At 39.9% G+C, this 511,115-nt stretch overlaps 13 protein-coding genes and 2 long non-coding RNA genes across 26 annotated transcripts; 3 read left to right on the top strand and 12 right to left on the bottom strand.

Annotated features, from left to right (window-relative positions):
- Positions 1–86,499: 86,499 nt before the first annotated feature.
- LOC134880322 (uncharacterized) lies at positions 86,500–117,288 on the bottom strand. The gene is made up of 3 exons (XR_010167919.1): positions 117,133–117,288; positions 116,349–116,469; positions 86,500–86,728 (listed from the first exon to the last, which is right to left on the bottom strand). It is a non-coding gene; the product is annotated as an uncharacterized LOC134880322 (long non-coding RNA).
- A 3,913-nt stretch (positions 117,289–121,201) lies between these two features.
- On the bottom strand, positions 121,202–211,505 carry igsf11 (immunoglobulin superfamily member 11). 2 transcript variants are annotated; one of them, XM_063906224.1, is made up of 8 exons: positions 210,958–211,505; positions 182,108–182,137; positions 135,950–136,113; positions 128,543–128,750; positions 127,933–128,088; positions 126,675–126,797; positions 125,729–125,876; positions 121,202–124,720 (listed from the first exon to the last, which is right to left on the bottom strand). In XM_063906224.1, the coding sequence occupies exons 1-8, from the start codon at positions 211,016–211,018 to the stop codon at positions 124,171–124,173; spliced, it is 1,440 nt and encodes a 479-aa protein (XP_063762294.1). In that variant the 5' UTR covers positions 211,019–211,505; the 3' UTR covers positions 121,202–124,170. The 2 variants fall into 2 exon arrangements, with proteins under 2 accessions (XP_063762294.1, XP_063762295.1); XM_063906225.1 differs by lacking the exon at positions 210,958–211,505 and adding an exon at positions 186,521–186,634.
- Positions 206,957–208,713, bottom strand: LOC134880587 (uncharacterized). The gene is made up of 4 exons (XR_010167937.1): positions 208,030–208,713; positions 207,675–207,773; positions 207,394–207,474; positions 206,957–207,217 (listed from the first exon to the last, which is right to left on the bottom strand). It is a non-coding gene; the product is annotated as an uncharacterized LOC134880587 (long non-coding RNA).
- A 3,067-nt stretch (positions 211,506–214,572) lies between the features above and the next one.
- On the bottom strand, positions 214,573–216,523 carry LOC134879973 (uncharacterized). The gene is made up of 4 exons (XM_063906592.1): positions 216,407–216,523; positions 216,047–216,117; positions 215,559–215,801; positions 214,573–214,731 (listed from the first exon to the last, which is right to left on the bottom strand). Exons 1-4 carry the CDS (start codon positions 216,411–216,413, stop codon positions 214,726–214,728), a joined length of 327 nt encoding a protein of 108 aa, XP_063762662.1. The 5' UTR covers positions 216,414–216,523; the 3' UTR covers positions 214,573–214,725.
- Positions 216,524–217,614: 1,091 nt separating this feature from the next.
- Positions 217,615–235,256, bottom strand: LOC134880446 (cylicin-2-like). The gene is made up of 34 exons (XM_063907386.1): positions 235,235–235,256; positions 234,534–234,685; positions 234,167–234,271; positions 233,509–233,613; positions 231,422–231,494; positions 230,932–230,954; positions 230,748–230,840; positions 230,493–230,591; positions 230,246–230,338; positions 229,998–230,120; positions 229,726–229,803; positions 229,164–229,212; positions 229,027–229,082; positions 228,882–228,936; positions 228,693–228,802; positions 228,437–228,508; positions 228,128–228,229; positions 227,946–228,044; positions 226,649–226,747; positions 226,488–226,562; positions 226,304–226,360; positions 226,122–226,193; positions 225,845–225,958; positions 225,614–225,700; positions 225,428–225,514; positions 225,314–225,349; positions 223,223–225,006; positions 222,897–222,976; positions 222,368–222,619; positions 221,331–221,377; positions 219,236–220,935; positions 218,958–218,977; positions 218,578–218,721; positions 217,615–217,815 (listed from the first exon to the last, which is right to left on the bottom strand). The coding sequence occupies exons 1-27, from the start codon at positions 235,254–235,256 to the stop codon at positions 224,602–224,604; spliced, it is 2,541 nt and encodes an 846-aa protein (XP_063763456.1). The 3' UTR covers positions 217,615–217,815; positions 218,578–218,721; positions 218,958–218,977; positions 219,236–220,935; positions 221,331–221,377; positions 222,368–222,619; positions 222,897–222,976; positions 223,223–224,601.
- On the bottom strand, positions 218,326–223,244 carry LOC134880447 (putative uncharacterized protein DDB_G0292636). Its single transcript, XM_063907387.1, has 5 exons — positions 223,223–223,244; positions 222,897–222,976; positions 222,368–222,619; positions 218,578–218,721; positions 218,326–218,382 (listed from the first exon to the last, which is right to left on the bottom strand). The coding sequence occupies exons 1-5, from the start codon at positions 223,242–223,244 to the stop codon at positions 218,326–218,328; spliced, it is 555 nt and encodes a 184-aa protein (XP_063763457.1).
- A 1,037-nt stretch (positions 235,257–236,293) lies between the features above and the next one.
- Positions 236,294–243,105, top strand: tp53i13 (tumor protein p53 inducible protein 13). 2 transcript variants are annotated; one of them, XR_010167896.1, is made up of 8 exons: positions 236,294–236,772; positions 237,163–237,240; positions 237,640–238,071; positions 238,308–238,386; positions 238,537–238,665; positions 239,406–239,615; positions 239,740–241,489; positions 241,931–243,105. XR_010167896.1 is itself a non-coding variant. In XM_063906730.1 (8 exons), the coding sequence occupies exons 3-8, from the start codon at positions 238,031–238,033 to the stop codon at positions 242,035–242,037; spliced, it is 1,587 nt and encodes a 528-aa protein (XP_063762800.1). In that variant the 5' UTR covers positions 236,298–236,772; positions 237,163–237,240; positions 237,640–238,030; the 3' UTR covers positions 242,038–243,105. The 2 variants fall into 2 exon arrangements, 1 of the variants encoding a protein (XP_063762800.1); XM_063906730.1 differs by having other exon boundaries at positions 236,298–236,772; positions 239,740–240,760.
- Positions 243,106–243,347: 242 nt separating this feature from the next.
- git1 (G protein-coupled receptor kinase interacting ArfGAP 1) lies at positions 243,348–266,456 on the bottom strand. 3 transcript variants are annotated; one of them, XM_063906726.1, is made up of 21 exons: positions 266,096–266,456; positions 261,579–261,712; positions 261,184–261,296; positions 260,396–260,501; positions 258,316–258,402; positions 258,075–258,205; positions 257,861–257,955; positions 257,690–257,732; positions 256,652–256,678; positions 255,868–255,916; positions 255,373–255,445; positions 254,624–254,721; positions 253,602–253,713; positions 253,042–253,166; positions 251,846–251,998; positions 250,515–250,874; positions 249,163–249,237; positions 248,698–248,774; positions 247,992–248,144; positions 247,010–247,073; positions 243,348–246,878 (listed from the first exon to the last, which is right to left on the bottom strand). In XM_063906726.1, exons 1-21 carry the CDS (start codon positions 266,145–266,147, stop codon positions 246,663–246,665), a joined length of 2,343 nt encoding a protein of 780 aa, XP_063762796.1. In that variant the 5' UTR covers positions 266,148–266,456; the 3' UTR covers positions 243,348–246,662. The 3 variants fall into 3 exon arrangements, with proteins under 3 accessions (XP_063762796.1, XP_063762799.1, XP_063762797.1); XM_063906729.1 differs by lacking the exon at positions 250,515–250,874; XM_063906727.1 differs by lacking the exon at positions 256,652–256,678.
- Positions 266,457–267,397: 941 nt separating this feature from the next.
- On the top strand, positions 267,398–304,324 carry ankrd13b (ankyrin repeat domain 13B). The gene is made up of 15 exons (XM_063907962.1): positions 267,398–267,822; positions 281,079–281,214; positions 282,696–282,820; positions 283,903–283,948; positions 284,369–284,512; positions 285,502–285,742; positions 288,415–288,481; positions 289,554–289,635; positions 292,930–292,994; positions 294,831–294,967; positions 295,642–295,799; positions 296,993–297,181; positions 297,736–297,899; positions 300,592–300,668; positions 301,858–304,324. Exons 1-15 carry the CDS (start codon positions 267,715–267,717, stop codon positions 302,057–302,059), a joined length of 1,941 nt encoding a protein of 646 aa, XP_063764032.1. The 5' UTR covers positions 267,398–267,714; the 3' UTR covers positions 302,060–304,324.
- Positions 304,325–306,035: 1,711 nt separating this feature from the next.
- ssh2a (slingshot protein phosphatase 2a) lies at positions 306,036–338,073 on the bottom strand. 3 transcript variants are annotated; one of them, XM_063907230.1, is made up of 15 exons: positions 337,870–338,073; positions 334,994–335,037; positions 317,069–317,181; positions 316,519–316,583; positions 315,681–315,802; positions 315,020–315,085; positions 314,769–314,834; positions 313,626–313,820; positions 311,195–311,288; positions 310,962–311,090; positions 310,734–310,780; positions 310,207–310,353; positions 309,926–310,126; positions 308,807–309,731; positions 306,036–307,997 (listed from the first exon to the last, which is right to left on the bottom strand). In XM_063907230.1, exons 1-15 carry the CDS (start codon positions 337,933–337,935, stop codon positions 306,540–306,542), a joined length of 3,738 nt encoding a protein of 1,245 aa, XP_063763300.1. In that variant the 5' UTR covers positions 337,936–338,073; the 3' UTR covers positions 306,036–306,539. The 3 variants fall into 3 exon arrangements, with proteins under 3 accessions (XP_063763300.1, XP_063763301.1, XP_063763299.1); XM_063907231.1 differs by lacking the exon at positions 337,870–338,073 and adding an exon at positions 335,185–335,339; XM_063907229.1 differs by lacking the exons at positions 334,994–335,037; positions 337,870–338,073 and adding an exon at positions 323,788–324,304.
- Positions 338,074–347,522: 9,449 nt separating this feature from the next.
- On the bottom strand, positions 347,523–366,906 carry slc6a4a (solute carrier family 6 member 4a). Of its 2 annotated transcripts, none has more exons than XM_063907713.1 (14): positions 366,548–366,906; positions 358,681–359,592; positions 356,879–357,013; positions 356,187–356,409; positions 354,323–354,461; positions 353,938–354,072; positions 353,733–353,836; positions 353,297–353,424; positions 352,982–353,094; positions 352,141–352,272; positions 351,727–351,826; positions 351,382–351,482; positions 351,036–351,203; positions 347,523–349,496 (listed from the first exon to the last, which is right to left on the bottom strand). In XM_063907713.1, the coding sequence occupies exons 2-14, from the start codon at positions 359,153–359,155 to the stop codon at positions 349,422–349,424; spliced, it is 2,028 nt and encodes a 675-aa protein (XP_063763783.1). In that variant the 5' UTR covers positions 359,156–359,592; positions 366,548–366,906; the 3' UTR covers positions 347,523–349,421. The 2 variants fall into 2 exon arrangements, with proteins under 2 accessions (XP_063763783.1, XP_063763782.1); XM_063907712.1 differs by lacking the exon at positions 366,548–366,906 and adding an exon at positions 361,570–361,774.
- Positions 366,907–372,769: 5,863 nt separating this feature from the next.
- blmh (bleomycin hydrolase) lies at positions 372,770–394,506 on the bottom strand. Its single transcript, XM_063906149.1, has 12 exons — positions 394,357–394,506; positions 391,939–392,136; positions 390,391–390,500; positions 389,165–389,306; positions 388,241–388,329; positions 388,056–388,148; positions 380,441–380,596; positions 380,195–380,353; positions 380,025–380,092; positions 378,772–378,889; positions 378,439–378,505; positions 372,770–373,072 (listed from the first exon to the last, which is right to left on the bottom strand). Exons 1-12 carry the CDS (start codon positions 394,364–394,366, stop codon positions 372,924–372,926), a joined length of 1,359 nt encoding a protein of 452 aa, XP_063762219.1. The 5' UTR covers positions 394,367–394,506; the 3' UTR covers positions 372,770–372,923.
- A 1,111-nt stretch (positions 394,507–395,617) lies between these two features.
- On the top strand, positions 395,618–398,258 carry si:dkey-52l18.4 (uncharacterized protein LOC560708 homolog). Its single transcript, XM_063906572.1, has 5 exons — positions 395,618–395,971; positions 396,926–397,243; positions 397,323–397,547; positions 397,645–397,673; positions 397,805–398,258. The coding sequence occupies exons 1-5, from the start codon at positions 395,920–395,922 to the stop codon at positions 397,904–397,906; spliced, it is 726 nt and encodes a 241-aa protein (XP_063762642.1). The 5' UTR covers positions 395,618–395,919; the 3' UTR covers positions 397,907–398,258.
- Positions 398,259–398,302: 44 nt separating this feature from the next.
- On the bottom strand, positions 398,303–436,253 carry rap1gap2a (RAP1 GTPase activating protein 2a). Of its 5 annotated transcripts, XM_063906566.1 has the most exons (22): positions 435,543–436,253; positions 419,287–419,371; positions 413,618–413,653; positions 410,606–410,638; positions 410,168–410,389; positions 409,963–410,066; positions 408,694–408,772; positions 407,706–407,759; positions 406,893–406,976; positions 406,698–406,798; positions 405,836–405,965; positions 405,357–405,512; positions 404,988–405,059; positions 404,404–404,490; positions 404,143–404,283; positions 402,981–403,130; positions 402,620–402,732; positions 402,011–402,109; positions 401,770–401,896; positions 400,911–401,013; positions 400,729–400,802; positions 398,303–400,354 (listed from the first exon to the last, which is right to left on the bottom strand). In XM_063906566.1, exons 1-22 carry the CDS (start codon positions 435,668–435,670, stop codon positions 400,346–400,348), a joined length of 2,187 nt encoding a protein of 728 aa, XP_063762636.1. In that variant the 5' UTR covers positions 435,671–436,253; the 3' UTR covers positions 398,303–400,345. The 5 variants fall into 5 exon arrangements, with proteins under 5 accessions (XP_063762636.1, XP_063762640.1, XP_063762638.1 ...); XM_063906570.1 differs by lacking the exons at positions 419,287–419,371; positions 435,543–436,253 and adding an exon at positions 416,402–416,519; XM_063906568.1 differs by lacking the exons at positions 419,287–419,371; positions 435,543–436,253 and adding an exon at positions 414,541–414,804.
- A 61,200-nt stretch (positions 436,254–497,453) lies between these two features.
- Positions 497,454–508,642, bottom strand: LOC134880692 (von Willebrand factor A domain-containing protein 5A-like). The gene is given in 23 exon segments (XM_063907720.1): positions 497,454–497,863; positions 497,970–498,093; positions 498,902–498,940; positions 498,942–499,078; positions 499,813–499,851; positions 500,108–500,167; positions 500,764–500,802; positions 501,108–501,152; positions 501,405–501,464; positions 502,142–502,371; positions 502,783–502,886; positions 503,007–503,165; positions 503,269–503,383; positions 503,467–503,546; positions 503,800–503,944; positions 504,104–504,192; positions 504,275–504,450; positions 504,560–504,674; positions 504,752–504,918; positions 505,213–505,435; positions 505,513–505,715; positions 507,643–507,690; positions 508,476–508,642. Coding segments are annotated over 22 exon segments (2,472 nt in total). The 5' UTR covers positions 507,686–507,690; positions 508,476–508,642; the 3' UTR covers positions 497,454–497,783.
- Positions 508,643–511,115: the final 2,473 nt, after the last annotated feature.

Genomic DNA, 511,115 nt, shown 5'->3' with positions numbered 1-511,115 from the left:
GGAGCGATTAAAAGAGCCAGGAGCCTTCAGAAAAAGACTGAAAGATGGGACCCCCCGGCCGTTGGCTTTCGCTTATGCAGTGATCACTTCATATCAGGTGGGTGAAGGAATACAGTACAATGCTACAAAAAGTTTCTGGTCAGTTTAATTAAATTTAATTAGTTTAATTTAAGAAGTAGCACCCAGTTATTATAGCTAACGGACACTGTGATGTCCCTTTTTAACTCAACAAGTGTGGCTCTGGCGCAGCCTAGCCAGTTAGCAAGTTAGCTTGCTAACTGGCTATTTAATACTTACCCTTGCAGTGATGATGCCGAAGTTTTTGGATGTAAGACTCCACAGTTGAATGTTGTTTACGAAGCCGGACTGACACCATTTGTAAGCCTCCAAGCTTTTGTACGCTCTGAGGGAGTCTCCTGAGTACACTGATGGAAAGCTTACAAGATAGCTGTGGATGTCTGCGTAGCGCAAGTCGGGTACATCGTCTTCAGAGCAGGAGGTTATGCTCTTGAAAAGCACACCGGGTGAATTATATGGGTCGCTTATATTTAATCTCTCTAATTTTGTACTATAAAGCCGAATTTCACTTGAATTAAAATGAGAAGTATACTCGCTCGGTAAGAAAACACTGGCACCGGTGGTCATGTTGACTGCCAAAATGGTGGCTCCCAACCAAAAGTCACGTGACCGCAGGAGCTCTATACTCACATATACAAGTCTACATACACATGCGAACACACATATTCAGCAATGCATAGCATGTAAATACAAAGCTACAACACAGCATACACATGTATATATACAGATACACTTATTGTCCCCTAGCACCCTGCATCCTTCCTAAATAAAACATATTATTTATCTATATTGTAGTTATGAGTGTTTTTATGTGGGTATTTCATTTCAGTGTTAGTGGCACATTTTAGAAAATTACACATTCATAGAAAACTATAAAAACATCCGTAAAAGCGAAGAGTGATTGATATCAGTAGTATATTGTTGTGTTAACAGCATGAAAGCAGAGTTAATCATTACAATCAGAATTATATTAGCCTTGACAGATATCAAAAGGATGTTTAATGATAATAATCATAGTAGAAAGAAAATATCTGCTTAAATCCTCATTAATTTCCTCACAGATTAGCATGCAAAGCCATTCAGGAGTGGGTGTGTGGCTGTGATCTTCGGGATCTCTGCTTACTTACTTCACAGTTTCCATTACCCAAACATTCACAGCATGAGCTGCTCTCTGACTGTTTCCTTTTTTAACCGAAATGCAGTATGACATTAGTGAAATTGGAGCCACTGAGTCAGTCCATTTGCCAGAATAAAACTCCTGAAAGGCTGGAAGAGAAGGTACTTTAGAGGACAACACTAATGTATACAGAAACGCACTGAGGCACAGATCAGTGTGTTGCTGTGTGTGTTTTTCAGTGAGACAGAATAATCTCAGCAGGATGAGAGTCACCACAGGCAGAAACCTGCAGGATGTTTGAATGTTTTGTTCAATTTCAATGTCATTAAATATGTATATTGCCCTTTGTGCTGCACTCTCAGTCAAAGCTGATGTTAAATAGATTCATTTTGTTTATATCCCATCCCTAATTCAACCAAGAAAATCAATAAGGCTGAATTAAAACTAAAATCCATTAAGACCCACATGCCTGAGAGCAGCATGACCTGGCATAATAGATGAGGCATGATTCTACATTTTGGGAGAGTCGCAACATTGATATCATTAATGGAAGATTTGGGGGCTATACATAGAGCTGAGTCAAATTATATCTAGAGTTTAAACACCTGTCTGAAATGCAGATCAGCACTTACAACCATAATCATCACAAGGAAAGTAAATGTGACTGCTGCTACTAGCTGAGCGGTAAATCCTGAATCTATCGGGGTAATTATATTCAAGTCATTGAGCTAATATAAACATATGTAAAACATCTTTGAGTTCAGGGAATATATGCTTTATGTCAACCAAAAATGATTTCAGCATGAAGTTAAGATTTACTCGTATTTCTGAAGAACTGGAGTTTACTTTTTTGTTTAAAATATCAGGATTGTTTAAAAACGAACTACTATAAATCTGAGTTTGAACATAGAAAAACAGTCACATGAGCGTCTAACATCAGAGACGCGTACTAATGGGACCAGCCAAGCCCCCAGCACTAAGCTCTTTGGACAATGAATTAATGGAGGCAATAATAAGCACTAGATGTATTTCCTATTGTAATCCATTTAAAGAACATTATCTTCCTTTTTCTCCTGACTTCAAAATTAATGAACATGAAGACATGATCCTGCTAGGGTAAATTGGTGTAACTATTTCCCCTTTGTGAGTTATTAATATACAGCTGCTCTGCCGCAAAGTTTCTTCGACACTGGAGAGATCTGCATTATGTACAGGAGCTCCTCGAGGGCTGTGATGTTTAAAGAGCGGAATTAATAATAACTAAAAAGAGTCCCTGGGTATATTCACTAATTATTAATTGTGAGCGGTGCAAGCTCAATGTGCCCTCTTAAGTATTTTCTTTCCTTTAGTGTATTTTGTTTCATTTCACAAAAGAAGGATGTGTGTTAATGAAATATCACTAACATGCGCCGGCTAATCAATAAATATTTGACTGATGATAAAAACAGGTTCACTAGGGGCACTTTAAATGTACAGTGGATGAGCTTGTCCTTATAGATTGGATATCTTATTACGGGAAAGTGTGTGTCAGTTTTTTCATCAGCTGTCACTGCCATTCGAAATAATACACAAACACATGCACACACACACAGGTGGAGAAATGGCAAAACAGGTCCTCTTGTTATCTGGCTTTCTAAGATCTATTTAGAAGTGACAAAAAAATGTCAGAAAAGAATCAGATCACTGTCATGGTTACTCACACGAGCAGATGCAGATGGATGCATGTGCAGTGGATATTGGAACGACAGATTGGGACGCAGGTGCCTTTCCTGTCCTATTCGTCCTGACAGCAGTTAGATGATTTTCAAATGGAGCTTGAAGGACTTTGATTTTATTTGGATGTCATAGTAACAGACAGCCAGTGAAGTGGCTGTAAATCAGTCAATTTTCCAATGTATGAGAAGAACGACAACCACAACCCGGAGACTCTAGGTGAAAAAAATCAGCTAGGCCACTATTGGAAATAAAAATAGACTTTCAGAAAGTGACATCCTCAACAGATTGTATTACTGTAATTTCCATTTCATAAGCCAGAATTCGTGAACGCACATTCAGCCATCTGATAAATTACATCAAAAGTGAAAAATGGAACTATAAGTGTCTCAGCAATACCTTAGGCATATTCAAATCAGAAATAAGACACCAAGAAAACATGGACTACCGCAGTTTGAAGCTATCTCAGAAAAAAGATTCAGTTCTGACACATAGGAGTTACCTGAGAACCAAGAAGAGGGGTACATACAAGACATCACCCTCTCATCACTGTCTAATTAGAGAGCGATCAGTGGCGCCCTAATCTTATTCTAAAACCCCTTTCTTATGGGATTGCATTAAGAAGTAGACGTTCTCTGGTGATATACAGCTAACCTAGAGGGATCATTTACTGAGAGGTAGGAATGAGAAAGACGTGTGAAAGAGGAAGTGACAGAAAGGGATATTTTTAAACCCCTGGGCTCCAGTGTGGGATTGCCTCAGGAAAGGCAGCCACTGTGTCAGTAATAGAAATGTGAAGCATGGTTCTGAAGAGAGGAGAGCAGGATCACTTTGGGCTCAGATATTTCTTTCACAGTGGATGATCTGTGACAAGAATGCTTTTCACTTTACCGTCAAAATCTGCGATGTGTGTTAAACTGTCAAAGAAAAATACAGAAAAACTTCACAACTCTCAAACTTCATGTTAAGTGTTTAAAAACAGGGGAACATGGCTCATCTTTTATGTATGGATTTAAACCCAGATGGACTTGAATATGGACAGTTTTTGCAGCAATCCAATCTTTGCATTGACTTTGAAATGAGCATGCGGGCTCTCCGCTGGATTTAAGTGCACACCACTTCAAGATAAAAAAGCTTTCAATTGCGTTTTCAAGGCACACAGGTAGGGGGAAAGACCAGAAAACTCCATCTTAAAAAAGAAAGGTAAAATACTTGACTTGACTAGAAATTCCTCAGAAATTAATCATCTGAAGAAAGACTGCAGTGCAACAATGAACCTCAAACCATAGATCTCATGTGATTTCAGGCACAATAAATTGTTGGAGTCACTTTGAAAAATCAGCTTGGTATGAAGATGTCAAGTGATTGTTCAACATAATTCTTCCACAACCATGTACATCCACTTTATCTACAATGTATATATAAGACACTGCCTAAATGTATCTTATTTAGGCTCATTTGCCATCTTCACCATTGCAACCTGTATATACTTGTAACTGAAAAATATGATATTTCACTTTGATGCACTTTTTAACCTTAGCAATAATGATCATTTCTTACATTTATAAAGTGCCTTTCATATACCCAAGGACAGTTGGGAACACCTTGTTCAGCTGTAGAGTATTGTGAATAATAGAGTTAAATTCCTTGCTTGTGTACACCATAAAGCTAAAAAGCTGTTTCTGATTTTGATTGCAATTCCAATTTCGGTACACCCCTACACTGGGTTCCCTGAACATTTGAAGTATAATCTAAAGGAACATGTTCGACATATTTCCTAAGTGTAACACGTTCATTCCATTTACTAAAATGATTGTAATGTTTATGCAACAGTCAACTCTTTCCTGGAAATTCTCCCTGAGGCAGTGTGGCTTTTAAGTCTTCATAAAAAGCTGTAGGAGGAATAATTACCTCTGAAGAAGTGCGATTCAATGCAGCTCAGTGCATACACACTGATGAGAAGATCACACCAGCCTCAAGTGAGAAGTGTCCATCAAGCTGAGTGAATGTTTATGTTTGCCTCTGTTTAAAGACAGTGGATTTGATTATATATGTGTTTCTTATCTGTTACGCTTAAAGTAGCTGTCCCTAAGACAACAACGATAACTGGAACCCAAGTGTCTCCTGGCTCTCATTTTATTTCACTGTGGTGTCCTAAAGCTTTAGTTAACGTACAGTTCAGGGCATTGATACCTGTATTCAAATTCTTCCAAGTGAGCATCCGTGGTGACATACTGCACTTAAGGAAAGCTACTGGGAGGCAATTTATTACCCTCTGTATTCTCTCCAAATAGGACCAGCAGTGTTCATCCTGCACTGCTAACGCTAGTTTACACTGAGGCCCTCAAGATAGCAAATTGACACTTTAACAGCATCTTCCTCTGTTAACACTATTACAAGAATCTGTGAAGCGACACACATCATCTCTGATCCTCACTTCACAGCAGTCAGACAGAAGAGGGCCAAGCAGCAAGGCCAACTTCACTACTGAACATTTAAAACCAACAACCGACATCTGGGTTTACGCTCTGTGCATTTAGTTCTAACAAGACACTGAGCACAGCTGGAGCTAAACATTATAAAGTGTGCACAGCCATGTAAGAGGCTGGCAGACACTTGTATGAACCGTGGGAGATTATTTCAAGGAGGACAATTGTCAATGTTAAATACAAAATGCTCATCAAGTAGGTGCAAACTGAACAGTTAAAGTACCCATTGTGCCCTGGTGGCAGCTTCAACTCATTAAGCACACAAAAAAATATTCAAATGACCCAATGGGAGAATTATTTCTACAAAAGATGAAAGGTTTCGAAAATCAAAAGCAGAAAGGAGATATTACAAGACTTTCTATGAATCTCTTATTAAAGACAATTCCTTTGGGGATTTGATGTCCTGAACAAACGGTTCTATCACTGTAGTGAAAAACAAGTCCTCTTCATTACATTCCCTCATTAAAGAGAAAGTTTTCATCAATCTTTCAAAGTGTAGACCACTCATGTCTTCTACTAAACACTAGGATGAAAGTCCCAGACCTCTAGGTGTCTCGATGTTATAATGAGTGTCCAAGTCATGTCATTTCTATCCTAGAAAGACAGCTAAACTGTTTGAAAACTTGCTGTTTGACTGTAAAAGCTTTGAAACTGTATGAGAAAATATTAGAAGCTCCCTCAGGAATTGGGTACTAGGAGTAGCGCACAAAGAGGACACTATCATGGAGAAATAATCAGTCAGTTTTGTACTGGCTCTTCATTCGTTCACAACATAATGATCAGAGAGTTATTATGGAGTCTTTAAGAAAATGTAACCATCAGTTTTGGACCATTCCCGTCGCAGAAAATATTTATCTTCAACCCAATTATCATCATTATAATCTCTGACTCAAGGCACAATATGTTTACTCATTAGAAACATATTTAGTGGGTACTGATCACAGTCTGTATGGCTGCTTGGCCTGACTTTTCAGAAACTATAAAATAATTGTATGTAGGAGATTGATTATCATTATGATGTCCTCTGAAAAAACATACAACTGTGATATTTTGATAACATGAGGTATTTAAATGAACCTAACATAGATTGTATATTTTATAAAGACCACCGTTTGAGCTGTTGGACAGCCTTCGTACTCTGTTATATCCAGGTAGTGACAGAAGGAATATTAACTGTTGAAGGCTCATCATTGTGTGCCTCAAAAATTGATTTCTCTGTAAATTATGTGATTTAAAGGATCAAAACCCTCACTCTGCAAAAAACAGGCCTCTTATTACCCACACTGATTACAAACACCACTGCCGTAATATTAAATCCATTCCACTCCACAAAGAAATCCATCTTCAATCAAAACAAACTAAGGCTGTGAAGCATGAATTTCACAATGTGGGCTTTATTTTTAACGTTGACCCTGAACTGAATAAAGGGTGGATTCACTGATGAACAGTTTGAAAAGCTTGGTGTTTAAAGCTATGTCATATTACTCTCAGAGAGAACATGGGAAATACTATTCCAGTTGATTGAAATGTATACATTAACATGACAACCTAAGGCAGTTAAAAGGATAACAGTCTGATGATAATATAATTGCTTAAGATAAATTAAACAAAATCATTCTGCAGCTACATGTTTGAATTGTTGATATAGGATTCACTATCAACAAGCAGGTATACACACCCTGCTGCACCACACAGACAAATGCAATGCTTGCTCCCGCTGACACAAATGTACTTTTCCAGCTGACATGTGACAGTGAGAGAGCTGTTAAACTTGGTGAATTGGTAAAAATAACTGACCCTCCTCTCTGTCCACTAAACCTGCTTGAACAAACCGTCTTTCATTCGAACAAATGTGTGATCGAATCAAGAGATTCAAGCAAATAATGTGCACACCACCCTTTGTTTTCCCTCTCTAATTACTCTTCTTCTGTCCTTCATTTTATATTCTTCCTTGTTGAAATGTTTAATCCATGTAAAACCCACATAGAGTGGAGAGGACCCTTAGTGTCCAATTAGCTCTGTTGCTACAATTGAGGTAGGCTATAAGTAGATTGTTTTTCAGGGATACATTTGAAACAAATAGACACCATAAAGGTCTCAGAAGATCCTATTCCAATATTGCTTCTATGTATACAGCAACAGAGAAGGTATATTGGTTTTTATCAGCCTTATCCCCCTGCAGCAGCAGTAACGTCTCACCACATAAAGAGCTGTGCGGAGGCTCTGTGCAGAGATTGAAATCTGTCTAAAACGCTGGATAGGTTGACATTTAGCAGGCAGTTATATCCTCTCTATCACATCTCATAAGTGTCATCCTTAAAGTACATCAGTGTGTGCACGTACTGACAAATGGATGAGAGACTATCTCACCTTGTTAGGAATCTGCACTATAGATATTATTAATGGAGTATTAAAAGGTACTGAGGGTCAGTGCAGGAGGCTACAAAAGATAAGACAAGCATGCAGTGCATAAATTAATTCGGACGTTACAGTTCTTACCATACACACTCTTTCCAGGGAAAATGATAGAACAGTTTCTTTTAGGAGTTTTATTCACAAACACACCATTGCAGCTTTGATGTAAAAACTAATTGAAGAAGATGTGTGGACAGTGTGGCTCACATCTCTCAGTTCCATGGCTGTACAGCTGGAGCTCTGCAGGCATCCACTGAGACACAGATATCCCTGCAGAGTGGGGACACCCAACTGAAGAGGCACAGCTATACTCTCCTACTGCATCAGCTGGAAGAGATGTCATCAATGAACAAGGAACAATAGTTGAGAATCGGACTGTACTGGATTTTAATGTGTTAATGTCCACCTGCCCACAGATCCAACCAGAGAAAGTTTGGTCTCAACTTCAAAAGGTAAATTGCTTGCACAGTGAGACCATCTTAGTGGGGTTTTAATTAGGGGCATCATCAAAAGGGCAGAACACAGAATGTCGACTTTCGATTTTAAAGGTACAAAGGCAGTTATTGGGGAGAAACCAGTTGAATGACGGTGTCTGGCAGCTTGCCTTTATGACATTGGCTTCTATCCCAGCTGTTAGTTATAGCTGAAACGCATCACTCTGCATAATAAAAGGAGCCTAATTTAAGTAAAGTACGATAATATAGTGAAGTTATTCTGCTTTAGATGTGGGCTGCTGCTCTCTCCCCACCAGTCAGAGAAGGGCTGCAGCACCCCATGAAATATGTTGGCTTTTAGTTTTCAAGAAGCAGAGGGAGTTCTGTATGAAATGAGCTGTGAAATAAGCTGCTGGACACGGGTGACAAAACATTCTTTATGAATTTTAAATAAAGCATTTATTTATGTCAAGCCGTGAGCGCAATGCTGGTATTGTCTTCATATTGTGAGTCTGTTTGCGTGTATTGATGGCAAAATGGGTTCCTGAAAACACAGACAGCTTTACCTATCAAAGAGACGTACTTTGCCAGGCGTTGTTCTTCCTGTCACTGCAACAGTGTGGAGATGGGCGTGGTCCGAAAACAAGGGGGGCGAATGGGCTTTCACTCCCATTTCATAAAGCTTTACAGGTGTAGCTGGAATCGAAATAAAGGCTGACTTGTGTGTAAAGACCAATAGCCCAGGAAATTGGGAGATGGGAAGTGGGCCTCCCTTTCTTTTCAACCCTGGACTGAGTCACGGGTAGTGTGATCCAAACACAAGACGATCTCTCAAGTTGCTGTTGAACATTTATTTACATCCCTGTGATTTTTTTCTTTAATACTGACAATATAATCCATTGGAAAAGACCTTATGGGAGGTACAGTATACAAAGTGTAAATTGCTGAGGATAGAGATTTGCATTTAGCAGAAAGACGGAGATAAATCAGAGTCTCTATCCCTCAGTTAGAAAGGGAGAAGTTGTCTTCTCATGCTAGAATTCACCAGTTGTGTGGGTGTTGTTGTTCCAGATGTATGCATATTTATGAGTCTTGAGAAGAAGGATGATCAGCTTGTTCTCTCTCCCCCTGTGTATTGAAGATAGAGTGGGGCTAGGAGCTCTAAACAAGTGGGTAGAGAGAAAGTTATTCTGTTGCATCCGATGGACACGGGAAAAGACAAGTAAAAGGAATAATGGAGTAAAAGAGAAGATCTACAGAGAGAGAATAAATCCAAAGAGATTGAAGTGAAGTTAAAATGTTAATAAAGTACCCTGTTTAAGGAAATGAATAAAGCAGAAAGCAAACCAAAAAACTGCAACTGTTTGCGTTCTAAAAAGATAAAAGAGACATACAACTTAATACTCAATGCATTAATGCTATGCTAACTGTTCCACAATGTTCCGGTTTATTGAGCCGAGTCAGGACTTAAAGAAACCACACACTCAACAGCGACTCACTCCGCCATCAGCTTCAGCTTTGTTGGATGTCAAAGTTATTACAGTACACATTTAAGCCACATTGAAATACACATGCTTCCTGAGAGTAGCTTAAACTTTTTTCTCCCTTTGTGATTGAATACAATTCGTAGTTCCCCCGGGCAAAATGAAAATTCTGTACAAGCAGTCAATTTTAATCAATAATTTTGTGTTTTGTTGTAACGAGATGAAGGAGGTTGAATAACAATGCACAGCTTTGAAAGCAAAGATGAAAGGGATCCTCTGGGGGGAGAAAAGGCTGATATCTGATCTCTGTTAGTCAGCCATGACACTTCCCACTATACACACACACTGGATGAAACAGAAACTTCCCACTCACACTCATTACGAGAAAAGTGCCACAGGCAAATGCATCTCCTCCCAAAGTCCAACATACTTCAGCCTGAGGGTTTCTGTATCACATATCATCTAGTAGATACTCCAGCCCCATAACACAAAGCTTCACCTGTCAGCTACAACACAAGGGCAACACTGTGACGGTCACAAAGCTGAAGGTGTCTGCTGGGTTCTGCTGTGGGGGACAGAGAAACTGCATCTGAATCAAGATCAGTTAAATATTGAGCCACCAGTGTAGCTTTCACGTTCCTAACTTGAACTTCTACGTTAATATTCAAATGAAAGCATTACATCCAACCCTGAAAATGCTCTAATGTTGTTTAAACTTTCATATTAAATTCCAAGCAGACAGGGATGACCCTCACAAAAGCTTTAGCCTTTCTTGGTAGAAATGCTTAATAGGGAGTATCAATGAGGTGGAAAAGTGGGAGTAAATTTAGGAATAAACCCGCTCCAACACAATCCAATCGATTCACCTGGAAGTCCAAAGTCATGCAGGGTGTTTTAATCAACCTGACCTTCCTTTAACATTTAAAGCCATAATACATTATTCATTTTCACAGGAATCAAAACAAGTTATGATCATATCATATCTAAAAATACATAAATTATTCTTTATTAATGCCTATAAAAGAACTGCAGTGATTTACGCTCAGGCTGGTAGTTGAGTCATTGCAGACAATATTGTATCCAAGAGAAAATGAAAGAGACTGTATTTACTTCACAGTTCATACTCCTGACTTAGTTTTTTCTCTTTGGGTAAAAAGAGGTCAGACCCAGACAGAGCCATTAGACTTATCTAAAACAAATTCAGCTTTAACGCAGCCAGACCTGCAATAAATTGAAGCACTTTAAACTGAATGTGTAATTTGAAGAACAGCAATGGAAAAGAAGATCGGATCCTGACAAAAACCAACCACTTGGAATAAAAAGGTCCCCAATGTCAAACTACTCAATAGCAGAACCTATGCATTTAAAAAAAGCCACACTTCTCTTTAAGTTCATGATGGAAAAGCAATTATATCTTTAAATAATGCTTTCTTACTTTTCAAACATCCATTCATCAGCAAATGCTAGAAAATGCCATGGTTGATTATACACAGGCATACACACAAAAACATCTTTTGATTTCGTTATGTGTTGATTCATTGAAAGGCTTTATATACTCAGTGTAGTTGGCAGAATTGAAAGCAAAAAGTAGATGAAAGCAAAAAAAGAGGAGTGATTAGTTACAAGGTCTTTAAAATGGTCCAGGTGCCGAGTCTCCTCTTCACCCATTAAGATGGAATAACCTAAAGCTCCCGTACTGCATCACTCTACATATCTCCAGTACAATATTTCATTTACATTTCTTAGTTCACACCCTAACAGTGGCTCAATGGCAAAATAGAAGAACTAAACTCGACAAAGCACACACACCGGTAATACTTTGTATATAATGTATATCTAAATATAAAAACCTTTGATTGGAAAACAAATGCAGAAACTTCAGGAGTTGGTCTGATATATTTTATGATTATCTTTATAATATTAAATGTGACTGGTTTAATCCTTGAGTTCAGGGACTAGGTGCATTAAAAAAGCTTTAACACTTTAGCAAACAACTATGATTTAAAACCCAAGGTCTCATCAACATATGTAATGTGAATGATACTAATTATATGAATCAGGCTGAAACACCAGGCATTTTTTGTTTTATTTGAAGCTGTCACCACGTTAATGAGTGTAAAGTGTGTTTGTGGGTAGCTGTTAAGTGGACCGCTGCTTTCCTCCTGCACTTTCCCTCTTGAACACTCACAGATTATCATCTGATTGTTGGCTATTACCACATTAGTCTTGAATGTATGTTAACTAACATAAACCTACCTTCATTCAGTTTTACTTCTTGCGTATAAGGTACACGCTAATTTAATTTAAAGTGTTACCTTCAGCATTACAACCTAAAACCAAACTTCTGATAGAGAGGCCACTTAGGGGACACATTTCCTCCATCGTCTGACCAGGATAATGAGTGTTCAACCCCAAGACAGGAAGCCAGAGGGACATGAGATCAATAGAGCAGATGACAGTGATCACAGCACACCCAGGAGTTATCTGTTTTGCCACTGCAAAAGTCCATCACAGGTACATTGGTCCCAAAAGATTATTCACTCTACCCATATCATTCTCCCTCACTCTTCCAATGGCTATGACAGGCTGCTCCTTGGTCTTGAGAAGAGGTTAGAAAAAGCCAGTGATTTTAATGGTAGGAATATTTCTACAGGCCAGTTTACCAGCCATAACCCACAGTATGTAGCTTTGTAGGTGTGTTATCTTGGCAGTGGAGGGTGTTGCTCTGTCCTTTCCTCCTCCCTGCTGTGACTCTATTAACCTCACATAGGTTCACATCCACTCCTGACACTGACAACATTTTGCCATACACCCTGCGGCAACTGAGCCGTGGGTGGTACACACAGTATCTACATGTCCTGATGTTTTAGACAGAAAAGAGAAAATAAATATCCCACAACATCAAATACAGTCGGTCATGAGACACACACCTTCTGTTTGATTGTATAACCATTGTTTCATCTCCTCCCATATAGTGTATTTTCTATTTCACAACCTATCTCGACCATTGTCAATTGTTAGGAAGCTGAAAGCTCAGATTGGTCGTGTTTGACTGGAGTCTAATCTGTTTTGGGGACAAGAACAGAGTTCACTTGCTCAGGAAAGTGTCAGGAATCGCAGAATAACTACCAACACATATATATCTTTGGAAAGGCATCCTGAAGAGACAAGGTTCAAGACAAAGAGAATAATAACAGAAATATACAAGTGATGGTCTCTACCTATCTTTCAGTGGTGGCATATGCTAGAGAAACAACCGGTATTTAACCATAGGATGAATTATATGTATTGTCCCTCAGTGTCTCACACACTGTATTTGTCCCTGGTCTTTGTATCACAAAGGCAAAGGGCACATAACTAATGGACGATTTTCTGGTTGTATCAGAGTATTCTGGGTTTTATGGCTCAATCTAAATAACAATGATGTGCTTTTCCAGGCCTTAGGACATATTAATACAAACAAAGCACACCAGCTGTTTCATAAACAGAAGGCTGTAATTATAGTTCCACAAATGACTGTTTTGGTCAATCGAAAAATTGGAAAAACCCCAAGCGTGAAACAGGATTGAGCCACATGCACTGAGTGAAAGTCAGATGACAGTAAACAGGCTGAGTTTGGCTATTTGGGAAATGTGAGTTTTTTAAACTGCCTGTACCTGAATATTATGCTTGATAAAAGCACACATAAAGGAATAGATGCATAATACTGTAATATAAATATTTGTCCACGACAGACAAATCATGGAAACATATATACTGACTCTACACAGACACAATGCTCTTAGAAACTGAATATTGCAAAAGGGAACAATATGGTGTTTGATTTCGCAACATGGCTTCCTGGTAAATAAGCCAATCCGTGTTCACACCAGAACAAGGGTTGTGTCTCCTCTTAGTGCATCAAATATACCCCTGAAGCCTCAAGAAATAATAAACACAGAAAGCTTGCTTAAGGGCGATGAAAGCTCACTTTGACTTCTCACACGACTTTTTCACTTTTGATTTCAGTCTATTTAAATCAAGCCTCAACACGACACCTTCTTCTGTGTGGTCTCTTAGTGCTTTCCTCTTAGTACAGCTCATAGCTGGGTCTTCAAATATCACAGAGTGATTCCGAGAGGTGTAAGAGGGATCACTCTATATTAGTCCTGCTTGCCTCTTTCTAACCCAGAGTTTGTCCTGAGGGTCCTTTCAAACTACAGAAAAAGCAAAGGGGAATAACTTTACACAATGAGGCAGATAATGTTTATGGTGAGTCATGGATGCAGCTGGAAGGGAAAAACCCTGGAGCCATCTCGCAGAGCAGATAAGAGAGAACAAGAGGCAGCATTAAAAATGTATAATTTGCCCCTTTTAGCACATTGTTAGTTTTCCTGAAATCACCTGTGTGATTCAGTCTCACTGCTCTCATTAACCACATTTCCAGCAGCAGCTAAAAAAAAGCCTCCAGCTGAATTAAATAATAACCCTATTCTAATGCAAACTGTGTGAGCAGCCTCAGGTTAGGACCTCTATGGTAAGAATACTGGAGTCATTCAGGGAAAGATATAGCTTACTGTAATAACAATAGAAATGTCAACATTGCAAATAGAATGCCATGGTGCTATAAGGGCAATGCACAAGCTTTGACTGGCAACAATCTGATGTTGAACAGAAAGAGTGAAGAGTAACTAATTATGCTCTTCTGATTTGTTTGAATGTCAGTAAAGCATGATTCATCGAGTTTAGAGACACACACACACACACACACACACACACACACACACACACACACACACACACACACACACACACACACACACACACACACACACACACACACACACACACACACACACACACACACACACACACACACACACACACACACACACACACACACCTGCCAGAGAGCAGCCGAGCCACTCCATCATATTGATTGATGAACCAGCCCTTCACCAGATAAAAACACTCCGACTTCCGCATATTGAGTCTCACTCTGAGCATGTTATTCAAATGTTGAAATGGGGGCACTGCTGTTTTGTCAGATGAGAGGTAGAGAGAACTGCATCATGTCACTACTCTAGCTGTCTTACTCACATGCACGGCCATCATAAGACAGCACATCTCCTCAATCTCCTCAGCACTGTGCAGTCTGTTGTCTCGTGTCCACTTGTCTTTCTTCTGTGCATTTTAGGTCCAATTTTTTCAATTATGGCTGCTTAAATCATTTCAAAATGTGACGATTGCTAATGGTCAGCACCAAGGACAGAGACAGTACATTGTCTCACTGCTGTGGAGACAGCGCTTCATTTTGTTTCAGAGGATTGCAATACATTTGTCCTCTGATTTGTTTTGTTTTATTACACGTATATACCTTATAATCTGATTTAATGGCAGAACATTTTTTCTCTCTTTAACAGTTTTGCTCAAAAGCTCTTTTTTGTTCCAAGACAAGGTGGATTTCAAGTTCTAACTCTTAAGAACAGGACCGGAGAGTGAGGTGGTACAACAAGTTCAGAATCCATTGAGTCTCACACACATCCAACATTAACACTGAATGAGCAAACCTTGTGAAGTGGAGGGATACTCACAACACATTGGAAGAAGAGAAGAGAAGAGAAGAGAAGAGAAGAGAAGAGAAGAGAAGAGAAGAGAAGATGGTGTTGTTATGTTTGTCTTGTTAAGAAGCAGAACTCATTCTGCTGTGCCTCTTAACATCAAAATGCATGTTGCTCTGTGTTGCTCGAGGCAGTCCATGTGTACATGTCTTTGTATTACTGAGATAGAAACTCAAAAACACACATACCACAACTCAAAGACAACAGTGAACATCAATCTGTGTTTACAGTCACCTTTCACCTCTCTGTTTAGAGCACAGTCATTCAACAATGTTTCTGTGAACTCCAAGCCTCTAAAAAAAAAATTGATCCCTCAAAACAATATAACAACCCCTCAAAAAGCAGTCGCTTCAATAAAAAGCCGCTCACACTTGCCCTTGAAACTTGAAGTGTCTCTGTTTGAACAAATCCTCAGTAGAAAGGTTAATGTTAGAAGAAAACTGCAATTCTCCATCGATCTTCACATTTAAATGAAATAAAATCTAAAGTAGTTTAATGAAATAACACAATGAAATAAAACAACGAACAATCACTTCATTTCAGGATAAATTATGCAATTACTGAAGACAATCCCTCAAGCAAATAATATACTGTTCCCCGCTTATAGTGGACTAGAGTGCATTAAAGAATAGGATGTACATTTATTACGGTGGATTGTAGAAGTAGGCATTGCAGCACAAATGATGCCTTGAGATTATCCATTTGTTATTGTTGCAGGCCAAATTTATATCAAGAAATATGATTAAATAAGCTTTACTTCGGCTAGCTGCAAGGTCATTATGTTCTACCTCGTAAAAAGTATAAGATATTGTGTGTGGAGTGCATCTACAGCATACAGATATGATACAAATTCCTGGAAATATGACAGCACATTAATCACAACTCTGTACCAGCTGTGACCTCTGGAATAAAATTAACAGAGAAGTTGTAGAGACTTTGTCTTAGTGTCATCTTTTGCTAATAACTATTGGAGCTCTTGTTTCCTCAGCTGTTACTCTCTGTTCAGGAATATGGAGCTTCTCTATTGAAAAGGGATTCCATTCCATCGGACCTCTGCCGTTTCAGATTCATTGTCGACTGCATTGCCGAAAAGTCACTTATTTGCCCTCTCTTCCCTAGAAGACTTTAACTGTCCTTAATGCAGCGTACACACAGTTCAGTTGTGTTGAGTCTTACCGGTGGGCGTGTCTGGCGCTTGGGGTTAACGCGACCAACAACCGATCACATTAATCTCCCGCCCCGGACACACATACACACGGTTTGATTGGCTAGAGCTTGTACTGGCATATTTGCATACGTGGGATTTGATTGCCTGGCGCTTCCGTCGATGCTTTAAAAGGTTAAACTTTTCTCAACTCTCACCGCGAGCAACGGAGCCAAAGCGAGGCAACAGAACCACGATGCAGTTCGGTAACGCTTGAAGTCACCCCATTCGAAGTCAATGGGAAGGTGCGTCAAGCGTCAACGCAACAGAACCATGTGGACGGACCATAAGTATAGATGTTGTAAACTGGTAGATAACAGATAGGGTGAACGAGGGATATGTTGATGGACAAATAAGGAGAAACAAGCTCAGCAATTGACAAACAATATAACTAATAATATACAATTCCCAAAACAGATTGGAATGGCTTCACCAGATTATAGGCTGTGCTGAATAACAATACAAAAGGGCAATGTAAGAGGATAAAGACACGGGATGGAGCCAGCAGTGAGGTGAAACACTCATGATCTTTTTAAATGCTTTCCCCTGGAGGATCATCTGTTTGACCAGACTGAGCAGGCCATGCATGGAGTCAATAGTTAAGGACACACATCTAATAAGCTAAATATTTGAACTACTTCCTGTAGCATTCAGAGTTCATGCATCATCTCATTGTCCATCTTATTTCAGATTAAAGAATATATTTTTTTAAATGTTGTATGTAGTTTGAGTTCATATCAGCGGAGGATGCCAGTCAGCTGTCTTTCTGTCAAGTTTATAACTGAATACCATTTTATTTCATCCCCTCACACACATGCAAACATTTTCACAGACAGCCAAATATAACAGGAAGTATGCAGGGAGTGAATGACAAAAGAAAAAAAGAAAGAGACGTCTCCTTTACTCAGTTACCTCTCATTCTCAGACTTAATACAACTCTGAGATGCATAATGCATGGTGATGTCTTGACAGTTTAATAAAGTTAAAATGTTTCTGCTGTTGAGCTTCTGACTCATACCGTACTCTGTCACAGGCATACATCTGTCAGAGAGTGTGTGTGTGTGTGTGTGTGTGTGTGTGTGTGTGTGTGTGTGTGTGTGTGTGTGTGTGTGTGTGTGTGTGTGTGTGTGTGTGTGTGTGTGTCAGCATCAAGGCAATCCTTTGATAAGGCTGCTCTTAATGCCACAGAGTCCCTGAAATACCAAACATGAATAGCTCCTCATTCTCTGGAGCACAAAAGAAACACACAGGTACCCGAGTCTTAGAATCACTGCTGGGTCTGGATTCAGTTCCAACTGCCAACCTGTCCTGTGAAGATTTGACAGTTGTGAAATGATTTTAGTAGTTATTAAATGTACCTCATCATTTAGTTATATTGCTCAATGAAAAACATCCTGTATGCTTCAGCTGTTCTCTGGAGGATCATCCTCGTCTTTGCACAGCTGTAGAATGTAGTACATAGAGCCTCTGCAAAGAACTGTTGTGTTGTTTTAGAAAATCCATATAATTCCATACAGTCAGGAATGGAATCTTTTGTAATCCATTAATTCCAGTTAACGACAGGCTTCTCCTCTACATTCTAGAGGGAGTCATACAGTCTGTGGGTGTTTGTGTGTGTGATGTGTAGTTTGGTGCATGTGTCTGCGTGTGTCTGTGTGTGAGACATTTGCTCAATTGGATGCCTCCGCCCAAACAAGCAGCTATCTAATGTCTCTTTGACTGACGGCTGCTTTAGATCGTTTTATGTAACAGCAGGGAAATACAGCATCAGTCATCATCGGATTAATAGACACCTTGAATGTATGAAAGACACACACCATCTATAAATGTCTTGAATATTCAGAAAGAAAAAAATCCCTCAGCAGGAAGGATCTCTTCAAACACTAATTAACAATTACTATGCTTTTGAGTGGGATGATTTGGGGATATCTGGTAAAAGGGGTGGAATCGTGCTGATTTTGCCTTTGCTGTATATTTGATGAGTAGGAACATTATTTGAGATTTCCCTATAATTTTAAATATTAAACAATTTAATGGTGCAGTTGAAGCAGTCCTCCAAAAGCTCATCTTATTGTGAAATAACTGTGAGGAGGAGGATTTAAATTGAATATGCAATCGGTGCAGTTTACTAGTTGACAATAACACTTGTTTATTGTCATTTTACAAGAATGAGATATATCACACTTAAAGCCTGAAAAGCACAACTGTTGACTGGGTTGTCAATTCTAAATAAAAATATGTATATGGGTAAAAAAGGTCAATACATTAATCTTTTAATACCTTTAAACTTAAAAAAAACAACAATACCATTCAAATAAATCACTCTCCCTTCGTCTGCAGGTAAGGATTTTTACCTTCTATACAATATGTTTTCTTTACTGAGCTATAGAGAAGAAAAAAAAAATCTAGTTTCTGCTTCTCTACTTATGTTCTGTCATAATGAATCTCAATGAAAAACAATCTTCTTTACTTTCTTCGCTGAAGAAAATACTGCAGGATATTACTTTTGTGTTGCTCCTTTTGAATGTGTGTCCCTTTCAGACTTATTGACATACCAACTAATCCCTACACTCATCACTGCTTAAAACATGTTCTCTATCCTCTTGTTTTATTCTGCGTACTGGTTGAAGAAGTTGTTAATCGGCCTTGTAAGCTCACAGATCTCCCAGCAGGCAGTTGTCATGCATCACACTGCGAACTGATCACAGCCACACCAGCAGATCTGCCCTGCTGACAGCAACCAGAGCTGCTAATGAAAAACATGTACAGTATGAATGATTCAACTGATGAGGAAAAATAGACTTCATCCACATACGCACACTCAGATATTCAGCAGCTAAGCTTGAAGGCGATAAGATATGAGCAGCTGCTGCACTCCATGTTACTGAGACAGAAGATGAATATTTGTACATAACGATTTATCTAATACATTTTTTCAGAAATCACTTTTCACTTTTTATGATAATGGTTATTTCTTTCCTCTACCCTCTTTCTCTCATTTACTGGGTCTCATCAGAGCAGCACACATCTAAAAAGGAGCTGCTGATTATAAAAGGACCATCAGACCTGAAGAGATGGAGCCCAGTGGGCAGCATTTCACACTGCAGTGGATACACAAGAGGCTGAGGGCCAGACCTCTCTGTGTGTGCTGCTGCTTCTCCTGCAGAGCAACAGAGGATTAGGTCTGCTCTGGCTGACAACTATAAATGTGAATGTGACATATAGGACATGACTACTGTCTGGGATCAATACTTAAAAGCCTTCTTTCAAAAGTGTCTGAGTTTAAAAGCTCAACAGTTTCCGAGAACTACTCTGTGTGTGTGTTGGTTTATTAGATGTTTTTGTCTCTGAGGGATTTCAATGAGTGGGTGATGACAATGTCTTAATGTTTTCTAGTCACATAACACTATCAAGTTATTCAATGTGTGTTTCATTTCCCATGATAACACTAACTACCAAACTGCGCTCTTAATTACATAAATGATGCATACTATACTTATCTACAAAAGCTTCCGGAAAACAAGCAACTAGCATCCAGAGACTTCAAAAGGAATCTGTAGGAGCAACAATTGTAGGTTTGAATTCACAACGCATTAAACTGTTTAGAAAGTGAGTACCAAAGAGGACACAAATTGCAATTGTCCAAAAAATGTTAACAGTTTGGTCAATCTGACTATGCAGTAATTAATCTATGCCTCAGTTTGTCATTTGGACTGAAGAAAACAAAACAGTATTAAGATAGTTTGTAATATAATCCTTACCAGAGGACAGGGATCTGATCAAAGTTGTGATGTACATGTGAATTCAAAAACAAAGCCTGTAAACACATATGTTTAAAATCTACACTATAAAAGCCAAACTTCAGAAAAGATCAGTATTGCACTCGTAGCATGTCATACTTAGGAAGGAAGCCAAATAGCTATTAGAGCATGTAGCACAATGGATGAGAGAGATCCAGTTCAGTTTTATATGTAAAACCTTTGCAATGAGCTGAATAACACATACAGTAGGATTCAGCTAAACATGTGGACAGTGATGTATCTTCACCTGTGGGACAGTCTCTTTGACACCCCTACTGTGTTTCCACCCTGTTCGCACCCTGGCCCCTCATGCTGTGACAGGCTGCTCCTGGTCCTTTGCCATGGCTAGACGCTGTTAATGAAAGTCAGTTGGATCGGTAGAGACAATTTTTATGTCATCCAGCTGAGTAACCTCTGGCAGAGAGTCAGTGTGTGTATTTGGCAGTGGATTGTAAGAGTTCCTCCCTCTCCTGCAGCTGTGTCTCTTTGCACCTCCTTGTGGGTCACATCCTCTCCCGGAGCCTCTCCTGAAATGTCAGCACGACACATTACATTAACACAACAGACGCTGATGCCGTACCACCTGTGGAGAGTGAACCTTCAGTCAGTGTGTCCAAAGACCTGTCACAGTGCCTAATGTTGGTCTCAAAGCACTGCAGGAAACAGCTGCTGATAGGCTGAGAGGAAATATCCACACCTACCACACAGCAACAGCCAATAACAAAAAACTTAACAAATCACACACCAATATACCATTTCCTTTTCCTGTTGTAGAAAACTAACAGCAGGAATAGCTGAGGTGAGTTAATCAATCCACTCCCCATTTCCATGACACACACACCAAAGTGATCTGTGACTGAAGCAACAGTGTATTGTTTGCATTTCACATAAAGATGGTTCTTCTCCTCCCTCCTCCCACTCCTCTTCAACATGTATGTCATCTAGCCACAACATTTTTATCTTTAGCTATAATCAAACTGCAGATCTGATCATATGATGCTGTATCAGTTTACAAGGCAGGAACCTGAGGCTTTCATGCTGCCACCGTGTCCTTCCTTAGATTAGCATCAAACAGCAAAGATAAGTGAGCACGGCCACCCCTCCGACATTATCTCTGTTAGTGTGCTCCAGTTGACGGTCATCCTAACAGAGATAATGTCCAGAACTGGTGACAAAAGTGTAGTTTGGATACACATTGAATCTACCAAGCTGCCAGAAACTTCACAAGACTATACCCGCAGTCAAACAAAGGATATACAGTTTTAAGTTCAGTCAACCTAAAACTGAGACCTGTCGACATCAGGCATTAGTGTGCATTATGTGTACTTATTTCAAGATTCAAACACAAGGTTACGTGAAGCAAAACAAGCATTTGTTTATATATTGTTAGGACTGTAGCTGAATCACAAGCTTCCCAACTAATGAAAAGCTGCAAGGTCTCATCAGCTTCCTGGTTACCGATTATTGAAATCGACAGACAGTTTACGATCTGTCAAATAATGCAGGAAGCTAGGGATAAGGATACATGTAGCACAGAGTAGGAGTCTTTAGCCCTCAAGTTGTTTACTACTGAACCCTTTGAATGTTAAACACCTCATGCGCACATTTGATATTCTGATTTCCACACAGCCACACATTCAGTGCTGTAACGTTTAGATAAGACAGCGTAGAAATGCTGCTGTTGGACAGATAGGCACACAGTTTCATCACAATGTAGTCTCATATCCTCGGTAGTAAAACTATATTTCAGTATTTAAACATCATAGTCACCAGTATGTAATCATGCTTAAAGTGTGTCTATGAGTCACAGTCAAAATAGAAGTATTAAAACGGAGGCCTAAACTAAAACAGTGACTGTAAAAGTGATTCAGCAGCATGGACTAAATGTGAATGATACAAGGTGCTCTTTGGTTCTAATTACAAATAATTGATCATCAAATGTTTTGTCGTTTAATTAAAAGTACAACATGATTTATGGATGCTATGAGGAATTAAGCCCTGAAGGACAGAAGGTAGAAACCTTTTTTTTTTTTGCCACAAATGATACAAACACTCAGAGCAAAATATCATTTCCATTTGATACAATTTCAGGTAATGTGTGATGTGTTTTGTTTTTTTAATAGCCATATAAATAATGTATTTTGCCAATCAGGTGTTTATAGAGCCTATGGTAAAAAAAAAAAAAAAAAGGACTAACACACACACACACACACACACACACACACACACACACACACACACACACACACACACAGTCTCATCCCAACTCTAAAGTGTGGGTGTGTAAATTGTTTATTTGGGACATTACCATATAAATGACTGCGACAGCCTATCATTAAAATATCCTGTGGCAAGAATTGGTGAACGAGTGAGGAAGAGCAAAAGAGATAGGATTTAGAAAGGATGGGAAAGAGCAGGATGAGAAAAACTGTTTACCAATGTGTCCTTGCTCTCTGTGATCAACATCAATTCTCACAAATGTATTCCCTGACCTACAGACCTGATTTATAACAACATTATTTACCCAACTTTCTTACTATTTTAAAGGAGGACACTTCCCTCATGAGTTTCAACAGCTTCCAGCATATACCGTATTCAAACTATCATTACTTTTACTTGTAATATACACATGTAAATGGACGCTCATGTTGGCAAATTTTATCTGGAGTTATTTGCAACTTTCTACAACCCAGTGGAGTGAATCATTGGGACGATCATCTTTGAGCTCCCAGCAAACTGACAAATCTTCCTCCAGCACTTCCTCCAGAGTCAAGGTGATTCATTTGTAAAGAGATTTCATATTCCCCCGAAACTTCTCTTCTTTTTGATCTATGAAATGGGCTACAGTGTATAAAAACAGATTGATTTGGTGTTTGAGTGTGGAGAGAGGATGAAGGGAGCAAGAGGAGTTTCAATCATGTCACTGCAGCGGATAATGTGAAGCACCTGAAGCACATCAAGCCACATCTCTGCAAAATCACAACTTCTATTCATAATTAGTTTTAGTAGGTCTCAGTGAGCCTTTCACGTGACTGTATTCTACAGCACAAAGACATATTGGAGAAATACATGTCATGCAATTCAAATATTCAAAGGCTTCATGCACAGTACATGTAGCTACAGTGTAGCTTAAGTCCCAAGCTCCTCCAACAGTGCAAACTAATATATATATAAATAGAATACGACATACAAGAACACAATGTACAATTAAATATGGTTCCGTTAAATACAATTAGTGTAGTGATAACTATTAAGGTAGTTACATTCTGAGATGCAGACAGATGAATGCTTCAGGTTATGGAGGAACTTAACAGAGCTCAGGTGTTTAGTTGTATTACGGTCTGTGGGATAAAACTGTCCCTGAGCCTGTCTTTCCATTCACTAATTAAGAGAGCTGTTTTCAGCAACGTTAGATATGTAAATATGCTTTGAGCAGACAACTTCAGACGGTTGTTAAAACCACAGGCTGCCGTTCAAAATACTTCAGAACAGGTATGAGTTGACGACAAGAATAGACAGAGATTGAGCTTCAATCTATGAGAGAGAAAATATGTCAGATTCACTGAAGCACATCAGTACAACAGTACACCTGTTTAAAGCTGCAGCCAGGGAAAGAAAAGACAAGGACACACTGATCCTCCATATTAGGATGTACATAAAACCAGCCAGGTCTGACAAGAAACATGCAACAACTAGAAATAAACACAAAGTCATACATCTCCACCAGACTGAGATATTCCTAGAGAGTTGGTTGAAATCCTCTTTCCCAGAACTCACACCAGCTGCAGTGGATTAGTGTGTCAGACAGACAGTGTGTGTGGCTTTGCTGCCGATTAGAAGAAGAAGGAGACAAATGAAGCACAGCATAGTGTAGGGAAGAGCTGCTATAGTCGTAATGAGGCTATGGGAGACTAAATCTAGAGCTATCCTCCACTCGTAGTTTTGTCTGTATCTCCCTGTAATAAGACACATCACCACACACCTCACAGTTTGAGGCTTGTGTCAATGATATGATGGAAATCACTTAACAAAGCAAGATTGCTGTGCTGTATTTAGGTTTGATGAAAAGTCAAATACTGGTTGTAATTTCTCAATGATGCATTCAGTCATTGTCATTAATCACTTACTCATATTCAGGACAACAAATTCAACACACAAATTATTATAGAAAATAAACAGAGCATAACGTGCTGCTGAAATCACTGTTTAAAATGTTAAAGAAAAATAAACAGTTTCTCTCTCCTTGAAGTCCGTCTCTTTTTCCATCGTATTTCCCCCCTCATCATTTCTCACACACTCTTTCCCTCTCTCCCCCTCCCCAGCTGGTACTTCACACCATCCAGGCTGCCTGCCAGCATCAGAGCAGTGTTAAAGTGAATCCAATATGCTTGGTCAGGCTACGCTGTTGTAGGTACTGTAGGGTGATCCCGTGGGAGACAGAAGAAGCTAATTGATTCACCCTCTGCTCCATGAGATGGGCCAAATCAGTTGTATTAGTACAGTCACGGTTGGAGCGGAAAGAGATCTGTGAGGCTAAGCAATATAAATAAAAGGAGATAAGATTTACTCAGACAAAACTGCCAGCAGTGTTGCATTGTGGAGCATTTGAATGCAAGTGCTGCTGAATCTTTTTCACCACAGCACTCACAACAGGCAAGAATTATTGTGTGTGTTCTTAATATATTCAGCTTTTTTTAGGCCCCTAATGAGAACACTGTGGTTTAGACATGACAGAACACGGTAGTGGCATTTCATCTTCCCAAATGTCAAATGCTTAAAAATTCAGACAGCATGAAGTAGATGGACACTAGTGCTCCAAGAACACAGTGACATGTTTTCAGAATTATTCAAATTGCAGCTGGAAAATACATGGAACCATCTTCCACTCACCTAGAGAAGAAGGCACATAATGTTGATGTCCAATTGACTGATTTGTTAAACCAAGAACCCAGAACTAAAACCTGATCATATTCCCTGAAGCTGCAGTGTATTTCAATGAAAAAGACAGAATAACTGGAGACAATGGAGAGGATGATCTCAGAATATTGTGTGTGTGTGTGTGTGTGTGTGTGTGTGTGTGTGTGTGTGTGTGTGTGTGTGTGTGTGTGTGTGTGTGTGTGTGTGTGTGTGTGTGTGTGTGTGTGTGTGTCTGCAACATAGACGCAAACCTTTGATATGGCTCTTTGTAATGCCACAGATTGTAACATCACTGGGCTACTCAAACATGAAAGGCTCCTGGTTCTCTGAGTCACAAGTCACACACAGGTAGTCGAGTCTCAAAATAACTTCTGAATTGGATTCAATTCAAACTGCCAACTTCTTCTGAGAAGATCTGACATTTGACACGTATGCTTGTGAGTTGTCGAATGTATCAGTCAATGAACCGCACAGGGTCACTGCAACTGTCTGTAAGCTGTGAGGGTGAATTTGTCAGGGTTTGATATATCCACCTCCAACAGAAAATAAATGTGGTGTATATTCAGAAGGGGACCTGCATTCCTGTGAGAGAGAAACTTAAAACTGATGATCTCTCGAGCTGTTTCTTTAACATTTCTGCAAACACTCCAACCTCTAATGACGTCTCCCTCCACAATCACATGGGAAAGTCTCACATGTATCTCTCCTGCATTCAGCAGTAGGATTCAGCTGAATTTCATAAACAGATTGAAGAGAAAGGAGGAGAGCCCTGCTGACTCCTGAGGAGTATCCTGTTGAGTCTCTGCAGACTTGTTATCTTGATCACTCCCACTGTCAGACCAACTCCTCTCTCCAGATAAGGCAACTGAGCATGTCAGCCATGTCTCACTATGTTTCAGATGCATAAACGTTACGCTTTAACTGTCACTGTCAAACGCAAACATCTTCTCAACTCTCAAACCATTAAACATAGTTAATAATCCAACATGAAAAATGAATCTGAGTGTAACTGTGTCATGGCATTGGAATTTTTGGGGGTTTTAGCACCACCTAGTGTCTTTCTAGTGAGGAAACACTCATTATTAATCCTGCCTTTTATTTTGATACTTACCTTCAGCTGATGTAACTTCCTGTGATGTCAAATCTAGCTAGAGTAGGAAGTTCATTACTTCAGTTGAGTCAGAACATGCCAAGGTGAAGAGATGCTCATCCTTGAAGGACGTTCTTGCCCTTGTTAAGGCTTTGCTTGTGAGTCAATGTTTATGATTTTGTGTATGAAGGACCAATTTATGCTTTTATGCATCTTAAGTTAATTTGTAGTCAAATTAATGGCAATAAATCTTTTTTGTGTAGATAGAATGTCTGAAGAACTTCTGCAAGTCATGTAGAGCGAGCAAGCTAACTAGTATGTTATTTTCCTCACGTGATTTCTATGCTACACTGTGTATGTATGTAGAAGGATGAAGCAAACACACTTTTATGTACATTTCTGTTTGTTTATTTAGTTTACGAAGGAGAAAAGGAAGAATTCTGTAAACTTGAAGGATGGAGTAAATGTTCAAAACCCACTTCTGCCTCAGAAAGTCATTCCATCATTCTATTGTTAGCTGTCTGTCTAGTCAAGTGAATGGGCGCCTGGTGAGGACAGAACAAACTGCTCAAAGCATCTTCATAAAGAAACAGTGTAAAATACCATGCGAGTATGCAGTATTGAAATGGCAGGCTTTCTATAAAGTGCTTCTGGGTTTGATCACACTTCTAGTCTTATGTACGAAGAAGTTAGGAGATTCAGGAAGATTGTAACCATAGAACACTTCCCTTACAAAATACAAGAAATACGACCCACAATCGGGATGGTGGAGTTTAGGACAATGCTTCACACCATATGTTTTCAAGTGAATATAGAAACTTTTATCGGATGCTTCTACACATTTTCAGCTGGAGCTTTTCCAACATAGCTGGTGAACCATCACTAGGGTCTCTTCTTTGATGTTAAAGGCCTCTGCATTGCTCCAGCACTGGTGAGTCGCCAAAAACACCAGACATAACAACTGGTATACTGAATAATGCAGAGAGCTTGGGGGGCAATATGTTTCATCAGTATTGTATGTAATATTTAATAAATAAGTAGTGTAAATGGACAGTTAGTATTGAAGATCTCATCTCCAGTGAAAGTGGCAAAATGTCAGAGGCTGATTGAGACTGAAAGAGAAACAGCTTAGTCCTGCATGACAGAGCAGAATGAATATGGCTTATAGTTGAGACATCTCACAGAGTGTGCAATGTTGATATTAATAATGGAGTGTGTAAATGGCTGTGCAGTGTAAAAGGATACACAGGACAAGGTAGGCATGCAGTGCGTCCATATTTCATTATGGTGCAGATACAGCTGCTTCCCAGGGGCAATGTTAAAACAGCGTGTCTCAATTATAGGTCAACTCTTACTGTAGGAATAAACATTATAGGAATGTTTGTCCTATACATGTGGTTCAAAAGGGACGCATGATTTACCAGAGCGCAGGAACAGTACCTTCTTCAAATATCTTCATCCTCATTATTATGTGTGGATCATTTTTAGATCACTTTATATTTGTCAACTAGGTGAAGTTTTGATGAGGATACGGTTTAAGAGAATGGGTGGGAAAACATGAGAAAACAACAACATACAATTAACAATGTCCTGGAGCTCACACTCAGCCCTGACATATCTCCCTTCCACTGAGACCAGTGATTTATGGGAAATGAGGCGGATTATTTTTGAAATGCTGCACTCAGAGCAGGTGGGGGGGGTTTAGGGGAGAAAGGTAATGTGTTGAGACTGTAAGCACCAAAGCTGAGTCATGGTATTATATTGCTTTAGGTGGCGTCATGGGGAAAAGGTGTTGTTTGAAAGGAAAGTCCATAGATTGAAGCTGCTGCATTTGGACTGTGAGGCGAAACTACTGAAACTTCACAATGTGGACATGCTTGGAAAACATGTTTTAGTATAAAATGTAACAAGTTATTAAATATGAAATTTAAGTGTCTTGATTATATCTAAACCAATCCAACACTGTCACAAAAGTGAACTCCACGCACATATTTTATGCAGTACTCCTGCAGGACCATGTTTTAGATTACCGTCTTGGCAAATTTATCAGCCATGTTTAGATAATGAGCCTCCCTGTCAGTTGGCTCCAGAGGAACTCCTCCATAAATCCATCTGTGCTCAGTACGAGTTCCCCATCCTGCGATAAGTATCTCGAGAGAACAGTTCTGATGCCGATTCTGTACTCCCAGTGCTACAGTCCTTCTGAACAACCAGCTGTCAATCCAGCAGTCATTAATCTTTCATTGTCATTATACAGTCTGCTCCTCCTCAGTATGAAATATTTACTTTCAACAATTATCAAGCGAAGATTACCTAATATTGTTAGTTAAAATGTAGTTTTGAATGGAACAAGTAGGCAGCTTGATCGAGGATAATGTTCATTAATAAACACAATACTCTTAAAGTTCTAATTTATTCAATACTACCTGTTAGTTTAACACGGGGGGAAGGTTTCTACATCCCCCCACTGTCACACAATCACATTTAATTAAAAAAGTATAACATTCATTTGAAACAACTGATGAGATCAGGGTTGTACAATCTGTCAGCTCTTTTAAGTCACTTTTTAAAACTCGTTTTCTTTTATTTGATTTCATTTTTAGTTTAATTGTATTTATTTTTAATCTGTATTTTTGTTTGATTACTTTTTCTTGTGATTAGATACTGTTGTTTAGTTCACAATGTTTATGTGAAAGCACTTTATAACTATGTTTTGAAAGGCACTACATAAATAAAATGTAATATTATTGTTATTAATTAATCCGTATGACTGGACAAACTCTGTAACAAAAACCATGCCAAGTCTCACCCTTAATGCTACTCCTGTAGATTGATGTACAGCTTCTTCTTAGACAGCTGCAGTCCACAGCCTGACTTCCATTGGTCCATTTCTGTAGCCTCCATGCTGTCAATCCTCTCACACACACTTTGATCCATGAGGGGATTCAGCTGCCTGATGCATACTAACTGAGTGACAGTTAGGAAATATACTATAATAATAATGATTGCAGTCTGTCCACGTCTTCTCCCTCCTGTACATGTTTTAATATGAAAAAAAAGCATAAACATTACACACGGTCTAGTGAGCACACACACATTTAACCTTGCACACCCCCGCTTGGGTTTTAGCTACGAGGCTACAGCAGCTAAATTAGTACACTAAATTGATATTACACTGTTTATCCAGCGTGTAGAGCCTCAGAGCTCCAAAGCTGCAACCAAACATTCATCTTAAATGTTCCCCCATTGATCCACAGCTTAAGCATTGCTAACCAGTCTCAGCTAACCACGATTCCTTTGGCATGTGTTCTACCCTGATGGATAACTAAAAATTAAAACCGCTAACATGGAGCATAGCAGCTAATGATGCACGGTCACAGTGAACATCAGAGACACGGTCGTCATTCAGCTGATATTGAAAAGTTGTTCTGTTCATTATGAGACAATAAATCCATTACTGTGAAACAACAACATCACCGCAGTAAGAAGTGATTCATCATGGTGGCAAATAGCTGCTTTGACCGCCATTGACTTTACTCTAAAAGTACTCTGATGATTTCCATTAGTCATTAGATAAAATGTGATGAATGTGTCATTGTTGTCTGTCAGTAATCAGTGTGGGGCTTTGGTGCAGAGAACCACCACAATGTGAAGTGTGTGACCTTTCTTACTCGTTTAACCTTATGTATGAAAGTAGAACTTGATAAATGGGACTCAGTAAAGGTGTCATTAAATGTGTTATCAATATAAATACTGTCCATGCATCTCTGTTGGTTATTTAACTCTTCAACATACAGACACAGTAAGGTGTTCAGTCAGCTGTTGAATTATAGTTATAATTAAATATCACCTTCACCTCACTGTCTGAGAAATGTGTCAGAGGACAGTAAACCATTTATAGTAACGCAATGTTTCACAGTTGTGTGAGACTGATGATACTCAGGGGATCGCTCTAAATGAGTCCAAGCAGCAAGAACAATACATCTTTACTTCAAATATATATATTAATCATAACAGAGCACACATACCACTGAGATATAACACACACAGACAGGGATGCCTGTGAAAGTATTATCAATTTTAAAAATGTATACGCCGTATATATGTAAACTAACTATAAGCTGTAGAATTTGCAACAGGTTAGAAGAGGCAGAGCAGACACATACACTGTGCGTGTTCTGGCATCCTCACACTGTATACCTGCTGGTTTTTGTAATACATCTTTAACTAGTGGTTTTACTTATTAAATCAAAAGCCATAAAATGTAATATCACAACACTGATGTCATTTACAGGGACTTGGAGCTCCTCTTCAATACCCAGGTCCCTTAATGATGTGAGCAATGCTGCACAATTGAAAGGAATCAAATAATCATCTGTTCATCTACAACCAACTTTTTTCTTCTGGAGAGATTTTAAATGCAGGTATTAAACATATTTCACCACACAACTGTTCACATGGAGTCATTGAATATTAAAGTTCTTAAGGCAGAAGTGGCGGATTTGATGGCAGCATGCAGGGATTAAATGGTAGGGAAGTGAAGAGCGTACAAATCAATGGAGCAAAATATCGTCTTACAAAGTTACTGAATATAACATTATCATCTATGACACACACTGAATTTCTTAACTGATTGAAAGTGTGTGTGTGTGTGTGTGTGTGTGTGTGTGTGTGTGTGTGTGTGTGTGTGTGTGTGTGTGTGTGTGTGTGTGTGTGTGTGTGTGTGCATGCGTGTGTCAGATAGTCTACCTGTCTGTTTCTCAGCATGGAGGCTGCTGTTCGATCAGACAGGCATCCTTGACCTGCTTGACATGGAATCCCCATACTGGGTATAGAGGGCTGAAAAATACATCTTCCAACTTAAGCACACACACACGTCCCATGGACGAGGCAAGCACACACTCAAACAACCTTTTCAGTTTGTAACACAGTCTATGATCCTTTGCTCCTCTCCACTGACAGACAGCCTGACTCAACCATGTGTTCTTTCCTCCTCTCCTCCTCAGAGTACAGCATCAGCTGTCTCTGGTTGTTCTGCTGATGTATCGGTTGATATCTGACTCTGTTCTCCACAGAGACCGGTCTAATACAGTTCTGTGTGTCTTTTCCAGTGGAGGTCTTCTGACTCTGGACTGACTCTGCTCCTTTAGCCATTTGCTCTGATCACTGTAATAAGTGCAGGCAGCAGTTTTCACACTAGCTTGTTTACAATCATGTACGTTACTAATACCTATTCCTTAAAACTGAACTCCACAGCTCCACCATTGACGGATACACATAATTAAATTATGAACAGACCAGAAATACTCTTTTGTTACATATTAATCCATTGATAAGCCAAATAATTGACAAGAGTCTTCACTCTGAGAATTTCATGAAAAGCCAGGACAAACAGCCAGGGAGGGAGATGAAGACATGTGTAACCACTCTGGGTTATTAAATCTAACAAACTTGACTGAACATCACCTGCAGTTGCTCCTGGTAATGCCACCGCATATACATGCTGATCAGTCTCATGTGAAATGTGCATAAATTTCATGGCAGCTGGCCTTGTTAGAGGGAGATGAGAGGGTGGAACAGTGTGATCGAAACTGATGCTCAGCATACCTTGCTTCTTCCTTCTTTCCTCACACTCACACACAAACACACACCACATTACCAGGCTGCTTGCCAGCAAGAGAGCAGTGCCAAAGATAATCCAATAGGTCAAGACTGACTGATCCAATCCATGATGCAGATATCATGGATCAAAGTGAAAACAGATGTGTGTACAAAGTAGCCCTGACTTAGAATCAATGCTTCAAATGCTACACATTCACTTTGTATTTAAGAAAATAAATCACACATGCTACTGATCTACATACATCATCAGAGAGGCAGGCACACTAATATAACCCCAATAGTGGAGTTGACAGTCCAACAGCCCCCACCTGAGTGTTCACTTCTCTACTACTGTACCATCAGCCTGCGTTCAGCTGCTCTCTTCTCTGTGTCACACACTGCTACTGCACATGAAGACAGCTGTCAGCTCAGGTCACAGGCTTCATCACGAGGAGATCTCCTGCTCATGTCAGTTGTTTTCAGGAAGGGAAGTCACTTCACATACCTAAACAACTCAATTCAGCGGCGGACAGACAGATGCACAATGTGTTTCCACTGAAGCAGCGTTTCAAGGTTCAACACTGACAGCAAATCTGAACAAATCCGAAACATTTCACTAGCCCCACAACCACGATGTCTCCCATCATTGCTCTCACTGCGATTACTGCTACACATGAAGGCCAGTGAAGAAGAGGGGGAAAAAGCAAGGAAGGGTTTGTTGGTCAACAAGTTGTATATTATCTTCCTCTTCACTTATAGTTGACACCCTGTGGTTGATACTATTGCCTGTAGACATGATGTGGCGCACATTATTTACTTAGGCAAATACACTACTCAAAGAAATAATAATAAATCATATTTATTTTGGAGATTGAAGTATAGAGAGTCTTATTGGTCTCCCTGGAGAAGGCCTGGTGTCTGTGTGAATAAGAGTAGTTTTCCTCCAAAGAAGTCATGGGACATCCTCAGAGTCACAGAAAAGTTGCTATAGTTTAATTGTTTTATTTTTTAAGATTTACCTTCTGCTGCATTGAGAGCACCTACAGAAGATAGCAATGTTACAAAGTTATGCACATCTGCTATCGTGTGGTGAGATTCTATCTCCATAAAAGAAAGATATTAGAATCACAATGAGAGAAATCATGAAGCAGACATCTCTACTTTAGATGTATGGGACATCTCCAAAACGATTCTTCTTTCACCATGCAGGCCAGCCAAGAATAGGGACTGAGCAATTGATACACAATTGTTTTTTGTTTTATGGGATGAAGTATTTCTTCAAATGGGCTTAACTTTGTTTTTTAACCTTTGCCTGTACACAGAAGTAACACTGCAGATTGGAGCTACATTTTCTCATGTGTTTGTATTTATGGAAATGTATGTTCTCAGTTCCCATCTGTGTTGAGTTTTCATCGACGATACCTAGTGCCATGGGTGGACAGTGTTTGGAGGGTTTATTTACATTCCCCACCTGTTTCTGTCACACTGCTCATTTATTTGATGCTCAGAGAAATTGCATATAGTTGTTCTTCTTAACCTGCCAGCAGCAAGAGAAACAAAGCAAAGGTTAAACTGAATCCAATGAAAACAATCTGATGACAAACGGAGAAAGAAGGTGGATTATAAGTAAAGGATTTTGCATACATACTGCACGCTTGCGAGCTGTCAGATATTATTCATGGTAATACAGCAGATATCAGATCTAAGAGAGTGTGTGTTTGTGTGTCTGTCTGGTAAGGAACATTAGGTAACCCGGTGTAATAAAAGACACATCACAATCCATTAAGATGTAGACTGAAACATGGCAGATGCTGTTTCAATGATGCAACAATATGAAATAAATATGCACAGCCTCCCACACATGACTGTAATGAGTAATTATGCATGGACAGGTGGTAGAAAATGATTTCACATTAGCCATTATAACTGATATTTAAGCGAAATGCTAAAACATATGTTGGACTAAGACATTAACATTCAAAATGTAAGAAAGAAAATGTCATAGTTTTTAAGTCTTTATTTTTCTCCGGCTCCGACAAAAGCTTTTACAGCTCAGCAATCAGAGAAATCTCCAGTGCCGGTGAAAACATGTCCCCCTCATTACAGAGAGAGACGCTGATTCATTTTACAGAGTGCAGTTCATGACTTATCACACCTAATACATTTCAAAGATGCTCACCTCTAACGGTCTTGATTCATAATTTATTTGCAGCCCACAGTGTTTCTGTTCCCCAGCAAACCTTGGGATGTGTGTGAAATACTGAATACAATGATGGATGAATGATTGGGATTGATATACTATGAGGGGAAATATATGAGATCACTCTGGGGAAAAACATGGAAACATATGGAGTGTCATAAAAATGGATGACTTTTTCTCTTTTCCTTTTCCATCATACACGCTCAGATCTTGTGGTATGCAAGGATGCAAAGGAGTCTTTACTTTTCAAAAAGAAAGGAAAAAGGCAGAAGAGAGAGGCCGGCTAGGATGGATGTAACAAACGAAACTCATAAACCACAGACCGGTATGGATTTGTCAAGCACTTTCCACTTCTCACTACACCTACAGCAGCATAACTAATAGGTGTGGTTGGGTGTGATCAAAAGTTAATGTTTAACACTCTGCGCGACTCTGACGACGCCACGGCCATTTAGTTCACCGGTACTTCACTGCAGCAGGGTGAGAGGAGAAGCCATTGTAGGTAAGCAAAGATACATTTAAGGTGGTGTTAAGTTACTCGATAAACTCGACCAAGGCTCATCCTGCCAGACAGCACCATGGAGAGAGTCAGAGCAGCAGGAGAGCACAGAGCTTATTCTCTGTAGAGCTTCATAGAACTGGCAGGAGACTGCTGTCCTCACCACAGTAATGAACACCAACATACCAGAACAACCCCCTTCACTTTGTGTCTGTGATTGGTTTCTTCAGTGTGATTAAAATCCACAAGTCACTCTTATCCAAGTATCCTACTTTTTGTATTATACATATGTTCTACTTAAAGTAGAAAACATCTTTATGCTAGACTAAATTTGTTTAGTTTTATTGTTTCACAGCAAACTGAGATTTGGGATGCGTGTTATTCTTCTTCAATACACCTGCACTATGCCAGCTGCCTCTTCTTCTATCTGCCAGAGAGGAGCTTCATCGGGACATCATGTTCTCACACATAGTTCACACTGCGCATGTGTGAACCAAGGTAACAGTAGAGTTTTTGGAGTAAAGGTCAGGGAGCATCCAAAGTCATTATGATATATTGCTTGAGTAAAAACCAAAAAAAGACATTTAGCTTTAGGATAAATTTACATTGACTAATGCATTGGATTCTTCACAGCAGGTGAAGTAAGTTTGTTGCTCCACTTTGCATTAATCAAGTGTCAGAATACAGCTCAGAAAATATCTGTATTGATTTTCTAAATTTGACACCACGTTAACACTACACTCTGAGCTGTGACTTCCAGAGGTGGATCATTTACCGTAAGGTGAAGACATACTGTGATACACTTGCTTTGATGATAATAACTCTGAGAGCTCTAGTTTCCTCTGCTGTTGGTCTGCCCTGAATAATGAGCTCCTTTGTCTATTCCTGGTGTCTTGATCCCAATGGTTTCCATAACAGTCGACCCCCAGCTGATTACCGTGACTCTACGGAGAGCGTTGATTTATGACTGTTTTGCTCTGATTATAGTGAAGCTCTCTGCTGCTACACTGAAGTTCTCAGCTGGCATACCATTGTGTGAAAGCTTCCCTAAAGACGTGGGTTTGATAAGTATTTGCCTCTGGCAGAGTGCCGAATTGTCTGTAGAGCAGAGCATCACTTTCTGGTTCAGAGCAAGTTAAAAGAGTATTGGTTTCCGTCACTGGGTTTTCATTCCTCAGGGAGGACTGGATCTCAAAGCTACTACACTTGTAAAGCGAAACATTTTCTGACAATAACTGAATGTCAATTTTGTGCGTTTGTATATAACATGCATTATCCCTGATCAAACCTCTGGCTGTTTGGATAAGCTGTATTTCTTGAACTTGCTGAGCAGAAAGGCTGAGAGCTCGGCTGATCTCCTGTGGTTTCTCCTGTTGAGTCCTTGTAGACTTGTTAGTGCTTTCACTCCCACATTATCTGCCAGAGCAAATCCTCTCTCCGGATCCAGATGTTTTCTGATAAGAAACGTTAAACTCAACTTATTGCTTCACATGTACAACTTTTTTTGAGTCATTTGTCTCGTGAGTTTTCATCCAAAAGTCATTTAAATGAATAGGGACTTATCACATACTGTAACGTGCCTTATAATTGATCAAATACATTCATAAATAACACCAAACGAGATGTACAGTTTGCATGCTATAATAACAATATGTATTTACATAATTAGTACATTTGATCTCAGATGTCGTTGATACTTCTGCATGGCTTTCTTCCTGATGCAAACCCGGCAACTTCTCAATATATCTTGGAATGTATCCAACATCATCTAAGTCACTGTTCCTCTGAAGCCATTTCTCAGCTAACCAAACATCCAACACATATAACTCTGCCCTTTAAAATGCCTCACATCTTTTTTAAACACTGTGGTTGACTCAAGTTATTAACAACCAGTTAAGTCTGAGCTGATTTCAGTTCAAACAGTCAATAGAAGACAAAACCCTGACAGACACCCAGACTGACAGCTTCTCCTCCTCTTCTCCCCTCTCTTTGTCCTGCTCTGTCCTCCCCCATCTACAGTCAATGGATTGTGTGGTTGCTATCTAGTGGAACTAAAGGTATTATTACCGTTGGAAGAGACTTTGATGAGCAGATCTCAGATCAGCTGTAAGAACATTCTACAGAAGGAAAGTCAGGTACTTTTGGCTTCAGTTAGGCAGCACTGAGGAATAGACATAATTTATGGTAATGGTTCTTAATTCCTGCCTTTTTTCTCATTTTTTGACTTCAAAACTGCACATGACTCAAATAAATTATTCTGATACATTACATTAAACTACTTTCTAGTTTTGAATTTTGATCTACTGAAAAATTAAACAGTATAATTTCGACCCAACTCAAAAAAAATAATATATTCACGGGGTTCAAAAGAAACGTCAGCCAAAACGCTCAATGAGTTAAATTCAAAAGAGGTGCAGATGGTAGAAGAAAAGAATAAGTAGGAGGAAACTGGGGAAAGTGAGATGAATAACAAAATGCAGATTATCAAAAGAAGACTAGAAATGAAAAAATGCATCTTTCAAAAAAAGAAGCCAAACTCTAAATACCCATTTACTTTTTATAAAACTGAAATGAAAGAAATTGAGCGAAATGATGAATGTTGACTCAAAATGAGGGAAATTCTTAAAATATCTTATGCATGACAATCTTCACACCTGGAGGCATTGAATACATGTTATAATGAATGACAGTTTTGAATTTATTTATGTTAAATATCACCAAACTGTTGCAATAGATGCTAATTAAAGATATCTTATCAAAGCAGACATCAGGACGGTGACCACGATGGAAGAAGATGTGAAATGATGTCCTGCTTTAAAGGACTGAAGATAAACCTCTGTGTGTGGAGGAGAGCAGCTCCATCCCTCTGACTCTGACAGAAAACAGGCTGGGATAAGATACAAGAGGACCTGGAATGATATGAAGAAACAAAACAAGGACTGGACAACACCATCCCTCCGGTTTGACAAGAGAACATTTCAAAGAACTGCCTTGTTGTACTAAAAGGCATAAGGTCTAAAATAATAATAATAATAATAATAATAATAAATAACTTAAACTTATTTAGCGCCTTTTATGGTACCCAAGGTCGCTTTACAAATAGGGAGGGGAAAAGGGAAGTGGGGGTTGGGGATCAAAGGACTTGTGCAGTGAAATGTTTTGAGGTGCTTTTTGAACATGGGCAGTGATTGGGCAGAGCGGACGTGGAGTGGTAGACTGTTCCAGAGTGTGGGAGCATTGGCAGAGAAGGCCCTGTCCCCCAAAGTTTGCAATCTGGTGCGAAGAGTGGCCAGCAGGTCCTTGTCAGAGGACCGCAGGGAACGTGACTAAGTGTAGGGGTGGAGGAAATCTGTGAGGTATTGTGGTGAGAGTCCATGGAGAGATTTGTAGGTGAGCACGAGTATCTTGTAGGTGATGCGTGACTTGACCGGCAACCAGTGGAGCTGTTGGAGGATGGGAGTGATATGCTGCCAGGGCTTGGTGTGGGTTAAAACCCTGGCAGCTGAGTTCTGGACGTACTGGAGTCTACTAAGGGCCTTGGTGGGCAGTCCAGACAGGACACCATTGCAGTAGTCCAGATGGGAGGTGATGAAGGCATGGATGAGTGTCTCTGTGACTGAATGTGTGAGTGAAGGCCAGAGTCGTGAGATGTTTCTAAGGTGGTAGAAGGCAGACATGGTGATGTTGTTGATGTGGGAACAGAAGGAGAGAGTGGAGTCCAGGATGACACACAGGTTGCGCACCTCAGGAGATGGGGAAATGGAGCAGCCATCCACAATCAGGGGCCAGATCACCAACTTTCCTGAGCAGTGGTGCAGGGGCCACCACCATGAGCTCAGTCTTATTGCTGTTTAGTTTGAGTATGCTTGTGGTCATCCATTATTTGAGTTCCTGCAGGCAGTTGACAAAGTGTGTGGGTGGGAGCTGGGAGGAGGGGTTTGTGCTGATATAGAGTTGGGTATAATTGGCGTAGCAGTGGAAGTTGAGTCCATGTTTACGGATGATATAACCTAGGGGTAGCATGTAAATAGTGAACAGCAGAGGACCAAGCACAGAGCCCTGGGGCACGTCATGGTTGACGGGTGCTGTATGAGAGTTGGAGCCACTTAGGGTGATGAATTGTTTCCAATCTGTGAGGTACGACCGCAACCAGGACAGTGCTGAACCACTGAGCCCGATGAGCTCACAGAGGCGGTGGAGAAGGATGGTATGGGAGACTGTATCAAAAGCTGCAGAAAGGTCAAGGAGGATGAGGATCGAGATGAGGCCATTGTCGGCAGCAAGCAGAAGGTCATTAGTGATTTTGATGAGGGCGGACTCAGTGCTATGGTGGGTTCTAAAACCAGATTGGAGGGGTTTGAAGAGCTCATAGTGGGACAGGTGATGTTGAAGCTGGGCAGCCACTGCTCTTTCCAATATTTTGCTGAGGAAAGGGAGGTTGGAGATTGGATGGTAGTTGTTGGGGTCGTCTGGGTCAGAGCCTGGCTTTTTGATAGTGGAGATGACTGCTGCCATTTTAAAGCTTGATGGTACCACACCAGAGGCAAGAGAAGTGTTTATGATGTTTTCCACTGGATGGCAGAGGATGGGAAGACAGGCTTTTACCAGGGTGGTGGGCATTGGGTCCAGACTGCTGTTTGAAGACTTGGCTGAGGTGACCAGTTTTTTGACTTGGTCCGCATCCAGTGGAGAGAAGGCGGATGTTGTCCACTTTCTGCTGGAAGAAATCCAGGAATCTGGAACAGAGGTCAGCTGCATCTGAGGGTTTAACGGCATCAGGGTGAAGAAGATGGTTGATGGTGGAGAAGAGCAATTTGGGGTGTTTTTGTTGGTTATTGATGAGTGTGGAGTAGTACCTTGTTTTTGCCTGAGCAAGGGCTTCTGTGTATCTTGTGACGTGTTCTTTAAATGCTTCACGATGGACAGTGAGGCCTGATCCTACATCCTGTGGTCTTTATCCTGCGGAGCTCAGGGGTGAACCAGGGGGTGGGACGAGAGAAAGACACGTAACGCGTGGTGAGAGGTGCTACAAAGTCCAGGCTGAGAGAGAGGGCACGGTTGGAGTGTTCCACCATGCCATCAATTGTTTTGATCAGACAAAAATGCACATCTTTGTCTGATCATACACAACACAGACTCTTTTAGCTCACCTGATTGAAATAAAATCCAATATAATTCAGATTATCAGCTGATTTAGAGTTCATATTCACCATGACCGGTCATGAGTTCGCCACCTGCTGGTCTACAGTGTTGATCAGCTCATCAGACGTGTTGTGATCTAACAGGATCAGACAGGTGTGAGACACACAGGATAAATGCAGCTCTGCTCTGACCACAGCCACTGAACCGGAAACAGTACATATGGGTACCTGCTGACTTTGAATCATGGAAACTGACAGAGAAACACAAAAGAGTGCAGTAGTTGCACTCATGGTCATCCATTGTGGTGTAAATGCAAGTATAAAGGTTCAGTCTGGACAAAAGGAAGTGAACATTCCTCTGACCAATCATTATTTGAAACTCATGCAGCTTGTAAAAGCTTGAAGTATTTCATCTACTTCTCCTTGCTTGTTATCCCTGCCTCACTCTCTCACCAACAGACCCTCTCCTTCCACACTGATGAGCTTCTTTTGTTCGTCCATCTGTCTATTTCTGCCAGTATATTCAACATAAAAGCTAAATGAATGCTGGATTTATCAAATACACCGATGCCAGGTAAACTCTGTTGCAAAGTTAAACGTGCATAGAGCATCACACCCTGGTTAGTTTTCAGGCAACCACATTCACAGCATCCTACAGATCGACACCAGTCCTTACTGCTGCTCTCATAGTGTGTGTGTGTGTGTGTGTGTGTGTGTGTGTGTGTGTGTGGGGGGAATGGGGGGATTCAGGAACTGTTTGTAGTCTGTCAGTGTTTTTTGTGTTACAATGCATCGCCTCACATTACCCAGTGTCTCTGTATTTCAATCCAACTTTCTGTGTTGCTAGTGCTTTGCAGTTTGGGGACAGAGGGATTGACCAGATGGTAATGCTGCTGTACATTTGTTGGTTCGTTAAAATTCGGCTGCAGCTTTGTTTTTCTCAAAAGAGTAACAGATCATAACAGAAAAATGTTTTTACTTTTGCAAGTAGAAATTTGAAGAAAACAAGACCTAGGAACAATCTGTTAAGACGTAACAGAAGCAATGAACAGTTCAGAGAAACCAACTGACTGTATGTCTAACCCCTCACTGATTATTTTATTTGTATGGTTGTGTTTGCACTCCCACTCTGACCAGTCCACACAGTTCTGGCCTCCTGCAAGCTGGGTCACACACTGCTGTGGGAGAGCAGTGTAACCTCACAGCAGCAGATCTGCCCTGCTGCCAACAACCAGACCAGAGCACTGCTATCATATTCAGGGTTACGCATATGCACCAACTCAGAATCACCACTCATTAAATAAGACCAGTATACAGTATGTTGTACTGTATTATTAGTGAGGGGCAGAGAGGGAGACACCAGTGACAATTATATAGCCGTTCTTAGTGACTCAATATAATGTGAAAGCTCAGTTAGTGTTTAGTTTCTTTGGCGGAGGTGGGGCAAATTCAAGACTACATTAAGGAGAACAAATGGATTCAAACAGAACAACTTTGTTAAGTAGGATAACCAACAGATCATCAAACCTGAAAGAAGGTGCTTCAGTTTGTGTGCATTATTTTCTTCCCCTTTCCATTCATTCATTTCATGTAACTCAAACAACAGGTTCACACAACAGTAAATACAAACATTAGCAGGATGGCTCTGGTCTGTTTCTACATGTAAACGGTGTGTTTTTGATATTCTGTCAACTTATAACTGGTGTTCATCTTTGAAATTGGTATGCTTAACAGAAACCTAAGAAAGGTTGTTTAGTTCCTGGATCTTTTTTTGTTGAAAAGGGGCTCAGGAGTTTGACGTTGCCAAAGCCTGGCTTGCTGAAATGTTTCAGCCTGAAGTGTTCTGTTTAAAATATGACCATCTCCTGCAGTATGATGACGCACTCACTCTTCTGTCAGCTACATCACAAGGTCAACACGGACAGCAACACAGTAACAGAGTAACCTGCTGGAAGGTGAACTGGGACATTAATAATAACATGTGCTTTCCCTGCTGTGAAAACGTAAGCATTACACTATAAGACCGCCTTCAGCAGAACCAAAATGCTGTCTAGATACAGGCAGGAGAAATGTAATGCCCGCTGAGCTTAGCGAGTTGTTATTGGAAGGCATGAGATAATCGACAGGTGCATTATGTCTCCTAATGAAAATATAAATTGACTGTGGTATTTTTTGTGCAGCCCATGTTACAAATCAGCAGCCTTTTCAGCATTAATTGACTACATGCTATTAATTGGACATCATGCAACATTGGCTCCAAATCCCTAAACATCGAGTTGGCTGACATTCAGAGAAACACACCAGGTGGCCGGCAGCACCGTGGAGCTCACAGCAGGAGGATGGACAAAATGCCTCAATGCATGAACAAATGCTTCTCTGGTAAACAAACCATCATTGTGGTTATTATGCAGCTTAATATTGCAAGCCTACATTAAATCCACCAAAATTCCACCAGAACTAACAAAAATATACACTAATATTATATTTTTCCACAGACATGTGCATAAAACAGTGCTGAACATGGTAAACTGCATTAAATGTACAACAAGCTTACCCAGACTACACTACACAAATCCTTGATACCGGTGTGAGAGGACCTAATAAACCTGGTTGACTGCAAAATTAACTGCTGTGAGTGGTGTTGTGGATTTAAGCTGATGAAATTATCTGTGAGCTGTGTTTTCATTCCCAGTGCTCTCTTTTTTGTTTGAACAACCATTAAATTAAGTCACTTTTTTTTTTCCCAGGTACAAAAGGGAGCCTCCAGGATAAAGATGATCTGTAGAATGACATCACAATCGGCTCGACAGCGGCTCTTCTTCCTCCGCAGGCTGCGGAAGTTCAACATGGACTCCAGGATACTCTGCAACTTCTACAGGAGCACCATCGAGAGTATGCTGACTGGCTGCATCACCGCCTGGTATGGCAGTTGCACCGCCCTCAACTGCTCAGCACATCACCAGGACGGAGCTGCCATCCATGGAGGACCACTACACCCAGCGGTGTAGGAAGAAGGCCGGTAGGATAATAAAGGACCCCCATCACCCCAGCAACAATCTGTTCTGTCTGCTGCCGTCTGGCGGACGGTACCGCAGCATCCGGACCAAGACCACCAGACTCAGAGACAGTTTTATACCACAGTCTATAAGACTGCTGAACTTCTGAGGTCTGTGAATGTCTACTCACATCTGATTATAGTACACACACACAAACACAGACACTCACACACACACACACAATACATATCTGCCATATACATCTGCTATACGTAATATATGCATCTGTCCATACCTCCTCATTCAACAGTGTAAAGTATTTAAATACTTTCAATGTATTCCACATATGTATATATTTCACATCCTTAAATCTTTGTTGTTGTTATTGTAAATATTCTTCTCTCTTTTTGCACTATTTATTTATCTTATTTGCACCATGTATGTTGAGTTGTTGGAGGAGCATGGGATAAAAGATTTTCATTGCCAACAAATATGTTGTATATGCTGTGCATATGACCAATAAAACCTTGAAACCTTGAAACCTTGGTCTTGTGTGCGCATCTTATTCTCTTCTACCACTACTCCGCATGCTACAAATGCAATCAATACATGCGAAAATAAATACCAGAAAAGCAGTTTCAGTGCTGGAGAACAATTCTGAGGAGCCTGATGCTGAAATCTCTGTTGGGAAATTATGTGATGTATTAATACCATTTCCATCACTTTCCATCAGTAAAAAAACAATGTCACAGTGCCTCGCTAATCCAAAAAACCGTGAAAGGGAATGTAGTTGGGACAAAAGTATTCTAATTGTTAGCAGGCTGAGAAGAAAGTATATTTTAGAATGTAATTACATTCAATTTAATTATACTATCACTTTATAAACACAGAGGGGGTTATCCTATTAGCGTTATATTCTGTAAAGGCAATATATTCAGGAAATAACCACATCAAATCTGACTGGCGACAGGTTAGATTATGGTTGAACAGCACTGGTGAAGAATTGGTTTTGTGCTGTGAGACGACAGATGAATAGTCAGGACAGAATAGAAATGGAAATGTTTGCGTCCTGTCATGACTTGCATGAAACAAAATGTTTCTCTCTCAGCATATTTCTCACTTTTCTACTTCCTTTTGTTTCCCTGCTCTGTCTTATATAACTCACTTGATCTTTCTCCCTTTTCCCATCATGCTCTCTTCCTAAGTTTTCTGTTTTTCCCCCACAATGTCCTATGCATGAAAAGCTGAAGACTTGTTCGACAACAATGTGATAAAATGATTTGTTGTGCTTTTTTGTTCATTCATTTCTTTTCTTCCTCCTACAGTTGTCCTTTTCTTTTCTGGCTGATAAGGAAGGTGGATTCTGCTGCTTTCACAAGGTTGGAGAGAGAACAGAGTTTCTGTGACTCACATTGTGTTGAACTTGATGAGTATCTGACAAGAGAAATGTTGCTGTTGTATCTGGCTGTGACTGAATATGCTGAGGCTGTTGGTCTTTTGGGATGCGAGTGGGCGTTAGTGGGACAGACTGCAAATCCTCACATCTCAGATCCTCGGATTTGAAAGAAATAGAATAATGGAAATAATGGAGTGCTGTTCTGAATTAAATGTCAACATTTCAAGCACAGAACAATGTGCAAATTCTTATGTGAGATGTTTAAACTGTTGTTTTGCAGCAATATGTGAGAAGTTCTTTAAACACCTTTTCAAATTTTTCCAACACCATGTACTGGCTATAATGAGAACTACCGCTATGCTATGGGAGGTTATGGCGCAGTGGGATAGTGCGCTGATATTTGGATCAGGGGAGAGCCAATTCCAGTCCCACTCCAGTCAGCATGTCGTTGTGTCCCGGGGCAAGGACTCTTCACCCCAATGTGCTCCTGTTGGGATTGTCCACAGTATGGAATGTATGTAGCTCACTTTGGGTAAAAGTGACATGTAATGTAATGTCCCTTGACGGTGGGTCTGATATAGATTACATCATTGATATTTCACCCTACAAAATGCAATAAAATAATGAAGAAAGAAAATACGGACCAAGTCTCAGCACCATCACAGCCAGGTCTAAATCATGCTTAAAGTGAGGCCATACAAATGAACTGTTTTAAGCATTTCATCGAATTTTGTCATTAGGATGGCCAGTAACTGCATGAAGACGAGGATATCTCCAGTGTGCACTAAAGAGAGTAATGGGGAAATTAATCAATACATGCAATGAATGTTTGCAGATGATGATATTTCCATCTGCCCTCCTGCATCTCTCGTAACCCCTGAAGCCTCTCCTGACTCTGTGGCCAAACCCACAACACAGCCAGCATGACCCTTATCATCGCAGCAGCAGCAGAGTCTGTCCACACCCGTGGCACAGCACCCAGCACATAATGGAGCTGTGAGAGTGGGAGAGTGAGTGGGTGTTGTTGTTTATGTTATCAGTGTGAGTCTAATTAAAGTTTAATTCAGTGCAGAGCAGTATGATTTAAGTGCCAAACACTGAACAGTATTCACAACCTCTCTGATAGCAGAGAGGAAGGAAACAAAGAAAACAGGCTGCTTCAAAAGTGCTGCTCAAAAAAGCTTCATTGAAAGCTTTCAAAAGCTTTATTCTATTTGTTTCAAACACAATAGATGAATTGTTTACTCAAATAGATGTATTATATTGACGGTGTTCTGCTTCATGGTCCTTTTTGCCAATATTTAAAATAAATGTAAATATATATTATCAGTATATAAAATGAATAATGGCGCTCCTATATACCAAAACCTTTCCACTGGCTCAAAGCAGGCACAGAGACAAAGAGGTGAAGTTAATCTTAACTTTAAAACAAGAGCACAGACTCGTCTCACTTCCTCTTTTGGTGCTGACCTGTAAAGGCTGTTTAAATAAACCGTGAAACGGCTTTATTTTGCAGAAAAGCAGAGCCACAGAAAATCCTACAGTCCTACAGCACAGCAGAGGAGCTCAGAGGCAATGAAGTGAAGCTGGACTGCTGAGGAGAAATAAAGCTGAGCTGTTTACTTAGCTGAATTAATTCCACGAGAAGTTAATGAGAAGGTCAAAGATCATTATTGAGGGCAGTGACCCTTCCATGTCAGAGTTATGAAACCATTACAGAGCTGGAGCATGAACCACAGGAGAATTTTCATGCCCGGGTCTGATTAATAACCATTTCTGGTCCAAACTAATAAGTGTTAGCCTTTATGATGGCTGTAATTAACGATCAGAACAGTGTTAAAGACCAACGTGATATCAAAAGTCAGATACGATTGACATTGCTTTATTAAAGTTTGTCTAATGTGCCTTTTTTCCGGTCTTTGCCGTGCACCAAAAACTAAATAAATAAAGTAATAAATAACATAAAAATACACCATTAGCAAACATTTTACATTTGTCTCAGGGGGCATTACAGTCTATACCCATGCATTAGACCCTCACTTCGGACAAGGAAAAAACCCAAGGGTTGATTGGAAAAAAATTGAAGAAACCTCAAGGAGAGCAACAGAGGAGGAATCCCTCTCCCAAGAAGGTCAGACTTGTAAACGGTGCCGTGTGTATAAAATAAAATGACAATACATTTACAACATACACAAAGGCTATAAGATAATGCGTCTATAATAAGACAAAGACAGATCCAGAAGGATGTCAACAATTCTCCGGTCACAGTCACAGACACATTGCAGATGGAATAAACCATTTTTTGAAATTAAGCAATCCGTTGTCTTGAGTTGAGAACCGTTAAGCAAGAAAGGCAGAAATAATTGTGGCCCTTTATCCTTCTTGCGAGACTTCAACTACACACACATCCTTTTATTTTCAGCTAGTGAAAACATTGAGAAGAGAAGAGCTTTGAGGGCCTATAGCTCATTATATTTGGTGTAGCTTTAAACCGGACTTGAACAAAGCTGTGTCACATTTCCAAATATCTGGTAAAATACAAGCAACAAAAATAAAAGAAATCTAACATGGACTACTATCTTCAGGCAGTTTTCAGAGCAGAGATTTAAAAGTATTGTACAGGACTCTAGATGGAATAATGCAAAGCTTCTTTACTCCATTATTTTTTGATAAACACATTTCTTGGTTGTTAATTATAACACTGACACTATTAAGATTATCAACTCATCTTTCTCTGACACTTCGAGTACAGAGTTCTGACACCACTGCGTCGGTCAAAGTTTAGTGTGATGACTGTTGCAGGATTTTTACTGGAGGCTCATGCAAAGAGTTAATAATTAGTCAAATCTGCATACATCTCTGTGACTCATTTGTCATGCAAATGAACAATTATCCTAAAACTGCCTCTGCTAAATATGAAGCATGGTGTTTGGCTTATTTAAAGTTCTTCCATTTGTCACAATTTCTTGTTCCTGAGGAGAGAACGAAACAAAGGCTGAATATTCAAACACAAAGTTCCTCTTTGCATGACATTAAAATAAATCTGCGTAAATGTGTTTTGATCGAAACATTTACATATTGCCATGACAACTATAAGGATAATATTCAGACGGACGGCATTTGAAATCACTGTTATCATCGCCATTGTAGAATATATTCTGTTCTTTAGGGAACGCACAGTTCACATGATCATCGATTGGCCCAAAAGCAATCAACGCTGTTAAAAGATATGAAGTTAATCACTCTTTCTCTCCCTCTGTCCTTCATTCAGAGAAGGAGAGAGCTAAAGAATTAGAGAGGTGTCTATAGCTCTTCTTCCACCAGACATAAAGAGGCACAGTGAAAAGCAGCAGGATGAATGGACAGGAATTATCTCCTGTGTGTAAATGCCAGGTCCATATCAGAGTGTAGGTGAGGCCTGTGGAGCAGTGTTGAATGGAGCGACTGTGGAGGATTTCACACCGAGTCTGACTGGAAGAAGCAGAGCTTGTTCCGGATTTAATGGGCTTAAGATAAGTGGTGATCATCTTAATGTTCCATAACCTCCAGCATGTTTGGGTGAAGCTTATTTCCATATATATATATATATTGTTCTAATGATTCCCATTGGGGGATGTAAGGATTTATCTCACTTCCTGTATATCTCCTCTGTTGGCCAAAAATCCATTCATTCTCCAATTTCAAAGCACTTTCCAAATATACATTTCTATGTTTTTCTATGGCTGGATGCTTGTTTGTGCTCACACCACTGTTGTATTTTCTTTGATACAACCTCGCCGAAATCTGAAAAAAAAAAACATAGGGAAACATCCAAGCCATAGTCCTCTGAATCAATAAAGCCTTAGAGCTCTCACAGCTTTGCAATTACTGCAGCTTCTATTGTTCAAATCAAAACTGGTCCTACATCTGAAAAACATTCCTGTACACCTCCCTCACTTGTTTTTTTGCTGTAAATAATCTGATTCCACTATTAAGACATTAAAAAGCACATGTATATATAGTCAGTTTCTATAAATACAGAGGTACAGTTGGTTGAAATATTTACTTTTATGTGCATATTGCTAATCTTTTAGACCTGGGTTCTGATTCAAAAATGTATATTGTTTGAAGAACACTATAAAATAATGCCAAGCTATTTGACAAGACCAATAAAGTACATGCTGGATCTGAAAGTGGCTTTATTCTTAGACATTTTAAAAGTATCTCAACATGTGAATCTCCTGTTTCATCTCTGAGTATTGATTTCTACACTTATATATTTCAAAGTCAAACTATGTGTTCTGATATCCAGCTGAACTCACAGAGGGAGGCACAAATGCAGCATAACAATGAACAAATGTCAGCTTGTGTCATGTGGAGTTTAGTTCATTTCCTGAGGGCGGGTGTAGATTTGTAAAATACAGATAACATTTCTCTCTGTTATTTGGGGAATTCATACAATTCAAGCACATAGAGCCAGAGGCAATTTTAAGACACGATCCCTGCATCTTTCAACAGCAGAATCATGAAATATTTGTGGAAAGTTTTAAAACATTGTGTTATTTTCTTTATCTATTCAAAATCATTGTACTGCATCTCACTGAGACACAATATATGTCTTTAAACTAAATGTAACATTAGTCTTCACATGCACTCTAGATGATGAAAGCTGGGCAATTATTTTGTGAATATAATTTCACGAGCATGAGACCGTAAGAGTTCATTCACACTTTTCAACCTCATGCTAAACTGGCCTATGAAAAATGTAACAGCCAGAAACTTAGCGCAGGGTTAGAGGCTTGAATCCAGCTCAGAAACTGAACAGACGTCTGTCTGGCTGCAGACACTCAAAATGAAGTGGGGAACCAAGAGTAGAAAATGTGGGCGCAAACAAGGATTTTAGGGGGCTGTAATCAAAAAGAAAATGTGGATGATATAGAGCATTATTTAATTGCTACATAATTCAAATATGGTCTATGGCAAACTGATTTGGGCAATTTTTTGTACACGTGAAATATTTTCCTAAACTTTATTGCAGCTCAATCAAGCCAACTCCAGATGGACTGAGTGATATTTGAAAGCACACAATCAGAATCAGACATCACAACCTAAGGAGTAAAGGACAACTGAAATGTGGTGATTTTGAAAATAAATGTACTTTTGATTTTCTTTGCCGACTTTCATAAGGTCTCTCAGATGGCCTTGTTAGAGGGTGACAGAGTGGATGGAAAGTGATTCACTGTACCTGTGGGATCACAGTGATACTCAGAAGATGATGAACGCCTACTGAGTGAAATAATTGCCAGGGTGAATCATCAATTCAAGAGACTTGAGCTGAGCTCGGTCAATGTTCAAAAATGCAAATGTTGAAGGGATAACACACCAGTTATGGGTTGGTTAACACGCTTAACAATTTAAATATTAATGGGGGAACAACTTGAAGGGTATAATGTTCTGAAAGCAGGCCAATTTAGAGATAATTAATGTCAGATTGTGGCTCTTTAGTTTAGTTTAGTTTATTTACACAATACTTTTAATAAAAGCAGTAATCTGCTTCACAGTTGTCATAACAGAATGGTTCAGTTTTGCTGTGGGTAAATTAAATGTGTAATCTTTAAATGTAAAACCCCTTCAACTCACAAAAGGTTTTTGCATGGATCAGAAACTAAGCAAACAAAAGTTCTGCAATTAAAGAAAATCTGTGAACACTATTATACATTTACAAATAAACTAAAATCATTAATGAATATCTTTTTAACAGTCTCTTTTGTTGACATCCCTCCTTAAACATGAGTGTGATTGTGTGTGTTTGTGTCAGAAATGTCAGAACACTACAAATAAAAAACAATATTTGAAATAATCATTGTGATTTGAGGCATACTGAAAATGTTTGTGTTGTCTTAACATTAGCCGAGACATCTGGAGCAGGTACATTATTATTGTATGTCCATAAAAGATGAAACGTGGGTGAAGGTCTCATTTTGTTTATAATAGCTGAGGAGTCTACCACAGCTAAACCCTTAACCACAGCCTTCAGATCACCTCATTAGTGCGTTGGGACTGTGTGATTCATTAAGGGAGATGTGATGCGATTAAGGATCCAATGAGAACAGAGCTCACTGACAATCAGTCTGCCCCTTGCTGCCTCCTGTCTCTGTGTCTCTCACTGTGAACTCAAGAAGTAAACAAATCACTCATTAAAACTACAACGTTTAATTTGTCCTAATTAACTGGATGAGTCGTCTAGAAAAGGGCATCCATGCTACCTCGATGAACAGCGACACACCAGACTACAAGCTTCAGTGATCTTGGGGAGCAGCAGAGCAACATGAAGGAGCTTCATCTTCAACCATGATGCACTGGGTGCTATCAAACAACTGCCTTTTTTTATTAATGTATTTAATTTCTCTTTATGTTCCTGAAAACACCCTTATCTCCACAGCTTTTAATACTGCTGCTTAAGGAAAATAACCAAAAAATTGAACATAAAAACAAAGACGATATACAAACACGACAGACACATACAGTATATTTCTTCCTGAGACACGCTAACCTGAGGTGACCTCAATAATTCTCATATCATCACTTCTCACAATATGACATTGTGTTCTCAGATCATTGCAATGTAAAGAGACACAAAACACATAGCATGAACAGTTGAATTAACAGTGAACATAAAAGACCTCTGAGGGAGATAGAAATAGCTGCAGAAGGTGACCTAAAGAGGAAACATTTTATAAGCTCACTGAGAAATCAAAAAGACAGGAAAGAGTGATAATCATAAATGGCAAGCCCTGTTACCATTTCCATAGCAGTGTCCGACCAGATCATGTCTCCCTGAGCGAAATATGTTTTACGCTAGAGTAAAGTGTTCCATAAACTGTCAGTGGAAAGAAGTAGAGACAGTTCTCAAACTCAGAACTTCTTATGAAGTATTGAATCTTGACACCTGAGGCGTCTTCTCACTCAAAACTGATGTTATCAATCAGTCCATCCGAGTTGCTTCAGTCACTTCATTACCAAACTATAGGGTTTCTTTTAGAGCGGATACTGATGTACTGACAGTGTGGAGAGCATCATTATTTATTGCTGACATTTTATTAAAAAGCAGACTGGAGCGAACACAAACACCGGAAACAAATATTATTCCTCTCGAGGATAGATTCTCCTTTATTTGACTTTTACTCATCACCATTTATTGTTTCATCTCTTCCCTCATACTTTTTTCTCCGCAAGTAGCAAACTGTCAACCAGCCAGTGTCAAAGTGTCTACAACCTGACCAATATCTGTAAAGGTGCATGACATCAGGAAAGGCGGTCACATAGAAAAAAGTGGTCTTAACCTTCAGCACCTTGAGATGAGCCAGAGCAGCTCCATCGGTGGAGACATGAGTAGACAGATGCATAAGACAAGGAAATAAATGCAAATAATGTTATACTAAATTAGATCAATGGATTGAAATGTATAAATGTTTAAGTGTAATTTGTCCTTAATTGTCTATCTCTGAGACCCATTTCAACACACATAGAAAGATAAAGCTACCTTACCATAGGGTTAGGGTTTCTTTGCAATCTGCTCCATTACTATGGTTGAGATGAATCTGCACATATTCAGATTTGTTGTCCTAGTCTACTTCTGTGTAAGAACAGTTTTAGAACAATGAAATAGTATTCCACAATACCTAGTTTCTGAACACAGTGAAATAATGGAATCTAATGAATTATAAAATAATATCAGGATATTCTGATGTGCAGTTTCAAAATAAAAGACCTTTGGAATATCATATATGAGCTATTATTTCAAAATAAAAGACCGTTCAAACCTCATCTCACTTCAGGGTGTGTAGCAGGCCACCTCAGAAAGTCGCTCAGAGAATATCAGGAAATTCTGATGTACAGTTTCAAAATAAAAGACCTTTGAAATCTCTTATATGAGCTATCGTCCCTCTGTTTTCAGATACAAATCAATTAAAAATGATCCATAATCACAGACTAATTTCACTTCAGGGTGGTAGCAGGCCACCTCAGAAAGTCACTCAGAATGAAATATCATATATGAGCTATTAACTGTCATAACGTGAGTTAAAGAGGAAATACTAGACGATCTAAATCAAAACCATCATTTTGTAGTGAGAGACTCCCACACGTCACAACAGAGTACTGATATGAAACTGATGTGCTTTCCAAAGATGTGTGAGAAGAGGCAAGTGTCGGGTTTAGACCTGGAACGATTTAAGGTAAGCCGTGTTTACCAAATGTTTCAATATTAAAGCTGAAAAGTCAAGCTGAGGATTCAGCCTATCTCCAAATGATGAAACATCTTTGAGGTAGAGAACAGAAATCTCTCTGGGATTCAACAAGACATACAGGCAGATAGGCAAGTTAGTACGTGTGTGCGTGTACACACACTTTTTCCCAGAAAGTCCTACCATTTGTTGTCTTCTGTCTTTCTTGAGATGTGTAGTTATGACAGTTAAAAAAACATTTGATTTTCATCTATGTGTAATCAACTATTAACAACTTCCTCTTGAACATGTCACTGATGCTGTAGGTACAGCATTAATCCTGACAGAATAATCAGCTCTAACTCAACTCTCCTTCAGTGTGGCTGCCAGTTGGAGAAGGAGCTCATTAGCAGAGAAGATAATTACGTGGGAAGACACCGGTGCAATATGTATGTGGAGGCAGGAATTACTGTTTACTCGTATTGGGGGAAAAACACATTAGAAGCAAAGCAGTGAAACTGTAGTAACAGTAAATTAAATATTGTTGCAAAGATATGCCCCATTATTTCCTGTGTTGACATTAACACATGAGGCTCAGGTAGACTGTGTGGGAAAGTTAATTAACTCAGAAGAGACGGTGGTGCTTCTTATTATAACGTTCCAGCAGCAACACAAAGTCAGAGACTGCAAAGGTTCAGTGGATATTGTCAGATTAAAGTGATGAAAGACAAAGATTGCTCTCTCTGACTGAGAAGTGTCTGTGCAATGTGAGTGAAAACTGTGATATACTATTCATGACAAACGTAAAAGTGTGTGTAATGTATCTACTTTGATTCAACACCAGCTTCTTCTTAAAATTAAGCTCCATAAAACAAATGCAGACATATGTCGGACAGACAACTGTTTGCAAAGAGAAACCATGTTGTGTGTACATGAAAGCTTTATAGGGAAATATGAGCTTAACGTTCCTTGATATCTTAATGCTGTTGAATAATTTGTTTCACACGATGCAGGACTATTCAGAAGGTTGGCCAGGTTGCGCAAAGCACAACATTTATATAAATAGACGGTGCTATACTCTCATCCAGCTTTACATCGGCCTGAGGACGGTACAGAAACGTAATTGTGTGAATCAGCACTCTGGACATAGACTGTGCTGTACCAAAGAATATGTATTGATGTACCACTATGAAAACCAAACTGTAGATAGTTTCTAAGGAGTTCATTATTTTCCTGCAAAGTGTGAACAAAGCTCACCTGGTTCAATGTGAAGTCTAGTTACTATTCAGTATAAACAAATCTGATATAACATATTCCGTGGCATCACTAATGACGTGTAAGTGAAACACAGAATTACTAATCACTTACCAAGCTTTTGCATTTTTTTCTTTTGTTTTGAAATCCTTTGTTGCAAGGATTGTTTGTATTTTATATTGCTGCCCACTTTTTAGGGTGTACTCTTTTTTCCAATGTTCAGGCTTTGTCAAAAAAGCACTCTGCTTTATTACTCACCTCATTGTTTCATACAAATTATTGATCACTGAGTTGAATATTCAGTAGCTGAAATCATCACTGGATTTCTTGCCAGAGTACATTTTTCTCTCGACTTTGCATCGGTATCAACGGTTTAATATGTGCGACCCGAGCGAGCACTCACAAACCCTGTTAGACACAGTACACAGAGAAGCAGACAGACACAGATGTAAAGCTGAGTGGACACAAACAATATGTCTGTGTCTGTAACCTTCAGATCTGGAGAACCATGAAATCAAATTGCATTGCGCTGATGTCTCAGTGCAGTGACACATTTCAGCGGGTTGAACTGTGTAGGGGACTGATGCTGTTTGAGTCCCATGTCAACAAAACAGATATAAATTGGATTTGTGTTTGTGTTTTATCTTACAAGGACAGGGTCAGAGATCATTTAGGTAGAAACTGTTTAACAGGTAAGGTAAGATTACTGATGCAGTCTGGATGGCTCGTCCTCCCTGGTGTAATTAAAGAGGAGATATTCATTTAAAGCAGCTCTAAATACATGATCCATTAGAGCTCTGGAGAGGCGAAAGGTGAAGCTGACCAATGTTAAACAAATGACATAACGTTAAAGGTGTGCTTTTTCTCTTTATGCCCATCCTGCTTCACCTAACCACTTTTCCTTGGCCTTTCTTCACATTATGTCCTTATCTGTCTTTCATTGTCCAATCTCTCCAGCACTCTCCCTCTGATCATATCTTTACCAAGTGTAAACACAATTTCCACTACACTGTTCACTTAGCGGGTCCACTTTCAACAGCTTTTGCTCAAATCTAACTCAGCACCTTTCACATTTTGTGAACGTCAATGTGTGTATGCCAGCTCCATCGTTCAGTCTTCTTAACCGCAGCTTTTGTGTCAGATATCTAAAATAGATAGTAAGAAAAGTAGAAAGAAAGTAGAGAGTAAGAGAGAAAACTGAGTTTCTAACACTGCTAAAATTAATTCATATTTGGAAAGACCATGTTCTTGTAGGCTTTTGACTTAAATATTATATGGAATTGCTTGATTCAATTGTTCTGTGACAAAATCCAATATCGCTATATCTAACTAAAACATGAACTGCTGTTAAAATGAATATACATGTACACCGTTTTATAGAACAACAGGTACTGTATTTTCAGAGGAAATTTGTGAGAAATTTGGAGAATTAAAATGAACAAATGTGTGTATAAATACAAACAATTTCAAGTTAGAATATCTTGGCTAATCCTTTATCTGGCCATTTTATTTCCTAATGAAGCTGCTGTTCTTGATGCACAACAGTTAAGAGTCAGTCTCCTCTTAATAAGCTTTAATATACTACCAGTTGTCCAGCTGCTGTCTACAAGCTTTAAGAGCAAGCCTGCTGCCTACCCTCCATGTTATACTGGTTGTTGCTCACAGCTGTTTACCCTCAGATAGACTGAATCACTGCTGTTTAAAATTGGAGAATTAATCGGCCAGTACACAATGGACTGACAAGGAATCTGGCACACAATGGACTGACAAGGAATCTGGCACACATAGACCCGTACATACCCACTGTTTCCCCAATCATTATAATCCTTCATATCAGTATACCCATGAATGTACATTTGGATTGATGTCATGCAAGCAAACACACAAACACATCCTCAAACAGTATAGAGCCAACTCATTTCAATTCTCCTTAATTCTGAGTCTGTGTGATGCACATATCTTTGGCGAATTACCATACAAATAACTGACCATTCTTATCACGCTTTGTTTAAGAAGAAGTAACAGAGTGAGTGACAGAAAAGATGACAGAACACCTCGCTTACTTTATTTTTTACTAAAACCATTAATATTGCAACTAAATTTGACTAATACGTTCCTCATCAGAAGCTCAGCTTCAAACACTTAAGGTGCATGGAGTAGATAAAATGTTCGAAGGTCAACATTTCAAGCAACACTTGAAGTGAGGAACAACACAAGCATGAAACGGTTTCATTGTGCGTTCAGCCGGTCAGCAGCACACATGAGACAATGCAAACACTGATGTAAAGAGCAGAAGTCCAGCAGCGTCCACCTTCTGATTTAGTGCAGCGGACCAGGTGTATCAACCAGAGGATCTCTCATGTGGTCTCTCAACTGATCAATGATGTCATGTACTTTAGAAAATGATAAAGAGTAAGACTTATTTCTTTGTGGAAATGGATTTGAGAAAATCAATAGTGAGTGTGCAGCTCTGAAGTGCAGACATACATCTCTGTCAAGTGGCGTTACTAAGAGCTTCTTCTCTTTTTTCTCATCCATTTTTTACATCATATCCTGACAAAATATCAATGTGCAAGATCAGAAGAGATCTGCAGCAAATGACTGCAATGCTCAACCCCAACACAGCTCAAGAAAAGATGCAATGCTTTTCTTCTTATTAAAGCAGCTACACTTGCATACAGTATCTAACATTGAAGCTGCAATATTCAACAATATAGCACTAGAAATGTTGTTGGCATTAAAATAGATATAATACATTTATTGTGAGATAATTAGAAAATGAAATGTTATTCAAATGAATATTTATGGAGCTATATTTGCATTTGGTGATATTGAAATGGAGGTGGAGACACCTTGAGGAGGAGATTTTTCTAATCTCTCCGCCACACTTCATTTATCCTCTAATTAACATTTATTCCAAAGGCTAAAAGGACCTCAAACCAAATGAAGCATTCAGTCTGGCTCATTTAAAGTTCTCTTCAGGTAGACAAAAGTGCATGACATTAACACCCTCACATGTTAAATACTGACCTCAACCCATCATTGCCAGTTATATTTTGATTGCATAAGTAATGGGTTTGGACAAGGGTTCTAATGCATTAACCCCATCTGTCTGTGAGTATGACTTGGCATAGAATATACAGCATTTGCTTTACTAATAAAATGTTACCATTAAAATGATATCTCAAGCTTCGGTGCTTTATCTCAATTGTAAAATCATATTTTATACCGCATAGACAATAAATAATATATATTTCCATATGCTCCATATCATATTTAACAATGACATTTAAAAAAGATGAATAATGGACTGCATTTATATCTCACTTTGTCAGTCTTTGTGACGACTTCAAGTGCTTTAAAAAAAAAATAGAAGGTGTGACCTGCTAATCAGGGACAACTTACTTTAACACCACTCACACACACACACACACACACACACACATCTATGGCTAACTTGGTGTATCATGGCTGTATACTGCCAAGGAGACGTTCGCCATGCTGAACCACAGAACTTCTTCCTTACCACCAGGGAGCTATTAAAACCCTCTCAGCCCTACTCAGCATGTGACAGAAATATGTCAGTCTGCAGGGAGTAAAGACCACCCTTGAAGGCCTGATACTCCAGCTGTACATGTTCGCTAAAAGTTACTTCCTACCACCTACGCAAAAAGCAGGCATCTGTTTGCAAGCTGCCACTTATGAGTGTGTTTGTGTCCTTACTGTTCTCCCACGCAGGGAGCATGTTTCAAACAGCATTGAGCTGTAGAACGATGAATATGAAGGTCTGTTTTGCTGAAGAGCCTGACAGAGACCAAGTGAAGGATGTGTTGGACCATTTCATGGACTAAATGCTCCATCAATCACACAGCACAGAGCAGCAGAGAGGACTGTGTGGTCGCTGGGGTCAAGCAAACTAAGTGTTAAGTATGAGGAAGAGTTTTTGCTGAATATGTGCATTGCTGCTGGCTAAGACCTTACATTTTTCTCCATGATGTTCTGATGTCTTTAATTTAGTTAAATGTTAAATGTGAACATTATCAGCCCAATGACAAACTTGATTATCATATGAGGAGATTGTTTTAGATCTGAAAACCTTATAGATCATCCTAATGCCTCACTGGAGAGCGGACTCATTGTTTCATCCCATGGTCATATTCTCCTTATTGAGAATCTATTAACAGTGCTTATCCTCTGTTACAAAAAAACCCCCAAAACAATGCAAATATTTTTGCAGGGAGGCTGACATTAGCAGGAAGCCAAATGAGGGGGGTACAAGCTCTCTGACTGGATGTTAAACCAACGACAATGATGGTCACATTCTGTCATCTAAGCTATCACAATCAGAAGTTTTTGTGCCATGCATTATTCTAAGCCTCAAGTCCAGAGCTCTTTGAGAGAGAGAGAGAGAGAGAGTTGAAAGAGCAGAAGCCAGAGCTAGACCCTTAATATTCCAGTGCTGGAAGACGTGCAAAGGATTGAAAACTGTGCTGAGAGAGATTGTATCTTCCTTCTCCTTTTGTGAAGCTTTCTCACATGCCTCTCTAGTTTTACCTTTCCCTCTCTGTATCTGTTCTCTCTCCAGTGATAGATAAATTCATCCAGGCTTCATTCCTTTTAGTCATGCTGCAGTTCGATTTTAATTGGCACATCCATTATGCTGCATTCAGATTGTATTTTTCTAACTAAACCTTGGTTGAAGGCAAACGAAAAATGAGACTCAGAACTTGTAATTAGTTTTAGGCGGAGGACCATTGAGAAAGATAGAAAAAATGTTTTAAGGCGGGGAAGATAGTACATGAAGAAGAAAGACCTGAATGTATTTATGAAATATAGTGACAGGATTAAAGGATTACTGAAAAAACGTGACTGGGACTGAAGAGCTGCCAAAGACACTCCATTTTCTGGAGGTAAAATATTATGCTTATCTTGGGAAGTGATAACACATAACCCTTTCCCTTTCTCGATGACTATTTTATTTCAGTAAATAACGTGTTGATGGTTTCACAACAACCCTATTCACATTCAGTCCATTAAAATCATTGAAAATACACTTGCAACATCTGAATTATATTTTTCAGTCGAGGGACTGTAATCATTATGTTTAGATTGAATTATATCTTTATGGATAAGTTTGGCCGGCTGCTGGATAGATTTGTTGAATTTTGTAAAGTGGAGGCTGCCAGCATGCATACGTTTTTTGTTTGGAGGAATCGTTACCATTTTTTTAACAATAGAAAGCGTCAATCGATGCATCACTGCTGGAGCAAAGTGTGGCTGTGGACAGAATAAAACGCATCTCATCTTCCTGTTCACTGGAAGAATAACAGTGAAGAAAAACATAGATACCCTCAGCGAGATATTGTGCTGTCCTACAGCGAGGAGTATTTATATTAATAATGGCATGCAGTCCGTGGGGAACACTCACACAGCCATGCAGCACCCCAGTCTAATGTCTAAATGCATTAGCAGCCGTCAGTAACACAGTACATTTAACAGACTGCTGCCTCACAGCCAGTAACACTGTCAGCATGTGTCCATATGACCATTCATCTCTACAGTGAAACAAAACCGCCAGACTGAGTCTTTTTCACTGCTGAGAGTCAGGACTGGGAGGCAGCAACAGGCAGAGTGCTGGAACAATGACTGCAGTGACAAACAACTCAGCACAGCAGGAAACCAACCAACATGTTAAATAGCCGAGACAAAAATAGTTGGCAGCTCTGTCTTAACCATGTGTCTGCTATTAAACACAGAGCCACAGCAACAGGCTATACTACACCAACCCTTTTCATAACTTAAAAGGAGAGTAAGAAAGAAGATCCTTCCTTGATATGGGAATGATGACAGAGAGAAGACAGAATAAATCAATAACTCCTCAAAGGACACTAAATCCATGCTGATACATCAGCTGACGCAAAACAATCATGTTTGACACTTCACTTGCTGAGAAAATCAGTACAGACAGACACCATGCCATGCATGTACTTTCGCTTTATAAAATGTGAGCTCTGTAGTAAATGTAGTTGTTCTTACTGTCATTTTTGAGGAGTTAAAAGCATGAAGTTATGTCTTTGCTGTTGACCCAGCTAGATAAGTACACCTGAGAAAAACAAACAAACGTCTGGATGTCTTACCTATAAGAGAAAAGAGAGAAGAGGAGTTTTAGATGTTTAAACCTTTAGATAAATTAACAGTTTCATTGTATTTATCTGCATCCATATGTGTTTTCAAAACATTTATGTATGGAACAAATGTTAAGAATGCCAAATTAAACATTAAATCATCTGATCCCCACCTCCAAGACACCATTTGTTACATGAAAAAAAGGCAGAAATAAAAGAAGAAATCCTAAAACATTATCTTCACAAATCATAGCCAGGCATTTCATTATTACTCCATATTTTCAAACAAATAATCATTTGTGTTTCCCTGATGTGAAGTTTACACTGCCAGGAGCAACCTCATGTAACACATTGTGTTACATTACATCAGAATGAGAATACAAATTGAATTGCAACACAGATTCATCCTCTGCTCACTTTATCCATGACTGAATTAAACATACTGTAGTTCAGATGCTAATGCTTAAGAAAGGTAGTGTATCTCTAAAATAGATCTACCAACAGAAAATGCCATTAATGCATTTTCCTTTTCACTAAGGTTGAAGGAAAAAGGGAGGGACAATCATTTCATGCATTTCCGAATACAGGTCGTTATCAGAATAATAAAAATAAAGGACACATTATCCTCAACCTTGGGATTTATGAGCCAATACATTGAAATTGTTTTCCCTTGATCACCTCTTAAAAACAATCAGCCAGCTACATTGTGGCACAAAAATACATGAATAGAGCCACATTTTAGTACAGCTATACATTATATAGGTGGGTGCCTTCTTGATCTGCACTTCGCATACAGGATTTAGACCAACAGTGCATCCCATACCCATGTAACCGAACTGAACCGACCCTTATAACCAAAATAAGTGATAGAAATGACTGAAGGATACCAATAAATATAACCCAAAACTAATTAATACTGTAACACAATTCACCACTGGTGCATGGCTCCTATAGTTTCCAGAGCGTTTAAATCAGAATACCGACACATACACACATCCTGCAAAGAAACAGTTGGACCGATTGTGATTGTTGTCTCTGTGTTCACTGTGTGAAACAACAATGGGTAAAGCAAAAGAGCCAGTGATCTGAAGAATGATTGCAAGCTGCACTTGGGAAATTAACAATGTCACATGAGAAGCACTGCCAGACTGAAACTATATCCATACCCAGATAAGACAGCTATGACCAAAGCAAAATCCAGCAACCACATTTCAACATTAAGAATAAACAGTACTGTGGAGAATGTGCTCATATCTCACATACACTGCCTGGCCAAAAAAAAGGTCACACTAATATTCGTTGGACCGCCTTTAGCTTTGATTACGGCACACATTCTCTGTGGCATCGTTTCCACAAGCTTCTGCAATGTCACAACATTTATTTCTGTCTTGCATTAATTTTTTTGCCAAGATCTTGTATTGATGACGGGAGATTCGGACCACTGCGCAAAGTCTTCTCCAGCACATCCCAAAGATTCTCAATCGGGTTCAGGTATGGACTCTGTGGTGGCCAATCCATGTGTGAAAATGATGTCTCATGCTCCCTGAACCACTCTTTCACAATTTGAGCCCGATGGATCCTGGCATTGTCATCTTGGAACATGCCCGTGCCATTAGGGAAGAAAAAAATCCATGGATTGAATAACCTGGTCATTCAGTATATTCAGGTAGTCAGCTGACCTCATTCATAGCACTGCCCCCCACAGGCTTGTGACCGTTTTTTGTTTTTTTTGGCCAGGCAGTGTATTAATACAAGTACTGTTGCAATAGCAGCACTTTAACAGGAGCTGAGGTTGTGTTGAGAACCAGGTCCCAAAAAAATTACCCTCCCCTGTAACTCTGGACCTCTTGACTCTCTGGCACTGACGGCTTGTACAGCAAACTCAACCTTAACCCAGCAGCACTTTAAACACCCTGACCTTCACACATACAGAATGTACTGCCAGTGTGATTAAATACCTCAAAATGGCACCTTCTTCCCTTTTAACCAGAAGCAAAAGCAGATCTTCAGACTTTAACTCTATAAAACTTTAGGAAAAACAGCGATCCTGTGCCGTATCTCAAGACGTTTTATTACAGGATAAATATGTAGTCTCTTTGGGAGAAGCAAAGGTGTAATTAATAAGAAAAACGATGGATCGTGTCCCCTGTAGTGTCTCATTAAGCATTACTGAGCTAGCATACACATTAACAAAACCCTGGAATTGCCCTGCCCTGGTTAGTGTTATTAATTACACCTGTGAATTTCCTGGTGTAACTTAAAAAAGAAAAAGGTGTTTTACCTCAAACACTTTCTTTCAATGTAAAAGTGTGCCCTATTTCAGGATACAAATCTCACCGTTCTGGAGATTTTAGAAGTACGTTTTCCAGTGCCGCTAGTAGCAAGCCTCGCTTCATGTTGTTCTTTATTCACCAATTTAGGTAAAACTCCTTCAAACATGTAAGCAGAACCACTTTATTGTTAGACTAGCATGTTTAGGATTACAATTAATATAGAGTAGACATGGAGCAGGAAACAAAATAACCAGTCATACTGTATACATCCACTCACATATCAGCCAATAGGACACACCTATGGGCTGCGCTTATGGTCATGTGACCTCAGGCCAATCGAGTTCTTCACAGGTAGGTGTTGAGAGTGCCCAAAATGAGTCTTGAAATGATAAAATGTAAGATATAATATTGTTAAATATTAGTTTATAAAATCTACAATTTAGACGTCCTCATTCGTGTCCCCCTTGAAATAAATGTTTGAAATAAAAGATCCACAAAGCTTTCCTCACGCTGACCAAGTAAACACCATCGTCTCTTTGACTGCACTTGCCTATTCAAATAGGGTTGAAATGTGATATGGTGTAATTGTCTCTTGAGAACAGAGGTCAGACAGACCTTGGAGAAACCAATTCATCATTCATTTAATCAACACTTGGTATTGTACATTATTCATACAACACCTGCACACTTCGAGCTATTTAGACCAACTGAACGAATGCAGAGTTGCATAACAGCGTGCAAAGTCAGAGGAATTAAAGTCAAGGTTTAAACATGCTGTCATACAACCCCTCTTTCAGAGAAAGGATGGATGCAAACTTGATAGACTGAATGGCCTTGTGCTGAAGAACAGAAAAAGAACATGTGCAGGATTAAGAGAGGGTGTGATCCCACTGGTGACTGCAGTCATGAAGGACAACAATATGTTTTTAAGACTTGTGAATACTGATGGAGGCAAAGACAATACAGAGGTGTAAACAGGGTTCACATATACACACCAACTGGCAGCTCAGTACACAAGTTAAAGGATTTATAAAAGTTAGTAACCCTCACGTCTATTCAAATGATATGACTCAATCAGCCTTTAGTTGCCAGCGCACATTATAATGGCACATGTGCTGAACAGTACTTATACTACATAATGGAGTTTGTAGAGGCCTCAAGCAAGGAGAGTGTTGACGAGTGTTTCAGGCTGGACGCAAGGTCAATCCCACCTTGACCCCCACTGCAGCCAACATGTCAAATTATCCGCAGGGAAGATACTTGACCTCAATTTGCTCCCGCAGGCATGTCTATGGTATTCAAGTATATGTTGGTTGCTTGTAATAAGTCAAAAAAGGTATTTTAATATGACCTAATACAATTGTTCCTCCTACACTGGTTTTTGTTACAATTTTCTATTCCACCTTACCAACCCCGTTGAGTCTGCGTCAGCTTTCTAAGTATTAACTCTTGCTCAGCTCAGTGTACACCCACAGGGGATTTGTAATGTTTTCTTTTCAGCAATATATTCAGCATGCTGGTACAATGGTTGTAATAAATGGTGTATTATTGGACAACAGTGTGTCTAGCTGGTAGAGCACATGCTTTTGTTGTCTGTTCTTTTAAAGTCTTTTATAAAACAATTACCCAAATCAACAACCCTAAATTAATGTTTCAAGCATCAAGTGATAGCAATATTTGGAGCAGGCACGCTAAAATGTTCCTGAGCAATACTGTTGGCCTAATGAATGCCCATTTTCCATCCATTTATTCACTCCCATGGGTCATTTACCCACAGCAATGAAAGCACAAATATGAAATTGTATCTAGGGCCTTGTTTTCAAGACATACCTTATTTATCTAAACTTAAATATCGCATGTTTTTTTTTTTCTTTCAACACTTGATGTTGAGAATATCAGAATATCATATATTTATTTTGAGGTAAAGCCCCAGGTTTCAGAAGTTATTTCAGCACTGTTTACAAAAAACGTAACATGTAATGAAATGGACAAGGTAAAAGTCAATTGTATACATCACAGTATTCTGCATGAGCCATACATTTTAATCTGATATATTGACAGTATCCGAAAATAATCACCATGATTGTAAGACCTAGGATTAAAAAGAAGTAGAGCCAGAGTGTGGGGGTAAAGCTTTTTCCTGGAGGTTTTAATGAAATTTAAAGGCTTATTGAGACTGGTGGAGACACTTCATAGTCTCTAATACCAGCACACAATCATCAGAAATCTTCTTCACCTTGCTGTGACGAAGAGATGAAGCTCAGTTCAGCCTCCGCACAAGAACTTGCTGGGACTGAAGAGGCTTCAGACAGAAACAAGAGGTCTTGAATAAATACATAATAAAGGAATAATCACAGAGAAATAAATGACTGTCACATTTGGAAGTTGAAAAAACTGCATCATGAATATTTTATATCACTGATTTGCATCACCACGTTCACAGTGTGGAGGAAATATGCTAATATGATTAATTTTGTAAAATACACTTACAGTTGAGAGTATTCATACATATGGATCTTTTTAATTGAACAACAAGAGAAACAGCACAACTCTCTGTCAATTATGGAGAAAAAAATAATCTTCCTCTTTTTTCGTACTTTTACAACTTTGGTTCGTTGTGTCTAAATCTCCCAGAATTTCCTCAGAAATGTTTCACGAAAATAATATATCAGTTAGTGGAAGTTTGTAAGTCACAGACTTACAGAGAGCATATCTGGGTTATTAAGATAATCTCTGTTTATATATTTAAACTAACTCAAACCCTTATCTTTTCGGTCATCAGTTGCTCCGTTGATGTAGTTCGAGGGTGGTGTTTTAATGATAGAAACAAATATTTACAATTTAAAATTGATCTAATACGGCATCAGTTTGCAAAAGTACATCATGCACAACATGAGTAAGTTCAAAATGCTTCAAAATGAATTATGTCTGAAGAAATTAAAGAAAAACTGTATATCATCTCTCTTTATTGAGAAATGTTATTTTTACTCTTAAAGTTTTAACTTATTTCCATACATATTCACACGTAATGAAAGTTTCTGCGAATGATCCATTTTTACAATAAAACATTTAAAAGACATCACCTTTCAAATTGGAAATAAATCTATAGTTTTCTCAGACACAATGTTATTGTTTTACACCTTTTATATATAAAAGGAAGTGATCCCATACCCGTCTAAATGTCCCTTTACTGTTGTTCATTTTAGCGATCAAATATTCAAAGGAGGCAGTCTCTGTCATAAGTTGAATCCATTCTTTTAGTGCTGGTTTTCTTGCCGTTTTCCAGTTGCATAGAACTAGTCTCGCTGCAGTCATACAGCCTGCCATCACCAACCCAAACTGGGCTTTAGTAACCCCTTGTGGCAAAAGTGTTCTGTCCCCCAGAAGATATAACTGAGGAGATTCTAGAAAAGGTTGCTCTGTCCACATAGCCAGGTTTTTCCAGCACTTCCCTCCAGAATGGGAGCACAAGAGGGCATTTCCACATAGCATGCAAGAATGGGCCAATAGTCTCTTTGCATTTCCAGCAATCTCTATCCTGTAGTAGACCCATTCTATGTAGTCTGAGTGAAGTGAATAAATTTACTTCAAATATCTCTCGCGGCCCATCCAATGTTAGATATAATGTTTTGCCATGACTCCTCCCCGATATCACTTCCTTGATCCCTACGCCAAATCAACCTTACATCTTCACAATCCCCACTTTGAATATTAATCATGTTTTTACAGAAGACTGATTATTTTTACTCTTAAAATGAAAACTGTATTTCAAAAAAAGGCTGCCTGGATATCAAAACTATTCTCAGCTGAGCTTATCACACACATACACCCCCATCTCAAACATTACTACTACTCTGCAGAAGAGGAGATTATTGCCTCCTCCAATTCAGTAAGAGCTCCATCAGCACTGTGAGATATAAACAGCCCTGATGGGAGCTTTCAAACATCCCCTGCCTGCATTCACTATAATACAAAATTGATATAGAGAATGCCAAATGTGATGCATAGCCAGAGCATTGAGATACAAATAAGTTGGAGAAAATATTATTTAGAGTGATTGATAGCTCACAGATGTCAAAGCATGACTTATGGACCATTCAAAACACAGTATACTGATTGCTCTGGGACTATGAGCAGAACTGGAGCAACAAAACTTTGCTGGGTTACATTTGAACTTCAAGTCACGTTCAAGTTACTGCCATAGTCTGATGAGTTTTTCTCTTGTCCTTCCACTTCACTGCTTAGAGCAAATTAAGTTAGACTTTATGAATGTGTCTTCTTATGTTAAAAGCAACAAGGCTACATCTCTGAGTAAATTGGTGGGATATAAGGTTTCCATCCTGATCAGGCATGCTTATGTTTTCCAGCAGTCATACCTTGTGAGTTTTGAAGAAATGTTGTATTGTAAATTGGAGGGAATGATCAACGGAATAAACTGTACATTAGAGAGAAGTCCTCCGTAAATCACAAGACCACAAAACTCTCCACGTTATACTGTAAAATGTCTATGTTTCTCATGATAGGTATATGTTGAATTGATTTCTCCATATAAGGTTATTCCCTTAAGGACAGCTCAGATTTATATTGCATTCGCATGTGTGTTTGTGTGTCTGCGCAGGTGAATATCAGGAAGGCAGTCAGGCTGATGCGAGGCTTTTAGCACGACAAGCAGCTGTTGACTCTGTGTCATTGAGGCAGAACAACCTCAACATGCTGCTCTTGCTCCCATTTATCATTTTCCCTGAAGGACTAATCTCAAAAGACACGTTTTCCATGAAGGACTGATCTCAAAAGACACATTTTCCATGTGAGGATGACATATATCACCTCACTATCTTTCTCTACCTCTCTCCATCTTTTATTGACTCTCACTGCAGTTGGCTCAGTAAACCTCCCACAGAGAAACACACTGCAGAGGGGATGTTACTCACAGGGGTTACACACCTTGATCCAATTGAGGGGGCGGCTTGCATGTTCTGTGGGTAGTAAAGCATTCTCTTAAAAGCCTTTTCGCTGAATGGCTTGCTTAAATACGAAACGGGGTGATGTGAAAGCTTTCTCCAAAAATATTATTTGATTTTAGATTGATTTAGGTTTAACTAGTCTATGTAAAAGGTGTGGTTGTACTCTCACGTCTGTCATAAAGAAAGGACTTGCATTTAGCTGTCAGAGGGGCATCTGAATCTGGTAGGGCTGGTGTTATGGCTGCCTGATTTGGCACCCCCCTGTAACTTTGGCCAGGATGGTAATAATCTCACTGAAATCAAGCTGGTGTCCGTTATAAACATCTTGTTTGACCACACAAAAGCAATTTAATATGAGCAGGTGAAAAATTAAAAGAGTGCTTCGAAATATGGCAGAGCTCCCGTTATTGCTGCCGGATTCTGAACCCCCCCATGTTACGTTGGCAAAGATGCTCAAAGTGTCAACACAATCACACTGGTGTTAGTCATTCTGCTTTATTTTTAGCAGACAAAAGCATGTTACTGCAAACGTGTGGTGTATACAATGGCAGGGGGGCTTCTAAATCTGGCAGAGACGGCATTTTTGATGCCAGATTTAGCACCCCCCAGTGCAAATTTGGCCAGGATGGTCCTAATCTTACTTAAAATCACACTGGTGTTAGTAACTCTCCTTAAGAGGTGAATGGAACAAATGCTATTAGTGTATTTATCCAGATGTGCATATCTCTTGAATATTACCTTAATAGAAACCCTAATAACATATTTAATTTAACATAAATAACTCTGGAGGGACTTGTGTAAAGACTTATATGTCAATTATCCGGTAAAGATATGGGTTCAAAACTATAAATGTTAACTAAAACACAGAGATTATGATGATAAATTCCTGAGAAGCCGTTCTGTTTCTCTGGGGAAAAGTATCATGTGATATAAAACCCTGCTTTTACTGGTGATGATAATTATTCAGTCGAATGGATTTTTTAAAAGCTGTCTCGTGGAACGTGTGTACTCCCTGGCGCTAGCTTCATAGTTCAGTAAATACTGATAATTCCGGCTAGATTTGGCAGGCCTGCCTACTACATGTGAATTTTAATGATCTCCAGTAAAATATGGAACTGGTTCCAGACATGTTTTTTTTTCCTCAAAATGTAATTTTCAAGTCTGACAGTGTTTTTAATGTAACACCATCCAGTTACTGAGTGTAGCTTTCAAACTAATGAACCATTACACTAGTTGCTTTCTCTTTGTTTTGTACTGCTGTTGCAGACAGCTACACAATGAACCTAACAATCCAGAGAAAAACCCTCTGTTCTCCTCTAACTGCCAATTAATAATTGTGTATCACTTTTGCTGAGTTCATCGCAAAGCAGCATGGGAAATGTATAAGTCACACTTGATTTCTAGAAGTAATCTGTCAGGAAAATATGAACACTGGTTATTTTAGGCAATAAAAGCAGTCAAAGAGTACACATTACTAGAAATGGAGAAATAAACAAAAACTAGAGAATTGATCATTGGATATATCGAACCCTATCCATCTGGTGTTTCAGCGGAGCAACAACTGTAGACATGTGTAGGAGCAAGGTGTTGTTGGAGTCACTGAGAAAAAAAAAAACGTCTACAACAAAGGTACTAACATGGGGTACAGATTTACAAGTAAAGCTATACACAAGCATGCGATACATTTTTTAATTTATGTTGAATTAGTATGAAAAGTGGAAGAGTATTCTCCTATAAAGCATGCATCGAAATAGTCTAGCAATTGTGCAACCCCCCAATTGAAAATGCTATCTCTATAGGCTTCATATGGGTGGGAATCAGGCTCTGATTCTTGCCTGTTCCTCCCCATCCAATAATACTTCTCATACATAATATAGATAATACAAACAAATTATTGGCTAAGCAAAAATGACACATTTGCTCAATGTCTCTCTCCTCCTGCTGTTGAAATCCTCTGATGACTATGAGACTTTTTTTTGATACAACACTCCGAGAACATTTAAGTTGTAAAAGCTTAAAAAGAACAAGTGAAAAGAGGGCACTTTATAAGCTATGAGAAGGAGGACTTTCTGTACAGCAAAAGCCACAACCATGTTTTGTTTCTGTAGGAGTTTAACTATGCTGATTGGATGAATGCATCAAAGTATTATCCAGTAGCCTCAGTAATTACAATTATTTAAATCACTGAATTAGTACCAGTGCAATTCTCCAGATAAGACATTCATCCAAAATGTTCGCTTTAATACATAAATTATGCATGTGTGTCTACACAATTTGCCAAGCTTTCAGAACAAGAAACAAATGGCAGTCTGAGGCCTTCGTAGAATATACATGAGCGTAAAAAAAAAAAAAGAAAACAACAAAACACAGATTTCATTACACAATCAATACAGAATTTACATTACCAAAGAGAAAAATGTTGGGTTTCACACTTGTTTAAAATTCAAATTAAACACCAAGGAACCAATTTCAATGATTTTAGACCCATGGAAATCTGTTATAGTTACCAGGGAAGAAAAAAATAACCAAGAAAGAGCTAAATGTTGAACTTTCTATTACACATCAGACTCAGTATAGTAACATGAACTCCTGGTATTTCGCTAACTCACAGCTTAAATAATTATCTAAACATCCTGGAAAACGTTCAAGAAAAGGGCCATAAAATCCTACAGAGCCCTCGGGTGGCAGCATTAGAGAGGCAATTATTTAATGTAAAACTGCGCTCTTGCAACAGACTTTGTTTAAGTATGCTACATGAAACTATCGGCATATCAGTTGGAGAGAGTTGTAAAGTGAAGACAAAAATTCTCATAAAACCAACATAGTGCTTTTTAATATTGTTCATGTTCACATCCAAACGGTATCCCTCTCCAGAAGGTAGTGCCACAATTCTGCCAGATTCTTCCTTCCCTGCTTCATGACATTTTCCACCTTCTCATTCTCTACCATCCCCTTACCCAACAATGATAGTTTGCTATCACAAAATTATATTATTCAAATGTCTTCATGAATATGTATCTGCACTACCAAAGGAGACACAATTTGTGTTTCTCTTACTGCTTGTTGTTATCGTACAACAGAACTGAATTTGAGAGAGGCATAGAGCGATACCAACTTTGAATAACTTATTTCCGTGACTTGCACATCCATCACAAAACAACCTGAAAGACTGACCCTCCATGTGTAATATTAAACATGTTATGGATGTGGAAGCATCACATTTTGGTTAATATATCCAAACAAACATCTTACCTGTATTGGTTTGCTTCACATCAGGACTTCAGTTGACATACTTTTTTCCCCATATATGAAAGTACTTTGAGCACCCGGAAAAGCTCTATATAAATAACATGTATTGTTTAATAAGGTATTGCCTACAGCAATTTAGTCCCCCATGCTTATTATGACTCTCCCCCTCCTGTCTCATGTTTGTGTTGCTGTACAGAATCAACCATGTCCCACATGTCCACCAGGCTTCCTGTTGCTCTCCACACCTGTTCCCAATAATCACATCAGTCCTCACCTGCCTGTCTTCCAGCTGTAGCTTATTAGTTAACGAGTCTCCCAGAACTCAGCTTTTCCTTCAGCACTTTGTCACATTGTTTCAGCCTGCTGTCATTTCTGCACTTTGCCTGTTTACCTCCTTTTACAGGTGACCAGGTCCTTTTGCGTTTCTCTTCCCACATTTTAATTGTCGGATTTTCTCTGTGCCCCCCGGCAAAACGACTAAATAGAAATGATGATGCCTCTTCTGCTTTTAACAAAATGATATATCAGCAACACATGAATATTGGAGCGCTCTATTAAGCCTTTAAAAGTCTCAAGTATCTTTAAACTCTTATGATTTCCTTATAATTTAGTTCTGAGTGCATTTACAGGAAGGGTATATTTATTAAGTGTTAGTCATACATTTGTTAGAACTTCACACATTCATAGAAAACTGTGAAACATCCTTTAAAGCTGTGAGTGATTGATATCAGTTGTGAGCAGAATCAAACATTACAATGTTGTTATCCTTGACAGAAATCAGAAGGATGTTCAATGATAATAATCAAGTGTGGGAGAAACATGTTTCTGCTTTAAATCCTCATTAAATTTCCTCACAGATTAGCATGCAAAGCTGTCACCATTCGGGAGTGGGTGTGTGGCTGTGATCTTACTGGATCTCCTTCCTACTCAAAGTTTCCATTACCCAAACATTCACAGCATGAGCTGCTCTCTGACTGTTTCCCTTTTTAACCGAAATGCAGCATGACATTAGTGAAAGTGGAGCCACTGAATCAGTCCATTTGGCAGAATAATCCCCCTGAAAGGCTGGAAGAGGGAGATTTGGTGAACAGACTACTCTAATGTATACAGACACACTCTGATACACTTATTCAGAGATCAGTGTGTTGCTGTGTGTGTTTCTCAGTGTGACAAAGGAATCTCAGAAGGATGAGAGTCACCACAGGCGAAACCTGCAGGAGGTTTGGCTGTTTTGTTCAATTTCACTTTCATTAAATATGTATAAGCCTTGATAATAAACCAGGCCATACACCCTAAAAGTGAGGATTTAAGTTCCTGCAGGATCTGAATGGGACAATATGTTTAGGGCCGCTTTTATGACTTTCCAAGAAAGATTATAATGACACAGACATACAATGCACCTAATTATTTATGATGATAGAGCCATTAGCTCCTATTTCATTCATACTACAAGCATAGCATCTATGGGAGCTCAAAAGAAAACTCCAATCTGAGAGTTGATGCCTCTCAGTAAATCACAGTTCCAGTTATGTTGTCGTTATAGGCAGGATGACGGAGCTTATATAATAAGCCTTGTCTCTCTCAGACAGATGTAACACAGCTCCCAGACAGTCTCTCTCACAATCCTCAGTGCCAGGTTGTCATTTCAAACCTCCACCATTGAGCCCTCTCAACTCCTGTATCTTTCCCGTGGGACAGATTATTGCTCTTTGCGCTCTTACTATTCCCAACAAGGTCTTTACTGTGAGACAGACAGTATAAGTTTCAGCTCTGTGCATGGCATTTAGCAAACAGAGAAAATGTGTTAATTGCGGTTGAAATATCCTACCATCTTCGATACGTTATTGTAAGCCGCAGCAGTGTGTCCTCTTGGTTCAGACTAAGGTCGCTGTTATCTTTAAAGTCTTTACTTTACTACACTTCAAAATCCATATATTATAGGATTTGAGTTTTAGAAAGTTATACAATTTTGAAACCACAATCTGCTGTTTGTAACAACTTTATCCACTTTGGTGCTGTCCTTAACAGACAACAACAAACTCTCCCGGGAAGCTGTGTAACCTGGTGAACAGTAACAGAAACCAGACCTGACCCTTGTCTTTCCGCAACACAATATATCAATTCAAAGCAACAACTACTTTTCTTTACCTCTGCTTCTTTTCAAACTGTGTCTGAAGGTTTGAGGAAAGAAAAGGGAAACCGCAAGGCTTCATGTGACGTAACTAAAGGTAAAATCAAAGACATCACACTGCACAAAGCAAAGAAGGGTGGTATTGAACCATCATCGGATCATGCCTCAGATATCCATCCATCCATTCACCCATATTCTACCACTTAGCCTCAGATAATCAAAAGTATTTAATAAGAATATTTAATAAGAACCCTAAAAACATGTTAATCAGGGGCACTAGATTGTTTCAATTATACTGGATGAAACTTTTTCATTTACACAAGAAAGCATATCCTCTTGTCTGGCATTCTCCGTCAAAGTTGATGTTAAAATGTGTTTTTTATATTAGAATTTCATCTATATTTAAATCGAGAAAATGACTGAGGCTAAATGAGGATTTTTTTTCACTGAAAAACATGTGTCCCATTCGTTTGAAAGCAGCAAGCCCTGGGATAAAAGATGAGCCGTGATCCCACCTGAAGGGAGATTTGCAACATTGATATCAGGAATGGAGGACTTTAGGATCTAAGTGGTGGGCTACATAGGACAGAAATAAAGCATTCAGTGGATCGAAATTCCATCAGGATAGTTAATGCCATGAGTAAGAGAGGAATGTAAAAATGATCATATGTCTGAAATGTAGACTGGTGCTTAAAATACCAATTTTAAGCAGGGAAAAAAATCGAAACTTCAAAGCCTTTTATTAAAAAACAGTTCAATTCATATTTAATCCTAGCTGCTGTTCAACCATTGAAACCAGAGGTAGATACTTTTTCAGGGTTAAACCCAACATTTTGAGTTGTTAAATAACTGTTTCTGTAGTCATACATTATATACTTTGAAATTGAAATTCATCAGGAATGTTTAAAAACCAACAAATCTTAGAAAGAGGTCTGGGATTAAACAAAGAGACACAGTAAGATGAGCCTTAGAAGCAAACAAATTAAATAATGAGACTTATGAACAAACCGACCCAAGCCCCGAGCACTTAAATCACATAAGCTCTTTGTTGTAAGGACGATGAATGAAAGGGGACAATAGTACACGCTTAATTTATTTCCTAGTATAATCCAAATAAAGAACAATAGCTTTCTTTGCCTCCTGACTGAAAAATGTAAATGAAGACATGACCCTGCTTGAGTAAATTGGTGTATCTATTTCCCCTTTGTGAGTTAATCATATAAAGCTGCTCTGCCACAGAGCTTCTCTGCCACTGGAGGGATCTTCATTATGTACAGAAGCTCCAGGAGGTCTGTGATGTTGAAAAACAGGGATTAATCATCTCTGGATATTAACTAATTATTAAAGCTGAGTGGTGGCTGGCTGCAGCGCACGGATCAGCATACAAGGGATACTGAGAGAGAGGGAGAGAAAGCAAAAATGCTGACTAGGTGGTAGAAATCCAGCTGTCTTTACAGATAAATATAAACCTTCAGAAAGTAATATCATCAATTCAGGCCGATTTCATTCCTGTAGGTTCAGTTTTATGAGGAAAAAGTCCTAAATGCACGTTAAGCCATCTGGTAATCTCCATCAACTGTTTCCAAAAGCATCAGCAGTGTCTCAGAAATACTAGGCATATTACGTCCTGGCATCTGTGACAAGTACATACTTGTAATAATTTCAGTCCCTCATTTTGCATTAGCCAACACTTTATTTCTGAAGAATAGAACCAAAATATATCTGATAAAGACTCAAATCAGTTTCCACAGACAATATACTGATACACACTCCACAACACCGATAAACGCACAGATGGTAACACTTGAGCTGCGTTTGGAGTGAGAACAGGTTTGACTTTATGAGCAGAGAACATCACTCCATCAAACAGCCAGTTACACTCCATCTGTATCCAAAGTTCATCATCATGTCACTACATAAACATAAACATCACGCAAACATATTTCCATATAAATCCACAAGACTCATTTCTACAATAACTAGAATCAGACGTAGAAAAGCAAGTGTATTCTGCATTATAACTTGTATTCATGTGTATCATACCTGTTGTGTTTATTATATTATCTTTGCTTTTAAATGACTGTTTTTAAATGCCATTTTATAATGTGTTTCTGCTGCACTATTTCTAAATGCTCATAATGTCTGTCATGTTTGTGAAGCACTTTGACTGCCTTGCGTTGAAAGATGCAATATAAATAAACGTGCCTTGCCTTACCAGCTAGCAGTCTAAGCTATATACATATAAAGGTGATTTATGCAATGGTGTATTTAATTTAGATGTTATTAAATGTGGGTTTTGGTAGCTCATATTCTTAACTTTCAAAGTTAGAATAGTGAAAGAAGCTCTGAATTGCAAAATGTCTGCAAATTACATGTCTATAAAATGTAGAGAGTGTCTGTGTCATTAAATGGAACAGGATCTGGGTTCTGCCAGGCTGAGAGTCTGTCTGCCAACTCTGTCTGGCATGGAAGCATGAGAGAGGCTTACTTGAGGTGAAAAACACTCAGTCTAAAAGGATGTATGTTCAAGGCGTATTTGTGAGACCAAGGGAAAAGTTTTATAGAAGAATAACACATGTATTAATGATCTGCAAGGCCAGAAAGTAGCCTTGGTAGTATACTTCAAGCAAGACATTATTAAGTCATCTGTATAAGCTGTGTAGCAGTTTCATTATACATTTTTGCAGAAGGATGAACAACCAGAGTGAGCTGAGAAATGTATCATTTGATAACACAAATTCCAGCACATTTCACTTTCAATCTGCATATTAAAAAAAACCACAGCAACTAACATCAAGAAAACAGATAAACAATAATCTGATGTAACAGCCAACTGATTTCTCACTACTGTTTCTCCATCAAACCACCTCAGCTCTGTTTGTTACCCACTGCTGTCTGCGCAGAGAGAATGGATCAAGTGAGGCTTCATTTTGTATAATTTCTTCCACAGAGTTTTGATCTGATCTCCTGTCAGTAGACATCAGAGCAGAACAGATTTTCTCCCAGTATAGAGGACTTAACCAATGAAAGAGAGAGATGAGTCGATAAATGGATTATGATTGACTCTCAGAGTAATGGCAGTGCTGTCACACTGTCGGCTATTTTAATGATCTTCCTCTGGTTATGAACTGAGGTTATTCTGCTCTGACTAATATGTGAAGAAATTCAGCTTTTCTTCCTCTCTGATAAAGAGGACAATGTGCTGTAGAGTCTGAACCAATGTAGTGTCTGCTGAGAACACAAGAAAAGGTCTGAATGTCAGGGCTTTCTCTGTTTTCCAGAATGTCAGGTTAACAGCGAGTGGGAGGAGAGGACTGAGGCTTTCTCTAAATCTTCTTTCTATATGTCCAGTCAAGCATCCCCAGATTTATATTACTGCAGTACAATCCAATGCAAAACCTTACGCCTCTTTCTTTGGTGGCTCACAAGTTTGCAATGCAGTTTTCAGCCTTAAAAAAGTACTTGAAAAGCTGAGTCAACACCGTACATCTCACCTTAACTATAAACCTCTCAACACTTAATCTAAGTGTTCTTCCAAAAGGTGATATAACAGTCAGCAAGTTTAGGAAGGATAACGAATTCAACAGCTCTGAATAAGAAAAAGGCTGAAATTATTACAATTATTGTGAAAAGTAAGGGATTTTAGACATTTACTGAGCCCTGTGCCCACTTTATATGACTTGATTTCACTTATAATAGTCCTCTATTAAATGTTGGGTAGGTTATGACATATCTTGCAGTCATTCAGGCAGACAAAGGATTCAAATGAACCCAAAAGAGAAAAATATCACCTTGATTGACCTTAAACATTTTGTGCGAGTGTGAAAACTGTTCCACGTTTACTGTCATTGCTGTTTATACTGTATAAACATCTTGGACTAGACTTTTGAAATCTTGACTACTGACTATATTGTATAAACATGAGGAGTCATACACCGGGATCGATTTTGATTGATTTTCCTGACAAAATAGAAACAATTCTTGCTAAACTCGTGAACACAAGAAGTTCAACAGAAAAGTCAACAGATGCTAAATTCTTGGACTTAACAGAAAGTAGGAAGTGATGTGTAAAAAGTCTCTAAAGTTTGTTCCCTGATGTTTCTTTCTTTCCCATCATCGAGGTCTTGTGTCTTTACACTCTATGAACATGGTGCTACGGACAGGGTTAGTTTTGGTGTTGAAATATTCCAGTTGAATGCTTTTCAGGCTGCTGAAAGCCAGTTGACTAGCAGCCAGAAATACTTGGTTGGTAATAGGTTAGTGAGGCACTTCAGATTGGAGGACTCTGCCAACATTTAATGCTACCATAAGTTGTTAAATGGTAAATAAATACTGTGTAGTCAAGTGTGCAGCTATCTTTTTGCCAAGCTCTAATATTAAGCATCCGTGTGCCAACACCCATTAATTTACTGTACGGTTTAATCAGCTTCATTCTTCGAACAAGCATTGAACAGCACAGCCACTCACTGTTTCTTCGTCAGAGAGTTGACATTATGTCACTATAAGTTTTCCTCACACTGATCCATTACCTCTCATTGGTATTTCATTTCCAGACCGACAGCACATCACTTACAAACTGATAGTTTCTACAAAGCGATTTCAGTTGTGAGCTATAATTCGTCATATTTGCCTGTTGCGTTGTATTTAATATTGCTGAGAGGTAGATATGGGAAGTACTGTAACTATAGTACATTTACTCAAGTACTGTACTTTACAGTTTGAGATACTTCTACTTTACTTGAGTATTTCAATGTTATGCTACTTTGTACTTAAACCCCACTACAATTCAGAGGTAAATCATGTACTTTTACTCCATTACACGTATTTAATACCTGTAGTTACTTTACAGACATAGATTAATTATGTGAAATATAATCAACACTTACATCAGACTTTAGTTACATCTGGAGTACATTCACAATCTACCCTGCTGTATACAAAGTCATTAAAACAAGCTGCCCCTTTACCAGGTTTGATTACACTTTAATGCATCAATTATTAAAATAAAAACATAAGATATATGTTATTGTGAAAAGGACCAATCTGCATAATAAGTACTTTTACTTTTGGTACTTTAAGGATATTTTGATGGAAATACTTTTGTAATTTTACTCGACTAATATTTTTATTGCAGGACTTTTACTCAACAGAGTATTCCTACACTGTGGTGCTTCTATATATCTGAGTATTTCTTCCACCTCTGCTAATAGGACATTTGGTTTTCTTATGTTAGAACTGAGAGACATTTGATTGTTTTACTTTGTCTGCTTGATTCCAGTGAGAAATGTCATTGAAAGACAGAGAAAACAGTCACATCAAGAAAGATGATGTGTTCTAAATATTAAGTCCACAATGTATGCCTCATACACTTTCATCTGATCCTGTCACGTACTAGCAAACATTTCACCATTTTCTCAGCAGCGTAAAAGGTCAGCTTGTTTATCAATACTGGATGCATCATTTGCAGTGTTGGTCCTAATTGTTGTGTTGGTGAATATGCGCATGTGCAACACATGGGCTCTATTAAACTTGGAAGGTCAGAGCTTTATCATTATCAGCCTGAGGATATCAAATGTGTTTTGCTTTGGAAACTTGAATTAATTCATGTTTTTCCCGCCCTGCAACTACCTTGCTTAGTTTTGATTCACCAATCATTTCAACAATGCACTTAGCTTTAAACAGCTCCCTACAGTTTTGCATTGAAGGGAGCACAATAAGAGCATTGATACTTGACCATACTGGAAAACATAAAGAATGAGCTATAAGAGAGTAAATTATGTGTGAAGCTAAGTTGTCTTGACTTTTTTTTTAAACTCAGTTAAAAAAAGTCAAGTCAAAGTCAAAGTCCACTTTATTGTCAAAAATTCCACATGTGTTATAAATACAGAAAATTGAAATACCGTTTCTTGCAGTCCCACAGTGTGAATATAAACATGAACATATAACATAAAAAGATGAGATAAGGGCCTAGATAAAGGGGTATACAAAAAACTAAGTAATATATATATATATATTAATCATCACTTAAAGTATTAATGTCATTTATGTGTCTCGTCAAATAGACCATATGAAAGAATAAAGAACACAAATATATAAGAAAACATCAACAGTTAGAGATAATACATAAACTAGAAAAACACATTTTAAGTTACATTAAAAGTTCGAAGAGAACTGGAAAACCCTCGACTAAGAGGCTGATCCAAAGTTTCTGGTGATTGAATACATTATCACTGTGTTTACCTGGACTTTTTGGGATAACACAGATACATGTTTATACATGTATGGAAGTAATTGAAACTAAAATAATATTTAGGCTTCACAAAACCTTGATACAATCCCCTGTAATATTCAGATGAATGGCAGATGAAAGGAATGGTTGAAGGCTTTGATATGCAGAAAGCCAAGAAGAGAAAGATAAGAAACCAAGATCAAACATCAAGCAGTGGTACTCTCTTTACATTTACCACACACACACACACACACACACACACACACACACACACACACACACACACACACACACACACACACACACACACACACACACACACACACACACACACACACACACACACACACACACACACACACACACACACACACACACACACAGAGATATTTCTCTTGATCTTGATTTATATATCAGCTGAGTTTCAGATCAAAGTGTATAAAAAAAGATGGTGTTGGGTGGTCTGGTAAAAAAAAAAAAATACCCAATGTGGTTTGCCATTAGATGAAGTCATTCATTCAAAAACCTCAGTCCTATATTGACAGTTATCATATTACAAATGAATGAATGAAAACAGCAGACTACCAGTTGGTTTAAAGTGATATTCATAGGTTCACAGATGACATTAATGGACTACAGACAGAGATTTAACGTCATCAGTTCACCGTGTAAATTGATTACAAGCCACTTGCTGCACATTGGACAACAGCCTCCCCATAAAGAAACCTTTAATCATGGTTTGTATATTTAAATGTTGTGATGAATAGTGAATCATGACTTCTACCATAAAACGTATGTTCAGTTTATGGTGAAATTGAAATGGAGGCCATAAGTTTGTGGTCATCCACCTGGCAGAAAATGTTTAATTTCAACCTTTATTAATTAATCAAAATCAAAATAATCTTTATAATCTGACTAAAGGCACAATATGTGTTCTCAATGGTAATTTATATCCTGGGTACAGTGATATACACAGCCTGCAGTCTGTGGAAACTGACTGCAGGCTTCCTTACTCTAAGACATGAGAAATGTTGAGAACTGTTTACAACCTGGGTTTTATTACTGCGCTGAGTGTAGTGAGTCCCTGTGAACCGTTCAGTAAAGTGGTTAACCTGGATTCCTCTGGACATGACCCAGTGTTTCCTTCACCTTAATTGACCATTACGAGAATAGATACACTGCAGTTATTTGGCTAAATGGCTCCTTATGGTCTTTCAGTTATGTCTCTGTAATGTTAAACGGCAATTCCCCAAATGGATTTCTCAATTAAAACCATTACATCTTTTTTTTTTTAAACCGCCACCTAGTTCTCTAAAACAATATCCACATTGCTCACTTCATTAAAATGAAGCATAACATTATTACCAGTGTTGACATTCGTTCTGTGTAAGAATAGTGAAAAAGGTCAAATAAATTAGAAAACAGATTCACCTGTTTGCAAAGTCCTGCTTCCATTAAAACATTTGTTATATACGTTTACATGCGTTCACAAGGGGAAACAGAATTCAGGAAAAAGCCATTCAATGTCTGAAAAAGTATTCTTCATATTGTGGTTTGAAATGTCAGTCTCTTCCACTCCTAATACAGCCCCCCCCCCTGCTCGGTGATGGTACTGGAGTTCAATTTTCCCTCTATCTTTACACATTTACAGCATCAGAGAAGATGCTGTTGAGTTGCTCTTATCAGCCTTATCTCCTGCAGCAGCAGCAGCAGCATGATTTACGCCACATCTCTCACATCTGTCACTAATTGTCAAAAGACTTTCAATAAAGGGATGTGAAGAGGCTCTGTGCTGAGATGGATATCCGTCTCTAACGCTGGATATGTTGACATTTAGCAGGAAGTTTAATCTCCTATCAAAAACTCACTATAGTGCCATCTTTTAAAGTTTGAGGACACACTTTAAAGTACATCAGTGTATGCACTTCCTGGCAAAGGACAAACCATTATCTGTCCTTGCAGGGAACCTGAAATATTCATATTATGAATGTGTTTAAGGGTCTCTAGGTCTGTGCAGGAGGTTACATAAGATAAGGAAAGCTTGCAGTGCAACATAACCATTTGCTAAGAAACATGTTTTGCAATATCATTTAAATGATGTAACAATATTCCTCACTGAGGGCTACACGAAACTTTAGAGGGACACGTTAATCACGAAGACTTTAAAGAGCAGAGGTACAGTTTGGTAATCGATTGAAGTTGCACTCGAGTCGAAGGTTCTGGACATGTTTTCCACCATGATTCAAATATCACTCAAAAACTGAAACCTGCAGTGCATAACTTCATTTGGACATGCAGCTTCTGTGATCTAAAAAAAGTATTGAAGAAGATGTTGGGAAAGTGTGACTCACTCCCCAAGTGTCAGAGTCAAGAGCCGTACAGCTGGAGCTCAGCCGGCTACTTATGAGACACAGATTTCCCTGCAGAGCGTGAGGACACCCCACTGAAGAGGCACAGTTACAATTTCCTACTGAATAGTCTAATGGATTTCCAATTTAGCTGCTTTGAATAAGAATCCTATCATCTGAATTTAAGTACATGTTTAACAGAAGCTAGATTAGTTTAAAGATAAGTTTCAGCAATGAACAAGGAACACATGTTAAGAATCAGACTGTAGGGCGTTAACACGTGTTTAAACATATAATTATTTAACCAGTGAGAAATGTAATATTTTGTATAACTCAAATCCAAAAAAAAGCTTCCTAATAGCGCTTTCATTTCTATGAGAAATGGATCTGTCCAGTCACAGAAAGTTTGGCTTCATCTTCAATAGTCAACTGGCAGAACAGTGAGACCCTCTGAGGGGGGGTTTGGAGTGGGGGCATCATCAAGTCTTCCTTGGGCACATGACCAGGCAAGAAGCAAAACCTCAACTCTATTTTTAGGTACAACAGCTTTTAGCAGGGAGAGAGTGCCTGCCATTTTGCCATAATGGCATTGGCTACTATCCCAGCTGTCATTTATGGCAGCAACTCATCACTCTGCATCCAGAAAGACGGCTCGTCTCTCTTGTAAAGTACCAGATTATAGTGAAGTTGTTCTGCTTTAGATATAGGCTGCTGCTCTGTAGCCACCAGTTAGGGAAGGGCTGCAGCACCCCATGACATTTTGGCTTTTAGTTTCCAAGAAGCAAAGAGAGTTCTGTATGAAATGAGCTGTGAAATGAATTGCCGGACACAGATGATGCCACATTTTTCATGTATTTTAAATAAATGATGTATTTATTGAAACCTTTAACAGCTACACTGGTCTTGTTTTAACCTTGTGTGTGTTTCTGTATGTATAGTATGTATTGATGGCAACACGTACCGTTGTTTTAACTACCAACTACAGACGGGGTTTGAGTACTTTGCCATGCTTTTATATTCGCCCTCAACCGTAAGACTCTACAGAGGGTGGTGAAAACTGCTCAGCACATCACCAGGACGGAGCTGCCCTCCATGGAGGACCTTTACACCCAGCGGTGTAGGAAGAAGGCCAGTAGGATAATAAAGGACCCCCATCACCCCAGCAACAATCTGTCCTGTCTGCCGCCGTCTGGCAGACGGTACCGCAGCATCCGGACCAAGACCACCAGACTCAGGGACAGTTTTATACCACAGGCTATAAGACCGCTGAACTCCTGAGCTCTGTGAATGTCTACTCACATCTGTTTATAGTACACATATATATTATACACATCTGCCATACATATCTGTTTATAGTACACATATCTATATATTATACATATCTGCCATACATATCTGTTTATAGTACACATATCTATATATTATACATATCTGCCATATACATCTGTTTATACGTAATATATGCATCTGTCCATACCTCCTCATTCAACAGTGTAAAGGATTTAAATACTTTCAATGTATTCCACATATGTATATATTTCACATCCTTAAATCTTTGTTGTTATTGTAAATATTCTTCTCTCTTTTTGCACTATTTTATTTATCTTATTTGCACCATGTATGTTGAGTTGTTGGAGGAGCATGGGATATGAGATTTTCATTGCCAACATTGAACACTGAATAAACGTTATATATGCTGTGCATATGACCAATAAAATCTTGAAACCTTGAACTATTCCAGGCTGTATTGGAGAGTGTGGAAGCGGGGTGTGGTTGAACCGCCGACTGCTGGAGTGATGGGAGTGGCTCAGCCGGAGGCCAGACAGTTGATCAGAATCAGGTAATAAGTCACCAAATAAAAGCGTGCTGGTAACCTGGTTCTGGTCTCTTTGCAGTAGGCCGAGTCCTTGAAAAGGAGACTGATGGACACGGAGCCGCCTCACGAAAGAAACAAAGAATAACATTGGTTCCAATTGTTGTGTTGCTGCCACCCGGCTATTTTTAATAAACTTGGTTTGTTTTTCCCAGGTTGCCCTCTCCTCCTGTTGTTTTAACCCTGTGTGAGCCGGAACGCTCACAGGAAGATTTTCTCACTTAGAGATGGTTGTGGTACAACCATCTCCAAACTGGCTTTCACCCCCATGTCAAAAGCTTTACAGATTGTCGTTGGATTTTTTGTATTACAGTATGTAGTTAGTGCAAAGACCCTTTACTGTCATTGAGTAAACTATACTTTTCTAAATCATATTATATGTCTATCTATTGGTTTATTATGTTTCTATAAATAGTGTTAACATTATGTTGCACCTCTTATAGTATGAGTGTTAGTATACACATCAGGGTCTCATCTATCTGCACAAATAAAACGTGTGGTATATTTTTCCAGTGTGCTCAAAACAGCCATAAACATAATGCATTACACCAGCTGCTCCACACAGATCTGAAGGCAGACACATAATTACAATCATCAAAGGCCAAATGCACTTTCTGATTGTCTCTATTCAGAATGGCTGAGAGCTCTGCAACATCTAAACAACAAAATGTGTATCCAACTGCTCAAACGCAGCAATAATTCAATTATTGCTTCACAGCCGCGCCTTAGAAGAATACAGGAAAGGAAACAGAGAGTTTCCCTCACATTTTTCTTCTCTAAGTATGAACAATCAGGAGCCCATTATTCACAGCAATTCCACAGAAAAAAATGATGAGATTTACATAATTGACTCTCAGATCTGAAACCAAAACCTGCATATTTTAGTGTCAGATTGCATGAGTGGCAGCTTCCCTGATAAATGTTTCAAATCGTTAATCTTTTTCATCTCAGACTGAGTGAGACTGAGAACACAATAGCTGAAAGACTGCTGATTCACTGCAAGTAGGTACCACAATATTGACTGAATGCAATGACCCAAAAGCTAAGGTTTCCACTGCATTGAAGACAGTGAGAGAAGAAGCAACTGCCAATTACTTTTTGTGGTTCCACACAGGGATATTCAATACAACGTCCATACAAATATATTCACAAATAATGATATTTGGATAAAAGGGGGGAAATAGCTTGTGAATAATATTGTATTGTGAAGCACTTGTTCTCCTCAATACATTATAGCATTCCCATGGATCATTGCACTTTTATAATAAGCAACACTGGAGGTCTCAGATCATCATGGTGGTCAGCAATAAGGGCTGAGGCTGACATAAAAGTGTGTCATATTTTCAACAGAGCCGAAAAATACCTTCAAGATGTCTCTCGCTAAAAGACCATAGCACACCCTGAATGCTTATGAGTGAATGGTGGATTATCCAGCCTCCGTAATCAGCATTAATCAGGTCCCCAAATAAGGATTAAAAACTACTAAACTAGTAGTTTCCAAATGGCTATAATAGGCAGTGTGTGACCTTTTTATTGGCCAGGCAGTGTATATGAAATTTGTTGACGTAATACATTTAACAAAGTAAGCATTTTGGTTTTCTCAGGGTATGATAATGGGATTCAAATGTAAAGATTTTTAACTTAAAGCGACATATTCTCTTTACAGCAATTAGCATCAAAATGTACTGGTTTGATACAATAATGATTGACGCCAAATTTTAACTGACAGGATGTTGTCAATAACCAACCAGCTGTGTGGAGTCCAGATTGGTATTAAGATTCACTGCAGACGGTGGCTGTTCATCATCATGTGTCAGATAAACAACGTGTCTTTCAATTAAAAACAGACTCAACGTCACCGTAAATAAAGTCACAACAAGATGGTTCAACGTGTATGCTCTCTTCCCCTTGATTTCAATGTAATGCAGGCAGGAAAGTTAAATGCTTCGATGTTATTACATATCCTTTGTTTTTTACGTTTTTTTGATTGTCCATTGGCACATTGAGATGTAAGGAGCAAATTACAGCATGACACGTCAAAATACAATTAAATGTAAAATGTGTGTTTTACGTCATAACAAATTGTAATCAACTCCAAAAGATCATCTTTATATATCCGTCAATTCCCAACATATGACAAAAGTATGTGTAGGTGAAAGAAAGAGAACACTATGCAAGAGTCTCCTCTCCTTCAAAAACTCTGCAGTGTCAGCGGAGCAGAAAGTGTTGTTAGCGTGTTCAGCTGTGCAGGAGACTGGTGTTGTTGATGGAGTCACAGATGTTATGGTTACAAACAACTAAAAAAAGATTGGTGTGCAGACGTGTCAGTTTTAGTTTTTGTCCAGACCATGTCAAAGTGTTATCCCGCCAGCTCATTCAATTTCTTTAAAACAACAGAGAGAGACAGAACAAGTTTTTCAAATACAAGACACCTGTCAACTTCTCTTTGAATATTATATATCCTGAGTTTTGATCTGACCCCGTGACAGAATGAATTGACACTGTAGATGACTGTAAAGGTATACGACTGAAACCATGAAAGAGTTAGATGTATGATTGACTGGCACAAAAATAGCAGAGGGAAGTGAGAGCTCTATCATGCATGTGGCCGATAAAGTCTGAATAAAAGCACTCAAACAGTCCACAGCCTCCATTGACTCTAATGTGTAAGTGTTGTTGACATAACCCTTCATCACAATACAGGGCCAAAGGATAGAGACACACTGTAGGGCACCAGAGACTTGTCAAAGCAGGAAAAAGCACAGGGGTGACTAATAACTTTAACTCTGCTCTATTTAAGAGTCCCAATAAACCAGACAGAGAGCCAGTCTGCACACTACCTGCAACTGGGACGACTGTATCAATGCAGCAGTCATTACTTCTCCAGTCAGGGCTATTTGTAATTCATAGATCTACTTCACAAAGCATTGTACCAAATAAAGAAGAGGTAAATATTAAGCTAACAAAAACAGCTTTCGAAAAGAATCAGAAGATGGTTCTGCAAATGTTTTATGTGGTATCAAAGACATTCAGCATGTTTTGGGAGCTTAAGTATAGACTTATAGACAATAATTTAATAGTAGGAAATAAAAACAGGTAAGATCAGTCTTTTCTGTTTGCAGTATGTGGGTTGATGTCAGAAGGGTCGTTAGAGTCAACTAATTGCACCTGTTAATGTGGCTGCTGGATCAATTAACAGTTGACGGTAACACTTTACTTGAATGGGTGTTCTTAAGACTGACATCACATTGTCATAACCATGACATGACACCTGTCATACACATTAATGAATACTTGTGACAGTTGTCGTTAAGTGTCATTCGGTAAGTTATGTCACTTTTGATGCAAAGGTGACATTGTTTGAGATGTCGTTGTTATGACAACTTGACATAAACCAAGACAACATAAACATGTCATGGCAGACCTAACTGTCAAACTTAAGAAAAACGTTTAGCTTGATATCTTAGCGCGACATTAAACCGTCATATATGGATGTCTGCTATGTCATGTTTATGACAGGTTCTCACCTGTCAGCTACAACACAAGGACAACACTGTGATGGTAACAAAGCTGAAGGTATCTGCTGGGTTCTGCTCTATCGGGGAACTGTGAACCACAACCAAAGCAAAAGCATAATAAATTCCGCTGTTTAAAGATTAAATTGTTTGTGTCGTTTTCTTGTTCGTTCTTTGAGAGTCTACATACTTTTTTAATCAACAAAATAACTTACATTTTTGAAAAAGTACCATATGCTGATATTGAGACCCGAGATATGCTCTTTGTTCTTGTAAGCATTATCCTGAGTGTTTGTAACAGCAGGGGAAAATCAAATGAAGCCTGTGTCTTTCCAAAACCATCTTGAGTATACAAAGCACCCCGCTGGAGAAATGTTCCTTTTTCTTTTCTATAAAAACAAAGAACAACAAACCTATGTAGCTGAAGATAGTAGGAACTCTCATACATATTTCAGTTTCTCATCTGAAGGACGTCTTTGGCAGCACTTACCTGTAAGACAAGAAAAACAAAAAGCACATATTCACTTAAAATGTGCGAACTGCGTCTGAAAAACAAATATATCATCTGTCGTATCAGTTGTCTTCAAACAATCTTAAACACATTAACATTTTATTTGTAGCTGAAAAGCTATCTTTGCATCTCTTGCACTATCATTAGACCCTGAAAACGTTCATATCCATCACAAAGCAGACCTGATGACCTTCATAAAAGCTTAACTATTGTTAGTAGGAAATAGGAATACTTGTTGAATATTGTTTATTGTTTAAAAGGATCCCCATTAGCTGTCACCGAAGTGAGACAAGCTAGTCTTTCTGGGGTCCAAACACAAAACATAAAAATACACAAGATACAAATCGTAATTCACTTGACAATGATAATCTAAAAGCAGTAAATCATTATAAATATCATCAGAAATTATTCAGAAAACGTTATTACATTCATTATTGCATTCATACAGTAGGTATGTCCATTCCTTACTCACACATTTAAATAGTGCATTCTCAGATGGTACTTGAAAGATACTTTGCTATTCAGTTTACATATATATTCAGAGGGCAATTATTCCAAAGATTGATAGCATGATAATTAAATGTTCTCTTCAAAGCATTTGATTTTGGACTTGGTAACATCATCTGGCCATCATTAACTGACCTAGTAAAATGAGAATGAACCTGACTATATTGGACAATTTGGTTATATAAGTCAAAGGGTTGAGAAGAAAAGACAGTGTTCCTGAAAAATGTAGTCGTATTGTATATAAGTGAGGTAATGCGGAAGTAATTTAAAAAAGGAAACTGTTCCAACATTATCTCATCACGTCGTCTTCAAAAGCCCTGTAGGATGTTTTAACAACAAAGACCAAAGAAGATTTTACCAGACTTTGAAGACATAATTTATTTTCAATAATATTTATGAAAAGGACTGCAGTGATCTGAACGCAGGCTTGTAGTTTTAGTCATTACAGATAATATTTCAGCCCAGTGCACAGAGAAAATGACAGAGACTGTATTCATTTCACAGTTCAGACTCCTGATATTATTTTTCCTCTTTGAGGCAAAGGACACAGCCAGACACACAGAGACATCAGACCCAGATGGAGCCATTAGACTGATGGAGGTATTCTTATCTAAAAAGTCTCTACAGTGTATGCAGGGTAATTCCGGCTACATATATAGCAGCCAGAACCACAATAGACAGACCCACTTAAAACTGAATGTGTAATTTGAAGAACAGCAATAAAAAAAAGAAGAGCAGAACGTGATAAAGACTAACAACTTAGATCAAAAGAAGAAGAAGAAGAAGAAGAAGAAGAAGAAGAAGAAGAAGAAGAAGAAGAAGAAGAAGAAGAAGAATGGGAGGATGAAACCCTCTTTATTAGTCACATACATGCACACAGCAGAGCACACACAGTGAAATTGGTCCTCTGCATTTAACCCATCCTAGTACTAGGAGCAGTGGGCAGCTATTGTGCAGCGCCCGGGGAGCAATGGGGAGGGGGGATTGGAGGTGTCCGGTGCCTTGCTCAAGGGCACCACAGCAGGGCCTAGGAGGTGAACTGGGACCTCTCCAAGTAGCAGTCCACTTTCCATATTTTTTCAAGTCTGTTCGGGGACTTGAACCGGCGACCCCACGATTCCCAGTCCAAGCCCGTACTTACTGAGCCACTGCTGGAAAAGGTCCCTAACGTCAAACCACACAATAGCAGAACATAGACGTTTAAAAAAAAGAGGCCACAGGCGTTTCTCTATTACTCTCGATTAGGCTACTGATAGTAAAGTACATATTTAGAAACAATGCAGTCTTACTTTTCAATGATGTAAATCTATTCAACAGCAAATGCTAGTTTAATGCTTAAGTGGATTAAAAGTATACACACAAATACTTACAGACACCATTTATTTTTTTGCATCATCTTTTTTATCTTTAGTCTGGAACTAATCTAATGAACACAACAACTAAACTCATAGTGAACTTCTTTCCTAATAAATTGCTCTCTACAATTCATTTAAATCAAGGTGAACACATTAGCCACTTTCACTGCAGTTTAAACAAAATGTTCCAGTTCATTCAACGAGCAGAGGGAGTGTAAGCTTTGCAGAGTTTCCTTGGTGTTCCCTGTGCTTTTCTACTAAAGAAAAACCTTCAAAGTAATCGGTGGGCATCACCTGAAGTGTCCGAGTGTTCTAGAACTCTGCTGTTTCTCAGTTCAATACAAAGCCTATCTTGATCACTATTTCTAAATGACATTTCAGCTAAATTTATTCTGAAATAAATCCTAGTCAACATGATAGCATTAAAGTTGATAACTAAATCATTGTACAGTTGGTTATACATAAAAGGGACATTGAAGAAACAAGAACCTCAATTCCAACTAGATTCTACCTTGTATGGCTTCATATCACATACTGTGAACAGCTGTAGAGTGTGTTTACATACAAATAGTATGTATTACATTGAAGAGACACAAAGCAAAGCTGGAGACCCTGACACAGACAAAAATGTAGCCCTTACAATATATGTCATTCTTTCTACCTGTGCTCATTACATGGTCCACTGAGTTAAGCCTCTGCCAAGTCCAATTTACAACCCCATTCACACAGTTTAATTTCCCCTGTCAATCCGCAGTTGGACTGGTTAGTATCGATTGGTTAAAATGGCTTCTTGCTGGTCCAGCACAGAACATATAACAAAAAAAGAGGTACACCTTTTGGACTCCAAAGGTAGAGGAGTAAGAGAAGTGACTGGGTAATCAAAGAAGTGTATCGTTAAAGTGTAAAACCATTATCCCGGCTCAAAGATTGTTTTTCCCTTTCCTAGTAGTTTTGCTGCATCTCCCCTCTGAAAGGAGCAACATAATTAAGTCACATTGGAAGACTTTACTGATGAAATGTGTCCTTTTTAACTCACAGTTAACTGAAGATGAATCATCTCCTGTAACAGACGGCTTGTTGCTGAGACAATATCATATTGAAGACCTCTGGATCCTGGGGACTGTTACTGAATCATGAACAACACAGCGTTTAGTTTCTGTCACTGTTGGTTTGTATTTACACAGTTTCATCTCCTCCCGTATCCTATCTTCTCTCACAATCTATATTCACCCTCAGTAACTGGTAGGGAGCTGACAGCTCTGATCAGTTGATGTATTTTGCTGGAGGCTTGTACGTTTAAGCGGAAGAGACCAGAGTGCGCTGGCTCAGGTAAGAGTCAGAAATCAAAGAATATTGAGCACATACATCAATCCTGAGCAATAAACAACAGAAGGAAGTGACGGTCTCTGCCTATCTTTTCATGGCAGCGTATGTGAGTTACTGTTGGAGTGTCCAACATAAAATATGTTTTCTTGTCTTTTAGTGCTTGAAATATTGTATTTGTTTTATTGCTGTATTACTGTATTTGTGTTATGGCTTGAATTGAATGTCAATGCTGTGCTGTTGCAGCCGTAGGACATTGTGGTGGGAAATAAACAAGCAAGCTGCAGGGCTATACTGTTTCTACAGTCTATTGTTCCATAAACAGAGGGGTGTAATCACAGTGCCAAAAATGATTGTTTTGGTTAATCGGAAAACTGGAAAAACTCCAAGCATGACAACGGATTGGGCCACATGCATTAAGTGGATATCGGATGACAGTAAACAGGCTGAGTTTGCCCTGTGAGGCATTTTAGAAAATGGATTTGTTGAAACTGCCTGTTTGTCTGTATCTCTATATTTTACTTATATATTTATATTTATAAAAACATACTTCCATGAACTAGAGAACCTTTCCTCACAGGCAATCATGGAAACATCCATCCTCCCTCTATAGAGGACAAAAACTGAATATTGGAAAAGCGAAAACCAAATAGTTCTCATCTGATTTCAAAACATTGTCTCCTATTGAAAAAAAAATATGGGTGTTGACAGTCTGGAGAACAAAGATGCAAACAAGCTTATATCTTATGGTAGCACCATACACACGTTTAACTGAGGAGCATGTAAAACGTTTTTTTGAAAAATTGCTCAACGTCTACTCGTGCATTTGCAGAGAAACGCAGTCTGGGAATGAATCCAATTAACTTTACATACCTTTAAGACCTGCATCACTGGAACTCAAAACCAGAGTGACCCTAACCCTCCCTTCTTTCCGGTGGAGGGTGTGAATACAGTGGCAAGCTTTGGGACAAACTCCCTTCTCTCAGGCCGAAAACGAAAATACCGTAACTTTTCAAAACAACGGTTTCAAATGCATCTCTTGGTCAAAAAAATAAATAAATTAATTAAATACAACTCCAAAAATCTGTAATGTCATTTCTTTATTTGCAAACCTCTTTTATTTGTAAAATATGATGTTTATAAGCTAGTTGGTTTTCGCACTAGTCTGTAAATATACACAACTTTGAAATTAAATTCACACCATTTTCTAGACACAGTTACTGTACACTCCTGAGTAAAACAAAAAAAACGAGGTCACATCTGAATGACGATATTTAATGGGTATCTTGATTTACGCAGTTCACCAGTCTAAATGTTTGCAGACTGTTTGTTCACAGCATGTTAAAGGAAGGACACACACAGCGGTGAGTCCGGTCAGGAAGTGCAGCAGGTGAAGTCAGGTGCGATGCAGACTCGCTGTTGGAGGGCTTGATGACCCACTCCCTTTCCCACCCTCCGTGGGAATGCGCATACGGAGGGGTAGTGTGTAGGAGATAGGGTGTAGGGGGCGGTTTGGAATTGAGCCTTTGACTCACAGGAGGAACAGCAGGTGTTACTAATAACACTAATGATGTCTCTGTTCCTTTGAGTGTCATGAAACCAAAGCAGCTTAATTAAGTATTGTAATAACTCCTGTGTCTCCTACTGTGGCATGTTTACCGGTCTTTAGGGTGAAAGGCAGATTGTTGCTATATTTTTGTGTACAGTACGTGTGAATTTGAAACAGTTCTCATAGTATTATTCTTTTATTTCAAAAGCCATGTTCATGCTTCCCAATAGACAACTTTGATTTTTTTTATTTTCTCAAACAAGTCCAGCTCTACCAGTTTCATTAAAAATGCAATGAACAGCAATACAAACACAGTTTCAGTGAAAGTATTCTCTCATCCACAGTAAAGACATAAGTGTGTGTGTGTGTGTGTGTGTGTGTGTGGGTGTTCTGTATGCAGTCAGTGATGTTGTGTTTTTCTCTCCAGCCTGCTGTGTCTTTATTAACCTCTTTGTGCACCACATCCACGCCTGCAACTTTCCTGACACTGAGGCCAAACCCACAGTCCCAGCATGACCCTTATGAACAGGGAAACATGGCCTGTCCGAATATGTTATAAAGCAGCCAGCACATGATGTAACCTAGTGTGTTCTGTTCCTGTGTCTGTTGGTGTAGAGTATTCGATAAAACATGACTGAGTGCATTGACATTGAGTAGCACAAACAAACTTCTCTGACAGAAACACATGCAGCTTCTTATTTGCTGTCCCAAAAGCTTGTTTAAAAAGCTCAGTACACCTATGTATGTTTCACATGCTTCTTTATTGTGGTTTCTTTTGTCTTTGTTTAATCAAGGCTTAACCTGACAACTGTGTCCTCTCTCTGAATACACACATTGAACAGCTGAATCTTTGGACGGAACAATGAATCCACAGTGTAGATACAAAGTTATGAGCCAATTATTATGTGTGAAAGAGGGTTGACTGTGAACCATGCCTTTTGACCAAAGATATTGTTACCGATTAAAAGATATTCCTTAAAACAATTTGACCGTGTTTTTAAATGCAACAATAAAAAAATAAATGAAAGAGATCTCAGTGAAAATAGCTCCTCTAACGTCAACTTTAAAGAGGTTTGCTCAATTTCTAGGAAAAGACATACTGTATTTGGTAATTACACTGGTTGGCCCTTTAGGTTCCAGTCTGAATATTAAGGTCCTCGATCACAACATCACTTGTCAGCAAGCAAGAGTTGCACAAATGACTGTGACTGAGCGGAGTGGGGGGGTAACAATACACCCGTCCCGCTTGTCTCTTTCCAACCAAGAGTATATCCTGGGGGTCCCATCACACTAGAAAAAAAGAATAACTTTACACGATGAGCAGATAATGTTTACAGTGAGTCATGAATGCAGCTGGAAGGGAAATCCCTTGGGCGTCCTCTCAGGGCAGATAGAAAACAAAGAGGCAGCATTAAAGATGCATCATTTGCTGCTTTTAAGCTCATTGTTTGTTTCCCTGAAATGACCTGTGTGATTCAGCCTCACTGCTCTCATTAACCCCATTTCCAGCTGCTGATAGCAAAAAAGTTCCTCCTGCTGAGGAGAGTATTCTTTGTTTTGTTCTAATTCAAACTGTGAGCAGCTTATTGTAAGGAGGGTGTATGCCCTGGGGACTGGAGTCATTCAGGGCAAGCAGTAAAATAAATACAAATGTCCACAATGGAATCTCAATGTAATGCGCTCCCTCAGTGGTAAAAAGCAGTGAATTGAGCATAATTTATTCAAATCCTTGGCTTTTAAAATCATCTTGAAATGGGAAATCAAGTCATCGCTATAGGTGTCAAATGTATTAAATCATCTTAAATATTCTGTCAGGGATAGCAAACTGTGAATGTATTGTATGTTCTAGTGGTCAGGCTTCGTAGTTTCCACCCATGTGGCCTGGCTTCAACTAGCAATATAGGAACATGTGCTTATGTAAATGTTTAAAGGATTTTAGGTAGAATGCAGTACCTAGTATATTGCGCAATAACTTGTATCAACACATGTTTGACAACTGACTGTCGGTGTTAATAAAAAATAGGTTCCCAGTGGGCCCCCCTACTGTTGGCTTAATGGCAAGCCTCTTTTTCCACTTGTCAGGACAAACACAACAATCACGTAGAGTGACATTTTCTGATTTATGAGTGCTTCATAATTAACTTATTTCTGTAGGACTATAATGTCCATACCCTGGAGTCTCACACACATCCCACATCAGCACTGCATCAGCAAGCATTCAGGAAAGAGAGAGACTCACTCCACAGAGAAGAGAGGAGAAGGACGTACAGTATATAAAAATGTGTTGTGTTATTTGGTCTAGTTAAGAAATAAAACTCACTTGCTGTTCCTCTGAACATCAAAATGCACTTTGTTATTTGATGCTGCTTTTTGTTCCAGGCAGCCCATGTGTACATGTCTGTGTGAGTATAACAGAGATAAGAAACGTATCTGCCTCCACATCCCAACAGTCATACAGACAACAATCTATGTTTATGGTAACCTTTGACCTCCCTTTATAAACCACAGCCATCGACAAGCCTTTAAAAATGCATCTCTTGAAGCAATCTGACAACCTGCCAAAAAACCAATCACTTTAATAACAAGTAGCCAACACTAGCCCTCCTGCAGTATTTACTCTTTAGGTGCATGTAAAACAAACTTGAGTCTGTGAGTAAAGCACCTAAAGCCAGTTAAAACAAGACAATAACATCATTTCAGGATAAATTATCCCATCCAACCCTGACTGTACACACACACACACACACACACACAGTGTCCTCAAGCTGACCATCAACTGTCCTCTGCTTGTGTGTAGTGCAATAAAAAAAATCATTGTTAGTTTATTAAGTACACAATGCAGTGTAGTAGAAAATAGTTACCAATTCTCTGTAGACGGATGCTGGAGAAAATTAAATATAACAACACTATTTTCAATAATAAATTATATTGAGGAATATTGTTTCAAACATTGCACTGCAGCCAGCTGGCAGGGTCATTATTTTCTAACTCTATACAGTATAAGATATATTTTAGAGTGGATCTACAGTACAGTGTTTTCCAATTCCTGGAAATGTGACAGCACTTTTCTTAAAAAAAAACTCCACCAGCTGTGACCTCCAGAAGATGATTTACAGAGAAATTGAAGATACTTTTTCATGGTTTTATATGTTGCTAATAACTCTTAGAGCTCGATTTTCCTCAGCTGTTACTCCCTATTCTGAATAAAGAGCTCCTCCATTTAAAGTGACTCCATCAAATCAGGCTTCCTGCAGATTGGACCATTTCAGTTTCATGTCACTTGCACTGCTCCAAAGGACACTTCAACTCTCATCAGCAGAAGGCACTCACTGCATTTAAGAATATATTATTTAAGATAAAGCAATGGCTGAATTGTGGGATGGAGAAAAAAAAATGGCCAAAAAAACAACACTTCACTGGTTTTTACAACTTTCACAAGTTTCAAACAGCTTGGATCACTGCTGGATACAACCAAGAACTCACAAATAAAGGTTAGGGTGACATTACATATCTCACTTTTTCTGGCAAAACTAACTTCTACATTACAAAGAAAAAAATACCTAGAGCAACACATTTGGCGAGACGGTGTAATCCCAGCATTGAATAGGGCAAACAAGCTGAAAGTAAAAAACAGACCTAGCAACACAAGAAGCAGTGGGTGTTATATTCAGAGGCCAATTATTTTCATCCCGACTCGATAGACAGGCGTAAATATCAAGACACTCAATAGAAACAAACAGTCCTGCAGCGCGGTGAAACTCTGACACATGACCTTTTAAATTGTTTCTATTGGAGGATCATTAAAGTTAGATCTTATCTGTTTGACCACACTTGTCAGGCAAGCAGGGTTAAAGCAGCAATCTAGTAATTCTTTAAAAAAGACATATTGTATCAAGATCCTGTAGCATTCAGAGTTGGTGCATAATTTCATTGTCGAGCAGATACACTTTAAAGAGGGCCTTCTATGTTTCTGATTATAGAATATTTTTCATTTAGTTTCAGTTCATATCAGCTCAGGAGGCTTTTCTGTCAGGTTTACTGCTGAATCAAGGTAATCTAACACACAAGCATACATCTTTTTAAAAAATGACCAAATGAAACAGATCTGTGTGAACTTAACTACACTCCATCTGTTCTGAAGTGCTTGCGTAGCTTTTCATATTCAGGAAGTTTCCTGATGTCACAAACATGTATAAAGGAAACGTATGGCAATTCAACTAACATTAAGCATTAGCATCAATTGCTATAGCTCAATGACTGAAGCACACTAGCAAACATAACTTTTAATATGATTAGACTCTTAAAAAGATATAGAAAAAACCAAAAGATAAGGAAGTAGCTACAGAGAGTGAATGACACAGGCAAAAGAAAAACTGTCCTTCCCTGAGCTCTTTATTATTCTCAGACTGCATGTCACAACTCTGAGATGCACAATGCATAGTGATGTCTTGACAGTTTAATAAAATACATAATAAATGCTCCTGCTGTAGAGCTTCTCATCCAAACTAAAGTCTGTCATGAGCAGATATATATCACGGATACAAGACAGAGAGGTGAAGGGGAAACAGTTTTCAGACAGAGTCACAGACAGAAAGGAGTAAACATGTCGTGTGTGTGTGTGTGTGTGTGTGTGTGTGTGTGTGTGTGTGTGTGTGTGTGTGTGTGTGTGTGTGTGTGTGTGTGTGTGTGTGTGTGTGTGTGTGTCAGCATCAATGCAATCCTTTGATAAGGCTGCTCTTAATGCCACAAAGTCCCTGAGCTACCAAACATGAATTGCACATCGTTCTCTGGAGCACCAAACAACAACAACATACCAAAGTCTTAAAATCACTGCCATCTCTGGATTCAATTCAAAGTGTCAACCTCTCATTTGAAGATTCCAAAAATGTACACCTGTGTGTGTGTGAGACATGTTCTCAGTTTGATGCATAAACTCAAACAAACAGTTATCTTCTGTCTAATCTTAAGTCACACAAGAGTAAACACAGCATCCGTATATGTGGAAATGGTTGGATTTAAAAGTGATCCGACAATCTCTCTGTTTGCAGTTCATTCCAACATGAGGCTACGTCGTCATCATCATTGCGTCAACAAGCAAATTAACCTTGGAGGCGGGATAGACTGTTCAACTAAACACACCAAACCCGGAAATACCCTGAACATTGAGGTAGTAATCACCCTGTAACCTTGGAAAGACATCTGGTTAAATGGAGGAAAACCGGCTGACTTTGCCTTTGATGCATATTTGATGAGCATGACAATTATTTAGATTTCCGTATGATATAAAATATTAAAAGCTTTAATGAGCCAATTATAAAAAGGTGAGCTTATTATAGAGATATATAGAGTGCTGCAGGAACGAGTCCTAAAACCCGGAAGTTAGTATTTTACAACTTCCGGTTCCCTCGTCTGAGAGTCAATGCAATTTCTCCATAGGATTTTTGAAAATAGCTCGAAATAAGGTCTGTGGTTTACACAAATTTAGGAGACTCATCGTGTTTTGTTCTGTGACATTAAATACATCAGCAGTGACCCCAGACGGACTACAGAAGTTGTTCGAGGACGATGTACGTCATTACGCCGAACACGTAAACACTCCCGCTAAGTTTATTACCCCCTGTTCTGCTTGAAATACTTCCAGTTAAATTCAGTGTGGCTAAAAGGAAACGTTTTGTTAAAATATCCGGCTGAACAAAACGTGCATTTATCAAACAGGTTCATTTTCGAGAGATGTTAGTTTTTACAATATTCCAAAAGCCTACAGTATGGAGAAATTGCATTGCTTTTTAGTCGAGGGAACCCATGCGCAGCTTACTTACGGGTCGGCCTACAAAAATACATCATCCCTGAGGCGCTCTATTGTTTAAACCTTTAGTGAAGAGGAGGATGAGAACACATTTAATTGGTGAGGTTTATACTAAATATGATCAACAAAATATCAACAAAGCATTCAAATGATGTCTGAAAGACACCGACGGGATGAGAAGCATCACACATTAATGTGCATTAAAGAGCATATGATATAAACTCAGTTCAACAGTGTGAGTTCTCCTGAAATGTCAGGCAGCAGAGACAAACATTAGATTTCAATTATTTGTCAATCTGTGAACTCTTACTGACACTGCCAGCTTAATTATTTTTTATATTCCCTTTCACCAACTCCTCTTATTTACACTGACTTCAGCTCCTTGTGAAAATTGAGTTTATTCTCCACAGGCATCATTAAAGTTACCTCATTATTCCCAGCAGCTCCTTAAGCACTTGTCGTCCTGTTGACTGAACCAATATTACTTGTTTTATGGAAACAATCGCATCACAGCACCGATGGTAACAACATGCTGGCATACAGTCTTGAACAATAACAGTATGAGTAAAACAGCATAACACTTTTTATTGTGTTCGAGAGAGATCCATCACCCCCCATCACCTCACTATTGTGTCTAAATACATGAGGAGACAACATAGAAATACAGCAATCTATTGCACAATAGAGTAGTTAAATGAATAAGAAAACTTTGAAGCAAAAACACTAACATTGTCTGGTCAGGATTTCTTAAACAAAGGCTGCTTAACTGAACTATATGGTAAAAATAAAAGTCAGTTCCTTTATTTCAACTCATATAATGGACTTCTGTCATAATAAATATCCACTGGAAAACAAATGTCATTCTTCATTTTAGAAAATGCTAAGGATATTTCTCTTTTTGTTGCTCCCTCAGTGATTGCCTTCCTCTTCTGCAAAGTTGGCTGAGGAAGCTGTTAATCTGCCTTGTAACTTCAGAGATCTCCCAGCAGGAAGTTGTTATGCATGTTATATAATGAGCATTGATCACAGTCACAAGCAGCCAGAGCCACTAATGAAAACCATTTACAGTATGAATGATTCAACTGATAAGGAAAGATGGATATTTTCCACATAGACATCGTCGGATCTTCAGCAGATCAGCATGATGCTGATTAGAGATAAACAGCTGCTGGACATCCTGTTACTGACACACACAGGGGAAAGAGACAGTGGGGAAGCCTCAGGGTCTAATCAGTAATTGAGCTTTGATTGTGTTTTTTGTTATGGTAGGTGACGCAGTAACCTATAATAATGTGGAGGAAAATAAAGCAAAAATACTCTATGTATCTTCCAAAAGTCTACAAATTCAAACATATTTTATCAAAAAGCAGCACTGGCTTGAAACTATCTTTACAACAGATCAAATGAAAAGGCGCATGAAGGGTGACAGTGAATTCATCTGACTCACACTCTGAACACCATGCTGGTACAAATCAAATTAAAATTGAATATATGAAAAACAAAAGTCCCCTTACATGCTGTATTACTATAGCTTTGAATAAATACATGTTGGTTTCTGCAGTCCAACTTGCCCAGCCTGTTCCTGTGTCCAGTGTCTGATTGCTCAAGACAAAATACTGCAGCAGTAATAAAGCAGGCCCCATTCATGTTCAGATCTCACAAGTGCTCCAGTACTCCAAGGGTGCAGAAACGGTTGCACCTCTAACAAGGGGAGCAGAGAGTGCTGTACCTCACTGACATCACTGTTCACTCAAGCTTTCCTGCACACACATAATAGTAATCTTGTCTCCTTAACTCATCATGCAGCTCACAGAGAAGCACATATCTAAAAAGGAGCTGCTGATTATAAAGGACCATCAGACCTGAAGAGATGGAGCCCAGCGGAGCAGCATTTCACACTGCAGTGGATACACAAGAGGCTGAGGGCCAAACCGCTCTCTGTTTGCTTCTCCTGTAGAGCAACAGAGATGCTAGGTCTGCTCAGAGTGACAACTATAAATGGGAATGTGACATATAGGACATGACTACTGACTGGGATCAATACTTAAACATAGAGTGCTTGCTTTCAAAAGAGTCTGAGTTTAAAAGCTCAACCGTTTCATTTCTTTCTGTGTTTTCTGGTCAAATCAGATGATTTTGTCTCTGGGGCATTTAAATGAGTGGGTGTAATGGATGAAAATGTCTGAATGTTATCCGGTCACATTACAACACCAAATTATTCAGTGTGTGTACTTTTCCCATGATAACACTATCTACCAAATTGCTCTCTCTATTACAGAAATGATGCATACTGTATTTATCTACAAAAAGTGTGAGGCTTCCAGGAAAAGGAACAAATGGCAGCCAGAGACATTCAAGGAATCAGCAGGAGCATAAAACCACGAATACATAAATCCACAATGCCCATTAAACTGAAACCCTGAGCAAACACTTTCTTCAGACTTTACTGCTCAGCACTTTTTATCATTTTTTTTGTCACTGTGGCTCAATCTGGGTGCATTTCGATCTTTAACACATGAGTGACAGAGGCACTAGAATAGTGAAACGCCATCTATATTTTAATTCACTATTACTCAATGAGTTTCATGGGACTTTTGCTCCAATTGATTTTGATATTTTCAGGAAGTTGTTAACAGATGATGCAATGTATCTGTATTCTTTCCAATATGCTTAGCTAAGTTAGGTACATATCAGTATATCATATCAGTAAAAAAAGAGATCTCCACTTGTCTTTGCCTTTGTGTTTCTAACCTCTTCACAGCTTTCATTCTTTTTGTCTCTTGTCATCTATTAAAATTAGCTCAGCTCAAATAGCACAATGGATGACAGTGATAAGGGTTAACAAATGTTATCTGTAAAACTCTGCAAAGAGCAGAATTAAAAGTACTGTATCCGCTATCCGTCTTGTATCTTTACCTTCACCTGTTCCCACCCTGGCCCCACGCGCTGTGACAGGCTGCTCCTGGTCCTTTGCCATGGCTAGAAGCTGCTAATAAAAATCAGTTGGATCTGTAATGACATTTTTTATGTCATCCAGCTGAGTAACCTCTGGCAGAGAGTCAGTGTGTGTATCTGGCAGTGGGTTGTAAGAGTTCCTCCCTCTCCTGCCAGCTGTGTCTGTTTGCACCTCTTTGTGGGTCACATCCACTCCTGGAGCTTCTCCTGACATGTCAGCACGACACATTACCTTAACACAACAGACGCTGATGCCATACCACCTGTGGAGAGTGAACCTTCAGTCAGTGTGTCCACAGACCTGTCACTGTGTCTGCATGAAACAGCTGCTGATAGGCTGAGAGGAAAAGAGTGAGTCTTCTCAAACACAACAACAACACAACACATCATTTCCTTTCCTTTAGTAGCAGAGGTGAGGAACTTAATCCACTTCTTATTTATATGTCAAACACACACCAGGGATCTATACCTGAGCCAGGAACAGTGCAGTGTTTGTGTTTCACATGAAGACGTTTCATCTCCTACTTCTTCCACCTTCGTCTATTGTACATTTGCATGTCCCCACTCAATAATCATGTTCTCTATCTATAGGGAAACAGCAGCTCGGATCACGTGATGCTGTTCTTTAATATATTCAAGTGGTGATCATTAGCTTAACTTAATTGCAAGGCTTGAAGCTGGTGGCTGTACTAAGCCTGGAGTGCAGCCACAATGTCCCTCCTTAGATTAGCATCAAACAGCAAAGATAAGTGAGCACGGACCCCCCTCTGACATTATCTCTGTTAGTGTGCTCCAGTTGACGGGCATCCTAACAGAGATAATGTCCAGAACTGGTGACAAATGTGCTAATTTGATCAGCATTAATGTTACAAAGCTGCAAAAAACTACACTAGAGCCACCTTAAAACTCATCCTATTTCACCTCAAGTGTTAGGAGGGTTTCTTTATGTTACCTATTTTACTAAAAAAGAACACATGTAAAGTTGAAGCTACAAACTCTCATCAGCTTCTTGGTTACCAATCGTTGAAATCGAAAGGCGGTTTACAACATCTCGATTAATGCAGGAGGCTCAGGATTAGCACTAATGTATCAGAGTGTAGGAGTCTTTAGCCCTTTGGTGGTTTACTACTAAACCCTTTTGATTTACACACAGCCACACACTCAGAGCTGTAACATTAAGATAAGACAGCGTAGCAACATGAGTTCCTTGGTCTGATGTCATCAACATTATTTCATACATCATTACTTCACACAAGAGTCACTATTATGTTCTCCTATCTTATTATTTTACAATGTGAACAAGCTAAAGTAGGAGCATCCTGCAGCTAAAGAGACACAAGCGATGAAAACACTGGGTTCAGCACCATGGACAGTTCTTCAAATGAGAACAAGAAAAGCCGTTTCAAACTAATATTGTTGTGGAGCAGGAACAAGAGACTGTTTGGCTTTCATTACAAATAATTAATCACAAAATGTTTTGTCTGTTAATTAAAAGTACATGATGATTTATGGTTGAGTAAGGAATTAAGCAACGAAGGACGGAAGATAGAAACACTATCCTCACATCCCACACTCAAAGCAAATGTCATTTCCATTCGACAGAAAGTGAGGTAATGTGTAATGTTTCTTTGGTGAAATACCATATAAATGATTTGCTCATCAGGCTGTTAAATAAGCCTAATTTTGGAAGAAAAATGTATAAATGAATAAGGAATCTGTTCCACAACAGACTAGGATGCAGAAATCAATAAAACATCTGCAGATCCAAGCTCTTAATTAGTAGTTAAGGAGTTCGTTTGCACAAATGCCCCATTAAAGAAGTAGCCTTTGGTAGCATAGAGCACATACACAATCAACCACAATAGCATGCCTTAAAAAAAAAAGATCACCACAAAGTCTATGTGGAACACATACACACAAATAAACCTCATTCCCACTCTAACCAGTGGCACTCTAATGCATGATGAGTTTCTTGGGGGAATTACCATATAAATAACTGCCTCTGCTTATCTTTAAAATAGCTGGTGGTAAGAATGAGCCTGAGAGAGACAAATACAAAGAATACATCTGGCTCTTTTGGGAGGGTGGTGTGAAAATAAATGTCACATCATCTTAATATCAGGCTCGCTTTATTGTTCTGAAACATCCATCATATCATCGAGAGAAAAAATTGCTGAGGACAATTTTGAAAATAGGCTCAATAATGTTCCCAATTCACTGCATAAGTTCATCATCAGGGAATCGAAGCCAAACATGTCCCACTAAGTATTGTACTAAAGCAAACTCTAAGGGTTTACTAGGAGGCTGTGTAGCTTCATCCCACACGATCCGACTCACTGCGTCAGGTCTTTTTCAAAAGGAGATGTTGACCTACAGTGTTTTCCTGCTGCTGCCTTTCTGTGAGATGGAGCGGCTCTACTCAGACTCAAGTTTCTCTCTTTACAGGTTTACAGGTTAACAGCTACCACACTACTTCATTGTTTCTTATCAGCCTTCCCCCTGCAGCAGAAGTAACACCACATCTCTCTGATCTGATGCCACTTGTTCCCAGAAACTCAAGATATTTCTGTCATGTACCTCAGTGCAGAGATCTTAACACACATGGGAGTGAGACATGGTATAACTTAGTGGGGGAATACTGCAATATTTTGTATTGAATGTTATGGAAACGTTTTGGGGGAAAATACTGTTTAAACTCATTGTAAAGACAGAAAGTGCATAGTTCAGGACTGCATAAGATAATCGTAAAAAAGCAGAATGTGTGTATCAGAGAGCTGCCAACGAACTTTGTCCACTGAGGAGATAAACATATTTCCATGGCGCTCCTGCGCTCAAGGACGGCCATTATCCTAAACAAAGAATACATTCTAGTTTGAACCAGTGTATGCCTTCATTCTGATAGTGAAATGCATTCTCTTGCATCAAAGATGGAGTAAGGACACTATTCAGGGAACTAGTTGTAACATATTGCTGTATCTGATGAGTACTTCCTTTCTTGCAAGAAGTAAAAACATGTATCCTGATTATTGAAACTCAAGCCAGAGTCAAGTAAGATTTTCTAACACTTTTGGTAGAACGAGACTAAAACACTTCCCTTCTTTATAACAACAGCTTTCAACATATCCTATGTATTATACTATTAAATGTAATTGCAACAAACACTTGTAAATAGGAGCTATATAATCTGGAATTCAGTGCATACTTCTACAACCCAGTGGAGAGGATCATTGGGACGATCATCTTTGAGCTCCAGCAAACTGACAAATCTTCCTCTAGCACTGTGTCAAGGTGACTTATGTGCAAAGGGATTTCATATTCCCCTTAATCTTCGCCGCTTTTTGATCTATGAAATGTGCTACAGTGTATAAAAAGAGATTGATTTGGTTGGCTTGAATTTCCAAACAGAGCGCGGAGAGAGCAGGAGGAGCAGATGATGTGATACACCTGAAGCACATTAGGCTTCATATCTAAGACATCACAAGCTCTATTCACAAATTAGCCTTGTTCCCAGTGATACGAATGTCATCTGCAGTGAACAAACATTAGAGAACCATGTGTCGTCTTTTTCCAAAAATGAATTGATCAAGAAGACAGCCGTCAGCGGTGATTAATGTGGAAGTTTGCTTTGAGAAAACAAATTCAGATGGTTGTTGCCAAAGTGTTTTGACACACAACGTTTGAAAAGCAACAGTAGCCAGGCTGGCATTCAAAATAAAGATAGAGTCAAACTTAACTGAAACAAATAGAACATTTGTATATTGTCATATAAATCTCTGAATCTTGGTAAATTGGCATCAATCTTTCCAACCCCAACCTTTCACTATTTACTGGAAGTCAGCAGATTACAATAGTCCAACTATTCTGCGCTAAAAGCAACATGCTCCCTGAGCAAAAAGAGTAACGGCAAATAAAAATGACCATAATAAGTCAAAAATTCAACATCCAAGTGGCTGGCATCCAATAAACCTTCACTGTAATATAAGGACTGCATAGAGTCGGTCAGCAGAAAGGGCAGAATAACTCAAGTAAACATGGATTAAATGTACTGCACTTGTGTTAGGAAAAGATATCAAGGACTCATGGTGCGAGTACATCGGGATAAAGTAGATGGAAGAACATAGAGCAAGTAGAAAATCAAACCATCTGTCTGGCAGCAAAGGGGATGAGAAACATGATGAAGACAATGAGTGAAAGTTGTATCACACCACAGTTTGTCAATGTCCGAATCCATGTTGTCAAAGTCTAAATGATACACATGAAGAAAGTGAACTGCTATGAATATCAGATGAGGTATTCTATTCTATTAAGCCATACGTGGTAAATGTGATAATGACACCAGGATCATTTCCCCAGCATGTTCTCTCACTGCTTCTTGCCCCAGGAAGGCAGGAGAATATGAATAGAGTAGCGCTGCTCCTTAATTACAGGGCTAGGGGAATTTTCATTAGTATTACCTGTAGGTAATCTGCAGTAATGGTCGCTACAGAAGTGTTTTGCTTGGAAAAGGCAAAGGAAATAATGTTACAAAGGGTTTGATTCTGCTTCCCTCTCTCTCTAGTTTCGCTGCATATACAGTAGGTGGAGAGCTTAGTACGTAAACAGTCACCTTCCTTCGCTTAAGCGTTACCAAGGTGTTACAGTGAAGCAGTTTCAGGGGGAGCTCTCCAGCTTTACAGAGCTTGTTTCTGTTCTATTTGCACTCAGGGTCAAATTGTTTTTTTATTATTAACCTGGCCTGTGTGTATGTGCATGTTTGTTTCACTTGGATAGATAGTGTGCAAAGTGTCAGATATGACGCCACTGCCATCGTAGAAGCCATTTAGCCTTTACCTGGATGATCTGAAAAAGCTAATGTTATCATATCAGAGAGTGGATCTTCAGAGATTGCAATTAAAGTGAATATCTCAAATCACTTCCCGGCTTTCATTACACAACAGATCTTGTGGGCTGCTGTCCTCCCACACTCTAAATCCCTTTGAGATCAATTAATTCACCTACTGATGGATGAAGGTTTGAAACGCCTGAGAAACCAACTTTTTAAAACAGAAAGAAATCCAGAATGAAGCTTTATAGCAAAATGAAGAAAATTGATAATCTGTAATTTACATACAGAGTTGTCCCTCCCGCCAACCCCCCCTCAAGTGTTGTTGGACAATCTGCCACTGAAAGAAGGTCATTATAGGCTGCTGAAGAGGAACCAATCTGTTTCCATAAGGCCACCTTCACATGACACAGGTGAAATAATGTGACATCAGGTATAGGTATGTGTGTGTGTGTGTGTGTGTGTGTGTGTGTGTGTGTGTGTGTGTGTGTGTGTGTGTGTGTGTGTGTGTGTGTGTATGCATGTCTTGACTCTGCTCAGCTCCAAAGCCACTGTAATCCATGTTGCATGGAGGGAAATCTAATGAGGAGGTGGAGAAGTTCCCACAAAGGATCACACACTGATTCAAACATGCACACAACACAAGCAGCTTACTGCAGATCCCAGAAGCAAAAACAGGTGTACACATCAACCCTTAATATTTGCTATTCACGTCACACACAGTGCAGAGAATAAAGATCACTAACATGGGGATTATTACAAAGCTACGAGAAGCCGCTACAGGGTGGGGTACTGCAGAGTGACACGTACTGGAGAACATAAACCTTTACTGCCTGGAGAATCACTGAAATCGGCAGAGCCCTAAACCCTCTTTCTGATGGGACTCCATTTGCAGCAGCTAAAGTGGTTGATTGGGATATGCTGAAACTCATAGGCTTTAATCCTGTTGTGTTCATGGTGTTACATCGCTTCAGGAAACACAGCAAGTGTAAGAGAGCGAGTAGGGGAACAAAACTTCCCCATTTGCTCAATAGGAATAACATTTTGCAATTTGTCCTTATAATTGAATGTAACCACCCAGAGATCAAATACTGTTTTAGTCTGAAGTGATTTAGAAGATAGATCCAGAGTAGACCAAACAGCAAATAACTGTCAATAAACAAATTGGGTTTTTTGAAAAACTAAAATCTAGTATTCTGAAGAACAGGTCCAGGTTGAAGAGATAAGGCTTAAAGATAAGTAACATAACACACAATAGAGCATGGTATTTAGGCCTAGTTGCTGGGCAGATGCATATTTCAGGATAAAAAAAATATATGTGTCCATTGTAAAGCTAAGAGACAAATCTGTTATCAAGGGAGGATGAGGTTCAATTGTTGACGGCAAAAAAAAGATGTCAGACTCACTGAAGCACAACCTAAACAACACTACACCTGTTTAAAGCTGCAGCCAGGGAAAGAAAGACAAGGACACACTGATACTCCACATCAAGATGTACATGAAACCTGCCAGGTTCTGACATATTGAAATATGCAACAACCAGAAAATTAGCACAAAGTCTCCAAAGTATCGAACCAACTGCAGTTTCACTAAAAGCTTGCCGAGATCTTCTTTCCCAGAAGTCTCACTAGCTGCGGTGGATTAGTGTTTCAGACAGTGTGTGTGCGGCTTTGCTACCGAGAAGTGGAAGATGGAGAAAAATGAAGCACAGCTAGAAGTATGGAAGAGCTGTCTCAGTAGTAATGAGTCTCTGACAGACTAAATCTAGAGCTATCCTCCTCTCATCTTCTTGGCTGTTTCTCCCAGTAATGAGACACATCACCGCACACACCTCACAGTTTGTGGCTTATATCAACTATGACTGAAGTCACCTATAGAAAGATATTTGTGCTGTATTTGGGTGTGAACATTTGCTGTGAAGTTACCGGGATCAGGGGGGTACACAGAGTCAGGTACCACAAATGATTTGCAGCAATGTGAAACAATTTGCAAAAGTCTCTGCTCTAAAAAGAAATGTCCCACTGCCAGCTTAAGATTCCGGACATGCAGCAGACTCTACATGAGCTGAATACATAGATTATGTGTGGGCGAGTTAAGAAGACAGAACGAAACAATAAAGGGAGACTGTTACAAACAATAGTGGTGTCACAATTAATTTCGCAATGATGCATTCAGCCACCATCTTTAATCCTTTACTCATATTAAGGACAAAAGAGGGGAACGCATATAATATATAATACAGAGCATCACTTACAGTACTACCATCATTTAAATATGTTTGAATGGCTTACTTCCCTTTCTGTCTTTCCATCATATTTCCCACCTGATCCTGTCTCCCACACTGTGCCCCTCTCTCCCCCTCCCCAGCTGGTACTTCACACCATCCAGGCTGCCTGCCAGCATCAGAGCAGTGTTAAAGTGAATCCAATATGCTTGGTCAGGCTACGCTGTTGTAGGTACTGTAGGTTGATCCTGTGGAGACAGAAGAAGCTAATTGATTCACCCTCAGCTCCCTGAGATGGGCCAAATCAGCTTCATGAGTACAGTCACGTTTGGAGTGGAAAGAGATCTGCAAGGAGGAAACTAAAGTCAATGTGACAACTCTTGGTTTTGTAGTTCGACAAAAGGTAAGTGGAGTTAGCTACAGTATAACAGAGTGATGTATTGAGCAGGATTGCTGATGGCCATTTACCTGCATCCTCAGTTGCATAAACTGGTGCATATTTGGCACCTGTTGAAGTTCCCTAAACATCATCTCAAAACATGACAGTTTGAAGCTTGCTAACCAGCTTGATATGACTTTAAAACACCAGCCTACAGACCATTAATGACAAGCAACATGTTATCAGGAGAGCTATCAGCCTCCAAACTCTCTTTTTTCACAGGACACGAATAATTCTGTAGCGTATTGTACAAAACTGCAACAAGAAGGGCACAAGCCAGAACTCAAAAAGCCAGACAGTAGCTTGACCTTTCTGAAGCGGCACTAACAGGAAATCAACTCTCTGCCAAACAATCCCAAAACACTCCAAGCTGCGTCATAGGCTGACACATGAATACACATACATACACATACATCTGTGTCAAACTCCTACACAACAATTGAGGGGGGGGGGGGGGGGGTGCGGATTCTTGCCTTGCAATCCGAAGAGGAAGACGACGCTGGGGATCCAAACGCTGTAAATCCAGAAGTAATGCATGGCGTCCTTTAATCAGGTCTCACGCGCCTCCAGACGAAACTTGGGTGTCCTGGCGAGGGTCGGTGTCCACGGGTAATATCTTGACCACGAAGATAAAGAGCTATCCTCAGGGAATTGTGGTTCAAAGTGACTCAGTTCAGGAGCAGCAGCAGAAACAAACCGCACAAGTGCTGGAGAACCAAACACTGGACTGGTCTCACTCAGCCGGGCTGGTGAGCGCGTATAGTCTGGCCTGCACTGCCATCTAGCGCTTTTACAAGGAATGGAAAATTAGTACTGAGGAAGAATTCAAACTGCCGTTCATTATTAGCTGAGCTCAATGAGCCACTACACGCATTATAACAGTCTGTTGTCTCAGGAGGGGTTTGGAGAGCGTGCCTGGAATAAATCATGGTTAATTAATGTTACCATGGAGATATCTTTCAAGGAGGCTATGCTGACTAATATAGTTAATCTGTTAGTAAAGATGATTACAACAGTCTCCCTGCAAATCAAATAGATTACCACATATACATTAACTATATTGTGTTAATTATCTTGATTTGATAAGGGACATCCAGGCAATTCCAAGATTAGTTATGTGTTTCATTAGGACAATGATATGATGTCCATGTCAACATGGTGACATAAGATGACATCAGTGACATAATTCATACAGTTAATCATTGTCATTTATTATTCATACCAGTTTGGAATATGTTTGTGAATCAAAACATTTGCCGTGGTTTATTCTGAATATCTTTAATAGTACTTTGCATGACCAAGCTAAACATGTTGGAAAGGCCCCCACAATCAAATATTCATTAATGACTACCACATGAGTTGTAACCCATAACATATAGGGTGCCCTTGATGTTAAGCACCGTTTAGCATTGTGTAAGGGAGTAAAGGGACTTGTCAGGCATAAACAGCGTCCTCCGCTTCTTACTGATGATCTTTTTGTGGCTCCACTGCATTACCGAAGGCATAAGGGTTATATCATTTCATAACATTGAAGATTTACATAATGAATAATGTTAAATGTTGGTCTGGATATGTTACCAACAGTCTGCAACATACAGCAGTCATGATGTGTTGTGCAGGGGCAGATATGTCTGTGAATATCTACACTGTGTATATGTCTTGCTGTCTTTTTAACAGCTGGTACATATTGTCAAACTCAGAAGAAGTGTCCTGAAGCTTTAATGCAAATGCACGCCTAATTTCTTCTGCAAGCTTATAAGTAACATGGACGTACACTTGCTTTAACAAATTAGACCTTTTGAAAAGTGATTACAAAAGATAGACATCATTTTCTTAATATAAAAAATACCATTTGTAATTTAATCTTAACTTTTGTCGAATGAGAACATACAGCCAGTTTCCTTGCCTTACCTTTCATACACTGTCCTTTTTTTATCATCATGTAACTGGTGTTATTAATCAAGGTCTTGAGAAGGTACCTTTGTCTGTAGCAACAATGTAACCAAGAGGGCCAATATGTAGAGGGGTCCTAAGTAAGAGAAGGTCAAAAATTAAATACAAGCCTGAACCTGAAACATTAGCCTTGATCATGAGGCATGGTTTCAACACGTGATTTAACATGTCTGCTATTAAAGAGCTCTGCTTACAGCCTACGGAAAATGTTCAACTCCTTATTTTATCCAAGTCATTTTCAGATCCTAAGTTTCCGTGTCATTATCCATGCAGCTGAGGTGCCCCAGAGCAAAACACTGCCACTCTACCAGCTACAAGGGAGCTTTTGTGTAATTAAGAGCTCTGTCACTTCCAACATGATATTTCCTTCGGGAATGAAGAGTGATTTTCAGGGGCTGTGATTGGAATTTACTACTGGATCAGAGTGTTCCTCGTGGACACAGGGATGGACACCTAAGCTGAGGGTAGAATAGATAATAGACTGTGCAGCTGAATGACGGAGCCACTTAGTTTAATCACTGTTTCTATGGAGTGTAGTGAAATATGTTTGTTGGTTTGGTCCAACATTCTGATCATCAGTAGGTTTACCAGTAGAGGCGTTAAGCTTTTTTTCCAATTCAGGAAGGAGAACAATTAGTCACAGAAGTCCATACTCATATTGTTTTAGTTTATGTAACCATGTTCCTGCATAGGGGGAAGTGTTGAGCTCCTAGACAAACTTGAGCTGCATTTTAACGTTAGAATCTAATGCAAAATTTCCCTGCAGCGTAACTGTCTTCACTTCCAATGACAGGGTGGGGACAAGAAGATGGATGGAATTGTTGCTTCACAGTTTTGTCCGGTTGTATGTCAGTGGTTTGCTGCACTAGCTATGCATTCACATCTGCATTAACATTACTCCCCATAATATGTTTCTCCTGGAGAAGCAAAAAACACATTCCACTGAATCTTCTTAAATGTGAAACTTTTGGGGATTTTTTTTCTTGAGGCTTTTTTGGTCCCTTAAGGGGAATTCATTGTGTTTTAGAGATGGCAGAACACAACAGTGAAATGTATTTTCCAAGTGACAAACACTTAATAATTCAGAAAGCATAAAAGAATGGTGCAACAACTTCCCCAAGAACACAGTGTACATAGCGCTGAACATTTACCATTAGTAATTTCGTAAATGTTGCCGAGTCATGAATAATTCAGCACAGATAAGCGCTGTGTCACTCTGCTGTGAAATACATAGAAGCTTTAGAAAAATAAAGCGGTGAATGTTTATGCATGTATGTTAAGTTTCCTTCTTGTATTAGTTCATCTGTTGTACTCTACTGCGGTGAAAGTGAGGAGTTGTTTCATCTAGTTCTTTTTACCCAGTGTCAGTATACTAACTGTGCTAAAGGGGCTATCATTTTGAACAACGACAGCCCATCAAAATGTTATTTTGCTCTCTTTGCAGTTAGGGTGGTACAATAGGGAGTGGTAGAATATATGCGTATGACAAAAAAAACGATACAATAACAAATGAAGCAGATGACGGTAAAGGTTGGCAAGGGAAAAATAAACAATGGAATAAATCAATACATCTATAGGAGCCATGGTGATAAACAATGATGGGTTAAACCTATTTTTTTCATGTTAAAGTAAACACTGCGACAGCCACAGACCAGACGGGAGACATCCAAATATGTTCTTTAGCATACTGTACATGATTGTTCATACCACTACGACTATTATGGGTTTGTTCTGTGTAAGTATGTACATGTGCATGTTATCTTTGCAAAAGCTGAGCACCGAAGAGCACAGCAATAAAGAGGAGAAAATATCCGTCTCATAGCATGGCTTGTGTAGCAAATTATATCATCTTTTCACCCAGACTGGATACTATCCCTTGCTTTTTACATGCCTTATTTATCCACGGTTAGCGTTAAATACCAAACCATTGTGACCAGTTGGTAATCTCATTTAATTGCAGAATAGAATTAATCACTTCCTGGTGTGAAATTATATATTAAAACATGGTTATCACGCAGTTAACATGGTGAATTAACCAGTCCATTCAATTTCACACTTGCCAACAAATCAAAGCATTCTGAGACATGTAATTAGTATAGGTGAAATTGCTTTATTGCATACTGTCAAAAGGGTAAAAAGCCCAATGATTTGCACTTTGCAAATCTTTTTTTTTTTGTGAACCCCATTGAGATGTCTTTTCGCAGTTTATTTAAGGCGATGAAGGCATTAAACCAGGGACACTGAGCCGAGCTGAACTACAGTAATGGATTCATGTTACTTTTTATTCAGAGCCACACTCCTTGGATAGTGAATAAAGAGCAACTGCTGTGGAAACTGTTGAGTGTATACCCCCCACCAAGAATACCCTGTTGAGATGCCAAAGGGAGGTACTTTCTCCAGCCTTCTGTTCAGCACCAAGGATAGAGACAGTGCTCTAATGATAAAAAGGTATGCTTGTTTTAAAAGGGGCTCAATCAAGATTGTTGGGTTGTTTCCTCTCCTGTAGTGTGTTATATATATTTTATGCACATTTAAGTCAGCAAAGGCTAAAATCCCAGGCTTTTCTCCCACACACTCCCCCCTCCCTGCCTGAAAAGCCTGGATTGGACAATGTTTAGTTTTTTTCATAACATAGTGACATCTCTATGGAACACTTGCGCTTCCATTGGCTAGCACTCCAACACATTGTACTTGATTTGCTAAGGGGCGGTATATCTCTGAACAGTTAACCAATCACAACAGAGCCAGCCAGCTAACCAATCAGAGCACACTGGGCTCTGGTTTCAGACAGAGGGTGAAAAGAGGCGCTGCAGCACAGGCAGTATGAAATAAAGAGCTTTTTGAACATTAAAGCATGGAGGCATGTCCCACTAGGGGCACAAAATACAAATATGAACCCGAAAATTGACATAATAGGGCCCCTCTAATCTATGTACTTATTAAGTCATGCTGATATACAATAAAACTTCCAGGACGTTTATTCTTACTTGAAATTAAATATGATTTTCAAGAGCTACTTGATCTTAAGCATTAAGAATCATAGTTATTATTTGTTTTACTCCCCCGAGAGACGTCAGCATAAAGGTCTACTCTTTTGAAAAACTAATTTGCTTCGCCAACCATTCATCACACCCCCAGAACTTCAAGTGGTGATTATGTTTTATTAAAAATGTATCAAATGACAAGTGAGCAATATGACAGCGTGTAAAGCGGTGCTTCACATTGATGAAGCTACTTTAGAGATAATAACATTATTTGGTAGTTTCTGATTTAGTTGTGCACACTCCTGCAAGGGCAACTTTGTGAGTTTATGGTATTGAGTTTTAAAAGATAAAAATACTGATATTCCCTAAAGTATCAAGAAACACAACTCTAAATGAATGTCACTTCTCAACTGCTGGATGTGTAAATAAGCCACTGCTTGTTCATTTTATCAATTTAAATAAAAGGTTATGTTATGTCAGTGTGGTTTCCTACAGCCCCAAAGTGGCAAAACAATCTCTGAACAACAACTGAAATTCAGAAGCTCTGGAAATCTTGGAAGTTTGGTTTTCTATTCTTCTCTTATTTATTAAGAATAACGAGATGACAGTATTCATCTAGTTCCACTCCAACAACAAAACAGGTGGAGCAGCTGAACTACATAATATCAAATCCCAGCCAAAATCTGCTCCAAATATCTGAAACCATTCTTGCATTATAGCAGGCTGGATTTCCACCAATTCCCCTTCTTTTCTCATGATAACAACCAATCCATTGTCCAGTCTGTCGAGCAGGGGATGGCTGTCGACTACCTGTCAAACGGGAGAGAATCCCAGGTAGGGCTGCTGCAGACTCTGCTCACTCAGGCAGCAGAAACCTCCCTCTGGGATGTGGATTCACTGCCTGAATGACACTGTGATGCCCGCACCATCTGCCTTCCCACTCTGGCTCTCTATTTTCCTTGTCTCTGTGTGTTCAGTGTTTATTCAACAGGCTTCCTGGTTCTAGAAAACTTCTCTCCTCTCCTCATCATGTGATTGACTGTGTCACCTGCCACCTGCAAGCACAGCTGTTCAGCATTTGTTTATCAATGCTCAGGACATGCAGAGGTTTTTTGCAACACTTACAGTACATTGTGTGAGATGCCAATGTTGACAAGACTGTGTTGTTCTGCCCAGTTGTTCTGTTGACTGATGGGGACTCTATTTACGGAGCATTTCATAATTGCTCGATGAATCATGCTGAAACTTGAAAGATATTGATTGAATTTGGAGGTATGATGAACTTTCTATTCCATCAACCTAGCTAAGGAAGACATTTGTTTGATTTATTAAAAGAAACCTAAAACATGTTCTCTGATTCCAAAGATTGCAGTTAAACCAAAACATGTGTTAACATTTTACATTACATTTATTTAAACATACAATACTCATTTCAGTTTTAAGTTCGTTTAAGAAACTGAGAACTTTTTTTACTTGGAAGTTTTAAGAAACACTGAATACTGAATCCAAACCACAAAAAGTGGACATTAAGTATATGAGAATTAAAAGAATATGAAAGAGCAATGAAGAAAAATAACTTCCCCTCTGGAGTGTGTCTCCATTCGGAGGAAGTCAGAGAAGGTTTGAGCTTTTATGACGGACTGAAGCAACAATATCGGAGATTCCTGCAGGAGGTGAATAAAAGATTTAGAGCTGACTTTCTACATGTTGAGAACAGCTGGAGGGAAATCAAGGGACAGCTGATTGAGCTGTAGTGAAGTGAGAACAGCTGCTGAGCTTTAAGTAATACAAGAAAAATGGAGGCAGCTGAAAGCGGTGATCAGGAAAAATGAATAGCCAGTCATCAGCCTCAAGAATAAACTGATGGCTCTGGCTCTGAAAGTCTGCAGATTGCATTTGCAGACTCTGGTCCAAGGCATGAATAACAATGGCCATGAATAATATGAGAAAGAGAGGTGTTAGGGAAAAAAAATGCAAAGACAGCAAAAGTGCCATTTTGTTCATCAGTTATGTCTCTCACAGTAAAGTTGTGAGCAAGACAGAGAGCACAAAGAGCTGAAACTCACTTTAGAGTTCACTACAGCCAAGAAAAGTTGCACATTAGGGTGATAATTGGTTATGATAATTGGGTGCTAATTAGTAACACTAGGTGACACATTTGACATTGTCGCATTGTTTTCACATTGTGAATTGAAAAATGCTCGAAGGATGCAAAAATGGTGTCTAAACAAGTCATTGGATTAACAATACTTCTGTCAGTGTCACTCAGGCTGGTATTCCTTATTCATCTCACCCTCCATGCACCAGACAGACAGAATACTATATTCAACATCATCAGCTGTCTTCTAGGGCCTTGGGGAAGGTAACAAAGGGAGGAGAAAGAGGACAAACACACAGAATATGGTAGATAGAGATCAATCACCGACTGGAAAGCTTAACAATCCTGGCCCTCAGCTAGGAAACTGATTTTATGACAGGTGGCAAAGCCTCAACACAAGGCCTAAATGTTATTTCATCATGCTGTGGCAATATCCTCTCCTCCCTGAAATGCAATCATCTTTTTTATCTTTCTTCTCATTTTAAAAGAAAGCCCTCACAGCGATGTAACATGTAGTGAAAGAAAAGACTGTGACTCTACCACTTATAAAGGGGATGAGATGGAGGCGGTTATGATCTCCCACTTCACTTCAACTGTCTCCCCATAAGTGTTTCATTAAAAAGGGGTTATGTTACCCAGAGGGAATTTTCTCCCACTCACTTCATAGAGCTGTACAGTCTCTAACAGGGAATATTACCCTGAATGCTGCAGGTAATATCTTGCTATATGATATGAAGGGCACAGTTTGGGGTTCTTTTTTTTAATCCTTTGGATGCCGACCCGGACATTGAGGACTGCTGGTCATATTGACATTTCATAATTAAATCAGTATAGATGCTAAATATTGGAGCCACAGCAATATTAGGCACCTTGTACTGTATATACAACTAAAAGATTGATCACAAAGTATTAAACAACCAAAGTAGTTTCAAACAAGCCCAAGTCATCCCAGTACCCGTGTATTTGGAAGTGAAAACACGTGGTGTTTCAGTGGCTATTTGTACCGTAACAATAAAACTTAAATGCTGAAGCACAGAAAAATAAATGCAGAAAAATATAATATTGAATCAAATTAAAAAGATTTCATTTAACTTTGAGTCATTTCATGTAATGACCCTCCTCTTGACTGTCTGCCAGGATTAGTTATATACATATATTTTTAGTTTGACACGTTCATTTTCTAAACTGGAAGCTCCTCTATTCTCTCTCTCCAAGCATTTGTAAACATATAAAACTGTAAAGCTCCAGTAAGAAATAGACTTCAGATTTTTCTCCTTAAAATGTTGAGCATGATCTCTCACACAAAATGTCTTGATCCTTAGCGCTGTGTTTTTATCTAGATATATATGGTGCCTAAAGCTAAGTCAGGCAGATGCAATGCACAGCACATTTTGAGAGCAAATATGTTTGCATTTCAATCTGTGTAGGGGATATAAAGAACAGTGCGTTTCCCTTTTTTTCGCAACCCACTTGCAAATCTGACCTCTTTCTTCTCCATATACAGTCCATGTTTAGCACATGTAGTTTCACAGGAATGGCAGGGTGAACTTTGGGTCTTCTCTCCAGGGCACATGAGCCTACTGGCTGTTTCCTAATGTTGGTCCCTAGAACATTAGAGAAATGCAAACAAGTTTACTCGGAGTTGCTTAATGCTTCTACATCTTTTATCTTTTACTTACAAAGCAAGGCAATATAATATTACATGAACACTTTCAGACAGCACAGTTGCAATAATGTATGACATTTATATAAAAACAAATGCATGAAAACAAGGCAATACAAAAGACAGAGAGTATGAGTACAAATGCAAATGGGAAAGTTTAATATGCATGTGCAAGCACTTCATGCACAATTAGGCAAGAAGCATTTCCCAACTGGATGTGTGAGAGAGTACATTAAAGCCCTCTCATAAAGAGTTGCAATCATCCATTGAGCTGAACAGGAAGGTTTCCTTGTTGATTTTCAAAATGCGTTAAAAAGATAGTGTTAAAGGGGGACAAGGAAAGAAACGACCTTATTGATAGAAGACATGTCCATTTGTGTGACACCAAAGAATGCAAACTTGCAACTTATCCATTAATACATTGTATATATAGTTATATCAGCAATAAAGTTCAAAAATATAGCCATGGTATTTATGCCACAGTTCTGAGGCAACAAGGATAAGATCAACATCCAGACAAAGACAGGATTCAGTACAGATTTCGAGATGTAATCCTACATTAAATCCAGAGATGTTATGCCAAAATGAAAATACATACACTTACAGTCCATGCAGCAGTGCAGATAAAGGAATCATGAGGCAGGCAAGGGTCAAATCAGGGAAGGATCCAAATGAGAAAACAAATCCAGAGAGCACGGCTGGTGTAGGAACAGGCCACATGTCACAGTTCAGGAACAGGTACCATGACACACAGGAACAGTTACAGGTTCAAGCTAGGGTTCGAGGTCAGAGGAGCATAGCTAACAAACTTTCAAGGATTGAGTGGAAAGGGTCAGGTTAGATGTCATCAGGACTGATGAGGAAAGTGGGAACAGGTGAGGAGGTGGGTGCAGAAGGTCAGGTGCCTGACTGGAGGAGAAGTCAGAGGGCATCTGGTGGAGAGGAGGAGAATGGCAATGGAATGGTTAGAAGAAGTAGGAATGTGCATAGAGGCAAGGACAAATCGGGGATTACATGTGAATTGAATGATTTAATGATGCTTGATGATCTTATTTTAGTGTGTTACTTAAACGTTCACAGCTAAAATTCTTCTTCTTGCAGTCTCATTGCCCATAAGATGTCCTTGATAGATCAGCTGACACAAAATCACAGCAGCAGAAAATTAAATGTAAGTTTATCAATATTTCATTTAAAATTATTTTCTGTAACTCTGCCTTTTTTCTTCAGATTGCATTACATTAAAATGAAGTACAATGTATCTCCTTCCTTTAATATCTCATTTTATGAAAGAACACAATTGGTTTTTACTTTAAAGTTGTTGATGCACATTTCGAAATAATAAAAGTTTGGACTCGCTTTTTTATTTGTCTTTAACCCTTGATCAAAATTGAAATTGTTTTTCCGAGCAATTCTCCTCCTCTTGACTTTAAAACTGTCCATCACGGTGCTGAATCTATTTTTATCACCTTTTTTCCTCTTTCCCATACCCTTGTGATTCTTTCCCAGATGGACTGCTCTGACCTCTGACTCAGAGGTTAACAACATCTATATAACTTCTGCAACTCCATCAGAACAGAAAGCAGCATTGACGTCAAACAAAGTTTCGCTTCACTGCCCTTGTATTTTATTCCTTATCTGTGTTATTGCATATTATTGAATTCATTGTGTTAATACAATTCCATTGGCTTTCGCTTTGAATATGTTATACATTTGTTAAAACACTTATTTGTTGTTCCTTCCTTTGTTGTTCCTTTTCTATAAATTCGGGTGAAAACATTAAAAAAAGTCTTGAAAACTGGCATGAACTAAGCAAACAAATGCTGCAGCCAACACGGGAAGTTCCTCAGAGTCAGACTTGGAAAAAGTTGGGCCTCTGCCATCAGGAATCGCTGACTGGGAATATTTTTGCTTAAATTACGGAACCGGCAAGTCATTGCTGTGTCATTTTGCCTTTGTTTTCCTGCATTTCTTTAGGCATACCTGGTTGCTATCCAGCCTCGATGGCTTTCAGTGTCCATCACTAATGTAAATATCCCATATAATAACCACATATGATGATTAGACACAGCTCTTTTAATTAAGTGTCATTTTTTTCATAATTTGAAAATGTCTGTGTTTTTTTGTAAAGGTGAACGAAAGATGGTATGTTCTGGTACTAGCATCAGAACATTGACTCTGATTATACAAATAACAGTGAGTGTTCATACAAGGCTTCAGTGTTTTGTGCTTTTAGCAGAGGCAGAAAAGCCTGACAAAGACAAAAAGAAAGAGATTTAGGCAGTGAGCCAGTTCCACAGCTTAGGGCTATTATGGGATGGCTAGACAGCACTAGAGAGGAGAGAACATTTTATTCAGGGCCATGTTATGGTTGTCCAAAGTGATTTCTCAGAAACCACATTGTGCATTCAGCCTGCAAACCAGAGATTCTTGATTGGCCATATTCAGCTCCATCGTTGGCTACCTCTCCGCCCTGCTGGGAAATGGGTTTGTTTTTTTCCTCACTCTCTCTCCCGCTCTCTTTATTTTTTTTCCCCCTGTTTGCCATTTCATTGGTCAGTGAATTCATTGTCTGTGTTACTAAAATGCATCTACCTGTTTAAGGGATGCTTATACAGTACCAATCAAGAGTCCCATGCTCTTTAGACTTTGTTGGTGCTTTAGTTAATATGACAGCATGGTGGTGAAATGGTTTTCTCCAGTGCTGGTTGGTTAGATTAATGATGATGGTTATTGCATCCGTTTTATTTAGTATTTTGATTGGTTGGTTCACAGATGTTTTGTGGCCACTAAGCACATGGTAGCATTTTGACAGTTCAATAAAATGAAAAGATCTTTGCTGCAGTAAGCTTGGGCAGTAGTGATAAATAAACTGTCTAAACTGGCAAAGCCATCTGTGAGGAAATCTATCATAGCTAAAAGTGAAATAAAATATAATGACATTTGATGGATTTAGGGGAAAACTTTTCATATCAATTGATAACAATACAAGGAAATGACCAAGCAATACATTATATATATTAACTATAGTTTCTAATTTAACAACAACAACTTGTAAGGTAGGTCTTATAAGAGATTAAAATGCACACACTAAAGGATGTTTTTCTGGTGTTGTGTTATGTAGCACATGAATAAGAGCAATGCAGGGTGTGAAAACAGTAAAAGAACACACATCTGTAGCAATGAGAACATGGAGAAAAAAAGGGGAATACTGGAAGGCAACTTTCTTTGATTCACCATAATTCAAATCTTATTCAACCCAGAGCTTTACCGAGGAGTTTGCACACACACACACACACACACACACACACACACACACACACACACACACACACACACACACACACACACACACACACACACACACACACACACACACACACACACACACACACACACACACACACACACACACAAAGGTGGTGTCATGTGCAAATAATGAGCACAATCCTCAGGAGCTCTGGTTCACTGCCCTTTTTTTCTCCTGTCTTTCAAAAGGCCTTTCAAAAGCCAAGAGAAAGGTCACCGCTGTTGATTTTAATGTTGAAATGCAGGTTGGAGAAAGAGTAGAGGAATACTGATGGGAATTTAGATGAGAAGTGAAACCACCACCTTTGAGATTGCATCAGATATGAGTTATGTCAGTTTCAAATTATTTCCCCCTCCATTTGAATGAATTTAAATGAGTCCATTAACAATTAATTCACAGACATTAGATACCTTTGTCTTTATAATGATGTCTCACGATGTACTGATTTAGACTATGATAGGATTCAGGACAGTTGAACATCACATTTCTGCAAGTACTGGCGGTATTGAGTGCATACGCACTGCCGCCTAGTGGTTAATCTAAGAACTGCATCTGTAGATCAATCCAACACACACACACACACACACACACACACACACACACACACACACACACACACACACACACACACACACACACACACACACACACACACACACACACACACACACACACACACACACACACACACACACACACACACACACACACACACACACACACACACACACACACAATCCAAAACAAATATTGCAAGTGTGTAAAACACATGCATCTCAGAAGCAATGTGCAGTATAACTAGGTTACATCTACATTCGTTAAAAAATAAAGAAAAATCAATTTTTACTTGGAAGACATTTCAATTGTGCAGTATTACCCAATTTGTGTTGGGAATAAAATGGAAACCAGAAGAGCATAAAGAAACTAGCACACTTGCATATTCTTCATATTGTTATTCTGTACCGCTCTCGTCTTTATGGTTGTCTTAACAGCCTGCAGGAGCACTAGAGGCAGAATGAACGAGTTTCATAGAGAGCTTGCTGAGCAAAGCATGAAATATGTTATTTAAATGAGCAGCAGTTCCTTCTGAAGATGATACCTACATGAGACAGTTTATGGAGAATCTCCACACTAAGTGTAGTTTATATACAGCAACATATTTCAGTGTTTTAATCATGATCCACTTGAAGAATTCTAAATATTCTTTGATGATTGCGATTAACTATTCAGCATGTTACCATCATCTTAAAACCTTGAACTTTAGGCAGGGAAATTGTATCATGCCAAATAAAACATGCAACACACGAACAGACGAGCAGAAGGCAGATTAGAATGTATTAACAATATTTATTCACTACAAGTTCCAGTGTTATTTTTCCTATTTCATGTCAACCCAACAGTAAGAACAAGATGTATTTTTATACATATTTACAGGTTTGTTTTACTATTGGCAATATATCACATGTCATTATTTATCTATGTACACAACCCAAGTACCTACCACCTTGTGTACCATGTGCTGACCTAAAGTCACGGTAGAAGATGAGATGTTGTTTTAGTCTGGGTTAAAGCCTCAGTAGATTCCTACTGATTGTGCTCTCTTTCCTCCATTGCTCCTGAAAACTGGAGGGCAGAGTTAGAATAAAATAATCTCAGTTTAGCTTTTCCAGACAGAAATGTTCCCTGGCAAGAACAAAGCCAGAGATGTTGAAGAAGAGTTTTCTTTCTTTAAAGTTGTCAGCCAGTGCTCAGGGTAGGGACACTAGGAGAGATGGTGAGTGAAAAATACACAGACAGAATATTTTATTCTGAAATCACTCAGACAAAAAGGATGGGCAATGATACCTGACCTTTTATAATGTTACCTGTTAAAGCCTTACTGTATTTATAAAGCAATTTGTGTGTTTATGTGTGTCCCAGGTTTTTAATGGAGGACTGTAGCTCTGCCACACAGCAGACAGCCTTAAGACAAAACAGAAAGAGAAAACACTTTGGATAAATGTGTCTGTAAGAACACTGGGCAGGTGTATAGCTGTGGTCGGACCGGGGTCAAATGGAAGAAGAAATAAAAACACACATTTGTGATTGATCTGCACTGGTGCACATTGACAGAATAATCGATGAATAAAAAAAATGCAGACATCAAACTTCAAGCCATGTATATCATGACTTTTAGGCAAAAAAAACAGGGGAAATTCAGGGTTACATTTGATGCAGGTTGTTGTTGATGGCAAGCCTACATCACTGCCAAGAAACTGTGGTGAAGTAAAGAGGAAATTAGTGTCTACCTTTCCATCTACCATAACACCTGGGCTAATATTTATTGCTCACAATAACCAACCATGTGTTGGGAATAAAAACATGTTGTTCATTTTGGCTTCCAGATCAAGTTTATTGTAATTTCCAGTTTAATAACTGTATGTTAGTGTAATATAACACCTACTAGAAGGGGCACACATTGTTGTAATGACCCCCACAGGTCAGTAAATTCATCTGGACTAAATAATACAAATTAAAAAAGAAAAATGTCTCCACCATTAATTAAGGGATTACATGTGTTAAAGGTGGAGCACTTTTTGTAAGTTATATTAGCACCTTATTTGTCTCAATACAAATTGAAATGTCAATACAGCACATTTAATTAATAAAAGACGCAAAGAGGAATTGCTTTGAAGAATAAAACACACTTTCCAATACTGCATGTACTGTAACAAACACATAATTGCTGTATCAAATATTGCATCATAGCTCAAAGAGAGTATCGTGCATTAAGAATATGGATTACTGAATTTGGGAACACTGTTGGTGAGATTTGGTTAAAATAAAAACAGCAGGTCAGAAACACAGTGCTACTTTCTAACATCTACAGCATAGTGTCTACTATTTATAGCAAAATGTATGGCCATGTGTGTCGACCCATTTGTTTTCACCTCAGGTCCTGTAATGAAATGGCAATACGTCATTAAAAAAAAAACAAGATAAAAAACATCCCTTCATTGAAACCAATAACACTCACAATGAAATCCAGATTGTTGCCTAATTTAACAAAACAATTATTTCAAAATTAAGACACATGAGTTGCAGATGTATAATGTATAAGTCAGACATGAATTTGTTTTCTTTGATTCACAATCTAGCCTACTGTTGTAGTTACAATATTTACAGTAGAAAAACAAAAGATGTTAGCCTTTGTCAAGAGGGGGGTGGGGGGAAAAATCACCTTTAAATATATATATCTGTCTGTGTATCTGTCTCTTTATAAAGCATTTATGAAATAAGACATCCTTTAATCTTCTCCAAGCAGCACTGATGTGACATGAACCAGATAAGGACAACAGCAAGAATGAACACAGACTATGACAATTATCCATCTGCAGGTTCAAAGTTTGATCGGGGCGGACAGTCGCTTTCTGTTGTACAAATCCAGTGTTTGTGCCATCTTCAAACATCCCCAGTATGTTGTATGTGCATGTATGTTTTGATATATGTTGTATGGTTTAAAGCATTTTATTAGTAAGACTGAGTTATTGTTCATAACACAGAAGTTTTGATATAAACTTGTTCTGAAAAGTGCGAAAATGTAATTAAAATGTTTGCATTCAATGAATTATGTAATGTATTGCACCCAAAACCCATCTCCCTAAGCTTCTAAGGCCATTTCCCCCAACGTTATTTCATCGTTATACCTTTAGGTTACTCGCAACAGACTTTAAAACATTCACTTTTCAATGCATACATTAATCCCCATCATCACTACCATTCCTGGTCAATCGAAGTTTTGAAAGGAAATTATTAAAAATAATATACACTTCATTGGTTATCCCGAAACAAGAGACACATGCATTTAGTGGGAATCCGAGCTCGCTTCTGTCTGACCATGCAGTATGGACACACTGAGATGAAAATGCATTGTGTTGCTTTGAGTTAAAACAAAAACATAATCATCACAATGATCCAACCCTGAACATAATCTGGGAATCCAGGTTCTGCAGCAAATTTCACTCCAGTTTTGTGAAATAATCCAAGTGGTTGAGAAATAGTTCCCGCCACACCTGCCAATAAAATCCATTAAATGACGGGGTGATCAGATCCCATGTAGTACTCTACTACAAAAGAAAGCGTCCCGTCCATCAAAGAATTGGCATTAACTGAACTCTGGACTGTAAAATCCCAGCTTGGTTTGAGAAACAGATGTCCGGACATACAGAAAGACAACATTGTAAAGGGCAGCGGGCTGCTTCAGCCCATATTCTGTCTGTTTTTCATCAGTGGATGTAAAATCTCCCAAACAAATGCTCATTTAGTCTTGTTGTTCAAAGCAGTTTACCAAAGATTTTACACCAGCGAGCCTGCTCTGTTCTGGGCGGGCACCATGACAGGCACCGCCCCCATACGCTCCAGGGTGGCCTGGCTCACCGCGTAGGAGTGCGTGTGCTGCCCATGTGCAGACGTCACCACCGGTTTTAGACTCACAGAGCCGTTGCTGCGCACCATGGCGGTAGGGGATGGGGCAGAGTTTGTGGTGACCACCAGAGTCTTTGGTGGGGGGAGGGTATGGCTGCCATTGGCAAACGATGTTGCCGTGTTGGGTTGCGGATGGCGGGACAGCGGAGCTGAGCCTGGGGCTGTGACCACTGTACTGTGGGTGTGTCCTGCGTTCTGGGCCTGTCCGTGTCCATGTGCACCGTGAGCAGCAGTGGAGAAGGTCTGGCGTGTGTCCCCGTTGTAGCGCGTGTAGGAGTTGGTGTCGTAGTTGGGTTTGGGGTTGTGCCAGTAGCGGCTGTTGTAGGTGTTGGTTGACGTCAGCGTGTCGTTCTCTGAGGATGAGGCGTCTGCATGGAAAGCCTTCACTGATGACGACCTCTTGGGAGGAAGGTCATCTTCTCTGTTAAGAAGATATAAGTAGTGCTTGTCAAGATATCAGTGATATTAATAGTGATAGCTAATTAGTTCATATTTAAATATTAAACATTAATCCTGTTTTGGTGCATTCAAAATGAAAAATGATCCACTATGTAGTCAACAGTTAAATAAACTGAGAATCTCAATTCCACTTATTTATTTATTATGCCTTTGGATCTTTCAGGCTTATAAACTATAAGTCTACATATAACATATAGTCCAACACACAATAAATCAAGAAAGTTCTGTTCACTTTATTGCATCATAATATGACAATCTATAAATCTATGCATTTAAGATATTTATCGTTTAAATATACAGTAAATGTCTTTAAATTGAGATGACAAAACGCTGCTTTTAAGTTGCACTTACTACTAATATAAATTGGTTTTCTAAAGAGTAACTTTGGGTAGATAACATGTCTCCAGATATTTTTGGCAGAGATGTTCATTGTGATTTTGACATTAGTGGGGGGAAATAAGAGCCGTCAGGGTGGAATGGCGCAGCATTGAAGTTGAGCCCAAAATGAGGCAGATGTTATCCTAATCAGCCAAAGCCTTAGATATCTACAATTGCAGCCCATTTAATCAACTGACAGAGCTTCACAAACTGTTTGAACAGACAAATTACCCTTCGATGATGGAAACGTTGGCTGTCAGAAGATAAAATTAAACTGAATTCTCCAAACTATAAATCCAATTAACTGGTCTGGGTGTTTTTTTTTGTTTAACTATAATCTGTGTGATTGCATGGGCTGACAGTAAGCACTTTACAGTAGGAAACACAAAGCTGCTTTTGCATCTTTATCGCCTGATATAACATCAGAGAGGCCCTAGATGACGCCCCTACACTGCCAGAATGTAGTGTCCAAGTTAACGATCACTGTTTGAGACACTTTATCAAATACATCAATTAATACTGTTCTTTACGCACTAGAGACTTAAAAAAGACTTTGATCACAACTGAACAAAGCTACAGACAAAAGTCAAACCTGATCTCATTTGGGATCTCCTCCTCGTCGTATTTGTTCTTGTTCTTCCAGTAGAAGAGCGTCACTGCCACTAACAGGCCACAGATGATGACAGCTAGCACTCCTGTAGCGATGGTGCCGGCTATCAGGCCGACACTCTGAGGCTGGGCTGCAGGAAAAACAGAGACACAGGAGGAGGTTTTTACCAATGTTTTCCAAATATTTGACAGTAAATTCAATATTAAGTCACCCAGGATAAACCCAAGCTGAAGCACAAGCCCGATGGGTTGTAGGAAACTGAAAATACAGTTATTTGCGGTGAGTTTGTGAGGATGTAAATATAATGTGTTGATTTTATTTTGCTTCCTTCTCTCTAAAATAAACAATGTTTATTCTTTCTTTGCTAAAGAAAGACATACACTTAGAAATTCCGTGCTTATTTGTGTTTTATTTCAAATAATTGATACGTAAAGTAGAAACAGCAATGGCAGAGAAGAGTTTTTAGTTTCACATATTCTTTCTGAGCATTTACATCTGCACCATGTTGGCAATGACTCATTCCACTGTTGTCTCTGACAGACAGACTCAGCACTCTGCTGTCTTTCTGCCTTTATTTATGTGACTCTGAGCCTCCTGTCACACACTGTCAGATAAAAAAACAACAACTGTGTAACCATGCTACAGCTCTCTGTCAAACCATCAAAACAGTTTGACCCCATGTGACCCGAACCGACTCTCTGTCTGCAAGATGTTCTGCTGTTGTCCTTTGTTTGGTTGATTTGTTGGTTGCTTATGTTTCTGTCTGTCTGACAGGTGTCACTCAAGGAAAATATTTCTAAGTTTCCATGTGGCAGATTCTGAGAGAGACGAGGTTTTTCCATCTATAAATGTGCATCCCTTAACAAATGTGTCAAAGTGTCATGAGCATAACAGTGTCACATGCAACAGGAGCAGCGTGTTCACTTACGTGCTATGACCTGCAGGTTGAGCAGACACGTGCTCTTGCCAATAGCATTGCTGGATGTACACTGGTAGAGTCCTGAGGTGCTGGTGCTGATGTTTCTCAGTGTTACAGTGCCCTGCATCTGGTCTGAAGGACACACGCAGACATAGTAATAAAAGTCACTTCATCAATTATTATTAAAGAAAAACTAAACATAGGGAATGCAAATAAACATCAGAGTTCCTTTGGAATGACTAAATAATAGTTTAAAAAACTGCGACAATACATTCAGTGAACTCCTACAACCTACCAATAGAGGGTGCTATTTATCTTTAATATGAGGTTTGCAGTTGAAGTAAACTGCCTACATTTAAAAACTGCAGGTTCCTTTCTTTTACAAATGACGGATGGGTAGAGTCCCAAGTACTGAATCATAGAGCCGTACACTTCTGGATCATTGCAAGGCCTCAGAGGTTGTCTGATCTCTACCAAATAGCATTACAGCTGTGTGTGTCAAACACAGAGAAAACAGTAAAACTGACCAATGTAGGATCTCATTTCAATGACAATCTAAATTCAAACACCAGAAGAAGAAGGGGTCTCTCCCAGAATTAATTAGAGGATTTAGTAGTGAGTTTTAAGTTTTCAAAAGTTGGCTTTGATATTAATTTCCTCATAGTTCTCATCTAAATATCTATAAAAAATGGTCTCTAGATATTTGTTATAGAAATGTCATTAAAACATATAATTCACTTGTATTTATTTACTGAGTCATTTGCTATGATTGTCCACAGATAAAACATATATAGACTCAAAGTTGTGGAAATCTGCTATCTGCAAATGATGTTATAGTTTGTAGTTTAGCTTCTATTAATCAGTAGTACACAGATAAAGACAGTGACTGATGATGAAGATTATTTAGCTGGAAAGAAAGGAGAGTCCACTACACAATTGTTCTCTGATGCTGAAAACCAAACCAAACTCAGATAGAAAGAGTTGCTATTCAGCATGAGAGAATAAGGAAGAGCATAACAACATCACAGATTATCCGGGTTAATTGCACATACGCACTCCTGACGCATTCATTCACAAATTCACATGGTTTGAATCACTCCATTTATCCATCATCCTCCCTCAGCAGGATCAGTGGGTTCGGGCCTGGCACATGACAGGTGGCGGTGATGGTGGGATTGTGGCTGAGGCTGAGCCACGCTATGTGTGTGAGATTTACCAGCGAAGGTGGGGCAAAAGGGAACTCCGACGACCAGCCTGTTTGTAATACCTTGCATGGCGTTGTGCGGCAGCTTGGGCAGCGCGTCCAGCTTCTCCCAGGAGTAGGACGGCGTGGGAATACCTTCCTCGGAGCTGCACATCAGCATGATGTCATTGCCTACATCCAGGGTGCCCTGGATACGACATGCTGGCACCGAGGGTGGCACTGGCAGATGGAGACAGTGGGTGGCGTTGTGTTAACCACTTTGCAAAGCAAATCTAATGTTTTTCTGACTGTAGAAAATTCAACATGTTATATTCAAGAGCAGAAGACTCATCAATTCAACAGTGCTTGCATGCTGTTTCACTGCAAATTGTATTGAAGGCCTGTTTAAAACATTATTTGCTTTCTTACAAACTGGAGAGCTCTACAATTGGCTCTCTTGATAAAAACCAATCAAAAAAAACAAAACATATTTGCATTATTTCTTGTAAACATGACATAAAACATGTTATTTTCTTCTCTTCATTGGCTCAGTCAATGCAGTGACCAACACCTAATGACATTTATTTGCAAAATATGCATTTTTAAACCTGCTTACATGTGAAATAAGATCGTTTTTTGTCTTTTTTTTAACATTTATCAAAGAAAATGTATGTAGTAAAACAAAGCAAGTTACCCAAAACGGTGAGCCCAATGACGCCGATGTTACGCCCCCCTCTGTCTGGGAGATTGTTGACCAGGCACTGGTAGGTCCCAGTGTCGGACAGCTGGGTATTGTTGATGAAGATCGAGGCACTTGTACTTGGCATGGTGGCCGAGAAGCCCACACGCCCATTGAGGTGGTTGGCGAGGCTGAACACCTGGCCACCCTGGTAAATGATCACCTGGAGAGAGATGTCATGGGAGGGGATGGAAGAAGGAGAGAGAAAGTAATGGAAATTGATAGAGTAAATGGTAAGGGGGGAGGCAGAAAGCGACATTGGTGGCATGAGTTCAGCGAGAAATGAGGAGGAAGAGAAAAGAGAAATATTATGAATTTACAATTCAGATATGTTTATTTCAAATAAGAGAAGGACACTTAATATGCTCCTGTCGTCAAAAGAAATGTAGAAGATAATGCCCAACTCAATGCATTTTGTCATTTTCAATACACTTTATTTTTGTGCATCTTGAACATTTACAGTAGAAGCCTGTTACAGATGTCTTTCACTAGAGGGAGCCCAAGTTCCACTATGAGGCTGAACAGCGGACGGAGAAAGTTGACTAAACAGACTAAGTCCTAAGATACAAAGAAACAAACAGACAGACAGACAGGGAGAAAACCTTTTATTTGTAAGTGGTTGTTTCTAGCTCACTGAGTAAATGTCAGAGTAAGACGTACATACTAAAAATATGCTTTTTATGGTACTATAAAGCTCAGATAAAAGCATCCACTAAATGGTATGCATAATTGAAAACATTTCAACCTGGAAACATATAAACTGCAATCAGATGAATGCAGCAGTAGCAATGTTGGAAGGTTTGAGCACAAAGAAGGATAACCATCAACTAATTAAAACATAACTTTGACCCAAGTGAAAAATCACAGTAATAAAACCCTTTTACGGGTGAGGTAAGCTTGTCTCAGGTCCACATAAAACAGCAACAAAGGATCAATTCATTCAAAAGCTCAGGCTTTTAGACTCGGTCTGAACAGTTTGGTTGTGAGGCAGAGCCACATGCAAAACAGCTCTCACCCCTCAGCTGGGCTCACACAAAAGATGAAGAGGACCCACGCAAACACATGGTATGTGCACACAAGTCTGGCACTCACACACACGTGCACTAAATCACACACGGACACACACACGTACACACAAAGCATGGAGGGGAATCAGAGCGGCTATTCACTTTGGTGAAAAGAGCCCTCATTGAACTGTTCAAAGAACCAGGCAGGGAAACAACCGGCACCAGTGTGTGTGTGTGTGTGTGTGTGTGTGTGTGTGTGTGTGTCTGTGTGTGTGTGACAGTTCTAAAATCCTAAAATTGCAGGAGTGTGTATGTGTCTCTGTCCTCCACCGCTGTTTAACGGTTGTAAATTGTGCGGCTGCAATTTCCTGAGTGCAGTACGCTCGCTTTGTCCTCTTATGTGCAGATGAATAGGCAGCTCCTCAGCTGTGATGAGAGCCTGCAACTGCATCTTCTATATGTGTGTGTGTGTGTGTGTGTGTGTGTGTGTGTGTGTCAGTGTGTGTCAGTGTGTGTTGTGTGTGTGTGTGTTTCATTGTATATGAATATAATAATGGGGAGTGTCTCAGTTTTGAGTTGTCTGTGCAAGTGTGTAATTGTTCTGCCACACTCTAATAACCATGTGGTCTCACATATATTTTTTCTGTCCACTTTTTCCCGGTCTAATCCATGATATTTTTTTCCGTTTTCAGTCTGTCTGTCTCAACTCAACTCTCTGTTTCACTCTCTAACAGACTGCACCTGTATGACCCGGCTCTACACTCCTGATGACCTAACTATATAATCTGCTTGCTCGGTGAAAGTGATCCAATCAATCATCCTCACCCACAACACACTGTGCGTGTCCGTGTGTGTTCATGAGTGAATTAACGCAGGCCTAAAATTGTGATGCATCTTACACATAAAGTGGCATAGATCATGGTTTTCTGACTCCCTATTAACTCTATTTTTGAAAAAAAATCAACAAAAACCCTTTCAAATGTGTATTTTCCACTTTAAAACATGATACACTCCCCCTATTTTCCTATGTTTCTGTCCATATCTATTTGTATATAAATCACATCATCATTTCGCATGGCCTGGTTGGCTTTGTAGCTGTGCACTGGGAAAAAAAGAGGTCATGGCTGGCACTCAGATGGCGGCCGGCCCTATGAACTCTAGCTGGACTATCTGGACGCCCCGCTGCCGGCCCAGTGGTAAACCTCTGCTACATCCTTTCCCTCCTAAATCCCTTCACACACACACCCACCCACCCACACACACACCCCCACACCCACACACACAGCAAGCATTCCCTCACACTAACTACATCCCATTATCTTGCTACAATCCAGCCTGTAAGTGTGAGCCACAAGTGGATGCACACAGGGAACCTTCATATCTGCGCCATCACTGTGTCAGTCACACAACCATAGCCTACTTACGACTGACCGTAAGGACGCTGTTGGCCCCAGAAATGAGGGACACTGCCATCGCCTCAATAAAGCCTGAATAAACCTCTAAACCCCGATAGCCTCTCGTCAATTTACTGACTGCTACTAAGCTGCTACTGTTATCCCTTTCTATCCTCCGAGACATGTTGTGAAACAATATGGGCCCAGGTCCACTTCACCCTCTCTTCAAACAGCCCATACACTACGTAAAACGTACTTTACCCGTGTCATTTTCCCAAGCACACAGTGCAGTAAGTGAGCACATTCATCGGCCAGTTGCTATGTTTTCTATCTAGTGCATTCAAGTACGCTAAAACAATGGCCTTTTTGTTGATCGGGTCAAGTAAGTTCAAGTTTAGTCAGCCCAACATCATATCTCAACAGTTGCCAAGGAGAAAAAAATGTTTTAATCAATGAAAGTAAAAACATTGAGGAACCCTCAGGGAAGAGAGCACATTTAGAGATAATCCATCTCCTCAGACAACAGGGGGAGAATAGGTGGGAAAAATAAAGAAATAAGAGTAAAATATAACAATAAGATGTACTGTATCCATATTATCCATGAGCCAATTATCCCTAATCAATAATATATCCATTCATACTAGTAAATAAGAATGGGATATATTCATTTATGTTTCATATATGATCTCTTTATGTTTATGCGCAACGTTAGAATAGGTGGAGGTAAGAGTTAACTTTACAGTATATACAAATCTGAGAACATGCATGCAAAGCAAATGTGTGTATAAGGAACATGTCATAACAACGATTGAGTTTCTACATTGTCATAATCATGCAGTCACAGTACTACAATAAAAAAATGTATCAGTGAAATTATTCCCAGAAGCAATCCCAGAAATGTACAGAAGATTACCTGATGTACTGTACATTTGGAGTGCATTTTGGTCTCAAGTGGAAGTCAACTTCACTGTTATATAGTCAATAGAGGACTGGCCATATTTGATATTTCAGGTTAAGGGGTTCAATTTCCAAGGCTGTGAGTGTGACCTTGATTTGGCTAAGTGATATGTGTCCTTTGACTGAAGGTGAGGGTTCAAGTCCTAAAGTCAGCAAGAATTATTATGCTCAAGTGACCTTTAAGAGAGACACTTTAAACTCTATTGGTGAAAATGACGGTTGCTGACTCTGCATACTGATGTCCCTGGAAGTAGGCAAGCAAATAAAAAAAGAATTTCCTCCGCACAAATCAATGAAAAGTATCACATTAATGTGTGTGAGAGAGTGTGTTGAAGCTAAGTGTATGAGTTGTAATATTACCTCTCCATAGGGGGGAGTTACAGCCTCGGACAAACAACATGTCTCTTATGGCTTTGTATGAAATAGGTCTTTGTTCATTTTCTTTGACATGAAAAAATGTTTAAAAAGGGCTAGGGGAGGCAACAATGAGAAAAAACAAGGTCATGTTTTGAGGGTATGTGGATGCAGCGTCATTTGAGCCATCCTCACTTTGGTTTTTAGGTTAAGATAAGGATCAGAATGTGATTTTCTGTACCACAGATTCTCTATGACCTCAATTTCAACAGAGCTTGATTTCTCCATAAGTCCAATTGTTTTACAAAAATCAACATGGCAGCTTTTCGGGGAATTTAAAACGTATTTAGATCATTTTTTCCAGACTCAAATTAATTTAGAAGTGATGCAACGGCACATCACAAGTTTTCATCAGTCGTGTTATTGATAAAACTTCTCTTTTCAGCGAGAGCTGAAGAAGAGAGAGTAAAAATTGGATTTCAACTGATTTCAGGCAAAGCGGGACAATACTGAAATGCCACACTCAGCTAATCGAAGACATGTTCTTTTAAGGAGTTGTACAAACATTTGTTTACACCTTATCAGTTTTAGTTATTAGTATTACAAGAGTTGGAGAGGAGAGAAAAACCTGGAGCTTTTACTAGAGCAAAAAGAACAAAGATATCCATTGTTTTAGAGAGGATAAACAAAGGTTTTGATGCATAAAACCATTGTCTAATGTATGTGTGTGTGTGTGTGTGTGTGTGTGTGTGTGTGTGTGTGTGTGTGTGTGTGTGTGTGTGTGTGTGTGTGTGTGTGTGTTCAAGGATTATCACACACCTAGCAATGCAGAGGAAAGAGGTCAAGAGGATTGATCACCACAGCGGCATGATACACAGATTACCTACGCAAAAAACAACACATGCACATACAGTACATACACACACAAACAAACAAACACTCCTCTGAGCTGCCGGCTACATGTTGTAATCTGGACCTCAACTTGTTAGCTACACAGTAGTAAACCAAAAGGACTAGAACCACAAAAAATATCATATTTAGAAAGAATAACAAAAGAAACATAAGCATTTTTTTCTTTCTGTATTTGCCGTCACCTGGTGAATTTGAGTTCAGTATCCCACCAATTTATGAGGGAAATGACTAGCTTTTAAATGCTCCTATACGCTGACCAGCTGGCCCTCTAACTGCTGCTGAGTTGTGCTGGAGAGGTAGTGTATATAGATAGATAGAATCGGAGGATGAAACCCTCTTTATTGTCACATACACAGCAGAGCACACACAAATTGGTCCTCTGCATTTAACCCATCCTAGTACTAGGAGCAGTGGGCAGCTATTGTGCAGTGCCCGGGGAGCAATGGGGAGGGGGGATTGGAGGTGTCTGGTGCCTTGCTCAAGGGCACCACAGCAGGGTGATGCAAAATAATTCAACTGAGCTAAGGGAAATGCAAACTGACAACATTTAAATCCTCTGTAATGCTGCTTTAGACTGCAATGCACAAAGTTGGCACTCGTTCTCAACTCATAAACACAACAAATAAAGATCACACTTGATTCATTAAGTTATATAGCCTAATTAAGATTAAGCCTGCAAACCACAAGGGGAAGTCGTTAACAACTTGGCAAACCAAAGCACCGAGCAAATACTGGAATAATCTCGGCTTTAATAAACAGCTAAAGTTTGCAAAGTCTGACAAGCCGGTACCTCTCAAGAGTGCTAAATAAGTTACATTGCCACTTGTTATCTGAACTACAGTAGGTAGTCAAAGTTGAGCACAGGGAGATCTGAGTGGATCAAGTGCACTCACCAAAGTGCTTACGCCGGTTGTGAGGGTGTGGAAGTGTACAGAATTGTGTTCAGTAATTGTTAATGGCTTTTAGCATCAACTGTAAGCAGTTGTGACATTCTCTTCCTCGAAAATGACCTTGTACTGTCGCCGCACGCATTTCATCACTCATGTTTTTACAGCTCACCAAATTCACATACATAACCTAGCAAAACTATGCTGTAGCTCACACAGTATTTGTTTCTTCTTCTACTCCTTCTGTACGTCACTGTATGCATATTGCATTTAAACGCACGCTACAAGACCATGTGTGCATCACACGTGGACTTTTATCCATTGTTCGTAGGTACACATTAACACTACAACACGTGCGAGGGTATAGCGGGAGAACACAATGATTGTTATGCAGGCTTTTACATGGATCCACTTCCTACACCTAGCATCTAAAAGTCACATTCATTCATCCATGAGTAAGTGCCTATGTGTTCCTGTTATTTTCAATGCCAAACCACAGGTGTGCTCATTTGTATGTGCATGTATGGATATATGGAAACATTAATGGGTGTTTTCACAATTCTATTGAGTATCATGATTGCATGTATGTGTGACGCCAGTAAATATAATGAAGCCCTGCATGCATATATGTGGATATGCAGTGCATTTGGACCAGCAGTCTGTCAAATGCCAGTTTGTGTGTGTGTGTGTGCGTGTGCGTGTGTGCGTGTGTGCAGACCAGTGTTTGTGTGTGTGGTGAGAACAGCTGCGATATAGAGCCTGTCGTGGGCGTTGGGTAATTAGTGCAGAAGATGATTGTATTATTTGGACGGCCGACCAGCGCCAGGGTTCAAAGTAAAGGGAGGCAGGTGAGCTTGTACGGCCTGCAGCTGCATGTTAAACAACTCAAATGGAATCACAGAAGTCCCGCAAGGGGAGAGGAAGAGTCAAAGAGATAGAGACGAAGGAAGGGAAGGTGAGAAAAAAAAAAGAAACAGAAAGGAAATAACAGTAGCAGGCCAGGAAGGGACAGATGTATGAAACCAGTTGGACACAAATTTCAATTAAACTCTAAATCATGCAATGTTTGTATGTGCCAATTAAAACATTGCCAACAAATTGCCAACAGTTAAATGCGCATCACTGTGCTTTTTGTCGAAAGAAAGGTCGAGAAGTGCTACATGACAATGCTGTCATACAGGCTACATTTAACTAAACTATGGAAAACACCTTAAACTAACTACCACTACATCTATAAAACTAGCTAATAGAGTCATCTGATGTCTATACCTACGACCCTAAAGGTGCGTTCAGATGCACCGGAAAGAGAAATGATTTCCTCTGGGTGCGACATGGACTGTAATGTAGCAATTATGCAGTCTGTTTCTTTAGACACACGTGCCACTGGCCACTGCATACATGTGCAGTACTTTGATTATCATAGTGACCTATGATCATTAGGCATGTAACTGTACTGGATGTCCCTTCAGTTAAAAGAGTCTCTCTCTGTGGATGCATTGTTCAAATTTCTCAATTCTCAAGATTTTTGTATTCTCTTTGCGCTGTATCTGAGCACACCTTAGTACAGATCAAGTCTTGTGTACCTGCTTTGACTTTATGGTTGGTGTTGGGAAGCAGCACGGACATCCACATGATGCGTATGCAGTAACATTGCATTAGAACACAAGTTACACGCATCTCAGTGCAGTACACATCTCAGTAAGTAACTAAACATTGTACCTCACTTCTGTCTACTTACAAAAAAATCTCTCATCACATTTAATAACAACCGAACCGATTGGGGAACTCTGAAGCATGCACTGATGCAGAGTCACAGTGAGTGGGTGGGTGCATCGGTGAAAAGCACTCTACCTGCTCTGGCTGGTTGGCATTGGACAGTGGTATGACCATCCAGATGATGTTGAGGTTGTTGAGGGCAGCGCTGGTGGTGAAGGAGCATGGCAGGACTGCTGCTTGGCCGCGGGCCACCTGGATACTGCTCTGGGACACGGTCACATCCAGCGCCCGCACACACACTGCAGGAGGAAGGAGCCAGTGATCAGTGTCTTGAAACAGCATAGATAAGCACACACAGCACCAAGGTGCACATAGTAAAACAAGAGGACAGAATGAGATCGAAAACATAGGAAAAAGAAATCCCACTAGATAGATCTTGCACAATCTTTCCAATCATATTTTTTCACTTTTAGAAAGTAGTCAGTCCTCCTTCAGGCTATTTCAGTGCTCGCTCTATAAAAGTGATGTGCATTTAATAAGTCAGAGAGAGAGAAAGACACAGACAGAATAAGTGACGTGTATAAATACCAATATCCATCACGTGTGAGTCTCAGTGAATCCAATTTCCACCACCTTACATCTTTACAACAAAACAAACATGAATTCTGAACCAAACTCCTCTTCTGAAATCTCATCAGCTAAACAAACCTCTAGACCACATTGTGAAGGGATCAAATTAAATATGTAAAAGTTAAAAGCGGGAACACGATAGGCTGTCTCCTGAGTTATTCTTTCCCCTAAAACAACTTGCTTCTTGCTAATTTCCTGGGACCGCAGCGTGTATCAATACATACTAAATGAACATGACATGTGGGAGTTGTAATGGTTATTTCTGGTATTATTTGTTGCTTCCAGTGCGCACACAGCATATTAAACAACCATGATAGCTTGTTTTCTTTCCATGCAACAAAGGTATATGCTCTCAAACTAAGAAGCTTTTCTCATCTGCACTTTGCTGTCAGCCTCAACAGACCCAGAAAGACAAATATCTACATGCAGCATCCTATTTCTGGAACAGCTAAAGACATTACAGGCAAAATTAAGTTAGACTTCCCCCGCAAGCATGTATCCATGTCCAAAAACCCCAATGGGAAGTTATCTTATCTAAACATGGTAAGGAGGAGGATGGCACTGATATGATTACAGATAATTGATCATGTCCTGTGAATCGTCCTTGTTAGTGATAATTTAAGATGATGATCTTTCCATAAACCAATACTAGAAACCACCAGCCTTGTGTGGTTACGTAGGAGTCAAGCCAGATGTCAAGTACAATCAATGATTACTTCCTACAACGAAATATGAATCCCATCATAACTCCGATTATCTGTTTTATTTTTAGATCACAAAATGTATAAGAATTTAAAGGACATAAGTGTCGTTCATGCCTTATTTGGGTTCTGAATGTCAGCATCATACTCAAGCTGACAGACTGCCTGTTGCTCCCTCTCTGTCCGTCGGAAACCTGCAGACTTCCTACGCTTCCCTTCTGCTGGCAGACACCACACACCCGGCAGGCCCACTGCTGGCACAGTGGAGATAGGCAGTGCTTGAACTGCTCCGCTCAGTTATGGTTCATATGAGAAATGTTCATGAAAAGAAGTGCCATACATTATGCAAGCAATATTCCTTAAAGGCAAAGAAATCCACTTCAATGTCAATATGTATGATTTACAGTAATATAAGTCTTCACTCAGTTGCTTAAATAGAAGATATGCGTTGAGTAACTTGTCAGTCCTCTCAGAGTGTACATCCCAACTCAGCTAATGGGCTCCCATTACCGCTTATGACGCCTACAAACTCAGGCCATCATTATATATATAATATAATAAATACAGGGTTTCAGGTCACCCCTCTAGTCTGATCTTCTTATATCCTCTGTGTACACAATGTTCACTTCATGCGCAAAATCAACCTATGCTCTTAATCGAGGATTTACTGAGAAAAGGGGGAAGTTCACACAAAAGGTTACGACCCTAACAGAATGGGCTATGTATCTGCAGCATGAGATCAGTGTAAGTGTTCATTCTCATGGCCACATAGATATTAAATGTGCTAGATTTAGTGAGGGGATAAAGACAGAAAAAGATTAAAGACAGGAAGGAGAAAAGAATGAAAGAGAAAAACTATGAAAAAGAAAGAATGAAAGAGGAGGTCCTTGAGGAATGAAGATAGAAGGAGCATCTTATCGTCTCTAAGCCTCCTCCAAGGCAGCAGTCTCTCAAGCGCACAACAGCTGGAGGGCTCATTTCAAAACACTGGATTAGAGAACCTATGCGCACAGAGCCTGTAAGCTCCCATGGCCAACCAAGAAACACACACTAACAAAAAAATCTCAAATAAGCACACAAACATTTACTGTACATATAGTGGTCAAATAAGCACACATGTGATCTCCAACACAGACACACACAAGGCATCCCACCCATCGCTATACAAACATCTTCAAACTCTTAAGTGAATGTCATCTGTGACATGTACTGTATGGTAGCCCTTCAGGGATACATCTAAAAGACAGAGAGGGGACCCGCTCCACAGCTCATCATCTGAACTGTTGCTTGGCATTGCCTCATTCTTGCAAACACTACTTCCAAAGCTTTATGCCAGTTCTTCAGCTCTGATCTGGGAGCATGTCCGTGTAGACAACTACCCTTCTAGAAAGAATACTTAAAGGGTTTGATATGTGAGGGATCAACGGTGGGAGTCAGATGTGGCCACCAACATAAAATGTGTTTTCCCCACAGTATTACATGTTTCGTGCTGTTGTGACACAACAAAGTTCAGCGGTGCTGTCCAAATTACATGATTTGAGGCAAAAAAATAATAATGCTGATTCTAGGAAATGCTCTCGAAGCAGGGCGGATACAGTATGTTACGTTTTCCCTCTTTTGTTCTTTTCCTGCATGTTTTTTTCTGCCTGTCTTGCCAAGGGCTGCACGCAGAGTTCTGAAATTGTCTTCATGTCTCCCGGGCTCATAAGCACATGTAATGTAAATGAGCTGTCCATCTCATTGGGTTTAACATCCAATACTCTCCATTTCCCTCACCACGTTTTATTCCCTCTTGCTCTCTTTTTCCAGCCCTGAGCTGCCTCCAGGCACAGCTCAGCAGGACTGAGCCTGGCTGACAGGAAATAGCAAAAAACTAAACAGTCATTCTTCACTGATGCTGACCCACCATTGCCCAGAGTTACTGTATGTAATAGATGAGGCTTGAGTCACTCTAATTGGGTCCTCAATCAATGACTGACAGACTGTAGTAGTTCCTCGTTAATCCAAACCGCTGTTTTCCATTCTGATAAAAGATTCAAGATGATTTGGTCGACAACATTTAGTCACTCAATTACTACAATGACATGTGATTTAGTTGAACACAGTATGCTGACTGCAGCAGCTCTTTGAATGTAAATCAGGAAAAACTACCACCTCATTGTTAAGCCAGTCAGTTTGCAAAATGTAGACAGTTGACGATGTATCAGGTTTTATTTTTTTACTGCAAGCATTAACATACAAGACTGGATAATATTGACTGTCTGGGATTGAATAATACATGAAATACAGGGCCAGGGAAGATGTGTATTTGCTCATTTTTACAGGTAAATGGAAAGCCTCCAAGCAAGTTTGTCCTCTTGTATTTTTCATTTAGCATGTTTTTGCCAATAGTAAAATGATTCAGTAAATGGATCACTTTTTGGGCAAAATAAATCATATTTGGCATTCATTTCACTGTAACACAAACAAATAACATAATCCAAAATAGATGGACCCAGTAAATAATAATTACATCAATGATTTGACAAATTCTCCAAAAAGTTCTTTAAGCTTATGAACATGTTTTCTTTTAAAATGGCTTATTAGGACAATTAAGCATATGCTAAAGACAGGGGTTGAAGAATTGCTCATATATAAAAAAGGTAGGAAGTAACAAAGGACAAACAACAGAGCAGTAAAGGATGGGTAGTGGGTAGAAAGTGTGAAGTGTATTGCACAATGTGGAGGAGGAACAGAAAAGCACAAGTCAAGGATGCACAATGAGAAGGGAGGAACCAAAGTCAGATAGGGAGGTTCAGAGAGGGGGATTAAATCAGAGAGAGCAAGGGGAGGGTAGAGGCAAAACGGGTGGATGCTGTTGTTTCTAGAGAGCCCTAATTGATAAAGTCACCCCCAGGCAGCGCTTGCAGTGCTGGTGGAGGGCAGGAACGAACCATCAGCGTGGATCCGTTAAACTGCTCTCCCTCTTCTTTCGAGAGCCAAGTGTCAAAACTGCTGTTGATTAATGCATGAGAGAACCATACACCTCAGAGAGCATGGAGATATGTGTAAGCGTGTGGTGCAAGAGTGTGTGTGTGTGTTTGCATACACTCTCAGTCAAGATAGGGTTCAGCCATGATGGCAAGGAGAACAAATGCTGGGTGAATGCAACACTTCCACTCTCTCATACACAGACAATCCCTGCTTGGCAAGCCATTTGCATCCTGTGTTATTATTCATGTGGCTCTTTTATTCATAGGCTTGACTTTTATTTCAGTTTCAAACAGATGCCCTGATGCTGTGATGAACCCCTGGCACAGCTTCAGTGGGAGGGCTGGAACGAACACACACACAAACGAACGAACACACACACACACACACACACACACACACACATACACACACACACACACACACACACACACACACACACACACACACACACACACTTTAAAGTGAGATGATGGATGATGGTTGTAAAAGAGTGGCACATGTGAAAAGTTACATTTTAATCCTCTTTTTTTTACACAATACTTAATGTATCCCTCTTTTCAGGCAACAGTGAGTATCCAAATACTTCAACTCGTCGTAAATGATCATTACTCTGTGTTCATGTTCCTTGACAATAGTATTGTCATCTTTAAAGAAGAAACGGACATAGACATCGCAGTCAGCTGGCTACATGCGTGATAGCCACTTTTTGTCAGCTGCGTTTTCTCCGAGCGTGAGACCGCTCTTAAGGAGGGAGAGGAGAAGATTGAGGCAGCGACGAGAGATCGAGCATAAAATCTTGTATCTCCTGCTTCAGGCGTGACAGTTGGCAGCTCTGATCACATTTCATGTTTAATCTGCATCCTCTCTTTGGACTCAAACGCCATTTGCGATTTGCTTTCGTGCTTTAACCTACATACTAGAAGTGAAGCAACTGCAAGGACAAAAAGCATGAAATCAAACACAAGAATGAACACATCCACACATGGATTCCTGTGCAAAGACACCTGTGCCCACGCAGAAACAACGCTCTGTCCCATTCCTTTAGCAGGATACCCAGGGGCCTTATGATGGGCTGTGTTCATGTATGTACGGACCCTGTGATGTTGCGGCTGCCCGTGAGGCACCAGGGCGAAACCAACAAGCGAACAAAGACATCCGTGTGAAACTCAGGTGGCATGGTTGTGTACCCATCTGCTCGGTGGAAACTCATCAAGCACCATGCTCAAAGCACTGCTGAGGTAAAAATAAGTCACAGAACAACTAAGTTTGATACTGAAAGTGTATAACTGTATACCTGAATACCTCTTTATAAGCTGTGATGACAGAATCTGTAGGAATGGATTCAATTATTAAGTATTTTCTTTCTGCATCGCCTGGAAAGCCTAAAAAATGTTTACCAGATTAATAGAATAGACATTTAGTTTTTTTTATTTTCTTGCTGAGAGTGAAGCCAGACAGTTCATAAGACATAACAGTGTATAACAGTTAGCTTATCTTAGCATAAAGACTGGAAACAAGGGGGAAGCAGCTAGTCTGGCCCTGTTCAAAGGTACATTTTTTTTTTTTAAAAGCACCAATGGACAAACTGTGTTGTTTGTCTAGTTTATAACTATTTGTTTTTACGTGAATGAAGGTGCTATTGGGAGTGTAAGTTATGTATTGCTGTCTCCACAGGAAGTCAATACCACAACTTGCAGTTTTTACCCCTTTTTTATAGTGTTTGTACAAATGAAACAAACAAGATAAATTGTTTTGTATTAGGCAATGTCAAAGGTGTAAGTAGGTTGACTTTGTTAGCTGGGGCACCTGTTTCCCCTGTTTTCATTCTTAATGCTGAACTAGGCTAACCGGCAGCTGGCTGCAGCTTCATAATTAATGTATTGCCTGTAACAATATTCAACAAAGTAATTCTCAGCAAGAAACATAGCAAGCATATTATCCAAAATGTCAATCAATTTCTTTGAGCTTCGTTTGCAAGCTTTGCTGTCCATATAACATCTCATATCATATATACTCTTTAACTCAAGCTATGTGTGACTGGGATAAACCTATTACTCACTTCAGATTTTGATAGGGCTGTAAGAGGATGTTACAAATCTAGTAAGCAAACTGAGCCTTTAGGCTGGCCTTTTTACCAGGTCTACAGGGAGCATATTATAAAAGGTCCTCATTCATATTTCACAAAGAAGCGAATGCTGGTCCTGCCTACTGTGCTCATACCAAACAAACGAACTCTGTGAACTAAAGCTGAACAATCACTTTAATTTCCCACTGATAAGGGCCTCGGTCAAATTGTGTGCATATTTCATTACAACTGTAGGCACAATCAAAGCTACTGACTATAGAAAAATGCAAAATTACGATTTGCATGCAGTTGATTGGTCAATGAATCTATATCTGAACTAAATCTTCTTCAGGTTACCTTGTCTGATTGATAAAAACAAGATTGTGCACAATTCATTTATTGGGTGGGGGATTTTGTTGGGTCACAGGGAACTCAGATGATGTCAGTTTAAAAAAAATTTCCTCACATGATTTTGACCACACAACCCCTCCTGGTCTTCCATTTCTCTTCCCTCCATGTTTCCCCCCTTTGGTCCTTCAGACAAAACTTCAATCCGATGAAAGAGCCCTCAAAATCTCTCACTCATCCTCCCCTTCATCCCACACCCCGCCCCTCCCAGTTGACCTATTAGCTACAACAGCCAACTCCCTAAGAGCGCCCTCTGACAACCCTACATAGCTTAATACTGTCCTCTTAACTGTACTGCGTCTGACTTGCCCAGCTTACAGCGATCCTAATGTGTTACTACTATAATCACAAGGCCTTATTGCCCACAAACAAGCTATAGCATGTAGCACTGGTCACACTATGTTATTACATCCTCAAAATCATGAATGGACAGTCAAATGTGCAGGAGTTCAATCTCACTTTATCTGAACTACTCTGAGATAATTCTGGAATGCATTGCAAGACATTTGCAGGACAGACGCAAAACACGTTTCTAAAAAAGTGTATATCACATGAGTAGCAGAATGTCCCCACTTGTGACGAGGTCTGTTTTGAGACATTGCAGCTGACTACTGTAGGTTTATTTGTGTTTCTCTGGCATCAGCATATACCATGAGTCTACTACACTTTCGTTAAAGTTGCAAGTTGTATCTAGTTTTAAAGGTAGATGGCAAAAATACCATAATTTAGTGCAGACAATTGAAAAACAATTAGGAGCAAATTACAAGTAAAAACATTATATATTGTTACATTATTAAAAGTGTCATGAATGACAGTATAAAGACCGACAGCTAATGCAAACCACAGTGGAAAGTCATTATGAACAAGCAAACTGGTGATCAACCAAACTAGTGAGATCGTCTGTGTGCAATGAGCGAGCAGAAGGTTAAAGTAGGCCACTGCCCTCGTGCACAGATAAGCCCGGGCATTGGAAGACTACTGCTAAAGCAGCAAACAGATGGCTCTGCACATGCAGCCCTGGACACTACACAAACATACACACACACACACACCACAGACACATACACACACTTTGTCCAAAAAACATCAAGTACCAACTTCAGTGGAGTACACTAATCGCAAATATTCAGCTCTAACCAAAAACATCTCTACCGTGCTCGCTCATACAGCAGAAAAAACATGCTGTTTTGCAAATTGCCAGCACATGTTGTTGGGTGTGTTGTTTCAAATGACAGCTGAGGAACCAGACCTGGATTTCCCCTAAGAAACAGATTATTTTCATGTCAGCCACCAGCCCCCCTGCAGCTTTCATGTTGTCTCTGTGTGCTCCATTCCCTGTCAGACATGCATGTTTGGCAAACCTGTCACCGTGTCTGCACGTATATCTAAAATCCTGGCAAGCATACTGATCTGCCGGTGAGTTGACATGATTGGCAGGGGGGTTCGGTTTGGCTTTTTTGCAGCTGACATCCTCAAGTCTCTTTTAAGTGAGTGACAACAGTGTGTCTATGTCTGGTATGTAGGTAGCTTAGAGGTAAAAGTTAGCACGAAAGCAAATGTAAAAAATGCAGTATTCCTAAGTCGAAGTACCATTGTTGACTTGATAAGAAAAAGAGGGTTACAAAATCATATTTGTAATTATGTTAATTACTAACTACCAGTAAAACACAATGAGAAATGTAAATGTCCTATATAAAAAAGTCTGCAGATGTTTTATTTTGGAACCCGGGGCCCTGACACTGTTGTGTTGTGGAAAAGCAGCGTTGTTTACCCTCTCTGTACTATACGTCAGCAGGTAAGGCTAGTCTACTGGCAATCCTCCAATGTCTGCACGACACAGGTTAATACAAATACAGTCTAAGCTTCTCAGTCAGCCAGCCAGAGCCTCTGAGTGCCAGCCAGCATATAATACTAGAGTACTATTCCTGGAACCAGCGTTTAGCCTAAGGTAACTGTGTCTCCTACCCCTTAGAAAGTAATTGGCTTGTAGGCAGTGATTGCTGTCTTACTTTACTTTGTTCTTTTCTTTGTTTCTTTTCCCCATCATTCTGCCTGGTTTGATCTGCCTCTTTGTATCTCTCACTCTGTCTTCCTCTCCTCCAATACCTCTCCAAATTAAGACGGTGTTTTTAAACCCGCCAACACTCGCCATGCCACCTGGGAGCAACAGCGCTTTTGTAGCTGATTTGGTCAGGACGGTTCTCCAGCAATAAAGGCCCGAAATGATTCATCCCCCGTATGAGTCCCTGTGTGGCTCACCTTCAGTATGAACCCTCGCTCAACTCTGTGCCGCTGATGTGTATTATCGGAGGAAAGCAGAGAGAGTCTCTGCTACGGTTCAGTTCAGCCACATCTGATTTTAAACAGTTCAAAAAAGGTTCAAATTAAAAATAATGAATTGTACTGCTGACTATGTGATAAGTTTTATTTTATATATATATTTGAGTCAGTCACTCAGGAATGGAGTCTATCAGAGGACCGTGGGGAACAGAAGAACCAGACCAAAGCCATTTCCCAAACGAGTTACAGCTACTTCTAATATCTGGATTTCCTTATCTTTCTTCTTGTCGCCTGACCTTCCTTCATTTTTCACGATTAATAAAAACAAAACACTCTGTATATAAGATCAACCCATTGACTCCGACACATGCACACACTGACGCACACACTCACACTTGCTCTGGAGTTTTCTTCCCAAGTTCCCAAAAGGTTCTGTGATCTCCTTGTGGACAGCTGCTCTGAGCTGACTCCACCATGACATACAACCAGCCAAGTGATGCATGTTGTTATTTAGAGGAGGAAATAACAACAGATATTGATTCCCTTCACATAACCCATTTTTCTCTAAATTAAAAATGGTTGTTGTCTCTCGTCTTTCATTTGCGCTGTCCATTCACAAATCAGCACAGTCAACTTTTGATTAATTATATTGAGTTGATCCAGGAACCAAGAAGGGTGGTGGCCTGAGATGGATTTTGTTTTTGTTGACATTTTCAGTTTTGTGTAGACACGTTTTTCTTGATGAACAGTTCAATGATGCATGGAAGAATTTCTCAGTGGTAAATAAACGAGGCCAGTCATATGATTACAGTACATAATCTTTTACAATAATAGAAGCTCAGCCTTCCTCTATTTAATTTATTACATCACAAAAAATAAGAATACATGCAAGTATTTATAGATTTTATGACAGGAAAAATAAAACATCAATTGATATGAAGTTAATTAAGGGCTGATGGTCCGAAATGGAAATTCCATATACAGTATATGAACATCAAACATTTGTTATTGATATTTACAATATAATAACTTGCAAAATCACTGCATAGTTTTCTCATTTGATTTATATCTCAACCAACTCTGGAGTACTCAATAAGATGTAAATAATAAAGGGAAGTACATTTGAAAAGTATTTTAAGGGAATGTTTTAAAAAATTGCATCTCTGTGAGGAATGTTGGCCTTTCTACCCAGAACTCTTTGATGTGTGCTTGTGCCTACGTGTTGACCAGCATGATTGATGCTTTATAACAAATTCTGCTTTTGGAAGTTTGATGTAGGTCGAACGCTGGCTCAGCAAACACCGGGAACCAGCCTATATTCTCATTCTGCACACTGTTCAAATTTACATCCCATTTCATTCAGGGGAAACTTTACTGTACTGTAACCCACGCACGCACACACATACACAAAAACGCATACCTCCATCTTTCTTCTACCATTCAGCAAAAAAGGGCTCGAGAAAAAAAAAATCAACACAAACACGCTGAGTCGGCGCTATCAAAGCAACGGCTCTTTTTCAGACAGCGAAAGAAACAAGAAGTCAAAAGCACCAAACTTTGATCACTCAAGAGAAGTTTTCTTTCAATAAGATTGGTCAAAAGCAACTCTTTTAGCCATTTACCATCTTTCAGTACATTCACATATAAAATCTCTGGGTAAAAAAAGACATCTATAAGATGATGCTTAACTTTTCTGACAAACCTGCTGTACCGTTGGCGACACGCATCTTCACATGGTGCTTCGATACCATCACATTGTAAAACTTAGCCTACTTTATGGACATTTGTGTGTTTCTATACATAAGTGGTTGAATACTCAGTATTATTACAGAATTCACAAGTTTAGGGACCGAAAAAAGCATACAATGACAAAATGGAAGTTCAATTGAAGACCCAAAGGTTGCTCACTGTAGGATTGTCGCTCCTGCACCGCACTTTGGGAGTTAGATAATGCTTTTGTCAGTCAGTGACCTCTTCTTTTTAACAGGCAATGTGCAAGTCACTGTGTGTGTGTGTGTGTGTGTGTGTGTGTGTGTGTGTGTGTGTGTGTGTGTGTGTGTGTGTGTGTGTGTGTGTGTGTGTGTGTGTGTGTGTGTGTGTGTGTGTGTGTGTGTGTGTGTGTGTGTGTGTGTGTTTGCATGTGCTTGACAGAGCAGAGCCCCAATGCCGAGCACATCTGCTCCGGACGCCCCTGGCACTGCCATATGGCTGGCAAACACGCCTTCTATTACTCCTCCACAAAGAGAGAGTTTGCAGTGAAAAGAGAAGATGGGTGAAAATGAGTGTGCGTGCATGGCCGAGAAAAAGGCGTGTGAGAGACAGAGCGAGGGAAGGAAGGCAGAAGAGAGTAACAGCTGATGAGTGAGGAGATGCACGTGCTGCCCATTAGGCTCAGCAGACAGATCAAATCCACCTCCAAACGCACTAATGTTTTAAACAACCCAACAGTACAATTATCGTTTATCCACACAAAGCCCAGGTTAAACACTCATAACTGAACTGACACCAAGTCACAGTTTTTACCTGACTGTGTTATATTGATATGAAAGTGATGTAAATTTCCTTTCCTCCTTTAACCTGGTTTCAGAGATGCATTCTTAAAACACATCATGAAGCCCTTCCAAAGCCCATTTCGCAAACTACAGATAAAATAAATTAAATTATTTACTCAAAATAAAGACTTGAAGGACCAGGGATACAGATTGTAAAAATCTAGGAAATAGTTTTTCTTTTTATAGGGCTGCTTTGATAGTGAAGCACCTGTAGACTTTAGAGGCCGGACCGCAAGGCTAGTACATGGATTATTTCAGGGTGCTTTGATAATTGTGGCTCTGTGGGGGTTATAAAGGACTCCCATAGCGAAATGCTTTCACTGATAAAAAAGTATCCAAACATACGTGGAAACCCACTACTGATGCAGTATGAATAAAATGGCTTGAGTCCGATTCTTCCCCGATCCTAAATTATTGCTATTGAAGAGATGTGTTAGTCAGTGTTGCACATATTAAAGCCTGCATTACAGGTAAGAAGTTGAATAAAAAACAACATGTGTCCATACTAAACGTCACAATAATGTTTATACTGTAAGCTTCACAGCCATCCCCCATCTCCTTGAAAGAACATTCGCGTGTCACCATATCACCTACAACAAGAACAGTTCAAGCTAATTATTTTTAAAATTTCAAAAGCCCAGGAATGTACTGACGTTCAGGCCTGACATGTGATTCTGTTTAAGTTTGATGTACAGTACCAGAGGCACCAGGTGTTACACTCTTTCTTCCTGCCCTCCTTTCTCTTCCAGCGCCTTTCCTTTTCGTCCCATCCTCCTCTACTTCATACCATTCTCTTCCCTCTCCTCCTCTGCTGCCTGGGGCTTTTCATGAAGGCTGACTTAATATAAAGAAATCAATACCTTCACTGCGTTGGCTGTCGAGGGGCAGGTCAGAGACTTTGTGGTGGGGATTGTGGTGATGGTGTGGTGCAGGAGTGGGAGGGAGGGGGGGTATGTTGCTCGATAAACGCAAGCCCATTGATCTTTTCTTCACGTCTTTCTGTGTGCGAGCGTCCACTGAGACTCCTCAGGGCCTGACTGACAGGCAGTGAGCTGGATGTGGGGATAACGGAGTGCGAGTGTCCATGTTTGTATATAACTGTGGTCATGAGCATCTTGTTTACATACTGAATAACAGCTTCTTATATTACCAGTGGTGGGAAAGCATTTAGATCGTTGCCATAGATAAAGTACCAGCTGAACGGTGTAAACAAACAAAAGAAAAGTCCTGTTATTTTACTACTACTACTAAAGCTGCAGAAGTATAACCTCCCAAAAGAATCTGCAGCAGAAAAACTCATTGCTGTGTTAGCTATTATTTTCAATAAATTGCAACTACCATTTGAATTGTGTGGCCAGGTCCTGAGCAGTTATTGATCTTTACATCATGTGTACAGGCATTACCAACTAAGCAAAAAACTGCCCCCAAACGTACAGATTCCCCTAATGGTTAACTGTGTGGCAATTTGATAAATAACACATTTTTGGATCCATGTTAAGTCATCTCCTACTGATGGGCTGTTTGATATTTAGCTATGCATTATATTTTAAGAGTTAATTATGTAGGTACAATTGTATTTGAAAAGGTTAACTACAACTGTCAGATACCGTAAAGGTAGTTGAAGAGAACTAAGAATAAACAGACTGCGTTCATATAAAACTAGACCTGTGCTGGCGTGACCATTTGAACGGCACTCGGCCAGAAGGTCAAGGATTGAACTGCTAACTCTTCAAAAAAGTTATATTAGCTGTCTTGTGTTGTTGCATTTTCTTGATGATGGCAGTGTTAGCAAAGTTGTTGATCAGCTAGTATTTAAACATCAGTATTGTTATCGTATAATATAGCATGCGTAACACTACAGCTGTACGGCAGTGGTCACTTTAACTTTAGAGTAGCCAAATCATAAAAATATACATAACCTACATAACAGTGCTGAACCTGAGTAATGCACTTAGCTACATTTGACCACTGTACAGTATATTACTACTGTCCAGTTAAGAGTAATAAGGATCTTCAGGCTCCCAGAGGTGGTCTTGAGACTACAAATCATTCTTTGTGATTCCTTTACCTGTTTTTCCAAATACATTACTATGTTTGCTAAGGTCCAGCCCTTGGAGGCTTATAGTTATGTAGCTCTTTTCAGGGGCTGGATATGGGAGCCATTGTACATTATCCATCCATGATCCGTCTTGCACTCCCTCCAGCTCTAACTCCAGCTCTGTCACTCGCACTATATCCCGTCTATGAAGGAAAATCCATAAGAGCTGGCCAGCAAGACCGTGGTATTATTAATGGAGCTTAACATCCATCTAAGGGGGGTTTAAAATGTTGAAGGCTTGATGTGTTAGCCTTAATGTTTCACTCAAAGCAGAGATAAATGGTGTTGTAACAGAAATAGATAACTGGCAGCTGGCTCAATATTTCAGAATGTGTGGTTGAAAAGGACACAGTAGGTAGGGTGTGGCCCTAAATGTCCCGCCTTTTGGCTAACAAGACTTTCACGAGGAGTGCCAGGTTATTTATAATTTAGAGAGTGGTGACCTGTTACGATTCATTCATTGATACAACAGATTGGAGGCGCAGAAAGTTAATTACACACGCCATCCTCTTTCTTTGAGATTCTTTGTTGGAGCCTATCTATTCTCATGTGCACACAAGCACACACATACACACACACACACACACACACACACACACACACACACACACAGGCACAGGCACAAAAAGAGCACACCCCTCAATAATCAGTTGAGCTATTCACTACTCGGGGCTTCATAGAGAATGAACGTATTCATCACATAATTACTGTGGAGGCAGTCACACACTTCATCAGTCTATTCCTGTCTCAAAACGCCGGAGAGAACAGTGAGCGCTTACGATTTCCAAAAGATATTATGAAATTCTTATACCTCCATCCAAGGAGAGTAAAAAGAGAGGAGCAGGATTTACGAAGCATCAAAGTGACATCTTGACTGATTCACAAGTCTGTACCCGGGCTGTGTAGTTGAAAGAGGAGGATTCGAGGAAGGCGGAAGCTCGCAACATTTGAAAGGTTGATAAATCTTTAAAAAAAAACTCTCCCATTCTAAGAAATATCTTCAAAAATATTACTGTCTTTTTCCACAAGGGAAGATAAGTGACGATTGGGAGAAGCATCAGTTTGAAATCAGATGGTTTGAGGAAGCCGTGAAGGCAGAGGTCTCTGTAAGGGATTTGATGATTTACGGGGAAGGATATAAAAGGGGAAGCATTAATGTCAGGTGATGTATGGTGCTGAGGGCGAGCGGGCCGAATGCTCACTTTAGGAGAATACTGGAAATCAATGCTGATGTAAAAGACGTGGAATGGTGAATGTGGCCATGCTCGACCCTCTGAACATGAAGGAGGCCGGAGCTACTAATAAAACACAGTGATTAGTGGGATAGGGGTCGAGTGCAGATGTCAGCAAATATAAATAGTATCTATAGGATATTAAATGGGTCTAACATAGACTGGTTAGTGGATAATCGCCCAAAAAATAATTGTGGCCCAGTCTTTTTCAACCTTTCTGGATTTGACATTGAATGTTTTAGTTAAACCCAGCAATATATTCTGTCTTAAATGTGTTTGTTAGTGCTTGTCCTATCAAAACCAGCTGTGTGAATGTAGAGTAACTACCATTTTTACACTTTGGATGCCTTATTTACCTTAAAGAAGTGAGAGAAATTCCTCATCCTACCAAGAGAAAGTCCTTCTGATAATCCGAATAAACACAGTTGTACTTTTTTAAACTGGACAATGACATCATATATAAAGCATCACTTATCAGTGCATGTAGCAGATGGTTTATACTTGGCGGGGGCTTTTTTTTTTGTGACAATGACAAGAAGATAAGAGAATGAGGAGAGGAATAGGGGAGGAAGTATCATTTAATAAAGAAGATAACTTATGGTTCATTTCATCTTTCCCAAAAATGAGCCATATATGGTTGCCCACTTACTAAATGAATAAAGACTGAGGAATTCTCCAATGCAGGAAAGCAAATCAAAACTATATAAAAAAGGGGCTCTTCCTAAAGTTTGGGACATCATGAAGCCTGCATTTGACCTGTACTTTCAACCCATCCTGAAATCTTTGTCATTTTCAGTTTTGGATTGTAAAGATAAAAAACAAATACATATATGACTGCACAATATTCGACATGTGCGCAGATATACCTCTGCAATTTTGAGATTTGAGGACACAATTCCACATTGTAAGCCTCCACCTTTAACATACTTTATTTAGAGGTCTGTCCTGCATTAAGCACTTGTTTTCTTTCTCCTGTTTTTTCCAATACTAACTTATTTTACAGTCAATAAAGTCAAATTTCCATTTTTCCTCTGTTCATGCTCTCAGTTCTTTTGATCTTTTGTCATTTAGCCTTTGTGTCTTATTCATCTTAAATTGTATATTTCCCTTTCTAGTAAAGTCTTAATGAAATATTTGACATTCATTTGGAAAAAAGATGCAGCACTGTTTGATTCGACCACATCCCTTGAGAGCCAAATGACACTAATGGCCTCATTGATGTAGACAAAAATTACAAATTAAGAATTAAGACAGGTATTGATGAAATCATTGACTCAATCCAGCGAGTGACAACGTAATTTCATTATGTTCGGCAGCTGTTAATGGCTTCAGAGAAAGTAATAGCACCATATTGTTGTAGCTCTTTGTTGTTTTTTCCTGTCTCTCTGTGGACGGCTCAGACATCAGGGGGCAGCGCGGTTGGTAGCGCTGTGTGAAATTTAGCTCTGGCACCAATGAAAGCTTTTCCATCGCAGCATCATTTACATTCAAATTAATTCCATCAAAAGCAATGACGAGCGTTCAATGAGCGGCGAGTGGGGCTAGCTCTCGACTCCCTCTCCTCTTTAGGGAGAGGGGAATAGAAAGTAGAGGGGGGGTGAAGTGAAAGAAAAGTAAGGTAATGTGAGATTTAGATAGTGAGAGCACCATCTTATTTGGGCATTTGAATTAAATAATTCGAACAAAGAAGCTCACAAATTAGCTATTCGAAGGTTAGGTGCTAAAAAAAATGAAAGAATGCGAGTACATTTCCAGAGTTTGTCTTTAATCCTTCATTCCCTGATCATGTATTATCCCTCCACCAGAACAATCATCACTATTGATCCATTTAAATCAATACTAGAGCTTTAAACTTAACCAGTGCTACCCAGAGACACACAGCTTTGGCTGGGAGCAGCCCAACAACCTGCCTGCAGTGGCATAATTGCATAGCATGTCAAAAACACTAATAAATAAATCAGTGATTACTTCCCTTTGTGAAGTGCTGCATCCCATTATTGAATATTCATGTAGGTAAATACATTCGTGCAAGCTTCTCTCCTGGGTCTTACATTTCGCCGTTTTTTTTGTTTGATGTAGTTTTAAAGCTATCTCCTCTCACTGTGCGGAAAGCAACACAACAGAAAGGTTTGCAAAGACATGAGTGCTCTTTATGTGTCATGCATATGCATTTTTAAAGGCTTTTATCATCATGTATAAGACTTGTTTCAAATGTATGAAAATCAGTGGATTTTACTTTGCTTTTTTGAACCTCAATAATCAATTCTATACACAAATTCAAAGCTGATTGCAATTGACAGGGGGTTATTGATTCCTGATCCCCTGAGGCCAATACCCGTGTAGCGTGACATACACAGTGTAATTTCCCACTCCATTGTCTCTGTGATATCTCATCGGCACGAGGACCAAATAATACCACCTCTTTGACCTGCTTGTCTCCATTATCTGTTCGTGCACCACTAACACACTCTCGCAGCTTCACTCTCCCACTCTCCCCCTGTCTCCTCTCATATCTTGATCGCATGAGAATGTTTGCGTCCTCTCTTTCTTTTTCTTACATTCTCAGCTTTTGTACACGAGCATGCGTCTGCGCAGCCACAGTTTAATGCACGAGTCACAGACGTCTACATACATGCAACACACACGCACAAACATGCACATACACCATTGATGGCAACTTAGCCTGCGTGATTGCTGTGACTAAGCTGCTTAGGGGTTCTGTCCCATCTGGCTTTGGTGTTTGCAGCATCATTCAAACCCTCTACCCCACCCCACCTCACCCTTTTCCCCCATCCTCCTCCTCCTGTTTTCTCCCCCGTCATCCACTCTTCCCAAACACACACACACACACACATAAACACTCATACACACAGAGGGAGAACAGAGGCGGAGCAAAAGGGATGATAATCCTGCGTAATCTGGGTTTACCAACTATTAGGGCTGTGCAGTGTTTTCTTATGTAATCTAATCATCCGTAGAAACGTGCAGTCATCCACCGCGGAGTGAACTTGTGTGTCTCATTTTGTACGTGTGTGTTCAAAAGTGGAAGCCAGAAGGGATGCCTCCTTGTGCCACCTGGACCATGTGGGCGGAAACACACACACACACACACACACACACACACACACACACACACACACACACACACACACACACACACACACACACACACACACACACACACACACACACACACACACACACACACACACACACACACACACACACACACACACACACACACACACACAACACACACACAAACACATGCACCGGCCAACGTTTCACAAACACAGATATAGATTATAGAGTAATGGCGCACATATGCAGGTTAGTACTCACATGTGCTTAATCCACATGGGTGGCAGAATATGTCAAAACCCCACCGAAACACACACACTCACTAACGCACACACACAGTCACACATACAGAGAAAGTCTGTAATTTAAAGTTTAGTGCCACATCAGGGGGCTTTCAGACTCCAGCTGCTCTAATAAACCTCCTGCCTTCTGGTGATGAAGGAAGCACACACACAGAAACACAGCAAACAAACAAAAAGTTTCAACCCTAAACGTAGCAGCATCTGCCGACTTTGTATAAGTACATGGATGCGGAAGTTATAATCCAATGCGAAGGAAGATATGTTTTTATAGACCCTGTTCATACTGATGTGTCTCGGTGAGAATTGAACCTTTTGTGACCTTTTTACTTCATCATCCATAAAGATGGAGAGAGCTTTGTTTGATTATTGATGAGCCGTTAATTGTTATGTTAACTCCACTAACCTATGTGTAATGATGGCTAAAATGTCACGCAAGTTTTGCATTCTTAAATTAAGTCCTTCAGAGGAAATGAGTGTGCTGCCATACACAGGTACGCCGGAAGAGCTTTGAAAGACTCAGTAAATATTGCGTGCGTAATCTGATACATAAGTCAGTCTTTAGTGCACCGGGGTCACGCAGAACATCCGGAGTGAAACAGATTGAGAAGACAATATATGATTTTGTGACGCAGCCTTACAGCATATGGATAGAAGGGATTACGTTTATCTGAATCATGCAACACCGATCTAGCACAGTGCACATGGACTCTGAGAAGATCTAGGGATGACAGAGAGAGAAAGGGACAAATCCTTAGAATACTTTTAGTCTGTTACAGAAAACATACAAATGTCTCATTGGACTTCGCACGGATGATCCCGAGAGGATTTTGTCATAGGTAATGCGTTGGCATAAGAGACAAACATGTAAGTGCATGTGCAGCGATATCGCTCCTCAGCCAGGTCTGCACATCTAGAGAAAGAGCTCTCTGCACTTTTACTCTAAAAACCTCCAGAGGATTTCCCAACACGACCATTGCAGATTCTATTTCAGTACGAGATGTCATTTTCTCTGTTTTCTCGCTTTCTGTCTGCCTCACTGGCTCCACTGGCTTGTCTTTTCTACCGATCACATCCTATAATATCCCTCTTTCTCTCTTACACAGGGTATATGCACCTCCACAACAATCACCATACATAGGCTGAAAAAAAGGTGTGATTCTCCTGACCTAAAAGAGGTGTTACTAACTCAGCTGGGGGTCCAATCAGTAGAACATTGTGTGATATCAACGGTGCCATAGTGGGGCACGAAATCCAAGACCACACGGTGCATTTTAGTTCTCATTTTTTCCAGCTTCACAGATAGAATATTCCGGTTAAACATGTCAGAATCTAGATTTTAGTTTTTGCTTTAAATGATGCTGTATGGGGATGATTTGATTTGTGTTTATGACACTCAAGTCTTATTTAAATTGCAATTGATTATATTCCTCTCAGTCCAAACACACATTTATTTAGTGTTATTTTCAGTTTAATAGAGAACTTTCAATCTAATAATTGCATTTTTATGATAAACGTTGAGAATTCCTGATAATGCTCTCCTTTAATTGCTAAGTTGGATCTTATTCTTATAACTGTTTTAAGGCCATTAGTAGTAGTAGACCCAAGAAGAGAAAAACTACCCAAGTAAGACAACCACACATCCAGTAAACTAGAAGCAGTGCACATTTTAAATAGTGCCAATAGTCAAACAACCATATAAAACTATTACAGGATTGACAAAAACCATCAGCCTAAAATTGTGTGAATATTGTAGAAAGCATATTTAGGCTCATGATGTGAGCAGCTATTGTTCAGGTATCAACTGTTTCAGTCTGTAATCAGCATTGTGGAAAACTTTGCCTTTTCAGAAAATAGGATACCGTGGGTTAAATACTGACAATTAAAAAAGGGACAATAAAACAAACTCTGTCCAGGTCAGTACCTTGATACAAGCCATGGGATCTCTATGGGTTGCCCTTTCAATAAAGACATTCAGCATTTCTTCATCTAGCTTTAACTGTCCCCTGGTGAATCAGTGATCTCTGAATATCTTCGAGTAATTCAGCATATCTGAATTTGAATTATTCCCAATTCATTTTTAAGAAATTGCAAATAAAGCAAAGGAAGTTGATGAAAAACGACATTGCCTTCCACTACTGTGCAGTTCAAGAAAAGGAAGCGGAGAAAATATGGGTGTGGGGGAGTGAATTAGTGGCAGGAATAGAGAGAGAGAGAGAGATGAGCCACCCATCATGCTGAGAGAGGCTCACATAATGAATGATTCATGCATTCATCTTTAACGATATTTGAAGAACCTTCGATTTCTCAAATGGATCACTTCACATCTCCCCCACTTTCCTAGAAATTAAAATGTCCTGGGTTGATATTTCTTATGAGGAGAGAGAGCGATGTGTATCTATCTTCTCACATCCATACTTTAATATATGTTCAATTCACACCCTTTTTTATCCGACACATATTGCACAGGGCAGTGGCAGCGCTATAAGCTAATTTAAGCGCTAACCCTGGAATTATTAATAAATTAAACTTCATATAGGACCCCTGATGGATAAATTTGCATAGACTCATCTAGATATGATGGATACAATGATAGATTACCAGGGGTTGAAAAATAATTATGCCATGTGACTTGATAATGTGATAATATACCTGCCATGAGGAGAGCAGGACTCTGGCAAAGGCAGTGTTTGTGCTAGCTATTGAACTGTATTAATCATTCCACAACAAGTGAGTGAATGAGAATAGAACCACAACAGTATGCAATTGTTGAGGGCCAACTTTATCACCTGAAAGTATAATGATGTGTACAAGTTTTGTACTTCAAATGTTACCAAAGCGTGCCTCTGTTTCGCTGTTCTCTCATTTAAATTCACATTGGTCCCATGGGGGAACTAGCCTAATGAAGTTGTGATTACTTAGCTGTCTGCGTGCTAAATGAGCAAATAATGAGAAAACCAATCAGTGTGGGTACTATGTGGCATCCTTCACTTGTAAAATACAGACTTGTAAGAGCGGTGACAGTGAAGCTGAGGAAATCTACTAGCTCGGAGCGTGCTGTTGCTCCCTTTGCTGCCACCACGATCAATTTAAATGGGCTTCCATATGGCGCTGAAGAATCAATGAGAGATCATTGTGGATTCCTCTCAGCACTTAATGTTGGTGGGGAGCAGGAGAGCCTAAATGTATACTGGAATTCCTCTGAGACGTCTCTGAAGAAATGGTGACTATATATGTATAATAACCAAAGCCCTTTAGTGGAGGTTCAGGGAGAGAAAAAAGGGGGAGTATGGCTACACTCTGAGAGTTTTGACCCATATCTGTACCACAGAACTGTCACAGGCTGGTAATGAATGGCTGACCTTGGTGGAAACTCGTACCTACACCTTGTCTTGGGGATAGTCCTAGAAAGATAGTGTGTGCGTTTGACTCATCCAAAGAGATGAAGGAAGCGCTGGAAGTACTGAGGAGGAGGAGGAGGAGGAGGAGGAGGAGGAGGAGGAGGAGGAGGAGGAAGGATGGCGCCCAATGCCAAGACATGAGGTAATTTTATCCCCCCCTCACAGCGTGTTATATGTTTATTCGATGGCAATTAGATTTTATATAGCTGGCATTTTCTGGCAAGTAGCTAAGCTCGTTAATCATACACTCAGGTAATCAGCATGCTCAGTTGAAGCACATGTAGTCATTTTAATGCACGTGTCAAGCAAGAGAAGGGGATTGGGGAGCAGTCCATGCTATGCAGTTGTGACAAATGTGTCTGTCTGTTGTTGCAACACTTTGTCAGCAGTTGTCATTTACAGGTAATGTAACCCAAATGACAAGGATCATGGAAATGATGTAAAGCTTAACGAGAAAGAAACGTCACATTGTGTTTTTAAACAGCTTGCCCTTTTTTTTTATCATGCATTCGTTAACTAAGAAGGATAAAGCAGTTGTGAATATCATCCCTTAAAATACTTCCTCTGATGGAAAATAAAGTAAAGGAGAAATATTCTCTCATCTGGAGCTCGTCCGCGAGGAACTCCTCACTCGTCATGATATCGTGCAAATACATTTTCTGCTTGGATCGACAAGAATAGAAGTTTTGTTGGTTGCCTTGTATGGTTGAATATAAACTGGATTGCCTCAGGAATATCAATTAGTGTCACCAATTCTCTGAAATTCTGCTCGGGGACATGCTGATTTTCTTTTCCTCACTCAAAAAACAAGCAGCAATAAAGATAAAAGCAAGAGATGGGGGAGGCACGAGGAGATATAGTTCCTCTCTTTCTGTTCATCTAACTTTTACAGCAAAGATAATAGGCACCTTTATGGGTTGCATTTAGGACACTATGTATTATCATTATGAAAATACAAAAAGTCCTAAACCTTAGCCATAAAGTCGAGGGAATAAGGTATACCCATAAGATGTAATTTAAATGTATATTTACCTTTGAAACATGAATGTGCATCACAACGAAAGACAACTACACATTGAATGTATCCCTATGCCAACCTGAGTGTTGTGGGAAGCATGGGCTGTGTTAGTTCATTTTAAAGCCAAATAAAACCACATGAAAAGAAACATTTATTCAAGAGGGAGAATGTTCCACAGCCTAACCAGGGAGTAAGCTCCAAAAAATATATACAGCCTGCTCGTAACCGTTAAGAGCCAGAAAATGACTGCACTAAGACACATATTTACCCAAAATCCACAAACAACCTGAAGTGCAATAACGCCAAAGCCTTGACAACCTATACTTACTTTAAGCATAATAATAATCCAAAATGTCTCCTTGCAGCACTTTAGAAATTATTACACAACAAACTACTGAACACGTGGTGCACACACACACACACCACAGACAAGTATCACTGATTACACACTTCATTGACACATTACAAACTCTGCATTCAGAGGCCACTATAACAGATTTCATTCAGACATTCCCGACTTTGCCTGCTCATATCCAAAACAAAATTAAGGGCGAAATGAGCTACTATGTGAACAAATGAAGTGAAAACACCCCAAAATAATTGAACAATCAAACCAGTAAAGGGTAGGAATCTAAGGAAAGTCAGTAGAGTTTGGATGTGTGAGAAAGTGCTGTATAGTTTTATTGTAAAAAAAACAAAAGGAAAGTACCAAATGCCACATTGCAAAGATGTGTTGCGAGATGAGATCTTCCCACAGCTGGTTACTTACCAGCACATCTAAGTGTATAATCACCTGTCTGATGCTTTACATTAAATCGGCTTCAGCTTCAGTGGGAACTGATTTTAAAACGGCAGCATTCCTAGCAGGCACTTACAGAGTTAGTGGGATCGAAAGACGGATCCTAAAGACAGAGGAGTCTTACAGAGAGCAGGAGTGAGAGACATTAGCCCTGGGGACGGACAGGGGGATGATCAGCACATGATGCAGCCCTATTTGACAAGGATACGCTTTGTAAACTTAGAGTCTCACACACACACACACACACACCCCCACACACACACACACACACATACAAGCCTTGAGACACAAAAAAGAAAACCTAAAAACACAAATGTCTTGTTCAGCAATCACAGATGGGAGATCACATGTGAAAAACAATTCCGTTCTTGTTTTGACATATCTAAATGTCCTTAGAAATAAAAGACATATCATTTGGGATAAAAACACCAAGTTGGTAAAACAAAAAGAGTCAAGTCCATTCCCTTTTTTGCCCTCTTATGTCTCTGGTGGGACGAAAAAGAGTAACCAAATAAGGGAGAGTGATAGACACTGAGGAGATGTTGTTGAACTTTCCATCTAAATATAAAAACTGACAGTCGGTTCCACGTTGCAATTATCTCTCCATCACACACTCGTTTTCACACATGAATCCCAGAGAGGGTATGATTTAGCCATAAGCCTCGCCAAGGATCGTTTTCAACCCAGTGGAGGTTTAAATCATACAGCTTCAAACACATCCCACGATAGCTCCGAGGAAGGACCATAAACACTTTTGCTATGATAACACTGGGTCAGATTCAAGGCCAAGTATGGAGACATGCGAGGTCTGCCCAGAGACAAGCACTAAGATACTGTTGACCGTAAAGACTTACAGGGTGGGAGGGCGACAGACTCCAACATATTAAAGACAAATGACAGAAATGTGTGGTGGTAAAACAGACCAGATGTTCTTATTATTTATAATTGTGTTCACAAAAATCCTGATTGCACTTATCCAAATGGGCTTTGTGTATTCATACATTCTGGTTATTGAACATTAATCTAGTTCTGGATCATACTCCCACTATTTAATCAGTAATTGACCAAAGAAAACAGAACAGATGCTTTTCGTTTTCTCGTTTTAAATGTAACCGCTCAAACACAAATTGCAAGCAAGGCGAAACTGCCAGAGTTAAAGCACATTCATTAGGCGGGTAACCTAGCGAGCCTGGTTTAGATGAGAGGATTTAGGAGCCTGGTACAGTCTCTGAATATAGAGTTGGTGTAATTTCCATCCAATCCCTGAGATTTCACACTCGCTCCTGTGAAAAATCACACTTAAAGGGGCTCCAGTAAGCAGGGGCTTAATTGGCTGTGACGTGAGATGCATAATACCAGCTAACTCTCTATTTAAAACACAGTGATAGAGCACACAAATACATTCCACACACACACACATACAGGCAACTTCATACCAATCATACAAAATTACTGTATCCGCACACACACGCACACACACGTGGGTAGACCACATCTGATCTAAGGATCTATATGCAGCGAGAAAAAGCAGTTTAGAGGCAACAACAAATCATGCAAAAAGATTAAGTCACACCTTTCATAGCCTGAAAATGGCAGGAGAGGGGGAGGGAGAGAGAGGTGTGTGTTTGTTTCTGTGAGTGTACTCGATTGGAACCACGAACCAGTGGGTCAACTTCTGTTATAAATCAAATTAAACATGTAGCACAAAGAAAACATGTTTGGCCCACAACAAGAATACATTATAAAGGCCATTATTCCCTCACAGCTGCTAGCAGCTTTGAATCCTGTAGAGTATGCGGAGTTGTTTACATATTTGCAGATACTTAACCTGTAAGGTATTCACACGCTGTACAGTAAAGCCCTCATCAATCGTCGGTAACTGTGCCTGCTCGTTAAACTGAGCGAAGCTTGAATGGCGCTGATTTATTGCTTTCCTTTTTGATTGATTACATTCAATGGCTCTTACGCTTTGGTATGAGCTCTAAATGATTGAAATAGATTCTGAAATACAGCGCCGTAGTAACACGTAAAGACTCTGTGTAATGCAGCTGGTAATTACATACTGGTAATGTTCTGTCGATTTAAGACTAGCATGAATCCTATTTTTGTATTCACGGTTCACTTTAAGCTGATTAACGAGCCAAGTGAATAATTATTTTGGCCCGTTAGCTCCTTCAGCTCGTTAGACATGCTCACAAGGAATATGTCCTCTGGTGTTTGTGTTTTGCATATTAAAGGACATTTATAAAACATGTTGTCTTAATTACGGGGGAAAATGGGAGGTCCTTGAATTGTTTTTGATTATCTACACTATGTCTTGTGAAAAATGCGTTCACAGAGACTACATGAAACAAGCTTAAAGGAGGCAATTAGCAAATTGAGCCGGATGTCTCAAAGTAATGATATGCCAATGCAAATGCTATTCAAGGGAGACATAAGATGAGAATGATAAAAGACGCTTTCTTTAGCCTTGTGGTGCTGTAAATCTTAAGAGATATCAGGTAATGGAAATGGCTTATGCTATTACAGGCTAATTACAGCCGGACCACCGGAGCAGCGAGATATAATACATAGCTGCAGTGATCATAATACACTCCTAAATTAGGAGGAGAAATCACCTTGACACCTAATGACTGACACAAGTGCCATTTACTGGTAGGGGTTGTTTGTAAATTGCTCACAACAAACATCCGAACTCCCTGTCCCGTCACTAACCCGCTACTACACAGAATGATACGTCTGGACACATAAATCCAGCGGTATGTAGGAACGTCTGGGAAATCGTTCCGAATTAGCACAAGGTCTTTGAAAGACAGACAGACAGACCAGGCCTCGGCTTGGTATTTCAACATGACAAAGATGAAACTGAATACCGCGTCTTGGAATAGACGCTTCACTTAGCGGCACCTGGAACTTGATCCCTTCACTTTCACTGGGGTCAAAGAAGTATCTGTCACCTTCTCTGTTTCTTTCTAACAAATCTCCATCTCTGACACACACACACACACACACACACACACACACACACACACACACACACACACACACACACACACACACACACACACACACACACACACACACACACACACACACACACACACACACACACACACACACACACACACACACACACACACACACACACACACACACACACACACACACACACACACACACACACACACACACACTCGTTTGTAAGGTCTGGCCTGGTGCGTAAAACTCTCAAAATAACCGTTGACACGATTTTCTGCACCATTCAAATGCCACAGCTGCTGCAGTGTAAAAATAGTACCGTCTTCTTGAGGTGTCTCACAAGAAGTAACATGTCAGGTGCTGATTGGTGATAAGACTGGATACTATAAAGTAAATCACATGCCGCTGAATAGCAAAGACATGCAAAGTGGGGATACAATCCTGATAAAGCTGGTGCGATGATGTGGAACCTTTAAGATAAATGTCAAGTGGAGCTCATTCAGTGGAGTGGAGAGCAGTGGAGCTTGTGTTCATCTTTGATATTCTTCAGTATGCGTGGTTTGACATAGCAACAATTATTTTTAATTTCCTACTATATACTTAACAAAATGTACATCAAACAGTTGATTTTTTTAGACTTTTCTCTCTTTCTCAGTCGAATTGGAAGTGAAGGAAGCTGAATAAATGTCTATATGTGATGAGTAGGTGGGTAACATGGTGTATAGGAGGTTGTATCGCACCAAGGAGCTATTAGACATCCTCCTGGATCAATATATTTAATATATGTTCACATTACATGTACTATTTCTGTCATATTGATGTTTCTATTATGTTGTTTTATTATGTACACTCAACATCTTTTGAACCTCTGCCTGTCCCTCTCAATTGCTCCTCCTGAGGTTTCTTCCATTTTACCCCTGTTAACATTTTAGAGGGTATCATCTCCTGTACAGACTGTAAAACCCCTTGAGGCAAATCTAGTATGTGTGATATTGGGATGGGTGAGTAAAATGTACTTGACATGATGGTAGGTGAAACAGGAGATAGCTGCAGAGAAGCATTCAGGTGTGATGTGAGCAGATCGATGGGCCAAATGACCCGCCACAGGCTTGACGTCACACTGTGCGCAGCAGAAGGCGGAAGAGGAGTCTGCTCAGCCAGGTGTTCACGTACACACAGAGCAGGACTGGGCCGCTGAACAGCTGGGTTAGGTCACAACCTGCAATGCCACTACATCCAAAAGGGCAGCATAAAAAACTGTAGAGTCCCGCTACAGGAAAGTCCAAGCACAGGGGGGCAGAGGGAGGCCAGAAGTCATTGAGCTGGACTGATTTGTACTGAGTATTATGATATGATATTATCTAATGTCTGGTAAGGCAGGGATAAAAATGGTTATCTTTGACCTCGTTTTACTACACCATGAAAAAAACTCCCCCAAAACTAAACAAAAAACTTTGACTTAAGGTGATTTTTAATGGCTTAAATATACTGCAATAATTATGTTGTTTAAACCCTTTAATTATTATTTTGGGTGAATTTGCAGCATACGTCAGTTTTGGATCATTTCACAAAGAAAACACTTACTGCATGTCTCTAAATAAGTGTGAAATCTCACATACTGACAATAAATGTATTGATTAAGAAATGATAAAGTTAAAAATCTTTAAATATATAATGAAGAAAAGACAGAATCCTCAACATGCAGTGCAAACTTTAAATTCAACAGGCAGATTTTAATATTCATCAATAAATTAAATCCACTTTCCTTCAGAGTTTTATTGTCACAGCATAATTATGCAAAACAGATCCAAAATATTCAGAAAACAACCGCTTCCAATGTTTTTGTTCAGTTACTAACATGCCTGATTAGTTAACCAAATATGCAAGACAATCAGCTCAGAGTCAACTTTGCCTCCACCAACACAGCACAAAGTTAGTTTGAACTTCCTGCTACTTCCTCAAGGCATCATTCAAACAACCAAAATAACAACAGCAAACCCGTGAAAAAGGAGTGAAATAATTTCCCCCTCCATTGTTTATCTAACCTACCCTTTGAAGCTGGTTCTTTATAATAATGTACAATGCACCTCTGCTTCTCATTAGGGTAAAGCGTGGCGTTACATCCCTTGAAAACATTTTGCACTGAAGATTAGTTTATAGCACCATTCACACATCACCTCAGCTGCGTTGGGAGACCAGTAAAGGGCGGGCTACAAATAGACTGCAGCTTCTGCTCTCTGTGGGACTATAACACACACACAAAGTGATGACAACTCACAGCTTTAAGTGCAAACCTCTAATGTTACCACTGTTTATTGCAAAACCTGAGAGACTGCGCTCAGGATATATGGATTTAATATACACCCAAAAATATTCAATATAAGCCCAATGCATAGAGTATGCGGCTGGGGAAATTAAGCCTCATCAACGGTTGTTGTACAAGAAAAAAAATCTCATAATTAGTTTGAGCTTGAATAAACTGAAACAGGATCACAGTGGGTGTGATCAAGTGGAGGATGAGTGTGACTTCCTTTCGTGAGAAGCTGGGGTGAGATTTGTCAAACTCAAAAAAGCCACAGTGGATGTGAAAATAATCATCCGTGTGTGTGCATGATAGTGTTTCTGTTGGTGTGCAGGTTACACATCTCTGCATCTGTAAAGCTTTATCTGCAGAGCAACAGAACAGGAGGAATAGCCCTTAATGTTATTTGTTATATTCAAATGAATCAAAAACAATGTAAGTGGTCCCACAGCCGAACAAAAGACGATGCCAGTCTGACTGGAGGGAAACTAAAGTGTCGCTATCATAGTGTGAACCAGAGAGGCTACCCAGAGCCATTAAGCCAACAAGAGGACAAGCACTGCAAGCCAAGCAGAAGAACTGCCTGGAGCAAGGGAGACGACTGTGTGTGGCTGTGGGAAAGTGTGTGTGTGCATTGGTGTAATGTGTGTGTTGCGTAGCCCACTGATAGTGCAGCATTGCTCTTTTTATATGTAAGTAGAGTTCTGTGAGTGAGCAAACGAGCTATAAAGGCCTGTAGAGTGACGGACATTTACCTCAGACCTCACTGTAGCAGTATTGTATTTTATTAGCAAAGGCGAGCCAGTCACGGAAGGAGGGTGGTACTGGGGATCAAATAAGGACTTGCTCTTAATTTCTCCAACCTTGTCGAGTGATGTGTAAGAAAGAAACTGGTGCATGAGCTGATACCGAGCTGGCACTGACAAAAACAGAAGGTTTAACAGTCATCGCTTCCTCCGTCCAACCATCAATGCATCCGTCCGTCTGTCTCTGTCCTCAGCTGTTTCTCTATTGTTATTTTCAGGCACTTTCATCACAACACACACAACCAACTGGCCAGAAAACATTGCACACACACACATAAACACAGTTCTGTAGAAAAAGTATGCATATCAGACATGAAAAACCTTGAAAGAGCACCTAATTCACCGTTACCAACAACTCCTCTTATAAAACCTGCTTAGGTTCAGTATAAACTTGGGGACTTTGTGTCAGACTCTGCATGGTTTCTTTCTCTTCCCAATATCACCATTAATCTGACATGGCACAGGCCATCTGTAGCTGACATCAGGAAATCACTGCTCACATGGCGTCTGTGTGTCTTCGTTAGTCTGTGTCACTGAAATGCTGCAGGGGGGAAGGAAGGAGCAGTGGCTCCCTATCTTTCCTTCCTTGATGAAAAGTAAAGAAAAATCAACATAAAGTAATTTGCATTTAGACCAGAGAAGAGCTGTGGTCGAACTTGCTCAGTGGAATACTTTATTCCCTCCTCAGGGAGTCAATCATTGCATCAACTTAAGCCATGAGTCAACATCTGTCTAGTTAGCGCTGTAGGACTTACTGCAATGTAAAAATAAAGAGTCATCAACTGTGTTTTGGATTATTTATCAAAGAGACTCAAAGATGATTTAATGAGAACAAGAAATAACAATGATAAAACCTGGAATACAGGATGTTTATATCAAAAATAAAACAGCTTTTGGTGATAATGCTTAAATTCTGGCTATGCTTTGTCTTTGCCTTACAGTTTATGACATAAATCCTGTGTAATCGATAACTGCCACAACCTACAGTAGAACTACTGAATCACACATGCCGTTACCCCTGACTATAAAAAGAGTGATGGCAGTGGATGAACAGCCTGTATTGCCTTTTCCTCTCCCTCCCGTTGTGCTCCTCTCATAACACAGCATAAGGGCAGCCCGTTACCATTGAGGCCTGATAAATGGCAGACTTCACCCTCTTCTGCTTCCTTTTCATAAACTAGGAAATAAAGCTACGCTGGTATTGAACCTTCCCTACTGAGCCTGCTGGGTCAATCTTATACCATTAAAGTACATTCTGCCTCCTTGCTTTATTTTAGTACAGTAGCAAGACATATGAGGTTGTAAATGGCTTCATCTGTTCGATTGTGATGTAAGAAATAATGTGCAGTAACAGGGGTTTCTGTACTCCAATACACAAGGGTCATTTAACTTCAGTTAGTAATTAAATGAAAGTTGATTTTCTGTCCATACCATCTTGCATGAAATAAGACTCAGTGCAGTCCAGGTTAAGTGAGCCAACTCCCTGTAAGCTGCTATCATAACCTTCTGCTCCCTCTTCGATGAGCTCATCACATTCGAGAGCTGATTAACGAAGACAGTATTGGTATTCTAACGGGCAAATAAAAGCTGCTGCTTACCAGCGAGAACTGCTGATTAAAATGAGATGTCAATTGTTAAACTTCATTAATCAAAATAAAACATTTTATTGGACTAGGATCACACTAGCCTCTTTTGTGTTTAGGCATATACACATACATACCGTACACGCCTCATGTCAGTCCTTTTGACTCTACCATTTGATTTTCTGCTTTCTACCGCATATAAAAGATTTATTAGAGGGGTTCCTCAACTTTTTCCGTCCAAAACCCTTAGTTTAGGCAAGAAAATCCTGGCGAACAAAGCATTTCTTCATGTTTCAAATCTCTTTTCCTGAGGTTGCTACATGGCTAGAGGACACAAAAAGTGCTCTTTCTAAAAAGTTACAGAAGATAAATGAAGCTGCGTTGATGTATTTGGAAGACATGGAAGGGATTTTATATGAAAGAATAGTTTGACATTTTGGGAAAATGCTGAATGCTGAGTACACATGTTTATTCATCTAGCCAGCAGGTGGTTGTAAAGATGAGGAAGGGACATTTTTTTTATCTGTGAGGCTGCTTTATTAAACCCTAAATCGATTTTTTTTTTTTTTATTGTTTCAATGTCTATATGGGGATGAGGGGAATGGATTGTATCATACAGACATCCTTTAACTGAGCAAAGACAGATTACTGAAAGTAAAGGTCAACATAAGGTCAAACTTCACACAGATACATATAAAAATGTCATTTTCTGACCATGGTAGAGGGGACACATTTCTACAAACAAATCCATTTCTGCAAGGACCAAGTGGACTAAAGCAATATCTCCGGCGGGCGAAAGAAACATATTTCATATTATTACACCACTTCTCACTCATGCGCGGGCCGAGCCGAGAAACTGCACATTTCTTAGCGCTATGGTGTCTGTGTTTGAATTTCCAGCCAGGATCGACTCTTGAGGTGCCGTGAACCACCCTCGGTTTCACTCAAGTCTGAGCTGTGACTCTACACGCCAAATACTAATAGAGTTTACATCAAAGATTTCCCTCCCGCTGTGACAGCCAAGTAGATAGATACACTCACACACAATCTCTGCCACCTCCTGCCCTTTCCTCCCTCCTTCTCTCCTTCCCTCATCTCCCACCTCCGGGGGTGTTGGTAGCAGGGTGGAGTGTCACCTTGCTCTGCACCCAGTGGCTAGCTGATGATTTATGGCTGAGCAAAGCAGGGTGTGTATGGGAGATGAAGTTGGTGGATGGCTAGGTTCAAAATCACTTGTGGCCATGTATGAAAGTGAACCATGATGAATTAATCTAGCTGCTGTATGTCAATCAAAATGATCTTCCTCCGGCATACAGTACGTTTTAGATGCATCCAGAGGCTTAAGGTAGTTTTCTCTTCTGTGTTATTTTTCTACATTCACACCCATGTGTTAGACTGAAGATATAAGGTGCTGCTCACTCTCCTTTAGAAGAAAAATGCCGTTGAGAGTATTTATATTAAATCAGATGGTAGGTAATGTATTTTACTAAGATTTAGTTTACTCAAAGTTTGAAAAATAGCCACATGAATTAAAAAGTTAAACACAGCAGTATATAGGCAGACTGCACTTCTGATGTAATGCCTTTTAGCATATGTAGTATATCAACTAACAATTGCAGGCCATTGTGCAGTACTCGTTAAGGAAGAAACAAAGAAACAAAAGAAAGTTGGATGTTTGTGGTGAAAAATGGGTTGATCTGGACAAAAAAGCCCCATTCTTCATTGTTCTGCTTAATACATCTGTCAGTAAGGTTCAGTGCACAAAGACACAAGTGTGAAAATCAGGATAACTGACATGTAGAAAAATAATGGAGTAATGGTATACCACGATAGAAATGTATTTTACTTGCTGTGAATTACCTGCATGTAATGTAATAACTCATTTAAATGCATGTTTTGCAGATATAATAAGGACAGTCACAGAGAGGTTCTTGTTTAGTATGCTAATATACATTTATTCATTATGAATAAAATTATACTTATATGCGGTAGAGGGAACCCCTGTGATGTGTGGCTTTCAGTAAGGAGCCGCTCCCTACGGCTCACTGAATTACTGAAGTCGCACACAGCATATAAAACAGGATGTCCCCTGGACATTTACAAGAGTTACAGTAAAGGAGGATACATTTCTGTTAGACTGTAAGGAATACCACTGGGAACAAACCCTATGGTATTACATTGTGTTTCTTTTAAACACAACTACGTCTATATTATTGTTAATGGTGCACGTTTTGGTTGCGTTTAAGTGGCATCAAGTGATTATCTTTCGGTTGAATATGAATGCTTCATCACACCTTATGTATTTGAGCCACAACAGCATGAGTGAGCAACTTGCAGTGGCCAAGAGCACCCATCGACCAGTTGTCCGTACTGTATGCATACTGTATGAGTCATACAACAGCAAGTCACACTGACAGATTGTGCTTTGCTCTCCATCTGAGTCCGTTCATATGTCAGTGATTTCACAGCTACACAATTGTTGCTCTGCCATTTCTGTCATCTCCAAGTGACCATACTGTTTGTGATGAATAACTGGAAATCTGTTGATGGTTCCAAAGGGACATTTATTTATGTCATTGCCTGACACTTAACCAGGAAAACAGTATCAGTACTGTACTTAAAGGATAATTACAGTATGGTGTTATATGCTTTGTTTTACCATTGAGAGACTATAAAATAACAATAAATAGATTGTTGTTGTTTGTGTTGTCTCTATAAATCGTATCCCTCTGTGCCATCAGCCCTCTATTGCTGAGCAAAACAAATTAATAATAAAAAGCTCGATTGAGTCACACTTTTGCATTGAGTGACATTTGTTTATTCCTTACCATCAACCAATATATTTTTTGTTGACTAAATCCCATATACCCCTTGCTGCTGTAAATATTCCCTAGAGCACCACATGTGTATTATTCTGCTGCATTAAATAGTTCCTAAATAAATCATTATTTATTTATTTTTGGACATTCTTTTAGAGAAACTTTTCATTTGTGATCCACTTTTCAAGATTTCTGACTTAAGGGTCTAACCGGGCAAAGTGTGACAGGTAAATAAGATTTAAGTGCTGATGTTTTTAAATTACATAAAAAAACATCAGCCTTATCCTTTTTAAAAGGTACAGTAGCTTAATATTGTAATGCTCAAGTGTCAAATCCATGCTGTCCTATAGACGCACCTTGTAAAGTTTGACTGCAGAGCCCATATAAGTTATGACACTTCAGTAACCCATCATGTGCTTCATAGCATCATATAACACTGCTGGCTGACTTCAACTTGTATGAACCCTACGGGCTTGGTTCTGGTAGGACACAATCTCTACTGAAAATTTGTTTTCACAATTTTTCTCTCACAATTGGTTCACAAATATAGTGAACATTGCGGTAAAGTCAATTTGCAGTTACGGCTGGAGGCAGGAAATAGCTACAGTACATCAATTCTTATTTTTTTCATAGTCCTCCATCAGGATATATCAAAGCTCTACAACTGGCCCACTTCCCTGCATGAGGCGACAATAGCGTCACCACGGAGTAATGAATCAAATTAAGTGGAATGTCAGCTAGGCTAACAGAGCTCTTCTTCTCCTCTCAGCATGAAAAGGAATAGTTTCATGCCTCCAATTTGTCTTTCCATGCCCTCGCTGGCATATATTTTTGCGTTTCATCTAAAAAACAGGGAGAAAAATTATGCTTCTGGCAAAAAACAGAGTAGAAGAGGCGAGAATCAAATTGGAAATGTAGAATCTTTATTCATGGAGTCAGAGGTAGAGCTGTTGCATGGTGTTGAGTAGAGCCTTACCTTTGGGTGTGATGTAAATATATGCAATAACATAAATTATATCCCAAAGGAAGGACCTGCAACTCTACCTCTTTCTTTCCTTTCCCCCTCCCTCTTTCCCATGTAGATTAAAGTACATAAAAGTGATATGGAGGGAGAGTGATGCTTTACAGTGACAGAAGAAAGAGAACGACACAGCAATATGTTGATGATATGGTGATGAGCAAGACAGAAGATGAAAGTGTGAGTACAACACAGAGAGAAGGAAAGCAGGAGCAATAATTCTGAATGAATAAATATGCAGTGAGGCTTGTATACAAGTGTGTAAGTTATAGCTCTTTTGTGCCTTTGGTGTAATACAAATAGTATGTTTTACATCTAAAGCAGCCAACTATGGCCTCTGGACACAGGAAGTAAACAAACCAATTTGTTTTTGTCAGTGTTTAACCTCCAGCCAACTTTTATTTTATTAAGTGTACAGTACATGATTACTTAATGCAGTTATACAATTATACTAACTTGCTGTAATTTGTTAAGAGATCACAGCAGATGTTAATGTTTGGAGGTTTCTCACACTCCATTTACTACGGACAGAGAATAAACCCAAGAAAAGGAAGTCTTTCCTCTTTTTGATGTTATCCTTGACCGCTGCCCTGGGTTTTTGGTGTTGTGAACATACAGTAGGAAAGGATGCGTTGCTTTAAAAAGCATTGTGGCTGTAGTCACTTGTTGGATAGTAATACTGAAAGGAGAATTTTAGGATTAATTTGAGACAATCTACATCACATGGGCTCCATTTAATTCACTTAACCTACAGTACATACTTCTTTGGTTTGGTTTAGGAAGGGCCATAGATCTTTGATTAATATGATAGTGTAATGTCTGGGTGTTTAAAGTGATGATTTACATTGAGTCATTTAGTCATGACGGCTGGTTGTGCATCATTTCTAAATCAGCAAACATATGCACCATTGTAAGTGACTAACACAAATAACTTGCCTCAAACCAGACCATCCATTAGAAAACTACTAACTACAGAATAGTCTGCTAAAAATAACAATTATTGGAATAACTTGTAATAAAAATGTTTATTGTTTATTTCAAAAGTTTAAGCACTGGGAACAAGATGTCCCTCGTTCATTTAACGGTAACTTCTTAGTTTATGTGACAGGAGGTTGTACGTTTCTACACATTACTTTTGAAGTTGCACAATAGGATCAAAATTGGCTTCCAAGTTGGGATGTAACAAAATCCTGCTCACACATCCACGACTTTCATAATTTAAAATGACCGCATGACAACTTTATCTCTCAAACAGATGAATGTAAAACGATCTTTTATTGTCAAATCCGCCGCAGACATTCTGCTCAGTAAAAGTCAAATATTCACGTGAACTAACAATAAGCAGTCCATAGAACGTAAGAAACAAAGATGTAAAGAAAAGATGCGTTCACTCAACCTGCTATTGTAATAATAATAAAAAGGTTGTCTTCCTGTGTCTTATTTTCAGATTGTTTATCAAAACTAGGATTGATACTGCCTAAACAAATCTGGAAATAGAATATTATCCTAAAGTTATACACCCACAATACTAATATTATAGAGATTGAGGTAAGACGAAATGACAGATGTATATTTGTTGCTACAAATGATCAACCGCGTAAGCAGTGGCTAAATCCTGGATAGAAAAAAAAAAGGTTTTAAAAGAAGCAGAGAAAAGTGGTAGAGGGATAGAGCAGAGAAGAGGGAGAAAGACTGAATAAAAATGGCAAGAGAGTGAGATTATCCGTGGCATTTCACTATGTTTCTAATCCATACTTTATAATAGTGTCGCCCAGAGCCAGACCGTAAATCTGTCATACACAGAGGAGAGGAACTATAGGAACACTTAGCAGACAAATGAGCAGGAGGGAAGAGAGGATATTACACTGTAGACTGTGGTAATCTGTCTCTCTCTAGATAGATAAGCATGAATGCTTCTATGGGTAACAAACAAGCTAACCACTATTCTATCATAGGTGAAATGGGACTATGGTAAGTCATTTTGTGTCAAATATTACCCAATTTAAAACAAAACTGTGCTAATTCATGACTGAACTGATTCTGCTAATACCCCTCTTTTGACCCTCCTGCTTTCACTTCCTCACGGTGAGTCTTGGTACCATTTACAAAAACATTTGGCTTGAGGATTTTGAGAGCGCTGTCTGTTTGAGAGAGGGTCTATTTGCATCGCCAGTCGAACAACTGAAAAGGTGCTTCCAATGTCTTTGGGGCACGGCGAGAAGATGAATAAGAGAAGAGGCATAAGACTTGCTCTATATATAGCAGGTAATCTGTCATCTCATTTTTGTCATATCCCTTCCCCTCGTTTTTGCTTTGAGGAATGAGGGATTGATGTTCCAAAGATCAGAGGAAGAAAGGAGGGAATCTTAGAGGATTGAACAGAAAAGAATAGGGAGAGAGCGCAAGTCTGTGTGTTGGGAGGAGTAAGGAGGGTGCCTGCGCTGAGCGACTGATGACTGCTGTTTTCAGAGACCCAGTTGCAGCTGGCCGAAGTCCAAGCAGAATAGTTCAACTACAAGTAAGAAAAAAAGTAAAACTATACATCTAACACTTCAGTGTCAAAAGATTTCCGCTGATTCCCATCATACACTGCAAAAAAAATCATTTCCTGTCGACCTGCAACTATGCTGCCCGGAGTCAGATATCTCTAAAGTAGATATTGTTTTGAACGTCAGATCTGACAGGTTGAACTCCCTGGCAGACAGATCAGCTAGAGACAAATATGACTGACACACACACACACACACACACACACACACACACACACACACACACACACACACACACACACACACACACACACACACACACACACACACACACACACACACACACACACACACACACACACACACACACACACACACACACACACACACACACACACACACACACACACACACACACACACACACACACACACACACACACACACACACACACACACACACACACACACACACACACAGAGAGGTCTTAGAGCTTTGTTTGATAAGGTTCGCCTTGTGGTCACTTCAAAGCAGAGATGAAGGAGTGGATACTTGAGGAAAAAAGATGGAGGGATAAAAGAGAGAATGGGAGGAAGGAGTGAGGAGTTAGAGATGAGGCAGAATAAAAAGAAGCAGCAACAGAACACAAGAGCTGGGTTAAATGAAAGAAACAAAGAGGGATTACTCTCCAAAAATAAAAACACAAAAAAAAGGGAGGAATGAATACATGTAGCGGGACACAAAGAAAAAGTCGAAATAAAAGTGGAATGGAAGATATTCATGTTCGCACACACATCAAAGTTGCACACCTGGGGCGATGAATCAGGAACATTGGTGAGGTTTGGGAGGCCGAATCTCGCCCCACTGTGCAAGTCCTAACTAAAGCAACTTTTCTTTTGATGATAGAATATCTTTTCTGCTTTCAATCCAGAAAACTCTGATAAGTAGATATGGTAAAGCCTGGAGGCTTGCACTAATGCGTGTGGGAGAGCGAGGGATCATTAGAAGAACTCAACCATTTGCAGACAGTTAGCTAGCTAGCTCCATCTAGAAACACTTTCCCTGAATAATTCACAGAGGTGTAAATAAAATATATCCATTGGCCTTCACCTAAAAATAAAAAAAATAGAAACAAGATAGCTGCCATGCTGAGTAATGAGTTCTTCTAAAGCAGATGAGTTCGAATATGACATGCAAGCAGATGGGTAATATAAAAATGAGCTTACCTCAAAATTCAGTTATTCACATTGATATTCGAGGAGGTGGCTGTATTACTTGATTTAAAGCAGAATATTTCATTTATATAGCTGCCTTTGATAAGACGGTAAAACATGCCGTCTCTCTGAAACCGCAAAAATTGTGACATCAGTGATGTCCAAAAGCACCATCATCGAAAAACAATAACTGTGGAACATAGTTATCCAGGGGTGGTTGCTCGGCAGGCGCATTACTTCCCTTTAATTGTGCCAGAATAACAGATGATAGCAGAACGTTTATTGCTTTTCTCCTGCAGCGAAGAGAGCAATATTTTCTGCATAATGCATAAGCGCCAGGACAAGGACCAAATCATCCCCAAAAACAAATAGCCTCATAATGACTGGGGCGGCAAGCTGTGTGTGTGCTTTGTGTGTAAGCTATCAGTTCTCCTCACAGAGATGACTGAGTGCTATACACAGGCAGATGGAGGGCTGAAAAGACAAGAAATCAAAGTAGTACCCAGTAAGGAGAAGATGAACAGAACAGATGTATTTTCAATGCGTCACACTGTTGATGCAATGTGAAAGTGGTCAACCTACGTGACAAACCTCAAACACTGACTGAGCAGAAATCAATACGTCCTCCAAGCGATTTGTAATTGTTGCTCCTGTGATTATCACTCCAGGTGGTTTAAGTATGGATCATGATCCTGCTTCTGGCACACAAAAAACATGTTATTTCTAAAAGGTCAACCAATAAAAAAACCTGTCTCATTTCTCCCATCCACCCTTGTATTTCCAAAATAATGCAATACATGGTCTTAAATGGGACCCCGGGGATTGTGAAACTCCCCTAGCATATACTGTACATTAACAGACCCTGAAATTCTGCAATTCAGAATAGAAAAAGCGAGAAAAAAAAGGTCACCGCTTTTCAAGACTTTACTTACCCTTTGCCCCTCTTGCATAATGAAACCGCTGATCCCAAACAACCTCTCGCTGCCTTTTGTCGAACAGAGAGGTGCTATCCAAAGATTTCAGTTGAATTTTCGGAAAGAGCTTTTATATGTCTGATAATATTCTCCTTCCTGCCCGTACAATTTTATTTCAGGACCCTGCTTTCATATCTGTCCAAATGCCAAGGTTGAGAAAGTTAAAAGATGTTTCCTTGTTGAGCCCTCAGAGACAGACATCTAAGGACAGCTGCTCCCCCTCTTCCGTCCCTCCCCCATTTCTTTCACTCCTTGCCTTCCATACTCTGTCAATCAAAGAGAAACGTTTAACTCTACTCTTCCAGCCCCACCTCTCCGAACTCAACATATTTCCTCCCTCTCTGTTCTCATAAAGCACTCTTACTGTCCTTTTCTTCTAGACAAATCTTTTCTTTCATTTCCTTACAATGAATAATTGTTCTATTGAGGCAAATGGGTCAAGTGTGAAGTGTCAGTAGTAAGTCAGCTAAAAAGGAAGGCAGTCTTCGTGTGTGTGTGTGTGTGTGTGTGTGTGTGTGTGTGTGTGTGTGTGTGTGTGGGTGTGTGTGTCATGTATCAGGAGTTTCCTCTTAGCTCCTATTACTCTGACACAACAGTTTCTATATTAGCCGCGTGACGCTAACCGCTGCCTGAGCCTCAGGGATTGACCTCATCCTACCCACAATGCCTTCCTCACCTTACACACACCTCAGGTTGGAGCGAAAAGATTTCTTAAATGTGAAAATGGAACTCCCTTAAATACATCCTTTAAATATCATTGTCATGTTGTCTTGTGTTGAACGTATTCTGCTACTTTGATATAAAGCCTGTAGCTCATATAAAAATGTGTGTGCAATTGGAACCATATAGGCTAAACAGCGGTAAGACATCACTTTAATCACTGACCTTGTTAAAAACAAATGCTGTGTTGTCCCTTTGTCATGGCCTATATAAATGGTACAGTTAGTCTCTACCAATCTGCAACTGTCCTTTGAACCAAACTCCCAAGTTTATGTCCTGCAGGTCTTCAATTCTTGAAGGTGTGATGATTAATGATGAGCGTAGTGAACGCTAATGAGCATCCGCACTTCGGCTGTGCCCTTTTTCTTCCGTTCTTCCTGTGGATGGCATCTGTCCACCTTACACATGTAGAGAGAAAGTAGTCCTATCCCTGGCTGGAGGGCACAGCAGGGAGAGCTAACATACATTATATTCTTGGCACATCCTGAGAGAATAGGATAGAATAGAATAATGGAACAATATAGAATGTCAGCTTTGGATTCTATTATGGTGTGTTTAAAGAAGTCATGTGACGTATGGTAAATACATGTATTTAATTTCCTGCTGGGAGTTGGGAAAAAATGTGAAGCAACATTTATCTCATTTTAGCATGACGATTGCAAATGTGAGAAACAGCTAACCTGGCTTTGTCCAAAGGTACCTAAATCAGCGTCTAGTAATTCTAATGCACGAGAACTGACACATTATATGTTGTGCAAAAAGTGTAAATACAAAAAGTCTTACAGGAAGGTTAAGGTATTAAGCCAAACGTTTTCACAGGCAAACTTTGCAGTCCGACCCTTGAGAAGAAAATGAATAAGCGCAAGTTCACCTGTGTTATGTTTAACTCAACTTTTATGAACGTAGAGAAAATATATGGGATCAGATTTCCGAATATAAAGAGACAGATATCGGGTTATTGTAAATATTGTCATAAGGCCCCCGTTAAGAGCTGGCTATAAAGACAGTCAGTGCAAGGACAGGTTAATATGAATTGGACATATGATCACACTGAGGCCTTTCAATAATTGTGGCATGCACTGTTAATTCCAAGTGGTGTTTGTTTCGACTTTAATTGGATTAAAATGCATTTAATAGAATTGCCAACTGAACTTTACAATGGGGTAAGAAGACTTGGGTTCTTTAAGGTAAGATGTCACAGATATGTCACACTGCTGTAGTCGTGTTATAGCACAGCAGCTTGGAAAGGTGTTAGTGTGTACTGTGTCATTCCACTCATGCTCACATCCCTGACCTCGTAAACACAGGCTGTGGCGATGTGTGCGTGTGGGAAAGTGAGGTTAGAGGGTCAGAAAGGGAATGAGAATGTGTGAAAGTGTGTGTGTGTGAGAGAGAGAGAGAGGGAGAGAGACAGAGAGAGAGAGAGACAGACAGACAGAGAGACACAGAGAGAGAGACAAACAGAAAGAGAGACACAGAGAAAGAGAGAGACAGACAGAGACACAGAGAAAGAGAGACACAGAGAGAGAGACACACAGAGAGAGAGAGAGACAGACAGACAGACAGAGAGAGAGAGAGAGAGTGAGATGACTGACAGACAGTCAGTCCGGAGAAAGTCGTCCTGTGTCATTCATCCTTCCACCGGAGCCATCAGAGCACAATGACGTACCGGGATGTTAACTGTACTCACTGCAGCACCGATTTCCCAAGATACATCATGTCAGGAACAAGGTGCATTATTCAACTCCACAAAGCAGCCTCTCTGAGGTTTTTACTGCAGGAAACAAAGTAGTCAGCATTTAGAAACTGCTACAGGGGCTTGAACTTGTGAGACTCTTTGGTGTGGCAATGTGGAAAATATATCTCCATTACAAGTACCCAGCATTATTGCCACCGGTTTTCCAAGTTTATGTTAAGTAAAATGTGTCTTTTTTTTGTCTGTCTCTCTCTATTTTGTGTGATATACACAAAACAATCACACGAAATGTCTACACTTTTTATCAAGTTAAAACTGATGATTACCAGGACGGATTACCCCAACGATCTGATGTACTGGCTGAGAGGTAAGGTGTCTTCACATGTTAATCTGAGCAGACAGATTCCTGAGCACAACAAAGAAGACAGGTCATATTTCCAAATGTTAGATTATCAGGCATCAATGATTGATAGTCCCAATACTGAAATTGATGATGTTTATGTTCTACTGAAAACAGGTCTCTTCATAATTCAGGTTTTCTACACAATTTGTATTTGCCTAAGTATATTTTACACATAGACAATAAATCAGTAAAAATAACAGCCAATTTTTGACATTTTCAAAGGCCGAGACAGACTTTTATTATGGTTCAAGGACTTCTTGCCTTTGTCCCTGTGTCTTTGCACTACATTCCAGCCGGTTGTATAGTTAATGTAAAGGATTTTCTTGAAAAACGTACATAAATTATGCTTCCCTCTATGCATACTCAGTCTTCTGTCCTGCAACAGCTCACCTCGTAACATTAGGAACATCCTTTCAATCTCCGATAAAAAGTCATTTTCACAAACTTGCATTCCTGCAGTGGGTGTTCAGCCCCTTTGATGTTCCTCTTTTTGAACAATGGGAGCTAGCACCGAAGCCCCATCTAAGCCTGCCGCCCTCTCCCTCCTAACTTTCCTCTCCCTCCATTGTCCTCGGATCATATTCTGTGAACTCTCATTACAGGGGTGGTAATAAACTCTTCAGCACTAAGAACCTCGTTATTATCCGTCAACTGTGGACTACATCTCTAAGCTGATTAGCCAGAGCTGCCTTTTCAGCATTTCAATTAGGAACATTTTGAATAGTCAAGCAGAATGCCTGCCTTATATTCATTTCTGACGTTCTTAGAGTGCTACGCAATGTCAAAATGGGAGTAATCCAAGAAACACATTGCAGCAGTGAAGCTAAAAGTGCAACAGAAGAATGACATCAAGGCATATTTTAACATTGAACTCACAGGGAATCACAAAAGTAGTTATCCACAGCAATCCAAAGGCATTTCCACCAGCAGAGAGGCATGCAGTTTTAGTGTAAATGACCCAGCTGGCAATCATATTACTGTCATACACACACACACAGAATGTATGGCGTGCTTCAAAAACAAAACAATAATGACTATCATCATTACTGTTCAATTAAACCAAGACAATTAGCTGAGAGGACAACTATAGCCTCCAGATGTAGACGGTTTGGTTTAAGATGATATGTTTATTCGCTTTAGCTTTGGTTGAAGTTATCTACATCTGCTTCTAAATAAATGTCCGCTTTGATAGGACTACAAAAAGGGTACGAACTAATAAATGTGTCAATCAGAGAAGCTGGCTCTTAACTTAATAAGCTGCAAAACTAAGTCCCCAGCAGGCTGTGGTCACCTACATGCTTAATCTCACTGTTTGACTGTCGCTGTTGTCACATGTCATTTCAGAGGAGCTTGTTGAGAAGAAGTCTCACATAGAGGAACTTGTGTCTGGGAAAGAATAAGAGAAAAACGCGGGTGGATGAGTTTGTGACTCCTAGCACTAATGGATTTGGGTCAGATGACGAGGATATGATCTGCTCAGTGCTCTGTGTGTGTGTGTGTGTGTGTGTTCGCATGGTTATGTGATGTCATTGGCTGTTGAGCCAAAATATGATGATCTCGGGGTATTATCGGTATCTGTTTAAGGTATCCGGCTTTATCAAATACCCACTTGACACAGGAGTCACCGTGTTTTATCATTCTGTCTCTGTCTGACTCTCTCACTTTCACTAATCCATTCAGTCATTGTTAATCCAGCTGTGTGCTGGTACAAAAATGTGCTGAACATGGCTGTCAACCACGTCACTGAGGTGTGGATGTCATACCTGTCCGTGTTTTTGTGCCTACATTATCATTGCTGTGAGCCACTCGGGGACACGTGCAGTACTTTTAATTTTCACATTACAGCACACTGAAGCCCTTAAGTGAAGATCATCAATGTGCATGTCTCTCTCTGAGGTGAAATGTTCTCGTCATGTTCTCAGTTGGGTTAATAGGAGGCCATCTTCACTTAGAGCGTCAGTCTGAGAGAGGCACATGAAAAAAGGGATACAGTCATACACACTTGAGTGTTTCTGCTGTGGTCATGTACCATTTCCCAGAGAACAACGGCAGTGGGGAAACAAAGAGTCAAGTGCCTTTTCCCAGGGTAGCTAAGTGATACTTGTAAAGGAATGAAAGCCAGGCATATTTTTACAGTCGCAATTTCACTCATTAGACCCTCTGACATAAAAGCAGTATTTTAGAGGTGAGAAATGACACCAGGTGGCATATTTCACTCGCAAACTGATTCAGATCAACAACAATACACTCTTTGGATCAAAAAGAATATAACGCACATGTGATCAACTTTTTTATCCTTGTTGTTAAATTGTCTGTTTAATATAGAAGTTTAATGTTGAGCTGCTGATTGCTTCACCTGGGCAGTTCTACATTTGTCTCCTACACAATAGCCTTTGCACACTAGCAAAGGCATTCTTTAATTTGATCAACGTAAAAACAATTTTGTATTTTCCTAGTTAAAGTTATTAATCAGCAGAGAATCAGTTACACTTTAAACCCTATTCCTAGCAGAGTGGATTTTTAGGAGTTTCATTAGAAACTAGAGGGTATAGTCTGTTCTCATGACGCCCAGATTAGGATTTGACAGCCTGTGGAGAGTGGATGGTGTGGGAGTGAAATGGATAAAGAGACAAACACTCAGATTGTAGAGACATCCAGAGATTTACACAAGCACAGACGAAAAGCGAATATTAAAAAGGTAGGAGGAAGGGGAAGAGATCATGGATCAAGACCCATTACAAAGAATGAGCAGTCATATTGAGATTGAGTAGAGGAAGGAGAAGAAAAGGTGATGGAGATTGAGTGCCTGAATAGGAGAGGAAGTGAGGCATCACAATTAAAAGATGCAGCTGCGACGGCTCATCGTAATATATAGAGAAAACAGGAAGAGGAAATGCAATGGTGTATACACTACTAGAGTGACGGATATAGGGAGAGATGCTGAGCACTAAAACGTAGTAGAGGAGACAGCAGATGGTGGGGATTATTCTGGACTAAAATACTCTGGGATCTACAGAGGGAAGGACGCAGACATAAACCGTTACAGACTCCATCTGCCAGAAATAGACCAAAAAGAGCTGTATGTCCACCATCAGCATAATGATCAAATGTTGCCTAGATGGCAAAACCCTAAGCGGCTATGAACAACACAATAGGTACTTTGTCAAATCTCAGTTTAGATAATGCTGCTAATACTGTTGTGATTTTAGTTAAAAAAAAAGTTGACATTGTTCTAGTCACATACTACCTGCAATAAAAAACACATTATAGGTCCTTTTATGACACTTAAAGCCACTTTAAATGTTGCTTAGCCAGCACTGCAACTCTCAGATGGCGTTTATGTTAAAACATAATATTAGACATTAACATAAATCAGTTTTTTCAGGAATGGGTGAATGTTGGCATGTGTTGAAAAGCACTTTGAGTGCTCTGAAAGGTGTTGTTTACAGTAGATGCAGTTACCATTTTGCAGCAGGTGCAAGTGTACGGAAGTATTGAAGGATTTGTTTGTGTGTGATTACAGCTGATACTATAAGACACCCCTAATCCACATTTTATGTTCACCATGATTAGGATAACAGGCTGCGCTAAATGTGTGTGTGCAGTGGGAAAAAAACATCAAACTGGTTCACAAATCTCCCCAGTAAGGCGTCAATATCAATCCACCCACAGTCTACAGTTTAATGCCTCCCAGTCAAACCACCCCATCAAGACCAGAGAAAAATCTGGAAATTAAAGACTTTTTTTTTTTACCTTTCCCTGTGTGTAGATCAAACCTCGAACCTGCAGGGGGAAAAAAAAGAGAACATAATTACTGTTGTGTTTGAGGGAGGCTGAGCAGATCATACAGTGTGCTGCAACACTGATCAAGCAATTTGAGGAAAAATCAACAACATCATTTTCTCTCAGTGGGCAGACAGAACCCACACCATGATCTGTTCCAGTCTGCGGCTTTTCTCAATACTCCTCTATCACTGCCTATTGAGCCGTGTCACTCAAGACTTCCCTGCTGCAGCTAGTCATTGTGAGTACATTTGAACCTCAGCATTAGTGATAGCATGGCAAGCAAATTGACTTAGTCTGCGTGTGTTTGAAAGAGAGCGTCCGTGTTTGTGCGTTATGGACTAATTATCTAACCAGACAGAGGACAGTTAATTAAATCCTTCCCCGGCACTGAGCATAAAGTGATTATTGTGACTGGGTGCATAGCTACCAAAAACATCAACATGTGACTAGTACATCAAAAGTGCAACAACGTACTTCATAACGTAACAGAGACAGACACACAAAAAGCATTTCTCCTTCATGCCTGCTTAAATTGCAAACAGGCACCACATTTTTGCGTCATCACCTTGTCTTGTTAGCATCCGTAAAATGTATCATAAATCTTTCTATCATCATCAGCTGTTTCAAATAGCCTGTGCGCCCAATAAAATAACTCTCTCTGCCAGGCAAAATAAAATCAGATGGCAGCTGGATTTACCTCAATTGACTTCCATCGGACAGGCTGCCAATATCATCTTTACTGCCACCGTCATTACAGTTGGCAGTGATGAACACATGTGACTTCTGCTTGTATGGCGGCAGCTAAACTAAATAAACTTCTTATACTTCAATGTTATAGTAAGAAAGAATAGTTACAGATTACTGCAAGGCCTTTTAAAATGTTTTCTTTAAGTGCAAATTGTGATTAATTATTTCAGCTCTGTGCAAAGGGGTTTGATAATGCCCACTGTCCACAGAGGACAACACAGAAAATACTTTGCAGATACATTTGCATCTTCATTTTGATACATCATAAATAATAGATTCACTGGGAATTCTAATGAATGTTTTATACGCCTCCCAGTGCCATTCTCTGCCTACTAACGCTGCCAGTAGTAAATTCCCCAAAAGAACATTTTCTACCCAATTCCCCGAAGCACTCTACTCTCAATTACTGGTTTCCAGTCTGAAGCAGATGCCCAACCAACCATCTCATGTGTGGATGATGACCTGTTGTCTAGTTGGTTTTACATGTGCTAACAGATGCTCGCCGTATCTGCTGCCTGATAACAGGATCTGCTCAGTCGGATGGTCCAGCGCTGGCTGCGAATTATCAGTAACATGTTGCAAAGCTACAGTGAGTGTCATCAGCGATAAAAGCTTTTTGCCACGATGGAGCCACTTGACATGGCTTCTCCTGGGAAAACATGCATTTAGCTTTCGATTCAGATTACAATCTCTTTGCTTTCCTAAATAAAAGTACTTTCTCAACACTCCATTTAGATTTTGAAATATAGTTCACATGTTGAACAATAAGTCTTCTTTTTTGTAATGCACAATCAAAAAATCCTCTATTTCTTCCACAGAGGGGGAAACCACACTCCCTCATTGTAGCTTCTTTTGTGGAATTGTGAAAAGAGGAGAGTCGGGCAGTTAGGCATGACCTGTGCCGGAAAACCTTTAAATCTCTCAGGCAGAGAAGAAACTGACCACCGGGGCTACAGGAAGCCTGGAAACAACAGAGCTGCTGTGGCATACAAATAGGCTTAACAAAGTGTTTCTAAGAAACACAGACACCTACACACACACAAACACACACACACACACACCAATGACATCATGCGCAAGTCTATGTCTGGGGTTTTAATCCGAAATATATTAAATCACATTATCAAATCTCATTTAGCCATACCGTAAACACTCATTGTAGTTGTCCTCATGCTACCTTTTCAACACAAGCAATGCCTCAGCCTTATGGTTTTCATGTTAGCCGTTAATATAACATTTTGCAAAGAGCCGAATGCTTGTAACCTCAGAAACATATGATCATGTGCTTGTTCATATTACAACCCCTTGATGTGTGACAACATATAATTCAAGATCAGCAAGCCATACTCACCAGAGTGCCCTGCACTAGTTTACCCATGTCTCTGCACATTAGATTTGATTCAATTATAGGATTTTGAGTTTCTTCCCAATGCATTCAATGTTAAAAAAGTAAAAGCACACTGATAATGGCCCATATTTTCAGCATGAGCTGACTGCAAGAGCATACGTGTAAACTGAGGTTGATGCTTAGCCTTTTCATCTGCTGACAGACCCATCAGCAGCATAACCTTTACACTGTATGGCCTAAGTGTCCTGCACTTGGAGACCCACAGGAGCGATAATTTCATCAGTTGTTATGCAGTGTGGCCTGACCAATCTCATTCAGAAAAGTTTGCCAGCTGGAGCAAAGGCTCATAGTACATCCCTGTGTCCAAAAACATTGTGTTCACATACAACTAAACTGAACCCACAAATATATTTCATTGAATTATAGTGTCCTGGATTGTAGTTGTAGATTTATACACACGGTCACCATTCAAATATAAATCAGAAAAAGAAAGAAGCAACAAAGCTACCTGGGTATGTCTGGTAAAAGATCAGATTGTTACATTACTGAAGCCATGGACATAAATGTAGAAAAGTCAACAAGGGCATTTTTTCACACATTAGTAACTCAGGTGAATGTCCTGTTTTAGTTTTATCCAAATCGACCTCCTCCCTTAGTAGATTTCCACACACTTTGACTATAAACAGAAGACAACGCAGATATATTGTATGGGTACGTACGTGTTGTTCTGGATAAATAACAAAAAAGTGTACATATTCAATTGTTCAGTGGTTGATATATTGTATCTGACAGAAATATATCTGAAGAAAAATGCCCCTCCCTTAAGGACCAGGTTGGAAAATGACTGAATAAATGATTGGTTGAATATGCCTCTCCTATCAGGAATAGTGGCAGAAAGGGATTTTAAATGCATGAGATGTAAGGTTTTTTTCTGTGTCTGGCTTCCAAGAACAAACAAGTTAAAATACACATTTGACATGTAATCAACAGACTGTATCGTTCCCTGTCTGAATGACATTATGCTCCATCTCTCTCTCCCAGTAAAACGGTGTGATTAGTCACTGCGTGAGTCTACACCGAGCAGGTTGAATTTATTTTCAACCTCTGAGGCACTTTACAGGATATTTCAAACCATTACACAAGCTCAACAATTTGCGGTCGCTGCCAAGCGCCCTCAAGGGAACGTCAGTTTCCATGGAGACCAAGCCACCAAAGCTGTAGGCCAGTCTATCGCCACAAGTCAAAAGAAAAAAAACTGTAAAATCCCATTGATGGGCAAGTATCAAAAACCCTTTCTGTAACTGTCTCTTGTGTACTGTCTTTTTTTTCCCCGCTAGACATCTCAGATTTTTCTCAATCTTTATTCTTAAGCATCTGCCCTTGCGTTCGCCCACGTTAATAATTCCACACTTGCATTTCCTTGGCAGGTTCACTCAAACCCTGGAGGCATTTGTAAATGGAAAGATGTTTAATTTTAAAGAAAGTTGTAGAGTAGAAAACCAAGTCAGAAGAGGGAAACCTAATTCAATAAATAACAAAACATTTGTTTTGACAGCAGCTATACTTGGCTGTTTAACGTTACTGCAAAATTTAACCAAGAATAATGGATCAAAGTGTGTTTGTAAAAGGGATTCCTCATAATTGCAAACCTAGGTTGCCTACAGAGGATTTTAGCTTCTCTCAGCTCATTAACCCCCCTGCCAGGGAACTTCACTTTGCTGGGGATGTGAGCGGCATGTCAAAAAAAATAAAAATAAATAACCAATAAAGAAGATTAAAGCTGACCATGAACAGCTCCCTGGATACTAAGTCCTGCATCAGCAAATCTCTTTTAAAAAGAAAATAGTAATGCGCCTCTAATTTCCGACCAAATTTAACCAGGAATTCAACCCATTCCTCACCCAAGACACCAACTACAAACAAACTCCTCCAGAAACTTGTTGGAATAAAGCAAAAGTAGAATAAAAGAACCACATACAAATACTAGCTGAGAAACTGCAGCTGGCTCAAAAGAGATAACAATTATTTAAGTTAGTTGGATAGATTTCTTATATCAACTTCTATGAACATAAATATTTTCTATGATACTTAATCACATTTACTTATAAATATATAAACTTAAACATATCACTATATATCTTTAAACATATGATTGTATTTCGAATTTCCTGAATTCCTTGTTTCTAGATCCGTCTAAAAACAGCCAGTAAAAGTAGAAAGGAAATGACCTAAATAATGACCATAGTTTAAGTATTGATGCAAAATCATGGTGTAAGTAAGCTTACAGAGTTATGAAGCAGTCAAGGAAGCCAGTCCAAACAAATCCAAAAGGGGCATGGAGGAAATCAAAAGTCCAAGAAGAGACATCGTGCACTTCTAAAAATGTGGGCGAGTTTGGTTAATTAGATTTACAGAAACCTGCTGTGGGCCAGTTTGTATAGTGAGTGGCTTATTAGGGAATGAGATGCAGGTGAGGTGGTTAGGCTGTGAAGGGCATGAAACTAAAGAGGGATTGGAACAGGTGTGTAGATGGGTGGGGCAGTCAGGTGATGGGAAAATGGAGTCCGAGGAGATCTAGTGGAAGGTTGGAAATTAGAACGGTAGAGGCCTGGGGGAAAAGGAACTGGGCTGCAGACGAGGCACACAGAGAAGGACACAATAAAACAGATCAGTGTGGGGCAGCTTTGTCTGTATTCAGACACTTTTAAAGCAGTAGAGACAGAGATTTTATTGATATATATATATATATATATATGTGCTGTTAAAAACGATTTATGTAGTGACCTGCATGTGTGAAAAGGTCAACATTTACTTGTGGTAATTATTATTAAAAAATCAATTGTATACAGTCAGAATTTTCTCCCTCATCCACAGCTATACTTCCATGAGAGCAAAGAGAACAAGTAAAGTATGAGTTGGAAACTGAATAAGTACAGCTTCAAGGAAAAGAACAATGTGTCTCCCAGAGGTAAACCTACGCTTGGCTCTCCTGCTAGTGTGTACAGCCAGAAGACGATCACCACATAGTGAGCTGAGCAGCAATGATTTAGATAACATGCCCAAACAATCTCCCTTAAGAGGGGAAGATTTAGTTAAAACCAAGCAAACACATCCTTGGCATATATTCACACATGATTTCATGACCCACGGTGTTCACACCTGATTCTCTCCCCCTCCTGAGTCTTAATCAAGTTGTTTGTTTCAGGAAGGCATTATTAGTTTTTTCTCTTTGATTGCGTAGATGTGAATGCCTCTGAGTGAGCGTGTGAGCCCGCTCATGTGTGTATCAATCATCAAAAAACACACACTGTCCTTGAGAGTGCTGCAAACAAATTTAAACATAAGTAACAAAAGCCCCTCATGGCGTTATCACATTGATCATTTTTCATCGCCAGCTCTTTTCATTACAATGCAGGCTGCAGCAGAGAGGTTGTTAAAGGATGTTTTCTTTTATAGAGAGTGATTTGTTTGTTTTACGTTCCACCTCACTAGCCTCCTGGGCCCTAACCTACATTACAGCACAAAGACTATATTAATCATTGATCAGACCTTTTAATATTGCTCATATAATATGTATACACACCTGAATAAAACAAATGAAGAGTTCTGTTCCAAAAGATTGAATCTCCATGTTGTGGCAAATTTATTACCTTAACTATATGAAGTCAACTCTATTCACGCTTTTTTTTAAAGTGCAGAATATGTTTTAAATGGGTGTGATTGGGCCATTTTAAATGTGTCACTGGTGCTAGGAAAATAATGATTTAAACCCAACATATTTAATGAACACAAATTCAAAGACTCTTTTAAAAATGGGAGATGGCGTGTTCAAATGACTCATTTAAGAAAACCAATGAACTATCAGAACTCAAAGGCGCTTACAAATCTCATATCTAAGGCGATTGCAGAATAATCATTTCATCCAGACGTTCTTTGTCACTGAGGAGAGAAATGTCTCCAGAGGTCAATTAACTCACTGTGTGAACTGAGGACTCTCGGCGAAGATTAATATGTTAATAAGCCAAGATAATAAAGACACATACAAACGCAAAGATAACACACATATGCACATCAGCTGGCCAAGATGATAAAGACAACGACAGCAAAACACAAATCACACATGTGTTTATCTCTTTTTATATTAAACACACATACATACTGTACATATTTCCCAGCAGACTACTGTCCTTTAATCACAAGTTGTGATTTAATTGGAAAAAGTGTGAAGGAAAAGCAGTTAGAGGGGCTCACTCTGGCACGGATACGTAAGAGCATGAGACTGCTGGAGCCAAACTAGAGGATCCATATGCTTTTATCCAAAGGTCATTTTACACTCAATTTGTAAGTGGAGATAGCCAGACTATTTTTATTTCTGTCTCTCAATCAGGCCTCCATCACATGTCAGAAACCAAAATAAGATTCCTTGTGCAGAATAGCTTTCATTCGACTAAATTTGACTCATGGACGGAAATAAAATTGAGCAAAATAAGCAGAACAGAAAAATCTTGAGTGTACTGCGAAAAAGACTGTTAGATTCCTCTAAAAGCAATCCCCCCCACAAGACTAAGTTGACCTTAACAGTGTGTTCAACATGTACTTAAATTCAAAGGAGTGTAACCTTTATGGAAAACATGTATTTGCTTTCTTGCAGAGAGTAACATAAGAAGATTGGCCACTCTAATGTTTAAGTATATCTACCTGCAGGAGCTGGTTAGCTTAGCTTAGCATCAATACTAACACTTAGAATCGGAGGATGAAACCCTCTTTATTAGTCACATACATGCACACAGCAGAGCACACACAGTGAAATTGGTCCTCTGCATTTAACCCATCCTAGTACTAGGAGCAGTGGGCAGCTATTGTGCAGCGCCTGGGGAGCAATGGGGAGGGGGGATTGGAGGTGTATGGTGCCTTGCTCAAGGGCACCACAGCAGGGCCTAGGAGGTGAATAATATATATTTATAATATAATTCATAATTTGCATGTAATTTGCTTAACCTTTAAAACAACAAAGCATAAAAAAGCCAGAGCAGTCATGTTTCTGATATTTTTGGCCTAGCTTAGTCGCTTCAAGGATTCATTTCATCACTGTGAGGTTGCCAGGCATTCAGCAGAGACTCCGGTCTTTGTACTAAACTAAGCCCTGTTTGTTGAGCTTTTATGCCTCATCAGTATCGTTTTCAAAGTATATTTTTCAGATTGACAAGAGAAAATACATCAAGGAAGAGGACCTAGTGGTGTGTTTAAACTTCCCGAGCTCCAATAAAAGTAGCGCACCACTTCCCTAGGCTTATCTATGGGGACCGCATGAAAAGCTCAACAGGAAAAGCAAAAGTGCATTTTGAAATTGACAAAAAAGGTATTTTAATTTTAAAATAGCAATGAGATTATGCATTACATATTTTTAAATGTGTTTACTGATGGTCTTGTCAGCTTCTCCTTTTGGGAAAGTCTCCCCTTTCAAAAGGAAAGGATAAAATAACTTTCAATACCAAACAGATTAAAACACCTGGCTCCAAGCAAGTTTTTTATTAAGCAAGCAATTTATAGATGGCTCTGAAAAGCCCACTTTAGACACTCAGGTGACCTCACCTGAGCAGGAAGTAAACGGATGTCTTCATAATAGATGAGGCTGACCGAGGGTAACTGCATCCGTGTAGAATGTAATCATTCGCACAGGCTTCATGAGTGTTGTTCATCCACCCATTTATACATAATTAGTTTGTTTAAGCTGCAGGAAATCTCTCACAGATGCAAGTCAGAGCAAATGTTGCTTGCGCAAGCACTGTAAAGCACAAACACACATGCATGAACACATGCGTATAAAACCCACCTCTAACATACACACACACACACACACACACACATACCTGCCCTAACATACATTGCACATACAGTTTTACACCCCCACAGGTTTGCACTAGCACAGGGAGTCGTGCTGTTAGGCCCTTCGGCTATTCAGGCCCTTAAATTGGTCCCAGTGAGATGTTGGCGCTCAGACCACAGGGCTGACCTCTAACTCTTCGCCTGCGTATCAAAGAATTTGTCTCTGTCAGAAGGATCAATACCTCCAACAGCAGCTTGAGACCTAGCGCCCATGTAGGAAAACTGTTGTAGTGTATTAGTTTACCCATTATAATAATGGCAAAGGCCATCTGCTTATTGTTCTCCCCAGAGCAAAGGTTTTATTCTAGGGAACTATTTCCTCCAGTCGGTTGGGGAAATTATCTTTGGATTTGATAGGAAAGCAGAATCGGGTAATCTGTTTATTTAATAGCTAGCATGGCCAGCACTTCAAATTTCTTCCTGATTTGGGACAATTTCTTTAAAATATCTATATTACATGACACTTGTAAATTATTTTGGTAATGACAAGTGTAATTGTTTGTCCATCTGTCTTAAATGGATGTTTTAATTTGTTGAACACTTTTGAAAAAGGGATCCAGATCTCACTGGGAATACCTACAGTATAGCTCCCAGTCGGCCATAAGACATTTCTGTAAAGGTTTTTTTATTTCCTCTTTGAATGTCATTTTGAATTGTACGCAATATCACCATTTTTTAAACATAAAAGGCAGGATTATATCTTAATCCAATCTATAAAAAGTCCTCCAGCATTCATTAATGTTGCATAATGGAGTCTTCCCATCTCATTCCCACAGACTGATTCCTCTCCGGCTGCTGAGATGCCAGTACAGATGGGATGAATCGGGATGAGGCCAACAGCAGTGTCTGCAGAGCTAAACTCCTGGTAAATTGTGCCAGCGCAGAACCGCACCACGTTGGGGCCTGGCTGCTGTGACGATGGAGTCCTGGCAGAGAGAACAGGGCCCCTCTTGTTTTGGCAGGGGCATGTTGACAGGAAACATAATGCATTCACATGATAATGAGCCAGTTAATACATGCCCCTCGTACCGCCCCGCATTCTCTCCCTTACATACTGTACTGGTCTTAGACAGGGGGCAAACACACACACACACACACACACACACACACACACACACACACACACAATCTACTGTAGCTGCTGAAAAACACATACACTCGTAGCCTCACAAGCATGCAGTTACAAACCCCTCAGTGTCTGGTGCAGAACGGCCTGATCGCCGGTCTCATCACCAAGGAGACCAGCACTAAGCGGGCGCCTGGCAGAGACAGACTGCCATTTAGCATTTAGGACCCCACAAAGCTTTCAGACAGAGTATACAGGCCTGTTTCAATGAAGAGAAAGAGACGGAGAGAGAGATTGGTCACATGGACGCAAGCAGAGAAATAGATAAAATTGAGGGGAGGACATACATTCATTATCAAGTGCAGAATAACAAGGAGAAACAGTGATAGAGTGGAAGATTAGGTAGCAGTGAGCAGGTTAGAAGTAGATAGAAGAAGCCCCTGAAAACATGATGATTTGCTATGATGCAGATAGGTGACAGATGAATAATGAGATTTTATTCTCTGTTTTAGACTGAAAAGTGTTTTACAGCGCTGACTAAGTAACTGCTGAGAGTGATGTGTCTAACATAAAACACCTCTGAGCGTTAACAGGCACATGTGTGATTTCAGCTCACGTCACAAACGAGGGACGCTATTAATACTCATGCTCACCTGAGTCTCCACCAGGCTGGGAAGAAAAAAAGCTGCGTTAACGAAGTGTAAAAACAAAGTTATTCTCGTTTTGTGTTTTTTTATTCATTCACAACTCCCCAAGCTGGGCAAAAGGAAAGGGAATAGAAAGAGGGGAAATCAAGCTTTTGGGTTTTTAAAGAGCCCTTTACTCTATGAACTGAAAGCAGAAGATCGAGGTATGACAGGAAACAAAAATGTGTTAAATGGTTTAAGAGAGAGGGATTTAGGCTATGGTGAGCTCCAGATGTTTTGGAGATGAAGAGAGGAGGAGAGGCGAGGGGGGTGAAAGCTACCACAGTCAAACAGCAACAGAGAGCGGAAACTACTTTAGGCCCAAATTGAATAGATAACCTAAGGTTTTATAAGGTTGTCTATCAGCCTCATACTGAGCTTTACTGTCTGGCCGGCTTATTTCTTCTTCTTTTAAGTTGTTTTCATCAGACGTTCCTCCTTGTTTTTCATCATGTTTTTGACCCCAGTTCTTTATCTCTGGTCCCAGCATCTCCTAACTCATTCTCAGGTTTAACCAGGTGTGAAATCTTCCTGAGTGGCTTAGTTGGTTTCTCTGCTTCCCTCACCCAACTCCATCTAGATTCCACTGGTCTCCAGTTATTCTCCCCAGTCACGTTCTTCCAAGATTTAAGCTCAACCCCCCTCTGTCGTGATGCTTTGATAACCAGCTCTGAAACACTGTATCATACAGCATGCCTCATCTCATCTGCAGGGCCAATTTGCAGTGTTAATTTTTCACCCTAATTCAAACAAGGATTAATTAAAATGTGACTCTCTTTTCTCTCCCTGCTGAGCATGGTGGTGGTGTAATCTGTGTGTGCTTCAGCTCTTCTGCGCAACCTGTATTCATGGGCTTTTATCTAAGCAGCGTTTTATTATAACAATGGTGAATAGCGTCTCATGTGGCTGTGCAGGCTCACTGATGGCAGTCTCAATGAGCTCTCTATTGTAACCATCATCATTTTTAACAAAGAGTATTTTTTCCATTGTGCCTTAATATACAACACATACTCCACGTCTCTTTTGTCACCCAGTGGTATAGTAATAAATACAAGCTACATCTCTCTCTGTCTCCAAGGGCATTACGTTGCCCTATTCTGTTAAATTACAATGCACAATAGAGCAAAAGCCACACATTCAACTCTGGCTTTCGGAGACCCAAATTCCATTGGGGAAATCATCTTCTAAATAATAAGAAATTGTTCTGGAACAGGACAATGTCCCATATTATTGAAGCACCCTCCATCCTGAATACAATAGTCACTGATCATCCCATGTCATCGTTAAAACCCTGCGTTTCATCTCACATCTTTAATTACGGGAAAATGTCAACCGTTTACAGGCCAGAGAAGATGGATCACTTGATATTCTGCCATTGATTATGAGAAATGTTTATGAAGCTTTAGAATTTAACTCACTGGTCCCAGTGAGAATACTCTCTGTCCTGCTCTGTCTGAATGATCACGCCTTTTCCCCAACCTGCAGTTTTTCTCTATATCGATATGATATAGTGCAGTTCTATCATCTCAGAGCCCTTCTGCCATTTTTAACTGACACCACTATGGAGCATTGACACAGTGAACTGTAATTGCACGTCATTGTTGCTTTGACATAATTACAGTTGTGATCGTGCATAGAAAGAAGACGTCTTAATAGTCTCTGTGTCTTAATAGTCTAGCTAATTCGATTGTTTGACATTGTGTGGGCGTGTACATTTAGCATGTGTGTATGTGCGCACAAATGTGTGTGCATACATTTATGTATATAGGAGCAGTTAACAATAAACAAATAACCACAGGAGACTAATTGTGGGAACAGCAGGACAAAAGCATACCATCCCCCTTTTTCAGCCAGCTTGAACTCTGTGAATGTTCTGGCATAGCACACACATTCACACTTTATTTTACTGGAGGAATGTTTTCAACATAACTCAGAGTTATTTTCAATTTATTCTGCATGTAAAGAAAATTAATGAGGCATTGCATGTCATCTCATTCATTCTGAACTCCTCAACAGAAAAGTCACTACTTAATGGTCTTATTATTTTTCAAAAGTAGACTAATGCTTTGATTCTAGAAAGGCGGTCAATGAACAAACACTTTGTTAGGATGAAAAAGATTGTCTCAATGTTCTTTAGTTGAAATTGTTAATAACTTATTAAGTGTAGGAGCCAAAATGCAAGTTTCTTAGCCTCTCAGCGGCATAACTCATAGGGTTTTTTTGCCGCTACACTAAGGTTTAATTTTTCAGATAAGAAAACAACGGTGTGCCACAAGGTTCATTCCTAGGCCCTTTGTCATTTTTCAAGTACATTTTACATTTTACTTGTACCATACAAAAGTACAGTATGACTTTAGTCTCACAGCTATGTCAATGAACCCCAATTTTGCTAAATGTTGCTGTTTCATCATTGCATGTTTTTCAGGCTACCAATCACCACAACAATCACCTTCAAATCATAATAAAATGGAGCTTCAACAGTATTAAACAAAATTCTCTGTTAAATGGCTCTCAGTTTGAGCTGGATCTTATATCAAATACTGCAGCTTCTGCTAGCATATATATATATAGCAAACAATCTCACACAATCATATTTATCTCATCTCACCATCCCTTATGTACCCTGTCACGCCTTCTGAACACCGGGTGCTGGCTGACAGACTGTCACCAACATTTAAGAGGAAATTAGCGGGCAGCAGAGCATGTCCTACCGAGCCACATATCTTTGGATCCATTCCTCCTTGCAAAGATAAACCTGTGTAAATCTTCAAATCCAATTCAATGTTTATCTTGGGTAAGATACACTATCTTTGTTTACTTTTATTTGAAGAGAAACAAACAGATATCAGCTCTTCAGAACCCAGTACAGAGCTTTCTTTTCCATCGACACACTCACTTCCTGTGTGCTGTGTGTATGCATTATGCTTCAAATGTGTGTGTTGTCTCTCTGTTTCTCCAGACACAGTACAATTTATTTTCCTGGCATTAAATGCAAAGTCCTTTAAGACATTTTTTTTTTTTTTGGTGCAGGGAAAGGATGAGAGAGAGTGGACCACATGTAGCAAAGAGCCATTAGTTAGATTTGTGGGATGGACTTAACATTGGAACATCATCTTAAAAATGTCAAACAGGTGGCATTTTGGTAGCGGACGCCCCCTTTGAGACATTTTTAAGATGATGAAGTGGCTTTGGGACTCTTCAAAGACAAACATTCCAAATTGAATGCAGACTCCTTGGCAAACATATCCAAGTGGATTTTTATAGGAACAACAACAACGTGACATAAATATGGAGATATACAACAGTTCTCATGGTGTTAATTGTAACTAAGTGTGGCTTGACAATGTCCATCTCCAGCCTTGGTTTATTCATGGGTTTGCACGCAAGGTCTTGTTCTTCTGTCACTGAACTGATCAAATAAAGCCAAAGCTATCTATAAGCCAGGGTCACAGACCAAATGACAAACATAATCTGCCGCAAAGCCCGTCTTAGCAGATGATTTGGGCCTTGGCTCAATAGTTTACACATTGTTCCATATTCACAAATCACCTCTTAGCAGACAAGCTGGGTAAGGATCAGCAGCTGTAGCTCATCAGAGGAGGCAAGTAAGCAAGTCACGGTATCCTTGGCCATATAAAGCAAGCCCATTTAATTTGGTAATGATATAATAAAAGCAGAGAAAAAATATGTCTAAAAATAAGAGGAAGCTGTATGTGACTGCAATAAATGGAAGGTTTAATCTATGAAATAACTCAACAGGACATCATTACAATTATTTGCTTAGAAAAGTATGTGTGTGTATAAGTGTATGTATTATACTTTGATTGAAACTGCACACATTCATATTATCAACATTCATTGACAAAAAAGTGGGTGTATCTTAAAATGTATACCTTAAATTAAATGATTGATTATCATATTTAAGGGAGTCCTAACAAAGTCAGTGTCTGTGTAATTCTCCGAGGTTGGTTTCCTGAATAGAGTACTCCTCTGTTTCTACCCTCAGCAGCTCTCCCTTTAGTCAATGTCATGTAGGGCAAATGTGCAAGACCAGCACTCCATTATTGTGTTACACTTATTTAAAGCTCCCCCCAATAGCTGGGATCTACTTAAAGGCTTTTTGTAGGATAGTGGACTAATAGGACACAAAAACACACACACACACACACACACACACACACACACACACACACACACACAAAAACACACAGTGTGTCAGTGGGCCCTGTGACAATACTACTATCTGGCATTATCAGTTAAGTCTGTGCATTATCCTCGTGATATGAATGCATGTGGGAGGGTGGGGTGAAAGTGCTTTGCGTGTGTGTGTGTGTGTGTGTGTGTGTGTGTGTGTGTGTGTGTGTGTGTGTGTGTGTGTGTGTGTGTGTGTGTGTGTGTGTGTGTGTGTGTGTGTGTGTGTGCCATTATGTGTGGGTGGGTAGGTAGGTACATTGATGCCTTAACATGTTTGTGTGTGTAATGGTGAATTTGGCCTTTCATATTCTGGCAAAACTATCTAGGGCCGAGTGGATTTGCAAATTGAGCACATTACAAATACAAAGCAGTGTGCAGTGCACTGGACAGTATTGCCCTGCCCCCACCAACAGTCTACAGGCTGTCAGGGAGGCCAAACAGATAAGGCAGTGGAGGCATGGATTAAGGGTTAAAGGGGAACAGCAGCATATGGTGCCCCCTTGATATCCATGCCCCTTATATAGTTGTTAGACTAACACCGCCTACGTGGTCTCCACGAGAAGCATGTCTCACTGCGTGTTAGAATACATTGCTCATCTCTTTTTTCTTTAACCATTAAAGTTTAGAATATGCTCTTAAGAAGTTTTAGTAGTCAACGGGTCACTAAGGTGTGAAATACAGGCATATAAATCTCAACAGAATGTTATAAGCACACCTTTAGCTATGAAACATTTCTATAAAGGTTTTTTCTATGCCTCTGGTCTATGTGTGTGTATGTACATAGTAGAATGTGGGGGGGGGTTGTTTATGTTAGTGTGGTGTTGCAAACGTTTAATTTGTAAGTGCCTGATTGTGTGTGTATTCATAAACTGGGCAACTGTGCGTTCCCCAGTTTGCCAGAGTACCACCTGTGCCCCCTTCTGTTCTATTGGATACTACAGCGACAATGTTAAAGGGAAGTCTGCTGTAACAATGTACAGATGGGACCTCTCCTGCTCGCCTTTTTCGCTCCCTGTCTTTCCCTCCCTCTAACTATTGCTCTGTCTCCTTCTGACTCTCTTTTCTTTCTCTCTCACTGTGCGCCTTAACGTGCCATTCTTCCTGGCTGTTCACTCACATCACATTTGACATGCTCATTCATTGTCTGCGAGGACAGAACAAGCGGGGACCACTTTTCAGTCTCATCCTTATCCCTGGAAAGTAATTTGTGTGTCGACAGAGTGTGTGGGATGACGGAGAAAGAAAAAGCAGACAGAGAGATATTTAGAGTGTGTGAAAGCAAGGCACAGAGGGATCTAAAGAGTGGAAAAGAGAGACAGTGAAAAATAGTGAAACTGGAATACAGAGTGATGGGAAGGGAGGCAAAACACAAAATACAAGGACGCAAGGAGGTTGGAGAGAAACACAAAGGGATTTAGGTCAGGATAAGGGAGGGAAAGCAATGTTCGACAAGTATCCTGAAAGAATCACACCTAAGAGTGAGTGTATGGCTCTGGGGCGCTGTACAAAAGAGGGACTTGTAATGAATCTACGGAAAGCTGATGCACAACATTTCCTACAGGGAATGTCCAAAGCAGTTAACACACATTTACTGAGAGTTAAAGTGTGTCACACCGAAAGCTCGCCTTCCAATCCTGCAGGGGCATCTGTGGCAAGTGTGGTGCTGAATGAACATTAAGAACACTGGGCTTTGTTGAATTGCCCATCCACACAATGCCCCAGACATCCCTTAGTAACTCCACTGACAAATTCAAACTCTTTAAGTTCAATGTGTTTAATGTTAAAAACTGTGACAATTCAACTTAATAATCTCAACATTTGTGCTCATTTTTAGATCTAAAAAGCTAATGCTTGGTTTCTTTTTCTCTACATTTTTTAGTGGGGGTTAAAAATTACTTTATCCATTGCAGTCCACTTCGAGAAATCCCTTTAATTTCATTGTTGTCATGTGGCTATATTTCAGATTGGCTAATATGATTGAGTGCAATAGCCAAAATGAGTAAAAATCAACCTTTTTTTTCCTTTTAAATGTGTTTGATGTGAATAGATTTTAGGAGAAAATCCATTGAACTAGATTAAAAGAGCAACGACACAGAAGAAGAAACAGCAGTGTTTTACCCCAAATGCCAGTTTATGAATTACCTATGGCTGTGAAAAGCCCTGGGCATATTTAATGCAGGAGAATCCGTTCCCTTTTTCACTTTGTTCCCCTGTATTTTATTCACTTTGCAGTATTATGCATTTCCATTAGCAGATATGAGTGTCAGGAAGACGGGCAGAGGGTTTCAAGTTCTGTTCATCAGCTTACCCTGACCACAAAGATAAAGGAGATTCCACTGAGCTAACATGCAGCTGTCATAGGGATACTAAGTGGTCAAGGAAATTTCCTCTGACATAATGTATGTTTTGCATCAAGAAGGTTGTAAATGCTGGTGGGTTCATCTTTTTTATAAACCGCTGACTGTCTGACCCTTTTATTAACTCAAAGGAGGGAAGTCATTTCTGTAGGTACTCTCAATTCGGTACATTACAGAAAAAGGTAGCCATTACAGATGAGCACAGACAGCATTAATGTGCAACAGTGAGCAATTTATACAATTACAATCCACTAGAACATGATCATATGACTGTGTATTTGGAGGGCCTGTGTAATTATCCGGTCAAGATAACTCAATGGACCACCATGTACTAAAGCAGGTCACAGGGTCTGCATTATCTCCCAGTGTGACATAGGCCAGGACAGCAGCTGGGTTCATCATGTGCTGTAAGGTCATTTATTGTTGTGTGGATCAATTAACAATCCATTTCAAATTAGTGATGCAATGCCAGAGCCCATCAGGGAGCACAGTTAAAAATACCTTTACAGTATATAGTCCTTGCTTCAGGACTCACTCAACCATGCATCCTTCCTCCGGGCATGCTGTAAACGTAGCTCCCACTGCAACTTTTCATAGCTGTCTGTCATTATAGAGGGCTTGCCTCCTCTGGGAGCATTGTGATATTTGCCTATGTGTTTTATTAAATGCTGTAGCGCTGGAAAGTCTGGTGTACTTGTTTCAGATGAATGGCCATATCAAGCAAGATGAATAATTTGAACTAATAAATCCCTAAAATGAATATACGGTAGTAATTTGTACACCCCTTTCCTTACCTTAGTTACGTAAATTGTACCACATGTTGCTTTTTTTTGGCTTCATGGAATAACGTAATACTCTCTATTGGCAATACCTACTTACTTACTGCAAATTGCTTAATCCATTGTCCAATATAATTAAAAATGATCAGTTGTATTTATATGTGGTGATTATAAATATGGGCTGAAAAAAGGGAAAAAGTTATAGATTTTGTGATTTTTCCTAAAAAATCTGATTGACTGGTCTCTGTTGGCCAAAGATGAGAGCAAAGAGAATAAACAACATACCCTCAGGAAACCAGTTAAGAAAGTTAAGGGAACGGGTTATTAATTCTGGATACTAATAAAGCAACCTAATTGAATCATCATAACCTTCTAGGGTTAGGACAAATACGTTTTTCTATTTTAAAGATGGTGATTTTTCAGTTCATTTACAAAAAGGTTTGACTGATCAAGTCAAAAAGGTACTCATAAATCTCATGCATATGAATGACCAGCTGAACAGACTGAAATTTCCTTTCATCCTAACAGCGAGCTGAGTGGAAAGGGTGAATATGCGTAATGAACCTAAAAGACAAACTGACTACACCGGACTAGCCGCTTCCTGATTCGATGATCCAAAAGATGAGGTCATTACAAACCAAATGAATCCTTTTGGGATTTACTGTCATTTATTTGCCTAGGGAATATGAGATCCCAGACACACACACACCCTGCCCTACTTGTGGGACTAATGTGTACACAGGAGCATTGATCTGAGCTCATAAAGGACTGCAATGATAAACACAGCATCCATTCTTGGTAATACCAGAGATCACCTTAACAACCCTGATTGATAGCCGCTGCATATCAAGACAAGATGTGAACAGTGTGGGATGGATCTGTTGCGAACATGACAGCAGGTGCCCTGAAAATAGAGTGAACAGAGCTAATTTGAACAGATGTGTGATGTTAAATCAAGTAAAACAGACATGTTTTACTAGTGCAACGTGTAACTTTTTAATACTGGCACATTCATCTTTTTGGTTGAACGTCAACTATGTTGAAAAACCTTTAATTAGATGGAGTTTCAGTAGGATCACTTTTTGACAACAGGTTCAAATGTGTTTTTTGTGATATTGCGAAGGATCTTGTGCAAGAGTCTACAATGAAACAATGACTATTCTATTCGAGTGTGTTCTATGTGACTGTCATTTAAGCTGCTGACTCAGACATGACTTTACACAGATTCAGGTGAATATGGAAACATGGGAGACTATTCACTCTCTTCTTTATTCTGAACATTATAAGTAAGCAGCAAATTAAAGTTACAGGGATTAAAGCATTTGTAAAAGGTTTTCCTTATAATATATGAAACTCATCAAAATTTGATTATGGCGCCCTTAACGTTATATCTGAATGTACCAAATATCTCCTGAGTCACTTAGGGGACGGAGGAGTCCTGTCAGCAAGTGTCCTGTCAAACCTCAAGAGCCAGCGAAGCAAAACTGCTCATTCCAAGGAGGATCTCCAGGTTGCCACGACAGGAGGAACACATCCGCTTTAAATATGCATTAGCCCGGGGCTCATCACAAAAACACACACACTTAAATTAAATTAAAAGATGTTTTAATCCAAATAGTATAATCTGTCACAGTATGTTACTTCGAGCATGTACAGTAGATTGACTTAAGGTTTGTGGTCTTGTCATAGATTAGTTTTGGCTTTTGAAACTATACCTGAAGTTATAAAGTGGAGGAGTTGCCATTTGCAGCTTTAATAAAAGTATGATTATTACACTTAATCCATTGAGAAATAATTTTGCGCCCAGGTCAATTATGTTATGACTCAAGCATACTTAGAAAGAACTGGTTACTGCAGGTTTTCATTGCAACTTCTCGTCTTACAATAAAAGTTGAAATGCTTCAATCACAGAATTCCTCTACAGATGACATCATTTTACAAGTTTTCCAAGCGTGCCTCCAGATCATCTTCTGTTTTGGAAAGTGACACCCTACTTTCCAAACACTCTTTTTAATCATCTAACCCAAATGTATTAAAAACTCTTTCAGATTCACCAGCAGCATCGCCTCGCTCCCACACTCTCAAGATTCCCTCATTTGCCACTCTGATTAAAGGTACAACCAACCCCAAAACCTCAAACCCCAAACCTCTGTGAGCTGACCACATCAGATGTTTGCCCCAGATGCTTGGCCGACTGCCGTGCCGCAGAGCTGGACTCTTTGGGACCTAGATTAATGTGTGCTTAAGAGACCATGGGACCAGGCGAATGCTGTGCTCTCTTCCTCCAAATATCTGCCATCATTTATTCATTCACACTCCCAGGTTGGCCGCTGCTGCCATCATCTGAGGACCCCGGCGTCTGAAGTTCTCTGCGCCTCTGTCGCTCAAACACACACACGCATAGGCACACACGCACATGCACTTTGCAAGCAATCCCAGAGGTCTTTTAATTTTTTGAGAAGCTATTTTTAGTGAGAAAAATAATCGAGGTGGAAAGTTCCATCTGTCCAACACTCTTGTTCCAGCTGCTCCTTTTTAGTAGCAGGCGGAAAGAGGAGGGGGGAAAAAAAACGCTACTTATCAGATAAAACTGATACAGACGGGATTTTCTATCATATGCAATCTGCATTAGCAGGATTTTGAGAGGCAAGTTCTTAGTTGGGCGCCAGGTTTTTTAACTGCAAGATCACCTGAGGTTAAAACACTGAGAGGACTTTATAATGGCATGCAGAGCTCTCTCCACTTCTCTCCACACATTTTATTTTTTCTAAGCTTGTATCACTCTGTTCTTTCCATCCCTCTCATTATCATTTTGACCTGCAACTGTTAAAGAGAAGAATGGACTGAAAAAACAAATAAAGTGGCTTTCAAGTAGAAATAGAAACACACCAGTAAACATGGTTTTGGTGATTGTAGATGTATGTTAGGACCTGCTTTACATTTAACAGGTATGTAAGTGGCCACATTTAGCATTTCCCTCCACAGCTGAGTGTCTTTTGACCTGAAAACCATCCCGACTGCTACTATGAAATCAGTGGAACTGATTCATATTGAGTGACACATTGATTGAAATCCAATCTGCAAACTGAGCAAAGGACACCATGTAGGCAACAAACAGACCAGACCTGGTAGAATGTATAATATCCTACTTTAAGCAGACCCTTAAAGGTTAACAAGCTCACAGGGAAAGTGGAGAAGGGAGCTGTTCTAAGTTCAGCTTTGATGCAGACATGAATGCCCTGAATGTCAATGAGCTAAAGAAACGCTCAACATTGCCTTTTTTTATTTACGCTCGAGTGCCCCCTGTCCTCACTGGACTTTTTTTCAAACAAACAGGACAGTGATATGGAAGCCTGGCAGCTTATCCAAACATTTCACCGTCACAATATATACATTTATTTATGCAAATTTGAAATGTTCTATAAGATCTGTTATGCACACAACCAAAGCACACAGTAGTTGTTCAAAAGTTCTGAGCCACCACCGCCGCTTGAATTTAATTTGCTGAATTGATTGGACCTCCGGATCACTCGCTGTAACACCCTTGAGGGTTGTTCTGGGTAAATCGTTAAATCGGGGCATCATGGACAGAGCCGCTCTGTGTTGGTATCACCATGGGGGTTCGTTGTGACAACAGATGAACCAATCCATTTCTCGCATAGAGCCTCTACTGTTTATTCTTCAAACTTTTATTAACTTCCTTCAAATTGTTCGAGCACTACAGATGCAAACTGCAAGACTGTCTTTTACTGTGCAGCTGTATTTCTAATTGAGAGGAACGGATGCAATATGCATGCGTGACTGGGGAGGGTTGATGGCTAAAGAAGGAAATGACATGTCCTGTAACTAACGCTGAAAGTACAAACATGGCCATGGCTAAAGCCTGTCCTAGTCACTTGTGAATTTTACTTCATCTTGTCATACTTTCTCATAGTTTTCTACTCGTTTAAACTTTCCTCATTTCACTATGTTTTACTGTCTGGTGTGCGTCCACAGCAACACATGCTTTAAAGCTAATAAAGAATTTTGTCATTAAGTTTTCTTTTTTATTGTTTTTCTTAAGTTGAACCCGTAAGGCCTCATTGTGTAACATCCATAACAATTTGGTGTCCCCTAACATAATGAACTGATCAGATCAATGAAGTGACAATGTCTGACATGCAAAAAGTGGAGGTCAGTACACACAGCCAAAACAAGCAACCACAATCAATACTGACTTTGCTGCATCAGAATGTATTTATAGAAACACAAACAGCTCCCCACCAAGACGCGAGAGGAGAGAAGAAAAATTGTCCAGCAAATGCAGCTCCTTTCTGAACAAGCCGGCCTGTTATTAAAGCTGGGCAGTTTATTTCTATAAAGTCATTTGTAGACTTGAACCTTCACTTATTGTTATTTCTAAAGGCTTTTTTTTTTTTTTTTGATGGACATGTAGTAAAGAAAATAAAGAGTGAGCACACACCACACTTTCTTGTGAACCTTTTTGCAGACAATCGGTCTGAATGATTCGAATCAATTTAGTGTGTGTGTGTGTGTGTGTGTGTGTGTGTGTGTGTGTGTGTGTGTGTGTGTGTGTGTGTGTATGTATGTGTGTGTGTTCCCCTAAGTAAAGCTGACAAGACGACATTCATTCACTCACTTTGGAGGTGTACACCTAAACAAGTGAGCAGCAGAGTGAAACACATGGACAATCAGGAATAAATTCAATCTCACACAATTGTTCTGTCCAAATTGACATGTCAGGCTTGTGTGTGTGTGTGTGTGTGTGTGTGTGTGTGTGTGTGTGTGTGTGTGTGTGTGTGTGTGTGTGTGTGTGTGTGTGTGTGTGTGTGTGTGTGTGTGTGAGCATGAGCTGAGAATGTTTTTTTGTTTCCTGACATGAGGCTTTGAGGGAACTGGGTTAGAATTGTCTTGCATTTTTTGCTATGCTTAGCTCTTTTTCCTAATAAATGTGCATATGGGTACACTATGTGAAAGAAAGTGTAATTGACTCATTCATTTATAACATGAATAATGCATTCTTATTCTTTAAACTGCAGCATATGTGCATGAATAATGATGCTCATTAATTGTGTCATTAGTCTTTTTTTAATGTGTTTTCTTCTCTAGTAAAACTGATTCCCAAATGCCTTTCACAAGCTATAGGAAACCTTATGGTGTTTATAAGGACTTACTTACCAAACATCCCAAACACATCATTAACAATATTTTATAAATATGACATTATTTTATACTAAGCTAACTAAAACATGTGAAAAACTAGAATTCTTAACACGTAAAATAAGCTTAAATAACTACAGTAACACAAACTTGTGCCCAGCACACATTTGCATAAAATTCCCCAAAGAAGAATTATGGTTATATGGAGATTTTGCTTCGGGATATTCGTCTCCTTAGCTGCCTAGGAACAATGCTTCTCGTTGATCAGTCTGCCCCGTTTCTATTTCAAAACACAGACACTCTCCCCAGGTGTCACCTTTTAATATTCGCTAGTGGCTGAATGTTTTAAAACCTTGTAATTTTAGACCTCGTGTTCAGGCCCGTTTCTAGGATTTTGGGGGCCCTAGGCAAAGAAGTTGTTGGGGGCCTTTAAAAAAAAAATTTCCGCAATTCTGTGCGTTTTAATCACAAAAGAGGTCAAACATACACTGAAAAGTAGCCTTTATTATTTTTTTTATTTCCTACTGAAACTGCTGCTTGCGGCCCTTGGCCTCAGCAAATGCAGACACAATCCCCTCCAAGTCCAAAGACCTGCGGACGTCACTCTCAATTGACATGAGTGCCAGTCCAGAGAGCCTCTCTTGGCTCATAGTTGACCTCATGTAATTCTTTATGCGCTTCAGAGATGAAAAGCTCCTCTCTCCGGAGGCAACCGAGACAGGAAGGGTCAGAAGTAGGCGCAGTGCAATGCTTAAATTGCTGTACAGGTCCAACAGCTTCTCACTGTATATGCAGTCCAGCATTTTAAATGGGCACCTGGATACTTCATCTGGAAAGGTGTGGACAGCAGAGTTGATCTCCAATGCCAAGTCGTCTGCATCAATATCATGGAGGGTTTGTTCCACTTTCCTGCATCTCTCATGCAATTTCCCAGTCTTGATTGTGGCCCTCATGATATCAATGCTGAACAGGAAGTCGTACAGGGCATACACCCCCTCCAGTCTGGAAAATCTGTCTTTTAGGCTGGTGATGGCAGTGTCAACCAAAGGCAGGAAGAAGTCCCTTCTGAAGGCCTCTTCTGGGGTCGATTGGGTTTCATCTGTACTCTCGTAAAGGAACTGCCTTTTCTTTTTACGTTGCCTTTTCTCAGGCAATTTCCTCTCAATTTCCAGATCTTCTGCAATCTCCATTGCATCCGTTTGGCTTGATGCGAGTCCATTTTCCCTGAAATCTTCTAGGTACTCTGTCACTCCCTCGGTTTCTTTTTTCAGTGTTTGCATTGAAACATCCGGGCTCTGGAGGAGCTTGCTCATATGGTTAACCTGATACAAAACGTTGTACCAGGTTATTGTGCACAGAAGAAAGGACCATGTTTTAAGCTCACCATGTAAGCTTTTTGCTGAGGACATGGTCTCTGAGTCCCCCTTCTCTGTAGCATATGTCTCCAGTGCTGACAGTCCGTCTAGTATTTCAGGTAGATGGTACCGCACTACCTTCACACTGTCAATTCGGGCCTCCCATCTCGTCCCTGAAAGTGGCTTAAGGGTGAGCTGCTTCACATGCTGCTTCAAAATTGCCCAGCGGTGCACAGAGGAACTGAAAAGGTTGTACAGTCGTTGCAGCATACCAAAAAAAGACATGGACAACACTGAAGACTTGGCAGCATCTGACACAACCAGATTTAGTGTGTGACTGCTGCATGGGATGCATAGCGCCTTGTTGTTCAGCTCTAAAATTCTTGCCTGCACACCCTGTTTGTGGCCCATCATATTGCTGCCATTGTCGTATGACTGCCCACGGCAATCTGAAATGCTGAGGTTGTGCTTCTCCAACTGGTCAAGCAGGATTTCACTGAGCCCTTTACCAGTTGTGTCTTCAACATGTACAAATCCCAAAAAATGCTCAGCAATAGAAACAGGTGTTTCACAGTTGACAATCCTGAGAACAACAGAAAGTTGTTCCTTGTGGCTGATGTCAGGAGTGCAATCCATGATCACGGAGAAGTATTTTGCTTTGTGCACTCTTCTTGCAATCTCCTGTAGGATTTTGTCTCCGACCAGCTGAATGATTTCGTTCTGAATGACTCCACTCAGGTAATGCACCTTTGTCTCTTTGCATTGTATTCGTCTGATGTGTTCATTCATTACCGGATCAAACTGTGCTAGGAGTTCCACTTGAGCCAGAAAATTCCCATTGTGGCGATCATACACGGTACTGGTAGTTCCTCTCAAAGCCTGGTTGCGTTCTGCCAGATGGGAAACTATGGCAATCACTCTCCGAATCACGCCTTTCCAGTGTTCAACTTCAAGTTGCATCAACTCCATCTGTCTTTGATCAATCAGTGTACTGGTTTGCAGTCTCCTCTGAAGGTCGTGCCACTTTTTCACATTGTCACAGTGCACCTTTGTGCACTCGTGTTTTTTTAGGCGATAGGAAAGGTTCTTCCATCCACCGTAGCCACAGGTCGTTAAGGCATTGTCACGCTCACGCTTCCCGAAAACAGTACAAGGGAAACAGAACACTCCATCTGTGTGGATGGAATACACCAGCCACGATCGATGTATATTCTCACCATTTTTCATGGTTCTTTTGTAACTGTCCTTGGTGAATCTTCGAGGAGGATTGTCTAAGTTTTGCGGGAATTCAATGTCCATGATTTGCACAGGTCCTTTTTTGACTATTTCACAGCGCATACTGCTTGTTAGGACACTGGGCCAACATCCTGGGTCATCACTTAATGTGGTGCTTGCAATACCTACAGGTACCCCAGTTCTGGATGGTGGGGTGGTCTCTGCCATGTCAATGTCATCTTCCTCTTTGTCCTCCTCATGAAGTGGAGATGGAGTTGATGGCACTGTTGAAAACATATAGTTGCAAATTAATTTATAGCACAATTGCCATGTGGTAAGTACAGCAACTAGGGAATGGTGATCTACTTGTATAATGCTTTAAAAAGAAAGGGTCATTTTAATACACTTTCATAGCACATGGGTGTTAGGTGATAAGTTGAAATTGTGCGGCTTAATGCACCTTCTGTTGAACCACTGCTGGGAAGTGGTGTGGATGCTTCCACTTGCTCCTCCTCAAGTCGTGATGGAGTTGATGGCACTGCTGAAAAATATGTAATTACAAATTAATTCATGGCACAGTTTCATGTGTGAAGTACGACAACTAAATGCTTAAGGTATGGTGATCTACTTGTGTAACGCTTTATAGCAAATGGTCATTTTAATACACTTTCACAGCACATGCTGCTATAACTTTGGGTCACTATGATAGGTGATAAGTTGAAATTGTGCGGCTTAATGCACCTTCTGTTGAACCACTGCTGGGAAGTGGTGTGGACGCCGCAATGTTGTCTTCCACTTGCTCCTCCTCATAAACATGTGACGAAGACGATGTTGATGGCCCTGGTGCAAAAATAAATAAATACATAAATAATATTCTTTTTATTTATATTGCACATTTTGCATGCATTGATCTCAACAACTCAGTTATTCATTAACATTAGTGAATGTCCCACATATTTGAAATGTCCAGAAGACTCTGTGGGCAAGTGGAATGAATACACACAACTATGACTTGAATTAGAAAAATGTAAAGTCATTTTGATAACATCAAGTGTGTTGATAGAAGGCACTAATAATAGGTAGAAAAGAACGTTACCTTCAGTAGCACCAGAGACAACACTTGGTAGAGCGGGATGAAGAAATTTCAGCAATGCCCCTTGGAGAAAGAATAAGTACTGTATGATTAGCTTGGTTATTTTTCAAATGCTTTTGAAATCCTATCATTTTACAGTCTGATAATTGTGGTGAAATAGATATTAAAAGCATTACACACAGTTCCTACTAGGCGGTTTAGTGGCGGTTTCTATACGACTACAGGTGAAGCACTGCTTCACCAAAAAAAAGTAAAAAAAATAATAATAATAAAATCTTACAATAATCCCGTTTTCACTGGTTTGAAAACAGAAATACAGTCACTAAGACGAGCTGTTTTCCTGAAATCAATTCTGTGAGTGGCAACAGCGCCATCCCCGCACCCGTGGTGTGTCTGTGTGTGTCTGTGTACTGTCTGTGTCCCATAGAAAAAGCTCAAAGCTATCGGTACAGTTTTTAACGGTGGTCCAGTGGTATTTACAGCTATCATGGAGACCAACAACAACAAACAGCAGAATAGGTTTAGAAAAGGATTAATTGACACTAAAGTGGCTGTTTTCTTCATGTGGCTGATCTGCGCCGGGATGTTAACCGTTAAAATGTAAATAAAGTAAGTAAATCAACCCAATGGTATTCTAGCAAAATTATTGTAAACTCCCATGTTAATCTCCTATTAAATAGCTAGCTACTACAGGAATAACTATTTCACTGGTTGTCTCAAGGCCAGTGGCGGTGCGTCAATAGTGGGCGCTTGGGCGCCGCCCACCCTGACTTTTTGAGTTAAAAAACGTTATATATACAACATAATTGAAATAAGAAATGTACCGTGTTTATGGGTTAAATGTGTATGGGAGACCACTGTCAAGAACCGCTAAAATGTGTCCGGACATAATATATTGCCATTCGCCTTTTCTGAGAATAGGCAGGTCGGCTACCGTCCGTGGGCGCCGATAACATGGGAGTCTATGGGAGAGCTTATACTTTTCTCAGTCATTTTAGCAAGGATAGCTTTTCATTGGAGGATGAAACTGAGATCTGTGGGCGCAAATCTTTGCGCCCACAGCCAATGGCATTGTTTCTTAGTTCAATGTGACATTCTTAGATACGCGATTGGACTATTTCGGCGAATCAGCATCGTTATCATTCCCTAACCACAAGCGTAAAGAGCAGCACCGTAGCTAGCTGAAACTTAGATTGAGTGAATATGGCAACATCGATGGCTGAGAACTCCGTGCAAGCTCTACTTAAAACACCGTTTCATCGACTATCAGATGTCGAAAAGAAGAAATTGAAAGACTTGGGACCCGAGCGTCCGGATTTAAACATTCAACAGACGACCACTGATCGCGGGAGAACCTACACTCGGACTTTCTCCTCAAACTTGTATGCTAAGCGGAATTGGTTAGCTGGTTGTACAGTGAGCAATGCCTTTTTTTGTTTCCCTTGTCTGTTATTTCAAAGTCCTGGGACTGAAACACTTTGGACTACAACCGGGATGAAGGATCTAAAGCACTTCACACAAAAATGTAAGAAGCACGAATGTGGCCGCAGCCACCTAACCAACTGTCTTAAGCTAAACCTCTAAAAAAGTGCTATTTAAACCGTGCCGCCCAACTGCGCCCCCCCCAAAAAAAATGTTCACCAGCCGCCACTGCTCAAGGCTCTAACGACTGAAAACATATGTGAAGTTTATTTAGGATATTAAGAGGAATTAATCGTTGATCAATTTGGCCAGCTGATAACGTTATGAACTTATAGTGAAGTCAAAGGTAGCAGTTTAAGTTTGGTTAGCATGCTAGCATGCCAAACCACTGGTTCCTAGCTAGTCGTCGTTACAACCTCGCTACTCTAGCAAAATATGGTATACCCTGCCTGGCACAATTTTCATGTTGATTGTGTATATTCTACTTACCGGTGTCTTGTTTTCTTTTCTGCTCCTCTTCCCTTTTCTTCTTCTTTTTTTGATTGCCGGAGAGATAATTTCGCTTCATTTTAATTTTTCACTTTTCACTTGCACTTGACGCTGTCGCGCTAATGCATGGGAAAGGGGGGCCCCCTCGAGCTGGGGTATTTCGACTACAATGTGTCGTTGCGCTTTTCGGACATCGCATGCTCTAGGGAGGCGCTGTTGCTGCCCTCGCAGTCGCAGCAGAGCCCTTCATATACAGATGACTGCTTATTATTATGAAGCTATTTAAAATCGTCATTGCTGTTGAATACATGACCTGTCTTATTGGTATGCATGTTGTTTGATTCATGTTGCATTTGTATCAGACTTTTCTTTGAATTTTGAAAAAAAAAAAAAAAAAAAAAAAAAAAAATCTTAACCTGTCGTCTTTGGGGGGCCTCCTCCTACTCGGGGGCCCTAGGCAATTGCCTACCATGCCTACCTGAACGCGACGGGCCTGCTCGTGTTGTGTAAGACGCGCCAAAGCGATATCAGGCACAGCAGAGCGCATTTAGGATAAGACGGGCACAATCAAAAGTGCTTTTGGGAGAGATGACATCGCGACCATCAGGGAAAAGTCATCCTAAATCGGTGCTTTAGTTTTTTGTGGAAATGCCGGGGATTTGTCAGCCTGATCCAAACATACAGTATTAAGGAAGAGGGAGATCAAATGGATGTGGCACGCGGTATTGGATAGGAGTTGAGCCTGTGGCACAATTTAATTCCAAATACATCTGTTTTTGTAGCACTCATGCACATGTAGCGTAATACTGATTTGTTCACGTGATAGAAAATAGTTAAGCCTTTTGGTACATTTCACATAACGTATTTTTATTATTATTATATATATGTGTGTGTGTGTGTGTGTGTGTGTGTGTGTGTGTGTGTGTGTGTGTGTGTGTGTGTGTGTGTGTGTGTGTGTGTGCAACCTTGTGCTTGTAGTTGAGCAGAGGTAAACAAGTTTTCAAGTGTCACACAACTTACCCTCCATGCAGAAAATGATCATCCAGGCTATCCATAGGTCCGAGTTATGAAACTTCACCATGGTTCGTAACTGATCAGTGACTGGTCCTCAGTTTCAGCCCAGTGCCTTCTTCTTCTTCTTCTTCTTTATGAAATCTCAGCTCCGATCACAGTTTCCTTGCAGAGAAGTAACTGTCCCTTCTGATGGCACGAGGCATGAAAGCTGTTCGGGGTATTACGCTGCGCACACCAGCAACATTTCCCAGAAACAACGTCAAAAAGTGTTCACAAAAGCAACACAGAGAGCCTTTCTATCCAACGGGCACTTGCCTCTCCTTGGGCTCTTTCCAACTCCTCCTTTCCTCTCGTTCTTTTGGTAGCTGTTCACTCCAACACTGTTTTATTTCCTCTCGAGTCAGTTTACGCACGCTAGCGAAAACTCAATGTCCACCTGCTGGTGAACAGAAATATGCCCACTTGCTGAAAGTGATTTACAAACAGATCACAAACTGGCACTTTTCCCGTCGGATTGGTGAGTCTCTCCAACGCGTCTTGTTGCGCTCCATGGTTTCTCGTCTGTTCTGCTGCGGCTGATCCGACCTGGGAGCAAATCACACAGCATTGGAAACCAGAAGACTTCCTGTTTATATTTTCCAAAGTAAAACATCCTCGGAAGTTTGCCAAAGGACACCGGGTCAGGTCATCGGTCAGAGTTGAACCACATCACTCCTTAATACCTACGTGGTGCACACACGTTCCGGCATTCATAAAATAGTTCCTCAAAAAAAAAGTAAAGGGCAATTTGACTAATTGTGTCAGAAAAATGAATGTCATTATTTTTGCAAAGTGACAAAAAGGTCTACTAAAATTAATTCTCTGAACAAACCAAAACGTGTATAATGTCTATTTCACTCCGAAGTGGCACAACGGCACTTGTCTCTACTCTAGTAAATGGTCTTGCCAGAAAAAAAAGACCTGTACTCAGTATGCCTTTACTGTGTAGGTCAAATCCACCTGACTTCCTGTTTCAGTCTGAGTGTGTCTGTGCGGCTTGATGGTGATCAGCGGAGGATGATTAAGATGAGCTTGAGCCAGGCTGTTGCTGGGAGACCGCTGACGCCAGACGAGACGGAGAGAGAGACGTGCATGCCCCCCTGCGGTGCAATCACAGAACAACAGAACAAAACAGAACAGGATAAGATAGAATAGAATGGGATAGCATTTAATAGAGTGAACGAATACAATTAGATAGAATTCAATAGAATAGTAAAGTAGACAAGGAAAAAGATAGAAAACAATAGAATCAAATATAGTTGGTGTTCTTTATAGTGACAATGTTTGTTATAATCTGGATAAGCCACGTTATTTGAGCATTTTACAGTACACAATGTGAAGCACATTATTATTATTTACATTGGGATCGACATTATTATAATATGAGACTATAAAATGCACGGCTATGTGCAATTTTTTGTGCCACAATTAAAATAACCACTTTAATTAATGTTGCCATAACAGGCCCTTTCTTTTGAGTCCTTCCTATTATTTGAAAAGTTGATATGTAAATATCAGTACAATGTCACTGCGAGGACAGTTTCAGTCAGGTGATTGTTTCACTCATCATAAGCAAGAAGAGAAAGAGAACGAGCATGCACAACACAGACTTCAGATGTACTAATATGACAGGTCTTTGTGTGTTAACCCCTTTTTCATCTTAATTTATCTAATCAAAGCATGTCATTTGCAGCAAACTGAAACTGTGAGAAGTGGCTGCAGGCTAAGTAACTACTCAGCGATTCTAAGGAGCTGCTGAGAGGATTGCATCAAACAGCCTGTGTTCACTCTGATCCACTGATCACACTCGGCTCACCTCAGCACTAAATCACTGCTTATATCTTTCACTTCACAGGTTGTCTGGTCATGGCGTGGTGTGTGAGCTTTCAAAGCTTTCCAAAGAGAAACCTTCTGACTTTAGTCAGAAATACTCTGACGAAAGTATTTTTTGAATGTTCTTTCCTAATTTGATTTGTAGTTTGAGAAAGGTATACTCAAAGGGGAAAACATGATGGGTGAAATGCCCTGTACATAAATTCCTCTATTCCTTCTTTTACCCTGTAGCTGTTGGAAGAAATGCACAGACATTAAGCTGTTGCAGCACAAATCAGATACAAGAGTATCTTAAGGATATCCAAGGTCCTTATGTAAGACGTCAAAAAATGACAGCAACAAAACAACCTGAAAAAAACATCTTACAGTGCATATTCAAATTCCATCCTATGTCTAACCAAAATATAGTTACTTTAACATTAAGAGAAAGGAAAGTGGCAAATACTTACACTTGACAAGCTGAAACTAGAACATAGTTAATATTTTTGCTAAATAAATTCCATATAAATTTAACAAAAATCAAAGTAGTAAGATACATGCTCTGTCAATCAACTAATCATTTCAGCTTTAGCTCTGTTTGTGCCAAAACACTGTACTTCAGCACTTTATGGGATATAATAGCTGATGTTTGTACCAGTCTGATACCTTTTTTCTTATACTGACTGATGTTTGTCATTCCCTTTACCAGACGCTATGGACAAATTCAAATGACAGATGCAAATCTGAACACAACTAAATGCAAAGTCATGACAGTGTATAACAGTGATAAAATATGTAAAAAGCATAGACAACACACGGCATTCTAAATGTAGACACACACTTTTGACAAATGAAACGTCAAACATGAGAGAAAACGTTGTAAATCACTCCACTTCAATATTCCCTAAAATATTATAAAGCTTGAACATGATGGATAGAAAGATGCTTGATGTATTATTGATTATTTTCTGAAACCGCTCACCATTTCTTTTTTTCTTGCAACCCCATAAAACATTTAAAAGACCTGAAGGAGATCCTTTAATGTTAAATATTGGAGCTCTCTTGTCATGTCTACATCACAGTAAAATACTTTGAATATTGATGCAATATAAACAGGTTATCCTTCATTTAGTGCAGTATAATATATCTTTTGAGTGGTTGTATCCATCATGGATATATTACATTTTTTTTTAGATAAATACTGTGTATTGTTGCACAGAACAGAACAACGCGAATGTTCACAGTGTGAGCCCTACAGCTGTAAAATAAACGTATTGAACCTTAAAACATTTTTTTTTAAATTTCCCTTTTAAATGCTGCGTTAGTCTAACTTATCACTAATACATTTATTTTAAACTGTTACTTTTCAGGTTATGTTTTTACTTACAAATGAATTTTAATCTAATTTTATGTGTTTTGTTTTAAATACTTCATAGTAAAAGATGCAGGGAAACCTTTAATATAAAAAAGCTGCCATTCATTAATGCAGCAGTATTAGCTATTTTACATGTTCCATAAAATGTCCACATTCAATTGTTTATTGTACTTTTATCTGAGGAGAATCTATTTATGTGTTGTCATTTTAACTAATGTATTAAAAGCAGTTACATTTATAAGCATATTCTGTATTTGTTGTATTCACAATATTCTACAATGGACTTCAAACTGTGAGCGACCTTAAACATAGAGAACACTGCCACCTGGAGGTGAAGAAACACACTTTAGTTGATAGGAGAACGTAATGGGGAGGGGAAACACACTCCTGCAGGCTTTTTGTTGTCAGAACATTTATTTCTAGGAATCAGGAGATTTGTTTACACAAGACCAGCATGTTTATGTAACACAAAAGAAAGGACAGATGTAAAAGTTGGTACTATTGCACACTTGTAATGAACCGACAGAGCAGTCCGGTCCCAGGATGCATCACTCCTGAAATGACAAAAAGGACAATGAAGTTACTGCAGACAGGATACATGATTTATTCAATAACATCCAAAGTGCCACAGCATCTTTTGCATTTTTAATGTATGAATCTTTGTGGCAGCAGAGTGAGCTGTAACAAGCACCAAAATGACCTTGATTTTTGAAGCAGTAATCTTATAAAGCAGACTGTTCACTTTGATTGATGTGATGAATAACAACTCTTTTGTGATTCAACTTTCTGACTGGTATTTCTTCTCTCCTTAGGCTTTGTTTGTTCCTCTTTTGCATTAAATAAAATTCACAAAAATGTGACAACATTTATCTGTTTACTCTAAATGAAGTTCATAAAGGGCGTTCATCCCATACAATATGACATACTAGAAGTGGATCTGAGTTCGACTGGAGGTTAATAAGTTAAAGTGTATCAGCCCATATTGGAAAGTTTTCACTCGTCAACAGTATGAGCTAAAAACAGCAGTCATACACAATGAGAGGAGGGAGTGGTGTGTCACATCTCATTACAAATGACCCTGCCGGTAGGACCGGTTGTGGAGGTTTCATACCAACGAGGCATTCATTCAGGTGCTTAGCCTTTAAACTAATATGTGAGCTGATGTTACCAGTAGAGCTGCATTTAAATACATGTTTCTATTCAAAAGAAAGTATTGACAACTTCAATAGTGTAACATGGGAACAGAAACTGAGCACTGAGAGGGAAATAAAAGTTGTCTATATGGTTGTCAAAGAAAATCCAACACTGCTTGTTTAGCTGTGTTAAGTATGTAAGATAAATAACAAGCATCTCTAAAATGCAGGTGCAGCATTGGGCATACCTCGTCACTGCTGGAGGATGAAGATGAGGAAGAAGAGGAGGATGAGTTGCCTGATTTTTCACCCTCCTTGTGTTCCTTTTTCTTCTTGTCCTTCTTCTTGATGTCTTTGTCGTCTCCATGCTTCGACCCATCTTTCTTGTGAGATGAGTCCTTTTTGTGAGAGGAGTCCTTTTTGTCAGATGAGTCCTTTTTGTCAGATGAACCCTTTTTGTCAGATGAACCCTTTTTGTCCTTGGAGTCATCCTTAAAAAAATGGCATAATTTGACTTTGATCAAATAATTCATTGTGTTGATTTAGTCTTAAATATTGTGCTTTGTTCCTGTGGTCAGAATGAATAGAGTTAATATTGTGTTGTGACAAAGTGTAAAATGAAATGGATTGGATGAGGTTGATTTGAGAAACTATTTGACATTGCTTTCAAAACACTTAACTTAATACGTATATTGATACCACCGTGATGGACTACACATTCCTAACAAGTTCCTACCTTTTTCTTGCTCCAGGGCCAACTAATCTCATCGGAATGAGCCTCCTTTGCTGTTATCACTTCTTCCACACCTATAGCAACACAGATACAACAGGTTCAAATGATAAACGACTTCCAGGATAAAATTAAAGTGATATAACAATCTAAAGTAGTGTCACCAAGATTCTGCGTGACAACATCTAAACTCTTATCACAGCAGGAGTGCAGCTATTAAAATACGATACATTTTGCACAGGCTGTCAATATCAATATCAAATAATATTTCTGGTTTGGTGCAATAACTGTTTGTCTTCAATTCCAGAAGTCTTCTTTGACTTCTTTGACATTTAATAAGTCAAAGTAAATGTAAGTCTACTGTACCTGCCATGGTGACTCCTGCTCGTTCACTTTACCAAACAGGTGATACGTCCACAGAGATTCACACACACACACCCACCCAGGAAACCTGATACCACACCTGAATAAGGTGACCTAAACTAGCCACGCCCCCAACACTTGATATCAACTCAATTACCGAGGGGCAGATGCGTTCAGGTGCAGACGGAGACTGCGGAGTTAGAATTGATATTCACATTAAAAACATGCCCAGTGGTGAATTAAACATAATATTGTGTAAAAAAGAAATAATTGTACATTTGATGTTCGATCCTTTTACATGTTTGTTTCCCCACAGACAAGATTCAGGGTTTCTTTACGTTTAACTTTAGTTTGGTAATGAGTCGATTTTGCATGCAAATAATACGCCTACGCTACTAGTTCCAGGTATTTTTGTATAAATCATACGGGGAACAGTGTCTTTCAACAACAGTCAAATGTTGTGTCACGGAAAGTAGAACAGCTCGAAATTCATGTCAAATTATTGTTGACGTTACATTGAGGAGCTCTCCGGTGTCACCTGAGGACATATCAGATCCGTGCATGATAGACACTTTTGAATCATTTCTGAAAGAAAGACACTCTGTTATTTTATGTACAATATAGATACAAGCAGAATGAGAAAAAGATCTCTAATATAACACATGAAACAGAACAAACTGAGCCTGATACAGAGAACGAAGCACAGTGTGAGAGAACATGACACATGTTTTTTCGTTTTTGATTTAGTAAATTGTTTTGTTTTATTTACTATTATTTCTTACATTTAAGGTTCTGTTTAAAACTTCAACTCACGACTTTTTAAAATATTGTTCAGGTTACTTAGAGTTAAAAAAACACAATTTCCTAAAGCCAATAATTATAACGTCAAATTGTGTTAAGTCTGTGGTGGGGTTTATTTGTCTGTCAACTGCCGAAGTGGATTATGCATACATTTATTCATGTTATTACAAGGAGATACTGTAATGTCAAATTGTACTTAGTCGTGTTATTTACCTTATTTATATTTTTAGTCTCAAGAGCTAAGAAAAACTTTTCATGTAATTAAACCCAAACAATGTGTGCATTATTTTTCCAAGGACAACTATATATTTATAATTTTAGCAAGATTGATCAAAATCAATTTGCACTTTTATGTATTTTTTGGACCTTAAACTTTGATTGACTGAATACAAATAAAAACACTGCCATCGTGTGGTGAAGGAAATAACGTTTATTTGACAGAATAACTCGAACATTTTTCGTCAGAACATTTACTTCTAGGAATCAACACATTTGTTGACACAACACCAGAAGGTTTACAGGACACCAAAGAAAGAACAGGAAGTATAGTTGTTTCAACAGGAGTGAAGAGACGGAGAGAGAGCAGGCCGGTCCCTCAGGATGCATCACTCCTGAAATGACAAAAGGACAATGCTGTTACTGCAGAAACGATACATGATTTATTCAATAACATCTTAGGGGCCACAGCCAATGCTGTATCTTTAATGTATGAATCTTTGTGGCAGCAGCCTGAGTCAAAGCAGGCACCACAATGACTTTCATTTTTCTATCAGGAATGTTACGGAGGTATGACAGCAGCGTCTTCACTTTAATTCATGTGGTTAAAAATAACAACCCTTTGTGACTTCCCTATATCTGACCGTTTTTTTTCCACCCACGGCTTGGTTTGTTCCTCTTTTGCTTTAATCATTTGCATGGTAAACCCAATATTAATACACCTGTGACCAACATGATCTGCTCCCTGTATAACGCTTAGTGAAATGTATTTAGCCCAAAGGTGTCAGACAGCAGTTTGGCTGCAAGTTAGTAAACTTAAAATTAATCTGCAGATCTGGGAGGGTTATCTTGACTTAAGTATACACTATAAATAAAAAGTAGCACACAATTGAGAGGGTGTGGTGTCACAGCTGATGCTCATTGCAGCGACGACCTGTTGTACTTTTTCTACGCAGGTCAACCTTTGGAATAAGGTGGGACAGCTTTGTTACACACTGAGCTGCATTTTGCCTTCTCACATTTATTGAGCAACATGGGAACACTTTCACAAACTGAGCACTGAGGGGTAATGAAAATTAAACACAGAAAGGCCATGTTTAATAAGATGTAAAAAATAAAATTAGAGAAACAAATCTGACATCTAAAATTGGACCTACCTCGTCACTGCTAGAAGATGAAGAAGAGTCGTCGCCTGATTTCTTCCCATCCTTCTTCTCCTTGTGTTTCTTATCCTTCTTCTTGCCATCTTTGCACTCCTTGTCCTTTGACTTTTGCTTACTTCCAGACTTGTCCTTGCCATCCTAAAAATGTCACAAAAGGTCACTTTTAATAAGTCATTGATTGTGTTGGGTTAGCCTCAAGGATTGTTTGATTCTTGTAATGAGAATTCATAAAAATAGAGTAAGAATTGTGTTGAGTTTTATGCTGAAGAGCTGGAAGTAAAAGGCAGCAGATGAAGCACAATTATAAACAGCTAACTGCTAAAACACAAGGAAAAGCATACCACACGTATGAACATCAAATAAAAAACTCTTACCTTGTTTTTCTTCTTCGCACCTGTACGGATGATAAGGGGGTGAAGTATTAGGTTTGAGCAAACGTGATATAAAAATCAGATTTATTTCATGAATCTGAACTCTTGCATGAGTACAGCTACAAATATAATTCTGTGACTGCCTTTTTCAAACATACATTGAATAATTAGTTAAGATGTAAGGAGCAAATCCTGCTCTTAAATTGCCCGATGACAGAGACACACGCATTAACATTCAAACCATTCCTTCTAAAAACCATGAAAGTAAATGTTAGTCCTACCTGGGCAATCCATTGTGACTCCTGTTTGTGCGCTTCACCAAACAAGTGGCCACAGAGACTGACAAACAGGTAATTATATAAACCACACAAACTACAAAACATAACCTCACCACACCCCCAACCACCGCTCCCTTTGTTATTGTAACCTGATATAAACGTATTTACTGCAGGGCAGATATGTTCAAGTGCAGGCAGAGATATTAAATTTAGGAATGCACAGTACAAAGTTGTCAATATTATAAATACAGGAGAAGTTCAAATAGAGTACTTCTTAAAGTGAAAAGTTGAAAAGCCCTTTTATGAGTGTTTCTATAGGCCTACATGCCATTGGTTTTTTTTTATCACCTTTGCATTACTTTTAAATAGCATTTTTATTGAAAATTAATTGAGTTCTAAAAGTTCTTGGTTGGTGATAAATCGATCTGCCAGTGTAGTTAGATTATCTCAACCCGTTTTTAAAAGAAAACAACTTGTTTCAAGGTTCATTTTGTGGGTGTACAACAAAAACAGTACAGAACAAGACATTCAAAACTGCGGCACTTCCAGTAGTTTTGGAAATGTACTTGCACTTTTGAACACGTATTTTAAATTCTAATATAATTCCAAAATAGTTATTTGAAAAGTAACATTTTTTGTTTGGTACTTTGTCTTACTAACATAGTGTTGTATGTTGCTGGGGATAAGAGGTGCAGCCTGGGTAGAAGGGTGTGACTCTACAACAGTAGCTATACTTAGAAGGAACAGTGCGTATTTCCAATAATGAAAACTAGATGTTAGAGAATGCAGAGCATCTTGTTTTCCAAGTCATACTGTATGATTATCTCTGATTCCTAAGAAACTCTCGTCATCTGAGGACAGATTGGATTCATGCAGCTCAACACATTTAACAGCATTCTGAAAAACCCTTCGTAAACAAGGGCAATGGTACCTGAAAAGTTGCAGTCTGCATGCAATGAACATATAAAACATTGCAAATAACCCAAACCCTAACTGCTGCATTTAAATAACATGTCACTTAGCTCTGTAAAAGAGGTTAGTAGCCAATCTTAGTAAAGTACAGAAGTGTTTTACCCTTCTGTAAGTCTATATTCAATAACGAACTTGCCCTCAACAACCGCAGAAAAATAAATTGAATGAAATGTACCTCTCTTTAAAAATGTAGTAACAATACATATAAATATATTTGTAGTTTCCTCAACACGATATAAAGGAAAACGATCAATCACTATACAACAAAGCACATGAGACAAAACACGATCTACAGCATGATTACTGTGTCTTACATTGTCTTTTTCTGAGAATAAATGAATATATCTATTTCTATTTTGGCATTAAAACAAAAATAAATGCAATGAAAAGTAACAACATTCTCCATATTTTTTAATCCTTAAATATAAATTCAATATGTATTTGAACTTTAAAGTATCTTATTATATACAACACTGTCACCTTGTGGTGAAGATAATGCACTTTTATTTAGAACTGGAGGGGGAAAAAAACAAACAAGCCTTTTTTTGTTAAAACATTTACTTCAATTAATCAGCAGTATACACAGCACCAGCATGTTTCAGTGACATCAATGACAGGACACAGAGAAAGCTTGGCTCTATTGCACACTCAAACAAACACATTAATTTAGTTTATTCAGATCACAAGAGACTGACAGAGCAGTCCGGTCGGTCCCTCAGGAAGCATCAATCCTGAAAGGACAACAAGGACAAAGCTGTAACTGCAGGAAGAGCAAACACTTTACAGCATGTACTAATGGTGTAGTATGTACCAATACATACATGTAGGTTCAAGCGAACAACATGTATGGGATGAGGGGGTAACAATGTGATCACTGAATAAATACTATACTAACTATACTCCAACTACCAGGTAAGTCCACAGTTGACATTGTTTGGCTTTAGGACGTTTTTGATACAGGTTGAAAATGATCAACATGATGTTAGTTTTTTTGATAGATGTAGATGTGCTGATTTTGAAAGTTATGAATATATACAATCGCTGGTCATATCATATTTAAAAATATAATGTTTACAAACCCTGTAGTGAGAACTTATTGATGACAGGGCATACAATCATAACTCACCTTAGCTGTTAGATGAACACTCCTGGGTTTCAGATCAGCGGCATTTACTGAAAGAAAAAAAATGTAATAAACAAAAAAGAGTAATATATACAATTTCCTGCCTAGACTACCGTTTGTCTAGAGTTTACTTCTCCTAATTTTGTTGTAATATATACCCCTTCACATACAGTTAAAATATACCTTTATTATAAAACATGTTTAAGTTTCCAGATCTTTCTCCCCTAACATCACACGCTGTTCCATTGTTCCTATCAGTACACACTGTATTTGTTCACTTGAAACAAGGCTCCCCGCAGCTCTTCCAGCAGAGTGCACCTAAATGAAAGCCATGAGCTTAAGGACAGAAAACTACCAAGGGAAATGGAACAGACAGGAGGGATTGATTTGCAGCCTTTAATCGTGTAATTGCTCAACTACTCTGACTCCTTTCACTTTTTTTGGCTGCTGGCCCAATGTTAGCACAGATACATTCACTAGGGTGTTTTCTAGGGTGTTAGCCAAAAAGGAGACAAGGCATGAGGTCACTCAGCAGTGTGTTCTCTTTCATTGAGGTAATTGGGCAACACACCTGTTTTATTACTCTACTATCTGACCTGTTTGCCTTCCACCCTGGGCTTGGTTCTTTCTTCGTTATTCATTCATATAAAATGTGCCAAACGTGACATTTCCTGAATAAAGCTTCAACAAAGTTAAACAACTTTAGCCCCAAGGAGTTGAGAAAATTGAGCTTGGCTAATAAGCTAACGATGAATCTGCTGATCTTGAAGGTGTTTCACTAACAACGCAAGTTATAAATAAAAACTACACACTCAAATCTGGCACTGTCTGTAAGACAAGTTCCACCAGTCTTGTTTCAGACCATTATCTATGCAAGCTGACCTTTGAAATGAGGTGTGAGAGGTATGCTTCCTGCTCAGCTGCATTTTATCACATTTTGCATAAAAAAGTCTAAATAACAACAAACTATGGAAGTGAATCATGGGAACTTTTTTACAAAATGAGGTCTTTCAAACTAATACCAGCAACAATAGACCTACCTCATCATCACTGCTGGAGGATGAAGACGACGAGGAGCCTGATGAATGTCCCTCCTTCCTTTCCTTCTTCTTCTTGTCCTTCTTCTTGTGGTCTTTGTCGTGCTTGTCCTTGTGCTTTTTGTCAGACTTGTGCTTTTTATCAGATTTATGCGATTTGTGGGACTTGTCGTCTTTGTCGGATGTGTGCTTTTTATCAGACTTGTGATCTTTGTCAGACTTGTGTGTTGAGTCGGACTTGTCCTTGCAGTCTCCCTACAAATGGCAAAAGCTGACTTTAGACAATGATTGTGTTGGGGTTTGTTAAGGACTGTGCTTGATTCAAATACTTATTGATCAATGTAGAGTAGCAAAGAATTGAATGCAGTGTGCAAATGAGCTGGCAGCACATGAATCGGATTCATCAGACAAGCAACTCATTTTTCAATTACAACAAAAACATCTAAAATCAACAGTCAGTGCCAAATAATTGCACTGTATGCATTATATCTGCAACGTGTGTTTGTTGGATTTAAATATGCAAAGTTCCTACCTTGTCCTTCTTCCAGGGCAACTTAATCTCATCCTTCTGAGCTTCCCCCTTCTTCACATCCTCTTCCCCCCCACCTAAAGCTGCACACAAACAAAACAGATGTCAAACACAATCTGAGTGACACATCAACCTCTTTGGAGAGCAGTTGTAGTAGATTCTGCTTCTAATACATAATGTAAATTGATAACCAATTAGGCTGTCAGGTGGAAAACGTGCTAAAAAAAAAGCCCTGCTGCTCTTCATGTTAGCCTATAAAGGCTGTGAAATGCTGTTGAATTAAACCAAAACAAACAATACATATAAAGTCAACATAAATCTGTGCCTACCTGACGCCAGATCGAAAGACATTTTTGTTGCTGAGCTTTTCCCAACAAGACACCTTCCCTGCTGCTTGTGACACAAACAGGAAACTGGATAAACCGCACCTCAATCACGTGACCAAAACACGCCCCCAGCCACTTTACGAGAGGAGCTACTTTCAACTGCAGGTGGAGATATTTAATTTAAGAACTGTTTGTTTAAAACACAAACCATAAACCTGCAGAGAAAGATAACTTTTATTGAAGGGTGGAATGGATACAAGTTGAATGTCCTAAGCAGCAACATAATACCTGAGTGCATTAAACTGGGTGAGGTTGCGTTTTATTGCAACTTTAACTTTTATTTTTTGGACTTTATTTTTTCTTTCAAAATGTACATAATCTGAGTTTAACGTGTACCTTTATCATCAATACCAAACGATACATTTAGCACTTAATTGACCATTTCTCTGATTTGAACGTGATATATTTCACAACTAATTGAATCCTTTTTAATTAAGGTGAAAGTTCTAAAATCTAGAATATTTGTTAGGAAAATCGCACCAGTTCTAACTATAAGTCTGTAAATGTTAAATAGTTAAAAGTTAGTATTGGGGGACAAGATGCACTTTTGTGATCCAATGTAGGATCATCTGACAATATAAATTGAAGTTACAGAACATAGAACATTGTGTTTGTCATATTGTTACCAGCTCCTGTTATTTTTAAGTTCAATAACATCACTTCCAGGACCAACATTCTGAAAATGTGAGAGGAAGCACCTCATTATAGCGTGCAGGTTGTAAAACTGCTAAATGTTCAGCCTTTTAAAAAAAATGTATAACCAATGTTTCTGGTGAGTATCTCGCTAGTATTAAAAACCGTCATATAAACCAAACCTAAAACATTATTACTTTAGTACAACATCTGACGGTGGGATTATTCCCATTTCCCTCTTCATTCAGAAGCTCCAGCACAATGTAAATGTCCACATCCGAAGACGCTAAACAGCTACAGTGACCATCATCTCAGTTCTCGCTTCGGACCTGCAGACCCTGGGATTGGATGGAGTACCTGAAGGCAACATAAGAAGTAGACAGCAAACAAAACAAATAAAATGGTGTTTTTTTTATTCTGCACAGCAAGGATTTTGAATTATTTCATGTGATTATAAAATGACGATTCTGCCACAAATGTGCTTAGTCTTACCAATTAAAAAAGCTAATTAAGGGCTATTCATACTTTTTAATTCAATTCATTTTTCATGGGGTAATTATCTTCCTAAAGTTGAACAGTTTGTTGCGTAAAATGAAGGCACTTAAAGCATCATTAGAGCATAAATCATCATAACATCCTCAAGGGTCATGTAAGCTGTGTCAGTAACATCTTATTTGATCTATGACATCTCATGATTGGTAAGGCCTAGGGCCTTTCAATAGGTCACTAGAGGAGAGGTGGGAGGTGGAACGGGTCCCTGCATCTCCGTACCTCCTTGGGCTCCCCATCAGGGACTCCATGGGGCTGGGAGGTCTGCGAATGGTAGCCCTATCCCCGAAACTGAAGGAGGAGGCAGGGAGAGAGGGCTTGGAGGCTGCTGAGAGACTTGGATCCAGCTTTACAAGGGGTTTGGATGGGAGTGACACGTAGGAGACATGAGCACCAGAAGGAGCCCCAACTGGAGCAACAACAGGAGCATCGGAAGGAGCACCAGCAGGCTTAGAGAAGCTGCTACATGGACCTGAAAGTCCGCCCCCACCGGAGCCAGGAGTTTCCATTTTTGGCTCGCCGCTTATTTCACCAAGAGGGCTTCTCTGGAACGTATCAACAGGACAACATGAAGGGCATTGTATACGGAAAATCAGGCCCATTCAGAAGAAGGCGACTCCACTGTGTGACAACTATTTTTGTTTTACCTTGGGGAAATATCTGCTTGACTTGACAATTACTTACTTATCTATACATTTTAAACATTTGAACAACAACATTTTACACATGTGTGTCTTTTTTACAACATACTTATTCTTCTGATGTTTATGAAAGCACCATTATGCACCAAAGCAAATCCCTTGTATGTGTTATCCCCATAATATTTAAGGTTTATATGAAAACCAAACTTACCATCTTTTCAGTTTCACTTCCCGATGAACCTGAACTCTGAAAGCCAAACAGGAAATAAATCAGTAATATCACCTTCACATTAGAAACTGTCCCATTTCAAGAGTAATGATTTACCTTTTTCTTGTCCTTCTTGTCTGCCTCGTCCTTTTTATTTTCCTTATCACTGCCCTTGAAACTATCAGATGAACTGGAGCTCGAGTCCTGCACAAATGTAAAAGAATCAAACGCTCCATCGTCTTTGTTTCATGAACTGAAATAAAATACCATAAATGTGTTTTTACGTATGGCACACTAAAGTACCTTCTTTTTGTCCTTCTTCTTTTTCTTCTTCTTGTCTTTCTTCTTCTTTTTCTTCTTGTCGTCATCACTGCTAGAAGAATCTGAGTCCTTGATGGATGTAAATATAAGATGAATAAGAAGAGAAGAAATTTACAATCTGATTGTGTCCCATCCTTGTGTTTGGAGCAGTGGGCTGCTATTATGTATGCAGATGGCTATATTTGTCAAACACAACATTTCACATAGCTTTACCTTTTTCTTATCTTTCTTGTTCTTCTTCTTCTTTTTTTTATCCTTTTTCTTCTTTTTCTTTTTCTTCTTCTCATCACCGCTAGAAGAATCGCTGGAGGAGTCAGAGGAAGAATCCTGGACAGAAAAGGAAATTATTCATACAGTAATAATTACCTGTCAATCGTTCCACGATTAACCAAATATCATCAATAGTACGAGTTGTCAATTATCAAATTTTGTAATTCCTATTTTCAACCAAAAACTTGGAATGGAAAAACAAACGGGGAAACGTTCTCACCTTCTTCTTCTTTTTGTCCTTTTTCTTCTTCTTATCTTTCTTCTTTTTCTTATCTTTCTTTGACTTTTTCTTCTAAAGTTACAAAAGACATACACTAATGATGAGTTGTGCTGCTGTTTATCTTTCTAAACTTGGGGGTAGATGTATAATTCAAATAGTGGCGATCATACGTGTCAACTCACCTTGTCATCATCACTATCAGAGGAAGAGGAGGAGCTATCATCAGAAGAGCTGCACTTCTAGAAATGGATGTCAGGCAGTCAGTCTCAAAAGGGCATTTTTGTCTTTATGAGCATCAGAAGTGTGACGTTATTCCATTAAAACAATAAGCAGTGAAAGATACACAAGAGTTATCACATGTTTTACCTTCTTCTTCTTCTTCTTCTTCTTCTTTTTCTTCTTGTCCTCTTCACTATCAGAGGATGAGGAAGAGCTGGAATCCTGTCAAAATCAGAGAGCGGAAGGATGAAATAATAATAATCACAAGTGCAACAGAGTAATAAACAAGAGGTGTTTAAGGTACAAACCTTATCCTTCTTCTTCTTTGTCTTCTTCTTTTTCTTCTTCTTCTTCTTCTTCTTCTTGTCATCTTCACTATCAGAAGAAGAGGAGGAAGAGCTGGAATCCTGTAAAGAGACCGAGAGAGCAGAGCATAAGATGAAACAGCACAACGACAATAACATTTACTACACGGCTACAATCTACTCAAACTACTTGACTCCCAATATTATTGAAATGATTTTATTTACTTGAAATGATCGTATTGCTTCTGATAAGATAATAAAACTCTGTTCCACGGTGCTCCAACGGCTGGAACTCCGACAAGAAAAACATCATTTTAAATGAAGGCAGCTCTGATTGATGTTTTCTGTGACGGTCCAAGTCTGTTCACAGTTTATTTTCCACTAACACATCCTGTCGTGGCTTCCTTCCCTTGTTTGCCATTAAGCCATTTAGACGCCTTCAACAGACAGCTATAACGAGTTTTCCTTCCTTTATATTTGTTTTACATTTTTGAGGACTTGCTTGGCCTTCGATGGTGTGATGATACAGTATTATGATGTGCGTTGGCCGGAATTTTGCCCCTAACTTTTCACACAGTTAACAAAGAAAACAGGCCTTTACAAATAGTCGGAACAAATTAAACAAAAGAGGCAAAAATAAAATATAATAATAAACAACTAAGTTATTATTTGCTTTGACCTGAAGTCTGCACATCGTGAACTGTACTGTACTATATTATTAATTTGGTTTTCACTGACTGTGTTTTTGCTGCTCCAGTCCTCATTTGCTGTATGTTAATAAAAATAAAAGTGAAAAAAATAATAATAATAATAAACAACTTAGGTGGTCTTTCTTTATTTCTTTGTATGTATAGGTTTTTATAGCTTTCACGGTAACTTAAACAGTTAAAAAGGCTGTGCCTCGACAGCCTCTTGCAGACAGGTTGCCCCTCTCTGTCTCTTCAGAGCATGGTGCACAGGGAATTGTAGTCCTTTATACAGTGTTGACTACAGGTGTCACAATTAGGTGGCCTTTTTAATAAAAACAAAATACTGGCACTAACAAGCACTAAAACTCTACAGAGGCCATATCGTGTTCCTGTCCACGTTTACTTCCTGTCTATCTGCTTCTGCTGATTTATCTGACGTCCAGCGCTCCTTCTTTTAACCTCTTTTGCCTTCTCTCTCATGATGCTCCTTTAGTCATTATAGTGCTTAACAGCGGTCTGTACTACTGAAATGTCCAAATTGACCAATCAGAATAGAGTATTCAACTGAGCCATGTAATAATGTAATATATGTAAGTGTTGTGGCCACAAACCTTGTCCTTCTTCTTCTTAGTCTTCTTCTTTTTCTTCTTCTTCTTCTTCTTGTCATCTTCACTATCAGAAGATGAAGAAGAGGAGGAGGAGCTGGAATCCTGAAAAGAACGATAAGAACGATAAAATAATATTAAACAGCACAAATACAAAAAAGGTTAAATGAAGAGGGGAAGGCACAAACCTTGTCCTTCTTCTTCTTCATCTTCTTCTTTTTCTTCTTGTCATCCTCGCTGTCTGAGGAAGAGCTATCAGAGGATGAAGAAGAGGAAGAGCTGGAGGAGTCCTACGGATGAAAACAAAAAACAAATCCTATTAATATCTAAGAAACAAATACCTTGTACGCGTATGTTTTATACGAATAAACTATGATAATCACAAATCAATTCACTAAAAGTCAATATACAACATACAGCCCATTGTATTTGTTCAACTTGATTAGAAAAAATGTTTAATCAACTATAAACACATTTTTTACAGATTGTTTGTATACCTTTTCCTTCTTTTTCTTTTTCTTCTTCTTGTCTTTTTTATCATCATCACTGCCTGAAGATGAGCCAGAATCCTGGAGCGAAAGACAGGATATATTCAGTTCTTTATCCCGTTATATAACTACGTACTAATATAACTACTATAGTTAACATTGCATCATACATGGTGGTGATAATGCACTGTAACACCAGTAAAAAAAGGGTATTTCTTTATTTAATTAAAGGAGGTACAGTCGAATGCATTCTCTTTTTTATCACCTTTTTCTTCTTCTTCAACTTCTTCTTTTTCTCCTTGTCCTTCCCTCCTTCTCCCTCATCATCACTCAGGTTGCCTTCCTCAATACAACCAGGGAATGCTTTTGCTTCCTCTGATATACAGAAAACATCATTACAACCAAAACAAAAATACTTCAAATGAACCAACCAACGCTTAAACAGCACCCTTACCTGGCCAGACAATGGACAGTTTGTCTTCTCCTGTTGCTTTAGGCTCTTTCTTGGCCTGTCATGAGATAAAAAGGCGCTAATTATGAACTGTAGTTCCATTGTGCAAATATGTCTGGCATGCAGAGAGTATTTGAGAGTGTTTCACCTTGTCCGCAGCTTTCTTCTTATCTCCATCATCACATGGTTCTGCAATTTCACCATCTGCAGACATTCAAGCATTAGTGTATCAAGGGTCTAGTCACTATGAGTTTTTTTCTGTTACTAAAAAGTGGAAACACTCACAAAGTGCTGAGAGAGATGGAGCAATGCAAAGCTCATTTTGCTGTTCATCCTGTGAAAAATCACAAATAAAATCGATCTCAAGCGTATTGTTTTTTCACCATATGTACTTCATGCAGAGATGTGTTGTACATGCACATGTTAAACACACACTTGTTGACAGATCATAAACATACCTACAGACCCATTCATTGTCTCTGCAGTGGAGTATAACATAGCTTTGCAAAACTTGAGGTGTTACGAAATTGTGCTGGGGCTATGTATGTTTCATGCCCTGACAGGTACAAAAGCATTATACGCATTTTCTCAGAAGGTGTGTGCACTGCTGGGGAATCTGGTTTGTCTATAATAACAACATGCTGCTCACCAGTTATGCTCTAAGACATGGAGATATTCTTCATACTTGATAGCAGAAACAAAAAAGAAAAATGTGACCTGACTTAGCATCTTTTTAAAGAATGAATTTATTCCGATCTTTACATGAGTTAACGAGCAGCTTCACCCCTGAAACAAACAAATTATTATCGAGTCACCTCAGGCTTTTTTCAAAAACAAAAAATATTACCTTCTTCTTCTTCTTTTTCTTGTCCTTCTTCTTTTTCTCCTTATCTTTCTCGCTGTCAGAAGATGAAGAGCTAGAATCCTGTGTCAATAAAAATGTAATAATAGAAACAATTATAATTCTTGCATACAACAATTTTGACATTGTTATTTATTCAGTAAACAACATATGTAGAACACAATTATGTGATTGGCATTAATGGTATTACCGTCTACTTTCTGCAGAATCCCCCAACTCTGGATTTACTCAGTACAGAGCCGCAGTCAGTACTTTACCTTTTTCTTGTCTTTCTTTTTTTTCTTCTTCTTGTCTTTCTTCTTCTTTTTCTTTTTGTCATCCTCGCTGTCAGAGGAGGAGGATGATGAGGAAGAACTGTCTGAGGAAGAGGAGCTGGAGTCCTTTAAAAGAAGAACCAAAAAATATGTATGTGTCAGTATTGCTCATTTCCAATTGCACTCAGGAATACAGACAGCTGACACCAACGATGTTCATATTGTAAATGTGTATATGAAATAAACCATACCTTCTTCTTCTTCTTCTTCTTTTTCTTCTTCTTCTTTTTCTTTTCATCCTCACTGTCAGAGGATGAACTGTCAGATGAAGATGAAGATGAATCCTGGGAAAGAGAGAGTACAATAGATATTCAGAAATATGAAGGTTCAATGTTTTCAAATGTTTGTTTTCATTACTTTTGACTAAATGACGTCTGCTAGTCCGACAGCACAGGTTTGGATTTGCTTGTATGCTGTATTCTGGACATTTGCACTTACCTTCTTCTTCTTTTTCTTCTTCTTCTTCTTTTTCTTCTTCTTTTTCTTTTCATCTTCACTGTCGGAGGATGAACTGTCAGATGAAGATGAAGACGAATCCTGGGAAAGAGAAGAGTACAATAGACATTAAAAAAAATGACGGGTTAATGTATTCAAATGTTTGTTTTCATTACTTTTTTGACTAAATTACATCTGTTAGTCCAACAGCACAGCTTTGCATGTCTTATACGCTGTATTATGGACATTTGCACTTACCTTCTTCTTCTTTTTCTTCTTCTTTTTGTCCTTCTTCTTCTTCTTTTTCTTGTCTTTCTTCTTGTCATCCTCCTCATCTGATGAGGTGAAATCCTGAAGCAGGAAAATGGAAAACAATATATAATGACAACTTTAGAAGCAAACTGTTTGTTTTTAAAAAGAGTTCATTTTGCATGTCTCTCACCTGTTCTAGTTGATCATCGCAGCCTGAAATCATTTAATACAAGAAAAAAAAGACAGTTTTTGAATAAATAAAACAAATGTACATGCATTGTCAGCTGAAACACATTTTTATACTCAAATGGTTGATTAAGATAGCAGTCTAACAATAGAGAAAACTATCATACAGCCGTAAATATTATGCAGTACAAGTCAATGCCATTTAAGTGTTTCAAAAAACAAATACATTAAAAAAATGAAAATCTTGGATATGTTTACTTTTAAAATACACTGGAAATTACCATACTTGAGATAGTAAATATCAGAATGTGCAGGCCCAGGTTTGAATGCAAACCACAGATTTAAATCATCCTTTGCATTTTGTGGGAATATGATTTGGAATACATGGTTTAATGAATGAATGGAACCTGAACATGTATTAAACTCATGAGACTTCATTTTTTGTTTCAATGAAAAAATACACCGGTTTCATAAACATGCTGTATTTTACTTACACGTGATAACAGTGTCCCAGACATACTCTCTCTGGTCATCCTTTTTCCTCTTCTTCTTCACCTTCCTGTCCTCCTGTAAGGGCATTTTTAGACTTTTACAACTTCCACTGTTGTATGGGCATATACAGGGTGCGATTTGACAAAAAAACAGAGGGGGGATGTTTTTTTTAATTTATTCATAGACAAGAACATTGGACTTTTAACTTGCATAGCTAGGGAGAAAAAAACGCAAAAAGTAGACAGGCCCTTTTTTCGGGTCCGTGGATTAGTCCCCATCACAACATGGCAAAACTTTTAATAACCCATACATGGATTTCTATTCAACGTCACAAAAACATGCGTACGCACTAACAGGCAGAAAGCACCATAGAACAGCATCAATGCTCTCCATGAAAAGACCCTCCAATTAACTTAAATCAAACACTCAAAATAATTCACTAAATAGCACAACGTGCTGTCAACACTCAGGGACAGGTCTGGAAAACTAGACAAAGTAAACAGTCGGCTCTGGTGACAAATTTGTGGTGGCTTTTTCGTTTTTCCTATCGGGGCATTGTCTGCAGCATTTCGGCCCTCTTCTATCCACAATTCTGCAAATGGGTCCTGTAAAGTAAGATGATATGCTGCTCTGAACGCGTTTCATGTTTGGTTCAGCGCTGTTTTTCCTGCGAAGTTCCCGCACAAAAATGTTACAATGTTTTTGTGTTCGATGACGTTCAGAAATATGCACCGTCTGCCAGAAGGCTGCTGAATAGCCTACTCTGATGTAAAGACACTGAAGATCGTTAGATTTCAAGAGTTTAAGTAGGCTAGCAGTTAAGTTGCATTCATCGCTATCAAGGGGGGGAAATCCTTGTCCCCACCGGAGATAAAAATAATTTAGCAGAGGTAGGGATAGGAAAACCAGAGGCGGGGAAATCCTCACCATCCCCCCCTACAAATCGCACCCTGGGCATATATTATGTTGGAAGCTTGTTTTCAAATGTATATAAAGATAGAGTCATCTAGGTCAGGTTTGGGTGTCACCTACCACTAGTTATATATTAACAAATACCCTTCAATTCAGGTTGATACACAAACATCCACACCTACTGTGGACATGTAGCCAAAACCAACACATGAGAAATAATGTGCACAGGCTGTGCATACGGCTACTATTACAAAGATACTGGGTGCATAAGCACTATTATATGTAACCATGCATTTAAGCCCGTATATATGTGTAATATTTGGTGCACCCATGTTAAACAAAGCGATGTAGTTTACATATGATTGTTTTGTGAGGGTTTTCTGTTGTAGGTACAAGAGTTGTTCCACATATTGTCAATGGGTGTGTTCCTCTCTGTGAGATACCCCCCGCTATCAGATCCAGGAAATCAGAGCCTCTGCCTGTAGCCCTGGGTACACTGCATTCCCGACACAGGTACACTTTTTTTCGTTAATGGTTTTTTATGATAACCTGTCCAGTCAGAAGTTACTCAACGGGTGGTAACACATTTGTCAACTGCAAAATTGCTTCTGTCTCTTGTCTTAAAAGCTTGCAGGTGCGGATTAGCTTGCTTTTCCTGGGTTTCCTGCTTTCCACCCACATGCACAGAACATTATTGCATGAGCCTAAATCTACATTTTACCAAGCAAGACAAACGGTGAAATAGTTTAGTAGGTTATCTTTGGTTTGGAGCTATTTCTAAAGTTGTAAATATTGACATGTGAGGCCTGGGGAAGATGAATGTTCTTATCTTCAAACTTGCCAATAGAAAGAATAATGACCCATTTATTTATTACTAAATACGGTGACAGCTATTCCACCCTAAATATTCTCACTACAGGCTTATGGTTTCAACAACACCCTCACCTGAGGCAGTGACATACTTGGAAGAGAATATCGACCCTATGAGCTGAAATTGTTCTTGCTCGTGGCCAGGGACTTAATTTAGCAACACTGCAGGAATGTATGTGAAGGATATACATAAACTGCACTGTAAAACCATCATCTGCAGTCCTGTTTAAAGGAAATATGAATATCAAGAATAAAAACTGGTGTGTGACATGCCTTGAGCAGCACCTATTCCATAATCACAGCTTACCGCACTGTCACTGTCTGAAGAGCCACTGGAGGAAGAAGAGAGGAGGAAGATGAGGATGAGCCAGAATCCTATTGAGAAAGAGGCGGGGGAGTTAGGGAAGTTATACTGTACTCTGTGTAAACATTGAACATGATTAGTTATGCATTTCTTTGTTGGTGAAAGTGATAAATGAAAATCTAAATGAATGAGTCACTAAAAACACTTAAAGCAAGGCTTTGTTAGCAAGGTGGTTTTACTTGCAGCAGAAGGGAGGGGCTCTTTAAACACATATTAAACACTACATAGGCGTTTTACCAATATTACACCCAGAAGCACACACACCCATTCAAGTTATGCAAAAACGACAGTTGATCTGCATTATAAACAAATAAATCCATTCCTAGTTCCTCTCCGGTTCGACTGGCTGTAGGTGCAGTCCATATTGAGCTTTTCTCTCTCTGTCAGAAGTCAAAATTTATGTTTTTTGTGTAGCTTAGGAATAAGGCAATGCCCTCAACTGATTAAATCAATGTTTTAAAGATATGATTTGATTTAATAAGACATGAGAGTATCCTAACAAAATCCAAACAGTACCTTTTTAGAAAATACTCAATGATGGAAAAAATATAGATTGAACATGGTATAGTCAATGGTGAATATGAGCTTTTGAGATACATACTTTCTTCTTTTTCTTGAGCTTCTTCTTCTTCTTCTTCTTGTCTTTCTTGCCGATACCCTCATCCTCGCTGTCCGAGGATGACAGAGAACTGTCAAGTGAGAACATCTTTGTGTGACAAAAAAAAGTGAGAAAGCAGAGGATATTTTGTCTAGCTGGAATGGTTACACATAAGCAGCGATGCAAGCGTTACAGTCACACTTAATCTCTTTACTTTAATACAAATAATCATTGCAACTCTCCATGGAACATGCAATTGTAACTTAATTTAGCCAATGGATAAAGCAAATTGAAATTTGATGACACCACGACTCCATGCATCAATTATTCAAATGATGATTCTGTTTTTCCAAACACCTCTCCTGCTCACCTTTCCATCTCCTTCTCCGGCAGGGAGTTCATTTTCACTCTTGGTTCCATCTACCTTTCCCTGGTCTGCAGGCTCTGGAACCTCAGCGAGCGGCTGCAAACCACCAGGAGGGACGGCTACTGGCTGCTGAACACCTGCAGCGCCTGCTCCAGCTGGAGCCACACAGTAAAGGGTGACAGAATTAGAGATAGACATCAATTAATTAAATCCCTTTTTGTTGTTTGTTTAGAATCCTAATAATTTAGCTTGAGCAACCTTATGTATTATTTTCTGCATGCTGGCTGCACTTCCTTGTTATCCAACTTCCTTAAATGGACAGCCAGATTAAACATTGAGGTCGAAATCAAACATAAGGGGCTAAGTCCATGAAATTGTAACTGTATGTTGATTACTTTGTGGTGCCCTTTGCCATCAATCTAGCAAATTCACAACAAATTCAGAAAAAAATGACACACCCTTAACAGTTCAAGGAGTTTCTTGTGGTGTTTGTTAAGTGTAAATATGCTAGGCTATATCTGTCATAGAAACACCTATACAAAACAGTAACGCACAATTTGGATCATTAGCTTTTATCCTGAAATGATAGTTGTCCATTGATTTAATGAAGAGACTATGCATAACGTTTTAAAGCCCATATTCAAACTAGGTAGATTACTAAACAAGTATAATAGTGAAAACAAAAATAAGAAAATGCATCCTACGTTTTGGGAGGGTGGACTCCATCGAGGTCCAGACTTCTCCTCTGTCCAGTGACCTGCCTTAAGACGAGGTGTTTGTAAGCATAAGACCTTTATGGGTGGGGAAACAGTACAAGTGTCAAGACATGCTGAATCAAAGACATGTACCTTCTTAAGTTTCAAAATAAAACCCTCTTTGAAATAAAATATAAAATATAACTTAAAAATACATACATTTTAACTACATGTTGGGTGCCAACTCTACCAATTTGATTTATAATTGGTGTGATTTGCTTCACAACAACTGACAGATTGTACACTTATGTTTCAGATACTATATTTTTACATGTTTTCATAATGTCTGTTTTATTTTGAAAAAGCCACAACGGTATACACCCAGTGTTATTGTAGGCTATTTTAGCTGCACTAGCTGATTTACCTGCGCAAACAGGTAATGCTGGTTCCACTGCCTGTGATTACAGGAACATACCACATCCTACTATTAGCGTGTCAAATTTTGCTAGTTGTTAAACGGGACGGTGATAACATTTGCAAACGTTTTTACTCAAATTAACAATCATATTGCACATCTTGGATAACCTTTACCTAACTTTCCTTTCTGCGTACTTATCTGTGTTGCTGAAAGGAACGTTTTACCTTTAATCTCTGATAATAATTTAATAACTACAACTAGTGATAAGGGTTGGTTCAATTCATATTATAATGCTGTATCTCCTCCCAGATGATGTCATGTCAATTCGACCAAAGGGTAAAATAAAATCCCACTTCTGTTTTATGTTCCTTTCGTGTTTCCGTAACTAAACCGATGAGTAGTTAAGTTGCCCAGAAACAAAGAAAAAAACCGCTTAATACCGGAAATAGAATTGTATTTCCAAAATAAAAGGTACGTAAATTAAAATTGAATTAAGGGGGGGGGGGGGGGAAAAAGAAAGATACTGGATTAAACATAACCACAATACATCATTTCAAATACACAACGGGCCCATTGTTTGTAAAACAAGAGAAATATAATAGATTAATATAGCTGATGAAGTTGAAGCTGATTAAGACTATTATTTTGAAATGTATACGCAAAACGTAGTGTTTCAATAAGGTAACTTTACATCTGTGTAACGACAGTGAAATAAATTTTGGAAGTAGAACACTTTCTTCTACTTTTTTCTCGCCTTAACAAACAGAGCATATGTCACTAGTTAAGCCTTATAATGTCGAACAATTCTATCTTAACATTTAAGGAAACATGACGGTGCTACCTTTTAACCGTCATTCGCGCGTCTCTGCTCTTCTGTTATGGGACTTTGCCAAAGAAAACGTGTGTTTTGTGATTATGAATGATCAGTTCTTTGACAGTCATTCTGTAATTAGAAAACCAAAGGGGAGCTATGACTGCTATCTACTGTAAATGTTTGTCTGGTCATACTTAAATTACCATGCCGAGCCGAACGACGTGCCTGCCGCTCATAGTGACTCTGCTGGCGGCGCTGTGGTTGAGTTTGGGTGGGTGCGGTGTCTCCGGACCTCCAGAATGTGATAATGGAAAGGTAATTTAAACTTCAATACAGTAAGGTTTGGTGTGTGTCACTCATTAGTTTTAGGCCTTAAAAGGATCTCAAATATTTTTTCTCTGATCTGTTTATTTTATGATGTTACTCTGAATATAGGTAGTTTTTTTATTGAGAATATTGTTTATTGACATTTAATCTCTATTTTATTTGTATTTGACTCTATTCTTTAAGTAATTCTTGTGTATTTCCCAACTTGGGATAAATAAAGTATCTATCTATCTATCTATCTATCTATCTATCTATCTATCTATCTATCTATCTATCTATCTATCTATCTATCTATCTATCTATTCTGTTTTGTTTTATAATCATTTAATAAGTGGAATAAAATAATAAATAAATATAAATTCCATGTCTGTGTGACAGCTCTCTTTGGAAATGGACCTGTCTGGGTATGCTGTGTTTTGGAATGGGCCAGAATCTATTTGGCCAGAGTCCACGCAGGTAAATATGGATAAAACCAACCAAACCAGTTCATCATCTGTTTCAAGGTTTCAAGGTTTTATTGGTCATATGCACAGCAGATACAGCGTATATGTTGGCAATGAAAATCTTATGTCGCGTGCTCCTCCAACAACTCAACATGCATGGTGCAAAAGATAAATAAAGTAGTGCAAAAAGAGAGAAGAATATTTACAATATTAACAATAAAGATTAGGGTTCTAGAAATATCTTCAAACCATCACTGGCTTGGATGGGTTTCTTCAGAACCGATGGGTTAAACAATCATGGCAAAGTACAAGTAGTAGTATTGTTCTGATTAATCCTGTACTCTGTACTTAAACCTACTTTGCATGCTCAGTTTGCTGCATCAGTGGTTAAACCAGTGTCTCTTATCTCCAGAGGCTTCCCAGTATTGACACGGTGTATGATCCAGAGGTGAGTAAACGCTTTAGAAAGCATATCATTTGAGAGTTTACCCCAACCTTTGAACCTCGAACAGTATGCCTATAACTGTTTCCTAAAATCAAAGCCCAATGAAATAACACTCAGTGACACATCCAGATTCAAAGTCTACATTACTACTACAAATTTACAAAAAAGTGTTTGGTGTTGTATTGAAATGTGTTAGTTGTGTGCAGCAGATTGAGGTCACTAAAGTGTCAATAACAAATTGGGGCAAAGTAATTCGGTGTTGGTCTCTGAAAAGGTGTTTATAGTATACACCGGCGATGGAGTGATTCAACTTCATTTGACCAGGTTTCTTTTCACTGCAGCCAGCCATGAGATCTGCATGGATACACCTATTTTCTACAACCATACCATTCCCAACAGGTACGTATAATACAAATGCTCTGAAAGGTGGTGAGTTGGTCAAGAAACACAAAATAGGAGATACTGTCACACTCTAATGTTTAAAAAAGCCGGAAACCTTTAGTCACAAAAACTCACAAAAGTATCATTATAGCCCTTATCTACGTTCAGTTTCTGTGCTTTGTTATACTGCAATAAAGATATAATGTACTGAAGATGTTAATATGTGTGTTTGTATCTGTGTATGTGTGTTATAGTGGAGCCTACAGACCAGTAAGGGCAGAGAGCGGAGAGTACTTGTACTGTCCTCCTCAACGTTGGCTCAATAACTTGCACGTAAGTTTCATATGAAAATCATCATTTATAAAAAAAAAAAGGAGAAGATATATGATTGAGATTATTTCAAGCACTTAGTTTTACTTACTGTCATTGTGTCATAACTTTAAGTGTAAACCTAGTCACGTTTGTTTGTGTTTATTTTCCTAGCATGGAGCTACTGTTCTGCTCTACCACCCCTGTTCTCCTCTCCGTGAGCGTTTACTTCTGTCTGTCCTAGCCCGCTCCTGTTTGCCAGACTCCATCATGACCTCACATCCACAGCTCAATAAACACAGGGTGAGACAAATAACCCTTTATCTCTGTTCTGTTACCCAGCAAAGGCAGGAAGGGACAGTAAAACGCCAATATTTTTGTTTACTTTTCAGGCTGTATATCTTCTGTCCACTTTTGAACAATTTTGAACTTTGCACACTTGTCTTATACACTAATGATACTTTATTCATATAGTAACTTTCCAAATCAGAGTTATAAGGAGATTGACTGAAACCCCATACAATTTATATAGGTGCAAAGATTACGTATCATAAAACCTCTTTTTTAACAGAACGTAATACACAGAAAATGCGATAAATTCAAAGATTTCAAGAAGTGTTCAAACATTGAAAGATAAAACTAAATATAATAGAACAGCACAGAAGAACAAATATTATACCAGAGCCTGTTTTCACACGCTTTCTCAAACTGAGGCACTGTCTCAGCTGCTTTGATTTTTCCATGGATTTCAATCCTCAGCATCAGAGCTATAATAGTAAAAGCATGACCTCCCCTGTTTAACTGCCCAACTTCACATGACAAGCACAACTGAAGATTTAACTCAATTTGACTCTTTACACAAATAGAGAAATGTGTCACTGACTAGCAAGACTAGGCCACAGTAAATGTTTTTATACACGCCTTCATTTCAGTGAAAGAAACTAAAACACCTCTGTTTGAGGAGCAGCAGGACAAATAGGTAGCCTTTTTGTCCTTGTTGTCAGACATACTTACAGTATATTGACTGTTTGCTCTGTGTTCAGCCAATTGCCTTGGTGTCATGGGGTCACACTTTGGAGCTGTCCACAGCGGCCTCTTCAGACATCTGTGATTGGCTGGAAACCACAGCATCCACAAGGAATACGTTTGGTGGCGTGAGCCAGAGCTGGAAATACAACCTGCTGTTAACCCGGTCAGCCGAGCAGCACCGGCAGCAACGTGCACTTCCAGGGGAACACTCTGCAAAACTGAAGGTTTGAAAACTTGACAGGCAGCTTTTTACACTTTATTTATTTTCATGGGGTAAATTTATGTGAAAAGGGTAGTTTCAGAACGGTTGTAGATTGTATCTAAGATGCTGTTGTTGTAAATCCCCAGGAGTCTGTGAAGCGATGCTGTGAGCAGACCATCTCTTCTCTGCTGAGTGGAGCGATGGAGACACAGCTAGAATCCAGCATGAAGAAGAAAGGCTTGAAGCTAATTAAAGAGGAAGGAAAACGCAGGCAGATAAGAGATGCCAATAAAGGAAACCTGGATAATGTTGAGGATGAAAACGAAAGAGGATATACAAAACAAAACAATACCAACAGAACCTCCATCAGCAGGACAAGAGACATTCAGAACTACAACAACACTCTTGGACCTTCAGCAGGAAACAATGAAGCTCAGTCTGAGGTCCAAAATACAAAGCATGGCCTCACACCCAGTCCTTTATTGGGGTCAAATATGTCTGAGACTTCCCTTAGAAGTGATTCTTCAGGACTAAGGGCTCCTGAGACTCTACAGACAGCAGCACAGCAGACCAGTACTACACATACTGACCCCAGAAACCCAAACCCTTCGGCTGGGTTGGTTGTTATTGCCGAAGGTGCGAACAGTGAACATAACAACACCGTCAGGCCCGAAGCCCAGGACATTAGCTCCAAACATGAAGGTACAGCCAAACACAGAGACAAAAACTCCATTAAACACAGCCTCAAACAGAACAAGATGGGAAGAGATGACACAATGAAGGATAACGAAGCACTAGACATTAAAGAAAGAGAGTTGGAACATAAGCATTCACACTCTCACCACACAAGTGAAAAGAGTGGCTCTGATTCTGTTTCAAAATCAAAGTCTCCGAACCCACAGACAGTCAGTTATCTGCCCAACGACTGTGACAGCTGCAAAGCAGGGGAACACTGTGAGTGCAGCGAGGGGTCCGGGGCCACTGCTGTGAACTTCGGATTGCCCAGAACCCCGAGGACGGAGGAGGCGGTGTGGGCTGCAGCGGCTCTGGGCTTCCTGCTGATCCTCCTGACCCTGTCGGTTCTTCACACAAGGCTGTACCGCCACTGGACGACCACACCCAGCCTCTACTGGCACGACCCGCAGCGGGACTATGACAGTGTGGCAGGTAGGAACACCGCACTAACCACAATACACAAGACCAGTTTTAATCCATTTAAACTTTCATCCTTCTTGTTTAATGTAGGCATTTGAAAAAAGTAAGCTTATTTTGTAGGGAATGAGGCCTTACCCTAAGTGAAGGAGTTCAAGTATCTCGGGGTCTTGTTCTCGAGGGAGGGAACAATGGAGTGTGAGATGGGCCGGAGAATCGGAGCAGCGGGAGCGGTACTGCAGTCGCTTTACCGCACCGTTGTGACAAAAAGAGAGCAGAGCCAGAAGGCAAAGCTCTCTGTCTACCGGGCCATCTTCGTTCCTACCCTCACCTATGGTCATGAAGGATGGGTCATGACCGAAAGAATGAGATCGCGGATACAAGCGGCCGAAATGGGATTTCTCCGCAAGGGTGGCTGGCATCTCCCTTAGGGATAAGCTGAGAAGTTCAGTCATCCGGGAGGGACTCGGAGTAGAACCGCTGCTCCTTCGAGTTAAAAGGAGCCAGTTGAGGTGGTTCGGTCACCGAGTAAGGATGCCACCTGGGCGCCTCCCTAGGGAGGTGTTCCAGGCACGTCCAGCTGGGAAGAGACCGAGGGGTAGACCTAGGACCAGGTGGAGGGATTATATCTCTTCGCTGGCCTGGGAGCGCCTTGGAATCCCCCAGTCAGAGCTGGCTGATGTGGCCAGGGAAAGGAAAGTTGGGGGCTCTCTGCTGGAGCTGTTACCTCCGCGGCCCTGACGGGTAAGCGGGAGAAGATGGATGGAAGATTATTTTGCGTGCTATTGCGACGTGGTTTGCAATATTACAGGGATTGACCATGTAAAAAAAAAAGTATACACATTATCGGTATTATTATCATTATTAAAAATATAGAGGATTTTTTGAGTCTTTATAATATCATTTGTAGGCCAGGACTTCCCTGCAGCTCAACAGTACTTCATTCAGATATTGTCACAAATTCTGCCTTTACCAAATACTTAGATACTGCATGAGTCCTTTTTACATCTCTATAAAATGTGCAACCCTAATGTTCATCAGGTCTTCCTCTACTTCCCCTGTCTAATGAACACAGGCCGATAGAAACACAAAGATAACCTGTTAAGCTGCTGCTATTATGGTGACTTTTGTTCATATTCTTAAGCAGCTTCATTCACGTCGGGTGTTTCTGTGTGTGCCCTATAGATGTGATCCGCAGGAGGCTACGGATTGCCAACAGACGGCGGAAAAGAAGCCGACGACAGGAGTGTGTGCTTCTGCCCAGCTCCTCCAGCTCAGACGACCATCCGTAGACAAAAGAAGGAAACACCCCCAAGAGTGAAACCCAAGACTCATTCCATTGAGAAACACATACCCGTGTTTTGCAAATTAGGTTCGACTCAATCTATCTTTTATCAAATAAGTGACTTGATCATCTGAAAGCTGAAGCTGGAATGCCACATAGATCACAAATAACCTTTTTATGGATGGATAGGTAACATACAGTAGTCCAAAACTACAACCCCAAGTCACAAGCTTAAACGATAATTACACGAGGCTAATGTATGTTAATGTAAGCTGACACAACTCTATTCAGTCCTTTGGTTCCAGATCAATCCTTAAACCCCATCAGGGAATCCCTAGAGTACAAACATTTACATTAAAGAGTCCAAGTTGTTTTAATATCTCTGATCTGATCCCCTACACATCACACACCACAAACGCCTTACTTTGTTCACTCCAATGCATCACACTCAATTTAAATTCTCCAGTTCTGTTCTTGCAAATGTTTTGTTGTGTTTTCATCGTGCTACTTTTTGTCAATATGCTGTCTTTATAAATAGTTTTATAGTTATATGACATTTCTTTTAGTTGTGATGTTTTACTATGTGAATATGGAAGTTGCTGTTCTAAGCAACGCTGTGTGCTGTATTTGTTATTAAATGGTACAAACTTTTGAACGGCTGTATTTCGACAGTTTGGACTAAATTTGAAGGACGACAATGTATTGCTTTACATAAGTCTGTTGACTCCTGTTTGAAACAGCTGCACTGGATGTCAGAGCTGACTTTTGAGGCTGATACCACTATCAATATTCTAGTCTTGAAAACGGTTATTAGTTATAGGAGCCTTCGATAGGAATCTGTCAAATGTGTTGTTTTAAAAGACAAAAATAATTGATTAAGACGAAAAAAATAAGTAGCAAACTAGATATGGTTTCTTATACAGACTCGAAATGCTATAGAGAGTTGTAGTGGTTATATATATATACTATAATAGCCTGTGAGGTTGTCATCAAATGTAATGAAACAATTCAAACCTTTAATCTAGGTATCAGGTAGGGAAAAGATGCAATTAAAGGTTCAAGAACACCACAATCATTGCTTGTTTTGCTTCTTTCTGATTTGAATGCAACACAGAAAAGTATTTTATGACCTCAGCATGGTGCAGTTGTTCTGTATTTGCTTAAAATGGCCACAGCTTCATCTAAATGTTTGCATTTGATTCTGAAAGGTTTCTCAGTAATAGCTGGAACTGTCCTTACACAGTACAGAGCTGTAAATACACAAGTTAGCCTCCGTACAGTGAGAAAAAACGTGCTGACACATCCAAGACAATCAACTTAGTTTTACTATTTTATTACAAATGTACAGCTTATGAGTTTCCATTACGATTGACCTTTTTGAGTCATTGTTTTCTCTACTTTATACAGTTTTGTACGTCTTCTGTTAAAACATAACTCTCCTGTCACCCATCTCCCAAAGTGTAGAGCTGTGAAGAAACACAGGGACATGAACAGTACACACCACTGCTTGAGTATCAGCAGTGTGTGTGTGTGTGTGTGTGTGTGTGTGTGTGTGTGTGTGTTTAACTCACTGGCTGTAGGTTTAATGTTTGTACTTTGTAGAAGGCTTGGTCCAACTGATAAGTTGAGGGTGTGTGTTTAATGACATGATGGAGGTGTATAAAAGCGGGTTGGGCTTGATCTGACGGAAGCCTTTAACATTCATACTAGAGGCACCCTACGTAGTGTGGACTATCTCCGGGAAGGACTAGGCCATGTGCGTTGTAGACCCTCCTCCCGACATTTTGAGATGACTGTAGTGCTAAGCCCAAGTGTGCTTCAGAGCTTTCCTGTTTCCCCCATCCCCAATCAGACCCTGCATCCTGCACCTAATGTACTTGACCTAAGACCTTTGGGAGAGTGCAGTACATAGTGTAGATCCCACTTCACCCAGATGGAGTTTGAAATAGTGCAATATAATGAGATATCGCCTCAATTCAACTCTTCTCCCTGCGGATTCTAGTAGGATCATGGTATGTACAATATATCTACATAAGGGGGGGGGGGGGGGGGGGTAATACCACAGCGTAACCATACTCACAATAATTAAAACTCTACAAGTACATCAGTGTCAGGACTGAAGAGCCGAGTGAAGACGTGGACAACAGATCCCGTAGCCTGAAGCGCACTCGGGGAAACAAATAGACATAAATATCTCGCAGACATAACCCTAACATATAGCTTAATATAAAATATAGCATGAAAATATATGTTCATATATATGGCTCTAATCTAAAACTTGGGCAATCATGATTGAAAGGGGCGAGCGTTTCTGCTGACCACCTTGCAAGTGTTTGCATGTGTGTGTGTGTAGGAGTATTTGTGTTGTTTCAGCAGTCAGTAACTCAACAGGAGATGATGATAATGTCCCAAGGCATTGGATATGAAACGATGATACATTTCATGAGTCTTCTGGACATGATTTGCTTTGACAGGGAACAGAACTAACCATCCATCCTCCCCTAAGGATAAGTATGTGCGACTGTGTCAGAGGAACACTGACAGCCAAGTAATGAAAAGAACGGGGGGAAACATGGATAAAGTGGACATGGAAGTGCTGTAGGATGTCTAGCATCAGTCTTTCAAAGTGTTCGGGGCTAATTAAGGTCTAATTGCTTTTTGTTAAATTGGCAGAAACACAAGAAAAAAACAATGAGATGCAACTACTGTTTGAAGGATGAGGTTGGTGTTGCAGGTAGGAACATGTAATGTGCAGAGGCTTTTCTGAGGCCCGTTTATATAATATACCAACACAAGAACAACTGACAGTTAAGGCCACAAACACTTTGAGAAACCGGCAACAGAGTAATTGGAGAAACAGTGAATCTAAACCAGAAGAGGACGGCCTTCCTGCATCCAGATGTGACCAGATGTGTTCGGCACAGTACAACAGGCTTCAAACCGACTGTATGCTAAGTGCGCTCTCTGTTTGGAAAAAAATAAACAAATGAAAAAAAACATTTTTGTTCCCAATGCTGTGTCACATTAGTTCAGAGACATAAAAAGTGACAACTTCTGTAGCCCGGATCAGCAGGTCCTGACAGAGAATAAAACAGAAAACTGAATGTAAGCTCGGTTGTGCTTGCCAGGCAGGAAAATGTAAATAAACATAATGCATGGCAAAGTACATCATGCACATTTAAGGTGGTTAAATCCATTGCAAGTGAGTGTATATTCTCAAATGACAAACTAAATGGTAACGTGATCAAGTGCTTTCAACAGGGAGTTCTTAAAGCAACACACCAGTATGTGTACCATCTTGATGTGGCTGATCATTTGTTACCATGCATGCAAGCGATGGCTGCTGTGGTATACAGGCACCCAGGAGCACACCCAATAATTATTATACTGCTTGGCACATCAAAAGTGAATTTCAGATGAGATGATTCCACTGGCTCTGATAAATGAGGAGAATTATAAACACAAGTCGTGCCCAAAGACAGCTGAGGATACACGAGAAGAGATCCAGGTCTTGTCATACTGCACCACGGGGCTTTTGATCTGACAGAAAACCAAAACTGAAGAACAAAATCTCCCAGAACTGTCTCTCAGAAAATGAGTGCTTGACAAATGTCGAGGATACAGGTGACTTCTTCGTGTGTGTGTGTGTGTGTGCATGTTTCCTTAAATCCCAGCTGAGCACATACTCCCACCCGTCTCCCTATTCCACTAAATGAGAATCACATGAGACAATAAAATACATGAACAGTTAAATCAAGATGACAGTCAGTAAAAATATCAATACAAAAAGAAACAATAGGCAATGATAATCAACAACAATAAGTCACAATTATTCCAGTGTAAGTGTTTTGTTTTTGTAAGTCAGTTATTTTTGTCCTTGGTGCAGACCAAACCCATCTGCATATTAAAAAAAAAAAAGAAGAAGAAAGAAAGATAAGAGAGAGGAAAGAAATGAAAACATGCCAGGTCATGCTGTGTACCACCCAGGGTGCGACGGGTTGAAGTAAAACTGGAGCCCCCTGAAAATGTAACCCAGGAGGAAGCATCTGAGAGCCTGGGGTGGGGTAGGTTGGAGCCAGTGGGGGGTCCTTCTCTGCATCCTAGCACATCCTGTATTGGTCGAAAGAGGATGCAGAGAGAGAGTGAGGAAGAGGAAAGAGCGTCTCCTGCAGGATGGAGAGGCGGCGATGGTATGCAGAAGGTTGAGGTTGGTGCGTCTACTTCCCTGTCTCTCGCACTTCCTCACTCCCTGGTTCAGGTAAACAAGGACAGGGGAGGGATGATGGCTGACAGGTGAGAATAAATAAAGCGGTAACATCTCCCGGATCCAGTTCTCTGTACATCACCACCATTGTATTTCACATCACAGTGGTTTATTTTACACATCTGATTTCAACTGTTTACTCAGGTTGCAGCAGGCTGTAGCTCCCATGTTGGATCCTTCCACTTGTCCTTCCCTACGTTCTCCTTCCCCGCTCCTCTTTAGTGTTTCTACTAAACATTCAGCATCTTTTTTTCCATCTTCTTCGCTATCATTCATCCCCTCTTCCCTGGTCCTCCATAGCCCCCCCCCATGCATCCATCCTTCCTCTCTCCCTCTTCCTTCTCCATTTTTCCCATGCATTTGTCGGGTCACTGTTTCTTCTCACGGGTGGTGATGGTGACCAGTTGCTTGGCAGCCTTGGCGATGTCATAAGCGCACTGGATGACCTGCTGAGTGAGGAGCTGGTAGTCCACCGCAGGGCCCCCGGGCTCTGAGGGCCCCGCCTTACGGCACTCCACCTGCAACCGCGAGGCACTGGAAGCCAACAGGCGGAGGGAGCAGTGGACTGCATCCAACGCCGGGCGCTACGGCAGAAACAAAGGGAATCAAAACACAACTCACAGATCAAGGATGATCAAGAGAGCAACAGCTAGATGATAAAAGACAAAAAGAGACACACAAAGAGAGATATACAACTAAAGTATGTTCAACTTACTTTAGGGAAGAGTGAGGCCATTTCAGTGACAGCAGAGTGGATCTTCTCTGAGCATGGAACAAAGCTAAAGAGGACACATTTGTTAAGTAATTTACAATAAATCGCATTTAATTGAACTTTACAATAAACAAACAAACTCAAAAAAGCAACAATCCTCTAGTTAGCTTAGTTTTCATGAGCTAAACAATGTTAAATGCTGCAACCACGGCTTCAAAAAAGCTAAACCTGTGAGTCTTAACTCTTATTTATTATAATTATTGACCAAAGTACAGTTAAATACTGCAATCCTGAAATGAATGGGGAGCTTGTTCCACCATTTTTGAGCCAAGATAGTAAACAGGCATGTTTTTTGTTCAGGGTAGCTTGTAGTAGATGACAAGATGATTGATAAAACAAGGTATTCTCTTACTAAATGCTGCTTTCAATGAGACATTTGACTATACTTCCAATGTATGACCCCACCATGAGTGCAAAGGCATCAAGATGGCTGGATTATGGTATCTAGACAGCCACATCGACAACTGCATTCACCTGGTGTTAATAAGCCTGTTTTATTAGACCCTGTGAACTTTGTTGTGGATATTTGAGCACTACAGGGCTCCCGTCAGAGAGTATTGAAAAGTCTTCCCCTCACATAAATAATTGAAAAACGGAGAAAATGAATGAGCAAGTTTATCATCAGTGACTTCTATACATTTCTTTTGCACTGCAGCGATGGCCAGAACTTAAGAGTAGCACGAATGGCATAAACATGACTGGGAAACAACATGTAATCACAAAATAAAGCTCTGTAATTCAAAATAAAAGGTATCTGAACATGAAGAATTCTAAACAAAACGTATTTAGGAAAGAAGTTGATTCTGGCGCTAGATGTTCCTGTAACTTTATCTAATTAAGAGGAAAACCAGGACATACTCAGTATTGTTTTTTTAAAGACATTTTAGTGTCACTTCACTCCGTCAGTGGCTCGTCTCACACCTACCTGTCGTGTTTGAACTCCTGCGCAGCCCTGAGGAGCTCCTGGATGTTCTTGGTCACCTGCTCAGTCTTCAGTATGACATCCTCCGTGCAGGGCAGGGTGGGGTCTGCGTCTCCCCCTCCTCCCTCCTCAGAGTCCTCGCTGCTGCGGCCCATACTGACAGGAGAAACACACATTCAATTCACTTTAATTATCACCTTGGACTAAATTAGAGAGTGGAAAGGCACTGAGGACTTTAATCAGCTTTAAGGTCTCACCAAATTAAGATTTCAGCATCTTTAGAGAATGCTTGTTTATTTCTCATTAACAACTTCGGAAAAGATCATAAACCCCGTATTGGTGTGGCACAAATTTAAAGCACTACAGAGTAAGAAAACACAACAAAGCAGCAAATAGAGCAACCCAACATATCCATATCAAAACTCATCTTTGTAGAACACTGATATTTACATTAGATCATAGTTTGAGGGCTTTAAATTATTTACAATATCATTTATATCCCATGACTGACAACTTTTGACTTGATCTCAGAGCTAATTTTATATTATGGGTGAATATATTTCAGAATAAAAATCGTGTCTGCCCTTAGAATACAATTCCTAAATATGAAAAGGACATATTCGTATCTGATACTGGCAACTGGTAATACAGTTTCCCAAAGAAGATTACACGTCTCTTTGTGTGTACAATGAGTTGCAGAGAGCCTGACCTTAGCGAGAGGTCGTATGTGTGTGTGTTGTCATAGTCGCTGTCAGTGCCGCTGCCGTGCTTCTCTGATTTGGGGACCTTGGAGAGGGAAACAAGGCAACAACATGCATCATCAGGACAATTATCACCTTTCTCAACAAACCTCCAAAGGTGTTCACTCCTGTAGAGCTGACAAACACTTCCTCCCACAAAGTACATGCAAAAACAAAAAGATATATAATGGCACAGATTTTTAAGATTGGTTCCGAATCACACATTCATCAAATAAAGTTTAATTTTGGTGGCTTCTCTGAAAAATGCAGATTTTAGTTAGTTGAAGCAGTACTGGGTCGATATACAAAGCAGTTTTTAATAGAAGTAGGAGACTGATTTTGGCAATTTAAAATCAACTTTTTACTGTAAAGGGGGATATATAGAGGTGGGAAAGTTAGTCCATAAACAACCACTATGAACGGTAAGGCCTCACCATGTATCTCCCCACCTCTGAAGAGAGATGCTGGACCCCATACATCGAGTGACCCCCTGTACTGCCCTTCCGCGCCTGTGAAAAAGAGGGGAACACAAGGATGGGGAAAGGAAGAGAGAGATGGAGGGATAAGGATAGGAGGAGAAAGAAAGACGTGTGGACAAAGAGGTGGAGAGGGGGATGACAGATTAGCAGACAGAGATGGGTGAAGAAATAGGAAAAAAAAGAGTGTGGGGGACAGAGAGAAGAGATGTTTTTATAAACAGCAGAAAAAACAAGATGAATGAGCCAGTGAGAGCAGCGGCAGATCAACTCGGCAGCTCACCCATCATCCCATCAAGACTGCATGCCTCTATAGTTATCTAACACTGGAATACAGAGAACACTGTCAACTAAACTAAGTGGTGATGAACGGCTATACATCACAGAGCATCTAATCAGGACTACACACATATTCTAGTGTTGATCTCCAGTATTAGAATGCATAATAAGCAGAAGTGGTGCATAGCTGCGTGTGAGGGAATCCTACATCTGATGAAATGGCAAACAATGCAATGACAGACAGAATGCTTACATCCAGAGGATGCACGGCTGCACTGCAGTGAGCAAGGGACAGACAGGTGAAGAGACAGACAGACAGAAAGAAAACAGACAAACAGGTAAATCTTTGTGTACGGAGATGGTGAATTGGACTCGAATCTATGGAGGTTTCCATAGAGCGGTAGACAGTAGTGGTGAGTGGATACAGGATAAATGCAAGTGAAAGCTATAAAAGTTCATCTAGTGGCCTGCCGTATTATCACCTTTACCAGAAAACGGAGCACAGGATCCTTTCATTTGTGCATGTGTGTGCATATGCGAGTGATCAAAGCAACTCCTAGTCTAAGCAGCTGTCCAGAATCAGCAGAGCTAACTGGGAGGTCAAAAAGGGTGAAAATGTGAAAGGTCAAAGAGCAGGCTACATAGCGGAGAAATCAGAGGCAAGACAACCAAACAAACAACACAATCCCTATTTTCCATCTTTCTCCTTCACGTCACACTTGTGCACTTCCCCTTTAGAGTAGGGCTGGGAGAAATGAAGAACACTAAATATTGTGAAACCAAATACCATCATGTTGATATTGTAACATACAGCCCAAATGTGCTAGATGTCCAAATGTAAACGGGGGTCATGCACAAGTGGACTTTTAGAAGAGAAGGATCGGGAACTGAGATGCAGGGAGAGATAAAGTCAGAGGGAAGTAGAGAGATCAGGATTGGACAATCGCCGTCAATCAGGCCAGAGAGAGCCAATCAGGGCCACCAGAAGGAAGGTGGGAAGTGGAAGGGGGGCCGGGGTAGTTCTAACTTACGCTGGGTGTGTTGAGTGGCTGCAGGCGGGCTGCCAGGGAGTCCAAGACTGGGGGGCCATGGGCCGTGGGGCCAGGGGCCGCCCCTGGCTCGTACATTGAGTAGGCCTGGCGGTCCCTTCGGTGAGGATGGGAGTGGGGGGTGGCGGAGGAGGGCACCGTGAGCCCTGGAGGATCCGCTCCTGTCCCAAACCCACTCAGGCCCCCTATTCCTCCTCTCATACCACCCCCTTGCCAATAGCCACCTCCCCCTCCTCCTCCGCCTCCTCCTCCTCCGCCGGGCCCTCCTACCCCATGGCCAGCTGCCCCCCCAGCCTGCTGGCCCCCCCGCAGCGCACCGTTCTCTGTCTGCATCCGTGTGATCTACAGGAGAGGAGCAAGGGAGCAAGGAGGGATGAGAGGATGGAGGGAGGGACATGGGGAGGTTGAAGGGAAGGGAGGGGGATGTCAACTGAATGGTCAAAGACAAGCATCCACAATCACAGTCAGGTACAGTAGAAGCTCATAGTAACTCATATTAGTAATGGGGAGGGGGGGAGTATGTATCACAGACACTTGAGTTGGTTACATGTCGAGGCAGCGGTTAGGTGTAGGACAGGAGGTGGGAGGGGACACACCTGAATACACACACTGATTGTTTGTAGGGGTCAATGAGGGGAAATTGGGGCTCACTTACACTGAGGTACTGTTCATTAGCATCTCATTTGACCACAGTATTTGTTATCTGCAGTTTGTGTGCCTCGATGCTTCACTAAATCCTCAGTCAAGTGACAAAAATAAACACACGAATGAATCATGGGTCACATGAGCTGACACTGGCAGTCGCTAATGAATACAAGGAGCTAATGATGATGATTCAGGGAACCAAATGAATGCTATCAAGTGAAAATGGTCTCATCTAGAAATGAGAATGAAAATGGACTCTTGTTCCCCATGACAATGACGTCAGATTTATTTAGTAAATAACACTGAAAGGTGTAACCAAACACATCTTACACGACAATGATGAAGGAAAAGGGACTTCCTGTCAGGGAAAACACATCAGCTTACAAAGATAATAAAATATTCACTTGTCTCTCCTTCATCCTGCCACCCTCCCCTATTTCTAGGTATTAGCCTGTATCTGATATCGTGTTCACCTTTCTAAGAAACAATTACGTCTACTGCCAGTTCGGGCTTCATCCCATCTCTCTTTCCTGTATCCTGTTCTCTAAAGTCATTACATAGGATATACAAACAAATAAAAATAAGCTAAACTGACATTTCTCTGTTGCTCTTTTGCATACGACACCCATCTGACCTTAAGAGTGTGATTGGTCTGACATGCTCCCTACCTCCTTCTGGAGCCGCCGCAGCTCCTCGCTCAGGTTGTTGTTGACCTTCATCAGCTGCTGCACCTTGGCTTCTGAGGAGGCCAGAGCCTTCTTCACCTCCAGGTACTCCTGCAGAGTGATGGGGCCGTCCGACAGGTCTGAGGAGTCCATGCTCTGAGGACATACAGGCAGGCGGACAGACAGACGGGTAGAAAGAATAACAGAAACACAGACAGGTGGACAGAGAAGCACAGACAAAGTGAGGACACTGAAATCATGACACTGATGAAGCTATTGAAGAGTAAAAGGTATATAGTTTAACAAATTAATGTAACTCGTTGCTGAGGCTGACACCCTTCTATGTTATATAAAGAGAAGTAATTTAGAGCAGAGGTAGTGGGAATGAATTAGTGCTTTTTGAGCTGAATAAAACACTGCTAACAGAAAAAGTGTGAGCGAAAGAGGGCTGGCCTGCAGCTGCTAACACACATTTAGACAGAAGAGCCTTATTCTCAATGCACCATGCACCATACCCCCCCCCCACCCCACACACTTCCTGTGAACACATTTCCATACCACTCCCTAGAATGAACCATATAAAACATATTTGGTTGCATCCACCTCCTATCCAATCCATTTCTGTTTCCCTATCTTCAGATAACATCATGAACGATTGACTACAAAGCAATTTCATACAATCACAAAATGAATGCATATTTTTGGAGATGGGAGTGGAACCTCTGACTTGCGGTTCTAAACAAGTACCACGAAAAGTAGATAGTTACTGGTTCAGCTGTTTTCATTTCTACCACTCCCACTCTGCACCATTTCCCCTCTTCCTCTCCCTCAATCTCTTCCTTTCTTCCCTCTCCCTACACACAGTACTCTCCCTCTCCCTCTCTGGAAGAACAATGCCTCTCTGACATGGACCCAGAATAGCGGATGATGTCACACAGGAGCTATGTGGCAGCTCTGACTGTAGCCACTCCCTGCAAAGCATGCTGGGACAAGCAGTCATAAAGAGAAAAATCTTTGCTAGCTGATGGAACTACTTGTGTTTTAAATCTGAGAAACTGACTACATTATTGAATAACTTGTAAAAACCAGTAGCACAGAGTTGTACATTTGACCTTCAAAGCTAGCTAAAAAGTGTGCATGTGGCAAGACACATAGCTCACAGGTTTCCATGATAAATAGAGCGTGTTCGAGTACCATACCTTTGCACGGTTGCTGCGTTGTGTGTTGTTGTTGTTCTGGGCGGTCAGCTCGCTGTCTGTGTCTTCATCAGAGGCTACGCTGTCGTAGTCATGCTGGTCATCATCGATGCCCAGATCCAACGTGTCTGACAAAGGGAGATTGTGCTCATTTAATACACGTCTCAATATACAACGCATCAGCCCTCCTCTCCCTTGGGGATGCTCAGTCTGATGATGCTGCTGACGGATTGCAACCAGCTCTGTATGCTGGTCTGGCTCAAATGTAACTCATGAAGAATAAATCCTAAAGAAACCACCAGTCTTTCCTTCATCCTTTCACAGTAGTTGGAGTGGTGCCCTTTTACCAAGTAGCTGCTTGCCAAGATGATCACATTTGCTTCTGAAGGCCTCAAACCTCCAAATTGTGCAGAGAGGTGTGTCAAAAAGTCCAATAACTGTCCTATTTCTAACCATATCTGCTACTAGGTTAAGTTATATGCACTTTTTTTGGCTCTACTTAAAAAAAGCTTAATAATTGCATTCAGCCATAATCAATACGTCTGTTTCTCCCAGTGTCTTACCAGTAGGGCTGCTGAGACCTTTTCCCTGCTGTCTCCTCTTGGCGTCACTCAGGATGTCGATGATGAGCGTGGCAAACTCCCGAGCGTTGAAACGGGCGAGCTTCTGACGGCCCTGAGAGGAAAATGAGTCAAATATTAAGACTTGCGTAATAATATACACACACTGGCATGCCTGTCTGAAAGTGTCTTGAAGTTGTATCATCAGTTGTGTTGAATACAGATACAATCCAGCCCACAGTCAGCGGTTCAATGCCTTTGTGACTGCTGTGGTCAACGACCATGTGCTGTGGAAAAACCCAGTCATGCTCAACACTCGCAACACACACACAAATACACACCATCATAAGTGTGCTCACACGTACACAAGCATGAGGAAAGAAACATTAAACCATGCAATTACACAAGCATGCTGGCATCCATTTAAGAGAATAAAAGGATCACTTTCAAATGAAGTGCTAAACCATAGCTATTACACATGGCGATCCGGCATTCATAACATATAATTAGTTGTGCTGGAAGACAACAGAAGGTAAAAAGTTCAACTCTGAATGTGTTTCAGTGTGCTGTTCTTCTGTTTCCCACCATAAATAGACAGCAGTTACTGACCACAGTGAAGGGACCAATCAGGGTGGAGCAAATTGGGTTATGGGGCGTGTTTCTGCTCGTGTTTAAAAGTAAACGTTTACACTAATAAGCCACACAGATGAGGAACTGTGTAAGAGGACATATGGGATTTCAACGTCCTCACAAACACACACACACGGGGGAGAGGGGGGGACGACACAGATGGATTCCATCTTTCCTCCTCGTTCACAGCTGAAGAACATCCCTCTCAATTTCACACTCGCTTTCAGCTTTTCCTAAAAACACACATACTGTTTAGGCTCCATATCTTTTTTCCCCCCTTCTTCTTTTCTCAGTATTCAATTGAAATCTACATTTTAATAAGTGTGCATGGATTTTTTTGTATCAGTTAATACACATGTATAAGAGTAGATGCATATTAGGTTGTGTGTGTTTACCTGGTTGCGTGTGGCAGAGTATTCAGGGTTGACAGGAAGAAAGGGCACGGCGCTGCGTTCTGTTACCAGAGTGCTGTGGTTCTGGGTCGTGAGCCACACTAGAGACACAAAAATAAAGCAAAAAATAAGTCTTTGGTGTGTGTGTGTGTGTGTGTGTGTGTGTGTGTGTAACATTTAATATAGGCAGTCAGCCAGTCCATCCACCCACACATGCATACAGACATAAACAACGCACAGTAACAAAATCACACTAGCTCCTAAAACTGAAGTTCAGCCCCTATAATCCAGCGTTGTGCTCTGAGCCCTCCCCCTTCTGAGTGTGTACGTGTGTGTGTCTTTGTTTCCTTGCCACTTACCTGCGGTGCTTCAGTCAGAAAGCACACTTTTGACTGCTACTGCTACTGAAGGAATGGGAGAGAAGAAACGGAAAAAGAGAAGGAGAGCGAGAAAGAGCCAAGGAGGAGGAGGAGGAGAGAGACTGAAGAATTTCTGAGGCACTTCCTCACTCTCTCTCTCTCCTCCTCCCCTCACTCACTCTATTTGGCCTTTCTCTTTCACAGTCATTTTTTTATCACTCTGTCCTTCAAATTCACTCGATGTTCCTATCAACATCCATTTTCTCTTCCTTCTTTTCTCTTTTATGTCGATGACGTCTTGTGTAGGTGTTTTATATTGCTTTTGACACCTAGTTTTCAATAGGAAACAAAACACAGAACCGGTAGTGTGAGGAGGAAGGAGACGAGATTCACCTGCATCATTCTCTCTGCGATCCACCTCGTCATAGACATCCATCGCTAGCTCCTCAAACAGCCGATTGTTGAGCTGTTAGACACAAACAAATTAACTCGGGTGAAGAAAAACCTGAAATGAGAACCTGACTTACAGACACCTGATCTTTTTCTCAGTAAGTTATTCACACTGGATTGTTACTTCAGTCACTTAAATGTCGATAAGCAATCATTACACTTAGTTTTGGAATTGATAGCATGCATCGGATGTGAACAGATGGCCCAGAGTAGATGAACATTAATTTGCCAAGTAAAAGAAAATCTGGATGTTACGCCAACACGCTTTAAACCAAGTATTTCTCTGTTTACATAACTTCAAAGGACACAAGAAAACTAGCTATTAAAACCTACAGCCTTGACTTTGGCAATTCTATTCATGGTCTATTAAGAGTTGTAATGTGAATTTACAATAAAGCCATTATTTTAAATCTCACAATTCAATTCAACCCAACTCACCGCTTGGAGCTTCTTCTTGGCAGCCTTGGCCAATTCTGAGAGGTCCAAACTAAAAAAACACAGAGGACAACAGTCAGACACGTAGCACGAAGATAAGGTGGAATAAAGAGACGGAGGCAGAGGGAGAACGGAAGACGTGGACATGGAGAGAGGAGCAAGAGGTGAGAAGGTGGGAGGGTGATCTGCTGAAAGGGGAGACAGGGAAAGGGAGGGCACATGTAGGGTGGGATGCTTTGGGGTCAGATCGAAGGAGCTTAATGTTATTGGGGATTGCCTTTTGAAGACAAATTAACTTGAAAACGATTTCCTTTTTTTATGTTCTCCGAGAGACATGGTGCATTGTTTTTTTTGCTACAGGTACACACAGTTAAATTGCAAACTATAAGCAAATATTTCTGTCAGCCATAACTATATGTTAATGTAATCTGAAATATGTTAGACTATAATGATCTTTAATTACAAAGATGGAACATGTAACATAATTATAACTGCATTATCTGACATTTCACTTAATGTAGAATTAGCTTATTTCAAGACAAACGCTGGTTATTTGTGGGCCCTATGACACTATGACTCTTCAAAATTAGCTTGTACAGCTATTATTTCTTGTGATAACACATAAAAGCATAACATTTTTAACAATTACTGTGAAACCGCTGAAAAAGAGATTGGAGCTCACTGATGTGTACAACAGGGAAATCTACAAAAGACACAACAGCAGACAAAGGGGATTGGAATGAAGGAAGAGATACTGGGAAAAAAGGAACAAGGAAAGTAAAGATACCTCTGTGTCGGGCACTTAGGACGAGCTCTGGCTCCACCAAGCGCAGCGAAATGGAGAAAACAGAAGAGGAGTGAGAAAAAAAAAGCAAGAAACAGACAGAAAGAAGGGCAGAGAAGCCACATCAAAACAGCTTTAATTGTTAATATCAAGAGGAACCATTTACCAGAACCGAACAGATGCAAGTGGGGTTAGATGGCAGCCAGACTTACTTTAGTTGTATAACATGTACATTTGTGAGAGTATTTTTAAAGCTACATCTCCGACTGAACTGAGAAAACCCAGCGCCCATCAAATATGTGAAAGAAGCAGAGCCAAGTGCTACTCAACTTGATTCATTCCAACCTGACTGTGCACTTCTTGATGCTAATCAAACCTGCAGTGTGTGCTTAATAAACAGAGCACACCACAAGTATTTAAATCATCGGGTTCATGTAATAGCTTGGATCGACAATAGCAATAAACCCCCTGCTTTTATAGGGATGCCAGAGACCTCCTTTAATTAACTCCTTATTTGATAAGGGTTGGATATACTATGGTGACACCCTCTGGTCAGAATACTAAACTGCATGAGTATTAATTAATGAATCCATGCCAGGAAGACTGTGAAAAGAAGCAGTATGGGCAAGGGGGCTGCAAAGTTCAAGAAAAATATCAAAGATACTTCATGCAATCAAACCACACATATTCACATTGATACAAAACAATAGTGTCAGGGCAGTACAATTTGAAATAAATAACGAATTGCCATTTGTTGACTGAGACTGCGACTGCTTTGTGATACATGGTAATGGATGAATTGATCATTTTTTTATCACGATTCTCATTGTCATTGAAAAGAATATCAAAATAATCATGGTGGGATTTCAAAGAGGACCTGTACCAAACAAATATGTTTTGTTTAGTCTGTAGAAAACCATTTATAGGCTGGGATATTCCTGCAGCCCCACAGTACTTCATTCAGAATATTGTGAAGGTTTATATTGTGATTTCGATATCATTTACATTATTTTTAGACCCAAACAATGTCAAGGTCCATACCTGTCTGCCATCTGAGGAATGATATAATGGCCATTCTTGTGATCTGAGGGAAAATGAGGGAGAGGAGAGTAGAGGAAACTCAATCATTTGGTAAAAACAACCACTTTTTTTCATTGAGGTTAGCTATGCATAAGGGCCTTCAATGAAACACAAACATGTGCAGTGTGTTACCTGGGCGCCGTCCACAGAGGTAGAAAGCTAATCTGTCCGTCAGTTCATACTGACACTCCACCAGGCGCTCTGCTAGCTCTATATGGCCCGCCTGCCTGGAACACAAAAACAATTCAACCTTATTGTTGTGTTGTGAACTGTTTCTCCCACTTGTCAAAAATCTATTGATTTTGATGCAAACTATGTTGATAGGCGTGTTTCCACTCATTTGTACCTTGCGTAGTCCATAGGTGTGCGTCCGTTGATGTCGGGTGCTCCGGGGTCGGCCCCGTACACCACCAGCAGCTCTGCTTGCAGGATCTGGCCTGCCTTGGCTGCCACATGGAGTGGGGTAGTGCCTTTCTCCTGGAGTTAGACACACAAACAGAGTCAGGAGGCCTGGCATAAACAGAGTTTCAGAACAGCATGGCCAATTGCTAGATAGAGTGAGTCAGCAAGTAGATTTTTTTCCTGACCGGGTGGAAGAAGTTGGCCTGAGCGCCAAGGGACAGGAGCCGAAGACACGTCTCTAAACTCCCCGTCCTCACACTTGAGTGAAGTTGCTAATAACAAAAAGATAGACAGAGAGGAGAGATAAACAAAGAGGGTCAGGGTGGACAGATTAAACATCATTAAGAGACAGAAACAGGCAGAATCTCCTTTTAGCCCAGTGGAGCTCTACAACATTATTATTATTATTAGAGGCCATTATTACATCCTGATGTCTCATTCACTTCCTGCCAGGTTGAACAGTGTGCACGAGTGTGTGTGTGTGTGTATGTGTGTGTGTGTGTGTGTGTATATACAGTGGGGCAAAAAAGTATTTAGTCAGCCACCAATTGTGCAAGTTCTCCCATTTAAAAAGATGAGAGAGGCCTGTAATTTTTATCATAGGTATACCTCAACTATGAGAGACAAAATGAGAAAAAAAAATCCAGGAAATCACATTGTAGGATTTTTAATGAATTTATTTTCAAATGATTGTGGAAAATAAGTATTTGGTCAATAACAAAAGTTCATCTCAATACTTTGTTATATACCCTTTGTTGGCAATGACAGAGGTCAAACGTTTTCTGTAAGTCTTCACAAGGTTTCCACACACTGTTGCTGGTATTTTGGCCCATTCCTCCATGCAGATCTCCTCTAAAGCAGTGATGTTTTGGGGCTGTCGCTGGGCAACACGGACTTTCAACTCCCTCCAAAGATTTTCTATGGGGTTGAGATCTGGAGACTGGCTAGGCCACTCCAGGACCTTGAAATGCTTCTTACGAAGCCACTCCTTCGTTGCCCTGGCGGTGTGTTTGGGATCATTGTCATGCTGAAAGACCCAGCCACGCTTCATCTTCAGTGCCCTTGCTGATGGAAGGAGGTTTTCACTCAAAATCTCACGATACATGGTCCCATTCATTCTTTCCTTTACACGGATCAGTCGTCCTGGTCCCTTTGCAGAAAAACAGCCCCAAAGCATGATGTTTCCACCCCCATGCTTCACAGTAGGTATGGTGTTCTTTGGATGCAACTCTGCATTCTTTCTCCTCCAAACACGACGAGTTGAGTTTTTACCAAAAACTTCTATTTTGGTTTCATCTGACCATATGACATTCTCCCAATCCTCTTCTGGATCATCCAAATGCCCTCTAGCAAACTTCAGACGGGCCTGGACATGTACTGGCTTAAGCAGGGGGACACGTCTGGAACTGCAGGATTTAAGTCCCTGGCGGCGTAGTGTGTTTCTGATGGTAGCCTCTGTTACTTTGGTCCCAGCTCTCTGCAGGTCATTCACTAGGTCCCCCCGTGTGGTTCTGGGATTTTTGCTCAACGTTCTTGTGATCATTTTGACCCCACGGGGTGAGATCTTGCGTGGAGCCCCAGATCGAGGGAGATTAGCAGTGGTCTTGTATGTCTTCCATTTTCTAATAATTGCTCCCACAGTTGATTTCTTCACACCAAGCTGCTTACCTATTGCAGATTCAGTTTTCCCAGCCTGGTGCAGGTCTACAATTTAGTCTCTGGTCTCCTTTGACAGCTCTTTGGTCTTGGCCATAGTGGAGTTTGGAGTATGACTGTTTGAGGTTGTGGACAGGTGTCTTTTATACTGATAACGAGTTCAAAAAGGTGCCATTAATACAGGTAACGAGTGGAGGACAGAGGAGCCTCTTAAAGAAGAAGTTACAGGTCTGTGAGAGCCAGAAATCTAGCTTGTTTGTAGGTGACCAAATACTTATTTTACCGAGGAATTTACCAATTAATTCATTAAAAATCCTACAATGTGATTTCCTGGATTTTTTTTTCTCATTCTGTCTCTCATAGTTGAGGTATACCTGTGATAAAAATTACAGGCCTCTCTCATCTTTTTAAATGGGAGAACTTGCACAATTGGTGGCTGACTAAATACTTTTTTGCCCCACTGTATATGCATGTGTGGGGTCTCCCACTGCAATCTATAAATATAACATCCTTTGTGCTTATACATGCAGTTCAGCATTATGATAATGTCCCTACAGGCTAATTACGCTGATTCCTCAACCCCTCTGCTGTGAAGTACTGAGCACTCACTTTACTGAGGTCCTTGGTCGTGACGCCATCATCATCGCGGCAGGGCAGCTTGTGCACAAAGGCAAGCATCTGGTATTTGGCTCTGATGAACTCTGACTTAGTGGGACTGCACAGGAGGAAAAGGAAATATGTTTTTTTTTTTTAACAGTTATTATTAATAACATTATTTTTTCACGCTACGGTTTTTTTTCATTAGAAAAAAACAGGCGAGAAATAAACAACCATCAGGAAAACAATGCAGCTTTGCTTTGCTCATATTTTGAACATTTCACAGTCTGAATTGAGCTTTCGCTTTTTTTAAATAGATATTCAGTTTGGCATTGAGAAATGTACGGACACATTCTAATTTAGTTGTTTTTTCATTAATAAATAATAATGTTTACAATAAATAGTCTCTCCTGGGCTGACTGCCAGCACATAACAAGGCTGTTTCAGTTTCATTTGCAAGAGTAGGGTACAGCAGCATAAAAGCACTGTTTTTACACAAGGAATGCTGCGATGAAAAAGACTCCCTGCATGACATGGAACATACACATTACTACCATGCGATAAGTAGTATACATTCAGGACATTTTAGGAGACCGTGCGCAATATGCTTCCAGACATTAGTGAAATGGCACATCCATTTTATACATGTCTCATTTCTGATCTCCACTCTCATAGCCACATTTCAGCCTAAGAGAAGTATAACAAACGATAAAAGATGCTGTATTCCTGTGCAGCAGAGATATAATTTAAGTGGTGGTACTTTTGTCTGTGTATTTTGAACCTTAAGGGAGTATACTTACTGGACTTTGTCCTGGGGGTTGGGTTTCCTACGACCACTCTGTACCTGAGCAGGGTCCAGAAGACTGTGTTCCCATATGGAGTTGGCCCCATTACTGGCTAAGGTCTGAACCATCTGAAACACACAGATGCAGCAGTGACTCACTGATGATTCACCACAGTACAAGACCAGTATATACTGTACATATATAATATTCTTGCAATCCAAGTCCCAAAATTGTACACTGTTTTTTTAGACAAACACAGATGGAAAACCTGCTGGAATGGATTTGCTTCCTTAGAGCTGAGTCAGATTTCTGTAATAGTCCTCACCTTTGGAGTTAGTACTCTGGGCCTTAGGGACTACATTTGCTTTTACTGAATTAACCTTTCCATCACTCTTGTTTCACAGCCTTACCTGCAGTAGTGCGGGAGGCCATCCGCTGTGCCTCAGGTGCTTCACTATGGAGATATGGCGGCCTAAGCTGCGGTGGACTGAACAGCATTCATCACAGATCAGGACGCCTCGGTTAATGCTGGTCCAGCCCGGGTCTGACAGAAACAGAAAGATATGAATGTTATTTCAAGCCTTATAAGCATGTGTGTGATGCTCAGACTGTTAAGCATTGAAGGTAGTCTTAAGTTCTTTACCACAAACGGTTTTCTAGTCCAGGCTCCATTACAATTATACAATAAAATCCTGAATGTGTAAGTAGTATACAAGGTGATGCCTTAACTATAGTTCATAACCGCAGGATACTGCAGTACATTTGTGCTCCACCTACACATCCAACCCTGCCCTGGTTTCATTCAAGGTCAAGTCAAACACATGCTCCTTAATAGCCCTTGTTTCTCATTCAAGGTCAAGTCAAAGATATACCTATTTTAGTCCTCCTTCCTCAGTTTCTAACCTGCAATAAGAAGTGCTGAAGGAACTAGGAGAATATGTACAAAGAACAAAAGGCAAAAGATGAGCAGAAGCGTAAAGGTTACTCACAGTGATCTAATTAAGTTTATAGGCCAAGTCCTTTAAATGTCACAAATTAATGTGCGATAATATATACACCATAATATTTATAGGGAACAAAAAAAAGCAAGCTTGCATTTCAGTAGAGGACAAGCATTTCTGTAATTAATCAAACAGCTGTGTTGGCAATGGTGTTGTAATTAACTGATTTTTGGAAATAAAACAATATTCTCAGAACAAACACAATTTTGCAAAAGCAATCATTCACTGTATTTAAGAGATCAACAATCATATATCAAGATGACTATAAGAACAAGATAAAGGCTGTATAGCTATATTGGTGACAGTTTGAGGATGCCCAATACCTGGACAAAACAGGATCATACACACACTGAATATTTAATAGACAGGGTTGTACTTTATCTCCATTTAGCCTAGTATACTCTACTAGAGGTGGCTCAATGCTGAACTGACTCACCCTATTGGTATACAAAAGTGCAGAAAACAATGTGGAGGAAGTAAGGCTGAAGCTCAAAGAGAAATCAAGGTCAGGTTTTGTATTTTTTTTTCTTTTATTATAGATACTGGTGAATAGGGCTGCGCAATTATATGAAATGTTTTCAAATCGCAATACTGGACTCGATTGATACACATACTCTTAAGAAAATAAATCATACCATAATCATTTCAATATATTTTTCAAATGTTAATAAAAAAAAGCCTACAATATCATTAATCAGATCACAAATGCAATATCACACCCCAACATTTCAGTCCTAAGCAGCCTGATATAACACAGTGGTGTCTCACTAGCTGCGCCAAATGTCAGATCACCTAGATTTCCACAGAAGGCTGAGGTTTCCATAATAACATGTGTTATTTGTTTTAGTCTGTTCAGTGTAATAATGCCTAGAGGAGCGGGTTTTTTTTCTACTAAAGACGTTGATTGTGAATGAGGTGAGGAAGGGAGGGGAAGCGGCTGAGGCCAAGACCAGTCTACAGACACTGGCTGCCTTGTCAGAGAGTCAGTCTGGGTCATGTTTATGTCCTCAGGATGCTGACGTGATGAGCCACTCTCAACCAATACAGTCTGCAACATCAAAACAAATATATGCACACTTGCATGCACATGAGGCATTCACGTAGACCCACATCTACTAGGCTATCTGTGTTAGTCACTCTCAGGCAAGGATGAAACAGTCTGGGCTCAGGGTATTAATGGAGCTAAAATAGTCCATCATCAGATAAACAGACATGCTATAAGTCTTTTTGCCTGCAGACAAACTATCAGCATTTGCAAAATGGCTTTGATAAGCACTACGGCCTAGTTTAGAACAGTAGCCCGTCAGCTATAAAGGCATGACTGTAGCAATTTAATTCATTAATCTGTGCAATAAATATAAAAACTCCCACAGGTTACACTATCTGTTTGCCTCAAGGGATCAATGAGGCTACAAAATCATGCTATTAAATCTGAGTACACCATTAACAGAAAGAATCAGCCAAATCTGCAGCACCAGATAATTTATCTTAAATTTGCGCACATGTTTTAATATAATTCTCACTTAAGCCTGTTTAAAACGTGTATTACAATGAATATAAAGTCTGGAAAACTCTCGCTGATTCAAACATTAACTATTGATAGATAAACACTAACTGTTCTAGCATTTACTGTTATGTTTTTACACTAAAAAAAGGGGTACATTCATATTTCACACTGGAGGAGTTTGATAAGCTGTAATTAAACATATTCATATCAATGAGCATCATAGTTCCACTTGTTGGTCCAAGTCACTCTTTGATTGATTGCAATTTATACTTAGTCTTTATTTACTCAAAGGTTGGATTTTCTAACTTGACCAAACATCGGAAGGAATTGGACACCACTGTCAAACTGCTCTAAATGCTACACAAGATTCCAATTTTTATACAATTCCATCTGTGCTCAATAAAAAAGTTTACTATCATGACAACATGATTCATTGTTGCTATAAACCGCACAGATTGCTACGGCGTGACATAAAGCCTCCTGAGGCTTGGCTTGGACAGTGAGGATCAGTTACCCTTTGAAGCTATGCCATTGAGTTATCCCTTAGTATGACACAAAGCTGGGTTGTAGGGAGGTGTCCTGTCACCCGCGGCTAGGTCAGCACTTTGCAGAACGCACTGCGTGTGTGTGCATGTCGTCATAAGGAGGGGCTACATGCGAATAGCAGAAGAATTGTACAGATAGAAACAGGTAGCCCACACGAACAGAAACAAGCTCTCCACAATTATGAGAAATGTGTAAGGAAAGACATGTCAAGCGACACACCCTAAAAGATACACACAAATATCTGCCTTGTCTCATACAGGATTTATTTCACAGGGACCTCCCGCATTGAACTCTTTGTCAATTGAAATAGCTATCAAGAAAATGTTTTTAACTGTGGTTGGTTAGTGCTGGTCAGTTTGAAGCAGGAAATGCACTTGATGGGGCAGGAGAGAAGACAGCAGGGGGTTAGCTGTATTAGGTGTTAGGTGTAGTAGCAGGAAATAGGTTCAAGTCATGAAACAGAGGCTTGTTATATAGTCAGATTTGGAGCAGTGAGAGGTAGGACCCTAAAGCTTATGACAGTTTTACAGTTTTACACACACACTGCTATCAGGGGGGAGCAGCTGTGAAGAGGGCAGCTGTTGTAATGCATGTACACATGAGTGGATGCAAGCAACTCTCACTCACACACACACACACACACACACACACACACACACACACACACACACACACACACACACACACACACACACACACACACACACACACACACACACACACACACACGCACACAAATAATTAAGTGCTTAAAACTACACATGAGGGCATGTGAGGCTACATATGCCAGCTAGAGGCAAAGGAGGGGAAACCGATATTGATTTGGCATCATCTCTACCTCACATTTGGACAAACCCAGGCAATACTGGGGCAAAGGATTAAGGAAACCCTGCAAATACAGTTGTCAACCCTATATTATGCACAACAATATAGGTCAACATATTAATAGTATCTGAGAGGTGATGTCTTAAAATAATAAAAATATTCTAATTCAAGCTGAATTGGACTGACTTGGATAGCTTTCAATGGAATGTATTCCAGTAGCGTTAAATTCCCCCTTCGTTAGTGACAGTTCTAGTTGTAAACTGAAAGGAGACCAAAATAATACAGTAAAATAAATAAATACACAGTAACGTAACCGAAGCTACGTTCAGTTAAGTATGTATGCTTTCCAGGGCTTTTCGGCAGTCTACATAAACTATGAAAAACGAATGTCAGATTATGTTAAAACGACTGGATGGTGTCTGAAGCGTTAGCAATAACTTGCTGTTTAGCAAAAGTTAGCTAGACTAGCTAGCTAAGCTAGCAACTTTAGCCAGGTACACACTCTAAAAAACACCACAAACAAGAACCAATAATAACACAATGGTTTTTAAATTAGTAATAACATTGTAAGGTTATATTCCGGGGTTCGCAAAATGCTTTGTAAAAGTCAGCAACACACTGATTGACAATAGCCTGCTCGTTAGCAAGGCTAAGCTAACGCATTTAGAAGTCTGTCCCGGTCACGAAAATCAAAACAAACGTCTCTACAAGCAGGAAGGCTTCATAAACCGGACACTCAGATCTTCCACTGCAGCAAACAAACTGGTAGCTTTGCATATGGTCTTGGTCAAATCATCATAGATATTTATCTTCACAAATGAACGTTGAGCCGCTATTAGCCAACGATTTTCCCATTGTGATAACACGCCTATTTTCACTGTTTATTTTGGGCCTAATCGACTCCTGAAAGCCCTAGCCGCTTTCCTGCTCTGCAGAACCGCTGACAGTGACAGCAGCTCCGGCCCTGTTGTCCCATCATATCGCCATCCCGACGTATTGTTCCACATATGTTAGTGGTCTAGTTTTTATTTATTTTCCCCCTCCTTACCTGGCGCACTGCAGTCGGCGCAGACTTCTGTCCTTTGTAGCTTTCTTGACATCTTGAAAATCGCTGAAAATGAGAGGTGGATACTGGCGATGATGTGGTTGTTCGCCCGTACTCCCCCGAGCTACCGACCGACGTCTGCCGTCAACCGATGCGGCCCCTGAATCCCCGGAAGCCGGGTGATGTGATCGGTTTTCCCGGCCAGCTGACAGTTGGATTTCCCGTTTGTACCTGCGTTGTCTTCGCCCACGTCCAGTACTGAACCCAAGTCTGGAGCTAAGTAATGCAAAGATATTTAATCTGGCTGAGTATGAAGCTCATTTCGGAATATTTACTAAATCTGTTCGCTGCATTGCCTGCAACTCACCGGGAGACGGCAGCTCTCTACCTGTCAGTTTCCGCACACACACCCTACAGCCCCGCAGACTACCTATGGAGGGGCAGGGAGGGGAGAGGGCAAGATAAACCTGTCATTATGTTAAGGTGAGGTGCCTTTCACATAAACATGATCGAAAATAGAGTAAGCTTTCAAATGTTTTTAATGTATGTGTTTAAAATGTAAACACATGTCCTAACCCATATAGCAAACTGAGCATCTATTAACATGATTTTTCATTTATGTATCAGGCATATACTTCATTGTCTCATTTATACAGCAATATTATTTACTGAATGTTGGATCTTCAACAGCCTTTTTCAACAAAGAAACCTCATAGTGACATATTCCTTCATCAACACATTAGTTTATTTTATTATTTTTTTTTCACAAAAAACGATAGGCTCAATTTTTAGATATGGTAGCTACCATATTAAAATTATGTGGGACATTTTTATTTTATGTGTATTATTCTGCCATATGGCTAATTACACAACACACACAAACAAAACATTTCAAACACAGAGTCCATTCAACATTGCACCTAGACAGTCGTACAAAGGCAATATAGATATGAATAAAATAAAACACACTGTATATGTTACACAAACAACATGTTATGCATGACATGAATCACGACAGGATTAAGTAATACATGTTAAACTTTGATTTTTACTTTGAATTGATTTGCAGTCTAGCCTAAACAACTCGTTATACCTTTTAGTATATCACTACTTTGAGATTCGTGCTGAGGGTATGCTACGTATCTTCCTTTCTGTCATTTGTGTGTAATTTCTGCAGTTCTTATACACTAAACATGTGTTTTATCACAACATCCCTGAAAGCGGATTGGCTGAGTGTGCGCACATTTCATTGCAGCTTGTCAGCAGCTTTCTCAGTCACCACCGGATGGGAGGAGAGGAGGAGAATAGATGTGTTGGAGTAGGCAGGGGAGAAAGATAGAGGGAGGCAAGAGGTGGATGAACGGGTTGTTAAGACATAAAGGTGTAGCCTAATCTAAAGAGACAGCCAAACGACGGGGTTATTTCCATAAATGTTTTTCACAGGGCTTTGCTGTTTATTCTTAGCAGAGCAAGCCGGTAGTCATTCACTGTCTCTGACGCGTAAGGCTGCCGTTGGGCACCAGCACCGATAAAGGATGATATGTTTGATTGAATAGCGTAAATATTAACAAAGTATACCTTACATCTAGAAGAAACAGGAGGAGGCAAACTATGATCCGAAGATGATTTCTTCAAAGAAAACTCCGGAGAAGAGTCGTTTTCCTATCCACTATTTGGTGTGGCACAACAAACAGCGACAGCTGGAGAAAGAGCTGGCAGCGAAAGAGCAGGTGAGACGGTAAAGAGGGTTATCTCCCCTTACAGGCACAGGCCTGTGTCTTTATTATAAGCGTTTAAATGGGCGTGTGGGTCCATATAGATTTAATAGGTGGTGGTATAGGTGCCATCCATGGAGCACTTCATTCAAGAACATGGTCAATAGCGCAGTTAATTGTTATCTGTGGGGTGGAGGTGGACACTTGTAGACACCCTCAGACTTGCATTGCTTGCACACATTTCTTTTTTGTCATTCATTTAGGAACATTACTGATTTTATATGTACAGGACGTGTTATATTTTCTGCACTGGGGCTTCTGTACCATTTCAATATTCATGGGAAGTTGTCACTGTAGAGTTTTATTTTTCCCTGGGAAAATTCCAACTGCAAATGACCGTGTGATCGTGACCCTGATAGTGTTGCAGTGTGTGTATGTGTGTAAGTGCATCTGTGTGTGACAGAGTCAGTGATGCTTTATGCCTGTGCAGCATTATTGCATGATCTACTCAAAACTGTAGGATCTGTACCTTCCCACCAGCACCTAGTGAGTGGGTGAGACAATGCAGATACTGAGCAAGTGGGCGGACAGTTGCCAACCACCACAGTAAATACAGTAATGGGATCATTATGGTATTGTATTGGACTTCAAGAGAAGGGCTTTGCTATAATCAAAGGCAGGTAACATAATTTTTAATTAATAGTAAAATCAGAGTATAATCGTATGGTGAGGGACTCGATGAAATGATAAGAAGAACACTATTGTCTGTGTGTTACACAGAGAGACTGAGTGTGCAAGAGCATAAATATGAATTCCATCTTTTTTCGCAAATGTACTGAAGCACTACCCATTATATAAGATGTCATCTGCAGTTCGTCAAACAGATTTCTGAGTGCATGCAAGCAGCACTCTCAAGACATCACACTTCCACACACCTGCTTACATTATGCACTCTTACCTTCTCGTGGTAAAAGAACATAACCCTTGAAGCAAGTTCCCAAAAGGCAGTTATCAATTGGTTTACCACAAACCCCAGTGGTAGAAATGTACCATTTAATTCTTGACCATAATTACAACTATTGGGAGGTAAATGGCCATACTGAATACACCTTAAAGAGGCTCTAAGAACAGACTACAACCTCCAGTATTAAAGTGAATGTCGGAAAGGTGAGATGAAAATGAAGCATTTATGATGTTAAAGCAGAGGAGACAGTCACAATTTTTTTCAAACTTATAAAGCCTTGCCGTTGCTGAAAACTAATTATAATAGCACACTGGCTCAACAATGAATTGGAATGAGTTCAAGTTCAATACTAAATGGTTTGTTATTAGCCAGTAGCTACGCTAGTGACATGACTCAAATAATGACTGTGGTCAGTTACAAGTCCAGTGCTTAAAAAAATGTTGAATGCATTTCATACAATTTAAAACCGCATGTTTGATATCTCCAGAGGAATCATTTTAATGACCTTGGCAATCCCTACATTTTTTAACCAGTTGTGGTCAAAATTCAAAACTGGTCAAGCACTTTTGTTGATGGAAGATGTCTCTAAAACTAGTGACCAAATTGCTAATAGCCTCAGCTATGGATCATTTATGATGATGGGAAAAGACAAAATATGACACAAATATAAAATGATTGGCTCATAAGTAATATGTCCCGCTCAGTTCTCTAAACTGAAACGTTTTTGTGTTCAGGTACCACGGATAGACTCAATAAATCATCCCACATGTCCCCATCTTTTCTTTTCTTTTTTAGGAACCCTTATATAAATATTTTATGATGCCAATCAAATTGTTCCTCTGCTGTAAAATTCAATCTTTATATCATATTTTATCTATTAATCAATTAAGCTGACAGAACAAATACAAAAATGTTGTATCTCAAGTACCAAAGTACAACATCCAAAAAGATTTGATGCTGATCCTTAGTAAAGCAGCATGATTAGTCCCCCTTCTCTTGTGCTTGTGTAGAATAAAGACTCATTTGTTTTGGGATTCTTGTAGTAGATCTGTCTCTACCAACTATTTATGGCAAACAAACGTAGATATACCCTGTCATTTTGATAACGACATCAGACACTGTATTAAAGATGAACGCTGTTTGACCTTTCAAAATGTAAACTCATACCCTAAGAAATGCTGTCAAAACAAGCATACAAATAAAGTGTGACAGAGGCAAATGCTTTTTTTTCATGCCAGCTCCAGAGGCAATCTGTTTGACTTAGATCATCAACCTCGGTTATCAGCTGTGTGTGAATAAAAGGAGATCAGAGCAAGTTGTGAAAAGAAAGGTTGTAAATAACAGAATTGGAAAGCGAAAGCTGCACCTATTGATTTATTTGACATGCAGGCATTTAAATAAAATGTAAACCATGGAGTGTATATAGATTTTCCAGCCATAGTTATTTTGCAGACATTGTTCCTAGTTACTTATACAACAACAGTTTAATAGATGTGTTCTACTTAACAACAATGGCTCCCTCCCATTGCTGATGAACTTCTATAACTGTAACTATTCAAACCTATTTTATCTTTTGCTCCCTTGCTTAAAACGTTTGTTAGTTTTCATGGGTTTGTGTGTGGGTGTAGGTTCCTGCAAGAATACATCATGGTTTTGCATATATTGTGAAATGCAGTGCTTTTTTGCATACCTAAAAATTTGACATCCTACACGAATATCGTTTCATAAACTCATAAAATGAGTACGCTGTTAGTATCACATCCCTGAACTTTATATGCTATCCTGAGTCACTATTGTCTTTATTTATGATGCTGCTAACCCATGACAGCACACATCATTATGCTACAACACCGAGCTCCTGTCAAATTTACCGTTGACAGGTGTCAAGAGGCATTGCAGGCAAATGATGTAATTCGAATGTTTCTTGTTAGTTAACTATCATTCAAATGTGCAGCTGCAAAATATATACCGTAGTAGATCTGGACCCGATACATGCCAAGTATGTCCAGGCCCTAGTTGTCCTGACTGCTGTGTTGAACAAAGACATTTTTCTCACAAGCACTACACAGTTTTAAATGCACAACATTGAAATGCTGCTAACATAAAAACAAAATGAGTTCAAACATGCTGTTTTATAACCATATTCTACCAGATAACATGACTAGTAGCTAAGCTGCAAAAGTTGAAAGTGGCTTTGTGTTTAGTTTAGTTTAGTGTCAAAAGTGATGTTGTAGAAAAAATTGATTAGCTATATGGAGATGGTTTCCTCTTTGTCATGTTTAGCTCTCACGATGGGTCACAATGTCCTTCACACGTGTCCAACTTTGTGTGGGAAGATGCTGTCCGACCGGTCATTAAGATTCGAGGGATTTTAAAGATGTGCTCTGCTCCTGATTTCACATGAGATCTCATTGTGGCTTCAAACAAAACTGCTGAACATTGGAAATGGACATAAAGTGTGACTCTTCCTTGGTATTACTTTGCTGACATTCTGTACCAAGAGACAAGTCTGGCATATTAAATCCAGTTCCTGCTGACCTTGTTTATAGTAGTGTTTATTAAAAATCATAATTTTCTGGTTGACAGGATAGCTAATAGAGAAATTCATACCTATTTACTTTGATTTATTATGATATAAATATTCTTTATTCTTTATTAGGATCCCCATTAGCACTAGCATAAGCGTTGGCTATTCTTCCTGGGGTCCTCACACACACACACACAGAACAAACATTAAACAAAACTAAAAGCAAAATAGAACAACTCATTTCATCATATGAACAATGGTATATGAAGTGAAACAAAAATGGTCATCACATTTTAGCCATCATCACAAGGCCAAACCACAGGCACAGTTACATTTTACTCTGTAATGCTCATATAATGTTTTAGCAACCTTTTAAAATGTACTTGAGAATTTTCCTGAATTATGTGGACTGGTAACGAGTTCCAGCTGACCATGGCTCATATATAATATATATAATATGTGTATTCTATTTTCTTTTTTTATTGCCAACTCTACTTTAACTTCTTATTTTTATACACACTTTTTAAATTACATTATTTATTTTTTTTGACCTTTTTTTCTAACATGGAGCAACCATTATGAAACCCAATATCCACCTGGGATAATTCTAGTGGTCTGAGGGTGAGAGATTTCTATTGTAAGCATCAGCAAAGAGATAGGGGTAGCATAGATGGAGAAAGAGAATATGAGAATTACATATGCATAATAATATTACAATACAGTAGTAATTCTGATATCGCATGATAGGAATGAGGGTATAACATTGTGACAGTATTGTGCAAGTTATTTCATGACAATGGTTGGTCTCTGAAGAGTTCAGTCCACTGCAGAATAATCCTTACTAATTTTACTGACCTATGCGTTATGCTACAGTAAAATGAAGAAAATCTACAGCCATCTCCATATCAGTGGTTTTAAAAGCCCTCCCCGCCATTGGAGAAATGATGAAACTCATTTTGTTTGTGCATGAATCAAATATCCGGCCCTGTCTCTGATCGCACTGTTACTTGTAAATCCTTCCAGCAGAACAGTGCAATGAATGGCTGGTTGATTTAGTTTTTTAAAATGCCTTCCTTTAAACACTTGTGTAGGGTGTACAACTACATAGACCAATCTTCCAGGAGCAGCATGTAATAGATTGCATGTGTGAGTGAGTAAGGGGAGGAGAAAATGCTGCCACAGCAGGCTACAGTGGAATAATTGGTACATCCGATATCGATATTACATCGCAGAGCCAGAGAGGACACTGAACATAGTAACAGGAGGAGCGTCTGAATGAATGCCAGGGAAACACAGCTGACCGCAGGGAGAAGTACACAGCGAAAGATACTAAAAGATGAGCTGAGTAGTAAAACACAGAATATCAAGGAGTGGGTGATAAACAGGGCATGAGAGATACATTTTTAGCTGTTTTCACCAGATTCCTATAACAAGGTTGATATGAAGGAAAGTACTAACAGTGAGGAAGGAAAAGTGAAAAAAAGAAAGCATGGAGGCAACATTTACTGAATTAGGAGTGGAGGCAGGAACAAAGCGATGACAGAGAGTATAGAAGAAGAGAGGAGGTGGGCAGGAAATAATGACTTTGACCATGAACAGAGTCCGTCTGGCTTGCAAATAGACGTGAAAGCGTAGTGTGATTGAAAAAGAACAGGTCCATGTAGAGATTGATGGTCAATCTCAAGACGAAGGCAGGAAATAACAAAGATATCTGCTCTTTTTCTCCGTTGCTGTTTCCTGTCCTCTCCATGACTCTGTATCTGACCTTAGCATTTCTGATTATAATGCTCTCGGCAAGGTGCTAATGTTAAATCAGCATTATAAAATCTTATGAGGGGTTGCTGGCATGATTGAACAAAGCCACAAATCAAGCCTTATGGTTCAGCACGTTTATTCTAGGCCTGAATCTTTACCCCGACCATCTGCTATCTAATTGCTCTCCTCTCTTCTTCTCTTCTCAGTCTGCTTCTCCCTGTTTCCTCTAATCACATCAACCCACTGTATGAAGATTTTCTTATCCCCTTTGCCTTGGTGCCTTACCTCCAACATGAATCTATCAACCCTCAGTGTGATGAAGCCCAAATTGTGATTGCAGTGCAGCAAAACCACAAAGAGATGCCATGAGAGTTGAGTTGGGGTCAGATTTAGTTAAGTTGCTGCAAGCTTATTACAGAGTGAAAGAAAGATTCACAGACAAGACAGTATGAGTAAAGGAAAAGGGATATTGGTGTTGAAAAAGTGCAGCTTTTAGGCTAACAGTGGATCAATCATAATGTTAAAAAGTCGCTCAGTTTGTCTTCTTTCTTAAAGGCGGATATTAACCTATATGTTTTGTCCCCTCCTCTTCATGATTTGAATATGGATAAACAAAGCAGCCCCAAGTGGTGAGTAGCTCATTTAGTCATATGTGTTTTCCCGGATGATCACAGATAATGCTATTTCTACAAACTCATTTACCCAAAACCTACATTGTGCAGCACTAAATGCATGTTGTCGTGTCTTAGCAGCATTAGCAGAAATTAAGATGAGGGTTTGTTCTTTCAATTCCGAAGCTTTTTCTTCTCTAGAGGAAAAGTAAGCCACACTCAGAAGCTGCCCAGGAAGATTTCTAATATATAAAAGCAGCTGGTTGCATCAGGTGCAGTAATATCAATGCTAATTTGGATCATTAAGTAGTTAATCTGGGAGGTGAGTTTTTTTTAAATTTATTTTTGAAAGATTTCAACAATTTCTGGTACTAACTCTATGAATTTTCAACCTTGGTTTAGAACTTCATCTTGAATCAATACACTGAAGAGACTGGGAAATGCTATGCTGTTACAAGCCATTTAACCTTAACCAAGGCACTTTGTGTCTCATTGATGAAGAAATGTAAACACATAAATCTCAAGCAGCCATGATAATCCTTTAATTTGACCTGCCAAGTAAATGCTAAATGTTCCTGAGAAAATGAAACTGACTTCATTATCAGCAGAGGCTTAGTGCAGCCATCTCTTGCCAGGCCACTGGGTTTACCTGAAATTGCTTCATAATTCACATACTCCCATACACACACACACACACACACACACACACACACACACACACACACACACACACACACACACACACACACACACACACACACACACACACACACACACACACTCAAACACAAGTAAGGACAGCTGTGGTGTTTCACTCCAGTAGTCTACGGCCGCTACCTTATGTGATTATGCTCTTTTATAGTGTTGGTATGCGCTGTATGCCTCAAACAAAAAATATTTACCCTTTCCATCTGAGAGTGTGCCTGCATCTCTGCGAGTGTGAGGGAAGAGAAAATGTGCTTTTTCATTCTCTCTCTCTCTCTCTCTCTCTCTCTCTCTCTCTCTCTCTCTCTCTCTCTCTCTCTCTCTGTTGCCCTGCATGCCTCTCTTGCATTTTGGGGAGGTCTGTCACATCACTGGAACAAACAGGTGTCATCACCTTGAGAGAAACATAAGAGGAACTTTCTGTTGCCATTCTTATACAGTACGTCCATCAACATCACACCCTTTGTACTTTTTTGGAGCTATGTGTCTTTGTTGCTGTGGACTTGTTTATCCGTCAAGATTAGGGTGACAGGAAACTGAAATAAGAGTTGTGAAACATTGTATAGAACGAAATGTAGGTCGTTTTAAAAAATGTATTTGGTACAATTGCTCTTATTTCTGCTCGATTTCACAGCGCTCTAATGCACCTGCACCAGGGAAAATGGATGGCTGTGTGGAGATGTGGTTCGTTACTCTTCTGTTGGGGTTATCATCACCATTTTTTCTGCTCACTAACACCGGTGACGCAGGTTTTTCTCCCGTACTTTTATTTCTGACTCAGTGCCACTTTGAAAATGGATCAGGGTTTCATGGCAGTATAGCGTTTGTCAAAGTCTCCCCTGCATGTAAAATCACAGAGGCGAGACAGCAGGCAGGGGGGGAAGGAAAAAGTTATTTTTATACTCCTCCCTCCCATAACCACCCTCTGCTCCTGTGCACAAACATTTGGGCAAAGCTGCTATATGCACAGTGTTGTGTGTGTGTGGGGTGTTTGTATGAAAGATTGATGTTGGCCTAAGTACCTGCCAAGCTGCATCAGGCCAGGCACACACTGAGCAAGGGAGAAAGGGGGAGAGAAAGAGGCAGGGAGGGGGAGAGAGAGAAGGAGCAGATGCCACAGAAAGATGTGCCTATCAATAATGCAACCTCCACTGAGCGCGCTATTGAGGGAGGCATGATGGGAACAACTTAAAGTGAGAGAGGAAAACTAAGAGTTTGATTTGAAAACATACAGTAGGTATGTGTATACGAAGAGAGAGAAAAAGGAAAAGGGGAAGAAACAGATAGAGGCATAACTGAAAACAAAAAAACATCTGAGGAACATCAGTAAAAAAAAAAGTTATAAAGTAGTGCAGGAGTCAAATATAAGTAGAAAGCATGTAAGATTATAAAAGAGATCAGAACCAGAATCTAGTGTATGGCCAGGTAGATGAATAGAGGTCAGGTAAAAATGGTATGTAACACATGTAGAGCTGCCAATGGCGAAAAGTCTGACAACTTATGAATGCATAAAATGGAAATATGTCACCATAACGAGAATATTTTCGACTCATAATGGAACAGAATGACATGCCCCTTAATGGGGAGACCATCCGCAGAATCTCAATCTCTTCTTTTTCTAATGAAAATAAAAATGCTGGGTAGTGTCGGCATGCTAATGAGGATCTGTGTTCCTTGTAAAGCAAAAGGTTGCTCTAAAAGAAAGTTAATAAATTAATTCAATTGGTCAAAGAGCTGTTCTCCAGTAGCAGTAGCTCAGTGTTTCTCTTTACAATAATTACTGATTTACTAATATGGAATAGGTCAACATTTTGCTATACTAAAAATAATGTTCCAATACAACAAGGCTGCATAATGTTTTAGCAAACTTATTTTCTCCTAAATAATGTTTTTTCAAGTATCACACATGTAACCCTAGTATGTATCTATTATGAGGAGTGCCATTGTATTATATATCTTCTTTTAGTCAATTAACCAGTTTTGTATTTAACCCAATAAGACTATAAAGTTTGTAATTGAACAAAACACCTTAAGCTCACCAGAAAAGATCTACTGACATAATATGTGTCAGCACCTATGAGACCGCTGTATGGCGTCCGGAGTGATGTAATAGTTGAGTCAGAACTGGCCACTGAGGGATGAACATGGATGACATAATGTCCCTAACTACAGAAGCACACAAGGAAAAGTTGTGTGTGTGTGTGTGTGTGTGTGTGTGTGTGTGTGTGTGTGTGTGTGTGTGTGTGTGTGTGTGTGTGTGTGTGTGTGTGTGTGTGTGTGTGTGTGTGTGTGTGTGTGTGTGTGTGTGCGTGCGTGCGTGTGTTGTGTGAGAGAGGGTACATGACCCATTCGTTGTAAACAACTATTTCCTCCAGAGAGCTCATATTCTGTTACAGTAATGGGGAAAGGGAACCCAGTCATTATGATTTAGGTTTGTGTGTGTGTGTGTGTGTGTGTGTGTGTGTGTGTGTGTGTGTGTGTGTGTGTGTGTGTGTGTGTGTGTGTGTGTGTGTGTGTGTGTGTGTGTGTGTGTGTGTGTGTGTGCGTTTGTGCGTGCGTGCGTGCGGTTTGTTTTTGAACTGAATGATGTTCTTGTGAATAGGTAATTATGTCAGTGTGTTGCAGTGTGTAGTAATAGGATGAGTGGTTTGCAGTGGTGCTCAAGTGTGTGTGTGTGTGTGTGTGTGTGTGTGTAAAACTGTGAGAGAGAGGTTCCTATCTGTTTGACCACATCTCCCTTCTTTTTCTGAACTTCATTTAATATTAATTGCCTAGATTGTAGCCTTCTGTGTGCTGTTTTAACTTTAACCACCATATTCAAACTTCGCCCAGTATATTTGATGAAAATTGACCAAATGAACCCCAGCTAATAAATGAGGCCGACTTATGCTCTGATTGGGTTCATAGATGTCATCATAAGAAACGTATTACTAAGTGAGGGTTAGTGATGGAGACCTTTTTGGATCCAGGTCATATTTCAGCTTGCGGTCGCCTCGCTAATTCATACTCCAGTGAAGTGTTGACAAACTCCTCCCTGAGGTTTATGATGCTCTCAGTCAAGTTTCTGACTTTGAAGAAGCTCAAAAAAATGAATGAGGTCGTTTGAGAGGCGTCGACAAACTGCACTCAACATTACAGGCTTTAATTTGACAGGCTTACTTACAAAGACTCGCATTGAAAATAATGGATGCAACAAATAATAATGCGTGCCTAGTGGTGTAATTCCTCCAAGCCAAGCAGATAGGTGGAATATATTCTCCTCTTCTTGCTTTTTGTAAATCATGCTTTTACCAAGACAGCAGTTACATCATGGATGAGCAGAGGGAAAGCAGCCTCAGTGGATTGCCCCAGTGTTTCCGTGTCATCCTGTGTTATATATATCACATACTGGCAGCTTCCCGTTTTCTCCCTCTTCCACCTCCCTGATAATGCTTGCTCATGGGGGAATGTTATGTTGGGCCTCTGTATATTAAGGAGAACGGTCTAGACCAGCTCTCAAGTGTCAAGTGAAATAACATCCGTTATGATTTGGCGCTGTATAAATCAAATTACTTGACTTACCTTACCGCTATTCTTCCTTGATTTTCCATCCCTCTCTTTCAGTCTTTACCACATGTTTCTGTTGAAGCTGCAGCTCCCTTGTCTTCATTCAGTGTTTCACCCTAAATTAATTATAAGAAATGGAGTACAGCTGTAAAATAGGGTTAAACTGATAATCACCAACATTACAAGCAAGAGTGCCATCAAAAAATCCGAAATGAAAGAAGAGCAATGTTCCTCCTCTTTCTTTCTTTGTCTTTCTTCCATTCTTCAGTTCCTTCATCTATATTCAATGTTCAATCAGCTTTGTTCCAGTCTGTTTTCTTTCTCTCTTTCATATGCTTACACCATAATGTGAATATTCCAAAATGTACTTTCGTTTGGGCGGGAAATGTTTTCCAAGGTTACATTGTCCTTTCAGTTGTGTGTTGGTGCTCGGCAGTCTCTTTCTCTTGTGTTGTTTGAAAAATGATTGACAACTTATTTTAGATTTTTCTTTTGGTGACATGACAGCTCTCCCAATTTTATGCTGCCCAAGCACATGTGGTCTGCAGACACACCCAGATAAGTGTCTGTATCTGCACCGTGTTTGTTATCTAGCACACTCTAACAAAGCTGAATGCTCTCTTTCTTCCCCCCTTGTGTTGCTATGACGCTCCCACCACCTATTCCCCAGTCTCCGCGGCTCATGAGGGACTTCCTCGTGTTATTGTCTCCTTCAGCTCCGCTCTCTTCCTCCTCTCTTCTAACTCTCTTTCTCCATCTGTTGTCTCTCCTCTCCCCTCCCCATATCTTAATTTCCATAACCATCACTTGCAACAGCAATCTGTCGCTCTTTTCTTTTTCTCACTTACATGTTACAGTTGATGCTGACAGGCTGTTTCCTTCAATAGAAATGTGTCATGCTACAACACTCCCCTCAATCTTTACTGTTTTTCTGCAGACTTTATATGGATAGCAAAAAGCTGTTAACCCGGGATTGGATAGTTAATGATCGTATAGAGATCGTACACCCATTAACACACTGAAGCCATGATATCATGTTCTCTTTATTGAGTTAAGTTTAGTTAAACTTAATCCATTTAAACATTTTTAGAGCCTGTGAATGCCTCTGTGTGTGTGTGAGCATTTTTCCATGTGAAATTTGCATTCATATGCTCTATGACGTTTGTGGGCATCCCGTGTGTTTTCCTCATTTCCCTTGCAAATATCCAAAACAAAAACCTGCATTAGTGACTGATAATGTAACTGCTGATAATGTCTGGCTCCACTCACAACATGTTCTCTGAGACTAACAGCTAATCTGTGTTACAGTAGATACCAGTTGTTTTTCTGAACTGGTGTATTCCAAGTTGCCTAAAAATTCACCCGTAAAACATCCCGTCCTTCGCTCTGATTTAGGGATTTATGGATCAATTGAACACATGCCTCTTCCCTGAGTTCACTTACTGTATATCGGATATGAATGACATTAATATTATAAACATACATAAACTCAAGCCCTCACAATGTTCTTCCAATATTCCTAGAGAGCATTGTAGCTTCCTCAAACTTAAAGTGCTGACTCTGACAAAAGGTTAAACCTGTACTGGAAGGTAATCCTTAATTAGAATTCAAGCCTGCAGCAGACTGACAGAACTGACCTTGGATCAGCCAGCATCCTGAATGCAGCAATAGTTGAATTGGATGGCAGATCTGATATCAGTTCAGCACAATGCAGAGAGAGGCGCATGGAGAAGGAATAGAGAGAGGGATGGGGGGTTAGAAACAAATATATCATCAGGTGTACAAGCACCACAGCAACCATTGACCATTGTAATCTGGTCAATGGTTGCTTTGTGAAAAACATTCTCAGTCTACCTGATCAATAATGACATGTTTCCCTGTCTTTACTGTATACAATCAGTGGCAGAGGTGCCAATAACGAGTTAATCCTGTCAACGTGTCTAGTTTAATGGTCCTGGGAGCACAATCAATACCCCCGTTAGACTGATACTTTCCAATAGTGGAACAATCATTTTTCGGTTTTCCCTCTCACATAAATGTCAGTAATACTCTGAATACAAGGATTTATTAACAATAGTAAATCTTAAATGTAATATGAAGCTACTGCCAACAATTTAGCTAAGCATCACGACTAAACACCTCTTTTATTATATCTATAAGGTTCATGTTTAATTCAGTTTCAGATCAGTATCAGAGCTATCGTATGATTGATATGTCCGACAGTTATATAATACCGCTGATAAATGACGTCTTGTGACTTGCTTCTAAATACAGAGTGCAGCTGAGAGCTGAAGTAACGCCTTAAGCATTAATTATACTTCATGTTCATCAATGTTGTTGTCAGACAGTTACATTTCTAGGAAAAAAAATGCTAACTGTGGAAAGAGGCTGTATACTTCAACTCCAGGTTATGAACGATGTGTCCTTATTTATTTTGCCTGACAGTTATTCAAACTGAAAATCTTGTCTGATCTTTTTTAACAAATACCAGACACTCAGTGACTGATTTATATCATCGTATCTACATTTGTACTCGGTGTATTTGCATGAAACAAAGACTGGCATAGTGTTTCAAGAGTGTACTTTCCACAAAAGCAATGTTGACCTCACTCTGATCACTCTGCCGTTACAGTCAACTCCTAAGGGTTCAAAATTTGAAGCAGATAGTATTTTCTGTGTTTAGCTAGACCCAATCCACCCAAAAATAAGTGCAGGAATGTAGCACCCTGCCATGTTGAAGTGCTGACAGATATATTAGCACCTGTCATTGTGTCTCTTTCCATCTCCAGTCAACACATTCACGCTTGTGTCTCTATTATGTTTTTATGTTTCTCTCTCCTCACATAATCAGAATATTTCTTTCATCCCACAGAGGGGAAATGTATATGTTAAAACAAGTACAGAGCCAACGATAGATATTAATTAGGAAGCATGCATGAAATATTAAAGATAAAAGTAGAACTTACACTATTTATAATTTACAAAATACACATCCACCAGTAATAGTTGTGAGATGGAAGTGTATATTTCACTCTCTCTGAGATAGAGAGAACTAAAAATAAACACAACTAACCCCAATTTTCTCATTCCCCTTCCTTACACTGTCCTTCCTTTCACTTTCTCTCCTTTTTCTTCCTTCTCCCCTTCCTCTTCGTCCTTACAGACGGATTTAGAGTCTCTGGACCCTCGGGGCCGGACTGCGCTCCACCTTGCTGTCACACTCGGCCACCTGGACTGTGCCAGGATCCTGCTGCAGCACGGCGCTGACGTTAGCAAAGAGAACCGCAACGGATGGACCGGTGAGTCAGTGTGTTCCTGGATAACTTCATGCAGCATTTGTTTTATAACATGACATTGTCAAAGTTTTTATGACAGAAATATAGTAAACAATAAGACCATGTTGGAAACAATTGGTTTCTTACTAACGGCTTATTTCCACAGTGCCCATTAACCATTTTGCCTCCATTAGAGGATAAAATGAAATGAGTTTTGACTATTTTTATTTTTATATATTATCTATCATAAGAGATAAATGTGAAAGCTATCTTTAGTTTGACTGGTGAAGAGGTGCCATCCTTACAATGCCAAATAAACATAGATTTGACACAATCCAGCCTCAAATGTGGTATTTCTTAAGGTATTATTGTTATTTTACATATACTTTTTTATACATACTTTTGTAAATTATATAATAAAAAATAAATAAACAACCAAATACATCAGGAAGGAAGAAAGTAACTACAGATATTCTTTGATTGTTTGTAAGAATTGGCATTTATTGATGTTAAAATGCTTTAATATCCAAACGGGGGAATCAAAAGTGATATTGAGTGGCATCAGAAGGGGAGAACATGCTGCTTGGTTATTTGGCAGTGTTTTTTTGCTTGTTTTAGTGAGTTTAACAAGTGAAACCTATAGTTGTCACCTCCAGGACAAACCAAATGTACAAATGCTCAGCAAATGTTCAGTCAAAAGCAGTGTTCCGGTTGCAGCGCCTCGTTCACAAAAATAGGTCAATGATGTAATGATATTATTTGCCAAACACTCGATTTGCAAAATGGTTCGTGACATTCCATTCCGCTGGCTCTGTTTAACATTGGCATAAGGTTTGTTTGTCCCCTGTTGTTTTTTATAAATACTAACAAGTCATGACGCTTCTCCTCATCACCTCTCTCGAAGAACAGCAGCGGCTTCTGCCAGACTCCCCTTATCTGGTTGGCACTGTGCAAAATGTAGTTTAGCAGTCTGGCAATGGGAGACTAATGGAGCGTGAAATCAATACATTTTTAACCTTGAAATCGTATTGGCTAATTGAACACCCTGTATTGTTAGTCCAATATCTTCCCCACCATTTTCAGGCTTGTAAATGCTTGCTGTCAGTCACCTTTTCTGTTGATGGTGATGAAATAAGCGCTAGAAATTGAAATTGTTGGTATGGTTGTGAATGTTTATTGGAAGTTCGGGGTTATGTAGCAACATTATCTTTTGTCTTTTCTTTTAACTGTGTGTGTGCTCACGTGTTTTCTGTTAAAGGAATAGAAAAGGAATTGTTATACAACCGTTCAAGCTTGGAACAGCCTGTAAGACTAACAGCAAAGTGCCCATCTGATGAATGATTGGCGAGCTGCAGTGATTTATCGAAACCGGCTTTTCCTTTGGCCTACTTCAGTTTTGGCAATTCTATCTGCCCCCCTTTTAAATCGTTCATGCACATACATTTTAGATGAGGTCTGAGCGATGGTCTCTGTTTTTACTCGCCGTCTCTCGCTCTCTCATTCAGTTCTCCAGGAGGCGGTGAGCACAAGAGATCCGGAGTTGGTGCGTCTCGTGCTTCGTTACCGTGACTACCAGAGGACTGCCAAGAGACTGGCGGGCATCCCCGTCCTGCTGGAGCGTCTGCGCCAAGTGGGATTTCACAAACACACACACACACACACACACACACACACACACACAAACACAAACACAAACACAAACACACACACACACACACACACACACACTGACACGCATATACTTTGATGCACACATGGAAAAAGATACTCCCATGATAAAACAGCATACACACAAACAAGCGTGTTCAGTATGAAGAAGCACATACATTAGAATAAAATAGATAAAACATACAAAGGCACATGGGGGAGGTTTGTAATAAGAGAGCATTCATTTGAAATGTAAATGAATCTTTTTGATATTTATCGTTGTTTTATGATTAAATATGCAGGATTTGTTTGGAGGTATTTATAACTTTGTTTACTTTCCAACAAGGGAAATACAACCCCTTGTCTCTAAATACATTGAGTTTTCCCATAAAGGGGTAAGAAGTGCCATGCTTAAAGGCACAATAGCAGCCATTAGAAAGCTGAGACTGTAAAGCTTGAAGGTTACTGGTAAAATTAGCATTATATAATCCTGGTAGTAAAGTGCTGAGGTGCAGCAGATGGTGTTGCAGTAGTAGAGGATGCAGAGAGCAGTGGCAGAGATGGAGGGAACTGCCTTCACACAGTCTGTCTCCCTGTGTATCTCCTCCAGCTGGCTCCTCGAAACACACACACACACACACAAAATCCCACACACTCATTCTCTAGCCCACTCACATGGTAGACACAATACCCTCACAATCTGACAGAGTGCTCGCTCTCAACCACACAAGCACTTGCAAACATCGCACACCGTTCCTCTATCTGCTGCTGCTCCCATTCACATCACTCTCCCTTCCATCGCTCCATCCCTCCATTCCTCACTTCTATAATTAACCCGCACATTCACATCCACTTCTCCGTGCCGGTCCCCCCCATCTTTGGAGCAGACAATGAAGGATCATCACTGCTTTGCCTCCGCGTTGCTATTCCCCTCTTTTTCTGTCTATCCATCTTTAAATTAATCCCTTTCAATCCCTCCAACTTTCTGGATCTATTCTCTTTATCAATGCTTGCTGCTGTCTCATTTATCTTCCTCTGTTTCTCTCTCTTCCTGTTTCTGTCCAGGCCCAGGATTTCTACGTGGAGATGAAATGGGAGTTTACCAGCTGGGGTGAGTCCAGTCTTTCATTCCACTCAGTAAAGCAGAACAGTACCGACGAGTCAGAAATAATCACGTTATCGTCTCCCTCTGGGCCTGTTTCTTCCGGTTTTACTCGGCACTGATGCTCACACACTTCCTGCACAGCAGAACGTACGTGAGGCTCCGAGTTAAACAGCGTTTGCTTTTTATCTTGAGTGCTTCACAAAACCACAAGTGGATGTCATTTCAGTGTTAGTCTCTAAAGTGGACTTCTGACTAATTGCATGCTTTTGTTGTTACAACCAAATGCTGAAATGTAGCACAGAGCTCAAAAACTGCCAACAGGAATCAAGTAAAAACACCAGAAAATATACCTCTGGCACTGCATTCTGCACACAGTCATTAAAAATGGCACAGTTTGATTAAAAGTGTGTGTGTTTTATTCCTTAGTGCCCCTGGTGTCTCGTATCTGCCCCAGCGACACCTACAGAGTTTGGAAGAGCGGTCAGTGTCTCCGTGTTGACACCACGCTGATGGGCTTTGAACAGATGACCTGGCAGAGAGGAAACCGGAGCTTCATCTTCAAGGGACAAGGTCAGACGTTAAAACAAGCATCTATAAACTGATCTTTAAGTACTGCATTTAGGAAATAGACTCTTTTCTAAGACTCTGGAAAATAGCTTAGTCGCTTACCCTACCAAATTGGGCATTGGCTTATTTAATGTGTATTGTCTCTCTGTCTTTGGCTGGGTCGCTTCATCTTCTTTTCTACTCCATTTCTTCCTTCTTCATCTCCTCCTCTGCTTTTCCTTTCACATTTGCATTTGTACAATGAAATAACCCTGCTTTCAGCATCAAAAACCTTGCTGTAATATCCTTTATCTGCTCTATTATGATCACAATTATAACAGTGGCGTAACATTGTAGAAAAACAAACCTCCAGGATAATCTGAATTCATTTGTCAGAGTATGCCAAATTTTACATAACACATTCCTGTATTTATGAACCTCTCAGGGATCATGAAATGAATGTGGGATGTAGCAAATATTCAAATAGAGACAGGAGCACCTGCACCTTTGCAGAAGGATCCTCTTTCTCTGCCTGCCTTTTTATAGCCTCATCGCACAGCTGTTTCCACTCATTGGATTCACCATTGGCTCCTCTGCTTATTTCAGCAAGTTCCTCTTTTGTTTTTGTCGTTATTCTTCTATCACCACTTTGAAATGCTCCTCTTCTTCCCCTGGACCTTTTCAAATCCCTTAACAATGTTCTTTCATTTGCTCTTTCCTTTCTTTACTCTTTCTCACCACACACACACACACACACACACACACACACACACACACACACACACACACACACACACACACACACACACACACACACACACACACAAAAACACAGTCTCTGAAAATCAGTCATGATCTTTTTTGACTTTCGCTTTCATTTGTTTGTGTCATGCAGCCACATTTGGCATCCTTGTATTGTAATTCTTCCCCTGTGTCAATTTCCAATCTGCCTCTCATGCTCTAACATCGTCCTTGTTTTTCCTCTTCCTGTCTGTCCCCCGCTTTCCTTTCAGACTCCAGCGCAGAGGTGATGGAGGTCGACCATGACAGGCAGGTTGTGTACTGCGAGACCTTGTGCGTCTCATCTCTCGCGGCGCTCTCACCCGGCCGGGGGAACGGTGGCGCCTGCAGTAGCAACGCCGCAGGTTTGGGCCTTCTGGGGGCGATGCAGCCCAGCGATGAGCAGGTAGCAGCCAGGCTGTCTGCCCCCGTGGTCACCACCCAGCTGGACACCCGCAACATCGCCTTCGAGAGGTCGGACGCAAAGCTGACACACACGGAATATAAATATGAGAATGTGAATTTAGAGTTTAGTGATGCAGAAATCTTCCAGGAGACCAAAACCAATTACATTTTAAGTAAAAAAGCACAGCTTTAAAGTCAGATTTCAAGCTGTTTTGGTCATTTTGTGGTGCAAAGTTTGATGATGTAATTCATCAATCTCCGATGCAGCTACAACAGAAAATCTAAATTTCAAGAATTGACATCAGGTTTTTGTATAACACAACTGAGAATCATTTTAGTCTCACCGTTTTGCGTTTATGTTAAACAACCGATCAAGAAGAAGAAATCTTCCATAGAAAAAGCACAATGCTCATGTTCACTATGCTCAGTATAGTCTCTGTACAACACAATGTAATTCAGCTTCGGGACATTCTCTGCTCTGAAAGCTGTCTTTCTGTCTTTTCCCTGAGAGGAGAAAATCACTCTTTTGTTGTGGAATTTCTTTCACTGTTTCTGTCTCACAGCAGAGTGGAACAAGTTCAGGCTCTTTCTCTGGTGGCTGTCAAAAGGCATTTCACAAAAAAGTAGGAAAATACTTACAGAGTCCCGGCAGTACTATAGACTGGATATCAGTACAGGAGGAAGTGGCAGTGGTTTTCTTTAAATCATTGCATTTTAATCAAACCAAAAGTAACTCATAATTGATTTTGTATTTGAAGAAATTTGCCAGTAGTTAGTGTGATGTGGAGGTTGTGAGATACAAATACCTGTGAAGTGAATCTGACTTGTGACACTTCATAAGGCTCAACACTACACTGGAAGTCAGATGCACCGATGACAGATTGAGAGGCAGATAGCAGAACGTGAAACAATGGAAGAAGCAGACACAGTTGACGAGAAGAAAAAGTAGGTAACTCGTATTCAGTCAATGAAGGAGCATTTTTTATTATGCTGACGGTACCCTTTTACCGAACAGTTTCACACAGCGTGACAACGACGCAAAATTGGAATGCAGAGGGGAGAATATATGGAGAACATTTAGGCCAACCAGAGGCCAAGAGGAACAAATGATCCCGGTCAGGGGGTGAGACAAGACTGATTTGACAGACAGAAAGAGAGGTGAGAGAGAAGGAGGGAAAAAAGACAAAAATGGAGGATGGGAAAAAGGATGGAGAAAAGAAAGGGGGGTGGGACAGAGAGCAATAAGGGGGAATATACAATACATGGAGAGAATCAGGGAGAGAAAGAGAAATGAGACAATGGGGGACAAAATATAATGTGCAGGTAAAACAGGGTGAATCAATAGTTTTGCAGGAAAGAGGAGAAAAGAAATAGACTGCAGGGAGACAGCGGTAGATAGGTGAATAATGGAAAAAGAGATGGAGTGAAAAGAAGTGAGTGTTAACAGATAAAAAGGACAAAGAGTGGAGGACAGAGAGAAGTTAGCAGGGGAGAGGTGGTGTTTGGGTGTTTGTGTGTGTGTGTGTGTGTATGGGGGGGTAATCATCCTGCTGTCAGACTTGTACTTCAGTGTCACCTCTGAGCATTTTCCCTGCTCAGCATTCCTGTCTACATGCCAATAATGTATTTATGATGCTTTAGAGCAGCCACTTTGTCAAGCACCACGGACAGGACATCTACCTCTGGAGTTAATACGTCTACATGCAGCCAAGCAGAAAAACAGCTCTGCAGTTTGGCTTTCTTTAAGGGCCAGGTTAAGGAGTGCAAAGTTTACTCTGCGCTTAGTAACTGAGCTGATATATGACATCAAAGTTCAGACAGGGATGTAACTTTGTCTGACATTGGATTGGTTGGAGAACAAGACGAAGGCTATAAATTACATCACGTCTCATTTAGCTGAACGGTTTATCCAAAGCAACACACATAAACTTCAAGACTGTAGACATGCGTACAATTTGATATTAAGTACATAATCTTGCCCAAGGACACTTTGACTAGAGACTGCAATGCACCACTGACCATCTTTTTAAGTGGCTAAATGCTTACGTCAGTGTGCCTTTTAATGTAAGCTAACACCATATTACCTTAGCATGTTAGCATGCTATCATTTGCTAATTAGAACAAACACTATACTGTATCTCACTACAGCTGAGGATGATGGAAACGCTTTTAGTTGTGCAGGTTGTGCTATTGCCATGACATTTGGGTGCGACATTGAAAGCATTATTAGTGTCCCAGGATGATTAGATGACCATCCAAGAAGTTTTAGTAGAAGATAGTATTTTGTTCATAAACCAGAGTATCAGACACATTTGAAATGAGACCTGATTATGGTGCTAGATATATAGTATTTCAGAGATTTACTGAAGTCACCGCAATTCATCCTGAGGGAACATAATGTCTGTCTCTGACTGAAATCCGGTCCTAAAGGAGCTCGGTGAAGGCAATGGATCTTGAAGATGGGATATGCCTCACTAACTTCTGAGCAGACTTCCTAATTGCACGCTGAACTGCTGATCTTCACTGACGACAAACAAGGACAGAAGCAGCAATATTTTCAGGCTGTAAATCCTAGAGAAAAAACAAAGCTTGTGACTTGCAACATAACCTGTATTTGTGATTTCCTCTCATGTACATATATGCAGATTTGCGTGGGACAGCCAATAATCTACAGCAAGTATGGTTTTAACTGTATGAAAGTGGAGACCGCAAAGAACTGAGGTGTTGAATCTCTGTTTCAGGAACAAGACGGGAATATTAGGCTGGAGGAGCGAGAAGACCGAGACGGTGAATGGATATGAAGCCAAGGTTAGAAGGACAGCTGACTTATCTCTCACACTACACAGAGAAACCACTGCTGTTGGAGCTCAGTTTAATATTTCCTGAAAGCCCACTTCACTTGAGGAGTTCAATTTCCCTGAAAAAATCACTGCCAAGTTTGTTATAAAAACAGTTTGAAATAGTGATGGATAAAGTTCTCTTCCTGAAGTCCTTACTCTCAAATGAGGAATAAATCATCAGCCCATTAAAGAACAGATGGCCAGTCAAATCAAATAAAAAATACTAAATCCATCTATCATGCAGACACAAGCATTACCTTGACCCCATTTGTGTTTATTGACCCCCTGGTGGAATCGTGTGTCAGACACTCAGGACCATCTGTCACTAAGCACTTTCTACAGTAAAACACTGCTGCCCTGAAAAGCATCTTTATTTGTGCATCATTGATTTAGAGCTACAAACATAAACAGACACTTCCTGTGGAGCTGCTCTCTTGCTGGACAATGTTATCTCTTCCTTCCATTTCTCCATGGCCCGGTGTAGACTCTGCATCAGCAGCCTGCTAAATTTTTAATGTGCAGTTCCTTTTTTGTTGTAAGTAGTGGGAATGCCAGTATTGTTTGTTGTTACATTTTGTATACATTTGTTTACACAGTGGCCAATTTATGCTGTAAAAATGAAGGCACTCTCTTATTTCTGAATTAGTCAAATAAAACATATTTAAATAATATAATAATAATTAAATATTTAAAGGAATAAATAGTTCATAATGAATTAATAATTATTATCAGTTATCATTTATTTATTATTACAGTTTTTATAATATTTTTTACAACTAATATTTTATATCATTTGATTCTCCGTTGGTTCCAATATTTCACCAAATTCCTCTTCTATATTCGTCCTTATTTTATTCAACATTATTACTATTATCATTATTACAAATATTATTATTATAATAATTATAATGATGATTATTATTATTGTTATAATTATCATCATTATTCTTATTATTTGTATTCCTATTATTTTACATTTTCCATACAGTAGTGTGGTCCTTAACAACAGAGCACTTGTAAATTGTCTCTTCCTCCTTCAGGTGTACGCAGCATCCAATGTGGAGCTTATCACCAGGACCAGAACTGACCATCTGTCAGACCAGAACAAGAACAAGACAAAAGGTAAGTCGCCGTACTGCAGCGCCTTAGACACTGCCATCCATTTTTCCATGAGGGGGTTTATCATGTGCAGGTGCATTACAGCTGCAGCAGCTGAATTTCTCCATTATCCCCTCTGTGCCCTGTGCGATAAAAGTCACTGATGAGTAATCCCTCTCACCTGAGCTCAATGAGATCACCCCGAGGCTCCGGCTAACAGCCTGTAACGTTTGCTCTGTGGCTCCGTCTTGTTTTCTGGTTCACATCATAAATCAAACAGGGTTAGCAGCCTTCCCTCCCGGACTGTCGCTGTCGGCAAGTATCAACCATCAAATGTTCCTCCGAGGGCTCGAGTCTCCTGGGTCACCATCGCCATCTGCACTCTGCTAATACGCAGGATGGAAAAGATTTTGGAGACGGTACAGGGACTCCAGAATGAGTCACTCACTCCATTGGCCCTTCTCTTGTACAGCATTCTGTCAAAACTGTCGAATACGTTGAGTCTGATATATATCCTAAGAGGGACACATACTGGATCTTGAGTCAAGCTGCAGCTGTAGACAGATCCAAAATATGAACACCACCAACCACAGCACAACAGCGCTGTCATCACTTGTAACAGATGGACCTTTGCTTTGCTTTCAGCACTCAGTCAGTTTCTGGTTAGTGAGGACAACCGCACATCAGTTCTCTCTGAAAGTACAAGCCACACACTAACAAGCTTTTCTTTGCTGCTCATATCTCTCTCATATCTCAATGAGCAGCAGCTGCTAGTATTCCCATGTCGCTCTAAAACAAAGGGTTCCTTTAAAGTATGTGCCTGAAATGGTTTGCTCTCCATCAACCATTATGGGATCCTAGACAAACACATTGGTTTCTGAAAGTAACAGCTGTTTAGGTTAGGTTTCACAGGAGGGATACTTGTACTTGAAGTAGGGAGGGGCTCAGTCAAAGTCATTTCAGCAACCAATCAGAACGCATTACATATGAATCCAAAATGTGGTGACGGTTGGTTGTCACTGTCGGTCCGATTGCTCCCACACAGTCCTCATGAACAGATTAGCTGAGTTTTTTAAAGCTAGATTCTAGATGAAATATCTTTAAAATGATATTATTCATATGTTTAGTTAAGGAGCAAGAGCAGGTTGTTTGAATATAAACAACTGGGTATGTTGTTTCAATAAGTTGGAGCTTGAACTGATATTCAAAGATTCTGGATTTTTTTAATGAGGGGGAAATAGGAGATGTCAATCAAACAAGGTCATTTGGAAAAAGAAATATCAGACACAAGTTATTATGTATGGGTCTTAATATGTCTGGAGTGATACTTTAAAATCCAAAGTAGGCAGCTTGATCCTCCCCCACATTTTTTTCTAATTCCAAGATCAGTTTTCTCTTACTGCTTCAGTCAAAAATCCCTAAAGGCAGAGTGGGATCTGGCCAATTTAAACCCACAGGAGCCAAAGGGGCCTGCTGTTCTTTCAAGACTCCACTTAAAGTACAGCGATATTATAACTTTTACTGAACTAATGGATTGTAATTCTTAATTTACCATTAGCCACCATAAATTATAGGTCACACAGCTATACAATACTGTACCTGCGTGCATTAACCTGAGCGAGGCTGTGCTTCAGTGCTCATTAACTTTTTATAATAGTCGTTTGCAGTTGATCAAAATTGTTTTATGCATTTAAAGTCTATACTAACCATATACTTGTAACATGATTTACACTATAGGAAGATGACTCCGAAAAGGCAGCTATACTTATACATAGTGTTTATACACTGCCCGGCCAAAAGAAAGGTCACAAGCCTGTGGGGGGCAGTGCTATGATCTGGGGTTGCTGCAGTTGGTCTGGTCAAGGTTCAGCAACGTTATGTGCCCAAATAATGAGGTCAGCTGACTACCTGAATATACTGAATGACCAGGTTATTCCATCAATGGATTTTTTCTTCCCTGATGGCTCGGGCATGTTCCAAGATGACAATGCCAGGATCCATCGGGCTCAAATTGTGAAAGAGTGGTTCAGGGAGCATGAGACATCATTTTCACACATGGATTGGCCACCACAGAGTCCAGACCTGAACCCCATTGAGAATCTTCGGGATGTGCTGGAGAAATACAAGATCTTTGCGAAAAATGAATGCAAGACAGAAATAAATGTTGAGACATTGCAGAAGCTTGTGGAAACGATGCCACAGCGAATGCGTGCCGTAATCAAAGCTAAAGGCGGTCCAACGAATATTAGTGTGTGACTGTTTTTTTGGCCAGGCAGTGTATGTTTAACCCTTGTGCCCTCCTCAAATATACATTCAATCATTTTCAGGATTTTAACCCTTCATTTGCAGTTTAAGTATTTGAATTATTTATTACAAAAAAACACAAAACATTAATTATTTACCCTAAAATTAATAGTGGTTGTAGGGGGCTTTGGTGGTTATGAGAGTCTTGGATATGTCAAAGATAAGGAACAAAATTGATTTGATTGCATGAGTATTTGTTTGTGTGTCAGATACTCCCTCTGGACACCTTGGTGCCCAAAAATGCCTCACTGACTTTCATTAAAATCACATTTTTTATTTCACTGCCATTACAGTATCAAACCATGCCTTTTGTATAGTCAGCATTTGTTTTTGAAGAAAAGTAGTGATGTTTGATTTATTTTATTTTTTTACTGTATTCCACCTGATTGAACTATTTTCCCGTTGTAGTCCAATGCATGAAATCCTTGTATTTTTGCCAGTTATATTGTGGAGCCGTGTGACTACCAGGAGGGGCCCAAGAGTGATGTGTTTATTTGTGTATGTAAACAGACAGAGTTAAAGACATTGGATTTAAAAAATGTTACTCAAAAGAAAAGTACTTGCAAAAAAAAGTTGAGAATAATATACAAAAATGCCATACGGCTAAATGGTGACTTCCAGATGATTCATCTTTCATGAAAGTGATAAACTGCAAGTATAAGACGCAGTGATGTTTGGGATATTATTTTAGAAGGACTCTCCTTTTATTTATCTGCTTAAGAGCTTAATTCACTTCAGTTACTGTTCAATACTGTGTGGTTCTCTTCCTGGCTCAAAGTTGATGAAAGACTGCAACAGAAAATGCAATAAGTTATCTTGAGCAAAACATTGCAGAGCAAAAGGCACCACAGAACCCACCATGGAGATTTACGAGTGCATGCTTCATCATCCCTTAATAAACAAGCACCAGCATAAGCCAGCTTTGGGTTCTCTGCAGTGACAGTTCATAATGCTCAGACTAACAGGACATTTTAACCTCAGTGTAACTCATCACTGCTGTGTGTCTCTGAGCAGGTGGGAAGACTCCTCTGCAGAACTTCCTGGGGATAGCTGAGCAACACATGGGGCCCAACAACGGGGTAAGTGAACACTTTGTTCACATTAAATTCCAATTTTGATGATTTCCAGCATCCTTGTGTGTTCAATTGGTTGAGAAAATGTCATCAAACTTTTAGTAATAAACAAAAAACACAGCGGCTGAGATAAATGCAGTGATTAATGAGTGTTGTTCCGTCACAACCATAATATGAATCCTGGTCCTCTGTGTCGACAGGAGAGCGTGCCAGCAGAGCAAAACAATATGTCAGCCTCTCATAAATTGATTATGTTTTTTTTTTATACTGGAGAGCTTCTATGACTCATACCTTCTCTTTCTGTTTTATGTTTTTTTTACTTGTTCCCCCTCACTGTCATCTCTGCTCTTTTCAACTTCATGCCTCTTTATCCTCTCTGCACAACACCGAGACACACTGAAGTGTTTGCACGACAAAGCTTTTGATGTAAAATAAAAATGTTACTAGAGATCTCTTCAATGGCTTCAAAGCAGGCAATGCCAAATCATGTCAAAGGCTCGAAGTGTGTGTGTGTGTGTGTATCTACTTTGATGACACAATTAAAGACTTGCAATATGAAAACTACACTCTGTTTCGGCTGGTGATAAACTTTATTGATATAGCAGATTCTTAACAATGATACAAAGAGTTTTACAGAAGGAAATAAAACCAGTGAGAACAAGGCCAAAGGACATGAGCACAGTGGAAGTAGATAATAAAATGTATGAAGATGAAAATAAATAAGCATAGAAACAGTCTTGATAAAAACATTGATCTAACTTTTACAATGAGAAAAGTTTAAGGTAAGAGACTTGGTGTGTAGAGTTCAGTAGGCAGAGGGTTACATAATGAAGAGGATTTAAATAATAATAAAAATAACACAAACCATGTCCTGAGGAACTACAATTGCTTCATCTGAGAATCTGTGTGCGGTCTGCAGATCCAACTGAAAGAAAAACGCGATAATATGGAAATAATTTCTCCCCTGTTCTCCGAGTCGTGTGCATCCTCTGCCTCCTTCAGTAATGGTGGCCATCCTTTGACAAGTTAACCAAAGTCATACTTAACAGTCAACACTGAGCTACTAATTAGAGCAGTGAAGCAACAGACGCATATTATAATGATGTAAAATACTGGAATGAGAAAACTGCTTTGTCATGTGCTCAAGTCCTTTTCTCTTGAGCAGACTTTTCTTTTTCACCGGGCTGCTGCAAATGTCAGTAGGTAAGAGGAAAGCCTTGAAATCCCAGTGGTGGTTGGGTTTGTGATTCCACCACAAAAGAAAAAAGCAAATAGAGTTAGTTTGAAAAGCCAGAAATCTCTGCGCTTTATAAAGTCATCCGTTAGAGAAAGATGTATTCCAACACGATGCATCACAGAGGGCCAGCAGCCAAACCCTTTTAAACCGTGCAATTCAAAATGAACATCTTATTAATATTAATAAACCACTGTAGTTATACGCCTTTCTCTATATATTTTTACTTTAACTTCTTATGTTAATATAGATAGTGTTATTCTATTTGTAGGATATTTCAATTTGAACTTTTTATGTTTGTTTAATTCTTTTTTATTTATTTAATGAAATGTTTAATTTATTTTTTGATTGAAAATTCTTACTTTTTGCATTTTTATGTAAAAAAATTATATATATTTTTTTGTTTCGTCTTTTATTTATTCTTTTATAAAATGGAGCAACTGTCACAAAACCTAAATTCCTCTGGGACAAAGAAAATATCTTATTACTGGTATTCATTATTCACAACAATAATACTTTTTATGGCTTATTGAAATCGTTACTATATTTACAATGACAACTTTTGGTTACATCAGGACTTTTAAAAATGTATCATCGACTTCCTGCAGGCTCTGGTGACGCAGATGTCGAGTCCCGCAAAGACCAACCCCGAAGCGCTGACGGCCGAGGAGTACTTCAACCCTAACTCGTCTCTGACTCAGAGGGACATCGGCCACCAGTGCCAGCTCACCACAAAGACCCAAAGGTGACACAGACAGACAGGAACACAGACAGGCAGCCGTGCTTACAAGGGGAGTCACCCCCTCTCCTCTCAAGGCCAAGTGCCAGAGCTGACAAACTGATGGACAGAGAGTAGACAGCCTCTCAAACACAAACAGACAGCTTTTAAATTAGCCGTCCATGACAGCTGACCACTGAGATCCTGATGGGAAATAAACACACATATTTAATTAGCTCAAGACACATGATCTTTCCTTGTTAAAAAATGTTCTCATCCATCTGCCAGACTGCTGTCCACTCCTCTGCCCTGTGTTCCTCTAATGGCCCGACTATTTTCATTGTCAGTTCCATTGTTGTTTGACATTTAATAAAAAGTGACAGGACATTATGAGGATGAAGTGTTGGAGGTTTCAGAGCTGCGTGTCAGTGCTGTGCTCATTATCAGAGAAGTTAAAATATAAGCATTGATTCGCCTCAACTTGAACATGACTCAGCAACTTGTCGCTGACGTAATCAATGTCTCTGTGTAACTCTGGCCAAAGAGCTAATCACTTAAATGAAGACTTACATTTCTTCAATTACACTAAAGACAGAATAGTATTTCATCAACAACTCTGGTCACTGGTCACCTCATCAGTATCCTTGTATGTGCGTGCATGTGTGTTTGTGTGTGTGCGTGTGTGTGTGTTTTGTTTCCAGGTTTAAAGCCAAGTTGTGGCTGTGTGAGTCCCATCCTCTGTCCCTGGCGGAACAAGTGGTGCCTATCATCGATCTCATGGCCATCTCCAACGCACTGTTTGCTAAGCTGCGTGACTTTATCACTCTGCGTTTGCCGCCTGGCTTCCCCGTCAAGATCGGTGAGTGCCGGCCGGGAGAGTGAAATGGATGGAAGATGGAAGGACGGACGGAGGGAGGGAGGGAGGGTAAAATGATGGCTAGTCAAGTGGAAGGGATGATAGGAAATTAAAACAGATCTAAGAGTGACGGAAAGAAATGAAGACAGAGGGATAAAGTGAGCCAGATGGACAGAAAAGTTAACAATTTTAGTACTTTTACTTTTAATAATAATCATAATTGTACATTTTATTTAGCAAGCACTTCAGGTGTGTGTCCAGCAGTGGCTCAGTCAGTAGGGGCTTGGACTGGGAATCATAGGGTTACCGTTTCAAGTCCCCAAACAGACTTGAAATATGGAAAGTGGACTGCTACTTGGAGAGGTCTCAGTTCACCTCCTAGGTCCTGCTGTGGTGCCCTTGAGCAACACCTCCAATCCCCCCTCCCCATTTGCTCCCGGGAGCTGCCCACTGACCACTGCTCCTAGGATGGGCTAAATGCAGAGGACAAATTTCGCTGTGTGTGCTCTGCTGTGTAAAATAATAAAGAGGGTTTCATCCTCCGATTCTAAGGTGCTCAAAGATGCTTTACAGAGATTAGATAAAAAGTATTTGAGCAATAAAACCACATTTATCACAAGGACATCAATCACACATTAAAAACTAGTCTCAAAAGGTGAGTTTTGGTCAGTGTTTTGAAGGTGAGGTCAGTACAGTCTCTGATTTGATGTGAGAGTGAGTTCCAGAGGGGTGGGGGCAGAAATGGAGAATGCTCTGGTGGTGGAGCAGGTCAGTGAGGTAGGAGGCGTCCTGGTGGTTGAGGGGGCTCAAGTCTTAAGTATATCATATGTTTCATTGTAATGGAGCCTGAGATTTTAATTGACAATTAAGTTATTTTGCAAATGTCAAAAAAGCCTTGTAATCCTTTGTACTAAAAATAAGAGAGATAATATCATGGCATGAATGGTTGTTTGGACGATGAGACTGATGCAAAGATGCAAACAGAAAGTAATAACATTAAAAAAGAAGCGGTCCTAAGCCGCAGCCCAGCTTTGAATCTGACCTTCTACCTTTAACAGCATTGTGTCCGCTCTTTCTCTCCTCCTGTCTATTTTCAGCTGTACTAACAAAGGCAAGAAAGCCCCAAAAGTATCCTTAAAAGAAGGTAACATTAAAATGTCATCATCTCCTGTTCTACTCGTCTCCTCTCCCTGCAGAAATCCCTCTCTACCACATCCTGAACGCCAGGATCACCTTCAGTAACCTGAACGGCTGCGAGGAGGGGACGGGCGTTCGCACGGACAACGAAGTGGGGGTGGAGAGCGACGGACAGAGGGACCCCACGAGGACAGACACCCCGTCTCCAGGCAGCGACTCCTCCAGCGTCTCCAGTTCCAGCTCCACCAGTAAGACCACGCTCCCATTCACTCAGTGGTGTTTTACTGTTTCCTTACACATTCTCAGCTGATAGCCTGACATACGAGGGTCCGCTCAACTTTATATTCTGCAGATTTAGTTTCATGAATCTCACGACATCATTTACTGCATAACCTGTGCCATACTTTAGTCCACAAACTGTCCTAACAGATATTAAGTTATGTTCCTTGTGTTTGAGATTGTGGCTGAGTCATCATTCACCTCATCACTTAATTTAGAATCCCAATAGCGACGTTAAATCTGCAGCCATGCGAAGGAAAGAGATAATTTACTGTGTGACAGCAAAGCTCTCTGGGAAACCTTGATGTTATCTAACTTGAGTTATAGTCCTGTGAAAATACAGGCAGTTGAGGAGTAGTAATATATTGGCAAGAGTGAAAGGAAAATGACTTGATACACGTTTATAAACTCTTCCTTCCACTCAGAAAATACCTGTTTCCTTCCCCTTTAGTGTAATGTCCTTTTCTGTTAGGTAACACACCTTTCCATCTCTTGCCCTTTGTCTTCCCCCTGTGTGCTGCAGTGTCGTGTCGAGCCGGAGAGATCCCCCCGTGTGTGTTCGAGCCCCCGCCTGGATACTCCATGCTAGGGGGCAAACAGAGAGACAGCATGAGGGATGAGGAGGAGGACCTGCTGCAGTTCGCCATACAGCAGAGTCTGCTGGAGGCCGGCTCTGAATTCGATCAGGTGAGCTGACTGAGAGGTAATCCTCTGTTTCTGACGATACAGAAACTCACCAGTCAGACATCCCATAACAAGACCTGCTTGTTAAGCCCTGCCCCTTGGTTACTGTAGCTACATCAAGCTGTCATTCTTACATGGCGCACAGGGTGGGAACTAAAGGGGAGCCAGGGCATCTCTTATATATGGACAAAATTCAAATTTTCCATGCACTTATATATTTTATATTTATGTCATCATGGATCGAGCATGGAGGTGAGTTATCTCATGTTTAACAAAGATAGTAATATAATTTTGCCTTCAAAGCAGGGCGACACATTTACTAAAACAACCCACCCCCTCTTACTTAAAGTACCTAAAATAAAAGCACTTGTCATGTGTAATAGCCCATGTAAGAATCATTTATATTGAATTGCTTTTTTATAATTATTGATGAATTATTTAGTCTACAGCTAGTAAAGGTGAGGGTCATTTAGTTTTGTATATACTGCTTCAAAAGGATATGTTAATGTATATTTAATAATTCATTTATATTTGGTATTATCTGATTAATCTATTTGTATCCCTAAATGTTTTATCTGTAAGTAACTCAAGCTGTCAGATAAATAAAGTTGAATAAAAAGTACAACATTTGCTTCCAAATTGTAGTGGAGTATTAATATAAACGTTATACTACTCCTCCACTAGTTTGGTGAGTGAAGTCTACAGTATAATGACTTTTATTCACATTTTTTGATATTTTCTTGTCATTTCATGAAGTAAATATTGGTGCTCCTGCTAGAGAGGATGTATGTGGCGCAGCTGTGTGAACGAGACTTGTTGAATTGTGTTGCTTGCTTTAGTAATGGCATTCATTCTCGCTACATTATATACCTTTCTGCGAAGCAACGCCCTGTTATACTGCGTTTCTGTGAAATATTAATAGGTTCTATAGCCGTGACGTCCTAATGATGGTATTAAGAGATGGATTCATTCAGGTAGGATACTTCTGAAGGCGTAGGTGTGAAATGCACCGCCCGCTGCTGGTATAAAGTAGCAGTATCTCTAAACTGTAAAAAGACAAAAACCACAAACATGTTCTCAGTGGCACATAATACAATTTAAAATGATAATAGATGCAGATGTACTGCCAATGGAAATCTTAATAATGTTTGACCAACGGACCTGCCAATGCCTTGCTATGGCTGCTATGTCATTATTGGACAATAGCTTTTCTTAGCATTCGTTCTTTAACTTATCTGCGATTGTTTTGAACATTTAGGTTCTTGCACCTGTAGAAACAATGACATTTCCCACTGTGAAATACCCAGTAAAAGTTAGAGCAGTAAATTCACCAATAAGTCAAGTCAGATGAATACAAACGCTGCATTGGAAAAAAGGCGGCCACCTTTTTTGAAAACATTCAATACTTAACTAAAGTCAATATGAAGAATACATGCCTGCTGTATTAAACTCTGCCTCAGGATAGGTGTTTGTATCCCAGAGATCCTGCTGCTGGTAGTCCTTGGCCTTATTCCAGAGGAAGACAGATAAGTATAAATAGTCTCGGTGAGACGGGTCACAGAACATCCTCAGTGTTTTCTCCGCCTGCATACAGGGATTGAATGTAGAGGAGGCAGAAGCAAAGTTGCAGCTGAGGATTCGTGCTGTAGTTTGTACAAAATTCCCCTTCCAGTGTTTCAAACTGTGATGAAAAGCATTTTAATTACAGATCTAATATGGAAGCAGGGAAAGGTGTTAAATGCTGCTAACATTGCACGTCAATAACATACTATCCCCTTAAACACACCATACATTATAATTGTCCAATGTTTGATCACAGTTTCCTTTATTTATACTACAGTAAAAAACAAATGTAAGCCTGTGAGATCTGTTTCTGTAATAGTTGTGTTGCCCAGATCATGGACAGTGTGCTTTTTCAACTCAGATGTTGTAGGTGCAGCATAAATAAACGAGAGGTAGCCTTTATCTACAATGTATGTTTATTTACGGTTGGATTTTTAGGGAGCTTGCAATATGCATGGAACAATGCATAGTAAAAGAGGAATTTTGAGAATATAGAGCATTTTCTTGAAGTAAAAGTGAACGTGGAAACGTCTTGGGTGTCAGAGTTCCTAGCATCACTTGAATGCACCAATATACAGTATGTGTCCTATTTGCAAGAATCAATGAATATTCATATAATATTATTGTTTACTGTAATATGACCTTGGAAAACTTCTAGTTTCTCTGATTTCATAGTGAATTCAACCTGGAAGTAAGATTAAATAGTGTGTAATATTAGAACAGGATGTGCAATTTGTTTTGAAATCATGCAAAAGCACCTTTAATTGATTGTTGTTGTATTGTTCAATACTCTTAGTACTGAAAAGTACAACAACAATCAAAGTCCTACATTGTTAAAATACAATATACTATATTGTATATTAACAGTAGGGGTTTAACAGGTGCGTATCAATATTAAAAGCTGTATTAGTGGTTCTTAAGAGCCAGGGGAAGAATGGATTAAAACTTGTTTACATTCAGTTGGTTCATAATTCATAATCAGCTGGCAGTCTCTGTGCTGTGTCTGAGAGCTTCTTCAGCAACAGAAGGGAGGATGCTTTTGTTTGAGATAAACCCATTCTCTTTATCTGTCCACTATCCACTTCCTGTGCTCGCTCTCTGACTTCCTGTGCGGCCTCCTCTTTGTGTCTAGGTGACCATCTGGGAGGCGCTGACCAATAGCAAGCCAGGAACACACACGCTGTCCTGCGACCCGAGTCGTCTGGAGAGGTCAGTCTCCGTTTCTCGTATTCGACATACTATATCATGATTCTTTTTTGTTGATATTTTCACATGATATACTTCCTTGACATGATATTGTGTCATATGATGAAGTATATATCTTTTAATCCTCTACACTTTTTGCTGTTAATCCTTCACTAATATTGACTTCCTCTCACTTCTGTCTTATTGTTATTTTTCAGTGTTTTGCTTTCTTCCATTGTATATTTTCCCTTCATCCCTGACTCACGTCCTGTATTCCTGTGCTGTCCTCCCGTACTCTATTCTATTATCCATCCTGCTATTCTCCTCTCATCTCCTGTCTGCTGGGCACTAGTGTGTGTGTGTGTGTGTGTGTGTGTGTGTGTGTGTGTGTGTGTGTGTGTGTGTGTGTGTGTGTGTGTGTGTGTGTGTGTGTGTGTGTGTGTGTGTGTCTGTGTGTGTGTGTGTGTGTGTGGAGAGGAGGGGGTTGTAGAAAAAGGATGGGACAGTTTCCTGCTTTCACAGTCGGCAGTATGTCTGTTGACTTTACCGTGTTATCTTAACCAGGCGCAGCGCTGGTATTGTTTTCACTTTGTGAGTCTGTTTCAGGGCGAAATGTAGTTTTGGAGACACCTACTGTAGCGGGAAATACCACAGAGGCATTTTTTAGATATCTGTCATTTGTCTGTTTGTCAGTCTGTCTGCAAAAAGTCATAACAAGGTAAAAGTATAGATATCATATAAACGTCTTTAAAAAAATCTATAGTTTCATTGGTCCTGAAAAAATAATGGTATAGTATGGTATACATATGTCAGTAAATAGGTCATGTTATAGTATGTTTTAAAGAAGTCACAGTATAGTATGCCAAATCATAGTTTGTGTATGTCATGAACAATGAATGTATAGGGTGCCATAAAAAACAGCATAGAAAGTCACAAAAAGTTTTATAAAAAAGTACAATATAATTCTGTAAAAAGGTCACGGCACAGTATGCCATCAACAAGTCTTACTATAGTATGTCATAAGTAAAAAAGTTTTGTATGTCAATGACGTATGATGTATGACACTTGTGTAATCCAGGAAGTGAGATTCTATCAGTCCGAGCCGCTTCTTCAACCTGTAATTAAAGGTTTTTTTAAAATAACTTTTTCAATTCAAACTATTTTGCACTCAATACCAGTTACCACTTTAACCCGTGTTTTTCCCTCACACCAGGACCCCCCAGCACAAGCCCCGCCCGCCCTCCAACCTCTGCTCCACCCCCTCCAAGAAGCAGCCGTCCACCTGCAGCTATGACGAGCAGCTGCGCATCGCCATGGAGATCTCAGCTCGGGAGCAGGAAGAGGCGGAGAACCGGCGGCGGCAGGAAGAGGCGGAGCTTCAGCACATCATCGAGCTGTCACTCATGGAGAAATGAGAGCTGAGAGGGCCCCAGCAGGGGTCTGAGTGGAAGGGGTCTGGACCAAGGACTCATGGGAGAGAAGGGCAGTGCAGGCTACTTTAAAAGGAAAATAATCCACCTTTTATGGCGATTGAAGCAATAAATTCCTCAGTGTATGCCATATTGACAGAGAAAGTTGACTTCTGCATGTGGAGCCGTGCTGGCAGTCCCTAAATGTACCAGGATGCATTGCTCCTGATTGTGCAGGGTCATTGCCAACCATATTTTCTTGCACTGCTCATGCAGCCTCTCAGTTGTTCTCAGTCGTTTATTCTGGCTCAAATAGCGACGGCTGAACATCCAAATCAATACTGTAAATGTATCTTCATCCATTTGATCATTTTGGGATGCCATGTTTGCTGTCAGTAACGTAACTTGTTTGCAATTCTGGCAAAGACAACAAGATGTTTTATTTTCGATTGGCATTTAAAACCACCCCATGTCTACCCAGAGAACTACAAGCTGAAATAGCCTTCCTGTATTTCTTCCTTGAATTTAACTACTCCACTCCCACTTCAAATTATGCCAGTGGATGTAGAACAAATACAGATTTATCAGCCGTAAACTCCGATTTCTCTCTCAATATAGCACGCACTAACTGCTTCAATTGCCCACATTTACCATCAACACTGGTTTGGACGTTCCCATAAATGTGGCAAATGTAACGGGACGTAAACACCCAAATCTTCTCTGTGGTTTTTAGATCATGAAAGAGCCTCCTTTTTTTTATTCTCCCATTGCCTTAGACCAGACCTTTCCCATGATGCCTCGCGGTGAGGCAGCTGTCGGGCCTCAGACAGCCAGAGAGGGACTTCAGTTTCCTCTTTCTGGTGCCACACGGTACTTTTTTGTGACCAGTGCCAGTTTACAAACCAACAACGCATCCAATACAACAAGTGCAGTGGAATGCCTTCTTGGATACCTGTGTGTGTGTGTGTGTGTGTGTGTGTGTGTGTGTGTGTGTGTGTGTGTGTGTGTGTGTGTGTGTGTGTGTGTGTGTGTGTGTGTGTGTGTGTGTGTGTGTGTGTGTGTGTGTGTGTGTGTGTGTGTGTGTGTGTGTGTGTGTGTGTGTTTCCAAACCAGCTCTCCGCACAGGGGTCAACAGATCACCTTCAATACTGAAAATGTAAAGCCGGCTCTCTGCTCCGGCACTAACACGCACTATAGTGTGGGAGCACTAAGACCTTATTGGTCGGGTTGAGTGTTGACAAACCATTTGACTTCCTTAAAAAATGGACTGGTACGTTTCCTTTTATTATTTTTTTCACAAAATCCAGATGTACTGTATTTAGCTTGTTGGCGGATCACATATACGACTGTTACTGGATGTAGATGAAGAGTTTGAGCACAAGCTATAACTCTAGTTTTAGCCTGACGTTAGACAGCAGGAGCACAGATGTGAGAACACTTTGTGTACTAACTATGATGTATGTGACTGTGAACGAGTTGTGGCCGGCCTGTGTGTGTAACGCAAACAATAAAGGGACCTGATAGCGGTTTTCAATCGATCGGTGGAATAGTTACAGAAAGCGTTTTTTTTCTGTATCTTGCATCCCCTCACCTTACATGAGCGGATCTTTTCTGTATTTCTGTGTAGTCACGGTCGATGTTTGTACAATATTCCAGCATGGTCTATACCTATGTGAGGTTCATTTTGTCTAGCCTGGAGACCTGCAATCAAGCTTTAGGAGGGGGAATGTGCCCAAAAATAATCAAGTTTTAATCAAGTCTTTTCGCAGCAATTTTAGGTTTTATCGCCCCCGAATAGAAATGTAGTTCCATAAACACAACCTGCTTAAGCCAAAAAAACAAATGTCAAATAGCACCACGAGCAAACGTGAACCTTTCCGTTCCTGGATTTGGAAAGATTGTTCCACATTGCTCTCATAATTGTAAGTAACTTCATGTTGCAGGGTTCAAGGCTAGCCCAACACTGATGAACGTGTTTTGTTGCAAGGGACGAGGACGGACAGGGACGGCTTGTTTATTCCTTTTCCTTTTGGATCATCTTTTGAAAGAAATGTAACACTCCAATATCAGCACAAACTGAGGACAACCACCTCTGCATCCTCTCAACAATTCCCATTCAGCTTGCCTGGTTGATAAAACAAAACAAAAAATGTTAATTTTTTTACTTTTTAAAAAATGTTGCAGAAAAAAAAAAGATGCAGAAATGTTTTCATGGTGTGTTCTGGGAAGTGAGTTCAGATACTGATTCAAATAAAGAAACATCTTTTGGAACAGCATCGCATGAGTGGGTTATTTTTTAATCTATTTTTAAATGACAGCTTCAAATCCCCTGACCCCCACGCGGAGACTTAGCTGCAGCTTTTCACTGTAAGTTAGTCTTACGGTCCCTTTGAGTGAAGGACGGCGACAAAGGCAATTAATTTCTCACGAGATAGGGAGAGCTGCGGCACCGGAGAGAGCTGATCTGTTTTTAGCAGTTTCCACCTCCATCATCCTCCCTGTGACATGGATTCCCAGCACTCAATCGCAAAGGGAGGGTTTTGCTTGTAGTTATTTCAGGCTCGACACAGAGGAAAAGGACTTACAGACTCTAAACCCCTCTAAGAAACACCGCCCCAGGCTGCTATGGGGGGTGGGATGAAGGGAATGGATAAGAAAATGAAGTTATATTTTTAAATGAATCAGCAGTATTCAGCTGCAACTTCTCCTCCGCCCTGACTCAGCTCCACATTATGAATAAAATCAGGATGGTGGGAGCACTGGGCCCCAAGTGTGTGTGAAGGGAATTTGTAAAGAGACAGAAAAACTAAGGTGTGTGTCAGTATCCAGTGAGGATGGAGGATATCCTCACTGTAACACCATATGGTCCCCTGTTGCCCTTCTGACATCCATTTTGGACACACACCCACCCTGGACATACACAGTTTACCCTGCTCCCCTCTGGCCGGAGGCTGCGCTCCATCAGGACCAAAACCTCTCGCCACATGAACAGTTTCTTCCCCTCAGCTACCGGCCTCCTTAACAAGGCCCGAGACCCCCACTTACACTGACCCTCAGCCACATCATAGACTTCATGCATCACATTAATTCAAAGGATGTAAGAGGTGTACATGTTTTGTCAGTGTTCTAATTTGTTACATTTCTTACCAGTGTTTTTTTACATTTTTTTTATCATTGTTTGAATTTGTATGTATGCACCAAAAACACCAGGACAAATTCCTCACATTTGTTAACCTACTTGGCAATAAACCTGTTTCTGATTCTGATTGAGAACAAATTCAGCTTTTTAAATTCATCCGCTCTGTCTACTAAAGCATTGTGTGTGATTAAGGGTGTTTGGTTTTCCTTTTTTCTTCACCTACACCAGCAGAGAAAAATTGCTGGCAAAATGTTCACATTGAGTTTTTTAATCACCTGATTTTTTAAAAGTCAGATCAAGTGCTTTAATGTGGTGTGTGTGTGTGTGTGTGTGTGTGTGTGTGTGTGTGTGTGTGTGTGTGTGTGTGTGTGTGTGTGTGTGTGTGTGTGTGTGTGTGTGTGTGTGTCAGCAGGGGCCCTGGTGGCCTACATCTCAGTATTTAATTACCCACATGAAACAGTAGGTAAAATGTCAGCCAGAAATAAGCTGTGCAGAGCGCCCGTGGAGATCATTTCCCCCTCGGAGACAGGATTGACTCGTTCAAAGAACCGTGCCACTAAAGACATGACAGGTAGAACATTGTTATATTAATTATTGTGTTAAGGGCTTGATTTTCAGCCTTTAAAAGTGGTAACATGGGAGGTGTGTTAGAGACCAATAGAGCTTACTGTTTTTTAAAGTGCTTCTCTGCTTGGCCAGCAGGTGGCAGTAATGTCCAAGATAATGTGGGTAAAACGTCAGCATCTGGAGCCAATAGTCACCTGTCTTCTCTATATAAATGAGTGTGTGTGTGAGAGATGAAGCAAAAGAAAAAAATCAATACAAAAGTCACGGAACTCAAGACAAACTTAACATATTTATTTCCTGCTAAATGAATCAATAAAAAAACAAGATATCAGCTTTGTCCTGGTTCAATTAAAAATCTGAATAAAGACACGTCCGTCCGCTTTGAAAATAAACACAAAGTGGACTGAGATCAGTGCAAAAACGAATCCTCCCCGGGGTAAGAAAGAGATTTCAAATAAAAATAAAAACCATCAAAACAGTAAAGTGCATGTTTGGAGAAAAAAAAAGGAGCCCCTCTGGTAGCTTTAGAAACTCTGGACAGGCAGCGAGGGAGAAACACTGAACACTAACACTTCTTAAAAAATAGTCGGACATAAAAGGAGTTTGGACATTCATATTTTCATTACTGTACATTAAAACCTGAAGTCCAGTTACAACACATCCAGTGGTTTACATGCAGACATATGCTCGTCATTCGGTTCCTAAAACATACATGGGAGGTTTACACGGGGTCTCCAGTTGATCCGCTACACATTCACACACATCATGCACATCCAGAGGTCACATGGTATTGTAGAGCACAGTGATGGCACGCTGCTTCTTCTCAGCGGAGCCTTTGCGCCGTCTCGACGAGTGTCCCCTCCCCTGCTGGCGAGTCGGAGCGACCGTACCGTCCGGCTCCTCCCTCTCCCCCGTGTCCTCTTTGGAGGGGAAGCAGAGGGACGGCGAGGAGCACGACTCGTCCGGATCCCTGCCGCCACGGGACAGACCCGCCTTTTGAACGCCGCTCAACACTTTCTGCTTCTTCCAGGTGTCGTCGTGGTGAGACATGGAGAAAGGGTCCTGGGGGTGGGAGGATATGGACCTGGAGTGTGGCCTGAGGTCGAGGTCGCTGAGGTCATTGGCCGACAGCTCCAGACAGTCTAGTTTGGCTAAAGACGCCGACCTCTTCATGAGGGACGGGGGTGTGAGGCCCGCCTGGCGGATACGAGCCTCCAGCTCCATGGCTCTATGCCACACCATCGGCTCCAGGAAACTCTTCTCCTCTTGTTTTTCTCGGTGGCCCCTCCCCGCTTTAGAAGGTCCCGGCTCCGTCTCCATGACGTCTCTCTGCGCCTGAGGCGGCCCCGCTTCCTGATCCGGGCTGTGTGCGGTCTCCAGGCCGTCGTGGAGGAACGCCTGCAGCTCCCGGAGTGTCTGCTGGATCCTCTCCAGCTCCTGGCTGCCTCGAATCAGCCTGCTCTCAGCGTCGCAGTCGGGGCCACATCCCCCCCTCCCACTCGAGCTGACCTCGAAGGTCTCGTCTGCGTCCGACTCCCGCACCGTCACCCCGTCCACAGTCATCTGGTTTGGACCGGGCTGAGGCTGCTGGCTGTGAGGTCTTTGGGGCTGGGCTGAGGTCTCCAGAGAGGATTGTTCTGTGGGGGCGGAGGATGTGAGCACGATGATGGGTGTAGCACCAGAGACATGACTGACGTTAGAGCGGTGGGAGCATGAAAGTTTGTCTGAGGAGTGGAGCTCAGTGTCCGACTCTTCTCCGTCTTTGGGATTTTCTCCCTGAGTGTGTTCTGTGAGGTCCTGAGGGAAGCAGGGGGGAGTGTGTTCTGTGGGACACGGTGACAGTCTGACAGGGGGGTGTTCGGCGATGGGGGAGTGAAGCGGAGATCGCTGAGACGCCGCCACCTCCATCTCCTGCCTCAGCTTCTGCTCCAGCTGCTTGGTGGCCCGCCGCACTGAGCCCGCCGGCCAATCGCACGGCAGCATGGAGGGAGACTGCGGGTGTGAGGGGGGAGTCAGAGAGCCGTGGGTGAGTTCAGAAGAAGTCTCCGCCTCCATCGGATGCTCTGGTTGGGTGAGCTGAGGGCTGTGGGAGGAGGGAGGGAGCGATGAATGAGAAGAGGAGGAAGAAGAAGGGGTCGGTAGGGAAGGAGAAGGGTGGCTTATGGCTTCTATCTCCGTGACAATATGGCGGACTGACACTCCGTTGTCATGGTGAGCTCGGTCAGGGCTGTCTTCAGACTGTGGAGATAATAAATGCAGATAATATTAGTCACAGTGTTTCTGTGTTGAGTGTGACACTTATTAGAAATGATTGTACCGCTTTCTGAACGATACAGAAGCAGCTTTCTGTTCTAAATCCTCAGGACTCTCCGCACCCAGCAGGTGTCACTGTGATTAATGCCGATACGGGGCTGTGTTATTCCCTCAGGTCATTCACCACCTTGCAGTCCTTTCAGTCAGACTCTAGTTTTAGTTTAGAGCAGCTACACACACACACACACACACACACACACACACACACACACACACACACACACACACACACACACACACACACACACACACACACACACACACACACACACACACACACACACACACACACACACACACACACACACACACACACACACACACACACACACCTTCTTATTTTTGTAAACATTCTTTTTTAAGTTATCATAAAATGTCTTTATTTGCTCCTTTTTTTTACAACTTAACTCCTCTTGTGTTTATGTAATGTAGGCACCATATTGCACCAAAGCAAACTCCTTGAATGTGTAATCCTACTCGGCAATAAACTCACATTTTTTAAATTCATTTATATATTATTTCTTGTGCAGTTCACAGCAGGAATACACACAGAGCTGTTTGGCAGCTTTAGCAGGGTAAACTGTAATGGGCAGACAGACGCTGTTAGATAAACCCACTGTTGTTGACAGACAGTCAGATGCAAGAAGCTCATCTCATTCTTGTCTTAAGTTATGAGGCTCATAATTGACAAATACAACACATTGACAGAGCGATGAATCTGAATCAAACCGTACCTGACTCGTCCCGTATCCCTGCTCCTCTTCCTCCTTCTCCTCGGTCTCTCCGTTGTCCTCCGGTGACAGGGGTGTCTTTAGTTGAGCCTGCTCAGAAAGTGTGCGGGACCTGCCATCATGAGCCAGGCCCAGAAACTTTTCCCTGGCGCTGAAGAAGTCGATGCTGTCTGTGCTGTGATTGGCCGAGCCGTCGGCCTCGCCGCAGCTGTCCGAGGCGCCGCCGGTCTCTGACTCGCTGGGGTTGTTGTTGTCATCGCTGGCAGCAAGCTGGAGAAGGCGGGGGGTGGCAATAGCGGGGCTGAGGGGGGTGTGTTTGTCGCTTGTTAAATCTGACGAGTCTATTGTGTCAGAGTCAGCGGATCCCAGAGTGAGAGGAGAGACTTCCTCGGAGCTGCTGCGCTGAGTCAGATGGAGGGGCAGCTCCCCCGGTTTGGGTGATTGGGGCACATATATGGACAGATGTGTGGGAGGAGCCCGCTGAGCCCGCTGGGGTTCAGGTGTGGGCGGTAAGATGTGGAGTGACGGTGGGGGGTGGTGCAGAGCGGCGGGCACGGTGACCGCCACGCTCGCCGAATTGTCCGGTCTTTCCTCCGGGAAGACGAATGCTGCCTGGGGTCTGGGGAGGGGGAGAAATGGGGAGTTTTTGCAATCCGATCCCTCGTCCTCCTGACCCGGCGAGTCACACACGCCGTTGGAGTCCGTGTGTGAGTCAGAGGTGTGTGTGGTTTTGGATTTGGCAGAGTTTTCAGCACCGAGCGCCTGCAGCACGGCCGCGCCCAGGAAGTGATGTAAGGAGGGGGAGGACGTGGTGTTGTTGTTGTGAGAGTCGGAGCGGCCCAGAGACGATGGCTTACACATCGACTCGGGGCGATCTGATAGGTCACTGTCGGAGTGTGAGCGCCATAGCTTATTATGCCTCTGTTTGCTGCGGAAACAAAGAAAAATAATGTGTTGTTAGCACCAGAACGCTCTCTTATTCACTCTTTCTAAATATAAATAAATTCAGCTACTGCTTTTTGTTGTTATTTTTATTCGTACTGCTGATTTGTACTCTTATTGATGCTCTGACTCCTACAGGGGCTCATCTTATCTAAAAAGATGTGTGTATTGTGAACACACCTGGCCAGCAGGATTCCCTGATACTCCTCCAGCTGTTTCATGAAGGAAGGGTTGGGTTTGGTGACGGCCCGTTTGTCTTTCACATACTCGAAGGCGGTGTCCAGGTCCCAGCCGTACTCCTTCATGGCGTAGGCGATCACTGTGGAGGCGGAGCGGCTCACACCCATCTTACAGTGAACCAGACACTTCGCCCCAGCTTTCCTGAAGGAGAGAGGGAGAAATTGTGTTGGAGAGAAAGAAACCAATGAGGATTTAACACGTCTGAGTGAGTTTAAGCGCACTTTGCTTTGGCGATGAACTTGTAGGTCTCGTTCCAGTACTCCAGCAGATTGGTGGCCTCTTCGTCGTACACTCTGATGTTGTGGTACTCAAACACCCCGGGGAAGAAGTTGTCGATTTCCCTGGTCACGTTCAGGATGTAGAGCACGCTGCAAAACAGGCAGGAAGAGGACGGTTGACAAGCTGACCTTTTTACTGTCCATGGAACAACACAAACCCCACAGGGCAGACATTGTTGCAAACTATTTCGGAGCTAAATACTCTAAATCAATAGACAGTGTGTTTTAAAAAGGAACAGTACATCTTATAAACTGGTGAAACACAACTGGGGGGAAAGGCTACTGACAAAACATTGCAAATGGATTGTGATATTTCTGTTAAACATTAATTGATTTAGCACAACTAATTCATAGACTCCAAACACATTAACTCTTATGTATCAACCTTTGCAGCAATGGCCAGGGATTGTCTCATTTTAAGACATGAATCATACTCTTTATTTATTAAAGGTTCCTTATTGACGTCTTACCCGCTGTTCTGCAGCTCCTCCAGGTTAGAGGCATTCCACTCAGAGCCCTGCAGACACAAACCCAGTTAATATCAAAGCGATAAACAACAAACAAACAACAACATCTGGAAAGAGTGAGAACCTTAAAGTGATTGCTAAAATATGAGGGATGTTGTGAGCATGCTTTCATTACATTACTCATTGAAACACAACTTTTACTTAGACTAAAGGAGATTAAATGGTTCTTACCAGATAGACGTGTTCAAAGATTTCCGTGGGACTGTCCATCTGTCCCAGGATGAGGATCATCTCGTTGTCTATGAACTCCTTGAACTCCCTCAGGTTGCACACCATCTGCATCTCCAGCTCTGTTCGGATCTGGGGAAAAGTGGCACTTCGTTATCTAAAGCTACATTTCTAAAACCAAGACATGTGCTACACTTCATTAAAACTATCACTGGATTCTTCAATGTGCCTCTTACCTCCTTACAGGTGACGTTCTCCAGGTCTTTCTGCATCATGATCTCTCGGAGGCGGGTCTTGATCAGCCGCTCTGTGCGCTCCCTCTCTGTGGGCCTGCACACACAAACACCTTGATTAAAACACACTTGAAATAAACCCTTTCGGACACAAAGAGCCAGCTTCACAGTCACAGTAACGACACGTTCCTTCTGTCCCCTGATTCGTTTTCACTATACTCTCAATGACACGACTTTGTCCCGCGAAAGAATTGCCACTTTGTCCGATTTCTCAGAAACTGGGAGAGAAAATGTGAGAGCGTGTCCCGTCAGCGATCCAAAACAAAGCCCCCTTGTTACGGACGCCTGTTGTTGTGCCTGGCTCTGTTTCTAACTGCTCTGCAGGGGGACGCATTTAGCCTTTGGACGTCTCACTGATGATACAAACAAGTGGCCTAATTACCTCTCTGGAGAGCAGAGCCAGAGTTTGTCTCCTAGATTCTCTTTCTTATTTTCTCCTTTAGCTCCTTCTGTAACAGAGTGTGGGTTTCACAGAGGGGCAAAGGTGTGGATCTGTAGACTAAAAAGCTCTGTTTAAGAATTGGAAACAGTCATCTTGTTTACCTCAACTTGTCTGACCTTTTCACAGGGGAACAAGAGAACCTCATGCCAACAAATATGGGTTAGTTACCGACATTCAATAACACATAAACCTCAAAACATGCCCCAACATGCCCAGAGACAGCTTAACGGAGCAATCGCTGGTCAGGGAAAGACCCGGAATAAAAAGCACACATGTGACGACACAATAAACAGCACTAATGAGTAACTGAAGAGCGGGAAACTCCTCATGGAATCAGTGATCGAGGAGCAGCCTACGGGAAGTCATGGTAATCACCATGAATCAAAACGCAAACAAAAGCAAGATCAAACCTCTTCCCTGAAATTTCCATCCACAACAACCACTCGGCAGGTCACATGGCTCTGGCAGTCAACACACAGGTACGTCATGTGTGTGTTGGAGCTCATATAATGTGGGTGGCACATCTTTGTTACGATAAGTGCAAACACACCTTGAGTGAGAAGTATTTTCCAGGCAGAGCTTAACACGGGAGTTTCTAGTTAGTCAAGTCGAGTTCTGAAGAGGAACTTGACTTTTGTCTCCTTTCAACCCAGGGGCATCAGGTGCATGCAGCAGCAAAATATATTCGGTAATCCCCCCCCCCAACACCCCCAACCTGCCCTCTGCTACCACCTGCTTCTGTCTGTCCCTCTGTCTGTCTACCTATTTGTCTGTCTGGTTTCGATGTTTTTTCCAAATGTAAATCAGACTCAGCTATTTTTGACACCGGGGGACCTCTAAAGTGTGTGGCGCTCTAAATAGATAGCGAGGCGCGTGGCTAACTAGCAGTGGGGAATTTCCCTATTATTAGTAGAGACATAAATCCAGCAGCCCGTGTCATTCCCGTCACTTTCCAAGCTCCCTTGTGGATATCTCGTTAACTCAGTCACAGATATTAAATGTCTGTGTGTGACAGCGTGTGTGTGTGTGATTATGCACACAGTTGAGGGTTTTGATAAAGCGTGTCTACATGTGTTTTTGTTTTTGCCGCTGTGTGTGTTTTTGCTTCTTGTTATCCTGAGAGGTTGCAGACTGAATTTGAGATTGCAGACTGAATTTGACCCCGCGGCTCCAGAGTGAAAGGCTTTGAAGAAGGAGCGTCTGCTGCAAAAAGTTTAGCAACGCCGCCGGCTCATGGGAAGAGATTATGCAACGGCGTCTAGGTCAAACATAGTAGTGGTTAAACCCACTTCCTCTTACTTTAAGTTATCTTTACTTTCGATTCTGTTAGCAAAATGCTAATTATTATCAATAAATAGGAACAATAAAAAACATTTTAAACTTGAGTCCTTTTATAAATGTGTTGTTTTATAAGTAAGATTGTGTATTATCACTTATGGAATGACATGCAGTGGTGGGTTGTGGGCATCCAGGCAACACACACTTTGATTTCCTTATTCCCCCGTGCTTTCACAGACCACATATAACATACATGATGTAAAAGCAACATTTAGATTGCTTTTACATCATGTATGTTTTCAGTCCGTGGCTTTAATTATGGTTTAATTCTCATTTGGTTTATGTCCTATCTGTTTTGTCTAAATGTATTTATGCTGCATTTTAAATATTTATTGATGTACAGCACTTTGTTTTTTAAAGGTGCTTTATAAATAAAGTTGGATTGGATTGATTTGAACCCTTTCAGAGCGGTGTACTCACTCCACAGGAATGTTGCACTATGGGTGCTGAGCTCCTCTATGGCATACAGAATCAAGACGTGTGAAAATGACTCCTGGATCGCCTCACAAGCCAAACAGATAGTCCATCATGAGTGTGAACAGTGTGTGTGTGTGTGTGTGTGTGTGTGTTTGCATTGGTGGTGTCTCTACTCACAGGTCTGTGAAGAGAACCGGCGAATTGGCACGGTGCGACTCGACGTCCTGCATGGCGTTCCACTCGTTGATGCAGAACTGGTTGGAGGACACCCGGCTCTGGTAGTAGCTGACCCAGGTCAGGAACAGGCTGCCCGGGTAGTGGTTGTGGCAGCGGGCCACGTCGCACGCTTTGTGGAGCGACTGGAGGGCTGACCTGAGGGAGGGGGAAGACGGTCGATCAATCAGATGTTATGTATATTGGCCAAAATCACAGAGTATACATTTGCCTCAGGGGGGCCACCTCTGTCCGTCTGACTCTCACAGCTTACAAAAACAAAAGTTGTCAAAGAAAACCATCGGGAGAAAATGGAAGAGAACTCTGGGAAAGCAAGGGATCGCTCTCCCAGGACGAAGAGAGATAATACAATTACAACATCCACAATCCAAATGACAACAACGTGAATAAAGGTGGATCCAGGAGGAAGTAAAAATATGCCGGTGCTGCCAAGAAATGATGACGCGGCGAGATGATTTACACTTGAGCGGTTTTATCTTAATCATGATAATAAGATGACACTACCACTGGGTGAGATTTGGCATTGCTGCGTTCTTAAAATGATTGACAGGGTGAAATAACTCAAATTAGGAGAGGATACAAACAATTATGAGGAATAAACAAGAGGAAAGGCAAGAGGAAGAGAGGAATTATGTGAGTAGGAGATAAATCGATAGAAATACAAGCGAAGAATGACTAATGATGACACAGGAGACATATAACAAGGGAATTTGGTTGAGTAATTGGTGAGAGAAACAACAGACGTCAGAAAAGAAGAACCGAAAGCAAAGAAGTAACGCATTACGGAGATGTACACGCAGATAAAGGAATGCATCAGGAGATATTCAAGGCAGAAGGAGGTCAAGCGGAGAGCAAAATGAGGAAATGAAGACGAAATTAAGAAGGCAGAACTGGCAGGTGAGACAGAGATAATGAAGAGACTGGGAGGCAAAGCGTTAATGAGAAAAACAAAGGGAAAGGAGAGTGCAGATAAGAACCAGTGACAGAGATAAAGGGGCTGGAGGTCAAGGTCAAAGGGGGGACGACGAAGGATACAGAGGTTTTCAGCCTGGAACAATAACATTATAAGCGGGAAGCTCTGCTTACCACATGGCCTGGACCGAAACCGGCTTGAAAACATGAACCCTGTTCACCGACGACACACTGAAGCCACTGGGATAAAGAAAAACAGACAGAGATTAGATATGTGGTGCCCGGTAATTACTTCAAAGCCATTTTACAACACCAACGAATCCTCTTACGATAAAATGACAAAATAACAGAGTCATCTGAGCTTCAGTCAGTTTCCCCATGGGGGGGGGGGGAGTTAGAGGAAGCAGGGAGGGGTGGTGTCTTACCCGTCTCCATCCAAGTGGATCAGAGTGTCACTCCACAGAGGTAGAACCAGACCCACTGTACAGCAGCTGGGGGGAGAGCAACACGTCAGACAACGGTTCAGGACACACTGGACATCATTCAGGGGTGTGTGCAACAAAAGGAAGTCTATGTGACGTACATTTATTGATTTATTGCTGAATACTGCAGAGTATCGTGCACGAAAATGATGGGAGTTACAGGCTAATAAGAGAACATTCTGCTTAGCATTTTCATTATTGCTCATGGTCACATAAATTGTTGTGTTTGGTTGTCCGATGTAAAATAAATGTACATATTATGAAAATCAAGACAATAAAGTCGTCCCTCAGCTCGATAGTTTCTCTCTGTTTACTTGAGTTATAACTTCTACATTTTACCCTTAAATTGAATTTAATATACCTCTCCATGCACTCAACTGTATATATTCTTTTTGAATGCTGATATATCCCTATTTCTATTTTGAGATGTATATATATGTTTAGTCTTTTAATTTCTAATTATGTGAAATGCCTTGTTCTGTTTCATGCTGCTGCAATGCAAAATGTCCGAGCTGATCTCACCTTACGTCAGGCGTTACCTCTTTCACTATAAAAACACATCTTTGATTCCATGTTCCCCACAGTGGTGTAACGTTGCACTCACCTATCAGAGGAGACAAAGTCAATGCCGAGGACGATGCTCTCCTCCGTGTCCTGTCTGCCATTGGTGGAGACCACCACCATGTAGCGGGTTACCTGAGGGTAGGAGCTCTCCAGACGCACAGCCTGAGGGAACAGAGGGGGAAAATAAATATAAGATGTTGCAGGGATGCATAATGGCAGGGTGTGTGTGAAATACTTTGAGTACAGTTTGCTTTATGAAAGAGTATCTTTGTCAGTGTAGATAGGGGTGTCCAAACTTTTTTCACAGAGGGTCAAATACAGAAAAACCAACAAAGGGCTGGGCCCCTCACTAGAGGTGAGGTATATTGCCGCATAAGTTAAGTTCTAAGCTAGCAAAATCGATCAAATGTAGCAATTGTGCTTTAAGAAAAAAAACTGCCGACATCACAGCTCTTCATAGGGTTTCATTTATTTAGTTTGTTGTCATTCCTTAAAACAGGAGCTTCAGATTGCTCAAAATAAGGGGAAATATTAAGGGTATATTTCCAGCTTGTTAGATAAATAAGTTATTTGGCTTTTTTCTTATCAACTTAGATTTGTTAGAACATGTTTTCAACCCATGAATACTACTGTGTAAAATATGTTTACATATATATTTAAGAAGGACAATATAAGACAAGCACAAGTTTCAGGTGTGGGCCCTGGTGTAAACAGACCAACTGTTTTCTTTTTAACCAACAAGTTTCACTTCTTTATGTTTGCTAACAAAGAAGTGAAACCGCCCCTTGGCCTGGAGTGTAATGTCCCTGATCACAAAGCCACGTTGCTAGTATGCAAGAGAGAGTGTGTGTATGTGTGTGTGGGTGTGTGTGACCTACCAGTCGGATGTTGTCCTCCGGCCGCAGCACAGTGAACATGGTCTGAAGATGTTTCTGGAGGTCACCTGGACAGAAAGGGTTTCAACATCCTCATTGAGTTTCATTTCCTTTTGGACAACACTTTCATTCTGAGCCTTTAAACGTTGATTCAACACCTAGGATAACGTTTCATTCACCCTGTGGCAAGTTTCCAGTGCATTCTAACTGGATTCTCTTTTGCTGAGACCTACATTCAACCTGATCTCTGAATACTTCTGAGGAAGTTATTTCTGAAACAAAGCTTCTGATGCTATTTATAGTGATCATCAGCCTCATAATCAAACCACAATCTGGGCCCCACATGGCAGGCTGCAGTGAACTGACTGCACTGAGCTGGTGTTGTGAAACAGTGGAGATAAAAGCAGCTGGTCTCGATAATGCTGGGGAGGAATGTTGAATTTGAAAACAAGCTTGGATTCAATCTCAAGTTTTTCTACGTGGAGGAGTTCCTATCAGAGGCTGATAGTTATCGCCGGGAGAACCTGAAGCTGGTGGGAGTGCAAGTCTTTACCTGTGTGCTTGTTCCTGCGCTGGCTGATGTGCGGTGCAGAGTTAGGCGTGGGGCTGTTTCCCCGGGGGAGGAACAGGGCGGCACCTTTAACAGTGAGAAAGTTCTCACTGATGCTGCAAGGGAAAGGAAAAGAAAACATGAATAAAACCTCCGACACAGGGACTCCTGCCAAGTTAATCATATTTGGTGTGACTGTTATTCTCTTCCTTGCACTTGTTGACCCAAAACTAAGCAAAAGATGGGGACAGAAGGGTGTTGTCACGGGCTTATGTCAGGGTCACAATGATCCACTCGTCTGGCCTCTGCCGACAGACCAACGCAAGTAAAGAAAAAACAAAATCCAAGCCCCTATTTGAACTCGGAACAAAATGTTCTCCTCCACACAGCTGGATTACACACACAGGCTTACTCACACAAGCAGCTGCCAGCAGGGAGGGATGGATGGATGGGGGGGGGGGATTGTGAGGAGACCCAGGGTCCGAGAGGGAAGATGAATCCCCTCCTCCACAACATTTGAGGGGAGATAAGAGCAAGTCGTATAAAAAGAGGGTCCTCTGTAGGAAGAGGTAATCGAATTATCTGAGCTGAGGAAGCATAACAATGTGTGTTACAACTGGAGGCCTAACAGCGAGTGTGTGTGTGTGCGTGCGTTTGCAGCTCTGGTGTGAAGGTTTAAAGCCTCACCATGGCACACTAACCTAAGCAACACCAGATCCCGATAAAACAGGTTGGAAGACGTACTGCTGCAGCTGGTAATGACCGTAGTCCAACGACAGCCATGGGAACCACAACTTTAACGGTGCCGGGCCAGAAGTGTACCAATTAGAGCGCGGGCACTTAGGTAACGCTTCTCCTGTGTTTATTCAGCGGATGCAGAGCGCACCGCAAAGGCACCATTGCAACGAGAAAGAAAAAAAAAGGTAGGAGAATCCATCATAATAAGGAAAACGCAGATTGAGTGTATTGGAGGGTTATACCATAATTAAGACCCCTAATAAAGCTGGCAGGAACTGAGCCTCTCCAGGAACACGAACCACATTCCTGAAAGCTAGCCACACATGGGTCTTGAGAGTTACAGATTTCTAGAGAAACGGTTGCTTTTTTGGCATTACAACTGTATTTTTCTGCCAGAACAAAAAGAGGATTTTTTACAGAGGTCAAATAAATGGGAGTGTATAAGCAGACTGCAGTTTTTTGATAATAAAATAAAGGAACACTAAAAAGGTGGATAAAAGTGTTCGGCAAGGACACACTGATCCAGAGAGTTAGTCGACCGGTTCTGACAAACTTCAAATGAATTGTTTCGTAGCCTCCGGGGCGGGAAAAATATCCAAGGAATTGACAGACGAACAAACAGTGAGGATTAATCATGTGATGTTATCACAGCCACATTTTTATATCTTAAAAGTTGCACAAGTGCTGTGTTGGGTAGTCTTTCATACACTCCATGAACCCAATGCTCTACAGTTTCACGCCGTCTGCCATTTAAACTTCCTGTCGTGGCCTTTTCCTCCGTAACTTCATCTCTCCATCATTCCGGTCGTCCGACTGTCCTTCCTGGGTTTCGCTGAGGCCGTGTACAGGATGAGGAGACGACACAAACAACACCGCAGCTCAGCGCTGAGCTAATTTCCCATAACCCTCCCACCCTTGACCCAGCTGTTTCCTCTCCGCTCTCCCGTCCATCACTTCCTCTTTTCTGCAACTCTCACAACTTTTCATTTCTCTTTTTCATTCCTGCTGCATCATCAGACACACACACGCACATACTGTACTTGGCAATGACCATGTATAGCTGCTACTGTCCAAAGTCATCTGTAATACAACACTAAAAATCGCACGTGCAAACACATGCTTTTACTCGTCCACACACACACCTTAGGAAAGTGGAATCCAAGCCTGACAGTTGGAGAGGTGTGGGGTGTGTGTGAGCGTGTGGGGGGGGGGGCTGTGAACGACTTTTAACTGCATTTTTCTAAAAATACTGTAGTCCTTTAAAAGTCCCAGCTATTGATAGACTGCTTTCAGAATAGCGACGACTCGCCAGAGAAGCTTCTCTTTGAAAAGACAGCCTCCTGCAGAGGTTTAACTCAGAGTTGTGCAACCATTAAAAAACTGCTCTAGGGCTGGATCACTTTCATCACGCCATGCTTAATTTAGCTTATTGTGTTTATATTCTATTCATTATTCATTTTGCACTACTTATTATGTCATTTTCTATTTCATTATTATGTTCTCTTCTGTCCTTTTATAATATGCTGCACTGTTGGAGGAGCTCGGGACCTAAGATGCTCAATGCCATACCTCCACTGTAGCGACTGTGCACATGATAATAAAAACCCTTGAACCTTGAACTTGTAAAGACAAAAGATATGACTGAAGGGACAAAACCTGACAGTATGTTACATGTAGCTGGTGTATATTAGCTTCATTGAGCCATTACCGTCCAGTGCTACGGTATGTGCTACTGCATTAAGCTCAAAAAATCCAAACCTCCCCAAGATTTTCTTCTGTAATTATTGGCCAAAACTGACACATAGATACGCACCACCACCCGCTGATTCAACACTAAAGAACAATTTTCAATAATGGACAGATCGTGTCTCATAATTAACCATTTTAATATTAATTCTTAGCATTTACTCAAGTAAAAATACCTCGTTTTCACTCAGAGGATTTTATGTTTATTTGATATTTATGATCGTAGACTAAACATGTTGACTGATGATTCACCAATAATGCTGCTCAACACACAAATACTATATATTTTAAGACTAATACTGGACTCATTCTGCAAATCTCTGCATTCAAACCCAGTCATGATGCTAGCATAGTAAGTAATAAAGAAGAATGTAGTTCTTAAAACAGATGCACGTATCACGCCTTTAAATCTGACTTGAGAGCAAAAATGTACAAATATAGAATAAAACATCTGGGGAAATAAAAAAAAGGGGCCAACAAGTTCAACTAAATATGATTTCACGGAGTATGTGAATTGGGAATGGGGAGTGAGGGGTGGGAGATAAAGGGAGAGGACCCAGTCAGAGTGTATCAGAGGGTGGGTGGGTCATCTTTTGGCACTCAGCCACGCCGGGTTTTGGTCTGGAGTGAAGCTGTAGGTACTTGTTAGGGCAACAGTCCCAGACACAATCATCACTATGTAAGGACCACTAGATAACTGGGTGACCCCCCCCACCTACTGCCAGTGCCCATATTAGTCACTCTCTGTAGGAGATTGGGATAAATATAGGGCCTGGCTCTGTGGAGGGCCGGCCCAGCTAAGGCCTTGTGAGTTAGAGACAGATACAGCCCATGGGAAAGACAGGGAGTTAGCCTGTGTGTGTGTGTGTGTGGTGTATGTGTGCGTGTGTCTCTACATGTCCATAGGTGCATGTTAGGCCATGCTGAGGCACGGAAAAAGAGTCACAAGCAGAGGATGGTGACAGATGGATGAGAATGGGTGCATCTGCAGCGTAGTGGTCCCTCTGTTGCAGATAACCTAATTTTCCATCCTTATAGGGTTTGATTATTGCAATGTTGTCCAAGAAATGATCTAAACACACATTATACATTCATAGCAGATTATTGGGCAAAGCATTGAACACAAGAATGGGGGATGAAGAGTGTCAAGGCTGATGAAGAGAAAGAAATAACTACCAGGTCATGCAAAGTCAACTTATGGCCCAGACCTGTTGTCTTGTGCAGACCACTCGTTTCCCTACAGTCTCTTTGGTAATGCAGAGAGCAGGCCATGGTCCAAGCGTCCGCCACCTCGGTGAACTAAACATACCTGACCCAGGCATGCAGGGCTATTCTGAGCAGGATTCAGATTTCATGTCAACTTAAAGTTGAGACAAACTACAGCGAGGAAAACACTTCTGAAGGAGCTCAATGGAATTGCTGGTCAGACAAGGACATGGAGCTTGGTGGTGAAGCACAGTGGCTCCTCCGTTCGTGGTAGACAAAGGGAAATAATGCTTTTCTGTATCAGAGGTTTTGCACCACTTGGTTGGATTATCAATTGTGCTTGGGCAATAAATGTCATCATCTGCTATTTATTTATTTTAAAAGCGAACCACTTCTCTGAATAACAGACCATTTCTGTGGACCTAGTGTTTAAATATAAGCAACAAAAAAAAAAGAAGCATCAATAAAAACATTTTAATCGGGTTTAATCAAAATATTTAATTATATCTATATTTATACTTTAAGTAAGAGTGTAATAAGGTCATATGTACATCGACTGGGTAATTCATGCTAAAAAATAAATACAAATATGCATGACCAGCTAGTGGCAAGAGCCATATATATATATATATATATATATATATATGTTTCATGGTTTGTATTGGAACTTTCTTAAATTGCATTGTACAATTTAAATAGAAAATGTAAATGTAATTAAACGCTGATGATGATCCCGATGCAAAACATCCAGGACACGTGTAAAAAACACTGTCAGGCTTCTATGATACACTAGGTAGCTCCACAGCTGGTCCGATCCTGTGGAATTTACTGTAGGTAATTGAACAAACCAAGTTATGTAGGTTATTGGATTTTCTATGCATCACACGCTCACACACAAACACACACTAGTAGTGACCTATATCCAGCTGCCCTTATCTCTGTTCAGCTGCTCAAGTCCCACTCCAAAACACTCTTCAGTTTGTCACGTTTCCGTCTTATCTCTTTCTTTGGATATCACGTACGCAACACAAAACACACAAGTGCAGCGGAAGAGAGAGGTTTACCGGTATTCCTTAAATTGGTGGGATAACGATGGTGTTTTAGCTGCCATTTAGCCACAGGTAACACTTAGCTCCATGGAACGCCTCGAGGCTTGTAATTACTCATCGATGCTGGTTAAACATACACATACAGGCGTTCACACTATAAACAAACAGATATGTTCACAAGCACTAAACATGCCGCATGTACACACACTAGGATATAGAAATCAAAGGATGCTAAAAGTCCCCAGCTTTTGGATGAGTGCCAGTTTGAGCTATACACAAAGAGAGGGGTGATAAATACAATCGGCAGCTATCGGGCAATGTAGCCAACAAAGCCAGGAAGTCAGATGGTTCCCACATCTGTGTGCGTTTACTGAACACACACGCGCCTGCCACACTGTCTTGTGGTAACATCTTCCCATAAACTGTCTGTATGCAAACCCACGATTGGGAAAAAAACACAACTATTTCCTTAAACACAGGGTGCAGCCCTCATAAAGACTAAAGGTTCAGTTTACTCAATAACCTCACTGCACAATCATGTGTGCAACAGCTGACAAACAATGCAATCGAGACACAGGCTGTCCTTGACTTTCCTGAAAACTGCCACAGAAGGCCGATTCTCATGCAGGGCATATCCAATTACTGACTGCACGAAAATGGTACAAAACAACAGGAAAAACACTAAACACTGGAACGAAACAGATTGATCTTTTGGAAAATTGGGTAATGTTGATTTCATTATCTTTTAATCCAGTTGGAGTCATTTTCTACATTGATTTCTCTCCAAATTTGCTAAGCTTATCTGAGTCAGCTTCACATACAAACACTGAAAAACAAGACACAGCCTTTGATCTGTCCTGAAGGGCAAACATGCATTTACACAAAGTCAAGTAAATCCTTTTAAATCTCACAAGCAAAAAGAAGCCTTTACTTCACTTTGCCTTGATGTCTGCAGACAATGGAGATCACAGATAAGATGCATTTATACTTACTACGACAGATCCAAGCAAAAGCAATCTCTGAATTGGTTTTCATAGAGCCAGTAAAGTGTATATTTAGTTCAGTGGACTGACCCTTGGAACACAGGTTTCAAAATAAGTACAGAGGCTTCGGGTTTAAGGTTAGAAAATCTTGTCTGATCAGTGGTTAATCATTTCCAATGTAGGCTATTATTGGGCTACAATGAAATCTATTTGCTCAGAGTTATATAAAAGAATATTTAGCCTATTTCCGGGTTTCCTCAACCAAGCGTCAAGCAAGTGGATGAAAGCAATTTCTTCAGGTCTGTTTCTAAGAAACGTACTATAATTTTTAAATATTGTATACTCAAATAAAGAAATTCTGACCAACAGTAAGGCTTTTGTGTTATTCTTCAGAAACATTGTAAGTCTCTAAATAGTGACATTTAAAACATGTCTAAATTACGTTAAGCTTTCTTAACAAAAATTATGGTCATCATACCAAGCACTGACAAGTTCAAACAAACAAAATCCCAGCCTTGGACAAACAAAACAAAAAAAAGGGAGGGACAGAAATGCCCCACCAAAACTCTTAATATGGTGATCAGGTGATTTGGTTTTCCAAAGTGTGTCTGCAGCAGTGGAACAGGTAGGATGATTCACACATCATGTCTTAGTAAGGCGAAAGGAACATAAGATGAGCCATTCCCTGATACGTCACCAGGAAATGCATTCAACATTGATGTTGCAAAATAGTTACACATGCTCGATTACTCATAGTGTTACAATGTTAAACGTTTGGCACGTTATTACTACTATTTCCAAACACTTGAAAACCATATTAACATAAGTGAATATGGTTTAATTTCCCTCAAGTGTGAATGACACCCTGTCACTTCAAAGCACATTTACTGACTTTCCCTGTCACTACATTTATTCATTTGTAATGTATAAAACATTCTCAAACATAAGAATATTCCAGAGTTTGTTTCCCCTCCACAACCGGCCACTTATTTACACTTACAGCTGGTTGATCTGATTGTTTGACACCACCGCTTCGTCGCTGAAGTATGGCACCATCTTAGCCCCGCAGCATGAGCAGAAGCTGACCGCCGACGAGCTCTCAGATTCGGACACCGCGCCGAGGGTCATGCCGGCGGCTGGGAGCGCGGAGGTAGGAGGGTGTCAGGTGTTCTTGTCCCGGGAGAAAACTTTCACTCCTCTCCCATTGTCATGTGCTCTGCCATTTCAACACGCCTAACAACTTCCTTTGGTGTGAATAGCGGTAACAGTGTAGAAAAATGACGAAATATTCCACGAAGTAGTCACTTGTGTCCAAATCGTGCTTTCGTCGCAATAAATTAAGTTACAAGTTGAAGCTCGTTTTGCTGCTACTTCCCGGCAGTGGCGTCCAAAGGTCCCAATCAAGCGGAAGCGAGACCCTTACTCTATAAGTAACCGTACCGTTTTCTAAACATTATAATCCCCTGTACAACAGACGGTATCCTCTACCAAGTACAGTACTAAGACATATGACTTCAGTCAAACTCTCACAGAGGAAGTCATGGGAGGGAGGAGTTGGAGACATGTGTTTTGGGGAAAAGTGGGGAGCCAATAAGCACAACAGGGAAGTGCGACTGCCCACAGCAGCAGCCCTTCTGCATCGACACTTGCTGAAGCAGTGCGTTTGTACAACACTTGCACCATGCGGTATTTCCTTCAGCAGGTTATTATTCTAGTTCCTCCTGTCTGGCTGAGGGTGTGCGTATCAGAAATTGCACAGTATTGCTTGTTTAAAAGCTGCACTTGGTACATGGCACATGGTGGCCAATCCTTGGTGAAATTCATAACACTGAAGGTCATAACCATACGTTTTAAACAGTGGATGAGGAAGTTTTGAGAGCCTTTACTTACGCAAAAGTACTAATACTAAACTGTGAAAATGCTAAATTCCTGCATTGGAAATGTTTCTTACAGTAAGTCAAAGTAACTTAATATAATCAGAAAAATGTATTGAAAGTAATACACGTAAAATGTTTACCTACGCTAACTAAGCAGCTCTCAATTGGCTGGATTAATAAAATAAGCTGTTATTGTAGAAACGGTTGGAACGGTCAATTTATAACAAGATATCATATATTATAAACTTCTGCGTCACCAGAAATATGTTAATTTCCACCACTGGTATTAATATTATGGTTATATTCTTATAGCGATGTCCAACAGCTAATTGTGTGTCCAGGTACAACAGGGTCAATAAGAGATGTGATCATTACACTAATAAAATAGAGTCAATTAAACCCACATGGGGTTTTGGTTTGGCAGTGAGCTCACCGTGGAGACTCACTTGTCTCCTCTCCACCCTTTTCTCCAAACACACAGACCTTGTGGTTGAGTTACATAAGGAGCAAAAATACAAATGAGAAACAGGCTGAAGTCATACAGACTGAGCTGCTGTTGAAGCAGGCTTTCAGTATCAAGGTAAAGTAGAGATAAACCTGAGCTGAATCAAGAGAATCTTCGGGGTAAATCCCTGATATTATCATGTTGTTTGAGTACATCACCTGACGTACTGCATGCTGTGCGATGGACTCAACGTTTTGGTGTGTTTTATAGCCTATTAAACATTTTTTCTACTGCCGGGCCGGCATGTAAGCTGACAACAATTTGGAAAACACTGTAAAACTTAAGCCCCCCTGATCATATTAACACCAGCTTGTGCCAAGAGCTGAAGAACAAATCTAAACCATCTGGAGCAGAAGACCTCTACGCAGTGGAGCTGAGCTTTATTATGATGTTTATGGAAGGCCTGCTTTATGATTTGCCTGTTTTTCACAGCCTAGCTGTTATCTAAAAGGAGTTTGACTGAGAAATGCGGTTATAAAACATAACGTTGGCTCTGTGTTCACAAACTTATCTCAGTTATTCACTGAAACATGAAGGTTATGCTTGTAAAACGTAGGTCTATGAACACCCCTGAGCTGCGGGATTATGGAGAAACTGTAATGACAAGTGGACCATAGAATATGAAGGTCTAAACTAAGACACTTTCTTGCTAATATATTTTTATTTCCATGGACAATGATGCACAAGTACCCAGCTAAATGTGATGCCAATAGACATGCTTCTTGATCAGATGGGATTCTGTTACCTCCTTAAAACTAGAACCCCTAAAGGAGGTCCTTTTTACCCCCAACCCGCTGTTTTGTTTGTTGCTAAATTAAAATCTATATTTCTATATAACTTTTCAACTTGGTATTCAAAAAATCTGAAGCAATTTTAGCATGAAAAACCCACTATCTATGATTTATCTAGATATTTTTATTAAAACTTACCTGAGAATCAGAGAAATACATCTAAATTCATAACGTACAACACCTGTGTGAAAAATAACCCTTCTGCGAGTACTGACACTGTTGCGGCAGGGGGTAAAATGAACCCATGGTGGTTATAGTGTCAAACGGCAGCTTGTTATGTTGCCTCTTCCTCCGGACTGACTCTGACATATTACGGTTACTGCTGGGAAAAACTTGTCTGAAATATTTCCTCTTCTCATTTTTCTCATGTCAATTTACTGTTGTCACAACAGACCCTCCAACTGTACGGGGGAACACAACAACACTAAAGACACAAAACATAACAATACAGGAATGTGTCTATGGCAGGATGCTGCAGGGATTCTGTAAGTTCATCTAAAACTATAGAAAAAGTTGTCTTAAATTGTCAATTTAGAGACAGGAACACGTCCACTTTGTTATTCTAATATCCTTTACAATTATGTGGTTCTGTTTAAATATACAAAGGAAAAACAATCCATGCATGGCTTATTTATAACAGTCAGGATATTAGCTTCTTCCTAAGCAAAGCTATTGTAGTTTATATATATTCAACCCCCTTTACTGATAAATCAGCTTTAGAGGATATAATTACTTACTTATAATACTAACAATCCCAGGAGGCTTTAGCTATTCCATTGGACATTTTCAAGCACATAACCAATATGTTGCAAGTGTTCTCAGACACCAAACACATGTTTCCTGCCTGGCTAAACATGATGACATCCCACATCCTCCGTCTCACCTTCCAATCAACAACTCTTGCATCACAAGGCAGGTTGTCCAATGACTTTTGCCAGCAACTGTGACCACATAATCCACCTGACATGCACCCATACACACAGCGGCTTTGGGTGCTCTATCATGTGGTTCTGTTTAGTGTCGTCACATCTACCAGCACTCAGTGGGAACTTGTCTGTGGGTTGGTTACTCGAGAGTCTGATGTGGTTGAGCTGAGACCTGGAGTTGCACAATCATCCTGATGCTTGCTGGGAATGTGAAGAAAACATTCAGTTCAAAAAGTGCTGTAGTTGTTGTGTTGGGTATATTTTAATCTCTGTGGAGAGTTGTTTACTATATGCCGAGCTGGAGATGTGGAGCTATAAGAACGGTCTACAACACAGCTATAAAACCTGCAGTATAATTGTCTCCACTGTAAAAAATATTGAACTAAATGAAATTACAGTAGAAGCTTCTATTGAGGTTTTCATATTTTATGTCCTCACCCTCATTTTTAATAGACAGCTAAAGACACATCATTTTAGATTAGCTTTTTATTAGCGACACCCTCCTTTAAATGGTCTTTTAGTCTTTATAATTGAACTACTTTTATATTGTTTTATTTATTTTATTGGTCTTTAAAGGGATCTAACTGTTTTAATAGCAACATTTCCTTTGAGGTTGCTCTTCTACCAAATATTTTTGACCCTTTATTATAATTATGAAGGTTTTATTACTGTCATCCTTTTACATGTTATTTCATAGGGTTTTATAGCCTGGTTAAATAAATGTTAGATAAAATAAATAAATAAAAATCATTGCATTGATTGACTTGTCTTATTTTCTGAGAGTAATTTTGAAATCGTTAAAATGTTATATTTTTTTGCTATGCTGCATGTATCTGAAAGTATCTCAACATCTGATCTGAGGGGAATTTATTGTTGTTGGTTTTTAACTTGTGATGCGTTCCATTTTGTAAAGCACTTTACACAATAAGTGCTACAAATAAAGCTATATTGTTATTATTATTATTGTTGTATTTATTTTTTTAGGCATTTCTATTGGAAATGCCTCGAAATGGCTCTTAGCTGCTGCAAAATCACTGTAAATTACTGCCAAGAATTGAATGTTTTTATGTTAGAGGCATGACTTAAGCTTTGACTACTCCAACTATTCGATACAGCTATAAAAAAAATGTATTGAAAACCATGCTTTGTGAACTGCCCATCGTACTACAGAGTTTAAACAAAATGATGTACTTGTAGCAGTAGCTCAAACACCTAGCCTGAAAACCTTTAAACAAACAACATAAGCATAGTTCTCAAGATTGAAAGCAAAGCAAAGAACAGCTGGACTGCAACGCCTTCAGTTCAAATGTTTGCCGACCTTTCAGCCCCCTCTGTTGAGATAGGAGCACTTAACCTTGGAGAAACAGGGAGCTCTTTTTTACAGCCAGATAAGACGGACAAAGACCGAACTGTGAAATGAAGTAGCCTGTTTACAGGCACCAAACATGTCCTCAGCTGCAGCTCAGAAGCAATATGTGTTTTAAGGTTTGAGACCTTATAGAAGTAATCCTCCAAAAGCCGCTGGGTCAAACACTTTGAGAGAATATTATTAACTATAAAAAAAAGATATACATTCAGTATTGAGGGTTTTGGTTGGTTTTAAGGTGTTTTTAAGCTTATTAATGTTTCTGTTTCTATAATATTATCTCCAATTCTAGATGTGTTTGAGACATCCTGACCCCTATTCTATAGCTTATTGGGATGTCCCATTTCACCATATGCATGAAATCCTTTATGTAAAACTGAGCTCTGTATACATGTCCTTTTTCTGTGGTGGGAAGCCATCCATGTTCTCACTAATCTAGGACTGTTGTATTCTATGTTTAACTGTGGGAAGACAGGAGGCAGGTGTGGTACTGACGGTTGAGTGTAAATGACAGAGGAACAGCCCTGAAATGTAAAGAGGCAGGTCCCCACATGAGGAGATGCAAACACAGATGGTGTTCTTGGCGCTGGGTGTTTGTTACTACACCTGCCCTACTTGTTCTAATAGCAGCCTTATTAAATTCATGCTAATCCTGCTCTGCTTGGGTGCGTATGGGTGAGAGCAAATGCATGAGTCAATAAAGTAAAAGTTGGCTTGCACCACACATGATTCTGATCAGTGATTTCAGAACGAATAACTAGGTGAGTTTAATGTTGAGTAATGGCTCATTATCTGGGAAGTTCCTCCTGCAACCTAAGCTAATTGAGCCAAATATTAAAAGTAGGGCTGCTCTATTTGTCAGAACTGTGTTGCAATTGCAATATTCAAATCATAGAAAGCACAATATCAGTTTAAGAGGTTCTTTAATGCTTTACGGGGTTTTCCCTTTCCTGTTATATCGTTTTGTATTAATTTTTTATGGATGTCAATGATCTGCAAATCCTATAAGAAGAAGGAACCCTTAATCGTACCACAGAGGAGAAATTTACATTCTGCATTTGACCCATCCTAGTGTTAGGAGCAGTGGGCTGCCATATGTACGGCGCCCATAGGGAGTGTATTCACAAGTTCCCTAAAGACGGAGTTTCTCACCCACACACTCCCTCTGCCTGAACGCATACATTATACTAGCGCTCCAACACATTGTACTTCATAGGCTAAGGGACGGGAAATCTCTAAGCCATTGACCAATCAGAACAGGGCCTGCCAGCTACCCAATCAGAGCAGACTGGGCTCTGGTTTCAGACAGAGGGTAAAAAGAGGTGCTGGCAGTATGAGAAAAAAACATTAAAGCATTTAAACACACCAAAGGCACAAAATACAAATATGAACCTGAAAATTACCAGAAAAGGTCCACTATAAAGGCTAAATACAGTGGGGAGAACAAGTATTTGATACACTGCCGATTTTGCAGGTTTTCCCACTTACAAAGCATGTAGAGGTCTGTAATTTTTATCATAGGTACTCTTCAACTGTGAGAGACGGAATCTAAAACAAAAATCGAGAAAATCACATCGTATGATTTTTAAATAATTCATTTGCATTTTATTGCATGACATAAGTATTTGATCACCTACCAACCAGTAAGAATTCTGGCTCTCACAGACCTGTTAGTGTTTCTTTAAGAAGCCCTCCTGTTCTCCACTCATTACTTGTATTATTTGCACCTGTTTGAACTCGTTACCTGTATAAAAGAGACCTGTCCACACACTCAATCAAACAGACTCCAACCTCTCCACAATGGCCAAGACCAGAGAGCTGTATAAGGACATCAGGGATAAAATTGTAGACCTGCACAAGGCTGGGATGGGCTACAGGACAATAGGCAAGCAGCTCGGTGAGAAGGCAACAACTGTTGGTGCAATTATTAGAAAATGGAAGAAGTTCAAGGTGACGGTCAATCTCCCTCGGTCTGGGGCTCCATGCAAGATCTCACCTCGTGGGGCATCAGTGATCATGAGGAAGGTGAGGGATCAGCCCAGAACTACATGGCAGGACCTGGTCAATGACCTGAAGAGAGCTGGGACCACAGTCTCAAAGAAAACCATGAGTAACACACTACGCCGTCATGGATTAAAATCCTGCAGCGCACGCAAGGTCCCCCTGCTCAAACAGCTCATGTCCTGGCCCGTCTGAAGTTTGCCAATGACTATCTGGATGATCCAGAGGAGGAATGGGAGAAGGTCATGTGGTCTGATGAGACAAAAATAGAGCTTTTTGGTCTAAACTCCACTCACCGTGTTTGGAGTAAGAAGAAGGATGAGTACAACCCAAGAACACCATCCCAACCGTGAAGCATGGAGGTGGAAACGTCATTCTTTGGGGATGCTTTTCTGCAAAGGGGACAGGACGACTGCACCGTATTGAGGGGAGGATTGATGGGGCCATGTATCACGAGATCTTGCCCAACAAGCTCCTTCCCTCAGTAAGAGCATTGAAGATGGCTCGTGGCTGGGTCTTCCAGCATGACAACGACCCGAATCACACAACCAGGGCAACTAAGGAGTGGCTCCGTAAGAAGCATCTCAAGGTCCTGGAGTGGCCTAGCCAGTCTCCAGACCTGAACCCAATAGAAAATCTTTGGAGGCAGCTGAAAGTCCGTATTGCCCAGTGACAGCCCCGAAACCTGAAGGATCTGGAGAAGATCTGTATGGAGGAGTGGACCCAAAATCCCTGCTGCAGCGTGTGCAAACCTGGTCAAGAACTACAGGAAACGTCTGATCTCTGTAATTGCAAACAAAGGCTTCTGTGCCAAATATTAAGTTCTGTTTTTCTGATGTATCAAATACTTATGTCATGCAATAAAATGCAAATTAATTACTTAAAAATCATACGATGTGATTTTCTGGATTTTTATTTTAGATTCCGTCTCTCACAGTTGAAGAGTACCTATGATAAAAATGACAGACCTCTACATGCTTTGTAAGTGGGAAAACCTGCAAAATCGGCAGTGTATCAAATACTTGTTCTCCCCACTGTATATGGTAAAATATAATTTTCAATAAAGTGTTGTGGGGCTGCAGAGATATCCCAGCCTACAAATCGGATTCTCCAGACCTAACAAAACGTATTTGGAATAGACAGCATGATCATTTCAATACATTTCAATAAAAATGAGTTGAAAACGATCATTCCTCCTATATTGTGATTGCAATACCAGTTCAAATAATCCTACGGCCATTTTTTCCCCAAATTGTGCAGCGCTAATTACAATAAGTATTAAATTACAGGTTTCTATTTTTATCCAAGCATTATTACAGACCAAACACACCCTTAACCTTCTGTAATAGGAAATGCTCTTCAGCAGATAAACAATGGACAGTAAAGGTCAGAAAGAGAACAGCTAGACCCCGCCACTCTCTCTTCTCACATGCTTTTCTCATCCGCAGTCAACTTTTGACTATAGTAGATACAATGCACCGACACACCTCTAACTGAGGCAGCAGATGGTGTTGCTTCATACACCGCAAACAAAACAGAGGACCTTCACCGACATTTTTAGTGGTTTATTACATGTGGGTTTTAACAATGCTAATGCTTAAAGGCAGATGTTTCAATCTTGTGATGCTGCAACTTTGACAGCCGTGCCACGTCATATGATTTTCCCCTACGGAGTCACAAGGAGGATATGAAGTGCCTCTATTGTTCTGCTGCCACAGCAGAACAGCGCTCACCATTTCTTCCACTATTGAAAGATAGATTTAAAATACAACAAAAACTGCAAATGTCAGTTTCAAAACTCTGGATAGAAATAACAGTTTCCTTGACAATCAGTGTCAGTCCTGAGGCAGCGGCATGTGGCAGAGATTCATTATTGGACCGCAGTAGGGTTATACCTCATGGAAGGGTGCAGGGGGCACGGACAGCTGTGTGTGGGTCTGGACGAAAGGAACGTTGACAGACAGAAGATATAATAAGAAACAGAGATATGGGGTGTGAGTCGGTGAGAAGTCAACTGAATAACTGAAAGAGAAAAGACTCTGGAGAGGAGCGAGGAATCCAGAGGGAGAGAAATATCACCGTGCTTAAAAAGCCTTCAGTCTCAGCGTCTCCTGCTCCAAATTTGGCCTGCTCTGTTGCTTTTTATCCATATGCAGGGTGGGGACTTAATTGGACCTCAACTCTTATGTAACACACATAAGGGGTCACTCAGTGTGGCCCCTGGCTGCACCCTGCATGTCATGTGAGTGTGTGTGAGTGGATATGTGCTAATGCTTAGCAAATGGCGAGCTAGGTAAATAGTAAAATAGAACTATAATGATGTGAGGCCTATGGGGAATAGACTTGGTGTGTGTGTGTGTGTGTGTGTGTGTGTGTGTGTGTGTGTGTGTGTGTGTGTGTGTGTGTGTGTGTGTGTGTGTGTGTGTGTGTGTGTGTGTGTGTGTGTGTTTGCAAGCATCCATGGGTATGACTTCACCAGCTGCTGCTGCTTTGTTGTATTACCTAACAGATAATTGGAAGCACATGTCCTTCTGGGCACTGCTGGGCGTGTTAAAAGCATTAAGGAATGATTTCAGTTTTCATATATGTGTGACATAGCATAAAATCTATCTGTTATTCCAGGTTTAAAGCACTATAGGTGCTCCACAAGGGGCCTATCTTGGGCCTGCTGCAATCATAAACTTAAATTATAATCATATGGGCTTTCGATATTATTATAGCTGCCAATGAGGTCATGCTTTCAGACCGGTCTGTCCATATTTTGAGAGCAAGGTTCTTAAGAACATGTCTCTATAATCATCGGTTGAATACGCTGCCAAGAATCAACTCAATAACATTACAGCTGTGTTAGCCAGTTCATTTATGCATAATGAACATTTCTTTAGCCTTATAGTTAGTGCACATTATCCTGCTGTGTGGATGAACTCCAGACCGGAGACTTTGACCCCCCTAATGGCTCCAGACCAGCAGGAGCCTGAGCAGCTTTTTTCAGATGCGTTTCATTTTGCCAGGCACGGTCTCGCTGGACTCACAAACTGTGACAGGGTCCGAGACACGCCTGCGTGAAACCTGAGTGTGATCCGGGGCCAGTCAGAACTCAAGGGTGAAGAAAAAAGATGCAATAAAAGAGTTGAATCTCCGTCTGAAGAAGTGAGGCTCTGCTTTGCTTCATAGCAACAACGTTCAAGAGTGGGAAGTGGGTTTAGGGTTTCTGAGAAACATCATAATGCATGTGCCAAGTACTCAGTTTAACCCTGTATCTGATGTCCAGGCTCCTGACAGGATGGCACCGTTTCACTCACACTCAGCAAGATATAAACAGTCCAGTCTGCATCAGGCTCAGCTCTACCCTAGGGCTGGGTTATATATACAGTATATTGATTTGAAATTGATATTGTAATATGAGACTCCTAGTTAAGGCTGCACAATATATAACATGTTCTGAACATATCTTAACTGTTGCTTATTACTAATGATTATTTATGAAAGTTTCATTGTTCAAACACTTTGTGAAAGCATCAAAGGTCAGCCCTACCATATTGTAACAATAACGATATACAGAATGTTGGATTTTCTTAATATTGCACAGCCCTAGTTGGAGTATATAAGTCTATATCTGCAGTCATAACAAATAGTAACTAAATAAACGAGTTATCACCGATAGTAAACATTACAAGCTTGACACAAAAAGTAGATATGATAAAGATAGGCTGTTTAGTTTGTACTTTAAAGATTGGTACACTAAAGTGCCTAACAAAGTCCATTTAAGATACAAAGGTGGTATAGACTTTATTGTTCCCTCTTTAATGACTGTGAGCTTCCGTCTCCACACACTGTGATGTAAGGGAAAACTTTTAAAGTGGTTATGTCGAAGGCTTCTCAGAGTGTTTTCAGGTTTAGTAGTAGCTGGTTAAAGGCAAAAAGTAGATCCCACAAACACAAAGCAGATGTGTTCAGCAGTGTGCAGTCTGCATAGCATTCGAATTCTGGCGAGGGCCTTGACCCAGGATGCAGCACAGTGACGAAGCCACCTGAGTCATCTCAACAAAAGAACAATGACAGCGGTGACGCACTCCTCTTTTATGAAGATACAGCGACGCACATCAAAAGCTAATCCTCTACTTCACCACAACCACCAGGTAGAATCATGCAAATTAATCCCAGCCTGTGACATCAATGGACTGACCACATATTGACAAAACACACTCACAAAGATGTCGTTTGTTTGCAGCATGAAAGGCTATTCAAGAAAAGTTGGAAAACTATTCAGGCCAATCCTCACCTGACATAGTGTACTCTCAAACCACTTTAAAGGGCAATTCACAAAAAATTAATTGGTTGTTTTGAGAAATTGTCTTGACTGACCAAGGTTACTAGTAGAAAATGGAAACATACAAATGTGAATATGGTTGTTTGTATGACAGGAAACAGGGCTTTTCATGTTGTTGGCATTAATAAACAGTTTTTATGTGCACTAAAAAAAAGGCCTTTTGGAGTTGAAAGGTGGAATCGTACTGAAATGTATAAAATGCAACAATTCCATAAACGCTTTAAGAACTGTATCAGAAAGGGGGTTCATTCATTAGAGAACCCCATAAATCTGATGCACTGTCTCCCCCTAGTGGCCAGAGTCTCAACTCACAGTTTCTAGTGATGCTATTGGATGGCAATGTGTGTGTAAAAACAGAGTTATTCCAGGAAACCGGAGGGAGAGTATGACAAAGCAGGAAGTGGTCTCACCTCCTGGGATGGGAGCGACGGTCATCCTCACCACTGCCCGACTCCTGCAGAGAGACAGACGGAAAACAGGAGAAAAAAGGAAGTTCATATCAGTCAGCGGCTAGCATTTCAGAAAGGACACACTGTTTGATGTTGACCAAAGAGTCTTTGGAGGCTATTTTGCATCAAACGCTGAGTCAGACTCAATTAACCTTGCATTAAAGACTGTTGGATTGGCTGGCGGCGACGTCAGGCCTTTCATCACTGACTTCAGTTACAAAGGAAGGGCCAGCGTGGCATTTCAACTGAGGCTCCGAGCAGGGACCAGAGATAAGACAGAGTGTCCGTGCCCTCTCCTCTCTGTCTGTCTTTTTTAAAAAAAATGCAATCATCCTCCCCCACCAATGCAACCAGCACAGCTCTCCACACACACACACACACACACACACACACACACACACACACACACACACACACACACACACACACACACACACACACACACACACACACACACACACACACACACACACACACACACACACACACACACACACACACACTTTTAATCCCAGCCTGTTTCGGTAATCCCTCACAAAACTGAGGGAACTTTCTCTTTGGCTTCAATCTGTCTGTCGAGCCAAAACACACACACACACGCACAAGAAACAGATACAGTATGGATGGACACTCAGTGACACGCAAAGACATGGGACAATCAACAACAACAAAAAAACGCAGATTCTAATTCTGGTGCAGATAAGTGATGATGGATGAGGAAGATGAGGTGAAGAAGTCAGGCGATGAAGAAGCCTGAAGAGAGGAAGGCTGGAGTTTTAGTGCCCGCTGCCACAGATGTGATTAGGACCCCCTGGAGGGAGAGCTGGCTGAAAGATGTCCTCTGCATCAGCAGCCTAACAGCCAGCACTCAATACTAAATATGGTGACACAGGAGAAATAGGAGTTTCCAAGCTGCCTAGCTCAGCAGATTTCCAGGTAAATGTGATACCAGTATAATGTCGCTGCAAAGCACTTAAACGCACGGTACTGAAATATAAAAAGAGACGTATACTTCAAATATCACGATCAATCAGATTCACAGTTGCTCTATTTTTGAATAAAATAAAATATATATAAAACTAAAAATAGAATACTTAAATTTCTATAAACATTGTGCAATAAAAACATAAAATAAAATAAAGATTTGTTTTTAGAAACATGGGATTAAAATGATGTACAGCACCATAATAAACCTGGCTATAGTTGGGATATAATGCAGGCTGATCTCCATGGTAACCATACCACAGCACAGATATGTAGGGAGTGGTCCTACAGCCAATAAGAACGGGGGATTTGTCATGCTGCTAGGCAGATTATCGTACCACTGTTAAGGGGGCTGCTCCTTGATGTGCTAGCTGTATTAATTGATAGGTTAAGAATATGAAACCTGTGTTTAATTTGCCCTGATATATAGTTCAGGAAGAGCAAGATATGCTGATGTGGCAGTGGCTTTCCAGCTGTGCCTCTCATGATTATTCATCTTTCTTTTTGGAGCTCATTCCCAGCTCTTTTCTGCTTACACTGCTCTGTTACGTAGCCCCTGTCCCAGCCCCCCCCCCCCCCGATCCAACCTCTCACACATCTCACAAGCACGCTCACATGGCTGCTTCCCATCAGGAATGGGTCTCATGACAAGCAGCTGGTAACCTCAGCCTGGGATCCTTTCACAGCCTCAGAGCTACACACCCTCTCTGCTGGGACTTCAATTAAGATTCATGTACATGCTATTCCTCAGACTGTTCAAGATTTCTCCAAAAGCCAGAATTTTAATATGAATAAAAAGCTGTAATGCCTTCAAGTGACATGTGCTGCAGCCATTTGAACTGCCATAGTGATGTTGTTTTTCTTCAGGCTTTATAAAATGTCCCAGACCCTGCAGGCTACCATAGTTCTAAAATGTTGTTATAAATATGTTATGATGTTTTCCGACCGTCTCTCAGCTGGGGATTTCCCTAATCCATGCTCCATAATTTGCATGGCTGCCCCATGTAATTCCCCGTCAGAGAGGCCTTTAAACTAGTCAGTCCCTGCAAAACATTGAGGTTAAATTAAGGGACATGCATGGGGCTGAACTCTTGTCATGTAGAGTTAACCAGAGGTCATGATCTTCTGCCACGAGATGTGTCTTTTAGGACGCCCTCTCATGAGACCCTGCAGATATCAATGTGGCCAATTTATCATATTCCAGAGTGATGGCATCTTATCTATGGCCACCACACCATCGCCCTGCCTGGGTCAGTGCCAAGAGCCTGAAGTGGGAAGCCTCAAAGTGTCAGAGGGGATAATAGGACTGTCCCAGTGCATCCAACAGGGTCTGACAGGCCTGCCACACTAACCTGCTTTCAGATCAGCTCCTCTACATTCACTGTCACTCCACTAACTTGTTATAATAGAAACAAATTTGAAGATGAGATGCTGGCATGACTGGTAATTTGGACACTGGCACAGAAGACAGCATATCCCATGTGTAAAGGCATAGAATAAAACCTCCCCAATGACTACTGTTAATGCATATTCAAGCTGGTTTGTCTGGTGGCTTCTCTGATATAACTTCCTGTGGAGGAAGTGAGTTAGCAAACAAGCTCTATCTGCTAACTAGCTGAGTTTACAAAAATGTGACCTTTTGTATGACACAAAGGTATTTAACTTGATACAAAGCTAAATAGCTTGGAAGATAAACGTGTATCCCCCTGCAGGACTGTGAGACGTTGTGGTTACAGTATGAAGCTAACAGCTAGCCACCCATGTACAGTATAACTCGCCCGAGCATAAGTCTTCTTGCTCTGACACACCAACCGAACTGAGCCGAAATGTCAAACCAGTTCACGGATACTTACCGACACGCAGGGGCTGCTGGAGGTGGTGCTCGGAGTGGGAGACCGCTGGACGGTGACCAGCGCCATACCGGCTGCTGCTGTTCAGACCTCGGTCACCTCGGACAGTGAAGCACCGGTATCCGAGACATTATTTCTGGCAGGAACGACAGTATGCCTAGTCCCCGATGGTATTTCTTAGCTCGTTGCCTAGTTTCCCCTCCAGCATCAAGCTGAAAATAGTCATAACACATTTCCGGTTTCTTTTCAAAATAAGAGTTTGTGTTTATTTTTGAGTGTTAATGTTTCACTACATTTACCATAGACTTTAAAGTTATTTAAATAGCGGTCCAATGACGCTGGTCATAAACTCCATGACCCAGTCCCCTTGTCCGAGTCTCCCTGTCTGAGTCTGTTAATTTATTGTATTCATTTCTTCCTTGGAGAAAGGTTTTCTTAATTTGCTAATTTCCCCAAAATGTTATCTTATTAGACTCCTCTCATAGTATAAAAAAAGTGTTCCCTCAATAAAACAATAAACAAATGACACTTGAGAGTAAATTAGAGGAACAAACAAGTAAACTAAACCCAGATACAGCCACAGGAAACAGTGTCAGCTGCTGCTGGTTTCCAGCCTCAACAGGACACTTTATTGGACGCTTTGGAGAGAATAAATCAGATTCAGATTGGTTGTGCAGGGTTAATGCTTTGCCTTTTGGTTGTTGTTATGTCTCTCTAGTGTACATGAAGTTTAAAAATTAATAAGCAATATTAAAAGGTGGCTTTTTTTTTTATTGACCATATCTAACAGATTGAAGTAGGCTACTTTTCAATTTAATAATGTTGCACACAAAAGATAAAACTACAACTGGGGTCTATTTTTCAATTTGTATAGTTATATGTTGTTTTGAATTGCCATATTTATATATAAAACTTGTTTTTATTTTTCCATTTCTGCTATTTATTTGAATTTGAATTTGTTTCACATTTGTTGTTTTATATTGATGTTTAAATGTTTCTTATTTCTTACAATTATTGTTCATATTTAAAATACTTAATTCTAATTCGTTGTTGTTTTTATTGTAGTATGTATTTTTTTATATTTCATGTCTATTTTTGCATATTTGTAGTAAAAGTGTTTATATATTTCTTATTTCTAACAGTTGTTGTTTACTATATACTGTAATACAATGTCTATGCTTTTACATTCATCCATTTATATCTTTGTGATTAGTCTTTCAGAAAAATATAATCCAATAATTATTTCTGACCATTTTCAGATATTTAGCATATTGTTATGACTATTACACACATTTTACATTTATTTCCTGAGATTATTTACATAATTTTGGGACCTTTCTTCATGCGTTATTGGGGTTTATTTTTGGGACTTTATTTATATTCAATTTCCAGGCACCTAGTCAATAACCGAATTTGTCCTTTTAAGTGGATAATTCAATGCTTTTATTTTGACAGATACATCCTGTAGGCGTAAAGTCTTTGGTTTAGCTTCACACTCAAGGCCGCCTTGCCGTTCTTTCACGCATGCGCAATTGGACCAGCTGTCAAATGGGTTTACTGGCACCCCAATTCATGCAAGGTTCAATACCAATTCATCAGTTAAACGGACAAAATACAGATCTAAACCGTATGTGACGCAATAACAGTTGCTGTATTGTGTGTGTGTGTGTGTGTGTGTGTGTGTGTGTGTGTGTGTGTGTGTGTGTGTGTGTGTGTGTGTGTGTGTGTGTGTGTGTGTGTGTGTGTGTGTGTGTGTGTGTGTGTGTGTGTGTGGTATTAGATAGGTGACATATAGCACCATGAATAATGTATGAGAGTGTTTATTTCTGTATACCCTGGAGGTCTTATCCAGGGTGTGGCACTGGAGAGGACCTGACCTTACATCTCCGTGCTCGATGTTTTTCTGTTACCCGTCTCTCTTGGGAGATGAGATGTGGGGGTTGGGGTGTGAAGGCAGGGGGAGGTGTGTGTGGAGCAGGATGGTGAAAGTCAAAAAAGGTTGATGAGGTGAACGATTGAAGAGGTACACCTACAGCACCTTAACGAAACCCATCTCTAGGAGCCTTGAAAATCTTGATTTAGAGTGTAATTGGAAAAACAGCAAATACCTGTCTCCCCTGACTCTTCATGGTCACTGCATTTAATTAGTAGAGGAAATATTGGTGAGAGTGTTGGGCAGAGAGAGGAAGGTGAGGATGGGGTGTGAAGCTAAGGTCTGGGAGGCTCATTTTGATTCCCTTCATTGCATTATCTGGGTCATTGCCTCCTTCTCCTTTTCCTCTCTCTGTCCTTCTCAGGTTCTTTCCCCTCCTCCATCGTTTTCCCTTACTGTGCTTCTATTGATCATCCAATAAACTTGTGTTAAAAAAGAAAATGAAAGAGAGCGAGACAAAATACACCTGATTAGGAGGTACAGGTTGTGTAGAGAATGAGAAAACAGTAATTGCATTGCACTTGAAGAACATGGAAAGGATGTGAGGGTGTTTGATGGAGGGAGGAAAGCCTGATAAGATACAAAGAAAACACAGAAAGCACATGACATAAATGATTGCAAATATAAGAGTGACAGGATGATTGATGACCACATTCCCCTCCTTCTTACCCATTCATGCAGTTTGGGTGTAGCTGTTTCGGCCACGCTGTATGTATGTGAACGACCAGCTGTGCATATTAATCTACCTCTATTTGTTTTCTGAATGAAAGGGTCATACCCCAGCTCGACTAAAGTGGAAACAAACTGTGTATTTGTCTCAGTGTGGATAGCATTTCAGCAGGATGGAGCTCACATGTTTGCCTTCAAGGTCGATAACACAATATCCAAACCACATCTACTAGAACAAGGTGGATGATAAAAGAGAAGCTGAAGAGAGAGTCACAGCGAGGGTGAAAGAGGAAGGGAGAAAAAATAGATCCTCTGCACACAGGTAACCACGACAGGCAGGAAGAGACTGTGAAAGTGCGTGTGTGTAGGAGCAAACAAGATTAGGATTAGAGTAGAGGATGATACTTCAGGGACTTAGTGTCAAGACAGAGACAGTGGGAATAAAGATAATCCTCCTTGTAATTAAAGCTTTGCTATCCACAAGAGATCACAGCCACCAGTGTGTGTGTGATTTGGAAAGGTTGGTTAAATGGTTGTGTACATTGTAGAGCAGGCCTATTTAATTGGCAGATCTAGCCAGATGCCAGGTCTAGCCAATTCAAAAAAATAAGAGAGTATAACAAAATACAAATGCTATTGTTGTTCATTAGCGTAACTACTCACCCTATTGACCCAAGCATAAAGCGCTAACATCAGTTTGCACAACTGAAAAAGCAGATGCGACCAACAATCCTTCAGAACACAAGGCCTACTCATTTCATGTTTGTGTATTACATTTAAATGATATATTCAAAGGCGAGACAAAGTTAAAAGCCTGGCACTTCGTTTTCTTTAAATCTGGGCCTTTTTAGAAAAAAATTGATATTGTGGGATAATTGTTAATGTTTTCATCCACTACAGTTTACAATTGCTCATTCTTTAATAAATTCAAAATGAAGCAAAAATTGTTTTGTTAATGATTCTCTCACATGCTCCCCTTCAGTTATACATCAACTCATCACATTTTCCCCTCACATCAGTCTTGTTTTACCAAAGACACCAGATACAAGTCAATAAATCATGATGTCATCGATCTAATCCCCCACCCCCTTGAATCTGGAGTCCACACCCTGAGCCACTGACTCTCCTCCTCGCTATGGACCTCCAGTCCCCCCAGTGGTCAGCTTTGGTCAAAACAGGCTGCTCTGATTCTAAGGACATGATACTGCTTAGAACCAACAGGGGGGGATATGACCCCATTAAAGATCAGCCAGACTACATTGGAGAACAAGATCTTGAAATGCTCTTAAAGGCAGATGAAAGAATCAAATGCTGGTCTTAATAACCCATCAGATGTTTACATTATATTTCCTTTTATTGTATTTCAATCCTATATTTAACCTTTTTTCTGGCTCTTTGATGCTTTGAAAGCTTCAGCACAAGGGGTTTAATATGGCAAATAGGCAGCTCTTTTCATAAATCATAGAAGATCAGAGATATTTAGAAAGTTTTAGGGTCCTTCAGACACTTTGAGATATTATGGGTGATTATGGGGTTAGGGGTTCTATTCTAGTTTAAAAAGTTAAAAAAATATAATGCAAAAAAAAAAGTTAAACGCTTGAACAAATTTGAGCAGGTGGTACATTTTTGTTTTAGTTCTTTAGTAAGTGCAACCAGTTGAGGGTTAGCCTAAACTCCCTACCCCTAACCCAGTTCTCTAGACAGACATTTGAAATTGTCCAAGCAGGAAACAATGATCTGTTTTATCGCATACTTTAACGCAATGAAAACTGTCCAAGACATTCAAAACCATGGCCCCATAAAGTGATAGCATTGAATCATTTGTGCCACTTTCTTTTAGTTTAATTCATTGCTCCTGCAACTTTTCAGTACTGTCTTTATCTTATTCAGTTTCAGAGGCTTTTAAATGACCCTACTTCTGGTCTATTATCCACCTTGACCCCTTATCTTTCTTACCCTGCTGATCGCTGATCCATAACATGTTCATAGAGTATTCCACGTACTGTAAGAAATGAATGTGGATACTGTTCATCAGTCAATTTGAGCCACAGCAGGCCTTGCTTTAGCCAAGAAAAATACAACAATAACGGCTAAAATCCCTTAAAGCAAAATTCTATCTACTCACTCTGTATCATGTGTTTCTGTTTTCTTATGATCTCTTGGGATGAAATGGTCGTTTCACATGACACAGAAGCATATTAAACACTTTTATACATGAATATGGCAAATGTATATCAGAGTTACTATTGAGAATATTTCACTGTCTCTTTCTCATCTCCTCACCTGTAATGAGAAGACAACAGATCAAGGACCTGCTGCGTATCTTGGCAACTATTATATGAACTAAGAAAGCAGGTGAAGCAAGCAATGGAGAGAAGAGAGAAAGAGAGACTGTTTCAGAGAGAAAGAAGAACACACTGCAGAGATAAGATGGTATTCTCTGCTTGTGCAAAATGAGTTCATTAGGGGAGTGAGAGATGGCCATTGCTGGGAATCAAGGTTTCTGTGTGATAAAGGCTGGGAGCGACAGATCGCAGGGAAAAAAGGAGTTTCATTTCCTGTTATTCATAGGCAGCGGCAGTATCAGAGGATCAGCACAGAGGCTGGATAGTGGAAAAAATGGAGAGGCAGAGAGAGGACAGCGGAGCAAGTTAGAGAGGTAAATGCCAGGATTTTTCTGTCAGAAAAAAAGAGTGACCCTCTGGATCCCTGTCAAAACATATTTATATCAGAACTGAGGGGAGAAAGACAGAAAGAGAGTTGAAAGATATGTCAAACTAAGCTGCTCTCAGGAAAGTGAAAAGTCAAAGCCATGAAGTCCTTTATGAAGGGTTATCTCTGTTCAAAACGCATGGGGGATTTCTCAAAATGACAGACAGATTTGGGAAAGTAAGCACATAAAAACACATAGACAGCCTAGGTTGGCTTGCTTAAACTCTTATAAGAAAGTAAAAAGATATGAGAGCTGGAAAAAGAGATGAAAAGAGCTGCAGGTCTTGATAGACACCTGATAGGGAAAGAGGCTGGCAGCAGGCAGATGCTGAGATGACAGGTAGAGCAGAGGTGGAGGGATACGCTGGCTGTGCTGCGCTGTTTAATATAGATCTGCAGCGATAAGGCCAAGCACAGACGAAGGGAGCTCAGAGGAAATTGCCACAATAAAGCACACGTATAGGAAAAACTCCTGGCTCAGTGTGTGGATGCTCACATGATTATGTGCACGTTCAGGGAGAGGGCTATTCAATCCCCAAAAATATATCCTTTCTCAGTTTCATTTCCAACCTGACAGGTAGATTTGCTGATGTGTAGAAAGGAAGAAGAGGAATAATAACTTCTCTTAAAAGTTTCTTTTCACTACCTCAGGATATTCTGTACTGAGGATACATGATGTAAAACAGCACATTAGAATCAGAATCAGGTACAAAGTGACAGTTTACATAAGGAATTTGCTTTGGTGTTCAATGGGGCATACATACAAATACACATAATACATATTAGGCTGGGAAAAAAAGAGCAAATCTAGAAGTAGTAAACTGTACAATTAGAAAACAACGTTCCAAGAAATATACAAAATATACAAAAAGTCAGTACAACAGAAACAATTAAAAAAAACCTTTTAAAGGATGAACATCTGTTCTACATTCGCTATACTCAGATGAGTTAGCGGAAGATAATCTTCGCAGCAATTCTAAAATTAAACACATGCCTTTTCTGTTTGTGTGTGTGTGTGTGGTTGTGTGTTTCTGCAAGACCACGAGACTGTTTGCTGAAGCTGCTGATTGCAGATTTCAGTCGTGGGATTAATCAGCGGTGACAAGGAACCATTGTGATTTGCACATTGTGTACACACAGACATGCACGCAGACACACACATTGGGGTTGACAGGGGAAACAATGATTGTCCTGACAGGTTGAAACAGCCACCGTTTAAAGAGGCTCAACGCAACACATGATTTCAGCCCCGCTAAAGCCTCATGCTGTTTTGTAAGTCTGATATTAAATCAGCCGAGTCATAAAACAGACAGAGCATGCTGTAATTGTTTTCACATGTTTATCACAAATCATGATGAGCAGTTGTGTGCTGGCAGTGGCAGCTCATCATGCAGTCACTAAGAATGACGAATAGAGTCGTTAACCTCAATAAACACAATCATTATACAGTGACACAGAGGGGAAGAAAAGCCCCGCGTTGCCCACTTTGTCATAGCATTTCCACAATTTGGATTAAAACCTGGTCCTGAAACTGTTGCCACATTTTTTTGGCCGCTGTTACGGTAGTTTGAAGCTCAAAAGTGCTTACTTAATATCCCCTATTCATCTCCTCCTGTTTCTGTTAGCTTCTTCATATCTTCTTGTGTCTCAATTTCTGGGAATCGCACGTAGTAGTTAATAGTTTTTCTTAGTAAAAGCTTCCTCTGTAAAGCATTAAATAGTGTTGCTTCAGCCCTCTTCTGAACCTCCTCCTACATTCCTGCCTGCTGACATCTTTGGCAATAATTTTGTTTGAAACATTACTGTAGAGCTGGACCCTTCGATTATTTCAAACAAATATGAGACCTGTGGCTTTTTAATAATTGTTGCAACACATAAGAGGCCCATGCTTTTCAGAACACTGTACTCTGAAGCTCATGATTATCAGTAACACAAAAATACATTCTTTGACGCCACAAAATACCACAACCCTCAGATTCTGCATGTTTCTGTCTTACTGACAGGTCACAGAGTATAGTTCACCTAAATCCCCTAAAACCAGCAGAAATAAACTAGTTTTGGCTTTTTTTCTGAGCTTTTCTGATATATTAGACAAAGAATGACTGAATAAAACATAATTGCATAGACAGACGCTCAGGTCGAGAAATCATTTTCAAAGTTGCCAATTATTGCATCAGTCTTGAAAGTAAATGTACATGTTTTCTTAATAACTGGTCTGTATACATTTATTGCTTTTTTATTATTAGTTATTGGCATATTCTCATTGTTTAGCTGTAATTATTAAACAAAAACAAAACAAATTCTATTCACAGAATAAATGATTCAAAAAATGACACCAAAGCCTTGCTTTATTTTGCCTCTGCTTTTAATTGATCTATTCATATCTCACACTGCACTGTACAGTAACTTTTATTTGTATTTTATACCTGTGTTGTTTTATATTAACTATTTCTGTGTTTATTTATGCGTCTTTGCTTTTCAATTACTGTTTTAAATGCCATTTAATAGTGTGTTTCTACACTATTTCTTAATACTCTTAATTGCTTTGAATTGCCTTGTGTCGAAAGGTGATATATAAATAAACTTGCCTTTCCATTAAATATCGATTTTAAACAAAATACATGTACAGTGGGGCAAAAAAGTATTTAGTCAGCCACCAATTGTGCAAGTTCTCCCATTTAAAAAGATGAGAGAGGCCTGTAATTTTTATCATATGTATACCTCAACTATGAGAGACAGAATGAGAAAAAAAAATCCAGGAAATCACATTGTAGGATTTTTAATGAATTAATTGGTAAATTCCTCTGTAAAATAAGTATTTGGTCACCTACAAACAAGCAAGATTTCTGGCTCTCACAGACCTGTAACTTCTTCTTTAAGAGGCTCCTCTGTCCTCCACTCGTTACCTGTATTAATGGCACCTTTTTGAACTCGTTATCAGTATAAAAGACACCTGTCCACAACCTCAAACAGTCATACTCCAAACTCCACTATGGCCAAGACCAAAGAGCTGTCAAAGGAGACCAGAGACTAAATTGTAGACCTGCACCAGGCTGGGAAAACTGAATCTGCAATAGGTAAGCAGCTTGGTGTGAAGAAATCAACTGTGGGAGCAATTATTAGAAAATGGAAGACATACGAGACCACTGCTAATCTCCCTCCATCTGGGGCTCCATGCAAGATCTCACCCCGTGGGGTCAAAATGATCACAAGAACGGTGAGCAAAACTCCCAGAACCACACGGGGGGACCTAGTGAATGACCTGCAGAGAGCTGGGACCAAAGTAACAGAGGCTACCATCAGTAACACACTACGCCGCCAGGGACTTAAATCCTGCAGTTCCAGACGTGTCCCCCTGCTTAAGCCAGTATATGTCCAGGCCCGTCTGAAGTTTGCTAGAGGGCATTTGGATGATCCAGAAGAGGATTGGGAGAATGTCATATGGTCAGATGAAACCAAAATAGAAGTTTTTGGTAAAAACTCAACTCGTCGTGTTTGGAGGAGAAAGAATGCAGAGTTGCATCCAAAGAACACCATACCTACTGTGAAGCATGGGGGTGGAAACATCATGCTTTGGGGCTGTTTTTCTGCAAAGGGACCAGGACGATTGATCCGTGTAAAGGAAAGAATGAATGGGGCCATGTATCGTGAGATTTTGAGTGAAAACCTCCTTCCATCAGCAAGGGCACTGAAGATGAAGCGTGGCTGGGTCTTTCAGCATGACAATGATCCCAAACACACCGCCAGGGCAACGAAGGAGTGGCTTCGTAAGAAGCATTTCAAGGTCCTGGAGTGGCCTAGCCAGTCTCCAGATCTCAACCCCATAGAAAATCTTTGGAGGGAGTTGAAAGTCCGTGTTGCCCAGCGACAGCCCCAAAACATCAGTGCTTTAGAGGAGATCTGCATGGAGGAATGGGCCAAAATACCAGCAACAGTGTGTGAAAACCTTGTGAAGACTTACAGAAAACGTTTGACCTCTGTCATTGCCAACAAAGGGTATATACCAAAGTATTGAGATGAACTTTTGTTATTGACCAAATACTTATTTTCCACAATAATTTGAAATAAATTCATTAGAAATCCTACAATGTGATTTCCTGGATTTTTTTTCTCATTCTGTCTCTCATAGTTGAGGTATACCTATGATGAAAATTACAGGCCTCTCTCATCTTTTTAAATGGGAGAACTTGCACAATTGGTGGCTGACTAAATACTTTTTTGCCCCACTGTATGTGATAAGAGTGTGCACTTCTTATAAGAAGAGTTAATAAATATGTCGACTTCTGCACAGGTTCAGCATCAAACTGTGTACAAAACTGGACCGGCACATAAAATAAGCAGCTGAAAGATGACAGAGGTTATTTATTTCCATATATCTTTATTAATATTTCCCATATATTTATATATCTTTATTCTATACAGGTGTATTATTCAATACAGTCTTTTATTGACATACATAGATCTTACATAAGCTTGAGAGGTACGAGAGAGAGAGGCAAGAAGAGTTGACGTCCTTCATAAGATATTTTTGGCAGTTAACAAGACAACAGGAGATCACATTACACACACACACACACACACACACACACACACGCACATACTTTAAGTATGGTATATACACACACACACAGTATGGCATGCACACATGAAGGGGCTGAACGCCTCTAATCCTTTTAGCATAACCACTCAAAGGTGCACCGACACACTAATTAAGGTGCACACACACACAACACTCAAACCCACACAGGAACTAAACTCTCTCTCACACACACACACACACACACACACACACACACACACACACACACACACACACACACACACACACACACACACACACACACACACACACACACACACACACACACACACACACACACACACACACACACACACACACACACACACACACACACATCCATGGAGTGAGACAGGTATTCACAGATTACACTAATACCAGACCGACTAGTAAATACACATGTAGATGTACAGTACTCGCCATATTTTAACTCCTGCTCCTACACACACTCTCGGAAACACACACACAGGCACATGTGCATGAACACACAAACACACTATTGTTTTGGTAGAAAGTAAAGAGCAGTTACGCAGATTTTCAGACTATGCCATTGACAATGTTATCAGCTCCAATCCATATTTGGTTTCTATTACAGTATGACAACAGTGTGCCGTGTGATTAGACCATCGGCACTGTGTCAGGTCATGTTGTCATACTGAAGTGTAGGAGGTCAAAATGACAGAATTAAACTTTATAAAATAAATACACACTTTATATTGCAGGTATAGAATAAATACACTCGGTTGATTCTATCTGTGATCCGTTTTTTTCCCCACTGGACAATATAACAGTCTTTGTTCACACACACACACACACACACACACACACACACACACACACACACACACACATACACACACGCACGCACACACACACACACACACACACACACACAGACGCACACACGCGCGCGCACACACACACACACGCACACGCTCATTTCACTACCAGACAGTGTTTCACAGTGTAGGGAACTCATTGCAAATCCATCACTTGTCCAAGATGCCACCAAATAAACACAGGCTGACAGTAAACACAACATAAAGACAGCTACGATATGGAAACATCTTTAGAAATATGAACAGAACAGATATCAGATATATTTGGCTTCAGAAACAGATACCTGAATTTTGCTACATATCAGAATGCATAACTTAACAGCATGACATGAATGCAACCATAAAGGCTGAGAGAGGATCGAAATATCTGTCCTTCTTCAAAGGATTTCAATGTGTAGTATCTGCAGTTTAGTGCCTACATGATGCAGATATGGTATGATACTTTATATAAGCGTATAAAATATGTGATGTATAACCTGAAGGAAGGTCACTTTGACTTAGGTGACACCTGGACAAATAGAGAGAGGACTCTGATGCTTAAGATACTGAAGCTAAACTCTGGGCTTTTTTACACCAGAGAACTCGTTTAAAAACTGAACCAGCATAATAAACCAAACTAAATAAACTACTGCAGCCTGGATCCGCCTACCTCCATCACTACTTTAGATCTGGTGTGAGATGACTAAAGAGAAGTGTGGGAGATGTGTGAAAAAGAGGCAAAGACGGTGAAAGGTAGCCCCCTTGTCCTGTGGTTTTGCAGTTTGTCCAGAAGAGGGCGCTCTGTGTAGAGAGAGTGGCCCCCGGTCTGTTGGTCCGGGTTTGGTCAGACTGCGTTGGTGATAATGTAGTCTCTGTATTGGTCTCCGCTGGGCACTGGAGTGATGCTCTTTAACAGACGCTGTGGGTAAAGACAAAGAGACAGACACAATTTAAACTGGTTTTAAATGTCTTCACACTAAACTGAAAAGGATTTAATAACAGAGCAGGTCGACATATCTTTGTGCCACTGATTTTATTGCAGCATATTTGTCAGATATGTTAGAAAAAAGCAGCCATTACCTTTTGAATATCTCTGAAATAAATTAAAGTATGTAAGGAATGGCGAAGACAGCTGTATTCATCTGTACCATATTTGTACAGTTAACATTTAATAGCTAAACATGCCTATTTATGGATTGTGGGCACTAAATCAGACAGCTATTGAAAATATCCCTTGCAATTCCCCAAAGCTTATGTTGTTAAATGTTTATTTTCGTCCAAGCAAATCCAAAGACGTTAAATAGAACAATATAAAGTCTGAATGCGACCTTAGGAAAACGATCAAATATTCATACTTTTTAGAAGTTTTACCAGTGAAGGACAAGACTTTTAACCAATCATCAAACTCCTTGATCCCCTTATCCTTTCAGTTTTAATCTCAAATATAGTAGGCAAGAGCAAGAATGGTATCCACATCTAAAATAATTCAACAACAATGTAAACAAATATTGCAGATGCCAAACAATCAAACATACCCAGTCTTGCCACGAAGAGCCACTCACACATTTTGACTCCCTCAGCCTCATCTGTCCCCCTGAGTTACACTAACAGTGTCTTCTTTCACACTCACATGCACACAAAGACACACTTCCTGTGTGTTGACAGTGTGTGTCAGTGGCATTGTGTGCCGTGGCGGCCTGTCAATACTGGATGTCTGTCTACAAGCCTCTTTGATGTCCTCCTACCTTCTGTCAACTCTAACAATACTACATGGACCACAAGACCTAAAGTAGGATTATAACGAAGACATGTTGTATTGTTCTTTTATTATGTAAGAACAACCTCAGGTGTACATAGAGGGAGTACACACCAGAAAGTTAAGTGAGGGTATCACATGAGCAATGATCCCCTGCTCAAAGAGAAACAAATGTCAAACCTGTATCTTGAATATGCTTTGAAGATCATTTTTATTAATGATGCTTTTTTTAATTTGCTCTGATCCTAAAGCCCAGTTAATGACACAGATCTGGTCTGCTTTTGATTAGCTTTTATGCTCAAAACCGACTACGTGATGGCCTACACATGTGTTGAATGCAGATGCGTGACTTAAGAGTCAGGGTATGTGTTTGGTCTGTGTGATTAGGTAATGCCCTACATGTATGCATGTGTGTAAACTCTTATTTGTAATGGATTGTTTCTCGGCTTTGGCTTGGCTTTAATCTCTGGCCTCGGCCTCCTCAGCGCTCCTTTGATCCTGATCCCCAGTCATGTGCTCACTGCAGAGGGTGAAACCTGACGGTGCGTTCAAAGGAAAGAGACTGTTGTCTGAGAGGTTTCAGTAAGAGAGCAAAGGTCGGGCGGGGACATAAGGACAGAGCAATGTGGGGAGAATGAAGGGAGACATAGGGAAGATACAGTGGGCTTTGAATGTGAAGGAAAAAGAAAGGAAATGCTCTACCTGTTTGAATGTTCCCTTGGCATTGAGCAAGTAGTAGACCATATAAGCAGGCACACAGATGAATGAGGAGACCCCGATGCAGTAGCCCAGGACAGTGGTCCATGGTGGGAAGTGGTAGTCAAACAACCTGACCTCTGGAGGGAAGGCCAGGAAGCTGATGATGATGAACTGCACAGAGGAATAGGAACACAAGAAGAGGTCAGACATAGCAAGGATCGAAAGGGATCAGTGGGACAAAAAATATGAGAAACTATAATATAAGCTTATAAGTATTCAAGTTGCTTCTCTAGGCATTTATTTAACTGAGTGTGTACATATGTGTGCAAATACTGTAAACAGGCCTCACCAGCAGAAAGCAGGGGCAGATGGCCACCCAGCAGATCCTCCAGAAAAAACCCGGGGAGAAACCAAGCATGAGCTTGATATCATTACAGAAACGGTCGGTACCTGGAACACAAACACACAGTCACTACAAAGTCACAACTATCAGGAGTGCATCTTTTGTGTGACTGAAACTAAACTGACAGTAAAAAGACAAAGAGCTGAGATTATCGTATTGTAGTAAATCTGCACAAACGTTCTCAATCTGTGCTAAAAAACAAACAACATCAATATTGTATCATAGTATCCAACTAACTGGTGCAGTCATTCGCAACTCATCCCCTTCATCTCTACAATCACCCAAACTTGCCGTAGAACCAGGAAACGGCGATGACTTCGAGCAGGACCACGGTGATGACGGCAGGGCCCGTAGCGTACTCCTCAAACAGCTTCACAACAAACGCTCCACCCTGACACAGCAGGCAAGAACAGAGAGAGAGGGAGAGGAACTTGAAAAGAGGCTTCATCAACGATTAGGGGACATTATTTAGGGTTTTAGATTAATGTAGTAATGCTCAGCCACTGCTTTAATCTGTTTTTACTACAGTCCAAAAGTTAAAATACAGCACTAACAATTAGATACATGTGATCAATATAAGCTACTTCATTGGTCTATAACATATTTGATTGGAAACCGAGGATGTGAGAATTAAAGTCTTCAATTATTGTTTTTTGTGCATGATGCTTAGGGGACACTTTGACAGTGGCTTGTGTGGTAACTTACATATGTAAGTGTGGAGAGGGCCCCGAGGAAGCAGACGCACACCAGGCCGAAGACAAACCACTCTCGTCTCTTGGCCAGGAGGTGCGGGAACTCGTCGATCATAGCCGTGATCACCCCCTCCAACCCTGCAAACTGGAGAGAGGAGTACAGCAAGGAGGGGACGGAAATAAGCAAGAGACAAACACATTTTTTACTGTATCTAAATATGATGTGTTACTAATCAGCTGTTTGATCTAATGAGTCCAGCAGGAGTACGACACTCTTTTGGCGATCCACAGCACACTGATGAAAAATATCCAAAGAGGCATTGTGTATTCTGTTATTTTCACGGTGAGAAAAATCTTTTATCCGACAAGAATCCACGTACAGCTCTACATTTTGCAGTAATATCCTCAGTCATAAAACGGAGGAGCGTAGCAACCTGGATGCTGATTCCCGTCTGATTATCAGGACCTGATAACAGCGCGGGTTTCTCCAGCTGGCTGCCTCAGAGCCGATAAACACAGGCTCATGGAGACAAGATCGCCACACAACAGCGATACGAAAGTCCCTTCACATTGTTTCCCCTGACTGTTATCCAACATCCAACAGAGAGGACAAATAATACCCAACACCTTTATGGAGCAACGGCTACAACGGGTAAATACAAAAAGTCAAACAGAACGCAGCATTTGCATCCATGACATGGCAAATATGAAGCCTCTGTTTCTGGGTTTGAGAGAGCACACAAGATCCGGGCCCTGTGCAACCAAAGAATCAGCTAGATATTAAAAACACGGAGAGAGAGGAAACATTTCACTTGGGTGTCTTACATTTTGACTTGAGTAATGATCCAACTAACCGTGCTGTCCAGACCCAACATAATGATCATGAGGAAGAAGATGATGGAGAAGAAAGTAGCAGCAGGCATGTTTGCTATGGCTTCTGCGTAAATTATAAATAGAAGACTGGGACCTGGAACAGAGAAAGAGAGGAAGGTTAAAATAGCTAATCCAATTCATCCTTACAACTGCACTTTTGTCCAGTACTACAAATGTTTGCTGCTTCAGTCAACGTGATAAGATACATCAAAGCCTGTCCTAATTCAGATAAATTCAATCTAGGTTACTTTTTAAAGGTGAAGATGTATGCATTTGTATGTGCGTTGTTTTCCTACCAGCATCCTTGGCCACAGCACCAACGTCCTGCTTCCTCATCTCGGCCATGTAGCCCAACACGGTGAAGATGACAAAGCCGGACAGGAAGCTGGTCAGACAGTTCACAGAGCTGGTGACCAAGGCATCTCTGAGAATGAGAAATATGAAGGGCAAGAATTAGAGTTAGGGAGAGCGTCTGTGATAGTATTTTTGAGCCTCTTTATAGTATTTAGACCTGCCAGACAACGGGAAACTTTGTGATATTGTATGGAGGTTATTGATCCACCTGCAGATGCATGCGCTTGAACATATTTCAGGTCCATGCATCAACACAAAAACTCTGATAATTATATTTATATATTGACAGGATGTCTGTAGAGTTGTATTTGGCTTGTTCCACAGATAGATGTCATTGTATTGTGAAACATAATGATATTTGTTTTCATTTGTCCTCACTTGTAGCAGTTGTTGTGAAATGGGTTGTAGCTGGCAAAAGCAAGCAGCACGCCGAAACCCGGACCCAGGGAGAAGAAAATCTGAGCGGCTGCATCAATCCACACCTGACGGATTGTGAAAGGATGAACAATGTTAGTTTGAACAAATGTAATAGCAACACAAATGTTTCAAACTCAGCCTTGCTAGACTGCAATGACTGGCTTACTGTTGTGCTAAGCAGTTTCTCCCAATCAGGTTTGAGATAGAAGACCACGCCCCTCCAGGCCCCGGGCAGAGTGGCCCCACGGACAAGCAGCACCAGGAGGACCAGGTAGGGAAAGGTAGCAGTCACCCAAACTACCTGATGCAGAAAATAACAAATACTGTTCACTTTTCGATCTATAAACTTGTATGTCTAGTCCTAGCAGCGTAAATCAAACTCATCGCTTGTTGTCTATCTAACCAACTTTTCTACTCAAGATCATGAATAATACTGGGGGAGTTCAGAGATGATAGAAGAACAAACATCTTCTTCTGTGTATCTCTGGCTCCATCAATCCATCCAGTCTAACTGACACCCCCATTAGCCAGGCAGGCGCCCCTTCGGTTACCTTTCCAGACGTCTTGACTCCTTTCCAGATGCTAAAGTAGACGATGGTGAAGATGAAGAGCAGGCAAAGGGCCAACTGCCAGCTGACAGCGCCCAGCTGGTGCAGACCTGCTGAGCGGTGGACCTGCAGCACCTGGCGGCTGGAGGGAGGAACAAGGCGGAGGGGGGATGTTGGGATTGAGAGGTGAGGATGAACAGGGAGAGACATGAACATTTAAATAGACAGTAGGGAGACGATATAAGAGGAGACGACAGGAGAAAGAAGGACAAAAGTTAAGGAAAAGAGGAAGAAAATAGGGGAAGGATAAATGACGAGATGCAGGCCATAAGAAGAATGTGTTGAACAATAACAGAGAAGATTAGACAAAGTACGAAAACAAAGAGAGGGTCAATAGATGTTGGGAGATTTGGAAAGAAGAGGAAACGGAGAATGCATGGAAGGAAGGAGATGGATCAGCAAGAAAAAGAAACCCCAAAACTATAGGAAAAAAATATAGGACGGGTATAACATCAGCAATACAATTTATTGAATATGAGGATGATGATGCCCTGACGAATCTGCACAAACACAATGAGCAGTAATGTAAGTTCACCTCAGGGAAACCATAAGGAGTCTCAATAAACGCTGAGCGAGAGAGCCTTGACTGACTTCATAGCGGTTTACACAAGCCGAAGTGAAAAAAGAATGAAGAAGGAGGCAGAAATGAGCGGCGAGGTTAACATCTGGTCACAGGTTAAGCACACAGAGCTTGCACAATAAAACAGAGACGTGATTTATGTCTGAAACAGGAAATTCTGGCGCCAGGCTGAGTTGCGGAATTTGTTACTTTAAAACCTGTATTAGGATAAGTCAACTACGGAAAGCCCGCAATCTTTCCCAGCAGGCTGGCGCAGATGCGGCTGAGGGAGCAGCTGATAAGACCAGGCCAGGAAGACGCAGCTCGGGTTTTACTTTATAGTCAAATAAAGTGAGGGAATAAAGAGAGAGACTTAAGTTACTTTGGAAACTGCTACAGACTTAATGCCAGTTAAACAAATAGTCTGTTTAGATTTATTTTCAAATTAGTTTTCTCGTCCACCACCTGTTGTTTTACCTAAAAGGCTAGCAAAACCTGGTTTGTTGAGAAGTCTTGAGCACAAATTGTTTCCTAGTCAACAATAGGACAAATTACAACTTAAAAAACCTGTTTGTGTCACAACCATGTTCTTAGTAAATGTGCTGGAATTACTTTTTAATGTATATATTTCTTTCCACCTTATCATTTTTTTGTTTTACTTTCCCTTCAATTGCACATTAATGGTGAAAACGACTTACAACTATCCATTGAAAGCATACTTTGTGCAGCTTTGTAATATATCAAACCACCTTCACACTAACGCTCCGCCTCTCGATTATCCTCCAATGATTTCCCTGGGATTGCTTTGCAGGCTTTCCTATCATCCAATAATCATCTCCGCTGAATTATATCTGAACCACTCGATCTGTTTTATATCTGTGCTGTCATGTGAGTCTATGCAGCTCCTCTGCTCTGCTCCACCACCAGTGTCGAGGCCCTGTCTGCCCTGGGAGGAGATCAAATCGACTGCTATTTATAGAGCTCTATCCCCATAAATCCAATAGACAGAGTCAACGCCAAACTCTATCAAATAAAGCTTGTTCTTCACAGAGTGTTATTCCTGTATCCTGTACTTCTTACCATCTGAGATGAGATCAGTGTTTCTATTTACAAACTGAGGGCAGCCAATTATGCAAGTGATCTGCCAGTCCACCTAAACACAAGAACCAGCCGGGTAATCGCTCCTGGACGTCTCCCTCCCTCGTAACTCACCCCCTACGCATCTACATTCGACTTACATGCACTTACGTATAGAACTCCTCGGCCGGGGAGGTGGAGGAGTTGGACCAGGACACATTGTGGTCGGTGGACATGTAGCGGTTACAGTTGGCGGTGTTCCAGCTGTTGGAGCAGGTGGTCCACGGCAGGACGGGCCGGAACGACGACAGCAGATAGTACAAAGCCCAGGCCATGATGGTGTTGTAGTAGAAAGCGATGTAGAGGGCGATGATGCAGATGGCAAAGCCGATCCCTGTGCGAGTGGAAAAAATTATTGTTAGCAAAATAAAAGTCAGGGATAATTAAATCTTTATTGTAAACTCCCCATATTTGTTTATTTGGAAGAAAAATAAGATAAGATCATCATCATCGTCAGGAGACATCAGTGGTGTTTCCAGGCTAATTCAAGTTGGGTGACATTTCTGAACAACAACAACCAACACACTATCACATTTCTGAGCATCTGGTATTTGGCATGGAAATGTGACAATTACCATAACAGAGAGTCAGTTTCATCAGATGTACAAGGCACTAGAGATGCTCTTCAAGGGAACTGTACTGAGGGGGGTCGAGGAGGTGAAGTGAGCTGTCTCTCAGGCTCTGACAGCTGAACACTTTCCTTTTTTTGTTCTCCTAGAGCCAATTTTCCTGTTTCTTTCCCTTTCAATCCTTTAAACTAATTTCCTCCATCGGCTCTGTCTCCTCTCCACTCCTACTGTTACCTTTGAAGATGGGGCAGATGTGTTTCCAGATGGAGATGCAGCCGCTGCGGTGGAACTGGCCGAGAGCCAGCTCCATGTAGAAGAGAGGGACGCCTCCAAACACGGCCATCAACAGGTAAGGCAGCAAGAAGGCACCTGGGGAGGGAGGCAAGAAGTGGAAAGCGTTGAGGGTGAGAGAGGGACATTAAGGGTTGGAAACGGGGGTTTAAGAAAAAACAAATATGCAAAGAGGGAGAGGATGAAAACATTCGGGAAAGGGAGAGGGAAATAATGGGAAGAAATAAAGAGTTATGGAGGAACAGTTAAAAGTCTATCACACTCCGGAGAAACGCTTGTGGTTCACACTCCATCTGTAACCTCAGTAGGCCTCTAAATTACTCCCAATCTACAATTACATTAAAAAGCACTTTGTTCAAAACAATAAATAAATCGTTTAAATAACCATGCTCATTCAAAAACAGCAATGTGTGCTTGCCCAGTTCCATAACTCTCCATTTAATTTGATGTGGAAAGACGCAGTAAGAGGGTTGTTTTGTTTAAATTCTACAATGACAAATCAGGACTACTGCAGTGTTGGCTGCTGAAAGAGGAAAGTATAAAGCTGATGAAGGGAGAAGAGAATGGCCAAGCACTGAGAAGCAGCAGGTTGGCAGTGATATCTGTGAACTCTGCAACCTAACGTGCACAGTTTGATAGCACATCTCTTTCTTTTCTTTTCTATCTGATTATCAACTTATTTTTATGTGTGTGGTTGTGTATGCGGGCCGGTGTGTGTCAAAGCAAGGCGAAGATAAGGGTTGATTGAGCAGCTGCCTGGGAGACAGGTTATTAAGCAAGGAGAAAGGCAGTGAAGGCGTTCTCATAAAAACCACAATTAATACTGTTGCCTCTATCAAGTGTCTCCCAGTCGCCATCTCTACCTCGCTCCGTGAGACACACACAGAGCACAGGAAATTGCAAAGATTTTATTATTGCAAATTCAATATAAGTGGAAAGGGAGGCCCTGTTTGCCGCAAAGTGAGGATTGTGTAGTCGCAGAATCTAGGCAGACCACACAGGCTTTGTGGGAAACGTTACCTCTTTGTACCTTAGGTTGAGCAAGATGAGCCGAATCAAGTGCTTCTCTTCAACAACTACGGTAACAGCAGCACTTATAGGAGGCCTACGCTGTATGCGTTGGAGACAATCATAATGTTCTAAGATGGTTCACCTGGTTCAAAAACATCCATCCCCCAAAATATTTATGAGCACGAAACATTACATATGATCCCACCCGCATCCTCCACCCAGAGTTTCCAGCTCGTTCCGTCTGGTAGGAGATTCAGGGTCCCCCAAAGTAGGCTAAACCGTTGTACTGTATGCTTTAAATGTTGGCCACGGGATTTGTGCATTAAGGTCCTCACTGTCAGTATGATGCCTGTGTATACATGTATATGTACATAATTCACGTGTAAATATGCTATTGTCTTTTATCGTGTACTAAGTAGTATTTATTACTTTTTATCTTTTGTGAAACTGCAGGAAAGAGTCCCAAAAATGTTCCTTACCAAGGCAATACAGTTAATCGTATCATACCAGATAAGTCTCTGTCTTCCTCCATCTTTGATGATGTAAAAAGCTAAAGTGTAGAAAACTTAACTTATCTTGTGAATGATTATTGAAAAGTTACAGTACACGCTATGTTGATAAAGTAAAGCAGGAACCTAAATACACTTTCTAAACCTTAAAAATATATTTACTCAAACATAGGATCTCCTAATCTCCACCTTATCTGCCTCGTCAAACATCTTTGGCCTCCTCACCTCCTCCGTTTTGGTAGCAGATGTAGGGGAAGCGCCAGACGTTTCCCAGGTCCACAGCGTAGCCGATCACAGAGAGCAGGAAGTCCATCTTCTTGCTCCAGGTTTCTCTGGGCCTCTCCAAGCTGGTCTGTTGGACCACCAGAGTCCTGAGGCCTCCCGGCGGCACCGAGGACCCGGGGCCTCCTCCAGGCGCGGAGGCTGTCCCTCCAGAGCAGGCGGCGCTCCCCGGCCCCTCCTTGGGGCTCTGAGGGGTGGATGTGTTGAAGCCATTGGATACCTGCTGTTCAGAACCGGAGCTCAGACTCTTGGTTCCTCTCTCTGCGAGACCGTCGGCCAACATCAGTCTGCCATTTTCCTGCTGTGTCCCCTCCTCTTCGGCCCCCGGGATCTCCGCTCTCCCTTTCTCCCTCTCTCCCTCTTTCTCCCCCTTGTCCATGTTCAACATGTTGGTCAGCATCATGTCTTGTTTCTCCATCGGGTTGTGTTGGTGGTGGTAATGGCGAGGTGGTTAGGGGTGGAAAGAGGATTTCAGTGACGATGAAGGGAATGTGGCGCTGCTGTCTGATGTGGAGCCCATTAGGGGAACAGAGGGGTGAGGTGGGCGAGGGAATGGTGCAGTGACTGACTAAATTAGCAGGGTTGTGCAAGGGCAGGAGAAGACAAAAAAGACAGGAAAAAAAAGAAGACAGAAGAGCTTAAAAATAAACTAAGAAGTCAGAGAATGGGGCCAGATTGGGGGAGTTAGGTGTGTGGGAGAGAACTGAAATGAGTCTGTTGATCAAGACAGAATACCAGGACGGACACGAGGGGAGAGATGTGTTTGAACAGGATGTGGCCAGCAGAAAAGTTACAAGAGTCTTGGATCTTCTCCACAAACTGCCCGTCCTCTGAGACACTCAGTGATGGGGCGAACTGCAACACACAGGGAAGACGCATATAAGTCACATGAAGAAAAAGGTCATCAGCTCAGATTAACTTTACTATAAAACAACTCTTCTGCATGACATAAGTGCCTGAAAAATGACAATGACATACAGTACCCTGCCTGGTTTTAAACAATTTAACTGCCATCTATTTAGGTAAAGTGAGAGAAAAGATAATGGTGCAAATTGAGTGGATTGTGACGTGCTGATTTTCTTTCAGAGTTTCTAATTTCACGCTGACTCTCAGCTGCATGACCTGTTTCCATGCTTATCTCATCAAAGCTAGAAACATTTAGAGATTATACAAACATTATAAACGCATGCACCAGCAGGAAGGCAAAAAACACAAGAGAACATTTTCAGAAAAGAAGAAGTTATTTTTGCTCGACAGGTTTTGGACAACAGATCACTCTAAATCATTCATATTAGTACTTTTACCTGAAGGCTTGTTAACTATCAAAAAATGTTTGAATAATAAATTAAAACAAGAATATCTAAAATTCATATGTTTGACTCATTTTTGAATAAGTATGCGTACAATAAGACCTAGATGCTATTTCAAACGCACATCTCATTCTTCCCGTTTTAAATCGACAACATTTTACGAATCTGTAAATTATATAAGATAAATGCAGCATAATGCAACTTTTTTCCCTAAATAAATTATAAATTACAATTATTAAATACTGTAAATGTAGAATTACACCTACACTAGATTAAGTGATATTTGATGTCAATTTCTAGTTTTCTTATTTCGCATTGTGTGTTGAAGACACAACTCGTGCTTTAAACTTAACACATGATCAATAGTAGAAATTATTCAACAGTTGATTCGTAAAAAACATTTATAGTTTTAGTTTTTCATCTTTACTTTAGTCGTCATTTTGGTGGGAACAGCTCGGCATGGATACAATTATCTTTAATTTAACAAAAACAAACTACACTTAGACATCCCGTTTCAGTACAAAGTTGCTCCAAATAGACTCTAAATTGCTCTCGTGAGTAACGGGTCAAACTGAGAGCTATTCAAAAGTGATTTAGTTTAGTTTACACTGTTAGCTCCATTACTAATGAATGCCAGAATGTGGGTAGACATATTTTAAACGGCCATTATCTTAATTAAGAACAAGTGTCCGGCACAAAATTCAATCCACACTTACATCTAAATACCCAGCAACCAAGATCCACTCTCCTTACACACTCTCACACTTACTTCCTAACGAAAGCAAGTTATTCATTACAACAATGATTGAGTTTAAATCTGACCAAAGACAGATAAAAAAAACGAGTACGCTGTCGAGACCAATTTGAGATTTAACTTAAACTTGACCGACAATGACAGTCTGTGGCACTCTCTAATCAAAAGGTAGTGACTTAAAGGAAACATAGGGATAAATTGCAGCCTGTTTTTCACTCCCAATCATTTACAAAGCCCTCAACGTATCAGCTGTCAAACCTTTCAATAGAAGGTGCAGAAAAACAAACAATGGCACAGTGCTTGATCTGACCTGCAGAAACACTTTATCACAGCCTGAAAACACTGAGTGAAGAAGAAACACTCCAATTAAGTTTCAAAACTGCTTTTTCCCTTGCCACGTTATCTAAAACACCATCACAATGACACTAGTAGAAACTTTAAAGCTAGAAGTCATACATCAAATTATTATTCTTTATCCTTTAGCGTTCAACTAAGAAGATTTTAACAAAGAATAAGCTGAGCAGGATGATAACATCCAGATTCAAACAAAGATAAATTGAAAGAGGACGCGTGAGAAAAATACTGATTGATAATGAAACGAACCAAATTAAAAAGGTAGACTCTTTTGAGCCATCGCTAATCTTTCTGACTCTATTTAATCTTTAAATAAATTGTCTCCAGGCGGACACTTTCGTAGTCAATACAATAAAAGCAAAAAGAGGACACCATTCGTTGTTTATCCCGACTCCCATGCATCACATACATTACCTTGAGAGATGGTGAATGAGGACGAGTAGAACCTGAAGCAGCAGTAAGACCCTCAGCAGCAGCAACTTCTACCCCAAACTTCAAAGAATCCCGTGGTGTTGCATGCACTAGCACATCAGGACACAGTGTTTGCCCATTGAGCTCTCAAACCTCTCTCATTCTCCCTCTCTCTCTCTCCCTCCCTTGTTGTCCCTCTCTCCCTGACTTGTTACCACACACACTTACACACATATGCAGAGACGGATGCATGTGTGCATTTTTTCAGAGGGAAGGTACTGGAGAGACATTATGCGAGCGCAGACATGCACACTTTGGAGCTGGGACTGATAAACACAATAACAATAGAAACAGCATAATGAGCAGGAGTGGAGTTTTTAGACAGTATGGTCATTAGAGCGCACACACACACACACACACGCACGCACGCACGCACGCACACACACACACACACACACACACACACACACACACACACACACACACACACACACACACACACACACACACACACACACACACACACACACACACACACACACACACACACACACACAAACTGTGGACATGCAGGGGAAGTCTTACACTTGAGGAGCTGTGACTGATGTGGGTCTTACACAAACACACACACACACACACGCACGCACGCACGCACGCACACACACACACACACACACAGACATACATACACACACACACACACACACACACACACACACACACACACACACACACACACACACATCCAGGCAAAGCCCTGCTTGAGTTCTCACACTCCCTCTTCTCCGAGTTTCCTCCTTAGCTCATTATGCTTTTACATTCCTCTCATCAGTCAATCTTCAATCCCTCACTTTTTCTCTTTCACTTTTCAAGTTCTTTCCATGTGTCATCACACACACCTGCTGTGGAGAGATTAGACTGTTGCTGCTTTGACCCGTTACCCGTCATTTCTGAGTCCTGTTCTACATCAGCAGAACACGCATTCAATTGAGATGATATATATGTCGAATAATGCTTAAAACGTAAGCATTTTTAGACAAAACCAGAAGTCTGCCTGTAAATTGTTGATGTTTTTTGATCAATTTTCAAGCAGACTCCTGGGTGTTTTTGTTACTGAGCTTTAATATTGAAAGTTTATCTCCACTGAACATACTTGCTTCTGAAATCCCCAGGAGATCAGAGGAGCGCCTGCTGAGTATATCTTTCACTATAAATCAACTCATAAAGCTACGGGCTCTCTGCCAGCATTTGTAATTTAGCTGTTTTGAAACACAGACCAACACCCTGAAGTCTGGGTTAAAGACGTCAGGATTGGTTGTGTTAAAACAATATGCTTATCAGAGTCTGCTTTGGCAACTCTCAGGGGGTTTCCTAGTTCTGGACCTGACAGGTAACAAATAACTGTGTGGTGTAATGCAGAGACTTTATCTCAAGCTTTATATTAAACTACTGTACTGCAACTTCTTTTTACCTGTTGGCCGACATCCATGTATGCATATTCAACTTATTTAAATTTTAATTGCTTCAAAAAAAGTATTGCAAAAGGCCTTTTTTAACAAGGATCGATTGAAATATCTACACTTTTATGAATAAGACTCTTGAGGGCAGTTGGTGATGATCATGATTGTCTTTCAAACCGCTTTGTCGTCAAACACCTGCCCTACGGAAGAGTCTGCACAAAAACTGCATCCCTTTTTGCTCTGTAGATATTCTACTATGCTATACTATACTTTCCCATGCGCCCCTGACATCATGCCAACTTGTTGCATGCAGACAAGCAAGGGGAACGTGCATTAATGTGCGAGTCTGAAAACCTCTACACTTCTCTACACATCTGCACAAACAACACTACTTGTATTACTTGAAGAGGAAACTATACTCCCAGGAGAAAAGAAAAGCACTTTTGGCCGTTCCATGTCCCACACTGAGGAGCAGCCTGATAAGTGTGACTGGCTCTGAGGAGGAGACTTATTTTCATTTGCTGAAGAGTGGTGGAACAAGATGTCATGAAACGGGGGTGATGTTAATAAGGGCCTTTTTAAGTGATGACCGTTTTGTTTCTATGATGTCATATATCTCTGTTGGCCCCGTCATGCACCCGAGAAAACTACGCAAAAGTGTTTACTGGTTTTAATTATTATGGGTATTAATTTATCTAACAATATGTATAGGCCTATAACAGAAGGAAATTATGTCTGCTAAACTTAAATTCAATAATAAATCAAATAATGGTTAACAGGACATGAACATGACATTGAAATCTTCCCGGACACGTTGGCAGGAACCGTTTTTTTCAAATTGAAACGCTGCATAAACCTCTGACTTGATTTGTCATTTTCAACATCAATTCCCAGGAACATGACTGTGATATATTCCTCCATCATTGTCAGTACATAGGATTACAATCCAAATCATCGTAGCAAAGCACTGAGATTAAAATATTTTACAAGCATAATAACAACTTGTGTACCTACTGATTCATTTTGGTTAATGAAAGTGTTCAGCAGATTAAAAGCTGTTTGGTATTGATCGACACTTTGGTCACAGTCGAACAGTCTAAAATGTGTTATGTGTGTCAATGACAGAAATGCAGGATTGTTTAAAGACACAATGAGTAAGATTTGCCCGTCTGTGAACACACTACTCAAAGTTGTCCCCTCCTCCATGGGTCCGACTCTAGCCAGCGAGATTAAGGGGGCTTCAGTTTAGCTAACATTTTTGCATCCAGACAGAATAATATTTCCTGAGTTTCAGATTCAAATGACACCGATTACAGAGTCAGCTGGTGCAGGACAGAGCCCCGGGGTGGGGCAGGGGCAGAGAAACACAGGAACAGCCCAGACCCAGCTAAATTATTAAAAAAGGGAAAATCCAATCAGAGGGCAGGGTCCGTCCAGATAGAAACACCACACAGTATTAGGTATTAAGTGATGACTGGGGGGGATTATTGTTGAGTATCGACTTATTTTACCTTTACCATCGAGGAAGAAGACAGTGGAGAATGTTTTGGACCAAAACCACTGGACTATACACTTTAAACTAAACTTCAGGTAAGGAAGTAAGAAATAATCAATGCATAATATTTGGGTTAAAGTGAAACCGAGAGTTATAATTTGCGCTTTTAAAGGAAGTAAATGTGTCTATGCTCAAGATTTATGTAACCATGGTGGTATATGGATAGCATGTTGTGGTTATTAAGTCACACGGTGGTATTAAGGATAACAAAACAAATGGTCAACCAGAATAATACAGGAAATACTCTCGACTATCACTATTCTGTTGTATCAGTAAAACAATAGGGAACACCTGAGGGTTCCAATGTCTTCTTAATGCCGTCATTTCTAACAATAACCATCCTTTAGTCACTACAGTGACGTACAGCCACTATAAATAAACACAACCTTTAGGGCATCCAAGAACAGATTACAGGGCAGGTGGTGTGCAATGACGACAAGGGTTCAAATACTACAGGTACAACATTACATAATACTGGTGAATTAAAAGAAAAATGTAAGTTCAGAAGCCTCTGACATCAATATTGTCAGTGTTCATCACAGGACAAATGTTTTTTTGGGGGATGTAGTTTTCAGGTACACTCACTTATTGAATATTTTTATTATAAGAACCTTAATCTTCTAATAATATTCAGAAATGCTTCAATTTCTATAATCAGTTTTGTTCACTTTTTGGTATGTAAAGTATGCTTTGATATGTATTTTTTCTTTACCTACTGTATGTATAACTTTAAATGAAGGACATCAGTAGTTGCCCACAGTAATTTGGGTAACTCAATCACCACTAAAGCTAGGTTTGTCAAAATGCCAGAGCATATATTTACACAAGACATGCCAGTGTTCAAAAGGCATCCTGGCAGTGTGACATAAAACTAACAATGACAAAGAAAACAGCACATCATGAGACAAGAAGGAAACATGTTATTTTGGAGTCAGATAGTGTCAAAATACATTTGGCATATTTACAATGTACATAGAATCAGGCCATTTTTGCCCGGGCTAAACTTTTGACTTTACAATCCTGTGATAGAGGTGTCATTTACAGGCAGGGTCTGTCAGGGAAAGATATTCCCAATGAATATAAGGGCATAGACTACGTACTGCAAATATTCCCTGCGGGTGAGTTAGGATTATAGTTTGCATTGTGCTAATTATATTGGGATTTCTTGAAAAGGTATTGGCTTTATGCCCACATTCTGTTAACTCAAATAAACAGCGGAAGCTGATTTGTGGAACTTGAACATGAAAAGCTTTTCAAAAGGTTCAGACAAAAAAATCTTTGTTGGTTTTATTCAACTTTAGCCCTAGACATTGCATGGATAGCTAAATCGCTAAGCTTTCATATGATTTATCTTCGCTGAGCCTCTCTTCTACTGCCTAATACAGACATTTGAGGAGAAAAAAAGTCATTTGATTTCTCACAAAGGAGAGGGTGATAATCCTGACACCACTTATATTTCTCTTTCAACAAAAGAAACTACACTTTTCATTTAGTTTCTGTCAAAATCAACAATAATTTAGATTTCAGCCTACAGTATATCCGGGCATTTTTGAACACAGATTCCAAAATATGACTTGCTTGACTTAAACTTTAGACAATTTAGGGGCATTCATGGTCCACCTGAGCGCACACATTCAAATGACTCGATAAAACATCAAATATCACTTACTAAATCCTAAAAACTGTAAATGTGTCATTTGTTTTGAAAATCTCACAGATGGATTATAACCATTCTGATTTCCAACCCTTGAAATGAAACAGAGGAGGATGAATGCTGAAAATTAATTAAACTCACTCAAAATCTTGCACAGAAAACCTTTCACCTAGTAAATCAGACTACGTTTACCTGACTTTCAAATGCACATGTACATACCTTTCAGATAGCAATCGGTATTAATGTATCATTTGAGTTAATAGTAATTATAAAGTATAAACTTTCCTAAGACAGGCAGTGTGTTGGTCTTACCTTGATATTGTTAGGATGACATGAGGTCTGGTCATCTAGTGTCCAAGAAGTCGCCTATCAACCCTGCCTAAACCCAATCACACAAATCACACATGCCTGGGCTTACAGCAGGCCGTATTCTGCTCTGCATGGCTTAAGACGCAAACACACACACTCAAGCCTGCAGGCACCCACTCACACACACACACACTCTCACCCTAACACACATGCTGAGCTTTAGAAAAGGATCCCCGCTCCTAATCCAAGACTTGTTGATGCATATTTATAAGAGGACCAAAGGAGAATAAATTATGTTACAAAATGTAGAAAACCCATGAGGAGAAAGATTAACATTATGAAGTGTGTGTGAGTGTAAGAGAGCGAGAAAGAGGGAGAAAAAGAGAGAGAGATTACACAGAGTCCCAGCCTGTCTGCGTCGTGGCCTAACGAACCCATTTACAGACACTTGCTACAGGGCCAAAACGCACCATGACAAGTACAGTAATACGGTCAGTCTACTTAGCCTACATTGTATCTGCATATGTGTGTGTGTGTGTGTGTGTGTGTGTGTGTGTGTGTGTGTGTGTGTGTGTGTGTGTGTGTGTGTGTGTGTGTGTGTGGAGAGATTGAAGAGATACAAAATAGGGCAGTCTGGGATGGACCAACACAGTTACCGTCATGCTGACACTAAATTATAATCACTGTGTCATCTCTTGCTATCTTAACCAAACACACACACACACACACACACACACACACACACACACACACACACACACACACACACACACACACACACACACACACACACACACACACACACAGCGTCCAGTATAACCTTCTTGTTGAAAGCCAGGCTGTGTGAGTGTTGAACGTCATTCCAATCAGCATCAGCTGAAGTACTAGGTTAATCCTCATTGCAAAACACACAAATCCACACACACACACACACACACACACACACACACACACACACACACACACACACACACACACACACACTCATTACTGAGAAGGAGAAGGGGAGAAAAACACAATGGAAGAGAATAATGAGACCAGGTGTGTGATGAACAGTCGTGTATAGTTCAACTGTGGGCTAATTCCTCATGTCTAACAAAAACATGGAAACTATGGTAAGACTCATTTTTGACGTCAGGACTTCACGGTGTGTGGGTTCAGAAGTTCAAAATCCTGCTTTGCTCTGCATTACATAGCCTACCTGAAAGCACATCCTTTAGAGGCTGTTTGCTTTAGAGAATAAAACACATGTGAGGAACACTGTATATGCTGTTATAACCGAAAGCCTATACTGTTAAAACATAGCAATACAAGGTTCCTATATATTCACGGCAGGGATGCCAGGAAGAGGTTACATCTGAATCTGAATCAGTGGTTACCGTCTCATCCATATTAGTCGAGCAAAAGTCTTCTTTTAAGTCCAAAGTAGACTATCATGAACATTAACAAAAAAGTAATAAAAACTGTGACCTGTGCCGGAACATTATGGTCCCAAGCAACAGGTAGGCTTACTTGTAATTAGCAGTAGGGTTTTCTGACGAGATTTTCAGCTAAGTGTTTTCATGCAAAACAAAAGTATTGTTTTCGTGTGTGCTAAACAGCTAACGGAACATTACTTTGAGCTAAGCAAAAAACGTGACAAAACACACGCCATGTTTGCGATGACAGAAATGTGCAGAGAACATTATACAAACCTCGATTTGTCTTCAGGAAACCATTGTTGTTGTCGAGTGTTGTTCATCGTGTTAAACTTATTTCAGTGTCGTTTTCTGCGCAAAAAAAAGATAGTATCCATTACCAGAGAAGTTGTCTCCTCTTTAAGCATTAGCTTTATGATGTCGCATACGCATTTCAATAATTAACCACGCAAATGCACACCTCTAGGCTCACTACAAGTAGCTCTTTTGTAAATGCATATACAGTGTTAAAAGTGTATTAGTTTTTTTCCAGAAAAAATGTAGGAAACATTAACTCAGTGAAAGTAGCTCAATATATTATATTGTGACATTGATATTCCAGAGATATTAACACATAACTTCAATGTTACTGTTCTAGTTGGAGCTGGCAGAATAGCTGTTAGCTGTTTGAGCATACTCACAGAAGCGTATGCTACAACGTTTGATACAGTACAAGAAATGACTTACTATTAAATGTAATTAATGATTTTAAATCACTGATTGTCGAGGGGAAAACACACATGGAAAACAAATCCAAAATTAGACATTATAAATGTAATTTTTGCCTACATTATAATTTTTTTAGATGTGAGTCCTATCAAAGACTGGCCTGCAATAACTTGAGAGAATTCTAAAATATTCTGCATCAACAAAATAAATTATTCTTACCCAAAGTTTGACCTTGAGGCCCTTGACACATGTTTCACACAGTTTCTTAACAGAGCCTTCTCCCAGGTTAACATATGTGATTAATTGCCTTTGGAGGATTAGGTTTTGCACACAACCTGCCAATCATCTGAACACGTGAGAAAAATATGCTCTCCACATGTTTTTTCTCACTTTATCTCTTTTCAAAATAACTGTCAATCGATTAATCTACACCTTTTGACTGAGGAAGAGGTGAAATACTAGAATATGAAATCATATCCTATTTACTCTTTCACACATTATGAAACACAGGATTTGCCAGCTAAGATTTACAGTGCACGCTCCTCTAAATCAAATCCAGATTAAAGTAAATACCATTCCTTTGGAGGGGAAAATTTCTAGCAAAGAAATTCTTGGGAATGCTATCATTGAACTCTTAAATCAAACAACACCATCAAGCTTCTGTAGAAAATACATGCTGTTAAACTTCTTCACCCTGCTATAATTCTCATACTATAAACTAAAGAAGAAATGTCAAAAACTCCAGGTTTCTTTTTGAATCCTGTGAAAAAAAACTACCACAAGAGTTTCTGTAATTAATATGTAGATATGTCAATGAGGGATGAGGGAAAATAAGGAGAAAGAAAGAGTGTAAAAAATAGCAAAGCTTCAGCTAATGGGAAAGAAAAAGTAGTGCCAGGCACCCCAAGTTCAGGGTTGGTAAAAAAAAAAGGGAGAAGTTGAGATATACTGCAGCTGGATGAAGAGGACATAGGATTTGGCATGGTTGGCTTAAACTTTGTTTCCATGTGTTTTAGTATTATTTCAAGACTATTTCGTATGGTGGGATTTGAAAGGAAAGCTGTATATTATCGTAGAAATGTATAATAGTCCCATTTAATTATATATATGTTATTGTAAGTTTCTTCTGCAGTTTGACTTTCCCACAGTTTCATCCACATCACACTAATGAAATTCACATCAAGCTGCTAAAGTCCTGAGAAAGACAAATGTCTGTCCCCCTGTCCGTCGATTTAGCTTCCCCTTTCCCCCCTCCCTTTGTTTTAGCATCCTGTAATCTAAATTACACTGTTGAATACAGTCCTTTGATGTAGCATCCTCTTTCCCATCTCCCTTTCTTTTAGCATCCTGTAATGTAAATTGCCTTGTCGTATGCAGTTTGTCCCTCTGACAAATGTTCAGAATGTAGAATTTGATTGGCTGTTCCCCTTCTTCCTTCTCTTTAAGAATAGGGTTTAATGTTTGATCGGGTTCAGATCCTTGTACGGCATTGGTTGTGCAGGTTATCTGGCCTCCAGCTGGATTTGATTCTGTTAAATGCTCTGCTCTTTATTAAAATAACACAACTTTGATTTGAAGCTTGTAGATTTGTTCTTTTCTGCAGAAGGTGATTAAGTGTGGAACATACAGTGGGGAGAACAAGTATTTGATACACTGCCGATTTTGCAGGTTTTCCCACTTACAAAGAGGTCTGTAATTATACTTCAACTGTGAGAGACGGAATCTAAAACAAAAATCGAGAAAATCACATTGTATGATTTTTAAATAATTCATTTGCATTTTATTGCATGACGTAAGTATTTGATCACCTACCAACCAGTAAGAATTCCGGCTCTCACAGACCTGTTAGTGTTTCTTTAAGAAGCCCTCCTGTTCTCCACTCATTACCTGTATTAACTGCACCTGTTTGAACTTGTTACCTGTATAAAAGAGACCTGTCCACACACTCAATCAAACAGACTCCAACCTTTCCACAATGGCCAAGACCAGAGAGCTGTGTAAGGACATCAGGGATAAAATTGTAGACCTGCACAAGGCTGGGATGGGCTACAGGACAATAGGCAAGCAGCTCGGTGAGAAGGCAACAACTGTTGGTGCAATTATTAGAAAATAGAAGAAGTTCAAGATGACGGTCAATCTCCCTCGGTCTGGGGCTCCATGCAAGATCTCACCTCGTGGGGCATCAGTGATCATGAGGAAGGTGAGGGATCAGCCCAGAACTACATGGCAGGACCTGGTCAATGACCTGAAGAGAGCTGGGACCACAGTCTCAAAGAAAACCATTAGTAACACACTACACCGTCATGGATTAAAATCCTGCAGCGCACGCAAGGTCCCCCTGCTCAAGCCAGCGCATGTCCTGGCCCTTCTGAAGTTTGCCAATGACTATCTGGATGATCCAGAGGAGGAATGGGAGAAGGTCATGTGGTCTGATGAGACAAAAATAGAGCTTTTTGGTCTAAACTCCACTCACCGTGTTTGGAGTAAGAAGAAGGATGAGTACAACCCCAAGAACACCATCCCAACCGCGAAGCATGGAGGTGGAAACGTCCTTCTTTGGGGATGCTTTTCTGCAAAGGGGACAGGACGACTGCAGCGTATTGAGGGGAGGATGGATGGGGCCATGTATCACGAGATCTTGGCCAACAAGCTCCTTCCCTCAGTAAGAGCATTGAAGATGGCTCGTGGCTGGGTCTTCCAGCATGACAGCGACCCGAAACACACAACCAGGGCAACTAAGGAGTGGCTCTGTAAGAAGCATCTCAAGGTCCTGGAGTGGCCTAGCCAGTCTCCAGACCTGAACCCCATAGAAAATCTTTGGAGGGAGCTGAAAGTCCGTATTGCCCAGTGACAGCCCCGAAACCTGAAGGATCTGGAGAAGATCTGTATGGAGGAGTGGACCAAAATCCCTGCTGCAGCGTGTGCAAACCTGGTCAAGAACTACAGGAAATGTCTGATCTCTGTAATTGCAAACAAAGGCTTCTGTGCCAAATATTAAGTTCTGTTTTTCTGATGTATCAAATACTTATGTCATGCAATAAAATGCAAATTAATTACTTAAAATCATACGATGTGATTTTCTGGATTTTTGTTTTAGATTCCGTCTCTCACAGTTGAAGAATACCTATGATACAAATAACAGACTTCTACATGCTTTGTAAGTGGGAAAACCTGCAAAATCTGCAGTGTATCAAATACTTGTTCTCCCCACTGTATATCACAAAAGTCTGTGAGTTATTGAAACTCCCCTAAAAAATAGGCCTCTGACCTGTAGATTACAACCTAAATCTTCCCAATCCACACATGCAACCGGGTCCCAGGTCCCCCATCTGCTTTAAGCCTGTGGTGCTGAATGGGCACTTCTTGCTTTCAACAACATGCTGCAGTGTGAACAGCAGTAACTCAGCTGACAGGCCAACTGCTGGGAGGACAGAGGTCATTTTTACCTTGACAGGAATGTTTTAAAGCAGGAAGAGTTGAAAAGTCCCTGAGAAATTATTTCAGTTTCTGTGCAGAAAGTTCTTGGATTCGAGGATTATTGAAGTTTGACCCTTTTCCTGCTTTTAACATTCCTAGATTTCCAATCATGGAGGATACAGGCAGAAAGTATGAAAACAATATTTTAAAAGCGTATGCACGTAATGTTCAGATGCATATCTATCCTACATTCCTGGCTTACATTGTGTTTGCAGAATTTCTGTTTTTTCAAGCAGTCAATCAGTGCTGTTTTGTCCGTGTCCAGGATGTGAAAGGAACACAGGCATAAGTCAAAAAAAGGTCTTTAAATGTATTTTAAAAACTCTGGAACACACAGGTGTATCAATTAAAAAAGCAGGGTTGACTGCCCTTTATTGTATTTGTCGGTATATAACCTACCATATGTCAACAGCTCAGATTGCTATTATACTTGAATCAACCTCTTGTTTTTGAAGCCGACCTGTCTCAAATTGAAACGAGTGTTTACAATGCAATAAACCCACTTCACCTTTTAAATGCTCAGGCCCTGATTCAGTGCTTTATTGTTTACCATCCCAAAAAAAGAGAAACGTTGCGGGAGTGTAACTGAAATAAAGACAGACAAAAGACACAGGCAGTCCAGTAAAAAAAGAAAAACAAAATCTTTATTATTTTTTCTAGAAGAACAGGCTGTTTTGGAAGAAGGTGTGGGGGAAATATCGGAGAGGTAAAACCAGCCGAGGAATAGGGCGGAGTCAAATCGACCAGAGGTTGGGGCTAGAACCTGGATTTCTGTATTATGCCAGGGCTCCCATTGGGTCCCAGGCAGGAAGTACAACTGGCTCCTGTTGCATCACATCCAGGACTTCAGCGGAGAGGAACTTCTTGTCTACTACCACCTCGTACACGTACTCGGAGAACCAATCGTCCGTCATGATCAGGTAACCTGCAGAGGGAGACAGGGAACACAACCGATGAGATCTTTTTGTTTACCTGAAAGGCTGGCATAGAAATGGGATAACGGAAAGATAAACCACAACTTGGAAATGAATGCAATTTAGGTGAAACTGTATGGATTAAAAAAAGTTTGTGGTTTCATCATCTTATAATGATGCATGTGATGGGAGTGATGGGAACCTTAATGTACTACTTGAAGTTCATTTGATCTACTACCATGTACAGACATAACTACATCCAGGTTGATTGCATATATTAACCAGGTAAATTGCAAACCATGCAGTAAATATTATAAATAGAACATCATTATAACAACCGATGCTGGTGAGACTGACGCAGTGCTTACATTAGAAAATAGTTTTTGTAAAATAAAACATAAATTGGGACTCTGCGGGTCTGTCCTCCTCGTCAAACACTTGAATTAATTGTGTGACCGAATCACTAATACGTTTGATAAAGAAAACAAACACCTGAATCAGTTTTTTTTAAGTGTTCAGATTATTATAAACATGATAATTAAACTTGTCACTCGGCATAAACAAGATCATGATTTTTTCTTTGTTAAGAAGTTTTAAACAATGCAGAGAAAGTGGCACCCCCTCCAAATTTGAGTTCTCTAAAAGTGAGAGCAGTCAAGCCTTTCAACACTTTTTTGCTTTAAAATAAGGATTTGAAGAAAGGCAAAGTCAATTGGCCAAGACAATATTTAACTTAGAGACATCCCTGATTGATTGAACATCTCTGCAATAAAAGCAAATAAAGTTAGTCCCGAAAAATCTTGCCTTTTTTTTTTTCTTCTACCAAGTTTGGAAAGCTCCCTGAAGTCAACCCTGATAACGATTCATTTTCAATAAGGAAATACTCTTGCACCAAACACACCATGCTACATATCAAGCCGTTCATCCTTACTGCTCGTTCACTGAAAGCGGGGGAGAAGGGAGTGCTGCTAAGAACAGTTCAACACAACGATGAAACATTATCAATGCACGCACATTTTATTCTAATAGCTCTTTATCGCTAAACTCTATTGTTTTGACAGACAGCAGGGTGGAGGACCATCACAGTTCAAACTCCCCCACCCTAAAGTGCTGTATGCCTTCAACACTCCTGCTATCACCTCTGCATACCCACCCTGATAAAACGAAACAATGTCTGTGTCCATCTCCCTCAGTGTGTGCGTGCAGCCATACAATCTGGGGTTCTTATGAACGCCAACCTTGAAAGTTGACAGAAACATGTCGGGGAAAAAAAAATCTCTTTTTGGAGGAGGATGTAGCCCCATGCTGAAATGGTTTTACATGAAAGATGTCTATGTGTGAGTCTTCTGCTTAACAGAGACTTCAAGTTTTGAGAAAACAGACGGGATCAGATCCCATGCAGATCCGACGAACACGGAAAGCTGGATGAGAACTGGCAACCAGACTTTAGAGTGATTATGCTCAAGTTATTTTGCTATTCTTTTTCTCTAATGCCACTTTCTAAGTCTCTTTACTTTTCCCCTCCTCATGTTGTCAAAGTTGAACAAGCGAGATATCTCTCCTACTGTCAAGTTGACTTATCGAAGACGTCAGGGCAACCGCAAGAACGTGCCACGGTTCAAAACAATGTATTGGGGATGGCGTGTCTGGGTGTGTTGTGTATATGTGCTCTTTCAAGTATGCAAATCTTAGATGGCACGTTGCCTGGTTCTCACTGTGGTATCCGTGTGTTTGTGTCTGTGTGTGGATGTGAGCTTACTGGAACCCGCGTGTTGGGTGGCATGGTGGTGTGTGTGAAGGTTGGGTGTCCTTATTTGTTTTTAGGGATAGGCTGACTGTCCTGTCTCAGAAAAAACGTATGTACTGTAAGCTAGAGGAGTGTGGAACAGATACAGCTCTGAGGCCACTCCAAAATGTTCTTAAATCTTTATCTCTACATGTATGGCAGCCATTCCAGTGTCTGTTGAATTCCAACATAAGAGAAACGTTGTCAGTAGTTTATAGAATACAATAAAACAAACATATTATAATTTAACTCAGACATGTCTATAAATAATAAAACCAGAGGAACTGATAATGCTGGTCTCTTTATTTTTTACAGAGTTGTATCTTGCTATGAGCGAATGAGCAGTGATTAAGACACGTTAGCTGAACAGCTAAATGCTTAAAACAAGATGAGGGTTTCAGTTGAATAGTCTTCTTTGCTTAGAACTGCTCCTGAGTATGGGAAACTACCCCTTTCTTTTTCCCTTTAGCAAAGTGTACACTGAATCAATGGAAAGGCCATGACGTACCACAGTTCCTCGAGGCATCAACATAACAATTTCACACAATTTGGCAATTAAATAACATCCACTTTGGCTGCATCATTGTAAACTATGGAGAACCTGGGGGTTGTGTATATATTTTGGACAAGAATCCCTACTTGAATCGCGCAGCCTTGAGTACGTCATCGTTATAAATGAAGTGCAGTAGACTCTGCTGTTGTTCTTGCCTAACTCCTTATTACTCCTCCTTCACATCTTTCATTGACCTCAGGACATTTCCCACAAGCTCGAGAATGTTTCATTTTTCGGATTTACCATTTTACTGCAGGATAAGAGTCTGCCGCCATGCTAGGGTCTCTGTCAGGCACAGCTATGCTCACAATAAAAATATATTCATTATTATTAGTTAAAGTCATCAAGATATATTGTATGGGCAACATGAATGTTTATAAAAAACAATATAATAAATGGATTCCAATATAATAAATGGATTCAGGATGTAGAGTGACCACGTGGCACACATTGGTATCCTTTGCAGCGTAGCAGGGCTAAAAGCAAAGCTCAATGTAGAAATGGGAATACAGGAACATAAAGTCAATTAAAGGTCAAAATACACGGTTTAAAGACTGTGGTCATTGCTTGTAGTTTGATATGTTTTCACATATTGAGTTAGACTTGACTGGAAAAAGGTTTGTTATGGCTACTATAAAACACAAGAGGTATCTGTGAAATCATTTTGACACTTGACAGCACTGAGGAGAGGGGGGGTCTTTTCAAAATATAAGAACAGAGCTAGATAATAACAGACGGCGGGGAACAGTGCACCCGCAGAGTTGTGGTAAGGCTAAAGAAAAAGGCGTTTCTGATTTCATGGGAAGTGAAATTGGTCCTTTAAATGAGGTGGGGTGACGGATAGGCAACTGTGGTTTGGGTGCAAAATGAAGGCACTGGATAGGAAGCATACTGAAAGGTTAATGAAGCTTTTCTTCATAAGTGTTTGTTGTGTCCGCTACCAAGGGAATCCTTCCATCCACATGAACATCATCTCATGTATTTACTCAACAATGGAAGCATCGTGCTCATGGAAAATCAGTTTCTCAGTTTCCACGTTGAACTCATTCAGGGCTCAAGCTAAACCTGTGACAACGGTTAAGAAATCCACCTAATAACCTGCACGTTTTAACAGGTAAGACTTTTTAAGACCACATAGAATGCAGTTTAATACCCAATTGCATTTTACGGTAAAGCTGGCAAAAGTATGTTAAAAAATCCTAGAATGACCTAAAGTACACAACCGTATTGGCATGTTTAAACAATGCAAACATAACAGAAATTAATATATGGGATGTGACCAGGTTTTTTTTTATTAATTGGGGCCCTGTTGTCACACAAAGTGAAAAATAAACATATTTTGGCAACCTTTTCTAAAGCCGACATATCAGACAATTTAATGTACTACTTCAAAGGCTCGCAGAATCCCTGCTAATGCCATTTCAAGTGGAAAAAAAAGCTGGGGAGTTAGCAGGGGGATAAACAAGGAAGAAAACGGAAACCTTTCGTGAGAAACGGAGGGGTAGGAGGCATATGAAAAGGCCTGAAGAGAGATGTTAAGCCTTTAGAAACCTTATAAACACACCCTTTACTTTACCCTACTGCTTTTACAACTCTTATTTCATTGTCTCCTTTCTGAAATCATCCCCACATCTACTTGTCTTTGCGGTTTTCTAACAGATTCTACCTGCGCTACGCTTTCATTTCTGTCCAATGTCTCTTTTCTCCACCGACTTCTTTTCCCCTCAGCTTTTGTCAAACAAACAAGCCCCCGGATTCCCATGTGACCTCCGTTTCTCGAACTCTTGTTCTGAAAAACGTTATTAATTTGTTCTGCGGAGGAGCTGGGGGCGCTGGCCCGGCCTATCTGCTGGTGTTTATGGAATAAGATATGCGTGAAATACATCTGATTTGACGGAGGGGTTTTCACATGTTTTCCCAACAGTGAGTATGGTTTGTGGGTTCAAGCAAATATTGTGAGTAAGTGTGTGTGTCCCTCTGTGTGTGTACGCATCGCTGTATGTGTGTGTTGCCAGACGATGCATGACTGACCTGAAATACTCTCCTACAATTTGCAGAGGAATGTGGAGCGCAGAGATGGAGAGGAGAGGGTGAGAGGAAGATGGGAAACAGAGATGAAAGGAGAGGGGGAATAACAACAGTAGACAGTCAAGTCTGCCTGCTGTGTTTTGGGTCCTGTTGCATACAGACAAACCGACCCTACTTACTCGACAACATTTTCCACTTGACCGTCTTGGTTTGTAAAATTCGTTTTTGTGGTTAAAAAACAAACAAAAAACAACTCTTTCAGCTGACCACTAAAAAAACAGGTTCAAGAGTTTCCAGTTAACCAAACAAGTGCTACGTCTTTCACAAAGTCAGACACGCATTGAAAAACAGAGAGAATTCACCTCATATTACACTGACTCAGATTAGCTTTCCAGCTACAGTTTTAGCTAGCTATGCGATAAGTCACCAAAGGGAGACAAACCATTTGAACCCAAGTATTTGTATTTAATTTGGTGGAATTTCACTTAGCTAGCTGGATCAGTGCCCTTTTTTTAAGTACAATTATGCAACTTGGCAAGCCCAGAGGCAAGGAGGTTAAAGAACCATATTAAGAGCCTCTGTGTGTGTGTGTGTGTGTGTGTGTGTGTGTGTGTGTGTGTGTGCCTGTGAGTCTTTATGAAACAGGACACAGCCAATTACAAGTTCATAAAGCAGCAACACATGGGAACCTCTCAGTCTAATCCTGTTCATAATCCAATAGACACAAACAGGAAGATGATGATTTATCACGAGACACGGCGGTGCAAGAACGATGTGGAGGGGAGATGGGGAGGTGGGAAGAGTTTGTTGAAGAAGCATGAATATGATACCGGGACCAGATCCACATGAAAGCAACTATTTAGCCAGATAATTCACAGTGAGTAGACAGCAATCGGTTACAAATACATTTTGATGGTGATTTATTGCAGGTTCACCTTTAAAAATGACCCTAAAGGTAAGGACTGAAAGAAGAATGGTGTTATAATGGTGTTATGCATCTCTCAACTTACCTTTGTTCCCACGGTCATCGCCCCAGGAGTTTTCCACCCTCCACTTCTCAAAGCCTTCTTTTCCATCCTGAAAGAAAGCAGACGATGATGGGGGGATAAGAGTGAGAAGCTGTGACTAGAGGAAAGAAAGTGTGCTAACAGCTGGGGCTACTTACAAGGGGGGGAAATTGACATCACTTTGAAAAACTGCAGCCGATTAAAGCAGCGTAAACACGGCTTTGATGCAATAAACCCTGCTAAATGTGTATATTCCTGTCCGACTGCTTGTAAACGTTCCTTATATTTCCGTACCGAAGCATCATCCACCTGAGCACTATGTCTGTGTGAGCGTACCTTGTCTGTGACAGCAGTGAGGATCATAGCGTGGGTCATCAGAGAGTCTCCATAGATCAGCCGCTCCGCTTTGGAGAGGTTCTTCACCGACACTCCAAACACCAGCTCGTGGTTGAACCTGCACGCACAAATGCATACACACAAGTGATGTTACACAAGGGACGTAGTGATCACTTCAACAGAAAATGCAGTTTTGAGTCTTTATTCTTCGTAGGGGGCTGCCAAAAGTGTGATAACCATGAAAAAACAAGACCTTTATAAGAATCGTATTCCACCTTTTCATTCCTTTGTTATGACATGACTGTAGAAATGAAGCTGCAATAGACCTCATCATCTTTCCATTTATAGTCCATCTATGGCTCATTAAAACCTCTGTGTGAAAGATGAGCTTCAGCAGAGACTGGACCAGACATTCGGCACCACACTGGTTCAGTTTTGCCAGCAAATTTAACCCAGGCGCCAGAAACTCAGACACAGGAGCCTCTACACGTGAAGGGTCAAAGACAAGCCACTGCTCCCCTGTGGAGAGAATAACACCTTGGGTATGCAGATGAAGTCTGCTCCTGTCATGTTAAGCCTGTCAAACGTGGAATATTCAGTGTGTAGGATATTCTATTTCCTTGTTGCGTTCTCTTTTAAGCAGACGTGGAGTACTAGAGCTTGGACTAGGACTCGAGGGAATCCGAGTCTGGATGTACTCAGCCCCAGGCGTGTGCAACTGCGAGGCGAGTACCCGTACGTGCCTACGCTATTCTCAATCTAAAGATGTACAGGTAATGATGACTTGGACTCGACTCGGTCTCCTCCTAGACATGACAATTGGTAGCTTGACTTGACTACAACCCTGCTTTTAAGTCACTTTTCCAAACAAAACTACAACTACTCGCCCAGAAAACACACAATTATCATGGCTAAAAGTATTCACAATGAAAATATAGTCACAAAATCTTCAGATAATAAATAATTAATTAATAAATAATCACAAAAAAATGTTTTATATCAAATCTTTGACTATTGTGTGATTTGTGATATAATTTTTCTAATATTTTTTTATATCACTGTTATTATTGATACCAGTATATTGCAACTGTATTGCAATCATCAAATCCCAAATGTAAGCGCGTTCATGGCCCTACATATAAGAAATGATGAAAGCCATGTAAACATATTGCTTCTAAAATCTGGGACATATGCACGGCAGACTAGAATAAAGTGCCATTGAAAATAACTTCCACATGATGCATTATACTCACACATTCATGTCATTAATACCCAGCTTGCCGTGGAAATGTTTCCCGACGTCACAACCGAACCACACCGCCTAGCAGAAAGACAGCATGTTCAGATTTATGAAGTTCACACGGTGAGACGCTTGACTGTACAAATGTGTGTCTACGGCCACGGTCTGTTTGCCCCAACCTACCTCTCCCTCCTTGATGGAATCAGCAGCAGCCTTTTTGAGCAGCTGGATGGCCTGGTTGTTGTACAGAGTGCTGCGGCCACCGACCATGTTACCGAGGAACTCCACAGTGTACAGCTTCCCGTAGGGGTTCTGGGGTCGAGGGTCGTTCACAAGGCAGATCTGAGGGTAAAGAGTTAACATCCAAGCTCAGAAACAAAACGAGAAACAGCAAGTAACACAATCTGATGCATTGGATGGGTGACATACTTTGTCCTGAATGTTGTATAGAGGTTTGACGTGCTCTTTGTAGAACTCCTGGGGGGTGAGGGGTCCCATGCGGTGGAAGTTCTTGTCCTTGTCCCTGTACTCCCAGCAGATGGTCTCAGGAGGGCTGCCTAGACACACACTGGCCACCCGGAACACCTGAAAGCACACAGTTTGAACATTAACTTCAATATGAAAGTCTGCCTTAAGACATCTTTTAAACATTAGATCCGCATTAAAAGTAAACAAAGGGTATGGAATCACATCTTCTCCATCTCACTGAAGTTGAATTCACATGATCCACTTAAAACGGCTCTGCACTGATGTTACTGTTGTTCTATGGAGACAGCGGTGTCGCCCGACTAGTCACAAGCCCTGCACTCGGCCTCGCGCACCGCTTGAAATTGCGCGCTAAAAGGTTCAAATTATATTTGAATATATCAATATTATACTTTTAGGATTTATTGAAGGCCAATTCAAAATGTCCAACGGGCTGCTTTTGGCCCCCGGGCCGTAGTTTGGACACGCCTGATCTAGAGAATTCGAACAGCTCTTATCATGGGCGGCCACTTGGATATTTCCGGGACATTTCGCTTTGTTAGGAACCTTCCTAAGCTAAACTGACAATTCGACCGCAATCTTAGTCTTACAATAATATCTAGTGGGATTTCCTGGTATGGTGGAAGGAAACTCCAGGGTCTGGTTTTTATCCCCAAACTTCACTCTGTACAGTGTTTGTTGTCAAAACTTTCACTAAGCTATAGCAAACTCTGGCTCTCTGTGCCCTAAGTCTCCTCAGCGCTGGAGGAGGCAGGTTGCTTCGGTGTTGTGACAATGATTGTCAGCAAATGGGTGTTTGAAATTGATGACACACCTAATCTAGTTTGTCAGGTACCGTTTGATTCTCAAATTAAGTAATAATAATAATGACACATTTTATTTGAAGGCGCCTTTCTCGGCACTCGAGGACACCGTACATGATACACACACAAAGACAATAGCGAAGTGAAGTGTGAAGTGCACCGCCTCCTTCAGTAGAGGAATATACTGTAAAAACATCTCTCTGGTAACACACTTTGTAAAGATACAGTATAAAAAATACACACCATCGTAGGGGACATAAGAAAAACACATTTTTAAAAGTAGAGGATATTAAAAATGAACAGAATGTCAATCTTTGCATCAAAAACTAAGAAAAAGAGTGAACAGTAGTGAAGTATCCCCATTTCAATAAACCCAGAGGCACCTCCTGCCTATCTACTACAGTAAAAACACCATGGGGCCAACCTGAACATGGACATTTGTTTTCCTTGCCTATAGGGAGGCTGTTGGAGAGGTTTATAAATCTAACTCCCAGCCCATATGTTAAATGTGTGTACGTGTAACCCCACCAACCCAGAGTCTGTCCGTCCATCAATCAATGCCTGGGCCTCTCAGATTTTGCCAACATTCTCACGTCTTTTCCTCTACACAGTGCTTCCCTCTCCACTGTCTTTTCCACTTCCATCCTTCCACCCCTCCCTCCTTCTGTGTCATCCTGCGGTGCTGAAGTTCAGACAGAGTTCCTGTGGGCTAAATTGGGTTGTTTGGACTGGGCTGTCTGTCAATCAGGCCCTTCCAAACCTTTCATATAGTAATCTCAGGAATTTCCCCCCTTTTGCTTTTCACCTCGCCCATCCTCTGCTCTCCTCTCTCAAGACCTTTTCCTATCAAATACGATTAAAAACCAGAAGAGAAATTAGTAAGCGAAGCAGTCCATTGTTGTTGGAAGATAACAGTGTGTACTATGGCGATTATTGTTCCAATTGTGTGGATGAATGGTGATACATCAGACTCTCAGTGCTTCGACTGCGTGTGTCACAAAGGACAAACTTCCAATAAAGTCGAACACACTTGTTTTTTATATTAACTACTGCTGATAACCAGATCAATTAAACTTGTCCAGCTGAATATAAAGCGGACGAGGGGATTATTTTTGGCTTAGCCTGGAGAAATACAGCAGCCATGGCAGCAAATTCCCATGCTTAGTCAACATTATTAAATGCCCCTGCATAAAGATGACATTCCTACTCCCTGCTTAGTGAACATTGAGCCCACCACTCTCACCCCACCCAGGCACATTCTCTCTCACAGACAAATACACAAAAATGCATAAATTCCAGCCTGCCTTACACAAACAAACAATCCCCCTTCGTCATCACAGAAATCTCAAAAAGTACAGACGCACGCAAAAATACACACATGCACAGAGTCAACAAAGGCATCTGTTTGACTCCTCGTTCAACTGGTTTGTTTAGACTGACTGAGGGCAAGACGACATGCCAAGGTGTCCGTCCGCTTGTCTTGTCTGTGTTTGCCCAGATGCCCTCGGCCCCTTGAAAGACGTCTTCGTTATCCCTTGACCCGCCCTTTCCTCGCCATACCTTTTTTTTGTCCATTTCCTTCAAACAAATTCTCCCTGGGACCCTTTTAACTTGCAATTTGTCTTTCAGATACTCTTTATAAACTGTCACGAGACAACTTCTGCTATGATTTAGTAGTACTATAACAAAAATATGACTTGAGTTGACTGAGACCTACTGTAGATTCAAGATACAAAGGTTTTAATATTGTATGTCCTTAAGCTACAGTGTAGAAACGGCAATGAAAATGTTAAGTCCTGAGCTTCTCCAACAACTGTACGCATCTCTCTTACTGCTAGATCAGCCGTGCGCCCACTCATCCTGCCCCGGCAAGGTAAATAAAGTAGGTGTGAGGAAAAAGCTGAGCTGAAAGAGAGACCTCAGTCACAGAATAAACAGCAACAGAGACATTCGAGTAGGATCAATATTTACCTGCCAGTGTAATGACAGATATGTATTAGAGAGAGCACACAAAGAAAAAGATGACAGAGAGACGGAGGGCTGCAACGAATAGGAACGCCGAAAAGAAATGATAAAAATACCTTGCTAAAAGTGCATCACCACAGCAGGGTTCAGTGTCGGACATGTGTTGAGTAAGTATTGATATGTATCTCGCATATAAAATTGATTGATTCATTCAATTTGATTCACAAACCACACACATTCTCCTTTCATTCAAGTGTTAAAAAAACAAATAATGCTGATACATCTGATCATTCTGTCAGTTAACAGATGTTTATGTTTGTGTTTCCAACAAAGAATTTTACGAATGATCAGAGTCCAAGCCCTCAGGATACACTTCGTTAGTTCTTCATTACGGCAACGGGCGTTGATCATAAACTCCATTCATGTTTGGACTGTGACTTCAAAAGACCATCTCATTCATTTCTTAATATTCTAAACATTAACACAATACTAATTGCTAACAGGTTTGAGGAACCAGCTGTTATAAGCGTTTGTTAACAGGCAGCTTTCTCTTCAGCTCATCAGTCTCTAGCAGAAGGTCCTCCTCAGGTCGGTCTCGTATCGAGTTTGCGTGTCTTGCTATAAACAATAAGCCGACTGTATGCACGCTATTGTGGCTAACCGCAGCTAATCTTTGATAGCATCTGAGCTCCAGTGTTGATATCTCTGCCTGTTTATTTGCTTTAAGTCACACAAACAAACAAATCACCTGAAGTTAGGGGTGAGTCTAACACAAACAGTAAGCAGATAACGCCAATGGCAACACACTGTAGTTTACCTGGATAGATGGGCAACCTTGAGCAAGACACTATTATGCTAATTCTCAGATTAACATTTGTATTTTGTTCCTCTACTGTGACATGTCTCCATGCTGTAATGTTCAAAATGCTCTTTATTTTTCTCATACTGCCTTTGCTGCAGCTCCTTTTTTCACCCTCTGTCTGAAACCAGAGCAAGTCTGATCTAATTGGTTAGCATGGCGGATCTGTTGTGATTGTTCAACTGCTTTCAGATGTCCCGCTCCTTAGCCTATCACCTACAATGTGTTGGAGTGCTAGCCAATAGAAGTGGGGTGTTTCAGAGTGATGTGACGGAAATTAACTAAGGAATCCAATGGAGGCATTTCAGGCAATAAATGCATTTTATAAACAGATGCACCTGCTGAAATGCCTTAATTACAATAGGATGTGCAGGAACTGTTAAGGTAATGAAAGCTTGCACTTTAGTTTTACAAAAAATATCTTAAAGAGCAACTGTTTCTGACAGAAGTCCTTTTAACAATTAAAAATAATTGTATTAAGATTGAAGTTTTCAAGTCTATTTGAGGTAAAATTAATGCCTCCTGTTTTTTGTACATTAGGCACATAAATGTGAAAATGAGCGCAATTAAGGTTTACGGGAATTCGCTATGTTTTTAGCAAAGATAGTTTCCGACATAATGAGGGTTTGAAGCAGGACTATGCAAACAGTTTATGCCAAATTGAGGCAAAGCATGCGCCTCATGGTAAATCTATAACTATTGTCTAGATTAGAAGCTGGACTTGTCAGTGTAAGCAAATGACACCATGCAAACAATTTGGATAAAAATGAGCGAGGTTTTGATTAAACTTTCCTGTTTTTTAAACATGCAACACATGTGGTCGGCGTTGAATTCTAACAATTGGTGCAAAAAAATTCAGGAAATGTGAGTGGACGACTCTGCCCCTAACAATGACAAATCTGCAGCAACCCACCCACATTGAACAACAAATCAGCCCAGTCAATAGCCGGCGGCTGTGACCCTCTCTCACTGCAGCAAGAAGGTTCCTCTGTGATCTGATGGCCGTCTCATAAATTAGACTTGTCTTGAGAATCACTCTCTGTGCGCTCAGAGCCAAAAACAGAGCCGCACACGGTGTTTCTGATTCCATGACGCAATGGAGCATGGAAGGGGCTACAGTTGTGGTGTGAGGGATACCATCTGTGTGTGTTCTGCTAACTTTACGTGCATGTACAGTTACCAGCAAATGTCCCTTTATTTGTGTGCCTACTTGTCGATGTAAGTGAGAGTAGAGGAGCAGGGACACACACCAGAAACAGCATCAAAGAAAAAGACTGCCTTTGAAATGTATCCCCTCTGCCTCAATAACGCGGCGTACGGATACCGTAATTGTAACCGACTCTATAAAGACCAACGGTGCATGAGATTAGCTTGCTAGCTGACTGTACATGCAGCCTAAAAGAAAAAGGCTCAAGCTGCTATTGAAGAGGTTTTTAGGGAGATGTGATGTGCAATGAGCATGACCAATGTTGACAAAGAGAATAGATTCTTGACACGCAAAGGGGATCCATTTAAATCAAGCGCACCCTGGGTACAGTAAGTGGAAGCAGAGACGTTGACCCTGGTTGCCTGTCATGGGAGTGTGTGAGGGGCTGGCGTGATGAAGACCAGTGCAGCATCACAGCCGCTGCGTATGGGGGGTGGACAGCATCACCTCAAAGCAAAACTGACATGCCACTCTGATCCTGAGAAACATGTGTGCACACACAGATGCAAAGGCAGGTGAATATGTGGAAGAGCACTGGTTTCCCATGTGTAAGAGTAATAATAAAACAAAACACTACGATAGCACTCACACAACTTTGCAAATTATTTATACAATTAGGAAATATTTTACCCTCTTTATTTTGATCAAGCGTATTATAGGTTATTTGTTCAATTAATACAATTATAAGTTAGTTATAAAAGAAGAACATAGCTTAAAATAGCTTATTGTTTCCGACAAATTCTCAAAGATATTTGTTTCCAATGAGATTTATGCAAACCCTTAAGGTTTAAAACTTGTGATCAGGACAATTTAAAATGATTACCTAATCAATGTGAAGCTGTGATGCTTCTTGAAGCTGAAAATTGACACTTGTTGCTTTTGAAAAAACAATTCAAAACATCCCTCCCTATTTATATCTAAGTAACTGGAGGCTCTACAACGTATCTACGGGGGGACATAACATAATCAAAAGCATGGAAAGGTAAAAAAAAAAAACTTGATTTTTTCTTTTTAATTTGAATTATGATTTCAAGAATATGAATTTTATTTATGAGGTTTGATTTAAATGTTTGTACTGATCTGGATGTCCAATCCTGGATAATGTTTTTTGATCTGGCTCGCTTTAGGTCAGCTGTTCTTCTTATAACACCGACTCCTCCATCAGCAGCGGCCGACAGAGCGGTGTTTCGCAAAACAAACCGCTTCCAGGTGGACAAACAAACACGCCGACAACCCTGCGCCACCCCCAGCCTGCCGTGCAGTGTGGCGGGGGCCGTCTTTACTGTTGCACAACATACAGTATGGGTGTGTGTGTGTGTGTGTGTGTGTGGTGGGACAGTGAGATACAGGCGACTGTTTAAACAAGCAACCAGCCAGGAAGCACAATGCACCCGAACAGCTGACAACAAAGGCTGCATCACCAGAGCGCCGTTCTGTGTGCGATCCACTCAATGGGAGGCTGATTGACTGACTGGCCGCTCATACAGTCACCCTCATAGATACACACCACACACCGGAAGCGAAAATAATGCCTTTCATGAATACACACCTACACACTGTAACCTGTCACAGCCACAAATACACACTGTGGGCACATTTCACCGCAGGCATGGCGATATATTAAACATGTTACGTTCGTTGTGGTGTGAAAGAGCTTGTGCACGTTCACCTTTGATTATTATTCAGGATGTGAATTTGTCTTTGCGGGCCAGCGTCAGATGCTCTGTGACAGACTGTTCCATAAACATGATAGCTATCTTCAATCTTCCACGTTTGGGGCGGTGTGCAGGCGATTTTTTATTTTGCATTGTTGCTTGGTCCTGATATGACATGTGCACACAGACACAAATGTGCATTAAGATTATTTAATTCATACTACACTGCAGACACAGTCAGGTATTTTGCAGGTGAAACCCAAATTATGTTTTAAAGGCCTCGAAAGCAAGATACTAAACGGACCTGAATGGCGACAAATGTCTTGTTCTTGTGCAAATCATTTCTATACGTACTGCACATCACATCAATCACAAGTTGCTTGAGTGTCTTTGCACTTGTTTCTCAATGACTTAAGTCAGTCTGATATTAAACATTAATGATATGGGTATTGTAAAATGACTGAATGATTTGAATAAGCTTCTTATTTAAAAAAAAACTGTATGGTGTAAAGACGTCACATTGACCAAAGCGTCACTAGGTTACTATTTTTTTTTAGCTGCTCATATTATTTATTAACAGTTTGAACTTGAATCACCCAAATCCTATACCAACATTTACTCTAACCCAAACACTGATTACATGCAGCCTGTATCAGGTATCACTTCTAGCTCGATGCTCTCAGTAATGTCTTGTTTGACAGCGCCCTCTTCTGGTGGAAATAGAAAGGTGTTACAGACCGTTTTTATTTTCTCTTTTAAATTAGATTTCTATATTAAGTCTATTATTATAATTATATTATTATTCCTTTAAGGGTCCTTGCAACGGATGATAATGATAAAAATGATATAAAATACATGTTTATAGTCACAGTATTAGGAATAGCTCTATAGTGTTTTGCCATATATTACTAACCTAAAACGATTAAAAAAGGAACTACATTTTGTCCCTAGTTCCTCTAGACAAACACAATGTACGTAACAGAGTTCCGTAAAAAAAAAGGCTATTGGGTGCCTGGAGTGTAACGGCAATATACAATCTATTCCCCGGGTGACTCTCGTTTAGTCTCACCTCCTCAATCATGGTGTCCAAGGCCTCAGAGAGCTCAGCTTTAGTAGCGTCACTGGCCACCATGTTCCTCAGTCTTAGGCTGTATTCCCTCAGCTGTAACACACAAGGAGACAAAAACGACGGTCAGCACTTTCTCACAGATCGTGTGTTATCAGTTTGAACTGAAGGAAGTGTGTAAAACGCACCTTATGGTTAAGGATGTCATTCATTCTGCGTGAGGCCTCGGAGCTGTGTGACTCTGGGAAGCATTTCTTTGGGATGACGCCATACTTTTCTGGAGACAGGACGAAACAACATTTGAAAAAAAAAACATATGCTATAACAGTGTTTGTAGCTTCTTGTTAATGCTATAACTGAACAACTGTAACTAATAGCAAGAGCTTTTATACAGTATGCTTCAGTCACTGGACTCAACGGACCCATACTTATGAAATGTGTTTATATTGGACCGGTATTTAATTCTTTTTGCACAAAGTTCCGGCTGCATTTGATGTAGCTTTGGGACAATTTAGACTTAATGTTCAATTTACATCACCAGAGGATTTATAGCACCACACATCCCAACACAAGCACAACTCTGTATCCTCCTAAAACCCAATTGCCCTTCAGCAAGGATCCCATTTCTCATACCAGGAAGGAACAACGGGTAAACACTCACAGAGAAATGTGGGGACACTTTTGTTTTGTAGCCAGAAAGGTTGAGGAAGAGGACACAATATTATTTATGCAAGTTGAAGTTTGGTTTGACAGTGAGCAATAAACTCAACATGTTTTTCTGTATGTCCCTTTCCTATAAAAGGATTTTAGGTAATCAGGAAATGGAAATATATATTCAGACTTCATGACAGCCTAACAATCCCCACTTGTTTTCCATGCTGATAATAATTAATGAACTATACTCTGGTGTTTATGGTGTCCCTAAAATGTTCTGAATGATTCGATGGTGAGGAATCTAACAGATCACATTGACAAAAGTTGCATCGCGTTTACTGAGACCTGTGTTTATTTGTCAAAACATGCAGCCAGAACCAGCAAATAAAAGGGATTGTGCTTTTAATAAAGGTTCATCTTTAATAACACTTTTAGGGTGTTTCATGATAAGTACTAACCAATGAGGTTGACCAACATGTCCCACTGTCCTCCGTCATTGGTTGGATTGGAGAGCAGGAACTGGACCAGGCGTCCGTCTACGGGTTCCTTCCTCTGCGCCGTCTCCACACAGGCCTGCAGGAAGTAGTAGCAACGCTCAACCTGGAGAGAAACAAAGAGACAAAGCAGAGAAAACTGTGAGGGGCTTTACAAAATACACTTGAGTCAGGCTTAGGTCACCAAACTTAGAAGTTGGGACTAAACTAACTGTAAGACAACGGCCTCCAAAGACTTTTGATCTGAGATTGCAAACCAAACACATTAAAGATCCAGTTTCTACCTGCAGAACAACAGAAAATAAGTAAAACAGTATCAGGCAGGACTTGAACATATTATTATTAGTTCTATAGTTTGTAAAACGGCAATAAATAACACATCTTTCGTAGTAGCAACGTTTAAACTGTAGAAACATGGAAAAACATGGTGACTAAACAGAGAAATGTGAAGTGAGACTCAACAAACTGTGACATCAACCTCTTGATACTTATAGAAAAGATTGTGTCAGGCAGGCTTTGCACTCAGCCGTAATTATCATAAATCATTTATAAAAGAAAGGGTAATTATACAGCTTTCAGGTCATTCTATTGGTCATTATTCAGCAGCCTGAATGACCCGCTCATGGAGATTGAAATACACATCTGATGTTATTTAAGAATCTACGGGCTGACAGCGGGGCGGGATATTCTTAGAGCTCCACAATCACTGTGTCCTTGTTTGGAACTATGATCGGATTCAGTGTTGCTCCCTTCGCCTGGCACTAGTAACAAACAAAGGTGTGTTCATGGGGTGTGGAACAAACAACTGTCTACACATGTTGGAGAAAAACAGAGACAGACAAAAGGTAAAAACATTTGCCAGGTGTCACCGTGACGTCAAACCTGGAAGGGCACTGACTATAACAACACAAAAGAGGGATTTACAGTAGTTGGACAATGACTGTACAATAATACACGCACACAAATACACACGGTACACAATGTCCAGACTGCAAAACAACAAACATGACACAAAATAACGTAACACCTACACACAAATCGCAAATGTTACTACGTGGGTTATCAGTGCATGCAACAAACAAGTGAGATTGCAAAACGTTTCAATTCACCTACAGTGGAAATATATCAGGCACACAGATATCAGCCCATTGAGGAAACAGAGAGCAGATGTGTGAGGTTCCATGTCTTACCTTGTCCCAGAAAAAGAGATACGACTGACTAAATTCAAACTCCTCTATGTTGAACTTCTTCATGAAGGGAAGTCGCATGACGTTGAGGCACGAGAAGATCCAACATCTCCCTGGCGACAGAGAAAATAGAGACACAGACGGCAGATTAGTGAGGACGTAAAGTAACATGTGTTTAAGAACTGGACTCAGAAATGCTGTTGTGTTCTCAGGCATCTTGTAATATCCACCTTCTATTATTTATATAGTCCCGTTTGTTTGATACCTTGATTGACCCTGACAAAGAATGTTTGATTTTGAAGTGTAATTGAATAGTCACTGTGAACATGCATGACATCCACAGCTTGCTAGATGGACAAGGAGTTGGATGTTTGAAGAAAGTTCCATGAACTAAAGCTGATGGTCTGCATTGGATCATGGTTGGCCTGGACTCTCTTCAGGATTCTCAATTTGCATTTATTAATTTGTGGTTTGAAGGCAAGACTGACTTTTTGTAGCCTACACTATATCACCAAAGCATTATAGGTGACTCCAGCCGACCGGAGTTCACATAGAAAAATAAGATTTCCGCCAGAAAACAGATACGTGTCGAGTAAAGTCAGCGTCACATTTCAGACTGAGATGCAGAAAATGTGAACTAGAAAACAATTGGCGTGTTTAGTGAGAAATTGACCAATCTAGATGATCACTCTATGACCACCATAGCCAAATGCAAGGGATCCTCCAACCTCATGCAAATGCAGTAGGGGCTACGACATTGCTTGTGATATAAAAGTATACTCAGTTCTTCACTCAGACTTGTACAGTTCCTGTATACAAAATATCGCCAGATATCTGACATGCTATATTTCTAGGACCTTAGATGTGGCATTAACACTAACGTCTGAACTAATTTTGTCACACTTCGCTCCTTTAAACGTGCAGAATACTACGGCAACGTTAGTCTTTAAACCTCTCAATAGTATGTGTTATAAATAGTTGTTGGAGGAGCACGCGACATAAGATTTTCATTGCCAACATATACGTTGTATCTGCTGTGCATATATGACAAATAAAACCTTGAAACCTTGAAACCTTGTTCAGAAATCAGACGCTGCCTAAAGAAGAGGGGCTCTCTTTCTGATTCAAAGCGCAAAATTTAAGCATTTCTTTATAAAAATTCCAAAGATTAAACATGCATATCCACTAGTTGTGATAGATAATTGCAGTATAGGAATATTTTATATAAAAAAACATATACATCATTTGAGGAATGTTTTGCAGTTTGTCCTACAATCATAAACATATATACTTGCTAGAGTATCGCACAGGCATTTGAGAACTTCTCAATGTAAAAGGTTCACTATTTACTTCAGAAATACCTTCACTTTTTGTATAAATGTGTGCTAGTTCACATTTCTTTGTGCTCTCTTTTGATGCATTGCTTAATAGGCAAATACACCAACTAAATGATGTGTGTGTGATGAGCCCAGAGCCAAGACATTCATTCAGACCCACATACGGACGCATTTCTTTTCATAGTAATCATGGAGGTATTACATTATGTCCTACCTGAGTTCTTCTGGTTGGTGACGGGCTTGCCCTCTGTGGGGATAGAGTGCTGGAAGATGTGCACAGTATCCTGGACAGTCTGCCGGTGCAGACAAACCTCCAGCGGGTCGATGCAGGTCGACACATTCTGGGCCAACAGGTAGCGTGGCTCGGCCCGCAGCCGCTTGAGGAAGGTGGCTACTTTCTCCTGACTCAGACCTGGAGGAACAAGAAGGGGAGGAAGAGAAGGAAGGACACAAGGTTAATTTGTAACAGGAAGACATTTGGACTATTATAGGAATTCCTACTGTGCACTTTAGGTATACACCCTCTTTAGATCTGATTTACGAGCACTTACGCACTTAAACGTCACAATAATGCCTGGAAAATACCAGATCAATAGTCATAAAATAAAAACACATCATTTATTGAATACTACAGCTGTCTTTCGCATCGCTCTTTCCACCATCTATAGAGTTTATAGCGGAGAATAGTCTATTAGGACATCTGATGAAGATGAAGGACATACTTTGCATAGTGCAAAACACAAGACAAACAAAGAAGCTATCAAATATGCTTTCTAGTTTCTCTTCAAGCAGCCTTAAGGAGCTAAGAGCTGATCTGAGCTCAGTGCAGTGGTACCACTTGTCTTGCTCCATCTGTGAGAGGAACACACTGGTAGGGTAGGATGGGTGCACACACACTTTGAGAGTGTAATAGTGCAGAGCAATTAAACGTTGAAAGACACATTGCCTAGTCATGCATGACGCCGACTGTTTGACCCCTCTCTCTCTCTCAGCTGGATTCTGGTTATTTTCCATCGACACAAATTCACTGACCACCGCAGACTAGGAGAGTGTCAAACTTAATTCTCCGTCATGCCAATTGTTTTAGAAAATAAGCAGAACCTGGCCCGGGGCAGAGAATATTTCAAGAGCAGGCCTGCATGGGGGCCCGTGTCATAAGAGTGTTTTGCCAGTGGTGCAACAGCTGAATTTTTTGACACTGATTTGCATGGAAAGATTAAGAAGGGCCAAATAAGATACTTATTTAACAGTCTACAGTAGGTGCACTGGTAACAAGCTTAAAGTGACATAAGAGAGGTGGTAAATAACAGATTCCATAAAGCCAAATGGTGAGGAAGTTAGGTGGTCTGGATGTTTTTCAACAAGTGAAGGCATGAATGCTGAGAACATACATCACAGTAGTTTTCTATGGAGGGGCCAAACTAAGGAAGCCAGGGTGAATTGCAGATGTACACATCAATGGTTATACAACAGCTTTTATACATTAGCTAAGAACTTTATTATGCCCATCACTTCTACATGTGCAGCTGCAGTTGGCATCAAGCCAAACAGTGGAGGCTCAGTAGAAATCCACAATAATTGACTAAAACACAGTCCAAAGATCAGAATATAATCAAAATATCAAAGTCTTTTTTTTAATGAACACTTTAAAATACAGGAAGAAAGATATAAAAGATAGTTTTTACAGAAAATGTCTTCGAAATAACTGTTTGACTGTTGCTTACTTGAAAAATCATGTTGTGAAACCTGAGGTAGCGAAACTCAAGCAGTGGTTAAGGTATTCAGGAACAGGGGAAATACCTTTAAATAAAAAACTTCTAAGCAAAATGGCTACAAAATTATTTTCTGTTAACCCACTCACAGTTGTAGTTACTTAACTATAATGTTGGTTGGTTACATTTATTCCAAATAATCAGTTTTCCCAATCCTGCGAGTCAAAATATGAATGTATAAAGTAACTCGTAAACAAATCTGTGATATAAATGTAGTGAAGTAAAAAGTACATCATGTTCTTCTAAAAATGTAGTAGAGTAGAATTATAAAGTAGTAATAAAATAATAAATACTAATAAATATACTCAGGTAAAGTACAAGTAACACTCAAGTGTACTTAAGTCCAGTATTATAATGTAAATGTACTTAGTTACAACCACTCATATTAAGTCATTGTTGGAATCTATTTAGATAGGGAAGTTATATAGGGGAAGCTTTAACTTTAGAGTCCTTCCAAACGAAAACCAGATAAAAAATGAACTGATACCTTTTTAAATACTTTGACAGCTTCTGGCATTTCCAAATCAGATGCATGACTGGCTAGCGACACAAGCTAACACCTCTGGATCCTGAAATTGAAACCAGATTTGAACTAATAAATACACGTGTGGTAGCTGTCTGTGTCTTCTGTTTGGATGTTTGTACTTTGCTCATAGTGTATCGGTATAAACTGTGAAACGTGGCTAAGCAATCGACGGTAAATCCATGCTAAAAGGCTGGCAATGCTAACGCATTGAATGCTAACTTAGCACATTAGCTTACTCAGCTGTCATCCTCTAGCTGTCAAATACAGACTGCACTCAGGCATATTATAAGCACACCACCGGGGTTGAAACTGCAGAAACTAGTACTCCACCTACCAGTTTCCATGTTTTCGTGAAGCTTGGGAAGCGTTGTCTGTTTTCCTGAAAAGTCACCGGCTCTTTGTTTATCTCATTCACCGAAAGTCAGTCAGTGTGATAACAAGGTGCGCTCGTTTGTGCACTCGCAGCCGGTGTTTGACGTGGCAGCTGGGCGGAGTTATTGGGAAAAAGCGACCGCAGCACAATCAAAATAAATTTATATAAAAAAATATTGAGATGACACCGAATTGGCTTATTCATATTCAACGTATACAGAAAGTAATGTATTTGATGATGTTATTATGTATATTACACACAATTACGTAAGTTTTGATTTTATTTTTTTCCAAAACTTCTTACACAATACTACTATACATACATGGACATGCACAACACATACAATGATGTACTGTAATTAATTTCAATATTTATTTTATTTTACAATAGGCTGTATACAGCACACAATATTCACTATTTCAAATGGGCCTACTATCATGTGTACAATTAGTTTATAGCAGATTATAATTCCCATTTAACAAAGATACAGTATACGATTCATATGGATTTGACACAGATTTAAAAAAAAGTATCTCTTCCAGTTTGGTGAGTTTATATCAGCCTCTCTGGATCTCTTACCAAAGTCATTATGAATATGGACTCCTGCTGTGATGTAACCTAATTTAACTAATTGCCCACTGTCATCGAAATAATGCCTCCAGACACAAGGGAAATTCCAGCGGTTATAGTTTGCCCTGTTGCTCCCCCAAAGAGTTATTCTGACAAATCACGTGTGTTGCAGGAAACAAGGAACCATTAAAGGAGCGCTCTCAAAGTGAAGAACTTGACTGAATAATTACGGAATAAACGTCCGGTTATTGTTTTTCAAAACAAAACCACCTTTTATAACTAATTGTACTTAACCCAATTCATCTTTTTCCTTCATCCATTCAATCAGTTACATTGAACATGCATGGGGGGTGGGTCCCTTTATGTATATAATACATTTTTACAGTAGCACAACAGGTTAAAAACAGGGTGTGTTTTCTGTATAGAAATTGTTTTTCTGCTAAACCGGTTTACTTTTTGGTGTTGGGAAAGTAGAGAGTGTAGAAAGTCAAAAAAGTTTGAACATGTTGGTAACAAAGCTCTTGTTACCAAGTGTGTGTGTGTGTGTATGTGTATGTGTATGTGTATGTGTGTGTGTGTGTGTGTGTGTGTGTGTGTGTGTGTGTGTGTGTGTGTGTGTGTGTGTGTGTGTGTGTGTGTGTGTGTGTGTGTGTGTGTGTGTGTGTGTGGTAGTTGATTAGTGGGTTCCTTCCTGGGTACTTCCGTATGGACCCAATTGCATCAGCAGCAGCAGCAGCAGCAGCAGCATAGAGGAAAGGCTGTCAAATGATTTAGGAAAACAAAATGGGAGAAAGAGCGAGCTCATGGAGCCCCAACCACTGAAAACCATTCTTACAAGCAATTTATCCATCGATGCCATGCAAATCAAACTTTTAACCAAGCCTTGACTGGATCTGCAAAGAGGAAGCTAAAACAATTTGTCATGAACATAGACAAATACTGTTACGGTCAGACATGCGTTTCCATCTCTTAAGTGCCATCAGCTGTCTCTGCCTTCTCCATGCGGGTAAGTTATATTTTTTGCTCATTGTAAATCTTAGGAAGTCTTATTCAAATGTTCATTTTAAATATGGGTAATCTCCACAATGTATTATGTTACATTTGAGGAACTTGGCTGGCTGAAAATAGTCTTGCATTAGCTACTCACATCCCATTTCAAAACTCCTTCTCTTTTGCATATGAACCATCTAGAACCCTCGGGTCTTCTGGTTTTGTCCTTACCTAGACTCATGGTGAAGTGTCTTTTTATTATTATGGCCCAGAATTGTGACCTGAGGGGCGGCAGAAAACTTTCAAGACCAACTCAAGAGTTAACTTCTTAATTTGGCTTTTAATTGAACTGTATTTATTCTTGTTTTACTCTGGTCTGTTTTGTTGAATACTGTTAGTATTTAGTGTTTTTATTCATCTCAAAGTTTATGTGTTACTCTCTTAACTGGAAGGGGAGGTGTGTTAGTGTTATTGCTTTTGGTTGTGAAGAACTTTGTGCTACTTTTTAGGTATGAAATGTTGTAAATAAATATAGTTTGATTTGACCTGTTGAATAAGAGGAGATAACTCACTGTCTATACAATGTTTTCCTATATGTTGTATGTATGTTGTGTGTGAAATGTTTGTCAAACTGTACTGTATGTCTCTTATGCTGTAGCTACTCCATTTCACCATATTCTGACATTAAAATCTATTTTTATGTGAAGCAATTTGTTACATATGTTAGTTATCTTGTCAGGTGTATTCTGAATTCAGAAAACATCCCAACATATTTACAAATGATGTCTATTCAATCTAATTATGCAATCTTTGGTGTTTAAGTTCGATTTTGGTCAAATGTTCACATACTGTCTTGCCATGGTTCCAATAAATAGCCCTCACGTATTATATATCAAGGTAATCCTATTTCATCTGTGGATGCAGTTCTTTGTTGCGCAATAATAAGCTAAAGGATCCTTCCCATTTTCAGGTGCTGAAGAATGCACCCAGTCCGTATTGGCTGATCGTTCGACGATGTATGTCGCAGAAGGGGACAGTTTGTCTCTGTCCTGTGTGGTCCAGCACTGTGGAGGCTCCTGGACAGGAGACTGGATGCGGAGAAATTCAACAGAGGAAAAGCTCGTCAGGCACCGTGTGACCAAAGTGAACCTCTCAGTCAATCAAACTCAACTGATTTTAAATTTCCTGAATGTCCAGAAATCAGACGAGGGTTCCTATGGATGCAGTGTTACATGGGCTCAAGATGTAACTGAGAAGGGACACTTCAAGTATGTGAACGTCACCGCAGGTATGTAGAATCATATACACAATGATTATCACGACTCAAACAAAAAATGATCTAATTACGTATATTGTGTTGCCCCTAGCTGTACCCTCTAAGAGAAGTGTGTTGCACAGGATTTTGGTTTGTTCTGCTGCTGCTCTGTCTCTTCCTGTCATTCTGGGATTGGCCCATTGTCTGAGTTCAGAAGTCAAGCCTCAGCCACTTCCCAGGACCCGCTCCTCCTCATCAGCAGTAAACAGAGCCAAACCACACCCAGCTCCACTGCTACCACCAACTCCAAAGCAACGTAGCACTTCCTCTCACAAAGGTAACCAGTTTTCTTATTTTTTAGCCTGCAACACTGATAAAAAGCACATTTTCAAAATGTCTTTATTTACTGTATTTTTACTTTTTGTATTTTACAGCCATCCCAATGGTCAGGCAGAAGTCCGAGGTAAGTGAATGCCCTGCTTCATGGCAGGATGCCCTTCGCAGTGTCCTGAAAACGATTTGTTCCCTCTCACTAGCCTTTAATGTCAAACATGCCCTTGAGGGCCCTTACATCACTTTTTTTTTTATTTGCAGGTGGTGTATGCAGACATTTCACAGGATTTACTGAGACAGCAGGTGGTCACCAGAAAGCCTGAACAGTCCACTGTGTACTCACCCCTCAGATTTTCTCCTTAGATTGCAGCAAAGCAGGTGAAAACACAATCTGTAAATTGCGTATTACTTCTTTTGAACGTCTTCAGGAAACCTGGGAGCTTTTCTCTTTTCACTTTTCTTTCATGAGCTCAGTACTTTATCTGCATATTGAAGTAAGTCATTAAAGCAGAGGACAAAATATGTTACTAAGTAATCCAGCAATTATTGTTGTCTATGTTCCAAAATGTGACTTGGAAACAAAACATTAAATGCAGTATGGCTAATTTATATGTATTGCGGTTTTAAAATGTTGAAACAAACTATGTCAATAATATCTACCAATGTTTCTCATGTGATTTTGTACATAACATTAAAGTATGAAAAGAACCCTCCATCAATTGTTCTGTGAGATTAAAAAAAGGAGATAAACCACGTAAATGACACAAAATACAACATTTTATTTTAGAATAAATTCTCAATGGCACGTTACATAACCAAATATACATATACCTGTTTTAGACATCTTTTAAATTAATATATTCCTTTAATAATTTTTACCTTTTTATTAGCATACTCTGCAGTTACATTTTTACATGACATCAATGCAAAAGAAGTTATCGTTTTAATAAATTAAGCATATTAACAGAGGAAAGGCTGCAGGGCATTTAGGCGATACCTGCTACAAACTATACTTTCTGCGATTTCTGTCCCTGCTTCTCTTGCTGGAGGTAATCACTGGCCTATACTAACTAAGCACAGTGTGTATAAGTCAATGCTGTTAAGTTCCTTGAAGTTTTCATCAAGAAACTTAACAGCTTCCTGCCAAGTTAAAAAGCCACCCAAATTACAAGGTATTTGTAAATTAGGTGGACTGACCCTTTAAACCCTCTGAGATTTGCGTGTCCTAACTTCACACACTATCAAGCCATCCAGGAATGGTTCTCCCCATGGTAAAAGTACAAAGATATTCCTCCAAAGACCCACCATCTTGGGTTTTTGGTCACAAAGGAAACACATCTGTGTGTCTTTAAGCTTTTTTCTTGATTAGCACAATCCTACGTTGCCCTGCTAACTCTCGTTTGTGCAGCTCCAGGCTAAGTTATGGGAAAGTTGAGGACTACGGTAGACCTATTGTGCTTTAAGCAACTGGCAATTTACTTCTAGAAGACTTTGTAATAACAACTAACAAAGCATCAAATCAAAAACTAGGAGAAAAAAAAAGCGCAAAGTTCACATTCAAAGTGTTTTTGCCAAAGTGTGGTTCAAAGGTTGTTTTTTTTCAAGTCTTCCTCATCAGCTTACATTGCTGGGAAACTTTCTTGTTCAAAAGTTCCACCAAACATAGACACAGATACACTGAGCTAGCAAGCTTCAATGGGAGGTATCAGAAGGTGACATTTATTTGTAAGTGCAACGTCTATTTTCAGCAGATGTGGATGTTGAGTGGCAACTCACAACTGTGCTGTAACCGGACCCCGAAGTATCTTATCCTCTCACATAGTGAGAGAGACTGACAGTCGGGCAGAGGGAAAGAGAGCATCAGTGGTGAAAAGGGCTTTTGATAGATTGTAAGGCGCGGCTTTGGCTGAAATAAGCGTATGGCAAAATGCGTAGGAAGTGTCTCCTACTGTGCCCCTTGTGAGCTATTTTCCACTTACCAAGCACAAGAATTTGAAGTTACCCTTAGAGGTACAGAAATGCTGTCAGGTTTCGACTGAGTTTATAGTGCAGTAAACACAACGTGGCAGCTAGCAGGGTTACAAAAGCATCCTGAAAATGAAAGGTCTTGCCTAGAAGAGCTCTTTTTATATGCAAAGCACAGATCCTTCAGTGGAGAATTGAGACTCCCTTTTCCAATACACTGCTACTGTAATTCTACATTATATTTCTATACATGAGTGTGTCCATGTGTGTTTTTCCACATATTATTTTTAGGCTAAAGAGAAACTGTTGCCAGACGTACCATTTAAGGGAAAAGGGAACATCCTGATGTCTGACAATTCGTAAAGAGGTCCTTTGTACTTTCCACTAGATAAAGAGTAACAGTTTAGCCATAGTCTTATTCTCCTCGAGCAACGTGTTTCTCTTTAATCTAGATACTTGAGAAAAGCTGAGGCGGTCTTACTCGGCACACTCACAGCATTACAGCCATGCTAGGGCTCTCATGTGAAGTGAACAATTAACAACTGAGATGCAGCAACTTGTAACATCGGCAAAGCATTTAACTCATTTCTGTAGCCTAAGCTAGGTTAAAAGGAAAGCCCACATGTTAGCTGATTCTCCTCACTATACACTCACAGTATTGTCAGTTTGTTTATAGTTAGTGGGGACTTCGGTGCAGGTGGTAATCTTGTCAGATGATCCTTGGCATATGGAAGCGGTTCTCCAGGGGCTTTTGTGGTTGTTGAGTTTATTTTTTTGCAGCTTCGTTCGCCCGTGCTGTCCCTTTTTTGTGCAAGTCTGATATTTTTTTCCACAAAGCTACTCGGACTGAAAGAGACAAAAGTGAAAGGTTAGAGGAGTGTATTCACTGACTGCATGAATCATACAGTCTGGGCCTATTACCCAACATCAGTTTGCCTGTGTCAAGACACGACCTAACAAACACCCAGAGATAACAAGATAGACAGTCAGTACATCAAAATCGGACCAGGGGACTTTTTCTTTTCCCTTTAGCCAGCTGCACTTAATTAATGTGTTACTTTAAAGTGCTATAAAACTTAACATGATTTTATCAGTGATATATTTGTCTGGAAATCTTTTTTTATCAGGCCATTTTAATAAGAAACAACTCTTACAATATTATTTTTAGTTTAAGAGCTGACCATTTTTAGTTTTAGTTAAAGCTGACCAGGCATACTTACAGTTGTAGATGAGTGGCTCATTTTGTCAAAGCGAAACTTCAAGTTTGACCTCGGTGACGTCTTACTCTTCACATCTGCAGAATATGGAAGAAGGAAGTGGAAACGAAAGAAAGAACATGATCATTGGAAAGTCTGTCATCTAATGTTACGAATACTTTAAGTGCGTCTGTGTAAAAACATACCTGTTGGACTGCGGCACATGATGACAGGCGTACCTGATCCCTGGCTGTCAACACTGAGGGAAGGACTGAAGGCGGAAGAGGACGCTATAGAGGGATGGTTGGCCTGGGGGAGGGAGAGCACAGAAACATTTATCCTTGAGGAGTAGAAGGAGGAGGAAAGGGACTGAAGAGGCTCAGGAAAGAAGAAAGGGATATTTTGCTGAAGTTGATTCAACACTTCCTGAAGGCAAAGAGGCACCAAATGTCGAGAAGGAAGAACGACTGAAAGGGTGCTTGCAAGAAAGAGCGTTCAAACCTTTATTTACTTTTAGATCCATTTGCATAATGAAGGTAAATTATTTAGGCTTGCAAAAGTTCTAATGTCTTTATGTAAAACAGTAGCGGTAAATGGCAAATGCCCACCCGTTCGAGCATTACTTAAACTAATAACTCTTACTACCGGAGGGGGGAGACAAAAGCACAGCACTTCAGGTTTAATGCGAAGAAGACAAAGCTTTCTTAATATTTTTCCTTTATGACACTCTCTGGTGTACTTTACTGCTACATATTTTTTTATACATTCTGGCCCTGACAAATTCTAGCTTCTACAGCCCACTGTTTATCTGTCTGATAGAAGATAACACTGACTAGCAGTGTCACAGAACGGGAGAGGAGCTGTCATCATTAGTACCAAAGCGCTGATGCTTAACACTCTCTAGTAGATGGTTTTTGGTAGTTGCAGGCTACCTAATCCATTAAGGCTTTTAAAAGGCCCAACAATTTCACACTCAGTTAAGGAGGCGTTTTCAGTTCTGCTCCGTCTTTAAACCCAAATACTAATGTCCTAAAAATACAGAATGTCTTTGAGAGTTCTACTCACTGTCTCCAGTTCTTCCAGAGCTTCTGTTTCTCCCGTGGTGCTGCTGAAGCTGCTGGTGCTGGACGAAGAGCGAGAGATGTTCGGTCTGCCGCTGCTGCTGCTGCCCTCTTTCAGCTTAATGAACGGCCTGTCGAAAACAAAACAGAGGGGAACAGAGATGTAGAGAAGATGAGCATTAGATACAAATCCCCCCAGGGACACAAGAGCAACTTTACCTAGTTTTACTTTTGCCGTCTCTTACCTCTCTTTGTTGGGGCAGATCTCCGGTGAGCTGGGATTGGATGATGTCTCTGACCTTATTTCTTGGGATAGCGAGCAGACCTCTGCAGACTTTTGGTCACTACAGACAAAAGAAAACAGATGAATAAAAAACAAACAAAGACATTGTGAGTGTTTGTGGTGTAACATAATCCTGACTCAAAGCTTAGTATGTTTACTTTCCTGCTACATATACTTCCTTGGCAGGAAACAAGTATACTTTAACTCCTCTACATTCATTTCACAACTTTAGTCATTTTTAATATTCCGATTCCAATTAATAATACAAAATATATAATCAATAGTCAATTTCTATTAAAGTTTAAGATAAAACTGTAGTCCCCCCCCCCTTGTCGGTATTCCAAAAAATATTGTTGAATTATCTGAGTTAACGTATGTACCATGGTTATATCTGTGGTACCACAGTAGCATCCTTGTATTCTATGGTACTACTTTGGTATACAATAGGCATGAACTCTAGTTAACCCTTGTAAAACCTCTTGTAGGAAGCTTTCTACACTGTGGTATTACTACTATTATTAAAGCAAAAGATCTGAGTACTTTTAAAACAATCGGACGAGCAAGCACCAACCTGCGTGTGTTTTTGTCCGATGGGGATTCTGTGCTGGAGTGAAGACGAGGGAAGAGGCCTGAGCGCCGTTTCACAGGGCTCTTCAGAGGAGACTTGGCTGACAATACAGGAGGCTGAAGTACACAATTAAAGTGAAATATTTGTCACTTTTTCATAATTCACTGGTTGACATAAAAGGTCCCTGTGCCAACTGTATAAAATATTGGCCATTGAATAACTTAAAATGACAAGGTGTACATTTTTAATATATTACCATAAGAAAATTACCATAGTACTTTTAAACAGCACCATTTCCCCCTTACTCAGTCCTTCCTTCCATTATAGTGACCCTCCATCATTCATTTCCCTTCCTTTTACTCACAGTGAAGGTGCTCTTCGTGCATTCGCTGGTGCTCTGAGGCAGCCCTCCTCCACTCACACTGGCCGGGACACCCCCTCCCACCCCGGGGCTTCTGTGGCGATGAGACCCTACCATGGTCTCCATAGAGTGGCTCCTGACACGCATGGCTCTCTGGAGGAGGGAGAGGAAACAGAGAGTGAGTGGATAAAGGAGAGTAATACACAGAAAAGGCGAGAATAATAGTGGACAATACAATAAGTTAAATAAAGGTGGAAAACTAAGAGATGTGTTATCAGTGTAATACAACAGTCATTTTATATAGGATTTGAAGTTCAGGTTCACAGACGCTGTTGTACAGAACAACAACCAGGGGGCGCAGTTCTCCAAGAATGAAGCAAAGTAGATCAATAGTGTGTTGTACTAATTCTTCATATTCTAAGGATTTATTATTCATTTTGTTTAATGATAACAGGATCTATGCGAGAGCCCTTGTTATATCCCAGCGTGAAAAAACTGTAATAGGAAAACCTAGTTTTATAACACTTTTTACATTTTGTCTTCATTTTGCTATCCACCACAGATACCGCTTGTTTTTCTTTGAAAGCATAAACACAAACAACATCATATAAAAGTATGTTTATTAATTATATGGTGATCCTGTGTTGAATTTACAGTAATGCAGACAGGTAATACACAGCGACTGCCAGGACGGCAATGAGAACAGCACCCCCTGGGACTGACTGCAGAAAGTGCAAAGTAGCTGTCCATAATGCCTGTGAAGAGCAAGAGAGCCAAATGGTCACATTAGTCACACATACAGATGGAAGTACACATTTGAATGGTCCTACCAACATCAATTAGCCATTCGTTAAGCACATCAGTGTCAGGACTTATAAGAAAAAGACAGCGTTAGTAAAGAGAATGAAGAGACAAATGAAGAGAAAGGGATAGATTTTCTGAAAAGCACATCAGCACAGTTCACACTACCTTGATGAATAAAGAGAAAAGCAGCAACAACGCTACTGATGGTTAAGCATCTTACGTCATCTTGCAGAACTGTGACATTTAGTTCACCTACAGCAAGAAAACCCCTCTCTCCTGTGCTGTGTGATTATATAAATGTCACAGAGCTGCGAGAACATTACAAGCTGTCATGTGTATCTCTGTGGAGGTCCATTGTCACCTTGAAGGACTCCAGCAGACCCCCGTGTCCCCCGTTCTCCAGCTTGTCGTCGTCTCCCGGCTGACACAGACCCAGCGTGGCCTGGCTCTGACGGTGCAGCTCGTCGTGGAGGTTGTCCAGCAGTGCGGCTCGCGTTCGCCCCTGGAATCAATAAAAAACACCAAAATCCTGAAGATATCGGCAAGGTGGTTAAGTTGATGATAATGGATGAGGCTGTGATTGATGGCCTGCTGTGAGTGGTCGTGCAGACGTGTCACTCACCTCTAGTTTGGCGAATTTGTCAGATTTGTAGCAGGCGTTTTCAGCATTGATCAGCTTCGTCAGCAGGAAGTCTCGAAACTCAGGACCCTGGAGAGAGGAAGAGAGAGAGGGAGCCATAGTAAGGAAAGGGAAAGGTGACCTACAGCCATCAGGACGATAAATGACATCCTTACCTGCCTCAAACCTTATCTCTACGCATGTTTTACTGCAGTAGCATACTCAGATCCTTCACTTAAGAAAGGTACCAATACAAGAATGCAAAGAAATACAGTTACTACAAAGAAAACTGCATTCAATATCCTATTCTGGCTTACCATACATAAAGTATCAAAATGACGGTTCTGAAATAAAGTGGAAACTTGGATTGAATGGAAATACTCAAGTAAAATATTCAAAATGCTAACCTAAGCATTTAGTAAGCTTGAGTCAAGCAGTGTTTTAAGTATAAACAGAGGTATTGTCAGAGGAGGAGAAGTCAAAGCCAATTTTATTATTATAAGTTACTTTTTCATCCAAGTGAAGTCTCAAGGCATCATTGTTACCATCCAAAAGTGCGTTTTTAAATTTGTCAGTTCTATTCTCACCTTCCTAAAGACAGCTGGGTTCGGGAGAGGAGGTCCAAAAGGAGGCACATCCTCCCTCGCTGTAACAGACACCTGTTGACATAAAACAAATAATAGAAACACGTTATTAGCGTGCACTGCAGGAAGCCTCCTGTTTCAAGCTGGGAGGATGCAACGTTTGAGGAAATTGCAAGTGAATATTGATTTATTCTTCACTTTGTTGTGCTTATGCATTTATATATGTTGTTTTATGATGAGCACCCAGCTGACAAGGTCCGCTGGCAATTTCAAACACTCTTCACAACATGTTTGATTTACTGTTCTGCAGTTTTTTTAAGAGCATCTTAGAATACGAGTTATGTCTTTTCAGCACCCAGGCCTGGTTTGTACCTTGTATGTTGTGTGCTCTGTACAGGGGTTCTCGACCTGCACCAGAACGTACGCATGCAAGAAATTTGAGGCGATCATGTCTGGAACAAACGGTGTGGGATCTTCCTGGAAGACTGCTGCCACAATGTCATTTCCTATGTGCCTTTTCCTTTGGAGCTAAAGGGGAAAAGTCAAAACAGTACAAGTTGGTAAACAGCTTTGGTTTTATGATTGTACGGCTTATAGGTTACATTTAAAACAACAGTAAGAGTTTTTTTTGTGACACACGCTGTTAACCACCAACACAAACAAAGGATTTACAAGAGGCTTTTATTTGCTTCGCTTCAAATAACTTGTAAACCTCTAATTTAACAATAAGCCACAGCTTACATAATGGCAATATAGCAAGAAGGAAAGCATGCTAATTGTCGATATTTGACTGGTTTTAACATCTTACAGATAAATCTAGTGATAATAAAGCCATTGTAGACATAATTTACCTGCTGCACGTCTCCCTCAGTGAAGGGAAGCTTGGTTGACACATGGAACATGATCTCTCTCTGTCTGAAGACGGTGTAGACTGACTCAGAGCCCGTTTGTCCGTGAGATACATCCAGCCCACCGCGGAACCTGACATTTTTAAAGCACATGTTATCCGTGTGACCTCCAGCATTTAGTCATAGGATAATATTACATTTTATTTGTTGTAAATGTCAGTTTCATCACATTCTGTATCCAAAAAGCCCGAGGCCAAACAAAAGCTGGAATCGTAATGTGTTATTGTCCTAATAACACAATAGAGAAAAGAAGCCTGCCAGGCAAAAAACACGGTATACAACGTTTGATTACCTGTCAATTTAGCACTTTCTTTTCTCTGATCTTTTTTGGTAAGCATTTTATGCTGGTTGCTGGCTAAAGCCGAACCAGCAGGAGAAATGTCTACTTTCTTTTTAACTGCACAGCTGAACCAATTTAAATTCTGATATAATGCACATATTTGCATCCTTCATTTCTTGCAAACATTTATTTTAATACTTTTTTATTTGAATGTAACGTTAATAGTTTTCACAAGCATTTTTAAAATACGAATATATTTGTCCTTTAATTTTCATAATGAAATTCCTCTCATTGTATTTTAAATGCACCACAAACACCAAAGCAAATTCATTTTAACACAATATAACTGATTCTCATTCTGATTGCAAGTCATTTTAAAAGACATACACTATCTTTCTAATTATGGACTTTTTTCTCTGGTTTCAATTTATATAGAATCCCAAATCCTGACTTCTTTTTTTTCAGTTTTTATGCACTTTACTCCTTTATCTTATTGTATTAAATCACATTCTACTCCTCTCTTACCCTTTAAAATCCTGAAGTTCAATAGTGTCACCCAGAGTGCTCAGAAACTCCTTGAAAGCTGGTGTCTCCTCATTGTTCCCAAACAACATTTCCTCTGATGTCTGAGAGAAGAAATCATTATGTAATGAAAGACATCAAAATGTTTAAGATCAAATAATATGTGTCTAAACTAACAATAGCATCCTGGTTTCTCACCTGTCCAAACTTCTGGTAGACGACTCCAAATTTGAAGGTGTTGTTCACCTCATGTTCATCATAAGCCACTGTCAGATGGGATCCCTGCACAAAAACACATATTTCTTACTCAATAGTTCTCCCCATGGTTATTTAACTTGTTACAGACATTCTTCTTGCTGTCCTAGAACGGAAAACATGTTTTTCCTGTTCGTAAAAATGTCTCCAGGGCAAGTTTATTTGGCCCCGTGTTACAGGCTGACATGCAACAAACTGTTACGGCCCTCAGAGAAGGCAGTCAGTGACACAGATGGGTTATTTTTCCACTCCCGGGGCACAGGCTGAAAGCATGCTCCATCTCACTACTCCGCCTGGCTCACAGGAGGGCAAACAGAGCCATCGTGATCGTTTTAGGAAATCGCCATCTCCTCAATCATTTTTTGAATAATTGACTTACAAAACAGGCCAGATGTTAGAGCGGTAGGGGGCTTATGAGGGGAAGTGTGATAAGTTGCGTGCTATATTTCAGGTGAGGAGAGGGCTAAGGTGAAAAGTTAATGAAGGAATCGGCAGAGGAACAGGTGCCTGAGGTTACCTTCAAATTAAAAACCCAGGCCCTTTACAAAGTGAATGACCCATGTGAAGAATATATAGAAACTGAGGAAGGTATAACGAGGGAGATGTTATTGAATGTAACATTAACACTTTTGACCCCCCAGTGCCTCCTTGTCACTGTGCAGAACGCTTAAATTAATTAATTGATAACAGGTTACTTGAGCTGAGGGCAGTCTGCTGACGATGAGTTTGCACTATGGGAGTTTAGAATAAACTTACCCTGGGGTAGAGGGCCGGGTTAAACTTCAGCCCCGTGGCATCGTCACACAGAAGCTAAGAGATGAAGATGAGGTTATGCAAAAAAAGCTCACAGGCAATCAATGAATCAATAATGAAAACATCACAGTTAATATCTTTTGAATATATGAAATGTATATCTTTACATCTTTACATTTTGGTCTATGAAAGTCTTTGTCAGAGTGAAAAATCTCCAAATGCAACATGGGACGCATGGATGATAATTACTGTTGGAAGATTACATAAAAAGCAAGCATGTTTCTATTTGTCTTAATTTAATGTGTGAATGTTCTTCTATTTTTTGGAAGTGAGTAATCAAAAGCATGTTGGTTGCCAGAACCTTCCCAGCTGTGTGTTATCAGGAGAGAAATCTCACTTTGTATTTCCAAACAAGAATTTGGATTTTCACCGACAGGCTGTCTACGGCCTCTAAATAATTGATCTCTTTCATTAAAATACAGGAATTGCTTCTTTTGTCACTCATTGCGAGCTAACAGTTACCAAGGTACGTTTACTGATGTTTGGTTTCAGGTTCTAAAGGTTTACAAAGTTAGAAATAGTAAATATTCTATTTAACTGTTTTTATTCTACCTTCTTATTTTATTGGTTTTATTAGTGAAATGGTATTTATACAACTTCTCTGTTTGTTTTGACAGTTTTCTTTCATCCTCTTTGTTTTTTATACATCTACTCTGTTGATTTACTCAGATTCAGGCATATTTATTGCTGTTATATTTTGTCCTGCGTTGCATTAAAGGTAGGAAACAGTGTGCAATGATTTATTTATTAGATCATTAAGATGCCACAAAGATGTCGTTCTTGAGCTCCTACTTTTTCCATTAAGAGCCGACTAGACTTAATTCATCATATCCAAAGGATGTTTGATGTTGCTGTGAATACACGGGGAGTGAAGAGGGTTTGTAGAGATTGGCTATTTTTAAACCTTGTGTATTTTTAAACTGTCTCTTACCTTGGCAATCTGCGGGACACTAGGCAGCTGGTTGATTCCTGCTAAAGAGATCCGGTCATGGACTGTTTTGATCCTCGATCTGCAACAGAACAAGAACAGAAGCAGGTCAGATGGTTCAGAGGTGTGATGATATGCATGGATGTGATATTTAGAAGGAGCTATGATCATCGTGAGTTCAGTGTAATCAGAAAAAAAGGACAGCTTGTGTTAGGCAGAATGATACACACTGACACTAGCATTATGTCCACTGTCAAAGAGGAGATTAGCCATCACCTGGCTACCTTCGTCCCCCACAATACCAATCGGAAAACATCGCATCACTGTCATTGTTTTCCTTTTGATGAAAATGTCACCAACTGTGATAATGTCAGGAAAGCTGTCCCCTAAAGCGCCACACATCTGCTCAGAGTTAATCATGATCATGTGCATGTCAAGAAAGAGAAAGGAGAGAAGAAAGAGAGAGTCTTCAGTTTTACTTTCAGCCACCGTGGCTCTGTGAATGGCAATGTCACAGTTTCAGTTTCATAATTGGTCCACCACTTCTGTCTAGACGGAAATATCTCAACAACTATAGGATAGATGGCCATTAAATGAAGCCTCCTGACTTAAAATGTTACAATTATGATCCTGTCAGGATAATATGGCAGCACTCCCTACACTGCTCCCAGAGTGCCGTACATATGGCAGCCCACCCCTCCTAACACTAGGATGGGTCAAATGCAGAAAGTGAATTTCCCCTCTGTGTGACGATTAAGGTTATATTATTCTTCCTCTTCTTGATTTTCTTCTGACATTTCATCTAGAGGTCAAAACTTTGGTTTTTATATCAAAATACCCAAATACTAATGACTTATCGAGCAGCCTTAGCCGTATTGTCTTTAGTTGTATTACTAAATAGTATTGGTGGAATGTAACTGAGCACATTTACTCAAGTACTGTATTTAAGTATAATATTTTCTTACTTGTACCATACTTATGAGTATTTATTTTATTTATTTATCTCAAAGCCCTGCTGTGCTTACTGTATGTGCTGCACAATCTCAGAGAACAGCATAGTCTTGCTATAATCTCAGGCATAGTGGAATAGAATAAAACCGTAACCAATCAGAGAACAAGAGAGAAATCAAACAAGCAGATCAGAAAAGCAGACACAGTAAAGACAGACACAAGTGAAAGATGGATTTTACATAAAAGGTTGAGTATGTCATAGACAAACCTTGACTGCATTGAGTCAGGTTATTAGCACTGACAGTTCATCGCCCTCATTACCTGAGCATGATGCGTAGAAACTCCTGTCCCTCAGCCTCCTCGTGTTTCAGAGACATGATGAGGTTACCTATGCTGCTGCCAGTGCAATAATAGTTCATGTGTTCCTGGATATATGAGATAGAGAGCGAGTGTTAGGTCAAACACAACAAAATACGGCCTCTGCTTAATTCATAGTAGAACCTGACATGAATACACACACACTCACCTTGCCTAGGAAGTGTTTGCGGTAGGCGCGAGCTGTGCTGTTACACTCCAGGCGGTAGTTGTGCCCCCCACCGGGGCTCAAGCCCTCTCCTCCGTCTTCCTCCTCACAGAAACTGGACTCTGATGAGGAGGGGGTCCCTACTGGTGCCTCCACATCTTCAATCCAGTAACCCCCAAACTGTGGCAGGATTACCTGGGGGTACGGACCACCTTTTCCCAGGACCTAGGACAGAAGGGCAGGACAGATGAAGATTAAAGCAAAAATATAGTCAAACAAAAAAGCTCTGGGACATGCAGTTCTCCAGAATAATAAATTCACAAGTTAAGCTTGTGAAGTACTTCTTAAAATGAATGATCTATTATCAGAAACACTTCTAGCTAGTGGTTACACATGAGAGGGGTGTAAAGGATTGAATAAAGTGAGTTAGAAATGACTCACGTCTTCTATCCGTGGGTAGGGGATGTAGTCATCCTGTCAAATAGAGGACACACACACACACACACACACAATGTTAAACGGACTCATTTTAACATAATTTAACTTCACCAACTACCACCACATGTATGTACAGCTGCGAGCACAGTCACAAACACAGGAACAGAAAGGTAACACAACTTTTTAGGCCAAAATGAACTCTCGAGTTGATGATGCAACAGCCTGAAATGCACAGTCATCAGCCAGCATCAATGAGGGTGTGTCACCCCTTGATGATGTTGGGGGTGTTTTGATTCAGTAGCCTGTGGGGTTAAAAGCTGCTATGAGCCTGTAGTTGTTTGGTAGTCTGCTAGCGTAGCACAGCTCGGGTGTATGACCTCTAAATAGTGCTGAGGCCCGTCCGCAGCACTAAGGGCGCAGCGCTACGGACAGCCACTCATTTATATTCCGCATCAGCAGGAGTCAGGAAACTGGCAGTCCAGAGAGGATCAATTGACAGTTGGAGTTCATTCAACTTATAATCAATCAAATCAGGAGGCAATTGATTTTGTTCTTTAAAAGCCTTGAGAAAAATCTGAAAAGCATTCACGGGGGGGGGGGGGGGTCGGATTCCTTCAAAGGCTGACAGATGAGACAAGAACAACCACAGAGCAAATCAGGAGGCATGATGAAGCAGCGGGAGGAAACATGCAGAGATGTGTGCTAGTGTCTCTGGTCACACCTTCCATCTTTTGGTCTCTTCAGCTTTAGGGACCTTATTAGTGTCCGTACGCAGCATGAGGATGTAAAAGCACAAGGGTCAAAAAGAGAAAGTTTGATTTATATTTTGCATTAAAACCTGTCCCCGAGTATCTTGCTCTCATACCTCATTGTCTCTGTTGCCACACAAATGAATGAGGCATACATGCTAATTTACTTTTCTCCGTCCATGCACACTCACAGACACACACTCAGGTAATACATACAATCATTATATCCCTCTGAATCCAGCTCCCAGAAATAGTTTGTTTTTCCCGTGTCCCTTTTTTGGGACACAGCAGAACTTAGAAAATGAACTGAGGCTGCAGAGTTTTGTATTTATATTTATTTAGATATGAAAAGCCAATCTATTAGACTGAAACTAAATTGGCCAATTATGGTAAATGCCCCGTGGAATAGCTTGTCTACATGACTGAGTGTTGAAATAAAGAGTTGTCGGGATCAGAGTGCCGTACATACACACCACTACCACCACTTATAATGCCACCAGTCATACCAAGAATCCATTTGTACGAGAAAAGACTCTTGGACACATGCACACACACACATATTTCTCAGTCTGCTCTGTAGTGGTGTGTGTGAGTGCATATTGATGGAGCAGCTGTTACAGTCACGGGGGAGTCATCGTCAACAATACCAGACTGATCACAAAACGCACTGAAGAGCCTTTTTTATTTTCCGTCAGACTGAGAGACAAAGACAAGGAGAGGATAAAGGAGGGAGAAGAAGGCACAGGTGTAAAGAGGTGATATTACAGGATGACGAAGAAAGGAGAGGAGAAAAAGAGATGAGGATCAAAAAGGTGATCTTTATCGGCACCATCCAGATAACAGTACTGAAGAAACACTGAGTTCCATATGTTGAGCAAGAGACGGCAGAGCTCAAGAGAGCAGGTCGATGAAAGCTGAGGGTCAGAAAAGATGGATGAGGTGTGCAGTTTCTGTATGTGTGTGAGAGACTCTTTGATGATCGCCATGCATTGACTGAATGTCATCAACCAGTCACACTTTCCGAATATATCGGCCGATGTCTTCAGTGAGCTATGCGTCTGTAGCTCCCAGAGCAGCATAACTCCTGCCTGTCTTCTTCTGTGTTATTAAGGGGAAGTCATGATTCAAAAACACAGCGGTTGGACTTATTCTACACAAAAACATAATTTTCAGTCCAATTTTCCTAGCTAATGGCACCTAAGACTATTTTTTCATAGAAAACTGTTCCCATTCAAATGTTGGGTTACTTCACTTGGATAGCATTTGTTAGGAACTATTTTAGCAGCAGATTGAGATGTTGACCCAAAAATAAATTTGTGTCCCTGTTTATTCTATTGAAGGAACATCTCGACCAAAGCAAAGTAGGTCTGGAAAAGAGTAATAACCCATATAAGGCAGACTGTAATGCATGTTTTAGGATCAATCCATTGTGGGTTTTGATGTTTTTCATGCGATTTATTGATTAAAAAGAACATAAAGAATATAAACAGAAAAATAATAAGAGGTGTTCTATGCAGTAGGTGAAAAAAGTCTTCCCTTTTTTGAGGGGTAGTTTATTGTACTGATGTATGGATAGATTCATAAAACCTACTCTCTCTTCCTAATTTATATCAGTGATCACTTATTGGATGTTGACCATGCTGCGATAAAGTCACTCTATTCTCAACTTATGAACACTTACAGAGACCAGACCTCGTAAGACTACATGATTCACACTTGGAGATCTCATTGTAAACCATAACTTCCCTCTAAAGAATCTGCAAAAATCATTTCTCCTTCTTTTTGAATCTTCTTTTGGCCACTTGTTCCTGTTTCTTTAATTGCTCATCACACTTTCTTCCTCTTCCAATCCCCCTCCTTTTTGATATCCTCCCATCTGTCCACAGACTATTCAAAGCTTGTGCCCAAGGGGGGGCACAAAGAAGTGTCATACAGAAAGAGAAAGACTGAAAATCGATTAAATCCATACAGACAGGGAGAAAAAAGTAATACCATGAGCAACAGGCTGAACCCAGCGGGCTGACCTATACTGATTGAATCATCAATAGCCTTCTCAACCTCTTGTACATGTTAAATCTGGCTATGGACGGGGAATAAGAAAAAGGAAAGATACCATCTCACAATATGTTCAAAATGTACCCGGTGCAAAAATCTCCAGCTGGCACAAACATGCTGCAAATGTTTCTCAAAAGGAGGAAATAGAGGCGGTAAATACAGAACAGAAAATAATGGATTAACAGGAAAAGAATGAATGAAAATGTCTTACCTGCATCCTCTCCAGCATATCGAAGAACTCTGCAGACTGAAACAGAAAGACGAAGAATGCAAAGCATATAAAACAGAGTGCTAAACTTTGACTTCCGAAGCATCATTAAAATCTGCTGACACCAAAAACACATTTCGTCAGTACAACACCCTTTCCTTGACTCTAATTTGCACTTTCAACAAGTGTTTCGACACTCAAAGCAGAACCAAAATGTCTCAATTTAAAGGTCTTACATGGGTTACATTGGTGTTGACTGCTGCAGATATTACCCACCAGCTCACTCTGTCTGACTCTCCTCTACTGTGTAAACTTATCCGTGTCAAAAGGGCAAGGCAAGGGAGAGACTCCCAGCCTCTCGAACCCACATGCACACACACTGATAAGCAACCACTTCCCCACAAAGTAACACACACTCGAACAAACACACGCTGCTTCGAGTGCATTCACACTTCTCTGTCTCCGTAGCGTCCAGACACATAAACAAGCTGTGAGGGTGATAATGGGCTCCAAGCTCAGGGTCTTTGTCCTCAGATTTCCTCACATGTATTTTGTGTAAATGCAATGTATGCCTAGCTGTTTCAGTTATGCAACTCACTCATAACCATGGCACAAAATTAAACTTCCTGTTAAAAAAAGTGTCGCAAAACATTCCTTATAAAGAATTCACAACAGCGTAGTTTCTCTTTAAGTGGTTCACACCCCATGAATCATGTTGTAACCAATGAAAACAAGCATTGATAAAACATCAACTATATATAAACATCAACCCCTGTATATATACATGTATTTAACCTACTTTAAATGACTTTTTCAGCCAATCCCACACACTAACATGCACTATCGCTCTTATAAAGGCACCAGTCTGGGAGCTAAACACTCGATGATGTCATAAAGCACAATTGAAGAGGAAATAAAAGCCTTACCAATAAACTGTAGCTCATAACCAGATAAGTCTTCAGAAGTGTTTGAATCACCGTATACAGATGGTAAACATGTTTTAATGACTACATTTTGCATCACTGTAATAAAAATGTGCTACGCTGGTTACCATAATCATTATCATAACCACTCCCAGTGCAGACAGAACAACACACACGCACACACTCACAGCTTATCAAGCAGTTAATATTAACCAGTTAGAAGTGTTGTAAGCCGATACAGTGCTGTGAACAGAGTCAACACCAGACAGCCAGACCAACAATATATACAACACATCTTTTAGATAGCAACTATGGCAGTCAGCATGCACTCTTAGCAAACAGCACCAACTATATCTAAGTGTGTGTGTGTGTGTGTGTGTGTGTGTGTGTGTGTGTGTGTGTGTGTGTGTGTGTGTGTTGTGTGTGTGTGTGTGTGTGTGTGTGTGTGTGTGTCTGGTTTAATGGTTACTGGGATTGTATGAGGGCTACAAGGGGAAGGAAGCAGGTTTATTTCTAAAAAGCAGCTTTTGCGGTCTTATCTTTTCTTTTCCTTGAATCCATCAAGATAAAAGCTGCTTGTACTCGACTTGACCACGGCAGTTTAAAAGACACACTGTTGCAGCTTGTCCTGGCAATATGAAAAGGATCCTGCGGTGATTACAGAGTGTTCATTCATCATCTACATCCACTGCGGTGACCAGAAAAGGTGCTTGGACGAGAGACACCTATCCCTCTTTTATTTTTCAGTTTCCTTCTCCTTTACTCTCTTTCCTCTTTATGCCGCCTCTTTGTGTGTTTTGCCTCTCTTTCTCTCTTTAGCCCGGCAACAACATCTGCATCTCTTATCTCCCCTGGCAACGCGCTTGGGCTATCGCAGAGTGCAGGCAGATTAGATCAGCTGCCTGCAGCCTGCCTGACTGACAGACTTGTTGGCTGCTAGAATTCACACATATTCATGTAAAGTCATGGACACAATGAACCGCACATTGACAGCAATGAGGAGACGTTACAGACAGGGACAGAGGCCTCCGTGTCTCATCGTGTTATCTCCAGGATTAAAGGAATATCACATGATTTAAATCTAAGAAAAACAGTATTTAAAAACGGGTGGAAAGGAGTTAAATGAAAATTAGCTAACTGTGCTAGATGCTGCTTCTGCTATTAGTTAGTTAGTTCTTTCATTAGTTCTTTATTACCTTTCTGCTCTGTTTATTCCAAGTGAACTGACAGGAGTAACACAGGTGTTATGCTCTAACCATATCCACAATAGCAACTCTCTGTTTCTAGTTCAGTGCAGTTGTTAAAAAATACCAGCCAACATTGTGCTAGCATGACTGAGTGGTACAAGCACAGACTCTTTTCTCCTGCCCACAACACCACTCCTTCTCTGGTTCAAGAAGGTGACGGCATGATGAAGGGATAAGCCTGAGCTTGCAGCGAGCTGTACGACTGTCAGATGTAAAGAAAGACTTAAACACTCTTATGTGTCAGATACCTGGGACACCGGCTGACATCTGTATTTGATACGCGAGTCAATTCAGTTTTGGCTTGGTCGCTGTGTTACGAAATATTGCTGTGAAAGATTCACATGTGGGTGTAAATGTGCTGAAAATAATACTTTAAAAGTTTCAGATATGCTGTGCTCTTTCTCCTGAAAGCTATTATTTAAAGACAGTGGATGTTGTATTTACACGATAGATATGGTCAGCAAATGATGAGAAGATTTGCAAAGAGAAATGTTCAAATTTGGGTTAAATTGCTGCTTGAATTAGACTACAGTACACCACACATTTTGATCCGAAAACATTACATTACTCAATAGCAGACTGTGTACTTGTTTCATGAGTCACCCCCCAAGACTTACCTTAGCTACAGCTGCTAAAACATTGAGCCCACTAATTTCTCTGTCTTTCTCTTATTCTTACCGCTCGTCTACATTTGGAGAGTGACTTGCCTCTCACTTTCCTTTACAGTGTATTTGGCTTTTTAAAGCCTTGAGCTCAAACAGGAAATTCAAGTTACTCAGCAAACTGAATCTTAGGGATAGAACAGGTTATTCCACACGGATAGACACAAACACTTACACACATTACATTATGTGTAATAATACCGACTTTCCTTTAGTGCATTAATCCCCCTATTATAATTCAACCCTTACCCACCACTGTTTCCTGACCTCCAAGTTTAAGCACCTGTCTCAACAACAGAAAAACTGTCCTTAAATCTATTTTTATTTTTTTCACAAAGGACACTCAGTTGTTAAGTAGCTCCAGTTCTGCTTCATATGTGGCCTTCCAGGAGAATCATCTTTATGGCCACTGTCTTAGAAGAGCAATGCCAATAGCTGCGCTGCATAGCAACGACATGCAAACTGGGCAATCAGATGGGAGTGCTTTGTATTTATGAGTAGTGAATTATCCAACATATAAAATGGACACAAGAAGATTTGAGCACTATTTGGGTTTTTTTTTTTTTAAAGAGGCCCGATTAAGCTCATTTTCAGGTTCATATTAGTATTTTGTGCCTCTACTGTGGCATGCTTTAATGTTCAAAAAGTGCTTTATTTTTCTCATACTGCCTGTACTGCAGCATCTCTTTTTACCCTCTTGTTAGTGACATGGCTAATGCTAGCACTTTCGAAGCAAGAAACGACAGTAAGAGACCCTAAGAACAAGAAACCTGTTATTCATTTATTTCTACCTTACTTTGTGAAGTATAAGTGCCACTCAACTCTTATACCTTAACTTTGAGTGCCTTAAATCAACCTTTGTAGGGATATTGCGAACCGGAGGCATTGCAAATTAAAAGCAAGGCATGATGGGAACTAATCTAGAGGCCCATGGTGTCATTATTCCAAAGTCATTCAAAACTCACTTCATATGACTTCACATTACATGAATAAAAACTACTGCTAACAATGGCTCGGTTCCAGTAAGCGCCCCAGTGTTTTTCCAGCGAGCTATTTCACAATATCACAGCCTTCCCCGAGTGGAACGCAGCTTTTATTACCGTTATTAAGAACATGTGGCTTACTTTTCATGATAAAAAGGTCTGCTGGGAAAAGCTTAAGCAGCCAGAGTTTGAAAGGCTTTTGATGGATTTGATGTTGAATGTGATTACAGGAATTTCAGCTCATCGTAACTGCTTTACCAGTGTCACGTTGATGATGAATAGCTGACAATTAGACCACTTCAGCTCACGGTGAAATTGTGGGTTGCCGGCTGATAATTACCAGAAGTCAACCACACAGCGAGAGTAAATGTATGCCTTCGTATTTCAGTTACACTTTCATTTATTTTCTTTCTATAAATGGTATTTCTGTCTGTCATTGCCTGACCATCTTATCAGTCAATCAGTGTTTCTGACCATGACCAAACATTGCCTTTCTGTTGCTTTCCTGCCCTCGGTGCCAACTCTCTGTGTTGTCTTCAGCAGATTCAATAATAATGGCTTAGTTCAAGGTGACATACTGCAGAAAGTGGCTTCCTCTCGCAGGTGTCGTCATCTATTTCCTCTCAATCACCCTGCTAATCTGCCTCCCTGCAAAAGGGCCCTCTCTTTTATTATGCTGGATGAAAACTGAACGATTCTTCAGAACGAATGCAACGTGGTGTGAGTACTAACTCTTTGACACATCAACAAATTACAATTCATAGAATTTAAGTAAAGTCAGATAGCACTATAATATGTCCCTACATGAGTGAGTGTGACAAGACCTGAGAAAAGATGATCCTCTACAGTCGGATGGATTTCATTTGTATTCACATTCAGTTTGGTTTTGCTCTGATATGTTTTTTTTCAATTTGCCGAGTCACAGCTTTGGCCAAAGTTACCTTTGATGGCACCGTTTGATTGAACTCCACAATTTGTGCTCAGCATAGCAATTTAGCGTCCACACTTTTCCTACTTTAGTTTGTCATAGACAAATCTAAACCCCAAGAGAATTTGATTGAAATTTCCTTTTTATAAAACTTGTATTGGCAATAAGAAACCCATCCCTAGGACTGCAAGTCATACCAGAACTGCACATAAGGGAATATAAACAGGCAATATCATTATGAGTCTTTTATTACCCCTGCATCTAGAGACAATTTAACAAATATTAACCAGTATTTCAAGCAGATATTGAACATTTAAATTACTTGACGCCTTGAGAAGCATTTACTGCAAAACTGGGAAGAATGGGGTCTAAATTGCAATGTTCAGCAATATTTAAAATAAAAAATAAGACTCTTGCTTGAACAGAGGCTGCCCTATTTTCAAATACGATTGCATGTTTTCCATGAGATTATAACACGCCATAGAAAATGGATTATATGTTAACAAAATAAAACCAAAACATCAAGCAGGGTGTTTGGGGATTAGAGTTTGTATTTCACCACTTTAATGCAGTGAATCTACATACAGTACATATTGTATATACATGCAAATCGATCAGTTATACTTTAGGCTATTCATGTGCTGCCAGGATATACAAGTAGAGGACAGAAAATAAAACAGTGCCATGGATTAATAAGGACATATTAAAACATCATAGCCTGTACAAATCGTAGTTTAGGTTACGCTTGTGTCATGTTGTGAAAATGGAAGTGTCATGACTCAGCAGTTTGACACTCAGTCTCTCATTGATTATTCTCAGAATCAATAGAAACAATCAATAGCTTTTCCAATAGGCCTCAATGAAAACCTTTGAATGTGTGGGTTCACATGTATGTCCGACCATATGTGTGCAGGTGTGTGTGTGTTTACCTTCATGCTGGGTGGTGCAGTGCGGGGCGGTGAGGGGGGACATTCTCCCAGGGGGACGTTGGTAATGTTCAGCAGCTCCTGTTTCCTGGAAAGTAAAGGACAAAATAACGAATGAAAAAGAGGTCACCCCTCCTAATTTGGGTTTGCAGTGCACTTTCACAGTTATTTGATTAGGCTGATGCTCTGTCCTTTGTGTGTAGACGAAAGACATCTGAGACCAATATTGCCCTGTTGATTAACCCTCAATCAACCCTGAAGAAAAACACTGTTATATAAAATTCAAAGCGCCCTCAAGAAACAAAAATCAACAATCAATTTATCCTGCTAACGAGTTTGGCCTGTGAAAACAAAGTTACTGTCCTGTATTAAAACCACTAAAACATATAATGCATTTAGAGGCAAAGGTGTCATTTACACGGGGGACGCTCAGGACACAACCCACTACTTTTTGACAGTAGGATTTGTTAAAAATGTACTGCTAAACACTTGAAAGAAGACGCCTTGAGAAAGGAGACAACAGAAAATGCAATGTAAATATAAAAAATCTGTTTTGAACACGTAACATCTGCTCAAAAAGAAGGAAAAAAAGCCTACTGTTTCTTAAATGAAACTAAAAATGCACTGGTAAGAACGTCATACAAATTCAAGCTTCAGATCCTAACTCTGTTACAGATGTATAACTGTTATTTGATGACTGCAAACAACATTATTTTCCCATTGTCGAATCTGATACGCTCTTTTGATGCACAATACCGCATGTTATTTTCATACAAAACACCATTAAATACAATATTACATAATTGAATATGGTTTTTAAAAATAATACTCAGTTTTACATTATATTTTAACTACTCTTTAAGGTTTAAAAGGGAGCCAGAGAGCACTGGAATTATGCAGAGAGTTATCAGATGGTGGCTTGGGTCCCAGGGGCCATCAGGGGAACCTGAAGAGAAGTCCTCAGAGACCCGCAGCCTCCTCTTTCATGCCTTTTCTCTGCAGCGTACTCAGAAACATGAGTGCACATTAATGATTTCAAAATGTGAAAGGTTGAGCTGTGCCTGGGAGACTGACAAAAAATTAGCTTAGCCTCAGAAACCTGCCGTCTATTTCGATGAAATCCATTGGTGTAGAGGCATTTTTTAAATACATTTTCCTCAAGTCCTGTTTTGATACCATCAATATATCACGTTGTATATAAAAAAATATTCATTAACACAACACATCGAGTGCACATGTTTTGCTCTGTTATCAAATACCTATTGTAGGTTTAACTATGAGTGTATTCACAAAATGTTTACAGTTATATTTTTTAGAAATAATTGTCATTAAGCTGGATATAATTACTTTTTGAAAGTCCTCTACCTCGTTCCTATGCCTAAGATGCCATGTCCGAGTGTCTTCAAGGCTGTCTTTATTGCACATTTTTATATAAAAATGTAGTTTACTGATGCAACCGTCACAATTTCCCCCCCGAGATAAATAACGTTTTCTGATTGCAATTCTAACTTTTAAGGGCGAACCATAAAACGAGGGTTCATAAGTGACATAACTTCACTGTAATGCACCCTATAAAACCAGGAAAAGACAGCAAAAATGCCGTATTAGGATAGTGCAATGTCTTGTTTACCGTTATATTTATGATATTATTTTTTTTACAGCCCTAATGGAAAGATAATAGTTTCAGTTAAGTGCTTATTTAAAATTAATAAGCTGCTTCTGTCCTTAATAGCTTATTCTTCCTTCTCTCTTGTGGCTGTGTCAAGTTAGCCTGGCTATACCAGCCTACGTACTTCCGCCCAATTTCATTTTGCTCCTGTAAGTGAGACTGGGCAAGAACTCATTACGTACGATTACTGGAATTCAGAATTCTATCGGTCCAATCAGCGAACAGGCGGAGGGGTTGAGAGCGATTATGTCGAAGTTGATGCCGACTTTGAATTGTAGTCTAGTCTGTAGTTCAACAAAGGCGACGGAGGAAGAGACGCTACTAGCTATCTGCTCGGTTGTTTCAACTCTTGAAGGAATTCTTCCTTTTTTTCAAATAATTGTTTCAAGTTACGAATTGTCCCCTGAATCCTTCGGTTACATTGACAACATCGACACATGTCGTTGACAGCCATTTTGACAGCCACGCTCGCAGGTAGCGATTTGTTTACTACTGTGAAAGCGGAAGTAGGAGGCATCAGGTCAGAGCCTGCCCTTCAGCCCATAACATACGTCATTACCAAACATTAGTGATTAGTTAAGGAAACTCCAATGGATTTAAACTTCAGACAAGTTTCCACCCATTACAGTAATCCAAATCCAATGACGCTGTTCCAGACTGTATGCCGGAGAGAATCAAAGTCAAACAGGCAGGTATTACCAGGCTAGTGTCAAGTGGTTTTGGGTAGCGAAAACACTGGCGCATATACATGTGAAATATTGAACCCGAGGTAGCAACAGCTTGCCAAAAAAGGTGACTTTTTTGGTTGTTGTTTCAACCCCTTTCGTGACTTAATTTAATCACCAGCACTCCTTGCAGTTCATTGTCATTTCCCCCTTAATTTCTACCTCAAACAGCAACAGTCAAAGCAAAAACCAAAGCCGGAGGATTTTCCTGGTCACTGCAGGGTAAAACCAAATTCCTGTTCAACCATATTTGTTCCACTGTCCAGAGGAAAAGCCCTTACTGGCCAGTGTTTTCCACAGGTTCAGCTTTCACACAATGCATCACTGTGTCCTGCTGTGTATGTTATGTTTCAGTATGTTAGCTCAAAGTAACCAAGGGTGGACGGTGTTTAAAAGAGCCTTATGAGCAAGTTCTTCTTTTTGCTGGACATTGTTCATTGTTCTTCCTCTTTGTTCTCACAGCCACAGGTAAGGAGGACACAGTGTGATTGACCTGTGAAAGTAAAGGCTTGCTAAGAGGGCAGATCCCTGCTGTGTCTCTACAGCTGACCTGTATCGGTGTGTCCTACACACACACACACACCAACACCCGCAAACAGAGAGATGCTGTTTGCAGAGGGAAATTGCTTGTGTCCATTAAATAAAGAGGGAGAGACGACAAGCCGGTGTCCTTGCAGCCTGGACTGTCTCTGTGGCAATGAAATAAAAGCTACGTCACTTACTCCCACCCAGGAAGGATGGAGGGAGTGCACATACTGAGCGAGAAGGAGTGAGGAAGCAAGGAAACTATTTAGGAAGAAGAGGTCATGGAGAAAATGAGTCAGAAGAGGGAACTTTGGAAAGAGGATTATACGAGATCTGTGCACTCAAGGCTAAGCATCAAATGACAGACAGTGTCCTTAGGAACTGTGTTTACATTGGACGAATAATCACCTTATGATTTATGTGTGGCAAAAATAGACTGCCAAAGCAGGAACAAGTGTCCTTTTAAAAGGTGTAAAGTAAGGGTGTGGTGGATGGGAGTGCACCACAGCAGACTTTCATAGAGGAGCGATCGTAGATGTTGTGCCTACAATCTATTAACTTTCACAGTCACAGAGCTAAACAAGTAAAGGGGCCAGAAAAAGACCATTTGAAATACATTTTAAAGGTTATTCCAGTTATGAATCTCCTTATTGATGTTACTTTCAATGTTCTTTTTCTTTATATGAAAACATTAGTCTTACAAAACAAGCAAGAACATGTCATTTGTGAGCGGACATATTTCTTTGGTTTAGGGAATAGACCTGTAAGTTGAGAAATGGGTTAAAAGGATTTCTTTTATATGGCTTAATATGTAAACATGTTTCATCCTAATGCTTATAGTTGCAAAGTATACAAGGAAATGCCTTCCGAAAAAAAGCATGTTTGTTAAATGACTCAAGAAAAAAGGGGTTTCATTTGTTTTTAAAGAACAGATGCTTACCTATGCCTCAAATGACAGTATTATAGTAAGTTATAATATTTTCGAGACAAAAACTGGGGCTAGTTGCATTAGCTTTGCATTTTCTTTCTTTAACCCTTAATCAACTGTTTAAAATGCATTATCATAACTTTACCATAGTTTATTTGTGATAGCCACAATTTGTTCTTAACATTAACCTTGCCATGGTTGATATTATAGCAAACTAACCAATTACTAATGTTGGGCTTCGATGTAATCAAGGATTTCCCATAATTGTCTGATGACAACACAATTGTCTGTTGAGGGAGAGTAAGGAGAAGACACACAAAGGACAACTAAAAAGGGAACACATAGGAGAACGGTAGTAAGAAATCCGGGGGACACACCTTGCTGTAAAAGAGTAAACAACGCTGCTTTTGGCGGCGAAAGAGGAGACTTACAATGCTGCAAAGTTAGCTGTGCCTCTCAAGAGGAGCACAGTGTTATCAATTTCAGTCCTGACTTGATGGATAAATGTGTGATTAGATATATTTTCTGTTGATACCTTCAATGTTGGCTTCGAGGAAATAAGCAACTGGGCTGTGAAATGAAATCACAAGGTCAAATTACATCTAAACCCCTGGCTCAGAGCTGGTACAAACACTGCATGGCTGGCCAAAGTGCAGCGTTTGCCACACAATTGCATTATTTCACAGTAAATACTGGCTGCGGGGAACATGTGGCAGCTGTGTTGGTTTGTTTGACTCTCTTTGTGGCTGGGCGCTACGCCAACAGCGCTGAAATCACCTCTGAAAAATGCTTTCATCCACAACAGTAGATGTAAACTTTAAAGGATATTAAGGAAAAGAGTTGTTGAATAAAGTGTAACTAAACAAGCCTTAGTCATCTTGAGCTAAGATTAAGTGGTTGTAAATCTGCTAAGGAAATGTAGGGCAGATCCTGCTCTAAATCTACATCCAACCTGGTACAAGATGTCCCATTTTTGAGCGGCAACATGAACATAATCCTGCGTGCGTTATGCTGCTGCTAATTATCATTGATTCAACATTAATTACATCTGCACAGTAATCATGTTAATCTAATGAGGCCGGTGGTGATGTTTGTGTGAAAGAAAGAGAGAGACAGATAGAGGAAGGATGGTAATATGTCTCCGTTATTTCTTGTATTGATTCCCCCCTTGAGATAAGATTAGGACGGCAGGACAGAAGGCACAGGCCGGGACACAGAGAGGGAAAGAGAGTGGTTGAAGATAGGGGAACAACAGCTACATATAACCCCACACGATGGACCGATCACAGGAAGAGGAGATTCAAATAGTGCAGCAAGGTGATGGAGGGTGAGGAGAGTATAAGGGGGAGACAAAAAAAAAGGAGAGGGTGAGCTGCGGGAAGCCTCTCCCAGGGGGGTTACTCGTACTTGTGATGGGCTTCATATTTGTTATGAAACCTGATAAGGAACCCGATCCTCATGTCAATTGCACAATTAGACAACTGATGGTTTCTCTAATGGAGTTAATACAACAGTAATTAGAGGCAGAGAAAAGGAGAAAGATGAGGGTAGTGTGGAGATGGAGAGCATAGATGGCCTGCTGTGGAAGGTATAGGACCTGTCAACCCTGATGTATAATCCCGCACGCAGACTGAGATAGTAAAGAATCCGGTCACACAGCGAAGTCCTCCGCAACATCATATGAGACATGACAGATGCAGCTCTAATGAGCACTTTAAGAGGCTGGTGCTAGGAGGCATGTGGCGATGCTTGTTACTTAAACCAAAGTTACGAGATGGAAATACATCGTACAGGAGATGTGAGTAGTGTTTTGAGGAACAGCTAAAGATTTTAACGGCTGCTTTTTCACTCATTTGAAATTATTAAGGCTCATAATGTCATAAACTAAAGATTTATAAAGACACTAAAGATAATTGGTCCAACACTTCATTGCAGACTGACTTTAACAGCAACATGAGATTTACATTGAAGTGAAATGCCTGGGTACATTTCTAACTTTCTAACAGGCAGTCATATCTAATGAACTGCATTAAGTTTACCAACAGTTATTTTCTATGAATCGTCAAAACTGAATTTTAATGGGTTGAATAGTTTATGATCAAATATCTGCAAAACTAATGTTATTCTCATGATTTAAGCACATCTAATAGAAATTAACATTAAGCCTTCAATTACACAATGCAAAGAGCGATATTTTAAACGTGTGAAAACACCTGCTGTGCAGCTGTTTACCTAAATGATCATAATTTGTAATTGTCTTTTTTGCCAATTTAATGCAATCCACAAAACACTTAACTAAAGACACATTCAAACGCTTTATGCATACAAAATGTATTTGGTAATGGTTACAAACACATGTATGTGTAACTATTCCAAACATAGCCTTTAAAGTCTTTATTTAATGCTCATTAACGTATTCCGTTGAGTTTATATTAGTGAACGTGTGAACAAGGGATTATTCTTCATGTTTGGGGGCTAGTTTAGCAAAACTACTAGATTAGATAATCTGTTGCATTGGAAAGTACAACGCCAGGACACATGTTGTCATAACTCCCAATTTTCACCATCTTCTTTCCACCATCTTCTCTAGTATCTATCTGTCCATTCTTGTTACAAAGTCCACTCCACAAATAGAGGTAAGAAATGAAAGTATGAGTCAGCTGCCCAACAGGGGACTACAGGCATCTCAGATATGCCCAGATATGTGTAGAGGTCATAGGAGCAATAATTAGAAGGCAACTGCACTCAAGTCACCGGCTGTTTCCTGTGGGAACGCCAGGCCTCGCCCTGACGGTGATATGAATAGATATAAAGATGAGAGCACACTGCAGATATGACTTTTCCAGACACACAACCAGAAACAATCATTATGAAAAGAGGATTGGAAGACGGGTGGTGAGGGGGCAGCATGCCTCATGAAAAGACATCTGCTACTTTTATAAATTAATATATATATATATATATATATATGTACCAACACAATTATTCCTTAACTACAGAGTTGGCAAGCAGAAATATGATAAATATAAATACATTTGAATGTCTTGCTGATAGAGTAGAAAAAAACGCAGCTGTGTGTGTCGGTGTCCTTATCCCTATTAACAGCATGAGCATTGGCTATGATGGTATACACACAAACAGTCAAACACACATGTGCACACATAAACAAGACAAACATAAACAACTCATCTCATATAATTAGCAATTAAGCACGGAAGAAAAATGATCGTCTTTTCCACCATCATCAAGCCATGCACATTCAAACCTGTTGTGTGTGCGAGTGGGATTTGTTGCAGACGTTATTTCACCTATAAACAAAAGTTAAGGAGAATCACATATTGCCTCAAACAAAACAATTTCTATATGTGACGGACTGAAAACCATGTCAACAAGCACACACACCAACACATGCCAACAAATACGCTCAGAGACCTTCAAGTGGTTCTTGTGAGACTCCAAAATGGTAAAAGTGTTCTGTTTTTGTGCCTGACACAGTACAACCGTTATTATAGTTTTAAGTTAGGTAGAGTTTTGTTTCTAATTTAAAAGGTTTTTGGTTTCCGTTGATAACATTAGCTGACTACTTTTTGGTCTTTTTTCCAGCCAATGTTTAGTTCTGCCTCTGATTTGGTTTGGTGCCAATCATTTCTGCTGTGACTGGTAGGTTAATTTAATTTTTGAACTCAAAAGTTTAAACACAGCAACATAAGGGGTTTCCTAAGTTGTACAAAATTGCATGCTTGGCTAACCCTTCACTTTCAAGGCCAAGGAGCATTTCATTAGTGAATAACTATGGTTGGTAGTGTTGATAAGAATCTGAATGTATCCCAGTGTATGCTAAAATTAGTGTCTACTTCCTGCTCTTTATTGGATTTTGGGAAATTAGTCGCTTCAGCAAACACAGCCAAGCACGTTACCTAGATGATTATGTTTTCCAAGCACATGGGTTAGTCCTTATCTTAAAAGCCTTTTAAAAGTGAATGTACTATACAACCACTGACTTGGCGATAAAGTAGTGGTGTGCATGCTGGTGCCATTCCTGCAAACACAGTGCCACACTTGGGCCAACCCGGTTAAAGAGAAAGGATAATCCATTGCTCTCCACTCTCCCTTCCTCTCTCAATAACGCCTGTATTTAATCCAAGTGTCTGCGTACCAGACACCATTGAACGTCTCACCCTCTCCAGGCACACACACAGTCCCACTTAAGGAAACTATGATCTTGTGCGTCATTTTGTTTCCACCTCGAGGAAACCAGGTTAATTATACCGCAGTGAGTGTGTTACCCTGCATGACACTCATGTGGTTCACTTTAACATTTAACATAATAGCTAGCAAGACGCAACCTTATTGACTCCTTTAAAGAGCACACTGGCCAGCTGCTCTGACACACACACTGTATATTTGATACTGCATTTACATTTTAAACATCACAGGGAAACACTACAGGCCAGTAAAGGTTACACACTGCAGCTTTTGTCTTACCTTTGAAATGTCAGTGTTGTTTTGTGCCTCGCTGCACAAAAGTGCCACGAGACCTTTGATAGCGTTGACTTGCTACTTCTCAACAGCAGGGAGACACTGATAAAGGCCACGGGCTGGATCATGTTTATTTATTTGTCTAAGGCTGTGCACTTTACAAAGTTTATCACCTGATATTTGGATAGCTCGGCAGGACTTGTGGTCAATTTACTGTTGGGTGACTGTAATACATAAGTAGATGAATAAACAAGTCTTTGGAGCCAGTGAGCACCTGAAAAGCAGATCAATTTTGAATAACAACATTTTGGAAAGTGAAATAAATGTTTGTTTGGGTTCAACTTATGAAAAGGTGTCATGAAAATCCTCTTTTCAATAACTTTGTGTTATCACAATATCCTGATGGTAAATGGAAGGTGTTCCCATAATCTTTCATTTTTTGTCATTTGCAAATGCTTTCTGCCACTTAAAGTGTGAGAGGAAATTGGTGAGTGTATATTTTTCTTGTCTGAAGAGTGTTATTTTCTATGTACCCAGACTTTCAATAATGGTATTTAACAAGCATAAATTGCAGTAAAAACATAGCTGCCTGGCATTATAGCTCTCTCTGTCTGAGGAAATGCCACAAATCTTAGCTAATTCTGTTCATTTTTCTGCCCACTTCCTCTTTATCATTGGCCAATCTAACCCACTGACTTGAGGGAAAGGAAGAGTCAAGGGTCTTTGTCAGAAGACATTGAATACTTCTCCATTCAACCGACTCAACCACATCAGACCAGCTGATAACCACACCAGAGCAGAAAGGTCCTGAAGAAAAGGAACAAGATATGAAGACGGGGGAGGGAGGGAGCCGCAGAAATAATCCTCATCAGGCAGATCGCTGAGAATGAAGACTGCAAAGCGAGGTATGGAGAGAAAGAGAATAAATGAATCTCTGACTATAAATAGCACCCTCAATCCCGTGCAGAGCTGGGTAAATAGGGCCGTCTTGGTTGGGTCACTGGACACTTGTTAGAGATAATACCTTCTCATCCATTACACCGCAAGACAAAGCTGGCTGTCACACATATGCACACAAACATATTTGTACAGATACACATCGAAGAAGTCATGTAAGCTCAGGTGCAATATAATGTATGCGTGTTTGTGTATGTGACTACTGTACTAGCAGTCCCCTGCAGCTGCCAATCACAACAGCAGTGAAACACACACCAGGGAGTAACTGAGGGTTCAGAGAGAAAAGAGGGGGGGACGGTGGAATGGAAATACGAGTGAGTCAGTGCATAGAAAGCACAGTGTTTAACAGCCGGAGAAAGAAAGTTTGACAGGGAGACCGGGGAAGGGGCGTGACGAGGAAAAATAGTGTAAGGTGGTTAAGAAAAGCAACACAAAACTGTCTTTTAAACATCAGCTCCCCTCAACACGGTATTTTCTCTGAGAACAAATGTTCAGAATCTTCCATAGGCTTCACAAAAAATAATATATAACATTTAGATTAGATTGTCCAACCAATGTGCATCTGAACACAACATGTTTGCAATGACTTCCTATTTAGTTTTCAACAGTTTTATAAGTTGCAAACAGCTGCATGCTTGGCTAACCAATTCACTTTCAAGGCAAAGAAGTAATTCATTAGAAAATATCTTTGGTTGGTTGTGCAGGTTAACTGTATCCGAGTGTATGCTAACATTAGCGGCTACTTCCTCCTCCTAATTGGATCCTGGGAAATGTAGCTTTGGTTCAGCAAACACAGCCAAGCATGTTACCTGAGATTATTACGTTTGCCAAAAGCACGGGTTAGTCTTCATCCTAAAATCCTTTTTCCAGATCAAATTACTATACAAACACTGACTTGGTTGTTAAAGATGCAGTACCTATAAGGAGCAAAATCGGACAAGATTAGAATAACAAGCTCTACACTGAAATTGAAGAAAAAACATGTTTCTTTATAAACATATCTTTAATAGTTTTTGAACAATATAATGTATATCACTCTTGTTTTATCATGGAAAAATCAAAGTGTTTTCTAACCAATTCATGGAGCTAATGTTTGCTTTAAGCTAGCTAGCAGCAGCTAATTGTAGCTTTCAGTCACCATTTTCATTTCAAATCGGTAGTTTGCGGACTATAAATCACACCCTGCTTTGTCTACCTCTGTCTGAAATCGAAGACAAATACTTTAAAAATGATTAATTTTAAGGGGTCAATCTGCTGCCATTTGAGAGCAAAACGCTTAAAAGGGGTTGCAAAAGAAGCTGATTGTCATTTTACAGCCAAAAAGCCAACCATCTGTTCTCTGTGTTAGCCAGTTTTACCCGGTTTACTTTGTTATTAAATTAGATTGAATCAGTGTGCAGTCACACAACAGAAGTAGAATATACAGACGTCCTTGTATTGCGTGCATGTGTGTCATTTCCTTCTTCTGGACAACTGTCTGGCTGCCTGCAGTGTCACAGCTCACTGTGTGTGTCGGAGGAATGGGTTTTAGCCGCGACCAGCTGCTAGCGTAATTTATTCTCTCAGTTGTTAATCTCCATACATTTCAACAACCACATGGCTACTGCAGGACACAGTTGCATACACTCTTTGAGCCTGGCTGGATGGTATACGAGAGGCTCTAATCCTGTGCTGGTCAATTTCATTTAAAAAAAGCTTCATCTTAATAGCATGTTTATAAAAATTGAGTTTTTCTGAATCATATGCTCTCCAAACGGAAAAAGCAGTGATTTTAGAATATTAAAGTGTCTGTTGTTATGCTCTGCAGAAGAACCACAACATCTTCATAACAAGGACCCTCAAACAGAGAGACTACCGACTGTGTTTGATGAGATTTTCTCTTTGGGGACCGCGACTGTTGAGGTTCTTGTGTAACTGTCAAATCAAATCAATCTGTTCACCCCAAAGGGAAATATCAAATGTGTGCGGGGTTTAAACACCAAAACAAATCAGACCACTGGGACAGTCACTAGAAACTGTGAGACCATAACAAATGATTAAAAACAACAGGAGAGGGGAAAAAACTAATATCATATCAAATTTAAGAATCTAAAAAAACACATGTTCAAAAACAAAGAAGATGTAATTTATAATGTGCATTCGGTTTTCCATGTTTAGACTATCGATAGTGAACAAAGACAACATTCAGTTTTTTTTCCTTTTCAAGAAGTGACCTAAAGGCAAGATCTTAGATTATATGCAGAGGACAATTTATGGGCCTGCTTCTAGTAAATATCCCTGATCAGGGTCTGACTCACCCTTATAACTGTCTCCTGTCACATTAAGCATGTTCTTCCTGCCTGTGTAAAGATTTCCATGTCAGGCAACAGTATATCAAGATGAGTCAAAGATTCTTCTATAAAACATCCTCAAAGAAGAGAAAAACCTTCAAAGAGTTTATCATCCTCAGGATGAAAAGACGCAGCTTCACTTCTTAGGAACCTCATTGCATTTAAACACAATTTCCTTTTTTGAGTACCACCAGACCTATTTCCTATCCCTAACTAACAGTCATTTAAAGCAGTGGACAACTTTCCAAAATCAATACTAATGTCCTCATTTCGTGCTACATTTAGCAGGATGAAAGACTCCTCCACAGGCCGGTGATCTTATTCAACAGTGTGCGTGTAGGCTGACGAACAACCGAATCATCAGCACATTTTATGATGTGTCTGTCCTCGCTATTACTTTGACAGGTGTTCTTATAAATAATATATGGGAGGTGAGAAAGACCTGCAGTGATCTGAAGAGGGATTTGATTTGAAGACAGACAAATAACATTCACGAAGACCTGTTGGTTAAAAAACAGCCCTCAGTTACGATATATACCGTATACAGTTTATATGCACAGACAGCACATGCTTAGCTTAGCTTAGCATGAAGACAGGAAACTGGTCAAAACAGATAACCTGGAAACTAATTTCTGCCAAAAGAACCTCAAAAATGTAACTAATTGAAACGTGATATATTGTTTGTTTAATCCATACAAATACTGTTTTCAGTTTTTGTACAGGACTACTGGTCACAGAGTGGTTTGCATGTGTTTGACTTTCAATTGAATGCATGTTATGTAAAGATGTGGTTTATTCATACAAATCATTTGCTGGTTTAAGTACCTACAGTAGGAAGCTGAGATTTCGAGCTGTAAAGTAGTACCATCAGTAAACACGGATTTCAGAGGTATTTTCATTAAAAGGGTTGCCTTGAGTCTTTCACAGCTGAAAAATAAAATCCAAATGACCCTGAGAAGCAGAAAAGGAGGTGTGCAAAGTTAGCTGCCATGATTCAAGCTAGAGGATGTTTTGATCATTTGAAAAGGATATCCACAATTCACAAAATCCTTGAAAGATTGGGATCCCAGATAAGATAAAACATGTTTAACATGTTTCCGTATAAATGTAAGCTGCCTCAATACATTTACATGTATATGCTGTTAATGCACCTGCTACAACCTTTGCTATGAAGCCGTTCAACAAATGGAATTAATTTGGTCCTTTTATTAGGAAGCATCTGCTCAGCCCTTTTGTGGTTACAGTCACCCAGCACTGGAGCATAATTTACAGACGAGGTTAGCGATTCATCTCTACATGTGGACATTTTTTCCTCCTTGTTTGACAGTGAATCAGTCTTATACATTACAGTGAACCACTTAATGCAGTTTTGTGAGCCACAAAACCTCCACTTATAGTGAAGGTCATGCTTTTTCCTGTGCAATTACTGTCCAACTCCCTGTAATCAGCAGGAGGTATAGCGTACCACCGGGCCAATGCATTCATAGAAAATGCTAATTAAATATTGCAATTTGCAAAATGACTTTGATGTTGTATTAATCTTATATTGTTGACTCAGTATACATTATATTTTATATTGAATCCCAGGATGTTGGAAGGTACACAGTGTCAATTATGATTGTAAAATACTAGCACCATGATGCGATTATAAATAAGGTTTTAAAAATCTCTCTTATCTATGCAGACTGTACCACAAACCGACAGGGAAAACATAACCATTCAGGCACTTGTTGCATAAGAACTGCCTTCACAAAACGAATGCATACTACACACACTATGGAACAACAACATTCACAAGCACACACACTGACAAAGAACAGGTCTGCAGCTGAAGATAAATGAGCTGCAGAGGGCATTAATGCATGAAGGGTAAAATATAAACATTCAGATACAAGCAGCAGACCTCATGCTGTTCAACTTAATGGAAGGCAAATGTACATTATGGCCAGAGATAGAGAGTGAGAGGAATACACAGAAGAAACAGGCAAGGAGGGAAACCGCATATCTGTGTGTTTGTGTATGGACTTGAGCGGTGTTAAAAAAAAAATTACGATGATGAAAAGTGAGGTGGTGAAAAAGTCTGTAAAACAAAAGCTTAGTAGCAGTCTATGCAAAGTGTTTCCTATTGTCTTTTTATTTCCATTGTATTTATTTGTATAAACATAATCCTACTTAAGTTCAAGGACATAAAATATCTTGCCTCTGGATAATTATGCTGTCCAGACATGATAGTTCTGCTGTAATTTGACATGGGGAGATATCAAGCAGCATTAGAATCATATAGGACATACTTCTGGTAAAATTGTGTTTGCATGATAATGCGAATCCGCGTGACAGTGCAGTTTGTTGCATTCACAGATAACACATAGCCTCGAGCCATGATTAATCCATTATAAGACCCTGGGGTAAAAGTGCCCACTGACGACCCCTTCCTCCCAGTCACTGTGTGTTTACCCTTTTTGCCTTCAACTACATATTTCGCCCAGAGCCACAGAAAGCACAAATCTCCTGGCTGCAGGTTTGCTGTGTGCCGCAAAATGTAATTAATGACACCTTTATTTATACACAATGTGAGAATACTATCAACTGAAATATTAAGGTTTGGTTTCTTATAAAAACCGTGTCTTCAGGGTTAGGTAATATTAAAGGTGTTCATCGTGTTAGAAGAAAAATAATCAAATCACCACAAACCAGCTGTCGCACAATGAACCCTGAAACCAAAAGTGCTAATCCAGCCTCGCCTCAAGGGTTTCACTTTACAGTATATAGAACTAAATCCCACACACACACACACACACACACATAGGTCAGATAAACTTATCAGAGTTGCAAAGTGAGTTACAGTCTATTTCCATGTAGCCTATTTTGGTCCTGGCTATTAGAACAAGAGTAGCAAAGTGCATTTAGTGCTGCCTATCAGATGTTCACACACACACAAACAAACCTACACATTCTTACACACACACACACACACACACACACACACACACACACACACACACACACACACACACACACATACACACACACACACACATACACATACACACACACACATACACATACACACACACACACACACACACACACACACACACACACACACACACACACACACACACACACACACACACACACACACACACACACACACACACACACACACCAATAATATTCACACAGAATGGATTCCTGCTTAAGGTGATTCACAAAAGATATTGAACTTCCTTTGTGCCTTTTCTGCCATTGTTTCAGGAAAAAGGACTCTTCAAAACTCCAGACAAGGAAGTGAAATGTGACAGAGATAACTCATGTCCAGATTTATTATACTGGTCTGACAGGGCTATTGTTGTTCACCTTTAGACCGTTAAAGAAGACGAGTACACAAGAAAATCCTTCAATGCTACGAGGTTCACTGGAAAATCTAGGCCTGAGATCCTTTACAAAATAATTGAATCCTGAATTATTGTAATTACCTCAGGTGGTTATAAGCACTGCTCTTAGTGAATGAAACTGATTTTTGGAATGAAGATTATTTGCATTTTCTTACATATTAATTGAAGTATGCAGTGACATGTTGTATCGTCAAACTCTCAGGCAGTGCAGAAGTAGAATCAATTATAAATATGTATACATAGCACAGGAGCACCATGCGCTATTTGCTTTGCAGCTCAGTTCTAATCTGTCTATTTGCTCCTAAATATTCAAACTCATTCTGCATCAACCTTCTACTGGGATCCTAATTTAACAGTATGCGCAGGGCTGCTAATGTTAGCTCGGTCAAAACAGGTCAGGCAACCTTGCACACTGTGTGCTGTCAGGTGGGATATTCCCATGGGTCATATTGACTGCAGTCATCGTAGGTAGTATTAGCAGTAAAATGATCTGGACTCGACACAGCATGCAGAGAAAATCCTCTTATTGGTGAAATTGGAGTGGCAATTTCTGAAGGCCTTCTTGACAATCTGGTATTGCCTGCAATCATACAAACCTGAAGAGCTCAAGAGACTTAACGACATTGTTTTGTTGCTTTCATTTTAACCTTCATAGTCCATAATAAATGAATGTAAAAGCCTGCTTTAATCCCATATTTACAGCTGCTGGTTACAGCTTTGGTGTAAGCAGTAAATCACTGTATTCTCTTCTCTACTATAATTCGCAGCTCACCTATTGAACTTCAGCTGAAACACAACTCTGCCCTAAACAGATGGAAGGGTTTCTTTATTATTGCAGGCATCAACAAGTGTCAACTGATGCTTGTTTGTGCAGCAAAAAACAAGAAATAGATACATTGGATACATCTCCTTTTTGAACACTTGCTTCTTTCCTCTTAGTTTTGGAAAAGACTCAACCTCTTTCCACCCACAATCCTCACTACCTTTCAATTCCCTTCAAGTCTTTTATTTCCACTGACTAAGATATAAATAAGACACACTAACTCTTATAAAAGGACCGTTAGGATTGTAAAACTGCGGATGGAATCTCATTGAACCATAAAGAGCACACAGTGCCCCATGCCTCTGAATTAACAAAGACATTACAGGGTAATAAAGTTTTCTTTACAATCCCAGCTGCAACACAACACTGCAGCCTGTTTGATCTTAAGCTTACTCATCAAAGGACAAAACAGGACAAACTTCACCCACCCTTCGTTCTCCTCTTTCTCTCTCTCCTTCTCTTTGGCTTTGCGAGACTTGTGCAGGAGTCCGATCAGGATCACGGCAGCCCGAATGCCAGCCTTTTTGTTGTGGATTCGTCCTCCGGTCTGAGACATTCTGGGGGTCTCTGCTGGTGTCAGGAGGGGTTCGGGGGACAGACAATCCAAGGTCAGGCCAGCACCAGGGTCCCCGGGCTGCAGGACCGGCTTGGCTTTGCGGGCTTCCAGTGTGAGCTTGGAATGTCACAATCTTGGATCTGTAAGCTGTCTGGTTTAGAGACAGCAGGCAAGTTTCAGCCGAGTACCTGTTTGATTTCTGACCCCGGGCTCTCAGTTCTGTTGTGGTTTAGGTTTGGACCGGTAATCCAAAAGTTAAAGATTCTGGAGCCACTTTAGGTTTGGCAGGTGATCAGATTGTATCTCTGTTGATCTTGGTGTTGGAAACAATGCACATCTCTTGTAATCCCAGCGGTCCAGAGAGACAATGTTGGACTCTGGCTCAAGGTGAACTTCTATCTGCATTCCCTGCATGGGCAGTGAACCTGTGCATCCAAGCTCCATAACACATCATGGTCCCCGACGAGAGGATGAAGAGTGGCGCTACTGAGAGCAATGTAGACACACACACTATGGCACAGCATCTCTCTGTCTACCTACCTCTACCTTCCAACATTTCCCTCCTTCTGTAACAGGCTCTGTTTCTTCCCTCTGTCTGCTGCTGCTGCTGCTCTGCTCCTTGCTTCCTGACTGCTGAGCCCCACCCTCCTTCATCTCATAGGCTGGAATTGGTACAAGGACCGCCTCCTCCTCCTCCCCCTCTACACTTTGCCTCCCTCTATCTCTCCTTGCCCTTGTTAATAATGTTGTATTAGTCTCACTGACCTTGTTTTATCTATCTATCTATGCTTGATTTTATGATTTCATTTCAAGGCACATGCATGCAAACCGGCACACAATGCGTCTCTCTTTCTGACACATACACAGACACACACCCTCTGTGTGAAATCTCAATTCAAAACAGGCTTATCAGCCTATTTCCTTCTGTGCCGTTGCCAAGGACATTAGAATTGAAATATAACCTCACAAAATGAAAGGAGATTAAATGACACCGCATGAAAAAAATATAATTTTACTAAATTTGACATGCTCTCCTTTGTGCACAGACACAGAGGGACAAATATAACATTTCTTCACGCTGCATTTCTTGTTCGATGCCTACTATTATCCTGTCAGGCCACATCTTTTCCCCACTTTACCTGTATTTGTATTCCTCCCACTATTAAACTGTCATCATGCTTCTCACTTTTCACAGTCTACTTAACAAGTGTTTTCTGTCCATTTTCAGTCACAGTCATTTTCCTCTTCTTCAGATCATTAAACAAAGTTAAAGTAGTCATCTTCCCAGAATACATTGATCTAAAGTGTTGTGTTTCATCTTGTTTTTTCTACCTCTGTTAGGGATTGGGTTAGGTTTAGGGTTAGGGGCATGAGCGACAGAATGAGTGATGGGTTCATAATTGACTCACGAGCTGCAATCATTGTGGTAGCATTAGCTAGCATTATTTAATCTTTCTAAATAGTATGTACACTATTACTTTAAGAGAACAAGCTGGTTCATCATTCTTTTTTTTCTTTCATTTATTTGTTGTATAATTAGTCTGGAGGGTTTCTCATTATATACAGAACTAATGACAGCTTGATCTTGATTTCATGAAGTGGCAGCAAGGGAACAGTTAGCGTAGCTTAGCATTAAGAAAGCAAGCAGGAATCCCACACTGGTTGCCTAGCGCCTGGTGATGTTGTGGTTATTATATGGCTTTAACAAACAAAATATAGTTAGTGAGCTTGTGAGGTAGTGTTTGTATTTTTTCACCCTTTGGACAGAGCCAGTGTGGTCGTTTTCTGTTATCTCCAGTCTTTATGGGCGACTTTGGCTGCAGTCAACATGTCGACGTATCCTTGGGCAAGATCCTTAACCCTGAGTTGCCCCGATGGCAAGGCCAACGGTGTGTGAATGTGTATGGATGCAAGTTTCTGTTACCTGCATGAATGTAGTGTGAATGATGACCTAAAGCACTTAGAGGGGTTGAAAAGACCTGATGAAGTGCTATATAAGTACAGTCCATTTACCATTAATGCTAAGCTAACCATATTTTGGCTCCTAATTCATACATCACCGAAAGGCTTTAAAGCAGTATTACTCATCTTATCTAACTTTCAACAAGAAAGTGAAAAGTAAGTATTTTCCAAAAATGCCAAATCATGCTTTAAGCATTATTGATATACATATCCTTTTGCAGAAAGCAGCCACTATGTTTCCAGTTAATAATAATAGATTTTCCTGTGTCATTAGAAACTGTAACACCTTTGTGCACCATTGAGAGATTTGTTAACTTTCTTCCGGCTCATTAAACAGCTCTACAGTAGGTCTTTACGGCATGTATTTCCTCATTTCTCTAATGAGTTCCTGTTACAAAAGGGTTTATATATTATATATAATACATAACACACATTTTTCAATTTGAGGTAAAAATAGCTGTGTGAGTTATGACATTCTCAGGAGGCAGCAAAGGTCTATAGATGGACAAGGACAAAGACATAAAGCAACATAAAAGCCTGACACTGCAGAACAATACACAGTGAATCACACTGCACATCAGTGACACTGGCAAATGGGGATAATGCTTTTCGAATAGCTAAAATGGAGCGACATAGACTCCTTGTTTGGAGGATAATTAGAAAAATGCATCACTCAAGAAAGGCAACATAGACATCTGAATAGATGTGATGCTTCAGACAGCAACCAGGGAAAAGATTAAGCCGGGAAAACAGCAGCAACAAACACAACAATAACATCGAGGGTCCCATTTATCTCCTAATGCATTGCTTTTCCTGTGTATTGTCATAGCCATAGCAACTGGAGGGCTGGCAGAGTATTTGCCCGAAGGACCCTCAAGGCTGTAAACCCTTGACACCCACCGTATAAAAAAAAGGTTTGGTAGATTTTTAAGTTACAACCCTTTGTTGAATTTGCTTCCAAAAACCGTGATCATGGCTTACTCGCTTAAAACTCCACCATGGAGGCAAACAAACAAGCTCCTCTGGACTGTCACATTTTCTCAAGAGATTACTTGTGAAAAAAAACATGCACAAACTCTCTAGATCTCCCTCACACATACACTAGCAGTTGCACAGGCATTTCACTAGGGCCTACTGTATGTGCGTCATCAAGGGGGGAAATGAGACACCTGTATCGTTTTACTTTCAGACACAAAAACACCACTCGCTCTCTTGCAATCACCCCCTCCCCATTCTCACACTCTCACACACACACTGATACACACAAGTGTGACAGTGTTCCTGTGAGTTGCACTAAGGTGCACCAGTACACTTCTGACCTTGAATAAACATTCAGAGTAGAGATAGTCTAGTTTGTACGTGCAGACTTTAACAAGGAATTAATCTTATTTGAGAAAGGCAGGTTTTTATTCCTTGAATCATCTTTTTATTTTGTTTTTATACAGAGTTTCTTGGAGGCCAAAGAGTCTTGAAATCCTTCAACAACCCTCAGATAAGACCGTCAAAACCAAAAAGGCAGCCTCGTATTAATTATTTGGATTTTTCATATTTTATTAATCCAAGCAACTGTTCAATTTAACTCTCTGCTAGAATGATAATCCACATACTGCTCAAAGCCTTATTACTAGGAATACAAGTCCGGGCAACAAGGCGGCTTTATTTTAGTTTATTTAGTTGACACATTGCAAACTGGAATCGACTTACTGTATGAAATAAAATCATTATTTTTTAGTTTGTGGAAGGAAAACAGCAATTATTCTTTCCTTTATATTGTGTTGCAGCAATAAGTTCCCCTAACTTGAAGCAAAATGTTGGTTTTCAAAATGTTTGTGAAATCGATGACTGTGAACCACTCTGTTCATTTGAAGTGTAGGTAAGCATGTACAGAACTAACCCTCTGTTTCTCTTAATTGCACACACTGAAACACTCATGTGTGTCTGAATGGTGCCAAGCAGCCTTTCCCGTCACTTCACAGCTTCTCAAGTGTCTCCCAAACAAACAGATGCCAGTCTTCTAACGTCACCTCTCTTTGCTGCTCAATCTATAACGGGACACACACACACACACACACACACACACACACACACACACACACACACACACACACACACACACACACACACACACACACACACACACACACACACACACACACACACACACACACACACACACACACACACACACACACACACACACACACACACACACACACACACACACACACACACAGAGAGATATGCCTTACACTGTAGTAAACAAAAAATACATTTTGGCAGGCGTCATAAAATATATTTTATGACGCGTGTTTGTGCAAACACATGCGTGTATGCACCATGCTTGACCCAGCATCAAGCCTGCTGTAGAAAATGACCTTCACAACTGCTGCTGAGTAACCACTCCACCCCCCAACACACAGACGTACACACACAAAGAAGCACAAACACAAATTACCTATAAAAACACACTTGTTACCTTCCTCTGCAGTTCAATTCCTTTTTTTTGTGTGTGTGTGTGTGTGTGTGTGTGTGTGTGTGTGTGTGTGTGTGTGTGTGTGTGTGTGTGTGTGTGTGTTTTTCTGCAGATCTGAACCGCCACACATTTATCTCCACCACACAGAAACAGTAGTGTTTGTAGACCAGGCATGAACAAGAGTCCAATGTTTATGAAGAAATAAGGTTCAAAAGTAAATGTCAAACGGACTATAAATAAGAGATTACCTCTTAAATGTCATATTGTCGTATAAATCAAATGATGGGCTGTGAATGTAAATAGAAGGAAATGCCATCCCTCCCTTATCTTTGGAGGGATCTCATGGTTTGGGAATGAGAAGTTCACATTGAGAGATGTCTGTTTTTAATGTAGTGTGGACTTGGATTATGGAGGGAAAAACCATTTCAAATCTTTGTACTTCAGAGACTTTGCGGTTTGATGAAGTATTGTTTGTATGTGGATACTGAACGTGGTTAGTCTTCATACTGAGGCTTTGTTTTATGTCAGTTCAAGCTGGTGTAGAACATTCCTTCCTCTGTGTGTTGGTGCTGGTGACATTCTAGTGGAATAAATTGGTATTTTATCACTTTAATTAGAGGGAGAAAGTCTGACATGTATTGTTTGATTTAATTAACCAATTATCTTCTGTAGGAACAGAAACAATCCAATTAAGTGTTTATCTTCCTATTTCTCATTGTTTTGGCATTTAACTCTTAATGTCATAAAGAAGTTTGCAAAGGCTGTAATGTTGAAACCTTTTTAGGATTGTTCTTGTCATCAATGTTTAAACCATACTATATTTTCTTTCTTGCAGCTTTTATTCCTTAATCTTCCCCTCATTAAATATCTTCCCTTCTGTCTCTTACTCACACTTTTTCTTTTTAAAGCATTACAGCCAACCATAGCATACTGTAGTATACAAAAATACACTGTTTACTATGGAAAACCAGATGAAGGGTGACTTCTGTAGAAAGAAAATGGCATTTTGAATTTGTAAGAATCATTTTTGACCAAACTACCTAATATTTCACTTCTGTAGGACAACAGTATAACTGATAACTCGTCTCTAATCTGCAGTTAATGGAGGACAATAATAAAATGTGATTATTTTTGACAGAATGTGTTTTCGCTGATCACCCTCTATTAGACAAACGGTAATCTGTTACTGATAACCTGCATCAATTGATAGACTAATCCTCCCATCCGTGCCTACCTGCCATTTAGTCGCCACACAGTATCACACCTCCTTTTTATATCCCCTCTCTTTGTGTTTCCCGCCCTTGTACAGTACATGCTGATCCTTTCCCTAACCAGTACTTTAATCAAGAAGTCCCATTTTTTCCAAACAACCCCTGAGAGCGCTACAAGTACGGTGACACACAGGTACGATCACACACATCCATTACACTCAAACACAAATACAGACCTAAAGTAAAGGTTGTCAAGTGATTTATAGAGGAGTTAACTATAAACGTAAACCAATAAAGCACTCAGTGAAGTGCAAGTAAAGTATCTTGTAAAATCGTAAACTGTTCCTCTTTTTGTTCTACTCAGGTCTAATTCGGTATAGTTTCCCACTCTAAAGTGTGTGTGCAGTCAGGTCAGCAGTAACCACTTGTGTTTCCTGTTTTAGCTAAAATTAGAAATGCCAGATCCTACTCTATTTAAAGTAGAGAGAAAAAACCCTAACCCACAATTATTTGATCCTACAGACAAGTAACGCCAGTAGCCAAAGCACTACTAGTTTACTCTTCAGAGCCAAAGAGATCCATTGTTGTCCAAAAACAGTTCCAAACACATTAGGAGCCACACTGTTGCACTGGGTAACATGTTGCCTCATTACCATGAACATATACTCCCACATACTGCATCCAGCTGCCCCAGATACTCACCAGAGCACTAAATGTGAATTAATACGCCGCTGAAAATAGTCCCCATTAATTTCTCTTTTTGTCAAGTTCGATAAGTTTGTGAAAATGTACAATTCCACGCTGTTTTAGTTCATTCCTGAGCCTTTTATAAACTCATCAATATACAGTATACTGTGTGTGTTTTTTACAATTAACATGGTCTATAGGGGCAAAACGCCTTGAAGCCAAATGCTGGTAAAGTTCCAAAGTTCAATTTGGAGCTCTTTTGTTGTCTTTTCATGTCTTTTTTGGACAAAAACAAAATCCTCTCTCGACTCTGGATTTGTATTTTTTTTTTTATGTGCCAGTTAATGCCTGGTGTGATACAACGAAGTAATTTTAAACCCAATAGTCTTTCTTTTGTTTGCTTCTAAAAAACAGAATCCATATGAAGAAAAGGCTCTCAACATCACTTTATAATAAAGAAGAAATAGAGACCGCAAAGTGGATGCTTAAGCAAATGCATCAATTTCCTTCTCAGCACTTGCCTCACTATGTCCAATTAGGCTATTGCTTCTTTTGTCTTGTTTTTCTGTTAATCAGATTTTAGCGTGGAGCTCTTATTTGTCTTTCCAGGCGTGGCAGCTGTAGCTTGTCATGCTAACTACCCATTTCCTCTGCAGGGAACATGCAAATAAATCCTCAAGCGAGTGATAGAGGACTTTTCCCATACTACTTGACAGCTGTTTTTTTTTTATGTAGAAGCTTCATGAATCACTGTTGTACCATATCAGCACAAGAGCAGCAAACAAAGCACAAAGGGATTATTACTTTAAGATAACTTTACTGCAGCATGCCGCCTGTTTTTCCAAGGCATGGTAACAAAGTGAGTTATTACTCAGACACTCTACCAAGGCAGGGAAATTGCTCTTACATAAGTAATGCACACATAAAATGACACAGTCACACCCACAAACAAACATATATCCACAAGCACATATATATCATTATAAGTGACATGGGAAGCAATGAGTTTAGCTCAGTGATGAACAGTTTAAAGAACCACAACTGGCAGCAATGGATGCAGACTGCATTTCTACAACCATTTCCGTATATCCCACTGTATGCGGATCTGAATTGCTCTTATACTTCTCTTACCTTTTTCATTCACATGTATTTGGATTTTGTTCTATTGCAAACAGATACAGTGTATACTATATAGTGGGAAATAAGTAAACCTAAGTGATAGAGTGAGCGTTGTCATGAAGGGCAACTTGATATACCCCTATTATGCAACTGCAATAGATCCTTAATGCCTAGGATCAGTGGAATTTGGTTTTTCTGATTACATTTTTGGCTTTGGAAAGAAAGTCTGATATCCTGAAGGTCTTACATTTCATCAAGGGTTATATTTCGCTTATGGGGGCCTGACTTTGCTTTTTCCCCCACTTATTTCTCCTATAGCTCCCTCAGAGATCCAAAGAAGGAAGAGATCTCTCAGCAAATGTCCTGTCCAGAGCTTTGTTCAGCTTTTTTATTGCAAGGCTTACATGTGTATTATTTTCTTGAATTCTTTTAACTTGAGTTGTGGATGGCTGCGAAAAATCCAGATTGTTCAGTGACACAAATGAAATACATAACACAAGACAAACTATAATTACCACCTTGCGTTTGTTTGGCAGTACCACTTAGTGGCTGTATGTTAACATCCATGTCTGTCAACAAAGTCATGATTTCTTTATTTTATCCTATCAAACATGTGCGAAAGTGTCAACATTAAGGCGTTGATTCTTGAGTGATAGCCCAATGCCTTTTTGTGTTTCTGGGATAACATGTTCACAAGAATATGGCAGATTTGAGATCACCATGACCTTGTCCTTTGACCAGACAATCTAATCATTTAAAGCCCAAGTAGACATTTGATCCACACTAAATAAAATCCCTAAAACAGTGCTGTTTATCAGTTTATATAATACTACTTTTACTATAGTGTTTGTCTCAGGTAATCCTGACCGAACCATTTAACACAAGTTCCTCTTTGTTCGCCGCCTCTTGTCTCGCTAACGGGTTCTTAGTAGAGAGTAATTTAGCTTAAAACCTTGACAATGGCTGGACTTAAATCCGACCAATGTTGTAAAGGTTTGTATTACCACTGTTCTAGAGAAGGGTTCAAGCGTCAATCAAGCATCTATGACGCATTCATCATGTTGTTTTGATAAACGGTGTAACAGCTGTTAGGACAAACTAACTGCAGCACAAGTTTTTCAGCAGAAATGCTCTTGAAAATCGACCGCACATAACTGCCCAGCATTTAAGACTGACACGGTAAGAGAAAAACTGGTGAACCTAGTAGAGCATTTAGCAGCTAAAGAGCCAGACATGTTCCTTCAGGAGTTGGTGGACACCAAAACAGAGCTAAAAGAGAGTGAATATTGGACATGTATACCTTGGTTGGACAGAAGCAGGACTCAAAAGGAATGCTTATGCTGCTCCTTATCTTTTGGATATCCGAACAGGCAAGCTACTTCCATATCAATTAATACAGTTTTTTTTTACCTCTCTGCCAGTAGATATGAGAAAAACATGGTGAGGCATGGGCCAAGATAAACCCCATTTCATTGTGTAGCACTGCGAATCACATCTGCTTTTGTTAACATGGTAAATTAGGGTAGGGCATTTTTCTGGTGGCGTCAGAATAGACCTGAAATAAATTTCCAAAATCTATTTTTACTGTAAGTCTTTTAAGAGATGACTACGGTCTTGATGAAGGTCTTATAGATTCAACATGTTTTTTTTGCCATTAAGGTTCATTTTATGCCTCTTTTTCCCTTGAATCCATTCTAAGTAACATGATTTTAAGCTGATGAAAGACTTGTGGAGGAGTTAAGTACAAGTGTTTTACTAACATGTCTACATTGAGAGAGTATTAGATAATCCAGGACTGATATTGGGAAATAACTTAAGCTCTATGTGATAAAGATTAGGCTTTACTCGAGGCTTAACATCTGTTGGATTACAAACCGAGCACTAATGCATTTAAAACACGCACAGAGTTGACATTCCCAAAATCTCACAATTCCTATTGAAAGAAGAACATGCATTATTTACAGGGCGCTGAACTCTATCGGATTGCAGTCATTTCTTAAGAGTGGTTCTTTCTGCGGCATGTGTAGCTCTTTAATAAACAACTGTAATCCTAGAGATCTTTGTGTGACTCGTCCTTGAGACAGACAGAGGACTGCTACTGAAATAAGGCATTTGCAGTGAGCTTATGCCAAGTCTCACCCCCTCACTCTGCATGCATGCTGAAAACAAATAATTACCAGGATAAATCTATTCACTCTGTTGATCCGTCTCAGAGGCTGTGTTTCTCTGTGACCATGTTTATGCCTTTTTGCTCTTCCCATCAGCCTTCTCCTGAGTGTATTATCCTGCATCACATGAGGCTTATGCTCTGGCAGAATTTTAGGACACACATGACCAACATGCTAACAGCCTCTTGTGAGTTGACCACAGTGGACTACAGTTGTATCTCTTGTCTTTCTTTGCTTAAAGCTTATTTCTTCAGTGCCTATCATCCATCTGCTTCATTCTCTGAGCCTTTGTTATCCCATTCACACTCTTACCGAGTACTGTTATCCTACACACAACTATGCATGAGAGATGGATGTGTGTGTGTGTGTGTGTGTGTGTGTGTGTGTGTGTGTGTGTGTGTGTGTGTGTGTGTGTCACTATACATGTAGCCCACAGAGCCGGGGGGCCTTGCTGAGTCAGCCAAACAAGACACCATGTGTTTGTCAAGAGGCGACAGATGGAGGAGGAGGAGAGGGACAGAAAGTGTGCTGTGTGACGGTCAACACACACACACACACACACACACACACACACACACACACACACACACACACACACACACACACACACACACACACACACACACACACACACACACACACACACACACACACACACACACACACACACACACACACACACACACACACACACACACACACACACACACACACACACACACACACACACACACACACACACACACACACACACACACACACACACACAGATTTAAAGAGTGAGATAAGGTGACGGATAGAATATGTGCTCATTAAAACTCAGCTGTTGTTAGCTGTTTCACACTGTACTGAACCTTAAGACAAATCTGTGCCTCACATGTCTCAGTCTGGAACAAAGTGACTCAGTACATGAAGCAAAACATAATAAAATCAATAAAAACAAAACAGTTTTCATAAAGTGAAGTAATGTAATGTGACATGTATAAAGACATCATCGTTAATGCTTCAGTATCATTCATTAGTAGATTGTCTTACAAAGGGATGGACTGCCTACCACAATTATTGTACTTTTCCAAAACAGATTTTTGTATATATAACATTGCTATGAAATGAGGAAGAGCAAAAATAAATATTGATGCAAAAAAGGATGCAAAGAGTCAAGGTAACCTGTTTTGGGATTTTTTTGTGTGTGCTTTGTGAGGTCACAGTGACCTTGAACCTTTGACCACCAAAATCTAATCAGATCATCCCTGAGTCCAAGAAAAGCTTTGTGCCAAATTTGAAAAAAACTCCCTCAATTTATTAGTGAGTTATTGCATTCACAAGAAAAGGGTAGATGCACGGACATCCTAGATAGAATCGGAGGATGAAACCCTCTTTATTTGTCACACACATGCACACAGCAGAGCACACACAGTGAAATTAGTCCTCTGCATTTAACCCATCCTAGTACTAGGAGCAGTGGGCAGCTATTGTGCAGCGCCCGGGGAGCAATGGGGAGGGGGGATTGGAGGTGTCCGGTGCCTTGCTCAAGGGCACCACAGCAGGGCCTAGGAGGTGAACTGGGACCTCTCCAAGTAGCAGTCCTGAATACATAATGCCACCAGGTACCACTGTCAACAATGTGGATTACAATATCGAGAGACAAAACATTGGATCTGTGAGAAGCGTTGAGGTGACATTATTAAAACTGCAATATTTCGTCACGTTTTGTTAATTCTGAACCTCCTTAGCCCCCTTGAGAATTGGTACCAGCAGCTTTTTATAAAAAATTGTGCATTAATTAGCACTTTCTTTGGCTCATGATCTGGAAAAGCGCTTGAAATCTGTGCCAAATGTTGATTGCAATCTGACTTCTTAAATTTTAAGAGTTATTTTGCCGTGATTGCCATCGTTTTTCTACCCTTTTCTTATTTTAGAATCTTCCACAAAAAGCAACATTCATCAGCCATCTGGTGTTTAAGGCAGTGACTGTAAAAGCTTTTATCAGCAGACCGTAAGATTGATCACAGCTGTCCGGTTCCAGTGGGCATAAACTGAAGGAAATGTAATTAATATATTATTGGTGTGGTACCACTCGAATAGCCTTTAGTGTTTTGACTCATTAATATTGTAAACCTTGAAATAGATGGCCCTCTTTCGTATTATGGCAGTAAACATTTAGACTTTAGAGGTTTGCTGGAACAAATATCATGAGGGATGAGTCAATAAGATAGGAATTGATGGAGACATCAGGTGGTGCCGTATATAAACAGAGTTTGTCACTGTTGTTGCAGAAAGGAGAGAGACAGGATTGGCTGAACCGAACTTTCTTGAGGGTTCTTTAATGACCGAACATTCACCTGAAGCTGATTGGCCTTGCGAGCACACACACAATGCTGGGGGACAGGTGTATAACACACACACAAACACACACACACACAGTTACTCCCACTGGGCCCTAGCTGTGGAAAAATAAGAGTGATAAACTAAAGAGGAAATGGTGATAAAACTGTCTTTTGGGGTGTGTGCGTGTGAAGAAGTACCAACACAATGAAGGAGAAGTTCTGTGAGATTCAGAGCAGAACGGAGGTGCAGAACAGAAGGGACACACACACACAAACACACTCAGACAGATGGACACACACACACACACACACACTCATACAGCACGACAGCCCAGACAGCTATTACAAACTGCTCTCTTGCCCCGAGAGCGTCCAAAGTGGTGTGTGATGAATGATCCATCAGCAGGACTATTGGTGTCTGGGCTCCAGATAGGCTGTGACACAGACAACCCAGACAGACAGTGTGCAATACCAAGGGTGGTTCTGGTTCAGGGAATGTAGACGTTATACAAAATACATCTATTTAGCTGGTATTCATTTAAAATAATTCAGTGACAAGATCTATGTGATTGTTACATTCAGAAATGGGACAAAATCAATGTGCTTTACAAAAACATGAAGGATAAAGGGTGCCATAAAAGATAGCGAATATTGCATCTACTGTATGTTGCCCTAAGATATCACTTCTTCAATGTCCTTTAAAATGGTTTAACCAGTAAATGGACTGCACTTATATAATGCTGTATCCAGTCTTTACGACCCTTCAAAGCGCTTTACTCATACCACAAGTCGCTCATCCATTCACACAGAGCAGTGCCACTTGCTCTAGGAACTAACATTCACACACCATGCCATGCCACGCCATCGGGAGCAACTCAGGGTTAAGTATCTTGCCCAAGGATACATCGACATGTTGACTGCACGGTCCGGGATCGACTGACTCCACTCCCAGCCAAAGTCGCTCTTTAAAAGCCACAAAAACCTATATATTTTCTCAATTTGCTTCTGATTATGAACTCCTGAATACAGTTTTTATTTTGCTGTAACAGCTGTATCTATATCACAAGTAAAGTTTTCTGCATTTATTTGTGCTTTCATACTGGTATCAACTGGATAGGGCTCAACTAGAAATCAGTGATGTTATGATTTGCCATGAACCAATCAAATCTGTCCAACATTTGAATCGAAACTTCAGCCAAATCTTAACAACCCACACCAAGGCCTTCCCAATAATAACAACTTTGAGCACTAAACATTATAAATAATAAAATGATAACACAACATTTTTACTTTGCTTCTTTTTTATTTAGCAACAAATAATTAAGGCTAGAGAAATTGATCTTCAAGTGGGGTTGGTAAAAGTAGTATCAAAAAAGAAAAATAGTCAAATCAATGCCAACTGACCCTACGGTCAACCTCATCATGCAGTCAGCCGTCTCTGTTTGGTAAATCAATGATGTGACATCTTCAGTAACAGCTGAAGAGCGGGCCTGCAACTGTCTAAAAAAAAATCCTTGACAGAGGAAATGGCGGGAAGTTAGCAAAGAGGGGTAGGATGTGTTTCTATACATCCATGTTTCTGTTCATGGTCATTGGGACTGAGGTGTATCCCAGCATGCATCAGGGGAGAGGCAAAGCACACCCTTTTAAGGTTATTAGAAGCCATCTGCTCCAAATGAAATGAATAGTTTACAGCTTGTCTTATTATCCCATAGAAATAGGTGTTGACTCTTCCTACATTAGCAACATTTGACATTTAACTGCAAATGTTTCAAGGCAAACGTATATATTCCATCTTATCTCAAACAATAGGACAGAAGAATTTAACAGAGAAAAAATCTGAAAAACTGCAAACCAGGTTTAAGGGCAAATAAAGTATAATAAAAACAAACCTAAAGGAAGGAGGAGACATGTGACAAGAAAACAGTGAGCATGAGACCAAGATAAAATGCAAGTGAGACATCACAGGCCCAAAGTAAGAGCAGAGAAATGAGAAAAGTGTGAAGCAGGGCGATGATGAACGGGAGATGTATCCATTTCTTTTGTCAGCGCTGATTACAGTGTCAAACCACAGATGGTCGTTTGCAAATCACCAAGCACACTGGCCTTGAGCTGCCACAGAAATGTCATTGGACAATTATTTTTCACACACTCCAGGCTATTTACAGCATGATTGTTTTCAATGCTGCTCTTGATGTACTGGCAAATTGAAATTGGGCCATAATCTGTACTCAGGTTTTTGCCATTTTTGTCACTGATTGCAAAAATCACTGCAAATGGATTTTATGACAGGTTAAAGTACAATAACATCAGCGAAAAAGAGCTTTTATTTTCCTATAGATGCTGCGTCACATTACATTTCAGTCCAGTTATTTCGTATTTTAATTGAACCTGTGATTATCCCATCTTTTATGCCTTTGTGCTCTTTGTTTTCCTCACTGATGCTATGCGTGACTCCAATTGCTCGATGGCTAAGATGACGGCTGACAGCTTTTATCTCTCGAATGCAAATAAATGCATACGGAATCTATAAAGTGTTTTCGCTTCTCCAAAGTCCTCCAAGTCTTCATACTACGAGCTACTTCTCTTGCAACATTACAAAAAAACTGCACTAAAAGAAGCATTTAAGCTAAAAGGAATAATAGTCCAATTGCTCTTCAATAAAAGAAAGTTCAACCAACTATTTGGCACAAGCAGCTGTTACTTTTACAAACTAGTGAATATCTCACAACATTTTGATAATTTTCTGTAGCCTGCACTTTCATTTTGTAGTGACCGGGAGTAAATTGCCAGGATAAATCAACACAAGCCTTAACCATTTTAACAGTTGGCAACACTGCATCCACCAAGCAGGCAAGGACAAGCTGAGGCCATTTCTGCAGGTTGCTCATATGGAGATGAATTATTCCTTTGAAAGCAAATTCTGTTTGAGCTCAGCTCTGCCAGAGCGAGACATTGTTCCCTGCCTCTGATGTATGTACGGACGGACCAACTGCAGGGATGCGTTTGTATGTGGGTATGGATATAAAGTACAAAGATGAACAGGAGCAAAATGCTGCTTAGACATAGATTTTACCATCTTTGACCGGAAATAAGAGCCGGTAATATTTTTTAGATAGATAAAGACATGGTCAGAAGTGAGAGACAAACCATTTTTAGTTTGATTTCTAAAATGGCTTCTGAATGAGAGGATGGACAAAAACATCACAATCCACCATCTGTCAACAGCTTTCACGTTGAGGATGACCTCACCGTGTCACAGTGAAGCCACACATGCATTCACTCTCTCACACACTTTAATCCACAGAGGTAAAAATGTACAAGGGTGAGAGAGAGATAAAAAGATTTTTATTTCATAACCACCAGTACCTTCCTCTTAACACCTTTGTCCTTTTTTCCTCTGCCCTCTTTCTCAACCCAAAGCCCATTATTCCCAGGAGAGAATCCGTCTCTTGTTCTCTCCTCCAGCCTTCACCCCTCCTCCTTTCTTATTATTGTTTCTCTCCAATCCCAACCCTCTGCTCTCTTTTTAGATGTGAAAAGCATCTCTGCTGTGAGGGCTGGAGGTAAAGGAGGAAGATAGGTCTTACTTTCTCCTCTTCTATCTGTTGGTGAAATCTCAGCGAAGGATCTGTAGCCCCTGGACTATTATTGTCTCTTTGCTCTCTTCCATCACCCTTGATCCTTCTGTTGCTATTCAAAACACTTCAGGTCTCTCCCTCCGTCCCCACAATCTGTCTCCTTCTCGTTTTCTGCACCACCCTCCTTTCTCCCGGATGCGAAGAAGACTGGCTGTAATTTGCCGCCAGCTTATGTCAAGTGTTTGTGTACAAAACAGTAACAGCAGCCATTGCAGAGCGTAACTTACAACATCTTCCTAAATTGGTTTCCAATAGCAACAGTGCCAGGGCTAGTTATGGTTTGGTAAAGACTTCCAGAGACACAACAGAGATTGACAACACACTGAGATCAGTTCTGTATCAAATAGTGATAAAAAGATATATTTTGGTATTACTTCCCACAATGACGCTATTATAATATCCTAAAATCCTTTAATTAGCAGCTGTGAAGATATTACATTTGCCAATAAATAGCACATGTAGCCTCTGTTATGTAACGCTCTCTAAATGTCAGATTGTTCATATTCATCTCAGCTGAAACTAAGATTAACCCCCCAGCAGTTTAGTTATTTCTTTGAGCAGTTGTAGAGGGCTCCGTTTGGAATATATACCATGTCATGCTAGAAAGAAGTCTAATGCTGAGTCTCAATTGCTTACTTCTTTACTACACTTATTTGGAGTCCATAAGTGCATCCCAATGAAAAGTATGAAATGCACAGTATTGTACTCCTAATTTGCAAAAAGTTGAGTGTGGAACACTGGTACTATTGATGGAAGCTGTTGGACTAGCCACAATTTAAGTGGCTCCAATCAACTCTACACAAATAGGTGATATTTTTTCCCCAATATTTTATACACCTACCAGTATATAGGTTTTGAAAACAAAGCCTGTTCATTTGTTTTTGGGTTAATTGAACAGTCTGTGATGATTTGCTATTGCTAGCTCACTAGCGAGGTAGAACCTGGCAGTTCCCGTGAGGGCAGAACAGCCATGTGCATTTTGAGGCAATGCTTACCCGGTCAAAATCCGGTGTTCAAAGAGCAAAAAAATGGCAGTGTTTTAAGCGGGATATCCATAGTGAGGAAGGAAATGTTTTGAATTGCATGAATTGAATGTTTATGGAAATCTGAGACTCTTGTGAATCCAATGAGCCTCATGGTGTTTGTTTATTTAACCCTAAAAGTATGGTAGTATTTATTAGTATTAGAGTAGAAAACCTTTTGTGTAACCTGACCACACTGAACAAAATAACCTTTTGTGAACCTCAGGATACAACATCAAACTAAAGACTGAGTGTGTTCAAAGGTGTGGACTTCCCAGGGATTTTGACAATAAGGGAGTTTTGAGCAGTTTCCAGAACGGGAGTGCTTGCCACCCAATCGCAGCAAAAAAGAAAAAAGAAAATCAAAACATATCTCCAGATGTCCAAAATGTTCGGTATTAACTCACAGCAAATCAGTTTATATGTTGTTACTCAAGGACTCAACGTCTTTTGTGTTATTTGGAGAGATTGTTGCAGTACTGCCGCATTCGTAGGTCAGTTTGCAGGTTTTCAGAATCAATCTCTATATCTGAATCCTCAAAGAAAGTCAGTGAGGGCAGCAGAGATGAAGACATCCACAGAACAAGAAAAGGTACATCCTCTGATCCTCACTTTCACACCTCCTACGTCCCCCGTGGATACGGATTCGTATGAGAGTGGGTGCACATGAATGTGTGTGTGTGTGGATGCACATGCAAAAGTGTGCATGTTGTTTACCTGTTATCCACAGCTTGCCGCTGAGGGAGCCCTCTGCCTCTAAATAGGTGAGGGGTCTGTTTTTATGAGCCCTTAACAGCCAGCACTCAGGCCAGATGGTGCGCTTATCAGCTACTCTGTGTGTCTGAGTGTGTGTGTAGCATCAGCCAGAAGGCAAGAAGTAAATATTTGTCAAAAGCAAAGAGGCAGCTGGTTGTCTGGGGGACTTTAGAGTAACAAGACTTTCGCTTAACAAGCAGGGCACACACACACGGGGACACTAATGGGAATAGGTTACATGTTTCAGAGATCGAGACTAAAGAGAGAGAGAAAAAAGCAGGGCATGTCTATTGATCAACTGACAAGGTGGTAATAAAGCAGTTAGCTTTAAGGCTAATTTAAGCTTCAAAATATACATATAAGCCACATACAGGACACAGGTATAATGGGAAAATATTGCAATAGAAAAAAGAAACAGTCAACTCATAGGTGTGTTACATTTGTGTTTGTTCAGATGTAGTGTAATTTAAGCTGCTATAATCAACATATTTATTTAACAATGGATCACATTTGTATGTGAAAGAGGTTTTCCTACAGTTATCAACCCACATATTGACCGAGTGCATTTTTATCGCTTCTTTCAGCTTGCAGTTTTGCTTAAACAACCTGCAATGCTGTTGTTTGTTCCCACCGCTTTCAGTGCATCGCTTCAAGACCGAGCCAGCAGCTGTTCACAGCCCCCAAAAAAACCTAGAACTCACTGTACACAACGTGTTCAGCACCATACTGAAGACAGAAACAGTTAGCAACAAGCTGGTGAATATAATTAAGCAATTAACCGCTAAGGAGCAACATATTCCCCAAAGGAGTTGTTGTTAGAGATCAAAACAGAATTAAAACAACAGTTAATATTTGACTTTGAATATCAGGTGGGCCAGAAATCATATCTGCACGCTGTGTAAATAAGCAGCTGTTTGCCAGCAAGTTGCTGGCTCCATCTTTACAGAGTTCAAAGAGAAACACCTATGTACCTTTGGGTTATACAGTAGACACATGAAATGATAGATTGCTCATTTCAGCAAAGAAAATGTAACATGCAATATAAATAAAACTCTGATTTCAATCACTTTGAATTGGTGTCACAAGACAAAACATTGCAGCTAGTAATCATCATAATATCCTTAATATTTCCCTCTGAATAGACTCCACTCCTCAACAGTTAAATCAAATTTAACCTTGTTGTAAGAAAGAGCTCCTACGGGCCCATCAGCCTGAAACAGCCACCTGTCGCGGTCTCTCTTACCATGTCTATAGACATCAAGGCATCTTGTTAATTCATTTTAATTAAAGAAGACAAGGCGATGAATGAAATACAACGTCCTTCCAGACAGACAGTTCAGAGTTATGGGTCAACACACAGGGCACAAATACTGTCGGTGTCATGTTACTGCTCATGTTACGCTGTCCTCTTTTTATAATATCAACAAGATACTTTTGACACACACGACACACACAGATCTACTGAAAACATGAAGAGAGTAGAGAGATGTAACAATACAATTAAGACTATTGTGTATTCCTTAAGTACATCTACGGACCGTACATTATTTATCTTTTATATTGCAAGACTGTATATAATGTTAAAGATAAGATAAGATGAACACATTTTGTTGCAGCAGCTTGTAAAACAAAGTATTGCACAAATAAAAGTACAAAATAAACAATTATACAATATAAACATCTCAAAATAGAAGATAAAACAGAATTAAAAGAGTGATATATAAAAGTTGAGCGTGAATATAAAATATGTAGACTATCTGACGAGTAAAACACTATTGAAGGGCATACTAAGTTAGATCTAAAGGTAACAATTACAGTGTGAAGTTATAAGTCCAGTAAACCTATAAGATGAAAAGATAAGGTGAGACTAAATAAGATACACCTTTATTGATAGGGAAATACAAGTATTTTAGAAGTAATACGAATAAGATCGGAAACTAAAAATAGGAAAGGTAGGTGTTCACGCAGGGAATACATAGAATAGAAAGTAAAAAGTGACATTATATCATTTACATATATGCAATATGAATAATTATAAATATGTTAAAATAAACAGTGTGAAAGTGAAGGTCCAAGTTTACACATTCAATCATTCAGAGATCAACTGCAGACACTCATTATTTGCATTCATGTTTTACACATGAATGTGTGTTATCTCCGTTTGGTTTGTACTCTAACGTGCAACTCTCCTGGGTTTAATTTTCATTGCTGTTGCTGCCATGACACCCACATTTCCCTCTTGGGATAATTAAAAGGTTAATCAGATATTATTGTAATAGACGGCTAAAAATCTATAAATAACAGCATAAATTGTTGGTGGTAATTAAAATATTGTCTGCTTTTCAAGGCGGGTGACGAAATAATAAGCAGGCAACACAGTGTTTATTTTACCCAGAATGATGATGAATTCGGGGCATTTCTTTCACATTTTGGAAATAATTCCTCCCTAATATTTATTTTATGTCCCCTATCTGGTACTATGGTTGGATATTTTGCCAGAGGAAAACACACTGTGGTCTCTATGGGCAACCACTAGCATTGCAGGTCAGGTTGTGTTTCATCTGTTCATGTTTTGATGCACTGGTGAACAAGTCTGGCTGCAAGGCAAGACAACAGGGCCTATCACCATAGTAATGAACATTACTGGACCATCCCTTAGGTGATCATCGGTTCTTGTTGCCACAGCAACAGCAATGACTCCCTATAGGCTGCTACATACAGTATGGCGGCAAAAACAGAGTGCTCGTGTCTTGCAGGGCTAACCTATAGACGTAAGCCTACTGGGTTTAAAGAATATGTCAGGGGACATCTAGAAGGAACATGTGTTGAAACTGTTGTTGTTTTTTAAAGCATTGTTTATCATGTTTGAGCCATGAAGACAGAGGCATTATTCAAATAAATCCGGACGATGCAACAAAATGATATCTAATAATTGTCCTTTGTCCTTTAAATGTAGTGTTCATGTTTCATTTTCATTTAATTCTATTTGTATTTTATTCTATGTTTGACATATGTAATGCCTGTTAACATGTTGCTGTGATAAAGAAAATACAAATTTGGGATGAATTAACTTAATCTAATTTAAAATGCTATCATCTTTATGTGGCACCTCTTGGTATTTTGTTCAACTTTTAGATACAAACTAAAATAAAGAGTGCATTGAGCTGTCGCCATGTTTGAGCTTCAACAGGTAGAAGTGTTAACAGGTGTGTCAGAGCTCTGCACTGATTCAGCCCTCATGAAAATAGAGAAATTGCTCTCTCTAGTGATCATTTCTCTTCATTTCAGCTGCCTTCACTTCAGTTCCCCCGCTGAGAGAAACTTTGAGAGAAACACGTGCCGTCAGCTCCCTCTTGTGGTCACGGCAGACATAGGTGAACATGTGAGGAGTGGACCATAAGGGGGAAGTAACGAAGTGCATTTTGAGGTACTTATACGTTACTTGAGTATTTCAAATGTCATGCTACTTTGTACTTTTACTCCACTACATTTGTTATGTACCTAGTACCAATGACATATTATTGCCTTTTTATACATTTGTATATTTTCATTTTCATTTTCATTCATTTTTATTTTTACTTAATTGTTTAGTTCTAATTATTTGTATTTGTTTTGCTTCTCTTTTCGCTCTATTTCGCTGCTGCAACGCAAAAGATTCCCAATTTGGGATAAATAAAGTACTTCTGATTCTGGTTACTTTACAGACTTTTATTAATTGTGTGAAATATAATAAGATAAGATAACATGTACCTTTATTAATCCCCGTGGGGAAAGTCAGTGGGTTAAGCAGCAACAGAATAAGAGTGAAAAATAGGGCAGTGTGGTTCACACAGGATAATGAGACAAAAACAATTAAGGACTTCAATGAATATATACACATTTGTTATCCGGATTGTTGAATATATTTACATTGATTGATACGGGTAAAAGTTATTGTGCAAAAGTGCAGACTTGATGTGCAGTCCGGGTTATTGTCAGTGAGTCACATTGTTAACCCCTTGTTGTGCAGTCTGATGGCTACAGGCACAAAGGAGTTTCCCAGTTAACACTTAAAAGGGACTTTAGTTACACCTGGAGTAAATTCACAAACTACCCTGTAGTATACAAAGTAATAAAACTAGCTGCATCTTTACCACTTTAAAGAATCAATAATTACAATCAAAGCATCATATATATTATTCTGAAATGGGCCAATCTGTATAATACAGACTTTTAAGTACATTTAGATGCCAATACTTTTGTACTTTTACTTGAGTAACATTTTGAATGCAGGACTTTCACTTGTAACAGAACATTCCTACACTCTGGTACTTCTACTTTTGCTTAAGCGCAAGATCTGAGTAATGCTCCCACCTGTGGAGCTGACTATACCAGCCACAATCAGAAGTACAGAGGACCGTGCAAGAAGTGAATACATGATCAGAAGGAGATTTTAAACTCACTTAACCGAGTAGAAGTTTACTCATCTCAATTTTTCATCCATCTTAGGTGAACACAAATCTGGAACACCTCTATGGATTGCTTAAAAACAAGCACAACAAATCAATTGACCACTGTATGATACCTGCTTTTCATATTCACATGTACCTTCTTTTTCTTTGTTATTTTGTTTATGTTTAAGTGTATGTTGTTCTTAAAGTTGCCATTATTATTGAATTCAAGCTATTATTGGTATATTGATCTTGTCTCTTTTTATAAATTGTGAATGGAGGTGAAAGCTCCGAATAAGCCCAGCGGGTTTGCCTCTTCTTCATCATAAAATACCATACTGTGTAACTTAACTTCAGTTTGAATCGGAGTAGCGCAAGGGAGGGGAAGTGGGGCATCCTCTTCTGTACTCTTGAGAATGGGTGGAGTTCCACCACTTCCCACATTGAAGGGCTACAAGTATCACCGCAAGTGTGTGGTTTTCTGTATCTCTGCCTTTTTCTCACACACACACACACACACACACACTCATCCACCCAGCCCTAGGAAAGGAAACAAACTCTCACACAAACCCTCAGGCTGTATTGTTTGAAAAAGTGAACTGAAAATGTACAACAATGAATCAATCCCACCAGACCTGTTTGTTTGTGGTTAGAGTAAAAGTTAGTTCCCAAATGAACCCGAGCTAAGCTTTAAATTTACCTGCCTGGGAACTTGTGGATTTAATAAAACATCAAATGGATTTGGCTTCTATCCTTTCTCTTTGCTATTGCCTGTAGGCTTATTATACACTAAACTGACTATGATTGTGTACACTATAAAATCTCAGATCTCAATAAAGCTGACAGCTACTTAGGCCTTTATACAACCTCCGTGTGACTAATCATGGCGTTATACAGCAGAGTCGTGAGTTTTAATAAGCCATCACCTAAAGTAAATATAATACCAGCAGATTTTTATACCCGTGTTTGTTCTAGCCACAACTCGCCATCGCTCCCCGCAATATAGAAGGTGCAGCAGGAGATAGGGTGAATGCCACGCTCCAGAAATAGCAGCAGCACATTTGCTCTTTTCCGTGATGCTGGCAGACAGATAACATTTACACCTGACACTCCCCAAAAATGATTGGCGAGACAAAGATAAGAGGTAAGGGCGTCTCTAAGAAGAAGGCACCTCCCCTTATCATCCTCTTTACCTCTTTCATTTTTGTTTTATCCAAGCCTATTTTCTCCAGTGCCCTTGTTCAAACTCAGCCTCTTTTCTGTCACTCATCCCGCCAGTCAGTCCCAACATAACTCATGTTTCAATTCATCTGTATCACAGGGGCAGTTGTGGCTGAGGGGAAAATGCAGTAATCTGTCAATCAAGGCGGTCAGTTGTTCGATCCCAGATGTTGCTGTCATCAAGTATCCTTGTAAAAGATACTTAACTTTGAATTGCTCCCGCAGGCATGTTTATGGTTTTGAAGTGTATGCAAGTGGCTTTGGATAAAATCGTCAGCTAAATAACATGTAACATTATGTCTGTTTTTACTTTCTGTTCCCCCCTGTTTGATTGTCAGTATTGTGTTTATTTTATCTATTCCCGATCAGCCCTGCTATAACCTAACAAGCACTTTATTCCCTCATTAGATTCATCTTGATACTAAGTCTTCTGTTAGTCTTTTTCGGATACTTGTACTTTGTGTAACGGGCAGTTCTTCTAGGTTCTGTTTGTCTTGCCTTGCTTGGATACAACTTAAAATATAGGTATTTGTTCGTCACTGACTCCTGCGTTTGGGTCCACCCTGCTCTGATTTCTGTGACACAAAAAAAAAAAAGCACCCAGAGACTCAAATTAAAGTGGTAAAAGGTCAAATCAAGACCACACATCAGCACAATATATCAAGGAGTATCCTGGCTGCGTCATTATTCTTGAACAGCAGAGAGGAAAAAAATCAAAAGGTGCCTGCGAATCCACATCACAGAGCTGTGAGGAGTGCGTCTGAACAGCTGTTCTGTTTGAACTGTGCAGAGAATGGCAGAGGTGAGGAGAAGAGAAGAAGACAACCGAGGAGGGGTTGATGAGGACGGAAATAATGGACGACGAGTATCAGCGTCTAAGTAGAAGCAGCTCGCTGCAGACTCTCCCTGTCTCACATGCACATGCATGATAACAACAGCAGGGTAGAGGAGACAGACAAATTGAGCGGGTAAAACCATCTGTGGTTGAGTCTGAGAAACAAAATCCTCAGGTAATTTGTGCTGGCACTTCCACTTAATCCACCTAAAGCCCTCTTACACCTTGTAAGTGATGTGATACATCAGCACATTCGGCACACTGGACACCAGCAGCTCTTACAAGACAAATTGGAAAGTACAGTGACACACCGGTGTAATAGCTTGCCTTATTGAAACAGGTTGATTAATCCTTCAGACTGCCAATCATGTCATTTCGTGTATTCTCCTCACACCGAACAGATCTGTATCTGAAGTGCTTTATGATTACAGGCATCAAATATCCTGTAGAAACACATACAACACACTGTGTGCTTTACTGCTTTACTATATTCTTTCCAATTTGGCAATACTGTAGTCACCTAGACTTAAGGAACTTAGCAAATTAGGTAAAAATCTTTCCTCTGCTTATTTATTTCTATAATGCACATTAGCAAATGGTTGATACTTGTCCTGTGGTGTATATAAGTCATTTTCAATACTGTACAATGCAGAATAACTAACAAACGATAGCTCTACATAATATTCTCACCCCGAATTGTGAAAAATAATCAAGCAGAAGGTGTTTAAAACGTATTTAACGGACATATTTTGTGCTTTTTGCAACCAAGCTTCCAAAATTACCAAAAATATATGTTCTTAATTCCAAAAATGATCTTGAATCCATGCAGAGAATGTGGACGAATCAGTGTCCAAAAATAAGAGGTAAAGATTAATTTCCTGGTTACAATCCCAGTTTATAGGAGCAAAACCAGTTTTAATTTACGGGTAAATAATTATAATATTATTAAAGGGTGCGCTGTGACATTCGATTCTAATAAAGATCTCACAAAGGAAATGTCAGTAGTAAAGACCTAACCTGCTTATAACATTATGGCAGTCTCACGTTAGAAATATATGTTTCATTGATAGCCATCATTCGTAAAACAACTCAAACCTAATTATATTTTTGATATAAAGTTTACTAACAAATCGAATCGCATTCATTTGTTTTGGTCGAGGTTTTTTTGGGGGAGTCAGCTCTGCAAGGAAACTCACTTATGGATAAACTGAAGCTCTCCAACAACTTCTTAATTGAAACAAGCAAAAGGATAAAAGACTCAATCAGAATATGAAGTTACAAGTATACAACCAGCAAGACAAGCAAGACAGTGCAAATAAAACACAGACAAGACGGACAGTCGTTACTCACCACAGCTTGCGGGGCATGGTTGGTGTATTAAGACGCTGGTCAGGTGCACGCTCTCCCCTTCTCTGCCTTTCTATGTTTCATCCTCTCTCTCCACTATTATCTCTGTTTGTCCACTTGTAATATTCATTTACCCTGACCACCACTTCAAGACAAAACCCACAAGCAGATGCATGTGTTTGCTCACACACATAGGTTAGATTATGCAGTTATTAATGAGGTGCTGTGTTTTCAGCGAAGACGGAGAGATCTCTTTGTAATGTAGTAACCATGAGCAGGGAAGAGGCAAAGGAGGATTAATGATAGGAGAGAGGACAGGGAAGGGAGAAGAGTTGGAATAAGGGATAAAAAGCTCAATGTGATCTGAGGGCAGTCAGAAAAAAGAAGAAGACAACACAATAAATACGTCACACCTGTTGCATCTGAGGATTTTTGTTCCTGTGGCTTTCCACTTTCCCTTTTCTCCTTTCCATGTTTATCTATGTGGCTTTATTTTTCATTATATCTATAAATCTTCTGGTACCATCAGCAACTGAGTAAAATGAAAAGGCGTAAAAGTCGTAATTTCGGAACATGCCAAGCTATGAGTCATTTTTACAAAGTGTAGGCTCCCTCAACCTTCTTTGGCCCATGATGCTGCTTTGCTGTCAAATATTTATGTTAACAAACACATTTTAGAAATCCCGAGTTAGCATGCCAAGCGTCCCCACAACAAGAACGACAAAACTAGCTCTGCCAATCCTCCTGATTGGATTCCAATTGTGAGCCGCCTTTATGTGTTTATGTAGACATATACTGATCCTTTCCATCCTGTAGAGTGGCATCTCTGTTCCTCTCTTTTTTTTACCGTAGAACGTTCCCTTCTGCAGCGCTTTGTTACATCTAACACCTAGATCAAATACAGACACACGGGCTCACAATTAAGTGTGAGCGGAGCCTGGCTCGAGCAGGAGTCACGACTCACTAATTCATATTCAGAGACACTCCAGAGCAGACAGTCTAATGACACCTGGCCAGGCACCTCAAATGAGTGTGCGCGTGCGTGCGTGCGTGCGTGCGTGCGTGTGTCTGTCTGAGATTACTGTATTGTAGATGCAGGCAAATACAATGTCTCAGACCACCTTTTTTTTTAGAGAAAGCAATAAATCAAAAGTAAAAAAAACCTCACATTAACTATTCTGATAGATGTAAACCTCTTACAGCTACACAATACATCCTATCCTCATATTTTATCCACATGTATTATTAGTCTCGTTTACTGTGGAAATCCAAGACAATTGTTAATGAAAAGAGTAAGAACAAACGTTATCGGCTACCTGCTCGGTACTCAGTAATTTCAGAAAAAGACTCTGGATCCATAGAAAAAGAAGTTATCAAGTATAGTAGGTTAAAACTCCCTGCAAAATCTCCTTTTGTGCACTATACAAAAACAGCCTTTAGATCATCGTCAATCGTTTTAATATTGATTTCGAATTACTGATTTAATGGCTTCACAGACGAATAGAAAAAAACAGAGGCAAAAAAATCCCACTGGGATTACACATTAGAATCATCTAATTATTATTTCAATTGTTTTGATTATCTGCAAGCATCGGATAAATAGAAGGATGATATTCCCAAACCATAGTCTATGCACACCATTAATGATAAGGAACACCTCGAATCAGCCAGACGATGTTAAGGTTAGCTGCAAGCTCAAAACTCATAGACTTTTGAACATGTAAAAGTCTGCCAGTACACTGTATTCACCTTTTTAATGCAAATAATCCCGTATCTGTTTCATTCTCCTTCATTCAAAGACATCCACCTGCTCTAACAGGTGGAAATAAGCCTACTGTAATGTCCTTTTATTCATTTTTCACCTTTTCAAACCAACCAAAATCCAGAGTAACAGCAACTTTTTCAAGGTCTGGACTAAACTCTCCATTTTTTAAAGAAATCCCTACTCAGAGTTTCAAAAAGGTGGCATCATTGGGGCACGGCCCGAGCTTTGGCACAGGCAGCAGGTGAGAAATGAAGAAAGTACATGAGGAAACACAAGAGGTTTTAACATGCACTGTTCAGACAGTAAATGTCAGTGTGACTGACTCAAAAGTGAGACGCAGATGAAGCGGGGTAGTGGGTGAGAGTACAGACAGAGTTAATATAAATACACACACAGAAGCCCTTCACTTCCATCACTATGGCAACCTCCATTAGCAGGGCTTGCCACGGTGGTTTGTTTCAACAAAGGAACGCTCCTCGAACACAATATCCTCAAAGAACATCTCAGGAAGCAGGTAAACAACTCAGCAAATTATATTCACATTATCAGTTCTCCACTCCAATCCTGAATGAATTAGACCCATGTGGCTGTTTGTACCTCAAATGAGAATTACACAATGTGTTTCATTTCAAATGAATGGTTTTCTCAACTGTGACACATCTGCCAAGACCCCTTTCAATGTTACGTCTCCTTTTAACATGGTCACTTCTTGTTTTCATAACACAGATGACAAAAGTGAAAGTGTACAATGGCAGCTGTTCCAATGAATCAAGCATCAACTAAATAACAAGTGGAGCAACACAATGCAGCAAAACCACGCTAGTAAAGATGTTTTGGCTTTGATTTATATTAAATTGAAACGTGTCTTTTATGAAATTTAACATATATGAAGAAAATACAAATATTATTTTCCACAACTGCGCAGAACGATGAGTAGATTTTCATTTCCTGAGGATTGTCAGCAGATCCTGTCAGGTTTTATACACTCTCTACAAAGACATCTATCACAAGGAACAGCCTGAGAGGCGAAACCAAGAGCAATCCATCACCCCATAAAATAGGCAACGCATAGGTTTTGCTTTCCTCATGAATTTCTCCACAGGGAAGTTTGCACAAATGATGGCTCTGCCTGATTAAATCAGATTAGTATATTCACTGGATATAGAGCTTAATTCAATCATGTAAACACACACACACACACACACACACACACACACACACACACACACACACACACACACACACACACACACACACACACACACACACACACACACACACACACACACACACACACACACACACACACACACACACACACACACACAGGGAGAGAGAGATATATTATTGATCACGTCTCTGATACAAATAGTGTAAAAGCAGCAATTAAACTCCTTGCTTTAAGTGCTCTCTTATTACAGTAATAAGCAAATGAACACCGCACATCAAATGGAGAGGAGTGATGGCTCCCCCGGGTGTTCCGGCACTTAAAAGAATGGTCATTAATGCACAATCACTTCTACTGTCATGATTGGCATTCAGGAAAATGTGGAAGCCTTAAAGCATTTTCTAAAAAGTGAAGTGCATGAACCACAAGTTTGAGAAAGAAAAAAACATTTCCTTAGGTGTTTCAAAACGTATTTCCTGAACATATTTTGTGATTTTGCGCAACCGAGCTTACAAAATGACCCCAAAAAGGATCTTCAATAAAAGCAGAGTATGTAGATCCTGCGGATAGTGTGAAGAAATCACTTTCTAACAGCTGACTTTAATAGGTTAAATCTCTTAAAGCTGCTCGGACCTGTTTGAGAGGTCTTAATGTTTATAAGGGTTTCATTCACGCATCACTTAATACTGTCCATACTAAAAACATGGAAAGTCAGAAGACATTTTATGGAAAACCTGTCAGTTCAGTCCATATTTACTGCTAATAATAGAGCAGGGCCTGTGAGGTTTAAGAGAAACTGTACATGCATATCTGTTTTTATTTGCAGATTTGTTTGTGTACGTACATGTGTGTGTATGTTCAATGCTTGTTTTACAGCCCCCTCCTTTACAAAGACGATGTTATGACATTAATACTTTAATCCCATTAATTTGCAGAATGAACCATGCAGAACAGTGCCGGATCTAATTCATCCAAAAATGTGCACTCGCAACCAACACGCACATATAAAAACACAGTGTACTTTCACTTCACCGTCACACAACATGGATGTTTTAAATGTGATTTGAATTTTTTCCAGGGTTTCTGAATGTTATCAGCAGAGACAACAGAGGCACATATGACAGAGCAGAACTGAAATACAGTAATGTTGTTGACTAGATACTCAGATTTCAGGAATTCAGGTTCATATTTAACCACAGATGCACCTTGAATTTCCCCTTCAAGCCGAACGCATCCGGCTTACACCCGACTGACAGCCGACTGCCTGTACAGCTAGTGAAGTATATAATTTAGCGAGGTCATCTTCTGTGGTTTATACAAAAGGTTGCACAATGCTTTATTAAATATGCCCCTCAATTCAAGACATCTAAAAAGGAACAAACGCCAGCTAGGCTGGCAAGGGAGTCTTTTCTTCTGCTGTGCGCCAGAAGAAAAGACATCCTAGCAGGCCATGAGGGCAGTGCGCGAGGAAGGGATCATTACGTATATCAGTGTTATATCACAGTTGTCCCTTAAAACATCAATGCTGTGAGAGAAACACTTATCATGCTGTTGAGTTTTTGTATTAAGCCCTACTCCTGCCATCGGATTCTTACAGATTTTTTTTTAATGTTGGTGTGATATTTAAGGGAAAATGCAACATTTTTTGTAGCTAAAATAAATAAGATAGGCACAAAATAAATGCTTGAGTCCATAAAACAAGCAATGCCAGCTCAGGTCACTTGAAACTACCAACACCTAGAACTAACAATAGCCTGCTTTTTACTCATCTGTCATTTAAAAAGCGATTGAAAGCACATCCAATGCAAAAGACCATATGAATGATTGGTTGCCTTCTGAAAAAAGTAGAATGCAATGATCAGATAATAATGTGCTTTGCTTGTTCTCTCAATATACATCTTGAGTATCTTTTTCAACTCTGTGTTTTATGTTTGTAATACCAGTTACCCACATAGTGTTTGCTTCTCTGCTGCAGTGACACCGTATTGTCTGGGACTGCAGTCTGGGCTCACTAATTTATTACGAAGCAGTTTACAAACACACCACCCACCTTATGTCTGAAACAAGCATGTCTATCATGTGGAAGCTTTATTTATCCCACATCTTACTGATTCAAGGAATACTACAGTTAACTCTGTGTGTGCATGTAAACACACTGTGTATCAGCCCTTCATTTGGTCATGCATTCACTCTGAACTAGCCATCCACACACCTATATTAGTGTTACTTCATGTAATCCAAGAAATCTATAAAAAAATGAATTGCATTTTCATAGAGTTTTCTGCAGCAGGACAGTTTAAATCATGAGTAATTGCTAATTTAAAAGGAACAATAAGCATACCTTCTCATTATTGCACTTAGGCTGCACATGATGAATGTTTGGCTTTGAGTCACACAACATTGAAAGTGTTGTGTCTGAACTGAGGTGATCTGTCCAGCATTTAAGTTTTGCACTTACACCATTATGAGGGACTACAAAGAGCTAGATTTAACAAAGAATAGTTAAACAAAGTTAGGAAAAGTAAACTGAACAAAGGAGTGACCTGAAATTGATGTGTGAAGTAGTTTCCCTTTGAGAAATCAACAGTTTTTCTGCAAATTATTGGATTTCTCTCATGTTTTTAAATCACATAGTCCCTGTTTTGCTCTACACATCTCTGTCTGTCTCAGGCTATACTGCATTTTCCTGTCTGGATAAACTAGCGATATCAGCCTAGCAGGGAAGGGTAAGTGCTCTAAAGAAGCGCTTCAGTGTCAAAACGACCCACAAACAGCAGGGGAGCCAGAAACAAAAACACTCCGAACAAACCGAGTGTGTCAGCTCATTCAGCACTAAATGGACTCTCTGGCATCTTCGTCAGCACTGCATCATGGGAAAACTCGGTCAATAGAGGGGGGGGGGAAATATGACGGGTAAGAGAGGTGACAAAAGAGCCTTAATTGGACATTACACAAAAACAACAGACACAGACAAAGCAGCCTGTTGATTGTAACCCCCTCCCCCCCAAATGGAGACAGCACAGAGGGAAACGGTACATTTTCTCACACACACACATTCTCACACACACACATTCTCACACATCACAAAGGACAGAGTGTCAGAGGGGTGACACAGAGTAACAGCCTCCACCCATCCTTCCTTTTTGAAAAAAAGTTTACATTTCTGCACAACACACACCCATAACACCCAGCAGTGCATACACATCTCAGCAGCACATTGTGCATCCTTTAAACTCACAATATAATCACAATGTGCACAATTCCTGTGACCAAATAAAGCAGACATGCATACACACAGTAGCATCGAATGAAAAGGCAACGTACCATCCAAATCCACCAAATGACACGCTTCTCCTCCTCCTGAGCATTTTGTCAGACTGAACTTCTCAGCAGTCTCTCTCACTCTCAGGCTCTCCTCTGGGAAGTGTGCTCTGCTGACACACACTCTCTCTCTCTTAAGTGTGTATACTTGCACTTTGTGTCTCTCTCTGACCCAATCTCCCTCCCTCCCTGCCTGCCTCTATCTCTCTCACTTTGCCTCTATTTTTTCTGTTCTCTTCTTCGTTGACACACGCCTCCCCAGAGATGTCGTTTACCACTTTGCCAGTTGACCAGTTGACTTCTTTCCCCGCCCTTACGCTGCTAGCTCTTCGCCTTTCACAGACGCACAAAAACAATTTGACACAATCTCACATACAGGTACACACGCAAGCAGGGGGGAGGAGCAAGGTGAGGAGGGGCCACACACACACACACACACACACACACACACACACACACACACACACACACACACACACACACACACACACACACACACACACACACACACACACACACACACACACACACACACACACACACACACACACACACACACACACACACACACACACACACACACACACACACACACGGCTGGATATAGGTGCCCCAGTTGTAAAAAGTGTAACCTGTGGTGAGTCTAGTTGTCACTCGCAGTTCTTAAAAAGAAAGTAACTTTTCAGTTAGTTTGGTTTGTTTTGTGTAGCTTAATAAGTCCTGAGTCATGAAATCTATTTACACGTCACAGCAGGAGTCTGTGTCGGCTTGGACTTCTGCTTAACAGCTAAGTGAAGCTTATTTAAGGGTGCAATATTAGATTACTAACGGAAAAAGGGAGTGGTAACCGCAGTGCAGTCATGCTGTATTATATACATAGAACACCCCCCCCCTCCCCATGTTGTGACCAAAGGGAGTGTCCTTCCTCTTCACTCCAGATTTGACAGGTTTCACTCATAGTTAAGTTCCCACAGCTAACGCACTAAAAAGATCTAAAAAGGTTTCAAAGGAACTTCATGTGATCTGCTTTGATTAATTTAAAAATGGTTTGCTTCACATCCTATTTGAATATAAAGACCTTGTTTATTCCAACAATAGCTACAGTGTGATTTACCCGCACAACACATTACTCATTACTAGTGTTTATCCTGTTGCCCACACTGACCTTATTCAACAGCAAACAGCAGACAGCACATAAGCTTCATTATATGTCCAGAGAACAACCAGTATTACACCAGATAAATACTGCTGGAATAATACCTGTTTATCCAATTCGACATTTGAATTATCCTCACTGTATATGGCAGGAGACATATGAAAGAGTTTGTGAACCAGCTTCCCTGAGGTCCGGATTTCATTATTTTATCACCCGCTTCTGACGTCAAAGAGGGATGTTTGGGGAGCTCGTTCACAGACTAAACAACAGCTCATAATGTCAGTTACCAAGCTGGTTAATCACCTCTGTGGCCGTCAGAACTGAAGTCATCTAAAGGACTATTTTTAGCTCTCTCACAGCAGAAAAAATTATGAAAATCTAAAAATCGTTGTTTAAATTTAGCCAAATAAGTCAACAAGTCCTAACTCATAGCGAAAAGCTAAATAGTTAGTGTGAATCTCCTACAAAAGATATGTATGCGAGCATCATATAACACAATAATTGTAAATATCTTAAAACTACTCATAAAACATTGACCGTCTACAAAACAGAGGTTATGCAGGACCTTCATTAGTGGAACATTATGTTAGTGGTGCAGATATAGCTACTATTACCTTTACAATTCCTCAATTCATTTGAAAAACACTGACATGCTGGTATTTTAAGGATGAGTAATCAAGCCTCAAATCAAGTGTGACATTATCACAAAGTACACCTTCATAGATCACGAAAGAGCTCAACGCTAACAAAGGTAGTATTCACTCACCTATATAGTTATTTTACAGTCTTTTGTGTGTCAATGTATCAATGAGGTCCTAGATTTCCTTTCCATATTTAAGATGAGATAAGAGAACTTTAATAATCCCCATAGGGAAAAACATGAACCTGAACTCTGACATCCTTTCTTTATTCAATAGGACCTTGATAACATTTAAAATCACTTGAAATAAGTGCTCATTGAGTCCAAGAAACCAAACAAGTAGCTGTTGAGGATGATTATGCTCAAAAGCTTTCACAAATACTATCAATGGGCTGATGAGTGGTGGACTGGATGTGCTCACAGTCTCTATCAGAGTGAGGATGTTGCCTTATTTGTATCTGGAGATCTGTGTGGGCGCATGCACACGGTCTGTCAGTCTGGCATTGCATGAGTAATAATAATAATAGTAGTATAGCCTATCTAGCCAATGGGTTTAACAGCATAAAACACTGCACTACCTAACTGACACTGCAGACCTCACCCTCCCTCTAGTGGTTCAGAGATATCTTGTAAACAACACTTTTCTTCAGACTTCAGCTCATTCTAGGAAATACAAGTAAGAAGGAAATAAAAAACAAACCAAATGTTCCCTTTTTTTGGTTCTTAAATGTATTTATCCTGTTTAATAGGCATAGATGTTTAAAAGTGTTACATGTAGGGCTTCATGATTAAAAAAAAATGTATTAATAATAATAGTGACTATCTGACTGATATTGCTCTAACGATATTGGAGGAAGTGATTTTGCATCATTATTCTCATCTTTTATTTAAACAGAGGCTTTTCATGAATGAAAAGTGGGAATTTTCCAGAAGATCTGTAACTTACAAATACGTTTGTTAAGTCTGTGATACACTATTTGAAGGCCTGTTTCCCTGCAGCACTACAATGCTTCTTTCAAATTGTATTTATCACACAGCCTTCACCAAATATTTCGCTTCCTGCAGTATAACACTAGTCCATTTTGCGATTACAATAAACAAAACAAATGTCGAGTAGTTGCGCAGCGCTAGTTAGTAACATGATAAAAAAGCATTCCACTATACCCATGAGTTCGTGTGACAACAGGTGTATCTGAAGTGGACAAAGTTTATGACACTCATGATAACATTAATGTTGTCGTTTTGCTAATTAGGCCAAACCTAAAACTGCCTGTGGGCTAATGTGCACGCCTAGATTCAAACAGCTGACAGACACACTGGAGCATTATGCGGTTAAAGAGACAAATATATTAAGTGTAGGTGAAGAGACTTACATCTACACGGTGTCCAGAGAAACGACTTTAAGTGAATGCTACTTATTTTCTTGCAACTGTTCGCTATCAACTTCAAAAGTGATAATCATTGTTCTGTTGAAAGATCACTGCGCTGCCCCATGTGGCCAAACTAATATTGGTTCGATGAAAAAATCTATGCAAATGTCCATGTGTCCCTGGAAACGGAAATAAAGCACTCCAGAAAGCTGAACAAAAGCATCATGTCATCAATACTATGTGCACTAGCCTACCTTATTTCAATATCATGTGCAGCAGTTATTTTCAATATAATGTGCACAATTTATTATTCGATGTCGTTGACAATTTTACTCTCAACATCATGCACAGTATTTATTTTCTATTGTAGTTGAGTTATTTTACTAAATGCATCTTACTCGGTATTCCTATTTTATTTTGTACTTTTGCTAACATTTGTCCTTAAACACTTTTTTTCTTTAGTCTATTATGTTTCTTTCTGAGGTTGTAATTAATAGTTGAGCAATTTCTGGCACAAACATTTTCTTTCGAGATTATTATAGTCTATCTTTTCCAATAATAATAATAATGCATACGATTTATATAGCACTTTTTGTAATGCTCAAAGACGCTTTACATAAAATCTAAACAGAAAACAACAAAAGTCCTAATTGTGGAATAGAATGTGGAGGAGGGGAGTTGATCAAAGACTGAAAGCTATGAATAAGCGAGTTTTGAGAGATTTTTTTGAAGGATTCCAGAGTGTTGGCCTTTCGGATGTGACTGGGAAGGGAGTTCAAGAGGGTGTGGGAGGCTGCAGCGAAGGCCCTGTCACCCCAGGTCCGGAGCATTGTCCTGATGGACTGCAGTAGATTAGCGTCAGCAGACCTGAGGCAACGGGTAGGGGTATGTTGTTAGATGAGGTCACTGAGATGGTGGGGGGCAAGGTTGTTGATGGCTTTGTAGGTGAGAAGTAATATTTTGAAGTCGATCCGGTGTTTGATGGGGAGCCAGTGGAGGATAGGGGTGATGTGATTAGAGCATCAGGTGGAGGTGAGCATGCGGGCAGCAGAGTTTTGGTCATATTGCAGTTTATTTAGGCTGCATGCAGGTGAGCCAAATAGATTGCTGTTGCAGTAATCAAGTCAGGATGTTATGAAGGCATGGGTGAGAGTTTCAGCAGCGGTGGATGAGAGGGAGGGTCTGATGCGGGCGATGTTTTTGAGGTGGTAGAAGGCAATTTTTGTGACCTGGTTAATGTGAGGGAGGAAAGTGAGAGCAGGGATGATACCAAGGTTACGGACGTGAGTTGAGGGGTTGACAATGTTGTCTCATCTTATGTTTTTGGACTTTGCATGTTCATTACTTTACCCTATTGAATCCCTGTTCTGCTTCTTAATTATATAAATCAAACACTCAGCCCCTGATTGTTGTGTTGAGCAACATTAGTAAATCTTTTAATGAAATGAAAATGTTTTGCAGAATAAACAATTATAGAATCTTGTTGCTATAGAGATGAAGAAAAGCAGGAGTTGTTTTGCTCCTGCTTTGATGTTTTGCCTTCAGTGAAACTCAGCATCACAATCTCCTTGTTTAATGTGACATGACATGTTACACGCACACAATCAATTATTTATTGAACCTGGCTGTTTATTCCCATACTGAAAAAAGGTTGTAGCACAGGCAGATTTCCCTACTGATTCCTTTAAACCACATTAATGCTGCAGGTTCTGCTTCTAAGTCAACCTTTAAGATCTTGATGAGAGGATGAGTTGCTAAGTTACACTGTTGTCCTTATCTATCCCTACTGGTTAATGAGTAAGTCACATCGAAATAGTCCTAAAACATGTAAATTGTTCTCACACATTTTCTCTTACCACTGAAGTGTTAGTAAGTGGGTTGTGTGACATCGCATACAGAAACCAGTTGGATGATGTCACAAGGTCACCACACACAGCAGGTTTGACATTTGTGTGTCTGCTTGAGTGTGTGTGTGTTAGTGTGGGTGGGTGGGTGGAAAAGAGAGGTGAGAAAAACTGAGAGAAAAAGCCAAATTGGGCTGAAACTAAATCAAACAGTTGCTGCACGTCAACATGCTGTTTGTATTGACAATCTAACAGCCATTGTTTGTGCATCATGAGCAGCACTGCAATAATGAGCAGCAGAAACAAGGAAAACTTGTTGTCAAATACTGAGAACTTGTTAACAAACAGTTGCTTATTCCATATTCAGTGAGTGCAGACATGCTAACCGTCTGCTGGCTGTTGCAATATTCAATGAAAGAGAGTTCTAAAATATAACTGTCTGCCAGAAAGAAAAGAAAATGTCAAATAGTTGCGTGCATGGGATAGAAACTCCCTTTATCATAAACTTTGGTAGTTTAGCTTTTGCATACCATTTACATGCACACAAACCTAAATACACTACAGGAAAGGGAAAAACCCCAAATTCCAATCAGCCTTTTTAAGTCTTTGAATGTATTCTGTAGATTAAAGTTCCAGTTCACTTACATCAGAAAATGGCACATTTGACACAACAACAAAAAACTAAATGAAAAATACTTTCTATTTGTGCATTTGTATTTATGTATACATACAGTATAACCTGTTGGATAATTCAGTGACCTCGCCTTCTACAGGTTTCATGCATTTGGAATATCCATAACAAGGGCATTGATAATTGAGCGTTAAAATGTCATAGTTTTTTTGCATTTAGTAGCACATATTGGGGTTTTTCAAAACCTTTGCACATAAAAGCAAGGCATACTAAGCTGATAACACAGTCAATTGTTCAGTCCTTAAATCCTCAGCTAAAGAAGAAGGTGTTTTGGCACTATTTTGGTCTTTTTAAAAATAAATACAAAACTATCTTCTATTGATCCGATAACACTAAGTGAAAAAACTGTTTTCCTATAAACCCTCGGGAAAAGCAGAAGGTGTTTCGCTGTGTTGCAGACGATAAGTGTACATAATGACACAGTGTGTGTGAAATGAATGCACTGATGTCTCAATTAGGACACTTCTCGCAGAACATATTTGAAACTTCTCTTTACTTTTCTCACCCATAAATCCAGGTATGCTTTTTTTTATTTCAATGCCTTTGTCTTACTCTGAATAACTTTCTATCCATATTCCATTGGCTGTGAGACTCCAGAAGAGATGCAATGTTTCTATCTGTATTACTTTTGTTCCTTCCTTGCCGCCTCTTCTCTCTTCCATCTCCCTCCCAACCGTGCAATAATGTATTTAGTCATTAGCTGGATTCCCAGGGGGGGGTATATACGCCCAGACAGCACCGAGGGACCTTTCTCTTTCCCTTCATCTATCTCTACCTCCCTCCCTCTTCCTGCATCTAATAGGTTATTTGGTCATATTAGGTTTTCCGGGAGGGTTGCGGATTCAGAGACTGAGCTAATGCTGTGTGTTAATGTTTCCTGCACTAAACATCCATCACCATATAACGACACACTGAAACTCACATACACAGCACAGAGGAAATAAACCCACCTCTTTTAATATTCTTACCTACGTACTGACACCTAAGTTTCTGATAAAGGAATCGTCTTAAGTTGCAAACAGTTGATTTCAGTCATGCCCGGGCATAGTTTAATTTCAGCTGATGTATTAGTTAATCATGATCACATCTGACGCATTTCATTTCATCTAAACTAAGATCATTTTCCTATTATCATCAGTAAGTCAGTTAAAGGTTGTTGCATGTCTGCCTTAAAAATTGCTCCCATTGAGGCAAGCTCTGTGAAAGCTGTCGACGGACGTCATAACACATTAATCTATCATATTTGAAGTTATGACTCAAGCAGACAACAGTTTTTAGCCACAGGTGGTACAGACACACAGAGAGAAACACAGTAATGCAGCAGCAAAGGCAGCGAGGAAGACTGAAATCAATATAGTTTTGCCCCTGAAAATGCACTGGAGAGGAAAGCTGAAAAATGTAAATAAGAGATATATACCCAACAAATTCTATATCAGTATAATAATTGAGTTAATGTAAAAGAATATACACATTGTGCTGCTGTAACAGAGTTGTGTTGCTTCTGTCTGTAATAAAGACACTTTGCACTTTGACTACCAGTATAATCTACAGTAAAGCGTTATCATCCAAGCATTTCATACTTTTATTTGATTATTAGAATCTCCCTTAGCTGTGGAAACTGTTCATTTTTCTTGGGTATAGGAATGAGCACAGAAATATGTAGATACACTTACAGTATATAATACTGTGTACTATAACATGTTCTTCCTTGTGTAATTCTGCATTCCTCTGGTTTGTTCCAAGCCATTATCCTTATTGCTTCGTCTTTCTCATCTTTCACTTTCTATTGAACCTTCTTCTTGTTAGCATTCTATTTTTATTTAGCTACTCCCCCCCTATAGTTGTCTCTGCTGGTGGATTTTAGTAAAAGTGACAGCAAGCCCACCCATAAACGCACTCTTCCGGATCTCTCTAACACACACACACACAGATAAATGTACACATCCACACACAACCAAAGATAGATAGGCACATGCGCTCATGCATACATTCGGCTCTTGTGCACATTCATGCACACAAATTAACAAGCTTTGACATTTGCACACACACACACACACACACACACACACACACACACACACACACACACACACACACACACACACACACACACACACACACACACACACACACACACACACACACACACGTTGCACCTCCTCCGCCCACAGCCTCCACGGTGCCTTCAGCCCCCCTCTTCCCTGTTGCTCACTCTTCCAGATGACTTTGATCAGAGAAAAACATTCATTTAATTCACATCCTTCCTCTTCACTGCAGCTCTGGCATAAAGTATAAAGAGCAGAACATAGACCCCGGATCCAGCAAACACAATGAGAAACACCCACAAGGGCAACTGCAAACACTAAGCCCACCTAAAAACAATTTAATCAGTTGCGCTCTGAGAATTTACTCACACAGTTTTATTTTCCACCCAATAGACACGCAAATAGAAACAAGCTGTGAAGTTTACAGCCATTCCTCCTACAGTGACTCGTGTGTCACTCTATCAAAGCTGCATTGATCTCATCAACATGGTATAATAAGAGAAGGATTAATGGGGGAAGTGATTGGTTTGGAATCAATTAGAGCCAAACAATAGAGAGAAGCAATTGAAGTGAAGAGCAATAGAGGGTTAGAATGGTTTGCATAATGATCTTCAAGAGGCGTTGAGGTAAGATCAGATTTGAGACTTAATTGACTGCAGGAGCATGGGTGACAGATGAGGGAAAGGAAGTGAGAGTGTTGGCAGGTGGAGGGAGGATTCATGAAGGATGGTTAATGATGAACAGAGTGAGCAAAGGAAGGAGGAGAGGAGAGGTTTGAGGAAGGGACAGTAGCTATTTGACTTTATCATATCAAGTGTAGAACTCAAGTCAAGATGGGTACAGATAAGGTGAGCAAAAACGTGGGCATAATGAAAAAAAATCACAAAAAATGATGTAAAAAAATTCACTGTAAGGGGTATAGTACGTTCCCCTTACAGTGAAAAAAAAAGCATTTTTGTCTCCGCTGGGCAGGTTTTCTGCTGGCTTTGCAGAAGCATTGACACTGGTAATATAAATCACACTCAGCATGTGAATTATTGTGTGCATGCTCATGTGCATTGAAGAAACTGGGACGAATACCAATTTCTCTCCACCTGAGAGGAACAGATTAGCCACCCTCTCCTTTGAGCTGGAATCGGAAGCCAATCGTACACCAGCACAGCAGAACTGTGGTTTGTCAAGCCTCTTACTCTGGAGTGCTGTGTCATTGATCTTTCCGCTTTTTTTTTTTGTTATTGTCTTTTTTGTTTGGGGTTATCTTTTCATTTTGCTGTTGCTGAATTGTACTGCCTACTCTTTTGTTTCTTACTTAAAAAAAAAAAGAAATGTCTAACATATTTCTTCATGCCTTAATTTCTTACAGTATGTAAGAGCTGTATGCATGCAGTATATTATCAATACATTAACATCAGTATGATTTACGGCTCTAAAGCCTGAATAAATAGTCCAAAGTCAGCGATGTCAGACCATGCTTATAGGGGTTCAGCTGAAATCATAACTCCACAATGAGCACATCTCACATCCCTCAGATGACAAAAATATATTTGAAAAAATGTGTGGTAGAGGTAAACATGTACAGATGCTAGAGAGATGCAGATGTATGTTTAGCTTAGAGTATGTGCAACGACTTAAGTTAAATCTTTACAAAAATTCAATATGTACCAAATACTAAAGAAATAAATATAGTTTCATGTTACATGTTACACAAGTTGTATTTCTTAAGAGTAAAGAAAGCTGTTTTAGAGAGAGTATAATGACCTCTCAAAATTAAAGATACTCCTATGAGAAGGAGACAGGCATATCTTGCTGCCCAATATGTTCACACATGCCACAACCTGAGGGACAGTGAATGAGACAACCACCCTTGTATTACTGTATATATATATAATTCATATGTGACAATTTGAAATGTATATTAATGTCATGTAATTATTTGTGTATTTTGATGCTTTGGGAAGATTGTTTTCTTTAACTTTCATGCCAATAAAGCCCCTTTGAATTTGAATTTGAATAAAGCAACGTAGAATAAAATCCACAGTTTATAAACATTTTCAATCATGAGGCACCATAAGCTTCTGGTTGTTAAGAAATAAAACATGCTGTCATAGAACAGGGTGAATTGCCTCTGCTTTAATTCAACATTTTGTTTTTAGGAGGAGGAATGTGTAATTCTTTCAAAGTTACAGACTCACTTACAAGAAAAGAGCAATGAAAAATAATATTTGTAACAGGAATAACTGAAGTGCGTCACATTTTATGAGGATGATGCAAGTAGATTTTTACCTTCCTTGGCTTTAAAGGATTTAAAAGAAACCTCCATTCCTTGCTAGATATCTTGAAAGATGCTTAATGTGTCCTATTACCACACACATGCAGAGCTTCCACTGAAGAAACAGACTCATAAATCAAATAACATCTGCTCCTGCACTGCATACAGTGGGGACCATGTTTCCTTAGGGGGAATTTTGCTCACACACACTCACCACCATATACTGTACTGTATATGCCCATGAACATGAACGAACACCCACTGGTAAACATGCTGGAAAATTCATGCATGCGTGAAGACATTTACCCATTGGCTCAGACTTCTAAAAATAAAACATTTATGTTCCTGAATGGTATCTGTTGCTTCACCTTGAATATCCCTCAGTGGTTTGAACACATTATCAGGAGTTAAATGTATGAAAACATTAAGAAACACTGTTGTCATCCTCCCACTCACATGCAGAAACCTAACTTCATGCCCCCACACACCATTCCCCCCGCAATCATACACAAACACATGCATAAACAAAACATGGTGCCATAAACCGTCAGAGAATATAACACCACAACCAGACATTGCAGCACCGTTGCAGCGTTACTCGAAAGGCAATTTGCGTGCCAGCAGGTTTCCACTGGCACTCTCACAGCATGCACACACACAAACCCATATGCACACTCTATTCCACTCAAATAAAAACACACACAGAGCAATTATTTTCCTCAACTTTAAGAAAATAGAAAGAACCCTAGAAATATATTCACACTTTACTTGATTGTGTTTGTGTGCAAGTGTTATACTAGCCTGCAACTCACACAGGCTCCCTACTCCAGCTGGAGAGTTCTCATACAAATCAGCACACACACACACACGCTCGCTCTTCCCATCATTAATTTGGCGTACAGTTAGATGTGGACAGCAGCCAACAGCAGCAGCAGTATCACATGCCTGCTGTGTTTGTGCTAGGGTGTTAAAGCCTTACCTCGGTTCCCCTGCAGATCCTTTACAAGCTGGGGTGAACATCTCGCAGTCAGTGGATGGTGCAGCATTAGCAGGAGACCAGCTGCCAGAGCAGGAGAGGTTGAGTGTTTGTGTGTGTGAGAGAGAAGGAGGGAAGAGTAAGAGAGGAGAGGGAGTGCATATATAGGGGGAGGGTACATCAGTAGAACGCAGGGTAGGACAGAATTATGAGATGAGAGAACTCAAATAAATGTGTGTGTATGTGTGTAAAAAATGGGAGCTGGTGTTACCATGGTGAGGGCTACGCCTTAACTCTTTAAGACCAGGGGATTAAAAGACAGCTGAGAGGGAAAGTCAGGTTAAAAACAAATGACAGAATTCTCTTTGGCAAAGCGGAAAAGACAGACTAACAGATCAAAGGAGAAAGGCATGATACATTGATATTAATAAGGAGGAAATGGGAGGGAGAGGTGAGGGGGCGTTGGAAAAGTTCAAAGGCCATGACCAGGGGCAAGATGAGCTCTCGACTCTGATCATTAGCAACGACTGCAGCAACACAATTGCCTCGACATAGGTCAAGTACATCATCCTATCTCAGTGGCTGAAGACAACTGCAAAAACAGCATTTAATTTGAGGTCCTGACACGAGAGGAAAGCAGAAATGTAAGCAGGAAACTTTAGGGTAAAAGCAAACTGTGATTAAAAACATTGAAATATCTTAATTTGAAGCCTTTCTAAACTGAGTATTCTACCTAAAATATCATTTGGGTACAACAAACCTATACCACATCCTTAAAAAAGCCTTTGGATAATCTTCACAAATGTATAAGTAAACAAACGTTAGTTATATAAGCTTTTTTGTTAGTTGCTACAAACATATAAATATATGTATTCATAGCTCAGGGATTAAATATGTTACGATTTTCTTGCCATATATCTGTTCGTCTTTGGTTTTCGGAACATTCAAATCAATAAAATGTATTATTTTTTGATTTAATACATAACAAAAACATGAATGATATGTGAATGATGTCACATGAAACCATTACAGTAAATTAAGATTAAGCTTTATGTGGGATTTATTTTCTACATCATGATTGGATGTGGATACTGCTTCATTCCATTATGTGGAAATGAATTACCAAGATGTCCCTTTTACAAAGATTGTATTTTAAAAAGTACAGGTAACCGCTAGGAAACAGAAGTCTTAGTTTAGTTGTACATTTTCAGCTAAAGCTATAGCCATACCAGCTAGCTTTCACTTGATATAGCACTGTTTCTCGTATGACATTATTTGAAACAGAAGATCTTTATTGACAATATAGTCGTGTACAATGACATTTTGAAAGTATCTCTATGTGCTGTTTAAAATTACAAAATAAGCATTGAAGAAAAGTGTATGAAAAACATGAATAGCAGCAAAGGGAATACAAAAACAGAAGACACTAGTTCAATTACATTTCCAAATTTGCAAAGTTATACTGTACAAAATCTATAAACTGACTTTGTGTGTAAATTAATGGATATTTAAAAAATCCATTCATCTTTATTCATTTGCATTTGCAGTCTATGAGGAGTTGGTTGTGTGTGTGTGTGTGTGTGTGTGTGTGTGTGTGTGTGTGTGTGTGTGTGTGTGTGTGTGGTGTGTGTGTGTGTGTGTGTGTACTTACATTAATTGAATAATGTTAATTGAATGGTATTTAGCTCAAGCTTTTATCCAAAGTGAGTTACAACTTCAGAAACAATAATGCCACATTCACACAATGTTGACAAACTTGGAAGAACAGGAACAAAACCTCCCGTTATTCCGACTCTGACGATGTTTGCTCATGGGTAACATGCTGACAGCCGTGCAATAAAATAATTTTGTTTGCCAAAATTAACAAGATTTGCATGGTTATGTTATTTGAAGCAAATTGTGTAAGGTGGTTATGCTCCTACTGATATTGTATGGGGGGTCCTGTTGTTCAGTGTTTTGTCACTTAAAAATATGTGTAGTCTTCAATGGAACAGTGCACATGGTCTTCCAGTGCTTGCCTGTAGGACAAAAATCCCTGCCTGCACCTCACAGGAGTGCTAAAAGTATTACAGTAAAGGTCAGTGATTTTGATTTTTGACACACATTTTAACTCCCAGAAAAACTGGCACTGACACACATATCCTCACAATAACCAAAGTACACCATGGAATCATATGTTATTTTATAAAGCCGATCCCTATTGAAGTACAAAGGCTTCTGGATCAATCCCACAGTATGTGATTGATGTGCGGCTCAGAGGCCTCAGTGCTCCATTCATGACCTATAAGAAAAAGAGAAACACCAGCCACTCTAAACTGTTTGTTATTGATCTTGTTTCCTGCCTGTGGCTCTGACAACACCCACAATTCAAACAAGGGAGGAACCCGGGGGGGAAGGACAGATTCCCCGGTTTAAAAAAAACCTCCCCCCTAAAATGCATAGCCCCAAAAGAAACCAAAACCCGAGCCCACAGGTGCACCCCTTTTTTTCATTCCCCAGATACCCACCCACCCCCACCCCACACACACACAAAAACACCCCCCCACCCCAAAACACACACACACCCCCCCCCCTCACACAAAAAAAAAAAAAAAAAATCAGAGCGCCCCCTTTTGATTTTTTTGTTTTTTTTTGAGGATGTTTTCGTTTTTTAACCCCAAAAATCCCCGGGGCAGTTTTAAGTGCACAGAGAACCTTTGTCAATTCTAAATTGGTCCTTCGGGTTTGGGGGGTTTGCCCTGGAAACCATTTTTCAAAAAGTGTTTTTTTGGAGTTCTGCCAAAAGGGTTTTTGGATAAAAAGGTTTAAAAGGGGGCCCCTACAGTAAATGACACTGCATCTTTAAACACAAAGGCAATGCCAACAAAAAAGTAAAAATTTTAAAAACCCCCCTTGGGATTTTAAAAAAGGGGCCCAATTTTAAACATGGAAACCTCAAAAACAAAATAAAAAAAACCCCAGGAACCCACTTTGAGGTTTTTAAAAAAATTCCCAAAAAATCGTAAAAAAAAATAGGAAAAAACAAAATTTTAATATTTTTTAAAATTAACCCTTTTTTGGAACAAAGGGGGGGTTTTCGAAAGTTTAAAAATTTTTCCACCAATTCCTAAATGGGGCCCAATTCCCCCACAGTCCCCAAACTGTTTTGGGGGCTTTGGGGGGAAAAAATTTTCCACCCCCCCAAAGCCATTTGGTCGGGAGTGGGCTGGGGCCCCCCAAGCCTTAAAGCTAAAACCAACCCAAATTTCCATGGCCCTCTTTTTAATTTTGGCATAAAAAAACCCTTTTGCTTTAAAAAAATTTATTCCCATAGGGAAAACACCCCTTTTTTACTTGGCCCCCAAAAAACCAAAAGGATTAATTCCCCTTTGTTTAAGAAAAAAAAAAAAATTTAAATTTTCCAAAAAACTTTAAAATTGAATTTTCCCTAACAACAAAAAATTTAATTTTTAGAAAATTTTTTCATTTTTTAAAAAAACTGCCTAATAAAAAACCCTTCGGAAAATCCAAACCCTTAAAAATAAAACTTCCCAGGTCCTAAAGGTAAAAGGGGGGCCATTTTTTAATTAAGGGGACTTTAACCCCTTTGGCCCTTTAGGGGGGTTTTTTAAAAAAAATGAGTTTGTTAAATTTTAAAAGTTTTTGGGGCCCCCTTACTTTTCAATTTTGGTTTTGGCCCCCCCCCTTTAATTTTTTTCCCCCTTTTAATTTTAAAAACCCAATGAAAAAAATTTTGGGAAACCCCTTTTTTATTTTAAAAAAATTTGTAAAAAAAAAAAGGTTTAACCCCCCAATGATTTTGGCAAAATTTGGGTTTACCCCCAATGGTCCCAGAATTTTTTCCCCCCTTTGAAAAAATTAAAAAGGTCCTTTTCCCAAAAAAGGGATTTAAATTATAAAAGGCTTTTTTGGGTTTTTGTGAATTTTTTTGAAAAGTTTTTAAAAAATGAAAAAATTAAAAAGGGAAAAATAAGAAAGGAGTTTAAAACTTTTTTACATTGAAAAGAGCAATTTCCATTTAATTTAAACCAAAAACTTTTTTCTAAAACCCAAATTTTTTTAAAAAAATTTTCCTAAAATGTTTTTTCCGGGTTTTTTTAAATTTTAATTTCGGCCTCCCGGTGAAAAAAAAAATAACCCCCTGCCCCCTCATCTTTTTTCCAAAAGAACAATTTGGGGGCGGGGTTTTTAAATCTTTTTTGCCCCATTTTGGGTTGAACGGGGGGGTGAAAAAGGGGTTTTATTTAAAACAAAAACCTTTAAAACTAAATTTTTTACCCCTGGGAACTCAGTTAAGGATCAAAAAAAAATTTTAACCCAAAATTTTAAAAAATTTTTTGGGAAAAGGAGGAATTTTTAAATAAAAGTAAAAAGGGGGAAAACCCGGTTGAAAATTTTTTTGGGTGTGTGGAGAAAAACTTTCCCGCAGTGCCCCAAAAAACTCCCCCCCCCCCAAACGTTCTTGGAGAAAAAACCCAACCCAACGAAAAAAATGTTTGTAATTTAGAAGTTGTTGGAAACATGCCACGTGAACTCCCAAAAAAAAACCCAAAGGGCCCAAAATAAAAAATTTAAATTTTCCCCCCTTTTTGGCCCACCCTGACTGGTTTTTTGGGGAAACACCTCCCTTTTTTAAAAAAAGGGGAAAAGGAAACAAAAACAAAAAATTTTTTTTTTCCTTTAAACCCTTCCATGAAAAAAAAATTTTAATTTTTAAAACGAAAAAAGGTTATTTTTAAAACATTGCCGGGGAATTAAAAACAATGAAGTTAAAATTTTTTTTTAACTGTCCCCAAAGGAAAATTTTACAAAAAAAGTTTCCAAAAATTACAAAAAAATAAAACCCTTTAAAAAATTTAAGTCAAAATTAAATTTTTAAAAAATTTATACTTTTTTTAAAGCTTTTGGGGCCAATCCAGGTAGAATTTGTTTAAAAAAAACCCCTAAAGCCCGGGATTTTTACATTTTAAAAAAGCGGTTTGGCCTAAAAATTTACAATGGGGCTTAAAAGGAAAAAACACAAAAACCAAATATAAAAAATAAAAAACTGTTTAAAAAAAAAGGAAAAAAAATTTAGGAATAACCCACCCCTGAAAGGGAACCCTGAAAGTAAAAAGAAATTTTTTCCCAAAAATCCTGACCCTTCTTAAAATGAAAAAAAATTTCCAAAGGGGGCCCCCCTTTTTTTCCCAAAAAAATTTAAAAACCAAACATAAAAAAGGGAAAATGTTTTTCAATTTTATGAAAATTTTTGAAAAAAATTTTAAAAAAAGACCAAAAAAAAAAAAAAAACCCCCAAAATTTAAAAAAAAAAAGCAGTTTAAGGCCTTGGGTAAATTTTGGGGAACCAAAACAAAAACACCAAAACCTTTTTAATTTAAAATTTTAATTGGGAACTATCAAAAGGGAACCTTCCCTAAATTTCGGATATTCCCCCCCGGGAAAAGGCACCCCAAAACCTTAAAAAAATTGCCAAAATGCCAAAAAGGCCCAATTTAAACCTTTTGGGGGGGTTTTGTTATTTTTTCCTTTTGGGGTTTTTATTTTCAGTTGATTCTAATTTTTTTTTGGGGCCCCCAAAAGTATTAGTGAAAACCTTGAATTACGGAAAATAATTTTTTTCTTCCCAAACCAAAATGAAAGCCGGGTTTGGGGGCCAAATTAAAAACCCCAAGGTTTCGGGAAAGCCCATTAGCTTTTTTTCCCCAAAACAGGGGAGGCCAACGGATCCAGCCCCCCAAACCCAATTTAAAAAAACCCATTGGGGGGGGTTCCCGAGAAACTTTGGGTTCCCCAAAGGTTCAAAAAGACCCGGGAAAAATTTGAAAATGAAAAAAGGCAAAATAAAATTTTAATTTCAAAAAGGGGAAAAAATTTTTGCCCACACAATTTGGTCCCTTTTTCCCCCAAATTAAAAAAAAAATTTTGGGGGCCTTTTTTTTACATTAGGGAAATTTTTTTGGGAACTTTAAGAAACAAAAAGAAAAAAAATTCCATTTAAAAACAAATTTTCTTTTTTTTTACCAAAGTTTGGGAAAATTGAATTTTTTTAAAAAAGTTTCACCCAAATTTTTTATACCCTTTGTAGGGGCAAATGAGGGGGAAGGGAAAACTTTTTTTTGTTTTAAACCAAATATGTCCCCAAAAGGGGGCCCTTTTAAATTTCCCTTTAAAAATAATTTTTAAACAAAAAATTTTTTGGGGCGTCCTTTTGCAAAAAAAAATTTCAACCCCTCCAAAAAATTTTTAAAATTGGGGTTGGAGTTTAAAGGTTTTGGCCCAACTCCGGAGGGAAAGCCATTTAAGAAAACCCTTCAAATCCCGGGGGTTTTTCCCTTGAAACCAACCCCCACCCAACGTTTCCCCTTTTTTTCCAAACCCCCCAAAGGGGTTTTTTAAAAAAACACACAAAAAAACCCATCCCCTTTCCACCCAAAAGGAGAACCCTTTTCCCCAAAAAAAAACCAAACATAATTTTTCCCCAAACCCCCCATTTTACAGGAGAGGGGGAAACCCTTTGGAAAAGAAACCCCCCTTGGCTTTCATTTTAAACCAGAAGCCAAAAAGTCCTTTTTAGGTTTCCCAAAAACCAAACTTCCCCCCCCCAAATTTCCCCTTTTATCCAAAATTTCCCTCCAAAAAAATATCAATGGGACCAAAAAACTGGTTTTTAAAAAAAGGGGACCCCAAAAAAATTTCAAATTTTAAAAACCCGGCGGCTTTTTTACGGGAGGGATTTGTTTTTTGGGTTTTTCCCCAAAACTTTAATTAAAAACCATCCCCCCAAAAATTGGGTTCGGGTTTTTTGGGCTCACCAACGGAATTTTTCCCCACAGAATTCCCTCCCCAAAGGCGGGGGAAAATTTTAATTTTTTAAACCTTCCTTTTCCAAAAATTGGTCCCACATTTTCCTTCCCCCAAGTGTTATTTTTAGTTTAATTTTTTCCCCCTTTGGGTTTTTAAAATTTTTTCCCGGGTTTTTTCATTTGGTTTTTTGGGGCCAAAGTAATTTGGGAGCTTTTGATTTTTGGGGCGGTGTTTTTAAATAAAAATTAAAAAATTTTTGCCTTAAACAAACTGAAAGAATTTTAAAGGAAGAAACCCGGTTTTTAAACCCAAAACGGGGCTTTTTTTAGTTTGTCCCCAAAATCCTTTTTCCCCAGGGGAATTCCAAAACTAAAACCCCCACAAGGAAACCCTTGGAAAATTTTTTCCAAAAGGGTCCCCCAAAAAGGGTTGGGGTTAAAAAGTTAAAAAGACCCCCCAAAAATTTTTTAAAAGGTAAAATTGAAATTTGGGGTGAAAATAAAATTATTTTTTTTAAATTTAAAAATTTTTGGGGACCACGGGGACTATTTCCCAAATGTAAACTAAAAGGATGTAAAACCTGTTTTACAAAGGGCAAATCAATTTTTTCACGGGAAAAATACTTAAAGATAAAACAAATTTTTAGAAAAAGGGGGCTTTGTTTTTAATTTAACTTTCTCAAAAATGGGAATTTCCCCAAGCCCCCCCAATGTCTTTCAAACATAAAACCAATAAAAAAAAAAAACCCCCTTTAACCCTTTGGTCTCTTTGCAAATATCTTTGAAAATCATTGGGCCCTGTTTAAAAACAAGTTTTTCCCAGAACCCAAAAAAATAAAAAATCCCTTTTCCCATTTTTTATTTTACTCACAGAGAACAAAACAGGTCAAAGGGGAGGGAAACCAAAGCAACCAAAAAAACCCAAAACTTTTAACACACCCCAGTTCATAAGGCCTACATTAGGGAGATTATATACAAATTGCAATCAATGGACTGTTTGGAAACTTTTGACATTTTTTAATATTAACAAAAGAAAATTGAGCTTCTCAAATGTAAAAATGTCTCAAATCACTTGAATGCATGCGTGTGAATATGAAGTTTTTAAAAAAAGCAAAAAATGGGGTTTTTAAAATTCAGTTTAAAACCCAAAACCCTACCGAAACAGAACATAAAAGACGGGAAATATTTCACTTGTTTAGCCCCTTAATACTGAAAATAAAATTTAAATTTTTAACAGAGAAAATTATTCCCATGTAAGAAATTTTACAAAACCCCATTGGGGTTTAAAAGTGGCATTAAAATTTTTAATTTCCTTAGCATACTCCCATGAAGCCCCAAATATTTTTCCTAGGAAAAAATTGGCAACCCAAAACTCCCCTAAAAAAAAAAAACAGACATACAAAAAGGGCCCCAGTTTTTTGAAAAAATTTTTTTTCCCTAAAACTGCCCTTTTAAAAAAGGTTTTAAAAAATTTTAATTAAAACCAAAAAAGTTAAAAATTTTGATTAATTTGAGGGAATTTTCCCACATAGCCCCCCCAAATTTTCCCAAAACCCAATTCACATTTAAAAAAAAAAAAGAAAAAAAGGGCCCGGTCTTTTCCCAAATGTCTTTAAAAGAAAATTGGGAATTTTGCAAAACCCTTTTTAAAGAAGAAACGATTATCTAATATCATTTCAAAAATTTTTAATTTTTAACCCCACCGGGCAAAACAGGTCAAAGAAGGGTGATTAACAAAGCAAAAAAAGGGAAAAAAAAACCAAGTAAACAACGCAGTTCATGGGGCCCCAACAATTTTGGCCGAAAAAAACACAAAATTATCTTACAAATGAGAAATGCCATGAAATTTTTAAATTTTATGGGCCCCCAAGAAATATATTTTAAAACCAAAGCCAGTTTTTTTTGGGAAAATTTAAAAAAAAAATACTCTTATTTTTTTTTTATTATAAAAATTTCCTTTTTTGTTGAAGGGGAAAAGTAAACTCCCCAAAGCGTTTTTTGTCTTTTTAAAAAGGGCTAGAAAGGGAATGTAAACAATTTTATATATACAATATTCACTGTACATACTGAGATAAGTAAATGGTTACTTGCCAAAGGGTAATATGTCCATTGGAGCACATTCCATTGGTACCTGCTACATAGAAAAACAAAAACAAAAATGATCTCTTTGCAAATGTCATTTGAATAAATGGGCAGGTACAAAAAGTTTGCAGAAGCAACAATTATCTACATACGTTTATCATATGTACTGTATTCACAGAGGGGAAAACAGGCATAAGGCAGACACTTTTGAGAAGATTGTTTCAAAATTAAGATCAATGGAAAACTTGGGGGACTCTTTAAAAAAAAACCCAAAATTCCCACAGTAGATTACATTGATTTATTTTAAAAGGGTTTAAGTTTCCCAAATTGTGCACGAAAACACAAATTTTTTCCTGAAAGCACTTAAATTTAAAACCCGTGTAAATATAAAATTTTACAGAGAAACAATTTCAGTAATGGGTTTGAAATTTTTTAAAACCCCTTAAATGAAAAAAATTAAACTGAAATTTCAATCCATTTTTTAAAAAAACCCATGTAAAAAACTGTTATTTCCCCCTAATAAAAACTGTTTTTGGGCCCCAAAATCCACACCCAAAATTAAAAACCGAAAATTACACTTTTTAATTACCCCCCTTTTGATCCCTGGAATCCCCCAGGGTACAAAAACCCTTTTAAGGTTAATGAACAAACTATCCCAAAACAAAAGGCAACTAGAAACCAATGAGAAGCTAGAAAAGGTTTGTAAACACGTCTTTACGAGGTAAATCAATGTTCACCAGTTAGAAATGAGCCAAAAAAAAAAAAAATGTTTTGGAGGAAAAGGCTTTGTTTACATACCTTGAGGCCCCATGAAAAAAAAACGCTTTAACCTTTTAACATTCACAGGGAAAAACAAAAAAAAACATTAAGCCCCCGAAAATCTTGCCAAAAGTTTAAAGCAAAAACATTGGCTGATTACACAACACTTTTAGAAGCAACGAATTTTCTATATACCTTTTATATAAATTAATTTTTCTCCCCAAGAAAAAAAAACAGGTCCCCAAAGTGGGGAAAGGGTCAAAGCATCAAAAAATACTCAACAAAAACACCCAGTTCAAAATCCCACATTAGGGGGAATTATATACAAAAATTTCAATCAATTTAAATGTTTTTGGGAAAATTTTGACATTTTTTTTAAAAAAAAACAAAAGAAAAAAGGGGCCTTTTTCCCAAAAAAAAAATGTCTCAAAAAACTTTAATGCCCCGTTGAAAAAAGAAATTTAGAAAAAAAACTGAAAAAGGGTTTTTTGTTTTAATAAAACCCCAAACCCCAAACCCTAAACAAAAAAAAATAGAGCACAGGGGAAAAATTTTTTACTTGTTTAGTCTTTAAAACTGAGAAAAATTTAAAAAAAAAATTTCAGAGACATTATTAAAATAATAATTAAAATTTCAATAACCCCATTTGGGGGGAAATTTGGGATTAGATTGTTAAATTACTAACATACTTTCCCCCCCGGGGGCAAAACCTTTTTTGAACCCAAAGGGTTTCCCTTTTCGAATTTTCTTACGGCTAAATTTTAAATCTCGGGACACCAGGGGTCCTTTTAATTTCCTTTTTTCCGTTGCCTTATTTGACAGCAATGAAGGCCCGGAAGGCGTCCCCCACACCCCTGATTGGAACGCTGCCCACCCCCCTTCTTTTCCAAAACCCCCTTTTTCTGGCCCCTTTCCCCGTTCTCTTTTTTACCCCCCATCCCCCAAGGAAACGAATCAGAGCCGGCAGCCAATCTGGGGGAAATGTTAATCCCCGGGGCCCCGGAAAGCGTAAAACATCGATCCAGTAAATTTGTCAAACCCCCAAGTTTTAATTTAAAAGACATACAGTTTTTAAAAAAGGGGGTTAAAAGGAATTTTTCTCAATCAGAAACATTTCCCCAAAAAAATGGGCATCTTTAAAAACAAAAGGGAAAAACACTGAAAGTTTTTCCACAAAAGTGACCCCCACAATACAGAAGTTGGGAAATAAATTGTAATTTAAAAATTTTAAATTTAAAGTCACGCAAAAAAAGCCCCTATTTTTTTTTTAAAAAATATTCTATAAAACCCTTTAAATTTTGCAAACAAAAAATACAAGCAAAAACATTAGGGGGGCAAAAAACCATTAGTGTTTTAAGTTGGTTTTTTTTTCAAAATTTTGGGGGAAAAATTTTACATTGCCAATGCCAAAACCCCTTTTTTTTACTTTTGCTAAAAAGCTTAAACATTCACATTTAAAAAGATATTATAATCCCCCAAAAATTTACATGACCCAGTTTTGAACCAAAGGGGTTCCCTGAAAATTTGGGGGTTTCCCTTCCCGTTTTAAATTTTTTAATTGTTATAGGCTTTCCGTTTCTGGTTTTAATTTTTAAAGGTGTTTTCCCACCCCCTGTTTCCCTGTCCAATTTTTGTTGATTCCTTCTCGGTTTTTTCCCCCCCTGCCAGTGGGTCCCCTTTTTTCCCTTGTTTCCCTCCCCCCCCTCCAGCTGGTTTTGTCCCTTTTTAAAATCTTTGTCCCCCTTTTGTCTTTTCCTTTTTCCCTTGGGTCCCCTTTTCAGTTTTTTAACCCTTAATTTGGGCCCCCTTCCCGGGCCCAAAATGCTCTTCTGGCCCGTTTTTTTTATTTTTGCTACTTTTTCCCCTTTTTTTATTTCTTTGCCTGCGTCCCTAGTTTTTGTTAACAGCTTTTTGTAAATAAAAGCTTGCTTTTTGTTGTACTTTGTATCCCTCATCCTTTTACTGCAGTTGGGTCCACCTTACCCCATTCCTGACACAATGCCTGTTTTACCCAGAGTTCTCTGCAGGTTTTGAGGCTGAAGTGGAGCTGGTTCTGAGAAGGATGGCCTGCCAGGCTGTACTTCACCGTGACACTGCCTTCTGCTGCCTTTGGACTCTGAGAGAGCATCACAGTGTTGGCGACAGTCAAACAATACTCCAAGTCATAACTCATTTGTTTTTGGTTTCAACATTTACAGTTTGTTTGGATTCTGCCTGTCTTAAAAGATTGCTTTATTTAATCAACTGCTACCAGAAAGCCTCAAAATAACATGTAGGTATACCCACTCTAACTGACAAACACTATGAAACTACTGAACAATGACATATTGAATAAAATGTATAAACAGAACTACAGCAGTACACCCATTGAGTAATTTCACAAATAAGCAAATTTCGAAAATTTTGAATATAAAAAAATTACAGACAATTCTATAATAGTGGGCCCCTTACTTAAAAACCCAAATTTTTATCTATCAATTCCCGGGAATAAAAACAAAATTTAAATTTATATTGTCCCCCCTTCATTTCACTCTTAAAAACCTCAAAGTTTTTTAATTTTTTAAAGGGGCCCCTTAAAATTTGCAAAAACCCGAAAAACCCTTGAAATGCTCTAATTTTTTTATTGTTTTTTTGGGTTTCCCCTAAAATGAAAAATCAAAAGGAAAAGGAAAGGGGGGTTCCACTTAACCCCTTTCCAAGGGTTGGGGAGGGTTTTTGGGATAAAACAGGGAATCTTTTTAAACCCCGGAAAAGGCTGTGATTGGTTGGGGAGGGGAACATGACAGAGAACCCCCCTTTTGGCCCAAATTTCCCCCTTCCTTAGATATCCACCACAAAAGGTTGCAGAGCAAAAAAAGCAATGACTGCAACACCGTGGGGGGAAAAAAGTCCCCCTTTATAAAGGGTTTTGGGAAATGGATTCTTTTAAAATTAAAAACAAAAAATGTAAGAGTCTCTGTTTCCCAAAAAGCATCTTTTCTTTTTTTGTTAAAAAAAACCCGTGATGTCTTACTTTAGGTTGGGAATCCTTACAGTGGCCGTGAGAACGAGCCCTGACCTCCTCCTTCTTTTTGGGCCCAACCCCCTTAAAAAGAGCAGTGCTGGCCCCCCTTCCCCCAAACCAAAAGGAAACACCTAAAAAAACACAAAGCAAAAACATCGGACATATTCCGAGATCCTGTTTACTGTGGAAGTTTTGGGTTTCTAAATTTTACCCTTGGGCCCCTTTAATTCCTCTTCACCAAATTGATTAATTTTTTGGGGTCCCAAAATTTTCCCCTCAGTGAAAAAAACATAGGGAGGAGAGTTTTCATTTAAAATTGAAAAAAAAAAGCAACACACCCAAAATGTTTTTTGATTTATCCCCAAATTTTCCCCTAAACTTTTGAAGATTTCGTTTCATTAAAAAACACGGGAAAAGGGGGTAAACTGCAAAGTACAAGGGGCAGGCGAATGAATTGGGAAAAAATTTTCCCCAACCTTAAACGGTTGTATATTACTTGCGGCTTGATTGAGAATTCAGGGCTGCCTTTTAAATGGGCCCTTTTAGTTTGGGCCCCAGGGTCTCATTCCTCCCAATTTGCCCCCCAATCCTCCCCCCTTTCTTCAGAGCCCTTCCCTGGTCTCCGCTGTATCCACACCTTACGGGCCCCCCAACGCATTTAACAAAGGGGCAATTTTAAAACCAAAGGGCAAGAAAATGTGTAGGGCAAAAGTGAGTGACCCACGGGAAATGGGGTTCATGGCCCGGACCCCAAAAAAGTAGATGTTAAATAGCAGCCCATTTGGGAAACTCTTCAAAAGGAGCACAGAGTAATCCGCAGAGAAGGGAAGAAAAATTAAGAAATTTTAAGGGAAAATTTTGTTTAAAAAAATGAAAAAATAGATAAAAAAAAAAAAATAAAAAAATAATGCAAACCCCCGGCACCCAAAGTCCCCCCCCCAACACGGTGCCAAAACCCCCCCCCATCCAATAAAACCCCCCAAAAACCCCCCCTCCCCCCGGGGGGACCAGTACATACGCCCCCCGGGCCCCCCCCTTTGGTAACCCCCCCATTGTAACAGAACCTTCCCCCCCGCTCCCCCACTGGGAAAACCCCAACAGGGGGGCCCGAAAACCACCCCCAAAGGGAACAACCCCCGAGTGAAAAAACCAAAAAAAACCCCCAAATCCCCCAAAAAACCCAATTAAAAAATCCCTAATTTAAATTTTAAATTAGGCCAAAGTAAAAAAAAACAACACAAAATTTAAATCCCCTTGTTTAAAAATTTTTTCACATTTAAAAGGGAATTTAGGTTTTTAAAACCAAAATTTTAAATAGCAGTAACTAATGGTTTCAAATCAAACCCCCTGCCGAGGCCCGTCCTGCCCCACCAAAAGCAGGGGGCCCGGGGGGCATCCTTTAATAAATCAGAAGCTCAACCCTCCGTCCCAAAATTGTGTCCTGCCCCCCAGCATTGACCTGCAAAAACACCGAAAAACACCCTGAAATTTTTGAAAAGGGAAGAACCACAAAAAAGAAACATCAACAAATCCAAAACCCCCGTTGGCCCGGGTTTTGCTCTGGGTCAAAATTTTCCTCCAAGGGCCCAAAAGTTGGGCTCCCCCCTTTAAAAAAGGGCGAGGGGAGGGGCCCCTCGGGGCAGAAAAAGGGCAGACTTTTAAGGCACCAAAGACTGGGACGAGGCACCCCCCAAAGCCACCCAACACCCCCTGTAACCAAAAGAACATGTTAATTGCAAAAAAAAATAACCCAAACCCCCCAAAAAATTTTTATAAAAGAAAAAAACCCGCCAACGGAATTTTTGTAAAGAGCTTAAAGAAAAAAAAAAATGGGCCTAAAAAGGGGCATTTCGCCCCGTCCCTTTTTGTTTTCAATTTTTTACACTGCAAATTTTTCCCAAAAAAATAAAAATATACGGAAATTAAAAAATTTCCCTTTTTTTTTCTTTCCTTGTTTTTTTTACTCCAATTTTAAACCTGGGTGGCTTCACTTATTACGATTTAAAAAACCAAAAAAAACAAGCCCCCTTTTTATGGGCCCAAAATTTTAGGACTTTTGGGGGAAAATTTCGCCTTGCAACTTCCCCAAAAGATTTAAAAAAACATTTTAAAAAAATAAATTTTTTTTAAACTTTTTAAAATGTTGCAATTTAACCCCCTTTTGTATGAACAGTATAAATGAACACAAAAAGGAAATTTTTCGGCTTCCTTTGGGAAAAAGGTTTTTTGGCTGGTTTTTCCCAAACCCGGGTTGTACCCAGGGGGATAAACAGCAGGCAGGCAAAACCTCAGCCCTTCATCCCGCACAGCCAGCCAGGACGTACCCAGCCGAGGAAGCGCCTTTTCCTGGAGGCAACTGCCCCAAAATCAAAGGAAAATATCTTTGGGCCGATCACTTCCCCCCCCAACCGGGAAACCTGCTGACCGGGGCTCAAACGTCCCCGTACCCCCCCTCACGACCCGGAGAAAAGAGGACACATTTGAGCCCAAAAATTTACTGGTTTTTTTAAACTCCATTGGGCAATTTTTTTTCCAGCTCCCTTCTTTTTTCCCCCTTTACCCCAGCAACAATCTTTCTGTCCCCAACTTTGCAAATGAAAAGGCAGAAAAGCAGCAAAACCCCCAGGGAGAGGGGAAACAAAAACACCTTCCATTGGGTTTTTTTCCCCAAGTTCTCATAGTTCGAGTTGGGCACCACTGAAGCCCACATGGCCCCCCAAAACCCCCACCTCCAAACCCCACGCTTTTTTCAAGGAACTTTACCGAAAAACCAAAAAAAAATCTGTCAGGGTTTTTCCCAAACTCCTTCCCCCCAAAAAATTGCTTAACATTCATTTTTTATTAAAAGGGTTCTTTGGGGGCCCCCCTGGGGGGCCCAAAACACACCTTGCAAAGCACCACTTTTTTTTAAAAATAGACCCCAAAAACCAGCTAATTAAAAAAACCTTTAATTTAAAAAAAAAGAAAACAAACTTACACACACATATATGAAAGATTAAAACACCTTTGTTTTTGAAATGAAAAAACAACAAGAATGGATGAAAATTTTGTTTTTTACTTGCGCCAAAATAGGCCCCTTATAAAAATATTTCAACCCCCAACCAGGTTTTGGACCGCCCTTTTGATTTGAAATTTCGGCACGCATCTCTGTTTCAAACGTTTTTCCCCAAAGCACTAAAAAATTTTAACTGAACCCCCAATTTTTTTGGGAAAAAAACGTTGCTGAACCCAACCCGACTAACTGCCCGCAAACCCCCCCAAAAAAAAACAACCCGCCCCCCAAAGGTTGAAAAAGTAGGGACTAAAGGGATGAAGGGCAGGGGGGTTTCCTTTTTTTATGGCTGGGCATTTTAATAAAATTATAAAACCAAAAGGGCATTGGGCATTGTTTTAAGTTTCAATACATTAAGATTTTAAATTTACCAAATTGTTGTCCCAAAAAACTTTTTTTTGTTTTTTTTTTTTTTTTTTTTATTTTAAAAAAAAAAATAAAAAAGGTTTTAAAAAAAAAACAAAGTAACCCCAAAAAAACCCAAAAAAACCCCCCCTTGGTTAATTAAAAAAAACTTTTTAACTTAGGAAATTTCGATTTTTGTAATTTTTTGGGCCTTAAACCTTTTTCCCTTTTTCCCCTAATTTTTTTTTTTTACCTTTCTGGGGGTTACCCCCCAAAAAAAAAAAAAAACAAAAAAAAAAAAAATGGATTTTAAGGGAGAAAATTAAAAAAAAAGTAAATATCACCAGTTTAAATACCCCCCCCGGCAAAATTTAATTAAAAGGGTATTTAAAAGGTTTTTTGGCTGGGCAACCCCTTTTTCCCAGGGGGTTGCCCAACACCTAATAAGCCATTTTTTAATTAAAATTAAATTTTAAAAAACATTTAAAAAAAAATTAATTAATTTTTTTTGGCAAATTTTTCCAAAATAGGGGATAAAAGGTAACTTTTTAAATTAAAATTTTTTAAATGTTTTTAATTTTGGAAAAGTGGTTTAACCCTTTTTCAAAAGGAAAAAGCCCCTTTGTGAATTTACCAAAAAAAAAACCCTTTAACCCTGGAGAAAACCAAAAAACCAAAAATTTGAAAATGTGGAAAAACCAATTTTTTAATTTTTTACCCCCAAGTCCTTTTTCCCCCCCCCCCTGGAAATTGGGATTTTCGGGGGAAAGCACGGAACGGCACCAACATAAAAGGGACATGGGGGGGAAGATATTTTGTTTTCTTTTAACTCCCTTTTTCCCGGGTTTTTCCCCCGGGGGAATTTAAACCCGACCACAAAGTTCATTATTGTATATTTGGAAAAAAGAAAAATTCATATTTTCCCGTAAAAATTTCCGAAACTACCGCAATTTTTAGCTAAAAAAACGTTAAAAACCCAAAAATTTTTCTTTAAAAAAAATCCAAATTTCCAAATAGATACCAAACCTTACAAAATTTTTGTCAAAAAAATCATTAAAATTTCTTTTTAAAATTAAAAGGGAAAATAAATAAAACATAAATTTTTTGTGCGCCCCTGCCCTTAAAAGGAGACCCTTAAACGAAAAGTGGCTTTGTTAAAATATTGGGTTCATTGGGAAAAATTTTTCTATTAGTAAAAGGTTTTTTCTAAAACCAAAAACAAAAACAAAAAACCCCGGAAAAAGAAAGCTTTTTTTTAAATTTTAAAAAAGAAATTAAACAAACTATTCCCCCAAAAAAAAAACGACAACGCCACAGCGGGCCCAGACATATTCACACTTGAATTTTTCTTTTAAACCCCCGAAATTTTTGGTTAAAAACTTGTTGTTGCTTTACCAAAATTTTTTTTAAGCTAACTTAAATGTAAAACAGTAAAAATATCAGTTTTCCTCAAATTAAAAAACATGCCCTTTCCTTAAAAGAAAACGGATCCAAGCGCCTGGAAACTCATGGGGGTTTTTCCTTTGCAAATGGTTTAGGGCTTTGGGTTTAGTTCCTGATCGTCACACGAGGTGCCTTGTTCCCTGAAAGAACATCGGGCCCTGCTTGGGGACAAATTCCCCCTTTTTTTGGGAAATTTGGGCCCAGGGGAGAGAATACTCAGAACTTACTTACCCTTTAAATGCCACAATGAAAAATACTCGGGGCTGTTTTCAAGAAAAAATAAAACCACAAAAGAATTTAATTAAAAAAATACATTATTACAAAAAAAAAAGTGCTCATTTAACAGATTGGCATGGTAAAAATATTAAGCAAAAAAAAAATTTACCTTGGAATTGAAATAAAATTTAAAACATCTTCCCTACTGCAAAAAGTCCAACTGCAGCAAACAATTAAATACAAAATCAAATTAACTCCCGCCAAAACTAATCCCGAGGAAAAAAGAGGGACAGAAAATACATTAAAAGTGGCAAAAAAGCCCGCACATCAGGGCCCGTCCTCCTTGCTTTCCCGGCCTTTCCAAAAAACCCCCCCTATCAATACAATCAGGAAACGTGAAAGCAGAGTTTCCCAAATCAAAAAAGCTGGCAGCCAAAAAAAAACCCCAATTTAAAAAGTTTTTATTTAAGTGTGTAAAAAAGTTAAGAATGAAAAACTTTTTTTAGAGAAAAATAAATACATTTTGGCTTGTATTAAATTCAAAGAAACACATTTTTTTGGATATTGGGAGATCCCGGGAAGGGCACATTTTTTCTCCCCAAAAAGAATTGGTTTTTCCCGAAAACCTTTCCCAACATTTTTGAAAAACAAAAAACAAACCAAGGGCCCCTTTGCAGTGTTTTTATTGCTTTTAAAGGGCATAGCACACATGTTAAATTGGGAAAAACCATGGATCCGTAAATGGGGTTTTTAATTTTAAAAACAGTGTCCGTTTTAAAACGCTTTAAAAAAAATTAAAATTCCTTTAAAAATTTGGGGAATAAAAACCCGTAGTTAAAAGTAATTAAAAGAATTCAAACCCTTTAAATTCTCATTTAAAGCAGTACAACCAATTTAACCCCCAAATAAGAATTCCATCCCCCGAGAAAATTTCCGACACCAATAAAAAAATACTGGGGGGTTTGAAAAAGAAAACCCCATTTAAAAAAATTTTTAAACCCTTGGGGAAAATGGCCCGCAGAAACCGATTTTGCGATTGAGAAACGACAATGCCCGACGAGGCTCCCCACGGGGGAGCTGCAGGCTCGCGAAAGCCGGGGGCAGCAGGCTCGCGACGCAGGGGTGTTTTGCCGCGGGCGCGGACTGCATGCTCCCCGAAACGGGGGGCCCTTTTTTTTTTTTTTCAAGCTCGACGCAAGCGCAGGGTGGGAAAAAAAAAAAAAAAAAGACAGGAATGCGCGCAGGCCAAAAAAAAGAGAAGGTTAAAAAATTTTTCTGGGTTTAAGGACAAACACCCCAATAAAATGTAAAAGCATTTACCCCGGATACATTTAAAATTTTTTATAATTTTTAAGCAACCAAAAAAAGGGGAGACAGGGCGTACAGCAGTTTCCCCCTTTATCAAAAACTTTAAAAACAAAGCCTTGGTTTGAAGGAAAAAAGCCAAAAAAAAAAAAGTTTTTGAGCCCCACAGTGTGGTTTAAAAGACTCCTAAAAGGGAAAATTTATTTTCCACTAAAAACAGACTTTTTTAAATAAACCCGAAATTTTAAAAATCCCTTTATGGCGATACTCCTTTTTCAAACATTTCCCCCACCGTTTACACATTTTTAAATATTACCCACAATTGGTGGTAATCAATTGAACTCTTCTGAATCATAATTTTGCTTCTCATTAACAGTTGTACTTTTTAGCATCCATGATTGTGACTGAAATTGAGGCAGTGCACTCAATACTAATAGGTAAGTTATTTAAGGCTCACGAGGAAGAGGCAAGCTTATGTCCACTTGGGTTTAAGCAAATCCGTTTCTGTGCAGTTTTGCAGGAATATATTGTTTGTTGAAATGTTAATAGTGCAAAGAGTGAATTGCAATGATAACAATATAAAGAAAATGTTGTTGAATGAGAATAAATCTGCTTTCTTGTAACAATCCTAAAGGAGAAGTCACTTTAATGAAAACCTCAGATTCCCAGGGCATCTTTCTGCACCTTACAACCCAGCAGGGTGTTCCCAGCCTCCACACACTCCAACACACATTGGGCTGGAAAAAAAACAAACACAGAACCAGTCATCACCAGAGGAGACTGATTTAAAATGGCACACGCTGTTAAAACAATACAACATCTCTTATTTGTTCTGGTTATTACCGTTCTGAGCACGGAGCCATGACACAGCCTTCATAGCCAGAAGCTCCCACTCTTCCTGAGCATCCACCTTGAAACCATGAAGCCAGACCAGTGCCAGAATGGTGGCCCACACTTCCTTATTCACCTATTCCAACAAAAATAAAAAAAGGTGTACAGGATAGAAAAAATAAGTGTTGAAACAATCAATGGATGTGGGCTTTTCACTTTCACTGGCCTTGTTCATTTAGTTCATATAGCGCTGTCTCCATCACATCAGTGTTTAACGCTGCATGCCTTTTGTATCAGTAAACATACTATGTAGTAAAATGGGAAAGGTATACAGATCCATTACTTAAATAATGAAAAAGTAATAATACTTCACTGTATGTAGCTTTCACTCTGTTAAAAGTAAGAGTACTGCATTGAAAACGGTACTTAAGTTAGAGTATTAAGTGTGAGTATTACCAGGAAAATATATTCAAAATTTAAGGAGTAAAAGTACTCATTCGAGAAACAAACTAAAAAAATATTCAAAGCTGGAAGTATAAAATGTTTTACTGCCAAAATATTACAATCAGCAAATGGCTGCCAATTAATCAGAATTATTGTTTTATGCTAATTATAATGTTGGATAGTTTAGTCGGTGTGTAGAAATCTGGATCTATAAATTAACTAAAGCTATAAAATAAATGTAGTTTGTAAAAAGTACAAGTTATCCCTGCAGTGAAGTATAATGCGGCACAGTAAAAAAAAGTACCTGAAATGTGTACTTCAGTACGGTACTTGAGTAAATGTACTTAGTAGTACCACTGCATGCAGCCCTCTTTCAATTTCTGATACTTTATTGAATGGGATAAATTGAATTAGTCCCATCAATATAAAACATGTTTTAACATCTGCTTCAAATCAGTCTCATTTTCAGTTTGTGTTATCATTTTTTGATAATGACTCACCCCTGAAGGTTGGGCGTTCTCCACCTCCTCGCTGGTTTTTTCCCAGCGCAGCAGCCAGAGCCTGATCCAGCACCCAACAACCAGATGCCTTCTGGAGGGAGACCAGCTGCAGCAGAGGGTCTCTGGGAGGCAGTTCAGGCTTTGCCTCTGCAAGACCATCCCAATTCCCAAATCCTCCTGAATGTGTTTTGATATAGTATGAGGGAGATCAGACCATTTGTGCAACTATTTACAACCATTGTTTTTTCAGATTTGTATCCATGCACTTCTACAAATAATGCCAATGCTTGCGTCTCTTTTACTTTTACTTGTCAATTGGCCTACAGATGTCTTCGGGGCTGTAAATGCGTTTTAATAAAACATCAAATTATTTTTGAGAAAGCGCTAGTATGAGTCTGTATAAAAAGAACCAAAACAGATTGGATACCACTGAAACAAATCAGATACCTCCCATAAATGTTGGTACAAATTTGTTCTCCAAATATCCTGTCTCAGAAGAAATACATTGTTACAATAGTAAAAGCATGCCAAAATATTTATTTCTAATCAATTAATAACTTTCCTTAACTGCAGATGAATTATGCAATGCACTAAACTGATGCAGCTTTGTGACTGACCCTTATTTTCCTAAAACCACTTTTACTGTACAGCACCACAAACATTAATAACATCTATCAATTTCACCAGTCTTGTGTCTAGCAAATAACTATGTTTTTGTTTAGGTATTGTTTGCATTTTTTTGAATAACTGACCCAGAAAAAACATTCTGTTACTGTATTTTTCAGAGACTGTACCTTGAATAAACATCAGGATGGTAGTAAAATAAGTGCAAAGTTCCTCTCTGTTTTTGTGTTCAGTTGAAGCAGGGATACACCAGTGTGTTCAAAAAGCCCATGAACCTTTTTACTCACCTAATGTAGGTGATTCCCCCCCTGAGCTCGCCAACATTGCTGAGATAGAATGAGATGCAGCGAATGAAGGTCATAGGCAGGGGAAAATATATTCGAATAGTTTAAGGAAGATAAGAAATACATACTTAACCTACAACTGATAACACTTCCCTGCATTATTTTTTTTTGTTTCTGGATAAACACACTCATTGGGTATTTCACATTAAAGCATTACAAAAAGCGACTCCGCCACAAAAATGTGTCATTGTTTTTACATCCATACACACATTTTGATCCCATTCAGCTTTTTACTTACTTCCAGGCGCAGGACTATAGGATGTCCCCTTCATATTCTGCATATCACAGTCCATCATCACTTTACGATTTAAAAAAGGAAAAAAATAAAAAAGGTTGTCTTTTTATTAAATCACATGAAACTAAATAACTATTTTCTGATCCTATTTACATTACTCGCAAACTATTTTTAAACAGAACCTTGGATATTCAAGTTTTTTAAAGGTCGCCTATTATGCAAAATCTACTTAACTTTTTCATGTTAATTGATTCGAAAACTTTCAGGAAAAAAGATTCTCTCTCTTTTTGTCCTGATCCATCTACATAAAAACTGGAAATGAGCTGATCAGATTTCGGCCACTTTGTGACGTTGCTGAGATAGAATGAGATGCAGCGAATGAAGGTCATAGGCAGGGGAAAATATATTTGAATAGATTAAGGAAGATAATAAATACATAGTTAACCTAAAAGTGATAACACGTCTTAATTTGTTTCTGGAAAAACACACTCATTGGGTATTTCACATTAAAGCATTGCAAAAAGCGACTCCGCCAGAAGGATTGTAGTAAAAAAGGTGCCATGCAGATAACTGTAGTGTAAGTTCCTCTCTGTTTTTGTGTTCAGTTGAAGCAGGGATACACCAGTGTGTTCAAAAAGCCCATGAACCTTTTTACTCACCTAACGTAGCTGATTCCCAATCTGAGCTCGCCGCCGTTGCTGAGATAGAATGAGATGCAGCGAATGAAGGTCATAGGCAGGGGAAAATATATTCGAATAGATTAAGGAAGATAATTAATACATAGTTAACCTAAAAGTGATAACACGTCTTAATTTGTTTCTGGAAAAACACACTCATTGGGTATTTCACATTAAAGCATTGCAAAAAGCGACTCCGCCAGAAGGATTGTAGTAAAAAAGGTGCCATGCAGATAACTGTAGTGTAAGTTCCTCTCTGTTTTTGTGTTCAGTTGAAGCAGGGATACACCAGTGTGTTCAAAAAGCCCATGAACCTTTTTACTCACCTAACGTAGCTGATTGCAGACAGGGACCTGAGTTCCACAACGACCCTGAGATAAAATGAGATGCAGCAAATGAAGGTCAGTGGCAGGGGAAAATATATTTGAATAGTTTAAGGAAGATAAGAAATACATACTTAACCTACAACTGATAACACTTCCCTGCATTATTTTTTTTGTTTCTGGATAAACACACTTGGGTATTTCACATTAAAGCATTACAAAAAGCGACTCCGCCACAAAAATGTGTCATTGTTTTTACATCCATACACACATTTTGATCCAATTCAGCTTTTTACTTACTTCCAAGCGCAGGACTATAGGATCTGCTCTTCATACTCTGCATACCACAGTTCATCATCACTATACGATTTAAAAAAGGAAAAAAATAAAAAAGGTTGTCTTTTTATTAAATCACATGAAACTAAATAACTATTTTCTGATCTTATTTACATTAGTCGCAGACTATTTTTAAACAGAACCTTGGATATTCAAGTTTTTTAAAGGTCGCCTATTATGCAAAATCTACTTAACTTTTTCATGTTAATTGATTCGAAAACTTTCAGGAAAAAAGATTCTCCCTCTTTTTGTCCTGATCCATCTACATAAAAACTGGAAATGAGCTGATCAGATTTCGGCCACTTTGTGATGTCACAATGTTTTTTGGGGTTGTGCAACACCCACCCATCTCATCACCTGAATCTTCTCCTAGAGCACTTTTTTAAAGTTTGTTTTGGCTAAACATCTCGCAGGGGGGCGTGGCCAGCAGCAGCTCATTAGCATTTAAAGCTACAGACACAGAATCAGCAATTTTGAAACAGGGCTGAAACAGAGGGGTATATGGCATGCTACAATGCATAATCTGTTTGGTATTTCAAGCCAAACACTTCAGAGACATGTTTTGCGAGCTATAATATTTTGTTTAAAAAGAGTATAATAGGGGACCTTTAAAGATAACAAATGTAAAAAAAAAGTTAAACTTTTTCAAGTACAAACTTATAGGCATGAAAATGTAGATTGTTTTTCTCTGAAATACATACTGGGTGTTGGAACATTTCGGCGCACCATGGGTCCTTGAATCATCTCGCCGCTGCCTTTATTGACAGCAATGAAGGAAGTGAAGGTGCTGCTAACTCCTGATTGGACGCTGAGCTCCACCACCTTCTTCTTCACTCCATCTCGCTTTCCTCCTTTTACTTCTTGTTTTTCTTTCTCCTCCATCTCCAGGGAGCGAATCAGAGTCCGAGCAGCCAACCTGTGAACTGTTAATCTGCAGACAGGAGAGAGTAGACAGAAGTGGATTTAATTGTTTGCGGGACCCCCTTGAAAACGAGATAGTGCATCTAAAAGGGGTTTATCCAAATAAATACATTTCTATATATTAAGTGAACATTAGAAGCAAAATACACTTCGGCATTATAACATGGTAACGTTCATTTTTCCCATGTTCAACAGCTTATTTTAGCGTGTTAGCAAGCTAATTACTAATTAGCACATTATTTGGTCACAAATATCTTCTTTAGGTTCTGTTTCAAACTGCAAAAAGTCAATGTGCTGCAAATAATATGCAATGTAATACCCGTTGTAACCACTTTTCTATATACAAATCAAATTAACTTTGTATCGTTAAGTGGTTAACTGACTAAAAGTACTTCTGCTGTCTGAACAAAGCTTCTTTTACCCAGAGTCCTCTGCAGGTTTGAGGCTGAAGTGGAGCTGGTTCGCAGAGGGATGACCTGCTAGGTTGTACTTCACCTTCACACTGCCCTCTGCTGCTTTTGGATTCTAAGAGAGCATCACGGTGTTGGAAAACCAATCTTGTATAATAATACCTAGTATTTGTATTTTTTAACCCCGACAAATCTAACAGTGAAGTATTTCACTCTGAGATAATATTTCTCTTACCTTTCCAGTGAGTTGGGCATAAATCAGTGACTTTTGACCCTGGAAAAGTGTTGTGATTGGTCGAGAGAGAACAGTGACAGAGATTCCCTTTGGCAAATCCCACTTCACTGAAATATCCACCACAGCTGGTTGCAGAGCAAAACGCAGCGACTGCATCACCTGAGGGGGAAAAAAGCTTTTTAAAGTGCTTTTACTTAATGCACTTAAATTAAAATGCCTTTTCCATTTGTTCATAAAATGTACACAATGACTGATGTCTTACTTTGGGTTGCATCCTGTCAGTGCCTGTGATGAACTGAGCGTGACCTCCACCTTCTTTGGCCAACCCATTGATAAGAGCAGAGCTGGCTCCTTCACCAATGCCAAAAGAGAAACACCTACAATACAGAAGTTTTGTTTTCAACACACACAGAATTACAACGCAGGAGATATTCTCAGTTCATGTTTGTTGAGTCTTCACCTGTGGGAACTTGAATTCTTCTTCACCAGATTGGTTACTTCTTTGGTGTTCCCTACTTCTCCGTCAGTGAAGACAAACAGCTAGGGAGGAGAGTTTACATTTAACTTGAAGAAACATAGCATCACACCCAGAAATGTGCAGCATGTGTTGAGTCATCCACATCTTTCTATGAGAGTTGTGTTAGATTGCTGTTTCAGTAACACACATGGTTTAAATGGGAAATTCTACAGAACAATTTGTGACTGGAACAATGTGGTTAAATGCAAGATACAGTATATTTGCAAAACCAGTTTAAAGTGCGGGTGTGTGTCTCTCTGTTTGTGTGAGTATTACTTGTCTAGGTTGATTGGGAATGCAGGCCTGGCTGTAAATGTGTTTGAGGGCCTCAAGGATCTCAGTTCCTCCCAAATCATCTTCCATCCCTTTAACCTTCTTCAGAGCCTCTTCCATGGTCTTCTCACTGTACTCCACACTCTTACTGCAACAAGAGTCAAATACATGGAGGAGGTCAGGTGGAGAATGGCTGTGTGGCATAAACAATTTCAACAGCATTTCATATATCAGCCCAGAGAGCGATATCAAAAAATGATGGCACATTTTCTTGGACGGAGTCACATTCAGTAGGGAAGTGACTCACGGAAAGATGTGTTCATAGCTGGACCCGAAACTGTAGATGTTGAAATAGCAGCCCATTGGTAAACTCTTCAACAGGAGCAGCAGAGTATCCTGAAGAGAGGAAAGAACATATGGTGAAGGCCACTGTGTGAAAGGGAATGATTTTATGACTAAATTAAAACATAATGAATACCCTGGCACTGCCAATGCGAGTCTGTGAATCCTCGCTGTTGTGCATAGGGACACCCATGCTGCCAGATCGATCCAATAAGAACACAAACTCTCCACATGAGGCGAGTGAAGACATCACAGCCTGGGGGAACTCTGGGTACAGACTCAGCATCACTACTGGATCACCCATCAGAGTGCCTGAAACACAAGAGAGACAGAACATGTGACCACTAATCTGTCTTTTTATCTTTTATTACAACATATTTAACACTGTGAGGCTGAAGATAATGACATAATGTGCACTCACCAGGCTTGGCAGAGGCCTGTCCTGCCTCCACCACAGCAGTGGGCTGGTGGGTATCTTTGTAATAAATCAGAAGTTCAACATCTCTGTCAAACTTGTGTCCTGCCGCCAGCTTGACCTGCAGTTCACAAAACAAACATATAAATATGATGAGATCACACTTCCTGGTCCCACACACATCAGCACTCTACCCACCGTGGCCTGGCTCTGCTCTGTATTGAGGTACTGAACAGGGTCCAGGGGACAGTTGGACTCTAGTTTAGAGACTGGACGTGGAGAGGACACTCGGGCAGAGAAAGACAGACTGTAGGGGACCAGAGAGGCGGGGACAGAGGTCACCTCGACACTGCCATCTTCACTACCTGTAAACAACAGGACACGAGTTAAGAATATTGTGAGAAAAAAAACAAACTGAGAATTGTTTTTCTAGCTAAAGCTATGGAAAAGTGTGAGGGTAGTTAATTGATTGATTTGCTGGGGGAAAAGGACAATTTAAACAATAATCAAAGACTGAACAACAATATTTAACAGAGAGCAGCAATGTCAGAATATATATCTTTATTGTGAATTATTTTGGGGAAATAATCATGCAGGGTAAATCTCGGAGCTATATTGTAAAAACCCTACGGTGAAAAAAAAAAGGCTGGTTTCCCTACCCCGTGGTTGGTAGCGAGGGTTGAGCACAGCAGGCAGGCAAAACCTCAGCCCTTCATCAGCCTGCACAGCCAGCTCAGTGACGTACTCCAGCCTGATGGAAGCGCTCTCTCCTGGAGGCAGACTGCCCACACTCAGAGAGAAAATATCTGGACTCTGATCACTCTCTTCCAACAGGAAGGCCTGCTGACCGGAGCTCAGAGCGTCATCGTACTCCTCACGAGCCTGGAGTACAGAGGACACATGTGAGCAACATTCACTGTGTTTTTAAGCTCCATTGTGGTCATTTTTCTCCAGCTCACCTTCTGTTTCTCCTTCACTTCAGCAACAATCTGTGTCTGTCCAATCTTAGCACTGAAATGGCAGACAGCAGCATCTCCAGGCAGAGGGAAGACAAAAACAGCCTCCAGTGGTTTGTCCTCCTTGTTCTCATAGTTCAGAGTGGACACCACTGTAGCCACATGGTCCCTCACCTCCACCTCCACCTCCACGCTCTTCAGAGGAACTGACCGAGAAACAAAATAAAATCTGTCAGGTTTCCTAAACTCCTTCTCCATAAAATTGCTTGCATTCATTTTTTATTAAAAGCTTCTTTGATGCCCCCCTGGGGCCCAAACACACACTTGCAAGCACCACTTTTTTAAAGAGTAGACCCAGACACCAGCTAATAAAAGAACCTTATTAAATAAAAAGAAAACAATCTTACACACACAGATATGAATGATTAAACACGCTTAGTTCTGAATGAAAATCAACAAGAATGGATGAAGATCTGTTATTTTACTTGCTGCTCAAAATAGGACCTTAGTAAAAATAGTAATACATTGCCTGGCCAAAAATAAGTCACACTAATATTTCGTTGGACCGCCTTTAGCTTTGATTACGGCACGCATTCTCTGTGGCATCGTTTCCACAAGCTTCTATAATGTAAGCTGACCTCGTTCTTTGGGCACATAACGTTGTTGAACCTAGACCAGACCAACTGCAGCAACCCCAGATCATAGCACTGCCCCCCACAGGCTTGAACAGTAGGCACTAGGCATGATGGGTGCAGGTGGTGACCTTTTTTTTGGCTGGGCAGTGTAATGTAACACACTCCACCTAACATATTACTTTCTACTTGTTTTTTCCATGGCCCTGGATAAAGGTCCTATATTGTGGCAGATTTTACTGATCATAATTCCATTGTTGAGGTGTACTAGAATAGATTTACATTGTTCAATGTTCCAAAATCAGATTGGTTTTCTCATACAGCATCTCTGGATAGTGCCACTCTCTGTCCTAACACCTTGTCAGAGCTCCTGCCGGACACACAGTACAGTACTTCTAACCGTTGAAGGAACAGTGTTAAAAATACTTTTCAACCTCTGACTTTTTCGTGGTACTGCCTTCGGTAAGGCAAACAGATGACATTTCCCCTCACATTTTTAGGGCACTATACTTTCTTGACATTTCAGCCTTCCAACAGTAAATGGTCGGTTGGCAGAGGGTGTGCCTATTGGTCTATAGATATGGGCGATTTAGTGACGTCAATAGCGCCCGGAAGAAAACAATGGAAAAAGAAAAATCTACAACGAGGCGTGGGAGGGCAGCATAGACACGTCTTTTCTGCTTTAGAGTTTTACTGGCTACAGGGTGTACTTTGAGGGTTTGTGACTCTGCAGACTGTTTACATGCAGAAAAAGCTACATACCACACGAAAGGACGGGTTATAACCGGAAAAGCATAATAGGGGACCTTTAAATATCAACATTTGTGAACATCCAGTATTCTTTCTTTAAAGCCAAAACCAGAGAAGTCGGTCTCAAACTTAGGATGTTATCAAGCAAAAAGTATGCTCAACAAATATTGAATGAGGAAGGGATTTTGAGTACACACAGAATTGTTTTTCATTGTACTTGATTGGCTAAGGGGCAGGCAATCGGGTAAGTGGTTGACAGATCACAACAGAGCTGATCAGCTAACCAATCAGAGCAGATTGGGCTCTGGTTTCAGACAGAGGGTGAAAAGAGGTGCTGCATCACAGGCAGTATGAGAAAAATAAGACCTTTAAACACATTGAATCATCTAAATACTTCACAGCAGAGGAACACATTTTAAATATGAACCTAAGCCCCCAGATATTTACAACATTTTCCTGGGTGCCATCATGGTCATACATAAAATCTTTCCCAGTTCATTGTCTATGGATAATTTCCAGACATTATACTTGATATCACACATTTTCATTTTAGTTCCCCAGTTTTGGGATTTGGGAGATAGTTGTTCATGTCATAGACCAATCACCTGTATACATTCTTATTCATGATTATTTTTTGAAAATCTGCCCAATGGCCTTTACAGCTAGCAGTAGCTTTAGAATTTGAAGCTAACATGACTAGACTAAAGGTTATAAAAACAAATATATAGGCTATTTGTGCAAACAACTGTACCTGGCTCCTTCTGAGAGGTTATCAGACCACAGCAGTTCTTCATTATACCTGCAAAACAAACAACATACATATGAGGACTTATTCCTGCTGTAGAAACGAATGGTAATGACTACTCTGACTGATGGACGTTCTTCAGATATCAAAGTTTATTTATCAGTTATTATAAAAATGTATTATATTATTGTTCCGCCTATATCTCACCAAATACAATAAACAGTAACACTGACACACATCTCTCTCTACAAATGTATTGTAATCCACTATTACTGTATTAGATGCATGACTAAATAGGATCTCTATTGCCTTAGGCTACTGCCCCACCCTTCCTGGCTCAGTCTGCGTCTTATTTTTTATTTCTTTCAATAACTGTTCTCTACATAGCATGCATTACTATCCAACTGCGTTATTTAGATTCAAACCAGAATCAGAAATACTTTATTCATCCCAAACTGGGACATTTCAAATATGAACCTAAAAATGAGCATAATAAAGCCCCAAAATATTTACAACATTTTCCTGGGTGCCATCATGGTCATACATAAAATCTTTCCCAACTCATTGTCTATGGATCATTTCCAGACATAACTTGATAACGTCACACAGCTGCATTGCACAATGAGTAATGAAAGTGAAAATAGAATTTTCAAAACAGGCTAAAATCACTCATGAGTGTTTTGGTATGAACAAAATAGAAGCTGGTGTCTGTAAAGCTCAGATGTCAATTCAAAACAATAACAACAACAGAAACACGCAGTTAAAACGGGGTTTCAGTGCGTTCATTTTTATAATACCTCAGACGTTAGAGTGTTTCAACTCCAGATAACAATGCCTACCTGTGAGGACAAATGTATCGCGTCCGGGGTTTAGTGGATTTCCTTCAGGTGGATATTTGGAGACAGTTTTTATAGGCTAAAATTAAAGTGCAAAAGTGCAAATCACTCTTTCCGGGTAAGTTTGATTTTGCTGCATGAGCGCTCCGGGAGGGTGGAGCTTGATGGTGTAATACGAGAGCTACACATTTCCTTCTACTTCCTTCTACTTATATTATTCACACATGGTTCCGAAGTTCTAAAATACCTTACAACTATGCTGACAAATTTCAGATGTTGTATTTGATTGTTAAATAGAAATTGCAGTTTATAAAAATGTACTTCCTCTGATAAAATGGACCACACTGTCTAATCTAACATTTTGTGTAGGACCATTTTGTTGTTGCGCCCAAGGAAAACAAAAGAAAAGACTTGCTCTTCCACTGAAATGTTTTAAAACCACAATCATGCACTGAACTCGACAGTATTGTAGGATTTACGAACCTCAAACTTTTTATAAAGTTTGTTAAAAGACCACCTGGTTACAGCAGGCCAACCTTTCAGTTGTTCAAGTTTTCTCTATTCGCACCAAATCCTCATATTCAGGTCTGACTGGGATTGCAGATTCATTTTCGGTGGCCATAACTCTAAGATAAACACTCAAGGTTTTATTTACATTTTTAGTGTACAATATTGTGCATAACATTTCACACAAGTTTTGCTGCACAATTAATAAAGCAGGTGTGGAGTCTTAATCCAAGCCATTAATGCTATTGTTTGAATCTCAAAGCTCTGATTCAAATGTAAAAGACTCAACCGGGGGGCAACACCAACTGAAAATAGAAAACATGAGATTGTGTTGAGGTATACAACATATAGATATATGTATATTGTATGACTCATGTGTTGCTGTGTATCATTCTGTTAATGTAAATAGATGCGACTACTATGTGTTCATTGGATAGCGCTGTGGCACATGATTGTGATGTCATTGGGGTATAAAAGCGTTAGAGTCACGCCCCTTCTTTTTCTACTTCTCATGTCACTTGACCTGTGTACAATAAATAAACTATGCCGAGATAAATGGCTAAATCGAACTGTGAGAATAGTCACCTTTCCGCTGCAGATAGACAAAAGGTATAAGTCAAATCTGTTAACAGATTGCATGATTTTATTGTTGCTAGGTAGGATATGAAGCAGGGGCGTCAATAGGTTTTAAGGACAGGGGTGGCTCAGCCCCCAGGAGATGCACAGGATGTGAGCAAACGTTTAATTTCACAAACAGCTAACAAAAACTGAGAAATTGCCTTACACTTTTTGGACAGATTTAACAGATCCTTTACTGTGTAAATGTTTCGGGCCACCATTACATCTTTAATACAGTACAACAAACACAGGAAGTACTGTATGTTCACAGCATTAACAACAACAAAAAAAGAACAATCACATAGTTACAGTGCCCTATTTAACCAATGCTTCTTATTCATTAACAGCCCACATGTATTATCCAAAACTATGCAAAAAAAAAAGAGCACTGTGTTCTCACTAAGTACAGTACATTTAAAATAACATGCCTACAATTGGCAGTTACTTCGTGGGTGGAAGCATCAAAGAATGTCGTCTGTTTTTAAGGGTGGCAAAGGCCTCTATCACTCTATTGTGATTTCGGACTGCATGCCTGGATGCCTTTTAGTAGCCCTGCATCTACACTGCAAAATCTTTGCTCAAGCAGGGAGCATTTCGTTCATTAATTACATGGGACTTTCTGTTGTTAGCTGGGGGGCTGGAGCTAACTTATTGTCACCAACAGCAGTGATCAATACTTAATCTCTTGAAAAAATTTCGTATATCCATTCATGTTCACGTTCTTCTTCTTATGCTGCTCAGTCGGTTCTGTGTGCTCCGCTCCCGGTACATGCTGCGGGTACCCAGATGCAGAGACGAGTGCAACCTAGGTTGCAGTGAAAACGTGGACTGGATTTCAGTGATGTGGGCGTGCTCTATGAACAAGTGGAATGGATTGGATAACGACGCACTGACCCTGACTCTCTACCTTTCACTATAGGGAAACTAAGATTTATGACCATATTTTAGTGAATAATGACTGGTTGTATGATTATTTATGTGAACTCATATTCTGGCCACATTATGTTGAATTTGTCGGCATTTAAAAAAAACAAAACATAAATAAATAATTAGGCCCCCTAAAATAGGCCTAATGACGCCACTGATATGAAGTAAAGGTCGTAGAATGGGAAAAATCTACTGCTGTTCTTTATCCTGAAGGAGACGCCACGTGAATCAAAAACTCATATCTGTCTGCACCTTTACAACCCAGCAGAGCGTTTCCAGCATCCACATACTCCATCACACATGGTGCTGAAAACTAAAACACAGAACAGACCATCACCAGAGGAGACCGATTTCAAACAGCTCACAACATGACAGCAATTATTATTATTGTGATGAGCATGGAGCAATGACACAGCGTTCATACCCAGAAGCTCCCACTTTTTCTGAGCATCCATCTGGAAACCATGAAGCCTGAGCCCAAATGGTGGCACACACTTCCTTATTCATCAAATAAAATCTACATGGAAGAGGCTTCGAAAGGTGAAAAACAGACAGATAGTACACACCCTTGAACCGGCATATGTCGCAGCT

This window comes from Eleginops maclovinus, chromosome 18 (assembly GCF_036324505.1).
Source record: "Eleginops maclovinus isolate JMC-PN-2008 ecotype Puerto Natales chromosome 18, JC_Emac_rtc_rv5, whole genome shotgun sequence".
Lineage (NCBI taxonomy): Eukaryota > Metazoa > Chordata > Actinopteri > Perciformes > Eleginopidae > Eleginops > Eleginops maclovinus.
Note: the sequence above shows the minus strand (reverse complement) of the source record. Positions and strands in the feature narration are given on the sequence as shown.

Coding starts and splice junctions, on each gene's coding strand:
- igsf11 (XM_063906224.1), bottom strand. CDS start 211,018: ATGGTGAAGTTTCATAACTCGGACCTATGGATAGCCTGGATGATCATT. Junction 182,138..210,957: donor GATCATTTTCTGCATGGAGG/GTAAGTTGTGTG, acceptor TTCCCCCTGCAG/GTTCGAGGTTTGATCTACAC. Junction 124,721..125,728: donor GAGATCCCAAATGAGATCAG/GTTTGACTTTTG, acceptor TCTTCTTAACAG/AGAAGATGACCTTCCTCCCA.
- LOC134879973 (XM_063906592.1), bottom strand. Junction 215,802..216,046: donor GGCCCTGGAGCAAGAAAAAG/GTAGGAACTTGT, acceptor CATTTTTTTAAG/GATGACTCCAAGGACAAAAA.
- LOC134880447 (XM_063907387.1), bottom strand. CDS start 223,244: ATGTCTTTCGATCTGGCGTCAG. Junction 222,620..222,896: donor TGCCCTGGAAGAAGGACAAG/GTAGGAACTTTG, acceptor TGCCATTTGTAG/GGAGACTGCAAGGACAAGTC. Junction 218,722..222,367: donor CCTCCAGCAGTGATGATGAG/GTAGGTCTATTG, acceptor TGACATTTTTAG/GATGGCAAGGACAAGTCTGG.
- LOC134880446 (XM_063907386.1), bottom strand. CDS start 235,256: ATGGAGTCCACCCTCCCAAAAC. Junction 231,495..233,508: donor CTTCAGACAGTGACAGTGCG/GTAAGCTGTGAT, acceptor ATGCCCTTACAG/GAGGACAGGAAGGTGAAGAA. Junction 230,592..230,747: donor AGAAGAAAAAGAAGAAGAAG/GTAAGTGCAAAT, acceptor TCTCTTTCCCAG/GATTCGTCTTCATCTTCATC.
- tp53i13 (XM_063906730.1), top strand. CDS start 238,031: ATGGATACACCTATTTTCTACAACCATACCATTCCCAACAG. Junction 238,072..238,307: donor AACCATACCATTCCCAACAG/GTACGTATAATA, acceptor TGTGTGTTATAG/TGGAGCCTACAGACCAGTAA. Junction 240,761..241,930: donor GGACTATGACAGTGTGGCAG/GTAGGAACACCG, acceptor TGTGCCCTATAG/ATGTGATCCGCAGGAGGCTA.
- git1 (XM_063906726.1), bottom strand. CDS start 266,147: ATGTCAAGAAAGCTACAAAGGACAGAAGTCTGCGCCGACTGCAGTGCG. Junction 258,206..258,315: donor AGGCCAACTTCTTCCACCCG/GTCAGGAAAAAA, acceptor GTCTAACTCCAG/GAGAAAGGCACTACCCCACT. Junction 251,999..253,041: donor AACGCAGCAACCGTGCAAAG/GTATGGTACTCG, acceptor GTATGTCCTCAG/AGCATGGACTCCTCAGACCT.
- ankrd13b (XM_063907962.1), top strand. CDS start 267,715: ATGATTTCTTCAAAGAAAACTCCGGAGAAGAGTCGTTTTCCTATCCAC. Junction 281,215..282,695: donor GAACCGCAACGGATGGACCG/GTGAGTCAGTGT, acceptor TCTCTCATTCAG/TTCTCCAGGAGGCGGTGAGC. Junction 282,821..283,902: donor TGCTGGAGCGTCTGCGCCAA/GTGGGATTTCAC, acceptor GTTTCTGTCCAG/GCCCAGGATTTCTACGTGGA.
- ssh2a (XM_063907229.1), bottom strand. CDS start 323,915: ATGACCCTCGGCGCGGTGTCCGAATCTGAGAGCTCGTCGGCGGTCAGC. Junction 317,182..323,787: donor AACAATCAGATCAACCAGCT/GTAAGTGTAAAT, acceptor TTTCCCTTGCAG/CATCAGTGAGAACTTTCTCA. Junction 310,127..310,206: donor AAGTTCATCGCCAAAGCAAA/GTGCGCTTAAAC, acceptor TCTCTCCTTCAG/GAAAGCTGGGGCGAAGTGTC.
- slc6a4a (XM_063907713.1), bottom strand. CDS start 359,155: ATGGAGAAACAAGACATGATGCTGACCAACATGTTGAACATGGACAAG. Junction 353,425..353,732: donor TTTCACAACAACTGCTACAA/GTGAGGACAAAT, acceptor TCTCATTCTCAG/AGATGCCTTGGTCACCAGCT. Junction 352,273..352,981: donor TGTTGGGTCTGGACAGCACG/GTTAGTTGGATC, acceptor TCCTCTCTCCAG/TTTGCAGGGTTGGAGGGGGT.
- blmh (XM_063906149.1), bottom strand. Junction 390,501..391,938: donor CACCAACCAGAAGAACTCAG/GTAGGACATAAT, acceptor CTCTGTCGCCAG/GGAGATGTTGGATCTTCTCG. Junction 388,149..388,240: donor ATGACATCCTTAACCATAAG/GTGCGTTTTACA, acceptor TGTGTGTTACAG/CTGAGGGAATACAGCCTAAG.
- si:dkey-52l18.4 (XM_063906572.1), top strand. CDS start 395,920: ATGCGTTTCCATCTCTTAAGTGCCATCAGCTGTCTCTGCCTTCTCCAT. Junction 397,548..397,644: donor TAGCACTTCCTCTCACAAAG/GTAACCAGTTTT, acceptor TGTATTTTACAG/CCATCCCAATGGTCAGGCAG. Junction 397,674..397,804: donor TGGTCAGGCAGAAGTCCGAG/GTAAGTGAATGC, acceptor TTTTATTTGCAG/GTGGTGTATGCAGACATTTC.
- rap1gap2a (XM_063906566.1), bottom strand. CDS start 435,670: ATGTCTCAGACCGGAGGACGAATCCACAACAAAAAGGCTGGCATTCGG. Junction 413,654..419,286: donor CTGCACCACCCAGCATGAAG/GTAAACACACAC, acceptor TTTCTGTTTCAG/TCTGCAGAGTTCTTCGATAT. Junction 408,773..409,962: donor TTTCTACGCATCATGCTCAG/GTAATGAGGGCG, acceptor GTTCTGTTGCAG/ATCGAGGATCAAAACAGTCC.